Source organism: Mirounga angustirostris, unplaced genomic scaffold (genome assembly GCF_029215605.1).
Source record: "Mirounga angustirostris isolate CCGP_5_RB_7025 unplaced genomic scaffold, mMirAng1.0.hap1 SCAF_5, whole genome shotgun sequence".
Classification (NCBI taxonomy): Eukaryota; Metazoa; Chordata; class Mammalia; order Carnivora; family Phocidae; genus Mirounga; species Mirounga angustirostris.
This window is the reverse complement of record NW_026991713.1, coordinates 140,594,978-141,138,247: the sequence shown is the minus strand read 5'-3', so window position 1 is coordinate 141,138,247 and position 543,270 is coordinate 140,594,978. Positions and strand designations below refer to the sequence as shown.

Below are 543,270 nucleotides of genomic sequence, written 5' to 3'. Positions count from 1 at the left end.
CCCCGGTCTGGCCCATCGTGTGTCTCCCATCTGCCGGCTGCGGGTGGGGGGCTCCAGGGTTGGGAGCACTGTTGGGAGAGCTGCTGTATGGGGTCGTGGCTGCGGCATACTCTTCTCCCTGCCCACTTCTTGCTCTGAGCCAGTCCTCAGGGCTCATGAGCTGGGGGTGGGGGGAAGTCTCTGCTGGGCAAGCTGGAGCACTGGCCTCGGGCTGGCCCAGGCCTTTGACAGGCTGTGTCCTGGCCGCAGGGGTCATCGGGGGTGAGGACTACGAGGAGGTGGACAGGTACAACCGTCAGGGCCGTGCTGGCCGGGCCAGTGGTCGCGGAGCCCAGCAGAGCCGTCGAGGAAGCTGGAGGTACAAGAGGTGGGAGGATTTGCGTGCCGCTGACATTCTCCTGGCGCCACCCCTGGGGTGGCGGCGGCAGCCAGCAGCTGGGTTGGGACGGCGCATGGGGATCAGGGGACTTTGGCCTTCTGGTGTCTGGTGTCCTTGGCTTGGCGGTGGCGGGGCCTGCTTAGTGTCCTGAGTAAGCAGACATTTCCCTACTCTTTTCCCTAGTTCTAGCCAGAGGCACCAGGACCCTGCAGGTGGGGGTGGGCCGGAGGGGCCTGTGTCACTGGGTGGGGCTTCAGTGCAGGCGTGCTGTGAAACGCTCACGCTGCTGGCACATGCTCAGGCCAGGCGCTGTCCCCACTGTCCAGCAGGATGGAGGCATCTTGGACCCCAGACACTGGGCCCACGTGCTGCCTGGGGAGCCCCAGCCTGAGACCCGCTGCGTCGGCAGCGCCCTCTCCTGGCCAGTGAGGGCAGGCGGGCACCGGCTCCACTGGCCCCGGGACAGCTCCCAGTGGCCAGGCTTGGGTGGGTGGGGGAGGTTCCTGCCCAGCTCCTCGCCCTGCACGCCGCCGTGGTCCCTGGCCTTGCCCAGCCTGAAGGCTTCCCCCTCCCAGGGAAGAAGAGGACCGGGAAGTGGCAGCTGCCATCCGGGCCTCAGTGGCCGTGCAGCAGGCGCAGCAGGAGACGCGCAGAAGTGAGGACCGGGAGGAGGGCAGCAGGGCCAAGAAGGAGGAGGCAGGGCTGCGGGCGCTCGAAGAGCTCCGCGGCCCCCGGCGTCTGCCCCGGACTCAGGGCGAGGGAGCAGGTGAGCTGGCTGTACCGGCAGGCACCTGGGAGGGGAGAGGCAGGCTCCTGGTGAGCACGGTGCTTGGGAGTGACAGGGCTGAGCCCTGAGCTCACCCTGGAGGGTCTGCTCCCACCCCCTGCACGTTGCTCAGCCCTAACATAGGGTCCTTTCATGCCTCCTAGGCCTCAAGGAAGCCTCGCCCAACGGTCCTGTAAGCCAGGAGGGCCTCCCAGCAACTGGCCCGGCCACAGGGGCCACGCCTCCAAGGTACACTCGTGCACAGCTGGGGGGTCTTCCTGCGGAGGGTGGGTGCGCAGTGGGCTAGGGCCCTCAGGCCACTGACACCACTCCCCTCCTTGGGCTCAGCACCCTCCCACCTCCCACTTCGAAGCTCAAGGATGAAGACTTCCCCAGCCTCTGCGCCTCTGCGTCCTGCTCTTCCTCCATGTCGTGCTCTGCTGCGGCAGCCCTGGGCCCCGTGGGGCTGGCACTGGCATACCCTGTCCCTGCCAGGGGCAGGAGCACCTTCCAGGAGGATGACTTCCCCGCCCTGGTGTCCTCCACCTCCAAGCCCAGCACCACCCCTACCAGCCTCATTTCCGCCTGGAACAGCAGCAGCAGCAAGAAGGTGGCGCATCCCACCCCGGGGGCCCAGACTGCTGGCGGGAGCAGCCAGCCCCCCAGGAAGGCTGGGAAGGGGGGCAAGGGTAGCAAGAAGGGCGCGCCACCACCCTCAGAGGAGGAGGAGGAGGACGGCCGCACCGGCCTCACCGCCCAGGAGCTGCGGAGCGTGCCCACCACGGTAGCTGTCTCCTCCCTGCTGGCGCTGGCCTCCACCCATACCCTCCCCAAGGTCGGCAAGAAGAAGAAGGTGGGCTCGGAGAAGCCGGCTGCCACCTCACCCCCCCCACAATCCCCTGACAAAGATGGGCCCCCTGGGGCCGAGCAGGCCCCCACCACAACTGCCAGCAGAGCCGAGGGACCCGTTGCCCTCATCGTCAATGGACACACAGAGGGGCCGGCCCCGGCTCGGAGCACGCCCAAGGAACCTCCTGGGCTCCCACGGCCCTTGGGCCCCCCCCCCTGCGCCACACCCCAAGAAGACTTCCCAGCACTTGGAGTTCCCTGCACACCCAGGATGCCCCCTCCCCCAGGTATGTGTGTCTGGCTCTGGCCTGCTTCTGGGCATCTGGGAGGGGGCCGGGGTAGGAGAGTCAGACTGGAGCCCCGGGGTTGAGGGGAGCACACCCTGAGGGGCAGTCACAGGCCAGCAGGTGGGGGGAGGGAAGCCTAGTGGCACCGCTGACTATGAGCAGGGCAGTTATCCTCCGCATCCCTTGCCTCCCTGTAAAAGGGGGCAATCCTAGTGCTCTCTGGAGATGGGGGAGTAAGTCGCCCTAGGCCAGGATTGCCGCGAGGGAGCTCAGTGTGTGGCATCATCGGGTCCTGGTCCTACTGGACGGAGCCCGACCTCGGTGGGCTGAGTAGCCTGGGAAGCCACGGCAGCATGTGGCAAGCAGGGCTCACATTCGGGTCTTGCTGTGCCGCCCCTGCAGGCTTCAACGCTGTGGTGCTCCTGAAGGGCACCCCACCCCCGCCTCCGCCCGGCCTGGTGCCGCCCGTCAGCAAGCCACCCCCCGGCTTCTCGGGCCTCCTGCCCAGCCCCCACCCAGCCTGTGTCCCCAGCACTGTCACCGCCACGAAAGCGTAAGTGGGGGTGGGCCGCCCAGCCTCGTGCCCCTAGAGGCCGGGGAGTGCCCTCACCTTGGTCCACCCCAAAGGCTTAAGCCACAACCTCCTGCCCGTGTTCCGACCCTCAGGCCCAGACTGACACCTGCGCCACAGGCCTACCTGGTGCCCGAGAACTTCCGGGAGAGGAACCTGCAGCTCATCCAGTCCATCAAGGACTTCCTGCAGAGTGATGAGGCCCGCTTCGGCAAGTTCAAGAGCCACTCGGGGGAGTTCAGACAGGTCAGCCAGGCGGGTGTGGGGGGCCAGCACGGCCACTGCGGGGACTCAGGCCTGGGCTGGGCGTGACTGGTTTGGCTCTGGGTGGCAGGGCGTGATCTCCGCAGCCCAGTATTACAAGAGCTGCCGCGACCTGCTCGGGGAGAACTTCCAGAAGATTTTCAACGAGCTGCTGGTGCTCCTGCCCGACACGGCCAAGCAGCAGGAGCTGCTGTCCGCACACACGCACTTCCGGGGCCGGGAGAGGCCTCCTGGTGCCAAGGCCAAGAAGAACAGGAAGAGCGCATGGCAGGCTAACACCCGGCCGGCAGGCCTGGACTGCTGCGTCTGCCCCACCTGCCAGCAGGTGCTTGCGCACGGTGACGTCAGCGGCCACCAGGCACTGCACGCCGCCCAGGACAACGACTTCCCATCCCTGCAAGCCATCGCCAGGATCCTCACGTAGCCCCCCCAGCATGGGCAGGAGCTGCCACACCCACGAGCCTCCTTCCTCCTCCCTCCTTCCTGGCTGCCCTGCAGCCAGGTAAGGCCCTGCTGAGGCCGCCGCTCAGGCCCCTCCGCCGGCCAGCCCGCCCGGGGTCGCCAGGAAGGCCCACCCGCCCTGTCCGCACACCATCACGTAGGAGTCCATCCAGTTTCCTCCTGGGAGGTGGGCAAAGACCCCTGCCTCCGTGCTGGGCTGGTCTGGGTTTGTGTTTTCCTGCTTTTGGAAGGTGCAAGGGGAGGGAAGGGTGGGGACGCAGGAACCTGTCCATGCTCTCAGAGCTGGTGGCAACAGCGGGCCCTCTCCAGGCCCCCTGAGCCCGAGGGCTACAGCGCCGCCGCCCCCGAGCCAGAAGCTGCGGGGCCAACCGGGACCGGAGTCAGATGTTGAGTGTGTTGTGTAAAGTTGGCTATTTCGTGATTCAAGAACGTTCAGGATTAAAAACAGACACGAAATTGTGCTACTTGAAGTTGAATCTTTGTATGAGACAAGCTGAATCTGGGATCTCAAATTGCCTCTGACCTTTTATAAGACCGTGTATCTTCAAATAAATTTATTTTGCAATAATGCACATAGCTGGTGTTCTGAGCTTCTCTGCCCTCCCAGGTCACCCTCAGGGAGGGGGGAGCTCAGAGCCGTCCAAGGCCCCAGCTCCGATGGACAGCCAGGGGCCAGCTGGGGTGGGGGACGACCTGTGTGCACAGCTGGGTAGCTGGGCTTTGCTCTCGGGACGCGGCCGCCGGTCTGGGCCCAGGGCCCAGTCCTGGACATCTTGCACTGCCCAGGCTTTCCAGGAATAGACACAGCCATGTTTGACCTATGCTTATGTCCCCAGTAAAACCGTCCTTCCAGAACGTGGGAGTCCTACAGACTCCAGGTTTGCACCCACAGACTAGTAAAGAACTCTGAACGATAAACAAGAGCGCTTCAGAAGCAGTGGAGGGCGCATCTGAAATTCTGCCAGAGAATAATTTGTGCTTAATTATTTGGATGCAGTATCTCGGGAGGGGACCAGACCGAGAAATCGCCCCTTTCTGCCCTAAACACACGTAAATAGTAGAAGACAGTTCTAAACACATAGCCACATCCAAATCAGGCAAAGGAAATGTCCTCACATGAGAAGAAACATGTCTTTGGAAGTGCGTACCCCCTGGGATGGGGGTACCCAGGACGATGAGGACCAGAGGCGCACGGCCGTGGGCTTGGCCGGCGCTTGGGGCCCGGTGCAGACAAGAGCCTTCAGCCTCTTTACCCTCCCCTGGGCTGTGTAGAGGTCACCTGCCTTCCCCAGACAGGCCGGTAGCCCCTCACAGCCTATGCCCCCTTTGCAGACCTGAGGACAACCAGCCCCACAGAAGAGTAATCTGGAAAACGGGGGATCTTGTTGACAACGTTGAAAACAAGCTCTTCTTAACGAAGCAAGAACCACGCTAACACACGGCAGCGCTGAGGTGGTGCTGGCCGTGTGCCAAACCCTGCTCTGAGCTCTGCCCCTGTGTTGGCCTGCCCCCCAGCCCACCCGCATGGCCGCAACCATTCTTTTGGAAGGGGAGCCCGGGGCACCGACGAGAGACTTGCCCGAGACAGCCCTGCCTGCTTGGATGTGGCATAGCCAGCCCTCCAGCCCCAGGGACGGTTCTCAGCCCCGCTGCCCTCAGCCGGGACATTATTAAATAGTTAGACGTGAACAAGTAACTGAGCTAAAAATCCCAGTGGATGGGTTCAGAAGCAAACAGGACCAAGCTGGGGAGATCTCCAGAGGCTGAGTTAGCTAGCCGGGGAACGTGGCTCCGGAAGCTGCCTGCAGCACCTGATGGGGGTCCCAGGAACAGAGGTGACACGTAGAGACATAATGACTCCCTTTCTGTGCGGTGAAGAAAAATAGAAAACTAAACAAGCACTGGACGCCTGGCTGGCTGTGTCGGAGGAGCATGGGACGCTCGATCTCAGGGTCGTGAGTTCAATCCCCATGTTGGGTGTGGCGATTACTTAAAAATAAAAAAAAAGTAGGGGCGCCTGGGTGGCTCAGTTTGTTAAGCAACTGCCTTCGGCTCAGGTCATGATCCTGGAGTCCCGGGATCGAGTCCTGCATCAGGCTCCCTGCTCAGCGGGGAGTCTACTTCTCCCTCTGACCCTCTCCCCTCTCTCTCTCATTCTCTCTGTCTCAAATAAATAACTTCTTTATAAAAAAATAAAAATAAAAGTAAATGGTTGTTTAAAAAAAAAACAGGACCCCTCGGTGGCTCAGTCGGTTACGCGTCTGCCTTTACCTCAGGTCATGATCTCTAGGTCCCGGGATCGAGTCCCGCATTGGGCTCCCTGCTCAGTGGGGAGCCTGCTTCTCCCTCTCCCTCTGCTGCTCCCCCTGCTCGTGCTCTCTCTCTATCAAATAAATAAATAAAATCTTAAAAAAAAAAAAAGCACTAAGAAGGATAATTTTTTTTTTTTTAAGATTTTATTTATTTGACAGAGAGGGCAAGAGAGCACGAGCAGGGGGAACATTAGAGGGAGAGGGAGAAGTAGGCCCTCCGCCAAGCAGGGAGCCCGATGCGGGGCTCGATCCCAGGACGCTGGGATTGTGACCTGAGCCAAAGGCAGACGCTTAACCATCTGAGCCACCCAGGCGCCCCAAGAATAATGCTTTAAAAAGCCACATCTCGACACAACACAACTTAGAAAAAAATCCCAGTAAGTTTTACCGAAGGGAAAAAACAGATAACCCGCTAAAGAATACGAATCATACTGTCATCACTGCTCTCGTCAACAGTATAGGATCCTAAGGAGAATACAGAAATACCTTCAAAGTTCTAAGGAACAAGACTTCACATTTATAGTCCCAGCAAAACAATCCTTGAAGAACGTGGTAGTAACATGAAAGAAGTTCACATCCACAGACTGATGAAGGAACTGCTAAAGATGTGCGGCGACAAAAAATAATTCCTAGTCCTGCTGTTCTAAAAAGAAGAGGTGGGCATCTCCCCAGCATTTCCGAGAGTTGGCTCTGGGCAACCCAGGGGCAGCCCAGCGGGATGTGCAGTGGGGGCCTCAGGGACCCCCAGAATGTGGACATCAGCCTGGCCACCACCTGCTGCCCCTTCCTGGGTTCTGGGCCCCGAGGGGGCAGATCCCAACCTCGGGCACTCACAGGGGCAGGGATAGAAATGACTCGGCCAGCCTCGGCACCAGGTAAACTCACTTACAGTCTTTTATTGTAAAGAAGTTGCAGTTGAAACATGGGACACTGAAGATACACAGTCACGGAGTGTTCTTTCAGAAGAGGGAGAGAAAGATTCATATATACAAAAACTGTAAACATGTTCACTTAAATACCCACACAGAATTGGTCTATGCTACAATGTAAAGGGTAGTCACCCAACTGCAACTCCAGAGGGAGGTGCCTCTCTGTGAGAACCGAGCCCGGCAACTGCGTTTGGTATTAACATAACTTTGAGCGATGCATGAGTAGTCAGCTATGCAGAGGGACCCCAACCTCGGGCTGTGCTGTAAAACGGGGTGCAGGGCAGGTTGCTGAGGGGCTGGTCCGGGAAGCGGAAGGTAAAGGGGTTTGCACAGATGGGCCATGTCCAGGGCACTGTGGGCACACAGAGCCTCTAGGCCTCCCTCCTTGTGAGGCGCCTGTCTTGCCAGGCATCCAGGTGCCCCAAGCCTCCCTCAGGCAAGGTCTTACTGAAGGGGTGGGAGAGGGCTGGTGCCCAGGCCTACAGCCATGTTGTGCCTTCCTAGCCCAAAGTGCCCGCATCCGCGCAGGCTCCTGGGCCGAGGCAGGTAGGGGCAGGAGCAGGGGCCACAGACAGTGGGGCTGCTTGCGGGGAACTATGAGGTGAAGCCCGAAGACCTGACCACAATCACAACATCAACAGGACCAGGCTACTCTAGCGAGCCCGTGAAAGCAAACGGATGGAGGCTCCAGACAGTGTGCACACAGCCCCGCAGGGTGAACCAACACAATTCCGGAGCAGGGACCGTCACTACCCCTAGGGACATGGGATGGGAGCAGTGCCCATGCTCCAGGGGACAGCCCCTGCACCTAGCTACGGAGGGCAGCTAGACCCCTGACCCCAGAGTGGACAGGTGAGCCACGGGCTAGCTGGCTCATGAGAGGAATGACCCGCTCGCAGGCTGATCCACTAGAAGCTGGAGGATACATGTCCAAGGCTGCACTGTCCCCTCCTCAGGACCTCAGGCCTGGGGTCAGCGACTAAGCAGACAGGGGGAACTTGGGTTGAGGGGGCAGCCTAGGCACCCTGGGAGCTACCGTCTCTCGGCCCCAGAGGGCCCACAGTGGCCACCCTCTCTGTCACACCCGGCACTAGGCCAGGAGGACCTGAGGGAGGTCCCAGGAAACCCTGGACCCTGGCTTGGGGCAGCCTTCCAGCCCCGGTGGGGGCTTGCCGGCCACTAGTAGGCAGGCACCTGGTACCCTTTGGGGCTGGTGTCCAGGGTCTCGGTGAAGGGAGGGCTCTGGTAGGTCTCGGTGCCCTCCACGCCGCTGCCCACCGGGTAGCCAGGGTAGGCCTGACCCGCCCCGGCGCCCAGCTGTTCGGTGGCAAAGAGCGACATGTCCGTGCCCAGGCGGAACCGCTTCAGGGCCTTCACAGTGAGCGCCACCTGAGGGGGAGCCCTGGGTCAGCCAGCACCGACCCCGCCCCACCCCGGCCCAGGCCCGGCCCCCGCCGGCCGCACTCACCCAGCTGAGGATGGAGAAGAAGCTGAAGGCGATGGCGGCCCGCGCCGCGTCTCCCGCCTGCAGCGTGGCGGGCCCGGGCGCCGTGCGCTGCCACTGGTTGGTGAGGAAGCAGAAGCCCACGAACCACAGGAAGGACCAGAGCCCTGCGGGCAGGCGGTAGGGTCAGGGGAGGCCCCGCCCCGCGCCGGGCCTCGCCCCCGCACGCGCGGGCAAGCCCCGCCCCGCCTCGCGGAGCCCAGAGGCCCCGCCCCCCGGCCCGCCCACCTGAGAAGCCCAGGTCGAGCAGCACCGCGCGGCGGCGGTCGCGGACGCTGCTGATCTGCTGGAAGCGCAAGTCGAGCAGCAGGAAGGCGGCGCAGGCAAGGAAAGCCCCAAGGCCGAGCGCGACGCCGAAGCGGCAGGCGCCCGCGTTCCCGTTGAAGACGCAGCGCAGCTCGGGCCCGCTGTCGGTGTTCACGTAGCCCTCGTTGATGATGGGCCCGAAGACGGCGATGGAGAACACCTGCGGGCGGCGGGCGGCGCTCAGGGCCCTGCGGTGGTCCCCTTAGCCGCTGTCTCTGTCACCCACCGCGACTGCTCACGCCCTCAGGCCTGTCCCCACGTTCCCCGGCAGCACGGGGCCCATTTGTGGGTGGGGTCTTCGGGCACCCCTCCCTTAATAGCTGCCTCAGGTATTTTAAATTTATGGACGGCATTACTAGTGAGCATCTACTATGCCCAAGCACTATGCTTAAAACCGCTACTTTACATGCATTCCTCCTAGAATCCTCCCCTCAAACCACAAGGGGGCCGTTGTCATCCCCTTTATAGATGGGGAAATTGGGGCTTCAATTAGTGAAGTCACTTGGCTGATAAAAGACGGGGCTGACTTTCAAACTGGGTCACTGGCACTGTGTGGGGCCCATAGGGTGTCTGCATGGCCCCCTCGAAACTGTAGGAACAGGAGCCTTCACCTGGACCAGTGATTCCTAGGCTGCAGCGGGTGACGCTATGGGAGGCAGGTGTGGAGAAGGGGGAGGCAAGAGCACAGGGGGGAGCAGCGCAAGGACAGGGGCACAGCTGTCACCCAGCCCCTCATGGAACCCACCCTCAGCATCTGGGAGCTGTGTGGCCCTGCTTCCTAACATGCCAAATATAGTAACAGGTACAGCTCATGGAGTGTTGGGGCCAGAGAAAATAATGCCCACCCAGCATCCTGCACTTGGTGGGCACCCAATGGATGATAGCCCCGTGTGACTGATTATTAGCATCATAAGTGTTGGGGCTCAAAGGCGATAGTATTGGGGCACCTAGGTGGATCAGTTGGGTGAGCGTCTGACTCGATTTCGGTTCAGGTAGTGATCTCATGGGTCACTGGATTGAGCCCCGAGTAGGGCTAGGGCTCCGGGCTTAGCAGGGAGTATGCCCGAAATTTTCACTCTCCCTCTGTCTTCCCCCAACTTGTGCGCTCTCTAACAAACAAACAAACAAGTCCTTTTTTAAAAAGGTGATACTGTTGAACTCTGGGGCTCAGCCAACTTCAGCATCCCCTTACCACAAGGGCTGAAAGGCAGGTAGGTGGTAGACCATAGTCATTTTACACTTTTTTTTTTTTAAGTAGGCTCCACGCCCAACCTGGGGCTTGAACTCATGACCCTGAGTTGCATGCTCTGAAGACTGAGCCAACCAGGCGCCTCTGGACCAGTCATTTTAAACCAGATGCTGCTCTTTTAGCTCTGGGCAGCCTGTGTTTCTAAAAAAAGACCTCCAGTTTCAACTTCATTTCTCCTCCCCCTCTCCAGCTCCTTGAGATGGAGTCAAGAGGGAAACCCAGGTGCAGGGCATGGACATGTGCCCCCAGAGTGGTCCACAAGTCGGACCAGAGCTGGCACCAGAACACAGGGTTCCTCCTTCCTAATCTGCACAAAGTCACCCCACCCTGGGCACCGCTCTCCTTGAAGACAAGCCAGTAGGTGCAGCTGGCTGGCACCAGGTGCCACCAGCTAAATAAAACCCAGAGATCGTCACCCCACCTTCTCATCTCTCCTGCCTGGAGAGGTGGGAAGGAGGAGCAGGCCACCTGGCCTAGGGATGCCCCAGTAGTCTAGGTTGTCCCCAAATCTGCCCCTCCCACACCACCCCCAGGAAGCCCTCCCCGTGCAGAGCCCCTTCTTGCTGCCCCACCCAGTGGAATCCCAGCGCACCCCCCACATACACACACAATTGCAACTGGAGGGCCTGGGAAAGGGCCAGCTCCCTTGGAAGGAACCTGGAGGCTGTGTGTGCGGGAGAAGCAGGTGTAAGCGCTGCTTGATAGTACTCGGCTTCCATAGCCCCCTCCTCGTGCTGAGGCTGAGTGCTCAGACCCAATCCCGTCCCCGCCCCTGTGTCCGCTTCCAGGTCGTGAGAACAGGAAAAACGGGGCGAGGGCTGAGGAAGGGGACGGAGTTAGATCTAAGGAGGAATTGGAGGATGGGGGCGGCGGGCGGTGACCTCTCAAGGTCCCGGGCGGTTGCCGTCGGCCCCTCCCCCTCCCGCAGGTGGGCGCGCCCAGCCCGGTGACGTCACCCCAACCTGCGGCTGGCGGGGGAGGGGCCGGCGGGGACGAGGATGGGGTTGAGGGGCGAGGGGCGAGGGGCAGCGGGGAGGGACGAGGGATGAGAGGCAAGGCGGGACCCGGGACCGGGGCGGGGGCCGGGACCGGGGCCACTCACCCAGGACGCGACCCGCAGTAGGGTCTGCGGCCGCCGCGCGAAGCTCACGGGGTCCATGGCGGCCCCCGCCCGGCCCGCGCCGAACGAGCCTCCCTCCATGGCCAGCCCAGGAGGGACGCGCGCCCCCGGCGCCCTCTGTCTGTCTGTCCGTCCGGCCGGCCCCGCCCGAGGCCGCCCGGGTGTGTTGCCGAAGGTGCTGGTGCTGGTGCTGCCGCTGCTGCCGCCGCTGCCGCCGCCTCCCGGGAGCGCGCGCCGGCCGCGGCGGGGGCGCGCGGGGCGGGGCCGAGCCCGTGCCCCCCGCCAACTGGTCCGCTTGCGGGGCTGGAGCCCGCCCCTCCCTCCGCCGCCCCGCCCACAACCCCTTCACCTGCTAGACCCGGGTCTGAGATGCGAGACCACCCCCCAGGCCCCAAGAGGGGCAGGGGCTCGGGGCCTGGGGACTGAGTCCACCACCGCCCGTCACAGGTGAAGTCAGGAATCAGCAGGGAAGGTGGACGCTAGGCTCAGCCTTTGCGGCAGCCTGGCGAAGGAACAGGTAAACCTGACTCCGCCCCTCTGAGCTGGGCCCTTTCGTGAGTAAAGGGGTAACAGAGGTCCAGGGGCTCCACGTCTTCCCAATGGCTGCAGCTCCCCGTTTCAGCCCTCAGGAAAGGGGAGCCCGACTCCCTGAACTTGGTTCCCCCTTAGACCAGTTATTGGGTCCTTTCCTATGAACCCCCCAATTGCACCCTAGCTTCTCCTTCAGAGGGTTCTAGCCTCCCTGACAGGGAGGGAGAAGGCCTCTGCCCCCCAGGGGCACTTGTCCAGGAGGGCAGAGCCCACAGACCAGCATGGGTGGGAGTTGAGACATCTCTGCTCCTTTCTTGTGGGCAGATGTTGTCATTCCAAGGGTGCTCACTGAGCCCTTCACACTCCTGGGCCTCCCCAACTGACATGTGGCTGGCATGTTTAGTCGGGGGCTGAGGGGTGGGAAGAAGCATGAGAGATGGGGAATTTGGCTAAGCTGGGGGTCCTTGCTGGGTCTCTTCCACAGATCCCCCAGCCCAAGTTCAACAGGGTCCCTCCCTCGTGTTCCTGGCCAGCCTGGCAGGGTCCCGGACCACTGCTATGTTTCTGCCTAGGGCATTGAAAGAAACATTTGCATCTGTTGAGTATTTACAGTGCCAGGCGCTTCACAAGGCCCTGTGGGGGGTAGGGACTGTCTTCATACCACACACAGACAGCCGGTTGACTTCTTCCACCACATCAGGAAGTCAAGAGCTGGGACTCAAAGGGTCCCTGCTGTGCTATCCGTGTGGATGGAAGAGGACGCCTGGTCCACCCGCTGTGGAACCCGCCCCAAGGCAGGTGTGGCCAGATGTGCCACCCACGAGTCTTCCTACAAGTCCCCGACACTGGGTATCCAGTCTGTCCTGAGCAGTAGCCACTTCCCCTTTGGTTGCCCCCTTTAGTGCCAGGGCGATCCAGACATAACCACCCTCCTGGAAATGCTTGTGGATGTCACCCTCTCCTCACGTCCCTCTTTCACCAGTCCTTCTCATCGCCCTTTCGGGGTTCTCTCTTCTTGTCCACCCTGTGAGCTCCTGTAACCTCTCAACCTTGGGAGCCCTAGGGTATGATCCTGGGGCTTTTCTCCTCCCTCTCTGCCCAGTCCCTTGGTCTGCGAGCTGACAGCTTGAGCCAGAACCTCACCTTAAACTACAGTCCCACTTGTCTTAGCCTGGATTAGGGGGTGAAATCTCCAGGAAGCCAGAGTCAGGGGAAGAGGGAAGGGAGGCAGGACAGGAGAGCATATCCAGGCGCTCTGTTCCTGAGCCAGGCACGGCTTCCTTGGAGAAGTTGACTGGTTCTCCAACTAGCGGCTGACTTCGGAGAGGCCAGAAGAAAACCACGTGTTGGGAACAATTCCTCAATGGGAGGAACGAGGAGCAATTTCTCTGTTGGCTGCTCCCTGTCTCCCATTTCTTTGCATCGCTGTCCTCTCTGGGGAAGGCCCTGCCGAAGCCAGAGCCCCTGTGGCGCCCGCTGGGTGAAGGTGCCGAGGAAGCCGAGCCAAAGGGAGAGGCTAAGATGCTACTGGGAGAGAGACGACCAGTGCATGACGACCACAGGGAGGGCATACTGTTGCTGGTCCGTTCCACCTGGGAGCCAAGCCTGGAAGCAGGTGTGGCTGAGCAGATCTGGCAAGGCCCAAAAGCTACATGCAGGTCACCCCTATGCCTGCCCCACCTACAGCGTTCTCCAGAGCACAGATCCCGAGAGCATCTTCATCCTCCCAGGGCTAGGGCCCCAACCCCCCAGTCAACCCTGGCTCCTTTCTCTCCGCCTGTCGATCTGCTCTGACCCACCCAGGTGCCACAGGGGTACCTGCCGTCCCTGCTCCCACCCATACCTGCCTCATCCTAGCTCAACAGCCAGAGAAACCTTTCGGAAGTCATCGTGCCATTCCTCAGCTCCAAATCCTCCAAGACCTTCCTGTCCCGGGAGGAGAGTATTAAAACAATGTCCTTGCTGGGACATGAAGACTTGGTGCCATCCAACCTCCCACTGATCTCTGACCCTCCCTCAGCTCCAGCACTCGGCTTCCCAGGCTGCCCCTCCTGCGGAGCAGAACCTGGATGGAAGGAAGCAGCAAGGGCAGGTCCTGCCCATCGCCGCAAGTCCCAGCACAAAACACACCAAAGCCAGACCCTCAGTCACTTCTCTACCATTTTATTTTGGTCTCCAGCTCTGAGAAGGCTGGCCCCGCAAAGCCTCTTGACAGGCCTGGTACAGATACGTGCAACTGGAGGCGGGCAGCAGCGCTGGCAGGCCCTCAGAGAAAGCCTGCCTGTGCTTTCCTCGTAGGCTCTGAGCCGGGAGGAGAGCTCAGCCCCCAGGCCTCTTTTGCAAATGGCCAACAGCACACGGCCTATGTCCCTTGCTACAGGGTAGAGAGACAGTGGCCTAGCCCTCCCTCAAGGAGCAGGACAGGTGGCCCAGGAGGACCTGTCACCTTCTTGCGCAGGGAAGTGGGCACCAGGGTGCAGGGTGAGCAGCAACCCGCCCAGCCCGGGCTGCTCCTGTCTCCTTCACCGGCAGCCCACGGGGAGGAGCACAGGCCGCTGGGGTGTCTGCAGCAGGCACCTCTGCTTTTCCTCCAAACCTAAGAGGGAAAGGGCCCCCGAGCAGTGTCTGGGGACATCCAACTGACACACGACAGGCTCTGGCTCTGACGCACTTTAATGAGTGCCCCGTCCCCCTCTGGCCAGGCTGCCCGGAGGCCCCGGGCTGCTGTCCCACAGCTCTGCCGGCCACCATCTAGTCACAGGAGCCATCCTTCCAGCCATCCCGCCAGCGCTCGTCCACTTGCGAGCAGTCGAAGTCCGGCTTGCCCAGCTTGCGGTTCACTTCATTGTGCAGGCGGCACAGCCACTGGCTGAAGCATGCCCGAGTGCGTGTGTCTGGCTGGTTCCTGCGTATCCTGTGGGGGAAGCAGGTGGAAGGTGGGGACAGGCCGCGGCTCCTTGCCGGCTCCATGCAGGCGGGAGAGCTGAGGCGGCTGTCGGCTACGGCCAGGAGGGCCTTTGTGCTCTGAGAGACAGGCATTCCCAGAACGGGGCTGACCCTGCACTGTCCAACAGTGGCACACTCCTAGGCCTGCTCAACCCCTCACCTGGGGAGCTCGGCAAACCCGGAGAACTCAAAGCAAGACAATAAGGCACCAATCATGCAACTTTACAACCTCATAACAATCAGGAAGCCTCACCCCAGCATCCCTGGCCCCAGGCAGTGTGTGAAGGGGTGGGGCAGCACAAAGGCATAACTGAAAACCAGACCTGTTTCTAGCACCTGGGGCCCGGGGCCTCGGCCTAGCAAGAGAGCTGTTCTAACTGCCCAGGCTTCAAATGGCAAGGGCTGCCCTGGCCCCCACATTCAGCGCAGAAACACTTATAGGTACCAAACAACAGCTCTTGGGCTCCCCAGGGAGGAAAAGGTGGCTCCCAGAAGCAAAAGCAGTGGGTTCTCAAGGCCTTAAAATCAGCAGTCCTGCTCCAGAAGACAGGCAAAGTGGACTCATTAACCTGCCCGAGCCTCCAGGAGTACCAAGCAAGGGACTCTGTAAGTGAAGCTGGGCGGAGAGCCTCTGGTTGCAGGAGCAGCAGCCCCAGGCAGCTTGGCCCTTGAGGGGAAAGGAGACCGCTTAATTGATCCAGTGCCCACTGTTGGTGGTCCCTGCTCTGGGCGACCCTCTGCACCTGCTTCTCCAGGCTCCCCTTTATGACATCAGCCAGGGGGGCCCCAGACCCTGGCTCCAGGAGGGATGACTCTGCTGCCCACAGACAATGCAAACACACTTACCTCTTCCTTATATCTTCGGCACACTCCTCACACGGATAAAACTTGGAAAATAAATGTATGAACTGGGCCATGTCTTGCTGCTGTTCAGGGGTGGGCAGATCGGGGTAGTAGGCGGCCAGGGTGTGGAGGACAGCCCAGCTGTGGCGGCCCAGTTCCTCGCGGTCCTGAGGACAGTCTTCCCTAAACTTGCTGTCCCGCTGCGGAAGGAGGCCGACCAAGGGTCAGTTCGCCTCCCCGGACCGGAAGCCCGCAGAGCTCCCGTTTTCCCCCGCCCCAGTCAGAGGCCCACTGACTCAAGATGGAAGCCCGGCGGCCGCCGATCCCACACACGAGTGGCTGAAACCCTAAAGGCCGGGCCTCCCTTGGGAGCAAGGTGTAGGGACAGCCCACCCTGGTTGGGGAGGGGGCACAAGTCTGTGAGGCATAGAGCCCGTGAGACCGCTCGGCTTGGGCCTCTGGAGGGTCGGCGCAGACGCCTGAGAACAAGGTGTGGGGGCCGGGACCAGGGGAGGTGGCGGCCCCGGGCATCTGCACCTTCTGCTGCGTCCGCATCCACGTCTTGAAGTCCACGCAGGCCCGGCAGGGCCGCCTCCGGGAGGTGTCCTCGGAGACCTGAGGATCTGGGGTCGGCGTCGGGGCTGGCGTCGTGGCCGAGGCGGCGGCATCTCTCCGCCCCGCGCCCCGGCCGCGCGCGTCCGTCACTAGATCGTCCATCACCTCTGAGCGCGCGCCGCCGGGCAGGAAGGAGAAGAAGCTCCTGCCGCAGAAGCGGCCCCGCTCGCCGGGCGCCGCCATGTTGCCCGCGCAATGCCTGCCGGGCCAGCTCGGCCTCCAGATGGGCCTCCAAGTCGGTCTCCAGGCCAGCGCGCGCGCCGCTGCTAGGGCGCGGCCACAGGAGCCGGTCGCGCGCGCCGCGGGCGCGGAGGCCGTGCTCGAGCTGGGGCCGGGGCTGGGGGCGGGGGCGGGCGGAGGGGTGGGGCTCTGGCCCGCGGCGCACGCCCCAGAGGCCGCAGAGTCCGTGGCCGGGGTCTGGGCCGGCGCGGGCGCGGGGCTGGAAGCCCGGGTCCTGGCCGCCCGGGTCCTGGCCGCGCCCCTGAGCCTCGATCTGCGTCCCGAGCCTGACTTGCGTCGCACGTGGCTGCGCTCCCGCTTCCTCCAGTAGAAGAGCAGCGTGTTGTGGAAACCACGCCGCGGCCGCGCCGTGGACTCAGGCTGCGGCGGAGGCGAAGTCCGTGTTCCGGCCCGTGACGCCCCCATCGCTCCGCTCTGACCGCCCCGCGTGCCCGCGGCCAGGCTCTGTGCCCTCAGCTGGGGCGCGCCCAGCGGCCGGCCGCATGGCGCCCTGACAACGCGGGGTGGCGCGGTGAGCGCACAGAGTGGGGCGCGCGCTAGGGTCTGGGTCCCGCGGGTCCGCCCGGGCGACCGGCACCATGGCAACGGGCGCCGGCGGGTCTCTGGGCTCCTGAGGGCAAGGAGTAGCCTGGATCCCTATAGCCTGCCTGAAGGGGTTATAGCCACGTCGGGAGTGGCCGCAGCTTCTATACGTACATTTCATTCATCCTGCAAATATTTGTGTAGTGTCTAATCTGTTCCAAGTACTGGTCCAGGCGCTGGGCAGGGCGGGGCACAAGATCCGTCCCTGACCTCCTCTCTGGGCTCATTGTCCATTGGTCAAGACGGAAAAAGCAAAAACAAAACAAAAAAGGAGTCACACTAACAAATATTCCCTGACAAACGGGTGGGAACCATGAACAGGGGTGTGGTAAATCCGGGAGGCTTCCTTGAGGAGGTGACACTTAGGCAGAGGCCTGAAGGATGAGGAATCAGCTGAGGAGGGCAGTCAAGGCCATGGCTGGAGGTGGGCATGGGCAGAAAGGCCAGTGGAACAGGACTTGGGGAAGGTGGTGAGAGGAGAGGTCCAAAGGTGGGCAGGAGCACATGGAGCTGCCATGGGAGCTGGGAATTTAAGGACCATAGGAAGGTGCTGGACAATTTGGGGCAGGTCCACCCCAACCTGATCCCCTTTGTGTTTTGCAAAGATTTCTCTGGAGGGTGGATTTCATAGGAACTAGTGAGGAGTATGGGGGAAGGCCGGGGGGGGGGGCAGTTGTCCAAGGGATAGATGAGCCTGTGGTCTATGGAGAGAGAGAGAATGAAAAGGAACCAGGGTTGCTGGGGGTGTGAAGCAGGGGCTGTCAGTTGGGGCAGGGAGGGGGCCTCAGCACCCTTTAGGAGGTCCCTGGCTGTGAATAAACAGGCCCTCTCCCAGCTTTTCTCCTGGTCTTCCGGGGGAGAAGTGTCTGCCCCACCCTGGACCCTGCCAGGCCAGGCCAGGCCACTGAGGTCGGGGAGAGCGTGACAGCTGAGCTGAAGGCATACTGCAATTCAGGCCTATATCAGCAGGTGTTTGTTGCTTGGGCCAAGACCAGGGAAGGTTTGAGAGCCGCTGGTTGGACAGGTGCACAAAGGCCCTTTGTCAGGGCTAGGGTGATTTCCGGGAGGGATGTCCTAGAGGCTAACCCCTCCCTGGACAGCTTAGGGTAGGAGTCCCAACCTAGAGCTGGTGGCCCCAGCAGCACGAAGAGCTAAAATATACCAGGGTTGGATGGAGCTCTAGAAGTCTTTCCTATAAGGAAGCAGCCCAGACATGTGGGGCACCTGAGCATACGCTCTCTGGGGATTCTAGGGTCCAACCCCTCTTCACCCCAGTTAGTGGGGGAATTGTGACTTCTGATCTCAGGCTGTGTTTGCAGTAAATTGTGATAAATCATAAATTTAGAGGCAGCTCTCAAAACAGTCCTAGTCACCAACCCCCCTCCCCAAGTGCCAGTGACTGCAGAGAGGGACCCTCTTTGTCCTGCTCCAAGTCCCCCCACCACAGGGGAACCTCTGGGGTGAGCCTGTGAGGTCAACCCCCACATCCAGAAAAACTGACATTAATTATCTATTTAATACAAATTTCCTCCTCTGTGATTTGGAAACATTAAGAGACCTTTCCTCCAATGTGAGCCAAACAAAGTACATAAAGCTTTTAGCACTGGGTCCTTGGTTCCTGATGACAACAGCAGTCAGCTTCCAAGGTGAGTTCAAAGACAGAGCCATGGGGGCATGCCCTGGAGGAGGCTCCGCTAGTCCCAGCACCACACCGGGTGTGGGAGAGCTAGGAGAGCAGGGCCAAGCCTGGCGGCACTTTGAGGACTCTTCCTTTTCCTCCTCCTCCCACAGGCCAGACTCATGCCTGAGGGACTCAGGCCGCAGTCCCCACCCTCCACCGCCTCTCTGCCCCTCCCCCCCAAGCCCTGTCCTGTCCCTCTACCCGGATCTACTCTGGGCACAGTGAGGAAGCTGGGAAAGACCCAGGGGCAAGGCAGCGATACAAGGACCTGCCAGGTCTGGGGCATAGCCGGGGAATTCCAATCAGTCTTCCGGGTGCCCGGAGCCCCCTGCCTTCTCCCCCCAACCCCCACCGTGTGAGCCAGGACGCAGTGGGACCCTTGGCCACAGTTTGCCAGCTCCAGAAGCCCAGAACCGGAACCCGTGAGGCACAGCGATGGACGGCCCCCGGTACCCGGTGTCAGTGTGCGCAGCGGCCCTAGTGCAGACAGCGCGGCTTCAGGTATGACGGGCGGGGAGTCCCTGCCAGCCCCAAGGAAGAAGGAAGGAATTCCTGGCCCAGCACCTCCAAGGCGCCCCAACCTTTCTCCAACAGACATTTGCCTTCTCTGTGCACTGGTCAGATGACAGCGACACTTTTGTGCGCAGGAGCTGGGATGAATTCAAGACGCTCCAGGTGAGTGAGCCTGGGGCGAACCCGACTGCCCCCGGTGCCGGAGGGACCAATGGCCCGCGCCTGGGCACTTGCCCTTGAGCCCGTGAGGGCGTCTAGCCCCTACGACCCCCATCCCGGCAAGGAACCCTCACCCTCCCAATGGAACCGGTGGACTCTGAGACTGATTCGCTGGTTCTCCCTTAGAAGACCCTCAAGGAAACCTTCCCAGTAGAGGCGGGCCTGCTGCGGAGATCTGACCGCGTTCTCCCCAAGCTTCCCGGTGAGGCCGTTAGGGAGGCCCGCAAGGATCCCGGGAGGGGCAGGGGCACCAGCGGCCTGGTGGAGGGAACCCTGGGGCGGGGTCCCACAGTCCGTTCCCGTCGTGTCCGCAGACGCATCGCTGTTGATACGCGGGGGGCGCACGGGCCGCGGTCTGGCGCGCCTGCGGCTGCTGGAGACCTATTCGCGGGCGCTGCTGGCTGCGGCGGCGCGCGTGTCTCGGAGCCCAGCGCTCACCGGCTTCTTTGCACCGCAACCCCTGGACCTGGAGCCCGCGCTGCCACCCGGCAGGTGCCTGACTCGTCCCCAACTCCCTGCCCGCAAAAGCCCTTGGAGGCTGGGGGAGGAGCGAAGGCTGAGCGGACTGGGGAGGGGTGGCAGGCCCTCACCACACTTCCCACCCGCCCCTCGCCTGTACCCTTCCCAGTCTGGTGATCCTGCCCGCTCCTGAAGAGCCCCTACCCCGCCCGGCGGACAGCCTTGCCATCCGTGGCCTGGAGGCTCAGAGCCTGCGCTGCCTGCAGCCCTTCAGCACCCAGGACACGCAGGGCCGACCTTTCCATGCACGGGCCCAGGAGATCCTAGACGTGCTGCTGCGACATCCCTCAGGTGGGGCTGGACAGGACTGAGAGCTCGCCCATTTGCCCCCAGGACCCAAGAAGGCTTGGGGGGTCTGAACCTCCGGCCACCTCTTGCACACAGGCTGGTGGCTGGTGGCAAACGAAGACCAGCAGACAGCGTGGTTTCCTGCTCCCTACCTGGAGGAAGCGGCCCCGGGCCAAGAACGACGACCCCTAGGGAGTAGTGGTAATTACCCATCCCACCCCCGCCAAGCCAGCCACCACCACTGGGCAGTGTGCGGCAAAGCTGACTACTGGAAACAGCTGAGCGAGCGCTGGACATGGGGACAGAATGTCCTTGGTCCCATCATCTGGGGGATGCCTGAAGGTGGTGACTCCATGGGCGGAGGAGATAGAGGTGGGAGTCCTGGTCCCTGAGGCCTCGCAGTGACCCCCAAATACCCACTCCCAGGGTCTCAATTCTGCGCTTTTCAAGCCTATGAAAGCAGCCACGCAGATGAACTGTCAGTGCCTGCGGGGGCGCGCGTGCGCGTGCTGGAAACTTCGGATCGTGGCTGGTGGCTCTGCAGGTGCGTGGGGGTGGAGCTTGGGCGGGGCCCAGGATGGGGGGAGGATCCAGCGACCGCCAAACCCCACCCTCCTCCCCGCCCCCTCGCAGGTTCGGAGGGCGCTGCGGTCTCCTCCCCGCTGTGCTGCTGCGACCCGATGGGCTGGGCGCGCTCCTGAGTGGCGCAGGGCTCCACCGCGAGGAGGACCGTGAGGAGGACAGGGTGGGAGAGGCCCAAGGCTCCCCAGAGAACCCCCAGGCCACAACCCCTCCCCCTACCGTGCCCACCCGCCCTCTGTTGAGCGCCATCCAGAGCCGCTGCAGCACCATAACCCGCAGGGCACTGGCACGCAAGGACCCCCGCGAGGGCGTGTGGAGCTGCACAGAGGGCAGGCCCAAAGCCCCAGACCCCAGGGATGACTGACACCAGCCATGCCGCCACCACCACCACCACCACGGCTGGGGGAGGAGTATTTGAGGGTGGGACCCCGTGGCTGGCAGGGCCAGGAAACCATACTCTCCCATTTCCAGAGTAAAGCTCTTCTGACTGAGGCACAACCCAGTGTCTGTGCTGAGAAGCAGGGCCTTCTGGGTCTTGGCCAGGCCGGGGCAACCGTGGGGCAGGTTAGGGCTGGGGGCTGGGGACCTGGAGTGAGAGACAGTCCACACATGGGGAGTCTGGATAGAAAAGGACAGCCTTCGGCATGTTTCAGAGAGCTGAGGGAGCCACAGAGGGGGCCGCAGGGAGGGCGGGCAGCTTCATGTTGTGCCACAAGAAGTCCAGGAAGGTGGCTGCCTGCAGTGTCCGGCTGAGCCGCTGAAAATGTCGCTCTGGGGGAGGACACAGGGATGTCAGGGGCTTCGTGGGGGCTGGCCAGCAGCTCCCGCCCCGCCCAGGGCCGGCCCATATACCAGTGTAGGGCAGTAGGGCCTCGAGGGAAGTCTGCACGCCAGGGTAGGCCAGGAGCTCTTCCGGGGCCTCGTGCCGCAGGAGCACCCCCAGCACAGCCTGTGCGTCGTGACAGTGCCTCGAGTTGGTGTTCCATGTGACACAGAAGCGCAGCAAGGCCTCTGGGGGGACAAGGACAGTCAGACCTGCCCACTGGCTGCCCTGCCTGGCCATTGCCCCGCCTGCCCACCTGCCCCTGACCTTTCTGATCTCGCCGCAGCCGCAGCACTGTTGCTCCCAGCTTCTCGCAGGCCTCAGGGTCCCTCCGGATGGCTGGGGGGGGGTAGGGGGGTGGGGAGACTGAGCCCCAGGGAAGGGCACAAGATGGACCCAAGACCCCCGCCCCCCCTCCACGCCCCAAGGCAGCACTGACCTTGGATGACAGTCAGCACAGTGTGGGGCCGGTCCAGGGAGATGGCCAAGCCCAGTGCCCGCAGGTACCGTTTCTCATGGAGCAGGTTGTCCAGTTCTTGCTGCCTGGTGGGGGAAGGAGGGAGGACAGGGTCACTGGGGGACCTGGCTGGGACTGAAGGCAGAGCCATCAGGGGGCTGGCCCAGGAGTCCACAGCCTGGCCTTAAGCATCCACTGGTGGTGAGCTGTGTTGCACTCCTAGCCTCAGTTTCCCACGCCATAAAGCAGAGGTGACAGCTGTATGTCCCCACTCCAAAGGTGTGACGTATGGGATGGTAGACATATGCGTGGCACTCAAGGGGACTGGGCAGGGACCCCCAGACTTACTTGACCACCTCCTCCTCCCGCTTGGCCTGCTCTTCTGCCTGCTCCACCTCGGTCACATCCTAGGGTCAGAGCGAGGTCAGATGGGCACCCTGATGCAGCCCTGCACAGTCCCCATGACCCCCCAAACCTCCATACCTTCCAGAGGATGACGCAGGAGTCACCAGCACCGGTGAGGGCGCGATCGTCCAGCCGGCTACAGTGCAGTCCCCAGACCTTGTCCTCGTGGGCGTCCAGAGTCTTTACACACTCGTTGTTTTTGATGGTCCAGAGCTTCACGAGACCATCAGAGCCACTGGGTTTGGGATCGGGAGGAGTTCAGTGCTAGGGCCCATCCTGCAGCTCATCCCAACCCCTATCCCCAGCCCACTCACCTGGACAGCAGCTGGGTACCACGGCTCACAAAGGCCACCTTCAGCACGGAAGCATCATGCCCCTCGAACGTCTGCAGGATGGGGAGGGGAGAACGTGAGACCACCCCAGGGCGGCGGGCAGGGCCTGGGGATGAGGGGCCTGAGGCGGGCGCTCACCTTGAGGCAGCTAAAGTCCTGCAGCGCCCAGAGCTTGACCGTACCGTCAGCCGAGGCTGTGGCCAGCACCTGGTCCGTGGGTGAGAACTGGACGCACCAGAGGCCGCGCCGGTGGCCTGAGAAGACACCCAGCAGCTGGCACTGCGGCAAAGCCCAGAGCTTGGCTGTGCGGTCCTGTGAGCCTGTGGCCAGCAGCTTGTCGTTGGGGGCGACGGCCACACTGTTGATGTCCTGGTGATGGGAGCAGGGGGCAACTCAGAACCCCATCCCAGCAAGGGCCCTGGCCCTGCCCCTGCCCCCGTGTCCCATCACCTTGTCATGGCAGCGCTGTGTGGCCTGAGCCTGGAGAAGGACAGGACTGCTGTCTGGGGCTGCACCCTTGGAGAGCAGGGCTTCAGGGACGGGCCACACCTTCACAGTGCAGTCCTGGCTGCCCGTCACCAGGAACGTCTCCTTCAGCCTGAGGCCAGATGTGGGGGAGGGGAGACCCCTGCTGAGCCCCGGCCAGCCCTGTCTGCCAGGGCATCACAGCCTGGGCTTGCAGGACCATGGTCCCGACCAAGGAGGGGCAGGGTACACTTGTCTACTTGAGCCCCCACCACCCGCCCTTGGTCCACCATACCTGGTGACTTGGTAACAAGACCTCAACCCCCCTAGCAGGGAATGTCTTCTTTTTTTTTTAAGATTTATTTATTTATTTGACAGAGAGAGACACAGCGAGAGAAGGAACACAAGCAGAGGGCGTGGGAGAGGGAGAAGCAGGCTTCCCGACCATCAGGGAGCCTGATGCAGGGCTCGATCCCAGGACCCTGAGATCATGACCTGAGCCGAAGGCAGACGCTCAACGACTGAGCCACCCAGGTGCCCCAGGGAATGTCTTTTCTGCCTGAGTTTTGTTCAATGTTATTCTTTCTGCCCTGAAGCCTCTCCCCCCAGCCTTTTTTTTTTTTTATTTGAGATACAGGAAGAAAAAGCACGAGCAGAGCAGCAGGGAGGGGCAGAGGGAGAGGGAGAAGCAGACTTCCCGCTGAGCAAGGAGCCTGACACAGGGCTTGATCCCAGGACCCTGGGATCACACCTGAGCCAAAGGCAGACATTTAACTGACTGAGCCACCCAGGCACCCCGAGCCTCTCCCCTTTAATTCCCCCAGCCCCAAGAACAGTTCTGAGGAGCCCCTGCCAAGAGAGCAGCTGGGTAGCCCTTGCATTCTGTTACACATCCCTAGCCTGGAGCCTCGAAGACCAAGGCCGAAACCTCCCCCTCCACATCTCCCTGAGCTGGAACCCCATTAGCAGGGTCTGGGCCTCTGTAACACCACGGACCCCAGCCCTGACCCCCTACCTAGAGCAGCAGATGGTTCCCACGCTGTGTGTGTGCCCAGAGCCCTGAGCCACACAGGCCACCTTGCCAGCCTTGTTCATCCTCCAGATACAGATGCTCTGATCCTGGGAATCAAACGGGTGAGGACAGAGGCGGGGCTGGGCTTCCTCCACTGGGACCCATACCTCCACACAGCTCCAGATGACTCACCTTGGCACAGCTGGCAAAGAGCCACCCCTTCCGGAACACGTCCAGGGCCAGGACAATGTCTGGGAGAAAGTAGAGAGAAAATGGCCATCAGTTACAGTAAAGGAGGGCATTCTAGTCCAGGATAGAGTGCTGGGGGCATCAGCTCAGCTCCCTGACCTGTGTGGCTGTGGAGAATCTGGCAGGCCATTGTCTGCAGCTCAAACACTTTCAGGCTGGGGCTGTTGGAGGCCACGACAATGTGGGAGTCCTCGGGCCCAAGAAACCGGACGTCCAACACCTCCTCGCTGTAGCCGGCAAACTGTGGGGGCGGGGGCCAGAGGGACACAAGCCAGAGCCTGCATGAGTGGAGGGCTGGCAGCCCCACCTCCGGGCTGAGCAGGGGCAGCGCTCACCTGTTTCTGCAGCCGCAGGGAGTGGGCCTCGTAGAGCAGCAGGTTATGGTCGGCAGTGACAGCGAGGAGCAGGCCGGCACGGTGGGCCAGAGCGCAGTGGGTCAGCTCCTGCCCGGGGCCTGGCAGCCGCCGTTGTATACACACGCACTGCCCAGAGGCTGCCTCCCACACGCGCAGCAGGCCTGTGAGGGGACGCGGGCTGCTGGCACTCCAGTGCACGGACCTCCCCCAGCCTCTGCTGCCCACCCTGGCCTGGACACACATACCTTGGTCTCCGGCTGTCAGGAAGTGCAGGCCCTTGGACTTCACACCCAGCCCAGGTGCTGGCTCCTCTGGCAGCAGCACGGCCGCCTCCACACTCTGAGGGTAAGCGGGTCAGAGGCAGCAGCCCACCCTCCCCCTGCCCCCTCGATTGGCCCGGCCCCCTGGCATTCCCACCTCAAACACTGGCACCGTCCTCGTAGCCTGGTGGCTCCGCACGTCCCAGATGACACAGATCTTGTCACGGCCTGAGCTGGGGGGCGGGGGGGACAGCCACCTCAGTCCTCAGCTTCAGCTGCAGCCCTCCCCTTCCTGCCATGGCCTGGGTGGCTGGCCGCTGACCTAAGCATGGTGTGGCCATCAGTGCTAAAGGTCAGTGAGGTGACGGCACTGTAGTGGGCAGTCATCACGGCCAGGCACGACTGGTCCTGAAGCGACCACGCGCGGATGGTGGCGTCTGCAGCTGAGGAGAAGAGCAGCAGGCGTGCGGGGTCCGGGTGGAAGGCCACCAAGCTGCGGGTGGTGGGGGGGGTGGCAGGTGAGTTGTGCGCCCCTGGGCATAAGGCCCTGTCCACCCTCTGCTGCCCTCCACTCACTGTACAACCCCTGGCGAGCCCCGAAAGTGGTGTGTCCCATAGTGCCGCACAATGTCCCAGACACGAACTGCCCCGTCACAGCCGCCTGTGGGAACGTGTTCAAGGTGAAGGGGCTGGTGTGCCTGAAGACCTCTGACTGTGTGCCCTCCGGGGGCCCATCCACCCAGCCAGGGCCCTACCTGTGGCTAGCAGTGTGGAAGTGGGGTCAAATGCCATGGTGGCCACAGGGGCTGTGTGTATCGCCTTCCACAGGCGGGTGATATTGCCCTCTCGCCAGGCCCAGTGAGCCAGAAGCAGTGCCCTGCTGGCTGTTACCAGCACCTAGAGAACGATGCAGTTCAGCTGGGAGGGGAGAGGCACGGCCACATGTCCTCAATGGCTCAAAGTTTGGCTGAGAGGTACCGAAGCCCGCCTCCTATCCCTGCCCCGTATACCTCGTTGTCAGGGCTGAGATCAAAGGCAGTGATGTCCTCCTGGTCCTCCTAGAGGTGAGAGTTAGCACACAGAGCACCATGAGAACGGACTGCCCTCCACACTAGCCCCTTGCCCTGGCTCTCCCCACCCTCACCTGCTCCAGGCTCCGCAGCACGGCCCCTGAGGCCACATCCAAGATGTTGACTTTGGTACCACAAATGCAGAAGAGATGCTGCCCAGTCTGGTCCAGCTGGTGACAGAAGGGTCTCAGCCAAGATAACTCTGTGCAGCCCCTGCCTGCCCCACCACTCTGCCCCTCCCTGGGCTGGTACCTGCACCTTCCCGCCCTTGTAGAAAGGCTCGATCTTGCGCTCCACAGCATAGCTAGAGAGAGAACAGGAGGAGAGAGTGAGTCACCCACCCCTTGGTCCCCAGTGCCCAGCTCTGTGCTGGGTGCTCTCCCAGAGCTCAATCCAAAAGGCCCCTGCCTTGAGGAGTTCCCAGGCAGAGGCGGGGATGCAGGAGATTGGAGATGGCTCTTCTCACTGTCCTCTCTCTGCAGCACTGTGAAGTGGGTGTCACAGAGGATGCGAGACCCAGAACTGGGCAGTGATGCACACCAGGTTCTGAGGCAGTACCAGCAGTGTGACACCCCTGTCTTCCCAGATTCCCCCAGAGTGGAGTAGGCCAGACCTCAGGGGCCCTCTGCTGGCGGCGGGAGGCCAGCCCAGGGTACCAGCCCAGAGCAACACCCCCTCAACAGCTTCCTTCTCAGCTGCAGCCTGCCCCCTCCTCAACCCTAGCTCTTTCCTCCCACTCCCCAAGTAGCCCTCATTTCTGCAGCCTCATGCTGTCCTCATCCCTCCCCTCTCGGCTGCCTCCGCGGTGGTCCAGGCCACCACACGCTCATCTGGACAGCCACTCCAGCCTCTTCACCAGGCCCCCTCTCTACCATCTCAAACCCTGCTGCCAGAAAGACCTTTCCAAACCTAAGTGTTTTACCCTGTCTTAAAACCCTCTCCTCTCCTTATGTGTTTCTAAGACCCTGACTTGGAGGAGCCTCTGCTATCCTTTTGTGTCACACAGGCTATTCCCCATATGTGGCTTGGGTCTCTCTTCCCGGATTTCACTGGTGCCTAACTCCACTAGGGGAGGCTTGGCTACCAACATGAAATGGAGCCCCCAACCGTGGCGCCCTGGTGACTATGCCACAGAGACGCTCTTGACCCCAGGCCTTCCCTTTGGTATTGCTCATCACTCCCACTGATGAAAATGAGCTGCTTAGTATGCTTATCCCATGAGACCGTGCTCACCGGCAGGGAGGAGTCCATCCCGTCCTGGGCCCTAAGCACTTAGATGTTCACCAGAGTCCTTGGGGAACTGAATCAGCCCAGGATTCAGGGTCTCCGGAGCCACAGCAGACCGCCCATCTCCTGACCTCTCTTCCTGCTCCATGTCGAAGACGGACAGGAGGTGAAAGCCCCCGGCTGCCTGCCCAGAAGTGGTTCTTCTCCCAGTACCTGAGGGTGGGGGCCTCCCGCTGTGGTTCAGGACCAGCCTCCACCTGCGCTCAGCCCGCTCCTTCCTCCTCTAGAATTTTTCACCCACAACCCCCAAACCAGCTCCTAATTTAATAACCGACGCTGGCTCTCTCACTTTGTAATAACGCAACCAACACGACTCCCGCGGGCCAGTTCGTACACCGCCCTCAGGCTCTGCCCAGACCCGAATGGGCGCCCGGTTCAGGGCGGGCACATTTGCCACTGGGGCTGCGAACCCCGCTCCCTCCCTGGGTGGCACCCACAGCCGTAGCGCCCCAGCTCACTTGGCCTTGAAGCGGCCCACTCCCGCCACGGGCTCCGCCATGTCGCCGCCGCGTGAGGGAAACAGAGGCGCCACTTCTCACTGCCGGCGCGCCGCAGATGGCGTCACCGCCCACGACTACTGTTACGCCATCAGTTGCGCGCTCGGCGCCATCTTTGCTGTGGGCAATGCCTGCTGTGGCAGGAAGCGGAAACTGGTGGAGGCGTTTCTGGCCTGGAGGAACCGGTGTAGAGCCGCCTGGAGGCGGCTGGGGCTTCTGGGGCGGAGGGCTGCAGGACACGGGGTTTGCCCGCTGTTTGCCTTTTAGTGGAAATTTTAAAAAAGGAGTCGTAGGAAATGTTTACTAAAGTCATCCCGAGACCCTTGCCCCTCGGCCTTCTGGGATTTGGGTACAAGCGCAGTCAGGTGCTCATGGTCTGGTGTGATATATATCGCAGGTAAATGAATAAATCGGGTAACTTCAGAGACTCTCAAATATTTATTGATCACATTCTATGTGCAAAGCACTGTTGTAGACATTTGGGAGGCACAAGAGCAGGAGGTGCTAGAGGAGAGAGGGCTGGCGGAGGACGGGCAAGGAATAATCGGGAGCGTTCAGCGATTAGTGCTGTAGAAAGAACAGATCAGGGTAACGGGCTTTTAAATGGGGTGGTGGGGGAGGTAAGGTGTCGCCTGAGTGAGTAAAGCGGGGATCCCTGTGGCTGTTTGGGGGGACAGTGCTTGTGGCTACAGGGAGTACTGAGACGATAGGGGCAGGAGGTCAGAGATAATGGCAGTTCCCTGAGTCATTGTGAGGCGTGGGCTTTTCCTAGGAGTTCAGGGTTTTGAGCTGTTTGTGTGACTGGCTGGGAAGTTGGTTAACAGACAGGTAGAAGTAACAGGAAGGAGACTGGGAGGGTTTCAGGGATAACCTCTGCGAGGAAGAGGTATCTGAGGGACAAGAAACCAGGCAAACGGAGAGCAGGGAGAAGAGCCTTGCAGGCAGGAGCGGCCCAGGGAGAAAGGCCAGTGTCCCTGCGTGGTGAAGGCAGTAGTGCCTGGGGCGGGGCGGGGCGGGGGTGGGGGTGGCAAATGGGATAAAGCTGTGAGGCCGGCAAGCACAGAAGTGGCAGGGCGGGCCAGGCCTGGGCTCTGCGTTTATTTACCCCTCTGTTTACAAGGTACCGTGGCCCTGGGCCCCCCACACCTCGGCCCCAATGCTGCCTTCTGGGGTGGCCTCGGACTCCCCTTGCGGGGCGCCCACGAGCAGCGCGTCGTCCTCCTCCAGGAAGTCTCCGAGCTGGGCCAGCTGCCTGCGGATGAGATTGGTGGTGCGGTGCACTTTGCGCATGCGCCGCAGCAGGCCCAGCACCAGGGTCCGGCTGCGCTCCTGACGCTGGGTCCAGGCGTCGCGCAGCTCACGGTAGCAGTTGTGGCGTGCACGCTCCACCGGGCCCAGGGCGGCCCCACAGCCCAGTGGGCAGCGCTGCTGGGCCCCACGTTGGCAGTGCTGCCAGTGCTCAGCCAGGGCCCCACGTGGCACCCGTGCCGTGCAGCCCTCATTGGGGCAGGCCATCAGCTCGAAAGGGCATGAGTCCTGGTGCCCCCTTCGATGGGCCAGGGGGCACGTCACCAAGCAGCCAGCTTCCGCGTTCTTGCACTGAGGGTGGGGGGAGAGCACCATGTGAGCCAAACCAGGTCAGACGTGGCCAGCACTGGAGCAGCCTACTTTACCCAGAATCCCCCATTCGGGATGTTCCTAATCCGGGAGCCTGCCAAGCCCTAATGGCATCAGTGATATGGAGAGGGAAGAATCTAGACCTCTGAGACCAGGTGCACAGGGCCAAAGGCTTGAGGGATGGGGGGTGGGGGGAGGTACATGGCTGGGTTGATCTTGCAGTTGTACACAAGCCAAGTTTGTCTGTTTTTTTTTAAACCTCAGTTTCCTCATCTATAAAATTAAGGGACTGGGGTGGTGGCCAGCACAGCAGACACTTCATCCTCTAAAAATCTTGTATAATCCCCATTTTACAGCTGAGGCCCCAGGGGCTCAAAAAGGTTAGGTAACTTGCCCAAAGTCATACAGCAAGTAAGTGGTAGAGATGGGACTCAAACTCAGGCAGGACTGATGACCCTGAGGCTGCAGTCAGTGTTGCTGGAGCAGAAACCCTCAGTTCTTTTTGAGGATAGGATTCTCCTTACCCTCTCCTGGCTCTGTCCCTCCCCTGGCAGGAGCGAGAAGGGCGCTGGGAGTGGGTGCTTCAAGCTACCTTGACTTCCAGGCGGCCGATGGTCCTCCGGAGTTTATTTACATGGACCATCTTTTTCCATTTCACCTCTTTCCTGCAGCATGGACAGGTCTTCTGTCTAGGAGGCAGGAGGAGGGGGGTGGGCAGTGTTGGGAGTGGAAAGGGACCAAGAGACAGCAACACGCCTTCCCAGGTGGTCCCTTCTCTCAAGCTGGAAGAGGCCTGAGTACTTCCTGGGGAACTCAGCTCTGAGGTTGGGGCCATGGGCTGTAAGTACCCCAGGGTGCAGGGACACACGTACTTTAGTGTCCTAGATTTGGAAGCTCTTATGCCCACTGTGACCTAATGCTTGGCCCACCTTCCTCTGTTCTGCGCCACAGGGATGGACACAGCCCTGCCCTTGTCCTCCCAGCCTCTTGGGTGCCCACTAGCACCTGGCTAGCCACCGGAGGATGCATTTCTTGCAGAAGATATGGCTGCATGGCAACCTCACTGGCCTCTTGAGAACCCCGTGGCACACGGAGCACAGGAAGTTGCAGTCGGGAGGGCTGGCGAAGAGGTTGAGATCATATCCGCCACTCTGCAAGGGCCAGGCCAAAATCAGTGCCTGGCTGAACCAGGTTCCAGCTACATACCCCAGGGAAACCCCAGGATGGGGAGGTGGGCCCCCCAAGTGGAGGGTTGGGTCAGGACCCACTTTGAGGGGGCAGCTGTGAGGGTCAAGGCCTTCCAAGACTACCAGTCCCCAGCTGGAGAAGCTGGCCTTGGTCTGGAGTTAGACGTGGCCAGAACCCTTGCAAAGGTTGGTTTCCTTGTCTTGGGGAGCCTGTAACCCACTGTTCACCCTTTCTCAGAGTGAGGAATGGGTTCCAGCTCTGGACAGGTCTCGATTTAGGAACACATTTAAGGGCCAGAGGCAAAAGGGTCCCAGGCTCACCATGATTTGTGTCTGGACAGCAGCTCCACTGACCCCCAGGGCTCAGGAGCCTCCATTTCACAGTAGGAGTGGACCGACCTCACAGTGGCATTGTCCAGCTCAGGCCAATCACAGCCCTGGCTCAGGGCCCACTGGGATCCTGTACCATCTGGCCCTTGCTCAGAGTTGAGGGATAGGTAGTCTGGACCTGGGGCGGGTCCCTGAAGGCCCCGTCTTGGGAGTGGGTGATAGCTGATCCCCAAGCAGCACTAGGCTGGGAACTAAACTTCTGAGGACTCTTTCCCCAAAGCTGAGGCTTTGGCAGGAATGTAGGAATCATTCCTTTTTCCCTCCTCAAAATAGTGCTGCCCAGGCCAGATCTCCAAAGCCCAGGGACTTTTGACATCGACCCACCATCAGGTCTCCTAGGATCTAAGACTCATGGCGCTAGCTCCAGAGTACAGATCGGAGGGAAGTGAGGACCAAATTCCCATGCAACCTGTGGTACCACCATAGTGGGGGGCCTAGTATGTGGGAAAGCTTTCCAGAACAGGTAGGCTCTGACGATGTGGGCAAGCCTCTGAGGAGACATGGGGAAATCAGTCTCCACCTGGGAAACCAGCAATGTTCCCACACATGAGGCAGATAATATAGAACTGCACGTTCAGTAGCACCGAATACCAAGGTCACCAAATCCTATCCCAGACCCTATCCCCCTCCTGAGAGCAATATGGGGCCCATGCAAGCCCTTGAGCTGGGAATCTTACACTCTCATTCTTGGGTTAACTTTAAAAATAAGAGTCCATTATTTCACTGGCAAAAGTGTGTTTATTTGGAAATAACCAGAACTGCAATTCAGGACATGCAAAAAGACTACAAGCAAGCCCCCAACAAACAAAGGAAAGGAACTTTATTTCATGGAGAAAGAAAGTTGGGAGGGATTGAAGTCCCCTGGAGAAAAGCAAGAGTTCAGAGTGATGACAGTTTCTCACAGGCTGAGTTGCAGGAGTAATCAATCCCTACATCCTTCCCTGTTGGGGTCTGTAATTGATGTTGAGCAGCAGAGCTCCCCCTTCTAGCCTTCCAACTCCACCTTAGGGATGTTTCCCTTCATTGTCACACTCGCTAGTGGGTTGGTGACCCAGCTCAAAGGTACTTTATCTGCTACTGTGGAAGCTATTTGGTGTGTGAAATACACCAGGGTTTCAAATCTGGCCCTGCCACTCACGGGATGCCACGGAGTCACCTGCCAGCCCCTGGGACCCAAGTTGTACCCCTCTGTGGCATCCGACGCGGAATCCGGCAGGCCGGCAAGGTGTCCCATAGGGTCTCCCCTCCACTGCACACCTTGCTCCCCGCGCCCACAGATGCACCTCCAGGCGGATGGGTGGGGGGCCAGGAACACCCAGACATGCAGGACTCACATGGACAACTTCACTGGGCGTTGGGAGCAGAGCTCCCCTCTCCCCGCGGTCCTGGCGGCGTGGGCCTCACGGTCGGGGCGTCGGCGTCCTGCGGGCAGAACACGGGGTCAGGGATCAGAGGCCAGAGGCCAGAACACACGCGGGCCGGGGCCGGCGGGGCGCGTGTCGGGGCCTGGGTTTCACCTGCCCACACGGACGAGTGGGCGGTGAGCTGAGGCCCCCGGTGGCTGTAGGCGCCGAATCTCACCCGCGGCCACGGCCAAAGCCGCGGGTGATTTTCAACCAACGCCGACCTCCCAGCTACCATCCAGGGACGCGGCGGGGCGCGGGCCTACCCGCAGTACCGGGTAGCTGGGCCGCCGCGGCGCCCACACTCAGAGCCGCACACGCGCAGTCGCACGCGGAGCGCGGGGAAACCCAGGAGTGCGCTTCCACGGTTCTTATAGGCCCGTGGCGAACTCGCGCCTGGGGCGGGGCAGCCGAGATCTCGCGGCACTTGGCCGTGGTATAAATACTCCCTCCGCGCGGCCTCGGCCTTCTTCTCCGAGAAAACACGTGAGTTTACGTGGTGGTTGGTGCGTGCGCGGGCCGGGGAGCCAGGGGTACGCGGCCATCTGGCGGGGCTCGGTCCGGCGCGTTGGCGCTTCTGGGCGGGAGCCCTGGCCCCGGGCGGCCGCAGGTGCCAGGGCCTCGCTGACTGGTCCATTCTCGATGTTCTTTTCAGCAAATGGCGGATGACGCCGGTGCTGCGGGAGGGCCCGGAGGGCCCGGGGGCCCTGGAATGGGAGGCCGCGGCGGCTTCCGCGGAGGCTTCGGCAGCGGCATCCGGGGCCGCGGTCGCGGCCGTGGTCGGGGCCGGGGTCGAGGCCGTGGAGCTCGCGGAGGCAAGGCCGAGGACAAGGAGGTAGGTTCGGGCCCTTGCGCGTGAGACGGGCCCGTGGGCGGCGCCGATCGGGCGACCGTAGTTATCGGCGCCTTTTCCCCCTCCAGTGGATCCCCGTCACCAAGCTGGGCCGCCTGGTCAAGGACATGAAGATCAAGTCCCTAGAGGAGATCTATCTCTTCTCTCTGCCTATCAAGGTAACGAGGGGGTCCTCCCCCCGCCCCACCTCCGGACAGGGCGTTGGCAGGTGGAGTCCCCGGGAGGCTCATTTGGCCTTGGGTCCAGGGATGGGATCTGTCCACCCCGGCCAAGGCTCCACGTCTGAGGAGGGTGTGAGTGCCTAGGTGCCCTATCTCTGACTTAGGGTATTCGACTTGGAGACAAAATGTGGACAGTTGAAAAACTAGTTCTAGGATCCGGGTGGAGGTTATCTAGGGAGAATGGTTACAGATGGTTCCTGAGCTTTCTAGTGAACGGTTTCGTTGCAATCTCTCATCCCATAGGAATCTGAGATCATTGATTTCTTCCTGGGAGCATCCCTCAAGGACGAGGTTCTGAAGATCATGCCTGTGCAAAAGCAGACCCGTGCTGGCCAGCGGACCAGGTTCAAGGTATCCTAGTCACCTTGTGTGTTCCTGGGCTGCACCTGCCAAGGGGCTGGGTGAGACTCTCTCAGCTCTGCATGGTCACGCTTGTCACTACACGCGTGGCTTTCGTAATGGGGAGAGAGAGAAAGGATCTCCTCGGGACCTCAGAGTGGCCTCACGGTGGCCACTCTTTCCTCGAGGGGCGCCACAGGCCCAGTTGGTGGCTGTTGGTGGCTGCTGGTGCCGTGCCGGCCAGCGGACTCCTAACCATGTCAGGTTCCTCACAGGCGTTTGTTGCCATCGGAGATTACAATGGACACGTCGGCCTGGGTGTCAAGTGCTCCAAGGAGGTTGCCACTGCTATCCGTGGGGCCATCATCCTGGCCAAGCTTTCCATCGTCCCCGTGAGGCGAGGCTACTGGGGGAACAAGATCGGCAAGCCCCACACTGTCCCATGCAAGGTAGGCTTGGGGGGTGGGGGGGTGATGGGGCCTGCGGTGGTGCCGATTCCCCCTAGGCCATCTCCTGACTCCTCCACGTTTTGCAGGTGACTGGCCGCTGTGGCTCTGTGCTGGTGCGTCTCATCCCCGCCCCCAGAGGCACTGGCATTGTTTCAGCCCCTGTGCCCAAGAAGCTACTGATGATGGCCGGTATTGATGACTGTTACACCTCGGCCAGAGGCTGCACTGCCACCCTGGGGAACTTTGGTAGGTGGCCCTCATAGCTCAGCTTAATCATACTCAGTGTATGCTTGGCGTATTTTGAGAGAGAGGAAGGCCTTCCTAAGGCACGGCAGACTGGCCCCAAGTGGCCTCTCTGTCCCTAGGAGCGCAACATCTTCTGTTTGTATCTGGGGTGTTGTGTCCTGTGTATCTGCCAACCTTCTCTTTTCTCTCTTCCAGCTAAGGCTACTTTTGATGCCATCTCCAAGACCTACAGCTATCTCACCCCTGACCTCTGGAAGGAGACGGTGTTCACCAAGTCTCCATATCAGGTACTGGCTGCCCAGCCACCCCCTTAGCCTGGACAGGTGCACAGGGTGCTGAGGTGTGGCTACAGCTAAAGCCTTGTCTCTTTTTCTAGGAATTCACTGACCATCTTGTGAAGACCCACACCAGAGTTTCTGTGCAGAGGACCCAGGCTCCAGCTGTGGCCACCACCTAGTTTTATACAAGAAAAATAAAGTGAACTAAAGCTTGTTAGTAGTGCCTTTTGTGTATTTCTCTTACGAGCTTAGTTGTAGCTGGATTTAAAGGGAGATGGGACCAGTGAGGTCAACAGGTCCAGGTTGGGGACTAAAGGTGACACCAAAAACAGGTTTCTTAATTACTCTTTATTTTAATAGTCATCTTGTGAAGGTGCTCAAGGAGCTGCTTTAGGCAGTGGCGGCCTCTTTAGCTGCCTTCCTCTCTGCCAACATCCGCTGCTTCTGTTTTGCCAGGCACTTCCTGGCAGAATAATGAGCCCCCAGGTCGTGATCTGGGAAAGAGATAGGGGGAGGGAAGTCATGGGCCAAATCTACCAGGATACAGACCAGAGTCTTCTTTAAAAGTGGGGAGGAAAAAGCTAAGATACTGAGCAGAAAAGGGATCTGGGATACAGTGATTCTCTTAACCACTCTCTCCCCCAACCAACTGGCACAATTTGGGCAGTGAAGTTAGCGTTGAAGGATCAGGCCAGGGTGGGGGCTTGCTTACAGCGGTCCTGGTAGGCCTTGGCCACCTGGGTGAACTGCTCCAGCTCCTTGGCACAGTTCTGCCTATAGCTCTCACCTTCCCTCTGCTGACAGGCCTTCAGCCTTTCCTGGATAATGTTGACGATTTCTTGATCAACTTTACTGAAGAAAAAAAAAAAAAAAAGGCAGTTTACGAGGAATCCTTTCCCTGTACCCAGAGATAGCAGAATGAAAACAAGACCTTAGGGCCCTGTTGTCTGGCCCCTCCACCCTCAAGATCTGGGCAAACCCCAGGAGGCCTTCTTGGTGGCTGACCATCATCCCATGGTATCCCTGGGGGATAAGAGCCCAACAGAGGTGCTCACTGAGTGAGGCTCAGTGTTTCCTAAGGGACACACACAGGCAGGACATACTAGTCTCTTTTCCATTGCATTTCTGCTTCGAACATGCACAAGATATCCTTTTCCCGGCACTCGGTGACGTCTGGCACACGGCGGAACTCCCGGTGATAGTAGTAATACCTGTTCTTCGCGTGCTGCCGTTCTATAAACTCTGTAAAGAAAAAACCCCAGACTCAAAAGGCCCTGTTGGTTTGGACAGGCCACAGAAATTGCTCTTAGCTCTCTTCTTTCTCACAAGCCACGGAAGGGGCAGACTGCTTTTACAAACACTGCTAATTAGACTCTCAAAGAACAGGTGTGGCTGGTTGTCCTGGGTTACTAATGGTGAGGTCCACCGTTTATGGTTTACGGAGGGCTTCCTGGGAGCCAGGCACCATGAGTATTACACCAGGGGTAGCTCCCAGTAGAGTACGTAGGCCCAGAGAGAATTCAGGATTCTGAACCCATGCTCTGCAAGCCCACACCCTTCTATAGGTCCTACCTGCTGGCCAACCTCCCCCACAACACAGGGTCTTCCCATGTAGGCAGAGGCCCCAAGCCAGTTTTGCTGCCACTGACCTTCTGGCCTCAGCATCCCCACCCAGAAATTGATAAGTTGGAACCAGTGAAATCTCATCTTTCCAGACACATAAAACACTTTCTAAGAAACAGTGGGTTCACTGCTGTGCCTTTTCCAGATTTGGGGTTCTGATCTGCTGACTTTATCCTAAGAAAGGAGCCACCGGGGCATCGCAGCACGTGGGTGGCTGGGTTGTTTGAACGAATGAATGAGTTAAATGCATGGATGAACTGCCAGGCAATAGTGACTGAGGGCAGAGCGTGCTCCTGCTGCTGCCTCCACTGGGCTAGCTGAATAACAAACTGGGCCACAAAGAGCGGTTTTAAACATCTGCCTGGTTTGGACCAGAGATGGGATCTGGACAGTTCTTAAGCATAAGCACACACGGAGTACAAGTCACAGCACATCTAGGTTGAGGGAACCTCGGCCAGCACTTGACCACCCCGGTCATTTTGCAGCAGGTGTGCAGAAGGCTGGCAACACCCGTTTGCTGACTGCCTTCTGTGCACAACGTGGGATGCAAAGCGTGCAGGGAGAATGGGGTTTAGCAAGCCCCAGGCTAGACTGCGATCCGCTAATATTTGGGCGAGGCCGGAGACCAGGGGTGTGTGGAGGGTTCCCCAGGCGGCGGGGGCCGGAAAGCAGTGAGTGGTCTTGGTGTAGGAGTGAGGGGCGTTCCTAGAGTGCAGTGAAGGTGGGGGGCGGGGGGGTCCAAGGAGGCGACGCCGCCCGCAGGTGCGGGCGGCGGGGGATGGTCACGGGGGCGAAGCCCGGGGTTGGGCGAAGGGGTGCGGGGATCGCCGAAGGGCGGCGAGGGGCCCTGGGGAGCGGCGAGGCCCGGATAGGGTCCGTACCTCTCGCTAGGGTCACGGGCCGGTCCACGAGGAGGTCGAAGGCCTTCGTCAAATAGGTTATGGGGTTGGGCAGCGAGGTCTGCGGCGAGGGCGCCGGCGTGCGGCGCGGGGGCTCGGGGTACACGTCCTTGTCCCAGCTGTCCGGCATGGCGGCCGCGCGCAAGGGGTATCCACTCCCGGACGCACAACCCCGGCCTCTGCCAGGATCCCACGGCCTAGTTCGCCCGCCGCAGAGGACGCCCTCCGGGGCTGCGCCTGCGCGGGATGGGGGGGGCGGTGCTCGCGAGGCACCATGGGACTTGTAGTTCCCTCGGCCCGCCCAATGATGGGCCGCGGCATCATTGCGCACGCTCCCCTTCGGTCCCACGTCCTTTGTGCTGGGCGCTGCTCTCGGCGGGTGGGATACTCTGGGGAACGAAGCAGAGGCTCTTGCTGGCATTCCTTTTTCTTTTCTTTTTTCCTTCCTGCTTACATTCTAAGACAAGACAGACACAGGAATAAGTAAACCATTCAGCTTTCTTGGTGCACAGGCACGTGGCAAGTGCAGCAGGGAGCAAGATGAACACAGCTGAGCTCTTCTGGAGAACTCTGGCCGCTAGAACAAACAAATAACAGCATCAACAAATAACACACACTACCCAACGCTCTGCTCTTTCGGGAAACCTTCCCGAATTGCCCATTCCCTACAGCCAGCCCTTTCTGGGCTCCGCTGTGTCTTCCAGGGCCTCTCATGGACAGGCTAATGCCACTGAGCTTAGGGGTCCTGTGTGGGGCAGAGCAAGAGGCAGGGCTTGCCCTGGGGGCCCCTGGATGCACAGTGCTCTGGTCTGGCTCTGATGGTTCTGCCCTGGCCCTGGGCACTGGTGTGCCCCCTGGTGCAGCTCCACTGACCAGGGCCCTGCTGACTACCCTCAGTGATCTCCATACCTGGCACGGCCCCTGACCAGTACCAGGGAGGGTGCTGGTCACTTCATGCCTAGAGGCTGGGGCCAGGGCAGCGGAGCCATCAACTCTATGGATGCACAGAATTGTTGATCATAGAAATGTCAAATCTTGAAATCATGAACTCTCAGAAACACACGCTGTGCAACCAAAAGAATTTTTTTAAAAAGATTATTTATTTATGTATGAGAGAGAGAGAGAGTACAGGAGCAGGGGGAAGGGGAGAGAGAGAAACAGGCTCCCGGCTGAGCTGGAAGCCTGATGCAGGACTCGATCCCAAGATCCTGGGATCATGACCTGAGCTGAAGGCAGACGCTTCACCGACTGAGCCACCCAGGTGCCCCCTGACCAAAAGAATCTTAACATTGCCCTGCAACATTGGACTGAACAAGGGAACCCAACAGATTCAGGCTGGAGCTGTGGCCACCGCCACTATGGCTCACCAGAGTAAGAGAAAGCAGAGACCTCCGTTAAGGGAAAGCCCCGGGCTGGCAGCTCTCCACTGCTACCAGGCAGCAGAGGGACTTGGAGATCATGTAGCAGAAGTGAGATGAGGCAGATGAGAGGGAGGAACCCAAGTAGCTTGTGGCTCTGTGCCGGGCCCTCTGGTTCTTGGCCTGTGCGCCTGGAGTCAGTCCCACCACAGGCCATGTGTCCTGCAATGCGCTCGGGCCCCAGCACTGGCGGCCGCATCCCCTTTGCCCTGAGTCTGCGGGCATCCCTCCCGTGCTTCCTTCCCTCAGGTAGCCTCTCTCCCCCTGGGACACTCGGGGGGCTGAGGTTTGCCCCTTCCCAGGGATTTTATTCCTGTGGGGTCCAGCCCCAAATAATAAAAGTAGCTTTGCAAGTAACAGCAGCAACAACAGAGAATTGTGACATTTGCGTTGCATAGAATCTTAGCATCAGCAAGGCAAGGCCCATAGGCCCTCAGAGGTATTTTAGGCCTGTGCAACTGATTCTCCGGGTTCAGAACTTTATAACCATATAGACTTCTTGTTCTTGGATCACAGCAGTTACCCACCCCCCCGGCACCCTGCAGTTTGTCCAGGCTGGGCTCACCACCCTCAAGACAGGACAGGAATTCCCTCCACCTCACTGCCTGCCCACTGGGCCAGACCCTCGTCACAGCAAGCCTGGAAGAAGCCCCCTCCCCAGCTGGGGTTCCTTGACTCCTTAGCAGACCAAGGTGTTCCTGTCCTGGGAGGGTAATACAAGGCAGAAAACAAAGTGGGTGTGAGCCAGTCCCAGGGTCCTTGAGGACAGGAGTGACAGGCCTGGCTCCAGGTATCCCTACCCCAGGGTGCCCATCTGATGCCCCCTTTTGCCCCACCCCAGGCTAGGCCTGCTCCTGGCTCGGGAGCCCATGCCCGCCACGGGACGTGAACAAGCTCCCCTGCCAGGGGCTAAATCTGGGAGCTGGCTGCTGTGCGTTCTGGCCCTGCCACTCGACCTCCTGCGCCTGTTGGGAGGCCCCTTCCCTTCCTGACCTGCAGGGACCGGCTGCCATGGTCAGTGGGCTGGGGGGCAGGAGCCAGCTGGCTTACTGGGAGGGGCAGGTGGGCTTCTGGAGTCTCTCCCAGCAGGGATGGTCCTTGGGCCTATGGGGGAGTAGGTGACTGAAGGGACAACAGGGGGCCAGAGCTCAGGTTGCCCGGCCTAGAATGGGCAGGAAGATGGACAGATGGCAGTGGCCCCCTGTCCCTTTAGCCCTGAGCCACAGTGTGGGCCTGTCCCTCCTGGGCCCAGCAGGCGCAGCCCACTGAAGCAGGAAACCTGTGGGTGAGGAGGGCCTGGTGCCAGCTCTGTCCGTAAGACACTGCTCCTGAGCCAACCTCCCTTCTTTCCCGTGGACTGAGGGAGGGGGGTACCGAAGACCACCGGTGCCCAGTCTGGGCTCTCTAACTCACTTCTCTGGGGCTGGGCTCTGGGCCCATCCAACCGCCCCCACCAGGGACACCCCAGCTCTGACCTCCCTCCCCTCCTACCCCCAGTCCCACCGGAAGTTCTCTGCCCCTCGGCATGGACACCTGGGCTTCCTGCCCCACAAGAGGAGCAGCCGGCACCGGGGCAAGGTGAAGACTTGGCCTCGGGACGACCCCAGCCGGCCCGTGCACCTCACGGCTTTCCTGGGCTACAAGGCGGGCATGACGCACACTCTCCGAGAGGTGCACAGGCCCGGGCTCAGTGAGTGGCTGCAGGCGGACGCATGGGGAGGGTGTGGAGCCTCCCTGCCTGCCGGGGGGATCTGGAAAGACTTCTGGAGGCTAGGAGCCAGAACTGGGGTCCAGGAGGGGAAGCAGCCCCAGAAAGGGCAACGCCCTGCCTGTGGGAGCCACAGTCAGGACACTGTCAGGGAGCCCTGACCACTGGCCACACCTTGAGGTGTGTTCTGTCCTGGCCCCCAGTTTACAGATGAGGAAATTAAGCCGTTAGGAAACTGGCCAGTTGCCCGATTAGTAAGGGCAGGAGCTACGATTCAAAGACAGATGCCCCCATATACTTTTCATTTTGAGATCAGGGTAGGTTCACATGTGGCTGTAAGGAGTAAGACAGAGGGATCCCATGCACCCTTTGCCCAGTTTCCCAATGGAAATAGCTTATAAAACTATAGCAATAGGGTCACAACCAGGTATCGACAGGGATACGACCTACCCATCCTGTTCAGGTTTCCCTGGTTGGGGTGCATGTGCATGCGCATTTAGTTCTATGGGGTTCTGCCCCCTTTAAGTGTGCTACTGTGGGACGTTCTATCCCCACAGGGGTCCTTCCTGTTGCCCTTCTAGAGCTTCAGCCACCACCCCTCCAAATTCTGGGCAACTGCCCATCTCTTCTTCATCTCTCCTCATATGTGTTTTATTTTTATTTATTTTTTAAAAATTTATTTATTTTAGAGAGAGAGAACACGCACGAGCGGTGGGGAGGGGGAGAGAGAGGCGGAGAGAATCTCAAGCAGACTCCCCCCTGAGCATGGAGCCTGCCGTCGCCCTTGTGGGGCTGGATCTCACGACCCTGAGATCATGACCTGAGCCGAAACCAAGAGTCGGACGCTCAACCGCTTGCGCCACCCAGACATCCCACTCCTAATATTTATTTTAAACAAATACTTTTACTTTGTATTAGTCTCAGAAATAACATCTACAAAATCATTGGTTCGGGACAAATAATAGGTATTTTTCTAGAGCTCATCCACACATATTCATAACTATTAAAATTAAGAATGTTCATGTGTGCTCCACTTAAGGAATCCCAATCCTACCCTTTGGGGGATGCCATGCTGGCTGTTGGCTCTCCTAGCCCATTTCCAGATGACCTGGTGGGGAAACGGAGGCAGGGAGCAGGTCAGGCCTTGTCTGAGATCTCCGAGCCAGAGTGCAGAGCACTTGAAGGGCCCTGACCAGCACCTGCTCCATGCCCAGGGCGGAGCAGAGAGGGAAGGGGCAGCGAGTGGGCAGGCTGGGGGCTGAGGTCAGTGGGGGCCCTCCCTGAGGCCGCGGTGCTCCACCCTCCCTTGGGCAGGAGGGGCTGGAGTTGGCTCTTCCCCACATGGCCCTCCTCCATGCTCCTTCTCGGGGTCTCTTCCAGAAATTTCCAAGCGGGAGGAAGTGGAGGCTGTGACGATCGTGGAGACACCGCCTCTGGTGGTGGTGGGCGTGGTGGGCTATGTGGCCACCCCTCGCGGCCTGCGGAGCTTCAAGACGATCTTTGCAGAGCACCTTAGTGATGAGTGCCGTCGCCGCTTCTACAAGGACTGGTGGGGGCCACCCCACGGGGGGGCGCACGAGTGGGCTGGCCGTGCCTCCATCCCCAGCCCTGGGCTGGGACAGTGGCGGGGGGCAGGCGGGCGCAGTATCTGCAGCGCACGGCAGGCAGGAACGTGTGTGCAGGGGGGGTTGCCTTCGCTTCAGTGAGAGACAAGTGCCAGGGCACCAGAGTAGAGATCGGGATAGAGAAAGAGAGGAAGCGAGGGTTCTAATTAAGGGTTAAATTAAGGGACTAATTGGATGGAATGACAGAATTAGCCCAGAGCTTCCTAGCAGCCAGAGCGAAAAGGGGAAAGAGCCAGCTTACAAGCTCTTCTCATCAGAAAGAAAGGCATTTGGGGGCCTTAGATCTTCCCTGGCTCTAAGTCCTGAAAGGGAAGGCCCACCTGCCCAAGGAACCTCACACACACCCCCATCCTTATGGAGTTGGAGGCACTCCTGTTCTGGCGCTCTGTGGGAGGTGACAGGTTTGGGCCCCTGAGCCAGAGCAGGCTGGATGACCGCAGGCAAGCTGGCTGACCTCGTAGAGCCTCTTAGATTGTTCCCCCCCATCACAGACACCATAGGCTGGAGACAGCATCGGGGGGAGCGGTCCCTGTGTCAGCAGGCTGCTGTGAGGATCACAGGGGCACACAGCGAGCACTCACCAAATGCAGCAGGCCTTGGTTGGGCTCTCTCTTCTGTTACCAATTTGCCCCTCATCCAGGGGCTTTGCCTTTTGTGAACTTTGGTTTCTTCATCTGTGGAATGGGGACCATACATCCACCTTCCAGAGTTTGGGTGAGGGTTCAGCACGAAGTGGCATATGGCGCCATGAAGTACTGGCTGTTGGCCTTACAAGTGGGGTCTGCAGCTCTAGCAACGTGGGCAGGTGGCGGGGGCGGGGGGGGCTGCCTGTCCCTTCCTCCAGCTTCTGCACATCAGACGCTCACTTGCAGGCCTCAGGAGGCAGGAGGGTGTCCACTCTGCAGAGGAGGAACCCGAGACCTGGAGAGGGAGGGACAGTCTGTGCTCCCAGCAGGTGGCTGGAAGCAGCCCGGGGACCCCAGGAGAGGGCCCAGCAGTGGCCTCCCCGGGAAGGGAAGGAGGGAAGGAGGGGACAGGCACTGTTCTAAGAGCCCTGCGTGGTGGGCTGTGGGCATGTGGGGCCCAGACGGGCCTGGGGAGTTGCCCTGGCTGGCCCCTCTAAGTGTCTCCTGCATGTGGCTCAGGCACAAGAGCAAGAAGAAAGCCTTTACCAAGGCCTGCAAGAGGTGGCGGGACGCAGATGGCAAGAAGCAGCTGCAGAAAGACTTCACCGCCATGAAGAAGTACTGCAAGGTCATCCGTGTCATTGTCCACACTCAGGTCAGCCCCACCACCTTGTCCACACCCAGGCCGCCAGTCCATGCCCTGGACCCACCCTCCCCCATTCTCCTCCACCCGGGCTTCCAGGAGCCCTGGCAAATGTCAGCCTAAAAATACCACGAGCCTGGGGCACAGGCCCAAAGAGTTGGGTGACCGGCCGCGCATTGGCCGGCAGCTGTCCCAGGGATGGCATGCTGGGGGTCAGTGTGCTCTGAGGGCTGTGGGGCACCCGCCATGCCTAGTGCTCAACCAGGGCCCTCCCATGCCCTGAAAGGCCTGGATCTCCTGCCAAACGTCAGTGTAGAGGGCCAGCCCCCTCCCTTTGGGGCCTGCACAAGTGTGTATGTGAGCCAACCTTCGTACATGGGGTCTGGCTTGATGTGGGCTGAAAGGTTACTAACACCTTCTGGCTTATTCTGGAAGATGCCTTGGCATCTTGTCTTCAGGGAAGGCTTTCTCGCCCCTACGCCTGGAGCAGCACCCCGCTCCTCCCTTGCTGTTCCTGGTTATGCCTGTCATTGGTCGTTTCCATTTCCCTTGACAGACTGGAGCTCCATGGGGGCAGGGGCCACGGCTGCCTGCTCAGTCTGTGCCTTGTATGCAGTAGGTGCTCCATAAGTACTTGTTGAGCACTATGCCATGGCCCGTATCCCTGCTTCCACCTGTGTGTCCCCACAGCCTGTGCCTCACACAGCAGCAGCCAAAGATATCTAAACATACAAAGCACAGTGTCACACCCTGCACTTACAATAAAGCCCCAGCTTCTCCCCACAAGACCTGCACGGGCAGGCTCCCGCTCACCTCTGAATTCATCCTGCACCACGTTCCTCCTTGCTCATCATGGTCTAGCGACACTGGTCTCCTTTCCATCCCACCAACTCCCTGCCACAGGGCCTTTGCACATGCAGTTCCCTCTGCTCCCCGAAGTTTCAGATCTTCACTTAGTGGCTCCTTCTTGTTATTGATGTAACATCAGAAGGGTCCTCCCTGACTGCCCTATGTGCAATAACTGTCCCCTCTGCCCCCAATATTCCATTAGAATACTCTGCCCTGTCCAAGAATTTACTTGATTTCTGTCTCCCAATTAGATAGTGTCTCCCTGAGGGCCAGGACCCTGCCTGCCTCATTCCATGCTCTATCCCCCCAGTGCCTAGCACAGAACATAGTGAGTAGACAGACCCAAGCACTGGAACATCTGTTGGACAAATGCACGCATGAAAGCCTGCCGGGGGTCACCAGCCAGTCATGCCATGTCTGCAAATGGGGGCTGGGAGCCTCTGGGAGCCGACTGGCTGTGCCATGTCCTGCAGATGAAGCTGCTGCCTTTCCGGCAGAAGAAGGCCCACATAATGGAGATCCAGCTGAACGGCGGCACAGTGGCTGAGAAGGTGGCCTGGGCCCAGGCCCGGCTAGAGAAGCAGGTGCCGGTGCACAGCGTGTTCAGCCAGAGCGAGGTCATTGATGTCATTGCCGTCACCAAGGGCCGGGGTGTCAAAGGTAGGGCTGGGTGGGGGTGGTGGCTTTGGGAAGGCTCCCTGGAGGGGGTGGGGCCAGACTGGCCTCTCAGCCACTAGCCCCCCCTCCACCCCCTGCAGGGGTCACGAGCCGCTGGCATACCAAAAAGCTGCCACGGAAGACCCACAAGGGGCTACGCAAGGTGGCCTGCATTGGTGCCTGGCACCCTGCCCGCGTGGGCTGCTCCATTGCTCGGGCCGGGCAGAAGGGCTACCACCACCGCACAGAGCTCAACAAGAAGGTGCGTCCATGGTCCCGGTGGTAGAGGGACACTCATGACCAGACCCCAGTGGGTGGGGTGCGTGACCCAGACACTGCTGGCCCCCCAAAGGCTCTGAAACACCCCTGCCAGTGCCTGGGTCCAAGCACACGTGCTGGTGGGTACAGACATGCCACTGGCCCTGGAGGCCACCTGCAGCCCACCATGTGCCCTGTTGTCCTGGCAGATCTACCGTATTGGCCGGGGGCTGCACAAGGAGGATGGGAAGGTGGTCAAGAACAATGCGTCCACGAGCTACGACGTGACTGACAAGTCCATTACACCACTGGTGAGTGGGCGTGGCGTGCATGTGTGAGCAGGCATGTGGGGTACTGCCCTGCCCCAAGAGCTCAGGCCCCAGAGAGTGGCCACTGGCAAACCGTGCTGTTCCTGCATCCTGAACCTCCTCTGCAGATGGCTTACACTCCAGCTGCTGTCACGGGGTGTGGGGCACAGAAGCTGCAACCGTGGCCTTGCACTCAGGCCACCTGGGTTCAAATCCCAGCTGCAGTATGGTGCAGCTACAGGGCCGAGAACAAGGGACTCCACATCCCTGAGTCTCAGTTTCTCCCTCACTAAAATGTAGATTGTGAAATAAGGAAGGACTCAGAATGTGGCTCAGATGCTGCCCTGATTAGTGATCCAGGGTGTTGCCCTGGGGCCAGGCTTGCAGCTGCCCCTTGTGAGGTCTGCATCCTGACCCACCTTCCCGCAGGGTGGCTTCCCGCACTATGGGGAAGTCAACAACGACTTTGTCATGCTGAAGGGTTGCATCCCGGGCACCAAGAAGCGGGTCATCACGCTGAGGAAGGTCAGCGCCTCTGTGGTGGGTGGGGAGCCGGGCCGTGGGAGGGTTGGGGGGCCTTGCTTGGAGCAGGGTGGGGGATGGGGGAGCAAAAAGGAAGGTGTTCTGGCAGGAGCTGGGTGAGTGAGACCTTCCCGGTGTGGACTGGGGGTGGCGGGAGGCGGTGGGTGAGGACCTTACATCTGGCTCTCCTCTTCCACGGACCCCCAGTCCCTCCTGGTGCATCACAGCCGCCGGGCCCTGGAGAATATCGAACTCAAGTTCATCGACACAACTTCCAAGTTTGGCCATGGCCGCTTCCAGACGGCCCAAGAGAAGAGGGTCTTCATGGTAAGCCCGCCCACCCCTTGTTCCCTGGGGCAGCTAGATCGGATGAGTGTGGCGGGGGCGCCCCTGCTCCCGTCCCCGGGGCTTGTAGGGGCCCAGCCCCAGGCACTGATTCGCCCCTGCTCCCGTCCCTGCCGCGGGGCTTGTAGGGGCCAGCCCCGCGCATTGATTCGCGCCTGCTCCCGTCCCCGCCGCGGCGCTTGTAGGGGCCCAGCCCCGGGCACTGAATCGCCCCTGCTCCCGTCCCCGCCGCGGCGCTTGTAGGAGCCCAGCCCCGGGCACTGATCCGTGCAGGAAAAGAAAAGCAGAGCCGCAGCTGGCCAGGGGCAGGATTGCCGGCCAGACCTCCGTAGCTAGCGCTCCTGTGTCTCCCCCAACCCCCCAACCAGGGTCCCCAGAAGAAGCATCTTGAGAAGGAAAAGCCAGAGACCTCTGGAGACCTGTAGGCGGCTTGCGATGGAGGGAGCCTGAAGGAAGCGCGGCGCAACCCCCGCCTGTCCCCGCTGTCTAATAAATAGTGCGGAGGCGACTCTGCCCGCGGTGTCTCAGAGTTGGGAGCACGGAAAGGAGGGTGGCCAGGGCTCGGCTCGGGGAAGGACCGCTGCGGCGTGGCCCCGCCCCAACCCGGAGCAGCTCAGCGGCGCCCCCTGGCGCTCGGGCGGGGCGGCAGGGGGCGGTTTTGGGGACGGGGCGGAGATGTAGGGGGCGGGGTCTCGGCGTCCCTGGACGTGATTGGTCCTCTGGAGGGGCGGGGCCTCGGGTTGCCCGGCAGGCTCCGGGCAGTGATTGGTCCTCGGGAGGAGGGGCGGAACCCCGGGTGCAGGCCGGGCTGTCGCGGGCCAGCGGCCTCGGATCCGTACCGGGCGGCGGACGCTAGCTGTCCCGCTGGCGCCATGTCATTCTGCAGCTTCTTCGGGGGCGAGGTTTTCCAGAACCACTTTGAGCCGGGTATGATCCGTGACCTCCTCGGAGGACAGCGGGGCGGGAGCGCGCGTTAGAGGGGGCGTCGCTGCCCTCGGGCGGCGGTGGAGCCCTGGAACCCCGGAAGGGCGGACCCCACGGGGGCGAGTGTGTGTAAAAGGGGTCCCGGAGGAGGGAGGGGCCTGGGGCCCTGGAAAGGAGGGGTACCTGAGGGGAGAGGGGACACTAGAGAGAGGGGTCGCTGACCTCGAGGAGTGCGTGAGCGAGGCGGTTTCCGGGAGGAATCTGTGGGGTCAGGGTACTTGGAAGGGGTGCTGACGGTGGCGGGGGGGGGTTCCGGATTAGGATCTGGACTTCAGAGAGACGCGATGAAGGATCTTGTCCAACGGCATCCCCTGATGATACCCCAGCCTTTTCCCCTCCCCTGTTCCTGGGACCCGCGGGGTTAGCCGGCAAGCACAGAACGTTCCCTTCGGACCCAATGTGCCCGCCTGGGTGCTTCCCCAATCTGCCCAGGGCCCTGGGGTTGGGCAACCGGGACAGCCGCCAGGCCACTCAGTGCCAGTGAAGTTTCACCAGACAGCCTGAGTGGAGGTGGGGGTGGTTTGGGGCATGGCCAACCCTCAGCCCTAGCCCCAGGCTTTAAGAGGCCCTTGTATGTACCCTTCTGGGCTGTGCCTCCTGGTAATGGACTAATTTGGTAAAAGCATGCCCACAGGCAAGATTAGGGCAGTGCTCTCCCTGGGTGGGATCTGTTGGGTGTCAGCCCCCTAGGGGGCTGGGCTGTGACACTGGGCATCTGTGGACGTCAGCTGTGACTGACATCAGTTTTACAACCTTTCTACCCCCCTCGAAGTGATCTTTTGGGGATAGATTAAAACCTGTTCTCTTCCCTGGCCCTCTGTCTTCCTGGGCCCTCTGTCTGTCCTGGAGACCTTCTTGTTGGGACCATTCTCTTCCCACGTGGAGAGCAGGCCAGCGGCTGGGAGTCCAGCTTAAGGCTTCATTGGGCATCAGGAATGGCCACTTGGGAAGAGAGGGGGGCTGGGGCCTGCAGGGGTGGGTGTGCTGAGTCCTCATCAGACCATTGGGCTCCTTCCTGAATGCACACCCTTGAGTGGAGTGTTCTGTATCACTCAGTTGCCTCATCTCTAAAACGGAAATGTCCTCTTAAGAAAACAAAACGAAACTGGAAAAGGGGCACCCAGATGGTTCAGCCAGTAGAGGATGTGACTCTTGATCTCCGGGTCATGAGTTCAAGCCCCACGTTGGGCATGGGCACCTGCCTACTTAAAACAGCGAAGCTAAAATGGCAAGGTGTACATCACAGGACTATTGATAAGAGTCAATGAGATAAGTGAAAAGCGGCTCTCCTGGGCTCTGGCACATGCTAAGAACCACTGGATGTGAGCTCAGTGGTATGTTCCCCATAGAGCCAATACCCAGGCCTGGGGGTGGCAGGTGAGGTCGTGGGGAGGATGTGCAGGCCACCCTGCAAATGGGCACAGTGCTCTGTTCTCCTGGGCGTGAGGATTTGGCAGCTCACCCCAGAGAGTAGAGCCAACGTATCTGCCTTTGCCTTTCCTTCTGCCCCCAGGTGTCTATGTGTGCGCCAAGTGTGGCTACGAGCTTTTCTCCAGCCGCTCAAAGTACGCACACTCATCCCCGTGGCCTGCCTTCACTGAGACCATTCATGCTGATAGTGTGGCCAAGTGTCCAGAGCGCAACTCAACTGAAGCCTTAAAGGTGGGTTCAGCAGCAGGGGATGGAGAGGGGGTGTTGGCCAGAGAGAGCCTGGGGTCCTGATGGAAACAGGGAAACAGGACCGTTTTCCTGTGCAGGCCCTAGGATGGAGGTCGACCTCCCCGACCAGCAGTTACTTTGGGAAATGGGTGTCGGGGGGACACCATGTACTGGTGGCAGGAGGGACCATTGCACAGTTGTTTTGTGGTCTTGCCAGGTGTCCTGCGGCAAATGTGGGAACGGGCTGGGCCATGAGTTCCTGAATGATGGCCCCAAGCCAGGGCAGTCCCGCTTCTGAATATTTAGCAGTTCGCTGAAGTTCATCCCGAAAGGTGAGCTCACCTCTGGCAGCTGGACACAGGCCTATTGACATTTTAGAGGGCCAGGGGCAGGGGCATGCTATTCTCATCCACTTACAGTGACAAATCCTGGGGGCCCCAAAGCACACTGCTCAGGAGCTGCCCAGGGCCTCCCCAAAGGGGCAGGTGTCCTGATTGATCATGTGTGCCCCAAAAAGGGGCATCTGGGGGTGGATGAGGCGGAGGGTTTTCTGTGGGGGCCTGGCTCTTCCTGGAGACTGGAGGGGCAGGCAGGGCCAGGCAGAGGCTGAGGGCTGGGAGTGGGGCTGTGTGGGCCTCTCTGAGCGGGCCTCCTCCTTCGCACAGTGGCTGTCCTCGCTGAGCCCCCTTCACAGGCCTGTCTGAGGACAGGTGCATTGACGTGGTGCCCCGGGGGCAGTATGCTTACTACGGGTTTCTCCCACTCTCTGCAAATAGAGCGCTCCTACGAAACTTTTCATCAGCCAGAATGGGGTAAAGTGAAGAGTATCTCCCGCTTTCTGAGTTTCCGTTGTGCCACTACACTTTTGTAAAAGACCTTATACCTTAACGCTTATTTTCACTAACTGGAAGAAACCCAAAGAGGATTTTCACTTATGAGAAAAGCCGTTGCCTCAGTACTGTAGGGAATGGGCATGTGGTGTGAATGAAACGTAAAAGCAAAGTGGCTGGCCTTGACCTTTGCGAAAGCAGGGCTCCCTGTGCTGGCAGTTTGGGCGGCTGTTTCCCGTGTGAGTTTTATCTGAGCGCGGCATCCCCTCTGGCCCTTTGGCCTCCTGCTCACACAGGTGCTCACAAGCCAGCCCACGTCTCTCTGCCCAGCCAGCCCCTCTGGACTCCTCCCTGCACTTTGTAGCTCAAATCCCAGCTCCCCATGTGCCCCCAGCGGGACTGTGACTGATGAAAAGTTTCGTAAAACAAAATGGGGCACACAGACCCCCCCCCAAGCTGGGTGCCTGAGTCCTGCAGGCTGGAGCTGGCTGGCTAGCTCAGGGGATGGCATCTGAAGCATAATGTAGCAGTGACTTGTGTTTCTCTCCCCTCCCTCCTTTCTTTTAGGCAAAGGAACTTCTGGCTCTCAGGAGCTGTAGGTGGGCAGCGCATACCCATTCCAGCTGGCCATCTGGGAGATGACACTCTGGCCATCACACCTTGGAATTGGAACCCCAGACATTCAGACAGGGTGGGCGGGGGGCACTGGCTGAAGCATCAGGAGGTCTTGGCTCTGCGCAGGTTGTCTTTGGGAAGAACACTGTTTGCCATGATGCCCATAGCCTGCTGCCAGGATGGGCCTGGAGGGCCAGCTGTGGGCTCACCTTAGCCTCCTGCTCATTTGGGAGTCTCAGGGAAGTGGGTTCTAAGCCTGGCTTGCCCTTGAATGATGGCACACCCCACCTTCTCTTCTCCTCAGCCCACTGCCCTCTCCCTGCCTGTCTGGACTCACCCCTGTGGGACCCGATTCTGAGATGGGCTCTGGCCCTCGCCAAAGCTCGTGCCGATCTCCCCCAGGCTATACAGGGAGACAGAATGCAAAGGGAGGCAGCCCTCGCCAGCTGCCCCAGCTCCGGTCACTACATGATGCACTCTGGTTAAACCCTTCCAGGCAGCCAGAGTGGTGAAGATCTGTGACCTGCTGGAGGAGCGGGCCAAGGGCACAGACCCCTGGTCTCTTAGTTTTGAGAGGAGAAATCCTTCCTATTTCACAATCCGGGTGGGTGCACCTTGCCTCATTCAGGCTTAGGACAGTGGTTGCTTCATTACCTTGATTGTACAAGGTCAGGGCTGGGAAGCTCACAGCCCAGAGCTCACACCTTCCCACGAAGTGGTGGCTGTGGCTTCTGGCACATGCCTGGGGGGGTGGGTGATGCCACGGCCCCTCCCAGCTTAACACCCGCCTGGAGTCCTCAGGAGATCAGTAAACAAATGGAACCCAGGCCTGCTGTCTTCATTCCCCTCCAATGCTGGGACACCTTGTTTCACTTGTTCTGCTAATACTCACTGAGCAGGTGCAGCCTGCCGCTGGGGATGCAGCCGTAGGACGGACGGGCGTCACTGCCCCTCAGGGCCTTCCGGCGTGTTTGAGGGACAGTTCCCGTCAGGTGATGGTCCGGGCTGTGAATATCTGAGGCAGAGCAATGATGCTAGACTGTGTGGAGGGGCAATGAGGGGGCTAGTGCTTTGGCCCCACTGGTCAGGGAGGAGGACGCCAACGGGAGGATCATCTCAGCTCAGCAGTGACAGGTGAAAGAAGCAAGAAGAGCTTCCTGGGTGGCAGCATATAGCACGTAGAGAGGCCCTGAGAGGGCACAGACAGCAGGCGACAGACGCATGCTCCCGCCCTGCGGGGGGTGGTCAGAATGTCACCCATGGGGGGTAGGCTGTACTGCAGAAGAACCGCGCGATTTTTCCAAATTCTATGGACAAATCCAGGAACGTGTAAGAATGGATATTAATGGATGATGGTAAAGGGAATGTAAATTTGGATCAGGCTGAATTTATTGATGGGGGCTCACCAAGCAGAGATTGGAGGTTTAATGGTACAGCTCAGGGGATGAGAGGGGTCTCGAACTATTTGGTCACTCGGTTGGCTGAGACATGGCCCGGGAGGCGGCCTGCACTGCCTTGCTTTGATGGAGGGAGGGTCCAAAGGCTTAGGGAGATGGGAGTGTCACAGTCGGTTTATCCTTTAAAACCCGCTCCCCAACCTCTGGTCCAGGGGACACGCCTTTCACCATGATTGTGAGCAAGCCCCAGCATCTTCTCGAGGCCAGAAATTACATACAGGACTGCCAGCGAGCTGGGAAAACAAAATGCAATGGGGATCACTGGATCCCGAGGGGCAGAGGTCACGTGCCCAAGGCAAGGAGGGTATGGTGACTGAGATGGACCGTGGAGTCAGAGCGCCAGTCAGGTTGGTGTGAGGTGCACAGAGCTTGGCCATCGGCTAGCTGGTCACGGTGTACCTAGACGTGAAATCGATGGGAAGCCTCCTGAATTCTTACTGATCTGAACAAACAGAAGCGTTCCAGGTCAAGTGAACAGAAGTCTAACTTGAATCGTAAAAACAAAGTCATGATCCCTCAGTCAGTTCCCAGACATGAGCTGGTTTACAGACCCAGGGAGGCTGGGTCCCCTTGAGGAAAGATCCTGGTACATTGCCAAAAATTATATATGGTTAATCTTTCTCCCAGCCTTCCCCAAAACGACCTATATTGGGGTGGCTATGCGTCAGCGAAAAGGAAATAATCAGACCTTCCGGGGACTATTAGACACGGGCTCTGGACTGACTCCAATTCCAGGGGACACACACACTCCGTGTCAGAGGAGGGCTAATGGAGGCGGGCGGTCAATAGACTTCCAGCTCAGGCCTGTCTCCCGGGGGGCCCATCCTGTGGTCATTCCCCAGTTTTGAAGGCATCATGGAAATGGACATACTCAGCAGCTGGGAGCATCCCCATGTTGGGAGGACCGGGGCCTGCAGGTGTGAGGATGGGGGTGGTAGAGGAGGGATGAGGTTTCAATGGCTGGGGAGGGAGGGGCAGGGAGGCTGGTGACACTGTTGGTCTGTTCATTCCTTGGTGACGGGACTCTGCCCTTACCCCCCATCCCCAGCCACACACCAGGGGTCCCCACTCTGGCAGGGGGTCACTGGCCTGTGCAGGGGCTGCTGGCTCACTGTGTGACCTTGGGTGGAGCGCTTAACCTTCCTCTGTGGAACCCAGCCTGTCTCCTGGGTGGGGGGTGGGGCAGAGGGGGACGGCAGATGTGTGGATTCCGAGCAGATGTCGCTCTGTGGGTTAGATTCCGGACACCAAGTTGGTCAGTGGTCATCTGCACAGAGGAAGTTGTGCAGCAGCTGGGAGGGGTCAGCATGACAGAAAGCACCAAGGAGGACCATGCAAAAGAACCCCATGTAGGAGGGGCTTTTTGCTGTTTGCCCCTCCCCACAGCGTGGCAGCCTCCCTCTCTAGAAGACATCTCCATCTCTGCCCTGCTGGGAGCCAGTCCTGATGGCAACTCTAGAAACACCCCCCACCCCCGCCTGGGACTGCAGAGGGTGTGCCCTCCGCCCCATGATTCCAGTTCCTACCTCTGCCTGACTTCTTCCTGCAGGAACCCCTCTGTGTCCCAAGTTGGGGCTGCCCTAGTCACCTGGGATTGTCATCAGCCCCGGGGCACTACCCAGGCCAGCCTGTGATCAGCACACTCCGAGTCTAGCAGCCAGCCTTGGCCGAGGGCAAGCCCACTGTAGGTGCGCAGAGACTGAATGCTTAGTGCACTTCCATAGGCAACATCGCCCCGAGTCTCTACCCTAACCGTTGTTGTGGGGCAGGCACTCATTCTGCAGGGGAGGAACAGGAGGCTCAGAGATGGGGAGGGACTTGCCTGAGGCCTCAGGCTCTCTCTGCCTGCACCTGTCACTTTCCTCTTATCTGTGCCCCTGGAACAGTGGCTCTGGGAAGGTGGTGACCACCTTTTGAGCATAGTCTGAAGGCAGTAGGCATGTTGAAGCTGCCTAGGGGTGGGGAGGGAGCCCGCTGTATGCAGGAATCTTCAGGCCCAGGGCTAGGATGGACTTTGGGCTTTGCTCATCTCTCCCAGCACTCCTGGCTCAGCATGCTGGCTCAGCATGTCCCTGAGTGAACTGGATCCAAGAACAGGTTGGCCTTCTGCAAACTGGACTGATGTGTCCAGGACATGGCCCTGGGGCCAGCTTTCTGGGGCCAGATCTATAGCAGGGTGGGCTGAAGGACCTGCGGGTGCCTCAGGCTGGTGCTGGGGCTGGTGAGGCTGGGAGGGACGCCGTGAGAGCAATGCCTGACTACAGGGCTCCAAGCGCACACCCACACATCCAGGTTCCCTGGCGGTGGGGAGGGCTGGAAGCAGGGTCCTTGGAGGGGTGGTGGGAGAAGGGTGGGTCCCAAAGCCCCTAGGTCCCCTTTCATCAGGAGCTTGGACATAGATGGCTATGATAGATGGCTATGAGCAGGGTCTGTCTGCCGGGGGCCGGGTGGGAGCGAGGTGTCTCCTGTGGAATCATAAATCTTCCCCCACCCCCTTCCTCTTGCTGGGTTACACCATCCCCTTCGGCCTGCAGCCCTGCTTCCTCCTTGAGAAACAAAAGACTCTTTGAGAACCCAGCTCCCGCCATCCCCCACCAGTGCCCCCTTCCGTGCCAAGTGGAACCTCCAGGGCACCGCCTTGCAGCCAAGGGTTCTGTTCAGGGGCAGACGGCTGGTGGTGCTCTGTCAACTCCAGTCACCAGCAGCCGGCAGGCCCGTGCACGCAGGGGCACCCAGGGTAAGGGACTGGCGGGAGAGAGAAGACAAGTGTCTGGGATTCCACTGATCCCCTGCAGGGGCCCACGGCAGAGGGCGTGAGTGAACTGACAGTGCGTGGGGCTTGTGCTCACTCACGGCTTTCAATTTTTCTGAGTGACAAGTGCCAGGGACAGCCGTGACCCCGGTGGGAGTGCTGCCGATGGCTAGGTCCCAGGAACTCCCTGACTCCAGGCCTGTTTGTGGGCTGGGCCGGCAAGTGGGAGGAGGCGCCCAGAGAGGTCAGCGAAGGTCATCGCCAAGCCAGCCACCGTGCCCCCACCCTCATACGAGGTCCTGGTAGGGAACCCAGGGCGATGACCCCCTTCCGAGTGCACCCGTGCTCAAGGACCCCTCCCCAGGTAGGGACGCAGGCAGCGCGCGCAGCACCCACTGGAAGGGGGCGAGCTCGCTCCGCGCTGCCCGTGAGCCAGGCCGGGTCGGCCAGGCCCTGCAGTTCCCCGAGGCGCCGCCAGGGGCGCAGCGGCGGCATTTCCGACGACGAGGACGGGTCCGCGCTTGGGCCCAGGGCCCCGCTACCCTCGAGGCGGTCCGTGGTCAGTGCCGGCGTCCCCCGGGCTCCTCGGCCACACCGGCCCAACATGCCAGTACCCGGGACACAGGCTGAGGCCTCCGGGCGTCCGAGGGTGCAGGGGTTCCATGTGGTGGGCTTCGCGAAAGTGACGGGCACAGGGAGAGCAGTAGAGGCCCGAGTCAGCTGGAGTGGGACAGAGGTGGGGGGTGGGACGGCTGCAGGGGGCGCGGGTACTGGCCGGACGCTTCCAGCCCCTTCTCCAGGGCAGCCTGGCGGGACCCACGTGCACCGACGCCCCCTGCCTCCCCCTCCCTGCGGCCATTCCACGCCCGGGCCCACCTGGGGCACCAGGTTCCGGGCTCCCACCTCCCATGCATCTTTGCCTGCCCCGAGCTTGCCTCCCTCAACCACTGTGATCTTTGCAAAATAACAGTCAGACCACAAACTTCCTTCAGTGGTTCCCCCAGACTCTGCTGGCTCCCACAAATCCCACAGACCCCATTTCTCCAGCTAGATTTCCATTCCCCGGATGATGGCAGTGTCATGCATCATAACTATGCGGTTTCTATTATCCACACCCCCGGCACCCAGACCCTTGCACCTGGGCCTCCAGGCCAGCCAGGCTCCTTTCTAAAACATGCCCCTGTGCTCCTGCTTCTCCAGTTTGCTGTTCCTTCTTCCTCATCCCCTCCCTATGTGCCAGAATCCTTCTAGAAGCTTCTTCTGGTGGCTCTCTCCTCCCCCCCTCCCCCCCACCAAAGGGGCCCTGGGCAGGTCTCCTATACATGTGCACAGAATGGGTCCCTGCTGTCCCCTTGCAGGTCTCACCCCTGCCCAGGTCAGAGACCACAGCACCTTCATCTCATTCCCTTCCCAAATGCTGAGCCCCGAGGAACCGAGGAACGGATATCAGATTCCACTGCCTTCTGCCCACTCCCTCGGTAGGGATGAGTGAGCCAAGCCACACATCTGCATGAGTGTGTTCGTGGTCTGGGAAATGCAGGGACCCCAGGACCACTGACCACCCTACCCTGGCCCTAGGGTTCTGCTTACCAGAACTCAGGGGCCAGAGGCACAGAGAAGACAGTTGTGGGCCGCTGTGACTGACAGGAGGGGAGGGGCCGAGGGTTACCTACAGATAGGCTCCCTCCACCCCAAGCCCTCACCACCCCCCAAGGTCTGTCTCCAGGCGTGATTTGTTCCTTGTAAAACCACAGAGATTATCCATGCTTCAGCCCGTCTTCATGTCTTATCATGTTTCATCTCCAACGACGATGTTTACAAGCAACTCTTGGCTTCAAAGGGCTTGGCAGCTGCATTTCGGGAGCGGGAGTAGGCAGGAGATAGGGCCCTGTGGGCTCTGCACGCCCATGGTGCAGTCTGCCTGTTGCCTGGGCTGCGCCCTCCGCCTCTGACTCTAGTGGCTTTTTGTTCCCTTAGTCTAGACACTGTGGATTTTTGCTGGGCCCCCATCTCTGAGCCAGGAACCCCTGATGTGTGTCTGGAGGTGTGGGGAGGGCAGGGAAGCTGGAGTCAGAGGGAGGATGGCAAGGGCTGGTGTAGGGGACAGAGTCACTGTTCTCTGAGGAGGGAGTGGGGGGTCAATTTTCAGGGTCCTTTGGTCAGACCAGAAAGCCTGCAGCTTAGGGCGGGGGCTGGTGAAGGGGAGGAGTTTGAGGCGCCAGCCCCAAGATGCTCAGTCCTGGCAGCTGGGTTCTGGGTCTCCCTTGAGGGCCAAGCCTGACAAGACTGGCTGCATGCCTGTCTGGCCAACTGTGGTGGTGGTGTGCTTCCCCTGGAAATGAGGGGGCATGGAGTGTGGCCTTCTCTGGTGCCCTGTCCACTGGCCAGGCTGGACTTGCTTCTGGGCCTAGGTCACCGGTGTGTGGAGAGCTGCACACTTGGGGCTTCCCACATTGGGAAGGGTGGCTGGAAACTGGTGGCAAGCCTGTGAACACCCCCCACCGTGCACACCCACGCACACATACACCCCACATGCACACGCGGTCCAGGGCCCTCTGCAGAGCACGGGGCTCCTGAGCCTGCATCTGTTTCCTCGTTCCCGATGGAACATGCTCACAGTCACCATGTCGTCCCTGGGGACTCTTGGCAGGGCATGGATGGCTAGATCTGGCCCCAGAGCCCCAGTGCCCTGATGTGGGGACCATTGAGATGATACTCAGCCTTCCCCAGGATGCTGAGCTGCGTCTGCTTTCAGAGGCCCGGCTTGGGGCTGTGAAGCTGGAGGAGGTGGGGATGGCGTGGAGGCAGAGAAAGTCCTGTTTGCATGAGACCCTTTAGATTCATTTTGAGGATACAGGCTGTTGCCAGCGCGCCCCTCTTGCACCCTGGAAGGATTGCTACATTGTTATCCCTGCCCACTCTGTGCTGATGGCTCCAGGAAGACCTAAGGGAAAGGAGTGAGGGTGGCTAGAAGCCAGCTGGTGGCCCTACCCGTGCAGGAGAGGGGTCTGGCCTCTTTTGGCAAATCCTGCAGCTTCAGGCAGGCTCCCTGCAGGTGTGTGACCCCTTCCATGTGGCTACTGATCCCGGACGCCCTCCTTCCTCCCCACTCCTGGCCAAGGGAACTTCTTCATCTGTCCCTCCTGACACTGGGAATCTCGTCTGCCTTGGCAAAGCCTTCTGTGCCCCACTGTCCCCAGGGGGAGCTGGTCACCAGGAAGCCAGGCCCCAGGAAAGTCTTTCCTCTCCAGTCTTGTCTCCAGGGAAGATGAATTATGAGTAGTGAGGTCTGCCAGGGCAGGAGCAGCTTCAGGGCACCCCTGTGCTGGGGTCCCTGTCACACATCCACTGCCTCCTTATCATAAAGAGTTTGAGAGCTAGGCACCCAGAGAGATGGGGGCTAGTGTCATCTTTGCTTTATAAAGTAGGAAAGTGAGGTTCAGGGAGACTTGATAGCTGCAAGGTCCCCTGCTGGGAGGGGACAGAGCTGGGTGACAGCAGGGACCTCTCAGCACTGAGCTGGGCTGCACGCGCCACCCCCCCCCCCCCCAGCGCTCCCTACCAGGGTGAGGTGGGAACAGTGGGCTCCCGGGGCGGGGGTGGGTCGTGGGTAGACGTCTCTTAGGGGTCCCTCTCCGGGAGGAAACTGCATCTTCTATGTGCTCAGGCAAATCCGGCATCTGAAGTGGAAAACCCCACACAAATCAAGGACAGCTGGGCCTGCCCTCGGCCGCAGCCCCCTCGCCTTGGCCCCCCTGTAGGCTTCAGAACCCCAGCAGACTGCGGGAGTGGGTCTAGGGGGTAGGGGTGTGGTTCCAGGGAACGGAGTTCCTAGAAGCCCCGCATGTGTGAAATCTCCCCCAGCTGTCCCCTGTGGAGGGAGGGAGGCACAGTGTTAGTAATCACTTTCCGGAGCGGGGCAGCTGCTTACACACCCCACCCTGCTGCCCGTGGGGGCTTGCGCTGGGGGTGCCCACCCTGTGGAGGGGACAGGCTGCGAAAGAGGTGGAGAGAAGTGTGGGGGAGGGGCGCTCACGTAGGCTCTTTCAGCTGCACATGTACACACACCCCCTGCCCCCACAGAGCCAGTCCACCGGTCATTCAGCAAACATTCATGGGTGCTTACCGTGTTTAGATGTGGAGCCACAGAAAGGATCAAGACTGACTCCATCCCTGCCCTTGCAGAGCTCATGGATAGGGGGAGGAGACAGATGGGGATCACAATCACCCACGAAGGAGTAATTACAGTCTGCAGAGGCACTCGGACGTAGCTGGGCAGCTGGGTCATGGGTCTGTGAGGCCAGGCTGGGCCTTCCCCTCACCATGACCTTCCTCCCCAAGACTCCCTCCATAGACGGGCCCTCTCTGTCCCACTCTGCTCTGGCCCTCCCCGTCATCTCCCCCACGGATGGTGTTTACTTGGTCCAGCAGGCTGAAGCTCAGCCCACCTCCTCTCCCCAGTTCTCCCTCCTCCCTTCCCACCAGCACAACAAACCTGACTAGCTCAATATCTGACGGCTGGCCTAGGGAAGGTGGACAGACGGACCTCTGCCTGGCCATCCAGCCTTGGCAGGGAGCCCAGACTGGGTGAAGGGGGATTGAGCCATGTTGGACCCTGAAAGTGAAGCCCCCCTCGCCCCCGGGGAGGTCTGGCTGGGCAGAGAGACTTGCTGATGTATTTCTTCTTGACAGAGGAGGTGAGACTGGACAGGGCAGGAGGTGGGTGACCCTCTCAAGGTGCAGGGACAACCACCAGCCTTGTGCTCCCATGGCCTGGTTTCTTTCAAGTCACTTTCTACCACTGTCCCTAGATCACAGAGGCAGGAGCCAGTGGAGAGCCAGGGCTGGACGCTGACGGCAGGCTGGGGCAGGGGCAGATGGGAGGAGCTCTCAGACATCCCGGGCAGGAGGGAAGGCAGCAACCCTGCGTGTGAGGAGCATGGACAGGCAGATTCCGAAACGCCCAAATTCAACCTTCAAAAGGACTCTTTGTAAAGGGCTAAACATGGAGTGACCGTGTGACCCAGCAATTCCCCTCCCAGATATATGCCTGAGAGAAAGGAGACGTGTTCACGTGAGAACTTGTGAATGAGCGTTCACAGCAGCGTTATTCACAATAACCTGAAGGCCGGAAACAAGCCAGCGTCCCTCAACAGACGAGTGGATAACAGAAGGTGGTCCATCCACACAGCGAACATTACTCAGCCATAAAAAGGAACGAAGCTCCGAGCCTGCCAAAACATAGATGATCCTTGAAGACGTGACACTGAGTGAAAGAAGCTGGTTGCAAAAGACCACGTATTCTATGATTCCACTTACATGAAACATCCAGAACAGGCAAATCTATAGAGACAGAGAGCAGGTTAGAGGTTGCCAGGGGCTGGGGGAGGGGAGAATGGGGGATGACTGCTAATGGGGATGGGACTTCTTTTTGGGGTGATGAATATATTCTAAAATCTACTGTGGTGAAGGCTGTACAGCACTGTGAGTATACTGGAAACCACTGAATTCTACGTGCTAAATGGCTCAGAGGCATGGTATGGACGTGACATCTCAGCAAAGCTGAGCACCACGACTGAGGTCTCCATTTTACCAAGAAGGAACAAGACGCCCAGGCTGGGCCCCGAGGGTGCACTCCCTCTCGGAGACGGGCCTCTGCCCTCCACCCCTGCCCCATACTCTCTGCTGCTGCTGTTCTCGGGATGCTTGCCTGACCCTCACCTCCTCCAGAAAGCCTTCCTTGCCCTCTCCGTCTGTTTACATCCTTCCACCAGCTGACCTTTATCAAGTGTCAAGTATCAGCCAGTTTCTGTTAGGTGCTGGGGATACACTGGTGAGTAAATGTTCCAAGTCTGCCATCCTGGGTGTCCCCAGATTTGCACCCACCCCTCACTTGACAGTTGGGTGGTGGCTGGAGGGAGGGGGTCAGCTAGTAATCTGTCCTTGTCCCTGGCTTCATTCCCCTGCCCTCAGCATATTAGTTTCCTGCTGTTCTTGATAAATTCCTTCCGGAAAGCCCTGAAGCAGGTGTCTGGGTGGCGGGAGGGTTGGGGTGCTGAGGAAAAGGCATTCTCAGTGGGAGGAACAGCATGAGTGAAGAAGGAACAGCATGAGTGGAGGCTGGGAGGTGGAAACCCACTATGCCTGTGCTGGGCAGGGAGACAGAGGGGCCACCAAGGCTTAGTGCTGCATTCGGAGCCTGGAGAGATGCCTCCTGTGACTGTGGGTGGGTGCTGCAGGTGGAGTGGGGCCCCACCCAGCAGAGCTCTAAGGAGAACCAGACTGTCTGGAACAAATCCCCTTCTAAGCTAGACTCTAAGAAGAACTTCCTGTGACCCTGTGTGTATCAACATGCACCCAGACAGTGCTGTGCCAACAGCCCGCCTCCAGGGCTCCTGGCTGAGTCTTGCCCTGACAAGCAGGTGCAGGCCTGGTGTCTGGGACCTGGGCTGGGGCGCTGATCAGTGGTCTTCACCCCATTGGCTCTGCAGAGACCCCTCGGTCCAGGGCTGCCTCTGGGTGGGAGCCCTGGAAATGTTTGTGGGTCATGGAGGCCCCTGCCCCTTGGAGGTACCCCAGGTTTCTGGGACTTGTCCAGATGCCTTTAGTCTCAGGAACAAGCAGAACCCAGGGCAGTGGACTCTGAGCATCCGCTGGAGAGAAGCTGGCCTCTTTGGAGAGTCCACACCCATGGGGCACCTACTTGCGGTAAGGAAGTCTGGGGCAGAGGTGGAGAGAGGACACGGGTCCAATTCCCTGCCTACCTGGGACTGTTGCTCACTGAGCCCTCTCTCCTCTGTGCTTTTCTTGTGCTGTGCTGGGGGTTCAGTGAACCTGGGGGTGCATAAAGCTCCCACAGAGTGTCCAGCGCCCAGCAGGTCCCATTACTGTAAGTGACCCCTGGATCTCACTGCTCCTCAGCAGGAGCTGCTGGGGACAGGACCCGGGTTCCTCTTTCCAGTCCCCCAGCCCGCCTCTCCCGAATCTTCTTATCTCCGACAGGAGCCACGTTGCCAGCGTCAGAGATGGGTCCCTGACATCCCAGGGCAACGCCAGGTGCACAGACAGGTGGTGTGACATGGTAGAAAGGGTCAGGAGACAGGTCTGCGTGGGCCCTTGGGACAGACGCCTGTCATCCCTGAGCCTGTTTCCCCGGACTCTAAAATGGTAATCGTACTTGGCCAACCCTCTCCAGCCGCCAGGGCTGTGACCCTGACGAATGGCAAGCCGACTGTCAGCAAAGCACGCCCTCTTCTCCCCTCAGACTTCCCTCGACGCCCGGGAACCCCTCTGCGCAGCAGGGCCAGGGTCCACGCGCCTCCTCGATCCACTTGCTCGGCCCGCGCACCTGCTGCTCCGCCCTGGTCCGGGAGGGCCGGGGATCCGTCTTCTAGGAGCAGGTCCTGGGGCAGGCACCTCAGTCCTGTCATGGCTCTCAGAGCCGACCGGTCGCTGCAGCATCCAGGCGCATAATGATGATGGCCCTGGAGCCGAGAGGGCTGGAGCCCAGGGTGTCCGAGAGGGCGCGTCCAGGTAGTCTCTGAAGCTCCAAATTGCGCCCGGGCCTCCACCGCCGCCGGCGCGTCCCGGGCGGAGCAGTGGTCCGGGGGCGGGGCCTCGGCGCTGGGCGGGGCTTCTCGGCCCCGCCCCCCGCCCGCTCCAGCCTGCCGGGTGGCGGGGCGCAAAGCAGAAGCCGGGCGCGGGCTGGCTGAGCGCGGCACCGGCCGGGATGCGCTCCCTCCTGCAGCCCCCGATCCAGGGCCTGGGCGCGGCACAACCCCATGGCAGGTAGCGGCGGCGTGGGCGGCGGGGCCGGAGGCGGCCAGGGCGCGGGGGCCGGGCCGGGGGCCGCGCTGCGGGCGCCGCGGGCGCCGCGGGCGCCGCTGGTGCTCGCCGCGCTGGTGCTCGGCGCCTACTGCCTTTGCACCCTCCCGAGCCGCTGCCCGCCGGCCGCCCGCGCCCCTGTGCCGGCCCCCGCGCGCGCTGAGCCGCTCCGCGCGGTCGGCAGCCCCGGGGCGCCAGGCTTGCCTGTGGCCAGCGGCCCGGGACGCCGGCGCTTCCCGCAGGCGCTCATCGTGGGCGTGAAGAAGGGCGGCACGCGCGCCCTGCTGGAGTTCTTGCGGCTGCACCCCGACGTCCGCGCAATCGGCTCTGAGCCCCACTTCTTCGACAGGTGCTACGAGCGCGGCCTCGCCTGGTACCGGTGAGCGCCCGGCCTGTCCGCCCCGTCGGCTTCGGTGCGCGCCCTGGCGAGTGCCTTCGAACAACAGCATGTGCGCCCCTGGGGTCTCACTGGAGACACGGCGGGGTGAGGTATCCAGGGATCCGGGCTGAGACCAGCCTGGGTGGGGGGCCGAGGCTTGACCTCGGGGACACGATCCCCCTGCATTGGATTTTACAGAAAGGAGGAGCGGTCACTGGCCGGGGGCTCCCAGAAACTTTGAAAAGTCCAGGGAAAACCCTGGTTCGGGGTTAATGAGGGTTCTCAGCAAGACTGGAGAGGAGGAGTTTCGATTCCAGATGAGTAGTTGCAAGCTAGTGGGGTTTGAGGAGCATTAGAAATGCTTCACGCTCATCCACCCTTCCCCACTGGATCACTCTGGGAGAGCGTGTCTGACCTCTGGCCAGTTACCTCAAGAATTTTCCCTGCAGCCTCCTAGCAAGTGTCTGCCTCCCCCCCAGAGCCTCAATCCTGGGAAGAGGAATCCTTCTCTGTGGTTCTGGGGGTCTGGAGAAAGTGTGGGCTTTATTTAGAAAGGAGGAAGAGGTGGGAATTGGGACCCCAGCCTCATGTCAAGGGCTCTGTAGCTGCCCTGCCGCCTAACAGGATGGCCTTGGGGTGCCGTGGCAGAATGTGGGGGAGCACCCTGTCCTGGCTGAAGCAGTGTGAGGCCCTGCCCTCTGCCTCCTTCAACTGTGCAAAAGCCTGCCATGGTGCCCTGTCCCTTCCTGCGGGGAAATGAGGGCTTCCAGATGGAGAGTGAGTCACCCCACTCCCTGTAGCTCTCACCTCATCCCCAAGTACTGGGCAGAAAGGACCCAGCCCAAGGTCACCTGGGGAACTAATGGGGAGTGCAGGGTGGCAGGACCCAGACTCTTGACTCCCAGGTGCACCAGTTTCCTCTTCCCAGATTCCCCTCCCCCCCAACCCACCCCACACCCAGCCGAACCCCGCCCACTCCTATTTATTATCTTTGCCTTTTGCATTAAAACCACTCATGGGTTTGGAGGGGCCCCAGTGAGAATGGGGATGCTGGGTCCTGAGCTCTGAAGGGTTGCTGCTGTTGGGGGCCCTAGGGAAGTCGGGTGGTGATGGGGAAGCAAGTCCATCCTTGGACCCAACTGGCCGAGTCCCAGCATCCTCGATGCTCAGGGAGAGACAGCTACCCCACTCTGACAGTGCTGCAGCTTCCAAAAGCATCCCTAATCCCTCACTGCTCTGCAGAGGGAGAGGAAGAAGAGGAGGAGGGGCGGGGGGTGGAGGACACACTGTTACCTATGGCGCACTTGAGAGCTTTGACCAAGGAGCTGTGGGGAGGCGCTGAGCTGGGCTAATGAGGGTCTGCAGCAGTGCTAGTCCCCCACGGTTCTCAAAGAGCCTGGGGTCCACAGGCCCTGTCTAGCCCCTCCCTGGGTGCATGCTCCAGTGCCGGGGAGGGTGAGGCAGCTGAGAGGCAGCTGGGCCTGATTTTCAGCTCTGGGGAGGTGTTCTTGGGATCCTGGAGTGCCTGAGGTGGGACCGGGGAGATTCAGGAGCATGTCTAACTCTGGTAGAGAAGAGACTTTCTCCTTTCTCATTTTTAGAGCCCCCTCCCCTGGGGGGAGGGGTGGAGGCAGAGGGTGCAGAGGGTCAGGTCCCAGTGGCCTCCATTAATCCAGAGCGGTCTCTCAGAGCCGGCTAGCACCGACCCTTCGCCGGCCAGTGCAGAGCCAGCAGGAGCCAGGCTGGCTGAGCTTCTGGGGTGCGTGCGTCCAGGTGCCCCCAAAGGGACTGTGGCTGTGTACTGACAAGTGTGGAGGTGGGCTTGCTGTGCTCACAGCTGCCCTGTGCTTCTGGGCCTGTCTGTCCTTTCCACCAGCTGTGAGTGTCCAGTAAGCCTCTGAAAATGCCCATCCCTGCCTCAGTTTCCCCTAAAGCAAAGAAGTTGCCCCGCCCCTGGGCATGGTCTGGCAGTGTTGTCTGCTCTCAGGACCCTGGGTTGGGCCTCCAATGAGTGCAGAGCCCTGTTCTGGGGAGGGGGTTGGGGCAGTGAGTAGAGGAGGAGTGGCTAGCGCCCCCAGTTGAATTTTTGGGACCCTCCCCCTCCTTGCCCACAGGGCTGTGACCAATCTCATTTCAGGCAGTGGCTTCGGTCCTTCCCATGGGCTGCTCAAAGTTGTTGCCTCTTCCTGGGCTCCAGGAAGTTCATCTCACAGGCTCTTGAAGGTCCTCTGTCTTGGGGACTGTGACCCTCAAGTGCCCCCAAACTCAGCATTTTTACTTTATTCACTCACTCACTGAATACCTTCTGCTTGTCAGGTGCGAGGGTCGCACAAACACCCCAAAGTCTCAGTTCAGGAGGGAGGAGGGGCAGGTGGGGGCTCTACTTTGATCATAGCATTTTGGAAAAGTGAAAGGAGATGGGGAAGGATGCAGGTGGGGGAACCCCCCTGGCTCTGGCAGCCCAAGCAGCGAATGCAGGAGCAGTGAATTTGGGGTCTAAGTATGTGGGGGGAGGGATCCTGGCTTCTGTGGGATTTATCTCCCCCTGCTCACCTGGAGAGAGGCTCATGTGACTGGGCACTCAAGGCCCCCACTCCCCCCAGCACTGCAGGGTTCCACACAGAAGCCAGGACTGGTTTCTGCTGGGTCCCAGGCCTGGCTGGCTGGGGCCCAGGAGAGGTGTGGGACCAAGTGAGCGGGGCTGAGGATGAGGGAGAGTCGCCCAGCGCTGGACTGAAGCCGCAAGGAAATGCAGACCAGATGAACTTGGTGGGGGGGGGGGGGTCCATAGAACAGCTTGTCAGATGTTTGCTGTGTGGGGGTCAGAGCCTTGCTCCTCTTCTCCTCCCCAGTCTCTCCTACCCCCCAAAAGTCCCCATCCCCACCCTACTCCACTCCCCGGGCCAGGCCTGGGGAGAGTCACTGATCCAAGGATCTCCGAGCTCAAGCTGGTGTGTGGCAGGAGTGGGCCAGGGAAGTCTGCAGCCCCTGCCCATCCCCACTCCTCTCCATGGTGGGTCCTGAGGCACCTCTTTCGGCTGCTCCTCTGACTTCCTTGGAGAGACAGCAGCAGTAGGTGCTGATGTCCCCTTACCTCTTCCTTGTAGCCCCCCTCCCCACCAGGAAGGAGCCAAGGGGAGCAGGATATTCAGAAGCCGAAGTGCAGAGTCTGCTAAGGGAAAGATGGTGCACCTCTGGGGTCACTGGGTGCCTGGGGGATAGAAGGGATGGAAAGAGTGTGTGGAAGATGGGGGGGGCATCCCCTGAGCAATCCGGGCTGTTGTCTTCCCTGAGGAAGGTGATGAAGGGAGGGACAGTGACTTCTTCTTCTTCTTCTTTTTTTTTTTTTGAGATTTATTATTTATTTGGGGTGTGGGAGGGGCAGGGGCAGAGGCAGAGGCATAGGGAGGGAGAGTCCCAAGTAGACTCCCTGCTGAGCACAGAGCCAACACAGGGCTTGATCTCACGATCCCAAGATCAAGACCTGATCTGAAACCAAGAGTGGGACACTGAACTGAATGCCCCACCCAGCACCCCAGGGACGGTGGCTTCTTCTTTTTTTTTTTAAAGATTTTATTTATTTATTTGAGACAGAGAGAATGAGAGAGAGAGAGCACATGAGAGGGGGGAGGGTCAGAGGGAGAAGCAGGCTCCCTGCTGGGCAGGGAGCCTGATGCGGACTCGATCCAGGGACTCCAGGATCATGACTTGAGCCGAAGGCAGTCGCCCAACCAACTGAGCCACCCAGGCGCCCAGGGACGGTGGCTTCTGATTGGCCTGGCACACCGTGTCTTTGTGGGTCTCAGCAGTGAGGCTCAGTGCAGGGAGAACTCCTTTCCCTCTCGTGAGCCCTACATCTCAGCCCTTGGTGTTGTCACCAGCCAAGATCTCCTTGAACTTATCCCTTTGGAGGGAGAGGACTGGGGACTATTCCCAACTGTACTCCCAGTGGCAGGAGGCAGGCTGAGGGGTGCAGGGGCTTTGGGAGCAGAATCCAAGCTGACCCCAGCTGCAGCCCAGGGTTGTGGACTAACGTCCCCCCTGCCCTTCCTGCTTCCTCCCTGAGCCTCTGTGTGCCTGCCTATCAAATGGGGCAGTGAGCGGCATGGAGGGAATCCCAGCCCAGTCGTTCATGAGATGGGAGAAGCAGAGTTGTCCCTATCGCTTCTGTAGACCAGCTCTGCCTGGAGCCTGGTTTTGAGGGAGGGGGGAAGCTCCCATAGCTAGCAGACGATGCAGCCCACCTGACCCCCCAGAGCCCCTGGGGGGGGGGTGTCAGGGAACCAGTGGCATGCCCTGGACTCACATGTACACGTTCCTGTCCTACCACTAGCACCCTCCAAGCTAAGCACCCCACCTTGTGGGTCTGTGCATCTGCGTGTCCACCTGGCCTGAGTTTTGTTGGGGGTCTGAGCAGAAGGAGGAGACTCAGGCCCAGCCTCCCAGGGGCTTGTGTCTGGGGGTCCCCTAGGCTGGACGGAAACCTGAACTCCACCCTTGGGTCAGTTCCCTGGATGGGGCCAGTCCTGGGGGCTGTGGGCCAGGTAGGGGCAGCTCCCTCAGAGGACAGGAGGTGGGGCCAGCCCGCAGAGACCTCTCCTCCCTAGCACAGGTCCTAACAGCCTATGCCTATGTTGACCTAGTTCCTGGCCCTCCCCCAGGGCTGTTTGCTCAGCTGGCCAGGCCACACCCCGCCCTGCCTCACCCTGTACTACCTGGTTGGCAGGTGTGGCCTCGAGACACTGCTCAGGGTACCTGCCCCCCTGGGCCGGCAGGGTGGGCTGCCCCAGGTTTGGGTGGTCAGGGGGCTGTGGGGCGGGGAAGGCAGGTGGGGCTGTGTGGGGGGAGACTCCCCCCAGAACAACTCCCCCAGAACCTTGGGATGGGATCGGTGCTCCCCTCCCCAGGCCAGAAATGCTGCAGCTGCAGCCTGGCACTCTGGGGTGTAAGCCTGGTCTGGGAGGCCCAGGCAGCTGGGGGACTTGGGATGGGTCCGGAGGCCACCGCACTCACTGTTCTTCAGTGTGCAGTGGATCCATTCTGATCCGGTCCAGGTCCGTGAGAATTAGCAGGGCTATAATCAGAGGCCGGAGAGGCTGGGGGCGGAGGTCCAGGCCGCCGGCCTTGGGAGAACTGGGTCTGGGGCCAGAGCCCCAGCGGTGTCAGGTGTGGGCACAGTCTAGTTCTGGGAGGGGGGCAGGGAGCCTGTGCTGGGGCTGGGGGTCCTCATGGCCTATATCCAGGCTGCCCACCCAAGCATGTAGGATGGGTGGGTTTGCTGGGGAAGGCTTGCCCACCTTGGAGGTTTGGGACATCCCTGGAGGAAGGCGAGGTTAGTCCTGGGTCCCTGGGGGCCAGTACCCGCTCTCACCTACCTCTCCTCACCCCCGTGGCCCAGGAGCCTGATGCCACGCACCCTGGATGGGCAGATCACCATGGAGAAAACCCCTAGCTACTTCGTGACTCGGGAGGCTCCTGGCCGCATCCACGGCATGTCCCCAGACACGAAGTTGATCGTGGTGGTGCGGAACCCCGTGACTCGGGCCATCTCCGACTACGCCCAGACTCTCTCCAAGACCCCGGGCCTGCCCAGCTTCCGTGCCCTGGCCTTCCGCCATGGCCTGGGCCCCGTGGACACAGCCTGGAGCGCCGTGCGCATCGGCCTATACGCCCAGCATCTGGACAACTGGCTGCGCTTCTTCCCCTTGTCCCGCTTCCTGTTCGTCAGCGGTGAGCGCCTGGTCAGCGACCCGGCGGGAGAGGTGGGCCGTGTGCAGGACTTCCTGGGCCTCAAACGGGTGGTCACGGACAAGCACTTTTACTTCAACGCCACCAAGGGCTTCCCCTGCCTCAAGAAGGCCCAGGGGAGCAGCAACCCGCGCTGCCTGGGCAAATCCAAGGGCCGGCCCCACCCCCGGGTGCCCGCGGCTGTGGTCCAACGGCTGCGGGACTTCTACCGGCCCTTCAACCGCAAGTTCTACCAGATGACTGGCCAGGACTTCGGCTGGGACTGAGCAGGACAGGCCAGCCCGTGTGGACACTCAGGAACCTTAGTTGGTGCCCGTCCCCTGGCCAGAACAGCCCGTGTACAGATGATGGGTGGAGGAAAATATTTAAGAAATAAAGTTTGGGTCTGTGTTCTTGAGGGTTGCAGGGTGGGGGTTGGAGGGGCCACCGCACAGGAAAAGGATCATCACACCAGCTCCCATACGGGACACTGTTCATATGCCAGGAGTGGTCCCAAACCCAGTCCTTTTACATCCCTTGAGATGTGCAGTGAGCTTGGCCGCATGTGACAGATGAGCACCTGAGGCTCAGAGAGGTTTAGGGCCTGCCCAGTGACACAGCTTCAACCTGGTGATTCTGGAAGTGGCCCTCGGGCTCTGTGGTCAGCCCTGGGATGCTGAGCTATGTTGTCCCCATGTTCTGGATGAGGACATGGAGGCCCTAGGTGGCCCACTTGAAGCCTAGGGCAGGATTTAAGTTGGATCTATCCAACTCTTAGGGCTACACCCATGACCTCAGCTAATTCCACATCTTAATGCCCATTGGATGCTTCCTCCTGGAAATCTGGTGAAATTGCCCAACAGTGAGTGTGATTGGCAGGAGGGGGTGGTTCTAACAGCCTCCAAGCAGCCGGGACAGTCTGGCACCACCCACCCAGGCACTGCCCACCCTTCAGACCCTGCACGATCTATAGGACTGCTCACTCTGGGTCCCACACCCTCCCCCGGGCCCTGGATGCCCCAGTTCTGTGTGTGACAGGCTCTCTCCCCTGGGGCATGGGCAGGGGCGGATGCAGCCCAGCTGCGTGCTCAGCTCCTGAGTTAGGCCCGACTGGGCCGTGCTCCGGGGCCCCAGCCACTCCTCCCCCTGGGAGTGCAGAGGCCCCTTCCAGAATGACTGCTCCCAACCACAATGCTGCCTGCCAGGTGTCCACAGACTGCCACGACAAGGGCCTCCAGGGACCCTTAGGCCCAAGCCTGGCCTGGCCTGGCTGTGCTGGGCCCTCCCGGGACGTGGCTGCATCCTCTGCACCCCAGGCCTTGGGTCCCTATCAAATCCTTGGCCCTGCTGTGGCCTTTCCACCCTGGGCTACTTGCATCAGCTGTGCGTCCTTGGCCCCAGAGCCGAAATGAGGGAGGATTTCCAGGGGAGTGGCAGCGCCCTTTCTGGCTGACTGTGAACCGGTGACCCCATCAGGCAGGGCAGCTACTATCTTTGCCACATGACCTCGCGGGTGGTACGGACCTGGGGCCAGTTGAGGGAAGGCGCAACCGGACGTGGGGAGGGAGATGGGGGCCTCTGTGCTCCGCAGCCCGGAGTCTTGCCCCTGTTCCTGCTGGTTCTGGGCCCAGAGGACACTCCTGTCTGGCCTGTCCGGAGGGGCCAGCACTGTCTCTAGGCTCTGCCATTGGGGTCAGGCCAGGGGCCGGGCTGGGGGCTGCTCCCAAGAGACCTTGCTGGAAATGTGGTGGGCAGATGTGGGCACGATGTTCCTGTGGCCTCCTCCCCAGCTCCGACCTCTGATGTGGGTGCCGGGGGGCTGGCCCAAGTTGCAACAACGATGAGGAGGAAGGAATCGCTGCTGGGTGGCAAACTCTGGGCTTGGCGGCTCCTGCCTGTTCCCGGGGCTGCAGCCTCACTTAGTGACCACGTGGCGGCCTGCCCCGGGCGGCACGGGCGGGAGGGGAGGCTGGAGCCTAGTTCCCAGCCCAGTCCATGCCTGTTTCTCCTTCTTCCCAGACACACCCTTGTCCAGACGTCCACCAGCTCATGCCTGGATGGCTTTAGGACACGGCTTCTGTTCTTCTGCAATGAGCTTCTTAGCTTGCACGGCAGCCTGAGGGGTATCCTCCGAGTAAACCAGATCCCATTATTTTAAAACACTCCAGTCTGCTCCCCCCACCCCCACTGCCTCCAGTATGAAGACCAGATGCCTGACCGCAGCTGTGCAGGCCCTTGGAAGCCTGCCCCCGCCCCCCAGCCTGCACGCTCCTCTCACCCCTGAGCTTCTGCCCCTGTTAGCTCTTTCCACCTGCCGTGGCCCGGGTCCCCTTTGCACATGCTGTTCCCTGTGCCTGGAATGCCTTTCCCCACAGAAGGTGCAGACAGAGAGGGAGCCGGCCTCAGAAAGGGGTGGCTGTGCTCTCACACTGGGCTCATTTCCTTCCCACACTTGGAGTCCGTTTCCTGAGCTCGCTGACATGACCCACTTTTCCCTTCCTGAAGCCTCTTGGAAGCAGAGCTGTGGGAGTTGCTTGTTTGTCTGGCTTTGGTGCCCAGAAGGCAGACTGGAAACAGTGAGGAGAAAGGGTGGACTGGCTGGTTCCAGTCATCCCCCTCCCAGTGGAAACGGGGCCTGGCTGCCAACGCCCAGAGCCAGGTGCCCAGCTGGGGCTCAGAACACACTGAGGGCAGATGTGGTGGGTCTTCCCGGCTGCATGTGGGGGTGAGTCTCTGTGGGAGAGCCATCGGCCTTTAATTAAAGTCCCTAAATTGTTTCCCCAGCTGCTCAGTGGGTTTTCCATGTTGGAATGTTCCAGAGGGGCAAGAAATGCTGATTCAGTTACCTTCTTCCTGTTCTGCTCCGTGGAGGAGAAAGGGCCTGGGGACTCCTTCTGCACGCCTCCTAAGCCAGCCGCACTGGGATGGGGTGGCTGGGACTGGGGGTCCTCACCAGCCCCAGGCCTTTGGGCCATGGTTGGTAGAGGCTGGGGGCCCACCAGGACAGGCAGGCGCACCTGGTTTGGGGGTGAGGACAGTGTTCTTTACCCTGCACCTTCCGCCCGCGGCCACTGGGAACCCTGACCAGACCCTGGCCTGAGTGGCCTCCATGCCGGGCTAGAGGCAGGGGAGCTTTGGGCCCTGGATCTGCCCTCCCTGCTGGCCCAGCAGTACGTCCCTATGATGAATCTTCATTCCGGATGAGGAGAGGGGACCCAGAAAGTGCCCTGCCCTCCTCCTTATCCTTGTACCCACATCACTGGAATGTTCACCAGCTACAAGGCTGTCACCATGCATGGGGCCTGGCTCCCTCCCTCCCCTGGAGGATGCTGGGAGCCCATCTGCAGTGACCTACTGGCTCTTGTCCTCCCGTGAGGGGGTCCCTGTCTCCAGGGCTGGAGGGCCTGCTTGCTCCCCTCCTAGGCTTCTAAGACTGGCTGCAGGGCAGTCCCAGGTGTTGGAGGAGAGGCTGGAAGGAGGGGTACCATTCTGGGCAGCACCTGTGAGCCCCTTTCAACCAGGAGCAAGGGTGCTTTGGGGAAAGGCCTGGTCTTCCGGGTCCCCATGGCTGGTCTTCATGTCGCAGAGTGGACACTCTCAGGACCTGTCCCCTCAGCCAGAACCAGAGGCCCTTCCCAAACTTTAGATGGCGTCTTTCCTGGGAGCTCCTTGTTCCTATTCAGGAGCTCCTGGTCTTAGCAGCCACATCGCCCCCAGGACGGGCCCGGAAAAGCATGCAGACCCTCGATGCTTTCCTCTGGGCAGCCGTGGCAGCCTCCAGACTCTGGATGCCCTCTGCAGCCCGCAGTCCTTTGTGCTCCTCCCCAGGGCTCTCTGGTTCCAAAGTTACTCTTTCTCTATTTCCTACGTGTCTGTCTTATGTGAGCTCCCCGAGGAGAGGGACCACTCTTCAAATAACCAGAAAAACACAGCACGAACTACAGAAGCTGTAGGATGCAAGAAAGGGCAGCCCTGGGAGAGGGGTGGCCTGCCTGCCGCCTTCAGGAGCCCAGCCATGCCCGGGCAGGGGGTACCCTGCAGGTGTGAGGCCGAGGAGGCAGTGGTCAGGCTGTTTAAAAAAAACCATGAGTTGGGCGCCTGGGTGGCTCAGTTGGTTAAGCGACTGCCTTCGGCTCAGGTCATGATCCTGGAGTCCCTGGATCGAGTCCCGCATCGGGCTCCCTGCTCGGCAGGGAGTCTGCTTCTCCCTCTGACCCTCCCCCCTCTCATGTACTCGCTCTCTCTCATTCTCTCTCTCTCAAATAAATAAATAAAATCTTAAAAAAAAAAAAAGAAAAAAGAAAAACCATGAGTGTAAAGCAGGCCCTTCACGTATGTACCCGGAAGGTTTACAAACCGGTGTACAGATGAGAACGCGCACAATGTCCACGGCCGCATGACTCACAAGAGCCAAAGGTGGAAACATCCACAGAAGAACAGATACACAGAACATGGTCTCCTCATGCACTGGGCTCTTCTTCAGCCATGAAAAGGGTTCAAGCTCTGATACGCATCACAGCGTGAACGCATCTTGGAAATAGTAGGTAAGTGAGAGAAGCCAGACAGAAAGGGTCGCATATCGTACGATTGCCTTTATGTGAGACGTGCAGGACGGGTGAATCCACAGAGACAGAGAGCAGAGTGGTGGGTGCCAGGCGCCCAGGGAGGGATGGGCTTAGGTTTCCCTTTGCGGGGAGGAGAGCGTGTTTTGGAACTAGATAGGGTGCTGATCACACAGCACTAAGGTACCACATGCCACGGAATTGTTCACTTAAACGTGGTGATTTCCTTCAACGTGAATTTCATCTCAATTTTTTAAAAAAAGGACTTTCATAGAAAACTCTGGCGTATGGGGATGGGTTATTAATTTTCCCAGGACATGAAAGATTCATCGAGGAGTGCCCACCACAGATGTAACCTGAGGGAAGTTCAGGGGCACAAGGGTGAGGTTTCCTCCTGTGACGGCCGAGGGGGCGGCTCTGCAGCCGGGGTCCTGGGCCGGGCATGTATTCACGGCCCAGGGCCCACTAGCAGCAGCCCCTCTGTGGACCCTTGCTTGGGGAGGCCAAGTTGGCAGGGGCTGGCCTTGCCCACCTCATCCTCCCCTGCACCTCCTGGAGACCCCGGGCTGCTCCCAGGACAGAGCTGGTGAGTGCGGGGGGGGGGGGGGCTCCTGTGGAATAATCCGGGGGCATAGTCTGTGCTGGACAAGCTGGCATGAGCAGAAGAGGTTTGTTCAAAACCCCAGGTGGGGTTGAGAGTGGGCATGCTGGGCACGGCCCGTGTTGATTCCTGGAGCCAGTCTGCTGGGGTTCAGAAGCAGCACTGCCCTCTGGACAAGGGTGCCAGGGCTACATCTCCAAACGGGCTGTGGGCAGAGCCTGGCCGAGAATGCCCGAAGGCCTGGCTTGAGGGGGACTCTGATGACAGCCGGCCATCAGTGCTCAGGAGACCCTCCAGATGCACGAGCACCTGTAGGCCGCCCAGCCTCAGGTGACGGCCCTGCCCCTGAGCCCTGTGCCCCTGGCATGTTCGGCCCCACCTTCAGAAATGGTGAGACTCCTCTAACTCGACCCCCAGCACGGGCACTGCCCAGATTGCCAGGGACAAGAGGCCGGGGACTCTGCTCCCCCTCAGAGCCAAGCTCCTGGCTTTGAGGCCGAGAGATTTTTTTATACTGCTTAATCTGAACCACAACTGCACGTGCTTTTTGCTGGAAGAGCCGTATGAAAAGTCAATCAAGCAAGACAGTTCATGCAAAACGGTTGCTAGGAGGATTTCCTACTCAAGTATCCTGAGGAAGGGGCAAGCGGACCCGCAGTCAGGCAGTGAACAATTGGGTATCTTGTTCTCACTGCCTCTCTGCTCCCGGCCCTTCGCTGCAGCTCCGAGCCCTGAGGATCGACAGCCACCATGGGTCCGACCCTGTTGCCTCTTTTCCGGCTTCCAAGAGGAAGGACAGGGCATCTGATGGAGAGCCTGTCTGGAGACATACCCTTCGGCCAGCCACTGAAGGGGAAGCCCGTGTTCCACGAGAGGATGGGAGACGGAGCGACGCTGCAGCAGGCCACACGTCTGTTTGGGAGAAGCATCTGGAAACTGTCTGAGCCCCGGTGTCACTGTCTGGATTAGGTTGGGGAGTGGGGTGGGGAGCCCTCTTATACAGAGGGTGTACGGGGGGGCTGGTCCTGCTGGGTGCAAAGAGGGGAGACACACAGGCTGGGAGGGAGCATTGCCGGGGTGCAGATTGCAGGCAGGCCCAGAAGAGCAAGAAGAAACAAACCCGGATGCCTTTGTGCCTCGGGAGTCCACGGCCTCGTGTGATGTGCTCAGAAAACCCCACAAGTTTGGGGAGTCAGAAAGAAAGGGAAAGAAGGGAAGGAGGCAGAGGCCGATGAGAAAAATGCCCGCTAGTGTTTCCTGCACCCAGAAGAACATGTGAGAGCTCTCAGCGTGGGGCCCGCACCAGGCAGACGCTCATCAGTGTTATTCTATTTCTCCATCAGGTAGCTGTGTTATTAACCCCATTTCACAGATGGGTAAACCGAGGCTGCGTCGGGCCATGTGCGTGACGGGAGCTGGCAGAGCACGCAAACCTCGGTTCACCTGCTCACGGCTGAGCTGCGATGCCCGAGCTGCAGTGGGAGGGGATTAGGTGGACACCCCCTCAGAGCCGTATCTCGGGAGGACAGGTGTGGCCGACACCTGGGGGCTTGGGGTTTCAATATAGGAGTTTTGGGGGGCACTCATAGTCCCTAACAGGTCAGGAAGGCAGGGGCAGAAGTCACAGTGACCCCCTTGCTGGCCTGGCTGCTGTGAGCAGCTGGGGGGGCCCCGATGGGAGGGGCCACAGGCTGCCTCTTCGAGCGAGGGTGGCCCTGGCCCAGCGAGCCCAAACCAGGGCCTTCAGTCTTTACAAAAGCAAGGAAATGAATTCTGTCGGGCGCCTGGGTGGCTCAGTTGGTTAAGCGACTGCCTTCGGCTCAGGTCATGATCCTGGAGTCCCAGGATCGAGTCCCGCATCGGGCTCCCTGCTCAGCAGGGAGTCTGCTTCTCCCTCTGCCCTCTTCCCTCTCGTGCTCTCTGTCTCTCATTCTCTCTCTCTCAAATAAATAAATAAAATCTTTAAAAAAAAAAAAAAGGAAATGAATTCTGTCAACAACCACGTGAGCTTGGGAGGATCCCTGGGACCTCAGACACTACCCTGGCCAACACCTGGATGGGAAGCTCCGGACTCCCGACTCACGGGAACAGCGAGGCTGTAAGTGGGTGCTGCTCTAAGCTGCTGGATTTGTGCTCGTTTGTTACGCAGCATTGGAAATGAATACAACAGGGTGGGCCAGTCAGGAAGAATGTTCCGGAAGTGAGGAGCCAGCCTCAGACAAGGTTCATGCCACCCTCATTTTCTGGACTGGGAGGTGTGGAGAAGGATCTGGAAGCTAAAGGCTGGTGGTTCCATCTGCACCAGTGGCTCCTGCCTGTGGGCCCACGTGGGTGGGCAGCTCGCCCAGGTCACCTACCCTGCCGCGCCTCCCCAGAAGGGTTGGGAAGGCTGGTGCCACTCCGGGTGAGACGCTGTGGGGTGCAGTCTGGTTTTTATTAAGTATCATAAGCTCAGTGTTAATCCCCGCCAGAAACGAACATTTATTCCCTCTCCCATGGTAGACACAGGGCTTTAAGACACAGGTCCTCAGGCCATGGGGAGATGTGCCCGTGTCCGCAGGGCAGAGCCTGGGGTCAGGAGGGCAGGGAGGGCAGGGGAGGACGAACATGTCCTGCCGGCCGTGCCTGGGGCTGTCCTGTAGTATGTCACCCAGAACTGGCAGACAACGGCGGGAGTGCTGTGCTTCCTCGTCCAGCAACTGTGAGGGGGTGTGTAAGGGTGTGTGCGGCCCCAGAAGCTTTCTAGTCTTGTCACAGGCTCTGTGTGGCTCAGGCAGAGCTGACTCAGGGCCCAAGGTCCCCCTCTGTGAAGGAACCCCTCACAGCCCTGTCCGTGGGCAGAGTGGGAAACTGAGGCTGGAACTCAGGCCTATGGGAGGGAGGGAGGGAGGCCATGGGAACTGACGTGCCACAAGGGTCTCCGCTGGGTGTATAGGGTCCCCCCCAAAGTCATGTCTACCCAGAGCCTGTGACCGTGACCTTGTTTGGAAATAGGGCCTTTGTAGTTGTAGTTAGTTAAGGATTTCAAGATGAGAGCATCCTGGTGGGCCCTAAATCCAGTGCCTGGTGTCCTTATAGGAAGAGACACAGAGAAGCGGCCATGTGAGGACAGAGGCAGGAATGAGCTTACGGGTTTTAGGGGAGCCCAGCTCTGCAGCACCCTGGTTTCCTACTCTGGCCTCCAGAGCGTGAGAGATCAGATCTGGGGTTAAAGCCCCCCAGCGTGTGGTACTTTGCTGAGGCCACCCCAGGACACTAACCAGGCTTGGAGAAGGAGAGCCTGAGCTTCGCCCACCCTGTGTGGGTCCTGGACACTGGTTGGCGCCGGGCAGGGGCTGCCTGAGTGTGGCGGACGCCGCAGGGCCTCTGTAACCCCATGGGTCCCCAACGGGGGAGAGAGGCAGGGCTTCCCGTCAGGGGCTGCTGCCAACGGGAAGCCCCTCTCCTTTCTCCATCGCTGCCTTAACAAAGCACCACGAACCCAGCATCTTACAGCACCCCAATGTGTTATCCCACAGTTCTGGAGGTCAGAAGTCCAGCCAGGGTCTCCCCAGGCTAAAATCAGGGCATGGGCAGGGCAGCGTTCATTCTGGGGACTTGGGGAGAGTCTGGTTGCTGCTCAGGCTGTTGGCAGAACCCAGTGCCTGGCAGTTGCAACACTGAGGCCCCGTCTCTGGGCTGGCTGCCAGCTGAGGGCCAGTCCCAGCTTCTGGGGTACCAGCTGCACTCCTCGGCCACTGGCCTTCCTCCGTCTGCAAAGCCAGAAACAGTGGGCAGGAGTCCTTCTCGTGCCTCAGATCTCCCTGACCTTCCCCGGATTGATGCTCTGTCCTGTTTCTCTCTGACCTCACTTCTGAGGTCGCCTGGGAGGACACTGGGCTCACCCAGATAACCCAGGATCATCCAGTACCTCGAGATCCTTGACTTAATCCCATCTGCAGAGTTTCTTTTGCCATATAAGGCATGTGGGTACAGGTTCCAGGGATTAGAGTGTGGACCCCTTGGGGAGCCATCATTCTATCAATCATGGACACCAAGCAGTGACCCGATCTGTCTTTGTTTGGGGGCTCTGAGGCATAAGACTCGGCGTCTGAGGGCAGCAGTGACCTAACCTCCCTTGGCTGCCCGTTTCTACCTGCTGGGTTTCCTCCGTTTGGGGCCTGTCCCCTGTTGCTGTCAGGCAGGGTGTCCCCGGCCGTCCAAGCCTGGCTGCACTGCACACTCGGGGGTGTCTCTGCAGGTCTGTGGGGCCGTGGGTTTCTGCATAACAAGCTCCCCGCTGATCCTGAGGCTGGGCTGAGGGCTGGGCCTCACCCACCCCTCGCTCCCCCGGCTGGCACAGAGAAGCAGACTTGGCCTTTCTCTCTTCATTCAAGTCCCTCACCTGCAGCCTGAGGTGTGTGCATCTCGTTTCTGATGGAAGTCGAGTCTCTGGGGGCAGAGCACCGTCTCCTTCCGTCTAGACGTGGGATAGGCCCCCTGGACACGGCTGCATAGACACTGGGACGGAGACGCCCAGGGGACCTCCAGACTGCGTTTCCCTCCTGTAAAGAGGGAAGAAAAGGCTGATTGGCAGGAAGCTCCTGGAGAGTAAGACCCGGGGTGGGGGGTACAGCAGCAGGTCGGCCTTGCAGCCCCTGTAGGAAGCCCCCTTTCTGTGGGTTCCGTGAGCAGAGACCCTGAGAGCAGCCCCCTGGGCTGGGCTTCCTCCCCAGGGCTGCTGACGTGACTAAACCCTCAAGAAGCCGGAACGCGCCCGGGGCTGCAGGAAGCTGGCCTGTGTCCCCCCACCCCCACCTTGACGGCTCTCCTAGAGCTTGCAGTGCTCATCCCCCCACCCTCCTCTCCTCCAGGGAAAGCCCAGCTCCAGCTCCCAGGGCCGGGCAGCATGAGACACGGGGAGAAAGCTGGCGTGGCTGAGAGCATGACAAGCACACCGGGGAGCTGACACCGGGGTCCTGACCAGGACAGTGTTGCTGAGGCCGCTGGCTTCCTGCATGCTTACCGAGGGCCCATCATTCCCGTGGATGCATGGACTGTTTCTTGGCAGCCTTAAACGGCTTTGAGAGGTGAGTGTAACCATCATTCCCTTTTGGGAGGAGAGAACGGAGACTCTGAGGGCCCAGGTGCCTCGCTGAAGCCCACGCAGCAGAGGAAAGCCCCCGCCGGGCCTTCAGCCCAGATCTGTCTGGCCTGGAGCCCAGAGCCTCCCTTTCTCAGGATGCTGCTTGGGTGTGTGGGGCCCAAGGGGGTGCCGGGGGAGGCAGGGGGTGAAGGCGGGGTCATGCAGCAAAGGTTTCCAGGAGGAGGTGGGAGCTGGGCTTTTCCAGAAGTCAGACGGGGATGGCTGGTCTCCAGAGAGGGTCCCAGGGGTGCTGGTGAGGCTGTGGGGGGCTGACTGGCCCTAGGTGGGCATTCGCCTGGGCCCCCTCCTCTGTTCACATCCTGGGGTGATTTCTGTGTCTGTCCCTGCCCCAGCCAAGGATACGCCGGGAGAGAATGCTGGAGGCTCTAACACCCTTCCACCCATACTAGACAAAAAAAAATCAGAGCCACATCCTACTTCTGAGAGGAGGGGGAGGGAATGGGTGGCTTCATAAAACGCAGCAAGTCTGGCCAGAACCAGGTGTGGGCATTGACGTCTTAACCCCTCTGCGTCAACCCCATTTCCTGGCTCCCTCTTGTCCCCTATCCCCCTTCCCTCTGCTTTTTGGTTTTAATGGTCTCTTTTAGCTCCAAGTTCAGGTGGCTTTGAATATGCAGGAGTGAGCACAACTTTGTCAGCCTTCCTCTTGGCAGGATGATGGAGCTCCCTGGGCTGGGAGAAGCCCCCCTCAGTCTGGGTGTGGGACAGGGTTGTGTCTCCGGGCTGATGGGCCAGAGCACCTCCAGCTCGCGGAGGGAGTGCCGAATGCGCAGATGGGCTGTGCGCTCAACATCAAGGGTGCAGAGGGGGATCCAGCTGTACCCAGAGAGCCAATGTAGGTGAAGCAGGTTCAGAAGGTTGAAAGGAGGAAGAAACGCACAGAGCTGGCCTAGGACACGTGTGGGGTGACTGAGGCCCTCACAGGAACCCAGGGGCCACTTGACTCAGTCTCTGGGCGGCTGTGGGGGCAGGGTGGGGAGGAGGAGGCAGGTGGGGAGAGTTTTTTATTTAGTAAGTGAAAATGCAGGATGCCTAGTTAAATTTGAATTTTGGATAAACAAATAATTCTCAGCATAAGTATGTCCCATGTCATATTTGGGATATACTTATATTTAAGACATTTTCTTTCTGAAATTTGAATTTAACTGTGCATCCTGTATTTTACCTGGTGACTCGAAGGGCGGGTCCAAGGTGCCAGAAGGCCGAGGCATGGGTGTCTGAGGTAGGCACTGAGGTGGCGGGAGGCAGCCTGCATGCTGAGAATCCAGGGCCCAGCGCATGTGTTCTTGTCTCGTTGGACTTCACTTACAAAAAAAAAAAAAGAATTTTAAGACAGTGAGAGCAGAGTATCAAGGCCAAGAGTGGGGTCCCCCCCCTTTTTTTAAGATTTTTATTTATTTGTCAAAGAGAAGGAGAGAGTGAGCGAGCACAAGCAGGGGGAGCGGCAGAGGGAGAGGGAGAAGCAGACTCCCCACTGAGCAGGGAGCCCAACGCGGGACTTGATCCCAGGACCCCGAGATCATGACCTGAGCTGAAGGCAGACACGTAACCCACTGAGCCACCCACGTACCCCCAAATGTGGGGTCCTTCTGAGCAGGAGGCCCTGTGTGATTGCACAGGGCCACACCCATCAAGCTAGTTCTGGGTAAATCCACCAATCTTTATCATATTAGAAATTGAACTTGAGAAAAATTTAAAATATTTATTAATGCATTTAAAAATAACAATAATAAAAAATTAAAGAAAATAAAGTAACAGTAATAAATCCATTAGTGGTTAACTATAAGTAACATGTTTTTATGAAAGATAACTTTATTAAAAAAAAAAACCCACCAGAATTAGCGAGAAGGGTGATTTGGTTTTATATTTTTGCAAGTCTTTTTCTTTAAAGATTTTATTTATTTTTTTGACAGAGAGACAGAGAGCACAAGCAGGGGGAGCTGCAGAGGGAGAGGGAGAAGCAAACTCTCTGCTGAGCAGGGAGCCCGACGTGGGGTTCGATCCCAGCACCCCGGGATCATGACCTGAGCCGAAGCCAGATGCTTAACTGTCAGAGCCACCCAGGCGCCCTGCAAGTCTTTTTACTATTTGGCTTCACGGAAGACTCCGGAAGACAGCTGGATTCTCATATCTGCTTTTGTATTCACCCATTTGAAGAATGTGATTCAGTATTTTGGCGTATCCACAGTGCTATGCATCCATCACCACAAGCAATTCTAAAACATTTTCATCACCCCGAAAGAAGTCTCATACCCACTAGCAATCACTCCCCATTCCTTGCTTCCTGGCTCCTGGTGACCACCGACCTCTTCTGTCTCTGTGGATTTGCCTGTTCTGCACATTTCATATACGTGGAATCATACAATATGTGGCCTTTTGTGTCTGGCTTCCCTCACTGAGCACAATGTGCTCAAGGATCATTTATGTCTTAGGGAGTATCAGGGCTGTATTCCTTTTTATGGCTGAGTAAATGGATTCGCTGTGTGGATTTCCCACATTTTGTTGATCCATCCGCTGATGGACATTTGCACTGCTTCTACTTTTTGGTTATTATGCATAACCCTGCTGGGGACATTCATGGGCAAGTTTGTGAGCACATGATTGTGTTCCCTTTGCTTGTATATGTTCCTAGGACCACTCCTTGGGATTGCTGAATTATGCAGCATTAAGGTTTAATAATTAGGGGGACGGTCAGACTGTTTTCCAAAGTGGCTGCACCATTTTACATGTCCACGGGTGGCGTATAAGGGTTCCACTTTCTCCATGTCCTCATCGACCCTTGCTTCATCTGACATTTTGATTTCAGCTGTCCTAGTGGGTGTGAGGGGGTATCTCACTGTGGGTCTGATTAGCATTTCCCCAATGACTATGATGGGGAGCATCATCTCGTGTGCTTATTGGCTATTTGTACGTCTTCTTTGGAGAAATGTCTATTGAGATCATTTGCTCATTTTTAAAATGGGTTGTCCATTTAAAAAAAAATTCTAATAGCTTTTTATAAAGTTTAGATAGGAGTCTTTACCAGATATATGATTGGTAAATATGTTCTCCCAGCCTTCTGTGGGTTGCCTTTTGACAAGCTGGATACACAAACCTCAAGAAGTTGAAGAGAGAATTTCTAGGAGATGTTAATTAGGGAGCACCAGCATGCAGAGGGGAGTCTAACTTCTCACTAATGCAGGGAGTGATGGTTATGTATGGGACAGAGAAGAAAGGACGACTGAGCCTCGGGGGCCGCCTGGTGTTTAGAGTCAGGGGTCTGAGCGGGAGTCGGCTGTGGGAGGGAGGACACAGGAGGATATCCAGGGGAGGATGCCATTCTGGAATCCAAGGGAAGAAAGTCTCTCCAGGAGGGAGGCATCAGCTGCACCCAGCGTGGCTGATCAACCAGCAACAGGTGTCAGAGCTGCGGGTCTCACCTGGTGCGGCTGACGGGTCTCCACGGGGGAGCTGTCCTGGGCCCCGCGCGGAGTTGAGCAGCATCCCTGGGCCGACCCACCAGGTGCCAGTCTCCAGACATTGCAGAGCATCCCACAGGGGGCAAGGTCACCCCGGCTGAGAACCCTAGCGTCAGATGGATTTAGGGACCCGAGGCCTGTCTTAGCTATTTCCTATCCCCCCCGTTCATGAGGGAGGCATGCCTGCCCTTGGCTTCTGGGGATGGTGGACACCCAGCACCTGGTACTGGACAGAAGAGACCGTGTCCTAACGGCCCAAGTCACGCAGGGCCACGGCCGTGGCGCTTGGGAACAGAGTGAGCCAGAGGGGCTGCGGATGGTAGGCTGTAGAAGCAGGAGGGCGAGGTGCTCCCTCCCCCTGTTCCCATGGGAGGACGTGCTGTGCTTGCTCGAATCATCTCATGGGCCCGCAAGGGATGTGAAGCCGGCGTTCAGGGACAGGTGGGAGCTGTGCTCCGTCTGATAAGGACGACCTTTCCATGGAAGTCGGGGCAGAGGGGGGAGGGGCTTGCTGTTAGGCCCTTCCAGGCTCCCTGCTGTCAGACGTCAAGGCAGTATGTAATATTGGTTCTTAATTTGAGGCCTCGCACCGAAAGCTTCTGGGGGGGCCAAAGCCTTTCCATGGCCAGCTCCTGGGGGACGACCCAGCAGGATCAATGTGTGAACACGGGCCGAGGTTCTTGCCTGGAACCATCTCTCTCCTCCCCGCCCCGTCGGAACGCTTCAGCTGACGTTCTTTTCTGAATTGTACTCACCTGTGCAAACATTTGCGGCAGCCCCGCCTAGCGCCCAGACCCCTCTGGCTGCCTGGGGCGGCTGCGGTGGGGCGCTGCGCATCTCACAGACGCTGCTCTTGAGCCTCTTTCCTCTCCCTGGGGACACGCACCGTTAACATCCCCCTGCACAGCGTGCACACGCAGGTCCTGTTTTAAGGGCCAAGAGCCGGCCAAGAGCCAAGGATGCCGTGCCTGCTGCCCGCCTGCCCGGCCCGTCCCGTCCCCTGCGGGCGGACCCCGTGTCCTCCCTGGGATGATGCTCCTGCTCCCAGGGCTCAGGCCCCAGAAACACGGCTGAGCACGGTCCCTCATCCCTGGGCTTCCCGAAGTTCCTCTTAGGACCAAAGTTGTCACCCTTTCTGTCCCAGGAAGTTAACTTCCCGGGAAACGTGATTCACGGGGAAGAAAACGTTTTGTCTGCTCCCGGGAGGAGAATGCGGGGCTCTGGGGCCTGTGTCCCTCTCGCTCAGACCCGGGATGCATTCGGCCGTGGATGGATGGGCAGAAAATCAATGGTTTTGCTCTGCTGACAACAGTGTTCTTTGCAATTCCAACGCAGGAGACGGGTCAACACACTGACAGGGGATGCCTGGTGGAGACAGGCAGGGAGGAGATGCGGGGGCCGGCGGCAGCTGGGGGTGCCCCCACCCCAGGAGCCCGGCACCTTAGCTGGGGGAGAGCGGGGCCTTTGTGTGTGTGTGTGTTTTAACATTTGAAAAACTTTCTTATGAAAGAATTGTCGACTCACAGAAGAATCCCAGAGACAGTTGGCGGAGCTCCCGCGTTCGCTGTGGCACAGAATCTGCCTCCTCAGGGACAGCGAGCGCCACGGCGGCGGCACCAGGACCCAAACCAGGGAAACCGGCGCTGCGCCCTGAGCCCCAGGCTCTGGTCCAAGGGCATCAGCTCCTCCTCTCAGGTCCTTCTTCCCGCCTAGGACCCCGCATCCTTGGTCTCTGGTCTGCGACCGTTTGTCAGTCTCTCCGTTCCCGGCACGACCAGGACCCTTTCTGAGAACACCGTTCGGGGTTTTGTAGAATGTCTGTCAAATTGGATTTGTCTGATGAGTCCTTCTGACTAGATCAAGGTCACAGATTTGGGGGAGGAATCCTTCCGTGCATCGCATCAGGGGGTTCGTGCTGTTGATATGTTGACCTTCCTCTTTGTCACTCACGAATATTTGGGGGAGACACTCTGGTATCATGCCCATGTCCTGTCTCGCCTTAAACCTCCCTCCGCCCCCATCTTGGTGTTTGTTGGTGCCTTGAGCTTTTGGTTTGAATTCCAGCCCTTCTTTGAGCAGCCCTTTCTCCCTCCTCTGCAGAATCCAACTCAGGCGGCCAAGGATCTTCAGGCAACCTCTTTCTGAAGTGTGTGGTGAGTTGGCGGATCAGGAAAACTGTCACTGCGTGGACACAGTGATGTGTGCAGTTCCAAGAAGCCGCTCTGTCCGGACCTCCCCGTGAGAAACGACCCAGGGGTCCTGCTCCCGGCTTGGGTTCTGCTCACTAACACGACTTTTAGGATTAATCGAAAGGCACCGGCGTGTCACTTTTGTCACGAGGAACGTGTGCAGTTAATCAAGAGGCAGGGCCGGGAAACCAATTATAACAAACACGGCACAGATGCAGCTTCCCCCGAGGGCTGCCAATCACCTCTGACACACGTGCCCGCAGCCCCGCTTCTGCACCTTCGGGGACCGCTGGAAAGGTCGGGTCTGGGCCTTCCCGAGCATGCTCAAGGCAGTGTCCGCGGTGTGTCCGCCTGGGTTATCTGTGCAGAGAGCTGAGAGGGTATTCCTTGCTGCTCTTAGCTGCTTTGTTCGGACTCTTCTCTGGTACGTACTAGACAGCTTCCAAGAAAAGTATCGAGAAATTCAGCCCAAAAGGCTGAGCTGGGACACTGAGGGATGGTGTTCACCGATGGCCTGCTCTGTGGGCAGGAGGCTGGTTTGCACCCACGGGAGACCAGGCTCCCACAGTCCCAGCCACCGGCCCTCTGGAGGGGACACTTCCTGCCTCCCTGGCCTGGTGGGCAGGGCCCCTCGGCTGCTAGCATAGCCTCAGAGACGGGTCCCTCCCTCCAGAAGTTTCCGAGGTGGCCCGCCTGATGCTGGCAGCGCAGGCCAGAGCCCTCAGTCCTCACAGGACCCGGCTCCAGGGCAGTAACAGAGGGCAGGGGTCATGAGCTCGGCTTCTACCCCCAGAGCCCAGCACTGGGCCTGCCCTCCGCTTCCCGGAGTCTGTGCTCAGTGAAGCTTTGTGCAGGTGGATCGTGGGAGGCGCTCGGGAGAACTTTTTGCGCAAGGCCCAGAAAACTTTTGGGCTTCCAGAACCTCCGGAATGTTCTCCAACCGAATGTCCTATTTACTCAGCGCTTGATACTGACTGTGGGGCATTCGGTGTTGGTTAATTGTGTCCTGTGTGAATTAAGCATTTGGCTTGGGCTGGGAGGGAGGGGCCAGGAGGGGTGCTGGGCCTACGTGGTCAGGGGGCCCAAATGCAAGGCCCGGGGATGGAGACCGTAGGTAGCAGAATGAGCTGAGCACAGGTGCGCGGATTCTCCCCTGCGGACTTCAAAGGAAAGTCTAAAAGTTGGGGGACGAGAATGCTTGCATGTCGCTGGAACAGATTGCAAGCCCTCTTTGAGAGGCTTTCAAGTGAGGGGATGGAATAGTTTCTGAATTAGTTGTCATTGCTGGGAGGGAAGCAGCCCTGTCCCTTGTCTGGGGGTGGGGAAGAGTCCATGGAAGTGGCCTCAGGATCCTCCCAGGCAAGTCGGGTGAGCAGGGAATGGGGGGTGGGGCAAGGGGCTTCAGATCAGTTTGCTTACCGCGTCCAGAGCCCTGCTCATCCTGGGCTGCCTCCCCCTCAAAATACAGTGCTGCCTGGAGCTCATGGGCCACGGCTGGGGTCGTGCCAGTAAGGGGCTGCTGCTTCTTGCACCCAGACTTGACTTTTCCATGGCCCCTGGGATGACCCCGGGCCCACCTGGATAATTCAGGATCATCTTATAAGCTCAGCTGACTAGAACCCTAATCGCCTCTTGCCAGGTAACCTAACAGTCACATCTTGGGGTTTAAGGTGTGGACATTTTGGGGGCCCATTATTCTGCCCACCACAGGACCCATCCCTGTGAGGTTTTGAACCCCAGGGTGGGGGGCATCTTGCTTTTCCATGTGTCCCAGCAAGTGCTCGAGCAGAGGAGGCTCTCGGCATACCTGCTGCTGGCTGGCTGGGTGCGTGGCCAGCGTGAGGGGGCCAGAATCTCACTCAGGACCTGTGGTGTCCCCTCTTGCAGACATTAGCAAGACACCGAGATGAACACAAGCCTCATTCGTGTCTTTGGAGCAGCTCTGCCCATCTGAGATGGAACGAGAGTGTCGCCTAGCCACACGGCGAATAAAGAGACCAGTGAGAGGAGGTTTAACAGTAGATTTAACTCCATTCAAAATATTGCCCCTTGATCGTGTGGTTGAAATGCATCATCAATACGTTATTTTATATCCTTGTTTCTTTTTTTTTTTAAAGATTTTATTTATTTATTTGAGAGAGAGAGTGAGAGAGAGAAAGAGCACAAGAGGGGGGAGCGGGAGAGGGAGAAGCAGACTCCCTGCTGAGCAGGGAGCCCGATGCGGGACTCGATCCCGGGACTCCAGGATCATGACCTGAGCCGAAGGCAGTCGCTTAACCAACTGAGCCACCCAGGCGCCCTATATCCTTGTTTCTTATTCTAAGCCTCTGAAAAGCCATGTGTCTTCTACAGCACCTCTTGGTTCAGACCAGCCACGTTTCCGAGGCTTACGAGCCACGTGTCTCTAGCTGGTGGCTGCGGTATTGGGCGGCACAGTTCTACATCACTGGGAATTTGCAGAGAGAATGTTTCCTAGTTCAGAAGAAACATTACCGCTTTTGGGGAGAGACACAACGAACTAGCAAGTTCCCATCATTGTGGTCCATCCTCCCTCCCTCCCTCTCTCCTCTTTCTCTCCTTCAGTCTTTTGGGGACCGTGGCGGTTCTCCTCACCTCCAGAGGGAGCGGGCTTGAGTCACTCATCCTTTTAGGCTTCTGTTTGTTCATCTGTAGAGTGGAGAAGGTAGTTCTTACTCCCCTGCACTAAATAGCAGGTTCCCGGCTGTGGTACCCAATGGCTGGATGTCCCTGTGCTCACCACCATCATGCTCAGACCTGCGGTGGGCCCTGCTCCTGGCCATCAAGGAGACAGCCCTGGCCTCCAGGAGCTCCCTTCCCCAGAGGCAGGGCAGGGAAAGGTTTTCTAAAAACCAGGAAATGGTATAAGGCCAGTGCTAAACGCTGAGTGCATGAAGATCAGGAAAACAGCCCTGTGACCTGAAGGAGATGAGATCCCTGGACGGGGCCTTCTGGGATTCTCTGCCAGAGAGCAGGACAAAATCCCTCTCCAACATCTGTCCCACCAGTAGGGCACGTGGCCAGCTCTCCTCAGCTGTCCCACCGAAGCAAATTCCCCGAGGTCCTCAGTGGTTGAGTCACTGTGTCTCCCAGGGCCCTGCCTCCTCTCAAGGAGCAATCAGGCTTCAGGAAAAGGCCTCTCCCGTGGGTCCCCAGGTTGCAGGGGAAACAAAGGCATCCTGGCGGGTGGCTGTGAGGTCCCTGCGCCCCTTTTTTGGACAATTTGACATCTCCTCTGCTGGGTGCAGAGGTGCCACGGGAGCTGGCTGGACCAGGCAGATGGCCCACCAATGCCACACTGCAGTGCTCGCATGCCTTTCGGCCGGCAGAGCACCAGCCTCGCAATGCAGGCCGGTGAATGGGTCCGGGCAGCGCTGCCCGGCTTTCCTCACATTCACAGGAGGTAGAAGAGTCCCCATCCTCTGTAATCTTTAGCCCCTGCCCTCGCTTACCTCACGGCCCAAGAGAGTATGGGAAGGAACGCACTTCGGAGGAGAAAATTCTGAGGTCGCATTGTGATGCTCTGTGGTTCTCCATGAAATAAAGGGACAGGAGTCAGAAGTTCTGGGTTCGGGTCTAGTTCGGGAAGAATGTGTGGTGGATGCATGGAGAAACAAGGTCTGGGTGTTGGGGCAACCCCGGAAATTCTGGAGGGTTCCATTGCATGGGAAGTCAGTAGAGCCTGTGTGGCCAGGACCTGGAGATGTCTGGGGCCCCCCGCAAACGGCGGGCCATCATGGAAGGCCAGCAGAAGCAGGGAGTTTGCATCAGTATCCGTTTCTACGCTTTGCAGAGTTCAGAGCAAATCAGCCAGGAAGGAGAGCAGAGCTGTCCCCGGGGTCTCAGTCAGGACTCACAGGAGCCTCTGTTTCCCCTGCTCCCTGCTCCGCAGGGTGTGGCTAGTCCCCAGGAAAGACTACCCCTGGGCGCAGCATAGGATGGTCTCCCGAGATTTGGCGTGGCTGTCTGCGCAGGTGTGGCCGGAGCGCCCGTTCACCACGCAGGCCCTCTTGAGTCTGCGTGGTGGGAAGTCTCCGCCTGGAATCTCAGATTGGCCTTCAGATGCCTCTGTTTCCGGAGGCGTCAAAACCAAGACCAAGAAGCTCTCTGCCCCAGAGCACCTACAAATTTGGGGGAAATTGCTCGCTCCTCAAGGTCTGCCAAATTTCCTGATTTCCTGGGCTGCCCAGAGTGCCCTTCCTTCCCCCTCTAAGGCCTGGTCCCAGGGCTGCTTCCCTGGAAGGGCTTAGTGGCCATGGATTTATAACAAAAAGCAATTTTTCTTCCTTGAAGTGGCTGGTCCTACCTGATTCAGTGAACCCTCCAGGGCAGCCCTGGACATGCAGTGAACATGTCTAGTTGCATCCTGGTGAAAAGTAAAACAGATGCTTATTGAACCCATGCAATTCAATATTTTGCCATGAGAAGTAAGAGTTTCTGGATTCTCCAGGCTCAGTGAAAATCATATCATTTTAAATGTTTAACTTCATCTTCTGAAAGTAGTTTTACTAAATTGCTATGGACTACAGATGACCTCACAAGAGAGGGGGCTTCCTTGTGTATCCAGAACATAGAACATTAGCAAGACATCAACCATACCCCAGACAAACGTCTACAATAACCTCCCCCACCAAGTCCTGTTAGTCCTAAGTGAAGGGTTCTGTTTCGCTGGACCTTGGCTCTGAACGCTGTCTGAGCTCAGAAGTCTGTTCCCAACGGTTTCTTCTGTGAAGTGTCAAGGATCTGAAGAGCTTCTAGGCCTTGTCCTGGGGGCCGAGGCTGTGGGAGGCGTGTGGGCCCGGGGCTCAGAGACGGCCCAGTGGTAGAAACGGCCGTCTGTGCCTGCCACATCTTAGCAGTTCTGGTGACTTTATTACTGAGTTTTCAGATCTGAACAGTCTGATGAGAGCTCATAATCAGAACAAGGTAACTTCCCAGGAAATCTGGTTGTCTCCAGGGCACACAAAACAAGGTAATAAAACCATTCCAAAAAGTTGTGTAGACAAAATGTCTCTAGGGCTAATGATTAAGCTTATCTTGAGGCACTGAATATTACATCTGATTTATAACTGTGGATAGACATAATTTTTATAAAGGAAAAAAATCTCAAGATAGAATATATAATTATTCTGAGACATAATCTTTTTTTAAAATTCTGTTTATTTTTATTTTTTTTCAACCAATAACATCAAGTAGAGAGATTCAGTAAGTCTGGGGTAGACATCTCTATTCTTATAAAATTTTATGGGTAGCTCTGATGTACATCTCCCATTGAGAATCTCTGGCCTAGAGAATGTTCGAATTAGACAAGTAAGTTTGAGGCCCACTAAACATTCTGAGACTGTGGCTGGTGACTGATTCCCTTGTGGGCAAACAGAGGCACAGTGCTCTCAGGGTACAAAGAAATTCAGGAAGCAGGATGGAGTTATTTCATAAAGGGGTTTGATCAGTATGTTCACCTCTGTTCACAACTATTATGGAAAGCCAGGGCATTGAAGAGGATCCAGGGGAGGGGCACCTGGATGGCTCAGTCCGTGGAGCATCTGACTCCTGGTTTTGGCTCAGGTCATGATCCCAGGGTCATGGGATCAAGCCCCGAGTCGGGCTCTGCACTCAGCGAGGAGTCTGCTTAGGATTCTCTCTTTCCCTTTGCACCCCCCTGCTCACTCATGCTCTCTCTCAAATAAAATATTTATAAAAAAATAAAAAATAAAGAGGATCCAGGGGAGACTCCCAGGTAGCCCAGCATTTCTGAGATACTTCTGTTGATGACAGTTACATCACAGGTCCTGACCTGTGATGGGGGCGGGCTGAGAGCCTCCTCTGACCCCGTTACTCTTTCCTACAAGCACAAACCTGTGTCTAGCACTAATTTTTATAAGGCAAGAGAACAAACCTGTGTGGCTTTTGGAGGGATCTGCTGGGAAAATCATAGAGATGGTGTTTCGTGAAAAAGATACTCTGATGGTTTTATTTCTGCATTTAGGACCCAATTTTAGGAAAGCAAAAATAAAAAAGTTCTCAGCAGAGATTCAGATACTTGATTAAGATAGGATCAGGAGTACCTGGGAACCAATCTTTGGTTACCTATTTAATCAAGGTGGAAATAAAATTTTGAATAATAAACATAGAAGGCAACGTGCTGATAAAGAACCTTAGCTCTTTGATAGGTGAAGCACCTTAGGGTTTTGTTTGTCCCCTTAAATAATCAATAAAGACGACTTTGAGCACAGACATTTATTCTGCTAAGACCCAGAATCTCTGCTAGTCAGGCAACGTCAAGAGTAATTTTCATGTTTTAAGAGGGGCATTAATCACTAAGCTAAGAAGGAAGCCCGGCAAATTTGAGCAAACCTCGCTAAAATTTTATCACGTTTCATAGCTTCTTTCCAGACCCAAGTATTATGAACCAAAGGCAAATAAAAATCATGTTTCAAGCTTTGTCCTTTATTATGCTCTTTCATATTCTGGAGCAAACTGTCATTTTAGGACAACATTTCTGTCTCAGGGGATTGGAGAAGTCAACACAAATTTCATGATCACACTAAGACATGATGTATGTGAACACATCAATGCTATCTTCGGTTCAATCAATACGTATTTTAGAAATGTCATTTGGCCCAAGAATGTCCTTTATAGCCTTCTGTCCCAGTCCATGGTCTCATATTGCATGGAGTTGTCGTGTCTCTTTGATTCCTTTTAATTTCCAGCAGCTCCTCTGCTTTGTCTGTCTTCTGTGACATTGACATTTTCATGGACTACAGGCCCACCCCCACGAGAAGAAATAGAATGTTTCTCATTGAGGGGTTTCTGATATTTCCTCATGGTTAGGTTCAGTTATTCGCCCCCAGTCGGAATTCCATGTAAGTGGCCTTTACAGGGTGTTACGTGTAGAGGTCCACAACTCCAGCTGCCCCTAGCTGGAGATGTGATTCCAACCACAGGACGGAATTTTTCCCTTGTGACTGATAAGCAATCTGTGGGCAGATGCCATGCAAATATCCTCCTCCTCATGCAGTTACCCTGCTAGATTTGACATCCATTAATGATTCTTGCCTTTACCAACCTCTCTATGGTGGTTGTAGTATGGTCATTTTCCAAATCAGCATCCCTCCACCCATACAAGTTGGCACTTGGCATCCTACTGTGAGCAACAACCCTCCTTTCTCCCCCATTTATTTATTTATGCATTTATTTTTGGTGTGGACTCCTGATTTTTTAGAAGTGAGTTCGCTACAATTTCTTTCTTTCTTTTTTTTAAAGATTTTATTTATTTATTTGAGAGAGAGAATGAGATAGAGAGAGCATGAGAGGGGGGAGGGTCAGAGGGAGAAGCAGACTCCCTGCTGAGCAGGGAGCCTGATGCGGGACTCGATCCCGGGACTCCAGGATCATGACCTGAGCCGAAGGCAGTCGCCTAACCAACTGAGCCACCCAGGCGCCCGAGTTCACTACAATTTCTTAATTATCTCTGTGTTCAAATTATCCCAAGCGTGATCAGTGGGAGCCCTGTCAAACTGACTCTTGGGTCCCTTACACCCACCCCCATCATCTTTTTTGGAATACTTCCTTGCTTTCTGGTAGATGGAGGTATTTCAGGCTCATCTTGGCCTTTTCTGCCCCAGTCCTGGAAAAATCAGTCATTTTTCCTGGGAGCCTTGGTTTCTGTTAGTGAGGAAGGATGTTAGGGGCCAAGATCTGGGTGTTGGGTGTGCTCATGCTTGCTGGGGTGTCTTTGCTTTGAGACTCTTTCAGCGGACAGAGCTAGAAAATAAACACGTGCGCACACACACACACACACACGCACATCCATGTACGCACAGATACATACCAGCACACAAATGCTGGCATTCACACATGAGCCTGTCTTGGAGGCCATGTGTCCATTCTGATATCTCCTCTTCCCACCCGTCCTCCATGACGTATTTTTACTCTTCTCCCAACACCACCAATACCTTTATTTATTTGCTCAGTCCTATCATAGACCTAAAATAGCTTCAGAACTGCTCCACAATTTCTCCTACAACAAACAACAAGTCTGGCAAAGAGTTCGGGACTTGTTTGTAGTTTTCCTGCTGTGCTGCGCACCCCACCCCCCGCCGCCCCTCCCCGACCAAGATGGGGTGCACAGGTAGTGAAATCCTGTACTCGTGAATGCTTGGGGTTCAGCGGGGCAATGACAGCCATTCACAGGGCAGTTGGGTTAATTTGTTTTCTTTTGTTCAGTTTTAGGGTTTTAATCTTCCCATCCTCGTTCAAGTATGCAGAAGATGCTTCAAAAACTTGAAACTCTGAACAGGTGAGAAGTGCCACTGTGGCCCACATCCCTCCCCCCGCCCCTGTCCCCCGTCCCTTGTAGGTCCCCAACCTCATTGTTTTCTGGTTTATCTCCTTGCATTTCTCTTTGCAAAGAGAAACGGGCACACACATGTTTTCTTATCTCTTCTTCCTTAGGCGAAACGTAGCAGACTATATATGCTCTTTTGTACTTTGCTTTTATCACTTAATAATGTATCTTGGAAACGACCCCATATCTGTTCATAGCGAGCTTCTTCAGTGTTTTTTGCTGCTACAGCTTCGTACTCCATCGTGGAGGCCAACAATAGGTAATTGCACCAATCTCCGACCATCATCAGTAATCGATAACAATTTCATTTGCCCCTTCTCTGCCTTTAAAAAAATGGTGATAACATACACATAATGTAAAAATTACTATTCTGGGGGCGCCTGGGTGGTGCAGTTGGTTAAGCGTCTGACTCTTGGTTTTGGCTCAGGTCACGATCTCAGGGTTGTGGGATCGAGCCCCACATCGGGCTCTGTGCTCAGCGTGGAGCCTGCTTGGGACTCTCTCTCCCTCTCCCACTCCCACTCGTGCTTTCTCTCTAAAATAAATAAGTAAATCTTTGGGGGCGCCTGGGTGGCTCAGTCGTTAAGCGTCTGCCTTCGGCTCAGGTCATGGTCCCGGGGTCCTCGGATCGAGTCCCGCATCGGGCTCTCTGCTCAGTGGGAAGCCTGCTTCTCCCTCTCCCACTCCCCCTGCTTGTGTTCCCTCTCTAGCTGTCTCTTTCTCTCTCTGTCAAATAAATAAAATAAAATCTTTAAAAAAAAATAAATAAGTAAATCTTTAAAAAAAATTTCTATTCTGACCATTTTCAGTGCACAGTCCAGTGGCAGGAAGCACACTCACACTGTTGTGCAGCCGTCCCCACCCTCGGTCCCAGAATTCTTGTCCTCTTCCCTAACTGAAACTCTGCCCTGGGACACAGTAGCTGTCCCCCTGACCCCCAGCCCGGTGCCCACCACCTACTTTCTGTCTCTGTGAATTAGAGGTTTCTAGGGACCTCATATAAGTGGAATCATACACTATTTGTCCTTTCATGATGAGCTTATTTCCCTGAGCGTCATGTCCTCAAAGTTCATCCCTGCTAGAGTGGATGTCAGAATCTCCTTCCTTCCTATGGCTGAATCATATTCCATCTTCTGACCCTTTTTGTTTATTTATTTATTAAAGATTTATTTATTTTAGATAGAGAGTGTGAGTGGGGGGAGGGACAGAGGGAGAGAGAGAATCCTCAAGCAGACTATCTGCTGAGTGCAGAGCCTGACATGGGGCTCGATCCCACAACCCTGAGATCATGACCTGAGCCAAAACCAAGAGTTGACTGCTTAACCGACTGGGCCACCCAGGTGCCCCTTCTGACCCTTTTAAAATGAACTTTTTACCTCTTCAAATTGGGTTGAACAGTAAGAAATGCAACTGGGTAGCAACTGCATGAGCTGTGTGGTCTGCCGTCTCCGCCAGGGGTAACTATCCTAATTACGTGGGGACGGGCTCCAGTGTGTACACCCCTTACCCAACCAAATGCTGAAAGAAGAAATACTCATGGATGCGCCCCTCCCGGGAGATGAGGGCAGGTCCCACCCTCACTCCAAAATAAGGAGTCTGGCGCGGGGGCGCCTGGGTGGCTCAGTCTGTTGAGCGTCTGACTCTGTATTTCATTTTTTTTTAAAAGATTTTATTTATTTATTTGACAGAGAGAGACACAGCGAGAGAGGGAACACAAGCAGGGGGAGTGGGAGAGGGAGAAGCAGGCTTCCCGCAGAGCAGGGAGCCCAATGTGGGACTCGATCCCAGGACCCTGGGATCATGACCTGAGCTGAAGGCAGTCGCTCAACCAACTGAGCCACCCAGGCACCCTGACTCTGTATTTCAGCTCAGGCCGTGATCTCAGGGTCATGAGATTGAGCCTCGCGTCGGGCTCTGTGCTCAGTAGGGAGTCTGCTTGAGATTCTCTCCCTCCCTCTCCCTCTGCCCCTCCCCCTGCTCACACACTCTAAATAAATAAATCTTAAAAAAAAAAGAGTCTGGGGAGGGAAAAACAAACTTTACAGCTGAGAAAACTGGCAGATTCACCTTGACCTGGTGATCAAGGTGAATGAGCGGGATGGACATCAGGAGCCCCTGCTATGATGTGGTAAAAGGGCGCCTCACCTTGATGCAGTTATTCCCCAAAACCCATAACCCCGGTGTAATCACAGGGAAACACCAGACAAACCCAGATTGGGGGACATTCAACACGACACCCAACCAATCCTTCCCTAGACTGTCAGGGTCAAGAAACACAGGGAGGGACTGGAGGCCAGAGGAGGCCAGGGGGCCTGACCACCGAGTGCAGTGTGGTCCCTGGGGGGGCTCCAGGGACACAAGGAGGACATTAACAGGAAAGCTGGTGAAATCGAGTCAAGCCTGGAATTTGGTTAGTAGTGACAGGCCACTACCGGGCTCTCTGTGGCGACAAAGACACTGTGGTTATGGAAGACGTTTGCGAGGGGGAGGCCGGGTGAGGGGTATTTGGGGCTCACTGTACTATCTTTGCAACTTCTCTGTAAAACTAAACTGATTCCAAAATAGAAAGTTTATTTTGGAAAACTGCTGAAGACCAGAGCACTGCGACACTGTCTCTCAGCATATTGAAAATGCAAACATCAGTTAAATAACGGTGAATAGCAGGAACATTTTGATCAGAAATGTCTAACATAGGAAATATTATCTTAAAAAGTCATTCTCACTGGGCTTTTAGACAAGAGTCAAGTCCTCCATCTACTTGTCATACGTTTCTGACAAAAGCTTCTGCATCTTTTCAGTGAGGAAGTCAAACGCCAAAGGGTGTCCAACAAGGGACAAATCCTTCACCCATGTGATGCTGTTGTCGGCTGAGACGTCCTCATCCTTTAGCTCTTGACCTTCTGGCAAGATGGACACGTGACCTCTTTGCTCATGGTAATCATCCAGGTGCGTCACCTGAACGGTAACTTCCTCCGGACATATGGGTACAAGAGGCAGTCTCAGGGGAAATGAACTCTGAATTTTCCAAGGTACATTTGAGAAGTAACATTATTCCAGGCTAGTGTTCGATTTTCTCCAGGACTGCGCAGTTTGGTGGCACAACTGCTGGTCATTTAAGGATCTGCATGGTGGACGGGACAGGTCCAGGCATGAGAATGGTTTATGACTCTTCAGGTGGCTGGAGGAGGTAGTGGGTGAGGTGGGAGGGACATGGAACAAGGGTTGACTGTACCACACTGGGATCTGCATGCTCCTACCGTGGTATGGGTGCCAGATTTTATTGTATTTTATTTATTTATTTTTTAAAGATTTTATTTATTCATTTGACAGAGAGAGAGAGACATAGCAAGAAAGGGAACACAAACTGGGGGAATGGGAGAGGGAGAAGCAGGCTTCCCGCTGAGCAGGGAGCCCGATGCGGGGCTTGATCCCAGGACCCTGGGACCATGACCCGAGCCAAAGGCAGTCACTTAACCAACTGAGCCACCCAGGCGCCCAAAGATTTTATTTATTTATCTGACAGAGAGAGACACAGCGAGAGAGGGAACACAAGCAGGGGGAGTGGGAGAGGGAGAATCAGGCTTCCCGCTGAGCAGGGAGCCCAATGCGGGACTCGATCCCAGGACCCTGGGGTCATGACCTGAGCCGAAGGCAGTCGCTTAACCAACTGAGCCAGCCAGGCGCCCTGGGCGCCAGATTTTAAAGGCTCTTCAGCTGAAGTTGAATTCTATCCAAGCACGTTTGTTTTGCTAATAATTTCATGCTGAAGTGTTTATTTATTTTGTTTTTGAAAGATTTATTTATTTATTTTAGAGAGAGAGGGAGCAAGTAGGGGGAGGGGCAAAGGGAGAAGCAGACTCCTCCCTGATGAGCGTGGAGCCTGACTCCGGGCTCGATCTCAGGACCCTGAGATCATGACCTGAGCTGGAATCTGGAGTCGGACGCTTAACCAACTGTGCCACCCAGGCACCCCTTATGGTGGTTTTTAAATGACACTGGTCTATTCATTGACCAATGAACACTTTTAAACTTTCACAGTGTGGACCCTCATAGCTGGAGTTCTATATTTAGAGCATCGGAGAGGCAGGTCCTGGAGGAGACGGGACTCCCACCAACCTCAGGGGCTGTCCAGTCGGCAGCAGTCTGGGCAGTCTGGTGTGGCACCCAACGTGCCAGTGGTCAGGGGCGGGGCACCATGCTGTGGGCTTTCCGCCGCACCATCACTCTCTCTGGAGACTGCTGCCTTACCTCTCAATCGTGAGCACTAAACTTGGGCTTCAGAAGAGGGGTGTGTTATGTGACCCGGGTGTGGCCAAGGACAATATCGTGTTTCTCTGTGCACCGTGCTGGGTTCAAGAATGCAGAAGCCATGCTGCACCTGTGTCAGATCCTCCTTCCGTTGTTTTTTTTTTTTTTTTTAAGATTTTATTTATTTATTTGAGACAGAGAACATGAGAGGGAGGAGGGTCAGAGGGAGAAGCAGACTCCCCGCCGAGCAGGGAGCCCGATGCGGGACTCGATCCGGGGACTCCAGGATCATGACCTGAGCCGAAGGCAGTCGCTTAACCAACTGAGCCACCCAGGCGCCCTCCTCCTTCCGTTTTAAGGCTGAATGATATTTGGTGTGCTGAACTTCTGTATTGAATTTTACCGACAGGTTTGGAAAGCCAGTCAGATGCTATTGAAACTTTATAAATTTTGGACGAAGTACACACCTGTGACCTGGTTCTTAACTAAGGGATGTTGGGTCCCACCCATAGAAGTTCCGGTTTGGTCGGCCTGGGGTGTGGCCTGGGCATTAGGTGATTTCAAATCTCCCAGGTGATTCTAAGTCTGCAGCCAAGGTTGAGAACCACTGCCCTGGGGCCTGCTCCTCAGCCTCTGTTCCTGAGATTCCAGGGGAGGGCGGGAAGCAGGCAGGCAGGGAAGGCTTCCTGGAGGAGGGGCCGTAAGCCTTGCAAGCAGAGAGGAGGGCCTGAGGAAAGAGGGCAGCACTGAGGGTGGGAAAGAACCAGCTGATGTCCCTGGATGTCGTAGTTGGGATCCTTTGGGTACAAGCGAGAGAAAATGCAGGTATGTGTACATTTCAACGCAAAGGGGGTTTCCTGCTGTCAGCACTGGCCTCAGTCGGGAGCTTGTGGGGAGTGCAGGACCTCAGCCTTCCCCCGGGGTGTCCTGAGTCAGAACCTTCCTGCTAACTAGACCCCTGGGGGAACTTGTCTGCACATTAAGGTTTCAGAAGCGTGGCTTTAGAAGGCGGAAAGTGAGAACCGAAATTTAACAGGATGGAATATTCCGGCTAGCCGGGGGTTTCCTGCCAGCTGGCAAAATAATTGTATCTGTAGATCTCGTCTCCTTGATTTTCGAGTCTGTGTGTGCAAGTCCAAGGAGCATTACTTTACTGACCCACACAAGGGGCATGCAGACCAGGCTGGTGCCCTGGGTCTCCCCAGCCTTATCCCTCCACGGGATCAATATCTTCCTCCTCTCGGCATGTGGTGCTGCATAAGCGTTTGACTCCTGGGAGGAGCTGGGCTAATCAGTACAAAAAGAAAATCAACTTTTAATAGATCATTAGGAATTGCTTATGTCCATCCTTGGCTCTGATACTGCCCTCTGTGCTCATTTCCTACACAATAAGAAGTGTAATGAACTTCGCATCCCGTGTACATTAAAAGACGCAGCCCATTCTCCTTACTCCTGTTGCTGAGCCGAGGAAGTCACCTTGAACCCTGAATTAGCAAACACTGAAGCGTCTCTCCGAGGGATACGCAGGCTTAGATTCCCGTGAGCCCTGATCACCGTATTTTCATCAGCTGATCAATATGTAACCTGTTTTCTGAGAGCCTCTGCTTAGAGACACATGATTTAATGCAGACGGTGGTTGCATGCACACTGAACTCACAGCCTGAGCAGCTGACGTAACAAGGTGCTTTCTCCAGAGCCCATCATACCTCCCTGCATGTAGGAGACGACCCAGCGCTCCTGTGCGGGAATGCCATTTCATTTTTTTTTTTAATTTTTTTTTTCTTAAGATTTTATTTATTTGCGAGAGAGACAATGAGAGACAGAGAACATGAGAGGGAGGAGGGTCAGAGGGAGAAGCAGACTCTCTGCTGAGCAGGGAGCCCGATGTGGGACTCGATCCCGGGACTCCAGGATCATGACCTGAGCCAAAGGCAGTCGCTTAACCAACTGAGCCACCCAGGCGCCCCTCATTTTTTTTTTTAAAGATTTTATTTATTCATTTGAGACAGAAAAATACAGAGAGAGAGCATGAGCAGGGGGAGAGGCAGAGGGAGAGGGAGAAACAGACTCCCCTCAGAGCAGGGAGCCTGATGTGGGGCTTGATCCCAGGACCCTGAGATCATGACCTGAGCCAAAGGCAGATGCTTAACTGACTGAGCCACCCAGGTGCCTCTGGGACTGCCATTTCAAATGGCAGAATCATCCACAAATACACACAAACGAGAGAAAAGGTGGCACTCAACAGACCTCTTTGCTGGGGGGAGGACAGAGACAAGAAGGCGGAGCCTCCACATGTTTGCCGCTCTGCACGCGCATCTGAGAATGCCTGTGAAAGTGTCTGGTACTCTTTTGGGGTTATGGATCAATTTTATCAAGCAGGCGATTTCACAAATACAGAATCTGGGAATGATGAGAACTGACTGACTGTACCTGGGAAAAGACGCATTTTTATTGAGAGTGAGTCTGGAATTCGAATGCTAAATAATTTTAGAAGGTTGATTCTTTTTTTTAAAAAAAAACACTGGATGATTAGGGAAAGTAAGTGTAGCAAATTGGGAACGGTGCCAGGCAAGCCCTGTTTTTGCTCTGTTGCTGTCGTTGCTCCCTAACCAGAAGCGAGGACTTCGGCTCGGCCGGCGCCCCCCTCCCACGCTGTCCAGAGTCCCTTGAAGATCAGGACAGGGCCCACAGGTGGGAAGGCTCCCGAAGCATGTGACACATGAGTGAGTTTATGAATGTGTGCAGGTAACCTGTCTACACGGGTGTCAGTTTTCCTGCTAATGGAAAATACTCCGACAAAAGAGTTTTCTCAAAGACAGGGGGAAAGGGAGGAAGGAAAAATCTGCCGGCCACTTGGCTTGTTGTCAGTACCCTTAGAGTAGAATGGAGTGCATTGAGTTTCCTGAGCCATTTCTCTGAAATCCAGCGTCTGAGGGAGCGGAAGTTCGATTATCCTAAAATGTGATAAGAGTCTAGTGTTCAGAACGGCCCAGTTTTGTGCACAGCCTCAAAGGGAGACACAGGCCAGGTACTCCCAAGACGCGCCGGGGTTGTTTTGTGATCGAGGGGAGACGCTAATGTTTTTGAAGAGTGATGGCATGAAGCAGCTGAAGAGGCTCTGTCGTTCAGATGTTTATTCATGATCACTCCCAGGCTCAGCCATCCCCTTCCTCCTCCAAAGCCATCGGCATCAAGACCGCGGATAAATGCAGACTCTTAATCGGGCTCTTTCGGAATCCAGGACACATGCGGGGATGCTGCAGGCGGACCGAGGGTGGCCGTGGGGCTGCAGTAAGTGAGCGGGGTGAGCTCTCCACACGCGGGGCCACTGGCGTGAGCAGCCTCCAAAGCTGTGTGGAGCTTGTCCTCAGGAAGTCAGCTCCAGCCACCTGCGACAGAAAACTGAATTTACGTTTCAGAAAGACGCAGCAAGATCTCTTTCTAGCAAAGACCTATAAAATCTGGGTCATTAAAAAGGGTCTTCGTAGGTCAACTATACTTCAATAATAAAAAAAAATAACAATAATGCTGATACAAAATAATTTAATGAACAAGGGGAAGCTATTATTTTTAAAAAGACTCTACAGCAGATGTTTTTATTACCAGTGATGAAGTCAAACGGCACGAGAGATTCCTAGGTAGCAGCATCTAGGAGAAAAACATTCCTTAAAAGACAGACCATCAAAACTCCCATGGTACCTGTCTACCAGGTGTTACTAAGTGGGTGAACAATCCATTCTTTTTTTTTTTTAATTTTATTTATTTATTTGAGAGAGAGAGAATGAGAGAGAGAACACATGAGAGGGGATAGGGTCAGAGGACGAAGCAGACTCCCCGCCGAGCAGGGAGCCTGATGCGGGACTCGATCCCGGGACTCCGGGATCATGACCTGAGCCAAAGGCAGTCGCTTAACCAACTGAGCCACCCAGGCGCCCCTGAACAATCCATTCTGAAGGTGGAAGTTCTCAGAGGGTCTGGGGTGTGTGCAGGTGTGTGCACGTGCAGGTGTGTGTGCATGCATGTGTTTGTGCGAGTGCGTGTGAGTGCACGTGTGAGTGTGTACAGGTGTGTGAGTGCATGTGTTTATGTGTGGGCATGCGTGTGCATACAGGTGTTTATGGGAATGCGTATGTGTACAGGTGTTTGTGTGCATGCGTGTGCATGCAAATGTGGGGCATTTTTTCTGGAGTCAGCACCATTCTCTGTTCTTCTCATTCTGGCCCCTTTGCATCTCTTCTGTAGATCCTGGTAAGGAGCAGGATGCTGGATCTATGAGAGAGGGTACATGAGGGAAAAAAAGAGCTATTTAAAGGAAATAATAGGTAGTATTTATAAAAGTCTGAGACCAAATTCAGTCTGTGCAGCTTATGCAAATTATATATAAATTGTGTGCCACTACACTTTGCCATCTCCAGCCTTTTACATCTGTAGATTGCCCTTGGGAATTTCGGATTCAAAGCCCACCGGGCAGCTCTGATTTGGCAGATCACCGGCCACTCTTCCTCACTGTGCAGCCTGGCCCGGTGGTATATGCACACACGGTGCTTTGACCTTCACACAACAAAGGTAAATTCTCTCGCGACGAAGCCGTCTCAGACAGAACCTATGTTATTCTACAGAGATTTCAATGTGGGTGATGGAAGTTTTTTTTTTTTTTTAAAGCTAAGAAGGCAGCTGAAATTTCAGCCTTCAGCAAACAGGAGGCTCCCAGGAATAGCCTGCTTAGGTCTCTCCTACGGTGGATTCATGTTGGAAAGTTCTGGGTGTCTTGGAAAATATGATTAGAACATAATTTAACTTTAAGAATGCAATAGAGGGGCGCCTGGGTGGCTCAGTCAGTTAAGCATCTGCCTTTGGCTCAGGTCATGATCCCGGGGTCCTGGGATCGAGCCCCAATGCAGGGAGCCTACTTCTCTCTCTGCCCCTCCCCCCTGCTCATGTGCTCTCTCTCTCAAATTAAAATTAAAAAAAAAAAAAAGAATGCAATAGAACCTAATACATCTCACAAATGGTTAACACAATCCAGGGGCCTGTAGACAAAGCATGGCCCCCACTTGATCGGACCAGAATTAGAAGGAATAAGTCCTGTACCTCCGAGGCAGGGACACTTTCAGAGATCTGAACTCTGGGGAAGGCCACCACACAGGGCGTGCCAGGGTCCTGGGGTCCTTCCCTCGACCTTGGGCCCAGCTCTGCCAGGGTCCTGGCAGCACTGCCACGAGCTTAGGGCAGCTGGACTGCTCCAGAGTATGGACGGGCATGTGATCCCCATGGCGGCAAGACCAAAGTGTTGGCACCTGAATCTGAGCCTTCCTTCGTCCTTTGCTAGAGGACTGGGAGGAAATGACAGCCTCCCGAGCCTCTGGATCCTTGCTGTAAATGAAGAGCTAACACTTGCGGTGTCTGTCCCGAGGTCCTTCTGTGGCTCCAATGAGGACTGTCGTTGGGAGGCTTTGTTTTAATGATCTGGGAAGAAGCATCTGTTGGCGAATTAGGTTAAAAGCTCTAATGAAAATACCAGTGTACGGGGTTGCATGCGTCCCACCACAAAATTCATGTCCAACAAGCCCCTCAAAATGTGACCTTATGTGGGAATGGGGGCTTTGCCAGTGTAATTTACACGAGGTCGCACGCACTGGATTAGGGTGGGCTGTCAGCCCAGTGGCTGGTGTCCTTACCAGAAGGCCACGTGAAGACGCAGTCACACGCAGAGGGAGAGCGCCACGTGACCGTGGGAACACACTGGAAGGACGCGGTGGCCACCCAAGGAATGTCACGGATGGCCAGTAGCACCCCAAAGCTGGCAGAAGCGAGAGGACTCTGCCCTAGAGCCTCTGGAGGGAATGTGGTTTGCAGACAACCTGACTGAGGACTCCCGGCCTCCGCAACTCGGGAGAATAAATTTCTGCTGTTTGTGGCCTCCCAGTTTGGGGTGCTTTGTGGCCGTGGCCCCAGGACATGGACTAGGTGCCCAAAGGGGCTAGAGCAGCTCCACCAAGCAGGTGATAGAGACCCCACGTCCCTGGGGACTCACCTTTGTCCCTGCCTGCTGCACAAGCCAACGCTTCGAGTGACAGCAGATGGAACCAGGGCCAAGCACAGACCTTCAGGCCCATTTTCACAAGAAGCAGGGACTTTATCAATGGCACCTGCAACAGTGCCTGGCACACAGTCAGAACTGTGTGTTTCTTGAATGAACACATGAAAGACTGAGTATGGAGAACAAGATAAATCAGTGTTGCTGCTATCCAGATGGGGGGCAACAGGCTAAATGAATAATACATAAATAAAAGAAATAAAAAGTCAACAAACAAAATGATGACGAATGGAACGAATGCTATGAAGGCCTCTTTAAGGTGAGACTCATTGGTGAGGATGAGAAGGAGCCAGGCATGGGGAGAAGGAGGGTTCCAGGAACATAGCAGGTCCAGTGCAAAGGCCCTGGGGCAGGAAAGAGCTTAAATTGTTCCCAGCACTAGAACCACACCCCTCCTGGTGTTGAGGGCTTGGGGAGTTGGAGACAAAGTGGGAAGAAGCTAGGGGTGAAAGGGGTGCAGGGCCGGGTCACCCCAAGCCTTGTCGATAAAATACAGGACACAGAAGTTTTTAGTATAAGTATGCCCCATGCGATATTTGGGACACATAAAAAAATGATTCATTGTTTATCTGAAATTTAACAGATGTCCTGTATTTTTATTTGCTAAATCCGGCAACTCTAGCTCTGAGAACTAAAAGAATTATGGTGTCTTCCCACCAAATGACTCCAAGTTTAAAATAATCTAAATGGTATAGGGAAATGTTCCCCCCTCTGCCCCCCCCACCATGACGTCCACTCAGAAGACTTTTAATCTCAAATTCTTGCATGCCCACTTCCCCTCTCTTCTCCTGAGCTCCTGTCTAGCAGGTGTGTGCAGGCTGCCCATTTGTTGGGGGGAGACGTAGGGGGTTTGGATTTGCTTCGGGAAGCCTCTGGAGGATTTGATGCAGGAAAGATACATGTCCCAGGTTATTTTTTTTCCAGCAAGGATTTCTCTTTATTGATGTGGAATTCATGTAGCGTGCAAGTAACCATTTTAATGTGAATGACGCGGTGACATTCAGTGTTAGGCCGTGAGGAAACCCGTCAGCAGAGATCATTCCCCTCCCCTGTCCCCACAGGTCCCCACCTGGTCCTCTAAAGATCTCCCACGGGTCCCCCTGCAGTCCCTCCCTGCTGCCCAGGCCCTACCTCACGCTGTCCCCATTCCCCTCCCTGGAGCTGGTCTGTTTGCTTTCACACCCACATGGAACACTAATAAAAGTATTCATGAGCCACTAATGAGAACTGATTGCAGCGTTAGATGCTGGGAACTCGCTTGTTTGCTCTTCAGAAGCACTCTGTGACTAGGTTCTGTTTTTAATCCCCTTTTTATAGTGGAGCAAACTAAGGCACAGAGAAGTTAAGCAACTTGCCCAAGGGCACACAGCCATCTTATATCTCTTGGACCCTCCATGCAATAAAATCGAGGCCAAATTCTTAAACTAAAATCACTTTGGTTTGAGAGATTATTGAGGTTGAAACGGGGGTGGGGGGGGGAGCTGACCTTCGATTACCAGGGTTCTGGATTAGTAAATTATCCATTATTTTCTTTGTTAAATGTGTGCTTGGATCTTTAGAAAGGCGTTCTAATACCTCAGTAAGGAACACAGTTATGAATCCTAAGCCAGAAGCCAGCAGAATCACTCATCACCCTCACTCACTCATTGCGCTCCCAGTCCGGTTGCTGCTGGCGGCAAAAAAAAAACAAAACCCAAAACAAAAAACCCAACCAACACCTTGACAGAATCTTGCTCTTGCTTTTCTTGTCACTGGTCTGACCGGGGAAAATGAACTTGCTCACGGGTGCTCTCATTTCACTTCTCGCTCTCCTCCTATCTGAGGTTTAAATATTATGATTTCCCCAGGAGTAACAGCACATGGTACAAATACAACTTCATGTTTTGTGCCTTGCAGTGTGGTTCTGATCCACCTGGTAGGTTAAGATTTTCCCCAGGAAACTTTCTTAAATAATTGTAATGGATTTTTTTTTTTAAAGATCTTCTTTATTTGACAGAGAGAGACATAGCGAAAGAGGGAACACAAGCAGAGGGAGTGGGGGAGGGAGAAGCAGGCTTCCCGCTGAGCAGGGAACCCGATGCTCATGACCTGAGCCGAAGGCAGACGCTTAACTGACTGAGCCACCCAGGCGCCCTCCCCCTTTTTTTTTAAGAAGCAGAATAACAAGGGGATAAAATTCTTGTCTACACTGCATACATTATGGGTAAAAGCAATATGAGCTCCCATAGGAAATGGTGTTAATCTTGAACAAATTACTTTGTGAATTATGAGATGCTACTGGGACTCCCCCTCCCCCCCAGTTTGTGTTATCAGCAAAATTTGAATTGATTCTTCCCAGGAACATTAACCACAGTGAAATGTGCTGGACAGGGGTATTAGTAAAATCTCTTTATTAATTAAAAAAGGAAAAAGGCAATTATAGTCTCTGTCAGGTCCCTTAAATCATTTTCTACCTGCGAATTCTTGAAGCTGCTTGAGACTTGCTCAGATCTTTAAGTGAGTTGGGTGAGGAGAAACAAGCATGAGCTCTTAGAACGCACCTAAGTGTGTCCTCCTGGGAGACAGAATTGCCAGCCTCCCGTCAAGACTCAGTGTGCTTAGTTGGCTGGAGGAAACGTGCATGTCATCTTTGGGGGGGGTGTGTGTGTGCCAGATTTAGCAAATAAAACTACAGGTCACCTGGTTAAATTTGAATCTCAGGTAAGCAACGAATAATTTTTTAGTATAAGTATGACCCAAATGTTACATGGGCCATACTGGGCATCCTGTATTTTCTCTGGCAGCGCTGAGGGGAAAGGTCGTGGCTTGGGGGAAATTGGACGCTAAACTGAGCCCCCTGATGAAGCCAGAGCAGGCGCTGATTGGGGAACGAGAGGATTAGGGGCAAGCTCCAGAAGAGACTTGAGTTCCACCCGGCTCTGAGTTCCCAAGCGAACACCAAATGCAGTGACACGTTTGTGAAGGAAATGCACGAGCTGGAAGGTGTGTTTCCCTTTTTCGATAGTTGGGAAAGATAATCTAGCTTTATGACATTATGAAAAACACTACTACTAAAATATTTACTTCTTTTTCTATACTTTTTAGCTAATTTGTACACAAAAGTGAATTGGCTTTACTAATTTTTATTCTTCAGGTCTAGACTACTTTAAAAAAGATGACAGTTATTGGAAAGTAGCTTTGAGTGTCATTTTTCCTTTTAAAAATAAAAATCCATGCTTATGGTACAAGAAAAGTAAAGCCGTATACAGTAAGGGGCGCCTGGGGGGCTCAGTCAGTTGAGCATCTGACTCTTGATTTCAGCTCAGGTTGTGATCTCAGGGTCCTGAGATCGAGTCCCACATGGGTTCCATACTCGGGGGAGGGGGGCGGCTGCTGGAGATTCTTTCCTTCTCCCCCCACTTGTGCACATGCCCTCTCTCTTTCTCTCTCAGACAGATAGATAGATCTTAAAAAAAAAAAAAAAGAAGAGTATACAATAAAACCTGAAAGACTGAGTTTTCACTGTCTCCCGTCCCCAAGTCTTACTTCTGGAGGCGATCACTACCAACAATTCCTAACAAATTATTCTGTGTTCTATCAGAAATTTTCTATAGGTAATCAAGCAAGTAAATACGCATGTCCTCGCATAGGGCACAGCTTCTGAGATGGCTCCCATCACTGCTGGCTTCAGGGGTCCATGCCCTGTCTCCTCTAGAGTACAGGGGAGACTAGCGGGAGGGGCGTCGCTTCCAGGACTGGATCGTGGACAGGCCTGCGTCTTGCTAGCCGACCCCATTCTCTCTCAGCTTGCCAGCTCTGATGAAGCAAGCTGCCAGGATGGGGAGTCCCATGGCCCGCAGCTGAGGCCCTCAATCTAACGGACCCCAAATGATCAAGTTCTGCCGGCAGCCACACAAGCCTAGAAGGACATTCTTTTCAGCTGAGCCTTCCGATGAGACCCCAGCCCGAGTCAGCCTGTGGGAGACCCCGCACAGAGGACTCAGCGGAGCCATGCCCACATTCCTGACCCACAGAAATGGTGATGATTAATGGGCATGTTCTAGGCTAGGTCTTGTGGTGGTTTGTTACATAGCAATAGGGAACTCAGATGCCTTCCCTTTACACAAACAGGGTCGACTCTTACACCGTTGTGTGTGTTCTAAGAAATCAGATGCCAGAGTTGATCAAGAAGGAGAAACACCGGGAAAAGGACTAAGGAGTAACCTGCATGGTTTCTCAATGGCGAAGCAGGACAGCCCGCCGTGGTACTGCGGATGGGGCACACGGCAGTGCGTCTGTTTCATGAAAACAATCTAAAGGTGTGAGAGGTGAAGTAGGCGTCAAGTCACGCCCAATGTTTAAGAAAACATGCAGAAAGGCAATTAAAATCAGAGAAGAGCCCAGCTCAAGAGCTTTCAGCACGGAGTCAGAGACCTGGGAATGATAGTGTTGTGAGCCTCACGCTTTGTGGGTCCCTCAGAATTTAACAGGTAAATCTGTGCCTTTCTCAAATATTAACCTGTCCCACCAACCAGCTATGTGTCTCTAAAACACACTTGCTGCCCACGGATCCCCTCAAGGGCAGTTCACCTTCACTTCATATAACGGATGCACTGCAGTCGCGTCGACCATAAGGCAATTCCTACACAGACACCACTGATGTCTAGGATCCAACCATAAAAGTAATCTCAGGAAAAGATTCCCTGGCAGGGCAAATTGTACTTTTTGATGGCCGATTTTTGCTCACTGAGCTACACCGGTGTTTTTAACACTCACGTCTAAGTAAGATTTTCACATGACACAAGCCACCTTGCTCAACCCCACCTCCCACAAGAATCTCTTTATGTCTAGAGAGTATCGAGAAGAGAGGTCAATACATTTTTTTCTATAAAAAGCCAGAGAGTAAATATTTGAGGTTTAGTGGGGCATGTGATCTCTGTTGAAAACATGTGACTCTGCCATTGCTGCATAAAAGCAGTTCTAGATTCTGGGAGCGCCAGTGGGTGTGGTGGGTGCCCCATTAAAGCTTTATGGACACTTAAATTCGAATTTCGTATCATTCCCACATGTCGTGAAATATTCTTCTTTCGATTTCTTCAACCATTAAAAAAAATGTAAAAACCATCGTTTGGCTCGCCACTCATACAACAGGTGGCAGCCAGATTTAGTCCACAAGCCCTTGTTTGCTAAACCCCGATCGAGAGAGTACATTTCATTCTCCAGCTCCAAAAACTCTTCCTTCCGGGTCTGGATATTTTCAATGCCTGTCAGAGTTGAATTGCACAATTCCATATTTGCAGAAGGTGCAAATATCTAACGATCACATTTATCTGTTCGTTTATGTGGCCTGAAAAAATGCCGCCTGCCAATCTTTGTGGGTTTTTTTTTTTTTTTTTTAAAGGTGAATTTGGGCGCACCTTGGCTCAGTCCTTAAGCGTCTGCCTTCGGCTCAGGTCATGATCCCAGGGTCCTGGGATCGAGCCCCATGTCGGGTTCTCTGCTCCGCGGGAGGCCTGCTTCTCCCTCTCCCACTCCCCCTGCTTGTGTTCCCTCTCGCTGTCTCTCTCTCTGTCAAATAAATAAAATCTTTAACAGAAAAAAAGGTGAATTTGGTCCGTTTGCAATAATTGTCATTATTGACATGCTTGGACCTGTTCCTACTATCATTTCAGTTTATCCCATTTTTTCTGTTTCCTTTTAATCATTTTCTTATTTGAAAAAAATTGATATGTATATTTCCCCTATAATGACATAAGAATTTAACATCCTCTCATCTCCTGGTCCTCCCATTCCATTATGTTGGTAACTTTTAGTTCTGTCTTACTATGGATATATTTTCTCTTATCTGGTATTAAAAATTTCTTAAGGACAATAATTATGTTTTTCAAGGAATTTTAGCACCTTTACTTCCTATATCTCTTGTAGCTTCTCCTCATATTTAAATACTTCATCTCAAACAGTTTTGCATGGGTCTTGTGTCTCGAAGTTTCTTTCTTAAAAATATTTTTTTATCATGCTCTCATATTTGAAAGCAGTTTGACTGGATATAAAATTCTGCGTTTGAAATTGCTTTCCTTTAATATTTTGAATATATTATTCAATTGTCTTCTTTTTTTCCTTCTTAGCTTGTAGTTTCACTATTGAGATGTTTGTTAACACGGTCCTGCAGTTGGTTTTTAAAAATTATTATTCTTGAGATATAATTCATATACTATATAAAATTCACTCTTTTAAGGTGTACGTATAGTTCAGTTTCTAGAATATTCACAAAGTTGCGCAACCATCTCCACACCCTAACTAGAGAGCATTTCTATTGTGCAAAAAATAATCCCTGTGCATATTAGCAGCCACTCCCTGTTTCCTCCCACCTCCAGCTGCTGGCAACCTATGATCTAATTTCTGCCTCTACAGATTTGCCCATGCTGGCCATTCCGTGTCAATGGAGAAAACCAAGCTTAACTCTTCACCCCATTCCACAACCCTTCCCATCAGGTCTTTACCATCTCCTCCTCTTATGGGTTGTATTGTGTCTCCAAAATATATGTCTCAGTCCTAACACCCAGGACCTCAGAATGTGACCTTTACCGGGCTAAGATGAGGTCATTGGGGTAGCCCCTCATCCAATATGACTGGTGTTCTTATACAAAGGGGAAATTTGGACATAAGCAAGTAGTTGATGTTAAGCTACAGGGATAAGATACAAGAAGTCTACAAGCCCAGAAATACCAAAGATTGTCAGCAAACACAAAAAGCTGGGAGGAGTAAGACGGATCCTCCTTAGAGCCTGCAGAGGGCTCCATGCCCCGCCTCCCTCCCTGAACGCCGGCACCCTGGCCATTCCTCAGTTCCTTGAACGCAGACAGGACAGCTTGGACCATGAGGATGGGGCCACACTCGAGGGGTTGGCAGAGCAGTGAGCTGGAAAAAGCCTGGGTCTCTGATAGTTTTGCCAAGTAATCTCGGAGTGCCTGCCTTTGGACTTATACATGAGAAAGAAACAAACTTCTCTCTTATTTATGTTTCTGTTATTTGTTGACTGTTATTTGCAGTCAGGGTCAGCTTCATGGGTGTGCATCTTGTGTGGTGGGCCAGAGTGCCCCACTTAGAAGGGCCCCACACTTGGTTTACTATCTGCTGTCACCACCTTGAAATTCTTTTTTTTTTGAGATTTTATTTATTAATTTGACAGAGAGAGACACAGTGAGAAAGGGGGAGTGGGAGAGGGAGAAGCAGGCTTTCTGCTGAGCAGGGAGTTCGATGTGGGACTCCATCCCAGGACCCTGAGATCATGACCTGAGCCAAAGGCAAATGCTTAATGACTGAGCCACCCAGGCGCCCTGCCACCTTAAAATTCTTACTAATATTTGAACAAGGAGCTCTGTGTTTTCACTGTGAACTGGGCCCCCAGAATCATGGTTCTGTTTGCAGCTGGATCTAATCCCAAATGATACACTGTGTGACTCTGATGCTCACATTCTTCCTACTTCCTGGACGGCCATTCTCCGAGTGATCTACTTCCAAGATCAACCTTTTGTGCCTGAAGTGTAAGGGACATGGGTTATTTTTGCCTCCTGGTGTCCATTGGCCTTTCTGTTAGAAGGACAGCAAATTTCCGTTAAATTCAGGAGTTTGGTTGGGGGTGCGGGGTGACCCCACCCCAGCCCCAGGGTTGGGCATTTGAAATAGGCCCAAGATAATCAATGCTTTCCATCCCCTGGTCATAGGGATTGATTCAGGATGGGGACAGTGACCCACTTCCAGCCAATGACACTCAGACCCAGAATTTGTATTTCGTCTGTAGGGAAAATGAGCTCCACAGGGATGCAGAGAAACTAGGACTTGAAGGCATGGTTTCAGCCTCTGGACTACCCTGACTTTTCAGTTACTAGAGCCAATAAAATCCACCACCAGCACCACCATCTTTTTCTTTAAAGCTGGTTGAATTGTGTTTTCTGTCCCTTGCAATGGCAAAAGCCCTAATTAATCCATACAATTTTCTCAAACAAAGGGATACCTTCACAGGGCTATCTTTTTTTTTTTTTAAAGATTTTATTTATTCATTTGAGAGAGAATGAGATAGAGAGAGCATGAGAGAGGGGAGGGTCAGAGGGAGAAGCAGACTCCCTGCCGAGCAGGGAGCCCGATGCGGGACTCGATGCGGGACTCGATCCCGGGACTCCAGGATCATGACCTGAGCCGAAAGCAGTCGCTTAACCAACTGAGCCACCCAGGCGCCCCTTCACAGGGCTATCTTGAAACTATTCAGGACCATTTTCTTTGCAGGGTTTTGATGTTTGGTTGTTGCTTTTGCTGTTTGGGAACCACTTTAACACAGCAAATCATATTTGGCGAACTGACCAAGATGTCGGGGCAGCTTCTATAATGCAGGGTCAGAAAGAATCTGTTTAGCTATAGTACGCTTGTAGGTCTGGAAGAAGTACACTCAGAGATACACAGGGTGAGAGATAAATGCAGTGAACAGCATAAACAGTCTCCATCAAGACTTTAGTAAGCAACCATCTGCCATCCTTGAGAGTGTAGGAAACTGGAAAACACTATGATTTTGGCTTCTCTAAAATGTGTAACCTCAAGTTGGTGTAATTCGTAGGGCTGGTATGATTCAATCTTTTTTTGGGGGGGTCTGTGGTTAAAGACACATAGTATCATATTTACCATTTTAAGCACTTTTCAGTGTACAATTCAGCGACATTAAATACACTCACCGTGACCTCTTTCCAGGACTTTTTCATCATCCCAAACAGAATTCAATCTTTTATACTCTAATATTTAAAAATTACAACAGGGGCGCCTGGGTGGCTGTTAGTTAAGCATCTGACTCTTAATTTCAGCTCAGGTCATGTTCTCAGGGTCGTGAGATTGAGCCCTGCACCAGGCTCCACGCTCAGTGTAGAGTCTACTTAAGATTCTCTCTCCCTCTGCCCCTCCCTCCTCCACTCGAGTGCACGTACTCTTTCTCAATTAATTAATAAATCATAACAAAGAACACTGACACAAAGATAAATTTGATCCAGTTGGGAAACTTTTCATCTTCGGAGGCCGATTCCTTCCCTATCCCTGTAATGGCAAATATACACTCATGCCAGGACTGTGGAAGCATTGAAAGAGGTAGGGAAAGGATTTTCAGATGTTGATCACCTAGGATGCATCTGGGAACTAGAATTCACATCTGTCATTCCTTATTTCTAACTCCCCGTAACACTTTACTATTTTAAAGCTCAATGGATTCTAAATTAAAAATTGGATCAAAACTTATAAATGCAAGTTACCTGAATTGACATCTTCTCCCATAAATTAATTATTTAAAAGTGGATCTATATAGAATTGTTGTTGTAACCTTGAACATATTTTCTCTATAGTTATAGTTCAAAGAACATCATTTTTTTCCAAAATGTTTTCAAGGTTTCCACTTACAAATATAGAGACTGATATAATAAATACATCCTACTTATTTGAGAGCCTAGCAAAATATAAATGAAAAGGTGTGCTATGCAAAGTCTTTTTTTTTTTTTTCTATTGATTCGTGGCGGAAAGCCTTTGAAATAATTTGATCAGTGGTTGGTATTGTGTGAAATGGTGACCCCCAAACAGTCTGTCAGTTCCCTGGCATGCCGTTTTTCAACAGCATGGTGTAATTAGAATGGACTCTATTGACATAATAAATATGGGAGCACAGGTGGTATCCATTTCCAGTTGTTTAATTGGAGAAATGAAAGATCTTGTAATATGGAGTTGACATGGAGAATTTGTCCAGCCACAATAAAATTTTGAAATAGCTGTGATCTTGGGATCATAAAACGACTGATCAAGAGGAAAAAATTTTTACGATATAGAAGTGATTATATTGACTTATTTTATTCTTGGCTATCGTGTCAACAGAGAGAATGAACTGCTTCCCACTGCTTCTATTCTAAACCCAAGTGGAAAAATTGATACAAATATTGCCTGAAATCATAAGCTACCATTAAATAATAAAACATAGTCAACTGTTATTTTTAAGAATACGGACCTAGGGGTGCCTGGGTGGCTCAGTTGGTTAAGCATCAGACTCTTGGTTTCAGCTCAGGTCCTGATCTCAGGGTTGTGAGATGGAGCCTCACCTTAGATTCTATGCTCAGTACAGTGTCTGATTGAGATTCTCTCTCCCTCCCTGTCTGCCCCTTCCCACGCTCTTCCTGGCTCTCTTTCTCTTTCTCTCTCTCTCTTTTTGTAAAGATTTTATTTATTTATTTGACAGAGCGAGAGACATAGCGAGAGAGGGAACACAAGCAGGGGGAGTGAGAGAGGGAGAAGCAGGCTTCCCACTGAGCAGGGAGCCCGATGTGGGGCTCGATCCCAGGACCCTTGAATCATGACCTGAGCCGAAGGCAGACGCTTAAGGACTGAGCCACCCAGGTGCCCCAGTCTCTCTCTCTTTCTCAAAATAAATAAATGAAATCTTAAAAGAAAAAAAAAGAATACTAGCCAAAAAAACAGTGAAGGGTCCTGGAATTCAACCATATAGATTTTTGAAGCTAAAGTCAACATGTGTACACATTAAAACGTGAAGAAAAAACGTTGGTAATTTTGTTCAGAGCAGTAAATGAGGCCACATGACATATCCTCTTCTCTTGTACAACTCGAATAACACTTCATTTAGGGGTCAAACAACACGAATCCCAGTTACTGTACCATGCCGCCCGTTTTCCTGCCTCATCTCCCCCTCCCTCACCTCCCGGGGGTGACTACCCCAACTAGGACCCTTAAGGGGTGTGAAAACCAGGCAGGGGAGGGTCATATTCACTTATGTTTTACACAGAGCCAAGTAACTCTTCTAAGGTCATAGAGCAAATTCAGTCTCAGGCTAGACCCAGAAGCAGCCCTGTAATTGCAAACCTGCTGGTCTCCCTGTCCTCGCTCACCAAAGCCTGCCTGCAGCCCAGTAACCAGAGGGCCATCTCCTTTTTGCCGCTTTGCCACAGACCAGAGGCTGATACTAATCACAACTATCAAGGATCTAGGGTCTCACTCAAGCAAGCACCAGCTAAGTGCAAGGCCCGGCATGAGCAGTGGGGGCATCCTGAGATGAACAAGATTTCGGGAAGCTTTGGTGCGAGATATACACAGATAACTCCCCTGCATTTCCCTCCCAGGGTTTGTACCTTCTTGCTCATCTCCGTCCTACCGGACCTGTCCAAACCTTTTATCTGACAGATAAGGAAAACAAAGCTCAGAAAGTCTTGACCGACACAGCTAATTAGTGGCAAAGCTGAAATTTGACCGGACAGCTTGACTTTTAGTGTCTATGATTCATGCTAGCCGCCCCCCCAACTCCATGTGTTTTCTCATCTTAGACAAGCGTGTGATAAATCTGCTCAGAAAGAGAGCACTGATGAATGCGTATTGAAACTCAGCACGTTGAGAAATGGTCCTTTTCTCAGAGTGATAATTTTAAAATGTAAGGTGTCTTCCGTCATCGGGGTTTTCTGTTGCTTCCTTTAGTGTGTGCCCTGAGCAAATTACTGGACGTGTAAACAAACCCAACAAAGAACACAGCCTGGGGTCCGGACCTGGAGGGAAGGCGGCTTGGCGCCACACACAGGCATCTCTGCCTTTCTCAGAGCCTGTGTTCTACCTTGGAGTCGTTGTGGACGCTAAGCTAAGCAAATTGAGTAGCCGCTGTCATTCAAAGTGGTATAGTGGTTTCTGCCGAGGAAGCCCTTGCAAACGTTTTCTAGGAGTAATAATGGAAGTGATGAGTGTCATGGATAATGAAATGGAGGAGATGGAAATAAACACATTGCTGTCACAGGGTCACCAGCTGTTACAGATCTTTAAAAACATTTGTACACTTTAGAAATCTAAACATAGATGAATGACTTACATAAAAGTCTTGGGGAAGTGGGCATTTTTTAAGAGACATGGTGGGAAGGAGGGCGAGAGTTTTAAATTGAGTCCAAATTCCATAAAGTGATGAATGCCAAAGTAAGGAATTGTGACTTTAATCCAGGGGTCTGTGAACGATGGCCCACTGCCTGTTTTGTAAATAAAGTTTTATTGGGACACAGACATGCCCATTTGTTCAGGTATTGTCTGTGTGTGTTTTTTTTCACTTGAAGGGTAGAGTTGAGTCATTTCAACAGAGACCCTATGGCCCACAGAGCCCTTTAAACGTATACTCCCTTACAGAAAAATGTGGGTGCACTCTATGATAGGCAGTATTGAAGGTTCCAGACCAGGGGAACGCTGTGATGGAAGCCATGAGAATCTCAATCTGGCAGGAGGGTGCAGGATGGGCTGGAGCGTGGAGAGGTAAACATCATCAGATATAATGCCACCAGAGCTCAAATGAAGGTGGTCTCAGTAAATATGGGGAGACAGAGACAAGTTCAAGAGATATGCCAAAGAAAAACGGAACCTGAAACCTGGTTAGATAAAAGTAGAACAGAAATGTGGATTCAAGCCTCCCTTTGAGGTTCTGTGCTCAGGTTACAAGCTGCGTGGTTATGACAACTGGGAGATGAGCAGCCAGCCTTGGGTGAGTGGCTGACTTTAGTTTTACATATACCTGCTCCCTCAAGTGCGTGAATTGCCTGCAGATGGTTGGCGATGTGCAGCCGGAACTCAAGAGGTCACTGGTAAAGGTATGTTGAGTAATCTAGGAAGGTTTGAACACGTTCTATACGTCTAATATAAATTGTGATGAAAAGTGGCCCATGACAGCCCTCCAAAGAGGCAGGCCCTTCCTAATGTCACATGAGTAACTTTCTGGTGGAGTCGGCTGGGAGGAAGCCAGTTCGGCTCCAAGGACCACAGGTGTCTTATGTGACCTTCTCCCCTGCTGTCCCCTCCCTCAGCACAATCTCTTCAGTGCAGTGGACTCCAGGCATGTGGAGCAGACGTGTCCCTGTTCATGGACTACAGACGCTACGGGGTTCCAAGCCCGCTCATTGCTCACTTTGGCTTACCACAGATCATCGCCTACCTCGGGCTCTTGTAGACTCTCCAGTTTCACTTGGAATTCCAGCCTCAATTCCCAACCAACTGAGCCACCCAGGCGCCCCCAACCTCAATTCCCACCGCTTCCGGCTGGTGCCAATATTTCTGTTCCTCCTCTCTTTGCTGGTGCAACAAGTCAAGTTCTTTCTAGCTTGGGCCACCCAGACTTGAGAAGGGACCTGTTTTTCCCACAGCCCCCTGGATTCTGACTCAGCAGTTTGCATGGATTCTCCCCAGAACTTTCCAGAACATTCCTGGGCTCCTGGTGCTCAGGACACTCCACAGTTGCAACTGCTTTGTTTTTTTCATGAACTCTCTCCTTTCTGATGCTTCTTCAAACTTTCCCGAATCCAGCTCCCCCCAAATGCGCTTTCACTCTCTTCTGTCTCCCCCTCTTGTTTGCCCTGATAGTCCCTAATCACTTCGTATCACCCCTGAACCCCATCTAGTTCTTCCTGCCCCACTCATGGGTTACCTCACTCCTCTTCTCCAGAAAAACTGGTGCAAAAATGTACACAAATAATCTGTAAATGGTAGCACATCTACAATCTATTTAAATGATGGCTGGTCCCCTGGGCGGAGGGAGTGGGGAGTGACACTAGTAATTGATCAATCAGTATTTCCACTCCTGGGAGGGAGACTGTAATCACATGATTGACTTCAGAAAAGTTGTTTTGTTGTTAAATAAATAAGAGGTGGTCTTGTATTTCTTTAAAATAATTGTCAATCTTTTCCTCCCGATTAGTAAGTGTAAAGTTGATTACTATATATTTTTCCTGTCACTCCTTTGTGACATGCTCTTAGATGGCTTGACAGCTGGCATGCTCTGAGGAGGTGACAGGCACAGCCTCATACCATTTCTTTAGCCAGACATGCAAGCTATTTTACCTCTGACCTTTGTTCACTCACCTTTGCCTTCTTCATCTAGTGGCAAGCCTAGGCTTTCCTGCCCTTGCTTCTGTTCACATCCATCCAAAATGTACTGACAAGTCAATTCTATTGTTAAGAACAAACCAAGTTCACAGAATTGCTATAAAAAATGGAAGAAATGAATTATTTTTGCAACAAGAGGGTCCTAATCTTGTTGACATCAAGCAATCCCACTCTTTCAGGCTTGCATTTCCAAGCTGTGTCTTAGGAAAAGCCTTTTGTGTCTTAGGCTGACTGTGCTTGCTTAATCTTCCATAGCTTTCAGCGAAAATTAATTTACTAAAGTATGAAAAAATACAAACAAAAATTTAAAATATTACTCCCCTACAGAGGCACAAATGAAAAATGCATGCAAACTATTTTTATACCTTTCCCCCCCTTTAAAATTGACTTAAAATGTCAGCTCATTCCTTTGGAAAGATCAAGATATGTTCTTTTAAAGACAAAGACTGGAAAGGAATACCGAAAATTTTGTTTTATTTTATTTTTAAAGATTTTTATTTATTTATTTGACAGAGGGAAACACAGCGAGAGAGGGAACACAAGCAGGGGGAGTGGGAGAGGGAGAAGCAGGCTTCCTGCAGAGAAGAGCGGGGAGATCCCAGGACTCTGTGATCATGACCTGAGCAGAAGGCAATCGCTTAACGACTGAGTCACCCAGGTGCCCCAGGAATACGGAAAATTTTAAAAAGCTTTCTCTATTAAATTTGAAGTGGTGGGAATGCAGGTGGTTTATTTGGCTTTCGATTATTATTTGGGAATAAAAAAACTAACAGAAGAGGAAAAGTAAGAACTTTGTTGGGACGAGAACATAAAACTTGCCTCTGATGTACTTTTCTTTTTTAATATATGGCTGTATACTAAATACCAAAGTTGTTTCTCCTTCTAAAGGGAGAAGCTCACTAACTTAATGCTACATGTGGACAGCAGCTGGGGACAAATGTAATGGATTTAGTTGCTGGATCTTGATTCATCTGCCCCTGATTAGACTCTAGTAACACAAATTAGTTTCTAAGTCCTTAGACTAAAAGGATTTCCCAGTGGCGGTAATGAGACACACGAAGAGTCGGCACAGGTCACTGTCTCCGTCCACACCGGGAACCACGGGGACAGCGCCCGGACGCTTCGGCGGCCGGGCGCGCCACGGGCCAGCGGGGTCTGCGGCGCTCCCTCTCGGGGGGCCTCGCTCCCCGAGCCGCAGGCAGTCACAGGACCGCGCCCCGCGCCAGACCCTGTAGACCCGGCCCACGCGCCCCGCCGCGCACCTCGCAGACCCCGGCCCAGCTCGCTGCCCCGGACCGCCGAGGGTCTGGGCCGCAGGCTCGGGCCCGCGAGAAAGGGAAGAGCCGGGGACCACTCGCGCTCGGGCCTCCCCAAGTCTCGCCGCTCAGGAGCGGGACCACAGAGAGACCTCGGGGGCGGAGCCAGAGGGGAGGGGAGGGGTGAAGGGCGGGAGAGGGCGGAGTCAGAGAGGGGCTGGGCAGGGCGAGAGCAAGGCCGGAGTGTGGGGCGGGTCGAAAAGTGGGGCGAGGACTGAGCCGGGGTGAAGGGCGGGGCGAGGGTGGGGGCTGAGGGTGGGGCTACTAGGGCGGAGTCGGAGTGTAAGGCGGGGCCGTGGGCGGGGCTTGCGCTAACGGTCGCGCGGCGCGCTGCGGGCGGAGCGCACTGTGGAGAGGCTGTGGAGCGCCGGGCCTGGCGGGCGCGAGGAGCGGCGGCTGAGGTGAAGGCCTGGCCCGGGCGGCGCGTTCTGTGAGGCGCGGGCGCGCGAGGGGGCCTGCGGCGCTGCGGGGTGCGGACCGAGTTGGGGCGCCAGTCACGCGGTTGTCCTTTCCTTTGCTGCCGTTTCGGGGCGCGGCGTCCCGAAGTGGGGTTCGTCCCCGGGACGCGGGGACGCCCGGTTCCGTGAGGGCGGACCACGAAGGGCGTGGCTGGCGGGGCCCGGTGTGCGGCCGCCGGCTGGGACCGCCCTGGTGCGAGCGGACCGAGGCGGCGTGGCTGCCGGCTCCCGTCAGAGCGGGGACGCCCGGCGGGTCCTCTCCTCGGGAAGCAGCGGAGGGAGGCTGGGCGCGCTGCTGGTGCAGAGCAGCCCGCGCGAGGGGAGACCCGCGGGAGGGGGCGGCGGGGGCGGTGTCCGTACGAGAGCGCGCTCGGCCGTGTGGCGGAGACGCGCAGGCGGCGCGGCGCCCGGGAACGCAGTCGGCGGACGTGGCGGCGGACCCGCGCTCGGCCTCCGTCCGCTCGCTCGTTCGGCCGGCTGAGAAGTGGAGCCCTGGTTTGCACTGCGGGTCCGGCTGACTGCGCTCCTCGGCAGTGTCAGAGCCGGCCCCGACGAGCGTGCCTGCCTCCCCCGGCTCCAGGGCCCCAGCGCCAGGTCTCCGCCCCCTCGGGGCCCTCCCGCCGGGCCGCGGAAGGCAGGCCCTGGGCCACACTCGAAGCTGCCCTTTATTTTGATGATTTTTAATGATTTTATTTTTAGAAATCATCATTCTTTCATCGACAGAGTTTGCTTTAAAAAAAAATTTTTTTTTAAGTAATCTCTACACCCAGTGTGGAGTTGGAACTCACAACCCGGAGACCGAGAGTCGTGTGTTCTACCCACGGAGCCAGCCAGACGCCCCAGGGTGTTGCCCTTCAAAAGTGGGAGGAGGGCTCCGAGCCCAGGAAGGGGGATTCCAAGATCTGGACCCGAGGTGAGGGGCTGTCCGAGATGGTCATGATGTACCCAGTGTCTGTAGTGTGGCGCCAGCCCAGAGCTGCGACGGTGCCACCACTTGACCTTAAACTGGACTGGGTATCTGCACCATTGCCAAGGGTCTGGAGCAGTGAGGCCTTGAGGCACTACACAGCTGCTCCTACCTCCAACGCTCTGTTTGCCTTGCTCCTCTCTGCGGTTCCTGGGTGAGGCACCAACTCCCAGCCCTACCTACCCCTGTCCTGATTCAGGGCCTGGCACAAATCAGACACTCAACCGACACGTGCTGCATGAATAACCGAAATTGAGTAAATCTACTGGTTTGGTGTAGCTGACCAATGTTATTACATTGAAACCCTTTACAGTGATGATATTGAGGACCAGCCACCATTTGATATTTTAATATCACTCATTTGATATTGAGTGCTTTTTATGCACGAGATAGCATTGAGATACACTCATGAAATCTCTTAAGGCCCCACCTCTGCTCTCATCTAGATATGAGGTTAAAATCACTACCATCCCCACACACAGTGTAACCAGGTTAGAGGTATTTGCAATAGAGTTTTGCTGTATTTTTTTTAGATTTTATTTATTTATTATTTATTATTGACAGGGAGCACAGGCAGGGGGAACAGCAGCCAGAGGGAAAGGAGAAGCGGGCTCCCCACTGAGTAGGGAGCGGGATGCGGGCCCCATCCCAGGACGCCGGGATCATGACCTGAGCCAAAGGCAGACGCTTAACCATCTGAGCTGCCCAGGCACCCCTGTATTTCTTTTCTTTTCTCTCCCCCCCCTTTTTTTTAAAGATTTATTTATTTATTTATTTGACAGAGATAGAGATAGCAAGAGCAGGAACACAAGCAGTGGGAGTGGGAGAGAGAGAAGCAGGCTTCCCCAGGAGGAGGGAGCCCGATGTGGGACTTGATCCCAGGACTCTGGGATCATGACCAGAGCCGAAGGCAGACGCTTAACGACTGAGCCACCCAGGCGCCCCTCTTTTTTCTTTTCAATTTATTCACCCATTTGAGAGAGAGACAGAGTACACATGTGCTCCAGCAGGGGGAGGGAAAGAGAGAACCCCAAGCGGACGCCCCCTGAGCACAGACCCCCTCCGCCCCAGGCTCTATGCCACAACACAACCAAGCCACCCAGGGGCCCTGAATTTTGCTGTATTTCTAAAAGTAGGCTCTATGCTAATAAATATTTAAATCTGCAAATGTCCCATTGAATCATCTTTCATCTGAAACTAAATTTACAGGGTGCACAAAAATTGCTAAATTAGTGAGGCGCTTGGGTGGCGCGGTCTGTCAAGTGTCCAACTCTTGGTTTCTGGCTCTGGTCATGATCTCAGGGTCATGAGATGGCTCCATGCTGGGGGTGGAGCCTGCTTAAGATTCTACCTCTTCCTCTGCCCCTCCCTCGCAATAAATAAATCTTTTAAAAAACTCATGTTCTCTGGTTTACTGAAACTAACATGCCATCACACATAAGATGCCTCTTACATTCAGAAATACTAAAATGTAAAAAGAATTGCTAAATTATACATTCTTATCAGTTTAAATTATACATTCTTTGGAAAGTGAAAGTTAAAAATTGAAACCTAACTATATCATTCAAAACTGTAAAAGGACATTTTGAAACATGTTTTTTGCAGATTTGATCTGTACTTACATTTCACTGTTATAATAAAAAACTTTCCCCAAAGAGTGAGTAATATATTCAATGCTTTCCTAGATAATTTTTTAAAGATTTTATTTTTTACTTATTTGAGAGAGTGCGTGCATGCGTGCACAGGGGGGAGGGGCAGAGGGAGAGGGAGAAAGAGTCACAAGCAGACTCTGCACTCTGTGAGGAACCCCTACAGGGCTTGACCCCACAGCCCTGAGATCATGACCTGAGCCAAAACCAAGAGTCAACCGACTGTGCCACTCAAGCACCCCCCAGATGACTTTTTTTAATCTTGGAATTTTTCATGGGTTATTTCAGTTATTTAATTTTCATCAACTTATATTTTCTAAAATATAGATAAAAGAATGGCAAATTCCTTTGCATCAAAGACCTTCACCGCACTTTCAGATCTGCATCCAAATTTGGCTAATCTGGTAGGTTTTAATGACATAGTGGTTTGGTTGTTCTCTAATGAAACTTTAGGTGGTAATATTATATTATAGCAACATTATTGGTTCATTTGACACATGCTTATATAATTGACAAGTATATAGCTACTCATTCCATCAGTACAATTATTGATATTATAGATACCCCTAAGCTTCTTTGATTTTATGCCAGCTAAATGAAAATTAGTTTCTCTTTTGTCTAGAGTAGGACATTGTAGATATGGCTAGCAATGTTCAAAATGATCAAAAGTTTAATTGTATTACTTTCATTAAATATTTAATAACAGCTCAAATTTAGCATTGTAAAATTAGAACATTTTTGTTTGGCAATATCTATTCTCTAATCAAACTGTACTTAAGTTATAGACTTAAATACTTGGCACTATGCTCCTTTTATGACATAAAAGAATACAAAAGCTGTATTTGTGAAATATGTGAAAATCCACTTTTAACTGAAGGGTTGTTGGGGAATTCAATCATTTCAAATATGCCAAGACTGTTTTTAGTCAACACAAAATCTAGGTGGAATCATCTTATGAGGTGAAGAACTGCCCTGAGCAGTCCGTTGTTTACATTTGGCATTTACAAATCAGATTTCTTAAAATGGGATACATTTATATGTAACCGTACTGTGCAGTTAAAGTTTATTAATGTTAAAAATAGGGGGCCCAAGTCCTTCTGAATGGAGGACCAGAAAAAGAAAGAAAGAAAGGTAAGTGATTTGTTCATTTCCTCTTCAGTTAGAAAGCTTTGCCAATATTTCCATTAGTTATATTTTTCCAACACAATTTGGTGAGATCAACATGCATATGGAATTTAAGAAATAACAGCAGTGTGTCTAAATGTAGTAAGATTAGTTAATAGCTCAGCTAGAATGTGGTAGTCTTAACAGCTTGAACATATTTTAAATGTAACAGATTATTGCAAGGTTAAAATCAGTTGCTAGAATTAGTGTAAGTTTAGGTTTATCCTTTCAGGAAAAGGTAGTTATTTTTGGTTCCTTTTTTTTTTAAGATTTTATTTATTTACTTGAGAGAGAGAGATACAGCAAGAGAGGGAACACAGGCAGGGGGAGTGGGAGAGGGAGAGGGAGAAGCAGGCTTCTCGCTGAGCAGAGAGCCCAGTGTAGGGCTCCATCCCAGGACCTTGGGATCATGACCTGAGCCGAAGGCAGACACTTAACTGAGCCACCCAGGCGCCCTTTATTTTTGTTTCTTAAAGTACTTTTTAAATATTCAGTTGTTTTTTTTTTTAAGATTTTATTTATTTGAGAGAGAGAGAATGAGAGAGAGCCCATGAGAGGGGGGAGGGTCAGAGGGAGAAGCAGACTCCCCGCCGAGCAGGGAGCCCGATGCGGGACTCGATCCCGGGACTCCAGGATCATGACCTGAGCGGAAGGCAGTCGCTTAACCAACTGAGCCACCCAGGCGCCCTTAAATATTCAGTTTTTATCTGGTAGTCGCCAAAGAGACATTAAAATGCTTAAGGAGATGTTAATATCTTTAAGGTTTAAGATCTAGGACTTTAGAGCTTAGATTTATTAGCAGCAATGTATAAGTTTTGTTACAGTCTAACTTATATTACTGTTTAGGATGTTTGGATTAAGAAGCTAGGCAATTTTATGTGGATTGTTAGAAAATCCTATATTAGGGCGCCTGGGTGGCTCAGTCGGTTAAGCGTCTGCCTTCGGCTCAGGTCATGATCCCAGGGTTCTGGGATCGAGCCCCATGTCAGGCTCCCTGCTTCGTGGGAGCCTGCTTCTCCCTTTCCTCCCTGCTCGTGCTTTCTCTCGCTATCTCTGTCACTATCTGTCTCTCTCTCTCAAATAGATAAATAAAATCTTTTAAAAAATCCTATATTAAAGAAAGCTTTGAAGACCGTGGCAAATTAAATTGTGTATACATGTGCTTTGAATGAATTCAGTGAGAACTGATAGCACAGGGCAGCTACTGTGCTCCAACTAGTGACTAAAAATAAAGTAGAAACATGCTAAGTATTAAGTGATTATATTTGTAATAACAGTTAACTGTCCTGTTACTTTGTACTATTCCTTGTGGAATTGAACATTTATGAAGTTCTTTAGATGTTTTTCTGGAGTAAATATATTTAAATGGCTCCTAGTCAAAAATGTTTGTTAGAGCCAGTAAAATATAACAAGTCCATGAAATTAAATTTACCATCTACGTCTGTGTTTAATATTTGTCTTCTATAACCCTTTTGTTTTTCAGAAAATAATTGGTATAGTTATTGGGAAAACAGATGTCAAAGGCTTTCCAGACAGAAAAAGCTGAGTTCTATTTAACTTTTTACTTCATTTTTCATCAAGTGTGGCTTTTGACTACAACAAAGTGTATTTAAGTGATTAAATTTCTCATGCCTGTTTAACTCCTTAAGAGCAGTGGCCATTGTATGGTAAAGTACTCAATTTAAGGCCATATGTGTGAGGACATTAAAACCATTTTTAATGACATGTAAGGCTGTGTGGCTCCATGTTAGTGATCACTTTCAGCCTAAGAGATACAAATACACAGGAAAATCTAAGACAGAAAATGTTAAGGAACAGGGTTTTCGAGCAGAGATGTGTCTTGATAGAGGAGCATGGAGGGAGAGAAGTATGGCAGCAGTATCAACCAGACAATCCAGTGAATAAAATTAACCTTTCACATGTGGAAAATACAGTTAACTCTGGCTGTAGTGGCTCTTATTGAGTTGCTTGAACTGTATAAAAGTTTTAGGACTATGGAAACAATCCAAGACTAAAATTAGATTTTTTATTTTTATTTTTAAAAAAGATTTTATTTATTTATTTGACAGAGACATAGAGAGGGAACACAAGCAGGGGGAGTGGGAGAGGGAGAATCAGGCTTCCCGCTGAGCAGGGAGCCCGATGCGGGGCTCGATCCCAGGACCCTGGGATCATGACCTGAGCCGAAGGCAGACACTTAACAACTGAGCCACCCAGGCACTCCTAAAATTAGATTTTTTAAATCAAGTTTAAAATCAAATTTTCAAACTTCTGTAGTTGACTCTCAATGATAAGATATAAAATGCCAGGGGCACCTGGTTGGCTCAGTCATTAAGCGTCTGCCTTTGGCTCAGGTCATGATCCCAGGGTCCTGGGATCGAGCCCCGCATCCAGCCCCGCATCGGGCTTCCTGCTCCGCGGGAAGCCTGCTTCTCCCTCTCCCACTCCCTCTGCTTGTATTCCCTCTCTCGTTGTGTCTCTCTCTGTCAAATAAATAAATAAAATCTTAAAAAAAAAAGATATAAAATGCCAAAACTAGCACGGTTTATGTCAGCACTGCTTATGAAAGGTTACAGTATAAACACTTCTGTGTGGCTTAAGGGTGTCAGCTCTAGTCAGCCAGGCAGTGATTTTGGCAGAAGAAGACATTAATTTTGTTTGAATCACCTAGATAACTGTGGCTGTTTTTTGGCTCATGGTGTAGTGACGGTTCCTTTATTTTAATTTCATTAATATTCTATTATCATGTTTGATGTAAATATTTGCTTATGTCTTCACTTCATCATGATTAATTAGATCAGAATTACCATTTGAATAGTTTGAGAAAGTCTATGTATCTGTTTTCTAAGCTCTAAAAGGAATAACTTAAAACACATGAATTAGGAAAATGTCAGTATTTAAAGTATTTGCTGAAATCACAACAATGAAATACAATTTTCACCTCACAGACTATGCAGGTAGTGATTCCCGTAGTGTTGGAGTACTTTATGATGATATGTACAGAACTCCTTTTTTGGAGAAGACATGTTTACTGACTTAAAAAAAAACCATTACACACATGTTACATACCTATTTTCACAAAACATTCAAGCACTACAGAAGGTCATGGAATAGAAAAATGGAATTCTTAATTCAACCCCCAGCTCTTTCCAGCCTAGTCTCCTCCCCAAAGGTAAATGCTAATAACAGTTTAGTAGATATCTATAATTTATGTATATATGTTAGGTTGTGTTACTTTTTTAATTAGCAAAAAACAGCAGGGCCATTTTATTTTGGGAAAAAATGTACCTGCTGACCCCTAGTGGCACCATTTACTAGTACACATTTATTTGTTTTGAAATAATTTAGATCAGGGTGCCTGGGTGGCTCAGTCGTTAAGCGTCTGCCTTTGGCTCAGGTCATGATCCCAGGGTCCTGGGATCGAGCCCCGCATCGAGCCCCGCATCGAGCCCCGCATCGAGCCCCGCATCGAGCCCCGCATTGAGCCCCGCATCGGGCTCCCTGCTCGGCGGGAAACCTGCTTTCCCTCTCCCACTCCCCCTGCTTGTGTTCCCTCTCTCGCTGTCTCTCTCTGTCAAATAAATAAATAAAATCGTTAAAAAAAAAAAAAAAGAAATAATTTAGATCAGAATCATGACTTAGGTTGGAACTATAACAGTAAGAGGGAAATGGAGAATCTAAGCTAAAATCTGTATGGTTCCAGCCGACGTATCATTTCCCTCCAAGTACACAGATAACTGGGGAAAGGGAACAGAGGGATCAATAGTGAGGTGAGTTATCTACTCTGACAGCTTTGAGATTCGTTAAAGCCTAACTTATCTTAGAATTGATATCTGCAATATTATTTTTACCATGTGTTTGAGTATGCTTATTATCATAATAATTATATTTGTTCAAACGTAAGATAAAAGTTTTCATTTGAAACATGAAAGCCTTGGTTTCCCTTAGATATTGGATCAGAGAGGTACACTTTCAGTTTTACCATTCGGGACTCACCAACCCATTTTGTAAATGCAACGTCCTGGGGCAGCGAAGGTTACATCAGGTCGCTTTCTGACAGCTTTAGGGTTGGCGAGTGCGGTAAGTTGGCATTGGTTCTGGGACTGTTTCTATTATAGTATTATTCCTGTGATATATTTGTGGGAACTACACTGAGGGAGTCAAAGTAAGACACAATTTATAATTTTTTTTTTTATTAAAAGATTTTATTTATTTATTTGAGAGAGAGAATGAGAGAGAGCACATGAGAGGGGGGAGGGTCAGAGGGAGAAGCAGACTCCCCGCCGAGCAGGGAGCCTGATGCGGGACTTGATCCAGGAACTCCAGGATCATGACCTGAGCCGAAGGCAGTCGCTTAACCAACTGAGCCACCCAGGCGCCCGACACAATTTATAATTCTTAAGAAAGTTATCAGAAAAAAGTCAGGCATTGAGAGAATAACACAAACATTCAGCATTTTATTGCTTGAAACATATAAATGTGATTGTTACATATTTTTACTAGGTAGCTTTATGATCTTTGGTTTTTTTCGTATTTCAGTTTGCATCAATTCTTGTTGCTATCACCATTTATCTTTCAGTAAACATAATAAGGCTGCTAAATAGCTTTTGATAAAAGAAAATATTTGAATTTTTAGTAGGAGTTTAAGAAGCTTTACTTTCAAAATACCAAATCTTTGGCATCCTTTACCCATCCCAGGATCCTTCTGATGGTACAGTGTCGTATAAAAAAACCAGGGCTTTGAAAATGGATAGAACGGATTCAGATCCTACTTCCAATATTTGTTTACATCATGGCTTTGAGAAAAGTGCTTAACCTTGTTGAGCCTCAACTATGAATGAGCACCCTACAGATTTTGTGGGTGTCAAAGGAGGTAGTAGGCCTGGTATGAAGTGTAGAAAGTTTTCATTCCATGGATGGCAGCACTAGCCTCATACTGGAAACAAGAAAGCACGATACCAGCTCTCTTTTGTGGTAGAAAAAAGAAGGGCAAGAGTAATGCACATAATTAAACCACTCTCCAAAACTGCACAGTTAGGCAGGTTATTACCTGTCCCTGTCACTTAGCACCTACTCATACATTTAATGCCTCATATTATGAACTTGCAGGGTTGTGTGTTGTTTCTCTCTAACTGAATAATAAGGTACTTGAACATATGGACTGTGAAGGCAGAAAACTTTGTAAACTTCACAGGGCCCAGTACTACTAGAAACATTCTTTGGATGAATGCCAGTGTGATAGTTATATGGAGCTAAAGATATATTTTGGTATTAAACTATAGGTTGATGGTTGTGAGGATGAATGAGGTAAGGGATCTTAAAAGCACAAAGTTGGCAATAATTTTAAATCTAAATAGGATCTTAGTGTGGAGGTGTGTAAAGATTACAGATTTTTGATTCAGAACAACTATAAGTCTAGCCCTACTAGTTTCTAGATATAAAACCTCCAGCAAGTTATTTAACCTCTGTGAACTTCAATTTCTTCATTTGTAAAAAGGGGTAATCATGGAATAGTTATGTGAGGAATCAGCAAAACAGACACAAAAAGGTCTGACAAGACCATAAGGAAACAGAACCCTTAAAATGTTTAGCCATAAGCCGATAAGTTGTGGAGCTGGAATCTGGAGCCAGATTGTGCATGGCTCTTTCTGCCCCAATGGCTGTTGTTTCCAAAGGCAGCCGTGAATTGGGTGAAGTTCATTTAAAGTATATGTTTTATGGAAGGGCAGGTCGTAACCAGATCACATGTTCAGTGTAACTAATCAATTAAACAATATTAATGCAGGTCATATGTTGGGATTTAAAGACAAAACATAAGAAATGTCATCTGGGATCAAATTGATGGTCAGACCCAAGGATTCTGAGGATTCCGTGTCTCAGTGACACAAGGAGAGGACTGGGAAGGATATGTTACGCTGACTCAGAAATTAGAAATAACATTGTAATGTTCGTCGTGATGTATACTTGTTTTTACGTATCTAGTTACTTTTTGTAATAGCATCATACTTTTCCTTCTGTTGCAGTGATAATTGAAAATCCCCTGATTCAAAGAAAGGAATTAGAAAGAGAAGAAAAATTCAGCCCTGCAACTCCTGGGTAAATAATCCAGCACAGAGCCAACAGCCTTTGTTGTGTCTGTGTGTCAGATTAGCGGAGAATTTACTGAGGGTATATGCTTCAATTTGAAAAATAGGAGTTTAATTCTTCCTCACAGTATTTACCTTTGATTATGAAATAATTTATGTTGATATAGGATTACGTGAAAACATGGCTGTTTTTAGTACTTTTATTCTCAGATTTAGAAAAAAATTTTTTTTTTTTAAAGATTTTATTTATTTGAGAGAGAGAGCACATGAGAGAGGGGAGGGTCAGAGGGAGAAGCAGACTCCCTGCTGAGCAGGGAGCCCAATGCGGGACTCGATCCCGGGACTCCAGGATCATGACCTGAGCCAAAGGCAGTCGCTTAACCAACTGAGCCACCCAGGCACCCTAGAAAAATTTGCCTCTAGTCACATTAAAGCTGAGCAATGAGAAAGATAAATCTTGGAAGTCCTATAGATGTATCATGTCAAAGTAAAACTCTGCCTACATGCCTTCCTATCTTAGTTCAGGTTCACTGGAGGCAGAGCTGAGAGGAGGATTTTTGTGTAAGTGGTTTGTTGAGGGAGAGCTCTCTGGAACAGCCTGTAAGGATAAGATCAGGGGACAGCAGAGAGGCAGGTTCAGCGGGAGCCCAGCTCAGCCCGCCTGGCCCCAGGGCGAGCTCTGGAGCATGAGTGGCACCATGCCACTGAAGGTGAGGGGACTGGGCTTTTGTGGCCTGGATTCACAAGTTATTGGCTACGTCCACTCCCCACCACTGGCATTTCTGCCTGAGGGCAACTCTCCAGAGCAAGGTGACACTGGTAAAGGGCTCTGAGTGGGGCACAGCAGTCTCCCATTTCGACCCCTTCCCACCTACTGTTCTGACCTCATAGCAGACCCCAAGTTTCATTTCTGTGCTGCCACACAGATTCCTCTCTACCCTGTGAACACCCTGGGCTCATTCTGCACTGTCGGCTTTTGCACACTCACTTCCCTCTGCACAGAACAGTCTTCTCCCATCTGCTTTGTTTGCTCCTTCTCCTCATTGATGTGTCACTTTGTATGAAACCTCCTCAGTCCTTCTCCATTTACTCTGTGTGTAGTGGCCTTTCCAGTCCGTCACTAGGACTTTGCCCTGTGCTGTTATCGTCATAACCCACTGTCTGAGATTATTTGATTAATTGTTGTCTGTTTCCCTCTCACACATGTGAACTCCATGACAGCAAAGGTCTTGTCCGTCTTCTTCACCACTGTATTCCCTGTGCCTAGACTAGGTTCTGGCACATACTAGCTCTTGGTAGATATTGACGGAATGAATGGATAAATGGATGGAGAGAGGGAGGAAGGGTGGGGGCGAAGAGCGTTCTTGGCAGAGGGAACAAATATGAAACCTCCTGGCCTTTTCCAGAACAGTTAACAGTAGGTTGAACCATGTGAAACTGTTGACATTTGACTATTTTTGGTCTAAAACTGTCAGTTTCATAGTCCAGTAGTCTGATATGGCTGGGCTTTAGGGCAAGGGCAGGGGAGCAGTGGAAGGAAAAGCTTGAGAGAGAAGCAGAGACGCTTCCCAGACAGCTTTGCCTGGCATACCAACTTCATTCTTTGCCAGTGGCTAGCCCAGAAGGTCTTTGAGCTGGGAAATAGTATGTCCATATTTGTGGTTTAGGACAATCATTTCAGCAACCTGAGTGGGGAGGGAAGCTTAGGAGACAAGATAGTAGTTCAGGTGAGAAGTGATGAGGGAAACACCTAACGAAGTAGCAGGGGGAGGCGCGGGAGGAAGGCCTGGGTTAGAGGGTTGGAAAGAGGCTCCATGAGGGGACTTGGGAGTTGATTGGCTGGAGGGGGAAGAACACGTTGATTGGAGTTCAGTGTGTAGATATTGGGCATCTACTGCACAGAGAGCATCACAGGAGGAAGTCAAGCACTGTCCTGATGCAGGCAGGGCAGTCAGTGTCACAGGGGCAGAAATGACGGGATACCCCCACCCTGACATATTAGAGGGCTTTTATTTATTTATTTATTTATTTATTTATTTATTTATTTATTTATTTTTAAGACTTTATTTATTTATTTGACAGAGAGAGACACAGCGAGAGAGGGAACACAAGCAGGGGGAGCGGGAGAGGGAGAAGCAGGCTTCCCGCTGAGCAGGGAGCCCGATGCGGGGCTCGATACCAGGACCCTGGGATCATGACCTGAGCCGAAGGCAGACGCTTAACGACTGAGCCACCCAGGCGCCCCTAGAGGGCTTTTATACTCCTGTTTTACAGAGAAGAAAACTGAAGCTCAGAGTTCGGGGCATGGTGAGAAACTAGTAAGCTTAGAACTCAGGCACAAATTGGTCCTCAAAACATTTTCTTAATGAAAATACATTTTTTTTTACTTATTTATTTTTTAAAGATTTTATTTATTTATTTGACAGAGAGACAGCGAGAGAGGGAACACAAGCAGGGGGAGTGGGAGAGGGAGAACTGGGGGAGTGGGAGAGGGAGAAGCAGGCTTCCCACTGAGCAGGAGCCCGATGTGGGGCTCGATCCCAGGACCCTGGGATCATGACCTGAGCCGAAGGCAGACGCTTAACTGACTGAGCCACCCAGGTGCCCTGAAAATACATTTTATTATTTTATTATTTTTATTTTATTTTATTTTTATTTTTAGATTTTATTTATTTATTTGACAGAGAGAGAGAGCAAAAGTGGGGGGGCAGAGGGAGAAGCAGGCTCCCCACTGAGCAGGGAGCCCGATGCGATGCGGGGCTCAATGGACCATAGGATCATGACCTGAGATCATGACCTGATCATAACCTGAGCTGAAGGCAGCCGCTTAACCGACTGAGCCACCCAGGCACCCCTGAAAATACATTTTAGACAAAAAAAAAATATTTCACAACAGTTTTCAATGTTTCTCAGAGTAAAAAATATAAATTTTCTTAATATAGTCTAAATCACAACCAAAAAGATAATTTAATGTGAATCTGGAAGTATTTTTCTATTAGAAAGTCACTTGATATTAATTGTTTTTGTATGTTTTTGCAATTTAGCAACTATAAACTATTGCTCAGTGAGAATCACTCCACGGTAAAAATTTGTTCCAGTTACCAAGTGGACACCAAGCTCCTTGCTTTGATATACTTACCTGTTAAAGAGTCTCGTGATTTTTATTCATTGGGTGACATTGTTGCAAATGGATGCAGTCTGGATGGGAGGATTATTAACGTGCTTGCGGCGGTGAGGTCGGTAAGTTAAAGCCTCAACAAAGCCACCCTCTCTTTGGTGGGCAGTCCTATCACTTCCCTTCTGTTTGGAAAGTCATAACCAGCTGGAGTCAATTTTCTTGATCCATAGTAACTTGAATTAAGAAAATGGTGGCACTTCTCATCAATGTCAGAGGAGCAGTTTATCTGGGAATGAATAGCAAAATAAAATTGAATTTGAATGTTAAATGCAGCACACTCCTAAATGATCTACTAACTGTGAGAGCTTTGCATACTTCGGTGAAACAAAGACACAAGTGGAAAGGGTAAATTCATGGACTTGAAGATTTGCATGGAGTTTCTCGAGGGGATGTAAGTTGGAGGACTCATGGAGTCCACTCATGTGTGTGCTCAGAGGTGTCCTGAGATGGGCGTGGGCATACCCATCGTGTGGCTGGCGTGACCTCGTGCAGGCATCATGGGGCCCTGGGGAGCCTCCCAACAACCCGTACACCATCACCTCCCTCTTACACAGTTGCTGCAGTGAGTTTCAAACTTTGTTGGACAGACTGGTCACTTGGCAGACATTCAGAGGTAGATCTCAAAAGTACAGTTTCACAGACACAAAAAAGTACATGGAGAAAATTAAAGGGGCAGGACCAATTCCTCAACGTGGGGAGTGAGGATAGTCAGAGACCACATACAAAAGCGTGAAATGTTGTAAGTAATTGCTCATTGCTTTTCTGTATTAAATGACAGTGTCAACTCTCCCTGTTGACAGGCCTATGACGGTGGAGGCCACGACTGCTTTATTGTCCACCCTAGCCCCAGCCTAGCCCAGTGCCCAGCACAGTGAGCATTCAGTGTAATTCAGGACAGAGGAATAAATTCCCTCCGTGACAGTCTTGAACAATACGAGAAATCACTTTCTAGGCAATTTAGCTTCAATCTTACATAAAAGCAGGATATTATCTTGATTTCCCTGCAGTTCTATACAATGCCATTATATTACAATGTAGTTAGAATTTTCTCAAACTCAGTATAAGCAAAAGCCTGCGACAGCATTTTCCACTTCCCCGGCCATGAGTCTGGCACGCTCTTTTGTAGGAAGACATGACTTCTTGTGTGTATGTCTTTCTTCTACCATTTTGCTTCCATCCCTCTTACATTTCCTTTTCTTCACATTTTTGTTTAGCCCTTTCTCTCTTCCTTCTCACCTTCTCTCTCTCTTCACGTTAGAATCCTCTTCATAGAATTCTCTTGTGTGCTGGGATATGTCAGACCTCTGTCATACTCTGGCTGTCCTTTCCTCTGACTTTCTTTCTAGATCCTGCTTTTGTGCAGGCAGCTGCAAGTCTTCCTTCAGCTCCTTCCCCTGGAGCTCAGCTCTGAAGGAATGCAGTGGTGACAGCAGCATAAGGGGGCAGCCAGCTGACCAGGCTTGGGCCACTGTTACGCAGCTGGCAGAGGGGCCTGCTCTTCCCTTTGAGAACTCGCTGTGGGTACAGAAGGACCTCTGAGTTTACTCCCACTTCCATGATCCTCTTACCCCATGTGGGTCAAGCTAGACGGTGTGTCAAGGTGGCCTCCCGTACGTCCCTCATTTGGTCTTCACCACCTTATTCCCACGGAGGGAGCAAAGAAGGCATTGGATCCTACCTGTGCCAGCAAGCTGAGGATGCTGAGGTGTAGGAAGACTGAGTTCTTCCAGTCACATATACTCCATGCCAGGCTCTGCGCTAAGCCATGGGTGTCACAGATGTTGAAAATATATTTTCCATCCTTAGTGAGTCCACCTAGATGCCGTACGGGGGCTTGTCATGGAGCATTGTTTCTGACATGTTGAAAAGACCCCACAGTCTTTTTTTTTTTTTTTAAAGATTTTATTTATTTATTTGAGAGAGAGAGAATGAGAGACAGAGAGCATCAGAGGGAGGAGGGTCAGAGGGAGAAGCAGACTCCCTGCCGAGCAGGGAGCCCGATGCGGGACTCGATCCCGGGACTCCAGGATCATGACCTGAGCTGAAGGCAGTCGCTTAACCAACTGAGCCACCCAGGCGCCCCAACCCCACAGTCTTAAAGCACATATTTTTGTCTCTTCCTTCAATCAAAGTGTGTAACTTACAAATTCAGCTAAAGACACCTAATTTAGAAATAGATGCTTTTAAAGCCTTCAAATATATATTAGTGAATAGCAAATATATTGCTATTTTGATTTTTTAATTAGCTGTTTAAAAGGTAAACATTTGAATGTTTCCACCGATAAACATTTATGTACCTCTACAACTGTAGGTGAAGAATAATGATTTCCTTCAATTTCTAAGGTTGGAGAGCCAAAATACTTTACAACTTCAGACCGGAGAAAAGGCCAGAGGTGTGAGGTGAAGCTCTATGATGAGACAGAGTCTTCTTTTGCAATGATATGGTAACTTCCTACATCTGTTCCAAACCGTGAAATCCCTGCTGTTAGCACCAAGACAGAATATTTTTATTTTATGAAAAAGATGATGGATTTCATAGTAGGAGAGGAATAATGATGGAAGAGAAATCATTATTAAAAAGGAAACCTTGCTCTTGTACACTGAGCGTTACAGTCTGTGCTGTAAGATTACCTTAAAATGAGCTCTTTGGACAGCACAGGATTATTTGGATGGACTCCACGATGACTGGTTCATTCCTGTCCTCTGCTTTATAACAGTGTGATTCATTAGGTCCCATTGGTAATGAACCAGCCAGATTCTCTGTGATTGCTGGGGTAATGCCCTGGAGTCAGGCCACAGGAATATGGTGGAAAAATATCCTGAAGCACCGCAGGGTAGAACATGGCATTGTTCAGACTCCAGATTTGAAGTGAATTTGAAACAGGCCTTCAACCCATCAAGTCCCCTGAACAGTTTATCCAATTCAGGGCCCTCTCTTAGTGGTCTGACAGAGTGGTTGTAAAGGCTTTGGATTTGTAGTCACTTGGTTCTAACTAGCCTGGAGCAACCTAAGTAGTGGGGAAAGAAGGAACTGATGAGGCAGAAGTTGTCAAAGATGAATAGTGTCTAAGGATTGACTTATCACATGGACGTGAAATGCCCTGTGAAATAGACAGTGAATCCTGCAAAACACAGGAGAAGCCAACATCCTTCACTTGTGCCTTTGACAACTTGGGCAATTGTTAACTCCAGCCATTAAGACATTCTTTTTTTGGCAAATAATGTGGTCACTGCCACTTTTTTCTAACATATTCACTTTTTTACTTCTTTTTTAAAATACGCAGTTGGGATAATGAATCTATCCTGGTTGCACAGAGCTGGGTGCCACGAGACACAGGTATGATACTGCAATGATTGTGTTCACTGTTTATCATTTTTTAAACCCCCTTCCACATAAAAGTTGTAAAATGTCTTTTTTCCCCCTAAACAGTAATATTTGCCTCAGACGTAAAAATAAGTTTTGACAAATTTCGGAACTGCATGACAGCAACTGTAATCTCAAAAACCATTATTACGACTAATCCAGGTAAAAGGCCATCTGAAATGTTGTGTCCCTTTGGAAATGACTATGTCACACATTTCAGTGTTTGTACAATGTATTTAAGAATGAAACCAAGGGGTGCCTGGGTAGCTCAGTTGGTTGGGCGTCTGACTCTTTTTTTTTTTTTTTTTTTTTAAGATTTTATCTATTTGACAGAGAGAGAACAGCGAGAGAGAGAACACAAGCAGGGGGAGTGGGAGAGGGAGAAGCAGGCTCCCCGCCAAGCAGGGAGCCCAATGTGGAGCTCCATCCCAGGACCCTGGGACCATGACCCGAGCCGAAGGCAGACGCTTAATGACTGAGCCACCCAGGCACCTGGGCGTCTGACTCTTCTTTTGGCTCGGGTCATGGTCTCTGAGTTGTGGGATTAGCCCCAGTCGGGCCCAGAGTCTACTTAGGATTCTCCCCCTCTCCTTCTGCCCCTCTCTCCTCACTCACACATGCATGTGTACACACTTTTTTGCTAAAAAAAAAAAAAAAAAAGACAAAGCTTGGATTTCATTTGAATTAAAAGTGAAAGTTGCTTTATATGCTTTACATTTATATTTCTTTTTTTTCTTTTTAAATATTTATTTATTTGACAGAGAGAGACACAGTGAGAGAGGGAACACAAGCAGGGGAAGGGGAGAAGCAGGCTTCCCGCGGAGCAGGGAGCCCGATGTGGGGCTTGATCCCAGGACCCTGGGACCATGATCTGAGCCGAAGGCAGACGCCTAACGACTGAGCCACCCAGGCGCCCCTATATTTCTTTTTTTTTTTTTTAGATTTTATTTATTTATCTGTCAGAGAGTGTGCACAAGCAGGGGAGCGGCAGGCAGAGGGAGAAGCAGGCTCCTTGCTGAGCAGGGAGCCTAATGCAGGACTTGATCCCAGGACTCTGGGATCCTGACCTGAGCTGAAGGCAGACGTGTAACTGAATGAGCCACCCAGGTGTCCCTTTACATTTATATTTCTTAAACTTACAGTGAGCTATATCTTTGATGTCCTTACTAAAGAAAAGAAATGTGAAAAACCAGACTCATTTTTATTTTTAAAATTATTTATTTATTTATTTGAAAGAGAGAGAGAGAGAAATAGCAAGCACGAGCAGGGGAGAGGGGCAGAGGCAGAGGGAGAAGCCGACTCCCACTGAGCAGGGAACCCAACTCAGGACTCGATCCCAGGACCCCGGGATCATGGCCTGAGCTGAAGGCAAATGCTTAACCGACTGAGCCACCCAGGCACCCCCAGACTCATTTTTAAAGCATCATCCCTTGTGATGATTCTGGTGAGATCAATGTAATTGATTGGATCACCTAAATTATTGACTATTTTATTTTTTAAAAGATTTTATTTATTTATTTATTTGACAGAGAGAGAGAGACAGCAAGAGCAGGAACACAAGCAGGGGAGTGGGAGAGGGAGAAGCAGGCATCCCACTGAGCAGGGAGCCCGATGTGGGGCTTGATCCTAGGACCCTGGGACCATGATCTGAGCTGAAGGCAGACGCTTAACGACTGAGCCACCCAGGCGCCCAATTACTATTTTAAAAATAAGTACAGTTTTACTGTATTCAAATAACTTAGTACTGGAACACGGAGAACATACATGTCACATCATTAGTTCATATCATAACAAAATGCCCAGAAGGCCCACCAGAGTGGTTATTGAAAGGAATTATAGCTTATTCCAACATGCAGTCTGGGAAACAGGGTCTGGGGAGACGTGAGGGGTTGGTGACCTTAAATATCCTCACAGTCCTCTGTACTGCAGATAGAGAGATGAGTTCAGCACCGTGGAAGAATGCAGAATTCCCGTGGTCCTTCCCAACCTCAGGAAGATGGAACTGTAATAGTGGGTCATTTCTGACAATAGCTCCCTCTGCTGGTTTCTAACAAAGCATCAACAGTGACTGATTTTTATTTTATTTTTTTTTAAAGATTTTATTTGACAGAGTGAGCAAATGAGCATGACCAGGGGAGAGGGGCAGAGGGAGAGGGAGAAGCAAGCTCCCAGCTGAGCAAGGAGCCCGACATGGGATTCGATCCCAGGACCTGAGATCATGACCTGAGCCGAAGGCAGACACTTCACCGACTGAGCCAGCCAGGTGCCCCTACAGTGACTGAGAATTACAAAGCAATTTTATGTCTTAGGCCAAACCATTATCAGAATTTTTTAAAGTAGCATTGCTATGAGATATGACATAAAATGACAAAACTCTGTACTACATAAGTGCACTAGACCTTGTGCATCCACCGAACACCATGTCCCTGAAAGTGGCATCATGGAAGGTGATGTGACATGCACATGCTGTGTGCAGGGCATCGTCCTGGGGGCTAGTGACAAAACACAAATTTCTCTGCCCATGTGAAGCTCACATTCTAGCAGGAGAGACACGGATGATAAACGATAAAGATAACACATCTGTGAATTATGAAATATTGAAGAAGAAAAAGAGGAACAGGGTCAGGAGAGTCCAGGGTGACATGGTATATAGGGCAGGTTGCACTTTACAGAGGGTAGTCAGGTAGGCCTCCTTGGGAAGGTGACATTTGAGCAAAGACGTGATGAGGCAGTGGGGGGTTAACCCGGGAAAGAGCACCAGGCCCTTAGTACTGAAACAGCCAGTGCAAAGGCCCAGAGGTTGGCATGTGCCTGTGTGAGGGCAGAACAGCAAGGAGGCCAGTGTGGCTGGAGCTCATGGAGCACGGGCAGGAGGAGGAGTCAAGGTCAGAGGAGAAGGGTAGGTGTCAAGAAGGCCTTACAGGCTAATGAAAGAATGTTGGCTTTTACTCTGTAGCAAAGGGTTTGGAACAGAGCAGTGGACATTTTCTAAGTACTGAAAGGATCACTCTAGCTGCTTTGTTGTAAATTGATGGTGACACAACCACAATCTATTCTCAACATTTGGGACAAGAGTGCCACTCTTCAATTCCTTTTTTTTTTTTTTTTTTGAGGGGCGTACTATGGTTTATTATTTTTAATAACTCATTAATATTAATAGTTTTGTTAGTATTATATAGAGTAATGTCAATGATTTTATTTTATTTTTTTTTAAAGATTTTATTTATTTGACAGAGAGACAAAGCGAGAGAGGGAACACAAGCAGGGGGAGCGGGAGAGGGAGAAGCAGGCTTCCCGGGGAGCAGGGAGCCCGATGTGGGGCTCGATCCCAGGACCCTGGGACCATGACCTGAGCCAAAGGCAGACGCTTAACGACTGAGCCACCCAGGTGCCCCAGGCCTGGGAAAATTTCTAAAAGACAATTGGATTTGTCTGTTGGAAAAGGTTATCAAGCTTGATAGGACGCTTGTATCAATAACTCAAGGCTAAGTTAATGAAACACATATTCAGTGGATGTTATCTGTTTGATTCTGAACACAGCCTGAAAGGGGAAATGCCAACAGCATTAGAATAAATGCCTGTTTCTCTAAGAGACAAAGGAGAGTACTTACAAGGGTGCGTGAATTTTAATGTGCTTCTTTAAATCAGCCTTGTTTGTAACTTCCTGGGCTACACCCACCAAGTACAAACTAAAAACCTCCAATGGCTTAAGCTTTCATCCTAGCTTTCGTTATGGCTTTCTCTGCCCCAAAGAGTGTCCATCAGACAGTCCCGGATAACCTTGTCGTCAGGAGGGATCTTTACAGCAGTGCCTGCAGGAAGCCCCGGGGTTTTATTTCCGCAGCCTCACTCCAGCACCTGCTCCTGTCTGGTGTGCAGCACGTCTGTCAGTGGTTCAAAAACATCCACTCATTCACTCATTAAGTTACAGATATCTCTTGAATGCCTTTTATTTGCCAAGTACTGAGATAACATAAGTCCTTTCAGGAACAAGGCAGGACACGATAGGTAGATGGCCAGATGAGTAGGACAGTTGCTATATTAGGTACTGGAACTACAGAGCTAAAGAGGCAGACCCCTGCTCACAAGGGGCTTCAGTCTAGTTATGTGAAAGAACAGTGGTTAGATGCAGGGTTGGATGGGAGAGAGGAAGAAGCCCCTGCCTTTGCCCCAGGGGTCAGGGGGCCAGGGGTAAAAGCACCAGCACGTTTGCAGAATGTCAGAGTGGGTGAGGGAAGGCTGAAAGGCCATCAAGCGTTGGAGGCCGGGGGGCTTGAGGTTGAAGGGTGTCAGAGTCACATGGGAGCCCTTTTTCAAAATCACATTCTTGCCTTTGGCCACACCATCTGACTATTCCTGAGAATACTTGTGTCCCAAGTCAAGCAGCAAGGCTTTCAAATACACTTAAATTTTTTTTTTCTGCTTAGAAAAGAAATACATAGAAAATTCAGAAAATACATAATAGCAAAAAGGGAAAACAATGAGCACCTATAATCTTACCATCTTATAAGAGAATCATTTCTTTGGTGTATACTCTTCCAGATAATTTTGCATACCTATGTATATATATGTTTTTTTTAATTGAGAGGAAATTGCACCAGGTCGTTCTATAAGCTGCTCTTTAACAATATCTGGTGTATGTCTCTTCATTTAGTAGACTACCACGTCACATGGCTGTTTGGCTGCATAATAGTCTATTTGACTATGTTTATATATGTCTTCACTTTTACCATTAAAAATAATATTGGATCGGGGCGCCTGGGTGGCTCAGTTGGTTGAGCGACTGCCTTCGGCTCAGGTCATGATCCTGGAGTCCCTGGATCGAGTCCCGCATCGGGCTCCCTGCTCGGCGGGGAGTCTGCTTCTCCCTCTGACCCTCCCCCCTCTCATGTGCTCTCTCTCTCTCATTCTCTCTGTCTCAAATAAATAAATAAAATCTTAAAAAAAAAAATATTGGTTCATTCACAGCTATTTAAAAAGTAATCAGGGTCGCCTGGCTGGTTCAGTGGTTAAGTTTCTGACTCTTGATTTCGGCCCAGGTCTTGATCTTAGGGTCATGAGATCAAGCCCTGCCTCTGGCTCCATGCTTAGCATGGAGTCTGCTTGAGATTCTTACGTAAGTAAGTAAATAAATAAATAAAATCAATCTTGGGGTGGCTGGGTGGTTTAGTCAGTTGAGCAGCTGACTCTTGATTTCAGCTCAGGTCATGATCTCAGGGTCCTCAGATGGAGCCCCATGTTGGGCTCTGCACTTAGTGGGGAATCTGCTTGGGACTCCCTCTCCCTCTCCCTCTCCCTCTGCCCCTCCCCCCTGCTTACCTGTGTGCTCTCTCTCAAAGAAATTGTTTAAAAAAATAAAAAGTTATCAGTTGCTTTTCACTTATTATGCATCTTTTATTTAAGATACCCCAGAAGCTAACATCCTATTGAATTTTATAAGAGAAAATAAAGAAACAAATCCTCTGGATGATGAGATTGACAGTTACTTGAAAGAATCTGTAAATTGTAAGTGACCTTTAAATCTTATTTTTGTTTTACATAGTAAAAGATACCATATTCTTATCCTGTAACTGCTATATTTCCACTTTTTAAAAGGTAGTTTAAAACTTTTAGAGGTTTTGGGGCACCTGGGTGGCTCAGTCAGTTGGGCGTTGACTCTTGGTTTTGGCTTGGGTCGTGATCTTGGGGTTGTGGGATCAGGCTGCATGTGGGGCTCTGCACTCAGTGCGGAGTCTGCTTAGGATTCTCTGCCTTTCCCTTTCCCTCTGCTCCTCCCTCTGCCCCCACACACTCTCACTCTCTCTGGAATAAATAAATAAACAAATAATCTTTAAACTTTTAGAGGCTTCTATAACCTTTTGCCAATCTGATGGAAGTTAAAATTGAGCTGATTGCCTTTTACTTATTAATTTTTTTTAGATATATATATATTTTAAACATTTTATTTATTTATTTGACAGAGAGAGATACAGCGAAAGAAGGAACACAAGCAGGGGGAGTGGGAGAGGGAAAAGCAGGCTCCCTGACGAGCAGGGAGCCTGATGTGGGGCTCAATCCCAGGACTCCGGGATCATGACCTGAGCCGAAGACAGACGCTTAATGACTGAACCACCCAGGCGACCCTCTTATTAATTTTTAAGAATTATTTATATATTCTGGATATGAGTCCTTTGTCTCCTTTAAAGATTGCTAGCATCTCCCACGCTGATGGTTGCCTTCCCATTCTTTTAATGGCATCTTCCAATGACCACAAAGTCTTTATTGACATAAAATGAACTAAATTTCTCATTCTTTTCCCTTTTTTGCTTGTTTTTGCTGTTATGTCCATTTACACAATCAGTTTCAATATAGCAAATGTAATAATTTTTCTGTTGCTCAACTGAAGCTATTACGTGTTCTCATTTGAACTTTATAGCTTTTTCTATTTGGATATAATCCTTTGGCATTCTTAGAATATATAGAGAGCTGTAATAACTACTTTTTATTTTTAGTAAATACAATAGTTGATGTCTATACAGTTGAGCAATTAAAGGTAAAAGCTTCAAAGAACGAAGGGAAGGCTGACCCTTTCTACGGCATTCTTTATGCTTACATTTCTACGCTGAACATTGATGATGACAGCACAATAGTAGTTCGACACCGATGGTAAGCAGCCTGTATTGTCAGCAAATTCATTCTTGTAAGAAATAAAGACCAACTATTGTTAATAAATTTTAAGCTCTATTAAAGTTAAAGCTATTCTTTGACATAATAGTTGTTATGTATTTTAAAGAAATGTATAAATAAATAACCCATACTGAAGTTTCCAAGGCACACTATGTAGATTCAAAGGTTATAATTACCTGTTAAAGTAAAATTTGATTTCCTGTGTTTCTGCAATCCTAAAATATAAAGACAGAATGCTGCCAGAAACTTTTTTTTTTTAAAGATTTTATTTATTTATTTGAGAGAGAGAGAATGAGAGAGACATAGAGCACATGAGAGGGGGGAGGGTCAGAGGGAGAAGCAGGCTCCCCGCTGAGCAGGGAGCCCGATACGGGACTCGATCCCAGGACTCCAGGATCATGACCTGAGCCGAAGGCAGTCGCCTAACCAACTGAGCCACCCAGGCACCCTGCCAGAAACTTTTTAAAGATTTTATTTATTTGAGAGAAAGAGAACATGAACAGGGGGGAGGGGCAGAGGGAGAAGCAGACTCCCCACTGAGCAGGGAGCCCGATGTGGGACTCGATCCCAGGACCCTGGAATCATGACCTGAGCTGAAGGCAGGTGCTTCACCGACTAAGCCACCCAGGCGCCCCTGCTGCCAGAAACTTTTAACTGAGATGACAAACTGTTGTTTTATATTAGAATATTATTTTGGGGGGCACCTGGGTGGCTCAGTTGGTTAAGCAACTGCCTTCGGCTCAGGTCATGATCCTGGAATCCCGGGATCGAGTCCCGCGTCGGGCTCCCTGCTCAGTGGGGAGTCTGCTTCTCCCTCTGCCCCTCCCCCCTGTTCATGCTCTCTTTCTCTCAAATAAATAAAATCTTTAAAAAGTTTCTGGCAGGGTGCCTGGGTGGCTCAGTTGGTTAGGCGACTGCCTTCGGCTCAGGTCATGATCCTGGAGTCCTGGGATCGAGTCCCGTATCGGGCTCCCTGCTCAGCGGGGAGCCTGCTTCTCCCTCTGACCCTCCCCCCTCTCATGCTCTCTCTATCTCATTCTCTCTCTCTCTCAAATAAATAAATAAAATCTTTAAAAAAAAAAAGAATATTATTTTGGTTGCCATGTCCTATAGCAATGCAAGGGACAGCATTTAAAAAAAAATTATTTTCAGCCACATGGTGAATATGATTTACAGCCTTTCCTAGGTCAAAGTTAGTATCTACTTTTTTATAAAGGAAACCCCAGGGATTTAATAATATTAGCTGAAAGATGCTTGGCAAGAAACATCTAAAATGTTACTGTGAAATTCTACGAATTTTTGTAATTGAAAATTTTACTGAGGGGCACCTGGGTGGCTCAGTCAGTTAAGCATCTGACTCTTGAATTCAAGTCTTAACCTCAGGGTTGTGAGTTCAAGCCCCATGTTGGGCTCTGTGTTGGGCATGGAGCCTACTTAAAAAAAAAAGAAAAAACTTATTGAGATAGTTCTAGATTCACATGGAGTTGTAAAAAATAATACAGAGAGGGGCACCTGGGTGGCTCAGTCAGTTGGGCCTCTGCCTTTGCCCCAGTCATGATCCTGGGGTCCTGGGATTGAGCCTGATGTCAGGCTCAAGGAGCCTGCTTCTCCCTCTCCCTCTGCCATTCCCCAAGCTTGTGCTCTCTGGCTCTATCTCTTGCTCAAATAAATAAATAAAAATCTTAAAAAATAGAGAGAACCCACATACACTTTATCCACTTTCTCCCAATGGTAACATTTTATGAAACTATAGTATTACATCATAGCCAGGATACTGACATTATTTCAATTTGGTGATTTTATTGAAATTTCACCACATTGACATGCAGTCGTGTGTGTGTGTGAAGTTCTATATGGTTTTATCACATATGCAGGTTTGTGTATCTACCACCAAAGTCAAGATATTGACATAGATTTTGAAAACATTTTATGATTTGGTATTAAAATTGAAAAAACCAATGTGGAGGCTGCTGTGTAAGTCAAGTGTTTATTTTTTGAAAAACATTTTTCAAAAACTTTTGGAAAATTTTATTGTCTCCCTAATTTTTTCCTATATCTTTAATATTGATATCTGAGGAAAAGCGTCTGAAATTTACCTTAAAAGTGATCTGTGCCCAGACAGGAAAGCACTATTTCAGATCACACCCTCTACTTGAGAAATTTAAGTTAGTCTTTCTGTCCAAATTGGCTAATGTAAGACCTGCCTCAAAATATGGAATAGCATGTAATCACCCCTTAGAGGGAGAAGTGTGTGTCACTAGCAGTACTAAGAGCATTTTGGGTGTGAACCTGACCAACCCTAGGATTCTTCTGTCAATGTGCCGAAGCCTAGCACAGAAGCATCAAGCGAGCATTCATGGACCTCAGGCTTTCTAGGCACACGACAGGACTCCTCCCTCGGAACCCTGAGCCGGGGAGACTAGGTGGACATACCCGCAGTAGCGAGGAATAGGATGGGACAGGGCAGAGGTGGGGCTAAGGCATCAGTTCTGTGGCTGTTGGGAGCCGGGAAGGGGTGAAGGAAAGGAGCCCTAGCAGGGGTAGGGTAGGACGCAGGGCGGTATAAATGGGATTAATTGTATGTTGTGTTGTTCCTCATTTCGTATGTCTGTCTGGCATCCTACACCGCGCTGAGCACTCTGAAGTTACTCTGATTTAGACTAGGGATCAGGTTGGTCATTTATGGCCTTCACATTTTATCCTTGTCTTTGTTTCTTTTCAGCTCCGGCTGTGGTTATGTTGTAAAGGAAGCATCCAGCACTTGTACTGCTTGCAACAAAGATTCTTTGGAATTTAAATCTGTTTTTCTCAGCTTCCACTTGCTAATTGACCTCACTGACCACACAGGTACCCTCCATGCCTGCAGTCTTACAGGAGGGGTTGCTGAGGAGACTTTAGGCTGCACGGTAAATAACAGAAAGGAAGATGTGTTTAGAAATAATTCCAAAATGAATTCCCTTCCCCCCAAGTATAGGTTATTTCAGTGAACAGTTGATAGAAATTAATTCATTAGTAAAGAGGTCTGGGGGAAAAAATCAAGCTTGATTTAAACATGCATTGTTTTAATGAACAAATAATTGCATGTTGTGTATTCAAATCACAGCTGATTCTGCTGTTGGGTACAGCGGCCGAGGCTCTTGACTGCCGGAGAGAAAGAAGGCACTTTTTTTTTTTTCTTTTTTAAGATTTTATTTATTTATTTGACAGAGAGAGACACAGCGAGAGCAGGAACACAAGCAGGGGGAGTGGGAGAGGGAGAATCAGGCCTCCCGCCGAGCAGGGAGCCTGATGCGGGCTCGGTCCCAGGACCCTGGGATCATGACCTGAGCCGAAGACAGATGCTTAAGGACTGAGCCACCCAGGTGCCCCCAAGAAGACACTTTCAATAGTCGAGTAACAGTGGGTGGAACAGCACATTGGAGATGTTGATAGGTTAAGGCAGAAGGAGGGTATGGTGATATTTCACCAACCAGCTGAAGGAAGTCACCACATACAGAGTCAGAACACACACAGCTCCCTCCTCCTTCAGGAGGACAGCAGATACTTAGTAGCGTGTGCTTTGACGGGCACTTGGTTTTTCTTGTTAAAGCCAGCTCCTGCAGTTTGCTATTAGCCCCCAGCCCTACTCTGTCTTTAGTTCGTTAAGGGGAGTTCTCTGGGTTGAACCACCTGACTGGTTTCAGAGATTCAGTTCGGAGCCTTTCTGACCTTATCTCCTCCATTAAGAGAATTGAGCTGTAATTACTATAAATAAAATTCCATTCTAGTGTGCAAAGCCAAGTTTCACATTGTTAAGATGAGTTATTTATATGGACTTTGGAAATATTTGATTGTTTTAACCAGGTAAATGAGTTTCTTGCAATGACGGATGAACAGAAAACAGCACTGAAGTGGCAATTTCTTCTGGAAAGAAGCAAAATTTATTTAAAAGTTAGTGTATTTTACAGTACTATATCATTCTATATATTCAAGTAATAAGAAAATCCTAGAGTATGACCTAATAAATTAGGGAATTTGTTATTTTTAATAATGTCCAGTTTCCAAATATGCAGAAGAATTTGGCTAACATGGAAACAATGCAGGTAATCAGGTTTGTTTTGTTTTGTTTTGTTTTTTTGTATAGTATAAAGGGATTCCTCATGACACCAAAGGAATAGACCAACATGGGTGTCTGGTTGACTCAGTCGGTAGAGCATGTGACTCTTTTTTTAAAAAATATTTTTAAAGTTTAAAATCAATTAATTAACATATAACATATTATTTGATTCAGGGGTACAGGTCTGTGATTCATCAGTCTTACATAATACCCAGTGCTCATTACAACACATACCCTCCCCAATGTCCATCACCCAGTTACCCCATCCCTCCACCCCCCTCCCCTCCAGCAACCCTCAGCATGTGACTCTTGGTCTTGAGGTTGTGAGTTTGAGCCCCACGTCCGGTGTAGAGATTACTTAAAAATAAAATCTTGGGGGAAAAAAAAAAGAAATAGACCAACAAAGACAATATCTGTTATGTTTAGTCCAAGGAGGGCCCTGGGCTGTAGAGTCAAAGCTGGTCCCCCACCCCTGTCCCACCCCCATCCCGCCAGTGTAGCAGTGCTCCTCACTTCAGTGAGAAGTATCAGGTGGCACAGTCACACAGGGGAGAGATGGACTGGGTTTGAACCCCAACTCCACCACTCCTCAGCCTCTTTGACCCTCTAGAGCTCTGTGATCCTGCATCTCTAGTTGGAGCAGCACTAGCAACGCTTCAGTGTGAGAGGATCATAGAATCTTAGTATTAAAGGTATAAAGAGGGAGTGAGACAAACTCCTTTTGTTTTGCAAATGCAGAAGGTGGGACCCAGAAATGTTGCTACCTGTGCCAGGTCACAGGTGAGATGGGTTACAGCCTACGCTGTCTCTCCTATCAGTCTCAAATGCTTTCTTCTCCTTTACACTCTTAAAAAAGTTTTCAAGCTTTTGTCTAAGAGAGTTGTATCTGTCGGTATTTACTGCACTAGAACATGACATTGAGAATAATTTAAAACCTGTCCAGGAGCCCACATTCCATTAACAGTCAGCAATGATATCATCTCATGTCCCACAGCCTCTAGAAAACCACAGTGTGTTCTGCCCAAGAGTGAGAGTGAGAAAGGCAAATGGCGTCTTAGTATAATCTGAAAATAGTTGTGATCTCATGGGTACTCTGAATAGTCTTGGGGAACACTGCACCTGCTCCAGCTAAGCCTCAGAAACAGGTGTGCCCATTTCCCATGCACCGAGGCACCCAACAATGTCAATTATTTTAAATCAGTTAAAACAGAACATGTAATTTAAAAAGTAAGAACTCATGTATTTCTGCTAATATGACAAAAAAACAAGTATTGCTATAGAGATGGGCCATTTTGTATATTTATCATATTTCAATTAAAAACAATGGCTATCAGGGGCACCTGGGTGGCTCAGTCGGTTGTGTCTGCCTTCCGCTCGGTCATGATCTAGGGTCCTGGGATCAAGCTCAGCAGGGAGTCTGCTTGTCCCTCTGCCTCTGCTCATACTTTCTCTCTCTCAAATAAGTAAATAAAATCTTTAAAAAACAAACAAAAAACAATGGCTACTTAAAATGGTGCAGTTGGAGGGATTTCAAAGCAAGGTATTTTAATATCTTTTTAAAAAGATTTATTTATTAGAGAGAGCATGAATGGGGGGAGGAACTGAGGGAGAGAGAGACTCTCAAGCCAACTCTCTGCTGAGTGGAGCCCGACATGAGGCTTGATTCCAGGACCGTGAGATCATGACCTGAGCCAAAACCAAGAGTCTGACGCTCAACCAACTGAGCTACCCAGCCGCCCCAGTATTTTAATGTTTTAAAACACATGGGGATATGAACACAAGTCCTTGTAAGTCTGATATTAGTGTCAAAGAATGATTTCCAAAAAGGGTAAATCCATGACTCTTATACAAAAATAAAATGAATGTGTCAAAGATTTAATTCATTAATCAGTGAAGAAACTAGGAAGGGGTTCTTAAAAAATGAATTCAAAGAAGAATTAGAAGAGTAGACACAGAGGCCAACAGTCAGCAGTGCTGAACTGGGGTTATGTGTAGATGACAAAACCCGCCTCTTCTGCAGGGCAGCGCCGACTACATCTTCACACAGACAGGATGCCTTTGGATTTCCCGAATAGGACTGCTTTTTGCATCATTATCTGTTTTCTACAACATGCTGTTGAAAATAGCTCAGCCATGGCCACGAAAGGGGCCGAGCCCTACAGAATGAGGCCACCCAGACCGTGGGAGGAGCGCTCCAGTGAAAGACGCCCACTTATCCTCATTGCCCACCTTGGCCTTTCACAGTGCTTCCTGACGTTAGTCTTTCTGCATCATCACATCCCCAGAGCCTAACAGACTTGGGTTACTACCACAGGTTAATGCCTGTCACAGCTGCTAGTTTGAACACACTTTATTTTTGCATATTATTATTATTTTTGCATATTATTTCTTTATTTAAGTCATCTCTACACCCAGCGTGGGGCTCGAACTCACAACCGGGAGATTGAGAGTGGCATGCTCTTCCAATGGAGCCAGGCCAGTGCCCCTTGAACACACTTTAAACCCTTCTTTTGTAGGTGTTGGATTTGAAACTCCAACTTTCCAACCAAAAGAGATATGTCATGAGAAAAGTAATATAGATTTTTAAATTTTTTTTATTATTATTATTTTTAAGATTTTATTTATTTATTTGACAGAGAGAGAGATAGCGAGAGCAGTAACACAAGCAGGGGGAATGGGAGAGGGAGAAGCAGGCTTCTTGCCGAGCAGGGAGCACAATGTGGGACTCGATCCCAGGACCCTGGGACCATGACCTGAGCCGAAGGCAGACGCTTAACGACTGAGCCACCCAGGCGCCCAATATAGATTTTTTTAAAGATTTTTTTTTATTGGGCGCCTGGGTGGCTCGGTTGGTTAAGCGACTGCCTTCGGCTCAGGTCATGATCCTGGAGTCCCTGGATTGAGTCCCGCATCAGGCTCCCTGCTCGGCAGGGAGTCTGCTTCGTCCTCTGACCCTATCCCCTCTCATGTGTTCTGTCTCTCTCAAATAAATAAATAAAATCTTTAAAAAAAAAAAAGATTTTTTTTAAAATTTATTTACTTGACAGATAGCACAAGTAGGCAGAGTGGCAGGCAGAGGGAGAGGGAGAAGCAGGCTCTTCATGGAGCAGGGAGCCACCCAGGTGCCCCAATAACATAGATTTTTACAAAATTACCATCGAGAGCCAGATCTGTAATTTCTCTCCGAACTCCTCCCGATGTGAACTCGCTCCATCGTCTTACAGCTGTCACTAGAATTTATGCTCACACCTACAAAACAGCTCATTGTGGTTCTCTACTGCATTCTCTGTTGTCACTAGTTTTCAACTTTATATACATAGCGATTTTTTAAAATTAACTCCTTGTCTCTCTCTTTTCTCCCTACAGTTTTTTTTATCACACAGAGCAAGGGGTGGATTGAGAATTAGTGTGCTCTCATGTAAGCTCGCAGACCCTATTGAGGCAAGTAGGAATTTGTCTGGACAAGGAAATATTTAAAACAAGATACTTTAAACCCTGGACAAGAATATGAGTTTCAACTCTCTTGAAAGTGGAAAATGAGTTTGAAAATTATGGATAAAATTTTATTTTCAAAGGTGGTAAAAATGTTTCTATAAATTGTTATTATGTTTCCTTCTGGAGTTGGTTAGGGGGTAAGTCTTAAAATCTCTCATTCACCCCAGCTCCTTTCTTAGATGGCTTTTTCTACTGACTTTGCCCTCTCTCCCCAAGTTGGGAAATGTTTGCGTGAATTAATAAACAAATTTAATCTTCCCCACAGATACCAATGATTTCTTTTCTTAAGCCCCTTTCCTCTTTGTCTTGTTTCCCTGGAGAAAGATCAGAACCTCCAAAAATGACCTCTCTGGAGCTTGGCGGTGGCTGAGACTGCTCTCCAGGAGCTGGTGGGTCACAGGTGAGGGCTTCTCGGTGGTGTAGGGTGGGAACAGCGGAAGCCTGCGGGCAGTGCTGGGCAGCAGCTTTGAACACTGAAGAGCTTCTCTGATCCTTGCCCTCTCTGATGACACATGGGGCCACCCAGCCCTTGTGAAGGCTGGCTGACTCAGGGGTGATATGTGTGAGTCTGAATCACCTGGGAGGAGACCAGCCTCAAAAGTTCTAGGAGTGGTGCCAGTCTGGGACCTGGAAGGGCAGGGCTGCTTGGACAGGACGCCGACCCCCATACCACCCACTGCACTGGTCCTAGCCAAAGCCCCAGAGTGCCGTGCTCAGCCCCACACCATTCCGAGTCACTTGCTGCAGGGTACAGGCCTACCAGCATGGTCAGTGCTGGCCCATAGTCTGGGAGGTTTGCCATTTCCGGAACCCACCACAGGAGTGAAAAACAAAAAGTAAGTATCTGAAACTCTTACAAAGCTGGTGTTGGGAGATAAACTTGTCAGTCTCTGGCTTTTACAATAGGCAGCCATGGCCGAAGGGCATGAGCGGACCCTAGTGTGTCCGAATTGTGGTAATAAACGAGGCAATGGAGGCCTTGACCTAGTGTGTGGACAGGGAGTGTGCCTGATAAAGAGCTTCCTTCCTCACTCCCCTGGGGCAGGGTATGGGTGTGTTAAGCAAGGTGACTCCAGAAGGCAGACAGAGAAAGAAGGTGGGAGAGTGGTGGAGGGGGAGGGTTCAGGCTTGGGAGGAGAGAGAAGTGAGGGTGCCCACCTGGTGGACACATTCACACTCTCTGTTGATTAAGCAACAGTGGGTGTCCAAGAGCACAGGAGACCAGGAAGGACACCTGGCCCGGGTGGTATGTCAGAAATGGCTATGCCAGGCCTCCTGGTGCCCTGATTTCTGGCAGCAGGTCCCAAAGCACCAATGCCTGGACCACAGGTGCAGGTACCAGCTTTGTGGGCTCCTACTGTCCAGGGGCTTCAGTTGCCCACTGGCCTCAATAGCATAATACAGATGCCTAATATAGGCATTCTCAAATTAGGCTTATATGTCATACCCAGTGTTCCCCAGCCACAGTGGTGGGCCCTAGCAGGGCAGTGGAGGGATCTGAACCACCTCTTCACTGCTACCTTGGTGACCTCTCAGTCCACCAGCATTTAACCACGGAAATCCCATGCCCGTCCCTGGAGGGGTCCCCAATTGCTGATTTCATCTGACGCCATAGGAATCTACAGGGCTAGGTGTCAGCCACACCGAATCAAAGGGGCTTGCCAAAGTTTAAACTACACATCTGTGAAGTGAAGATGACAAATTGGTTGATATCTAAAATTTGGTTGTAGAATAGCCAGAATTCACGCACTCAAAGGCATAAAGGAAGAAGCATCCCGTTCCATCACTACAAAATACACGAGTCCCTGTCCAGCACCTCCACTCGCCACTCCTCTCCAGGAGCTGCTTTCCTTGGTCCTGGCATCTTCCCATCCACAGGTTTGCTTTGCTTTATGTAAATAGTGTGGTGACTCTAGGATTTTTCCTAATCTACTAGTGGTTGCTTTCAGTAAGATTCTCCTTTCCTGATTCTGCTGTGCACATGGCAGAATATGTGATATACATTACATAAAATTGACCATTTTAACCATTTTTAGGTGTAGAATTGAATGGCTTTAAATACATTCACAGTGTTGTGTTAACTATCACCACATCCATCTCCGGAACTTTTTCATCTTCCCAAACTGACACTCTGTCCCTGTTAGATGATCGCTCTCCATTTCCACCTCTCCAGCCCCTAGTAACCTCTGATCCGCCTCATGTCCATGCGCTTGACAACTCTGGGTACTTCATATGATATGTGACTTTTTGTGTCTGGCTTCTTTCTCTGAGCACGATGTGTTTGAGGCTCACCCATGTCTCATCAGCCATCAGTGCTTCCCTCCTTCTTGCGGTTGAGGAGTTTCCCACTGTATGGATGGACATTTTGTTCCCCCATTCATCTGTCTGTGGACATCTGGGCTGTTTCTGCCTTTTGGCTCTTGTGATCAGCCAATCACAGCTGCTGTCAGCATATGCTTACAAGCATCCTCATGTTTGTGTGTCTTTCCTGTCATATGTATTCATCTGTCTTTGTTAGAACATATGGTTTGCAAGTACAGGTTACTCTATAATCTGTGTTTACACTTAATACTTTGTAATAAAACTTTTTACCTTATTCAATATTTGACCTAACTTTAATGGCTGTACATCTTTGCATTATATGAATGTAGGGTAATGAATGTAATTAATCCAATACTGTTAGACATTTAAGATGTTCCCCATTTGTTGCTATTGGAAATGACAGCTGTAGCTAAATTTTTGTCCGCATTCTTAATTATTTCCTTGGGATAAGTTTCTGGACATTAAATTGCTACAATAATATTAACAGCTAATATTATTGAGTGCTTTCAATGTGACAGACACTATAATAAACACTAATAGAATGCAATTATTATTATTTTTTTTGAAGATTTTATTTATTTATTTGACAGAGAGTGAGCACAAACAGGGGGAGGGACAGAGGGAGAGGGAGAAGCAGACTCCCCACTGAGCAACGAGCCTGACCTGGGGTTCGATCTCAGGACCTGGGATCATGACCCAAGCTGAAGGCAGGTGCTTAACCAATTGAGCCACTCAGGCGCCCCTAGAACTCAATTTATACAAGGACTGTTAGTTTGCCCATTTTACAGATGGGACCTGAAGTCCCAGCTGCATGGAGATGGTTGTGTGGGCAGGCTCTGTTACTGCAGGCTCATACTCTATGTGCTGCTTCCAGGATGGTCTCTGGCTCTGAGCTTCTCCATCTCTGGTTCTCCTTTTGTAAACAGGGATAACGATACCAACTTCTCTTGGTGACTGTCAAGACTGAGTACATCCATATATGTCAGGTGCTTGGACTCACACAACCCAGTGCATGATCAGGGAGTATGTTATTGTAAATGTTGAAGGAGAGCAGTTTCACTGTCACTCATATTTGGCAATGTTTTTGTTGTGTGAATCCTATTCTGCTTTTATAGTTTGATTTTTTTTCCATAATTGATTTTTTTTTTTTTTTTAAGTAGGCTCCACACCCAAGGTGCGGCTTGAACTCATGACCCTGAGATTAAGAGTTGTGTGCTCGGGGTGCCTGGGTGGCTCCGTTGGTTGAGCATCCAACTCTTGGTTTTGGCTCAGGTCATGATCTCAGGATCTTGAGATCAAGCCCTGCGTTGGGCTCAGTGCTCAGCACAGAGTCTGCTTGAGATTCTCTCTCTCTCTCTCCCTCTGCCCCTCCCCCCATGCGCTCTCTCTCTCAAATAAATAAATAAGTCTTTAAAAAAAAAAAGAGTCGTGTGCTCTACCAACTGGGCCAGCCAGGCATCCCTATAGTTGAATTATTATACTTACTTTATTCTTTCTCTTTAAAAATTTTTTTTAAAGATTTTATTTATTTATTTATTGGAGAGCGAGCGAGAGAGAAACAGCACGAGAGAGGAGAGGGTCAGAGGGAGAAGCAGGCTCCCCGCTGAGCCGGGAGCCCGATGTGGGACTCGATCCCAGGACCCTGGGATCATGACCTGAGCCGAAGGCAGTCGCTTAACCAACTGAGCCACCCAGGCGCCCAATACATGAAGGTTTTTAAGCATATTTGAATTAATCGTATTGAAAAGAAATATAAAATTTACCTGAAACCAAAGATACTACACCAACATTAATACCACAGATGTGCCCAATAGTCTCATTAAAACAATAACTATAAAAATATGAAAAGATGTTAATCAATGAAATGCAAATTAAAATGACCATAGCCATAGGGAAGCCTGGGTGGCTCAGTTGGTTTAAGCATCTGATTTTTGGTTTTGGCTCAAGTCCTGATCTCAGAGTTGTGATCTCAGGGTCTGAGACCGAGCCCTGTCTGGCTCCTGGCTCAGCAGGGAGTCTGCTTGAGGTTCTCTTTCCCCCCCACCACCCCTTCCTGCCCCCATGCTCGCTCTCTTTCTCTCTAAAAATATTTTTAAAAAATGATCACAGCCATGATACCCAGCATTAGCTAGGGTGTGCATTAAAAGGTATTCTTAAACACTCACGTCAAGTACAAATTTGTGTATTATTTTCCCATGGCAATTTGGCAAATACATAATTTAAAGTGCAAACCATCTAACTGATTTCACATCTATGCTTTTCCCTAGGGAAATAAACATATGCTCCCAGTGGAGGATGTTCCTCACATCACTGTTTCTAATAGCAAAACATTTGAAACCTAGCAGCCCGTAAGGGAATGTTGGGCCCCACCCAGACCCCCTGGACCCTCAGGCACACACACACCTATCCCTCAGCTTCTCTGAGAGGTGGAGAATTACCTGGGGGAAGTTATGGGAGGGGTGGGGAGCAGATTCCGACAGTGACTTCCCCTTGGGACGGTCAGTGGACTGAAGCTCATCTCTAGCTCTGAGACCAGCACGTTCTTTCTTAGTTTGCTCTCTGCCCTTTCTGCTTCCTCTGTACTTTTCTCCTAAGAGTGCTCCTTCAGTAAACCGTATGAACAAGAACCCCACCTTAGCTTGGCCTCTGGGGTACTCAATCTAACGCACGGCATTAAAAGGGATTATGAAAACCTATATTCGCTGACCTGGAAAGATGTTCACAGTATATTAAGCAGATGTAAAATACTCACTTTCATAAAATCTCAATGAAAAAGCGCAGAAGAACACATGTGAAGCCATACATTCTACATGAACTAATATACTGTGGAATTTTTTTCTTAAGTGTGGTAATGGCATTGTATCTATATAAGAGAAGGTCCTTATTCTTAGGAGATGCATACCGGAAGGGTAGAGTTTTTCTGCAACTCATTTCCAGTTTTCCAGCCTAAGTTGTTCAGGCATGCATATATGCGGAGAGAGACGGAGTATGGAGAGACGCAGAGAGAACAAACATAACCAATACTAACAATTACTGAATCGAATGAAGGGTGTGTAGAGTTCACTGTATTAGTCTTTCAACTTTTTAGTAGGTTTAAATTTATTCAAAAAGTTGGGGGGAAATGTGCCTCCTGGGTGCTAGGACTACTGTGATTTTAGCAAGATCAGGAATTGTGGAAATTGGTGTCTCTGTTTTTTATTCTTGAAGCCAAGGACTTTGTGTGCTACACCTGCAATTCTGTTGTCAGCTGTTTGTGACAAAGCTCATGCCACCACAGTGGTGAACATTGACCTCTCTGGGCTATTTGTGCCGCCCAAGGGGGCTGCTGTGAACCTGCTCCTGCCTCACACCTTTTGGTTTGCTTTGAAGTCTGTCAGCTTGGTGGGCTTGTCTCAGCTGAACCTCATGTCTGCTGGTTAGACTAATACACGTTCAGTATGAGCACACCCTTGAACCAGCTCTTCTGCCTATGGGAACCTAGCCCAATGAAGTAACCACAAATGTGCTCATTCTACTAGCAAATGATTAGAAACCATTTCAATTGCCAACAATGGAGGACTGATTTCAGAATCTTTTTTTTTTTTTTAAGATTTTACTTATTTATTTGAGAGAGAGAGAGAGATCATGAGAGGCGAGAGGGTCAGAGGAGAAGCAGACTCCCTGCTGAGCGGGTAGCCCAATGTGGGACTCCATCTGGGACTCCAGGATCATGACCTGAGCCGAAGGCAGTCGCTTAACCAGTTGAGCCACCCTGATTTCAGAATCTTACACAGTCACTAAAAATAGTGCTGCAGAAATGTGCTGCCCGACAGAGAGTCACAACACACTGTGAGGAAAGCAGGTTAGGAAATTTGAGTTATGGGCAAATCTTATTTTAAGAATTGCAATCAGGGGCGCCTGGGTGGCTCAGTCGTTAAGCGTCTGCCTTCGGCTCAGGTCATGATCCCAGGGTCCTGGGATCGAGCCCCGCATCGGGCTCCCTGCTTGGTGGGAAGCCTGCTTCTCCCTCTCTCACTCCCCCTGCTTGTGTTCCTGCTGTTGCTGTCTCTCTCTGTCAAATAAATAAATAAAATCTTTAAAAAAAAAAAAAAGAATTGCAATCACATCCACAGATTTGGAAGAAGGTACACTAAATGCTTCACTCGGCTGTCTCTGGGTGAATGGAATTTTGGGTATTCTTGAACTCATCTGTAATAAACACCTATTGCTTGAGCAATTAAAATAAGAAACTTGATTAGAAGATAAAACAAGATAGTATGACATTTAATAAGTCTAATCCTGGCACTTCTTCACAATAAATTATAAATTAAATGTGGGGGTTGCCTAATACCTACATGTTTGAATCTTCTTATGTATCTACCTGCAAGATGAAGCCTGCATAGTGGTCAAGACTTCATGTTTTGGTCCTAGGAAAGCTAGGTTATAACTTGGTTCTGTCCCTCAGCTGAGTGACCATAAAGCTAGGCTGGCTAGCCCCTAAATCTACATCTTCATGTTTAACAGGGATGGTAGTAATACCAATCTTACAGCTTTGTTGAGGGTTAAATAATACATGGAAAGCTCTTGACGCAGTGCCTAGCAGTACTAAGGGCTCAGTAAATGTGAGCTATTATTAAATTAGATGTCCTTAGCTTTCTGAGAGGGGCCTATAGATGTCTTGTTTCCATATCCAGCAGGAGCCCCTGCCTAAGCTTAAAGGGCACCACCGGGCACTGTGCATCTTGCCTAGACTTTTTGTCCACGGAGAGCAGGTAGGAACAAAAGTAGCTCTCCCGGGCTATTCAGCTTCCTCACCTTTGGTTGGAGGCAGAGGTGCTGATTAACTTTGTTAATAGAGCACAGTGCTCTAGAGGCCAAAGGTCAATGACCAAGGTCTGAAACCCCTTAATGAGCAAGTGTGCCTCCTAGCCACTAATGGAGTGATAAAAGTAAACTTTTAGGCCAAATAAAAGATAGCATTTTTATTTTATTTATTTTTAAAGATTTTATTTATTTGACAGAGAGAGACACAGCGAGAGAGGGAACACAAGCAGGGGGAGTGGGAGAGGGAGAAGCAGGCTTTCCGCGGAGCAGGGAGCCTGATGCGGGGTTCGATCCCAGGACTCTGGGATCATGACCTGAGCCGAAGGCAGACGCTTAATGACTGAGCCACTCAGGTGCCCCAAAAGATAGCATTTTTATTTGGAAAACAATTGTTTCAAAATTATCTCCCAAACTCAAATCTACAGGTCATGATGCAAATGACTGAAGTTGCCATTAATCGTTTTTAAATAATTTAAATTTAAATAATAAATTAAAAAACTTATTAAATACAATTTTAAATTAACTATGTGGAGTAGTGTTTATCCACATTTCCATGATAAGAAGCACTTGGGAGTGCTGGAGATTAATTCTGCTAATTAATACAGTGGACCTGGTACAGGCCAGTAATGTGGAAATTATTTTTACAAATACCTCCAGATAATTATCATGATCAAGGAAATTTAGAAAACATGATTTTCAAATTCCTTTGCATATTTTAAGTTTTGAATTACTGATCTCAGAATGCCCAATGAAAAGTCTTTTTTTTTTAAAGATTTGTAGTTATTTGAGAGAGAGAAGGGACGAGCAGGAGGAGGGGCAGAGGGAGAAGTACACTCCCTGCTGAGCAGGGAGCTTGACCCAGGGCTCAATTCCAGGACCCCCAGATCCTGACCTGAGGCAAAGGCAGATGCTTAATGGACTGAGCCACCTAGGCACCTCCGAATGAAAAGTCTTATCCAGTCCAGTTTTAGGAAAGGAAAGGAAAAAACATTTGTTTTGATAAATTCTCCGCTTTGGAAGCTTCACAAAAACTTAATTTGGTTGTTTCCTAAAAGACAATCTTCTTTCCATTTCTGGCCCAGCTTTTCTAGATCACATTTTCCTTGAAGGGTCCATCTTCCTTAAGTCATAACAATCCAATTAAATCATATTTAAGAATTAGTTTCTTACCGCAAACAAAACAATTAGTATATTAAAGGATTGTCACATTTAACAACCTTTGCTTGCTTCTGTCCAGCTCCCTTCTCTCCTAAAACTTAGTAAGTCAATACTCTGGCTTTTCCACCTTAAATCTCATACTGACGACCCCGTGTATGCCAGCCTGGATCTCATCGTTTTCTTTAACGGGTCCGACTCCCTTCGGCGTCCCGGTCAAGATAATATCTCCTTCTTCCAAGGTCATTATCTTAGAAACGTAGCTAATAATGTAGGGGATGGAAAAGATCATGGAGGATGTCTCACCCTCCTGCCTGAGTTCGCCGTTGACCTTGAGCCAGAGCTTCAGGTTGTGAGGGTCCGGGATCTTCTCTTTGGGCACGAACGCGCTGACCGGGCAAGAGGCGGTGAAGCTCTTGGCCAGCGTCCAGGGCAACCCCTTCTTCTTGCACTCGTCCTGCACGTCTCTGGCGGTCATGTCCAGACACAGGGCATAGCCGGCCACGTAGTCCATGGCCGCGGCCTCCGGGACGGCGCGGCCGCGCCTGCCCATCACTACGCCCAGCTCGAGCTCGTGGTGCAGGTTGCGGCTGTAGGCCGGCATGAGGATGGCCGAACCCTCGCGGACGTAGGCTGTGGACGGCTTCAGGAAGAGCACCGGCTCGCTCAGCACCACGCTCTGCATCTCCTTGACGTGGTCCGCGTAGTTCCTACCCACGCACACGATGTTCTTCCCCCACTCCCAGAAGCGGGACAGCGGCCTGGTGGCTGCCATGTCCCGGCCGGGTGCCCCTGGAGGTCACGTGACTCCGCCGGGACCCGGTCACCTGATGCCTACGGCGCCCGGGAGAGAACCAACTACCTCGCAGCGCTGTCCCGTCCGCGACGGCCCGTTCCGCTCTGCGCTCTACCGGGTGCTTGGCAGTCGCGGCGCCTCAACTCCTGGGAGCCGCTGTCCAGTAGCTGCCCCGGGACGCTGGCCTGGTCCCTGGAGAGAGGCTGAGGCCTTGTCGCTGCTCTCCGGCCGCCGCCGCCGCCGCCGCCGCCGGTAGCTCGCGGCTCCCGGCCCGCACTCAGGTACGCAGCAGCCCGGCCCGGAGCGGGCATGGGTTTGGATGCGGGCGCTGATTGGCCGGGGTCTGGGGCAGGGGCGCTAGACCTGCGCTGATTGGCTGGGGGGCGGGGCGGCGGGCGCCGATTGGCCGCGGCGCGCCGCCGGCGTGTGCAGCCCCCGCCCCTCGCGCCGCCGCCCCGCTGTCGCCTCAGCAGCCACCCCGCCGCCCCGGGTCATGGTGCTGGGCCGCGGGCTGCTCGGCCGCCGGAGCCTCGCCGCGCTGGGAGCCGCCTGCGCCCGCCACGGCCTGGGTAGGTGGGCCGGCGCCGGCCGGGGCGCCGAGGGGCGCACCTGACAGGGGCCGGGGGCGCGGGGCCCGGCCCGCGGAGAGGGACCCACCGGCGTTGTGACCCCGTAGCGGCGGTTGGGCCGCGCCCCCGCGAGGGGTCCGGCGGTGCCGGGCGGGTGGCCGGCTCCGGGCGCTGGGGGCGGCCGGGAGTGGCCGGGCCGCCGCGGGCTGACGCTGTTTTCTGTCGACACAGGCTTGTAACCCTCGCCGGCGTCCAGGCGCGCCGGTTGGGGTCGAGAAAAGGCCCCGCGGCACTTGAGTCAGACTTTGCGGGGGCTGAAGACAGAGTGGGGTCACTGGTCAGCTGGGGGTTGCTGGCGGATTTGTGCCGGGTAAGGAGACGTGGGCCCCAGGAGCCCCGCGCCCCTGCCCGCCCGCGGCCCTCCTGGGGGTCCCCTCCCCGCCCGGGGGGACCCCTCGTGTGTGCGCCCCGGGGCGGCACAGCCGGGCCTAGCGCCCCAGGGACTGCCTTCCCATCTCTTCCTGCGAGCTTCAGCTGACAAGAAAAACCCGGGGTACACGATTCTAAAGTGCAGATAAAGGGCAGGAAGCCGGGCCAGTACTCGGGTTCCAACAAGACTGGGTCCTGGGGGCTGCGAGGCCCTGGCCCTCCCTCTAAAAGGAGAGGCATTGGGCACCCGGGCTTCCCAGGGCCTGTGCTTCCAGCTGTCAGATTTCCTTTCCCACTGGGAGTTACCGCTTGCTTTGTTGGAATATTTTGACTTTGATTTTGAAATCTTTCTTTATTTCCTGATATCTTATCTGGCTGGTGTGGCAATAGGGGCAGTAGGTTAACCCGAGTCTTTGGGAGATGGTTAGCCGCTGGAGAAATGACCACATAGGAGGCGAAGCCGTCCTTGGCCATTTTAGATCTCACTGAGAGCACTCAAGGTTCTGGAGCGGGTAAGGTGTTGCCATTACTAAGGAAAGAGCCTGTCCTTTTTCCCATTTGGGGACACACCTAAGAGTGTCAGGGCTAGGACTTTTTGCTTCCGGAGTCAGGCAGAGAGTGTAAGTGGGACTGTAGGGAATTGGCAAGATTGTGGCCACCTCGTTCAGAAGGGAGCCTAGTGCCAGCCATTGGATGCCGTGCAGAAGGATGGGCCCAGCTCAAGAGAAGCGGAATAAAACATGTCTTAGGACTTGGCCTGGACTACAGGCTGCACCTCTGTGCCCTCTGCTTATACAAAAGGTCACAGTTGCAAACCAGTGAACTGGAAGCATTTCTCAGGCATATAATTTTTGGAAAAGGAATAAGGCTTCTGGTGGTGCCTGCAGAAATAACTAAGTACCCCAGGTTTTCCAGGAGAACCCTTATAGTACCTAGAGGAGCCTGAGCACAGGATGTAATCATGTTTCCTTCACCTGGGCGGTGTTCCTCTCCCAGACTCGAAGCACAGTCCTGTTTCAGTCCTGCTTTCCTCCCTCCCCAGCCCCCAGTACGCATACTCCGCTCTGTAGTCCTTCCTGGGCTCAGGTAGGGCTGGGGCCTAGGGAAGGTGGAATATCACAGAAACATCATACAGAGATGTTTGTTTTGCTGTGCATGAGGCGAAGGGCCTGGAAAATGCCCAGCTGGTTGTCCAGGGAAAGGGGAATTGGATATCTCTGTGTACTCTTATTTAAAGCTGCAGTTCAGACAGTTTCTCTGGCTGTGGCAGATAAGGTTGAATTCAGCTTTAGGTGGCCGCTGGAGATGTGGTCTGTCAGTCAGTGGGTCCTGCCTGCTTTCTGGATCCCTTTTGGAAGAGGCCCCCATTCCAGCACCTCCCCCAGTATTTCTTGGCTGTCTTCTGTCATTTTTTGTGGTGTTCATCTCTTTGACATTAAGACAAGTATTGTTGGGGCCTCTCAGTTTTTAGATTGAATAGGAGTTTCATTGTTGAAAATAGTTTGGTACCTGACTCCTCGGTGGAAGATGCTTTTGGCTTTTGCTCACTCTTGACACATCCTGGCAGGGTCCTTCGGTTCAACTGGATGGCGATTCTGTGTCCTGCACACTTGAATCTGGAACAAGTCGCCACCTGTCCCCTGTCTCAGGCCCTGGTGTGTTTTGTGCATGATCCAAATTTTGAGTTCCTGCCTATGAAAGTGAATATTGTTTTCCTCTCTGGCTGGAGGCCTAGGAAGGGTCAGAGGCCCTCACCCTCCGGGTTCCTCTCTTTGTGGTCTTTCTGGTTCGGGTGTGAACACCGCGGGACTGGCACTGGTCACTTCTGACACTGGTTTGAATCACAGGCACAAACCAGCACTTCTGTCCTCTGAGAGCTTTCGAAAAAGAAAATCAGGATTATAGTCTGAAAGAAGTGATTTCCGTGAATATGCATGTGGAGAATTTTCTGTGTTTTTCTTACGAATGTGGTAAAATGAGGATATTTTCTTCTTTACCGAAGGAACTCAGAAAACCTGACACGGCGAGCCTCACACTTTGCTGCTCGGCGAGTCACTTTCCTGGAATGTTGTGTCCCCGGGACGCGGGGCCTCCCAGGCTGAGGGTTTGTCTTTAAGTCTCAGCCTGGGGCGGCCTCCCTTGGACACTGACCGAAGCTGTGCTTTGTCTTCAGGCCCAGCCCTGCTGGGAGTCCTTCTCCATCACACAGACTTAAGGAAGAGCTTGACTGTGGAACAGGGCACCATGAAGGTTGAGTTACTGCCCGCACTGACCGACAACTACATGTACCTGATCATCGATGATGAGACCAAGGAGGCCGCTGTCGTGGACCCGGTGCAGCCCCAGAAGGTGGGAGGAAGGGCCCCAGCACCACCTTGTCCCCTGCCAGGGCTAATAGCTGCAGTGTCCTTGTAGCTTGGCTGAAGCTACACAGAAATTCACTCATTTGGTTTTTGAAAAACAACTGGTGGCCTGCCACTCTGCCGTCAGGCAGAAGGCCAGTGAGGGGTGGAGGCTGCCAACGGCTTGGGTGGGGAGAGCAATGGGCTTCTGTCTGTAAGGTCCTGGGCCGCCAGGAAGCCCCGGAGGCGGTGACCTCCGCTGGAGGGGCTTGGAGAGGTCATGGCTGGCCCTGAGTTGCCAATTGGGTCAAGAGAGACCTGGAGCGGGGGCAAGTCGGCAGGGTCACGACAGGGCACGGCCCCTCTTGGCCAATCCTGGGTTCTGCTGGGCACCCTGCAGCTCGGCCGGCCAGTGCCAGGAGTGTGACCATGGCCCCCATCTTGCCTCACGTTTGGTTGCAGGTTGTAGAAACGGTGAAAAAGCATGGTGTGAAGCTGACCACGGTGCTCACCACTCACCACCACTGGTAAGCCCTCACCAGCCAGCTGCTTGGGCCTGTCGGCTCCCGGCCGTGTGCACCCCCGTGTGCACACCGGGCTGGTGTCCGTGGGGGTTGGGCACTTGCGGGCTCCCTGGGCCCTCTTACAGGTGGAGGCCTGCGAGATCGGGGTGCTGGAAGCCCTTGTCCCCGCCCAGCCATGTTCTCTGTGCCGCTGAGGGTCAGCCCCAGTGGGATTCTGAGAAGACGTGTGGGCTCTAGGCTCCGTACTGCTGCCCTGCGCCCTCGGCCCTGGCCCTGGCCTCCATGGGGCGGACCTCCAGCAGCAGGTTCTGGGCTTGTGTGATGGGAGACTAGCTTTGATGTCAGGGAAGAAACTATTCTAGACCTTAGTGTTTTTAAAAATCAAGCAGCTCTGTTTGGAGAGGTTGTGGTTCTCGAAATTGAAGGTAAGGGATGAAAGAAGCACCCAAGTGTTTGGGTTTTAGGGCTAGAGCTGCTTGTCCAAGACCCTCCTGTGGGGTTTTTGAAATTCTGAGACTTTTCACAGCTTGAAAAAAATACTTGTTTGGCTCTGAATTGTCTTTTCCACGTAAGTGCCTGAAGGCAGCCAGCGACTCTCACTGCACTTCACCTGTGAGGTGCGGTGTCTCCGCGGGGGTGTCCTGAGGACGTGGGTTGGCCAGAGTTTGCTCAACGGTGGCCACTTCTTGGTTGATGTCACTAAGGCACCCAGAGTCTTTGGGGTTTAGCCCCGGGGGCATCAGCTGTTAATTCCTGAATGCAGAGGGGTCGGCCGGCAGCCTTGCCCTTGGCTGCTGTGCCGCTGGGCTTTCTGGGAAAAAGCCAGATTGCCTACCCGCGAGCCTCAGGGTTGGCTTCTCACTCCCTTGCTAAGCAACCGCTGGGTCAGTTTTCTCAAGTTGTGATGCTCTGGGGTTTTTCATATGCTTATGCTACAATACAAAACCCCAAATTCGGCCCCAGACTGAGCCCGAGGGCGCCGGGGCCTCCCTCCCTGCACTAGAGGAGATGGTGAGGCGGTGGTTGCGCAGGTTAGCGGAACGTGTGGATGCGTGTGTACGTGTTGGCGCTGCCCTGTGTGTAGCAGATGGCGGGGCGGGGCCGGGCGGCCCCTGCTATCTGTGCGCCCTGCTGGGTCGGGGCCCCTCGAAGGGCTCCGTGGATAAGTGTGTAGTGAGGGGCAGGAGCCCTCGCCTTGTCCTGGGAGGTGCAGGGAGCTTGGTGCAGGGCCGTGGCTGGGCTTAGGCTGTGCACGTTCCGGGTGCGTTATGGGCTGGTCGCTGGCCCCTGATCGCCCTCGGGCATTGGTGATCGATTTATGTATGTATGTTTATTTGTTTAAAGATAAGTGTTTTCATTTTTATTTTTTAAATTTTAAAGAAGTTTTTATTTTAATTCCAGTTAACATATGGTGTTATACTGGTTGCAGGTGTACAACATAGTGATTCAGCAGTTCTGTCCATTACTCCGTGCTCATCACAAGTGCGCTCCTTAATCCCCATCACCTACATAACCCTTCCCCCCACCGCCTCCCCTCTGGTAACCATCTGTTTCTTCTCAAGAGTCGGCTTCTTGGTTTGTCTCTCTTCTTTTCCCTTTGTTTCTTAAATTCCACATATCAGTGAAATCATGTGGCGTTTATCTTTCTCTGACATTTCACTTAGTTTCTGTAGCTCCATCCGTGTTATTGCAAATGGCAAGGTTTCATTTTTATAGTTGAATAATATTCCATTGTGTGTGTGTGTGTGTATGTACACACACATATATATACCACATCTTTGTCCATTCATCAATTGATGGACACTTGGACTGTTTCCATAATTAGTCTCATAGATAATGCTATAAACATCGGGGTGCATGTTTCCCTTTGAATGAGTGTTCTTGCATTCTTTGGGTAAAGACCCAGTACTGCAATTACTGAATCATAGGGTAGTTCTATTTTTGACTTCTTGAGGAACCTCCATACTGTTGTCCAGAGTGGCTGCACCAGTTTGTGTTCCCACCAACAGTGCACAAGATTTCCTTTTTCTCCACATCCTCATGAACACCTGTTGTTTCTTGTGTTGTTGATTGATGTTAGCCATTCTGACAGGTGTGAGGTGGTATCTCATTGAGGTTTTGATTTGTATTTCCCTGATGCCGAGTGATGTCGAGCATTGTTCATGTGTCTGTTGGCCATTTGGATGTCTTCTTTGGAAAAGTGTCTGTTCATGTCTTCTGCCGATTTTTTAAATTGGATTATTCATTTTTGGGTGTTGGGTTATATAAGCTTTTTATATATTTTGGATACTAACCCTTTATCAGATATGTCATTTACAAGTATCTTCTCCCGTTCTGTAGCCTGCCTTTTAGTTTTGTTGACTGTATCCTTTGCTGTGCAGAAGCCTTTTATCTTGATGAAGTCCCAATAGTTCATTTTTGCTTTTGTTTCCCTACCCCTGGCAACGTGTCTAGTAAGAAGTTGCTATAGCCAAGGTCAAAGAGGTTTCTGCCTGTATTCTCCTCTAGGATTTTTATGGTTTCAGGTTTTACATTTAGGTCTTTCATCCATTTTGAATTTATTTTTGTGTATGGTGTACGAAAGTGGTTCAGTTTCATTCTTTTCATGTGGCTGTCCAGTTTTCCCAATACCGTTTGTTGAAGAGATGGTCTTTTTCCCATGGGACATTCTTTCCTGCTTTGTCGAAGATTAGTTGACCATAGAGTTGAGGGTCCATTTCTGGGCTCTCTCTTCTGTTCCATTGATCTGTGTGTCTGTTTTTGTGCCAGTACCATACTGTCTGGGTGGTCACAGCTTTGTAATATAGATTGAAATCCAGAATTGTGATGCCACCAGCTTTGCTTCTGTTTTTCAGGATGGCTTCGGCTATACGGGGTCTTTTGTGGTTCCATAGAAATTTTAGGATTCTTTGTTGTAGCTCTGTGAAAAATGGGGGTGGTATTTTGATAGGCAATGCATTAAATGTGTAGATTGCTTTGAGTAGTATAGACATTTTCACAATGTTTGTTCTTCTAGTCCGTGAGCATGGAATGTCTTTGTTTCTGTCCTCTTCAATTTCTTTCGTAAGTGTTCCATAGTTTTCAGAGTACAGTTCTTTCACCTCTTTGGTTAGGTTTATTCCTAGGTATGTTATATTTTTGGTGCAGTTTAAACAGGATCATTTTCTTAATTTCTCTTTCTGCTGCTTCATTAGCATACAGAAATGCAGCAGATTTCTATGCATTGGTTTTGTATCCTGCAATGTTACCGAATTTGTTTATCAGTTTTAGCGGGTTTTTTGGTGGTCTTTTGAGTGGGGCATTGCCATTTTATTTATCATTAATTTATTTTTAGGGAGGGAGAGAGCAGGGAGGGCAGAGAGAATCTTAAGCAGGTTCCACCAATCTCATGACCCTGAGATCATGACCTGAGCCGAAATCAAGAGTTGGACGCTTAACCAACTGAGCCCCCCAGGTGCCCTGGACATTGCCTTTTTAGAAGACAGCTTCCACCTGCTCAGGGCAGTGGGTCCTGAACTGGGCCACCTGTGAGAGTCATGCGGGTGGGGGCGCTTTAAAACTCCTGCTCTGCAGGCTGCCCCTAGGCCAACTGCGTCAGGATGTGGGGCAGGGAGTCACGACTTGGTGCTCCTTAACAGATCCTCAGGTGACTCTTATGTGCCCAAAGCTTGGGAGCTGGGCCTTAGGGATTATCTAGGTGTTTGGGATTTGGTTTGTTTGTTTCAGAAGCTTCCGCAGCCACAGGGCAGGAGCACAGAAATGCCTCACTTCGGAAAGACATGTCTCAGAATGTTCTTTTCAGTGGACCCAAATGACAAGCCAGTTTCCTGTGTTGGGAGATGCGTTTCTACCGAGAAGGCAACCAGGAAAGGAGACTTGTGGTAGGGGTTTAAGAGCAAGCAGGCCCAGTCCCATCAGCAGGAGCCCAGGTCTCCTTTCCGACTTCCAGGGACCACGCTGGCGGGAACGAGAAGTTGGTCAAGCTGGAGCCTGGGCTGAAGGTGTGCGGGGGTGATGACCGGATCGGGGCCCTGACTCACAAGGTCACACACCTCTCCACACTGCAGGTGAGCAGTGAACCAACGGAAGGCACTCCAGCGGGCAGGGGTGCGGTGGGGACACTGGCCCCCACTCCTGGCATTTCCTCCCTGAGCCAGGGACCCGGCGGGTGGAGGGCGGCATGCGGAGGGTGCCTGGCCGTGGGGAGAAGCGGTCAGGCCCGGTTTTGAGACAGGGAAACTGGAACACGGACAGTGACCCGTCACTGTTCATCTCTTGGACGCAGTGACCCTGTGAGGAAGCGAGAGGGGGTTCCCAGGGGCTTCCACGGGCGCCGGGGGGGGGGGGGGGGGGGGCGGTATGCGCATGCGTGCAGCTCCTGGTGCGCGTATGCACAGTGCACACGGCAAACGGGGCGGAGGCGGGGGTCTGTTCGTGATCGGTGATCCTTGGGAAGGGCACACCGATGCTCATTTTGCGTTCAGTCTTTTTGTAGGCTTGAACATTTTTGAGGTTAAGGGTGGGGGGAGGGCTGTGGGAGACAGGAAGGAAAACCAAACAGAAGGCCAAGCACCCAAAAAGGAAAACTGTCTTTTCTAAGAAGCAAGACACCTGGTTCAGATTTGGCCTGATTTTGAGGTCTCTTCCTTTGGTTTTGCACGCCAGCCAGCACCAGGTTCCAGGGCGGGCCTTGCCTCTGGGGGCCCCTCGGGGATTGAGTCCCACGGTCACCAGCAAGATGCATGTCCTGCTCAGTGGAGCAGCGGTGACCGAAGTCCTCTCGCCCCTGCCAGGGACGCCCCCGTGGGGCAGTGGCGGGTGCGAGGGGGGAGGGACCTGTGGGGGGCCCCCCAGCGTGTGGGGAGCATGTGCCAGCACCAGCTTTGTTTAAGGTGGGGTCTCTCAACGTCAAGTGCCTGTCCACACCATGCCACACTTCTGGACACATCTGCTACTTTGTGAGCAAGCCCAGCAGCTCTGAGCCTCCTGCTGTGTTCACAGGTGAGAGAGTTCAGGTGTGTGAGTGGGGGCGAGGGATTCTCTGCAAAGACCCGCTTTACTTAGGGATGTCTCTGAACACTCGGGGCGAGAAGCGGAGAGTTTGCAGCCAGGCCTGCTGCGCCGGGCCCTCAGGTAGAGCCCACGAAGGGCCCCAGCCTCAGGCTGTGTGAGGAGTACTGTCAGGACAGGCCTTTCCAGCAGTTGGGGGCTTCTCCCTTTGGAGAGAAGGTGAGCCGCTGTTGCTGCTGGCTGGGAGCGGCGAGACCAGAATGGCCAGGTGCATCCGCTGCAGCGCAGAGCAGGCCTGTTGGCTGTGCCCAGGCCCCTCTGCCTCCTGACCTTTCTCAGCCAATATCGAGTCTTGCAGAAATTTAAGTCTCAGTCGTGACGTCACTGCAGCGAGGGCCAGTTGGGAAATGCGATGGGGCTCCTGGAGCAGCTCCGCGGTGGGACCGGTGTGCGTGGGGCTCGGTCACCAGCAAATGGGGCTGTGGCTCCTAGTTCCAGCAGAGGTGCTAACAGGTGGAGGGGCCTCTGCGGCCTTGTGAATCCCACAGCACCCCCACACCGAAGCGTGTTTTTAAAGACTACAGTCGTCAGTGTCCCCAGTGCAGTAGCAGCAGGTGCAGGCCCTGAGCTGACTCTGAGTTTGCGTCGTGGGACCCCGGGGACCCTGGACTCGCTCCGCCTCAGCCCCCGGTGTGTGGGGCAGGGGAACCGGCCCCCGGCGGAACAGCGAGTGCGGAGGCCCCCTGAGTGGCTATGGGCAGCTGGTGTCGCGCCTGCATCCCTGTCACCGCTGCGCGGGGGAAACCCCCAGATGTCAACCTGCCCAGCTGTGGGGGGAGGCGGGTCCCTGGGGACTGCGCAGACGAGAGAAGCCATGTCCCCGCTTTGGAAGGTGGGGCTGCCTGCTGTGAGACCCCGCCCTGAGCCCAGGCGCTATGCGGTGTGCCTGTCCTCTGTGGACAGCAACTGGCGGGACGCAGTGTACCAACAAGTCGTGTAGTGTCCTCCATGCTGAGGCTCCAGTGTCTGCCGCCTGGACAGTGAGGACTGGACATGTGGGAACCAGGGTGTCCAGCGAGGCCCCGGCAGCAGGCGTGGGAATAGGGGCTGCTCCCCTGGAGGGAGGGCCCGAGCTCGAAGTCTCCTGCACCTGTGTGTGCCCCAGTCTCCTCTGGGGTCTTGTGGACTTCTCGCTGGTTCCCAGACTCGACCTACCTGGAGAGGTCCTTCAGGGGACAGCCCCAATCCCACCCGCACTAGGTTGTCCTGTTATCTCCTGGGGGGCCCTGACTCCTGTCTGGGGCGGCCCCATGGTCCTGGGCTGTGGCTTAGGCTCCCTGGGAAGAGGTCTGGCCAGCACTGATGCAGGAGGACACCCCACCACTGGGGCCTGGAGAACAAATGTGTCCGAGCTCCCGTTGGCCGTGGAGCCCTTCCCAAGGAAGAGACCAGGCAGGGAAGCAGCAGCAGATGGCCGGGTGTCAGGAGGAGGGGACGCCCCTTTGAAGGGCTGAGGCAGGAAGGGGTCTGTGAGGTGGTAGGCCTGTGTGTTGAGGACTCAGATGGTGGCTGGTGAGCTCAGGGGGTATCCTACAGGCTCGTGCTGGCCGGAGAGGCTAAGAGGAGACCTAGGGAGGCGGGCCTGGGAGGGCTGCTGGGCCGGTAGGTACAAGGGCTGGTTTGGCGGTCCTGGCGCTAGGGCTGACAAGATGGGGCGGTGAAGAGAGGAGTGGGGTGACCCTAAGGTGTGGGTTTGAGCAGCTGTTTGCGGGGGCTGGTGGTGCCAGTTAGACTTGAGGGGAGAGGTTGGGGGGTAGGAGCCGAGAGCTGGGGGTTAGGGTTTCTTGGTTTGTCTCTGTCCTGCTGGCGGCCCCCCACTGCTCCCTGCCTGTCCTGTTTCTCAGGTGACACCTTGTTCGTGGCTGGCTGTGGGAAGTTCTATGAAGGGACAGCGGATGAGATGCACAAAGCCCTACTTGAGATCCTGGGCCGGCTCCCTCCAGACACAGTAAGCGGCAGCCTGCGAGTGGGGCCCTCACCTCCCTCCCAGGCTGCGGAGAGTGGGGGCGCGGGGGCACTTCATCTGGAAGCGAGGCTTTTCTGTTAATGTATTTTTATTGTTGTTTAACACGCATGCAAGAAGTGTCTGTGTCATGCTTGTCGCTAATGGGACCTAGCCCAGAGCCCCACAAGCCCGTCCTCGAGGGGTCTGAGGGCAGACTGCGGAGACTCCGAGCTCACAGTCTGGTGTTTTCCTCAGAGAGTGTACTGTGGCCACGAGTATACCATCAACAACCTCAAGTTTGCGCGGCACGTAGAGCCCAACAACACTGCCATCCAGGAGAAGCTGGCCTGGGCCAAGGTGAGCGGGGTACACCGTGGGGTGTGTCTTCGGGGCAGTGACCATGACGGGGCTCCCTAGGAGCCACTCTCGGGGTACCATCTCCAGTGTGGGCACGAAGTGCTCCTCCCGGCCCGCCTCAACTAGCAAGGAAGCCCCAGCTGTCTTGTTGAGGTCCTTGTCCACCCAGGGGGTCTGGGCTGGGCCTGGGATCCCGCACTTCTAGCAGGTGCCCAGCGGAGGCCGGAGCTGCGGGTCCCTGACCTGTTCTCCATGTGCTGGGCCACGTGGTAGGCAGGATTGTGAGTTAGCAGCTCAGCCTCCGTGTCTGGGGCCAGCAGTGGGAGTCGCCCCAGAGGCTGCTTGTCTGAAAGGCATTTATTTCTGTGATGACCCCAGGGCTCGGAGGTTTGGTTGCAGGGTTGGCTTCTTGTCCCGGATGCATCCTTGGTGCTGCTGCGGGTGGCTGGGCTAAGGGACATGCTCCTGGATGTGGGGGTCTGTCTTCCTGCCCCTCTCAGTCCCCAAGAGAGGGCGTCAGAAAGACACACCCGGGAGTCCTCTCGTGTGGGGCCTTCTCCGTTCAGTGACGACTTTTTTTTTTTTTTTTTTTTTGAGAGAATGAGAGAGTGCATGAGAGGGAAGAGGGCAGGGGGAGAAGCAGACCCCCTGCCGAGCAGGGAGCCCGATGTGGGACTCGATCCCGGGATTCCAGGATCATGACCTGAGCCGAAGGCAGTCGCTTAACCAACTGAGCCACCCAGGCGCCCAATATCTTGTTAATTTTTACCAAAAAAGTCAGCTTTGGATTGGGACTGTTGTAACAAAAGATTTAGAGAGAACTGAGGTCTTAAAAATCCTGAGTCTTTCCATGAATATGCTATAGCTTTCCATTTATTGAGGTCATTAGTTTTTCTCAGCAATATTTTATAATTATCATTGTTACAGAAATAGGGATATAGTTAACAATATATACAAAGAACTTCATGTTTTTGGATTTTATTGGAGATGATTATTTGCTGAAGTCTTTAGAAATACAAGTGATTTTTGCATTTTGATCTTATATCCTTATGACCTTGCTCAGCTCCCTCATTCTAGCATCTTTTCCAAAGATTCCTTAGCACACAATCACGTCATCAACAAATAGAGACGATTTTATTCTTTCTTTTGCAATCTATGTGCCTTTTTCCTTGTTTTGCCCCCATTGCATTGGCTACCATCTCTAGGACAGTGTTCACTAGAAGTGCAGAGAGTGGGCATCTTTGCCTCGTTCCCAATCTTACGGGGAAGGCATTTAGCCTTTAACCATTAGGTATGATATTAGCCGTGGGTTTTATGTAAATCTTCTTTCTTAGGTTGGAGTTCACTTATATTCCTGGTTTTCGAGAGTTTTTATCATCAGTGGGTGTTGAATTTTGTGAATTGTTTTTTTTCTTCATCTGTTACGTAATGATGTTTTTCCTCCTTTACTCAATTAATATGGTGGAGTACATCAATTGGTTTCAAATGTTAAACCAACTGTGCTTTCTAGACAAACCTTAGTCATGCTGTATTATGTTGCTGTAGTCTCTTTTGTGTTCATAAGAGATACTGGTCTCCAGTTTTATTTTCTTTTTTTTTTAAGATTTTATTTCTTTGACAGAGACACAACAAGAGAGGGAACACAAGCGGGGGAGTGGGAGAGGGAGAAGCAGGCTTCCCTGCTGAGCAGGGAGCCTGATGCGGGGCTCGATCCCAGGACCCTGGGACCATGACCTGAGCCGAAGGCAGACGCTTAATGACTGAGCCACCCAGGCGCCCCTCCAGTTTTATTTTCTTCTAATGTCTTTGATCTTAGTATCAGGGTGATGCTGGCCTCATAAAATGAATAGAAAGTATTTACTCCTCTTTTTTAAGTTTTTCTGTGCTATTTTTTATTCCTTTAATGTTAGAAATCACCAATGAAGTCACCTGGATGTTGAATGTTTTTTTGTGGAAAAATCTTGTTGATACGAATTAATGTCTTTATGTAGAGCTGTTAGATTTTTACATCTTCTTGAGTCAATTTTGTTAGCTACTTGTGTCTTTCAAGGAATTTGCCCATTTTACCAAGGTTTTCAAATTTATTGACATAATTTTCATAGTGTTTTAAAATATCAACTTTGCTGTGGTTTAGTTCATATGTAATGAACCACATTAAAGTGAACGACTGAGTGGATTTTGACAACCCCCCCCCCATGAAATCACTGCCCTTACAATTAAGGTACAGAATATTCCCATCATACCTCATTCTCTCTGCAGTGGTTCCAACCACTGAGGTGTTGTGCCATTGGACCTTAGTTTGCATTTTTTAGAATTTCAGAGAAATGGAGAATACATTATGTACTCTCTTATTTTCACTCAGCAGAATGATTTTGAGATTCATGTTGCTGCATGTATCAGTATAATGAATAGTATTCCATTGGTTGGACCACGTTTATCCATTCACTTGTAGACATTTGTGTTTCCAGTTATTGGCTGCTGTGAACATTTGTGCACGAGTCTCTGTGTGGCATGCCTTTTAATTTCTCGTGAGGAAACACCTAGGAATGAAATGGCTGGGTAGTGTCAGGTACATGGTTGACTCGTGAAGAAACTGCCAGTTGTTTTCCTAAGTGGCTGTTATTTTACATTCCTACCAGCAAAGTGTAGACTTTCAGTTGTCCTATATCCTCACCAATACTTGGCATTGTCATTCTTTTTGATTTTAGTCATTTTAATGGGTATGTAGTGGGGTTACATTCTGGTTTTAATTTGTATTTCCCTAGCGTCTATTAATGTTGAGCATCTTTTTATATGCTCATTGGCCATTTTGTGAAGTGTTTGTTCACATCTTTTGGCCATTTAAAAAATTGGATTGTCTTATTTTTGATAAGAGGATTTTCTCTTTTTTTGGTAAGTTTGTCAGATAGTTTCTCCCATTCTGTGGCTTGCTTTTTATTTTTCAACAATGTTTTTTGAAGAGTAAGCATTTTTAATTTTGATAAAGTCCAGCATGTTAATTTTTTTTATGGTTCATACTTCTTGTCTCTTATCTAAGAACTACTTTTCCCAAGGTCAAAATTTTTCTTTGCTTCCTCTTTTAAGTTTTATAATTTAGCTTTTACTTTTATTTTTTTAAAATATAATTTAAAATTCTTCCTTTTTTTCTTTTTTTAAAGATTTTATCCATCTATTTGAGAGAGAGAGAGACAGAGATAGTGACAGCATGAGTGGGGAGGAGAGGGAGAAGCAGGCTCCTCACCGAGCAGGGAGCCTGACGCGGGGCTCGATCCCAGGACCCCGAGACCACGACCCGAGCCGAAGTCAGAGGCCCAGCCAACTGAGCCACCCAGGCGCCCCAGCTTTTACTTTTAGAGCAGTTGGTCCCCACCCCCATCTGTTGGATATGCAGTGATATCACCTCTTTCTGATGTTGGCGATTTGTGTTCCTTCATCATTCTTAACAATTTTGCTGATCTTTTCAAAGAACAATTTTTGCCTTAATTTTCCTTGTTTTTCCATTTGCCAACGTGCCTGCCAAAGGGCTCTTCTGGGTCTTTCTCCTTGGGAGCCCGTGAAGGGGAGGCCCTGCCCAAACACCCTGTGATGAGAGCTCCCCACCTTCCAGAGGGGTGGTCATCCCAGGGCAGGGACCTGGGGCACTTGGGTGTTTTCTTCTTTTCTGTGTGGTCTATATTTTTGCTGGTTATTCTATACTGTAAAACACAAACTTCATATTAATGAAAAGAAAGTTTGGTATCCCCTCCATCTCCAAGACAGCAAGGGGAGGAGGGACAGGTTGTTGTTGGTGGCCGGGACACTTGGGTCTCCATGGCAGGAAGGAGCCTGTCCTCACACTGACCCAACTCTGTTCACTTTGCCTTCTGAGTTGGACGATGTTTGAAGATCATTAGAAGGTACTTAGAAATGTTACCTTTAGAAGTTTCTGTATCAAAGTGACCTCTGTCCTCTGCAGGAGAAGTACAGTATCGGGGAGCCCACGGTGCCATCCACCATCGCGGAGGAGTTCACCTACAACCCGTTCATGAGAGTGAGGTGAGGGAACACTCCATGTCTGCACCTCTGCCTCACTCAGCCCAACAGTGTCCACTCCCCAGCCCCCCTGCAGACCCCAAATGCTGGAGGCTGCCCTGAACTCTTTATCAAGCACTGCATAGCCTAGGATGCAGGTATCTCTTCTCAGAATGGGGGGATGCTTTCCTTGTGCCCTGGCAAGGGTTTGGGGTCCTTTCTGACCCTGGAGGGTCTCGGGGAGCTTCCACCTGGGCTCTGACCGACGCCAGTGCGGAGTTGGTGTTCCCACTCTCTGGGTTGCCGGCAGGACGGCTTGGCCAGCATGTCTTCCAGTTAGGAACACGCAAGCTGGCCGCTGGCTGTAGCATTTCATTTTTTAAGAATGTCCCAGCTTCTGCTGGCTCTTTTTGTCCCCGGCGCCCTGGTAGAGGCGGTGGGCTGGGCGAGCATGGTGTGCAGCCTGGCGTTTGGCTTCTGCAGGGAGAAGACCGTACAGCAGCATGCTGGCGAGACTGACCCCGTGACCACCATGAGGGCCATCCGCAAAGAGAAGGACCATTTCAAGGTGCCCCGGGACTGAGGCGGCTGTGGGGCCTGGGGTGCCCGTGGCCGCCACCACTCTCAAGCACATTTGGGTATTCAGATGTTTTAGATAAATTTCCTGCCAGGAGTGCAGGAAATCCAGTCTTGGTTTAATTTTAAATTAATCTCAAAGCCCTTTGCCCGTGTTATCAGATGTTCTAATGCATATTTATAAGAGAAGTTGAAAGTGTATTCCTGGATGCTCAGCTTGCAGACTGTGTGTTCTGTCCGGCCTCCGGTGCACGTGGGAGGACCCAGTGGGGACAGACGAGGCTCAGGGTGCGGCCAGACCGAGGGCACAATGGGGGCAGGAAGGGCTGTCCCCAACCGGCTCGTTTTTGCATCTGGAGGTCTTCCTCTGTTCTGGATGTTATCCCTTTGGCTTTGATCTGTGGGGGAGAATGGTGCCGGGAGCGCTGTCCTGGCAGCTGCTGGCTGCTCCCAGTTAGGACTTCTCCAGCTGAGGTTGTGTGTTGCCACTCTCCCTAGACGTCCTCAGGCCACTCAGGTCACGTGTCCAGGTCCTGGGCAGGTGTGGGGCTCCCGTTGATCTGCTGCTGCCGTGTGGGCCATGGTGCTGCACGGCTGCGAAGCACGGAGTCCTTCGTGTCCTAAGATGATGACCCTTAGATGGAGCCGGAGCCCCCCTGCTTCCCGGGGTTGTCATGGAATGGGGTTTGCATGGGACCTTCTAGATGTTTTGTTGTACAGCTCTGGAAATAGCCTGGGCATCTCAGGGTGCGTCGTGGTGCTGCCAGGCTGTACCCATCCGTGCTGGAGAGTGCATATCCGGGGCGGACCTGTGGCGGCGGGCCCATACCCCTGGGGCCTGCAGGGCATTGCCGGTGTCCCTTGGTGCGTGTGTCCCTCGTCTGCCACTAGCATCCCCCACAGTCCCCCTACTCTCTTGGTCCCTGTGCTCCCAACTGCACATGGAAATGTCAAACAGTAGACAAAATATAAAATATACGGAACAGAGGAAAAAACACACCCCATCACTCAGCCTCTATGGGCTAAGAGCCCCGAATATTAGCTGTTGTCCTTTGCATGTGTTGTCTTTGGTGAGGGGGTCCTGCTGGGCCACCCCCATGGGCTCTGGAGCCAGACATGTGGCTGAGGTCTTGGGTCTGTGACGTGAGGCTCCGAAACGCTCACGCGAGTGCTGCATGCCGACCACGGAGAGCAGGCATTTCGACTCAGGAGAACGTTCTGGCCCATGTCCACCACACCTGTGTGCAACCCACCGTGGGGTGGCCTGCTGCCGCCCCGGGGAGGCTGGATCCCATTCCGCACGCATGCTGCCCACTTGGGTTTCCTCCTCTGGACCGCTGCTTCGCCTGCCCCCCCCCCCCTTTTCTCCCGGGCTTTGCTCTCGCTGGTCACACGGGGCCTTTGTTTCCTGCCACGCGTGTCGGCAGTCATTTCCTAGGCGGCTGCTGGCTTCGTACTCTGGCGTCTTGTTGAAGAAATCCTTCCTGTGGTCAAGTGCACGGTACGCATTCACCTTTCCCTCCTCTGCTGCCTTCCCATTAGTCCATCCAGGAGTCCGGTGCTTGCTTCTGACCCCCCGGTCTGCGGTTCCCGTGAAAGTGCTGTAGATGCTGGTGGCCAGCACTCTGCCCCCCCGGGGTGGGTGCCCACTCGTCTGTCCCTCGGGGCGAGCACCCAGGGGTGCAGACCTGTCCTGTGGCCCCACAGTCCGTGTTACTACAGCTGTAGAATAATTCTTCATTTCCAGGAAGGGACACAGCCCAACTTTGTCCTTCAGGAAAATCTTGGCCGTTTGCCCTTATGTATAAATACTAGGTGTTTATGGCTGGGGTCAGGACAGGAATGATACTGTGACGCGCTGGATTTCTGGACTTCTTGTGATGCAAGTTTCAAGTTACGAACTTGCCACTTGTCCAGCATTAGGTCTCTGCTGCTCTCTGTGTTGGCTAAAACCCAACTCTGACGCTGAGTACCCCTGTCCATGCGGCCCTGCAGCTGGAGGGCTCGCTCCCCAGCAAGACCGCCCTGGTCCGCGGGCTCCCGCAGGGGGCGTCCGTGCGACCGGTGTGGGCTGTGGTGGTGGCCCGCCTGGCTGCAACAGCAGACGGTCCTGTTGACCTCTCTCGCTCAGTCACTCACGAGATGGCTCCTAGAATGCTGAGATGTGCTGCCGTTGGGATTTTATAGTTTGATTATAAAGGGTACAAAGCAGGGCCCCAGGGCGAGGCCTGGGGAGCCCGGAGCGCTGAGCCGCGTGCTCTCTGGAACGCCATGTGTCACCCTCCTGGCCCATCTGAGCCAGCGCTGACGTGCAGTGGGGTGTCATTGCGTCGTCCCTGGGATTGCTGGCCATGTGCGCGGTGTGACCATCCCCCTTGTGTCAACCCCCGTGTGGCAGCAGCTCCTGGGAACGACAGTCCGCACCCCACCCCGTGGGGAGTTTCAAGGGCTCCAAGGCTCCCTGCGCGAACTAGGGAGATGGCAAGCAGGCCACCGGACAGCAGATGCCTTCCCACCGGGTGCTGACTCTCTCCCCGGGGGCCAGCTCTTGGAACGTCCAGTACCTGGTACTTGGTCCTTTGACGCGGCTATAAATGGTGTCTCTTTAAATCACTCCAGGGTCAGGAACGTAGAGCAGTGCAGTCAGCTTTGCTCCCGGGAATCCGCTCATCCCTGCCTGAGCTCCATATCCTTTGTGAACCTTCTATGGTCCCGCTGCTGGGACTTTTGTTCCCTGGGTCTCCTGTGTTGAGGTGAGGAGAGCAGGACCACGGCCCTCGTCCCCAACCTCACTGACGGTTTCCCGAGTGCAGCCGCTGTGGTCGAGGCCGAGCTGCTCTGGGGGGTTCAGTGTGAACAGACCAAAGCCTCTGCCCTCGTGGAGCTTCTGTCCGGGTGGAGGAAGCACTGGAGAAAGGCAAGAAGCAGAAAGTGTGGGGGCTGGGCAGGCCTTGCTGAGGTGGTGCTGTGAGCAACTGAAGGCTCGAAGGAGCCAGCCTTACAGATACCTGGAGAGAAAAGAAAGTGCCAAGGCCCTGGGGCAGGGCTTTGGCTAAGGCGTGGGGAGCGGCAGATGGGACATGGGAGCACCTTGGCATCCACCCGAAGATGTGTGCTGGCGGGCAGAGGGCGCCTCTACCAGCATTTCTCTGAGGGCCGTGGTGGGGCTGCCGGAGAGGTGAAGGGCTTCCCAGTGAGCTGAGCGGGAGGCCCCCCCAGTGAGCTGAGCCGGAGGCCCCAGCCTCTGCCCCAGCTGGGATCTGAGCTGTGCGTGCAGGGTTGCGGGGAGACAGAAAGGGGCCCATAGAAGGCCCATGGGGCTGGGTTTGGGCAAGTGGAGGTCGAGTTGCCTGTGAAGCACCCCGAGGTGGGGGGCAGTGGGCAGAGGAACGTCAGGGTAGGTTGAGGCTGGAAATGCACCCTAGGGGGTCGCCAGCATGCAGGGGAGTCCTGCAGGCAGGAGGTGCTCACTGGGCAGTGAGGTCAGGATGGCGGGTGCTGGAGAGGTGCCAGGAGGAGGGGCAGGTGTGCGGGACAGAAGTTTGGCCAGAAGTCACCCCAGATGGGAGCTGGGTCTCCTCACATAGTCTCCTTTGGTGGATTCTGCACAGTTATGTTCTCGACGTGCCGTCTCCACGGGGCTCCCGCTGCTGGCCGGGCGTAGACGCCTTCTTGCAGAAGCCCATCTGCTGTTGGCAGATAATAAAGGGACTGGAGTGTTTGCTCTTTGCGAGTCTGAAGAAGGTAAATTCTAGTATGAGCCTGATGTTTTCAACAGTTACAGGGCTGTTACTTCTCTTGTTCTTCAGCCACTTGGGGAGGGGTCTTTCTTTCCAGTATTTTCTTTTTTTTAAAAGATCTTAAGTCCTCTCCACACCCACCACAGGGCTCAAACCCAAAACCCTGAGGTCCAACCACATGCTCCGCCGACTGAGCAGGCCAGGCGCCCCTCTTTTTTTCAGAAGGGTCTGGGGTGCCCTCCCGCTCCCTGACATCTTGCTGTGGCTCCTACCTTCTCAGCTCCTCGGGGCTGTCATCTTTCTGAACAAGAAGGTGAAGCTGGAAGCTCACCCGAAGCGTCCGGCGTGAAGTGCTGAGTGTGACTGAGGGGACTTCCGTGGTTTCTCTCCTTCGTGTCTTCCCTGCCATGGACTGACTTCCCGTCGGGCATGAGCACAGAGCCCGGGCGTCTGCCGCCCTTGCTCCTGAGTCCCGACCCAGGGCCCCTGATGCCCTCAGAGGGGTTTTATTTGGAAGTATTTCTTTAGGGCTCTGTGACCCGTTTTCCTCTGGGCGGGGGGGGGTCTGTCTGCTCTTGGACGTGGCCCTGGGTCCCGTGCTGGTCCCGTGTGGTGCACTTCTCTGCAGCTAGGAAATCGCTCGGGCTTTACCAATCTTAAAAATGTTTTATTAGGTGAGGATCCCAGCAGTGACCCAAGTGTACAGTTCAGGGGCACTGAGCACTCCCACACTCCTAGTAACCCCACGCTTTTCATCATTAATTGGTCAGTAAAACCGTAAAAGGTTTCTCCTGGTTCACTTACTTCTACGGACGCTGATTGTGAGTTGGAGCAGCAGAGAGGCCTGGGAAGAACTGGATCTTGGTTGGTCTAGGACAGAGTCTGGTGTAGGGGCTGCACCCCTGTGTGAGTCCAAGACTGTGTGTGAAGGGTCCGCCCTTAGCAGAGGTGGGGGTCAAGCCCATGTGGGGTCCCACTGTAGCCAGGTGGGTGTTGGGGGGGTGGAGAGGAGACAGGACACTGCGTCTGTTCCTTCCCTGGCCCAGAGAGGTTTCTCATCTGTCAGCTAATATAAGTTGGAACCCAACTTCTTAATAAGCTTCTGTTGAAGCAATGAATGTCTCGGGTCTAGTCTGGGGCAGAGGGGTGGGGGGTGGGGGACGGGCTGTCACTGGGAAAAAAGAATACTGCTTTACACTTGACCCCGTAAGTAACACCGTAATTCAGAAATTGAAAGGAAAATAGGTAACGTCACAAAAATTAGATTTTTTTTTTTTAAATTAAAAAAATTTTGAGAGCACGTGAGCAAGCCGGCGGAAGGGTGCAGAGGGAGAGAATCTCAAACAAAATCCCCCCCTTCCCGAATGTGAAGCCCAATGTGGGGCTCAGTCTTGTGACCCTGAGATCATGACCTGAGCCGAAACCAAGAATCCTGATGCTTAACCGACTGAGCCACCCAGGCACCCTAAGAAACAGAGATTTAAATTCTCCCGAAGAGGTAGACAGCCTGGATGACCCATCACCAAGGACGCAGGAGGCGCAGAGTGCACGCTTCCCCCACGGAATCACCTGTGTTCAGAACAGCCCACCCATGTGGCATTCTTCAGCACAGACCACAGCGTAAGCCACACAACTAGTCATTGTGAATTTTAAAAGACCAAAACAATGAAGTATGTTCGTTAACTCCAGCAGAATTATTTCCCCGCGGCAGAATGAAGTCTGGACGCCCCCGCCTCCGGAAAGAACAACTCTCTGAACAGCATGTGGGTCAGGAGGAGTGAAAATTGAAAGTACACCAATGTTTGTGGGACACAGCAAAGCCCAGAGCCTCACACATCTGCACAGAAAAGAAGGCCTCTATCTTAAAAACTAGAGAAAAGAGCAAACAAAACACAAAGAAGAAAAAGGAAAATCAGCAAAAGAGAAAACAGAAAACCCAAAAGTTCTTTGAAAAGATCACGAAGTTGACAAACCCACAGTTAGACTGGCCAACAAAGAACACACATCACCAAAATCACGTGGGAGAGGGGACAGCGCTACCCCTCCCCTCACGGAACTAAGCGTCAGGACTCTCAGGGAATGTTAGGAAAACAACCCTGGCCAGTTCCTAGAAAGGCACAAATCACGTAAATGGACTCAGAAGGAAACAGTAAATCAGAATAGACTGTAGCAAGAAATCAAACTGATACGAGGTCTGAAGTCTTCATGCAGAGGAAGAGCCCAGCAGCTCCACCGAGCATTCTGTCCATGACACCACTCACTCACAAACTAGGAAAAAAACAGAGGGAGCTTCCCCACCCCTCCTGAGAGGCGAGTGTTGTCCCGACACCAAAGCCACAGACGTCACGAAAGAAGACTAGAGATCAGTGTCCCTTGTGAACCGTGAGATGTCAAATTCGCAACAAAAGATCAGTAACCCAAGTACGGCAACATCATGCAGCATGACCAAATATTTATCACAGGAATGTCAGTCGGCTAGACATGCAACAATCAACAAACATTGTAGCCCATCCTCATGGAGTAAAGGACAAAATCCACAGGATCAGCTCAATGGAAGCAGCAAAACACTGGACAAACCCAAACACACCCATAAGAAGTGTCCAATCACGAACAGAAGGCAGCTTCCTGGGCCTCAGGATAAAAGACACCCGCATGAAGGTCTCAACAGCAGAGCATCCGATGGCGACAGACCTGGTGCTCGAGGCAGTAAGTCAGACCCCAGCCGCTCCAGACTCACAGTGCCTGCCGGGCTGCTTCCTCCTGGAGGCCCCGGAGAGCCTGCTTCCCCGCCCAGTCCTCCTGCCAGAGGTGCCCTCGTTCCTTGGCTCCTGATGTCCTTCCCATATATTCCAACACCAGCAGCTGTGGGTGGAAGCCTCCCATGGTCTCCCACCTGCCCCCGGAGCCCCCTCTTCCACTGTTAAGGACCTCTGTAATGACACTGGGTCCACCTCGAAAATCCACGTTAGTCCCACTGTCTGGGCCAGCCGATTAGCAACCTCTACTCCCTTTTGCGGTGTGGCTGAACACGGTCGTGATTGTAGAGGTGAGGACGGCTATCCCTCTGAGAGCATTATTCTGTCACAGTGTCCGAATTCATGGTGACCGACTGAACACTCACCTCTAAAACCAGGAGTGAGGCGAGGCATGTCTGCACTTGCCCCTGTACTCGGCGTGGTACTGGACGTGCAGTAAGACCAAAGAAACCACAAAAAAACCACAATAGAATGCAAACTAGAAAGGAAGAAGGAAAAATGTCCTTATTCATAGACTAGATGACCCCATAAGGAGCTAATCCTAGGGATCCAGATATACGTACGAACCCAGGACTGATAAGTTTGTTTAGCCAAGTCCAGGATACAAGATTAGTGAAAAAAAAAATCCATTCTATTTCTACATGCTAATAACTGGAAATGGAATTAAGATGATTCCATTCACGGTAACGCAAAAACTAATAAAATACTTAGAAATTACTTTATCGGAAACAGTGCAAGATTTATAAAGATCTAAGTAAATGGAAAGGTGCTCTGTATCCCTTGATTAAAAGATTTTTGTGATCCAGTGTGAGGCACACAGAAAGCATGAGCCAGAAAAGAAAAAAATAATAGAGTGGAACTTAGTCAAAATAAACTTTTGCATTTTAAGAGACAGTATGTCTTTTTTTTTTTTCTCAAAGTAGGCTCTACAGCCAGCATGGAGCCCCATGCGGGGCTTGAACTCACGACCCGGAGATGGAGACCTGAGCTGAGATCAAGAGTCTGACGCTTAACTGACTGAGCCACCCAGGTGCCCCATTTTTTAAAATATGGATAACCCATAAACTGAGAAAAATATTTGCAAATATTATACCTGATGACCTATAATCCATAAAGTCTTGGAACTCAGAAAACTTAAGAGCGAGCGAGACTTAGATAGAGCTCGCACCCAGGACGACAGAGCTGAGCGCCCTGGGAAACGGTGCTGAGCGTTAGTTGTCAGACACAGACTCAGAATAGCCGGGCGTGTAAAACTGCACGCCCAATGCTGGGCAGGATGTGCAACCACTGGAACGCTCGTACTTCCAAAGATTTTTAAAAAGTTAGACCTAAGGGGTGCCTGGCAGGCTCAGTCAGTGGAGTGTGCAGCTCTGGATCTTGGGGTCGTGAGTTTGAGCCCCACGTTGGGTGCAGAGATGACTTAAAATCTTTAAAAGTTACACCTAAATACCACGTGAGCCAGCAACTCCACTTGTAAGAATCTACCCAAGAAGCATGAAACACGTCCATATGAAGAGTCGTAGACAAATGCTGGCAACAATGTCCCAGTAGCCCCCAGATGGAACAATCCAGACGTCTGTCAGCTCAGCGGGTGAACGGATCCAGCGGCGGCCCATCCCTGCCATGGCCTGCTGTTCGGCCACAGCTCGGCTCGAAGGACTCCAGGCTGCTATGTGGGTGAGCGCAGAAAGCCCGCCCACTGGCCACGGGGAGACCCACGAGCTCCCGAGGCTGGAGCAGGGGGCCGTGTACCTGGTCCCAGTAAGGCCATTTTAGGGGAGGACTGTCGGTGGCGGCGTCGCACTTGTCAACGCCCTTCAGAAGTTCTCAGCCTATACAGACGGAAGGAAAGTGGAACAGAGGAAGACAAGAGGGAACAGTATCAAAAAGTTAGAAGCCATCCAGGAAAAACTCCACAGCGTGCACAAGATCGTGACAGAGGCGTATGGAAATGCTGAGCGACACCAGGGGAGCTCTGAGGAGGAGACTGTGCACCACGTGCGGGGGCGTGGGGTCCGTCCTGCACAAACTTCGGCACAACCCACACTCCCACAGGCTCTGGTTTCGGTTCAGACACTGGCGAGCTGCTTGCTCGGCCTAGGAGGGCTCGCACGGGGTCCTGCACACGTTCCCCCACCCCCAGGCTCGTGGGCAGGGGACCCAACGTGTTCCCAGGGTGCTTCAAGAGCATTATGTTTAAGTCCACGTGCCATAGTGGCCGTGAAGCCACCAAGACTGAGAAGTCCAGCTCAACGCAGAACGTCTTGGGAAACCGTGTTAAAATGAACTCTTGCCAGAAATGACGGAGAGAGCGGAAAGGCACGCTCCGGGGCACAAGGATACGCTGCCCACGTACGCCTGGTGAAGGACTTGCATCCCTCCCCCACCCGCCCACCGCCGGCCGATGAGCCTGAGGGGCCGTGGTCCCGCTGGTGTTGGGAGAAGACCAACGGAAGGAAAGCCACCATCCACTCACCTTCGGGCCTTGGGAACAGACAGAGTGGCGGTGGGGTGTGCAGGACACTCCTCGGCCCCAGAATGTGGTGACCTGCTAACTACTTGGGAAGGCTCGACCTCACCTGCCGAGAAGACACGCACCTGGATCCCAGTAAGTCCACCGAGGGCCCACAAGCTCGCGGCACTGTCCACGGGCAGTAGGTGGGTGAGTGCATCCTAAGGCGCGAGCGAGGATGTGGGGACAGCTGTGTGTACGAGCTGGCTGAATCGCACGTCACACAAGCAGCCAGACCCGGCGCTTGCGTGGGTCCCCACACACCTGACGCCAGACGCCTCGGGGAGACCCTCAGGGGGCCGACTCCCTGAGTGGTGGGGGCTGACTACGGGTGTTGCTGCAGCGAGCACTCGCCCCAGCGGCCAGGTCCCGTGGAGTGTTTCGGCCATGCAGGCCCAGCCGGGGTTTACAGAAAGAGCCCTGTCCCCTCCTGCCGCACACCCTCCCTTCCCAGCCGGGCCGAGAGCTTGGCGGAACGTGCTGAGTCGGCACTTTGTGCTCTGTAAACGCGTGTTTACCGTGTCAATTTCTGGGCGTGCACTTTCTCTGGCAGATCTATAATTTCTCAGAACAGAGGCTGAGAACCGACCTGGAAATCAATCAAAGCTCAATAAAGGGACAGATAAAGCCGCCCCCACCCCTGGCACCAGGAGCTGTGGGCCAGACAGGGGCGAAGCGGGGGTGGGGGGAACGGAGAGGGGTGCTGTAGCTGCCCCCAAGCCCTCCCTGCCGCGCTGCCTCCGCCTGGCCAGGAAGTACACTGCAGAGTCTCCCGAACCTCCACCAACCCCTTCTCTCAAGGGGAGCCCGGCCGTGCCCTCGTCCACTCGCCTCTGCCCTGCTGATCAAGTCACCTCTTCCTGGGGGCTGGCCACGCGCAGTGCAGCCCTCCAGCCCTGCCTCTACCGAGGACCCCTCCCCGGCTGTGGCAGCCGCGCCCAGGGTGGGTGGATGAGGGTGCGGCCGGGCTCCCTTTGCTCGAGCAGCCAGAGGCCATGCTGGCTGTCAACTTTCTTCCCCGCCTGACCTGGGGCTGACCTCAGGCCATGCACTGGGCGGTCATCCTGTGCAGAACGGGCTGGTCATGGCCCCCCAGGAGCTCTGGAGGACAGCTTGGGTCCCAGAGCAGGTGGAGGCTGGTTCTGTGGCCATAAGACCTGGCCCCCAAGGCCAGGCCTCCCTCCACTCTTTCTGGGAGGGCAGTGCTAGGGAAAGCAAACACGAGGGGGCCGGGGGCCCTGCCGGGTGTTCCTAGAAAAGATTGGGGGGAGGAGGAGTGGTCAGACACCAGCTGACCCTGAGGTCCCAGAAACAGGCTGGGCGGGGCCCCGCGGAGTCCTAATGAGGACCCCACCCAGGTTGTTAGGAAATGGGCAGGGGGAAGGAGGGGGGTGGTCAGCGTGCCAGTCCCATCTCCCACTTAACTCCCACATGGCCGTCTGCTGAGCGGGAGGTCCCCCACAGCTGTCGGAGGGGCCCCCACCCAGGGTCTGGGGGCCAGCCAAACCTGAAGGTGGCTTTGGGGTGAACATGGCCCCCCAGCCTCTCCCCTGCGCCGTCTGCATCCTGGGCATTTGGGGCTGATGCTGGGCGCCGGGCACGAGAGGGTTAATGGAATCCGGGCCAGTGGGGCTGGGCTGGGCTGGCCAGCGACAGGGTGCTGGCTGCCCCAGCAGTGAGGGAATCAGAGGGCACGAGCAGCCGGCCCCAGCAGACGCACTCAGCTCGTGGCCCGCCTGTGGCCTTTCTGCACGCGGGATGGCCCCGATTAGAGGTGAGGTGCCCCCAGGGCCCCAGCCCCTCACTCTGGGGGCAGCTAACCCTGTGCCCCCCGAGCCCACGGGCAGCCCTAGGGAGGGCTCGGCCTGGGGTGGGCCAACAGCCGAGTGTTGCTGCTGCCGGCCGAGGGATGCGCCCTCAGGCTCCTCCACTCCCTCTGCCCACCTCCCCTCTGGCCCCAGGGCCCAGGCCGGGGCGCCGGGCAAGAACCCGAGTCTCCTCACAGCCCACCCCGGAGACCCTTCCCTGGGCTGGGCTGCTTCCCTCACAGCCCCTCACGGGCCAGGCCCCTGTCACCCCATCCCCCTTGGGGCCCAGGCCCGTCGGGGGGGGGGGGTGCATCCTCTAGTGCTGTCTCTGGCCTCACTCAGACACCCCGAACCCTCTGGCAGGGATGGGCCCCAATTTGGTGGGCAGCCCCGGGCGTGATGCAGGTTTTGGGGTGTTGGTGTGGGGCCCAGCGCCCTTTGTCCTGAAACACCCCTGACCCCTGGTGAGTTGAGGGTGTGTAGTCTCTGTCTGCCCTGAGGCAGGCGCCCTGCTCCTCTCCCTGCCCGAGAGCCGAGCTACGTTCCTGGACGTGGCGCACACACGCCAGGGAGCACACGGGCGAGGGCCCCCCAGTCCGGGAGCCTAACTGGGGTGGTGTGCGCCCGCTCACTGGCCAGCCCTCAAGGGCAGGAAGCACATACCTACTCAGGCCTTCCCCAGGCCCACCTGGCGGCAGGGCCCCACTCAGTGTCCACGTTGGGGACGCAGACGGCCATACGGCCGAATGGCCAGGCGCCCCTACCCTCAGTTCTCTCCAGACCAGGCATCACGACCCTGGCGGGCCTGGCCTGCAGGGTGGAAAGGGCAGTCGGTCGGTTCTGAGACGGACAACGTCCCGGCTGTCCTGCCCGGCTCTGCTTCCGACTCTGGCGGGGAGAGAGCGCAGCTCTGAGCTCCCCCCTTCCTCCGGGCCCTCAGCGGCACTGCCTCTTCCGGTCACGTGCTGCGGCCCGGGGCGAGCCCCACGAGTTCCACGCTGGAGCCATGTGCGGGCTGCGCCCTCGCCCCGGGGCTCACGCTCTCTGGCCCCTCTCCCTGCAGGAGGCCTGGCCCTGGCCGTGCTGCTAGTCTGCTGGGCAGCGCTGGGCCCCTGCGGCCCCGAGGGAGCGGAGCCCGGGGCTCCGGGGGCCGCCGAGAGCCTGCAGTGCCCGGCCATCTGCACCTGCGGCCACGACGACTACGTGGACGAGCTCAGCGTCTTCTGCAGCTCCCGGAACCTCACGCGGCTGCCCGACGCCATCCCGGACGGTGCCAGGGCCCTGTGGCTGGACGGCAACAATCTGTCCTCCGTCCCCGCGGCTGCCTTCCGCAATCTCTCCGGCCTCGCCTTCCTCAACCTGCAGGGCAGCGGGCTGGCCAGCCTGGAGCCGCAGGCACTGCTCGGCCTGCAGCAGCTCCGGCACCTGCACCTGGAGCGGAACCAGCTGCGCGGTCTAGCGGCCCGCACCTTCCTGCACACGCCGGGCCTGGCCTCCCTCGGCCTCAGCAACAACCTGCTCGGCCGGGTGGACGAGGGCCTCTTCCAGGGCCTGGCCGGCCTCTGGGACCTCAACCTCGGCTGGAACAGCCTGGCCGTGCTCCCCGACGCCGCCTTCCAAGGCCTGGCTAACCTGCGCGAGCTGGTGCTGGCAGGCAACAAGCTGGCCTACCTGCAGCCCCCGCTCTTCTGCGGCCTGGCCGAGCTCCGCGAGCTGGACCTGAGCAGGAACGCCCTGCGGAGCGTCAAGGCCAACGTGTTCGTCAAGCTGCCCAAGCTCCAGAAGCTCTACCTGGACCACAACCTCATCACTGCTGTGGCCCCCGGCGCCTTCCTGGGCATGAAGGCGCTGCGCTGGCTAGACCTGTCACACAACCGCGTGGGCGGCCTCCTGGAGGACACCTTCCCCGGCCTGCTGGGCCTGCACGTCCTGCGCCTCTCGCACAACGCCATTGCTGGCCTGCGGCCGCGCACCTTCAAAGACCTGCACTTCTTGGAGGAGCTGCAGCTCGGCCACAACCGCATCTGGCAGCTGCCCGACAAGGCCTTCGAGGGCCTGGGCCAGCTGGAGGTGCTCACGCTCAACGACAACCAGATCCGGGAGATGGAGGCAGGCGCCTTCCTCGGCCTCCTCAGCGTGGCCGTCATGAACCTCTCTGGGAACTGCCTGCGGACGCTCCCGCAGCAGGTGTTCCACGGCCTGGGCCGACTGCACAGCCTGCACCTGGAGCGCAGCTGCCTGGGCCGCATCCGGCCGCACGCCTTCGCGGGCCTCTCGGGCCTGCGCCGCCTCTTCCTCAAGGACAACGGCATTGTGGCCGTGGAGGAGGAGGGCCTGGGGGGGCTGGCGGAGCTGCTGGAGCTGGACCTCACAGCCAACCAGCTCACGCACCTGCCCGGCCAGGTCTTCCAGGGCCTCGGCAAGCTGGAGTACCTGCTCCTCTCCGGCAACCGGCTGGCGGCGCTGTCAGCGGACTCCCTGCGGCCCCTGCGGCGCGTCTTCTGGCTGGACGTCTCGCACAACCGCCTGGAGGCCCTGCCTGAGGCCGACCTGCCCCAACTGCGCTACCTGAGCCTCAGGAACAACTCCCTGCGGACCTTCACGCCACAGACCCCTGGCCTGGAGCGCCTGTGGCTCGAGGGCAACCCCTGGCACTGTGGCTGCCCCCTGCGGGCCCTGAGGGCGCTGGCCCTACAGCAGCCCAGCGTTGTCCCGCGCTTCATGCAGGCCGTGCCGGAGGGGGACGACGGCCAGCCACCCGTGTACGCCTACAACAACATCACCTGCGCCAGCCCCCCGGGCGTCTCGGGCCTCGACCTGCGTGACGTCGCCGAGGCTCACTTCGCTCACTGCTGACCGAGGCGCGCCTGGCCCGATGCTGCCCCGGGGTCACAACGGCGTCCCCCTCGGGGCGGGGGGGGACACGGTACAGCCACGGGGTCCTGCTGGCGTGGGCACCGCCACCACACGGGCCCCGGCCCCTCAGCCGTCCCTCATTAAAAGCCATCTGACACACGCGTGTGACCACAGCAGTGTAGCTTTGGCGGGGGAGGAAAGCTGGGCCCACGCCCTCAGCCCACGTCCCTCCCGGGATGCCCACCTGCATGGGAGGGGGAGCAGCACCCCCGACCGTTGTCCAGAGCCCCAGCACCTCAGCTATCCTCTCTGGCAGCGTCCTCGGAGGCCCTGGTCCTGGGAAGCTGGGCAGAGCTGGGGCGGCCACTGCTCGGGGCCAGTGTGGATGTGGGTTCTCACTCCCCGGCCCCCCGCCAACACCCCCCTCCCACCCCAGCAGCCCTGCCCCTGCCCTCTTGTTCCATGCCAGGAAGTGTCTGTCCACGGCACACTTGGACCCGTCACCCCTGCCCTGGGGGCCACCCTGTCTCCTCTGCTGACACCCCAACCTCTTCCCTTGGGAAGAGCGCCGTGCAGTGCCCTCTCCCACTTTCCCTCTTGGCCTCCCTGGGGTTCCTGCACCTCAACCCCAGCTCTGCCAAGGCTCTGCGGCGTGGAGGGTGTGGAGGGCGATCGGGGACGGGCAGTGACCTATGCCGGGCTGAGCCTCCCCCAAGAGCATGCGTTTCTCCACCATCACCAAGCCCTCCACACTCTGTCCCCAAACTTGACCCAGACGTCTGCAGGGGCCTGCGGGCTGGGCATCGGGGCAAGGCTGGCTGTCATGGAGCGCGCCAGCATGCTAAGGCGCAGGCGGGACCAGGGCGCCACACTCTGAAAGCATCAGACCTGTAGCTGCGGCAGGGGAACGTTTAATCGTGGGTTCCTCTGAAGTTAACAAGTCTGACACTTCACAAGATGCTCCCCGCTGTCACCAGCATCACTCAGGGTGGCCCTGAGGACGGCGGACGCCCCAGGGATTTTACAGACGCACAGGCTTCGTGCCCCGCGTGGAGCCTGGGCTGCCAGCCACAGCCCGGCCGTGGGTCGGGGGCACGTGAGCACCGTGACAGGAAGAGCGGACGTGCTGTCACCTGAGAGTTCAGCCGCCAGGACCCCACACCTTCCCCTGGGACCTGCCACCGGCCCACCGGGCAGAACCACCCACTGTCGGCGTGGCTCCGGGGGCAGGGTGACGCCCGCACGGCCACAGCCTCTGCTTAGGCCTGTGTGCACGGTGCCAGGAGACGTGAGAGGGGGGCTGCCTTGGTTAGGAGAGCCGAGCAGGCGCCTCGCTCATAATCTTCTGGGCTATGGAGGAGAGTGCGGGGAAGGCAGGACTCTTAGGGAAGTCCCTGATGAAGTCTTGACCTTCCTCCAGGCTCCTTGTGAGCTCAGGGTCCAGAGGCACAGAGCCTGCGAAGGGAGACAGCAGGGGAGGGGCCGTGAGGGCGGCGGAGGGCAAGGAGCCAGCTTCCCAGCCCCACCCCGCACGAGGCTCCCAGGCCAGCCTCTGGCCCCCATGGGCGCCCACTCAAGCCCGGCTGCCCGCTGCCATCTCTCATGCCCACCGGGCGCGGGGAGCTCAGAGCCCCAGAGCAGAGGCCGAGCGGCGGCCCTGCTGCGCTCACCCAGGAAGGGGACTCCGGCGAGTCTGGCCAGCGCCTCCCCGCCTCCCCGGGAGAAGACGTTGGTGCATTCCTAGAACACAGATGTGCGGCCCCCCTTAAGGAACCTCTCACACACTCGAGGGGCAGGTCCAAGGGTGTCCTCGCCCCCCACAGCACGCCTGACCCTCAGCCCCGCGCCCCGCAAGGGCTGGTGACCGCCCGCCAAGTCCCCAGGACTCACTGCGCAGTGTGGGCAGACGAAACCACTCATGTTCTCCACGACCCCGACCACCTGCAGCCCTGTCTTCCTACAGAAGGTCAGCTCCCGCCTCACGTCCCCCACGGACACTGCCTGAGACCAGGGAATAGGGGACAGTGGGTCAGTGGGTAACTTTAAAGCGCACCACCGAGGGAGTAAAGGGCCGGGAGCAGCGCCAGGTCCCAGGTGAGGTCGAGGACAGCGGGCAACGTAAAGGTGCTCCTGCAGTACCTGGGGCGTGGTGACCACGAGGGCCCCCAGCGGGCTGTAGGGGCGCAGTGCCTCCACGGCGGCCATGTGCTCGTCAGAGGTCCCTGGTGGGGTGTCCACAACCAGGTAGTCCAGCTGTCCCCAGGCCACGTCAGCCACGAACTGCTTTATCAGCGCTGCAAGGACCCAGGGGGCTCACTGGGGGCTCACCGAGCTCCTCGCCTCCGGCACAGAGGGGCCTCTGCCCGTCCCGGGCCCGCCCAACAGCAGCAGAGCAAGCCATTCCTCACGGAGGGTGGGGCGCGCACAGCGCGGGCCCCATAAGCACCCCTCTCTTCCCGGCTGTGGGGCCACCCTTGCCCCTCCGAGACTTCTGCTCAGGCCTGAGCCAGGAGCTGTGACCCTTCTGCGGTGTCCGTGCTCGGACTCAGGCTCACCTCCAGCTTCGGCAGCAGGAGAGCCAGTGACCTGCAGCATCAGGCCGCGTCAGCACGTCCCGCACGCAGCCCCTGCGCTGAGCCTGCCGCCTGCCCCTCCCACCGCCAATTACAGGGCTTGGTGGGGCCTGCGGGTGCGGAGGGCCCAGTGCCCAGGCTCGGCACCCCACCCCCATGTCGGGTGGCCTCAGGTCTGAGCAGAACCCTTCCCGCTCAGGGACATGGATGGGGTTCCTCCTGCTCTCAACTCCCACGCGGGCCTGACCACTCAGGTGAGCAGCAGGACTGTTTGGAAATAGCTGGCTGTTGGGGTCTCCGGCTTTACCCAAGAACCCTGGGGAGGAGGACCCGCAGCTCCCGCGGGACTTTCTAATTGACTTTTTATTGAGCACCGCGGCGGCAGCTGGGAGGCGCGAGAGGGCTGACTGTGCCGTCCCCCACCCATCGTTACCGTTCTTCTTAGGGCCCCTCCACACCACAGCCTCATCCGGGCTCTCCAGCAGGAAGCCCACGGACATGAGGGAGATGCTCTGCTCCTGGTCCACAAAGACGGGGACCCAGCCACTGTCACACTGGTGCACGGCCCTGCCCTGTGCCCGAAGCATGCGGGGGATGCTGGGGCCACACAGGTCCACGTCGAGGATCCCCACCTGCAAGGAGGCAGGACGTCCACGAGGGGGAGGGGTAGGAGCAGAGGGTTGGTCCATGCAGGGGCAAGGCTGGGGGTGCTCACCTTCTTGCCTGCATGGCGCAGGGCCAAGGCCAGCTCCGTGGAGATGGTGCTTTTCCCGACCCCCCCCTTTCCTGAGAGGACAAGGATGATGTGCTGGACACCTGCCAGGTTTCCAGGCTCTGGTCAGAAGAAGAGGGCAGGAGGGCAGAGAATCCCCTTCGCACCAGATGCTTTTGGAGGCTCAGTCAGAAGGATCACAAGCACCTCCCACGTCCCAAATTCTGAGACCTGCCCCTTTGCCCTGATGGAAGCAAACACCCCCAGTTGGGAGGTCTTCTGGAGGGCCGGCCCCAGACCAGACCCGTGGCTTCCTTGAAGGCGCTATCTCAAATCGCCCCTCTCTGCTGAGAGCACATGTGTGACTGCGCACCTGTGAGCTCACACACACACCCAGGCGATATGAACTGAGAGGGGCTGCAGGCTCCCAGCTGATTCCAGGGAGAAACAGAGCCGTCATGACAGGCATGAGGTGCATCTGTGCTGGGGCGGCCCCCACCCCCACTCCTAGGATCCAGATCTGATCCCTAGGTGCTCAACTGCTCTCCTGGGGTCAGAGCACTCAAGGCAGCCCTGGCTTCCAGTTCTCAGGAGGAACGCTTACAGCTCTAGGAAAGCATGGGCGCATACCCACCTCTCTGGCTCAGACCAGCCTTGAACCGCAAGCACACAAGGGCGGCCATGGGACGGTCGTTCAGCCCCGGCCCAACAACCGTGGCTCTCTGTTGGCCAGGGGCCATTCTGCCCCGACTCTTCCTTCCAACGAGCCTAACATGTCACTGAAGAACTACCATCCCAACTCCTGCCCCTCCCAGGGGTTGCCATCTGCACCCACACAACCCTCAGTCCCTCTGCAAGACCCGAACGTTGCCTCAGTGCCCTCCGACCTCACCGTCTGCACGCCTGCCCAACCTCCAACAAGCTACTCTCCCCACCACCCTCCCCGCAATCCCGGGTCCTTGGGGGGCTCCACAAAGGACACCCTCGCCCTCCTCCAGACTCTCCTCTCAGAGAGAGGTGCAAAGGCCCCCGCCTCCAACGCCTCGCGGGGAGGAGCTGAGAGGGGCCCCGGGCCTGGCTCCCGGCAGGTCCTGGTCACCGAGGCCGGCAGCAGCCCCGGGGCAGCACACCACACCTACTTGCACCCGCTCGCACCATGCTGGAACGCCACTTCCACGAAGAACCAACAATACGTGGCGCTCTGGCTCACCTTCCTGGGACCCCCGCTCCAACCACAGCTCTGCCGCCACCAGGCCACCGAACCAAGGCCGCCGGGCGCAGCAAGACGCGGCTGGCCCCCTCCAAATACCCTGCGTGCGCCCTATGGGCGCCCACGAGAGCTCTCCTGAGCACCGGGGGCTGCGACCAGCAGCGGCGGACCAGCCCCTCCCACTCCCGCCGGCCCCGCGCACTCACCGGCCGCCGCCTCCATCCCGCCCGCGGCGCCGCACAGCCTCCGTCGTCTGCCCCCAACCTCTCGCCCCGCGCAGCGCCCTCCCCCTAGCCGTTCTGATAGGCCCACCGGCGCTCCACTCAGCCAATCACATCTCACGTAAGGTGCACGCACTTCCGGTGCCGACGATGAACCGGAAATGGACTCCCTTCCGTGTCAGTCCCTGCCTCGCCCCGCGTCCAATGGGCACACGGGCCCTCTCTCCGACGGTTTGAGAGCTGACCAATGGGAAATGTGGAGTCAGGATTGACAGGTCGGGCAACCTTTCGGTAGTAGGCATGTGCCGCGCGGCCCGCCCCCTGCCCGCTCCCGAGCAGCCAGCACCCGGCAGCACCCGGCAGCGCCCGCCAGCGGCCGCGGGGCCAATGCGGCGCGGGGGGCGGGCTGCGGGGCGGGGATTGTTTACGTCTCGCTCGGGAGGCGAAAGTAGGTCACGGCCGCCCGGCGGAGCGCGGCGGCGGCGGCGGAGCTGTGGCAGGTGAGTGGCGGCGGGCGGTGTCCGCACCTCCCGCGGCCCCCGGGGTCCCCTCGGCGCCGCCGCGCATGGCCGCCGCGCCCGCTGGCCTGGCGGGACCGCTGGTGGCGGGGGGCTCCGGCGCGCCTTTGTTCCTGCGGGCGGCGGCGCCGGGGGGGCTCCGGGGCTCGGCGGGCGGCCTCGCCGCAACCCCCGCCACAGCGCGGAGGCGGAGATCCGCGTGGGCCGGGTCCCGGAGCGCGCCGCCTGCCGTGTGCTGCCGCGGGGTCGCCACCTGCCTCGGGCGGGCAGGGGCGGCGCCTCGGGGAGCGGGCGGGGGGGCGCTCGTGCGCGGCGGGCGTCCGGACTGCGGGGCAGCCCCCGGCCTCGCGGGGCTCTGGGTCCAGGAGACAGCCCCAGAAGGCGGCGTGTTACTGGGAGAATGCAGGAAAGGAAAAGCATTCTGGGCAAAGGACAGGAAAGGGCTCGCACCTGGACCCAGGCCCTTGCGGCGTGGAGACGCACAGAAAAACCTGATAGGTTTTGCGGGATGTTGCGTATTGTCTTAGTAATGCAAGGCCGAGGAGTTTCAAGATTGGTTGAGACTTCCTTAAATTTTTAAGATTTGTGTTTCCAAAAAGTCAGCTTTTTGACTGAGTGAATGAGTGAAGTGGGAGGAGCCAGAGTGAAGGTGTGTTGTGGCTGGAAGTCGCGGTGGCGGCGGGGATGGAGAGAGGGGTTCAGGACATGGTTTGGAGGTGGTGCTGGGTGTGTGGGGCTGTCAGGCCAGTGCCCGAGGGAGGAAAGGGGTGTCCAGGGTGACTGCCATGGGTCTGGCATGAGGAACTGGGAGGTTGGAGATGCCATTTGTCAAACTGGACAACAGAGGAGGAGCCAGACAAGGTTTGAGATGCCTGAGGGACAGCTGGGTTCATCAGGCTGAGCTCCGACAGGGACTGAGATATGCACTGGAGAGTCATGGGTATCTGGACGGTGTTCCACACTCTTTGCCTTGCGTTCATCAAGGTGCTTGTATACTGGAGGGAGGTCTGAGGTCGAGAAGAGTCCCAGTGCCTTTGCTCAGTATCTACATGGCTCACGAGAGCTCCCACCTTTGGACGGGGCTGGCGCAGCTGGCCCACGATGGAGCACAGGAGTTGCTGTCTCCTGTCTTCTCTGCTCAGAACCTGGGTTTTCTTCCAGATCCTGTCCATCATGGCCCGGCGCCCTCGCAGCAGCAGAGCTTGGCATTTTGTCCTGAGTGCGGCCCACCGAGACGCGGATGCCCGGGCTGTGGCTCTGGCAGGGACCACTAACTGGGGCTACGACTCTGATGGGCAGGTAGGTCCTAGCGGGGGAGGTGGGCGTGGCTGGACTAAGGGGTAGAGGCGCCCAGGGCGGGCAGTGCCTGAGCCAGGACTGAAAGAGAAAGATGCCCCCAAGGGCCGAGGACGGGCCAGGCAGGCCCTCCTTTCCCCGGGTTAAGGACCCATGTGGTCCTGGGGTGACAGGACCCCAGGGCAGATCCCACCTCTATTCTCGTTTCTGGGGCACAGCAGTTGCGTATGTGGTCAGTTCAACAAAAACTCCATTCCGTTTATCCAACCAGTGTCCAAAAGTAGCTTGACGTGTGTGTTCCTGAATGTTTTCTCCACTCGTACAGACATACGCTTGATGTTTGTGTCTATGTATGTAGAAAGAGAACTTACAATTTTTAGAGCCCAAAACGCCTGCACCTTCGCACACTCGGCAGCTGCAGAGCTCTGGGAGGCCAGGGAGCCCAGGAGTGGTCAGAGGAGCGGCTGGGTTGTTCACGTGCAGTGCAGGTTGCCTGCCGGCCCTGAGCGCTTGGCTGTCCCAACCCGCCATGGTGGATGGGGCAGCAGGACTGCGTGGCCTCTGTGCCTGTTGCTGGCGGTAGGCACTGTGGATGGTTTCTCAGGGCTCTCAGACCAGGGTAGGGGTTCAGTTCTGCTCTGAGTCACCCCAGCTGTTTCCTGCAGGGGTGATCCTTGGGTGACTGGGCTCTGCCACGTCACAGCCACCCCGTGTTATTGCCCCGGCCCAGCCGGGTGTCTTTAGAGTGAGGGTGGCTGAGCCCCGTGGAACTGCGAGACCTGGAGGGAGAATGGGAGGCGCTGGTAGTGTCTTGTGCCCCTTCCTAGGGCCTCCGCAGACTCCCTGCCCAGGCCAGCAAGAGGCCTCGGCCTGCATTCCTGTCCCGCCTCCAGCTCCCCCTGACCACGTGACCTGAGCAATCTGTTCTCCTGCCTGTCTCTGCCTGGCCAGCTCATCGCTATGAGATGCAGGAGGTGTTGAGGGACCAGGGCATAGCACGTGACACGTTTGAAGCTTGTCTGTCGCCTAATGGGCTTGGAGTCCTTGGCTGTGTGGGTGGGCGTGTCACCCTGAGCATGTCTGGAGGCTGAACACCCATCTCCCTTCCCTTCGGCTCTGATGCTTGTCCTGTGGTTGGTGGTGGGTTGCTGTGCAGGGGGTTGGCCAGATTGACCCCCCAGTGCGCAGGTCTGCGACCCTGGCACTTGACAGTGGGAAGGGGGTCACCTCTCACTAGCAGTGGGTCTGCCTTGGCTTTTGGGGGATCAGCATTCCATGCAGGTGGGGTGCTTTGGGCCTTCCTCCCGTCTCCTGTTGGCATCTGTCTCTGCTTCTGGCCTCCTTGGCCGCGTGGCTTGTGTGGCCGCTCCATAGCCCTGGGTGCGACAGGAGACACACAAGGAGCAGGTTTTTTCAGCCTCTGTTCTAGTGGGAGAAAGCAGATCAGAATAGGAGCATGGGACAGGAGGGAGGGCCTGTAAGAGCCTCTTTTCTAGGGGCAAAGAGGAGACAGATGAACCCAACTGGAGTGGGGGTGTGGGCCTTACACTCAGGGCAGCAGGATGCTAAGGTGGGCCAGGCCCTGCTCCGGGTCTAAGCAGGGGCACCTGGCCTGCTGTGCAGATGGCATTTCAGGAGAGCAGGGGGTGGAGGGTGGAGCCTGACCAGGACCCCAGCCTGCCGGGCTGCCAGAGCGACACCTAGAGCCTGCCTGCACTCTGGGACTGGTCAGTGAGACCCCAGCCCCTTGCAGGTTGGCTCAGGGTCTGTGTCCAGGGGGGGCCTGTCCTTAGAAGAGGAACAGCTCCTTGCACAGACAACATCTGTAGTATTAGTAGCCCTAGCTGGCCTTCAGGAAGGATCTGGCTTTGGACCACAGTCAGGCTCCTGAGACATGGCGCACGTGCTGTGAGGATTAGGCCCCTCTGCATGTCTTGTGGCAGAAGCTTCACGCATGGACATGGGAGCACGGGGCTCCAGGGCCCTGTGCTATGGGTTAAGAGCCACCCATTCCATGGATGAGCAGAGGGCCATAGCCTAGGACAGGCGCAGGGGCTCTGCCACAGTGAGGGCCTCCCTGGAGCCCACATGCTCCCCGTGGGGAGAGCCAGGCTGCCTTTGTTGGGTCAGCAGCAGACTTTGTCCTGGGGCTCCCTTGCTTCAGGTGGCCCAGAGGAGGAGAAACTGGGGATCCGACAGCCCCACCTGGCTGGTTGTCAGCAGGGCGCCCAGTGACCCCAGGGCTGTGTGGAGGTGGGGTGGAGTCCTTCAGCTCATTCCCAGGAGGCCGGAGCAGGTGTCCGGGGTCACCTGGGGTGGCGCTGGGCAAGGGTGGGGGCTGACTCTCAGGAGACCCAGGGAAGCCCTTTGAAGCCAAATCTGCAGGCGCTTGCTTGGGGCATGGGTGTGGTTGACCCCCCCCCCCCACGTGGTGGATCTCAGGATGGAGGGCGGAGGGCGCGCCAGGCGGGAGCAGCCAGTCCTTCTCTCCCAGCACAGTGACTCTGACTCCGACCCCGAGTCCTCCGCCCTGCCGCCGCCCATCCCCAGCGCTGTGCCCGTGACCGGGGAGTCCTTCTGTGACTGTGATGGCCAGAGCGAGGCCCCCTTCTGCAGCAGCCTGCACTCGGTGCGCCGCAGCAAGGACAAGGACTGCCGCTGCGGCGAGGAGGACGAGCGTGAGGACCCGGGGGGAGGACCCGGGGCCAGGGGAGGGGTGAGCCCGGCCCACATGCCCTCCAGCCCTCCAGCCCCAGCCTCCTCCGCCCCTGGCTCCTGCAGATTTTGACTGGGTGTGGGATGACCTGAATAAATCCTCGGCCACACTGCTAAGCTGCGACAACCGAAAGGTCAACTTCCACATGGAGTACAGCTGCGGCACGGCAGCCATCAGGGGCACCAAGGAGCTGGGGGAGGGCCAGCACTTCTGGGAGATCAAGATGACCTCGCCAGTCTACGGCACCGACATGGTCAGTGGCCAGCAGGCTGGTGGGGGGTGGGGCGGTCAGGTGTGACCCCAGGTGCCCAGACGCTCTCTGCCTGCCCTGCTCTTCCCAGATGGTGGGCATTGGGACGTCGGATGTGGACCTGGACAAGTACCACCACACGTTCTGCAGTCTGCTCGGGAGAGATGAGGACAGCTGGGGTCTCTCCTACACAGGTACATAGGGCCCCAAGGGCAGGCAGGGCGGGGGCCGGGGGGCCACGACCCTGAGGCAGCAGGGTTTACCCCATCCCACTGCCCCTCAGGGCTCCTCCATCACAAGGGCGACAAGATGAGCTTCTCGTCGAGGTTTGGCCAGGGCTCCATCATCGGCGTGCACCTGGACACCTGGCACGGGACGCTCACCTTCTTTAAGAACAGGAAGTGCATAGGTGAGGGCAGCCGTGACCTTGACCCATGCCTGCAAGGTGTGGAACTGTGACCCCAGGCTCCCTGAAAGCCAATCCCCCCAGGAACCTGAGGCCCCGGGGTTCCCAGAGGGTGGTGCAGCCCGAGGGGTGGTGGGAACAGGCGCTGCCCCTGCTCGGCCTGGGGCTCAGGCTGCGCTCCCTGTCCCCCCCAAGGTGTGGCAGCCACCAAGCTGCAGAACAGGAAGTTCTACCCAATGGTGTGCTCCACGGCAGCTAAGAGCAGCATGAAGGTGATCCGCTCGTGCGCCAGCGTCACCTCCCTGCAGTACCTGTGCTGTTACCGGCTGCGCCAGCTGCGGCCCGACTCCGGGGACACGCTGGAGGGGCTGCCCCTGCCACCCGGCCTCAAGCAGCTGCTGCACCACAAGCTGGGCTGGGTCCTGAGCATGAGCTGCGGCCGCCGCAAGCCCCCCGCACCCTCCCCCAAGGCCACGGCCAGCGGCCCCGAGACCCGGCACTGCCAGAGGAAGCGCTGCCGACGGACCTGACTCGTTTCCCGTGAAAACTGCCTTTCTGGGGCCAAGTGGCCGCCTTCTCTGTCCCTCCTTTTGGACCAGGCTCCAGGGGCACGACTCGCACGGAGGGCTGGCTTTGCCGGGACAGGCTCCAGGGTCCTGAGGGCATCTGCTCCTTGCACCGCGAGGAAGCCGCCGGCCTGGCTCTTGCGGACCGACTATGGGTCAGCGCCCGCGAGGACGCGTTTAGAGGCGGTGCTGTTGCCGCGGCCTTGCATTTTCCTTCACTTGCTTTTTTGCATGTCGTCAGCTGCTGTTCCTCCCGTCCCAGACCAAAATGACCGTAATAAACTTAGACTTTATGTGACGCCTCCGTGGTGGCAGGATGGAGTCCGGCCGAGGCCCGCAGGTCTCCTCCCCTCGGGCCCGGCTGCGTCACAACACCCTCCAGGAGAGAGAACCCAGTGCGCTTTCCTCCCTCGAGACTTTTCTTACTGTTTCTTAGAAGGTGCCACCCTCAAGTCTCCCCGTGACTGGTGTGTGTTCCCCCTTCCTAACCCCCCAACTGGGCCCTGGCTCTGTGGCTGGTGTATCCAGAACCCAGGGCAGGGGAAGCTCACCCCCTCCTCTCCTGCCCATCCCAATTACCCAAAAATGTTCTGGCCATCCCGCGCCCTCCCACGCACCCCAGGGGCGGCGCCCTGTTCCCCCTCCCCTGGGGTAGTTGGCAGTTCAGCCCCTGCATGGGGTGGACCACGTTCTGTCCCGCTGGTAGGTGAAAAAGGGCCCCGTCCTGTCCCCCAGGTGTGGTCAGGAGCCCAGGTCCAGTAGGAGCTCAGGATTGGTGGTAGTCAGGAAGAGGCAGATGCGGCGGGAAAGGTCAGGCCCCACCCTGCGGGGCCGCATGCCCTCGCCCACCTTCACGGGGAGGTCTGCCAGGAGGGCCAGGCGCTCCTGCTCCGTGCTGCAGCTCCTGTATGCCTAGGGCAGGTACGGGGGTAAGCAGGGCAGCTCTGGGGGACCTGGCTCCACACCAGAAGGGGTGCCAGGGAACCCACCTGCTGCAGAAGGCGAGGGGAGGGGAAGGCGGTGACAATGGCATGGGCCACGGCCGGGCTGACCCGGTGGAACTGCCTGATCTGCCGCCACCAGATGCCCCGCAGCCCTGTGCCATCACTCGCCACGCGCTCGCTGGCTGCCCAGCGCCCAGCCACACAGAAGGAGAAGGCACAGGACTCCCGGTACCGCCTGCAGACAGGGAAGGATGCAGGGACGCTTCCAGAGGCCTCATGTCTGCAAAGCATCCCATCCTCCCAGCCCCACAAAGCCCTCGGCCCGCTCTGCTCCCAAAGAGACCAGAGAGATCCCACTCCTCCAGGTGTCCCTGTCCCCTCCCCCAGCCACAGCCACCAGTCAGGGTGGGGGTCACGCACCTGAAGGGGCGTTGAGCGAGGGCTTTGGTGAAGGCGCACACATGCTGACTCAGCTCCTGCCAGGAGGCCACCAGCAATACGTCCAGATGTGCCCAGAGCTGCAGGAGCACCAGGGCCTGAGGAGGTGAGCCCACAGTGTGGGTCAGTCAAGCTCACCCCCAGGGGACACCTGGCTGCGCCCAACCCCACGTGCTGCTCCGGGACCAAAACCGGGGCTACGGGGCTTTGGAGAACAGCCCAAGTGCCAGGACCAAGGGCAAGGCACCTCACCCCACCCGATGGGCCCTCACCTCCTCCACCTTGGGCCAGCTGAGTGCCACTGCGGCACGGGCCACCGATGTACTCTCTGGCTGTCGCATCTCCTGGCTGCTGGGCTGGTGAGACCTGAGCAGAGATGACCATTCCTCTGGCTCCCCACACCCCGTCATTACCCCTAAGCCCCCAAGAAAGGGAGTTTGTTGTGTCCCAGCAAGCTCCGGGCCACCACTACCTTTCCCCTGATCTCCCGTATCCCAGCCAAGTCTACTAAGGGCATGAGAGTGACTGGTACCACAGGTAGGCATCCAGCCCGACGACAGCCAGGTGGGGGTTGGTGGAGCTCTCAGGACAGATCCATGGCACGGAGCAAGATGGGCCACGAGTCTGCAAACCAAGGTTTAACACACCTGTTTCTGGGGCTGCAACAGGCAGGGCCCACTGGCGACCCAGCCACTGTGTTTGCAGACAGGAAAGAAGGCGGCCTGAGAGGGACTCAGTGGGAAAAGGACACTGGCTTCCTTTGACCAGTCAGCTCCTGTTGGAAACCAGCTGTGTGCCTCCCACAAGGCCCAGGGACCTTTGAAAGCCCCCAACACCTCCCAGGCACCTAGAAGAGCGGCACTGAGCCCCTACCCACCATTTCTCTCTATCTCTGCACCCCCGCCCGCCATTTGCCTAGCATTCAGCATTTCCTTGAGAAACGCGGAACCGCAAACACCAAGATCCACAGTGTGACCTATGCCTTTACCTTATCACGCAGCTCTCCAGAGAACCTTCCTTAGCCTGACTTTTACCCCCCAGCAGCAGCCCCCATCTGCTCCCCGGCCAAGAACCCACCTGGCTTCCCCGTCTCACCCAGAGCCCCAGGCTGCTGCACACACCCTGTCTGGCCCCTCTCCCTGGGGCAGGGAACGGAGACTGGCAGAGCAGCTCCCCCAGGCTGAGGAGCCCAGCCCCTCGAGATGTGTGGAGAAGGACTACTGCTGCCACCCTCCCCCCCCCCTCCGCACCTGGGTCAGCTGCTGGATGCCCTGCAGAAACTCCTCGGGCTCCAGGAGCAGAAGGACGTCCTGCTCATCTGCAGCCCACACCTCCGAAGGCACCTGTGGGGACATCCAGAGACACTGCTGCCCACCCACCACCTCACATGCCCCAGGGCCCTGCCTTGGGCACTCCAGTGGCTCTGAGGCTCGTGGCCACAGCCAAACCCAGGCCCCACGGGGACTGTTCTACAGGTGACCCACGTCCCATCCCCGGGCAAGTCCAAAGTCAGTTCAGGTCCACTGAGGCCAACCCTGCAACTCACCGGCACCCCCTCAGCGTTCCTGCTTCTAGCTTACTGGTCTGCAAAACCCGCAGACTTACATGAAGTTACGGGGAGCAAACAGGCCAAGGGTGCACTCTGTAGCTCCAAGACACTCACAGTGCGGGGACAAGGGTCCGGCTTCGCTCTGGTCCACCTGAGGCTCCGGGCCGGCCGCTGGGGTTCGACGTGGTACTCACAGCCCAGGGCGCGCAGGGCCTCCAGCAGGATGTCGGCACCAGCATCTTCCAGAAGGGCTGCAAGAGGCCGCAGGGACACGGCTGTCCTCAGTGCCCGGCTGCGGAGAGCGGATCCCCGGCCTGTGCCCCGCCGCCTCCAGACCACGCGCCTGCCCGGCTGGGAAACCGACCCAATTCTGGGGCGCCCCCCGCACCTGCGTCCACGCGCACCGCCACGCGCCGCAGGGCCTGCTCGGGCCGCAGCGCCTCGGCCACCGCCCTGCGCTCCTCCGCCGCCGCCCTGCGTTCCTCCACCGGCCTGCAGGCCGTCGCGTCGGCCTCCGCGCCGGCGAGGCCCTCGCCGTCCGAGTCCGAGACCTCCCAGGTCGGGGGCCGCCACGGCCCCCCGCCCCGGGCCCCCGCCCGGCGCGAGCACCCCGCCCTCCCGGAGCCCTCCCGCGCCATAGCCGGCCCGGCCTCCACTCAGCTTCCGGCCGCACCCGGACGCCTTTCGGCGGGACACTGGCCGCTTCCGGCGGCGGCGGCGCGGCTTCCGGTCGCTGCACGGACGAGCGGGGCTCAGACCATGGCGCGGAAGAAGGTGCGGCCGCGGCTCATCGCCGAGCTGGCCCGTCGCGTGCGGGCCCTGCGGGAGCAGCGAAACCGGCCGCGCGACTCGCAGCGCTATGCCCTGGACTACGAGACGCTGACGCGGCCGTACTCGGGCCGCCGGCTGCCGGTCCGCGCCTGGGCCGATGTGCGCCGGGAGAGCAGCCTCTTGCAGCTGCTCAGCCGCCTGCCGCTCTTCGGCCTGGGCCGCTTGGTCACGCGCAAGTCCTGGCTGTGGCAGCACGACGAGCCGTGCTACTGGCGCCTGACGCGCGTGCGGCCCGACTACACGGCGCAGGTGCGTGCGCGTGGGTTCCCCGCGCCCCGGCCTCGGGGAGGGGGCGAGCGCGCGCTTCGAGCCGACGCTCTGTGCGCTTGCTTTGCAGAACCTGGAGCACGGGAAGGCTTGGGGCGTGCTGACCTTCAAAGGTGAGGCGCTGGGGACCGGGCGGGGGCCCCCGGCTGCCGGTCACAGCCTGCCCCGCGAATGCATGTGCGCTCAGCCCCGGCCTTCTTTCCCAGGACGGACGGAGAGCGAGGCCCGGGAGATCGGGCAGGTCATGTACCACGACTGGCGGCTGGTGCCCAAGCACGAGGAGGCGGCCTTCACCGCGTTCACGCCCGCGCCGCCCGAGGACGCTCCGCGCTGCGTGCCCTACCCGCCGCTCATCCGGGCCATGATTCTAGCAGAGCGGCAGAAAAAGGGGGACTCCAGCACCGAGGAGCCCATGCTGAATCTGGAGCGGACCCGAGTGGATCCCTGGGACTACCCTGCGAGACAGGAGGCGAAGAAAAAGGCCAAGGCCACGCCAGTCTAAGTGCCAGCACTGGGTTGCCGCGGGACAGGTGTCTGGCGCTGGGCCCCGGTTTGTGAATGAAGACGCCTTTGGGCTGCAGCTGGGACAGCCCCCCCGGGAGCGTGGAGCCAGGCCCTGCCTTTGCTCTGGGCGAGCTGGCCGCTAGAGGGAAGCGGGGGGCGGCGGGGCTGGCAGCGCGGAGCCCCAACGCCAGCGCCGGTCGCTTCCCCCCTACGTGCGGCCCTTGCCAGACTCAGCCGGGAACCGTTTGCGCGCGAATAAAGGCAGAACCAGTGCCCTGGGTTGTGGTTTTTTTGTTTGGGGTTGGGCAGCCACAGCAGGTTGTGGGCAGGGCTGGGGAGGAAAAGCCGACCGTGTGGGGCGCCCGGCCCCGCGGTGCCCGAGGAATGGGGATCCCTGGGCAGCTGCCGCCCGGCCCCTTTAAGCGCAGGCCCCTCCCGGCCGCCGCCGCCATCGCCATCATGCTGTGCCTGCTGCTGACCGTGCTCGCCCATCTCTTCCCGGCGGGTGAGCGGCGCGGGCCGGGGTGGGGGTGGGGGAGCGGGAGCGGCCGGGTCTGACGCGCCCCGACCCCGCGGGCCCCCGCAGCCTGCGGCGGCGTGCACGAGCGCACCTTCGTGGCCGTGAAGCCCGATGGCGTGCAGCGGCGGCTCGTGGGAGAGATCGTGCGGCGCTTCGAGCGCAAGGGCTTCAAGCTGGTGGCGCTGAAGCTGGTGCAGGTGAGGGCGCGCGGGGGGCGGCGGCGGGGCACGGGCGGCGGCGGCGGCGGGCGGGCGGGGACCCCGGCGCGCGCAGCTCGTCTCCGCCCCGGCCCGCCGCAGGCCTCGGACGAGCTGCTGCGCGAGCACTACGCCGAGCTGCGCGAGGGCCCCTTCTATGGCCGGCTGGTGGACTACATGGGCTCGGGACCGGTGGTGGCCATGGTGAGTGCCGGCCGCGGGCGGGCGGGACCGACCGAAGGCCGGTGCATTGAGTCCCGCCAGCCCGCGCGCAGGTGTGGCAGGGGCTGGACGTGGTGCGCGCCTCGCGGGCGCTCATGGGGGCCACCGACCCGGCCGACGCCGCTCCCGGCACCATCCGTGGGGACTTCTGCGTCGAGGTTGGCAAGTAAGGCGGTCCGAGCGCGCGCCCAGCCCCTGCCACGCCCCAGCAGCCGCTGGCGCTCATGCAGCTCTCCCGCAGGAACGTGATCCACGGCAGCGACTCGGTGGAGAGCGCCCGCCGCGAGATCGCGCTCTGGTTCCGCAGCGAAGAGCTGCTGCGCTGGGAGGACAGCGCCGGGCACTGGCTGTACGAGTAGCCGCCCGGCCCTGCGGGCCCCTCCAGTTTGTGGCCCGTCCTGGTCCGCAGCTTGGGCCAGCATTTGTTGAGACAATAAAGTGAAGCAAACGCTCCCGCTGGTCTGGGCCCAGGGACACAGGGCTACGATGTTAAGACATTTATTACATACAGAGCAGATACGTGGGTTCGCTTGCAGGGCCAAAGCCTCAGGAGAATCACCACCCAGCCCCTTCCCCCAGCAGCACCCACCCGGCTAGCCCCCGAGTCACTTCACGGCCCCATGGGAACAGAAGGGACTGGACGTACATCACAGTGGAGAGTGGCAGGGTGGTGGGGAGAAGCCTGCAGCTGCACGTAACGGTGGCCGGCTGGGCTCGTGGGGTGGCTGCCCGAGATCTGTGCTTCTCTGGTGGGAGGTGGGTGGGCAGCAGGGCCTCTGGAGCAGGAGTAAGGCCTGGACCTGGGCAGGTCAGGGAGGTGGCAGTCCAGGGCGGCACCCCTCAAAGCCGGCAGGCATCCATGCCTAGAGCCGGCTGGAGGCAGCTTCTGCTGCGAGCCCTCGCAGGCTCGTCTTCAGTTGCCCTCAGGGGAGCAGGCCATGCTGCCAGCCCTAGGCACTTCATAGTGTGTCTTGGGAGTTGGGCTCCTTGGAGACTGTGTGGGAGGCAGGCCCCAAACCACGTGTCCCCCTGTCACCCTGAGGCTGAGCCTGCGTCCTAGGACTGACCCCAGAAGAGGCCAGGGGCCTCCCCTTCTTCCTGAGGCCTGGGCCTGCCTTGGCAGCCTGAGAAATTCCACCCTAGGGGATTCTGGGAGGGGGAGGACTCCAGAGCCTGCTCCTACCAGGTGGGTCTTCTGCCCAGGGAGAGCTGGGGAGAGCTGGCCACACGGAGTGAGCAGCAAGAGGGCATCTGGCTTCTCAAGCAGCTGCCTTAGGCAGCCTGGCTACGTGCTTCCATGCCAATTCCTGGGGCAGGCATCAGGGTGTGGGTGCAGGGGGGGCCCAGGGAAGGCCAGTGGCCAGGCCGGCTCCCTTAGGGTCAGGCCCACCCCTTCAGGCAGCAGGCAAAGGCAAGTGGGCTCCAGCTGGGAAGACTTGGCTGGCTGAAATCCCTACTTCCTGCTCTGGGGGGTCCTGGGAGTGAGGGAAGTGGGGGGTCCAGGGTGGAGCTGGGAGCCACCTGCAGGGCCTTCTTCCGGCCCGACCTACCTCCTACCTTGCTCTGGCCCCAAAATACCCCCCAGATGGGAGAACTTGGGATCGGGGGCAAGCCAGAAGCTGCTGGGGCACGTGTCTCGAGAGGTTCTTCCCCTCCTGGTGAGGGTCCCTCCCTCCCAGCCAGACCCGCATTGCTGTCCGCCTTTGGGGAGGCCCGGCCCTAAGGTGAAAGCTGCAGGTTGAGAGGTTATAAGAGGGGCGGGCGCCGGGCTGCCTGCGGGGCAGGCAGTGGGCAGGCAGGTGGGGCTGTATGTACATGTTGGCGTCGGGCAGGCGGGGCGGGGGAGGCCGGAGCCTCACTCGGGGCTGTAGGACACCTGCCACACGATGATGTGGCTGCGCTCTGCCTTGGACAGCAGGGGCTTCACCTGGCTCACGTCCCCGGTGTTCTCCTCAGTGTCATCATCCTCTCCGTCCCCTGGACAAAGAGCCGCGGTGATGGGATGGCCCTGCTGGGGATCCCGGGACCCCGGGCAGCGCCAACTCACCGATGCGGAAGTCGATGTAGCCCTCCCCACCGCTCAGCACCAGCACGTTCTTTAGCTTCTGGCCCTCGGCGTCTGAGGCAGGGGCGGCAGGCCCGGGGCTCTCGGAGGGGCTGTCGAGCACGCTGCCGTTGAGAGTGGCCAACACGTTCCCTGTTGTCAGGACAAGAGGAGCTCAGCCGGGTGGCCAGCGCCCCCCACGCAGGCTCGCGGAGGGAGGCCACACGGCAGCCCGGCAGGGATGGGGCCCAGCCCCTCACCTGGCACCGACACAAAGAATTTGACGGCATCACGGTGCCCATGGAAGCAGAGCTGGGCCTGGGCCATGGAGCAGTAGGGGATGAAGCTGCTGGCTGATTTGTCACTGCTGTCATCACCATACACGTGGATGACACCCCCAGGGCGGGCTCCCTCCCCAGACGTGGGGGAGGTTTTGTTAGCTGAAGAGAGAGAAGGGCCACAGGGCCTGAGCCTGAGTAGACCAGCTTCCCAGCAGGCAAGGGTGGTTCGTGGGAGAGCGCCCACCGCCAAGGGGCAAGGCCAGCCTCAGCCCACAGGGCATCTCAGGTGGGGGCCTCCTTGCGAGGGCAGGAGGCAGGTGCTCTGGACTCACCTCGGAGCCCCAGGAGCTGGCCTCGGTGCAGGACCACGGCTGGGGAGGTGAGGGGCGCAGCATGGAAGGGAGAGGAGACAAGTCACGGGAAGGGCGGGCAGCATCCCTGTCCCCCAGAGCGAGGCCTGGCTGATGGTGCCCCCCCACCCGACTCTTGTCACTCAGCAGCAGTCACCACCACCTGTGCAGATGTCGGGGCAGGGGGTCACTCACTCTCAGTCAGCGGGATGGAGATGACCACTCCGTTGCCGGTGCCCACCCAGAGGCGGTTGCCCGCGATGAGCAGGGCTGTGATCCGCACGAAGGAGAAGCCCAGCTTGCCCGTGCCTGGGGTGAGGAGGGCAAGGCAGTCAGTACGGCTGGTGTGGGGGGCCCTCCCTGCCCTGACGCCTGAGCCCGGCGCAGCCCCTTACCCAGCATCTTGCTGACGTAGGGCTCGATGTCCACGTCCTGCAGGTGCTGGTGGGTGTGGGCGTGGTAAAGCCTCAACGTAGAATCCAAGCGGATGGACACCCACACCCCATCCCCGATCCACGCCAGCTGCCGCACTTGGCTCTCCCGCCGTGGGTGGGCGTCGAATGACTTCTGTGGGATCATGGCAGCGCCGTCAGCAGGGGTGGGGGCTCTGAACCCACCACGGCCGCTGGGTCACGGTGACACCCATGCAGCTCACTGCGGCCTTCAGTCTAGTGCCTGCTTTGCCCCTTGGGGTGCAGGCTCCTGTGAGGAGCTGTAGTCACGACCCTGCCCTGGGGAGGCGTGCAGGGCCCCTGTGGGTCTCGGCCTGACTTGCTGCCGAGTAAAGCAGCAGGTACAACTCAGACGGACTGGCGCTCACGGCCCAGCTGCCCTTTGCCGGCCGTGACGTAGTCGCCTCCCTTAACCGCATAACGCCCCCAGGGCCCATTAGAAGGCACGCTGGGAGCGCCGTCCACCAGCAGGAGCCACTTGCCCTCCCGCGAGGCCCTCCTGCTACCAGCACGCACCTCAATCTGCATCGTCTTGGGCTGGATGACGTGCACCTTGTTTTTGTAGCCACACCAGACGCGGTCACACACGACAGCCATGCAGCGGATGGAGTGGTGGGGGTGGCCCAGGTCCATAAGGTGATAGTTGCTCAGGTCCCACTGGCCATCTGCAGAGAGCCCCAGACACCTGCTCAGGACTGGCCAGGGCCCACCTCTGCCCGCAGAGGGGGTGGCCACTCACCCGCCCAGAGCCCCCGGACCTCACCTTCACCTCGGTGGAAGATGGCCAGAGTCCCATCGGCCAGGGCCACCAGAACTCGCCCTTTCACATGCCTGGAATGGGATGGTGGTGAGCGAGTGGGCTTAGGCTGCTGGCCAGCCCCTCCCTCCCGACGCCCCGGCCTCAGCTGGGGTCACGTACACCAGGCTCAGCACGGAGTCCTTTAGCTTGATGGAGTGCAGACACTTCTTCCAGTTTGCCACGGCTGAGTGCACGTAGAGCCTGTGGGAGGAGGCCACAGTGGGCAGGGGTGCTCGCCCTGGAGACCCTCCCCAACCCCTGCCCCAGGGCCCCACCTACCAGCCGTTCTGGGCTCCCAGCCACATGGTGGGGGCAGCGCTATTGCTGGCCCCCGCAGGGTCTGCGCTGGGCTCCGGCTCGGGCTGCACCCCACCTGTGTCGGCCTCTGGCCCGTTCTCGCTGCAGGAAGGATGGCTGCTCCAGGGTGGCCCGTGGGAGCCCGTCCCCGCCCACCTCGGCCAGTCTCCCCTCCCCTCCGTCCGCCCCGTCCTGAGAGAGCCCACCTGCCAGGCTGGGCACTGGGGGCCGGGGCAGGGGCCAGGTCAGTGAAGACATGCTCCGTGAGGGGCCCAGGCCGCACCACAGCTGCCTCTGCCTCACTAGGCCCGGAGTCTGGCACCTCTGTGGCTTCTGTGGCCTCCTCCGTGGACTGAGATGGGTTGACCTTCCCGCTGGCGACAGTAGCCACCTCCCCTGCAGAAGGGAAGGGTGAGCGTGGCCGGGTGGTGGGGAGGAACAAAGGGGCTTAGGGCAGGCGGCCGCCCGGGCGCAGGCCCAGCTCACCCTGGCCCTTGTCCAGCACTGGGGTATCCCCTCGGGAGGAGCAGTTGCTGCGAGGCACGTTGCAACGGGTGGCGCAGCCCACCAGGGTGATGCCCGCCAGCACGCCGTCGGCACCGGAATCCTCGGGGTTCACGTCGCTGTCCAGGAAGATCTCCCCCGGAGGGTAGTCACTGTCACTGGCCGCTGGGGGGAGAGTCACGGCCCCATCACCCCACACCGAGGAGCCCCTTCTACCAGACCACACCCAGGGCTCACGTCCCGATGGGGGTGCCGGGGAAGGAGGTGGGAGCCGCCTGCTGATGCAGAGAGCGCAGTGGGCCCCAGGCTCTCAGGCCAGCTTGGCCTCAGCACGTGGGTACCTGCTCACAACCACGGCCTGCGGGCCTGGAGAGCCAGCAAGAGGCATGGAAGAGCGAGACTCTGGTCTCTGGGAGCAAACAACTCTGATCACGTGTCAGAAAGTTAAGAACTCTGAGCAGCTTGGGCCATCTTGGAAAATTGCCCCCGGCAGGGCCCTGGCCACCCCCAAATGCTGGCATGAGGAATGCTGCTGAGAGGCAAAGCCAAGCCTCCACCAGCCCCTGCTCTCCCCACAGCAGCTGGGCAGTGGGAACCGGGCCCACCGGCAGGTCCGTGCTCAGTGCCTGACTGATATTTCAATCTGTCCTGTGGCCCATCTCCTTCCAGGCAAGTGAGTGAACATCACCTTGGGGTCTTCTCCTAGTTGTTCACAGGACTAAGGGGCGAGACTGTCAGTGTGCTCCCCTCTGGACACCCCCACGGGCTCCCGTGTGTCCACAGCATGTCCCAAGCAAGGCTGGTGTGGCTCAGCGGCCTCCTACCATCCCAGCCGTCTGTGGAGTGGTGCAGAGCCCGCGCTGCCGGCCCTCACCTGGAATGCTGGAGATGCACAGGACGTGGGCATTGCAGACGGTGAACTGGTCCACCACAGTGCCTGGCTGGTTGGCATCGATGATGACCACTTTGCTGGTGGTCAGGGTGCTGGTGAGGATCCACACGCGGCTGGAGGTGGCGTCCGGCTCAGGGAGCTCTTTCACCTGTTTCAGAGCACGGGAGAGCAGGCTTCTCCAGCGGCCGCACGGGTCCTGGGGGCCTCCTGAGCTCTCTAAGGGTGCAGCCCTGCCCACGGCCTCGGGGGATGTGGCTGTCCTCCCTCGCAGACAGAATGTCCCCTTCTAGACCGCTGGTGTGCATGGCCTCACTCCCATGGAAGAGGACTGAGCTCCAGTGCCTCGGTCCCTGTCCCCCAAGCCAGTCTGGGCCACAGAACGAAGACTTGGACCCCGTGTGTGTGAAGCCTTTTCCGCCAGCCTCCTGTCCTCAGCCCCGCCCACGCTCCTGCACATAGCTTGCCAAGGTGGGAGACGCGCCTGGGGGCCTGACCCCTCCAGCCTACTGTCTGCTGAGCCTCTGGCCCCCCGCATGTCCCCACCCACCCAGGAGGCAGCACAGGCCCCCGCCTTCCCCGGACAGGGGGCGGGGACCTCATATGAGCCCCATCCTGCGGCACCGTCCCCAGCTGTCCTGTTTCTGTCACTCAACACGACTCCACTGCTGGGAGCAACAGGATGGGGGTCCCTGGCCCAGCCGTCTGCTCTGACCTTCTTCTCAGGGGACGTGTGATTGCTCTTGGTTTCTCCTTCCACTTCCCGGTCGCAGGTCAGAGGGTCACGGCCTGGCGCAGGCCTGACTCCGTTCCCAGAGTCGTCCTCGCTCGGTTTCCACCCACTCAGGTTCACGCCCGCAGCACACCACAGCTGGGAGAGCAGCCATGGGGTCAGTGAGCCCACTCCCCTGCGCTGGCCCCCGGGGGCCCCCACCACAGCCCACCCGCCCCCATCTGTCAGGCCCACGGGGCCAGCTCACCTTCATGGTTGGATCTTTCTCCACCAGAGGGCGGCAGTACACGGGGACAGGCACGTTCTTCATCCGCGTGTCCTCCTGGCCCCCGTTGGGACTCAGCTGCAACCGCAAGGCAGAGGCCACGTGGGCGCGAGTCCTGGGGCAGAGAGCCAGCCCAGGCAGCAAGAGCCGGGCCCTCCATAGGTGGGGCCGTGGGGGCACTGCGGGGCTGCCTAGGCGGCTCCCCAGCTGCCGTCCTGCCTGCCCCAGCACCCCCCCAGCCTCCCGCGCCCCGCGCCCCCTGCAGCACCTGCTTGTACTTGGCCGGCAGGCTCCAGCCGCAGGCCTGCAGCCGCCCATCGTCGTTGCGCACGTGCTCGCGCACCTGGCGGTATTGCTCGCGCTTCTGCTCCCGGCGGGTGGAGGACGTGCAGTCACTGGGCAGGAGGCACACAGGTTACTTCCTGCGCAGGCCCGCGGGCCTGCCCTGCACGGAGCATGCCTGGGCCCGGCGCCCAGGCGGCAGGACCGCGGCTCTCCCCGCACAGGCGCACCCACACCTGCCCCTGTCCGGCTCCCGCCGAGCGTGCCCTACGGTGCCGCCTCCCCTCCCCAGGGCCTGTCTTCTGGCTCAAGACACACAATTCCCCACTTCTGCCCTGGAGCCAAAATCTTGGTATCAAAACTAAGGAAAACACAAAATTCCGAACACAGAGTTATTCCCTAGAAGCAGCCCCACACTGCCAGCTTCCTATGGGCCCCAGGAATCTCTGTGGAGCACAGGGGTGCAGGCCACAGCCCAGGGTGCGGCCTGGCCTAGCTGCCAGCCGCAGTGCCATCTCCAAGGGCGGAGGGCCGGGTCAGCGGAGGGGCTGTGTGCAGCCCTCTGGGATGCAGGGCGGGGACTGGGGGGGGAGTGCCCAGGGACATCCTGTGCACCTGGTCAGACTGGAGGGGGGCAGGGTGCGGCCCAGAGAGGTCAACCTCGGATGCTGGCCAGCCTCCTTCCCGCCACGGACCACATCCCCCAGGTGGTGAGGCAGGGGTTGCTCCTGCCTCAGAGCCTGGAAGGGCGGGACCCTGGGGCCCACGGCCCCCCTCAGCCCCCCACCCGTGCAGGCCAGCACGAGGAGCAGGGCAGCCTGCGGGACACTCACTCGTCGGGGAAGAACTCCAGGGGCCGGCTGCCAGCAGAGATGGGGCACATAGCGTGGCTGCGGCGCTGGCTGAAGCCGGCCGTGGTGGGGGACTTGTAATGGATGTTCACCGAGGGATAGGACCGCTTGGCCGGAGGGGGGCTGGACGAGGAGCTGAAGAGGCGGCTGAAGCTGCCAGTGGAGGCATGGAAGTGAGGGGCAGCCAAAGGGGTGCCTTCCCTGCCTCCTCCCCATCCTGGCACCCCCAACTCACAATTGCCAGATGGTGGACTTCTTCTTCTCCTGGACAGATGGATGCTCTCGGGACGCTCTACAGGGGAGCGGCGGTGAGGGGCGGGGTGTTGCTCAGCCCGCGTCCAGGCTGACTTGCCCCCAGATGACACCCACCCACTAGGCCCTGCCCAGGCCAACCCTGAGCCTCCCTTGCCTGTGACGTCTCAGGGTGCTGGGGAGGCCCCCCCCCCCATAGACGCACCGGGGGTCAGCCTCAGGGAGAAGGTGCTCCTGGGTGGGTCAGTCACAGATTCCCGGAGGGGTCCCGGCATACCAGCCCCCAACATGCCCCAGCCCGGTCTAGACCAGCCAGGCCCCCCCACAGGCTCCCACCAGGCCCCCTTCCAGTCCTCCTGCGAGAGAGGGAGGTGGGGGGAGTCAGCCTTATTCCCACTGTCAGGGCCTCCTACAGTGATCACGGCTCACAAATGGAGACCCGAGGGTGGCCAGGACAGGAGGAGGGGGCCCACCTGATCATCTCGGTCCACCGCACAGCCTCCTGGAGCTCCATCAGCCTCTCCTTGTACTGATTGCGCTCCATGAGCACACGGGCCATCTCCACCCGCGTGAAGCGGCGGCGCTGTGCTATGGGGATCTTGTCCTGCAGGGAGGGCACTGCCGTTAAGCCAGGGAGGGGCTGGCCAGCAGGTCCGTCCGGCACCCTCAGAGACCAGCTCACACCACGCTTCCTCTCCAGGCTGGCCTCCGGATTCCCACAGATCCTCAGGCAAATGCGGTGGGGAGGGCATATGGGGAGTCTGCCCACCCCCAAAAGGGTAACTTTTCCAGAAGGTCACATGACGTACTTGAGGTGCATAACACAGTGACTTTTCTCACAACCCCTGGACCCCACGGCAATCCCAATGCTTTCAGTCAGCACTAACAGGTGATGCTGGTCCCAGGGGGAACCACAGGAAGAGAGGTTCTAGGGAAGGTCCAGTGAGCAGGACTGGGGGACACAAGGTCCCAGGGGGACGCTGGAGATTTTGGCAGATCTGTGTGGGGTCTGCCATCTGTGAGTGCTGGGGCAGGACCCAGTCTGCTCCGAGTAGCTGTGTCCTGGGCTGCTACAGGCTGGCACAGGGGTGAGGGACCATGGGGGGTTGCCAGGCCAGTGAGCATGAGCCCCCAGGCCCACTCAAGGAGTCCCAGGTGCCGATCGACATGTCCTTTGGCTCCACAATTCACCTGCACCTCTGGTTCTCTCCTAGGGTACTCAGAGGTGGGGGCTGCGTAGGGTGGGCCGAAGGAATATGTGGCCAGCACCCTGATATGTGCATCAGACACCCCTGAAAATAACAGAGCTAATGAGTGGTGGGGTCAGTGTCCACGGCCCACCTCGGGCTAGGAGCCGGGCCCTGCCATCTGCTGAAGGAAGGCAGACCGGTCGCTGGGCCCGGGCCAAAAGGGGGTCCATGGGGGTGAGAGAAAAGGCCCTGACACACCCTTCCCCTCAGGCCTCCCTGCAACAGTCAGTTACAAGCCCCAAGGAGCAGAGGGCTGTCCTCAGGACCGTCCTTGCACCTGACGGGGGATGTGGGCCCCTAAGGCTGAATGGGGGTTCCCGCCAGGAAAGGGCAGAGGGGAGGACACAGAAGGGGTGAGGAGGGCCCCGAGACCCACCCCGCGCTGCCCGCCCCCCATGCCCCGCATGTTAATAGTGGAATATACCAATTCTGTACAGAGATAGCTGCTTACATCCTCCACCTCTTCTTTGGGCTCTCGGCGGGCAACAATGGCCTCTGACTTCACTCTGCAGGACGAGGAGGGAATTGTGGCAGGGGTGGAGGCCCAGGGGCACTCTGGCTCAGGCCCTGGGGGACTAGCGGCCCACTGCCCTGCTCACACGCGGCCTGACAGCCGGACGTGTGTCCTGGCTGCCCCAGTGCAGGAGTAGGGGATGGGTAAGGCAGGCTAGCTGTACAGACGGCTGGCCAGCACCAGCAGGTCTGCCACCCCCACAGGCCCACCTCCCACCCTCCCCTTTCCACCCCTGGGGGGAGCATCAGACTGGAAGAGAAAGGCCACCACGAAGCGCAGAGTGCTGGGAAGGGGACCCCATGTCTTTCTGGGGTTCCTCTGCGCCCTTCTCCCGAAGGAACCTATGAAGGCTGCCAGAGACAGGACACCGTGCCTTCTGAGGGAGAAGAGGAGGCAGGCGGACGATACAGGACCTGGGCCTGGATGGGGGAGAAGAGGGGGCAGCTGGGCCCGGAGGCGGCTCCAGTGTGAGTTGGAACTGAGGGAGGAGGGGCAGGCTGCACGGTGAGCACAGAGGTGAGCCACTGGGGGAGTGTCCTCCAGAGGGAACCTGGACGGGAGGGACTGGGGGGGTCTGCCCCCGCCTTCTAGGAGCCCCACCTCCTCCCAGGGGCCCAGCCCCAGGCCTGGGCTCACCTCCTCAGCTCCTCCTCCAGGTCTTTGATGCGGCCCTCCAGCCTGAGTTTGGCCTGCCTGGCGGCTTCCAAGTCCCCTTTGAGCACCTCCTGCTCCCCGGACAGCTGGTCCACCTTGGCGATGAGGTCATTCTTCACCACATTCAGAGCATTTCTTTGAGAAGACAGAGTCGAGAAGTCCGTGTGAACCGCTGTGCACGTGGTGTGATGGGGGTTCAACGAGGCCTGCCCACCTGCAGGGGTCTGAGAGGGGACCCCCCCACTGCAGAATGCAGGGAAAGGCGGTGACCCTAGAGGGGTGAGCTGGGCCATGTGGGTCTGGGCCCTCCCCGGGGTTGTTACAGGGAGGCCCCAGCCCTGGAGGCAGGCTATCTCAGCAACGGCCCTGCTAGAGGAGAGCATTCCTTTTTTTTTTTTTTTTTCAGAGAGAGGGAAGTGCGGGGGGCGGGGAAGAGAGAGAATCCCAAGCAGAATCCACGCCCGGTGCTGAGCCTGATGTGGGGCTGGATCCCACAACCCTGAGATCATGACCTGAACTGAAATCAAGAGTGGGAGGCTTAACCGATGGAGCCCCCCAGGCCTCCCTGGAGAAGAGCATTCTTACTTGGTTTCTAGAAGCTGTGAGTTCTCCAGCAGCAGATTCCCCACTTCCTTGCCCATTCCTGAAACAAAAGGCACAGAGATATTACCTGTGCCGGCCAGCTAAGCCAGATGCTACTCCACCTGCCCCAGAGCACCAACCCTCCTCCCCGGGGGTGGCTGGGCCCTGGGGGGCAGATGTGGGGGGACGAGGCCCACAGGTCTGGCCTCTGGGAACACTGGGTAGACGGACCCTGGGGAGAGGCCTCTGCTGGTCTTCCGGTGGGCTCTCAGCCAGCAGCGCCATCAGGGACAGAGTCCAGCCTCTGGACGGCACTGCCTGGATGGGCACGACCTCCCATAGCATTCTATCCACATGAGGTCTGTGTATAGTCACAGCTCAGCCGGCACCAGCCTGAGCTGACCAGGTGGCCTCTGCAGCCACCTCAATCTCTGTCCCCTCTCAGCATCTCCCCCAGCTCTGTGGTTTCTGAGTCCTTCATGAGGCAGACCCTTCTCAGAGCTGTCCCCAGAATGGCGGCTGGAACCGTGGTGATGGGGACAGAGCAAACAGCACAGGATGGCAGAGCTCCTGGCCAAGGAGATGGGATGGCCCCTCCACCGGGGTCAGCAGCAGGGAGAGAGGGAGCGGAAGTGAGGACAGAGGGGTCCACCCAGCTCCTCTAAACCAAGCCCCAAAGTGGACCCCACCGACTAAGCTCTCTGCAGGCATGTCACAAAAACTCCGAAATACCGACACTCAGGACAGACAGCCCCGGAAGCCCAGGGTCGTCTGTTCCTCCTATTACCTGTCCCTGGTCTAAGGCAATCATGAGACAAGACCCACGAACGTGGAGCACTGAGCGTGGGTTCTGACTGCTGTCTCCATTCCCGCCCCCTTGGCCTGTCAAGGGTCTGCTCTGAGGGAGGATGCTGGGGAGTCAGGGCTCGAGCCCCACCCCCACCCTGGGGGCCAGGAGCTAGGAGAGCCTGTGGCCCCTGCTGACCCCACCACCGCCCCCACCATGCAGAGCAAAGCAAACGGCTCATGAAGCACAAAGAAGGTGTGAGGCACACAGAGAAAGGCAGGAACGGGAGAAACACGAACTGAAACGGGGCCTTGGCCTTACCAAAGAAATCATGGCGCACTAGGAGAGCCGTCCCAGTCCCACGGGAGCCGGGCGACCAGGGCGGCAGGGAGAGGGAAGGGAGAAAAAACAAGCGCATTAAGCCTGTGTGAGCAGCAGGGGGGCGGTCCGCTAGGGCTACTTGTCTCTGGGTTGGGGGTGCACACTGGAGAGGGACGGGAGGGGCAGGCTCCTCCGTCTGGAAAGTGTATCCTGGGGGCTGCACAGGAGACCACCAGGTCAAGAGCACCTGGGCGGTGAGGTGGAGGGTCAAGCAATGCACCCAACTCCTGGGCCAGGAGGGATGGGGGTTAGGGGGCAAGTCTCTGCAAAATGAGGGGACCTGGCGTGCCTCTGAGCACACCAGGTGGGTGCACGTGGGTGGGCTGGGGGCTCAGGCCCTCCTGATGGGAACACAGCAAGAAAGCAGGAGCAGAGTCCTCTACCATGTGGGAAGAGGACTCCCGACTTCCGGGGTGCACCCGACAGAGGGGAGATGCCACACAACTGGGCCTGCAGTCCCATCCAGTCAAACTGTCCTATGCTTCTGATGGTTCCGGAGAACCGTAAGAAATGGCCCTGGGGGACTGTCGGCCTCTGGAAGGACAGGGTTGAGGCCATTGTCAGTGGGCTAGTAGAGCAAGCCAAAAATAAGCTTCCGAGCAGCAGGAGGCTGGTGAGCAAAAGCACGTGTGCCTTTAGTGGCCTGGAAGGGGACCAGGAGGGGACGGGCTGCACAGCCAGAGGTGACTGGACAGCAGCAGGGAGTTGTCCCAAGGATGCTGCCCAGTCCAGCTGGATGCCGCCATGGGGGGAGGGGCGCAAAGGCGCAGACAGCAGAGATACGCACCTGAGAACTCCCCTGGGGCCGTGTCCAGTGAAGCACAGAGAGACGGGGGAAAGGAAGTGACAAAGGTCAGTGGGTGACTGGAACCAACAAAATAAAGAGATTCTTATTAAAAAAAAAAAAAGCAACATCAAGCGGCCATCTCTGTATTGAAAGGCATGAAAGAATACAAGCAGATGTCACCGGGCCTGTGGGTGACAAATCCCACTGGGGACGGCAACCCTATAGGAAGACAGAGACCCAGAGTGCCGGGCCCCACACCTGCTCGGCCCTCAGGAGGGCAAAGCCTCTGCAGCTGACACCCGGGAAGGTGAGAGCGTGCATGGGTATGGTGTGTGTGCATGTGCGTGTGTGGGGTATGTGTGTGTGCACACACGTGCACGTGTATGTGTGTGTGTGAGGTGTACATGCATGAGGTACGTGTGTGTGCATGTGCGTGTGTGTGCATGCACTGCATGCGTGGGGGTGGGGGTGGGCATATGCATGTGAGGGGTCTGTGTGTGCTCGTGTGTGTGTGAAGTACATATGTGCATGCATGTGTGGGTTATATGTGTGTGTGTACATGTGCGTGGAGTATGTGCATGTGTGCATATGCATGTGTGGGGTACGTGCACATGCATGGGGTACATTTGTGTGTGTGGAGTATGTGTGTGAGGTGTGTGGCATGTGAGTGCATGAGATACGTGTGCGTGCATGTACATGTGTGGGATACATGTGTGCATTGCATGCGTGGGGCACATGTGTGTGTATGTGCATGCATGGGGTGAGGTGTGTGCATGCATGTGAGTGGGGTACATGTGTGGGGGCACATGTGTGAGCATGCATGTGCGTGCATGGGGTACGTGTGTGTGCAGGTGTGTGAGATGTGTGTGCGTGCATTGCAAGCATGGGATGTGTGCATGTGCATGGGGGTGGGGTGTGTGCGTGTGCGTGCGTGGGTGGGGTAGGGTGTCCAGGGCGTCCAGGCTCAAGACGCCCTCCCCAGAGTGCATGAGCTTGGCCTTACAGGCCCCAGCCAGCTCGGGTCTTTTGGGAAGTATGCGGCCTCAGGTGAAGGCTGGGCAAAGACAAAAGGGAGTGAGGGCCAGCTGGCAGGGACGGAGTAGGAGGGCGGGCTGCGGGGGCGGCGGGCATGTGGGGCTGGCAGTGCCTTCCTCACTGGGGTCCAAACTCCTCTCCGCTACCCAGCAGGAGATGGGCTGCAACACTACCGTTCTATGTGGTCAATTCCCACAGAAGCGACAGTATGAAGTCACTTGACTTAAATGCCAAAGTATATAGTTTGCTGTCGGAATTTAAATAAGAAACCGGCGCCCTCAGTCCTCGCTCCTTCCCAGGGCAGCCACCGTCAACAGCTGATCTTCTCGGAACTCCTTCTGGATAAACACCAGCATTTATAGAACAAAATCACGACCATGCTAGCCATCCTCCTGCATGAGGTGCTTCGCCCCCCACCCGTGTCCCGGGATGCTCTGCACCGGAGATCGGAGCTCACCTCCTGCAGCGCCCCGTCCCATCACTTACCAGGCGCTCAGTGCTTTCCCACACAGGCAGGCCTTGCCTGACCCCGTCCCCTCTGGCCCGGTGGGCCAGCCACTGCCCCACATAGCCGGATGCACCGCCACTTGCTGGCCGGGGAGGGGCGCGGCAGCACCTGCTTCGTTTTTGTGGATCTTTTGAGGAGTTATCTCCGCGTTCCCTTTTCAGTTCTGGTTTGTTCTTGAAGTTGAGCGTCCTTTGGTATGTTTGTTGATATCTTCCGTGAATCTATTTTACCCTCCGCCCACGTTCTATTGTACTCCACTTCTGTAAACGCTGCAGACCACCCTGGGTCGGAAACAATGTATCTTCCTGAAGTTGCATGCCTCACACCTGTCAGTATTTTCCTCTATGGCCGTGGCCCAGCAGGGAGGCCCAGATCACCAATATGATCTCCGCCACTCTTCCAGCTCTGCGTCCTTGCATTTCTACGTTCAGATCTTCAATCCATCTACAAGTCTTGTGTACGGTGGAGGTGGGGACCAGACTTCATTTCCCACCAGGGGGACACTCCATGAATCCACCATATTTCCCGTGGCTTGAAGTACTGCGTCTGTCCTACCCGAGTCCCCACATGGCTCCGGCTCTCACCAGGAACTCATGGGGCCACAATCTTGTCACCGCCCCGGCTCGGCCTTTGCTGGTCACACCTTTGTAAACGCTTTCATGCCTGGAACATCGGGCAACCCTGCAGCCTTGTTCTTTCTCAGATATTTCTGGGCTACTCTCACGTCTACTCTCCTGGATGATCCTCAGAATCCATTCATAAAGTGAATTGACGTTGGAACCACACACTGCTCTGCGAATCACGGGAAGGCTCACGGAGCTCAGCCTGCAGGTCTCAGGGTTTTTTTTTTTTTATATTGGGAGTATTCATCTTTATTTTTTTTTTAAAGATTTTATTTATTTATTTGAGAGAGAGAGAATGAGAAAGAGAGCACATGAGAGGGGGGAGGGTCAGAGGGAGAAGCAGACTCCCCGCCGAGCAGGGAGCCCGATGCGGGACTCGATCCCGGGACTCCAGGATCATGACTCGAGCCAAAGGCAGTCGCTTAACCAACTGAGCCACCCAGGCGCCCCGGTCTCGGTTTTTGAGGTCTCTGCTCTTCAGTCGTTTTTCCTGATTTTGTTCACATAGGTTTGTCTCTTTCTCAAGGTTATTTCTACACACGTTCTAGGTCTGGCTGCCACGTGGGCAGGACCTGTGACGTGAGGGCAGCGCAGAAGAGAATGCACGGGCCGCCGGCCTGTGCAGCCCTTCAGATTCTAAGTCCAGTTGCCCGGCTTCTCTTCAGTTCCCTCATTTGTAAAGGGGGCACACAATCGCCCTAGCATGGGCTTGCATGGGCTCGCCGGAGCTGCCCACTAGACTCCGGCTCGCACTGAGTGGTCACCAAGGATGAATTCCCTTACTCCCCAGTTAGGCCAGCTCCGAGAGGCCCACTGTCAGGGGTGCAGCGTGGCGCCTCTGGGACCAACCGCGGCCTCACGCTCGATGGCTTGTCCTCTTTCGACTGGAGGCAAGGCCTTGCTTTCTTGGAGATTTCTCAAATAATGGTATGTCTGGCAAGTGGTGGCAGGAGTTCAGTGAAACATAAGGAGACCTGCCTCTCCAGGGTCTTTTTCCTTCCTTCCTTCTTGCTAAATGAATTCACAGTCCAAGTGCGGAGAGGCATGGGGAACAGCTGATGCAGGCACGTGGAGCACTGAAGGATGCTGCCCTCAGCCGATCCGAAACCACAGCACCTTTCCATGGCAAAAATAGCTGTAGAACGGAGACTACCAGAGCCCCCCGCCAGCCCCAGGCTTCTCTGTGTAGCAGCCCCACTGGGGAACATAGGGTCAGGTACACAGCTTTTCCACAGGTGTGGGGGTGGGGGACCAGGACTCCCATCCTGAGGCTTACCCCGGCTGAGCCAGATAACAGGGATGGGCCGGGGCCTGCAGCTGAGCCCATCTCCTTCCTCCGCCTTGCCAGATGAAGGGGGGGCTCCTCCGTCAGCGCCCCATGAGCAGAGTGCCACAGCACTTGATCCCTTTTAAACTCGGGGCTGCCGGCCTGAGGCTCTGGGAGGCTCCTTCACTCCCAAGAATGGGGCTCATTCCAGCCAGAATGAAGCGGTGCCCATGCAGGGTATTCCAGTGGACATGCTGAGCACAGTGACTCATGCCCTGTCACCCTATGACAGAAGGATTCCGATTTCCACTTTCTCGGAACAAAGACCTAGCAGATGCATGGGTTAGATCTTCTCATGAGAAGGTCGTGTCAGGCGCTCTGTGTTCTAGGGAAGTGCCCCCAGGACATTCAGCAGACATCACTTCCACTCCAGGAGCCGTCCTACATCTGCCTGGGAGTCATGACCCCATTCCCGATTCGGTCAATGTGGCCTGCAGGTCAAGCTTACTGACGTGCGCTGCTGGTTCGCCACTCTTTCCTCCCATCACCGTTGATGCAGGTTCTCTATGAAAGTGGCATCTGGAGTGACACCAGACGCACCCTGCAGCCCTGAAGATGGCAGGGAGGGGACAGCCCCATGGCCTGGAGCCACTGGGCGAGGTGGGAGACTGCGGCCAATGGGATGGACCGATAGGCAGGCTACCCCGAGTCACTGGGCAGCAAGGAGGCTGGTCAGCTCTGGCAATCCTGTAGAACCATGTGAGGGACCAGAAGTGTAGCAGAAGCATCGGCCACTATGGCCAAGAGTGGAAATGACCCACGTGGCCATCTGTGGACGAATGGATGGATGAGGTGTGGCCTACCCGTGCAATGCAGCAGAACTCAGCTGTAAGAAGGAACGCGACTCTGACACCTCCCACGACATGCACGAACCTCAAAGGCGTCATGCTGAAGGAGAGGCCACATGGAGGAGGACCACTGGTATGGCCCAGAGGAGGCCACTGTGCAGGACAGAAGCAGAGGAGTGGCTGCCAGGGGCTGGGGTGAGAGGAGGGGTGGGACTGTCCACAGGTTTCCTCTGTGGCTGAAATGTTCTAATGTAATGATGACCGCTTGACTCTGAATTTGCTCAAAGTGCTCAAAAACACAGGACCGTGCACTTGGAGCAGGTGAACTGAATGGCATATTCCATCCCAAGAGCTGTGACGGAAGGCGGAGCAGGTGGTCAGTCGGGGCTCCTGCTCTAGGTCGGACCTGGGTTCAGTCCTGACCCTGCTACTTCATCCCGCCCTCCCTGACTTTGTTTCTTCCTCCATAACATGGGGACAGCAGTGGAACCCCGGATGAAAGGCGGCCGAGCACGTCCAACACTGGCGAGACTCTTCCTGTGACCATGTTGAGGGTGGAATCTTGAGACGAGACTGGCCACAGTACAAGGTCCGGTGGACTCCGGCTCTGCCCCCTCCCCTACATTCCGTTTCCCGCCCGTGAACATATCTCGGGATGCCTCCAGCTGCTTATGGCCAGGAACATAAGCAGCTGGGGGCTGGTGTGAGGCTGGGCCTGCAGACCCTGGCACGGAAATGCAAGCTGCTGGGTGCCTATGTGTTTTCCTAAGGAAAAGGCTGTAATCTCTTATCAAACCCTCAAATGCTCAGGAGTGCGTGGTGGCCTGCTGGGCGGTGTCCTCTGACCCGCACAGCCTCTAAGGTGGGCCCCGGCAGAAAGGTGCTCCTTCGTGGACACACAGAGCATGCACGGCTACCCACTACAGCCTCGTCCCGGTGCGTGAATCCTCCTGAGGCACGTTCCTTCCCATGCCCCTCCCAGCCCGGCGGGTCCAGTGCCTGCAGGCCAGCCAGGCCGGGCTCCTGCAGCTGTGAGCGCAATCTCAAGCAGAGCCCTGATGCAGCCCCATCTGGGAAAGCAGTGTGCGGCCGCTCTCGGGAGCCCACACCTTTACCTGGAGGCTCCCACCCTACAAATCTGCCCTAAAGAAGTCCAGACAGCAAAACCCAGGACCAAGAGAGGGGAGGAATTTACAGTCCCGTGAAGGGAAATGTGTGGAGGAATATCAGTGGGTCAGGGAAATGGTGACATCGCCCACAAAGAGGAGGACAGATATGACCTGACACCCACACCCCACGTACATGCGTGTGCTGTGGTGCCCAGGAAGGTGCACCAACATATTAAAACACTCATCATGGCATGGGCGGGGAATCATGTGGCTTTTACTCTCTTCTTGGCAGTTTCTGATATTATTTGAATATTATTAGAAACATGTATTGCTTTTCCAAAAATAAAAATTAGAAGATACATAGCATTATCTGAGCCCCATAAAGGAGAGTGGGAGGATGTCACAATATTTCCCCTAAGTAAATTTTTTTTGAATGTTAAGTTTCTGTTTATTTTTAAATATATGTTTTTACAAAACTTATGAGAAAAATCCCATTAGAAACACACACTGCCTGGGCGCCTGGGCGCCTGGGTGGCTCAGTCATTAAGCATCTGCCTTCAGCTCAGGTCATGATCCCAGGGTCCTGGGATCCAGCCCCGCATCAGGCTCCCTGCTCAGCGGGAGGCCTGCTTCTCCCTCTCCCACTCCCCCTGCTTGTATTCCCTCTCTCTCTGTCTCTCTGTAAAAAAATAAAAATAAAATCTTAAAAAAAAAAAACAAAAAACAACAAAAAGAAACACACACTGCCGAAGGCAGGCCTCCTGCTCATGCTCCTGGTCTCACCAACGAGGGCCAACATCCTTTATCACACTGAGCCACACACTCAAACGTCAGCGAGAAGGTAAATTTCATATTATGTGTATTTTGCCACAATTTAAAAACTGGCTGAAAAAAGTTCCATTTCAGGCACAAGATGTTGCTGGCGTTGTCGCCACGGGCAACTGGGCTCCTGGGAGGTCCCCACACCTTAATCAGAGGAGAGGAACAACAGCAGGAAGGCTAGCAGTAAAAACTCTTGGATGTGAGGCAGCTCCGCCTCCTCGGGCAGCAGGTGGCCATGTGCAGGGCCACAGCGCCTGCAGGCACCTCCCCTCACTGAGGCATCAGCCCTGGCTCCAGCTTCTGCTCCCGCCTGAGCCATGAGAAATGGGGAGCACCCCTCCCCGCGAGCCACCTCTGTGGACGTGGCGTGGGGAGAGGGCGAAAACGGAACCACTGATCCCCTGGCAACACAGCCACCTTTGGCCCTGGAGCCTACCTCGCCGGGAGGAGGGGACTGAGTGCAGCTCCAAGGTCTCAGCTCCTGTCCTGCAGCCTGGCTTTGGACAAAAGGTCACAGGGCGGGTGTGGGGGGATGTGGTTTGAATGCAGTCCAGAGCATCCCATTTCCCGCTTGCAGTGCTGAGGGCCGCAGCCTGGCCTCGGAGCCCTGCTGGCAGACGCCCAGCATGCCTGATGCCCATCCCAGGACAGGAAGGACCCGGAGTGAGCCCACACAAGGGACTGTCTCTGCACCCGTTTCCGACCCAGGTGCAGGGACTTTTGGGAGTGACCGCAGGCTCGCAGACGGGCAGTGAACCTGTCCAGGCATTTTCCTTGAGGAGCAGAATTGCTAGAAAGTGCACTGCCTAGGCTGAGTGCTCAAGGGCATGGATAGAAGGTTCTAAAATTAGAAAGTAACACAGCTCTGTGAGCACCCTAAAACCTGCTGAACTTTATACTCTATGTGGATATGTTTTATGATACGTGAACTACATCTCAATGAAACTGTAAAAAGAAGTTCCTGGCTTGCAACTGACAGACTTTGCTTTCATTACAACAAAACCAACAAAAGCAAGCCCGAGGCCCTGGGGTCCCGGGGGTGACTTGAGTTTACCTAGCAGGTCAGCTCCTTCATCCACATCCCCGATGACCTCTGACCCCGCAGTCGACAGCTCGTGGTACAGGGAGTCAGTGTTGATGCCAAAAGCCTTGTTCACGATCCCCTGGGTCGGGCTGTGAGGACATGCAGCCGGGGAGCTCAGGGTGAGGGGGCAGCATTCACGGGCGGCAGGTGGGGACCCTCCAACACCGCCCACGGGCCGCTCAATGCCAACGCTGCTTGTGCAACGCTACAGGGGACACCTTTGCCGAAGGCACCAACACCCACAGTGAACACGGAGCCTGTTGGGACCCCAGCCTCAGTGAGTACCTGTTGCCCGTGCGATCAAGGCGGGGTTCCCGACTCATGTCCAGCTCTGGTGTAGAATCGATAATGTCTTGAACATCAGACCACTCATCACTGCTGCCCATGCCTGGGGTGACACACAGGAACCCCAGGGTGAGGGGGGATGCCCACCCTCCGGCCCCATGTCTGGAGACCCCACACTAGACCACCACCAGCCAGGGACCATCAGGAAAGGGCTCCTCCCTGGCTGGTGGCCAGCAGGGGCCCATCCCCCAGAACCACGGCTCTTTTTCATGATTTCCAATGAACAGACCAGATATCCTGCTTCTCCTCCATCCCTCCTGTACTGAGTGTGTCTGCGGGATGACTGGGGTGCACTGCCAGAGGCCAAGTGTGTCCCTCAAATCTACATGTTGAAGTCGTAGTCCCTGGGGCCCCAGTGTGTGACTTGCATTTGGAGATGGGGCCTTTAAAGAGGTGCGGGTAAAATAAGGCCACATCCGACTGTGTCCTTGTAAGAAAAAGGGCTGAGGACACACGGAGAGGCGGCTGTCTGCACACCCAGGAGCGAGGCCTCGAGAGAACCAGCCAGCCCCGACACCCCGACACCCGGATTGCTCACTCCTGGTTGCCAGGACTGTGAGAAAGCAAATGTCTGTGGCTTACAACACCCGGTCTCCGATGTTTCTTAGTGCGGCATGAGCCGACTGATACATCTGCCGGAACCAAGAGCCCTATTTGGAAGGGAAACCTCACGGGGGGGGGGGGGGGGGGGGGGGCGCGGTGCAGGATCGGGGAAAGCGGGGGTGAAGGGGGAGACCAGCAGGGGCAGGAGGGGGCGGAGCCAGCAAGGAGGCGCGGGACCAGCGTGGGGGGGGTGAGGCCAGCAGGGGAGGGGCGGGGCAGCGGGGGCTGGACCAGCAGGGGCAGGTGGATGAGTGGCTCGCTCGGCCTCCCCGCCACAGCCCCGGGAGCCCGCGGGCCGGCGCGGCACCTATGCTGACGTTCCGCATCTCCTGCGTGACCTGGACCTCCATGTTGCGGCTGTTGCGCTTCTCCCGCGCTCGCTTGCTGCTCTTCGTGCCGGCGCTGTAGTCCCCCAGGGGCTGCAGGCTCTCATTGAGTGGCGTGACGGCGGCCGAGGGCACAGAAGACGTGGGCGTGTTGGACTTCGTGCCCGTGGTGCTGGGTGTGGCAGCCGCCGAAGACTGGCCTGACTCGGACATCTCATCCTGCGGACACTAAGGCCAAACACAGGGAAGGGCGAAGCTCGCCATGTGGGTCGGCACGCCCCGGAGGCTCCCGGTGACGCACACCGTGCAGGGTCAGCGGGGCCTCGGCCACCTCTGTGAGGCCCCCTCGCTCGACTTCTCTGGCCACTATAAAACAGCACCCTGAGCCAGGACTGGAGGGGACTGGGGACCCCTGCTCTCCTGTCCGGCCCACTCCTCTGGCCTAGTCCCTGGGTTCACCCAGCCGCTGCCTCTGGGTTTCCGGAGGCCGCTGACACTTTATTATTTAAAGGGCTTGGCTTGGGGCTGTTAGCTTGCGAGCTCCGGGCAGCCCGCCGATGCCGCGTGTGATGGACATGAAGCTACACGAACATGGCAAGCAACCCTTTGCAGCCAGGGGGTGGTCAGAAACAAGTGGTGGCCCAGGGCTGGGCAGAGGGCTCTAAATGGGGACCAGGGAGGAGGCTGAGCATGCCTTCTGATCAAGCCGTCTGGGCTGCGGCCAGCTGCTGAGGTCTCCTGCTTCCTGCCCTGGGGCCAGTCTGGGCCTGGGAAGGGGCGCCGACCTCCCAAACACGGAGACACCAGGGGATGTGTAATTCTTAACCCCCACGGCTCAAGTGGACCTCACGGTCTGCCCTACGTAGCTATGTATATGCAATCAAACTGGAGTCCCACTTCCAGAGAATGGGTCATCCTTAAAACATTCCGAGACCAGATTATTAAAAACTGCAATCAACTGTTGACCTTAAACATCTCCCTGGAGGGGTGCCTGGCTGGCTCCGACGGTGGAGCATGCAACTCCTGATCTTGGGGTACTGAGTTCGAGCCCCGCGTTGGGTGTGGAAATAACTTAAAAAAAAAAAAAGTCTTTAACAAAAACAAAAAAAAACCCCAAAACCAGAGTCTCCCTGGAGAGAATACACTCTACGTGAGTAAGTACGGCACGGGAAACAAAGCCACTCTTCTCCTACAGTCCTTCCTCGTGAAACCACTGGACAGTATCCGTGAAGTGGCCCACTCGTCTACTAACACTCACGACCTGACTCACCCCGATTCAGTCCTCAGTGGGCAGCAGCCCCCGCACACCCTGCTACCCTCTTGGGATGTGGAGAAGGGGCACGGCCCCAGGAGGGGCTGCAGCTCCTGGTGCACACCCCAGGAGCCCACAGCACTGGGTCACGTGGTTTCCATGGAAGGGATGCTTCCGGGAGCTCTTTCTCGCAGGGGAGGAGCTGATGGCAGGGAATGTTTGGCCCTCTCCATAAAGCTGGACGCACGCTGGGACCAACCTACACCCGCCTTCACCGGGGAAAGGCTGACCAGGCTCTCGTGAAGAGCAAGCTGGCTGGGAATCCTGACACGTGCCACTTCCTGACCCATGTGGTCAGCGTCAGGCCAGGGCCTGGGATGGCCATGTCTGGCTTCATCTAACGGTCCCCTCACACTTCTCTGCCAGGACTCTCACTATTCCACAATCAGGCCCACCATGTCCCTAGGGGATGCTTGGCGATGTCAGGACATTTGTGGCTGTCATGACTGGGGACGGTGGGCGCTCCTGGCGTCCAGTGGGTATAGGCGGGGAATGTCTGCTCACTGTCCTGCAGGTCCCCGGACGGCCCCCAGAGCTGAGAACCAGCCCAGATCGTTGTTGTGCCGAGGTGGTATGCCCAGCGTAATAGCCTGTGCCTCTCCCCCTAGAAGCACCCTGGTACAAGCCTCTTCTACTTGGCATCTATAGCCTAAGGCCAATTTGAGAAGGAAAAATCCCTTCTTGAGAGCCTCTGTGATGAGGTGGTCTATCCGCCCCACACAGCGAAGGCTCCCAGGCGTCCCACAGGCAAGGGGATGCCTCTGTTGCCAGCCCTCAAGGAGAGATGGCCGCAGGAGACCAGAGGCACAGGGAAGTCTGGCGAGGGCTGGGGGAGGCCCAGTATGTGAGTTCATGCCTCTCAGAACGATACGTTTTCTGGACCACCTTCCTCAAGGCCACGGTTCCCGGTTCCCAGCCTGTCCATGCTTGGCAAACTCGGGTCTGCAGGATCGCAGTGGGCCTCCTTGACCCCAGAAGTCACCAAGGGGAACCGTGCGGCACGGCCAGGCCTCCCCCAGTCCCTGGCTCTCTCTGACCCTACAGGCCGCCACCTACCCGCGGGACGCTCCCCTGGCCACCACTTACCTAGCGGCAAACCTCTCAACCTCCTAAACACCAACGTGTGGCAGTGACCTCCAAATGCAAAGTACCCAAACTCTTAGCAGTCATTCCTCACCATGAGTAGCCACAACTGTTTGGTTAAAACACTGAAAATACAGCACATAAAAACAAAAAACAAAACAAAAAACAACAAAAAAAAATTAAGAAATTAGAAAGACCTTAAAACCTAGAGCATGAAATAAAAAGAACTTAAAACATAATTAAAAAAATCAAATCAAACACACCTACAAACTGAAACATAAAACAGTGGGATGAAAAGCAAGACTACTTTGGACGACGAGGCAGGAGAAAGAAGAGACACGGGAAGAAAGCTGGCTCGGCCACAGGCAGGAGGCAGGGCTCTGAGCACCCGGCCTTGGGGGGGCCCCTGCGGCTTCTCCCGGCAAGTGTGTGGAGGAGCCCCAGCCTCCCGCCGGCCCTGCACACAGGCAGGGCGGCCCATAATGGGGGCGGGGTCAGAGGTCGCAGAGACATGCTCACTGTCTGGAACAAAAGCTGAAGCGAGTGGGGTCACTTTCTGACAGAGTGGGCAGCTTGCAGCCACCTCCTGCAGGCAGGCTGGACACCCAGGGACAGAGGGATAGTCAGCCACAAGCTGCAGCAGGAAGAAGCTTCGGGAGAAGTCCAGGCCCCACATCTGCCAGCCTGGCCAGGCCTGGAGGCCCAGGTGCTTTGCCTTCCGCAGGCGACCTCCCACGGGCTCTGTGGGAAGTGCCCCAGGCCTAGGGTCACCTCCTCCAGCCCCAAGGGCAGCATCCTTACCTGGCGATGCGGCCACAGCCTGTCTGGCGAAGGCAGGGCTGAGCTCACAGACCAACACTGGCCACAAGTGACCAGGGGCCATGATCGAGTGGCGGGCCAGGGAAAGTCCCTGCCCCTGGTTTTGTTGGGGGGCCCCCGCTGAGGGGTGCACTGCACTCCCTGGTTAGCTGCGCACACCCAGGACAGCCACCCCCCCCAAACTCAGAGACCCAGCAGTCGATAGCACGGATAGGAAGGTAGCAGCAGGCTAGAGGTGAGATACTGGCCCCTCACCCTACTGTCTCCAGTGGGCGTGCAAACCTCAGACACCACAATGCAAGACACTCTGGGATGGCGCCCAGGGTGGCCTCGGGGCTGGTCCTCTGGGGCGGGTCTGGGGGACAGACATGCTTGTGCCCCAGAACAAAGGCTCAGCTCAGCCCGAACAGACGGGTACGCCCTGGCTGCAGAGGCCCCAAGGCCCCATGTGAGGCCACGCCTCCCGGGCTGGTGCTTTCCTCAGGTGCTGGTACACCTCCGCACGCAACCCCACTACCCTGGGTGCAGGGGAAGCTGCAAAGGGTTGTACACAAAGACGCTTCCTGAATGAGCATGGGTGACAGGGAGGGACCCTCACTCCACAGCATGGCTACAAAACCTGGTAGCTGGAGGTGAACTGCAGCTGGCCGAGGTCACTCAGGTGCCAGTGGTCCCCCGCAGGCACGAGCTTGCCCCCCATCTGTGCACGTACCATGCCGTCGGCCAGGGGGAAGACATTCAGAGAGGTGGGGCGCTCCTTCCTGCTGAAATGTGAGGGAGAGAGGGAGGAAGCGGACGTTAGATGGGGCTCACAGCTCGAGAACTGGAGGCTTTTTGGACGCACGGGGGCCTGCCCTGCAGACCGAGCTGTACTGGATGAGGGCCCGGTGTGTGGGGTGGGGCGTGAGCTCCGGGGCAGCCGGCCTGCACAGGGGCTGCCCGTGCCGAGCTACGACTCCTGTGTCCCCAAACCTGTTCCCGTGTTCAGGGGCACTTCAGCTGCTCTGCAGGCCTAAGGGACCCTTCCCCTTTGGTCCACTGTGACTCGTCGTTTTTGGTTAGACTTTACAGAGAGCTGCTCTGTGGGCTAAGAAATCCCACGGCAGTGCCAGCAGCAGGCCCCTCGGCATCGAGGCCGGCACAGAGTGCTCCTGAGTGGCCACGTTTACCATGACGGTCTTTCCTACATGGAGCCCAGGCCTGCCTCCTGGGGCCAGGCAGAAGGAATCAACCCTTCAGCTCTGTTCTTTGCTCCCTGTTCCCCACCCGACTCCTTTACTGTTCCTCCGTGAGCTCTCCTCAGGGTAAAACGTCCGCCTGGACATGCAGAGTAAAGAAGGGCCCCATCCTGCTGCTGGTGTCATGTCCTTTACAGCCCACGGGGGCCCCTTTCTCCTGCTCCATGCGGTTCTTCCCGGTCGTTAGGGAGCACGGACCCCAGAGGGGAGCTCTTTCAAAGGTGTGCCAGGAGACGGGGAATGCAGGTCACCTGGAGTCAGGATGGAGCCCGAAGCTGCCTGCTAGGCTCAGTCCCTGAGGAAACGCCCTGTCGGGGGCTTCTGATTGGGGGCCAGGTGGTACGCAGCCCGGCCAGTCCCTGCGCTGCCCTGGGGCAGACGCAGCACACCCAGAGACAGTCGTCCACCTGACAGCCCGCGCTGCTCAGAGCTGCTGTGGCCAAGCATCAGAGCCCCACACACAGAGCTCGACCCCCAGGGACTGCGGTGCGAGGAGTGGCGGATGCTTCCTCAGGATTCCCAGACAGCCAGGTCTGGAGGCTGGACCGCTCTGGAGAGGGAAGGTGGGCAGCTTCCTTGCGGTGCTTGGAAGAGTGGAGCAGCCACGGTCCACGAGAACTTCCTACCCCCGGGCAGGCAGCTTCATGAAGCATGACCCTGGGAGGTGGGGGCTCTCTGGCTGGGGCCCCCATGTGGTTCTGGGGGCTGGCCAGGGCTGGGATGAAGCAGGAGGAGAACACAGAGGCTGAGCCAGAGTCCTGCTTTGTCTGGTCCGAGGCTGGCTGGTGCGTCCTGTTCAGCAAGATGCTGCCTCCCGCAGAGCTGGGACCGGGCTGTGCTGTCCCGGGAGCTGGTCTGTGGCAGGGACAGCACCAGGGACAGCACCAGAAGAGCACTGTGCTCTCGAGGGGCTGGAGCCGCCGGCACCTCTGCACGTCAGGGCCTAGGCCACCCAGGAAGCTAGTTTCCTGTGGACAATCGCAGGCGCCTCACTCAGCCCTTGTCCCCGACAGAGGATGCGTTCTCAGGCACATCTCAGCTGGTCACCTGACCGTTAAAGACGCTCAGACCCTAAGAAAGGCACCAAGTTAGGGAGCTCTGCGTCTGCAGGTGCATCAAAACCTCAGCAGGCCCCGAGGCTCTGCCCCCGCAGACTGCCCTCCGCCGCAGCCTGCCTGGTCCCGGGTGTCTGGGAAGGCACCAGTGGCCACGTGGTTAGCACATCCTGGAGGAGGGGCTGGCCTCCAGAGCCACAGCATCTGCTCCCCCGAGGCTCCCGGGCATGTCCTTCGCTCACTCTTCCTTGTTGGGCTCCCAGTGCCGGTGCGGGAACCCCTCTCCTGGGGCCCAGCTCCACTGCGGAAGAAATGCACAGCGGGGCCCTTGGCCCCAGGCAAGGGGCAGAGTGTGAGCGTCCTGCCTCAAAGGACAGCGGCGGGGACGCGTGCCTGTCACCCGCTTCCAGAGCTGTGTGCATGGACACACACTGCGTCCAGAGACAGCCAGGTTGCTCTCCTGCAATGGGCATCATCCCCAGGAATCAAGCCTCATCTTCTCTCTCTGCTCCTCACAGAGCCATGCGTGGCCTGATCCATAAGCCCTGGGGGCACGTGTGGGGCACTGCCCATCCAGAGCTTGGCCACAGTGTCCCCTTGTCACATCCCGCTGCTCCTTTGGGAGATGCCATGCTCGTCCAGAAGCTACAGCCCGAGGGAGTCACGCCGCCTGCAGAGGTCAGGCTGCCTGCAAGGGTCACAGGCACACGCCGGTTCCGGGCCAGTACTCGGAGTGACTGAGCCGACTGTGAGCCCAGGTCCGTCTGATGTCAGAGTGCGGGGTCTCCACCCGTGCTCACCGCCTCCCTGCAGCGCCAACCCAAGGCTTCAGGCCCAAGGGCCCATCTGCAACCATGGATGTTTGCCGGGCGGGGGCCCCTGTGCCGCGCTACCTATTCTGAGGCTGTCTTGGGGACTTGAGTCCAGCCCTCTGCGTCTGCTGCCTGGCCTCTAAGCGCCACACCCAGAGTCTGTGATCCGTAATATCACTGCAGAGAAATCTGTCGAGCAGGTCGAGGATGAGCCCTGGGCCTATAATTAAAGACTACCAGCAGGACCAACTCTCCCGAACCCCAGAGCATCCCGAGCGCCCCTGTACAGCAGCATGAATGCTGGCCTAGACTTTACCTTTTCCTCCACGACTGGCGAGGGCTGCGGGGCAGTGACAGACACAGGGACAGCACATAGTGGCAACAGCACAGGGGGCAAGACGAGAAGACAGCATTAGAGGGCACAGGTCACATGCGCTCACGTGGAGGGCAAGTGTGCGTGGCGGTGGGCTCTGCGCCACGCAGACAAACACACGTGGAGATATGCAGACATGTGCATGCGACAGACAGAGGGCACTTAGACACGAGAGCTCTGCGCTGAGCAGCCGGCCCGTGGCTTTGCATGCACACTCAGTACGGGGCAACGGTCCTCTCCCAGAACCCCAGCACAAGTGCGCAGCCAGGCACACACACGCTCACGTTTGTGGGCCCACACACACTAACCAGTTTCTAAAGACACACACATTGAGAAAACCAGGCCAGGAGTGAAGGGAAACGCCTGTCTGGATTTGGCGGTGATCAGCAGCTCCCAGTGCTGAGGATGAAGCCCTGTCAGCAGGAGCCATGGAGACTGAACTAGGAAGCTGGGCGGACATACTTATTTCTCCCCAAAGAGCTGTGGCGGGAGAGGGGACAGCCCACAGAAGCAGGCCAGGATGGCGGGGCCACAGACATAGCAGCGCTGGTGACAAAGGCCAACGTTCCCTGGAAATGTTGGGTGGAGGCTGCTGTCTGCTCACCCAGAAACAGGTCCTGGGGCAGCCAGATATGCACAGAGCGCCCTCAGAACGTCTGGGCCACAGGGAAGCGGCTGCAGGGGAGGCACGAGCCTAAGTCCCAGACAGCGGCTGGTTCCACGGGCCGGTGAGCAAGGTAAACATGGAGGGTGGGCTGGCAGGGCGATGGGGCAGCCCAGACCCACCGCACCACTCCTCTGCCTCCCAAACAAGTACTGCCCCGGCCGTCACCCCCACAGGACCACTCTCCTCCTCGTGGCCAAGGGGACATGGCGGAGGTGGGCCATGTCCACGGAGGGTCTCAGCTGACAGAACAGGTGCTTTCTTCCTGCAGTCAGGAATCTCTCGCACACAGTGGTACTCTGGCTCAGGAAGGTCTCGTCACAGAGTGCCAAAGGCCTGGACACCATGCTGATCTTACGCACCCCAACCTTGGCGTGCTCTCCGCAGAAATCTGGCCCAGAGCCCCTCCCTCTCCTGGGCAGCCGTTGGATCCATTTTGCAAATGAAGGGGCTCCTGTGGGCTCGGCTGGGTGTGGAGAAAGCCCCCACCAGGACAGCCACCCCCGGAGGCACTGAAGGCCCTGAAACACCCAGGAGTGACAAATAGGCACAGCCAGGCGGCAGGCAGAACAGACCTGTTCCCTGAGGGAGGAGGAGAACCCACATGGCCTCCAAGAGCTGCCGTGCAGCCTCAGAGGGGACCCAGACGGGACCCTGTGAGCCAGCCCCTCTCAATTATGAGTCCCGACATCAGAAGGGTGATGGCCACAATGGGCCGGAACCCAACTCTGAGCACAGGGAGCACTGCAGGGCCTGGTGCCAGGCTTGGTCCAGACTGGCTCAGGGCCACGGAGCTACAAGACCCATGGTGACAGGAGGCTCCCAGACCAGGTCCTGCCTCCGGCGCCCGAGGAAGCATCCACGGAAAGCAACCCCAGCCTGCAGTCACAGACCTCTTCCACGTCCAGGAAGAAACCAAGGCCTGACCTGGCCCCCGGTGACAGCCCCTAATAATGCCTGGGATGCTCAGGGCCTGGCTTTGGCGCCTGGGCAACCTGTGTTTTGGGCTGAGCCCACGTCATCCTGAGGTTCTGGGGACACCTGTTTCTGTGGCATCCCCGGAGCCCGGGGCGCTAGCCACGCTGACTTAGGACCCTGAACACTCGGGGCCTCTAAGTCCCGAGTTCAGAGAGCCCACCTCCCCTGGCTTCTGGGAAAACTGGGCCCTTCTCGCTGGACTCTCTCCTTTGTGACCTTCGAGGTGCTCCTGGCCTTAAAAGCAACTGGCAGGGAACCAGCTTGAAGATTCCAGAATGCTGCAGCCCTCAGGAACTGGCCACAAGCCCAGCACTCATCAGGGATGCCCAAGCTGCCCAGCCGCTGCAGCCCCCGCTCAGAGGGCCCTGCCTAACCCTCCACAGAAAACAACACGGAGTCCCTGCCCGCCCTGGTCAGCATTCAAGTACAGTTACTCAGAAATCCTCCTGGTAGCTTCTATGTGCTGGGGGTGAGGACGTGGCGGTGCACTCAAGGGAAACTCTCCCGAGCCAGGAGCTGGGAGCCGGGAGCTGGGAGGCTGTTACTTCCCCCCTCAGACAGTCATAACTCAGGATTGACACCTGCAGAGTTCTGTCCTTTAAGATGTTTGGTCCGTACTCCCCACCTGGTGCGGGGTTGCTACCAGCAGCCTGTGGTCCTTTCTCTAGGGCCTGAGCGCACAGCAGGGATGCGTCTGCTAAAAGCCTGGGACTGTCTAGAAACGTGTGGCCGTCCCCACCACCCTTCCCAGGTGCCACCCGGCCTTCACACATGTGTTCCGTGTTTCTGTTTTCAAGTTGACGCCTTGAGCACCGGGGTACAACGGCTTTGCCCACTGGGCCCAGACAGCGACACGCACAGTGGAGAGGCCTGAGCCCACCTGTTCGTAGCGTACCCGCCGAAGAAGCAGGCCAGAGAAAGCTTCTGCGGGTGGTGGGGTGTGACCAGGGCTTCAGGCATCAGCCTGCAGGAACGAGGGGCCATGGCTGGAAAGGGACCAAGAGCTGAGCTCCGTCTGTGGGACCTGGGATCCCAACCTCCGGCCCCTCTTCCCACCTACTAGAGACTCGGGATGTCGGTACCCTTCCCCCCAACCCCAGGACCAGGTCAACGACCTCGGTCTCCCACAGGCCAACTCCCGCAAGCTGGCAACACCCTGGGGAGGCTTGCTGACAGTTTGTGCCCTTGGAGACCATGGTCCAGTCTTATCCTGACCAAAGGTGCAGGTTAGCCCCCCTCCCCGCAGATAAAAGCAGCGGAGCTCCTGGGCTCAGACAAGCGAGGGCCCCAGAGTCTGCTGGTGCCGCCCTGCCACAATGAGAATGTGCTCCCCGTGGGGGTCGCCGGCTGCCTGGCCTCCCCGCCCCCCGCCCAACACGGTCAGCTCTTGTGACTCCAGGTGGTCAAGGCCCACAGTCACCAACAGCCCTGGATCAATGGATGTGGAGCCGCCGCCCCCACACACAGATCCATGTCTCACAGAAATCTGAACCTTGATTCCCGAATCCTCCGGGGGGGATACCTGCTTCATTTTGCAAAGGAGAAAGCGAGGTGTGCAAGTGTTTGGTGAGCTGCCCGAGGCTGCTCCACAGATAGGGGCCAGAGCTGGGCTTCCAACCTCACCAAACGGCCCCAGAGTGCCCGCATCCTGCACACACTGTGCCATCTGCACACGACCGCGGAAGCCCCACGAGGGTTGATGTCGAGGCCACAAACTTTAGTGAGTAGGTGAATCCACAAACACAGGATCTGAGTGAACAGGACTGGCCGCCCCATTTCCTGGGCCTTTGTGACTGCACACGGCCAGCAGGAGGCCCACGTCCCGCGGCCCCACTCTGGTGCCCAGCCCATGTGCACACTCCTGCCCCAGCCATACGCTCTGACCAGACCCCTCCCTGAGTCACAGGTGGACGCAGCTCTCCAAAGGCTGCCCTCTGCCCCGGAGCCCCGGAGCACCCTGGGGATGAGGGGCCACTAGAGGCCACGGCCTCCAGCTTCCCACCTCACCTCCTCCCCGGCAGGCTGCCCTCGGTTTGGCTGTTTCCCCCGACTTGCTGCATCTTGGACCTCTCGATATGCTCCACATAGGTCTGGATCATCTGCAAAGGACAAAACTGCTGTGTGAGTCATCCGTGCTGACCCAGGCGTCTCTCCCTCCAGCCCGTGGTGCTGTCCAGGCCGGCAGTGCTCTGCCAGCAATGAAGCCATGTTCGTGGAGTGGAGTCTGACCAGCGCACAGCCGACAGCTTTCTGGCTGGGGCAGTAGAAACCAGAAAGAAAAGGCCAGAAAGGCCAGCCAAGGCCAGCAGGCATGCGCAGCTGCCAGGCTGCGGCCACGTTCCTGTGTGTGGGTCATGGCCAGGCACCTACCTCTGTGTGTCGCTGGTGCAGAGCGTTGTACTCCTTCTTCATCTCTGACTCTCGTTCCTCCAACCGGGAAACTGGAAGACACAGCCACGGCCTGTCAGCAACACGGCCTGCCTCTCCACGCCTCCTTGCTTGCCCTCGTGCGTGTGGGCAGAAGGTTCCAGGACAAACTGATGCGTGGTGCAGACCGGACAGGTTTGGCCCACAGAGACCCCAGGGGCACAAGAAGGCAGATCCTGGCCAGTCTGGGTGGCATGTGGTGTGTGTGCTGCGTGCCTGGAGGGTGTTCAGCTCCACCACTAAGATAGCCAGGATAACTGCAACCCACCCAGGGTTGCTATCTGTGCCTGGGCAGCCTGAGACGCAGGGAGCTCGTGGCGGTCAGAGACAAGATGCGAGCAAGGGGCTCGTAGAAAGGGGCAGAGTTCCTACGTGAGTAACCTCTATGACATAGAAGAGAGCTCAAGAATACCTGCCGTGGGGACTGAACCAGCAAGTATCCCTGACGCACACCAAGGGCTGGAAAGACCAAGCTGCGGCCATGGCACCTCCGGGCTGGCAGGGCTAATGCCCAGGAGGGCCCCTCTGGCCCTGCATGTGCTCCGCCTGCCACATGCAGGTGAGCCACCTGACTCATCAATAGGCCTGCTGGGCATCCTGCCCCCTGCGTCCCGCCACCAGGGCGAGCATCTGTGGCCCTTTGCTCAAACTTCAACTGTGTCCCTGTGGCCCCAGCAAGTGGAGAAGCTGACACACAGAGTGAGGCGAGGCACATGACCGTCGCGGGCCTGGCACCCACCGGTGTAGTCCTTCCATGTGTGAGCCGCTCTGCTCCCCCGCCTCCCACCTTCCCTGCTTCCCGGGGGTGGTTTTAAACAGATCTAACAGGCGACACCAGTCCACATCTCCACCACCACAGGTTCTCCCGTTCCGCAGTGTCTGTAGAGGCCACGTCCCCCACCCCACAGCAGGGGCCTCAGAGTAGGCATCTCTACGCAGCTCTCTGGGGACCACACTGTGAGGAGCAGCAAGGGCATCTGCAGGAACTGGGGGTCAGAGGCTCATGAGGCTCGTGTAGCTGGCTGCCCTACCCCAGGGATGGAGAGTCTGACCCCCCAGGCTCTGCTCCAGCCTTGGGAGGGGCTGCCCGTGTATGCGGAAGGCCCTGGAGAGGACCCCTTTTGGCCTCCCTGCTGGCCACCACAGCGGGCTCCCCCAGCAAGCTCTCTGACCACCCAAGAGCAGCGTCTCCTCGGTGGTGGACAGACAGGAGCCGGCACCGCAATGGGGAGCTTTCATCGAAAGGGCTGGCGAGGTCCGGCCCAGGCTGCATATTCAGCAAAAATGCTTTGTCATCAAAGGGGCCTTATTTATTTATCGATTTCCGCACAGGATTTGAGGCTGATTATGGAGACACAGAGCAGTGTGAAAGCATAAACAAGTGGTCGAGGGAATCACAGCGAAAGAAAGCAGCCGCTGGCTTTTCTCTATCAAAGGCTCTCCACATCCTTCCCAGCTGGGCCCAGTCTTACAACAACACACACATTCAAACGCGATTCCCACCCCACCCTCCCACCCCCTAGCTACTTACTCTGATCTGCATAGTTTTTGGCCTTTAATTCCAGCTGGCGAGTCTGAAACTCATAGTGTTCCACCTGGATTTGTAGCTCTTTCTTCTCTTGTTCCAAGGCATCTTCAAATTCGATGAATTTCTGTGCATGGGAGGAGAAAAGGGCAGGCGTGGTGAATGTGGGATGCCAGGTGACAGCAGGGCTCACAGAAGGGTCACGGGCTTCCAGGACTGAGAGTCATGGGCTCCTGGCATCACACCGCCTGCCACCCTCTGTGGGCAAACCCTGACACGCACCGTCCAGGAGCGGGGCCAGACGAGTTTCCCGGGAGTTAATACCTCTAGAACCTTCTAGTTAGCTCTCCAGAGAGTCTCACAGGGCCCCGATGTAGAAACACTCATGCTTCCTTTAATGATCTGTCACCATCTTGAAAGTCTTAATAATTCTGGAACAAGGGACCCCGAATTTCCATTTCCACAGCAGGTCCCACAAATCATGCCGCTGGTCCTTTTCCAGCAGAGTAACATGACTCTTCCCCACACTAAACACCTACATCAGGTCAAGTCTACTTTGCTCCTAATCTGTGTTCAGTTATGCTCGGTTCAGGAAGCTATCGCTACTGGAATAACCAACGGGGCTTGGTCTTTGGAATCTTTCCCTTACAACACGGAAAGTGTCTGAGCAAAACTATCATCAAACCAAGCGAAAAGAAAGCACTTTGCCAATAAATAAAAACAAAAAAAGACAACTCTTGAAAGATCTTGGGAGGGCTCCTGACTCCACACTGAAAGCCAGGTATGGATGCAGGCCTCTGGGAGAGGGGAGGAATGGGCACTGCGGCCACCCCAGGGTCGCGGTGGGGGGGTGGGGGGGGTCCCCGCGCCAATGCCACCAGCTGTAGTTCCTACAACAGCTCTGCGGGGGAGCTGTTGACACCTCAGTTTTGTGGTGTGCGGAGCTGGAGAGGGCGGGGCGGGCAGGGGCCGGGAAGGGCGCATGGGGAGCCAGCCTGGCAGCCTCACAGCTCCAGCCAAGTAAAGCACCACCGCCCCGCGGCCAGGAAAGCGCACACGGGCGGCTCAGCTGTGCACAAACCGCCAGCACACAGTTTGACTCACCTGGACACAAGCAGCGTCTGAAGAAGAAACAAAGGTTATTAACTGGCTGATACGGGTATGTTTTCATTTGGGTAATGTTAGTTCCTGTTACTTAAAAAAACTAACCAGAGGACGTGCAACATTGTGCTTCTGTGGGAACATCAGGCGGGAGTATTACGAGAAGAATATTTTTAAAAAACCGTAATTGTACCACCCAGAGTCGGTTAACATGAGGCGATGTCCTTCCAGATGTGCATGCGGTGTGCACACGTGTGTGCGCACACGTGTGTGTGTGCACGTGTGCATGCGAGCTTACAGGGCCGAAGCGCTATCTCTTGTACAGAGAACTCTGGGAACCGCTATCTTCAGCCGCGTAACCTGGAGCATCTTCCTACATCAAGAGACATACTCTCCCACTTCCAGTGTCGGTAGGCATGTGTGTGCAGAGCAGAGTTTACTCCATCAATTACCTGCTGTTGGGCTTCCAAGCTGCTCTAAAACATCACTGGGGTCTTGGCCTGTGGAAATGCCCAATGGCTTCCTGCGACGGGGGACCATGGTCCTGGGCCCGCGAGCGGCTACGACCCCTCAGAGGGGCCGCCCAGCTCACTCCACGCAGGCTGGGGCAGGAGCCTCTCCCAGGGCCCGGACGCCTAGGGACCAGAGCTGGACAGCGGGGCTGCCAGCCTGACGGGTGGGACTCGGCCCGCCGTAACCGTCCTGAGTTGTCAGTCCCCTGGTGACCACGATACGTATCGGTCCCAAACAGCTCACTACGTCCTTGTCTGACGCCCTGCCTGCCGTGTACCTGCTGCTCCTCGTGATCTGTGAGGACCCTGTCTTCCACGTGGCAGGTGCTTCCCCAGGACGCGGGTGTGTGTGCACTACACAAGCGTACTTCATCATTTCTCCTTCCCTCGTCGCTCCGAAGCCACCTTTCTCACGTGCTCAATCCTAATACAGATTTCGGTTTATTTGTGAGCCAGGTCAGAGCTTTCTCTGAATGTGGACTGCTCCATTATCCCTTAATATCGGACACGTAATCATCCTTTCAAGTCCCCTTTTCAACATTTTCTTGGTTATTCCCACTTGCTTATCCTTCTAGATTAACTTGAGAACCATCCGGAGTCACTCGATATGTTTCTTTTTGCATAAGCAGTTTGCCTGTCCAAAAGCACCGGCTCTCTGGGCCTCAGGATGGGGTCCTGACCTGCGGGCTGCACCCCTGTGGCGTCACACAAAGAAAAGGAGTCATTTCAGGGACATGTCCCCTCTATGTTTCCTCACGCATCACCTGCACTTGAGAGGTGGAAGTCAGCTGAGAGATTTACAAACTAAGGACGTTGTCAGAAAGCCCGCTTCCAGATTCTTATGAAGGTCAAGAGAGACTTTCTTAAATCTATCTTGATAGGTGATCATTAGAATCCATCCTGAGTGACAGTGCTGAAACGCTTTGTCATGCCCTAAAACCATGCCTACAGATTCCTGATGAAGCTAGCCACAAACCAGGTCACAGGCAGAAATCCTCTGACCTTGATATTTCAAGGCTTTCAGCATCAGGAAATACGGAGACATTAACCAAGAGAGAAAGCAGCTAAGTGAAGCTGGCAGGTGGCAGGGAGACAGATCCCACAGCGGTCAACAGGACGTCTGTGGTTCTCAGGCCACGTGGAAAGAGGGTGCCAAAGGGATGGCCCCACTGGGCGGGGACGCTCAGTACTTCATAACTGGTGCCCTTCCATCCTCTCGGCACCCCTGCGCAAAGGAGCGTGGGTGCTCCCATGGGAGCTGCTCCCCAGGTGAACAGAGAGCCCCAAGAAACACACAAGTGACCATGAGCAGACTCGAGGACCCCGGCTTCAGACCCTCGCCCTCCCTGCGCGGCTCCCAGAGGCGCCTGAGCAAGGTGAGGCCACTGCTTCTGCACCACAGTGAGTGCGGCCTGGAGCCTCTGTCCCTGGTCCCCCAGACGTGGGCATCCTACTGGACAGAAGTGATCGGGGGGCCCCTCAAGGCCTCTGAGTCTGTGAAAACATTACAAACACAATGTGGCATTCTACACCTTCCAAGAAATCCTCCTTTTTCTTCCCCTCTTGGAGAAATTATTTCAATGTCATTCAAGTAATTTCGGTTAACAAAAAACACAAGCCAGCCATTTAACCAAAATGGGATATGCAAGGAAATCATCAAATACTATAGGGAATAAATAATGTGAAAGAACAGTGTCTGGCCAAGACTAAACAAATACGGAATCTTTGTTTCTTAGGAGGGAGTGCTCAGGGCTGGACTGGGGAAGATGTCATCTCAGCAAGTGAGAGGGACAGCAGGGGCACCCCAGCTGGCGGTTAGCTCAGGAGTGAAGAGAGCAGGTGGCACAGGGGACGGCCATGAGGGAGCAGGGCACTGTCCTACCTGGGTTAGCGAGAGTCACAAAAATCCAATAGAGGGGTTCAAAAAGACAGAATATTTTTATTTCCACATCATTTACTTTGGATTTAAAGAATCAAGACTTTTCAGTGGTGGGGGACAGGGAAGGGTGCTAAGTCAAGTCTATAAAGAAAGTCTTCTAAAAATTTCTAAAGGAGAATCTGACTGTAACAAAATAGGACTGGAACTAAGAATAAAAATTGGACTATGAGCATTCGGGTCAAGTGGGTCTACGTGGTACTGGATTACACAAAAATACAAATCTCCTCTATCTGAAATCCCCTCTGCACACAGCAGTATCTCAATTCCAGAAATCTCCAGAAGGCGCGACTACAGCCAAGCAAAAACTTCGTACATACGCTGTTTGTACTACGGGTTTGAATTTGAAATTATCATCTGTCCAACCAAATCTAATCAAAATGTCATGAAGCACATGATAACCCACGGATGTTTACGCTCACTCATAGGACCAATCTTCTGAGCAGCCTGAAGAGCAATGACTAGCCATCCTATGACGAAGGGACCCGTTGTCTTACCATCTAGATACGAAACAGCTAATTCTCACGTCTAAATACCAATATACCACATGATTCCCTTTTTAGATTTGTTTTTAAGTATACTACCCCCTCCCTCCCACTAACAAAGTGCTGGGTTTTAAAATGAAACTCAGCTTTGGTTTTCAGAATTTGCTTTCAGGTGAATCTCAAGATACATACTGAAACAAACTGAGTGCGGGCTCTTCCAAACTAGGAGCCAGAGGAGGCCTTTCTCAGTGTTCCAGGGAAAGAGGTCATTCCTCCTGACGTGTACATAAAAGCACAGGTAAGAAGTAAACTGACTTTTCATGTCAAATATAAAATTAAAACCACAGCAGACGTCAGGATCCCCGATTCCCAGAACGCAAGAGAGATTATCAGGTAAACACTCTTTTATAATGTAATCATCCGTTCTGACAACTTTCATAATCCAGGGTTATTTTAATGGCAAAGTAAATTAGCATATTGAATCTAACTCTCCCCTTGTCTGTGTCCTTTAGGTCAGGGCCATACATAGGAAATAATTCAGTTCTGGCTGGTTTGTCGGAAATGGACCCAACGGGAATCAGAGATCTCATTTTCTTCCATCATTTCCTTCTGTGGGCAGTGAGGGGACAGAGTGGATTTCCAAAAGAAAAGTGCTCTTTTTTCGACTTTTATTTTAGACAGGCGACCGGTAAACACTCAGGCTGTGGGGCGCAGGCTTCCATGCGTGGGGACTGGCTCCCTTGTACAGTGTTGATAGTGATCAAATATTTACCGGGCGCTCCCGGTGGGGGGGGCAGTGAACCTGAGACCTCAAACCACAGATGTTCTTTACAGCTTTCTTTCCATTTTCCACAATGGGGTCAGCACATAGACGTGAAATGCAGGGTAGGCAGGGGAGTAGAGCAGGATGGAGCGAGATGGCTTGCTGGGGGGGCACACTGGGGGAGGTACGGAAGCGCACGTCTGTATTCTAGCATGACACACGTGTCTGAGAGATCATGCCACCCCCGTGCAGGAATCCAAGAATCGGGCTGGATTCATAAAAAAAAGCAAAGTTTCCTCATGTTCGTGTTAAAGGGACCGCTGGTTCAGCATCCGCCTGAATGGAATCCCAATGAACGGCACTGGTTTAATTCACACTGATTTCCAAAGGTTGGCAAGGCAGACACAAAAAATCTCTGTGTGTGCCCAAAAGAATGTTATGGTTATGTTTACGTATTAAATATTAATAAACATTTTATATGTTAAGATACAGGCTATATAAAATATACACGTAGGGGGCGCCTGGGTGGCTCAGTCGGTTGAGCGACTGCCTTCGGCTCAGGTCATGATCCTGGAGTCCCGGGATCGAGTCCTGAATCGGGCTCCCTGCTCGGCAGGGAATCTGCTTCTCCCTCTGACCCTCCTCCCTCTCATGCTCTCTGTCTCTCATTCTCTCTCTCGCAAATAAATAAAATCTTTAAAATATATATATATATATATACACGTAGGCCACATAAAATACATGATGTGGTTGGTAATGTGAGACAGAAGGAAAAGGAGGATAAAACTAAAAGCCTGATGTCCCACCCCGGGAGAAGTGAACCTCCAGGACCCCGTGTTCTCTGGAGCATTCTCAGCAATGTACCCTGGCTTCTTTAACTTGCTCATCCGCTCAGCTTCTGCCTGGCTGCTGCTGGGTTTAACAGCACACGGGCCCAGGGTGCTGGCTTTGTGGACACAGGGTCTTGCTGTCCAGAAATGAACACTGCAGACACGACATGGGCCCTGGGCCACACGCGTGAGCAAGCACCCACGGGCTTCCACAGCTGGGAGAAGAGCCCATGAAGGGGTCCGGCACCCAGAGAGTGCATGAAGTTTCTGGGGAGGGGTGTACGGAGACTCTCATGAGAGGTGTCACTTTGAATCTGTCGCTGCGGACAGTCAGAATCTAAACGTGCCAACTTTTGCTGCCCAAACCCCACTGGGTGAGGTGTAGTTCTCCAGGACAAGGACCTGTCCCCCGCTTAACCTGGCATTCCCCAAATCTCCTGCGCATGAGAGGTGATGAGTATGCAGGCTGATAGCTCACTTCCCTGGGGGTGAGACTTTCCCACCCTGGTGACTCAGGTGCTTTCTTGGGACTGGCTGGTCCTATGGCCGGCCCGGCCACCCACTGCTCCGGACCTCTCCTGGGCTTTCTCTCCCTGGGAACCCCCACACGCAGCTGCATCCGAGCCGGGTTCGGAGAAGCCACCTCCTGCTCCACCCACAGGGGAGGGACAGACGGCCACACGAGCACAGGGCTCGGCGCTACAGGAAGGGATAAGGACGACACTCACAACCACCCGGAAGAATCTCAACATCATTATGCTGACTGAAAGAAGCCAGACAGAAAAAGACAAAACACCAGCACAATTCTATTTATATGAAGTTCTGGAGAACGCGCAGGACTCTACAGTGATGGAGAGCAGACCAGTGGGGGTGGGGAAGCAGGGAGAGGTCACCAAGGGGCAGAAAGAGACTTCAGGGATGGTGGCCACTGTGGCAGGTTTGTGGGTGTACACATGTCGAGACTCACCAAACTGCACAAATACGTACAGTTCAGTGCATTCACCTCAATAAAGTTGTTAGAAAAAAACACAGAAACGAAGATGTATCCCAGGGTCAAAGATCTCACCGTGGACCGTGACACCAGCGTTTCTAGGCGCTGGGGACTTCTTGCCAAATTCTTCACAGCCTTTTGATAATTTCCTCACCTCCCCGTTCTATCCTACACAGCTGGTACTCCTGTTTTGTTGCTGTTTATCTCACACTGTTTTCTTCTGTCTGGTCTCCTGTATCCAAACCTACTGCTTCGTGAGCTCTCCTCTTTCTGGAACATGCTCACTGAACAGCATTTCCCTCTGTCGCGTGCCCGCCCTCCCCGGAGAGCTGAAGGCTCCCGTGCTCTGCGGTCTGGGGCGGGGCTGCCTGTGCTGGGGGCCCTAGTGATGTGTGGCTGTTTAAACGCATTAAAATGGTGTAAAATGAGAACTTGCGTCCTCTGTTGCGTGAGCCATAGGTGAAGTGTCAGTGTGGTCATCAGTTACTGAAGCAGACAGCACGAACGAGAACTTTCCATCCTCACAGAAGGTTGTGTTGAACAGACCACTGCTCTACCGACTCAACCGTAGAGCCCTTGCCCTTCGGGGATCAGACACAGTTTGGTGTGGTGTGCACAGAGGCAGAGGAAAGCCTCCTCTCTCCTCATCTGCTCACGCACAGGTGGCTAGCATCTCCTTGAGGTGTGCTGTCAGCGGGAAAAGAACCAGCCTTGGGGCGGAAAGAGCTAGAAGGGCACTGCCCCCTTGATCAGTCAGGAGGCAGCCGTAGGGTGCTGGGGTGTGAGGCACAGGGACCTATCTCTCTAGCCAGGCCCTCATTCATCTAAGCATTCAGCATCTGGATGCACCCCGCGCAGCCCTCGCACCAGACGCCAGGGAGGCAGGGGTGCCCAGGAACTGGAACCGCATGCAGGGGGGCGGTGCAGGGAGCAGGACCCTGAGGGAGGTGGGCCTGGCGACCGCATCAGAATGACGCCAGGCCTGGCAGGGTTCAAGCAGGAGGGGATCCTCTCTCTCTCTACCCAGAGTAGTCCCACCCCCACCTGTCACTGTGCATCCCACGCCCCCACCTCATCAGCATGTGGTGTCCAGTAGTGTCTCCCCCAGTACCTCCCCACCGGGTGCCTACCCCCAGATCCAATCCACAAAGCCTGTAGCCGAGCCTGGCATCTGGACTGCCCTGGCAGATGAGGACATGGGGGAGGGGAGATGGGAAGCGCCTTTGCAAAAATTCCCTCTGGCTGAGGAAGAGCTGGGACAGGGAGTGAGGCTGGGAGGCCAGTGGGAGGCGCCGACTGGGACCAGGACCGTGGCAAAGGAGACGAGAAAGGCGCCTAAAACCAAAAGTCAAAAGTCGGGCCAAAAGAATGGCCAGGACTCGGTGAGCAGTGGGACAGGGGAGCTAACACCCGGACATTTCCCAGAGCACAGGAATCACATGCCTGAAAAGGCACATTGGCCCGGCTGCTGGCGGCGCCCCTGGTTGTCTGCTATAGTAACGGGCCGTCCTGCAACCCTCCTGACGAATGGGGCCTGAGAGGGACCCTGTCCCGCGCTTGTGGGCCTTATTCCCCGACACCCATCCTGCACACAGCAAGCAAGGGTTTCAGACACTCAGGGAAGCGCACGACATCGCCTCCGGGGGCTTCCTGCCGAACTGGGGGGCATCCTGCAAAACAGGGGTCCTGTGATGTCACAATCGTCACAGTTGCAAAAAGCAGAAAGAGAGGACCCGATCCAGAAGAGAGGAGGCTACGGGACAAGCAGGACCCTGAAGGTCATGCAGAGCGAGAGGGAGGGGTGGAGAGACAGAAGGAAGAGCAAGGTAGAAAAATGTTCCCATTTGGGAATCTGGGATGTTATTTCTGCAACTTCTAGAAATGATTCTAATACAGGAGGTTTTAGAAAACTTTAAAATAAAAAAACCAGTGGGGCACCTGGCTGGCTCAGTAGGAGAAGTGCAACTCTTGATCTCAGGGTCGTGAGTTTGAGCCCCACACTGTGGGTAGACTATTAAAAAAATTTTTTTGTTTTGTTTTTAAGATTTTATTTATTTGACAGAGAGACACAGTGAGAGAGGGAACACAAGCCAGGGGAGTGGGAGAGGGAGAAGCAGGCTTCCCACTGAGCAGGGAGCCTGATGTGGGGCTCTATCCCAGGACCCTGGGATCATGACCTGAGCCAAAGGCAGACGCTTAACAACTGAGCCACCCAGGTGCCCTAAAAAAAATTTTTTTTAATAAAAAGACCCACAGGGGCACCTGTGTGATGCAGTTGGTTAGGCATCCGACTCTTGGTTTCAGCTCAGGTCATGATCTCAGGGTCCTGGGGTGGAGCTCTGAGTTGAGCTCTGCACTCAGCACAGAGTCTGCTTGAATTCTCTCTCTCCCTCTGCTCCTTCTCTCTCTCAAATATAAATAAATAAAATCTTTAAAGGGACGCCTGGGTGGCTCAGTTGGTTAAGCGACTGCCTTCGGCTCAGGTTATGATCCCGGAGTCCTGGGATCGAGTCCCGCATCGGGCTCCCTGCTCCGCGGGAGGCCTGCTTCTCCCTCTCCCTCTGCCTGCCGCTCTCCTTGCTTGTGCTCTTTCTCTGTCAAATAAATTAAAAAAAAAAATTAATAAATAAATAAATAAATAAAATCTTTTAAAAAAAAAATAAAATAGGGCACCCAGATGGCTGTTGGTTAAGCGTCTGCCTTCGGCTCAGGTCATGATCTCAGGGTCCTGGGATTCAGTCCTGCATCGGGCTCCCTGCTTGGCGGGGAGTCTGCTTCTCCCTCTGCCCCTGCCCCTGCCCTCTCTTTCTCTAGTGCTCTGTCAAATAAATAAATAAATAAAATCTTAAAAAGAAATAATAATAAAATAAAATAACCCACAAAACCCAGGTATTAACTTTAATTTAGAAGCCCTCGTTTGGGAAGAAGTAACTATAGCAGTACCCCGGGAGGACAGGCAGGGGCCGGGAGGACAGGGAGGGGCCGGGGCTGTGGGCCCTCCCCGACATGTCCACTCTGGCTGGGAAGCACCTCTGTCTCCATTTTTAAGAGAGATCTGGTTGTTCTCCTGCAGACTCGGTAAAACTATCTTGGGGTCGACCTTTATTTATTTATTTATTTTAAAGATTTTATTTATTTATTTGACAGAGAGAGATAGCGAGAGAGGGAACACAAGCAGGGGGAGTGGGAGAAGGAGAAGCAGGCTTCCCGCGGAGCAGGGAGCCCGATGAGGGGCTTGATCCCAGGACCCTGGGATCATGACCTGAGCCGAAGGCAGCCGCTTAACCAACTGAACCACCGAGGCGCCCCCAAAAAAATAATTTTTAAAAACTGCTTTTAATATTATAACATGGCAAGAAAAGAAATCCCATGTCTTGTCCAAGTGGTGGTGAATTTGCTGTTTCTAATGTGGGAAAGCAGAAGAAAACCTCTGCTTCAGTGCATCAATTCACCGTGAGAAAAGGCAGATCTACAGAGGTGTATTAGGGCTTTTCCTCCCTCCAGCTTAATCCTATCCAAATGTTCTCCCGCAAACTGAATTACTTTTATGTAACCAGAAACAAACAGTTTGGGGTAAAACTTTCCTCCCGTTGGACGCCTTTCTTACAAAGCTGCAGATGCTGGGGCCTCAGCAAATACCCACATACACTGGACGGTCTTGTAGGAGTTCAGGGTATTACTAGTAGTTTCTTTAGGGCTGAGATGAGTTTGATGCAACAATGGCTACTGATTTTTCGTCCTATGCGCTACATGCCTGACCTCTGCAGGGAAGAGGGCTCTTTGCTATCTGCGGAGCCCTCCACCTGTTCCTCCTGCAGGGTCACACCAGGTGGGCATCTCCTCGCGCTCCAGTCCTCCCACTCAACTGCCCACTTCCAGCCTTTCCTAATGGTAGGAAATTAAAGATTCAGCGTTTTTAAGGTCTACATAGAAATTTTAGAAGCCAGCTCTGCAAGCTTGAGCAGGACTCAGTTATAAGTACAAAGCCCACACAACCAGAGACCAAGATGCCCGCGCTTGCCATCTGCAAATCAATCCATCAAGGTGCTCTCTCCCCCGACTCAACTAAACTTGCCTCTCCGCAGTTCTTCAGGAAAATAACAGCCAACAACGGGACTTGGCACTTGATATGAAAGGAGCTTCGGGGCTGGCAACTCCCTCACTGCCAGAAGGGGCAGACTGGTCGATGGAAGTGCAGCTCCCAAGGGCAGGGCTGGCACTCAAGCCTGCGTCTGTGGACTCTGGGCCTCGGCCCCACTCCTTGGAGCCCACTATCTCTAGCCAGACCTAGAACATACTCGCCATCTCCTGTTGCTGTTATCATGGGCAGTAGGTGAGGGACAGGGATATTTGCTCTGCTCAAGGATTTTTAAACAAAACCTGCAGGTTCCGCCTGCTTGGAAGGCTGCAGGCGGCTCGGGTTACCCAGCTCTGACTAAGCCTTCTTGCGCAGAGTGGCCAGAGACGCAGCAGCTACTGGGCAACATGAGCGTGTCTCAGCCTGTGATGTTCCAGCTTCTGTATTATCAGACACACATCTGTGATCTCAATTCCCTGCCTAGAAAAATTAGTGGTCTTTTCCACAAAACTGGAAATGACTGTCTGCTGGATTTAATGAACACGATACAATACCAAAATGGTTACACTATTTGGCCCTTTTCTTTAGCTGTAACATCACCTGAGGTCTTTGCAAGGGCGTCCTGTTAGCATCTAACCACAGCTTTGTACTGGCTAGCCAAGCATTTGTTTGCTTCGTGGCCCTCTGCTCAGGAAGCTCTGTGCCGCTTCTCTTCACAGCCGGGCAATGCTGGGTCTCGGCCTCAAAGACAGTGTCCTGCAAACCACACGTACACCCTCTGGCTCTTAGTCTGGGGGAGTGCGAGCGGGAGGCCAGAAGCAGTCACTCATGGCTGAACTTGAGCTGTACAGAGCAGAGCAGAGGCCTCATGAACACTGAGCTAATTTTTAAGCTAGATGGTTATGATTCATAGCCTTAAGTTTGTCCATCTTGATTTTCCCCCTTCAGTGTCTTCTCAACCACAATGCTGACCACAGAGGTACGAGAAGAAAGAAAACAAACTTACTCAAAACATCATCAGCTAGACCTTACATTCGTGCACAGAGAGGTCAGAGAAGTGAAGGACACTGCTCAGCATTAGGGAGGCAGCCCTAGCCCCATGGCTGGGCGAGGGAACCCCAGAACTCCAGTATTCTGGAGATGCAGCTCTCTGACCTCCCACAACAGCATGATATAGAAAAGAAGAGCCCAGGCCAGGAGTCAGGGTAGACTGGGTTCACTGTGGCTCTTCTAGGGCATGTGATCTTCGTCCAGCACCCCCCTTCTCGGGTCTACTTCTTTCCCCAGGAAACACCTAGGGCCACTCTCAACCCTAAAATCCTATGAGCTCTTGCATACCCTTAAGTTGGGAGCTTTAAACCGGTTCACAGCTTGACACCCCAATCAATAAACAACAGCCTCTTGACAAACGTATGAAATCCAAAAGCAAAATAACTACCAGAAGTAGGAATGATATAAAGCACTTTAAGTTTTTATAAACATGCTTTAAACCAAACTAGGACATAAACCACTCTGATTTAAGAAAAAGCCCAAATACTGAAACAATCTTCTATTTCAATACTAAAGTAAAAAACGTGTTAAGCCGAATTAATTGAAAAAAAAAAAAAGTGACTCATTTAATAAGAAACTCTGTATTCATAAAGCAGAGAATATCACCTAATGCCTAGAATAACAGAACATCCGAGAAGCTTAGAGATCACCTAAGGCAATTGATTCATTTGATGGAAAATCAAAATCCAGACTGGGCAGGCGATGCGGACAAGGTCAGAAGAGCAAAGCAGGGATGGGAGCCCAAATCCCCTGCATCCTTGGGTCTGGCATACTGGGAGCTAAATGTTTGATGGTGAATGAATAAAGGCAAGCGGTGTTTCCTACAATGCACAGTTCTCCAAACTGGTTCATGAAGAAGTGATTTCCAGGTTATGGAGATATCCTAGAACGCCATCAAATAATTCAAAATTCCATTTGTAATTTCTCAGAAGCCAGAGTGGAATTTCTCAGCTTTTCCCAGGTAAGCTAACAACCTTCCCAACTGAGGGGAGGACAGGGCAAAGACATCACCTCCAGAAACCTGGAGTCTTTCTCCTGGTGCCAGGGCAGCAACCCAACCGTGCCTCTTCCCTTAGGTGTTTACATCAATCACCAAACTCATCCATGTCACAGACCTCGTTTGGAAACACTGGGCCAGGGACAAGGGAAAGATCTTGTGACAACAGACCACTTCCAGACGCAGAACCCTAAGATCAGATATCCCTTTTCTAGCTGGATTTAGAACTGCAGCAGCCAAACACAGTAATGGGGGTCTATTTAAGAAGCTGGTTTGCGAAACACACACACACACGACAAGAACGGACGTCTGGAATGAGAGGTGGGTATGGGGGAGGAAGCGAGGCCTGGTCTGAGGTTCGGGGCCGCTGAGGCTGCAGGCTCCTGTGCCGCCAGGGGCTCCGGGGTGGAGCGGGGATGGGGGGGGCCGGCGGCCGGGGGCTCAAGGGCGGAGCGGGGAGGGGGGTGGCGGCAGGAGATTCCGGGGCGGAGCAGGGAAGGCGCCGGCCGGGGGCTCCGGGACCGGAGCACGGTGGGGGAGGGGGGCGGTGAGGCTGGCCGGGGGTTCCGGGGCCCGAGCGGTGGTGGGGTGGTGAAGTCGGCCGGGGGCCCCGGGGCCGGAGCACGGTGGGTCGGGGGGTGAGGCCGGCCGGGGGCTCCGGGGCCCTAGCACGGTGGGGAGCTCCCGGCCCCCGGGCGCGGCCGCCGGGGCGGGGCGGGGAGGGTCTCCGGGCGACCGGCCCGGCCCACGCACCTCCTCGGCCTGCTTGCGCAGCGCCTTCTCCCGCTCGTACTGGGTGAGCAGCTGCTCGTTGTCCTCGCGCAGCAGCTCCAGCTCTACCTCGTGCTCCTGGTTCTCGCTGAGCACCGAGTCCAGGTTCTCCAGCACGTTGACCACGAGCGGCATGAGCTCCTTGACCACCTCCTCGTCGTAGCAGTGGATGAGGCGCTCGAACTCGCGGTAGATGGAGCCCGCCAGTCCCGACACCCGCTCGGACATCACCGAGCCGGAGCAGTAGTCGTCCTGGTACACCACCACGCCGCCGCCCTCGTCCATCTGGATCTCCATCATCGCGGCCACCGCCGCCGCCAGCGCGGCCCGCTGTCCGCCGGCGCGCCCGCCCGCCCCGGCCGCCCGTAGTCCTCAGGCCGCGGCCCGTCGCCTCCGCCGCCGCTGCCGCTGTCGCCTCAGGGCTCAGGCGCCGCCGCCGCCGCTGCTGCTGCTGCTCCTGCTGATGCTGCTGCAGCTGCTGCCGCCGCCGGCGAGGCTGCGCCCGTCAGTCAGCGGCCGGAAGTCCTGCTGCCCGGAAGTCCCGCCCGAGCCTCGCGCCGCCGCGCCGCTAGGGGTCGTGGGGCCCGTGACGTAGCGGGAGGTCGCCCCTGGGGCGGAAGCTCGGCCGAGCGGGGCCGGAGGCATTTCCGGTCCGGGTGTTCACAGCCGCTGCGCGCGGGCGCGGGTCACACTCCGTGGGCTCCCGCAGCTACCACGACACCGGCCCTGTCCTGTGACCTGGCGTGTGCCCCAGGAGTACACGAGCGCAGCGCCGCCCGCTCCCGCTCATTCGTACCCCCCGACCCCCGGGGGCCCAGTGAAGAGCATTCGGCCCTCTCGCTCCCGAGTCCAGGAGGGAGCCCCCTCCTCCAGGCCGCCGCGGAGTCCTGCTTTCCGTGGGCCTCCTTCAGACTCCCCAGGCCCACTTTACCGTGCCACCACCCACTGGGTCTTCCAGTTCAGTGGTTGGATTTTAAATTTCTGTGTCTTACTGAATCTTACAGGCTACGGCTTGATAGGCTTGCTATTTCTTCCACTTTCAGCCACTTCTATGACATCTCTTTAGTAAGCTTTTTTTTTTTAAAGTAAGTCTCGTAATCACCGCACACACGGCCTTCGCGGGCCTGATTGTGCCGTCTGGTGGTGCGGTTGATTCTGGCCCTGGCAGCCCCACCCTTCCCTTCTGAACTTGGGAATACTTTGAAGCCTGAATTTAGAGTTGCTCCGGACGGGTTTGCACCTTCTTTTACTGGCATCTGAAGACACCATCAACCCACAACTTAAACTTGCAGCCTGGGGGCCACCCAGGTAGTGCTAATTCTGATTTAACACAAAACTGTCTAGCTTAATGCCGACAGAAATACTCTTACCCTGGCTTTTACCTAACGAAATGCTTCAAGGTCAGTTCACCCTAACCTGATTGCACCAAATCAATGAACTGTCCTGCAGATGATGCCCTAAGTACTATTTTTTTTTTTTTAAGATTTTATTTATTTATTTGACAGAGAGAGCACAAGTAGGGAGAGAGGCAGGCAGAGGGAGAGGGAGAAGCAGACTCTCCCCTGAGCAGGGAGCCCGACGCAGGGCTCGATCCCAGGACCCTGAGTACTATTATACCAGTGTTCTCCTGGTGACCTAATTTGCTCTATGGATGGATGCACACCCACTCCATTAAGAGAGAAACCAAGATCCCACCTCATTCAGATTATCTGGATTTTGATGCTAGCTAAGTGACTCAATCATCCCAAATTTCATTTACAAACTTAGCCTAAAAGTATTACCAATCTCCTGGGAAAGTTATGAACATTAATAAGCTAATCCATGAAAGGGACTTAGCACAGCTCTAGTCAATAGTAAGCATACAATATAGAATTAGTAGGTTTATTCTCAAAATGATGAGCAGGACAAACAGGTATGTTAAGTTTTTCCTGGTAAGTTACAAAGAAAGTTTATGAGTGTTTTGGGGGGATGGTGTCCAACTCGTAAGACATGCCTTCGGCCTTTTTTCAGACACATGACCCCTTTGAATCCCTGAAGTGCCAACTATAGTCGGGCAGCCCCCACTGTGAGAGGCCAACTGACTTTGCCACCAACTTTACTGTTTGTTTGGGTTTTTTTTTAAGATTTTATTTATTTGACAGAGACACCGCGAGAGAGGGAACACAAGCATGGGGAGTGCAAGAGGGAGAAGCAGGCTTCCTGAGGAGCAGGGAGCCCGATAAGGGCCTCCATCCCAGGACCCTGGGATCATGACCTGAGCCAAAGGCAGACGCTTAATGACTGAGCCACCCAGGCGCCCCGACTTTATTGGTTTTCATTACTAACATAATTGGGCACATTTACTTGAAATTGGTTGAAACAAAACAAAGTTTTAACAAGGTAATATGCTGGATAATTCCTGATGCTTACTGAAGGATGCAGCTAGGGCACTTGAGCATCAGGCAACCTAAGCTAGAACTTGTTTTAAAAATAGAATTGCTTTCAGATTTAAGGTAATTGGAGATACAAATTTTTTTCTCACTGCAAGACCCTAAAATGTAAGATGAGAACACAGGTCTCAAACGTTCCACTTTAGCCTGGCTCTGTCAATGGATGGAGCACTGGGCTTCCAGGAGCGCACTTGCTGTGATGAGCAGTGGGTAATGTATGGAAATGTTGAAATCTATACCATACAGCTGAAACTAATAGTACACTGTATGTTAACTGGAATTTAAAGAAAAACTTAAAAAAAAAAAGGTCTAATTTAATTTGCTAGAGTAGAGAGTCATCTAGTCCTTGTAATGTCCTTCTCAATTCTTCCTACACTAAATTTTGATGGCACTTCGTAGTCACACATAAAACAGGAATATTGCATTTATGATCTCCAAAATACTAAGGATTAAGGATATCATGCAAAGAAATGAACTGAATAACACAGGAGGAATATACATCCTCGCCAAGTGTGGAAAATAATAGGACCAAGTTATGCTGTGCAAAGAGCCAGTACATTTCTGGAGAAAGCACAGGACATGCAATAGTAACCCTTTCCCATTTGTCGTTTGCTCCCTCACCGTAACACAGGTGGAGCTACCTTGTTCTTCTGCCCAGCCCCTGCAGGCAAATGGGTTGTGACTCTCCAGGCCGAGCCTGGCCTGTGGCTGGAGCAGCGGCTCCAATTGGCAGTGTCATGTCCCCAGTGCCTAGCCCAGGTCTGCACTGAAACGTGTTTTCAGGTGAACAAATGAAGGCAGAGTCAGGTACTGTATGTCAGGTTTTCTTCTTCTTTGAGAGAGTACGTGCACGCATGTGTGAGCAGAGGGAGAGGGGGAGAGAATGTCCAGCAGATTCCCTGCTGAGCACAGAGCCTGAAGCGGGGCTTGATCCCAAGACCCTGAGAACATTACCTAAGCCAAAATCGAGAGTTGGAAGCTTAACCAACTGAGCCCCCAGGTGCTCCTGTCAGTTTCTTTCTGATGTGCTGTTCTGGTGTTGGCCCTAGTCCAGCAGGAAGAATGCTGTGCAGTCTCCTATGGGACGGGCATGCATATGCGCACACACGTGTGTCTCCAAGCAGGTGGTCTGAGCGGTTTCATCATCTTATATCCATGTAATGCACATAGATATTGTCTGCTTTTAGGACATATGAAAATTCCTAATGTATAAGAGGAAAAGATATTCAATCTGTGCTTTCTCTATAGGATTTTAACCTACAGGCAAACTGAAAGCTTAACACCTCATCTACTCATTATCAGGTTTGTTACTGGAGTTTCAAAGTCCACTCAGGGGCAAGTTCAATACCTTGGTTTTTAGGAAAACAAATGGTGTAGGAGAAAAAGGAATCATTTCCTTTAGCTTACAGAAACCCCAAAGAACACTGGCATATTCCTGCTCATTCTACTCAAAGCTAAGTCTTTGCTTTCCAAATCTTTAAACCTTAAATCTGTAATCTTTGAGAAGATTAGTTTGGGCATCCTCTGGCTAAATGGAAGGAAAAAAAAAAAAAAGGCAAACCCCTTCACCAGAGAAAAGCTGTAAGGAAAGGAGCAGGGCTCAGGCACCGTGGAAAATGGATGTTGAGGAAAGCATGCGTGGACATGCACACAAAGAACTGACACGCAAAGACTTCGAGTACATGATTGCTAAGTTTAATTCAATGGTTATACCCAATCCTGCCTTGTAAAAACAAAATGCCCCTATCAAAACTATATTCTGATGTGAGTACAGGCTTCTTGTTTTTGATACAGCTCTAGAAAAAATTTGGCACCAAATGCACATAAAAAAAGTTTTAAGGCTTAATAAAAATACAGACTAATAATTTCAAAATGCAGCTTAGAGGTTGAGAACAGGATGCTGAGTTAATGAATTTCCAAATACAGGCAGTCCCCGATGTATAGAGCATTTTCCAAATATAAATGGCCACCTCCATCCGGCTCACAGGAGCAGAAAGTCCTCTCCTGCTTTTCCCAGTTACCAGACTACCAGGCACTCTAAACCCACTTCTACAGCCCCAGGGAGGGAAGGCTGGGGAGAGAAGGAAGGCAGGGCATCTGTCTACACTGCACAGAGGCTCCTGCTACAGTTCTCCTTTGCCTGCATCCCCGCCTCTGCTCCCCATCTCCACCCAGTATCCCTGCTGATGGACAGAACTGGGTGGACAGTGAGGGAAGGGGCGAAGTCACAGGGCCCAGCAGTACAATGTCAGGGTTCCTGGCAATCCAATTTGGCATCCACGGATCATTTTGTTGCATACTAAAAACCACAACAAAACATAGTCATAAATGGAAGTTCACTTCTACCATGAGAACATTGCATTAAACAAAAGTTAGTGTGTTTGGGCTTAAACCCTAACTACCATTTATGACATTTTCTAATGGGGAAAAAAATGCTCTGAATTCCAAACAACTTTCCTATAAGTGGCCATTTGAAGGGTGGAGACAGGAAGTACTTGAGAGAGTCACATGGAAAGAGTTTCTTGCCTCCTGAGTGAACAGGGCAGTTGAAAGGGGGAAAACAAACGGTCTTTGGTTGACAAAGCCACGTGCAGGTCCCCCCAGTGTGCCAGGTGTAAGAGACGGAGCTCAGCAGATAGCTCCTGCAGGCACTTAAGTGTCTAGCCACTGTGGGTACGATAAAACACAGCATTGTTGCTTTTTTAAATTTCAGTCATGATGCAGGTATTTTTAGTACCTAGCATTAGCTTTGTAGGCTCTCATACCAAGATGTACCCCGACCTGAAGCCTGTCCTCTGTTAACTGTTGGTCCAACATGAGTGAGGTGCAAGGTCTGAGACTGAGCCCTGTAGGGCCAACCGGGAGAAACTCTGCCTGCCGGGACCAAAGCAACAGCGCTCTGGCCAGCCCGTTCTCTGTGCCGACAAGCATCATGAAATCAGCTAGTTGAGACTTCGATGTCAAACTACTTAATTTTCTGGGCCAAGGTCTCCAGGTTTCTTCTGGAAACTGAATATGGTCCAGAGGTTCTGCAAAGCTTTATAAAGAGCAGCTAAGCAAAGTTTCTTCCTCTTGGTTGTACCTGAGCAACTGACTTTTTCCTAGAAAGGTTGTCAGAAACAGGGCAGAGTCAATAGTCACTTATGTAAAGCTGGTATTTTAGAAAAGCTTTTTAGATATTATTAAAGATTCAAACCGAAGAACCCAAGGTTCTGAAGCATCTCTTCTTCCCACCGTCAACAGGAGTAAAGACGCATGAAGGATTTCAGTCACCCCATTGCCTGGATGCATGTGGACAGTTCTACAGCTGCAGGAGCCGGGGCGGGGGGAAGGGGGGGCCTGCCCACAGGAAGAACTGTGGTTTGACAAGGGAGCTGTCTGCATCTCTGGAGAAGGGCACAGGCCTAGACAGGAGGCCACTCAGGAAAAGAAGGAACAATTCACGGCAAAACCAGCCTGGGAATGAAAGGCAGAGATTCCTACGTAAGATCTGGCCAAGCTTTTAAATGGCAGAAATGGAGCACCTCAGAGGATCAGGGCACAAAATCTTTCCCTAAAGCATGAGACTGAGAATGACTTTTTGGTTTTTGTTGACAGCTGCTGAGGACAAGCAACCGAGGTGGCTCAGGAAGCGTGCAGAGCACCACACTGGGGCTGACCGGAAAGGAGGCGCCGGGGGCCTGCAGAGGCAGTCCCAGGGATGAAAACGGTCCTGTGGTGAATGGGGTGAGAACCTGCGGGGCCAGCCAGAGACCCCCAGTCCCCACCAGTAGTGTCTTGGCCTGTGCCTTGCTCGTCTATCCCACAGCAACACACAGGTTGTTTCTTATGTTCTTGCCAAGGTTTTAAACTTAAACTCTGCTACTGTGTTCGTGATCTCCAGACCCCTGGTTGGCCAGCAGAGCGCTGGTGCGGCGAGGCTGTGGGCAGCCCCACGCCACCAGGCCTCAGCGTGGCCTCGCACCACCTGCCCCCATACCCCTCGTTGAGTCCCGTCACATGCGCAGTTACAGTGAGTCCCGTTTTATCCCCACCAAGACAGGTCTCCCGCAGTCTGGAGGTAAGGTCCCCCCGGCTCTGTGACGGCAGTGGGGCCTGAGAGCGGCTTCAGATACACAGCAGACCCTCTCCCCACCCGGCTCCTTTGGGCTAAAAGAAACTATAGTATTTGAAATCCTATCTCTCCGGGTTCTTGCCTGGCTACGCAGCAGCAGCCCCTCTTAGTAGAAGGAGATACTGGATTTGCCTCCAGGCGGGTTGAGGACTTTGTTATGAGAGCGTGGCCTCGGGCCCAACCTGGGCTCATGGCTGTCCCCCGCGGGCATGGGCACCGGCTGCTGGGCGCGGCCCGCTTCTCCAGGGCCTCCCTTCTCACCGGGCTCTTCTCTGGGCGACGAGCTCGTTGCGGCTGTGGGACAAAGTCGGCATGCCATCCCGTTAAGAGGCCACGAACCAAACAGGCAAGCTGCGCCTACAGAGTCTGTGGCCCAGAGTAGCCAGCAGGAAGTGCACAGTGTGATGGGAAAAGAGGAGCGCACAGAGCCAGGCCTCCATCTTGTCCCAAGAAGACTGATTAGCGGAGGCCGTTACTGAACGGGGCCAAAGCTGGGGCTTCGTACTATAAACTCCTTAATAGATTCCTAATAAGCCGATTACTTTACACTGCTTGTGGGACCCCATCCCCCCTTCTGCCACCTCAAGGATAAATAACCAACTTTCTCAACTTGAACATGAAGAGAAGCAGCTCATCTCAACTGGGGATCTAACAAGGGGAGGTGAGGCTTGCTGACACTCCTCCTCGGACTTTCTAGATGAACGAATGCCCCTGTGTCTTGGTTATCAATTGAGGGAGTGGTGACCCGCAGCAGAGCCAGCTAGGAGAGCAAGGCGGGGCTCAGAGCCAGACGCCCAGCTCCTGGCCTTCTTCAAATACTACATATCCTCTTGGTAACAAACATGCCCTTGTTTCTGTCAGCAGGCCTGGAAGGGGCACAGAATGTTCCTGCTCACCCTCTAGGGGCGTACCAGCACCTCTCCCAGAGCAGAGCACTTAGCGGAAGGGACAGAGAACAGCAACTCACCTTTAGGGGCCGATTTTGGGTCTTCTCCCTCACACAAGAACACGTGGTCCTGCAACGAGGCAAACCCCAGGTTAGTACGTGATTCAGACATTTTACCCTCATTCAAGTGGATGATGAAAATCAGGGCACAAATGGGTTTATGTTTAACTTTTCAACATCTTTTATTGTGGCCGTTCTGAACCATGAGCAAAGTGGAGGGAGCGATGACATGAATCCCCCACAGCCTGCCACAGCTGTGATGGTAGCTCACCGCCATCCAGATCTTAGCCACACACTTCCAACCACACTGCCTCTGCCCCTTGGGCGAGTATTTTAAAGCAAATCCCAGATATTTCGATTACCCACAAATATTCCAATTTAAAAATGTCCTTTGGGCGGCTGGGGGGGTGGCACACTCAGACAGTGAAGCGTCCAACTCTTAATTTTGGCACAGGTCATGATCCCAGCACTACACTGTTTGGATTAGAACTCTGTAGTCAGTTCTGAGATTGGGAAGTGAGAGTTCTCCAACTCTGTTCTTCACTGTTAAGCTGTCTGGCTACTCAGGGTCCCTTGAGATTCCCTATGAATTTTAGGATAGATCTTTCCACTTAAAAAAAAAAATAAAGTAAAACCAAAACAAACCAAACAATATGGTTAGGACTTTGATAGGGACTGTATTCTTCCCCTCCCCTGCTTTTTTAGGGGTAAGGGGAGGGAGGGGTAGATAGAGAATCCTAAGGAGACTCCCTGCTGAGCGCAGAGCCTGATGTGGGGCTCGATTCTACAAACCTGAGATCATGACCTGAGCCAAAATGAAGAGTTGGACACTTAATTTAAGCCACCCAGGCGCTGATAAGGACTGTATTTTTTAAATCTCTTTTTAATCATCAGGATTACTGACTGCCCTCTAATGACTGCTATGTGAAGTCCTCCATTTTGTATTACTCAGACCTGTGGTGTCTGACCACAGACCACACTCTATGGTGTCAATTAATATGAGGGTTGGTCTGACTTGGGCCTGATTTTTTGATAAGAATTTAAAGGTGGGCTGTGATGTTCTGTAAGGACATATATTTTTGGTTGTCTCTCATTTTGTGATGTTAGCCACTGATGCTCATTGCTGAGATCCAGGATTTTATTACAAGTCGGCAAAATAGTCATATTTGAATTCTGTTATTCCGTCTTCATTTTTGGCTGAGTACCCCTATAAAAGGAAAATTCCCTCAGCAGCAGCCCCCCCGAGATGCGCCGCATGCGGAGACGCTAGCAGATGCCATACTCTGTCCTCTGGCATTCTCTAAGCCACAAATTAGACTTTAAAAAATAGTGAAATTTTATGAGATGTTCAATTTTCTGAAGAGCCTCACCGCCCTCAGGGCAGAGAGGGGAGCAGCCCATCGGCAGGGCAGGGGCAGTCGCCTCCACCTGCACACCAAGGCCAGCGTCCCCAGGCTTCATTCATCACGAGACTGGAGTGCCTTTCTTTGCTGACTCGGAAACTCTGTGACTAAGGGCTGCATTCAGCAAAACCAACGTCACCCACTCTGCCTCTTCCTGGTCACACACCACACCTGCCTTAGAGCCTTTCCAAGGACTACTTAGCTCAATTTTTGTTTCTCTTACTTTCACGTCTGCTACCTGAATGTAACCCATACCTTGGGTTTGTTTGGGTGTGCCAAAGGTGAAGTGGCAGCAACTGGGGACCCAAAAATGTCACTGGTCTTCCCGCCAGGTGGGTTCAGACGCTGTCGAGTCTGCACAGGTGTGGATTCGTCAAAGATACCGCTTCCTTTCCCCCCTGTAGAAACAATTACGTAACAGTGAGCAACCCAGAATAGCCACTGGGTGCCACCCTCTACCTTCATTACTTCAGAGACCTCCCCTCACAGGGACACCCCAGTGCCAGTCCCTAGTTCAGGCCAACAAGGAGGTGTAATCAGGTTGATGAGGGTTCCTAAAGATGTACGTCAAAACCAACCCCTTTATCGGGGGCCTGTTGGGACCTTCATTTCTGGAAGCTGACCTGGGCTGGCCTCTAAAGCAAGATGATAAGATGGCATAAAACAGCATTTCCCATTTAGAACTTCCTTAACCTTGAACTTGTCATGTTGTCCTGTTGAAGAATCTTCTTCATTAAACCACAAAAAGTTCTTTATGTTAAAAGCAAATAGCTGTTGCATTTTTAGGCCAGATAGATAGAAATGAATTTAACAACATACCATATTCACAGCAAACCTGGAATCTGGAAAAAACACCTATTAGTCATTCTTCTGACCTCATTCTGGCCAGAACTCCCAGGGACAACTAGGTATGTCAGCAAATTACAGACACACAACACCCTACAGTGCAACTCTAAGTGATCTGATGAGCCGTAATGAAAATATGCATCCAACATGTAACTTCTCATAAGCTGATGAGTCTGGCCAGACATCAAAGTCAACGCCCAAATGCCTCTGTTAAGCAGAAAGACGGCAGCCACACAACACCAGCTGGCGTCTCTTCACTTGGCAAAAGCCAGCACCTTTCCGTGGAGAGCTGTGCTAATGGAGGTGGGCCACCAGTCACGGCCCTGGGGCACCAAGGACTTATAATCTTACAAGAGGAAAGAAGACGCATTCCACTAACTAGCTAGACGACCACACACCAATTAGTTGGCCTTTCTGTGCCCCCAGATGCTCAACTATAGAAAGAGCAGAACAAAGGGACCTGCCGCAGGTCCTTCCAATGACTCACCATAGCTCAGACGTCAAATGCTTAGAACAATGCCAGGGACACAAATGCTCAATAAACGTTCACTTTATTTTCCACGTACTGATAAAGAAACATCTCCTGGACGTATATACTGCTCAGTGAAAAAAGGCGGAAGACAATCTATACAGCGTGTAACATTTTAATATAAATGGAGGAGGTATTCTCACTCACCTGTGTCTGAACAGAAAAGTGGTTACTCCACCCCCCCCTTGACTGTGACTCCCCATGGGGGCTGTGTGCACAGGACCCGGGGCTGGACGGGCCGTGGGATGCAAGACTGTTTAGCATGTCCTTTCTCAGAGCTCTGATCTTCTCTTACTGTTTTCAAGAGCCCACGTGGCAAGCAGTCACTTCCTGGCTAAAATCGCCCTCGCCGCTAACAGAGAAACATGAGCACGCAGAACAACCTGGACGCCTAGCTCCCCGTGGGCCCCGCGGGGAAGGGCTCCATCAGCGGTTCGTGCTCTCACTTGCCTTCAGAACCATCCTGAGGGCCCCAGCAGCCAGAGTGGACTGTAAAACAGAGTGGCCTCTGGGGCTCAGCCTTGTGGGGACATATAGAATGCAAGCCCAGTGAGAACTGGAACAGAGCGCAGGAAAGAGCCCTTTTGGAGCAGAAGAAAGGGTCAAGAACGTGCGGGGCTGCCTGTGCAGGAGATGCATGCACACTCGTGTCATCTTGGTGCCAACATACCTCACCCTCCCAGGACCCACAGGCCCGGGCTGGAGATGCCCACACAGCACAGCGCTGGGCCGCCAGGTGGAGCCCCTGTGCGGTCACTCGCCCAACTCTGAGCCCCGACAAGTGGCCGGAACCTTCTCGCCTCCATCTATCAACTGGTTGTAAGTAACAAGAGTACTGATCTAGGGCCATTGGTGACATAAGCGAGTGAATGCACATGAAGTACGCAGAGCACTGCCTGGCAGAGTCAGCCTTCAGTGATGCTGCTGGGCTGCCATCAACAAAATATCTCCGCCACAAAGTGGAGAAAACCACAGCTTCAGCTCATCCCATACTGCGCCGTTTCTGGTTGTGCTACAAAGGCTTAAGTAAATTCTCTTAAAAATGTGCATTCATTTAAAAAAAAAAAAAAGAAAGAAAAGTAACTCAATTTGAAGTTTTTGGCTAAAGACACTGCTCATTAAAAAACTGTTTTTTTTTTTTTTTTAAAGATTTTATTTATTTATTTGAGAGAGAGAGAATGAGAGAGAGCACATGAGAGTGGGGAGGGTCAGAGGGAGAAGCAGACTCCCCGCCGAGCAGGGAGCCCGATGTGGGACTCGATCCCGGGACTCCAGGATCATGACCTGAGCCGAAGGCAGTGGCTTAACCAACTGAGCCACCCAGGCGCCCCTAAAAAACTGTTCTTAAATTATGAACCGTAACACAAAAGTTCCTAAGACGACCCAGGTCACTACCACCTGGAGTGTACAGAGCACAACGGCTCCCAGAACCCTGGGTGTCCTTCCCCGCACCCCAGGTCACCAGATGCCTGCATTTCCTGCAGACCACAAACTTGTTGTTGTTGGTATGTTTTTACTGTGTGTATGTCTAACACTAAACAATGTAGTTCTGTTTTTGTACTTTATAAAAAGGAATCACCCTGCTTGCCCGTTAGTCAACATTTTACCTGAAAGATGAACTCAGCTCTGAAGAAAGAAAAGATGTTCAATTTAGTCATAAAGAAAAATTCAAGATAGGCTTTTTTAAAAGATTTATTTCCGAGAGAGAGCGTGAGATAGAGCACGCACACACAAGCAGGAGAGGCAGGGGTAGAGGGAGAATCTCAAGCAGACTCCATGCTGAGTGCGGAGCCCAGCAACCCTGAGATCATAACCTGAGCCAAAACGAAGAGTCAGACGCTTAACTGACTGGACCACCCAGGCGCCCCTAAGATATGCTTCTGTAAGAACCAAACTGCAAAAGACAGACACCCTGCTGGCAGAGTGGGGAGCGAGCATCGCACACATGGCGGTGCATGCTGGGGCCCTCTCACAACCAGGTGGAAGTGTCTATCAGAATTTTAAATTGATCCAGCAATTCCATGTCGAAAAACTTACCCCAACTGATTTTTCAGGTAAGTTTAGAGCATGAGCTCTGGAGTCAGGCAAACTGGGATCCAAGGGCTAGTTGTGCCACCAGCTAGGTGTGAGCTCTGGGTGTAGCAGTGAACCTCCCTGAGCCTCTGTTTCCCTCTCTGTCAAGAGGCGCCCCCCACCTACCTCCTAGGGGTGGAGAGAGGGCCACACGAATACACGGAAAGCACTGAGCCCAGTCCCTGGCCAATACGGAACTGTCCATACGTCTCTGCCATCAGTGTTGGAACAGGGAGAGTAATTTGGGAGAGATGTGAGCCAGGCAACCAGCAGAGCCCGTGCATGAAGGGTAAAGAAACACTGGGTATGACAATTCTTGGCAAATGCTCAGTGACGATCACGGCTCAGTCACGCCCCCCATCCTGGACACGTTTCTCAATCAGGCCCTCTCATCAGAGGGCAGGAACCTGGGTCTGCGGTGAGGCGGGGGGGGGGGGGCACACTGGCAGTTTTCCCTTTCGGCCTTCCCTTGAGAATTCATCAGATTGTTTGCCAAGAGCACTTGGCAGGCCAGAAAACAGACCCCAAACAATAATAGCAGGAGAAGCAGGAACCCGGCACAGGGAGTGAATTCAGCGGCCGTTGCCACATCTTGTGACCGCGAACAACACAGAGGCTCTCTATCTCTCCAGTCTAGAGGGGCCCAGGCTGCCCGCTGGGGAATCAGATGAGGTTGAGGGTCTGCAGAGCAGCACCGCCCCAAGCTGCCATACTTTCCAGGGAACCCGACACCCCAGGGGCAGCTCCAGACGCCCTCTGTTGAGCTGGCAGCCAGTTATAGGTACACAAGCTAACATACGGTACTTATTCTGCTGTCGCCAATACAAAGATGTGCGGGGCTGACCACTCCAGCCCCACACCTGTAAGCTGGACATGATGAGAATGTTCCTCACTTTTAAGAACCACCTGCTTCTTCTATATCCCAAACTTTAACCCTCCATCCACCCTCTCTGGCAAAAAACCACCACCCAAACACAAAACTAGCTTTTGAATCTACTGCCTTTGTTTCTCTGGGTTTGGTCACTGCAGCGGGGTAAGGAGCAGCTCTAACTTTGGTTCTGTTGGATTTATTATCTGCCTGAAATACTGACCCCTGTGTCTGACCTCTCAAAATCTCCCAGGAATAAACCTTGTTTTCCCTTGGGGATACGGAAAAGGGAGAGCTCCTCAGCTAACTATCACCATACGGTCGCTCAACTAGATAGTCTATCAGCCAAGAAAAAGATTTTTCTAAGATTTTTTCCCACTGTGACTACTGGAATGTGGGATAAGCATTAAAGAACTATATGGACTGAGTCATCCTTTTTAGAGTTTCGATCCCATTGACAATCTGAATCAAAATAGTCTCCCTAAGAGAAATGTTTAAATGCACAACTTGCACACAATTTCTGGAATCACAAGGGCCCATCAGAAAACTGGGAGAACCTCCCTGGTGGGAACCAGAATCCTGTCATCTGCCTCTGTACCCTCAGTGCCTGGACTCAGCCACGGTTCGCTGACAGAGGAAGGAGGAGTCAAGAATGACTGAGTTGGGGACGCCTGGGTGGCTCCATCTGTGAAGCATCAGCCTTCGGCTCAGGTCATGATCTCAGGGTCCTGGGATCGAGTTCCACATCAGGCTCCCTGCTCAGCAGAGAGTCTGCTTCTCCCTCTGCCTCTGCTTGCCACTCCCCCTGCTTGTGCGCACTAATAAATAAATAAAATCTTTAAAAACAAACAAACAAGGAAAAAAAACAAAATCATCCTTACATTCTAGAACTCTGACAGCAAGGGATAACCTATACCAGAAAACAATTGAAAGGGTCGATGCAAAGAAATAAAAAATGTTATCAGAAGAAGAGCATAAAACAGAACATGCAGAGGCCAAAGGACTGATGATTCACAAAGGCCCATACCTGGAGGATTGGTCCTTTTAGGGATGTTCTGAGGCTCTTCGGTTGGTCCAAAAATATTAGATGCCATCCTATTGGGCCTGCTTGACGGAGCAGCTTCTTCTGGACTTCCAAAAAGATTGCTGGCCTCTCCTCCCGGGGGCTTCATGGCCCTAGGAGCACAGACTGAGCGTGAGTCACTGATGGCTGACCTGGCTGAATGACACACCGCGATTCTTTAGCACTGGCAAGACTGGTCTACAGACAGCCACACAGCAAGTAAACCTTCACTGCCCTTAAAGTTCTTTTTGTATACCTTGGTTATGCCGAAAACCCTCTAGAAATGTACATACTTGGTAATTATTCCTGTGATCCTCTCATAAGTAAAATTATTTTCCCTAAAACAATGTGGAAACTGAACCACATTCAACAGAGTTTAATGCTCATTTTAATTAGTACCCAACAGTGTTTATTACTACAAACATACTCAGGGTGCCTGGCCAGCTCAGTCAGTAGAGTGTGCAACTCTTGATCTCGGGGTTGTGGGTTCAAGCCTCATGGGTGTAGAGGTTACTTAAAAAATATGTATTAAAAAAAATTAAAGCAATACCGTAAACATATCCAGGATTGTTTAATACCGTAGCTTACATTTGCTAAGTGCTTACTATCTGCATTTACTGTTCCAAGGACCTTACACAGCAGCCCTCTCAGGCAGGCCTTATTTTCACAGACAATGAATCTGAGACAGAGAAGAATCACAAGAAAGGTCATGTGGGAAATAGCAGAACCAGAACACAAATCCTGGCAGTCTGGGTCCAGAGTTCAGACTACGCTCTCAGGGTCAGGAACGACGTGCGGAATCCACCCTAGGATAACCACCTCCAGTCCTCAAGGCCCGTAACCAACGGATTCTCATCAGAAAGATCAGAGGGCACACCTGCTGGCACCACTGTTCACACCAACACATGTACACCAGGGGTCCCGTCCGCCACCCCAACACGCACCCACTCAGCCACCAACAGCAGCATCCACCCCAAGTCTCGACTGGGGGGAAACGGCCGTGCACCATCTGGAGGTTTATAGGAAACATTTCAGATGTGGAACACCAGGACGCTGAGTCACTTTTTATGGCAATAACCGAAGTATTAAATGTTCACAAAGCTTTGCCCTGACCCCCCTCCCCCCCCGCCCCAGGGCTTCAGACTACTCCAGCAGAGCAGTCACATGCTGAAGTCATGTGCATCTTTTCAGAACACCCACAGAGATTTTAAAGATGTATTTTAAAGGTGAGAGGGCCCTCCTGAAACAGTTCTAAACCGACGAGGGGCCCAGGCTCCTTCCCAAGTCCTCAGCGACAGGGCTGGCTGTGATTGCAGACCCGGAGAAAGAGATGGAAATGTGGAGCTCCGCGCCACCCAAAAGCCACCGCACTCCACAAACACAGCCCACAACGTCGCTCACAAGAGCAGGACATCTGAAATGTTGTTTGCTTCCTTAAAAGAACGAGAGAGGGAGCTGATCATTCATTGCAATTTAAAGCGAAGTGAGTTCTCAGACTCTCCAGCTGCAAGGAGGACTGCAGAAAGCACCCCTCCGCTTTAATGAGGGCGGGCAGACCCCTTGGGCAGGCTCCCACACGGTGCCGAGTCCTTGGCCGCCTGGGAGGAACAGGAGGGTGGATGCCTACTCAATAGTTAGTAGTTCCTTAATGATTTGGTGAAGGAAAAAAATTACTTCAGTTTGAGAAAAAATTAAAAACAAAACAAACCCCTAATAACCACAACTTAGAAAGATGTTAACAAGTCCTCAGGTCACATAGCCCCAGTCACAAGTGACATTTTCTGTATTCCTGGCTGGCTACAGCAGGTCCCACATGCTTTGGAAAGTGGGGTGGGGATCTGCAATCTTCAGAACTGAACTGAATTTAACATCAACTCTCCTGCTGAATTAAAAATTTATTTTACAGACTTATTTGAAACACAGCTCTGCTTTCAAACCCCCAGGCCCTGCTCCAATCTGAAGCAGACTCTTCTGGATTCAAGCTCTTAGGACTCACTCTGCATCCCTGCAATCTCCCGGTCCCCTCTGCCCTGCGCCCTGGCTTAACCCATCCACACGGCCCCTGAGCACCTGTCGCCGGAAGCCGGCGCCAGACCCCGTGCACAGAAAGGGGGGTGACAGTAAGTCCTGAGTCTGGAGAAGCTTTATTCTGCCAGGAAAGCCAGCGCTGCAGGTGCAGGGGGCTCTAGTGTTCCCATCAGTGACGCCACGGGCGCTGGGTCTTGCTGGAACCCCAAAGATCTCTCTGGAGGAGCCAAAGTCCAAATTGAGTCTGCGGTCTCTGTGTGGGAAGGGTATCCTCGGGGCAAAGGGCATAGCCAGAGTTGTTTGAAATGACCAAATGTTAATTTTGGGTGGTGGAAATACAGTGTTTATTACATTATTCTGTGTACTTTTCTTAATTTTACTTTATTTTACTTTGAAAACAAGGGAAAAGAAATGACAGCCAAGAATGCTGTGCATAGTGGCCAAGCTACCTGAGAAGGGACAGCGACACCTTCATCCCGAAGGCAACAGGGTGGATGCTAGGGTCTCCCAGCCTTGTAGCAGTCATGCAAATCACACAGGCTGCCCCAGCAAGGTCTCAAATAAGGGAACTGAGAGTGGAAGAGGTTCTTTTGATAAAAACAGAACCCACAACAATGCTCAGTGTGGCCTTCACCAGGCTCACCAGCAAGGGCAGTTACCTCTAGGACACAAATTAGAGAGAAGATGGGAATACGAGTGAGCTCAGAGCTGACAACGTGGGGAACATTCCAATTACAATGACCTTGTTCTCTTGTCTACCCCTCACAATAATCTAATGAAGACACTGAAGTACACAAGAGGAACCAGAGGGCTGGTGACAAAGAAGAGCCACAGATACAATGCGAGGGGACGACAGCACCAGCTGAGGCAGGGAAACAAAAACCACTCTCACCTCCAGGTCCTGAGCCTCCCTTGGAGAGCTGGTGTCTGTGTTTCAGAAAAGCCTGTGGACTGGGCAGACTTGGAGAGAAGCAGTAATAAAAGGGAGACTTGGATAAATCCTTTACAGGTGTACATTTTACAGCTGAAAGGGAGGACCTCAGACCAGGGATGGCTCAGGCATGACGCTTGGACAGTTCAGAGTCCCTTTAACATAAGATAATCCCTCAGCAAGAAAACAGAAGATGTAGGGCCTTAAAAGAGGAAATCCCAGCTGGGCTACAGCCACGACCACACTCCCTCCCTCAACAGCCAAATAAGATGTGAGGCCCTACAAGGCCTGTCCAGCTAATCAATCCCTTTAAGATGGCTGCGGAAACACAAAACATCTGACTGATTCCAAGCAAAAGCTTCCAATTACATGTAATCATCCAGCCGAGAAGAATGCTTTTCTTCTTCAATGTCCTAAAAGGAAAAATTTTCTCCTTTTCCTAATACCCTCTCCAACACGAGTCCCCCAAAGAAGTGTGGAGTATTCCTTTAGCCCAACAGCTCTGCAGCTCCAAGAGTCAGTACACCAGCGTCAGGGTGTTTATTCATAAACGGCCTCGTTCACTGGGCCTCCGGTAGTGAATGGGGTGAACCCAGAGGACAAGAGGAAGAGAGCTGGGAAGCGGCTCCTGCCCAGCTGGTGTGGGCAATGGTCCACAGTACTTACGGAACACTCTGGGATAAACCTCTGGCTCCCATTAGTGCACATGTAGACGTGTGTGACTGCTAGTCATTGTTCTGTGGTCTGATGACTAATTAGTTAGGTGTATTACTGAACACTGACCTGACTCCCCCAGACTTAACAGAGTTTTCAGCAAGTCAAAGCACTTCTTCCACTTATTACCTACTGGACGTGGTATTTACCTCAACAGGTGTCAAATACATATTCTCTTCTACTTTTAGGGCAAGGCTGGGGGACAGGAGAGTATTACAGTAATGAGAACTCATGGGCATCTAAAACCCCTGAAATCTACAAGGGAAGGTGGCTCCTACAGTTTGGAGACCTACAATTGGATTTCTGCTTCTATTACTGGCAGTCAGCTTGGTTCTCCATCAGCAAGGCAGGGAGGATACGGCCTGGCTCCCAAACTATAGGATCAGGGTAGGACAGCACTTGGCCCCAGGGTACCCCGGCTTTAGGGGAGCGCGGCGCTCGGCCGCACGGGGGACCCCGGGATTAGGGGAGCGCGGCGCCTGGCCCCACGGGGGACCCCGGCATTAGGGGCGCGCGGCGCCCGGCCCCACGGGACCCCGGCATTAGGGGAGCGCGGCGCCCGGCCCCACGGGGACCCGGGAAGGAGCCCAAGACGGTGACCCCCACCCCGCGGGCCCATCCCCACACACCCGCATGGTCCCGGGCTCCCGGCAGCGGCCCCGCACACCGTTCGGCCAGCGTCTCCAGGCGCGCTGGACACGGAGGAGAACGTGGGCCCAGGAAGAGCAGCGCGGACAGCGCGCCTCAGGCCTCCCGCCCAGACCCTGCTCGGCGCGGGGAGGGCGTCCGGCCCAAGCGCCCGCCTCTCGGACGGGGACGAGGAGGCCGCGGCTCTGTGAGGTCACCAAGCACCCGGGCCCGCCATGTGGCCGCGCCCGCCACGCACCTGGAGCCCGCCCGGCCGCCGTCGCTCTCCGGGGCCTGGAACATGTCGCCCGCCGCCAGGCGCCTCCTCGCCCGCCGAACCGAGGTTTCCGCCCGCCCCCACGCAGCGCTAGGCCCGCCCACCCGCGTCCCTTGGACATCGTCGACGCCAGTCACGCCGCCGCAGCCTATCGCAGCGCCGGGCCGTGCCCCCGCCCCACCGGGGCAGAGGCTCGGCAAGACTCGCGCCGCGCTCGCAGCCGATTGGTGAGAGCTGATGCCGCTCAGGCCTTGGGCGCCGACACTGGGCAGCAGGGCTGCAGGGGGGCGGGCCCTGCCCCGAGCGGACTCCCCCCCCCCCCGCGCAGGCACAAGCCGCGCACTCCAGAAGCGCCTCCCGGCTGCCGCGGGTACAACCCGCGGGATCGCCGGTGGCCGCTGCTCGCACGGGAGGCGCCCGGGTCTGTGGGCGGCAGCGCAAACCCGAGGCCTGACGCCGAGCCGCCACCGCCGAGCTCGCCGCGAAGCAAACAACACTCACTCGAGAAGTATTAGATGAAGTATTAGTATGTATTTATGCACAATAAAAACATTTACAAGTTGAACTGGAAATTTAAACATAAGAAGTTTAACAGCTTTTGTTTATTATATTAAATAACCAAAACACCTTTTATTCCCAAAATTGGTAAAGAATAAATAATATAATTTACAATATGGTACAAAAAATAATCAGGAAGGACAGGCATTCTGCTTTATACATACACTGTATATGTATATTTATAATCTATAAAACAAATTCACATCTCAAACAAGCCGAAAACCTCAGATGATATGGCTTAACGATTATTAAAGGAAACCGCGGTGAGTTCTGCCGCCCAGACCGCAAGCTCTAAGCCGCTGTCCCGCTACACAACACAGGGTCCAGGTTGCTGTAGTGCCTCGAACACAGCTTCTCGTGAGTCACCAATCACAGGACAGGTTCGCTGTGGGTTTCTTCCTTTTTTTCTTAAGACTAAGTGCCCTATTTTCTCTCAAATGCATCTGATAGATCTCAAGGTCTTTAAAAACAAAAAACCAGCAACTGCTGCTTTCCTCCTCTACTTGCTTCCAGTGTCTTTTATTCCATGACTTTTCTTGGCTTAAGTTTGGATTCCTTGCTGTGATCTAATTAAAAGATGCTATTCCACTGAAAAGGACGCCCTTTTCAGGATCCCAATGCTAAGCCGCTGGAGACATGGGAAAGCTTGCCTTTATTTCCAAATACCCCACTCCCTGAGCAAGTACTCTACACCTAGCAGATACAGAGAGGTGAGGGCGACGTCCTCGCCAATCTTACTGGAGTCACAAGCTGCATCTTCTAAGCTCATCACCTGCCAAAACAACTCCCTGGAGACCAGAGATAGTCTAGCTTTACAAAAGCTGAATCAGCAAAAAGATCCCAGACATCATTAGAGTGACTAGGGAAGGATTTTTCTGAGGAACAGATGTGGTCTTAATCACAGCATGCTCAAATGCACGAAGAAAGTCACAGGTGTACACCAAGACTACGACTCCCGTGGCACAGGCAGAGCAAGATACAGGAAGAGGGGAGTTTCTCTGCTTGCGTCTTTTGGAAAATTCTAGCCTTTAACAGCTGCTTATTTTTATACATATATATTCATTTAGGCTGGAAGAAAAAAGACTCACCCTTTGCTACTAATGATGCCACTTTCCCTTAACACAGCAAGCAATTGCTTACACCTGTCAGGTTGCTGCAGAAGTGGCAGAATTCTCTGGAATCGTGTCAGCTTTGCTACAGGTGAGAAGAATCAGTCCACTGTCCTCCCTAACCCACCCTCCCCCGGATGACACTCCAGATGGAGTCTGTGGTTAAGCCCCTAGTGGATGGTGCCACTGAAGAGCCTACCAAAGCTGATCCCAAGTCTCTAGTTTTCTTCCTTTTAGGTATCACTGAAAACTGGTGCCAGCCTACCCGCTAGACTGCCTCGGGTGTCCCCTGATGAAAGCGGCTCAGGACTCCTACAGTCTCCAGCAACGCACACACTGCCATCAAGTACTGCCCCTAGCATCGATGCTGTAATGGTACTGGGGGTCTCTGGTCCCCCACAGTGGGGGTACGAGCAAGTTAGTAGTGGCCTACACTTGGCCTGGTGTCCTCACCTACCACAGACCTAACAAAGTCAGATGCCCAGAGAGATCCACTGATATCACTTCCAGAAGGTGCTAAGTTCAGGAAGCTAATAGATAGATCGCTAAACCATACAAGTTAGTTTAAAGATACTCTGGTTCAAACGATGCTCTCTCTTTAATAAAGGGACACCATGTCCCTCTCTTACACATCTCCAGAACTTTGGGACTTTTTGTAAGAGCCCAGAAGAGCTGCCCACGGTGGGTCTTATTAGTGATGTTTGTACCTAGAACCAGACCTGAAAAAAGAAAACCATGTTACAGGCAAGAGCTCTGAAACACTGGAGATGAAGGAAGGAACCTCCTCTGTCTGGAGGCCCCACTGCCCTCTCTTTCCTCTGTGGCCGGGGTGAATGACGCAGCCTATAGCCTGGAGGGGCTGCAGTTGGCTGCTAAGACCTTGGGACCAGGAGCATCCCCTCTGCTTGCACACATAAAAGACCTTTTCTGTTCTTTTCCATGCTGCCTCACCTCTTCATCATGGACAGGGAGAAAAGCCCGTGCAGAGGGCTGGGACTGGCCTGGGCGGCTGCCACTCCACTGCTAGTCGGGAAGAGGAAAGAGAAACTGTCCTCCGTTCAGGTGGGTTTCAGAAGCCAAGCTGGTCTGGACTGCAGGTGGAGAGTGAAGCAGCAGGTGGGATGGTGGTGCACAGGTTATACCTGACCAACACCATAGCACTGGCTGCTGGCCACAATGGATGGGGGGCTGGATGGGCTTTTGTCTGTTGAGCCTCCCAAGGCTGAGAACAAAGCAGCCCTGTCAGCTCCATTCTGGGCACCGACCCGTCGGCAGTGATGACCAACGGTCACCCAAGGGGGCCTGAGGAGTACATGAGAGGGAAGTGGTTTTAGCGTGCTCTGACTGCACCCAGGGTCTGCGCCTTGCTCGCGTTCCCTGCGCTGGAAGAAGAGAAACAGAGGACCACGGGATGGGAGGAAACACGAAGGAGGAAATGTATGCAGCAGGTGGACTCTGCACGGAAGCCCGTGGAAGGAAGAGGAGATGCTGAAGAGGCGAAGACCTTCCCTGGAAAGGCAGCGCATGTCAGCGGCTAGCCAGCAGCCCCCTGGCGGTTCAGGGACTCGCAGCCGAAGGCTCGGCTTCAACACAGGAAGGAAACCATGAACTCTCTTCTTCACTGTCTCCTAATTCTCAAAACATAAGGAAAACCTTTTTCCAACCACTTTAGCAGGGTTTTTTTCTGAAAGTCCACACAAGCTGCACAAAACAGGATTCTCTCCTCCTTCCCGTTAAGTCAGTCAGAATAAACCTCCAGGTGGGAGAACACACTAGGCAAGGGTCAGTGTTTCTGGGGTGATGGCACCAGGGACGCTGCCCTGTGATCCACGCGTCCTCGCAAGTGTCCGCTAAGGGTGCAGACACTACCAGGCAGAGCCCAGGCCATGCCCAGCTGTCCTTCCCCGTCATGTGCAGAGAGAGCAACCGAAAGGTGCATAGGTTTGGCAGAAAAAAGCAGTGGTGGCTGAAAGTGTCCCTGCAGAGAGCAGGGAGGCTGGGACTCCCTGGGCCTTGGCCGCCGCACACCCACTCCTTTCCCTCGGAAAGAAAACCCACTGCAACGTCCAACATGGTGACGGGGGTGGAAGTGCGGCCGGCAAGCGCTATCCCACGGCTGGCAGGGAGTGGCTCTGATGCCACAGCAGTGTTTGACACAGGCCCTCTGACAGAACCTGTCCTCACCTCCCGGGCCACCGCGGCCCTCTGCCCATCGGGACGCAGCTTCCTGCATGTTGTCTGTTCTGGGGCACAGAGAGTCCTCTGCTCAGACCGTCTTCTGGGGGGTCCTGGGCTGGATTTCTGTTTTCTCTAGCCTGGAGAGGGCTACACATACCACAGTGGAGGACCACCAGCCCTCCTCTGCAGCCTCCAGGATGCCCCAGCAGGGGTGAGGTCTGGTCACTGGGACAGGTCACCGACGGGGGGGCCACCTCCACTGCCATCAAACAGAACCTCTCGGCGGCCGGGCTCAGCGATGGACAGTTCTTGGGCCAAATCGTTGAATCGAGATATGTAATCAATGCTGTTTTCATTCATCATGCACACCAGCTGGGAATCCACAACCTGCGGGGCAGAGGACACGAGGGAAGGCGACGTCAGCGGGTGGCTGGCCACCACAGCAGGGACTTCAGTGGGAGATGAGTGGACCAGTGAAGACTAGAACCTGATCAATGAGCCATGTGACACCGGCCCAGCACTCTCGGGAGAACTGCAGAATCTCCTCTGTCCTTTTGAACACTCCCTCTTTTGATAAGTGTGCATGAGAGCCGACCAGGGGACTGGCGCCATGCGCCGCCGGGCCAGAGTGGTGGTGCCCAGCACAGACTGTGGACCCTCAATAAGCAATGAGGCAAAGGGCACACAGTGGGGTGCAGAGACTGCGGGGTGGCCTGAAGGACATGGGAGCTGAGGAAGTGGGTGGGGTTTGCCCCAGGGCCAGGAAGCACATACCCATAAAACAGCAAGTGCAAAGACCCTGAGATGAGAATGGGCTTCGGCTCTTCAAGAAACAAAGCTGGCAGATGAGACAACAAGTCAGGCCAAGAAAGGAAAGCAAGGATAAAGACCAGAGTGTGTACAACAGAGCTTCAGGAGCTAGGTTATTCTGTGGACAGATACACGAAAGTCTGTCTTCAGGGTGTACCGTCTGCCTCTTTTGCTCAAGCAGAAGGCTCACGAGGATGGGGCCGTGGTTTTGTTCACTTGTGCCTAGAGCAGTGCCCGGCACAGAGTATGCCCTGGATAAGTATTTGTTACAGAATTGCAGGACACGACAAACGAATGAGAAGCCTTCAGAAAATTCTGAATAGAGCTATGGCACGAACTGGATTTTAAACTTTCATGACAGGGGCACCTGGCTGGCTCAGTCGGACGAGTGTGCAACTTATGATCTGGGGGTCATGAGTTCGGGTCCCACACTGGGGGTAGAGATTACTTTAATAAACAAACTTTAAGCGGGCGCCTGGGTGGCTCAGATGGTTAAGCGTCTGCCTTCGGCTCAGGTCATGATCCCAGGGTCCCGGGATCGAGTCCCGCATTGGGCTCCCTGCTCCTTGGGAGCCTGCTTCTCCCTCTGCCTCTCTCTCTCTCTCTCTCTGTCATGAATAAATAAAAAAAAATCTTAAAAAAAAAAAAACAAAAAAACAAACTTTAAGCTTTCTATGGAAAATTTTAAACTAAAATTTGTTTTCAAAAAGCAGAGTGACTAGTGCCTGTCTTCCCCATACAGGCCCATCATCAGCTTCCATCACTATCAGTGTGGGCCGATCTGGCCCCACCTTTCCCACCCACCCCTCATGCCCACTCTGTTCAAACCCCATCAGATGGGCCTGGGGTGGACCTGGGGTAGGCCTGGGAGAAACGGGTGAATCTGGGGTGGACCTGGTGTGGGCCTGGGATGGACCTGGTGTGGGCATGGGATGAACCTGGGGTGAGCCTGGGGTGGGCCTGGGTGAAACGGGTGAATCTGGGGTGAGCCTGGGGTGGACCTGGTGTGGGCATGGGGTGAACCTGGGGTAGACCTGGGGTGGGTCTGGGTGAAACGGGTGAATCTGGGGTGAGCTTGGGGTGAACCTGGAATGGGCCGGGGTGAATCTGGGGTGAGCCTGGGGTGGACCTGGTGTGGGCATGGGGTGAACCTGGGGTGGGCCTGGGGTAGACCTGGGGTGGGTCTGGGTGAAACGGGTGAATCTGGGGTGAGCCTGGGGTGGACCTGGTGTGGGCATGGGGTGAACCTGGAGTGGGCCAGGGTGAATCTGGGGTGAGCCTGGGGTGGACCTGGGGTGGGTATGGGGTGGACCTGGGGTGGGCCCACGAGTCTGCACTTGTAACAGCCCCAGGTACTGCTTCCGTTGCCCTGGAGACTGCCCAGAACAGCAGGGTCCTGAGGAGCTGTCTCCAGGTATGTGTGGCAGGCCCATCTGCATAGAAGCCGAGGGTTTGTAAGCATACACACCCACACCCACATGCACGAAGAGGAAAGATGGGCTTCTTGTGTGACATCAGAGCCATGAGTGGTCTGAGACACATTGCAGCATGCAAGGAGGGCGTATGCTGCTGCTTCTTGGTCTGTGTCTCTATTTCGGTAGAATTTCTAGTCACGTCACCGCTCAGCTCAGAATTCTCCAAAGCCTCCCCATGAGATGCCAGTCAAGATAAGGAGAAGCTGAGATGTCCGTGGGAAAGAGCGGTGAGCTCTGTTTGATCCAGGGCCCCGTGGGGAATCTGACTACGAAATCTGAGAGAGACCCACCAACACCGGCACGTCCCAGGGAAGCAGTATTTGCGGGATGCTGCTCCAGGCCTCTGACAACAGAACTAGGCCCACCCGAGGGGGTGGGGTTCTCTATGGAGAATCCTTTCCCTCTTACGCACATGCTCCACCTCCGTCTCTCTCAGAGCGCTGCGCTCTGTGCCCCTGTCCTCGCGAGTCCTACTTGCTCCCCAACACACTCGCTCCTCGTGGGGTGGAGGCCTGGGCGGCTCCGAGTGGACAAACAGCGAGAGGCATCACAGACCGAGTCTCGCCTCCACATCAACAGTCCGCCACCACCCCGAGCCACTTTTTAGCTCAGCGGGCGGCAGCCTCATGCCACCACATAGGGAGATGCGGCTGGAAGGCCTCCCTGCCCGTCAGGCGGCAGCACGGAGGACGTACCACCCACAATGGCCACGTCCTCCTTGAAAATCAGCAGCAGCCCTGGACAGACCAGGAAACCGAGGCACTACCTGCCCCAGGTCACGCAGCTGCTGAAGGGGAGAAGAGACCCAAGGCCTGTGCTGGCCACCAGCATAGGCCCCGCAGTCCACCCGACTCCAGGGCTTTCCAGGTTCCGAGGCCTCCAGCGCGGAGCTGTTACCTCACGTCCCTCATCTGCCGCCACGCGGGAAAGAATTCTGGCCCAGGGCGGCCAGAGCTTCCCTGGTCAGGAGAACTCCGAGTCCTAAGAACACAAGGGTCCCGCCCGAGGCATCCGGCCACCTCCAGAAGGCGGGCTGCTGGTCAAGTCGGAGCTAAGGCCACGCGCCTACCTCAGCAACATCAGCCAGGGACCGGGACACAAACGAGTCTCTCGAGTTCCCATCCAGCAAGCTGGGGCCCAGCAGGGAGGTGCCGCTGTGGGTCCCTGCAGGAGTTGGCAGCATCTTCCGGCTCTTCTCTGGGGAGATGAAGCTTGCTGCCAAAAGGAGGAGAAGACATCCTGAGACCGGCTTGCCTAGTCCAGTCCAAGTGGAGGACCCCGCAGGCTGCGTGTGGATGGCCCTGCCAGGCCCCTTCCAGGCATCTACCTGTACGCTCATGCAGCCACAGGGCTTTGGATGGAGTTGTTGTGTGGTCCCTGGCCTCTCTCACATGGAGAGCCCCGGGGAGTTTTCCGTGCAGCACGTGAGAGTCGGCTTCGTACTCCCGGGAGCCCTGCCTCATCCCACTGCCGGGTCACCACCCTCACCTCCGTATGAGGTGGTTCCGATTTCTCATAATTTCTATTTGACTTTGCAGACACCTGCACTGTTCTATGTGACTTCCATCTCAGCAAACCCTCGTCGGTGCTGCCTCCCTGGCACCACCCAGACCTCCCGCATCAATCTGGGTCTCCAGGTGTGGTGCCCACATGGGTGCCAACCAGGCTCATGTGTAAAACCACCCCTTTTTAGGGCTGCCAGCATCCCCCACCACACAAGCACCCCGGCTACCCTCTAAAGAATGCTGGGTGCGCTGATCCCACACGTGCCACAGGAGCTCGCCCCGCACAGGCCACTGAGGCCGGTGTGGCTGTCCCTGGCAGCCCTCCCACCACATGAACACCTGGTGCCCGGGGAGGGGCGCCCGTCCACGCCATGAGACAGTGGGAACATCTGCTTCAGGACACCAGACTGAGGATGGGAAGAGGGGGAGCTGAGAGCTCGAAGAGCCGTCTTCTACCCCACCGCCAATGGCAAGAGCAGAAAGCCCGAGCAGGCAGGAGCCGGAGAGCGGGCAGCCCGGAGAAGGGCACGGGAGACTGAGTGCGGACATGGGCCCATCTCAGCCCGGGCTGAGTGTCACGTGGGTGTCCATGTTCACGCAAGCTCAGTGACGTGCACGCCAGAGGCCTCGGCGCCCCCCTCCCCCACCGTGTGACTGACTTGGGATAAACCCTGAACCCAGCAGCTCTGCTGGGACTTCAGACTCCAGTCCCCACCCAGGTGCGCCACGGGGAGCCCGCCCATGCCCTGCTGCGCCCTCCACTCACCAAACAAGCTGCTGAGCGATGAGTCTGTGGGGTCACTGGGGCACCACTGGGGGTCATGGGTCGGGGAGGCGATCCAATCGGGCTGGGGGCTGCTGGATGGGGAGGGAAGACTCTTGGAGCTGTCACTTCCATTCAGTTTTGCTGGAGAAAGAGAAACTCCCTCACCTGTCAACCGAAACGCAGGATCAGAGATGGCGTGGTGGGTGAACGGCACCCCACTTCCCCCACCTGCCACCCAGAAATCAGCATTGTGGCACAAGCACTGGATATGTGTGGGGGGCCCATGGAGGACAAACGGGACTGCCCTGCAGAGGGGGCCTGTGGAGGCAGGGGCCATGTGCCCACCTCAGGGAATGGCAGTGGCCGCAACTATGCTGATGCGGCAGACCCCGTGCACCCCCAACGCTCTTGCTGGCGCCGACACCAACCACACCAGCACACACCAGTGCGCACGTCCCCATGTCACCAACAGAAGTAAGGTGCGAAGGGGAGCGCTGAGTTCTCTGTGAATCCACAGCCCAAAGCAGACCAGCGAGTGCCGTCCCACAGAACCCGTGAGGCCAAAGCCCCCACAGGTCCCAGTCCACCCCCACTGCCAGGACCCGCACGACCTCAAGCTGTCCACCCAGATTCAGAACCAAGCAGAAAAAGGCCCCATCTGAGCCGTGGGCTGCAGAGGCCTGGCGGGCCTGCTCTCTGTCCTCGAGGCCGTGAAGAGCCACAGTACCCATCTGCTCCTCATCTGCTGGGGCTGCCCCCTGCCAGGATGGGCAGCACCCCACAGGCGGCAGATGCTCCACACTCAAGAGGGAATGCTGGACAGGGGGGTGCCCAGCAAGTGTGCAGACACCCTGGCGGGAAGTCAGAACCCCACGGGCCCTCACCGTACTGGCCAGAGCTGATGGCAATTTCAATGATGGAGTCGCTGATGTGTGTGGCGGGCTCGCCCTGTGAGAGCACGTCCTCGGGCGGCCCGGGCAGGGAGATGTCCAGCAGCGCGGAGACGTTGGGTGGGGACAGGCGGCTGCTGGAGCCCTCTGGCACAGGCAGGGGTGCGGGGGGCCCGTTGTGGAGAGGAGCCTTGGACAGCTCGGATAAGGACAGCACGGGTGAGCCCTGGATGGGGGGTGGGGGGGACACAACAGATGATCAGGAACACGGAATGGAAAATTGGCCTCAGCCCCACACGGCAGTGACTGAGTGACAGGCGATTCGACAGAGAAATGAGAATACCACACCACCTCTCCCTGTGGGGTCACTGGGGCACCACTGGGAGTCTCCCTGCTCTGCAAGATACACACTCAGTGGATTTACTTCTCCTGAAGCCACGCTAGTCATGGCAGCCTTGGAGGGCCCAGGCCGAGGGGGGCGGCGGCCAGGGAGGGGGGCGGCTGGCCCTGCCTCCACGGCCGGTGGGACAGCTGGTAATCCGGACAGAAGAGCGCCCGGGAGCACTATGGCTGACGACTTCCATCCCTGTGGCCCCAAACAGTCCTTCCAGGAGCGCGTCTGAAATAGGCTGCCTTATGAAGGGGCAGGAAGCCTCAGATGGGAGCTATGTGTTTGTCTAGGCAAGGTGGGTGGAAGAACGGCGCTGCGGGGCCTTGAGGGATGTGTGTTCTTGCCACCACCTGGCAGTCCAAGGGAGTGAGGCTAGGGCCACGGGAAGACCACGAGGGTGGGGGGCCTGGCATAGAGGGGGTCCCGGGGCAGCTGCACTGCTCCACAGCCAAGAGCACCCTCTACCTGGAAACCGTCCGTCACCGGCTCCTGCTCAGGCCTCGAGGGGACACTGATGAATGGGTCGCTCGTGCCCTACAACAACACGAGGAAAGCCAGTGGGCCCCAGGCCTACAGGCTCCTAGCAGCCAGAGAGCCAGGATGTTACTGCTGTCAGGGTTAGGTCACCAAGTCCCCACAAGTGCGGCTGTCCGTTCAAAGAGCAACCCCAGTCCCAGCAGAGCCTAAGCATGGGGGGCAGGGGGGTCAGAGGTGTGCGGGTCAGGGAGGCACGGAGTGTACTGCCCGCCGGTGCGGCCAAAGCTACTTCACGAACTGAGTGACGTCTGCAGGGAGACAAAGCTCCGTGCCTGCCTCAGCATCACAGCAAGCCTGTCCCACTGCGTCCGTCCATGGCTCTCCCCTCGGGGCCACACGGCGCTCACCCAACGCCACAGCCTCCCTGGTCCAGGCACTCTCCTGGAGCCTCTCAGGGCCCATCACCTCCTCAGGCAGAACTGGAGTCCAGCATGACCTCAGTCCCATGGCCTCGGCACCCACCCCTCTGGAAAGTGACTGACCTGTCCCAGAAGGTGGCGGGGATGTGGAAAAGCCATGCTAAACATACTTACCCTGACAGCGGGGATGGAATCTCCATTCTGGTGGGTGCTGGTGGAGTCCTGACCTGGGACGGTGGGAGTCACCTCATCTGAAGACAGCGGAGAGATGCCGGACAAGCCCTCAGCGTCCAAGACAGGGAGGGGGCTCCCAGGGATGATGCCGGCACTTTTAGCTGCTAAGTCAATAGCACCTGGCAACAGGAAGGACATTTCGAACCTGAGTTCCAGGGACACCCTGACAGGCCCCAAGGGGCTCATGAAACAGCCTCTGCCTCACACCTCATTTCCAAGCAAGGACAAAGGCTCTCGTGTTCTCTCTGAACGGTAACAGGACACACAGGCTTGGAGGCGAACAGAAAGCTCGCTCGGAACCCTCCCGTGGTGTCTGTCGTGCTGGTAACAGAAACTTACTGGCCAGGTGGCCCGTGGCCGGGGGTGGAAGGACCTTGGGCACAATCGGCCGAGACAGGGCTGCTTTGGTCAGGGAAGAATGGATGGGCCTGAACGAGCCTCTCCCTGCGGGGAAAGAGCAGAAGCAGATGCATCAGCCCGCACCCTCCGAACGCACAACAGGGGCCGTGGAGCGTTTCCTTTCAAGTCACAGTCACGGGAACTGAGCCTTGTCAGAAGCCGACTTGGGAAGTCCCAGGTCAGACAGGCCCCGACGAGGAGAAAGTCCCGGCCCCCGGGGACATAGCACCACCACGCTTGCCGGAGCTGCTGGAAGGCCGCAGTCCTCACGCCACACCACGGGGGGCCTTTTGGAGGGGGGGGTGCGCCTGACCTGAGTGGCAGGCGGAGCCACAAATCCTGCACCAGGACTCTGCCGCTGCAGCCCCCACCAGACTTCCTGCAGCTGAGAGCGAGCATGAGAAGCCGTCGACGCTCACAGTGCCTACGTGGCACGCGTGTCACTCAGCCGTGCCCGCTGTGTGAGACAGCGTACTTCCCAGAGCCAGGGCCTCTCCCACACCACAGACCTGCCCACACACCACCACCCACCAGGCGTCCGCGCCTGCCCCTCCGTGGCCCGGGCCCAGCACACTCAGGCTTTGTGGACAGAAGGGACAAAGGGATGCTCGGGATGTCCTGCAAAGAGCCGAGGACACCAACATCTGCCGTTCCCGAAGACAGGGCCACGCACAGGAAAGGCGTGAACAGTTACCCAAGGAGCCCAGGTGCTTACCAGTCACGGAGGAATTGGATAGGATGGAAAAGGAACAGACGTTGTGGGACTGGTGCTCAGACGGTCGAGGAAGCAGTGTTCTCTGTGGAGAGAAGAATGTCGATAATCAGATGACGGGAAGACCCCAGTGCCAGCAATCACTCAGGAAACCGGTGACGGGCCATAAAGGACATTCCAGGTGAGAGGGAGCTGAGCGTGTCCAGATGGGGGCTCTGGCTCGAGGACACTGAGGACAGCTGTGCCTGTGGACCCCGAGCCCTGAACACTGGGCCTCTCTGAAAAGAACCCAAAGTAGTCAACCCTTCCATAGGGAACGCTGGAGGGATGTCAGGATGGCCCAGTGCTAACTCAGAACGCCCTCCCAGTGCTGTACGTCCATCATAAACACTGGGCATGGACTCTTACGAGACACACCCCCAGATCTGGGCCCCTTCGAGCTTGTGGCAAAAGAAATAAAGCGGCTCCTGGCAAGATGGACGAGCTAAGGGCGTGAGGCACTCCAACCCATCGCTGATGCAGTGCCCGCCCTCCCTGCTCATGGGCCCCGGTCTCCTGGTTCTGAGTCATGCAGGGCCAGTGTGGCAGCTGCCACCTCACAGGGAATTATGGAAACTGCTGGCACGGTCGTAGAAATAAAACATTAACACAAAGTATCTGCCACATCATTAGACACTCCCGGCTCTGGGTGCAAGGTGCATTCTCTGCTAACGGGCGAAGGATGTCTCCTTGCCCCTCGGGGTCAGCACAGAGCAGAGAGGAGGGGGTGCTACTGGGTCGCCAATGACACGGGAGGGCCAGCAGGTCTGTTCGGGTGCCAAGAGGCAGCGGGGTGACCCCTCGGGGTCAGCACAGAGCAGAGAGGAGGGGGTGCTACTGGGTCGCCAACAACACGGAGGGCCAGCAGGTCTGTTCGGGTGCCAGGAGGCAGCGGGGTGACCCGGTCACACAGCAAGGAGCTGCGGACGCGCACCATCTGGAAGGGCAGCAGGAAGTGCAAGGCTTGGTCGCGGGCTGCCATCCCGTCCTGCTGCCGGGAAAGCAGCAGGGAAACGAAGGGCTGTGTACCACTGACACTTTCTATCAAAACAGTAAACGCAGGAGACCACATACTATGTGTGGTTCCATTCATGTGAAATGCTCAGAAGAGCCCAATCCCCAGGGACAGAGAGCCTGAGTGCAGACAGTGCTTGCCCCGGGCAGGGGTGCATCTGAGGAGATGGCTATGGGCTTCCCTTGTGGAGAGACGGAAATGTCCTGGATCAGACAGCGGAGATGGCTGCTCTACCTGCAAGCCCTTTAGACCTTCGGACTACGTGACTCACGCATTGATAATCAAGCTGTTACAAAGCTAAACAAACACCACCACCATGGGCCATGCAGGCTCGCAACCCCAGACCAAGAGCCCAAGAGCCACAGAGCCACAGAACCACTGTCCAGCCAGGGCGGATTCCGTACTTCACCAACTGTGCCGGTGAGGACTCGGCCCGCGCACGCGCACACAAAACTTGGGACCTAGAATACAGCAATCCCCGAATCTGCAGGGCACGTGTCCCAAGACCCCCGTGGATGCCTCAAACTGCAGATGACATCAGCCCTACACATACTATTGTTTTCCTACAGGGACGTAACTGTGACAAAGTTTAATTTGTAAGTTAGGCAGGTAACAATCTAACAACCACAATCGATAATAAAATCTATATGCTGAAACAAAAGTTCCGTCAACAAGGTCTCCCTCGTCTCTGCCCCCGTGAGCAAGTGATGCAGGCACATGACGTACTGCTGACCCTCTGATGACGTGTCCGGAGAATCACCCGCTTTCTGCTGACCTCGGCTACAGACCACGGGAAGCAGAACCGAGATTAAGGGGAGGACTGCTGTGCACTGCCCTGCCTGAGACCTGCCATGCAATCTCTCCTTTCTACATCAATTAAACTCAAGAGAGGAAGAGATTTCTGAGAGACTAGCAAGACGAACAGAGACCTGTATGTTTATCGCCAAACAACCCACATCCATACATTTCTAAGCTTGGACTCCTTACAGAATTCCCGCCTCACCCGCACTCGCAGGCCTCTCACTCTCAGGCTGTGCCCTTGGGTCTGCAGACGACTTCCACGGGGCCTCTGGCCTTCAGTGCTGTGAGCTCAGGAGAGTCTGGCCTCTGGCCACTCCATCTACCTTGTCAATTGCCTCTGCGAGCTGCATATTTATAAATAGCAGCTCCGAGAGTCCTCAAATATATCCTAAAGCGGGACACGTGGGACTTGAATCCCCGGGACTGCCTGTCTTTTTTACAAGTGGTTTACATGCTGTGCCAAGATTCTCGTTATTTCAGGAAACAGTCAGGGCCCCGTCACTACTCTGTGTGTCCTCTGCATAAGAAGGAAGGAGGGGCCGAGGACTCCCTGCGGCACAGACGCACGCTGGTGCCCTGACCTGGACCACCAGGGGCTTCCGCAGGTGCCGGTTCCGCAACTTCCTGGGCTTCGGCAAGAAGAAATCCGACTGCATCTGCAAGGAGACAGCGCGGGCGTGAGAGCGTGCCCCTAGACGCAGGGCCCCCCACCGGCAGCATGGCACGCCCCCCCCCCCCCAACTTACACTGATGGAGTTTAGGTGCTGACGGAAAGTCAGTTCGGTTTCTTTACTGGGAGAATAGAGCTTCCCGTGGCGGCTGTTGGGCGGCAGAGTGGTCGGGACAGCAAAAAGGCCGCCGTCTGAGTCACTGCTACCTGTACTGGAGGGGCCCGCCACCAGCAGGGGTCTTGGCGGATTTCTCAGACCTAGAAGCCAAGGGACCGCGAACACACCACTCACCGGGCAGCATCACCAGCGCGAACACAGCTGCTCTCTCCGGAGGAAAACCGGAAGAAACAGGGACAGCTGATTCCGTTTGCTTAAAAAGCATTTCCTAGATTTCAGTCCCCAAACCCTGCCTTCCTATCCTTCTCCCTGAAGCTGCAGTTCCCACCGTAAGTGAATCATGGCTCTGAGAGCACAGCAGCACTCTGCCACTTTGATCCCCAGTGGGAAGGGCAGATAGGCCTGCAAGGACACGTGACAGCTGGAAGAACCTTCCAGACCACCTAGCATAGACCAGAGGTCAGCAAGCTTTCTCTTTAAAGAGCCAGAGAGTAGCTGCCTGGCTGGTGGGCCTTCCAGGCCCTGCTGCCCTGGGCTCTGCAGCTGGAGCGTGGCCATCCTGACGAGCAGGCTGTGGGCTGCGGTCGGCCAGTCCCCGTTCTAAATCTCTACTGTACCAAGGACAGCCCAGACATAAAGGGACAGAAAATGTTTTATCTTGGAACCACTGTTCTGAGACTCTGCCTTCATTACTGTAGGTGCCGCTGCGTACACCCTCAATCCATGTAGGGGCAGGCCCCCTTTTCCTTAGTTTTTATTTGCAAAGCCGTGAAATTAAACTCAGGCCCTCTGAGCACCAGTTCGGACTCTGGCACTGCAAGTGTCTTGGTCTAGAAACATCCTCCATTCAGAAAGAGAAAGGATGGTAAAGACCGCATAAAATTACAAAAATTTGAAGTCAGAGTGGAGGGCAGGAAGGAGTACCATCGCTACCTGAGCCCTGATCTGCACAGACACCTGATCTAGGCTCAGTTACCCGGAGGCCCCCTGCACAGCACTCATTCCACAGGAAGGCTATTCACCACACAGAGAACACATAAAGCTGGTGACACGCTCGGAACAGAAAATAACCCGGGGCACCTGGGTGGCACAGTCGGTTGAGTGTCTGACTCTCGATTTTGGCTCAGGTCATGATCTTGGGGTCGTGGGACTAAGGCCCACGTTGGGCCCCGTGCTGGAACTTGCTTGAGATTCTCTCTCCCTCTCCCTCTCCCTATGCCCCTCCTGCTCATACTCTCTCTCTCTCTCTCAAATAAATAGATCTTAAAAAAAAAAACAACAACTCTAGAACTGTTAACACACAGGACACTAGATCTGTTCAGTGAAAACGTGACCGCACCTGCGTGGGTCAGATTAAGGACAGATGCGGGACTGCTTCTTGTATGAGGCACGTGGCCCTGACGCAGAGACGCCTGCTGGTGCAGGACGTTCAAGACGACCAGGATGGCCAGGGTCCTGCAATGAGAGCACGCACCACAGGGATGGTAACGCAGCCCTTCACGCCTGGCGTGGAGGTCTCCCAGGCTCAGCACACGAAGGACATGCCAGTCCTCAACCCCTGCCGTCTCAGGTACCAGAAAACCCAAGGAATGACCCTGCAAGGAAGTTATTCCCCGGCTACAACTTGGACAAAGGACCAACAGTTCAGACTGGCAGGTCAGCCCACCTTTCCTTCCAAGACTGCGGGAAACGGCTGGGGAATCCCTTACCTGCGGGCCTGACTCTTCAAACATAAAAGGAGACAGTCCCTTCTCAGGCTTTCAGCCCCCGATCCAGCATGTTACGAAGGCTTCCACTGACCTCACAAAGATCCCCCAAGGTGACCAAACTAGCAAGGGCCACCCCATGTTTCCGAATGGCTCCAGTACCCCAGGACCCAAAGCCTTATGTGACAAGCCCAGCGCTCACCCTCCCCACGAGAGGTGGGCATTTCCGTTCCGACACCCCATCGGCGCGACAGTGACCCACTGAGTGGGGCCAGGTGTCGGGCATCCTGTGCCCTCAGCTCCGGCACAGCCCCCACGCACTGAAAGACAGGCAGGATGGCCGAGCCTCACCTGAGGAACAAGGCGTGGAGCTGGGAGAGAAGGTCTTGCTGTTGCGGAGGGCAGTCTGGCTGCGCGGGCAGCGGGGGCTCCGGGAGCTGACAGTCACCACCTTTCCTGGGGGCGTAGCCAACTGCTCCTCCTGGGTGGGCCTCACTGAAGCCGTGGAGCTGGTGTTCCCTTCTGGAGCCTGGGACAGAAACGGGCCACAGCAAAAGCCAGACTCAGCCTGCGAACGATGGTTCAGGGAGCGGGGCCCAGAGCTGGAGGCATGAGGAGCTCCAACGGGCTCAGAGATCACATATCCCCCGAGGCAAAGGTCAGCATTCCTGATGTCACTTGGCAGGCAGCACGCCACTTTTAACTGCCACCAGGCAGGTGGGGCCTCTGGGGAACAACCATTCTCCCTCCTGGCTTCGCGGCCTGCAGGTGGCACGACAAGCAATCCCATCACGTGGTGAAAGCAGGCGAGGACACGGGAAGGCCAGGGGGGTTGCTGCATGGTGGGGACACGAACTCGTCTTTGTAAAAAGCCTGCCTAAGACAACCGCAGTGGCCTCTCCCGATTGTGAGTCAGAGGAAGGAAATACAGATTTAATTTCTAGAATTAAAACAGTCACAGCCGAGGAGCCCTCTGCTGAGTCAGGATGCCAATCTCAGGGGTTCTGCGGCCCAGGCTCAGGCTGTGCTCAGTGCCAGGGTCCCCGCCACAGAGACACCCCTTCCACCTCACCTCCATCCTTACCCTGGTGACCCCCCTCCTCAATCTCCCCAGCACCCACTCTCTGGGGCCACCAGGGCCAACCTTCCTGTGAAATAAGGGAACCCCCTTCCTCTGCTTTTGGCACAACCCTGCCAATCCTGACCCTCCTTTTCCTTTCCGTGGGACCCCTGCCCACCCCTCACCCTGCTCTGTTCCCTCCTGCTTAGCTTATTATTCAGTCTCACCATCCAACCGCGCCCCTGCATGCCCAGCCACCTCTTGCCAAGGTCCTGCTTGGCCAGAGGACTGGGTGTGGGCCGCAGTGGCTCAGCAGCGCTCCGCCACTGTGGGGGGCCCGCAGGACCAGCCAGCCTTTCACGCAGAGGCTCCAAGCTCAGCTCCGGCCTCTACCCAATGGTTCTCACAGCTGAGCTACATCACAATCAGCTGCGGCAGGGGGCAGAGAACGTGGATCTCTCACGAGTCCCCCGGCGATGCAGAGCCCCACTCCAGGCCGTGGCTCTGAGCGCCCTGCTCTGAGTCCTCTGCAGTACTCTCAAGCCACCCCACAGTCCTCTCCCAGTCAAGGCCAAGGCCAGGGCCTACGTACCCTGCTGTCACGGGCTCCTCGGGAGCTGACCTCCCTTGGCCCCCTCCCCGGAACGCTAGACATGCTCCTGTCCCTCCAGTCTTCTCGCCTCCAGGAGCCTCACTCTAAACTCATCATCTGTCCATTCGCCCCAGCGCTGCCCATGCCTGCCCGCAGGGCACCAGCCTCCAGAGCACTACCTCTAAAGGCCACTGCTCCCGCTCGGGCCTCCCCCTCGGCCCCTGCAGTCTCCACCCAGGTCCCACCACCCCGTGGGAGCCACCTCTCCCGCAGTACTCACGCTCGTCCCCGCACGTGCGCTCTACCGGGCACCCTCTCCTCGGCAAAAACTGCGCAGGGATGCGGCCAGGGAAGAGGGTGGAGGAGCCGTGCAGGGCGCACATGGAGGGCTGTCTGTCCAGGAGAAGCAGAAGCTGTGCTGTGCAGACGTGACTCAGCACTCATGGGTCCACAGGGTCCCCACAGCCCCTTCTGTCCCCAGGCTCCACTCCCTCTTAGCCCCCACATTCCGATCCCTGGGCTGCTGCTCCTGGAACTGGTGAATCCCCGCGTTCCCAAGCACGCAGCACACACTGCACCTCAGGAGCCCCTGCTTTAGACTCAGTTCTCTCTCACCCCAGAAAGTCCACTGGGTTTTCTCTCGCCAGTGGCATCCTCCGCCCCATGTCTGCGGACGAGATGCTCCAGGACGGAGTAACAGCCACTCCCCAGGCTTAGGGACCACCCACCACGGAGCCCCCTGAGGAGCCCCAGAGCCCTTCACCCAGCCCGAGCGCTGTCCTGGCACCCCGTCCGTCCCCTTCTCACTCCACTCCCTCCTCGGAAGCTGTGCCACCATGCTCCCAGGATGGCCACTCTCAAGCACCAACGATCCTTCCATTTCCTCCTCTGCAATCTGTGAGGTTCCTGCCTGGCTCCTGGCCATGGCGACCACGTCGCCTCTGCATGCTCCCCCTGGCCAGCAGGGACGGCTCAGCGTCATCATGAAGCCTGATAAGGGATGACTTCTTGGTCACTGTGGTGTTTGGAGCCTTGTGTGAGCCACGGAGGACAGGGCCTGTGTCTGCAGCAAGCTGGGCCCTCTCCACAAAGCCCGGCTCGAGGGAAGGACACGTGTCCTGCCCAGTCACCCGGGTCCCCGCCTCTCTCCCCCCAGGACCCAGCTGCCCACCTCGGAATGCCAGCAGGGCTGTGCCTCAACCCACACTCACCAGCCTGGGGTTGACCTCGGTGGAGATGAGCTTCAGGAGGCAGCTGAGGAGGCGCTGCTTGTGGAAGGTGGAGGGCGGGGAGCCAGTGCGGGGGCCCTGGGCCTGCCCACCAGGGGCCTGGCCCTCAGGGCCCAGCACAGCAAGCCAGTCATACTCCAGCTGCAGCTTGTTCGGTTTGCCCATCATGAGGTAGACTTCGGCCAGTGTAAGGCTTTCAGAGGTCTGCAGGTTCCAGCCCTCCTCACGGAGCTGCTGGGCTAGCCGGCTGGCAGGGACATCCTTCGGAGGCTTGGCAGCAGGCTGTCCCTGAGGCAGGGGATCCGAGGGATTCACCTTCTCCTGCGGCTCCTCTGCAGGGGCGTCTGCTGAGTCTTTAGTGCAAACATCCGGCTGAAGCCCAGGGCTGGGCTGAGGCTCTGGACCCGGTAGGGCACGGACAGGGGATAGCGACCCAGCCCGGGCAAGGTCAGCCACCTCTGCACTGCTGGGGACGCGGGTCTCTGGGGAGGTGCACCCTGAGGGCCGCAAGTCTGCACAGCGGCACTGCTCGGGGATGATGAGGTCCTGACAGGACTTCATGTAGCGCGGAAAGGGGTCAAGGAGGGAGAGCTCATCTTCCAGCTCCGGCAGCTGGCTGCAGGCACACGTCACATCCCCAGGCTCTAGGGCTGGGCCGTCCCTGCCCTCTGCAGGAGCAGCCCTGGGGGTCTTCTCAAGCCGTCCCCCGGCATCTTGGAGCCCCGGGGGCAGCCTGTCAGGAGTGTCTAGGCTGCTGAGGCTCAGGGTGGCCCCCTCCCCAGGGGCACTTTCAGGGGAACTCTCTCCAGAGCTCTGTGAGGCGTCGGTGGAAGGAGGGGGACGTCCCGGGCCCCTGCCCTCGGCACCACCCCGTGGACACTTCACCTGGCCCCTAGCCGTGCCCTGCCCGCTCTGGATGCCCAGGATCTGGGCCGGAGGCAACGTGTGGGCATCCCTGGAGCTCTGCCTGCACCTGCCGCCCTCCTGCCAGTGCACGGTGCAGAAGGCTTTGGAGTGCACGACACGGGCCACCCCCGGCAGGGGCGTGAGCGTGCAACTCTCTCCTGGGAACAGGTGCAGCGCCACCTTCTCCTGCGACGGCTCTGATCGCGAGTGCTGCAGCTGCCGGTCCTCGAGCGTCTTCCGCTGAGAGCGCAGTCAAGGAGCAGCCGCAGGAGCAGGCCCCGCTGAGCGCCGCCAGGCCACGGGAAGGGCGTGAGCCGGCCACTTCCTCCTTCACCGATGGCACACCCAACAGGCACCCTCCTGGCGGGGACGTAGGCTGGCAGGCAGCCAAGGACACAAGAAGCCTGGGGCTGTGTCCTTGCTTGTTTTACTCAACCTGCTGGCAGGGATGCTCTGCTCGCCCCCCAGCCCTGCCACAGAGGCCAGACAGTGGCCGCTTGTGCTGTAGTGGTTCAGGGCCCATTCTGCACCGCCCACGGGGCCCCGTGCACTCGGAGGACGGAGACGCGAGGCCGCGTCCTCAGGCAGCAGGAGCTGCAGAGTGTGGGCGAGGCTGCGTCAGTAGGAAAAGGATACGACCCTCACTTCGTGGAGCGCCCACTTCTGTTTCAGGAACTCAATGAGGCTGGAGACCTTCCGGTGGAGCTCCACAATCATCCTGCAGAGAGACCACAGGCAGGACAGGGCGGCTGTTACAGGGGAGAGACCCTCCTGAGGAGTACGAGGCTGTGGCCGCAAGACAAGATGAGGCCACGGACTGCGGAAGGGGCGTCAAAGGAGGGGCCGGAGGCATGGTGTCCTGCAGGGCCACTGAGTCCTTTTCTTAAAAACTAGCCCTTTAAATGGAGAGCACTAGATTCATGTATATCTCACGTCCCCTTCACAGGTTGTACGAGCTCTCTCCCGGGATGTGGACCGTGCTACAACCTACCACACTACTCTGTTAGCGCCCTTTGGATCCAGGAAGCTGGGCCTGGCCAGCCTGAATGAATAGCAAGAGAGTTTAAATCAATGTGGCAGCAAGAAGTCCTGACACAGATGGAGTGTCAGGCTCAGTGCGAGCAGCCAGGCAGCAGACCGAAAGCTGTACCGTTCCCCTTACGAGAACCGTGAACAACGGGCATATCTAACTGGCAGCGGAGGCTGGGGGGTGGGGGTGGGGGGAGGGTGAAGGCGTGGTGGGTACCAGGTTTTGGGGTAATGAAATGTCCTAGAGCCAGAGAGGGGGAACAATCCCACAACACCGTGTGAAAGTACTCAGTGCCCTGAGTCGGACACCCTAAAACGAGTTAACAGTTAATTGTAGGTTAGGAGAATTCTACCTCAATCAAAAAAGAGGTCTAATGTCTAAATGAAAAACGGTCCACACTCACAGTGATGCCCTGTATCTACGTCAGACACAAATCTTCAGAGAGATACTAAGACAGCCGTGGAAGGGGTTTTGAGGGGAAAGATTCTGTCGCCACCAACCCGCTAACCACATGTCTTTGTCTTCCGTGCTTGGCCCGAAAGCCCCTGCCAGGTGTGGAACTGTACCTCGACGCTTCCAGGACCCCCAGGTCTGAGGCCACTCCCCCATGTGCTGTCAGTGCCCAGGGGGAACCCCACCTCTCCCCCGAGATGCCAAAGGCCACGTTACCTGAGCCTCGGGTTCTGGGCCAGGCTCTGCACGCGGGCCCAGGCATGGTTGTTCCTTGGCTGCAGCTCAACCGGGACCTTCAGGGGCAGGCGCACTGGCTTCTGGTCCTCTTCGTCACTCAAGCCTGTGACAAGAAGGGGCCGTGAGAGCCTGGCACACGTGAACCTCGATGCAGAATGCCACGGGCTTGGACACACAACTAACAGAATCAACGAGGAGCTCTGGGCAAGCTGTGTGTGAAAGCAAGGCTGGCAGGCAAGGCCGCAGAGGCCCGTGCTCTGAAAGAACGCCAACATGGCCGCGTGTGCATTTGCGAGCCAGAGCCACGGACCAGGCCACAAGAGGCCACCAGAGACCTGCCTGTGACACTAGCGGGCACTTTGTCTGAAAAGGCTGTGGCTTCTGAGCTAAACTTGATCTCCTAAGGGGACACACTGCTGTGACAAGGGGTTTCGAGTCCAGGTGCTGCCAATGGGCAAGAGCAGATGGAGACTCGGAGCCACTGGGAGACACTTCCAGCTCGGCTTCTCCATCGCCACAGGGAGCAGCCCCACCTCCGAGATCACATACCGTCCGGGTCACAGAGCTTCTTCAGCGCACGGCACATAGGCGCTTTGATCCGCAGGTTTCTCCCTTTGTAGCGCACGGTGGTGGCCCTAGGAAGAGTTTGAGGGAAACAGTGAGGCCTCTCACTGAACGGCCGCTCCCCGCCGAGCACATACAGAAGGGCCCGTGACAGCTTGGACAGACGAGGGCCCTGGCTGAGGGTCCTCACGAAGCTCCCAAGGTCACAGGCAGCTGCACACGGTGAGACCACACCGCGATTCTGGAGGTCCCACTGTTTTCCTGCCCATGCCTTGCACTGCAAAGAGGACCCCGGCCCTTCACAGGAAGCATGCCCGACCTCCAGCCTGGCAGGTGGTGTGGCACCAGCTGCTGTCCATCCCCGGAAAGCCCACTGTGCAGAAGCCTGTCAGACGTCAAATGCACGCCCTTCTCTCCTCCTCCTCCTCAGGGTCCCTCAAGAGCAGGTGTGAGCCCCCCTCAAGGTGGCCACCACTCCCCATCAGCAACTCTCTGTGGTCCCTCTGTCAGCCACACCGGCGGGGCCCAAAGAACAGTCGCCACTCACAGCCCTTAGACACAGTGCCACTTGCTTGCGCTCTCCGAAACGCACCTCAGGCAGGCCCCGGATCTGTCACAGCTGGGGATAACACTCTGTGTGAACAGTGCCATGGCCAGAACTTATATAATGTTAAAATAACACAAAATGAAGAATTTCCCTGTAACTGATGAACAGAACAGCACAAAAAGAGCTCCTTTCAAAAAACACACTTGGTGAGGCGCCTCTCTGGCTCAGTGGGTGAAGCGTCTGCTTTTGGCTCAGGTCATGATCCCCGGGTCCTGGGATCGAGTCCCACGTCGGGCTCTCCGCTCAGCAGGGAACCTGCTTCTCCCTCTCCCTCCGCCCCTGCTTGTGTTCCCTCTCTCTCTCATTCTCTGTCAACTAAATCAATAAAAATCTTAAAAAAACAAACAAAAAACCCCCCCGAAAAACCAACACACACTCGGATGCTTCGCATATACTCAAAAAAGGCTGGCTGTTTTGAAACATGACAGTGAAGTCAAGACAACTCTGGAAGATTGGGGGACCTCGAGGGATGCTGCGGCCCTTGCTCTGCTTGGAACAGAAGTCATGAATGGTGCGTCCAGGCCAGCGCTTCTGATACAAAATCTCCGCAGAACCCCAAGAAGTCACAGGAAAGGCTCTGGCCAAGCTACCCAGTGGCTACAAATACAGGTTTATATTCTCTAAAAAGCTCTAGCATATGGTATATTGCTTTTATAACCAATTCTTGGAATGTTGTGACCCCTCCAGGAGAGAGCTGCTCTGTCCCGGCCATTTTGTTTCTAAAACCAACCTCGGCAATAAAGTTACAAAATGCATGCAGAATGCAATACAGAATGCGTGGTATGATTCCAAGTATGTGAAAAAAATCATATAAATGTACATGCTTAAATTTGCATTCATATATTTATGCACATAAAGTCCCTGAGAAAAAAAGTCAAATATACACATGAAATTTGTGTCCATGGTTACTTCTGGAGGGGAACGGGGACAGGTGGCTAGGTTAGGGTTTGTATCACTGGACGTTTGTATACGACCGCATCTGTGTACGCTTCACGGAGCTGTAGGACGGATCATTCTGAAATAGTACTGCCTAAAACTGTAGACCACTGTGCCTGCGCGCCGCCGGGAAGACAAGCCCTGGGTGTGCGCTGGCCGGCCTCGGGCGGTCCCAGACACAACTTTCACTCCAAGGAAACAAAGCTGCACACCCCTCCTCCTTGGAAGGGAAGCAGCTCGGACCCCCCCAGACAGCGGATTTCACCGTGGCCCCCAGAGGGTGTTTAGAAGGCCAAGCAGGGCGGTGCGACGCGGGGCAGGATCAGGCTGCGGCAGCCGGTCTCATGGGATTCCAGCAGCAACGCCTCCACGGCAGCTGCCATTGCACGCACGCGCCCAAGTACTGTGCAGGGACTCGGACACGGGCACCGTGAGCAGCGCTGAGCTACGGGTAGGCTGTCAAAGTGACCAGGGGACCCCAGGAGACCCACTCCCGCCACTGCGTCAGGCGGCGTGGTCCAGAGGGCCGAGTGTGTGTGTGTGGAACGCGCACCCCGCTCTATTGGGCAAACACCTGAGGCATAGCCACCCCGGCCTCGCGGAGCAGAGGCGGCTACGTGCTGCTGTGGGGGTGTGAAAGGGAAAGGTGGGCTCGGTCCCAGCCAGTCTCTGGCAACGGCTCTGGGCCGGTGAGGCTCACTGCCCATCACTTCTTGTTGCATTTGTGCCAAACCAACAACACAGAGTGGGGCGGGGGGTGCGCGCCACCGGGCACCTGTGTTTGTGATGATTACGTTTTCCGTTAAACTGCTCTTTTGTGACTTCCTTTTTTTTTAGGTGTTTTTAAGTGAAATTGAGCAGCCCCTTTTGTATAACCAGAAGACATCCTGAGATCACAATCCCTTTTCTTTTCTCCCAAATGCAAGTCCTTCCTACGAGTGTCCTGAGGCTAGAGCCTGACGAGGCAAAGCTCTGCTCTTGCTCACAGACAGAAGGCCTCGTGGGCCTGGCCACAGTCAGGGATGTGGTCCGTGTCTCCCGGCCTCAAGCCCGCCCTGGAGCTGAGCCACAGCAGGACGACTGCCAGGCCAGGCGTGCCACCAGTGCACGGGGCTTTAAGAGGCACCATCTGCAGAAGGCTCACACTTTGACCTCTGATCGAGGGTCACATGGAGGACTGCATGCAACGCCCCCACCGTCGCTGCTTTGACAAAACAGACAACAGACTAGTTCCTCTATGCGCATGAGAGTCTGGCTTTCCTTTCTGCTACGAGAGGTCTTTTCTCCTTTCTGCAAAGTCACGTGATGAGCCCAGTAAGCCTTTGCTAACTCTATGCTGCTGGCCTGTGACCGTCGTAGTGAGAGGTGACCTCAGGGCTCTCCTCAGTCCGCCTGCTCCCGAGTCCTATAGCTCTACGACGAAAAGACATTCAGTTCACTGAGGAAGGACGGATGGGAAGTTAGCTGAATCAATCCTCCACAGCCCTAAATACAGGAGCTGTTTCCCACGAGCACCGCACTGACTTCCCCCAACTCTGCTTCACCTTTATGGGCCACTGGCTTTGTTCTTGGAAACCAGTATTGGCTGGTGGAAGACTGTACACATCCATCAGTGGAACAGGAGGGAAACCTGGAGACAGACCCACACAGTACGGCCCGCTGGCTCACACGACGGTGCAAAAGCACCAGTGGAGGAAGGACAGGACTTTCAACAGACGCCCACAGGCCACAAAAACGAACCACAGCATGAACTGCAAATCATAGATGACAGAGGTAAATATCAAACCTTAAAACTTTCACAAGGAGACATGGAGCACCACTGTGACTTGGAGCTAGACAAAGAGTTCCTGGAGGTGATGCTGAAGTCAGACTGAGTACCTCCACCCTGTGACAGGCATTAGGAAAGCAGGACAAGCCAGAGGCCAGGAGAACACACTGCTGATCGCCTATCCAACAGAAGACTGGTGTCTACAGCACTTCAAGAACTTTCTCAACTCCGTGATAAGGAAACAGGCACAAGATTTGAGGAGTCACCAGAGAGAGACAGATGGGCGACATGCACAAGAAAGATGCTCAATGTAGCCAGTCACCAGGGAAATGCAAACCAACACCACGAGGAGATACCACCTCCCACCCATGAGGGTGGCTCAAAACAGACTGAGCGCTGAGCGTGGAGAGTGTGGGCAGTGACTGGGACTCTCCCTGGAAAGCCGCGGGCAGCTCTCTACGAAGCCAGCACGCGCTCACCTGCGGATCTGCCCGGGTGACATGGAACGAACACCTGGAGGTTTAGAGTGGCTCCTTCTGTGGAACAGCCCGTGTTCCTCACTGGGGGACAGATAAACACCACTGTGTGGAGAATGCCAACCTCAGAAGGCCACCTGTGGCGTGACCCCATGTGGACAGCGTTCTGGGAGAGGCAGGGCGACAGGGCACACAGAGCAGCTGAGGGGCTGCTGTGGCTGGCCGTAGGCAGGGACTGCGAAGGGGCAGCATGAGGGAGTCTGGGGGTGATGGACAAGGCCGTGTGAAAAGGCTGTCTGCTGGGTGATGCCCTCTCAGTGACATTCTGGAAAAGGCACCTATGCAGACATTGCTGGGGAGGAGGAGTAGCACGGAGGACTCCCGGGGCAGGGACACTATCCTGCAGGAGCCTGTAACGGCGGACACAGGATGCTGTGTCCTACTGTTATGTCCTGTCCTGCCGTGCACACACACGTCCCGAAGGCACCTGCTCACAGCTCATTATGGACAGCGGCCCGTACCGCAGGCCAGACAAGTCCCCGGTCTAGCAGGGGAGGAAGAGAAATTAAAGCACAAGAAGACAAATAACACCACGCACACACAAACACACACGTGCACGCGCACGCACACAGGACCACCCTCCCCGAGCCCCCAGAACTGGTGCACATGAGCACCAACTTCGGGTGGCTCCTCCCTTGGTAAATCCAGGTGAAGGGGAGATCGGGCCTGTTATACTGCTGTTTTTACCTTTCTGACACTTCAACTTTTTCACGATGAATTTTTCTGGAAGACTGGAAGAGTAACCATCGTGCTTCTCAGTCGCACTGGTCAAAGCAGACACAGGAGTGGCCTGCACACGGCGTCACCGTGCTTCTCCACCTGGTCTGGGAGGGGGCTCCCTGGAGCCCCAACTGACCAGGCCCCAGCCCCTGGCCATCCTGGAGCTATGGGCTGGTCCGAGGCCTGGCAGGTCAGCGCTCACAGTGCCCGAAGGAGTGCCGGGCTGCCCGGTCACACGTGACAGACACACGACTCACAGACTCTGTGGAGGCTCAGGGCTGGGGCGGCATCCGAGGAAGAACCCGTCACCCGGTCAAGGGAGGGAGTGTCCAGGGTGGGGCGGCAGAGGGCTACGGCAGTCAGAAACCCTAGTCCCAGTAGGGCGCGCAGCCTGCGCCCATGGCTGCATCTTGGCGACTGTCCCGAGCCCCCAGCCCGCGACAGACATGAGCCCCCAGCCCGCGACACACATGAGGGCCGGCCCCCAGCCCGCAACAGACATGAGCCCCCAGCCCGCGACAGACAGGAGGGCCGGCCCCCAGCCTGTGACAGACATGAGCCCCCAGCCCACGACAGACATGAGGGCCGGCCCCCAGCCCGCGACAGACATGAGGGCCGACCCGCGACAGACATGAGCCCCCAGCCCGTGACAGACATGAGCTCCCAGCCTGCAACAGACATGAGGGCCGGCCCCTGCCCGCGATAGACACGAGGCCGGAGGAAGGAGCAGGGAAGCAGGAGCCCAAGGCGCCCAGCCTTTGTGTGGACACCTCTCGAGCCCGCCCCGGGCCCTGTACTGGAGCTGGCTTCCAGCTGTCCCGCGCCTGAGGTCTCAGGGCCGGCACTGGCGTCTCCCTCACCCCACGACCCTCCAAGGGCTCCTACACAGTTTTGCCTCCAGGCAGCGACTGCACCCACTCGTCATGAGGCCCCAAGACTTAAGCCACAAGTGTCGTATTTCTGCTGCCAGGAATACAGATAACACGCATTTTCATAAATAACGCCGCATAGGGCAAACATGGTCAGAGCAACTTAAAGCTAATAAAAAAGAATGCCCTTTCCCAGTGTGGAACTCCTCTAACAGGACAGAAGCACGCTTGTTAAGATACTCAAATAACAGAAGATCAGTGTGAAGAACGGGGGTGCCCCGCGTGCCTGCCACCCCCAGAGAGCCCTGGTGTGAGGCGGGAGCTACGCACTGAGCCTCCCCGCTGTGGCCACACGGCCACACACACCCACCCTGTCTCACTTCCAAAGAGAGCAGAACCCCCACATCCCACCAGGAACAGGCTTCTCTCTGGGCACGTCCTGCCAGCATGAGTGACGCTGGGATGTGCACCTTCACAAAGGTGGCTCGCCACTGGCCTAATGGCCTCCCAGAAGTGGCACTGTGGGGTCAGAGGACATTCACACTGCGCTCCCGCTGTTTGCAAACTCCTTTGCGGACGATGCTCTGAGACCTCTCCACCCACGATTGTGAGAAACGATACCACTCCCGTCGGCCTTTCTCCTTACCCTGAGCCACGCAAGGTGGCACAAGCGGTAACACTTACCCCCCTTCATGATCTGGGGGGCGGTGTCTGGAGAGCGGGCACCTAGGCCCTGTGAGCTCTCCCACACGGCTGTTACACGCCAGGACAGCCAGGGAAAGAGCTGCAACGTGACTCTGGCTGCAACCCCATGTCTGTGGATTCGTGTCGGGAGAACAGATGCCTCCCCACGCTCTCAACCAGACCTGCCCCGTTGGCCTCGACTTTGATGCTGTGGGGCTGAGGTCACGTCTGTCTGGCTCCTTCCTGCCTCCCCACGTGGCCCTCTTCAGAAGTCCCTGTGCACAGCCCACAGCCGAGGGACAGAGGAGTTATTGCAGGCCGGGTATCTATACAAACTGTGGGGAATGTGGCACGGGAACGTTCTTTCTGGTTCCCCACACAGTCACCCGATCACTGATCCTATCGGTCCAGACACATGGATGTTTACTGGTCACGGGCTATCCCAAAAGCACGGTACTAAATACTCAAAGCAAACAGGAGATGTAGATGGTCCTCCTGGATCCTTGCTTGTTCAGAACCATCCTAACAGTCACGTCGCTTCCGGGCTTTACTAGGATGGCTCCTCACTGAGACTGTGGGGATGTGATGGTATGTGGGAGTTTACGCGTCCCTCTGACCCCCAGCTCAGGGCCTCTCCAATCTCTGCCAGCCCCTAAAACCGACCATGAGAACACTTTCACACTTACCAACATACCTTCCCCACACCTGATCACCCGTGAGACAGACCCACGTGTCCTTCCAGAAACCCAGGAGGCCACCCTCCTCTCTGTGCTGCCTCTCACAATGAGACTAAGACAAAGCCAAGCAAACTCACAGTTTTTCCATCAAACCAGTCCCCGACGCCCTTGAGCACAAAGAACCAGTCTGGGGCAAGTGAAATAAAAGGCGAAGAAGACTTCCCCCCAGATCGCATCCAGGGAAAGCCCTCCAACTCATGGGGCAGCTCTCCCGCCGGTGGGGGAGACACTAACACCAGAAACCGCTTCCGCCAAGGACCCTCCACCTTCTCTACAAAGTTGCCCCAGAGGCATGCACGTCACCCAGAGAGCCCACAAACTCAGCTTCGACCCCAAAGCCACAGGGCCTGTGTGAGGGTGGGAAGAAGGCAAGACGCTGAGGCTGCAACAGGTGAGTGGGGGGCAGGGTGCTGTGACGAGTCACTTGCTCTTGCGCTTATCCACACACCTCCAGGAGGCTCCACCTGCCCAAAGACACAGTGGTGAAGGCTGCCTGCTCCCCTGCAGATGGGGTGAATCACTGCTCTTTTCACATGGTGCTGATACACGCATCCGCATTACCACCACACCTGCTTCCAAACGGGGGCAGTTCACAGAAGTCAACCCCGGGAACCCAACAGGAGCATCTGTAAGGGAGGACAGTGGACGGAGCCAGAGCAGAAACCACACAGCCAGCCCCAGCTGTCAGGAGCTCATGCCTGAGGGACAGGGGTGTGCAGGCCATCCAACACCAGGCTGAGGGAGAAAAGCGACCAGAGATGCAAGAAGGCCATGCCCTGCAGACGTCGCAGAGGCCAACTAGCCTTCGACCAGGAGGGGCCTGGGAGGGCCGGTGGGTCCATCCAGGACAAGGAGCAGAGATCCGGGGAGAGTACACGAGCTCTGGTGAGACGGATGGGAGAGACATGGCAGCCATCAACGAGGGCCATGCCCGAGGGGAGCGGGGGAGAAGGCCGCACACACAGAACCCGCAGACTGTTTAATAGGGGAAGGTCCGGGCAGTGCAGCAGCGTGGCTGGGGGACCAAACAAGAACAGCAGAGGGCTGACCGGGGAGAGGAGCGGGACATGGCCAAGAGGGACCCTGAGAGTGTGAGGTCAGGGGGCCTTCCCAGGAAGAGCTGCTGAAGGCTTCCAGCTGGGACATAGCAGAGGTCTACGACGTAACGGGATTTCTAAATCAGGGCCAGAAATGGGGGACAAGTTAGATCTGGGATCCCTCACCCAGAAAAGGTAAGAGAGGCCCTGGGGAGCGTTCACACAGCCCAAGGAGAGCACAGAGGGGCGTGAAGCTAAGTACGGCATTGGGACGGTCCCAAGAGGGGGGTGGGAGGAGAGAAGAGCGGGCGATTATAGGGCTGGAGAGCCACGCCCAGAGTCAGACACCTGGTGGGAGGCCGGGGACCAACTAGAGAGGCTGACAGGGTGAAAGAGGCCCCGAGGACCAACTCTGAAATGGGGGCCAGTGGGCAAACCAAAGTTCCATTGGGACAACAGAAGAATGGGGCACAAGGCACGCATCACAGGCCATCTCTGCCACAGGAACGGTCACTGCGGTCGGGGCAGAGCAAGCGGGAGAACCTCGACAGCAGACGGCGTCACACCCGTCCTTGCCTCAAGGGGCGCGGAGCCTCGGTGGGCACAGCGCAAGAACGGGACCAGAAGGGCAACAGGAAAGCGGGAGCGAGGGCCTGCTCTGGCAGAGGAGGGGATGGGGATGGGGAGGGAACGAGAGGCGGCGAAGGCTGAGTGGGTGCTGCCACCCCGCCAGGGGACCCATGGGAAGAAGGAGATGGGGAGCAGCCCGGGTGCAGCCCCCCTGCTCTCCCAGGGCTCCAAGCGGCAATCTGCTTGAACTCTGGGGAGTTCGGCACCTTACGGACCTTGTTGAGAAAAGGGAAGAGAACCACGAGCCTCCAGGTCTGAGCTTCAGAGAAGCCCCCAAGTGCCCCAAAGTGAGAGTGTGCTCCACAGGCAAGCCCCACTTACCCGGCCTGAATGAGCTCATTCAACTTCGTCGCATTCTTGTCATCCATACCTTCAAATGGAAAAGCAAATAAGTGTGACCGTGAAGCTCTTAGGAACAAAACCAGTGAAGATTCCCAGGTTGCTATCAGATAATTATCTTCAATGTAGGAAGCAAACATCGCACCTCCTTTATAGAAGATGTGAGGTCTTCCAGAACACAACCCCTCCTTCAGCTGTAGCTCCTCCCACAAAGCCTGGGCTGAGGGCGCTGTCCCCACCTGCGCGTCCTCTCCATGCACCCGGACTTTCTCAGGGGAACTGCTACCTGCCTTCGCACAGCTGATCCCTCCCCCTGTCCCCCGCCACGCTGAGCCTCCGCCCCTCCCTAGCCACAGAGCTCAGAGATTCCCCTCAGGGTCACCACCACGCATGCTTCTCCTGTTGGGCTCACACTATCTGTGGGCCTGCCAAGGTCTGCTCTGGATCCCCGGGTTCCCAGGGTGGGTGGATGATGAACCAAAACCCTGCGCCTTCACTGGAGCTAATGCCATGTTCCTCTGCCCCCTCCCAGTGTTAGTGCTATCCTCAAGATGTGCAAGGAAAAAAAAATTACATGTGCAAGAAAATTGAGTAACCTGGTACGTGGTGGATGTTTGGGGGTCACTGCAAAATTCTTTAAACTCTACTTCTGGGGGAAGAAACAACAAGCCACAAACACACAGCCAGGCGGAAAACCAAGACAAGGACAAAATCCTCAAAGCAGAAGAGGAAAGTAATGCATTCCTTCTGGAGGAACGAAGACACAACAGCCAGCAGCCTCTCCCCAGAAACCGCGCAGGCTGGAGAGGCGGGAGCAAAATGTTTACAGTGAAGAAAGGAAAAACCATTGAATCAGAGCTCTACGTCCCGCAAAAACACCTTTAGAGAATGAAGACAACGTAAGGCTTTACAGATGAAGCATCTCAGAGACACACAGGACAAGAAACCGCAAGGCAAGTCCCGCAGGCTGCAGGGCCACCGCCCAGACAGAGATGGGCCTCCGGGACAGAAAGGGGAGCGGCGGGCGCACAGCCTCGCTCGCTGACCTGCCCCAGATGCGAACAGGCCACAGCAGCGTGGGTGCTGTGCAGCAGACATTCCCGCGGGGAGGCAGGGTCTGCGGGGCCAAGCACGCCGCCCAGAGGCCAGCCTGTCCTGAGGTCCTTGGGCATGTGAGCAGAGATCAAAGGGGAAGCAGAAAATAACGGGCAAAAGAGAGGGAAGAGCCTGTCGGTCCTGTGCCTGGCAGACCGAAGGCCCGGGGGGTGGAGACATTGCAACTAGAGGGTTTGAGTCATGCGATGGGCACCATCCAAGGAACCAGCCTTCAGAGAAAAGCCGCCTGAACACACAGGTGAGGACTGGAGACGGCTGCTGTCTCCCCACAACCTATCCCCACACTGGGCTGCACCACACCGGGCAGCGGTGGCAGGAGGAATAAGCTGTGGGTGTAAGACTCAGTCCTGAGGGCAAACCTGCCACCTAATAGCCAAGGAGCCTTGTACGGACACTTGTTTTCATCAAAATGGAGCCTCCTCAGCCCCAGGGATGCCACCCAGTGCAGCAGCGGCCCTGACGCTGGACGCATGGTGCAAATGTCCGAGTCTCAGGGATGTCCACTGTTTTAGGACTCACCTGTGTCCGGAGACCTCAGTTAGGAAAGGCAACTTAATATAAAAGCATGCTCTGACCACAATTTCTGCACAGCCCAGAAACGCCTACCCACAAGCAGTCGTGAGAGGCCACAGCACCCACGGCACTCTGCTGAAGGCTGCCCCTTCCCTGCGAAGATTCACAAAACGACACAGCAGCATTCCAGTGAGTGGATCCATGGGTGGGGGACAGGCAGGGCTCAGGCGGACAAGCCCCACGGGGGTGGAGGGCACTAAGAGCTCAGGTGGGACCTCAGGGGTGTGTGCACGTGCGTGGGCGAGAGAACGTGTGACATGGAGCTGGGCCGAGAGAGACTGGGGAGATGTCACCAGCAGGATGGGGTCAGCTGAGCTGCAGGGCAGCAGGAAGAAGGGCAGAGGTCCAAGCACAAAGGCCCTTGGGGCCAGGGTCCCAAGGCTGCCCGGGGAGGGAAGGGGGGCGACAGTAAGCCACCCAAGGTAAGGGAGCCAGGCCACCCTCGCAAGGACTCAGATGGGCTGGGGGAGCATGGGCTGAGACCTGGACATGGCAGGGACGAAGGAGGGGCCACCACAGCAGTGGCCGGGAACAGTCGGTGCCCCGTACAGCATCACATTCGGGAGCACCCCAGGACAAACCAGCAGGTGACAAAGAAGTGCTCAGACCACGGGGAGGACGGGGTCAGGGAGCCAGGCCGCCTGTGTGGTTTTTAGGCGGGCATGTGCAGCACAGTCCACGAACCATGGACACCCATCCTCCCTGTCCCTCTGCTGCTTCCACACCCCCGCCCCGCCGCCCCCTGAATGGTGGCGTGCTGGGTGACCAGGGAGGAGATGGTTTCCGACCTTCTCACATGGTCTCACTGGGCCTCTGGAGTGGCCCTCTGGGTGAGCACCCTTTCACCGTGGGAGGGTGGCCAGTGGCTCCTGCAGACACAAGGATGCCCCTCGACTGGGGCCGCACGAGGAGGCGAGGCTGGCCACTGGACGCTCAGGGCCCTCGAAAGGCCAGAGCACCCCTACATCTAATGAGAATCTGGTTACAAGGAGACAAGCAGAGGGACCTACGGGGAGGGGCCCAGACCCTTCTAAGTACTAGTGTCGTGCAAGACCAAAGGCGAGGCTATTCCCATCAACAGCTCCAAGGGGGGCCACAGGTACAAGCAGGACCACATCCCCAACCCGCGCCCCGGCCGGCACCCCAACCAGTGTGACTGGACTAGGTGTTGGGTATTCTGGGAACACAGACAGGGACTCGGTAAGACCGCGGCACCTGTTTGATAACAGGATTGTGGGCACGCAGGACAACGTGCCTGAGCTCAGGGGACACAGGATGAAGGGTCAGGGCCCTGCTAGGATGCCGAGCAAGAAAAAGTGCACACGTGGGGTGGGGGCGCTCCGAAGTGACCAGTGTCAGCAACATGTAAGTCTAAGTGAAGGTGCAGGTATGTGGAGGCCAGGGTGCTCTTCAACCCACTGCACCCCAAAATGTCTTCAAGATTCTAGTCAGAAGGAAAAGAGCCCTGGTGTCACAGACCAATGGTGACAGGAGGGCAGGCCCTGCCGGTGGGGGGCCGCAAGCAGCGCAGGGACCCCTGGCGTCCCATACTCACAGCCCCCGACCTTCTTCCGCAGCTCGCCATAGCAGATCAGACCGTACAGCTCCTGGGACGACTTCTTCAGCCCGCGGGAGAACACTGAAAGATGGAGACAGGATCATGCATTACAATGGGAAAACACCCATGCCGGGGTCAGCCAGCTCATGGCACAGGACCAGCATGGGGGACATTCATGCCCCTCATCTGCAGTTTCGACCACTGCACGCTGGTCCCCCAGAACATCAACCCCGGGGAAATGAGTGAGGCGCACATGGGAACAAGGGGCTGGTTTTCAAATTTACAAAATAAGGTAAGAAGTCAGACAGAGAGACTGGGGAGGGGCTAGGAAGTGAGTCCTCACAGCAGGGGGAGAGACTGGGATGGCCATGTGGCCAGCTTCCACGGAGGCAGAGGTGGGGTGACAGCATCTGTCTCTGCACACACAGACCCACCCGAGCTCCGTGTGAGGCCAGCGGCCCCGGGACCGAGGAAGCTGACCTGTCGGGCCATCTGACCACTGACCAATGGCCAGGGGCTTGGGGCCAGACGGAAGAGGAAATGCAGCCCCCCACCATTGCAAGTACCAATACCCACTCTCCCCCTGCTCCTCAGCAAAAGACCCACTTCATTCGAGAAGCAACGCATCCAGGTCAGACAGTACACGCCCCAGCCTGCCCTGGGGCCAGACGGGGCCACTGGCCTTTGGTGTGAGCCCGAGACTTCCAGAAGCTCCTGACATGACTGAAGACTGACCCAGGACGAATGTGGCCCTCTGGCTCACCCCTCTTCCCTGCAGAGCTGCTGCCTGGAGCCGTCCTGGACACAAACATGCAGGGGATGGCAGAGCAGAAACAGGGCAGACCTGGTCCCTGATGCCCGCCCTGGACCGTCTCCCTGCGGTCTTGGACATGAGAGAACAAATCCTTCTGTGCTTAAGACCGAGATGCTTTGAGTTCCAGGTTACCTGAAGCCAAACCTGAGTGCGATCTGCCAGCCCGGGCCCAGCACAGTCTGGTGCCATCCCCACCACCTCACAGAGCAGTGACCCAGGCAGCCTGTCCCTCCACTGTCCTCACAACGGCTCTCTCTGGCTTCTCCTCAGAGAGCTCTTTTCAAACTCCTAACACTCAGTGCTTATGATTAAGTCACCAGGAAAGGAAAACAAAAATACATTAGTAAGCGGAAAATTAGATCATTGAACGAATGATCTAAACCAAAGGTTCTGAACCTCACATAGGCTGCCAGGAGCCTGGGACTCCACTAACATCCACCAAGCGCTCCTGAAGGTTCTTCAGAGAAAGACCAAGGCCTCGTCAGGACTCTCATGGGGGACCGCTGCTCAGGACACTTTGAGACGGCTAGGAAGTGGATAAACAAGCACGGAACACACAGTGGGATGGTATCGGCCATGTGAGGGAATAGAGTTCTAGCATCTGCCACGAAGTGGATGAACTGAGAAGACACGGTGCTCAGGTAGAGGCCACATACTGATACTGTTGCTATGAAATGTCCAGAACAGGCAAACCCGCAGAGACATGAAGTGGATCCAAGCTTGCCAGGGGCTGAGGAGGGGAGGGCGGCTGGGCAGCGCCAAGCCCTGAGGTAACTGCCAGCACACCACAAAGGGCAGGCAGCTCTCAGGCTTAATGTGGTCACCGGGCTGCCACCAACGTGGAGAGATCACCAGGACCAGCCAGAAACCTTGGTGGAGGGGCGCCTGGATGGCTCAGTCGTTAAGCGTCTGCCTTCGGCTCAGGTCATGATCCCAGGGTCCTGGAATCGAGCCCCACATCGGTCTCCCTGCTCGGCAGAGAGCCTGCTTCTTCCTCTCCCACTCCCTCTGCTTATGTTCCCTCTCTCTCTCTCTGACAAATAAATAGAACCTCAAAAAAAAAAGTAACTTTGTTGGAACCATCAGCTCAACAGAAAGAAAGCTCTTCTCATGGGATCACTGTTTTTTTTTTAAAGATGTTATTTATGTATTGGGGTGGAGGAGGGGAATGTAGGAGAAGGGACAGAGGGCGAGAGGGAATCCTCAAGCAGACTCCCTGCCAAGCAGGACGCCCGACATGGAGCTCAATCCCAGGACCCCGGGATCATGACCTGAGCCGAAGGCAGACGCTAAACCCGCTAAGCCACCAAGAAGCGCACAGGTCAGGTGAAGGACAGTGGGGACATGGGCCACTGCAGAAGGCAGGGAAGGGGTTTGTGAAGACCACAGATGTTATTAAGTCTTAGATTCGTCAGGATCTGGACCAGTGTTGATGTTTTCAAATAAACTCGTGATCTGAGAAGCATGGTCAGCTAAGGACATGCACAGCCAGCAGGTACACAGACGGCATGGTGACACTCTGGTAAAGAACAAAACGTGGCTGACTGGCTGCCACACACCCAGGCCAGCAGAGAATCTTCAGGACAGTGGGGACATGGGCCACTGCAGAAGGCAGGGAAGGGGTTTGTGAAGACCACAGATGTTATTAAGTCTTAGATTCGTCAGGATCTGGACCAGTGTTGATGTTTTCAAATAAACTCGTGATCTGAGAAGCATGGTCAGCTAAGGACATGCACAGCCAGCAGGTACACAGACGGCATGGTGACACTCTGGTAAAGAACAAAACGTGGCTGACTGGCTGCCACACACCCAAGCCAGCAGAGAATCTTCTGTTAATGCTCATAGGAACCCCGAAAGCCAATAAACAACAGAGTATCAGCAAAATATCTGCCAAGTATGACCTAGGGATGGTCCCCAAAGCGTGGCAATCAACAGCCCATTTCCGCAGGTCTCCAGAAAGAATGGCAATCCACGTCAACGGATATGCCGTCCCAAGGTGCCAGACCCACTGTTCTTTCCTGATCTACTTTCCCCATGAAGGCGCCAGGCTGGGCTGGAGGCCCCTGCAGCTGGAGGGACTGGCTTGGGGTGCTGAGCCCTCCCTCCTCCCAGGTGGCTTCAATTATGTGTCGCAAACACTGAGACACGTGTCCCCTGCAAGGACCGGAAGGACACCGCTCGAGGTATCCAGTGAAGGCGCTCAAGCGGAAAGGGACCTGGAAAGGACTCGTGGAAACAAGAGCATCGTGCTGGCCAGAGAGCAGCTCAGTGGGGCCATAAACTCAGCAGAATGAAGGCACTGCACACAGGGTCCTGCCGTGGAGAAAGACTGGCCACGGGTGGGGTGTGCTCAACAGGCCAGCAGGCCTGATGCTCATCCTCAGAGAGGACAATTAGCCCTCACGACGAGACGCTCACAACGAGACGCAACTAAACTGATCTCAATCCTGTAATTTACCTGAAGAAAGTGCTTCTGAAGGAAAGTGCCCTGTGAACAGGGATGTCCACAAGCGCATTATTTAAAACCACCAGAAGTGACCTGCCGGTCCAAAAGGAAAAGTAAAAACTTATTCACCTGTAGTGACATCACTCAACAAAAGGACACTCAACAGGAAGCAGAGAGAAACCCCACAGGGGTGTGAAAAGTGGCCTGCAAGCTGGCGCTCGCGGGAGGGGTGAGGATCTGCACTGAGCACATGGCGGAGGGCGTCTGGGAAGAAGGGGGGTCTCGGCTCCCCCACTGACCGTCTCGGTGGGCGCGGGTGAGGGCCTGCATGGCTGTGCCTGGGTTTTCTCGTCTGCCCTGCGGGGGACGTCCTCAGCCACAGGCACAGAGCCGGTCCACACTCAGAGAGCAGGAGGGGCAGGGAAGGATTCAGGGAGGAATTTCCAGGAGAACAGCACAGACGCTCGGTCTGGGAAGGTGAGCAGGAGTGCAGGTACCAGGATGGTGGAGACCCCACTCCCGCCGGCCCGCGGGTCAGCATGAGAGCACCTGGTGGGGCTGTGGGAGGGGCTGAGGCAGGGGGCAGCCTGGAGGAGGCACACCTGGTGGGGATCTCGTGATGTGAGGGGCAGCTTTGGAACAGTGGAACTGGGCCATGGGAGAACAGCGATGATCTGGAACAGGACCAACCCCTGTTGTCCTGACCAGGTGGCGAGGACAGACCCGAAAAGCTCTGAGGTACAACCAACAAGACTGGTGACAGATGTCCACGGAGATTCGGAGGTAAGTATATTCAGGTGACAGGGTCAGGTAACAACTGTGACTGTCTGGAGCTTGGGTGCTCCATCCCCAAGGGCTCCCACACTGGCCAGTGGCAGCGAGGAAGGATTTCTCTAGGGCAGGGGTCAGCAAACTACAGCTCACAGGCCAAACACAGCCCATAGCCTCTTTTCGTGAAGGAACTGTTTCTGGAACACAGCAACACACACCTGCTTACCTTTTGTCTACAAACATTTTCGACAGACTGCAAACCCCAAAGCCCAAAATATTTACTATCTGACCCTTTACAAAAGGAGACTGCTTGAATCGTGCTCTCTGGGCCTTTGTCAGGCCAGAGGAGGAACCCCATGTCCCGGAATGCTGACCTGTGGGAGAGCCAGGGAGGAGAGTTGGATGGGTCAGCCTGGGGGGTCGCTGGCACACGCATGGCCGAGACTCCCCAAATGGGCCGAGAGTATGCCCACGGGAAACACGGGAGGTCATCCATCAGGGCTGACACCAAGGGCTCACAGCGGCAAAGATTCAAAGCGCGAGTGACAGACCATAGCCACCACAGCTATTCTACATCAGAACTTAGACTATTTTAACAGGAGAGTCAGAAATGAGTGAAGTTGGTAGAAGCAAATGTCCGGAATGACCGAGCTATGAGTGAAGCTATAGAAACGAAGAGCAACATCAAGAAAGGTGAATTGATGACGGAGAGGCAGGCATGACACGTGGAGACAGGAGGTAGCCACACGTCCCCTAGGGACAAAGAGGCTGGTCGGAAAGGCCGCTCTGAGTGCTGACCCGGACATGTGAACCGAACACAGGACTACTCGAGCCTGGCTTCAAACGCAGACAAGAGCCCTGAGAAAGCTAGCCCTCCCCGCTGGCCCTCCCCCTGGCCCACCACACACCGGCCATACCCCACCCTCACCCCAAGGAGCCCCCACTTGGGAAAGAAGGGCGGGCACCGAGGGGGTCCGATTCTGGCTGGCCCGCACCCGTGGCCCGCCTCTCCTGGTCAACCAGGGGCCCTAGCCTCCCAGCACGGGACACGGGACCAGAGTGAGCCAGGGACCAAGACGCCCAGGCACCCAGGGACCTTAGAAATACACACAGCTTCCTCACCATTCAGCTTAACCGACGTACCACCAGCCAAAGCGCCACGAGGCACAGTATCCCTGGCCATGTGGCCAGGTGAGAACAATGCCAGAGGGTGTGTCTTGTGGGTTTGTGGGAACCAGTTCCTGACTAGCAGCGAACTGTGCCCAAGCACACTCACCGTTATCAAAGTCAATGTACTTGGTGATCTTGTGCCACGTGCGGTAGTAGAAATGCCGAACCTGCTCTTTGTTCTTCACCATGCTTGCTGGTTTGCCTTTCTTCTTGTACTTGAGGGCAATGTTGTTCTGAATGGCTTCAAAGTCTTTCCCATGCTAGAAAATGAAGTCCACATTAAAAGCACAGAGGTTACAACAGGGCAGTCTTCTGCACAACCCAGACACTTCCCGAGAAAGGAGAAAGGGAAAAGGAGACCACTGTGGTCAAGCAAACGTCCTTCAGGGCTCTTCTTTGTATATGAAATTCAACCTCACCTCCCTAGAACCTCAGGTTTTAACTCAAATAACGGACAAAGCGGCAGTGGAAACTCAGGGATAGGAGACCAAAGAGGAAAGAGCCCTGGAGTAGGAGAGCACAATGCTCATCCCTCAGACGGAAGGGCCGAGAGACCATGAAAGAAGACCGCTCGGTGAAGACAATCACGGGAACACAGAACACAGACTACAAGGATGGAGGAGGTGAGGGTGCTCTATACCTGGCTTCAAAACAATACGTCAACTATTCAGAAACATCCTCACTGCTTCGACCAAATGAAACCTAACCTATATTCACAGGGACAGCAAATATGAACACTTAGTAAGAGAACCACACATCTATGGGCCATCCCTTCCTTCAACATCTCCTCGTAGGAACTGAGATTTTCTGGCATTTTCAGAATGTAAGTGGTGTTCCAGAGAACAGTCACCACCAGCACTGTGTGGAAGCTTCTGATACTTCATCGAAGCCAAGACAGAAGTCCTGGGGAGGGCCCAGAGGTGAGAGCAGACCAGCAGACCAGTAGCGCAAGCACCCCCAGCACCCCTTTCTTGGCTTCTAAATCCCACTTCCCAGAAGGAACCAGGGTGCCTTGAAGAGATGGGAGCAGGTAAAGTACCAGTGAGTCTGGAGTATCTTGCTATGCTGGAAAGTATGCAAGTGCTTGAGCATGACAGGAGCCAACCTGAAGAGCCTCCCAAACCTGCAACAATTTGGGCAACAAAACCAACAGGGATAGGAACGGATTGTGACATAGAATAGGCTACATGTCCTTGAGCCCACACAGATAAAAATAAGTCACTGCATTCGTACCTAAATGGGGGGAGAAGGGAGAGCTTTTTCTTGCACAAGATCTCTAATAAGTGTAGAAAAAAGAATGGTCAGAAAATCATCATTAGGCAAACAGTGTAATCATAGTTATTTCAGGTAAAAAGTGGCATGGTTGCTAAAGTTAGTGGAGAAAGAAATGAAAAACAGGGTATTTACATAGTCCCAAAGTAAAAAGGAAAAAAAAAAAAAAAGACTAGTCGGTACAGGACCTAGCAGGTGCCACCTGAATGCAATAATCAAGGTTCACACCACCAGACAGGATGGAGCACATCACGCACTCTGGACAGGATGTGCCCAGAACAGCCTGGCACTCCTGTGGGATTCTTGACAAAAATGCAAAATGTACATTTAATTATGAGGTAACCTCAGAGATGCCCACACTGACAGCATTCCACAACCCAAAAGACCAGGAATCTTCAAAAATGTCAAGGTCTTACATGAAAAAATGCTCAAAATCACTCGGCATCAGGGAAATACAAATCAAAACCACAATGAGATACCACCTCACACCTGTCAGAATGGTTAAAATTAACAACTTAGAAAACAACAGATGTTGTCGAGGATGCAGACAAAGGGGAACCCTCTTACACTGTTGGTGGGAACGCAAGCTGATGCAGCCACTCTGGAAAACAGTATTAAAAATAGAGCTACCCGGGCGCCTGGGTGGCTCAGTTGTTAAGCATCTGCCTTAAGCTCGGGTCATGGTCCCGGGGTCCTGGGATCAAGTCCCACATCAGGCTCCCTGCTTGGCGGGAAGCCTGCTTCTCCCTCTCCCACTCCCCGTTTGTGTTCCCTCTCTCACTGTCTCTCTGCGTCAAATAGATAAATGAAATCTTTAAAAATAATAACAATAATAAAAACAGAGCTACCCTATGACCCAGCAATTGCACTACTGGATATTTACCCCAAAGATACAAATGTAGTGATCCGAAGGGGCACATGCACCCCAATGTTCATAGCAGCAATGTCCACAATAGCAAAACTACGGAAAGAGCCCAGATGTCCATCAACAGACGAATGGATAAAGAAGATGTGGTCTATATATACAATGAAATATTATGCAGCCATCAAAAAGAACAAAATCTTGCCATTTGCAATGCCGTGGATAGAACTAGAGGGTATTATGCTAAGCAAAATAAGTCAGTCAGAGAAAGACAATTATATGATTTTACTCACACGTGGAATTTAAGAAAACATATAAATATAGGAGGAGGAAAGGAAAAATAAGATGAAATCAGAGACGGAGGTAACTATAAGAGACTCTTAACTCTAGGAAACAGACTGAGGGTTGCTGGAGGGGAGGTGGGGGGGATGGGGTAACCGGGTGATGGGCATTAAGGAAGACACACGACGGAATGAGCACTAGGTGTCATATGCAAATGATACATCACTAACTTCTACTCCTGAAACTAGTAATACAGTACAGGTTAACTAAACTGAATTTGAATTTAAAAAAAAAAAGCGTCAAGGTCTTGAAAGACGGAAGAAAGGAGGCAGAGACTGAGGGCCTGTCTGCGTGTGGAGGGCTCAGGAGTCATGACCACTGAATGCAATGTGGGAACCTGATCTAGAAATGACATCAGTGGGAACACCGGCTAAACCTGAGTAAGGCCCACAGGTCAGTAAATGCTACAGTATCCACGTCGAATCTCCTCATTGTGCTGGTAACAGTGACGTTATGTGAACATCAGGAAAGGGCACATGGAATTCTTTGTACTTTTTCTGCAACTTTTTCCAAGTCTGAAATGGTTTTAAAGTAAAAAGTTAAAGTATAAGAAATCTAAGAATTAAAGCTTCTTCACTGTTATAAAAATAAAGAACATAAAAAGGTATCTTGAATGCCCTCCTCTGGATGCGCCCTCCCCCATAGGTCCCCCCTCAGCCCCTGATCAGAACCATGACGGAGCAAGCCCAGACAGCCTCTCCGTCCCTCAGCTCCCCTGTGCAGCAGGGCAGCAAACCCAGACAGGTGCGCGCTCGCCAGCCTGGGACCAGAATCTGGGTCTGGTGACTCTCAGACTATGCTGCCTTCTGAATTCTTGTGGCATTTGTTAGCACAGGCTTCCTGACTGCGCCACCTTTTATGTTCCTGCTGCATTTCCCTAATCAGACTGTCAACCCTTAAGGTGGACTTCTTTGCATTCTAGCACTCCTGTAGTGCTCTGGATGCAGATGAACCTTTAGCAATTATCTGCGCGGTGAGAAGTAAGCACAGGATGCTGGCTATGCAGCTGTAGGGCAGGAACCACAGACAGAAGAAGGAAAACGAAAAGTCAGTGACCGGCTTACTCGAAACAGAGTAAGAGGGTGTCAAGGATGACATCACTACAGGCACTTGCCCTGCTGGCCGCCCCACCAGCTCCCTGTCATGGGGGCCACGACCCACACCCCTGGCCACAGGAAGTGTAGGACAGGCCTGGCCCATCTGAGTCTTCCCAGACCTGTCCCAGCTGGAGTGGGTGGTGGGGGTGGCACTCTCATCTCTGAGCGCTGTCAAGGAGGCAGTAAACACAGCATGTCACCGCCCGCACGCGGGGTGACACAACCTCCATGACATCGTTGGGAGTTCCTGCATCCAGTCGGGCTTCAGCCAGTCCCCCGCCCCGTCCCTCTAGGTCATGACAGCCTCTCTGTGCTGAGCTGGGTCGTCAGACGTGTGCACCGGAAGGCAGGGATGACGGCACATACGCTGCAGAGCAGAGACACGTGCTGAGCTCCCACACTCCCCCCCCACATACACTGTTCAGTCACAGCCCCCCAGCTCATCAGCCCTCCATCAAGACCCCGTCAGGGTCCCGCTGCGCCTTGGGCAGACACACCAAGTGTCAGCTGTAAAGCACGCACTCACGCCTCCGCCCCAACGTGCGCACGCACACGCACATGCACACAGTGTGCACACAGCACCAACTGTGGAAAGCAGGAAGTGACCACAACAGAGACTGTTCATCAAGGATTTCAGGAGACCTCCAACACCTATCTAGCAGAAAATGTAAAACAAGAAGGCTGGCCCAGCGAGAAGCGAATGAACTAATTTACCTGAAGAAAGGCAGGGTGGGTCACTGACGGGGAATCCTTCCCCCACTTTTAATCGACAAGCACAGCTCTGGCCTGCATTCTGCACCCGGGTGGCCAGACCCCCGCAGAGCCGCGATCTCCCCAGAAAGGACCACAGCAAAGCTTGCAGGGGAGCATCAATCAGCGGCACGATGTGACAACGGTCCTGGGGCCTCCAGTCTTCTCTGCCTAACCAACTTCAAAGAGGCACAGTCTGGAAATGTAACTATACAAAATCAGCCCCTAGGCTATCCTCTTAAACTGTCACAGGGAAGAAAGAGAACACATCTGAACTCGCTTGAAAGACTCTGTACCTACAGGAACAAGCCTCAAATATACACCTCATGGTCTCCCTGGACGACGGAGTCCATCAACACGGACAGACGGGCCTCCTCCAACCGGGACGGCAGAACCGAAGCGGTGGCCCCCTGAAGTGAGAGGGGCAGCCACAGGACTATTCTGACACCAGCATTGAGTTCTAGCTCCTCACCCTTTCTAATCTCTCATGGACACTTCAGAGCATCAATTCCAAAGCCCCTTTCTGCTATGAGCCCTGTTTGCCAAGCTTGGCAAGACTTTTCCATCACTGCTATCACTATTAAAGGAATAGGCTCGCTGACTAAGTAACCTACTCCTGACACTATAGCCCAATGAAGCAGTCTAAAATATGGAATATGCACAAAGATGTTCAGTGTAGCATCGCTTACAACAGAACCTGGAAGGAACCACAACAACCAAGGATACAAGGATGGTGAAAGAGAGTGAGGACTGGCTAGAGGGTAAACACTCAAATATCTCGGGCCACTCAGTATTTGCTGGAGCTGCCACTGTCCTCAAAAGCAGCCAGAAACTATATACAAGTGAATGGGCATGGCTGCGTCCCAATAAAGCTTTATTTATAAAAACGGGCAGCGAGCATGCAAGCCACAGGTTGTTTTCATCTGAAGTAGAATATTTATAGGCACTAAGAAAAATATTCAACATAAGAACTGTAACCTACCATGAAAGTGCATTTGACATTAACAAAAGGAATATGTTCTCCATAGTTACAAACACATGAAAAAGCAAACCGTGGAAGTGAAAACAGCTGGTAGGGAGCACAGGTGCTTCTTTGGGCAGTGGGATCCGGGAGCAGCTTCTCTCTACTTTTAGGACTTTCGACTCTGTCCCAGGTCCACTGTGACATCTCTCGGGGTTAAGCTGCCGGCTCTGACTGATGTGGCAAGTGTCCCCTTGTCCCTCCCCATCAGGGGCCACTCCTCTGAGGAGCCCTCTTAACTGCAAGGGGAAGGCCCAGAGACAGGCTCCACCCTGCAGTCAAGAATGTCACCCTGCAGTCAAGAATGTATCTCAGGGTGCCTGCAGAGCTCAATAGGTTAAGTGTCCAACCCATGGTTTCAGCCCAGGTCATGATCTCAGGGTCATGAGACTGAGTCCCATGTGGGGCTCTGCGCTCAGCAACGAGTCTGCTTAAGATTCTCTCTGCCTCTCTCTGCCCCTCCCCCTGCTCTCACTTGCGCGGATGCTCTCTCAAAAATAAATAAAATCTTTAAAAAAGAGAAAAAAGAATGTACCTGAGACAACGGGTAGACTCTTGGGAGTAGAAAGAAATGAATCAAACAAGAACACCTCCTAACAGCCACTTCACTAGCATCAGCTTTTAAAAGTCACAATGAGGGGATAAAGAGCCAAGGTCAGAGGGCGAGTCCGGGGCCTTGGGGACCCATGCCTGCTGCCCGCGAGGGGCTCCCCACTGAACTGCTGACCTAGTAGATCTTGCAGCCACGTGGTCAGCAAGGCAGAGGCCAACAGAAACACGGACGGAGTGGAAAGAGACTGGGACTTTCGGCCGCCTGTCCTGGCCCCAGAGCTCACCTCATAGAGCCCCTCGAAGAAAGTGTTCTTATCCTCTGTGCTCCACGACTCCCACTGCCGCCGGGCCTTCTTGCCTTCTTCCTTCTCACCGCTGGAAGACCCCAAGTTCCGGGAAGAGGAGCGAGAGCCCCCCGCAGGTGCAGCAGGAACAGCCCCAGACCCATTTCCGGACGATGATCCGCCACCATCAGCTCCTTGGAAAGAAAGAACCATATGGTGACCTGTTCCAGAAGGCAGCAGAGCTCAGGAAGGCCCCACTGCACACGCCTCCACTGGGTGGCGCCACCATTGGATGCCCGCTAGCACTATTCGGCAACGACCTCATCCCGACCTGACCTCATGACTCTTTCCAACCTTTTTACAGGGAGAAAAAGAGCGAGCTCTCTGCAGACCCAATGAAGGAGCATGACCACCACGTCCCCATCAGAGGCCGACAGCCCTTTGCCCCCATGACCTGAAAACCCACATCATATATTACAGTGTCTTTCTCCAATGTGTTTGGGGTGAAATAAATCTTGTCTTTTCAAATCAACAAATTGAAATTCAAACTCAAGAAAACATCTGAGTTTCAATGCCTTCTCTTAGATATAACCAATACTTCAGAACACGAATCATTTGATGCCTTTAAATGAATCTTTAAAAGGTCTTGGAACTCCTTTTTCTTGATCAATTTTCACCAACAAAATCTAATGACAACCTCACAACTGCTCTGAAAATATCAGTTCCTAATCTCACGACGAGCCCTTGGAAGCCACGCTGAGAGGGGAGAGCAGGATGGACTGTGCGGGGCTGCCACGGACTGACAGCTCCATGCTCCTGGGAGAACAGAGGCAGTCACAGATAAAAACCTTTTGTGACCCAATCTTCCCACCCATCTGGTCCCTTCCTCAGAGTGCAGGGAAGGCCGGGCACACCCCTGCAATGACTGGAATTTCATCCTATGGAACTTCAGGACCATCCATGGCGAGCAATCATCAAACTCTGCACGGTTTGGGAGGGGGGCGGGCAGGGTGGTAAAAATAAGATCATAAAAATAAAAGTGTTTTGAAAAGCAAAAGTGAGGACACCTGGGTGGCTCAGTCGGTTGAGCATCTGCCTTTGGCTCAGGTCATGATCCCAGGGTCCTGGAATCGAGTTCCACATCGGGCTCCCTGCTCAGAAGGAAGCCTGCTTCTCCCTCTCCCTCTGCCCCTCCCCCCGCTTGTGCGTGCTCTCTCTCTAATAAGTAAAATCTTCAATTAAAAAAAAACACAAAAGTGAAACAAATGCAAATTATCGTTAAAATGCTTTCCTAGTGAGATAATCATGAGCTTTTCTTTTCTTTAAAGATTTTATTTATTTGACAGAGAGAGACACAGCAAGAGCAGGAACACAAGCAGGGGGAGTGGGAGAGGGAGAAGTAGGCTTCCCGAGGAGCAGGGAGCCCAATGCAGGGTTCGATCCCAGGACCCCGGGATCATGACCTGAGCCGAAGGCAGATGCTTAACGACTGAGCCCCCCAGGCGCCCCAATCATGAGCTTTTCGAGGGAGGTCCTCTTCCTGGGCAATCAGGGGCCTCCCTACGTGGCTACACTTCCCTCATCTTGACAGGGGTCTGCCTCCAGAGCAGGGACGAAAGACAGGGATTTCACAGAAAATCAGAGGAAGTGAAACATTTTAAATCCACTAATCCATATACACTTGCAAAGACCATCCCTGGAAAAACACAAGCCATGGGGCAGGGGTGGCCCAAGGGACAGGGGGAGGCAGGGTCACCGTGCTCTAACACACATGTTGGACCTCCCCCAGAGTGTGCCACGGACCTATGTTAGATCAGTCAGCTATTGCGGGGCGCCTGGGTGGCTCAGTTGGTTAAGCGACTGCCTTCGGCTCAGGTCATGATCCTGGAGTCCCGGGATCGGGTCCTGCATCAGGCTCCCTGCTCGGCGAAGAGCCTGCTTCTCCCTCTAACCCTCACCCCTCTCATGTACTCTCGCTCTCTCAAATAAATAAATAAATCTTTTAAAAAAAAAGATCAGTCAGCTATTGGAGAGCAGAATGTGTGGTCACACATGCAGAAAAATCACGCCACTACATAAAATGGGGGATATTCTCTCGTGTGGAAAAGTGCACCAGTTTGGTGACTTCAGAAGGCAACGTGACTGGGTCCCCAAAATTGTTGTTTATCCCACTGCACTGTCCAATTCAGCTGCCACCACCCAAGGCGTAAATGCTGATTTATTAAAATTCAATAAAACAAAAAACCCAGTTCCTTGTTCACACCAGCCACATTTCTAGTGGCCAATGCCCACGTGCAGCTCGTGGCTCCCATGCTGGTGAGCACAGAGTATTTCTGGCATCGCAGAAAGTGCCAGCGCTCTGTCCGAGAGCTTGACAATCATGGTCCGCAGCGCCCCGATAGAGTAAGATACCGTCAGGCTCCGGGTGTCACAGCCCCACCAGCCCTTCCTCCGGCTGCTCCTCCCCTGGCCCGCGGGCACAACAGGTGGCAAGATGCTGCCCAGTGGGCTAAGGGTGTATTCAATACACATCTGACTTGGTCCATTCCTCACCAAACCAAACCAAACCCAAGACATGACCTAATTAGTGAACCCAGCACTTCCCAAGATGTCTCCAACAGGTGGTGACTTTCAAGCACATTTGCAGGGATGACCGGCTTCAGGCCATTTCCCATCGCCTCACAGACGCTTCTGCTTCAAACACAAGGCCAGGTCGCGGCAGCCATTCAGGACACGGCTCTTATGCACAGGAAGGGCCTGCTGAGTTGGAGCCTATAACCAACCCCTCAGGTGGAGTTATCTGAGGAAGGGCTGCCGTCCACCTCTGCGCCACCCACAACAGAGCACGTCAGAGTCATTTTCAACTTCTGATGAAGCATTCATTAACTCTCTTTTTTCCAAAACAACAGCAACTTGCTAACTAGCCCGACAACAATCACAGCTCAGGTTTACCTCTCTGCCAGCCCACAGCAGTATCAGACCTACTTGAAAGGAACAGACGTATGTTTCTGAGAAGTCTATAATGCAGATGTCTGGCTAGCTCTTGTGAGATTTCACTGGATCACAGGACCAGTGAGAACCAAGACAAGGAGAATGAACAGTGAAGGAAAACACAATGGAAGCATTTCTGAGCTGGAAAGACCCTCAGAGATAGAGAGCAGGATAAAGAAAACATATGAAAGGTCAAAATGTTCAAAAGCGAAAACCAATCACCCCAAGTAACCATTTCTAACGTTTGGTGACCATGATTCTAGACCCTGAATGCTTTTTAAAAGTAAACTAGAATCACAAAACTTCAGAGTAGAAAGAGAACAGGCCATCTGGTTCATCCCCCAAATTTCAGACAAGAATGGCTCAGCGCTTCACTTCAGGCTCATCCAAGCACACCAGCTCAAGCAGAAACAAGAAATAGGACCAGAGAGACTGTGAGGGAACGCAACAGCGGGCCCCTGGGTAGGGGGCCTCCCACCTGTGCAGAAGCATTGCAATAAAAACAGTGATGAGTAAAGGGGGAGAGAGAAGCAAGCAAGGACAGAAGTGGGAAGGCCGGAGGCAGAAAGAGAAGACCACTATGAACAAGACTGGGTGGGTACAGGGGCTTTCTCCGGGGGTAGGGGGGTGGGGGCAGCAGGTGCAAGAAGCCCAGAGGAAAAAAGTAGAGGACCAAAGTCAATGCTCTGTCTGCAACTAGTTTCTGAGGCCACAAAGAGAGTGAACAAGGGTCCGCGTGATGAGATGTCAGTATCCAAGGAACCTGCAGGGAAGCAATGTACAAGAATAGGATCCCAACAGCAAGGTCTCTGAAAGCAGGAACAGTGTCTGACTTTTCAGTGCCCAAGCCTGGCACCAGGCCTCAAACACAGCAGATGCTCCACTAGAGTTCAGAAACCCACGGAGAGCGGGCAGGGGCCCCTCACCTGCCCAAGACCCAATGCCTCCAACAGAGCCCACTCTTCCCTGTTAGCCTACTTCTGTGTCACAATCCTCCAGCTGCCCAGGGACCACCCAGCTTCTCCTGTCCCCATTTCTGTGGCCATGTTCCCAGGCCAGCTCCATACCACCCCTGAGTAAGATAACTTTAACAGCCTCCTCCCTGGTCTCCAAATCACCAACCCTGGCCACAGCCTGTTCTCCAGAGCTTGCATTTGAGGGATGCAGACGTGTGGCCGCAGTCTGCCTTCCGAGGCTGCACGGCTGCCCACTCTGCCTCTGGACAAGCTAGGCTGCCTGCTTCCTCTAGGTCCCCGCCATCACACATCTCTGAATGAGCCTGGAACCCTATCACCCATGCCCCTCACACCACCTGAAGTGGAGGAAACAATCCCTATCTTCCAAGTGGGGGTGCTTAGACCTGGGGGGGGGAGCAGCTTGCCGGGCATGCCACACAGCTGCTTGGACCCAGGAGCGTGCGGCTCCACGGCACCTCAGAAGCACGTGCAAATGCTTTGCTCCTTTCTGTCTTCTCAGCGCGTAGCTATTGTCTACATTTCAGAGATGGCCCAAGGTCACCGGGCAGCTAGAACCAAGCCCGGGCATCTTCCTCTTGAGCCACACGACACCATGGCGGCTGCCACCCGTGTTACGGATGCTTCTGTATCTTTACTCCACACAGAGCTAAAGGATCCAGGGGTTTGGAGGGGGAGGGAACTGGACCTTGACACCCCTCCCTCCGTCCTCGACAGGTTCAGTGACTTGCCCAAAGCCACACAGCTAATAGTGACAAGAGTTAGGATGTTGGGAGGATGTTCACCTCTAAAAACAAAACTGCATGACTCAATTTAGGTCACAGACAGAAGATGTAACGACAATCTGTCCTATCAGGCAATAACTCACTATCCCAGAGCTTTCTTTCAGAGTCTGGGAAAGTTCCTTCCCAGGGTCAGGAATGTTAACAGAGAACACAGCAGACCAGCACTGCGAGATGCTCAGTGATGTCCCTCGAGGGGAGAACACATGAGCCTCCCCTCACTTCATCCACTCTGCACCTTCTCAGCTGGGAAGATGGTTCAACATGAGCTAAAGGCAGTCCGTCTGCAGGCGCACCTGCCTCCGACCCCGGCGCGGGAACGCTTCCCCGTGGCCTGGGTCTGTGGTACGAGAGGACAGGGATCTCTCAGAGGCCGAGGATGGCACACCTGGTCCGTGCACCTGTCCACCTCAGGTCACAATATGCCACAGTCGAGGTGGAGACAAAATGCCAAAGTCTCCTGGGGGCCGCTCCTGCACCCCTCGTAGCACAGCTCACCTGTGTCAAGCGCCACAACCGTCAAGCTTGCTTTCACAGCCTGGACGTGACTGAGGGGGCACCCTCTCCACCAAGGCCATTCCCAGTCAGGGTGTCGCCTCAGCAGGCAGATCCAGACGCTTCCCCGGGCCGGTGTCTGTCATCACGCACATCACACACCACTGGCCAACGGGCCTCCAAGAGTTGCTCCGCTCCACGCGGCCAGCGCTCCGCAAGGCAGCCTCCCACGGGCTCGTCCTTCAACCGGTCTCTGCAGAACCAGTGTGGACGCTGCAGCCGTACCACCAGAGCCCCGGTGCAGGGTCCCCGCCTCTGAGACATCCTGTTCCGTGAGCCGAAGGTGACCTGGAACCATGCAGTCCGGGGCGACCCCAATCACAGCCCGCAGTGTCCGCAGCCTCCACATGGCACCAAGCCTCGGCGTCCTCTACACTCCCGGGGCTGCGCTCCCTCACAGGCACACCGCTTCACCCCAAAACGTTTGAGAAAAACATAACTAAAACCCCATTGTTTCCATGAAAACATATGCCTTCTCCGTCAAATAAGGTGAAGACTTTCTGGAATTCTCGACATCCGTCGCAAACACAACATCTTAGAACCTCTTCCTTCTCTGGCATTTCTCCCGTCGCTATTCAGCGCTAACACTGCACTTACTCCATGTCCTAAAATGCTTCCATGCACCCCTACCTATGACAAAGCTCATTCTTACATCTATGACTCCACTATCTGAAATCATTCCTTTATCATCTTCACATCTTCATATGATACAAAACAAGACACAACATACTACATAAGATGAAAATCCTACAGTATCCTTGGTTGGCAAAGGACAATTCCACAAGCAAACACCATGGAAACGCTAGCTTTGACATTAAAGCCAACAAGGTATTTGAGAAGTAGCTCAGCCTTCAAACCAATATTGAAATGTTACCTCACCTATTGGTCTCTACACTCTGTCCGTGTCTTCGATGCAAAACGAGTGTAATCCATACAACTCTGAACTTAATAATTTACAAGAGCCCCTGGGTTGCAGGGGTTTCCCTCTCTAGCCTGCAGTTCCATCAGGGCCCATCTCTGAAGTGGCCAGGGACACAGGTCTCCTGACCTACCATGCACAAGGGGTCCGGGGCACACAATAGGACATGTCCAGGTTACTGTGTCTCCTACCTTACAGTGCCGCACGCAGGGTGTGTGGGGCGAGGGGGCAGAGGCCTTGCCTTCCTCCTCCTCTTCTCCCGACAAGGTCTGAGGGCTTTCGGCAGAGCCCGGTGCCCCTGCCCAGGTGGCCACAGTGGGCTCCACACTGTCATCACTGCATCTGATTTTATTAAACATCACTTACTGAGTCACACTGGGCACAAGAATCAGAGCGCTACAGCCTCAGTGGTCTTGACAATCTGATTGTCCCTCTCCATCCACAGAGAGTATGAAGGACAGGGAGTTCACAGCATTCATGGCCATACTTCAACCGGCCTCCTGGGGCCTGGCCCAAATGCCCGAGCAGTGACGAGTGACTGCAGAGCCGACGACAAGCAGACTGCGCCTGCGTGACAACGCGGGCACGCCCCTGGGTAGAAGGGGCACACTCTGACCACTCCCTGCCAGGGGCTCCCCCAGAGGCAAGGGCTAGGCAGAGCCCAAAACACAGAGCTACCCTGTTTTCACGCAACCTACCTTCCAGAATCTCTCTTGAAACACACAGGATCCAAGTCCCGTCTGCACAGCTGACCCCTTCACCCCTAAGCGTTAAGGTCAGGATGGCTTTAGGCACTATCTCACCCAACCCATTTTGGAAGTGATGAACCTAAAGTTCGGGCACGTCAAGGGACTTTCCCTTTGCCCCATAGCTGAGCTAGCCACAAAGCAGCTCTGGGGGAGAAGTCAGGTCTCCTGACTGCTGGCTCACCCCTCTCTGCCATATGGTACTCATCTCTCAAAGGCTGACCACATCGGGGTGACATGTCTCATCTGAGGTCTTTCAAAAACACCTGGAAGCTATAAGCAGCCCGCAGTTTATGCAAAATATAAGTAAGTTCTCTACAGTGATTTACTGATTCCTAAGTACAAGCACAGTGAAACCAGGCGACACTGCCCAACTGTGGAGATGGCACAATTCATGACCAGCTGGCCTGAAGTTGGGGAGAATGAAGGTTCTTGGGCAGAAAGGGGGTGGGGTAGGGGACTGAAGGGCAGCAGAGAAACTGAGAGTCTACCTTGTGTTTACAATTGCCCCAGAGGGCAGTCAACAGCTTAGGAATATTCCTGGGACCTCTCTCTCTACCTCCCAACAGGTGATACCCAACCCAGTCTACCTGTCCAGACTCTGTAGCTCCCTAACCTCAAAGCTACCACGTTTTCCGTAACAGAAGCCCCGGGAACCTTTTAACCACTTACGGCAGGCCTTGGCTGTGTTATTTACTGTGCTGAGCCAGACACTGGCATTATCCCCATTTACGGACAAAGAAATTGAGGCTCCAAGAAAGAGACCAGTTAGCCAAGAATCACCCAAATCACAAACTGGCCAGAAGGAGAAGGGCTTCGGGGCTCTGTCTCCTGGACCAGGTTCTCAGAGATACACGAACTCTGGATCTCGGTCTCAAGAGCACCCTCGGGTCACTCTGGGTGGCAAGGTGGGGCAGCAGGAACATGTGCGCTGGCATCAAGGAGGTCTACTGGTTTCTGGCCTGAAGCTCGCCCCGTTATTAAGACAACAAACCTCAGTTTCTGCACCCATTTAAAATGAGAGTAAGAGAGAGGTAACATGTGTAGCACATAGATGCTCTTAGCTCCCTGCCCCTTAGAATGCCAACATAACCTAATTCGGCATTGTGCTACAAAAGCATTATTCGTTGAAGTTGACAAAAGACTGTCTTCTCAGAAAGAAAGCAGAGTGGTGTGCACAGAGGCACAAGGCAGACCTCCTTTCCTCCCTAAGGCTTTTCCTCCAGACTCACGGCAAGGTTCTCACGCCTGGCAGTTCAGATTCAAACTGGCAAGAGCAGTCAGTGATCAACCAAGGAACCGCCAATGACTGGACTGGGAGCACTCCTTGAGCATAACGGAAATTACACTGTTTTCAAGCGAAAAATTAACAAATGCTAGGACTGTTCGTTTCCTCACTGATCTGCACTCAGCACCCAAGATGGAGATTTCCAGTCTGTTAAGACAAACACTCCTCTAAGAAATGTTTGCAGAGGTTACCAGGCGTGCGGTTGGAACCGGACCTTTGCTGGCTGTTCATGGAGGTGGTAAGTGAGCAGAGGTTATGGAGGCATGAGGAGGGGGGTGTTCTGGGCACAGTGACAGGTGCCGACAAGATCAGGCCCCCCCAGGAAATGCCAGGCTCAACACTTTCTATGAAGCAAAGCAGACACGCTTCTTACTCCTAAAAGCCACCATTACGGTTTAGCTTTATTGTTTAATAAAGAAATATTCGCTTGCTAAAACAAGAAAATACATAAAAGTCACAAGAAGCACCATTTCTAACACATATCCATTCTCCTAACAGAAAGTCGACTGCTGCCCCAAGCACACGCAGGGACAAGAACCAAGAAGAGAAGTGCCAATGGCTGATGGGAGGCTAATCCAGGAGACCTTCTCTGGATGAGCCACGCTCAACTATGCAAACAAAAGCAGACCTCCCCTCATCACCTGACTGCCAAGAGCAACTGCACCCCAAAGCGTAAGCACCACTCCGCCTCCCACGGGGCGGCCGCGTACAGGTGCAGAGTGCTTTCACTTCACCACCTTGTCTCACAGGTGAGTGTGCTTCTCATTCCGGCAGATTCAACAAGTCAGACGAGCAGATGCAGGTCAGAGAGCCAAGTTGGCAAGGCCGTGGACGCTGCCAGGACTTCTGAGCCACAAACAAACCCTTGAAGGCATCCCAGGAGCTTACTGGTGATAACTCAGACACACCTGTAACTAGGAGTGAAAAACTATTTTTTACAAAACAAAGCTGATAAAACAAATCAATGCTTTCCTAACTGATCAGCAACTTTCACACCAACATAAACGCATAGGACACAAGGCTTAATTTCTGAAACATGCAAAATTACCTTATACTCACAACCTTAAGTATGCCTACATCAAGTATCTTTACCAAAAATCTGGTAAGGCCAGCATGATTTCAGATGCCAGCCCTCCCCAGGTGAAGAGAAGGCAGAAGCAAGTGTAAATGTACGTATTTGCACGCATCTCCAAAATGGTTCTCTCTGTTAGTTTCTGAAATCTTTCCTTCTTCAAATTGTCAGGGCTTCTAATAAACTTAAATGACCATTTCCCAAGGAACTAAGTAAAAGTTTCTTTCCTGTAAAGCTCACCGGAACTCTGTTACATCTGCTATCTGTAAAAGTGCTGCAGACTTGGCCTCAGACGAAGAGGAGTGAAGAGGAGCTCACTTACACAGTCAGGAAGGCGGGCGCACAAACAGAGGAAAGCAGCAACCACACTGGCACGTGGTTTTCTTCTGATTGGGGTGGGGACCCCAGGAAAGCTGTACCACCCTCCCTCACCGGGAGCACCGGGGCAAACACCCAGACTGCTCCCTGCCTGTACCAGGTCACCAAGTGTTCCCGTGGCCTCCTGCCCTAGGGGACACGGTTTCTGTGGCACCCAGGGAACCCTTTGTGGACTCAAAGGGCTGCATCTGGATGTCTTTAGGACTCCTGAACCTGGAATACCTGAGGTAGAGGGCGATGGGCCCCAGTCAGACCCTGTGATCAATCATGTTTGGCTTCTTATGCAATGGGTTTGGAAAGCCCACTCCTTTGTTGTGCGTCCGGGAAAGAGATACAGGAGGTATTCTCTCTTTCCTTCCCCAAAGCATTGTCTGCGAAATAGCCTACCATGTAAATCACAGACGATCCTTTCAGAGAAAACAAAACCCACCCTTCAGGAATCCATTGTACTTGCCCGGAGAGAGGGTCCTCACTGCCTCCTCACGTAGTTCCGACACAGAGAGAAACAGGCTCCTCGGGGCAGAGCGGGGGCGCGTCCCCCTGCACGGTGCCCCCCGCCGCGGAAGCCAGGGCACGGGCAGGGCCCCCCTGCCCCCCACCCCCACCCCGCAGAAGCCGGAGTCCCCCTCACCTTTTCCGCGCGGCCCCGAGCCGCCCGCGCCGCCGCTCCCCCCGGCGCACGACGAGTCCTTCCTGAGCCTCTTGCTCTGCGGCCTCACGCTGGACCGGAGGAAGTGGTGCTGGTCCTGAGGGCAGGCGGGCGGCGGGGACGGGGCCTGCGGGCCGCCCGCGGGCGCCGGGGGGCCGTCGCCGCCGTCCCGGGGGGTCCTGGCGTCCCTCTTTGTGCCGCCGCTCTCGTCGGCCGCGTCCCCGCCGCCGGGCCCCTCGCCCTCCAGCGAGTCGTCGTCGGCCGCCCGCTTGCCCAGCCGCTTGAGCCCGTCCTCCCCGCCGCCGCCGCCGTCTCCCAACTTCACTGTCATCCTGGCCGGGCAGGGGGGGAGACCCCGGTGAGGCGCGCGCCCGGCAGCCTGCCCGAGAAGTTTAGCGCACCGATGCCCTCTCAACATGGCCGCCGTTGTTTGTTCGCGATCCCCTCCCGGCCGCCCGCCCGCCGCCGCCACCGCCCGGCCCCGGCCCCGCCGCCCCCGGCGCCGACCCCAGGAAACGGCGGCCCGGCGGCGCGGAGGCGGCGGGGCGGGCGGCCCCAGGGGGCCGCGCCCGGACGGCCCTGCCCGCGCGGTGCCCCGGCCGGCGGGGTCGTGGGGTGGGGGGTAGGGGGTAGGGTAGGGGTGGAGGGGCCGGGGACGACGGAGAGAAGGAGGGGGGATCCCCGGGGGGCGGCGGGGGTTGGTCCCGGGGGGGGGCTCGGGGCTGGGCCCGGAGCCACCTACCCGGCGGGGCCACGGCTCATGGCCTGCGCGCCGGGCCTCTCCCCGCGCCGCCCGGGCCTCGGCGCCCGCGCCCCCGACCCCACCCCTCCCCGCCCCCAAAACGCGCGGGGCTCCGGGCCCGCGCACCTGCCCCGCACGCCGGTCCCCAAAGTTGGCCCCGGAACGAGGGCGAGGGGCCCGGATCCACCCCGCCAGGGGAGAGGCGCGAGCTCGCCTGCGTGCACAGGGGACTCCATGGTGGCCCACGGCTGCCGGTCCGCCTGCTTATTTTAAAACACATAAAGAGTAATAAGCTCGGGGTTTCTGGGAATCTTGCTTCCCAGGGTGGGAGGTGTGTGCTGCTGCGGAGATTTACAAATTAAAAATGCTTTTGCAACAGAGGAGCCTGTGGCGTGGAACAGGTGGGAGCCACCCGTGAAAACGACACGACAGACAGGTCCAGATCCAAATGCAAGAATGGGCAGAAGAGGGCTGTGCAAAAACTCTTGATAACCGTTAATAAATTCTTGCATTCACTTTGTTACCCACTGCTGTGTGAAATGTCAACAACAACACTCGATGACTCTATAAAAATGCATCTCAGAATGCAGACCCACTCAAAAATTAACTCAGAGAGTCAGGTAGTATCAACCTATAAGCCCCAAAAGGGTCAGTAATGTGTACCTGTGATAAAGCAAGAAAGATAAATATTAGATTCCTCAACAGGTGTTGAAACTGTGCCCAAACTGTGCTTGAGGTCCTCAACACAACCGCTCAGAACGGAAACATTTCAATTCAAAAGGGGAAAGTGAGCAAGGCATCAAGGCTAACAATGAAATACAGAAATAGGGGCAAGGACCTCTCATTGAAAGATTTGCAAATGAGTAAAAATCAAAGTAACACCTACTACTGCTCTGATGTATTGTCACAAAACGACCTGTAACATTTTTCATTTGCTGGAATTGGTCTAAGACAAAAACAAAAACAAGAATCCAGCCCCAAAATAAAACTATACAGAACTAATAGCCAAACTTTTTAAAAGACTTCATCGCATAGGACTTCTTGCTGTTCGTTTCTCAACCTTTCCATTCCTACTTTAAAAACCTGGAAATACTTTAAAGGGCCTCTCTCCGGGTTATAATGTGGAGAACCCTACTCCCAGGGACCTATTATCCCCAAACTACCCATAGTCAAGCCAGGAGACAGAGCACATACCAGCCAAAGCAGAATACACTTGCCCCCCGTCTGCCTGGCTGAAGACTGGAAGACACTAAACTGAACACAGAAGGTCACGGTCTTTCAGAATCAAGAGGATATTGACACATATCAGAGTTTTCCCCTACAGGAAAAGGAAGCCACGGGAATGGAATCCCTTTACCGAAAACCTCCAACGCTACTTCCTGACCGTGCACAGAGGTGGAATCAGCTCCAGCAACATCCCCGCCCGACACCGTTTGTCAGGTTTCGGGAAGGAAAAAACAAAACCCTCCGTGTCTCGGGTCGAATTCTGGCTGCACCACGACACTGTCACCGCGTGTCACCGCGACACTGCTCGGTCCGGACTCCTCCGGGCCACCTCGACAAAGCACCGCGTGCGTAACCACCGCCGCCAGGGCACAGGCCGCTTCCCCTCTCCCGCAGTCCCGCTCCGGCTGGGGGCCGGGCCTCGCCAAGACAGCCGGTCGGGGCGGCCCACCCCTCCCGAGCCCCAGCCCCCGGTCACCTTCTTCATCAAAGCCTCGCAGCGGCCTGGCTTCGCGGGCTCCCCGGGGATCCCCCGGGCGCCCGCAGAACCGGCCGGGCCGGGCAGCCCCGGCCCCCGAGCGCCCGCTGCACAGAAGCCGCGACGCTGGTGTGGTCCTTCCGCCTCGGAAGCAGATGCCCAGCGGCGCTCGCCCCGGCACGTCCCCTCCGCGCCCGGCGAGCGGCGGACGAGGATGCGGGCGCCGGCGCTGCCGCCTCTCAGCTCCCGGAGGCCCGGCTCACCGCTCTCAGCAGCAGTTCCGGCTACGGCGGCCCAGCGGAGACGGCGGGGACGACGCGCGGGGCGGGGCGGGGCGGGGCGACGCGCGCGGGGACGAGCTCGCCCGAGGTTTCCAGCGCGCGCGCCCCACTAGGGGCGCTGCCATTGGCCAGCAACGGGCGCGCGCGCTTGCGCGTACGGACGCTGGGCGGGGGCGCGGGGCGGGCCTGCGACGCGTGTGGTGTTGTGACGCCAGCCTCGCGGCCGTGCGGGCTAGTACGTCTCTCCGGATTGGTGGGTCGACAGCCAATGGAGTCAGCGCCCGGGCTATGATTGGCCGGGGCCGTGTTGACGGATGCGTGAGAAGAAAACGCTGCCTCAGCTCAGAGTCTTGAATCAGGCGCGAACTGAGTTTTTAACGACAAAGTGTAAAAGTGCAATTGAGTCAGATAAACGCGCCCTTTATTAGATTGAGAGTTTGCTTTTGAAATTCCTGAGCGTAGCGGATGGCGCTGGGCACTCGGGTCATGTTTCTCCGTCGTGGCGATAAAGGAGTGTGTTCTCAATTCTAGTATTATAAAGGCAAAGGATAAGAAAGATGGTGTCCCAGGGTCCAGGCCTGGAAGGAGCACTCATGAGCCATAGGGATCTAAGGGGAGGATAAGAGAGATGGTGTCCCAGGGTCCAGGCCTGGAAGGAGCACTCATGAGCCATAGAGACCCAATGCACAGTGAGATGATCACAATGATCCTGTACTGTAATTACGTGATAGGACTGACATCAGTCTGATAGGACTGACATCACCACATCAGCCATGTTACAACACGAGCATATGTACTTCGCAATACACCTTGAACTTACACGATGCTACTTGTCAAATTTTTTCCATAAAAAATTCTAGTATCGGGCGCCTGGGTGGCTCAGTTGGTTAAGCGACTGCCTTCGGCTCAGGTCATGATCCTGGAGTCCCGGGATCGAGTCCCGCGTCGGGCTCCCTGCTCAGCAGGGCGTCTGCTTCTCCCTCTGACCCTCCTCCCTCTCGTGCTCTCTCTCATTCTCTCTCTCGCAAAAAAAAAAAAAAAAAAAAATCTAGTGTCCATGAAAATGAGGTTTTTAAAAACGGGATCTACCCTGTACCTATGTGATCCAGCACCTAAACTGTCGGATCCAGTAGTATCTGTACTTCCCTCTTTTATTTTTTCACTTTTTAACAATGTGGACCTTTTCCCCGTAGCAACTCTTTTTTTTCTTTAGTGACAAGATATCGCTTTGTTCAAAGTTAATTTCGAAGTTGAAGCACACGTTGCTAATGCGTTTGGGCATGCAATCTGTCCCCACGAGTCAGGCTGATTTCCGATGGGATGAAACGGGAGGTACCCTTGCCTACCATCTTCTTGCCAAAGGAATCCATACGCTCCCCCCAAAGCGTTGCACCTCAAAAGTTCCGTCGAAACCAGTGGCTTTGCTCAGAAATACTCTTGAACCACACCCTCCTCCTTGAGATGAGACAAAGCAGAGTCCAACAAACGGCCTGCGGTCCAGAAGACCCGGCAAGAAGATGAGCCAAAGAGGAGGGAATCTCAACGAAGATGGCAGTTCCGTTTCTCGCCCACATTCTCTCAGCTGACCGACACGGTTAGAAAGGTGTAATTGCAGGAGCGGGTCCCAACAGGCTCTGCATCCTCATCACACCTGCAAGAACATCACCAGCTTCCCTTCTATGCGAAGAACAGGCGAATCCTGACCTCCTAGCTCCCCTTTCCGAGCTGGCGTTGTTGATTCTAGACAGCGGCTGCGACGGGGAGAAAATGCCCCGCAGGACCCCGAAGCTTGCCGCCCCCGGGGACGCGTCAGGAGACTCCTGCCCTCGGCGCCTTACGAACACTCCCGACCGTCTTCGGCTCTTTCCGGCCGCTCGGGGCGCTTCGGGCGGCCTCGGCATCCGCCGCGCTCACCTTCGGCTGTTTCCGCGTACCGCGCGCAGCCGTTGTCTGGGCAACGCGCGGCGGCGCGACGGCTCGGACGGGGTGAGTGGGGTCGGAGGGCGAGGGCGGAGAGCGGCCGGGGAGGGTCTCTCGAGCGGCTGGGGCTGGGGAGCGGGGAGGCGGCGCAGCGGGCCGGACCCCCGTCCCGCGGCCTCCCAGGTCATCTTCGTCCGGAAACCGGGCCTCGGCCAAGCGGGTCGGGTCCGGGCCGGCGGGAGCTGGGCGCGGCGTCCGAGGTCAGCGCGCGAGGACCGACACCGCGGGCGCCGTCGGGTCCGGGCGTGGCCCGGGAGGGGAGGCTGGCGGCGCCGGCGGGGACGGGAGGAGAAAGCGGTCGGCCCTGCAGCCGCACAGTGGGCGGCGATCCCTTGCGTCGCCGGCCCGCGGCCGTGACCCCGCACCGCCGGGGGCGGGAGCCGAGGGGGGGCGCCCCGGCAGGGTGGCCAAGACTGCCGGCGCCCCTCCTCTCAGCATCCCCCGCGGCCCTCCTCCCAGCCGCACCCCTCCTCTCAGCCGCTCCCCCCGCACCCTTCCTCTCAGCCCTGCGCTCCTCAGCCCCTCATATTGCAGCCCGAATGTCTGCCGCGAGCCCCTCAGCTGACCCTGGTAGCACTGAAGACGGGGCTCGGCCGGAGGGGACTGAAGCAAATCTCTTAGAACAAACGGAATTTTTGTCTTTTCCCCAAAGTTTATACATTTGCCAAATATTTTTGTTTTATTCTAGAGACGGAGAGTTTGTTTTAAGGAGACGAAGTGCGCTTGTTTCTGAACCACTGCCATTAATCGATGTCTTTAGGTAAGGGTAGTATTGCTGGTCATCTCTCCTCGTGTTTGTTCTGGTAGCTTTTGTGCTATAATTATGCGGATGATACTTTTTTGTGCTAGAAAAACGTTAAATTACAGGTAAAAGCAATAATGAACGTATAAAAATGGACTCATCCGCCCTGGCAACTTTTTACAACAAAACATCAAGAGCATTTTTCCTTGCTAATAAATATCTTCTTTTTTTTTTTTTTAAGATTTTATTTATTTATTTGACAGAGAGTACAAATAGGCAGAGCAGCAGAGAGAGGCAGGGAGAAGCAGGCTCTCTGCTGAGCAGTGAGCCTGATGAGGGAGGGGCTCGATTCCAGGACCCTGGGATCATGACCTGAGCCGAAGGCAGACGCTTAACCGACTGAGCCACCCAGGCTCCTCGCTAATAAGTATCTTCAAAGTATTCACATATAGGGGGCCTGTTCTTGGGTCTGGGGATGCTGCCGGGACCTCTCACTCTGTGGGGCAGAGAGTGGGCTGCCGGTGCAGGACAGTCAGCCAACCGCACATTTGTGATAAAGTCTAAATGTAGCAGCGAAGTGCAGGGATCTACAGGGATGCTGGAGAGAAGCCTAGAAGTGAGGTCAAAGGGAGGCTTCCTGAGAGCTTCCTGAGTATCCACAGGTGGAATGTGGGGGAGAGAACCTCTGAGAAAACCCCAGGCAGGAAAAAGTCACTTAAAGATCTGTTGGCATACGTGCTTATTACAAAATGATGTTTGAGATTAAAAAACAAAAAAAAAGAGGAAACCAGGCATAACTTTGTTAAGTGCTATTGTAATTCTTTTTGCATCAGTCTAACAAAATTAACATTACTTATTTTTCAGAAGAATATTTTCACAAAGTAAACTTGTAAAATATGAATACAAATTTCCCATAGCCCAAAACTTTCAAGCCTTGGTTGGCTGCAACACATGAAAACTCAATTTGAAAGCTTTCCTTTGCTATATATATAAACACCCAGGTTTTTATGTGTTGGTTGGTTTTTTGTTTTTTTTTTTTTTTCAGTTTTAATGACTTTATGAAAGTTTGTGTCAGTACTGTACTCCGAAATCAGAGCCCTGACCAGTGTAGATGTCCCCTCGGTGATGTGTGTGTGTAGGAGGCCTCTGGATCCTGTTGCTTCCCCTGACTCCAGTACCCGCCCCCCATGGCAGTGAGAACACCACCTCAAAAAGTGTGCTTTTGTTTAGTATTCAGGGTATATATTCATAAGAAAAAGGTACCTCTGTGCCTTTAGCTTCTCACTGAATGGGATTTCCTTCTGTAGATGCACACTGAGCCTTCAAGGCTTCCTCTGATAATAGCTATTGCATTGCTAAAAGCAAATGGCACAGTCCATGCCCCACTCCAGTGGCAGTGATAGAACGTTGCAGTGTTGAGTATTTTTTTACACAATCTTTTTGTTGTAGTTAAATATACATAATTTAAATTTTTCATTTTAATTATTTGCATGTAAACGAGTCAGTGACGTTAAGCACAGTGACATGTTGTGTAATCATCCCCACAATCCCTCAACAGTACTTTTCCATCTTCCCAAACAGAAACCCTGTCTCCATTAAACATGAACTTCCTGTCCCCCAGCACCACAGGCCCTGGTACCCACCCTTTCACTTTCTGTCTGTGAATTTGACTATTCTAGGGCCCTCCTATAGGTGGAAACACACTGTATTTGTCCCTTTGTGATTGGCTTATTTCACTGAGCATAATGTCTTCTACATTCATCCGTGTTGTAACATGTCAGAATTTCAAGGCTGGATAGTACTTCATCCTATGTATGCACCATATCGTGTTGATTCATTCATCTGTCAATAGACATTTGGGTTGTTTCCACCTTTTGGCTACTGTGAATGGTGCTGCTATGAACATGGGTGTACAAGGATCTGTTCAAGTCCCTGCTTTCAGTCTTTTGGGGATATACCCAGAACGGGAGTTGCTAAATCATATGGTAATTCTATGTTTAAGTTTTAAGGAACCACCATACTGTTTTGCACGGCGTCTGTGCCAGTTTACACTCCCACTGGCAGTGCACAAGTGTTCCAGTTTTTCCACATCTTTGCCAACAGTTATTTTCTCTCTTTCTGATCACAGCCATCCTAATGGGCATAACGTTGAATAATTTTGAATGAAAGCAAACTAACCTACAAATACTCTCCTCTGCCAATTAGTGTCCCTAAGCTGACTCTGGGGTATGAAAAGTGGGCAGTGGTGACCATCCTGTCATTCGCCATCCTATCCCTCCCGCAAAGGGGCAATAAGCACATCTTTTCCAGGAGAGAAAGATGTTAAATTTGGGAAACTAAGCAAGTTCAACTACCCCACAGTTACCAGGGCTTTGTTTTCTTAATTCTCTAACAAAGGAATCCTGTTGCCTCCTACTACCTGAGAGCCAGATGTAGAAGACAGCCTTGGTTTTCACACTTTATCACAAATTGAATACTAGCTTTTCTTATGTATTTTTGTGAAAGAGTTTTGGGCTTCTATTTGGTTGGAAATTTTTGCTTGAAGGGCAGATATAGAAATACAAATTTTCTTCATTATGATGAATAAAAATGATCAAGATTTACACATGTGGTCTAGGTGGCTGGGCTTTTTCTTATGGTTTAATGGCAGTGTTTTCTTCTTTTCCATCACACCCTGCATCATTCTAGGTCCAATTTCTTCTAATTATATATTTTTTCCCTGTTAGAGATCTCTTTCATGTAAAGTTGCCCACATGGTCTTAAGGGGTATTTGTAAGTTGCACTGTGTTATGACAGTAGGTTTGTGATGCTTTTCTTTCCTAATTCTATGTAGTCATTTCTTCTCATTGTTCAAAAGCAACAGGACTTGGCTGTTTTTCTTCCCTGCAGGTTTCAACCTTAACTAGGTCTGAGTTTCATCATGGCTCTCTATTTTGACCACCGAATAGAAGCCCCGGACTCCGTCGGGTCTCCTTCGCACATCCATTGGCATCCTGTTCATCCATTCCTGGTGGTTGCCTCCGTCAGCACGACCTCAGGAGGCAGCGTGGATATATATCTGGAACAAGTGAGTCCTAGGAAGTAATGTTTCTGATTTCCAGGGCTTCTAGCTCTTGTGTCCCTTTTGTTCTCACATATGTGTGCACATGGATGTATGTTGTATGTGTCATGGGGGAGTGTGTACAGGTGTGTGGTATGTGTTGTGTGTGTTTTTTGTGTGCTATGTGTGTCATGTGTGCCGTGGAGGGGGTATGTTGTGTGTGGTGTGTGCATGTGTGTGGTGTGTGTGTCATGTATAGGGGATATGTGGTGTGTGTGTGCTGTATGGTATATGTATTGTGCAGTGTGTCGTGTGTGATATGTGTCACGTGTAGTATGTGGTGTATGTCACTTGTCTTGTACGTGGTATGTACATATGTGGTGTGTGTGGCATGTGTGTGTCCTGTGGTTATGTGGTATGTGTGCGGTATGTGGTACGTGTGTTGTGTATGTATGTGGTGTGTGTGGTACGTGGTGTCTTTGTCATATGTATGTGGGATATAGTGTGTGCGTGATATGTGGTATGTGGCGTGTGTGTGGTATGTGTTATGTGTGGTGTGTGTGGCATGTGGTGTGTGTGTGGTATATGGTGCGTTTGGTGTGCATGTATGTGGTGTGTGTGGTGCAAGTGTGGAATGTGGTGTGTGTGGTGTGTGTGTGCCATGAGCATGGAATGTGGTACATGTATGGTACATGGTACATGTGTGGTATGTAATACATGTGGTGTGTATGTATGTGGTATATATGTGGTATGTGTTATATGTGTGGTATGTGGTGTGTATGGAAAGTGGTGTGTGTGGCATGTGGTAAGCGTGTTATATATGTATGTGCTGTATGTGGTATGCGTATATGGTATATGGTGTGTGTGGCATGTGTGGTATGTTGTATGTGATGTGTGTGTGGTGTGTGTGGTATGTGGTATATGTGTGGTACATGGTGTGTGATGTGTATGAATGTGGTACATGTGTGGCATGTGGTGTGTGCAGTATGTGGTATGTGTGTCATGTGTATGTGGTATGTGCTATGTGTGGCATGTGGTAGTGGTGTGTATGTATCTGGTGTGTGTGCAGTGAGTGTGGCATGTGATGTGTGTGATGTGTATATATTAGGTGTGTGGTATGTGGTGCTTATGTGGTATGGGCGTGTGGTACATGGGGTGTGTGTGTCATATGTGTTGTGTGTCATGTGTGTTGTGAGTGTGGTGTGTGTGGTATGTGATGTATGCATGTTATGTGGTGAGTGTGGTGTGTGTGGTGTGTATATGTATGTGGTGTGTGGTGTGTATATATGTGGTATGTGTGGTATTTGGTGCTTGTGTGGTATGGGTATGTGGGATGTGGGGTGTGTGTGTCATGCGCGATGTGTGTCGTGTGTGTTGTGAGTGTGGTATGTGGTATGTGATGTGTGTAGTATGTTGTATGAGTGTGGTATGCGGTACATGTGTGGTATGTGGTGTGTGCATGTTGTGTGGTGAGTGTGGTGTGTATATGTATGTGGTATGTGTGGTATGTGGGGTGTGTGTCATGTGTGCTGTGAGTGTGGTATGTGGTATGTGTGTGGTGTGTGATGTGCGTAGTATGTGGTGCAAGTGTGGTATGCGATACATATGTGGTGTGTGCATGTCGTGTGGTGTGGTGTGTGTGTATGTGGTGTGTGTGGTATGTGGTGCATGTGTGTGTCTTATGTGTGTGTATCACTTCTTCCTGAGGTTCAGATTCCCAGTACTATAAGAGCCCTGTGATGTGGATAATTCTTTTAGCCCTGCTACTTAGGTTTGGGGACATATTTAGGGATGTAAAACAGATTCCATAGTCCATGCCTCGAACCAGAAATGGCCCCTCCATGCTATCTGTGCATCCTGGGCCAGTCTCCTGTTGGCCCCACTGGCCATTGGAAACTGTTGGTGTCCTGTGGCTGCCATAACAAATTACAACAAGCCGGCTGGCTTAAAACAGAAATGTAACCTCTCACCGTTCTGGAGGCCAGAAGTCTGAAATAAGGGCTCCTCAGGTCCACGCTGTCTCTGAAGGCTCTGGGGCAGGACCTGTGTCAGGCCTTGCCCTGGCTTCTGGTGGTTTCCGGCAATCCTAGGCAGTCCTCCGGTTGCACCTGCATCACTCCACTGCATTTGTCGTCACATGTGTCTCCTCTGTGTGTCTGTGTCTCTTTCCTCTTCTTATAAGGACACCAGCCATCAGATTAGGGCCCATTCCCAATGACCTCTTCTTAAGCTGAACATCTGCAGAGACTCTATTTCCAAATAAGGCCGTATCACAGGCACCAGGTTAGGACTTCAACATGTTTTGGGTTTTTTGTTTTTTCTTTTTTTTTAAGATTAATTTAGAGAGAGAGAGAATGAGCAGGAGGGGAAGAGGGAAAGGGAGAGAGAATCCCAAGCAGACACCCCATTGAGCACAGAGCCTGACACGGGGCACGATCTCACGACCCTGAGATCCCGACCTGAGCCAAAACCGAGTCAGACGCTTAACTGGCTGTGTCACCCAGGAGCCCTAGGACTTAAACGTATCTTTTTCAGGGTGCACAATTCCACCTGTACCAGGAACTTTGTAGAAGCCCCTCAAACTTCCCATACTTCACCCCAGTCCCCACCTTCCTCAGTGCATGACACACCTCATACTTCACAAAGAAAATCAGAATTTTCTTCCCAGTCCTCAACCTTCTGAAGTGTCACTGTCGCCCCTGCAACTCCAGCAAAGCAGCTAGGGTCATAGTGACATCTGCATGCTCTTGGGTCCTTATCTGATCTCCCCCTCTCTGCAGAGTTCCTCACTCTAAGTCTCTTGGGAAACAGTCTGGAGGTGAGAGGGGGCTGAAAATAACTTTGGCCTTGCAGACCCTGAAAAGGCTCTTGGGGTCACCCCAGAGACTGTACTTAGAGAACCTTGGGATCAACAAATTTGACCTCTTGGCCCACTGCTTGTTTTTGTAAATAAAGTTGTATTGGAACCCATTAAAATGCTAGCTAGCAACCAAGCAGCTGTGAGTATGAGGTCATCCTCCTTGATAAGCTGGTCAGCGAGCTCAGTTGAGTGTTAACTGTATGTTTTCATAGTGCAGCCAAGAGCAAGCTTGGTGATTTAATGAAAATTAAGTAGAACATTTTTTTAATAAATGGCTCTTTATATCTTCTAGCTGATCTCGATATCATTGATTAGCCAGAAGTTCCTAGAATACTGTCTCTCTTCACAATATGGAATTTACCTCTTGCCTATTATAGGGTGAGCATGTGCCCGATACCCATATGGAGAGGTCGTTCCGGGTCACTTCCCTGTGCTGGCACCCAGCGCGCCTGATCCTAGCTGTTGGCTGGGAGACTGGAGAAGTGACAGTGTTTAATAAGCAGGACAAGGAGCAGCATTCGATCCCCCCGACACACACCACCGACGTCACGGTCCTCAAGTGGAGCCCCAACGGGAACTGCCTTGTGTCAGGGGACAGGGTAAGCAGACTTGGCTGACACTGATTTCAGATCCCTACCTTTCCCTGCCAGTGCTCTTTGGGATACACATTGGGAAGGCTGTTAAAGACCAAAGTTTTAGAAATATGTGGTTGCTGAATTCAGTTGATCTTGATGGATGTCATGGCAGATTCTGTTTCATACTGGAAGCAAGGTTTGCAAATTTCATTCTACCATCCCACTCAGTGGCAGAGGTATGTCTGTAATTGTTTAAGTGAACTTCTTCAGGAAGCTGTATTCATAAAGGTGGGGTGACTTTTTCAGGTACTATAGTTTTAATGGCACCCCTGAATCATTAGCTTCCCTGAGCACGCTTCTTCATTGCCTGGGAGGCCCTGGTCCTCATTGTCTAGCTCAGGGCTTCTTCACAGGGTCATTTTGCCCCCAGGGGACATTTGGCAGAATCTGGAGACAATTTTTGTTGTCAGAATGGTGGTGGGGCGGACACAGGGCGGTGTCCTGACATCTAGTAGGTGGAGACCAGAGATACTGATCAACATTCTGTAACGCACAGGACAGACCCCACAGCAGAGAATGATCCAGCCTAAAGTGTTAACCATTCCCAGGTTGGGAAACTATGGTCTAAATCGATTCATAAACATATGGCAGAGATTTTACAATGTACTCATTCATTTTACATGTGCCAGGTAATACATTTCCCTGTTTCAAAGTCCCGATAAGTATGAGAAGGTATATATATCATGGCAACTCTCCACCCCCACCCCATCTCCTCCTCCATTCCCCTCCCACCCACCCTCAGTGCCCAAGCTTCGTAAAGCTTCTGTTTCTTCAGATACAAACCAGCACATCCGAATGCATTCTTTCCCCAGTTTCCAGTTTTTGAAAAATCTGAAACTTTCAGAGGCTTTGAAAGGATGATTTAATGAACACTGTATACCGTTTATGTAAATTCATTAGCTGTTACCATTTTGTTACATCTACTTTCTCTCTATATATATATTTTTCCCTGAATATTTGAGACTTTGTCACAGACATCACGCTTCCCCCCTCAACCCTTAGACGTTGCTCTCTTTAAGGACAAGGATTTTGACACAGTTGCACCATGGCATTTGCACTCAGGAAGGCTGGGCTGGGACCGGCACCTGGGACGTAGGCCACTTCCCAGTTTCTCCAGTTGTCCTGGCACGTCTTTGGTGGATATTGTCCTAATGTAGAGTCCAGTCAAGGACCATACATTGTGTTTTTCCACCCCTTCTCTTTAGTTTCCCTTAATCACTAACAGGTCCCTAGTCTTGTCTTTTCTTTCTTCACTTATGTTTGGTCTTTGGTGACACCGACGTTTTGAGGAATCCAGACTGGTTACTTTGCAGAATGTCCTTCAGTTTAAACTTGTTGGATCATCTCCTCGTGGTTACCTTTAGATGAGGTGGTTTGGGCTGGAAATACCACACGGAGGGTGTTGTCTCCTTCATCTTCACAAAAGTGATAGCACACGACGTGCACTGCACAATTTCTGGCTTTTATGTTTTCGTCTGCCTTGCATGTCTCTCCACATTCATACACCGTGACCTTCCTTCTCTCTAAGCCTGTGCATCGGTACTTGAGCCTGTTACCATGTCCTTCACTGGCCCTTGCTGATAAGCACGTTGGTGGTTTCCAATCTTTTGCTAAACAGACAGAGGTACGGTAGCTAACTTTGTGCTTATGTTGTTTCGCGCGCGGGGAAATCAGTGAACGTCCTGCACGTGGGGCAGCCGGGTCCCAGAGCTTGAGCATTAGTGGTGGGTGCCCGAGACTCCCTCTATGGGGCTAGTACCAGCTCCGACCAACACACCAGCATGTCCCCCACAGACAGTTGGATCCACATTCAGAATTTTGCTGAGAAAAGTGCCGTGTCATAAGTGTTCTAATTTACATTTCTCTTGCTATTGAAGGGGTCTGTTACTTAGAAGAGCCAATTATATATCCTTTTCTAATCAAATCACTTGCCCATCTTGGTATCGATTTGTTCCCCTTTTTTCTAGATTTTCCTTCTTTTTTTTAAAGATTTTATTTATTTATTTGAGATACAGAGAGAGTGAGCGGGTGAGAGAGAGAGAGCACAGGCAAGGGGAGAGGCAGAGGGAGAGGGAGAAGCAGACTCCCTGCCGAGCAGGGAGACCGATGTGGGGTTCGATCCCAGGACCCTGAGATCATGACCTGAGCCGAAGGCAGATGTGTAACCGACTGAGCCACCCAGGCGCCCCTAGATTTTTCTTCTGTTTTTCAATTCAATTTCCACCTAATGGCATTGCCCTGTCTAGTTGCTTCATGATCTTTCCCCTCTCCCTGCTGTGGAATACTCAGCAGATCCTCTGTAGGAATAAAAGAACTCAAGATCATCGAATCTCATCATCATCTTGATTATATTAAGAAACAACTAACAAAGCAGATTCCTCAAGCATGCAAGGAAACCCAGGTTTTGCTGTCAAAGCCCTCTGAGTCAATATATTTAAGAAGAGAAATCCTGATCCTTCCAAGAAAGTCTAAGATGGTGCGGATCCTGATTTAATAATGGGCTCAAGCAGGAAAAGAAGTACTGAATGAACGAGCACTCGGAGTGCTGCACCACCTAGAACCATCCTTAGCAGGCTTCGCTGAGGGTCTTCCATCTCTTGCCAGAGACTGTTTTGGTTCAGGTGGGTTTGGTTACCCGTGAAACCATCCCAGACTACCTGAAGTAAGAAGGGACACTTAATCGGAAGCCATTGGAGTATCCCAAGGTCCCTGGAACAGGAGGACAGCTGGCTTCAGGACGTCTAGACCAAGAATGAGGTGCCAGTGGACACACATCCCCCTGCAGTGTGCCCCTTCTGCCACAGCCATGTCTCTCCACTGCCCCGCTCCATTCACAAAGCAGTACCCCAGGTGCTGGAAAGTAAGGCATTCACACCCCCCCCATACACCCAGGGACAACTGCCCCTCCTCCTCTGTCCCAAGTCCCACTCGAGCCCAGTGACCACATGGACAGCAGTCAGCAGTGCCCAGGGAGGTGGGGGAGCCCTGGAAAAGGGGCACTGGGCAGATGCTGCCCCAAGTGTCCATTAGAAGAAACTCCATTGGTGAAGGTGGGACTACTGCCTGGACCAGGTCTCGCTTCCCTGCACACTCACAGAGCTGGGTGGGGGCATCAGGACACCCAGTACAGGGCGAGCCAGCTCGGGACAATTTCAGTGTAAATTATTAGAGATCCTCTTTTAGGTTCCCAGAGGCAGTTCCAGCATGCTGGCAGGTGGGGCTCCTCAGATACCACAGGGTGCCCGCAATTCCCCTCAGTTGTGACACCATCCACCCAGAGACAGCGTCAGCCCCACAAGTGAGGGGCTCAGCCCCACCCGATCGCCGCCATCCCCACCCCAGAGGCCAGTCCCCAGTCCTGTGCTTCTGACCACAGGCTGCACAGTGGAGGGTCTGTCCTCCTTGGGCTCTTCCAGTCAGCTGGAGTGGCTCACATTGCTCAGGGAAAAATCAACAGCCAGATGAGGAGATGCACAGGGCGAGGTCTGGGGAAGGCACAGAGTCCTCTCTAGGTGCCATCCCCCGCAGCACCTCCAGGTGGTCAGCTACCTGGAAGCTCTCTGAACCCAGTCCTTTTGGGTTTTTATGAGCTTCATTGCATTGTCATGATTGACTAAGTCATTGGCCATTGGTGATTGATTCAACCTGGGGGGCGTTGTCCCCTCCCTGGCGGTTGGGGTGGGACTGAAAGTTGAACCCTCTGATCACTGGTTGGTCGTCCTGGCAGCCCACCCCGCCCTTGGGCGGAGACCAAAAGTCCCCTTCAGTAACAGAACAGAAGATACCTCTGTGGCCCTTATCCTGGGAAATTCCCAGGGTTTTAGCACCTGTGAGCCATGAACCAGTGGTGAAAACCTGTATGTTTGGTCACCAAATATATACTTCTTTTCAATTACGATGTTGTAGATCCTAACATGTGATTCATCATTTGAAGAAATAGTATGTCTTGACAATGGTACATAGAACACACTACTCAAGAATCTCTTACTACATTAAACTCTTGCTCTTGCATAGGGCTGATTTCTTGCCTTCGGGGGTAACTTGTCTGAGCTTGATAGTATAAAATTGTGTTGGATGAAGTAGCCACAAGGGGGATGGGACAGCTCAGGATTTGTCTCTCCTCTAATCCCTGGTTATCCAGAAACCTGAGGGAGAGCACGTTTGACTCATTGTAACTTTTCTAAGAGATTTACTCTCCAAGTTGCTTTGTAAGGCCGACATTACAGTACAGTTGATTCTCGGACAGCTTGGGGGTTAGGGGCATCAACCTCCTGCCAGTCAGAAATCTGAGTATAGCTTTGACTCCCCAAAAAATTACCTACTAATGGCTTACTGTTGACCAGAAGCTTTCCCAATAATATAGTCAATTAACACATATTTTGTATTTTGTATTTATTACATACTGTTCTTACAATGAAGTAGGTTAGAATAAAGAAAACATTAAGAAATTCATAAGGGGAGCGCCTGGGTGGCTCAGCCATTAAGCGTTGCCTTCGGCTCATGTCATGATCCCAGGGTCCTGGGATGGAGACCCACATCGGGCTTGTGTTCCTTCTCTCACTGTGTCTCTCTCTGTCAAATAAAATCTTTTTTTTTTTTTTTAAGATTTTATTTATTTATTTGAGAGAGAGAGAATGAGAGAGAGAGAACACATGAGAGGGGGGAGGGTCAGAGGGAGAAGCAGACTGCCCGCCGAGCAGGGAGCCCGATGCGGGACTCAATCCAGGGACTCCAGGATCATGACCTGAGCCGAAGGCAGTCGCTTAACCAACTGAGCCACCCAGGCGCCCCTGTCAAATAAAATCTTTAAAAAAAAAGAAACTCATAAGGAAGAGCAAATACATTACAGCATTATACTGTATTTGTCAAGAAAAATCCACATACCAGCGGATCCACGCAGTTCAGACCCGAGTCGTTCAAGGGTCATCTGTATCTGGAAACCACATTCTTGTTTATGATAAAGTGGTGCTCCCCGGCTTGCCTGCAGGGATATTGGAGACCCTGCTGATTGAAAGAAGGGTAGGAGGGAGAGGGTGTGGCTCCTGTGTCTACTGACCTTGAGCAGGAGGCACACCTTGAGGAACCCTTGGGCCTCACAGCAAAGGGCCTCTTTGCAAATGGATTTGGATAAAAGTAGTGCCCTTTGGCAAAGCATAGCTTACATCCTGGCCAGAGGCCTCCTGGACTGGTTCTGATGGTGCCATCTCCCTACCGTGACCTCTAGCACTGGTTGGCACCTTCAGTTTGAGACCTTGATGAGTTAAAAACTGAACCTATAGTACACCTGGCACCCAGATGCTGGTTTCTTTGGGTTTCCTCCAATAACGGGAGCCAGGGCTCCTTGGAGAAATAGCTGATTCTAGAACCGGGGCCGGACAGTGAGCCCAGAGACTCCAGAAAGAAAGGAAGTGCTCACAGAACCCAGAGTACAGGGTGTGTCAGAGGGACACAGAAGCTAACAAAAGACCTCCCAGTGGCCAAAGCTGGAACATCAAAATAAACAAAGTGGGGCTGGATTGTAACCTGAAGTCGAAAGTCAACATCTGTTACATAAATTGTGGTATAACCCTATGATTTCTAATAATTAAGTCAGTGGTGGAGAAGAGACAAATCTCATGTGCTGAGGAACCCCAAATGATTTATGGAGATGGTTCATGCTCAAGGAGGTGACTTCCTTCCAAACAGTATGGGACCAAGAGGGGGAGGAAGAAGGACTTCACAGGGGACAAGGTCACAGATGGGAGGTGACAGGAGGGGCAGCTGCAGCCAGATGAGTCACGTCGACGGCACCGACCCCGACATGCCGCGCCATAACAAGGAGGAGGGCGCGTGGTCTCCATGGCCTTCTCCCCAAACCCACAACCCAGTCCAGTCATGAGAAGAGCATCAACCAAGGCCCAGTGGAGAGATGTTCCACAGCATCCCTGACCAGTCCTCAAAGCCGGGGAGTCAGAGGAGCCTCAGGGGACGTGACGCCCAAATGTCCTGTGGCTCCTGGAGGGGATCTGGGGACAGAAAGCAGATGGCAGGGAGGAACTGAAGAAATGTGAATAAAGCACGACTCTAGTTCATACAATATGTCAGTATTGGCTCGTTAATTCTGAGAACTGCCCCACACTAAGTACGATCTGCTAATTGGAGAAGCTCGAGGTAGAGAATGGGACTTCTCTGAATGACCTTGCCACTTTTTGTAAATCTGAATCTGTTCTGTTTTAAAAGCTGGGCACATGACCATTGTTGTCTCCAGGGCAAAGGGCACATGGGAAGGCTTCTGGTTTCTTTGTGTAAGATTTTTGAATTATTTGTACTTGACTGTGCACATGTAGTAGTTTTGTACTTTGGTTTAAAAGGAGTAAGCCCGGGGGCGCCTGGGTGGCTCAGTCGTTAAGCGTCTGCCTTCGGCTCAGGTCATGATCCCAGGGTCCTGGGATCGAGCCCCGCATCGGGCTCCCTGCTCCGCGGGAGGCCTGCTTCTCCCTCTCCCACTCCCCCTGCTTGTGTTCCCTCTCTCGCTGTGTCTCTCTCTGTCAAATAAATAAATAAAATCTTTAAAAAATAAAAAAATAAAAGGAGTAAGCCCGTGTTCTGTGGCACAGCATAACTCTTGCCTTCTACCGGTCACTGGTAAGAATGTGTCTCCTCCACATGGTATTGGGTTTTCCAGCTTGGTGTCCTGCTCTTGTGGAGGTTGGACCAAAGGGGTCGAGTACAAGGGACGCCCCTGCTGAAACACGATCATGGAAAAACCCTAACTTACTGCATCTTCCGGCTCCCCCCTCCTGGCGAGTAAGTAGGAACTCTAAGTGGTGGCCTTGTCTCAACATCCCTAGGGGCTGGTGCCGGGCGGGATGTGGCTCCTCCTGATGGGATCATAGCTGCCCCCCCGCCCCCCCCCCCCCCCCCCCCGCTCTGGGCACATCTGTAGTGACCACACCTTCCTATAAGGAACATCTTCCTGTAAGGAGTCCTGACTTCCCATCATATCTGCCTTTCAAAGGGACCTCGTTCAGTTGGCGAAGGCGGCTGTGAGCGGTGATGAGAGAGCCCTGGACATGTTTAACTGGAGGAAAAGTGGCTTTGGAAGTTTCCTGAAAATGGGATCTCAAGAGGGACTATCATTCTTTGTCAGCTTGATGGATGGTGAGAAACTTAGGTGGGGACTCTAGGACATTGAAGCATTTTAGGGGTTCTGGTAAGGATTTTAAACAAAGAGATGATGTTTCTGCATAATATAGTAGGCTGTATGTGGGCCGGTTTTAGAGTGATGCGTCCGCTGCTCTCGGCAGTTACTTATCCAGTGTTCAGAGGAGGGCCTCACTTTGTCCTGATAGAGACGAATTGGCTGTGCTCGTGTTTGGCGGGCTCTCACGAGGAGGCTCTCCACCAGCCAGCGGTCCTCCTGACTGCTCCCCTGCGCAGCTCCAGGCAGCATGCGTGGTACAGCGCTCCGCTGTCCGCTCTGTGGGGGCAGGAAGCATCTTCCCTGTAATTCTTTGGCCAAGCTCTGGGGAGGGAGCGCGACGGGGCAGGATGGGCGCAGGCTTTGCTTCCAGGCTGCAGCACCAGCCAGCCTCCACCGGTGGCCAGCGTTGAGTCCACAGTCTGGACTTTGACTCCTCCTCAGTATAAGCAGGGAGACAGGCCAGCAACAGCAGAGAAATGCAGTGTGAAGTAAGGGGGGAGAAGAGTGCTTTGCCTTCATGGGAGGCACTCAACGTGTGTGTCTGCTGCAGGCGCGAGAGCAAGGAAATGCGGTTCACGAAGGTGGTGAGCTTCCAGAGGACGTGCCACCACGCAGCTCAGCCTTGATGGGAAGAAGAGAGCAGAGGACAGCTGGAAGGGGCTGGGGCCTTCGTCATTTTTAAAATAGGGATATTGTTTGTTTCTGGAGGTGAAGAGACAGCTGATGGAGGGGACTTTGAGACGGTCCCGAGGGACAGGAGTGGGCACGGAGCCTTGGGCTGTGTGGGGAAGAAGATGCTAGTGCAAGGCCCCCTTAGCAAGGAGTCGAGAAGATGGTGTGGGAAGAAGGCCTAGCAGACAGGGTTGTGCAGTGGGGACAAGCCTGGCTCTGGAGGGGTCAGTCCTGTCCCTCATTCAGGAGCTGTGGGCTTCGGGGACAGATTACCCCGTCTAGTCAGACTCCTGCTGTGTGCTCACTGGAAATGTCAGCTGAGTGAGCATGTGTGAGTGTGTCGCCAGGCCTGCCACCGAGGCTCGCTGAGGCCAAGGCGGTGCCAGTGTGGTCATATCATGCTGACCACGGGCCTCTGCACAACCTTGAACCTGCCAGTTGAATGGGAAGTCAAGCATTCCTTGGAAACAGATGAGAGGAGATCAGGAGGGTGAGGAGGCTCCTGAGAGCAGCAGAAATGAGTTGCTTCATGGGCGCTCACAGGAGACTCCCCACGGATGCAGAAGCCCGAACAGAACCTGGAGGGCAAGGAAGGGCTGGCAGCCTGGGCCAGGCAGGGGAAGAAAGGTCCCTGGGCCAGGACAAGTGCCCGCAGAGGTTGAGAGCGCAGGCAGGAAAGCCAGCCCACCAGCACGTGGGCCACAGGGGGGACAGGGAGCGGCGGCTGCAGGAGGGCCGTAGCAGCTGCAGGGGGGCCGAAACGGCTGCGGGAGGGCCGAAGCGGCTGCGGGAGGGCCGAAGCGGCTGCAGGGGGGCCCTAGCAGCTGCAGCAGGGCTGTAGCTCTCAGCCGCCACGTACGGCTGATGGACATGCCTGGCACGTGAGCACACCAAGGTGAACGAAGTCTCAAGGCTGCTGGGCAGGCCAGTGGTGCTGAGGTGAAGTTTATTTCAGAGATGGCCTGGGGATTATGTGCAGAAGTTGTAAATTTTTATAACAAAGATGTTTATTTTGCAAACATCCCTAAGTAGATTCTGGTGGCTGCTGGTGAGTGCACTGCCGCCCGGACTGACCCCTTTGCCCTTAGGAACGGTGCACTACGTGGATGAGAAAGGCAAGACCACGCAGGTGGCTTCCACAGACAGCTCCGTCCAAACGCTCTTCTACATCGAGGAAAGGGAGGCCCTGGTGGTGGTCACGCAGAACCTGCTGCTGTCTCTGTATGTAGTGAGGCCTGAGGGTGAAGCCGAGGAAGTGATGAAGGTAGGTGGGACCGTGGGCAGCAGGACACGGCCGGGGCCAGGCTTTACCTGACTTCACCACAGCCACCAGAGCTGTCCAGTAGTATCACCTACACGACTTGCTTCCCAGGAGCTTTGCAGGTGCCATCAGATGGGGGTGGGAGAGTCTGGGCTCGCTCAGGGCTGTGCCCCCTCAACTGGCTAGCTCGCGGCCTGTACACCCGGCTGTGACTCAGAATAACCACTCACCTTGCAGCAGCTCATTTGACCTTCAGGATGGAAACGGGGGACGGGCACATCATCCTGCTTCTCATCTGTGCGTAGATACAAGTCCTTGCTTCTGTCACGGCTGCCCCCGGCCCGGGTGTACACAGGTTGTTTTGCGCAAGGGTGTATCAGTCCCCGTCCTGGGCAGCAGCTATTTGGCTGCGGCTGCTGGGAAACAGGAGAACTCCATACAGGTGCCTCTCGGTTCTGCCCTGGGCTCTCGCTGACAGGAGGACGCTGTGGGGCGCACCCCTGTGCTGGGTGCTATTCCAAGTGTGCAGCTCACCAGGGACTGGTCCTCCCTGCTGTCCTTCCAGTTCCCTGGTTTATACCAGAGAAATCTGTGTTCCTCAGAGAATTTGAACTTTCCCTGAAGATACTCTTGTAGATGATGGAGCTGATTTTTTGTAAGCCAGTGTTTACACAGTCATTTACATACCCCTGGCACAGTAGTGGAAAAGAGAGTCTCTGAGTCACCTGGACCTGGGTTCAGATTCCCTTAAGCCACTCACTGGCTGGGGGCCCCGGGCAGGTTTGTTTTCTGCAGAATAGGGTCATGACACCTGCTCAAGAGTGTGTGGTCGTGCCTGAACTGGGCTCAGCGTGGTGGTCGCTCTAGAAATGCACTTACCAGGTGTCATGCACATGGCAGCTCTCATTATCAACCACTTAATGCACAGCAGAGAGCAGCAGTGCAGGGTCAGGGCTGCCTTCCCACATGTCCACACCTGCACCTGCCCAGCTAGAGCGTCCCCCCCCCCCCCCCCCAGGCCACCACACACCAGAGACTCCGGGCTCACAAGAGCAACATGCTTCTTTTGCATGTGTCTTGTTATCAGGTCAAGTTGAGCGGGAAGACGGGTCACCGGGCCGACATTGCATTGATTGAAGGCAGTGTACTTGTGACCGCCATAGGGGAACCCGTTCTCAGGTAAGAGCCTGGCCCACACTGCCGATAAGATTCAGTCTCTTTGGAGTAATGTCCTTATTGTCTGTAAGGTACAGACAGATTATGATGAACTTCCACAAATTGGACACGTCCATATAACCAGCTCTGAGATCAAAGAGCACAACATACCACAGACCCCAGGCACCCTCACGCGGCCCTCACAGGGTAGGCTTCTCACTGTCCTGATGGCTGCGTGTGGAATTTCTTTGCCTGGTTTTTTGAGCTTGGTGTCAGTGGAATCGTGTGTTGTGTTTGCTTGTGCAGCTGCTTCAGTTCCGTGTGATGTTGGGGGGGTCCCCCATGTTACTGCGTGTGGTTGGAGTCCCTTTGTTCTCATTGTGAGCTGGTGTCACATATGAACCCCCTGCTCCCTTTGATTATGAACAAGGCATCGAATAGATGTAAACGTGTTGCTGGCAGGCCGTTCATATCGGAGTCCCAGGGGCTGTGTGTGCTTCCTGAGGGTTCTGCCAGTTGAGCAGGACTCTTGGGGCTGAGGGCAGTGCACTGATGTGGCCCCTGAAGGGAGCTGTCTTCCTTTCATTGTAGATTCTGGGATTTAGAAGGCGGAGAGAATTATGTGCTGAGTCCAGAGGAGAAGTGTGGTTTCGAAAAAGCTGAGAATATAAATTGTGTTTCTTACTGTAAAGCCAAAGGTGAGACTTCTCAGGGTTGGTGCAGGAGAGGGAGGGAAGCGGCCTCGGGCCTCGCTCTGGGGGCTGCAAAATGATGACATGACTGCAGCCCTTCAAAGAATGGCGAATTGGTGGTGACTGTCAGTCACTTGAAAGAATCGCTTGGGAACAAGAAAGTGACAGTAAAGCTTTGCTTGCACACACGAAGGTCAGGGGATTTGCTCAACAGGGTGAGTTGACCTCTGTTCCCTCCTGAAACCGCGAGAAAATGTGTGGGAAACATTAAAAATACCTGTGTATGTGTATGTGCCTATATACACACACACATACACGCGTGGAGGACAGAGAAACAGGAGATGAGCCAGAGCGCCGTTTATTTCGTGCCTGCTGAGCGCTAAGTGCCACAGTAGCCCTGGGGAAGCAGCACTGACCAGGCAGACAGGCCCCTGCTCTCGTGGGAGACTGAGGGAAAACAGCACCAACACCCCCAGCACATGCACACTCACCCTCTTCCCAGGGGGGAACAGCTATGGAGCTGGAGGCCACTGGGCAGAGGGCTGATGCCTGGATGTTTGAGAGCCATGGTCAGGAAAGAGATTCCTTCAACTCACTTCCTGTGAACTTTGTTTTTACCCATAGGTCTTTTGGCAGCGGGTACCGATAAGGGGCGAGTAGCCATGTGGAGAAAGCTGCCAGGCCCCCAGAGCAGCCGAGTGGCAGAGGGCAAGGACAGGTGGACCCTTCAGACCCCTACTGAGCTCGAAGGCAACATCACACAGATAAAGGTACGAGCCACCAGGGTGCTGGGCACTCTCACCCTCTGCCCTGCAAAACTGGAGGAAGTGATGGTCTTTGAACTTTTTGTCAGTTATGCACCTTAAGACTATATAAAAATAACAACAATAAAATAGTTCCAAAGGCCTTTGGGCTTTCAGAATTGTGGGTCTGGGATTGTGGACACCTGTGTCTTACCTATGTATCCATCCCTTTATCTCTGGTCCCTGTCTACCCTGAGAGCAGCTTTATCGAGATCTGTAACATACCAGTTTTTCTTTTAGCATGTTCACAGTTTTGCACCCCTCACCATACCTCTTAGACCATCTTCAGCACCCGGAAGCAAAGTGTGTGCGCGTCCGCAGTCCCTCTGCTCCCCGCTCCTCCTCTGTGCAGGCGCTCCTCTACTTTCTGTCTCTCTGGATTTGCCCGTTGTGGACATGTTGTAGGGATGGAAGCATAAATCTGTAGCTTTTTGTGTCTGGCCTCTGTCCCTGAGCATCATGTTTTCCAGATTCATCCGCGTGGCTGCACGTGGCAGCAGCGCCTTGCTTTTGCAGCTGAGCCGCGCCCAGGGCAGGGACTGGCGCCTTCTGTTATCCTTCCATCCGTCCACGGACGCTTGGGTTGTTTCCACATTTGGACTTTTGTGAACCCTGCTGCTGTGAACATTTGAGTACGCGTTTCTTTGTGGACGTATGATTTCATTTCTCTTGAGCCTGTGCTTTTTTATCTTATAAATTCTGTCTCGCTGGTGGTGGTCCATATTTGGGGAGACGTATCACACCTTCCTTTCCTTCTTTAAGTGTTATTTCCTTTAATTGTTTCAATATGTTTATAGTGGCTACTATGAAGACTTCATCTGTGGAATCTGACATCTTGGCCTTCTGGGCCATTTCTCTGGCTTGCTTTTTCTTCCTGGGTGTATATCATACTCTCCTGTTTTCCCTGGCTCTGAATTTTTTGTTGCAAACTGGACATTTTAGATAAAATATTGTGTCAATCCTGCAATAGTGATCCTCTTGCTGCACTCAACCTCTAGGGCTTGTGGCCGCTGTTTGCTTATTTGCTTAGTGACCGGAGGGACCACTGTAGTGGCGTCTCTTTCCCTTGTCGTGTGAAGCCTCTGACATCACTCCTTGGAGGGCCGACCTCAGGCATGTGGATGGTCCCCCTTGGGCAGCAGTGGCTATGGGGGCTCCCTGACTGTCCTCTCCCTGATCTGTTGAGCTTTCTGCCTCTGTGGGTCAACCTCTCCTGGGTTGGTTGCTCTGTTGTTTTTTGCAGTGACCCAGGGAATTGCTTGCCCCACAGTCCAGTCCCAGATTTGGGCAGATGTGGTCTTTGAGCTCAGTGTTTAAGGTTTGTTTTGGTCCAGGAAGGCTTCTCCTAGGTATGCCCTTCCCCAGTTCCCTTTGGTCAGTGGTCTGGCCTGCCGTTGAGCTTGTAGTTCTCATGAAGCTTCCAGCCTCCTCTTGATGCTTACCAACAAAGCCTCCACTCTCTTCAAGAACATCCTTAGGCTTGGACTTAACCCACATTGTGTTTCAAATGAAGTCACTTCCTTTGGGGAGCCCGTCAGAACTCTCTGTTCCTATGGACTGCCTCTCCCCTTGGGGAAAACAATCTGAGTCACTGCTCCAGAGCTTGGGAGTGGGGATGGTGGCCGCCTCTCTGGAATGACACCCTGCTCTGTGAGCTTGTGCAGTGTGAGCAAGCTGGGGCCAGGGCGTGGGGTCCCAGCATTCTCAGTCATGCCGTGAGCCCGAGGGACCTTTCCCCTCGCAACGTGGAGCTGGGGGAATGAGATGCCGTAGGCCTGACTGGGCACTGGACAGGGAGCCGACCTCTTGGCTGCGCCTACCAAGAGGGAGCTCCTGCACACTAAGTTGGGAGGCAGGAGGGAGAGAGTCTAGAGGCTCAGGTACCACAGATGCTGCTGTTCTTTTTTTTTTTTTTTTTAAAGATTTTATTTATTTATTAGAGAGAGAGTGAACATGAGAGGGGGGAGGGTCAGAGGGAGAAGCAGACTCCCTGCTGAGCAGGGAGCCCGACGTGGGACTCGATCCCGGGACTCCAGGATCATGACCTGAGCCGAAGGCAGTCGCTCAACCAACTGAGCCACCCAGGCGCCCACAGATGCTGCTGTTCTTACTGGATTTAGCAGATTTTCCTGAATAAGTGTTGCTTCGTTTGCCTCACGCCCAATTCCCAGAGCACGAGATGGCTGTTTCCTCATAGTTTTCTCCAGTTCTGCCTGTTCCCTCCTCAGGGCTGCTTCCCTGCTGTCCTGCAGGCTGTCTCTCAGACCTGCCATGAGCAAGCCCTCTGAGACAGAATCTACTTAACCCTACACGAGTCTTGAGAGGAAGATGTACCTCGTAAATCATTGAGGGCGCCATAGAGCACTCTGGGGGCTACCTTTAGATCCTCATCTCAGGCCATAGGTAAAAATAGCTTCTGGATGAATTAGTTAAATATCTTAATTATATCTTAAAAAATCTAAATATCTTATTTGTCTTAATTAGGGTAAATAAATGGCTAAAAATAGCATAGAATATTATCAGATCTGCAGAAAAAGTACAACTTTCTCAGATTTGAGGGATGCCTGGATGGCTCAGTCGGTTAAGTGTCTGCCTTCGGCTCAAGTCATGATCCCAGGGTCCTGGGATCAAGCCCCACATCAGGCTCCCTGCTCAGCAGGGAGACTGCTTCTCCCTCTCCCTCCGTCTGCCGCTCCCCCTGCTTGTGCTCTCTCTCTCTCTGACAAATAAATAAAAAACCTTAAAAAAAAAAGTTAAAAAACTTTCTCAGATTTATAGTAATAGGAAGAGCCACACTAATTTTCCTAAAGGACGTAAAAGAAAAACCAAGTACATGGTAACAAATACATATGTTCCTTAAGAGAAGCCTCATTGTTATAAGTGTTATTTCTTCCCAAGTAAATGCACAGATTACATGTACATCCAGTAAAAATAATGACCTTCTTTTTTTTTTCTGGGAGAATTCAACAAAATAAACTCCTCTGGGAGGACACATGGCTGAGGAAAGAATGTATAGAGAATCAGAACATTTCTGTATCACAAACCAGAATATATCTCAAAACTATAGCAATTAAAACAGTACATGCTTACTCAGGAATGGATAAACATATCAGTGGAATGGAGAGCAGATTGAGATAGGTTTGGAAGTTTAATATGAAATTATGAAAGTGGTATTTCACATCACCAGGGGAGAGCCAGGTAATTTAATACATCATGTCAACTTGCTATTCATTTATAAAAAATAAACATCTCTAAATTAACAACCGGTCAGAACAGACATATAAGCGTCTACCCATTGCTTTACAACTTGGGTGTCAGTATTTTAAAATTTTCAATAAAGTACATATTTTATGCTTATAAGTTTTTATATCAGCTTACACAATGAGAAGAAGCAGTGCTAGGAAAATGGTTGGTGAGTCCTTGTGTGTGTCACACTTTCCTGCCTACACCTCCCTTCTCCTTGTTCACACTTCTGTCTCTGTCTCTGGCATGGAATGAAGTGGGGTTCCCGGAAGAGCCTTCTGGCAGTGAACAACATCACCTCCGTGGTGATCCTCAGCGAGCAGGCCATGTCCTCACACTTCCACCAGCAAGTGGCCATGGTGCAGATGTCCCCAAGCTTACTCAGCGTGTCCTTCCTGTCCACGGGGGTGACGCACAGCTTGCGCACAGACATGCACGTCAGCGGGGTGTTCGCCACCAAGGTGACTACAAGGGTGGCCTGGGGTTGACAAAAGACCTGGCCAGTGGTCTGGGTCGTTCAGGGTGGTAAGGGGTGCAAGTGGCAGGTTCCTTTTTAATTTCCATGATTCTTTTTAGGATGCCATTGCTGTCTGGAATGGAAAACAGGTGCTGGTCTTTGAGCCTTCTGGAACCATGTTACGGAATGCAGGTGGGAGTCTTGTCCCTTAGGAGGGGGCTCACAACACCCTGCTTTATCTTCTGACCATCTAAGGGGGGTGTTGGTGCCTGTGGTGTGGGCAGGGGGCTGGCACAGGGCCACCGGGAGCCCCTTATGTCAATCATGCCTGTGCTCTGGCCCTGTGCCGCTGGGCATCACCCTACTGAGGCCGGTCAAGGTGGCTGAGAAGCCCAGGACAATGAAACAGCCAGGAAATAAGGCTAAAGGAGTATAAACCACTACAGTGCTTGCCAGGGAAGGGGGTTGCTACACACCCAGATTCTGAACTTGTTCCAGACCAGGCAGAGCAGTGAGCCCCATGGCATCTTGACCAAGGCCAGCCTCTGTCTGGAAATTTGAGGACATATCATCAGAGGTGCTCCATCAGCCTCCACCTCCTGTCCTAGTGAGCCACCATGACCTTCACTCTTCAGCACATGCCTGTGGGAGTGGCCGGGGGCTGCTGGATCAGTGACCACAAACCAGACAGACATTTACTGCCTCACAGCTCTAGAGGTCAGAAGTCCAAACTCACGTTGCCTGGGCCAAATCAAGGCATCAACAGGCCGCTCCACCTCCTGAGCTTTGGGAAGTCTGTTCCTTGTTTCTATCAGTGTTGGGTGGCTGCTGGCCATCCTTGGCCGGCTTGCATTGTTCCAGCATCTACCTCCATTGTCACCTTGTTCCTGTCTGAAATCTACCTCCCTCTTATAGGGGCACTTATGGTTGCATTTAGAGCCCACCTGAATAATCCAGGATAATCTCCCCATTTCAAGACCTTCCCAACTTTGGCCATATACTAGCATTCACAGGTTCCAGGGACCAGAACCTGATAGCTCCAGGGGTCACATGCAACCTACTCTAACAGCCCCCTTGGCCAGCAGTCCTTCTGTACAGTTCTTCCATTCACCCACGCTGACCCCACAGGACCGGTCATTGTGTGCTCCAGGGGGCTACCCCCTGTGGGTTTGTTGGAGAAGCTCTTGCCTCCGGGGGGTGTTTCTTTACTGGTGGTCACCCCTCTCCCCTCCCTCCTTTTCTCCTCTAACACGTCATTGCCTAAACTTTTCTTGTCACACTTTTCCTGCTCTGCCTTATATTATGCCTATAATTAATGTCATCTCCTCCAGTGTGGACCCCCCAGGCCAAGGATGAACTTCTTATCCCCTCTGTAGGACAGCACAGCAGGTGCTGAAGTGTTTCCTGTCCTGTGTGATCATCTCTGGCTAGATAAGAACCCATCTAGAGACAGAGACTAAGGCTTGTGGCCTCTAGAGCCTCCTCTAAGAGGAACAGACACCCGTCTAAACACTTGTGCTGCCCCAGACCACAGATGCAGCGCCGCCATGGCCCCGCTGCTAGTCACACGGGAGAGGTGGCGGCTCGTGAGTGAGGCGGGGAGCCTGGGGCCACGTCCCTACACCAGCCCCAGGCCTGCACACTGTCCCTGCGCCTCAGGGCCTCGCTCTCTTCATCTACAGGATGCCAGAAAACACAGCCCTCATGACGCTGTCTGAGCATTATGAAGAGATGGGCCGCTGCCGCATTACGTCCCTCTCTCATCCTAGGAACCTTCCTTTGTGAATCTCCGGTGTTAGCCATGCATGAGGAAAACGTGTACACCGTGGAGCCAAACCGAGTTCAAGTTCGAACATGGCAGGTAAATCACTGCTCTGGAGTGAGTGGGCTTGGAGATGAAAGCCACTAGAACAGTTTGAAAGGCAGTCTCTAAATCGAGCCAGAGCCACTTACTGACTTCAGCAGCCAGATCACAGTCCCCCCGCCAGGTGCTTGCTCGTCACACTGGATTCTGGGCTATCTGGTGCACTGACTGCCGGCACCTGTGAGATCGGGAGGCAAACCAGGGCCTCATGCAGTGATGAGGACTGGATCGCTGGACCCTGAGCACTCAGGTTAGGAAAGGGGAGACCATGTTTGCTGGAGTTAATGTCCATCTTCACTGCCCATAAGTTCAGGACAGGCCTTTCCCTGCATGTGTCTGAGGGTGAGTCCGGGACGGGAGCAACATGGGCCTTGCAGGTGACGAGCTCGAACACAGCCTCGTTCCCCCTGGTGGCGAGGAGTAGGAGGCCCCTACCTGCCAGCATCCCTGATGCCTGCAGGAACCCGGGGGCTGATGGGGTGTGATAGTTTCCTGAGCCTGCCATAATAAAGTACCACAGATGCGGTGGCTTAAAGCAATAGAACTTTAATTTCTCACAGTTTAGGAGATAAGAAGTCTGAAATCCAGGTATGGGCAGGGTTGGCTCCTTCTGAGGTTCTGAGGGAGCATCAATCCCATGCTTTCCAGCCTCTGGTGGCTCCGGCATGCCTTGGCTTGTTGATGCATCACTCCATCTCCACCTCTGTCCTAACCTGGCCTTCTCCTCGTGTCTGGTTCTTGTTTTCTGTATCATAAGGACACTTGTCTTTGGATTTAGGGCCACCCTAATCTGGAATGGTCTCCCCTTGAGATCCTTAATTACATCTGCCAAGACCTCTTTTCCAAATAAGGTCACATTTACAACTTCCAGGTAGATGTATCTTTTGGGGGCCACCACTCAACCCAGTACATGCAGCAGTGCTCTGTGTCAAGGTCGGGAAAACCTTCACGGCCCTGGTTTCAGCTCTTAGTGCGACTGCTTTGTCTGTCTCCAAGTTGTTTGCTAGGATCCACTGTTCGGTTTCTGGAGGCTGCCGTACGCATGCATGGTGTCCCTGTACCTCACGTGCTTCTCATCCTCCCTGCCACAGTTCCTGAAGCAGCTTCCGTGGAGTTCTTCCTGATGGGGTTCACAGTGGGTGGGAAGTGCCACTGGGGGAGGGTCCTGGAGTAGAGGCTTGATGTGGGGAACGGCCTCCTGGGGGAAGGTGTGAGGGGGGCCGGGGGGGGGCGGTAGGCTGCTGGCCCCTTGAGGTCCTCAGCCTATTCGAGGTGGGAGGGGAGCTGGAGGGAAGGAGGCCAGAGCCCGCTGCTGCCGACACTTGTCGGGGACATCTGCTGCAGACATACAGCCCAGGCCGGGAGGGCCATGTTAACGACCCATGAAGGGCACAGCTCTGTGAGCAAGGCAACCTGCAGGTCCTGCTGAAGGGCCGTGGGGCAAACAACCTGTGGGGAAAGGGCTAGTAACCTTAAATATAAAACTGCCAGTTATTTTACCAGCAAAAATGGGTTTATCCGGGAATAGGAGAGAATTGTAGTCTGGGACAAGCATCTACAGCAGAACCACAGCAAGTCTGCAGGATCCCAGACAGGAGGTGCTTCTGTGGGGGCGGATAGGCTGTTGTCAACAGAACGTCCATTGGAGTAAGCTGGGAGCTGCAAGTGTGGTGGCTGCTCATTGGCTGGGCTGTTGCTGGGGGAAGAGGAACCCTTCCTTCCTCCTGCTGGGATAGCGCAGGTGACCCTTGAACAACTTAGAGGCTAGGGATGCTGACCCCCCCATGCGATCAAAAATCCACATATAACTGGACTCCCCAGAAATCTGGAGACTGGGATCTTTACCAATAGCACAGGTGGTCAACACGTATTGTGTATGTCATATGTATTCTGTACTGGATTCTGACAATAAAGCAAACCAGAGGAAAGAAAGTAAAATCACAGGGAAGAGAAAACACCTTTACAGTACTGTATCCAAAAAAAAAAAAATCTGCGAATAAGTGTGTAAGTGGACAGTGCAGCTCAACCCCTGTTGTTCCAGAGCCAGCTGTACTGTCCACTTGCATGGTGGGTCTCTGCTTGTTGGGTCAGCGACCGACCGGCATGGTGGTGCTGAGCGCGCCCCCTGCTGGCCTCCTGGCTCCATTTTCTAAATGAGGTTTCCTTAAGTTTCACATTTCCTCTTCTTGATCAAGATCTTTCTTTAAAAGCATCACTGATCAAATCACATTTTCCATATTTAGTGGTGTTGTTCCTTAGTGCCAGGAAGGACTTTTCCATGTTGTCATGTCCTACGTTGGTGGCAAAGTGCATTGCTTGATGCAAACCATGTAGGGCCCATTTGAGTAACAACGAAGGTCAGGAGAGAGAAAAATCTCAGGTACTCCAGCATAAAACTTGTATCTTTCCGACGTTGTAAGAGTTAGAGAGCATCTCCTTATTGGGTACATCATTTTTAAAAAGTTTGAAGAGGTAACAAAGTACAAACCTTAAAATAATGATACAAAACAGTAAGTAACATGATAATGCCAAATTGTATGATAGACCAGAACCAGGTGTGAAAGTAGCCAACTGAAATATTTACTGGCACTTACTCTGACGTAGGCGAGAAAGGGTCTCCCTGTGAAAGCAAGCCCAGAGTCGTGTACGCCTCCTAAAATCTCCACTTAAAGCAACCGTGAGAGCAGAATGGTGGAGACTTCAAGAGCACACTGAAAGAACTAACTTAGTGCATTTGCAAAGAACCAGTGCAAATATTAAAAGGAAGCAATAGATGGTGAACTCTTTGCAAAACAGCAAAACTTCAAAGATGTCTTAAAACAGTATTGTTATTTCAAAGGAACTGTGTGGAACCAGATGCATTCTCAATACAGCATATAAAGTTGTGAATTCAGACCACATGAATTTGGATAGTAATTCAGATGAAAGAAAGACTTTTGTAAATTCTGAACCTTCTAAGCCTTCAGGAAAAACAAGTGAAAGATGACTTTGTCGCAGAATAGTAATGAGGCTGTTACTGAAAGGCCACAGACAGGAGAGGTTCCCTCTTTCTCAAGGGCTTCAGAAATGCAGACAAGAGCATCTCTCTCCACGAAAGAGAGAGAAGCAGCAGCAGTGAGGAAAAGGCACACAGGCCTGGGCTGGACATCTGGGGAAAGCAGTCTCATCAGATGTCATCCGCTTCAATTCCAGGAAATCTGTACCTTTAGGTCACCAGAGGGCGTGCAGGGCCAGTCAGGGCTTGCTGCTTTCTATAGACGTGTCCCATGAATCCAAGAGTCTTATTTCCTGTAGTTTGGCAGCACAAAGGTTGATGACCAGTAGCTGATAAGAACCTTTCCGGTGAGGATGAAGAGAATCTTTCTGGAGGCATCTTTTCTAACAGACAAAATCTCCATGTTGCTGCGAGGTTGATCTACAGTTGTTGTCTCCTAGGAGCACACTGTGGAAAGATTGTGCTACCAAAGCATGGTCATTTTTAATAGAGGCAATCAGGCCTTTACAATATTGAAGTGCATCTCCCTTTATCAACTGTGGGTCAAGGAGGTAGGGGCCAAGTGCATTGGAACGTCTTGTGACTAACTCAGAGGGTGAGAGCCTGTGCCTTCCCAAGTGGGTGGATCTGAAATTCAGGACCAATAGCAGTAGTGCTTTAGGCCAAGATAGTTGAAGGGTCTCTACACAATTTAACAATTGAGTGTTAATAGTGCTGTTAGTGAATTCAACTAACCCTGATTGAGAGTGGTATGCCCAATGAGTGCTGGAAAACCAGCCAAACAGGACAGACTTACTGAAGCACCCACCTGGTAAAAATGGGCTCCCTGATCACTGTGTAGTTTGAGAGGGGGTTCCCAGGTAGTGGTAATGTTTTCTAACAGAATTTTAGCCACAGAAGAAGCAGTGGCCTGTTTGCAAGGGAAAACTTCAGTCCAGTGAGAAAACATACAGACTGTGACCAAAACATGCATATCCGTGAGATGGGGGAGTTTTATGAAATCCATTTGTATGAACAGGTTTCTCTGGATTATACTTTTAACAGATGGGACAAGTGAGGTGGGCAATTTTTGTGGCCTCATTAATATTTCTCCACCAATGTTTGTTCATGAACGCTATCATTTTGTCAGTAAAACAGTGGTTTAACACATATACAGTGGTAAGTAGTAGGATTTTGGAATTTCTGATAGGGCCAGATTGTTATTTGGTCCAAACCAGAGTTGTTGTTTTTTTTTTTATCAAACTCACAGTTGTTAGATTTCCACCATTGTCTTTCTTTTCTGGGGCCAATTGTAGGGCATCTCTGGTCAGTTTTTCCAAATTGTCAGTTGAAAGAACATCCCTTTGGAAAATGACAGAGGTCTAGCTATCAGTCTCCTGATGTGGTTTCCTTTGGCCTCCAGAGAGTCAAGTCTTGAATGCCCAGGAACCTTAATAATAGCCAGAGCTGCTGGCAAAAGTGTGACATCTAGGGGCACCTGGGTGGCTCAGTCAGTTAAGCGTCCCGACTCCTGGTTTTGGCTCAGGTTGTGATCTCAGGGTGGAGGGATCAAGCCCCATGTTGGGCTCTGTGCTTAGCACAGTCTGCTTGAAGATTCTCTTCCTCTGCCCCTCTCCCCACTCTCCAAAAAAAAAAAAAAAAATGTATGGCGGCTAATAAATTTTGGACATAGGAGTCATCTTAAATTTTATTCCCATTGGAGCTAAGGAAACCTTGTTGATTCTTTAACATCCCCAAACCGTGGGCTACCCCAAAGGCCTACTGATTGTCAGTATAAATATTTGCAGCTTTACCCTGGCTGAGGTACAGGCTCCAGCATGGGCATGCAGCAGCCTTTTGGGCGGAGGTCACTGGCACTTCACACATCGAAGCCTGGATGACTTCACAGGGAGTTGCGATAGCAGACCCAGCACAATGTTTACCATTTTTTTCCTTTAAATACGAACCATCAGTAAACCATGAAAATGAGCAGTGGGGTGTCCTATAAATGGTCCTGGGGAGTCCAAGGGTGATCTAGCAGTGTTCAGCAGTCATGAGGAGTTTCATCCGCATCCGGATGTCGTCCTTGTTCTGAGATAAGATGCCCAAAGCATCGGACCTGAGTTTGAGCAAACTGCAAATTTTCTTTGAAGACTTTGTCTCTTTAAGATCAAAAGTCTTAACAGGTGGATATTGTCTCTTGTGAAGAGGTTTGAGCAGCGGGAGCAAAACAAATCATCTACATGTTGTCACAACCTAGAGTCTGCAAAAAGCTTTGTATCATCCAAATCGGCTTTTAAGGTTTGTGAAAAGAAGGATGCTCGGAGAAACACTGGGGCACTCCTGGCTATCCTTATCAACTGGAATACTAAAAATGCACTGTAGAGGTCCACTGTGGCGAAAGTTTTGCATGGAATGAATGCTGGTAGCGTGGGAGGTTGGGAACATCGGGTGCTGAGGGGCAACAGTGTTAGTTACTGCTCACAGGTCCTCAACAGACCTCCATTCCCAGCCACTGGTTGTTCTCACAGGTAAAATGGGGATGCTACAGGGTCTAGTGCAGGGGATAATGAGGCCCTGAACCTTGTAATGTATTATGTAATCTTGAAGGCCATCTGTATTTAGAGGGTTTTGTTCTGGGGAGAGGTTTTGAGGGATCTGTTTTAATCTTGATGGGTGTGCACTGTGGGATCTGCCAGCATCAGTTGAGGACTTTGCTTATAAAGAGGATAGAAGCTTATCCAATAGGGACAAATAACCAAGCAAGCCCGGAAAACCAAGGAGGAGAGTGGCAAGTTGGGAGGGCTGTTGTAAACTGAAAGTCCACTGGAGTAAACCGGGCGTTCTAAGTTGGGGGCTTCTCATTGGCTGGGCTCTTGCAGGGTAGGAGGAAAGCTTCCTGCTTCCTTCTTCTTCCTCCATCTGCAAAGGGCCTCTCTTCCTGTTGGTTCTGTAATTGACCAGGAGTGGTAGGGCTGAGAGCGCCCCCTGCCGGCTGTGGTAGTTCATTTTAAATGAGGTTTCTTTTCATTAATTTTCACAGGAATGTCAACATGCTGAGAAAGCAGGAAAGACATACTAGGAAAGGAAGAACAGACTGCTAGGAAAGGGTGAAGGGCATACTGGGAAGGGGAGAATGGCCTGCTGGGAAACATGGCGACTGAGGGTCCTGGGTGCTGGCCTTGAGGGTCTCTGACAACAGATGACCTGGAGTTAAGTCTTCTTGTTAATATTTTAACTAAAAGGAACATGGGTCCCTGATAACTAGTAATATAATGCCAGCATGTGTATGGCAACGTACAGTAACTTGGGATTTGGAAGCCTGGACTGCGTTTCCAGACCCTTCTCCCCAGCAGGGAGCTCTTGAGGACATAGACACACAAGCTTCGCTTGTTGTTGCTCCTTGGAGACGACACTAGACGGCTGCTGTGCCCCTTCCAGCTCTCTAACTGGACTTCTCTCCACACGGGAAGGGGGAGCTCATCCCCGTGCTTTATTCCGTTGGGGCAGGAGGGACGGGCACCCCGGGGGGGGCTCGTTTACAGGGCCGGAGCTCAGGAAGGGGCTGGTGTCTGACACTGGTGGAGGCAGAAACAGTGGGAAATGAGGCAGGAGGGCCTGCTGACTGGACTGAAGGCCCTTACCTCAGAGACAGTGGGGGTCTTGAAGTCTGGTGTGATGGTGACAAGCATTCTGGCTTGTTTCTTGGTTTTGTGTTATTTTCTCCAAGAAGATTACTTTTGTGTCTGTGTAGTGGGAGAGCCTGGGGGAGCTGGCCAACAGTGAGGTCAGGTAGGAGGGCCACCAGTAAGGTCTGGAGACCTGGAGCCCCAGCTGCCCAGCTGAGGCCAGAGCAGAGGGGAGGAAGAGGCCATGGTTGTGGGGTGGTGAGCAGGTGAGTGGCAGGTAGTTACAGAGGGAATCTTCTAAGTTCCCAGAGCTGGTTCCAGCGTGGTGGGGGGTGGGGCTCCTCAGATACCACAGGGTGCCCAGAATTCCCCTCAGTTGTGACACTGTCCACCTAGAGACAACGTCAGCCCCACAAGTGAGGGGCTCAGCCCCACCCGATCGCCGCCACCCCCACCCCAGAGGCCAGTCCCCAGTCCTGTGCTTCTGACCACAGGCTGCACAGTGGAGGGTCCGTCCTCCTTGGGCTCTTCCAGTCAGCTGGAGTGGCTCACATTGCTCAGGGAAAAATCAACAGCCAGATGAGGAGATGCACAGGGCGAGGTCTGGGGAAGGCACAGAGTCCTCTCTAGGTGCCATCCCCCGCAGCACCTCCAGGTGGTCAGCTACCTGGAAGCTCTCTGAACCCAGTCCTTTTGGGTTTTTATGAGCTTCATTGCATTGTCATGATTGACTAAGTCATTGGCCATTGGTGATTGATTCAACCTGGGGGGCGTTGTCCCCTCCCTGGCGGTTGGGGTGGGACTGAAAGTTGAACCCTCTAATCACTGGTTGGTCGTCCTGGCAGCCCACCCCGCCCTTGGGCGGAGACCAAAAGTCCCCTTCAGTAACAGAACAGAAGACACCTCTGTGGCCCTTATCCTGGGAAATTCCCAGGATTTTAGCAGTTGTGAGTACCAGAAACCCCTAATCTTCCCCATGTAGCATTAGAATCTGCAAGGTGCTGGTACACTGGGCCATCAGTAAACACTGAGTGTCGGCTTAGTGTGTACAAGATTACCTTTGAGTAACATTCATTAACAGAAATGAAAGGCTGCACAGGCTGCTTTCCTTAATCCTAATTCTTTCCTTTTCCTCAGGGGACTGTGAAACAGCTCTTACTGTTCTCCGAGGCAGAGGGGAGCCCATGCTTCCTCGACGTCTGCGGAAATTTCCTGGTTGTGGGGACAGACCTGGCTCATTTCAAAAGCTTTGATCTTTCCCGAAGGTACAATTTTTGTCTAAATAAAAGTGCAGGCCTACCTTGGAGATACTGTGGGTTCAGTTTCAGACCACTTTGGTAAAGCAGGTATCACAATAAAATGAGTGACATGAATTTTTTGGTTTCCCAGTACGTACAAAAGTCATGTTTTTACTCTCCTATAGTCTATTAAATATACAGTAACATTGTGTCCAAAAAAAATGTCCATGCCTTAATTAAAAATTCCTTTTTTGTTAAACAGTGGTAACCATCATGTGAACTTCCAGCACATTGTAAGCACTGATCACAGGTCACTGTAACAAATACAACAATAATTAAAAGGTTTGAGATAATGCAAAAATTACCAAAATGTGACAGACACCAAGTGAGCAAATGCTGCTGGAGAAATGGCGCTGATTGACTTGCTCAACGCTGGTAGCCACAGACCTTCAGTTTGTTAAAAAACACAGTATCTTGGACGTGTACTAAATGAGGGATGCCTGTGCACATTTTAAAAATTAGGACAGGACACCTGGCTGGCTCAGTCGTTAAGCGTCTGCTTTCAGCTCAGGTCATGATCCCAGGGTCCTGGGATCAAGCCCCGCATCGGGCTCCCTGCTCAGCGGGAAGCGTGCTTCTCCCACTCCCCCTGCTTGTGTTCCCTCTCTCACTCTGTCTCTCTCTGTCAAATAAATAAATAAAATATTAAAAAAAATTAGGAGACAAAGTGGTGTGTAGAAAATGGTTAGGAGCTGGAAACCTGTTCATGTTCCCATTTCATTCCACTGAGTTTTTTTCATTCTACTAAATTTTTTTAACACCTTATGTTTTGGCATAAATCCTTTTTAAAAAATATTTATTTATTTATTGGAGAAAGAGTGAGGGAGCAAATGGGGGGAGGGGCAGAGGGCTAGGGAGAGAGTGAATCCCAAGCAGATTCCACGCTGATTATGGAGCCCTACACGGGGCTCAGTCTCAGGATCCTGAGGTCGTGACCTAGCTGAAATCAAGAGTTGGACACTCAACCGACTAAGCCCCCCAGGCGCCCCTTGGCATAAATTCTTAATCTTTGTATACTGGGGGAGCGAGCAAACAGGAGTATAGTTGAGCACATAGAGCAGGGCAGTTTTTAGGTGGTAAAATTTTCTATTTGGTGGATACAAGGCACTGTAGTTGTCAGGGCCCGTAGAACTTTATAGCACAAAGTGAGCCTAAAAAGTATGCAAATTTTAAAAGTCTTTTAGTGGATCCCAGGATGGAATATGGAATGTGGAAGAACAATCTAAGTGTGCTAGAAATGTGTGAAACAGCGTCCCTGGAGAGGCGGTGCTGACCCCAGCCCTTTGGGGATCAGCGGCATTGTGGACACTTGGCTGGGGGACCGCATATGGTGCTGCCCTGCAGTCCATGGAGCTCCCCCGCACAGGGCATGGGGTGACCAGCCCCCACCGGCACTCAGGCATGCAGAAGTGAAGGACTGAGTAGCCGATGCAGGTTTTGGGAGCTGGGACTTCTCTGTTGGGAGGAGGTGACAGATAAGCAGGGGGACAAGGCGAGAGGAGCCGCATGGTGATAGGTTGAGTGGAAGTCATGTTTAGCTTAATACAGACACAGCCGGGTCAGATACACGTACATCTGGCAGTTAGTCCACATGTGTGTCCTGGCTCTGTGCGGCGGCCAAGAGGCAGCAAGCATGCCTGGCACCTGGATGCGGGTTTCCACAGCATTCTCCACTGGAAGGACCAGGCTCCTTGGAGAAATTCTAGGACTGAGGCAGGAGATGCACACATGAGCCTGGAGTCTGAGAAACTGTCCCAGCCCAGAGGAGCTGAAGGAGAGGGGACCATGAAATGTCACGTGAGGCCTGAAGGGCTCCTGGGACAGAGGATGTTAGGGAAACACGGAGGAAATGGGAATTCAGTGAGAACAATCGGATGAGCCACTGCTTCCCACCCAGTACTTCTCGTAGCAGCGGCAACAAGCCAGAACCAGCTAAGCGGGGGCTGCTTACCTGCAGTTTTGTTTCTCCGCAGGTGTAGCAAGTGTGACAAAAGCCCGTTCTGGCAGGACGAACCGAGGGAGGCAGGGTGCAGAGCGGCTGCTTCTTGTGTCAGAAGAGTGGGGGGGATACATACTCATATTGGCTCAGTAAACCTAGGAACTTTAAAAATTCACCCAGAAAAATCTTGAATCATTTTGTTTACACCTGAAAGTAATACGATGTTATTGTCAATTATATCTCAATTTAAAAACTTTATTTTATTATTTTTTAAAGATTTTATTTATTTGATTGAGAGAGAGAAAGAGAGCTCAAGCAGGAGGAGAGGCAGAGGGAGAACCAGACTCTCTGTGGAGCAGGGAGCCCGATGCGGGGCTTGATTTCTGGGACCCTGAGATCATGACCTGAGCCGAAGGCAGACGCTTAAATGACTGAGCCACCCAGGCGCCCCTCAATTTAAAAACTTTAAAAGTTTAAGCTAGCCCTGGGTTCTAAGCTGGCCCCTCTCCTGGGTGTCCAGACCCTCAGAGTGAGCACCCTTGGGGCTTTGAGGAGCCCCGAGTTTCGTGGATGAAGGTTTGCAGTCCCTCAGAGAGCCGGTCCTGGACTGTGAGCTGCCCGCATGCGGGGAGGGTGAATGGCCGAGGGCTGGGCTTGTGCTTTGCCCTGAGACCCTTGTGTCCCCCCTGCAGAGAGGCGAAAGTGCACTGCAGCGACAAGAACCTGGCCTCGCTGATCCCGGGCGCAGCGGGCATGGCCTCCCTCAGGTGTAACGCCAGTGGCAGCAAGATCAGCATCCTCCTCAGCAAGGTGGGTGGAAGTCAGCGGCTGCTCTCCCAGGACCGCCGTCCTCCTCGGGCTGTGCCCATCTTCGCACACAGCTCTGCGGCCCCACCTCTCCTTCTGCCACGAGGCCTGAGCCCCCACATGTCCCCAGTCCCTAATTCCTCTGAAACCGCAGTTCTCCCTCTTCAGGGCTCTGTAGCTCTTCTCTTTTCTATCCCTTTTCGTCAGCCAGCTGTGCTCTGTTGGCTCGAGGGGGTTGCAAGGACCTCTGAGCTCTAGCTTAAAGAACTAAAGGCGTGATGACAGCTAGAGGGTAGGTTCTGAAGGGCACTGACGTGCGCATGTCTGTCCCGCTCTTCAGGCAGTGGGCCCTGCCGCCCACGGCTGTTTGCTCGTGAATCCATTCATCCACAGCCTTGTTACCGATTGCCTTCCATGAACCAGGCACTTCTCTGGGCACTGTGGGCACAGGCCAGTGGTTAAACAGGAGAGCTCAGCCCCTCCCTGTGGATGAACAGACATCCATCTAAGAATGAGTCAAACTGTGCCACGTGGTGCCGGGCAAGCCGCCGGTCGGGAGGCTTCCCGAGGAGCTGTGAACCCGCCAGGCAAGCATGCAGCGGGGGAGCACCAGCAGAAGCACTGAGAGTGCGAGCAGGTGGCAGAGCCTGGCCTGGCCAAGGGTCCGCTTTCTGTGGCAGAGGGGCGAGGCCGAGGCTGGCACGGTCAGTGGGCCATCACACAGGCACCAGCCTTGGTGCATAATATCGTCTCTTTCTAGGATTGCTTCTCAGTGGTGGTGCCCACTGCAGCTGTCCTGGGGGTTGGGGTTGGCTGATGTGTGCAAGGACGCTTCTACCCCTCAAAGCAGTGTGGAGGTGGAAAGGGAAACCTGGTGAGGAGCTTTGCGGGGATGATGTGGCGTCCTGTTTCAATGTTGAGTTTGAGGCATCTCAAAGCAGTAAGTGGGCCTGTAAAGACAAGCCTGAGTCTCAGAAGGGGAGTCTGGCTGGAAATGGGGATCTTGGAAGGATAAGAGTAGTCCTGCCAGCCTGAGCACTGGGACGGGACATGGGGAGGATGGGTGGTCCAGGGTCACTGATCCAGGCAGCTGGAGGGCGGTGCCAGAACACACGTGCACAGGACCAGAAGCGGGGCGTGCAGTGGGGGAGAGGGGGAGAGCATCCTGGGATGTAGCACCATCTCCATGGTGCTGGGGGTGAATGCAGGAGTGGGGACGACGCAGTGACTAGTGGCCCTAGAGACCCGCTTCTCCAGCACGCAGTGACAGTGAAGGATGAGAATGCCTCTCCTTGCATCAGGAATTCTTGCCCATGGTAAAAGAAAAAATGACAAAAAGAAGACGTTCAGGTAGCACAAGAGAGCTTGCAGTGAAAATCAGCTGCCCACCCTCCCCTCCAGCCCTGCCGGCACTCCCCTGGGGGTGGGGAGTGTGCTTTGGAAAGGAGAGTCTGGATTCTCTGGGGCAGGAGGCTGGGGCCTTGAGTGTTGCTGACGTGTCTCCGGTCTACTGTTTGTCTTTCATTTTGCTAATGGTGTTCCCGGAGATTAGAAGCATATTCATAGGTACCCAAACCTGTTGATTTTGTGATCCTTCTGCTGCTGTTAAGCTTACAGTATCTTCTGTCTAAAATGTTGACAAATTCATTTCTTGGCCTTTCTTAAGTACTCAGGCCCCCTTAGCTTTCCACTGTCTCTTAGAATAAAACCTGGAACAGTCTCCCTGAATTTCTGGTATTTGTTGCCCCAGCAGCCGAGCTGGTTTGTTGGGACCTGGACTCCCTGCTGTGTCTGTGGTCAGTCCCCCTCAGCGAGGATGACATCACTCAGGTCAGCACTGGCCACAGCTGGACAGCTAGAGTCGGGCCTTCACGACGTTTTAGAACTTGTTTTCAGTGCTTGGAAATTATAAAGTAGTGCTTGAGCTGTGGTCTCAGTGGGATGAAAGTGAATCGATGTCCACTTAGGAAGGCCAGATTGACTGGCGGGTCGTGGACACCAGACACTTGTTCTCAAACCTTTGGCGTGTCAGCCAGGCGGTACCGTGAGCTCCATTTTCTCTTCCCCCAGGCGGACAACAGCCCTGATTCCAAAATCTGCTTCTACGATGTGGAAATGGACACGGTGACCATCCTTGACTTCAAGACGGGGCAGATTGATCAGAGGGAGACATTGCCCTTTAATGGCCAAGAGACCAAGAAGTAAGACTGTGGTTTGGGAGGATTTCATTGAAAAAATACTGACACTGATACTCAGTTAATGATCAGCTTTCAGGCAGGCTGCTGAGTTACACTTCAGACCTCAGGGATCTCAGTAGTTACCAGTGCTCAGAACAGGCAGGAGGGCCAAAACGCCCGGGCAGTTAGGATGGACTTGAGCCTCTGAGGCCCTGGAATTACCTGGCAGAACCGGGCTTCTGGAAGGGCAGTGGCGACCAGGGCCGCACGATGGCTGAATCTCAGGGTGAGTGTGGTGGTCACTCAGCTCTGTCAGCGCCTGGAAAGGGAGGGCGTCCGCATGGGTCAACATTGTCTTTCTAGAGAAATAATGGTCGCTGTCAGGGAGTTCGTGTTTGTAGTTCCTGCTCTGCCAAGGACTCACATTTGATTCTGCAGGAGGTGACGCCTGAGGGCCACGGGCGCTGCTCAGGACTCAGGGGGGATGCTGCAGCTAGCACCTGCACTGAGTGCACAGCGGCAGAGCCCACAGCTGCAGAGCCCACAGCTGGCCTTGCCGGAGTCTGTTCCTTTGCTCTTACAGCCCCCACCTCCCTACCCAGCTCAAAGCCTTTTCCAGAACCTTCTTTCCCCTGGTGGCTTAACTGGCCACTGCTGGTGGTCCCACCTGAACACACCCACCCTCGCTTCTCCCCGGCCTTGTTCTGCTGATCTGGCTCCATATGTCCACTGGAATTTCTTGCCATCACCTGAGCCTCATTCTCCAGAAACTGGTCTTGTCTACCCTGGTTGCTCTTCCACCCTGGTTGCCTGGTCTGAAACCTCACAGCTAACCTTTCCCTTAGTCCCCCCGTCTGTGACTCATCCCATTTTCCTTGTTTGAACTGTGTCTTAGACTCACGCTTTCCCTCCACCCTCCACCTCTGAGCCACATGGAGCCCAGCCTGTCACTTCTCCGGTGGTGGTGGGACAGTGCACAGCCTCCCCTCGGGCACCTGTCCTCTTCTGAGATCTGACCCTTCCTTTGCCTCCGGACCCAGCTTGTCTGTCGGCAGCATAACACACACATCATCCTGGCAGGATGCGCGGTCCACCCACTGGTCCTGTCAAGAGCCCTCCATGGAGTCTTCAGAGCCAAAGCATCACATGTTCTCCAACAAGACTACACTGGGCCTCTTTCACCAACTTGCTTCAATCTGAGAGTCACCTCAGGCAGGCTGGGTGCACCGTGCTGTGGGGAGGGGCTCCGAAGCCAGCAGCCTAAGCAGTGCCCACCAGCCTGCTGATGCTCACCCAGGTCCCTGGCATGCGTTTCCAGAGGCTGCGAACCCAGATGCTCCTCTCAGTTCTCAGGACTCAGGACGGGCCTTCTCTTTCAGGAGCCACGCCTTTGTGGATGAGAGACTGATGGATCTCATTCCCGTGAACCATTTCTGGGACCAGAGCGAGCCCAGGCTGTTCGTGTGCGAGGCCGTGCGGGAGGCGCCAGGAGCCCAGCTGCAGCCTGGGGACAAGAAGCCGCCCACCGAGGACAACCAAGGCCCCACGGTACCATGGCCGCACCGTGTTTGTATCTAGTCACGGGGGGCTCGGCAGGTTCGCAGTCTCCTGATGTGGTTTATGGGGAAGTTAGAGGGAAGTTGGTGCCCGTGGAGCAGAGTGCCGCCTCAAGGATGTGTGGCCTGCGTCTCCCCTCAGGGTTGGCACGGACTTCTCTGTCTGGTCTCACTCAGACTGTCCTATTTCAGTTTTCCTGTTACATCAAGTACTATGTATTTCTCTCCAGAGCAGAGCCCGCTACCGAAACAGTTAATGGAGCTAAGCCATGGTGGGGGCGTGTCCTGGGGCTGAGTCAGCCGACTTCTTGCTCTTCCCTCCAACAGGCCGATTCCCACTGCATTGGCCTCCTTGCCTGGTCCCTGCCCTCCACCCTGACCAGACTCCCTGGCTCTGTAGGGCATTCCTCCCCCCAGTAGGGTCCAGGACTCCAACACTTTCCAAACGTGCTGTCGGAACGTCTGGTGCTCCCTGCGAAAGCCAGCAGTTGGCTGTGCCTCCCCATCTATGATAGGTTCCCAGTAAGTCAGCAGAGGCAGCCAGCCCGCCAACACTAGCGGGCTTGTATCCCTGCCAAAGGAAGTTCCCTCCCAGGGTGGTGAGAGTGGGGGCCCCAAGATTATCAGCAGTCAGTGTCCACGCCCCGAGACTTTGAGAAGCAGATCCAGTCCTTGGCTCTGAAACACTGAGTGGTAAAATGCACAGAGACGGCATCTCTGTGACTAGGAGCGAGAAGCAGCCATGCGCAGAGTTTTCTCACGGTAGAGGGTGACAACCCCAGGCAAGCGAGGAGGGCGCGTGCTGATCCCCAGTGAAAGGCACTTCCCGGCACTCCGATCAGATACCTCTTTAGGGCTCTTGTGAAGATGATGTGAAATTGCAGGAATTCACACAACCAAGGAGAGGCTCTGGTGTCTTCGACCTCCTGCTGTTCCCGTTCAGAAGGTGCTGCGGACGGTGCTGGTTCTCCAAATCGCACACGCAGGACCCAGCAGAGCACCCGGCCTCTTGGCTCTGTGTCCCTTCTCTCTTGAAAGCAGAGGAGAAAATCTTTCTGCTATTGTTAATTTTTTAGAAGATTTATTTATTTATTTTTAGAGAGAGTGAGCATGTGAGCAGGGAGAGGGAGAGAGGATCTCAAGCAGACTGCCTGCTGAGTGCAGAGCCCCATGCAGGGCTCTGTCTCATGACCTGAGCCGAAATCAACAGTCAGACGCTCAACTGACTGAGCCACCAAGGCACTCCTCTGCTATTATGGATTTTTATTTTTATTTTTTTAAAGATTTTACTTACTTATTTGACAGAGAGAGACACAGCGAGAGAGAGAACACAAGCAGGGGGAGCAGGAGACGGAGAAGCAGGCTTCCCACCGAGCAGGGAGCCCGATATGGGGCTCGATCCCAGGACCCTGGGATCATGACCTGAGCCAAAGGCAGATGCTCAACGACTGAGCCACCCAGGTGTCCCTATTGTTGATTTTTATATCAGAGTCAAGGAACTGAACAGAAAAACTTTAAAACACAAGAGTTCTTTAGTTTCAGTCACCAACCAGGATGGGAAGGATTAGCTTTTGCTGCAAGAAAATCCATCCGTGAGAAGGGGCTAGCAGCCCTCAGACTGCATGAGGCTCATCCTTCCAGAAGGGGGAGGTGGGTTATCTCTAAGACTGTTCACGTGTTCATCCTTTCTTCTCTGTTGTGTGTGAACATCCTGACCATGAAAATGGGGATTAGATGCCAAATAGAAAATCGTATCGCCGAACTAGAAACAGCGCTGTTTCCCCTCTCTCGCAGACAGACGTGGTGATTCTGTCCTTCTTCGTCACGGAGGAGCACGGCTTCTTGCTCCAGGACAGCTTCCCCCGGCCTCCCGCCTACCAGAATCTTCTGGGGATCGAAGTGCCTCATTATTACTTCATCAGAAAGGTGGGAGCCCCACTAGCACAGGGCCGTGTTCTCGGGTTCTCCTCCCCTGTTGGGCAGGGGTCTGTGGGGTCTCCCGGAGCCTCCAGGGTGCCACGGCTCCCCTCTTGTTAAGCGAGGCAAGCCATCTGCTCTCATGTGTTTCCTGAAACTCCAGTAGTTATGAGGTTTCCAGGTCAGGAAACTTACAGGACTTGGCTTTGCCATCAAGACAGAGTAGTGCTGAGGTGGAGTGTCCAGGATCCCTGGTCTCAGGGGCCAAAGACGATGCAGACCCACACAGTCCCAGCCCCAGAGGTGGCCCCCTGTGCTTGTTTAGTGTTGACAGATGGGGTGGTTTGCAGCACACAGGTGCACACTCCCAGCTCCGTTCTTTGTGTGTGTGTTTTAAAGATTTTATTTATTTATTTGACAGAGACATAGCGAGAGAGGGAACACAAGCAGGGGGAGGGGGGAGGGAGAAGCAGGCTTCCCGCCGAGCAGAGAGCCCAATGCGGGGCTCGGTCCCAGGACCCTGGGATCATGACCTGAGCCAAGGCAGACGCTTAACGACTGAGCCACCCAGGCGCCCCTCGGTTCTTTTGGATAATAAGTTCTTTGCCTTCGCTGGGCTTGGCCTCCTCGTCGCCACGGCCCCTTGATCTGTAAGCATCCTGCGGCGAGGCTACGTGGTGCTGCGGGCGGCTCTGTCCACACAGCCTTCCTTCCTTCCCTCGTTGTAAACTGTCAGTGCCGAAACGCTGTTTCTGGACCTCATTCTTACTTAGTGCGCCTTGGGCATTTTCATTTCTCCTCGAGGTGAGAACTCAAAAAGTTGTGAAGGCGTTTAAGGTCCTGTCTATGGAATTTCCCCACGACTTTCCCATCACGGGCTGTGGTTCACTGCATACGCTGATGGGCCTCCTCTTTGCCCTCCTTTCTGTGTCCACACGCCCACCCTCCCCCTGGTCCCAGAGAGGAGACACGTGCAGTGCCACTGTGAGTGCCACTCCCCACTTACCACCTATACCCCAGACTTTGCCGTGTTCCCAGGCTCTGTTTTAATTTATTCTAAGCTGCACTTGTCCGCATGCTCGTCCTTTCTGCTTGCATGCCTCAGTTACCAGGTTTGTTAGGGAGCCTGATGCCACGGCAGCCCCTGGGTGGGAGCAGCATGCCCATGTCGCTCCGTGGAGCCCTCGTCCTGGTGAGCAGCCCGTCACCTGATGTTTGTGATGCAGGAAGGAGTTTGTTTACCTGGATTGGTAACATAGGAAGTCTTATCAATTCAACCTCTGAAGTGCTTGTAACAAATAGCTGTGAAGCATTGTGTTTTTTTAAAAGCTGCCCTTCTTCAGATTACTGACCTGTATTCCAGGCCTTCAGCCCAGTGTCTGGAGGTTCTCCACCTGCACACTTGAGGGTGTGGATGCAAGTCTGACCCCCCAAGGTCCCCAGCTCGGTGTCCTCCTCTCGGAACAGAGATGAGGCTCCAAATCGAGGGCAGCAGCGAGTTCATGTGGCAGGTGACCCACAGGCTCTCCTGTTTGTGTGAGAATTCCCAAGTGTGACCACAGTAGGCCAGGTTCTGATCAGAACTCAGCATCAGATCCACATGGCCATCCAGCATGGCCAGCCTGTTGGAGGTCAGGCCTCTGCCTTGTGCTTTGTGCACACATTTTCTGTTCCCACTCAGTGCAAACTCTGTAGCATTCAGCCTCCTGACATGACCCAGCCTGTGCTCATCCATGAGCCCTGAATTCAAGCCACCTAGACAGTGGGCTGCCCCAGGTCCTTTGCTTATGCTCTGCTCTGTGCCTGGAAGGGTCTTGCCATCCACACCTGGGTCTGACAAATCCTGCCCGTGTTTCAAGGCCCAGGTCAAGTGCCCCCTAAAGTTGGGGACTGCAGGTGAACGGCAGAGGGAGCAGTGAGATAGGGGCTGCTGGGAACTGAGATAGAGGCAGAGGTCATACAGCAACAGCGAGGATGAGATCGGGATTCCTGGGCCCAATTCCACCGTGGTGAGGGGTTTCTCCCACAGCACCATGCAAGTCTCAGCTATCACTCAGGTACCATCTGGGTGCCTGACAATTCAATTCAATTCTTTTATTACTGAAGTGCAGTTGACGTCTGATGTTGTATTAGCTTCAGGTGTACAACATAGTGACTTAACACTTCTGTCTACAGCTCTGGGCTCAACATGATCAACTCAGTCCTGACACCGTCCACCCAGAAACAGCGTGAGGTCCCACAGATTAGGGGCTCAGCCCCACCCACCGCCCCTGCCCCCACCCCAGATGCCAATCCCCAGTCCTGTGCTTCTCACCACAGGCTACAGAGTGGAGGCTTCCTCCTTCTCTGGCATACTACTAATCCAAGCTATTGTTTTGGAAACTTCTACCTGAAATCGTTTTGGCGTCACTTAATTTTAAGACTCTGTGCCTGTGAGCACGTCCGTGTGGGTCATGAAAACTCTTCCAGGCTGCAGAACAGACCTGGGAAGCAGACGTCTGCATAGTCATTTCATAACTGTTGAGAAGGTGGCTTTAGTGAACAGCTCCGATGACCTTGGATGCCCACAAATTCATGCTGCATTTGGCAGGGTCTGTTGCTGGGCGTCCATGCCTGCCTGCAGACAGACCCAACACTGACCAGCTCTCAAGGCAGGGACTTAGCGTAGGCGTTCACTTTACGTGAGCTGACAGCCAGTGGTGGCCTTTGTCATTCAGCCAGGAGAAGCAGACGGAGAAGACCAGGTGGACTCAGGGTGCCCGTGCGTGGGCAGGAGACCCCTGCGAGACTTCTTCGGGCTAGAGGACTGCGATAAGCCCACTCGGGATGCCATGCTTCACTTCAGCTTCTTCGTTACCATCGGAGACATGGATGAAGCTTTCAAATCTATCAAACTCATCAAAAGGTGAGGACTCTGCTCCCTGCGGTGTCAAAGGGATGTGCACGGCTCTCGGGGTCTTTCTTTAGGCCTCTCTCCCCTTCTAAGTGAGCTTCTGAGAATCAGTAACTCTTCTGTGACTGTGTCGTGCTGTATTTCATGGTTTGTCACCTGCGGAAATGCCGCCGTGCTTGGGGACGCAGGATCCCACTGGCATGCTGTGTCACCCAGGAGCCGTGTTGTGGCCGCACGGTGGGGCGCGCAGAGCAGGCAAGCCGGGCTCTCCTCTGCAGGACTCCTGGGCTGCTACTAGCTTGATTTATTGTCAGCCATTCCATGTTCTTCCTCCTCGAAAGTTGTGCAGTTGCTAAATATTTGTAATAACTGTTCCTCTGGGAATAATTGCTACTAACAGGAAGGTTTGAATAACAAACACTCAAAACAGTATAGTGAAAATGCAATCAATATTGTTCTAAAGAAATTTTTTTCTAAAAGAAATTTTTTAAAGATTTTATTTGAGAGAGAACGAGCAGGGAGAGTGAGAGAGGGAGAAGCAGGCTCCCCGCTGAGCAGGGAGCCCAATGCGGGTCTCGGTCCCAGGACCCTGGAGATCACGACCTGAGCCAAAACCAAGAGTCAGAGCTCAACTGACTGTGCTGCCCAGATGCCCCTTTTCTAAAAGAAATTCTTCCTCAAGGGCTGTCTACAAGCAGCCTCCTCTCCATTCCTGAGAGAATTCAGTAATTCTTCTCAAGAGCATTTGACAAATTTTAATCTCCAAAGAATAGAAAAATTATTGCAGAATGAAACTAAAATGGGAAAAAAGACGAAAAATTAAGTCACCTAGAACAGATGCCCCTCCTGCCCTGCCACGGAACGCCCCCTCATTGGCCGCGAAGGTTTCTGTGACACAGAAGCACCTTTCAAAATAGCACATGAGGGACGTCTGTGTGGCTCAGTCGTTAAGCATCTGCCTTCGGCTCAGGTCATGATCCCAGTATCCTGGGATTGAGCCCCGCATTGGGCTCCCTGCTCCACGGGAAGCCTGCTTCTCCCCCCCCCACTCCCCCGCTTGTGTTCCCTTTCTTGTTATATCTCTCTCTCTGTCAAATAAATAAATAAAATCTTAAAAAAATAAAATAGCACACAAGCCCTCGTCCCTTACTTATTTCTAAAATAGTGAGGCCAAACCTTGTTTGTGATGGAAGAGCCTTTTGTACACTGGCTGTGGGTGTGGACAAGAGGGCTCTTAGTTTGGGGGGATGAACCAGAATCTAGATGGCACAATCCAGCCTTCCTCTGGTCACTTTTCATTTAAACACAGTCACAGATCATGACCGACCACAGGGTCAACTTGAATACTTTCATGTACCCTTACATAGTCGCATATGTAATAGTGTGAAGTCATAGATCTTAAATATTTCATTATTCTTTTAGGACATTATTTTTAGCATGTGATTCGGGGTCGAGGGGAGTCCTTTGTGGACAGAAGCTTTGAGGGAGGAGGGTCAGATTTGAATGTTGCCTTGAGTGCTCTGGTGTTGGATGTAATCTGTTATTTCCACAGTGTGTGATGAGCTTATTGTAAATGGTCAGGCCACAGACGCTTTTAGGTCATTCTCAATTGCGTGGTTTTTTAAAGCACCAACCCCAATCCACTGTTTGTTCTGACTGGAGACAAACTCCACACTGATCACCACACTCTCTGGAAGGTCGGAAGCAGCAAGGCTGAACATTTCTTAGCGGGAGGCAGCCTCATGTGGAGGAGGCAGCCAGTGGGCCTGGGCCGGACCCCAGCTTTGCATGCTGCCCACGGGCCCCCGTGTCGGTTTCGTGGGAGTCACTGCCGCCAGGTGGCACAGGGTCAGGCAGGGCAGGGTCCAGGAAGCGTCCAGGTGGGTGTGGGTGGCAGGCTGTCCTTACAAATGTGGTCAGGCAGTCTGGGGTTCTTGGGGGCGGCCTCGGGTTTGAACCCCTCAGATGCAGCTCTTTGATGTTTTCTGTTCCGCCTGGGGAGGTGGCGCTGATTCACCTCTTCCAGATTTAGGACCAGGGTTGTTTGGAATCGGTGTGGTATCATGAAGGCCATCGGTAGACCACCCAGCATCTGGCTGAAGCTAGGTTGAAGATTTTTATAGGGAAAAACATAAAGTAATCTCTATGAATTTTCTTTAAATAAATAGATGCTTTTCCCTCCTACTCTGCCATTTGTTGATCTGCTGTCCCAGGGCCACATTGTTCAGTCTGTAGGAACGGGGGCGTCAGAGTTGAACGGAAATGTGAGTAAGGGCCCACAGCGGTGTTCCCACCAGGTCTTGAAAAATGTACCAAGCCTTCTCTTCCTGCCAACCCACAAAAATGACAGAAAAATAGACCAACTTCTTTTCACCCGTATGGCAGTAGGATGGATAAAACACAAGTTTTACACAGTGGTGAGAAGTTTGCATTTTATTTTAACTTAGAAAAATAATCAGGAGCAAAACAGACATTAGGAACACAATCCTGTCATAAAGCCGTAACCATCTGATTGTAAATTCTGAGTCACTCAAGGAAGACCGCAGACAGTTCCAGAAAATCTTCCTGGGTATTCTGCTTTACCAAAGTAAATATGACCAAGGACCCACCGCTCAGCAGATACAGAATAAATTAATCCTAGGCCAAGATGCAGAACAAGCTGGCTGCCACTGTCCATGCACCTCAGCCGCTGGTCTCCTCCTTGGAATGTGCTCAGAAGTGAAGCCAAGTCATGGGTGCATCAGAAGGAGGTGGAGCAGGCAATATATAACCACATAATATATTTATATATAATATAGTAAACATAGCTGTGTATCGTACATGTATATATAGGAAACCCTATGAATCGCCCGCACAGACAGCCCTTCAGTTTCTATACTGTTTAGTTATAAAGTCCTGAGCAGGCTCAGCACGGTGACTCCACATACTCGTTGTCCAGCCCTCGGCGAAACCGTGCGGTCAGGGAGCGGCTGATGACAATCACCCGGGGCCCAATGCAGTCCTCTCTCCTGTGAAGAATGTTCCAGATGAGCATGGCAGCTGCCAGGGTGGCCAGAAGGCAGGCACCAATGTTCAGGTAGCAAGACCAGGACAGGTTGGTATACGGGCCGATTCTGTAGAATGTCACCAGCCCAATGACCAGGACAAAACCTGTAAACGAGAGAGAAGTGTTCAGAAAGCCTTACTTGGAGCCAGGAAGAGGACTGGAAATGGGCTGTTGAGCCCCACAGAAGCTCAGCTCCCAGCTCTTCCCTGCCGCCCTCAACGCCCCCCCCCCCGCCCCCGCTCTGTCTGTCCCAGTGGGTGGTAGCCCGATTCACATGCCGCGCTTCAGTGTTGAGCTGCTTTGCGTTGGGCCTCTGTGTGCTTTTACGACCTTTGGGTGGCTGTGGAGGGACAGTGTGCGTCTACTTAATCCTGGCACGGAATAATTTCGGGGGGGTGCTCCACAAGAAAACAGCCTGGACCCAGCGCACTCGTCCTTTGGTCTCCAGGGCTGGGCCATTTTCTTAGCCACCCTCCCCATGGAGGTGAACTGCTGCTCCCTGTCCCTCACCCCGAGACGAATCCAGCCTCAGCTCTGCATGAGCTCCTCCCCGGCGCCTAGAAGCACTTCATTCATTCAAGTGAAAGTAGACACAGAAGTCTAAGTCTTAAAAACAACTTAGAAACAACTCAGATTGGTATCTAACGCAGTCCTGTTCTTAGCAGTTTTCTTGTTCTTAGTGTTCGCTTCTAGAGCAGATAGAGATTTTCTTCACACCTCTGGAGTGCCTAGCGCCCACGTGCTCTGGGGAGGGGCAGACAGGGCTGCAGACACGGCCAGTTCTCTTGCTGTTGCCTCCCCTCGCCTCTGCACCCTGCACCTGGTCCTACAGTTTCCCTTGCACCTCCACATCCCCTCCTCCTGCTTCCCCTCCACAGCCTTCTCTTCTGACGGTGGACAGAGTCCTGCGCAGGCCTCACGTTGTTAGCACTTAGCATCACGGTGTCACTTCCTGTCACGGTTTGTTAGTTCTTGCAATAGGAAAGCCAGAGTTCGTGCCCAGGACCTGTCGGCTAGGATAACAGGGCACTGATGTTTGCTAGAGTTCAGGGCCGAGTCGGGGCCGGGAGCCCCAAAGGGACAGAGGAAAGGCCCTGCTGTCCTGCTGCCTAGGAGGCTGGTCCAGTGCAGCCCTCCAACCCCTCCGCCAGGAGGGGCCGGACGAGGCAGATGAGGTAGGAAGGAGGCGCAGTGCTGAGTGGGAGCTATGGCTGTCGAGGGTGAGGGGGCCGGGCAGAAGCAGAGGTGGGGCAGCCCAGGGAGCACCCCACCCTCTGCGGTGGTGACCTGGGGGGAGCTGTTTCTTGGAACCCAATGTACCTGATGAGGACAAAGTCTCTCGCAGTGGTCCGGACGGAAGCCTCCCGCCCCTCCTGGACTCATCCCTGTCCCTGCCTTGGGCTTTGGCCAGGCCAGCCTCCTGCTGCAGTCCCTCCCCCTGCCCTGCGCTCTGACATCCGTCCGTCTGTTCATGCTGGTCCCTCCGTTCCCCACAGCCTCCCCTGCTTTCCTCAGGAAACCAGATCATGCACGACCCCTGTGGCCCCAGAGCTGAGCCGCAGTGATGTCAGCTCATGGTTCTGGAAACTGTTATAAACTAGTGTGGGGTGAGGGGTTGGGGGAGGCCTGAGCTCTCACAAGCACAAGCAGTTCGGTCTCATCTTCACTGTACCATCCAGAAAGTATGAATTAAACATTTACCCACCTCAGTCACGTGCTAAACAACAGCGGCGGTGACTAATCTCCGCATTAATTCTCTGCAGTACTTCGTGGAGCTTTTTATACCCAGAAAGCTTCTGGATACTTCCTTTCTGTTAAAAATAACTAATTCTCTTTGTCATGTACACTGACAGAAAGAAACTTCTGGCATTTCTTTCTCTCCCAGTGAAGAGCATGTCCCTTGCCCACAGTTCTGTGGTACCGAGGTTTGCATTCATGGGAAAAGGAGTGATAGTCCATTTTGTGCCATGAAAATGAAAATACTTCCTGTGTCCCCTCATATTTCTGTGTCTTTGGGCATTTTTTGTCAGCCAAGGGAGCTTGTCATGCCTTGTTTCAATAGGACTCAGCAGGACGGGGCGGGCGGGGACATGCTGGCCGGTGCCTGAGGTCACAGCAAGGGGGCTGTGTCTGGGGGACGGGTGTTTGCTGCGAGGTCAGTGGTAGCCTTCGGGCAGGGAGCCAGGCTGAGCGGAGAGGGCACTGCCTGCAGGGCACAACAGTGGGGACCAGCGCAGTGGGCAGGAAGTCACCGCGATGGCTTCCGTGGTCCAAGTCTGTTCGCCCTTTGCCAAGCATCCTTTGGGGTTGCACTGGTTACAGGAACGTTTAAAAATCTGATATGCAGCCTGAGCCCCAGTTCTGCGACATCATTCATTGTGGGGGTGTATGCAGGGGTGAACAGCCTCGCCCCAGCCCCACAGCTAACTGGGGTTGGCTGACCGCACTGATGAGTAGAGACAGGGCACCATGAAGTCCATTATGAGACATTTCTGTGAAGACCGGGGCAGAGCTGGTCCAGAGCTGGAAGGAGCCAGGCACCCTTGCCTGCCACAGCCAGAAAGGACAAGGCCCCTGTGTTGCTCAGGTGCAGGGCACTGTGGGCTGTGTGCCTTTGCCTGGCCTCAGATCTCTGCCCCCGTCTCCATCTCGGTTAGCGGTGTGGCCACACCAGCCCCTGTCCACTCCTCCAGGATGCCGAGTTCCATCCTCTCCCGGCCTTTGCTGGTGCTGCTAGCCCTGTGCTTGACCAGCCCTGGGGAGGGGGCTGCCGGCAGCACTCAGCCTGGAGGTCCAGTCACAAGTCGGCCCATCGCAGCTCGGGCTTGGCCCGTCCCCTGCTGGCGACCCTGTGGCTGGAGGGCGCCCCCCCCACCCCCGCTCCAGCTCTGCCTCCCAAAGGGTCGTCCAGGAATCACCTAGTGAATTATCTGAGACAAACCCAGATAGATCCCATGGTGTGGAATTGAATGCAGTGTGGGCCTCTGGGAAAGCTTTAGAGTGACCAAGCCCATTGGGGACAGGGCCTGTTCGCCATGATTGTGTCGCTCAGGGTTGGAGCCGCGGCAGGACGTACTGGTCCCCAGGCTGTTCGCTAGTTTCCATGCGCATGTGCTCAGCACAGCTGTTCGCACTGCACGGAGGGCTTGTAGTGTGTGCGTGGCGGAGGCATGCTTGACTCGTCCTGGGGGAGCTGGTGTTCTTCTTAGAGTGGGGAAGATTAAATTTACCCGCACAGCGTGGTGCTCCAGGTCACAGAGTCACCAGATCCAGTATGGTGAGCACGGGCCGGGGAGTCCTGGACAGGCCCGCCCAGACACTGCCAGAGAGTGGTGTTGGCTGGGCCTTTGACACCAGGAGATCCCATTGTAGGGACACTCTGAACCAGGCAGTGAAAATGTTCACTCATGGGACCAGTCGACAAAGTGCGTGGGCAGAGTAGCTGCTGGCTTCCAGAGCGCCACGCAGCACCGCCACACTGGGGCCTGGCCAATGGCAAGACGTGGGGCCCTGTCCTGTGTCTGTATTGGCCAGCACCACAGGGTTACTTGTTTTCTTAAGGTCAGTATCATATAATGGTATATTGTTGAGCATAGGGTAGGCTATTATTTTGTTGCTGTCTTTGTGTATTACGTCCTCCCTCATGTTTGGCTCTGTTGCCCACAATGTGCCCAAACTCAGAGCGTGGAGCTACTTTGATGTTGAGAGTAAGGTTTTTCATATTACAGATGGAAGAACAGGCGGGGGTGGGTAGATTGATTAGAGAATATGAACTCACAGGTGCACAAACAAGCTGAGCACAACTACCCACATCCCGCAAGGTGATGGATCAGTGTCAATGCAGAGCCTGACAGACGGAGTTTCAGAGAGTCTGTCCGTCTGGAGCACTACTGACCGCCCGACAGTAAGCGGCCCCGGGCAGGTTTCCAGCACCGTCCATGGTGCGTCTCACCTCTCTGGCCTGCTCTTCACAGGCTGCACCTCACTTGGCTCTTTTTTCTAGGAGAAGTAGAAAAGAACGTCTAGTTCTATATCCTTATGTGAAAAAAGGTTTAAAGAATTCACATTTATGTGACTTATTCTGTGTAAAGACCCATGTTAGTTTTTGCTTTGTTTCAGTTCAACTTAGAACACATATAGTCAGAGAAAGGGCTTGACTCCCCAACATTAAAAAAAGCTAATTTAGGAAAAGCCTCTCCTGATCAGGAAGATACTGGGAACCTACTAGAACAACGGCGCAAGAACAAGTGGACCCTGCCCGGGCCACTGGGGGTGGCACAAACTGCACAGACAAGTGGCACATGGGGATCTCCCGTGTGTGCATGTCAGCAGTGAAAAGCCGCGGGGACATAGACAGGCTCGTGGCCTCGCTGGCCACCTCCAGCCTCCGCCTGGGCACTGGGTAACTGCCATTACGTAGACATTCTTCTGAAATCCAACTTGCTGTTTGCTTCATGAAATTCTCCTGCTGGAGGGGAGAGGAGGGGTATGGGAAGTAGACCCGGGCCAGGCTGGCCTTATTAAATATTAACTCATGGGACCAGTCAACAAAGCGACTGGATGTGCCAGAGACTTGGGCTTCCCCATCTCTGGCACATCCTGGTGTGGAGACCCCCTCAGAATTGTCCCAGAGACTTTTTTCCCAAGACTTCCCAGTGATGTTCATGTTTGTCCAGAAACAAATGCAAGGGGAGACTTTGAGCAAACACCCTGAATTCTGCCTGTGGAGTCAATTCCATCCTCATGAATTTCTGTTTCCAAAGCAAACAGCCCCTTCCTGTGAGCTGGCCACGCGGGCTCTATGAATCACAGCTCAGCCTGCAGAGCGTCCCTTTCCTCTCGCTTCCTTCCTGCCTGCTTCCGAGGGCTCCAGTGCCTGTCACAGGGCCTTCCTGTTGGGGTGACGGTCAAGCACACGCAGGTGGTATAAGGAGAGACCGTGGGGCTGAACCCTGAACCTTCACACAGCACACCTGCTTCACGTTGCGCCTGTGACAGCTTCCAGAGAGAGTATTCACAGAGCAAACTCGCTCTTGGCCCGTGTCAGGGCACAGCCGTGGTTGGGATGTCCCAGCATCTGTGAGCCGCAAAGTGATGGGATCCACGTGTTCCTCCCCAGTGGGAGGGATTCTGGGAAAGGAAAAGCCAAACGTACAGCGGACCTGGTCATGTTTCCACAGAACTGAAGCTCCCAAATGATGCCTGACATGCTGTCACTCTAAGCACAGAGGACATGGAAGTGAAGGGAAAACACAGGGTACGTTTGGGGTACAGACCGGCGCCAGGGAAGCAGGTGCCAAAGACAGAAAAGCACGTTGTCCAGACCAAGCAAGCACCACCCTATTGTGAAAAACAGAAAGTTGTATATTCCTATGAGAAGAACAGCAGAATCCCCACTGGCTCACGAGATGCCAAGACAGCTGCCGCTTATCAACCCAACTGCCCCGTGAAGGTCCGACGACATGAGCATTCTCAGGGGCACAGAGTACTTAGCGTGTTTTAAGTTTTGCCATCATAAGAAAAAATATTAGGATTTCCAGAAGCCAGAGACGAGGAGCCCAGGAGCTTCTGCGGTGATTCTGCTCCCACGGTAGTCCCGCTAGAGCTTGGGAGGCTTTGTGTCAGGAGGAGGGCCGGGCCGGGAGCGGGCTAGTGAGGGCTGGCATCCACCAGCTATAGGACATGTGTGGTGCAGGGACAGCACTCTGAAGGGCCAAGTGCCAGAGCTGCACACCTGTGAGTTCTCACTGGCTTGGGAGCATGGCGTGAGCTCAGTCGGGCCTGCTGGTCAGCCTCCCCAAAGGAGGTGAGGAGTCGTTGGCTAGGGTTCCCGAGGAGAGCCCGATACCATCTCAGAGGCACTCAGAACACAGCAGAGAGCGGAGGCCTCTGCAAGTCGGCTGTATGTTTGTACTTGAACTAGACCTGTTTGTGATGGCAATCGCGCTTTAAGAAGAACCGTAAATCTGAGCAAGCTGCAGGGTCACTCAGATGATTGACAAGGAGCCTGGACTAACGTTCTGCACACATGGAGGTAGGCCAGCAACAGAGCCTGGAATAACCATGAGATTGTCCCCCCAAAAAATGTTCGCCTGGGACCCAGTTGGGTCAGTCAGTCCTGCACAGCCAACAGCCAGGGCCCAGGGCCGTAAGCACCTGAAGAGTCACAGGACGGTCACACTTAGGAAATTTTGGAGACACCCGCTGCTCGGCTCTGAGCAAAGAGCGGTGTGGCATCCCCAGCAGGCCCACAGGGGGAGGTCAGGGTGGTCACAGCGGCAGGCATGATGGAGCCGCCACCGGCCGGTTGGCCCCAGCTCTCTGGCTGCACAGGAGCTAGGGATGAGGTGGCTCATCCAGGGCCTCAGAACCTGATGCGGCACCTAGATGTCCCAGGACTGCATAGGAGCCTCACCCCGAGGTGCCCGCCAGGCACGCTGCCTGCTGAATCGGCCCTCGGCGGTCTGCTCTGCCCCAGGCGTCACTCAGGTGTGTGACGCAGGGTCCAACGCATCTGCAGTAAGCAGGCCAGGATGACCGTGCGCCTTTGTTCACACAGCAGTGAGACCAGACTCGGACGAGCAGAAGTTGGCCAAAGCAAGAGAGTAAAGGACAGAGGACGGGTCTGCAGAGCCAGCCTCCAGGAGCCCATATGGGAACGTGGCTGTGGTAGGGGGCTGCTTGCACTTGGGTGGGGGTCGGCCCAGTGGCCACCGCACGGGCAGGTCCTCATCGCAGCCCCGATGGGAGCCGTTGCCACAGGGAAAATGGGGGTTGCATGCAGATGTTCAGCTTGTAGAGGTGGAGTAAGAGACAGAAAGTAATCTTTTCAACTTCAAGGTAAATTAAAATTACACTTGGAAGCTTCTGCAAGGAAGCTGGAAACTGCTGGGTGTGACTTTGTGAACAGAATGCAGCAGGTGGAATGGCTGGCGGGACCTGTTTGAGGACAGCAGCTTCGGGGCCCTGCACGTCCCTACGACAGGGTCCCTCAGAGGAGCAAGTATGAGGAGCAGGGCCCGGTGCCTGGATGGGAAGAACGGCGGGCAGGCGGGGAGTCGCCATCCTTGCTGGGTTCCAGCCTGCCCGGCCTCCCCGCCTCCCCATGAATTCGTCAGCACCTTCTCTCCCCGCTGCCCACCCTCTGGCCCCAGCACTGGGGACTGAAGGTTTGCTTGCATAACAGGTACCAGCAGGCATTTCCCCTCCTGGGACAGGATATCCCGGCGCCCTTCAGTCTCTCTCCCTGACTGTTTAAAGCAGACCGGAGCACAGGAAAAAACCTAACTCTAAAATTAGCAGTGTGGTGGAAGAAAGACACATGGCTGCATTCTGTACTGTTTGTCAATGAAACAAGTCTAAACAGGGCCAAGTGCATTTCCTTTTTGGGCAAAACAGACCTGCGGGAGTGATGGTGGGACGCCTCCAGGAGAAGCCTCCTGGAGAAGCCTGCAGAACCGGTGCTCCTGGCTTTTCCCGTCAGCCTGTACCGGTCTGATGGTGTGTGAGCAGAGACTGCCCCGGTCTGGGGACAGCCAGGAGAGAGCACCCCCGCCCCACAGCCAGGACAGGCCCCAGGACGCCCCAGGGCTGCCGCCAGACAGCTCCCGTTTCCTTCACAGGGCTCCCCCATCCCCACTTGCTCGAAAAGATATGATTTGGAAGCAACACTGTCTTGTTCTGAAATGAGGGTTCGTAGGAAGTAAGATGTCCGTTTGACACCAAACCCACAGTCTCTCTCCCAATAATTCTAAATTAAAAATGCCGTGGTCCATTTATTCTGCTGCAAGGAGTTATTTTCAGAATCAAGAGCTGTTCCTTTCATTTCTTCAATGCCTGAATATCTGTTCCTAATTTTCCACTTCCTTCTGGAGGGAATAGAGTTTCAGATAAGCCCATGCGATAGAAAGTGGGCAGCCTCAGTGAGGCTGAGGACCCCATTTCTGCCTTATGGCCCTAAGGTCAGCGGAGGGCAGAGGAGTGATTTTCTGAACGGTCACTGTCCTCTGGGATGTGCATGTTTTTACCCACCTCCCTGGATAAGGGAAGGAGGCCGAGGTGGTCAGAGACCCCGTCTCACCCACATCTCCTTCCTTCTCAAGACCGGCCCTGTGGGGGCAGACGGGATGCGCCCAGCCCCAGTTCCCGCGGATTGCAGGTGACAGAGCCAAGGCGCCTGTCCAGCTCCCTCGGCCCCACAGCTGCTCTTTCCTGCAAACCGTCTGGTCGGCCCTGGGTGCTCCCAGACCCCGCGGACGACCCGGCCGTGGGGAAGTGACTGGCCCAGGACCACCCGCCTTCTATTAAAAGGCACAGGAAGGCCTGTTTCCAATTCCTGATTCCCACCCGGCTCACTTTCCAGCATGTGAATTCCTGCCAGTCTGTCAGCCTCATTCTCCAGAAAGATAAGGGCCGGGGGCCATTATTCCCAGAATGGTTCACTTCAGACTTCCTGCAGTTTCTCTTCCTGGGTCTGCTGGAACTGTACCTTCAGTGTTGGGGCATGCTGCCATTCCCCAGCAGTGGGAGAGGCAGGTGGGTCGGCTGATCACATCCCCACACCCCAGCCCACGTCATTCCCGCGCAGGACCTCCACTCACACGCTCGCCAGTAGGCAGCAGAAAACCCGAACGTCCCCAGGTGAGCTGGCAGGAAGGAGGCGTAGGGGAGGGGAAACCAGCAGAGAAGACCCCCCGGGGTCATGTGAATAGCTTCTGTGGTTTCCATGGCCACTTGTGCACAACTTCCCGAAACAATCCTATCTCTCGTTTACGCCGCCGCTGCCATCATTCTCAGCCTTCCGACACCAAGGGTGTGCCCGCGCCCTTTCTCAGTTCACGCTACAGCCGCCCCCAAGGCCCGGCCGGTGTGGCCTCCCACCCTGTTCTTGTGGCAGCATGGGCTGTTGGGTGTGGGAGCCAGGACAGGCCGGTGCGCTCAGGAGCTAACGTGTCCTCCATGCTTTGTGCTGCTCATGAGGAAGGGCCTGCCGCTGACCCCGGCCGGGTCCCAGGAAGCTGCATTGTTCAAGGAGCGTGCAAATGAGCTTGGCTGGACCCTCATGCTCGCCCTGACCTCCCCGTTCACACAGCGTTAGTGGGGAAGGTGAGGTGGCGGAGGTGCGGGCTCAGGTGGGGGCTCTCCCCCTGCCTGTGGCAGGCTGCTGCACCATCACTGGGGGGGCTTGACCCCAGGCCACCAGCCACATCAGCTGCAGACAGGCAAAGACATAGCAGATGCCGCAGACTTCAGAAAGCAAGCACGTGAGCCTAGAGCGCCAGCACGCGGAGCACCCTGTCTTACAGCAGGAGAGGGCGGGAGCCCAGGTGCTCGCTGCAGCCTCAGTGCCCCCACCTGTGGTTCTGTCTCACTTCTGCCCACGGTGAAAGGTGGGAGGGTGACCCACGGGAGTCGTGGTGACATTAGAAGACCGCAGCGGGCCTGCCAGCCCCATGCGACCAAGTGTGTGGCCGCCCTGCCTGCCCAGGGCCCCAGGGGTACTCACTTGCCAGCTGGAACGCGGCAGCCATGGCCTCCTCCCAGCACTGCGAATCAGGAGACAGCAGGGGCAGGCCTGCCAGCCCCAGGACGAAGGTGAGCTGTCCCGCAGCGAGCGCTGCCGTGGCCACCAGGTTGCAGGCGCGCATCATGTCGAACTGCACTGTGGGAATTACAGGGGACAAGACAGGTGGTTAGCTCGGGCAGCTCCTGCCTCCATCTGTGCCCGGGGCCTCACCAACCTGCCCTCCCTGCCCTGTGCTCTCCACTCCCCCGGGTGGCGGAGGGGGGTTCGCAGTGCTGGCGTGAGAGGCCTGTGGACAGACACAGCTTCCCCGTGTGCTGGGCGGCAGGGCGCCAGCCTGCAGGAGCGTGCCCGCCGTGACACCTGGCCCCAGCCGGCTGCCGTGTCTGCGCCCTGGTGTCTGTGACTGTTGCCCTTCATAATTAGCGCCTGAGGAGCCCGGAGTGAACCGACGTGTTGCACCACTCCCCGCCCCAGGCCTGGCTCCTCCTGCCCGTCAGGAGTCAAGCACCTTCCTCCTCCCCATTGTCTTTCACAGGCTCAGGGCTCTTGCCCTTTGCAGATCCCAGGCCTTTCCCTGAGGCCAGCGGCGCAGACAGGAGCAGGGCCAAACAGCAGAGGCCTGGCTGCTGGGAAGTCAGGGTGGCCCTGAGGGCAGATCGGGGCCGTTGGAGGATGACAGTCCCCACCTGCCCAACTTCTTCATCGGGCCGAACTGGCGGCTGCTTTTGCCCTATCTGGCCGTGTAGATGAGCTGTGTGGACAGTGAGCATGGTTGGGGCTATGCTCTCTCACCGGCTTTTCTCCCCAATACCGCTTTCTTGCCCAGCGGGCTTCACTCCCATGGGCTGAGAGCTCATACTGTGCTCTTGAGAGTAGCTGCAGATCGTTCCTGCCATTGATAGAAACCCTGACGCTCGTCTGATTCAGTAAACGCCTGGGGTGCCAGAGGCCAGGCCTGGCGAGTGCGGGGCTCCTGGCGCTGGGGTGGCAGCGGGGCCTGGCTGGGGAAGGCGCCAGCACCCACATTTCCTTACCTCCCCCGCTTGAGGTGGCAGCTCAGGCTGAGAGCCAGGCTTCAGGCCAATTTGCCGGAAACTTCCTGGCTGCCCAGGCAGTCTTCGTGGTGGAACCCAAGGTGCAGCCAGCCTGACCAGTGGCCGCACGTGCATGCAGGACACCAAACTGGTCCTGCTGTCAGGACGGATCAGGCTCCAGGCAGGTCCTTCCCGTGCGCTGAAGACTGGCCGACCTGCCTTCTTGTGGAGGCCCTGCTCTTCATATGCTCTTTCTGGGGTCTTCACACCCCACGTTCTTTGCAGTTAGTTTTACCAATATGTGACCACACAGAGATTCTTGTAGCCTCAGAGGTGGTCGGATATGGGAGATAGGTGTGACCTCAGAGATGAGGGGCGGTAAACATTCTGGGCACTCGGGTTCAGGGCCGGCCCAGGGAAGTGCAAGGTTCCCCAGCGCAGCCTTGCAGGCCAGGCAAGGAAAGTCTCGCACACAGGGCATACTCGCACACAGGGGAGTGGCCTGCCCTCCCGCTCCCTCCGCCCAGCTCTCTGTCCTTCCTGGTGCACAGCTGAAGCCACACACCCTGGCCACCAACAGCCCCCTATGGCATCCTCACCCCATCAGCCTCCAGCCCCATGAATGTGAAGATGTGGGAGGGTGAAGGATAAAGCAGTGACAGCCCACAGACCCACCACCTGCCTGAGAAGACTGCCCTGTGGGCCACGATCCCTCTGCCAGCCACCTGGAGGGGACCTGCAACAGGGGAGGGGGTGCACGTTTGACAGGCGGTGATCACCATGCATGTAGCCTGGGCAGCGGCACCCCACAGGAATGTGGCATGAGGGTCTGTGGCCGGGCAGGCCCAGTGCCCTTTGTCTGCCTCGGTGGTCAGAGAGCAGTGACCCCCTCCGGGCCAGGTGCTCAAGGTTTAACTGCATGTTTACTCACCCCTTACTTGTTTTAGAAAAGGAGGTTAGGGCGCCTGACAGAATGTCTGGAATTTGGAAAGATGAGAAACGCCCAGAGAGCAAGTCTGACCGGGACTGGGTTGGGAGTTCTCCTCGGGCCAGAGGAGGACCTCACATCTGCCGAATCCCCATGGCGCCTCACAGCGAGGAAAGCCTCCTGAGCAGGGATAACCGTCACGATCGCCGCATGCAGCCCAGTGAGGCGGGCAGGAAGAGCCCCCCCAGTCCTGGAGGACAGGACCCCGCGTGTCACTGAGGACCCCTGCAGCAGAGTCCCCTGACGCAGGGCAGAACGTCAGGTGGTGCTCCGTGAGCACGGAGTGGCTCGGACTCTGGGCTCTGCAGGGCGTTGCCAGGACCCTGAGAGCAGAGCAGACAAGCATGACCCCCATCCCTGGGCTGCCCCCCCACCTGCCACAACATCTGGAGACTAGGACAGCCTGACTAGCACCCGAGATGGGGAGCTTGGGATGGATCGAGTCAGGCCTGCGGCCACACACTGGCCTGTAACGGATCGAGATGACTGCGGAGCATGCGGGGTGGAGGGGTGTTCAGCGCTGAGCCAGCATGAATTTGAGCAGGGCACCACCCGCTCCCTCCTCCCCCATCCCTACACCAGCGGAGTGGTGGCACAGAGGGCCGGGGTTTTCCCTGGGAGCTGGTCTGACGTGAGGCGGCAGGTGCTGGGGCCCCTGCACAGATTAGCCTGGTGCGCTGCATCCTGCAGCTCGTGCACACGGACCAGGCAAGAAGTGGGTCAGCAGCTCAGTCTCCCGCACGAGAACCTTCCACACTGTTTCCTTTGCTTGGGGCAAATACTGACGCCCAGAGGTTACGGCTAAGCTGCCATGGATGCGTTACCAGTGGTGAGGATGTTGTAGAAGTCGTACAAAGAGCTTGTCAAATCGTGGGAGGGACCACAGGCGGGTGGCCAGGTGGGAAGGCGTTCTGGAGATAAGCACATCCCCACCCTGTGTACCCTCCTGGCCTCAGCAAGGGTCAGAGGGTATGGGCGCCCAGGGAGGGCCCCTGCTTGACAGGGAGGCCTGGGCTGGGGGTGCTCTGTGGGTCAGGGCAGCGCAGAGCCCACACTAGAGCCTCAGGGTCGATGGCTTGCATGACTCCTCAGGACAGTCCCAGGACCCAGCAAGTCCCCTGGGATCCAAGGTCAGCTGTGCTGAGTTTTGAGTTTGTGGAAAAGTTTGAAAGCCCTGCTTGCCAGACATAGCCCATCCCCAACAGAAGACCCCCAGGCTACACGGCAAGGGGCTCTGAGTGGACAGCCTGGGGTTGCCTCCCCCCAGGGACCGGGCCGAGCACATGTCTCCTGCAGCCTCCATCTCTTTGTGGAATTGGACGCCACCTCCACCCCGGCTCCCTCGTGGGTCAGGGCTCCAAGCACGTGGCAGGTGGGGACATTCCCACCCCGAGCACAGAGCTTTTCTGTGCTGCTTGAGGACCTTGTGGACACCCTCTGAGAGCAGTTAGCAAAAGCCCTGCCAAAGCCTCACATTCTCGAAAGGATGAGCTCTGTCACCTGTCCATCTGTGAGTTAGACTCTTGTCAACAGCTTCAAAGAGGCAGCTCGGGGAGACCTCTGCCTGTCAGCTGCTGTGACCACGTCGATGACACGTTCAGTGACAAATGTCTCACTGTGAGCCTTCCCACCCACACACTCAAACCTGACCCCACGGTCAAAGTCCACTTCCCACCTTTTAGAGCAGCCAACAGACCCAGCCGCCAGCGACCAGCCAGGGCCAGGACAAGACCGCGAGGGGCTCTGCTCTCAAGAGCTGCTGCTCTGAGCCCCTTCGCTGCCCCCGTGGCTGGTCTCCTCCCGGAAGTCCTGCCTCGATGACCCTGACAACTGTGGAGTGAAGTCGGAACTCAGCCACGTGTTTTTAAGCTTCTTGTTTATTTTACTAACGAGGTGTATTTTCCAAGAAAAGCAGATCTTCCTTGATCTGGTTAGTGGGTCTGCCGTTTCCCTATGTGTGGAGGCAGAGAAAAGCCCAACACTCGCACGGGAAGAATTCTGTCCTAAAGGAGCCGCGGCAGGTCTGGGCACCGCCGGGAGGGTGGGTGCAGAGCTCAGGGCTCGCCTGGGTTGCCGGTCACCAAACACGCGCCCCGTGTTCACCTTATGCCATCAGAGCTTGCAGGCCCTGACCGCCCTAAAGGAGGCATAAAGATAAGCAGACTTACGTTTGACGGTGCCTCGAGCCTCCTGGAAGCCTGCCGCTTCAGAGCCCCAGCTCAGAGCTTCACAGTCCCGAGCGTCCGCCTGCCCTGGCCGGGCCCCAGGGCTCGGCCCTCCCCGGGCCCTGTCTACCAGCCAGCAGGACTTCCACAGCCCCACGCTCCGCTTGCGCCCATCCTCCAGCGTCTGGTACACCCAGTTGGGGGTGAAGGCCGCCACGTTGTTGAGGACAAGAGAGACCAGGGCCACCAGCGCTGCTGTGGCCACCAGTTTCTGGACAGTCATCGCCGACTGCCGGTGCTGTCCCTTGTCGTGGAGAAAGTCCCAGTCCCGGTCAGCTGCTGTGGCCAGGGAGAGCCGAGACCAGCTAGGGGCTGCTAGAGGACATCACCGCTCATTCTCAGTGGCATCGGGAAGGCCCATGTGACAGGTGCAGGTGAGCTCACCTCAGGCCCTCCCTACCCTCCCTCCTGCACCTGGAGCAGGGCCAGGCCTGAGTTGCAGCCAGCCTCTCGGCCCATCCCGGGGAATAAGCCGGGGCACCAGCGAGAGTCCAGAGTCGTGCGTGCGCCGTCTTCTTGGGAAGCAAGGCCTCTCCTTCCCACAAGAAACAGGAGAGGTGGGCAGCAGTGTGGGGGTCTGTCTCACCTCACTGCTTAGAACCAGCACCACAGAGCAAAACCAGCCACCAGGCTCTGAGCAGGGCCGGGGGTTAGCTGTGCCGGGAGCGGTTCAGCCTCTCACTGCGGGAGCCCCTGCCCTGTGCCTCTGCCACGAAACAGCTGGTCCTGGAAAGCAGCGAGCCTGCTGCAGGGAGGTGCATGTGCGTGTGTGTCTGTGTGTGCGCGCGCGTGTGCGGCCCCCCCTCCGCAGAGAGGAAATGGTTGTTTTTGAGGCTGTTTTTTGTGAGCTGGTTGGAGGGCGTAGCCAACTGCAACAAATAGCAGCCAAGCCACGGCAGCCAGACTCTAACAGGATGTGTTTCCTGATAGGAAAGCAGGGAGGCCTTCTCAAGTCCTGCTCCAGGACCCTCCTCCCCTGCCCTCCCCACCTTCCTTTCCCAAGGGCAAGGCCTGGGGTGCCAGCCCACAGCAGACCCGTGGTCCCACCTGTGTGTCTTGGATCCTGCCAGCCTGGTGCTCAGGTACCACAGAACAGCCCCAGAGGCAGACAGTGGCCACGGAGCATGTTCCTGCCCTGGGCCCGGGGCCTGAGTGGGCAGGATGCTGGTGGCCAGTCACCCACAGCCATCCGCTGGTTCCCCCAGCACGTAGGCGCCCCGGGGCCTGCCCTTGTCACGGGTTCACAGGCAGTAGATGAAGTGGCCGGGCCTGGTGGAGAGGCCCCCACTTGCCACCCAGATGGGATGGGTCAGGGGCCCACACCCACAGAACCACGAGGCTGGAGCATCATCCTGGATGGAGGTACAAGAAGGTGGGGTCCTGGACATGCAGTACAGTCCCCCAGCGAGGCTTGAGGGCGGAGGGAATGTGATCTGTGGCCCGGCGTGTGTCTGTGCTGGCTGTGCATCCCAATGGGGGAGCTCAATCCCTTCTGCACGTACAGACACACGGGAGAGGGGGGCCGCCCCCCAAGACGCCACGCCTATCTGGGGCCCCGAAGCGGCTGTGCACAGAGAGAAGGGCACCCACACAGCCCATTACTAGCACGTTTACCCTGGACGTTGTGCAGTCAGACCCCTCAGGCCCCGAGCTGCCCACTCATCGCCAGGTGCCCTCGTCACAGGGGAGGAGGCTGGGGTTGGGGTGCAGGGAGGCCACACACCTGCCGGGGACACAGAGGCGGTCAGATGAGTCCAGCATGGTGGGACTGGCCTGGTCCCCTCGGCTTGCCTGCACCCCACTCACCTCCCGCTTCTGGAGCTCCAGAGAGTTCCTGTGAGTCTAGAGCCCCAGCCCCCGTTATTTTGTGGGTTTTCTTTTTTGTTTTGGGGTTTTTTTTTTTAGTTTTACAATTCATTTAATGGCAGCTGGTAATCAAATTAGCAATGGTTATCTTCAAAAGTTATTAACACTTGCTGTGCTGTCATTTCTCAAGGATGATCAGATATCTAGAGTCACAGACATTTCCCACATAAGATGCATCAGAGGGGCGTCTGGGTGGCTCAGTGGGTTGAGCGTCCAACTCTTGGTTTCTGCTCAGGCCGTGATCATGTGGTCATGGGATCGAGCCCCGCATTGGGCTCTGTGCTCAGTGCAGGGTCAGCTTGAGATTCTTAACCCCACCTCCCCCTCTGCTCCTCCCCCTGCTCATGCGTGTACACGTGCTGTTTCTCTCTCTTAATACATAAAATCTTAAAAAAAGGAAAAAGATGCATCATGTAAGTCAGACATGGTCTATCACCAGCATTGATAAAACCAGACCCTTCCGTTCCCTGAGGGATTTGGCCTGTTTTCAGCATTTTTCCCAGCAGAGTTTGTAGCAAATGCATCAGCTGAGTTCTTGCTGCTACCTTCTCTCCTTGGCCTATGTTCTGCTCCAGCTTCCTGGGGGCTCCAGGGGGGCACGCATAGCCCTCCGCACATGGCCCCCTTCTCCCAGGAGAACTAGGACCACTCAGAGTCCCTAAGGACACAGTGCAGTGGGTCGCCTCCACAAGGAGGCTCAATGTTCCACTTGGAGAGATCAGCTTCCCCCCTTATTTATTTAATCATTTAAATCATTTATCCCTGGGTGGCCTTTGATGGCTGCTGGGTCAGCTCTATCCAGCTCCCCTACAGGTGATGTCTGGAGACCCTGCTCCATCCACTACCCCCAGATTCTAGCTGGGGGCCACAGGCCTGGGCACAGAATATGAGTTAGGAATGACCCTGCCCACACAGGACTGTGGGGCCCACCCCAGATACCCAAACCTCCCCAGGGCCCTTCCCATCCTCCCGAGGTGTGCATGCTGGGCCCTGGGGGGTGGGGGGGAGTAGCAGCGCCCCGTGTGCCTGCCCTGTCCGTGCACATGACGGCCGGGCGGGCGGGAGCTTTGTCTCAGAGCAGAGAAGCTCGGGCTGCTTTGTGGGCCAGGAGGCCATGAACCCTGCAAGCCTGAGTGGCAGGCCTGAGAAGAGGGGCCTGTGGGGCCAGTTCCGGCAGCTCTCAAGAGAGGGCTTTCCAGAAAGGGGGGCCGTTTTCAGGCCAGGCCCCTGGGCAGCCGTGTGCCTTGCCCTCTCACAGTGATGAGGTGCAGATGTGAGTAGGGCGGGCGGGGACGACAGGAAGCACTGGAGCTGTGGTGGGCTGGCCCCTGTCCAAAACCCAGAGCTCCACGTCCTGCGTTGGGGCCCTTCCCAGCCGGTAGGTCTCCGGCTGCTCTTCCAGTACTCGCTTCCCACCCACGCCCCCCAGCTTGGTGGAGGCCACTGGTGGCCCTGCTCAGAGGGCGGCGTGGGAGCAGCCCGGCCTTCAGCGACCTGTCCCCCTCGTGCACATAGCAGGCCCAACAGCGTTAGCCCAGGGAGGCACAGGGAAACCAAGTCAGGGAAGGGCTCTGGGACGGCCGCGGGTTTCTCTGCTTGTTTGGGTTTTCCACTTGAATCATATGTAGATATCAGCCACCTGTTTTCTGGACTTAGCAGAGGGTGAAAAAGGGCATGGAGGCACAAGCGACCTTGTCCACACCCCCACGTGGGTCCCTGAGACCCTGGGGTATGGAGTATCTTAAAGAGGATTCCCACGCGGAATCCACTTGGAAAGGGAGAAGGGAAAGGCTTGTGTCTGGTCGGCGCCTTGCTGTGTGGAGCCCCACGGTGGCCCGTGAGCTTGAGAACAAGGACGGAGTCCTGGGGACGTGCAGGATCATCCCCAGGACCCCCAACCTCTATTCAGCCCAGGTCAGGGGCCCACCAGCAGACCCCACACTGGGCATCATGCACTGGTCCTCAGGGGCATCAGGGTTGGGGCTCCCCACCCCCTTCCCCAGGCCCACTGGGGTGTGAAGGCTCTACAGCCCCTTTTCCCTGCGGGGCCCCTGCCAGAGGGCAGCTTCAGCACCTTGGTGGCTCAGCAGAGGGTGCAGGCAGGTGTAGAGCAAGGAACGTTTGACGAGCAGACGGTCATCAAAGCAGGGAGGAAAGTGGGTGTGTGGGAGGCCTGAGAGGGTCCCCATCAGCTGCAGGGGACACAGGTGGCCTTCAGCCAAGGGAGTGGTGGGGGCCCTGGTTTGCCACATTGCTGTGTCCGGTATGTGTCTCGGGGGGTGGCAGGGGTGCGAGGGCTGCAAGCTTATGGAGCTGCCGCATCCCCTGGCACAGCGAGGCGGTCTGGGAGAACATGGCGCGCATGTGTGTGAAGACCCAGCGGCTGGACGTCGCCAAGGTGTGCCTGGGAAACATGGGCCATGCGCGTGGAGCACGAGCCCTGCGGGAGGCTGAGCAGGAGCCAGAGCTGGAGGCCAGGGTGGCCATGCTGGCCATACAGCTGGGCATGCTGGTGAGTCGGGCGCAGCCCTGGCGTGGGCAGGCGGGCAGAGGGAAGGCACTGGCCTTACAGGGCAGGCCATGGCCTATGCGTGTCTGGGCCACTCGGTAGCAGGGAACAGAAACCCCCTCAAGGAGCTTGAGCCAAAAAGCAGAGCAAAGCCTCTCTCCTCTCCGGGGCCCTCCCCGTCTCCTGCACGTGCATGAGCTCATGGTCCATCATGCACCTGGGGAGCCAGGCAGGGAGGGGGCAGGCAGACACCCGAGTCAGCTCCTGGTCCACAGGACACTGTGGCGGGTGGGGTCTCCTCCCCAGAATGCAGGGCAGCCCCCCAGCCCTCCCGGCTGACACCTAAGTCAGTCTTGCTTTCTCGCTGTGGGACGGAATGCTGCAATGGCGTGTGGCATCACTGCATGTGGGGGTGCACAGGCAGCTCTCTTGGAGCCGGAGGGCTGATGCATGCTCTCCCACCTCCAGGAGGATGCCGGGCAGCTGTACAGGAAGTGCGGGCGCTATGACCTCCTGAACAAGCTGTACCAGGCCTCTGACCAGTGGCAGAAGGCCGTGGAGGTCGCAGAGCTCCACGACCGCATCCACCTGCGTGCCACCTACTACAACTACGCCAGGCACCTGGAGGCCAGTGCTGACCGCGGCCTGGCCCTCAGCTAGTGAGTGTGGGGCCCCGTCCGGGCTCAGCCGGGATGGGCCCGCTTGCCTCCGGCTTCCCCCTCTGCCCCAGTGAGGCGCCCATAGAGTTACCTAGAGGAAGCTTCTAGACTGAGGCACTACCTCAGGGCAGGTGGTGGCCTTCCAGGTCTGCTGGGGACCTTGAGCTCAGTCTCAACAGGAGAACCTCAGACAGCCCGCCTCCCAGCCCGTGCCGGGTCAGGTCTCTGGGCCAGGGGTCGCTGGCTGTGCCATGGCAGCGCCATGAGCTGCTGGGCGCCGCCGTGCTGTGCTGAGACCGTGGGGAGGAGTCACTGTTTCCCTTCTCTTGCAGCTATGAGAAGTCAGACACCCACCGCTTCGAGGTGCCCAGAATGCTCTCGGAAGACCTGCAGTCCCTGGAGCTCTACATCAATAAGATGAAGGACAAGTAAGTGTTGCTGCTGGATGTCAGGGCCAGTGGGCGGACCGTGGGTTTGCTGCAGAGCCCGGGGGCCTCCCTCCGTTGCTTCTCGTGGGAGAGTGTGAGGCCCTGCTAGGGCGGGGCCTTTCCTCCAGACCCCGGGCTTTCACTCCTGGCCGCGTCACCCAGCTTGCACGCTCCCTCCTGGCTGCTGGCTGCATGAAGGCACAGTGAGGGAGGCGTTGGGGACCCGGGGTCCTTTCCAGGGGGCGCAGGCCCTGAGTGGGTCTGGCGGGCTCCTCCCAGGACCCTGTGGAGGTGGTGGGCCCAGTACCTGGAGAGCCAGGCAGAGATGGACGCGGCGCTGCGCTACTACGAGCTGGCACAGGACTATTTCTCCCTGGTCCGCATCTACTGCTTCCAGGGCAACATTCAGAAGGTAGGAGCACCCGGGGGGCCTGCGGGGGTGGGGATCAGAGACAGAGCCCCAGGCCCGCTGCTCTCTTTCCAGGCTGCTGAGATAGCCAACGAGAGTGGAAACTGGGCAGCGTCCTATCACCTGGCCCGCCAGTACGAGAGCCAGGAGGAGGTGAGGCAGGCCGTGCACTTCTACTCGCGGGCGCAGGCCTTCAACAACGCCATCCGCCTGTGCAAGGTAGGCGGGGCAGCGGGCACGCAAGTCGGGCAGGTGGACAAAGGGGCCCCTGCTGTTGCCCACGTTCACACAGAAAACGTGGAGAACAGTATGGTGTGTGCCATGTGCCCCACCCTGGAGACCTGCACCTTTCCACTGCACCTGCTCCCGCTGGTCTCAAGCCCCCTGGCGGTGTTTGTGAAGTGCCGAATTCTGATTCTCACTGAGAAGTCCTTAAGCTTCCACGGCTTTCCAGCAAGCACTCAGGCTGGCTCATTGCTCGTGGCCTGTAAGCAGCAGGAAGGACGTTCTGCATGCGTGAAAGTGTTCCAATCCAGGGCTCAGAGAGCAATGTTCTGTTAATAGAAAAAGAAGGAAGCTTCCCAAAATGCTGGTACACAGACCCCATGTGACAGTCTGACACTGGTTAGAAACCATCATCATGGGATGCCTGGGTGCCTCAGTCATTAAGCATCTGCCTTCTGCTCAGGGTCCTGGGATCCAGCCCTGCGTCGGGCTCCCTGCTCAGCAGGGAGTCTGCTTCTCCCTCTCCCTCTGCTGCTCCCCCTACTTGTGCTCACTCTCACTCACTCTCTCTCAAATAAGTAAATAAAATCTTAAGAAAGGAAGAAATAAACCATAGTCACGTGGACCTGCAGCATGCCAGAGTTGGGGTGGTGGGCTCCCCCAGGGCACCCTTAGCAAACGCGCACAGGAAGCCCTGGGCATCCCCCACCCCCCACAGGAGAATGGCCTGGATGACCAGCTCATGAACCTGGCTCTGCTGAGCTCCCCCGAGGACATGACTGAGGCGGCGCTCTACTACGAGGACAAGGGCGAGCACATGGACAGGGCGGTCATGCTCTACCACAAGGTGAGCGAGGGCAGGGACCCCAGGGCCTGTCAGTATCTGCCAGGGGGCCACTCGGCGTTCTCGCGACCTGGGGCTTGGGCGCTGCTCAGATTGCGCACCGTCCACAGGCCGGCCACTTCTCCAAGGCCCTGGAGCTGGCCTTCGCCACCCAGCAGTTCGTGGCCCTGCAGCTCATAGCGGAGGACCTGGACGAGAGGTCGGACCCCGCCCTCCTGGCCCGCTGTTCAGACTTCTTCACTGAGCACAGCCAGTACGAGAAGGCAGTGGAGCTGCTGCTGGCAGCAAAGAAGGTACAGTTGGCAGTCCCCGCTCGGCACCCCCTTGGGCACCCAAGCTGGGGGCTGCCTTTTCCAGACGCCGTGGAGGTGGCTTTACCGTCTCTCATGGTTACGATTTCACAAGAAGGCCGTGGCTCCCGCCTGCCCTGGGTGAAGGAGTGCTAGAAGCAGGCTCGCCTCACATAGCCGGTCCAGGGGGACACTCACTGCCCATTTCATAACCCCCATAACTAGGGAGGTGAAATCATCCTTTATGTGTGTGGTAAAGTACACGTAATGTAAAAGTTACCATCTTCGCTGTTTTTTAAGAGTACAGCTCAGTGTTGTCAAGTATGCTCCCATCATGGGGAGAGCCGTCTCCGCGCACCTGCTTTCATCTTGCAAAGCTGAAATGCTGTCCCCGTCAAACAGCAACTCCCCAGCCTCTGCACCCACCATCTACCTTCTGTGTCAATGCATTGGACCACTCCAAGGACCGTATATAAGTGGAATCCTACAGGATTTGTCCTGGGTCCAGCTTGTTTCCCTGGATGTCACGTCATCGGGGTTCATCCGTGTGGTAGCAGGTGTCAGGACTTCCTTCCTTTTTTTTTTTTTTTTTAATTTATTTATTTATTTTAGAGAGAGAGAGAATGCGTGCACACAAGTGGGAGGGGCGGAGGGAGAGAGACAGAGAATCTCAGGCAGACTCAGTGCTGAGCACAGAGCCTGACGCAGCTAGGTCCCATGACCCTGAGATCATGACCTGAGCCAAAACTGAGAGTCAGATGCCTAACCAACAGCCACCCAGGTGCCCCAGAATGTCCTTCCTTTTTAGGGCTGCGTGATGCTGCGTTCGTGTGCACACTGCCTCGGGTCTGCCCATCCGCAGACACTGGGTGGCCTCCATCTCTTGGCTCTTGTGAATAGCGCTACTGTGAACACGGGTGAACACATATCTCTTCAGAACCCTGCTTTCAGTTCTTTCGGGTGTTTACCCAGAACTCGAATTGCCAGATCATCTGGTAACTGTTCTAGTTGTTTGAGGGACCTCCAGACGCCCTCCCTCACGGCTGCCCCAGAGCACATCCGCCCAGCCGCGCACAGCATTCCGATGCCACCACGTCCTTACCAGCACTGTTTCTAGTGCTCAGTAGAAGCCGGACATTCTTTAAGTAGAAATATTCTCCCTGATAGCCACTGAATGGAGACATAGAAGATTGTTAGTCATGCAAAATTAGCCTGTCCAAATTGAAAGATCTTTCTTCCTGAAGCAGAATTATGCTTACAGTTGAGTGGCTCACTGGTGAGCGACACAAGAATTCTTCAGCACATGTTCTAGAAAGACCCAGCAGATGCACGTGTCCACCCTCCCCAAGGCAGCCCCAGACCTAATCTGACCCCAGGAGAAACACCACTGGGCTTTCTCTAGCCAGATAAGTGGATTCTGTAGTTTTGCAGTGAAAACCAAATAAACCAGAACAGCCAGGAAAAATCTGGAAGAAGATTAACAAGAGGTGATTAAGCCCTCAGATTGTAAAATATATGACAGGATAATTGGGGTCCAGTGTATGATCAGGCCTACAGATCAGCAGAAAATATTAGAAAATCCAGACATAGAGCCACTTACACACACTCATCTCGTACATGCAGAGGAACATTTCCCAGCAGTGGGCAAAAGATGAGCCATCCAATAAAGGGGGTTGATGCAACCGGGCAGCCACTTGGGAAAACACAAAGGTAAACCCTACTTATCTCCTGCGTCCTAGTAAATTCCAGGTGGGTCTGAGACGTGTGTCAGCAAAACCAGCCGCCACTCCATCGGAAACCACGGATATCTTATACAATCTAAAGAGAAGAAAGGCGTCTTCTAAGTACGATTCAAAACCCAAATGCCAGTGGGAAGGACTGATCCATTCAGCCAAATGTAAATCTGAAAATAGCACATGGGAAAAAACACCACAAGAAAGTAAAGATAAATAATAAAATGGAAAAAAACGTATCCTACCTCTCTCCCGAAGTGTAATTTTCCTAATAGGTATGGAGTTCCTATGAACCAGGAAGACATTTGCCAGCCACTCAAAAGGAAAGAACAAAGACTATGGACAGTTTCTTTGAAGAAGGAAATGTGGGTGGTCCCAGCACATCAGATACTCAGCCTCATCCATAATGAGAGAAATAACAGGTGAAAATTCACGAAGACCCCATTGCCCTGAGTCAGGCCAGTGCAGGTGAAGAGGTCAGCAGGCCCGCTCGGGCTGGGTGCGAGCGCAGCACGCGGTCCCCGTCTGCAGTAGAACTCACAGACCCCTCGACCCAGCGCTTCCCGTCCTTGGGATCCGTCCTCAGCACAACTGTACACACAGGAGAGGCACCCACACGCCGCTGTCCCCCAGTAAAGAGCCGCCTCCCAGGACACCAGTGTCCCAACAGAGATGGAACCACCTCCAAGACATACGCTTTCTGTCCAATACGTGTTCTTAAGTGAAGGGCATACGATTTCCCTTCAGTTTTCAAGATTAATCAAAACCCTTAGCTTAAAAATTTGAAACGAATTATAGAAGAAAATTAAGTTCTGATTTCTTTTCCTCCCACAACCAGTGCAGTAGTCTTTTGAGCTCCACGTTCCCCTCGTTGCAATTCAGGGTGTCAGCAGTGTGAAAGTCACGGGGACGAGTGTTGGCCCTTGCCCGGCGAGCGCGTCCAGTCCCTGCCCCGGCGCCCGCCCCCCAGGCCATGGGCCTGGCCTCCCCTTGCAGCCCGGCGCTAACCGCCCCTTCCTGCTCTGTGGCTCCTTGCAGTACCACGAAGCCCTGCAGCTTTGCCTGGAGCAGAACATGACCATCACTGAGGAGATGGCCGAGAAGATGACTGTGTCCAAGGACTCCAAGGACCTGTCGGAAGAGTCTCGGCGCCAGCTACTGGAGCAGATCGCCAACTGCTGCATGCGCCAGGGCAACTACCATCTGGCCACCAAGAAGTACACGCAGGCAGGGAACAAGCTGAAGGTGAGCGTGGGCCCGGGCTGGAAATGGTGTCCCCACTGCTTGGGTTACCCCTCTGGGGATGCGCTTTCCCAGCCTGGGCTTCCGAGGACGAGGGCCCCGCAGGACAGAGGAGCCCTGAGCTCCCTCTTGTGGTGGAGTCCTGCGTGAGCGTCCGGGGAGAGGTGGCAGGAGGGTGATGGCAAGCACAAGGTCCGAGCCCAGACCCTGCCCTTCCTCGGGCCCTTCCTCGGGCTCGCCCTCTGTCTAGGCCATGAGAGCGCTGCTGAAATCTGGGGACACGGAGAAAATCGTGTTCTTTGCGGGCGTCTCAAGGCAAAAGGAAATCTACATCATGGCCGCCAACTACCTGCAGTCCCTGGACTGGCGGAAGGAGCCGGAGATCATGAAGAACATCATCAGCTTCTACACCAAGGGGAGGGCCCTTGACCTGCTGGCTGGCTTTTACGATGCCTGTGCCCAGGTACAGACCCTCCTCCCAGGGCCAGGACTCCCAGGAGGGTGGTGGGGCCCCGGGGGCCCTGACGGGTCTCATCCGTGCAGGTGGAGATCGATGAGTACCAGAACTACGACAAAGCCCATGGGGCACTGACAGAGGCCTACAAGTGCCTGTCCAAGGCTAAGGCCAAGAGCCCCCTGGATCAGGAGACCAAGCTGGCTCAGCTGCAGAGCAAGATGACACTGGTGAAGCGGTTCATCCAGGCCCGAAGGTGTGTCCAGAGCAGAGTGGGGAAGCAGGGACACAGAGCCCCCCAGGCTCCTCTCCCTGCCGGGGACCAGACCAGTTTCACTTGCTCACTTGCAGTGAGCAAGTGCAGAGGAGTCTCAGAGGAGTCCCGTGGACCCTAAGTAGGACACGTGGACATTATGTTGCCTCCTTCTCGATGAGCTCCTCCTGGGGAATTCCCCAAACCTGGGCGCACCGCCAGGAAGACTGTTCCAGAAAAAAACAGAAGTCTGGGGTGGGGGTGGTGAGGCAGATGCAAGTCAGGAGAGTGTGTATCTGAGGGGAGCCTGGGACCTGCTCAGGTGTGTGCAGGGCTCAAGCTCAGTGGTTTGGAGCAGGCGGGCCACTATACCACCTGGGCGCCACAGAGACTGTGGGAAGGAGGCTGGGGGCAGCATGTTGTTGCTATTTTTAGGAAAGACCATGCATCTAAATTTGGACATGAGGCCAGTTTTTATCTATTGGCAACTCGTCCAGCTTTTCCAAGAGCCTGCAGTGTGGGCAGCAGAGCTAAGCTTCTGCCTAAACCAATGAAAGCATTTTCCTTCTCTGAGAACAGCTTTTAGAAGAGAAGTTCCAGAAACACTTTGAGCACTGTTGTATAAAATGCGGCTCCCTGCTTGGACATGTAAATTCTGGAATATCTGCTGAGCTTGGGCTGCAGTGGGGAGAGAGGGGGGCAATGGGCAGCAAGGACCATACAGCGTCAGGACCGGGCTTCCTAGAGCGGGAGCCTGAGCCCCTCCTCCCCACAAGGCCCCTCCGGGTCCCTCTCCCGCTCGCTCCCTCCCCCGCTTGCGCACCGCCCGCTGGCCTTCGCTCATGGTCACCCCCTGCCTGACCACCTTGGACAGGGTGCCCCGCGTTCCCCTGCATCACAGTGATCCCCTCCAGACTGAACCAGGCAAGGACTGGGTGACAGGCTGAGTCTGGTGCGGTACCAGGACTGTGAGCAACCAGTAAGTTTTTATTCAATGAATCAGCCAGTTTATGAATGAACTCATTAGAGAATTTGTTTAATTCATGGGCGTTGACTTCACAAAAGTTCCGTCCTGCCCATGCCAGGAGCTCCTCATTCAGGCCACAAGCCTGCTGTGCCCCCTGACCCGTAGCGGGGTTCTGCTCTCGGCAGGACGTACACCGAGGACCCCAAGGAGGCGGTCAGGCAGTGCGGGCTGCTCCTGGAGGAGCCGGAGGTGGAGAGCACCATTCGCGTCGGGGACATCTGTGGCTTCCTGGTGCAGCACTACCTGCAGGCCGAGGACTTCCAGATGGTGAGGCCTTGGCGGGGCTTGGGGATGACTGGGGGGAGGCCCCGCCGCTGCTACTGGCAGTCCCCACTCTCTCCGCCCCAGGGACCTGCAAGCTCACGGCGAGGAGGTGCTTCTCCTGTCGCGGTGTTTGACTTTTTAGCCTTTTTTTCTTTTGAAATGATTTCAAACTGAGAAGCTACAAGAATAATAGAACCTGCATGTACCCTTTACCAGATTCAGCAGTTTTCAGCATTTTGCCACATTTATTTATTCTATATGTATGTTTTTATATTTCTATTTGATATTTTATACATAAAGTGGGTATTTTTCTGAGCGATATGCGAATTGCAGGCGTCCTTCCCTTCCCCCTCAGTTCACTAACACTTGGTTGGACACCTAGAGGTGGGACGTGGGGTCATACAGCCAGCGCGTTTCACGTTTTCAGAAACTGCCAGACTTTTTTTTTTTTTAAGATTCTATTCATTTATTTGACAGAAAGAGACACAGCGAGAGAGGGAACACAAGCAGGGGGAGCAGGAGAGGGAGAAGCAGGCTTCCCGCTGAGCAGGGAGCCCGATGCAGGGCTCGATCCCAGGATCCTGGGATCATGACCTGAGCCGAAGGCAGACGCTTAACGACTGAGCCACGCAGGCGCCCCCAGACTTTTCTTTAGTTTCTTTTTTGTAGTGTCTCTTTCGTAGTTGGTGTCAAGGTTATTCTGGCCTTATATTCTGGCCACCTCCTTCCTGTATTCTCTGGAAGAGTTTACAAAAGACTGCTGTTGCTTTTTCCTTCAGTGTCTGATAGAGTGCATGAGTGAGCCGACCTGGGCCTGGGGCTTTCTTTGTGGAAGGATTTCGATAATTCATTTCAGCAGAGTGGTTCTCAAACATTTTGGTCTCAGGACCCCTTTGCACTGGGGAAGTTTTCTGTGTGGGGCGACCTGACGCTCTTTATTGTGTTACAGAATAAAACTAACTCACTGAAAAATAAAATAAACCCACTACATGTTGACATAAATAACAGTTTCATTAAAACACCTTTTTTTTTTATTTTCTATATTTTCCAAAACATAGAAATTGAGTGGAAAAAGTAGCACTGTTTTACACATTTCCAGGTCTCTTTAATGTCTTGGATGACAGCTGGGCTCTCCATTTCTGCTTCTGCTCTCAATTTGGTAAAATGGGTTTTTTAGCTGAAATACATGAAGAAAATCTGGCCTCACACTAGTATGCAGGTGAGAGAGGCAGGGCCCTCAGACAGTTGCAGCCCACCTTTGAGCCTACACCAAAATTCAGCAAGTGGGGTTTAACACCTAGCTGCGAGGTCGGATGCTATTGTACTTGGTGATATGAAAGCCCACTGGTCCGTCTTGGATCTTTCACACACACGTGATCTTATAACATCATGTTGCTCATCTGGAAATTATGGGTTCACTGAGTTAGCAAATGTCAACACGTTTCATTATATGAATCAAAAAAATCCTATTTTTTAGTATTACCACCAGCCCCATCAGAAAAGTCTCTAGATTTTGGGAGGATGTCCAGCTCATGGTGGCCGATACCTAAGGTTTCTGAAATCCTTCCGTGTGAAAGCACACAATTTATCCTGAGCACAAACACTGTCCATTACCATTTTCCTTGAAGTGGTGGCCCCCTTTGTTCACTTCTGAGAAAAAGTGCCACATACCCAGCCCTGAGTAGCCACAACTTACCATGAGTCACATTTACAAATAAAGATGGTGTTCGGAGCAGAAGGGACGTGTTTAGCTCGCACCCTGCACCCGTGTGCTTCCTCATCTCCCCCCCATTTGGTATGATGGGTCTTTAATGCCCACCATCTCGGTGGGTATGGAGCGGTAGCTCTTTGTGGTTTTAATGTGCCTTCTCTCAGTGACTAGCGGTGTTGAGCCCCTTCTCATGGGCTCATGTCCTCTGAGTGCCCAAATCCTCCCCGTGGTTTTGTTCAGGGTTTGTCTTCTTACGTTGGTTGTGGCCTTTATGAATTCTAGGCACCTTTCCTGTACCAGCCTATGACCTGCCAGTGTTTTCTTCCATCTGTGGGAAGTTCCCTCCTATCCCTCTGTCTTCTCCCGATGGAACTCCAATTGCTTGTGAAAATTGTCTCCTGGCTCAACTGATTCTATTCTCTGTTTTTTTCCAGAATTTTCTCTAGTTTTCATTTTTGGCTTTTGCTTTTGCTATTGCTACTGCTTCAAGTTCACCCGTCTTGTGCGGTGTCCACTCTGATGCTGCTCCTATCCCTACATTTCAGCTGGCATTATAATTTGCCCCTCTAGTAGCCTCTGGATTGCATCAGGTAGTCTCCGTTATCCATCTTGTCTCTCGAGTAGGTCATGTTGTCCTGTTGCTTCTTACGTCTAGAGATTCTTTTGTGTCCCAGACACCGTGGATAAACCATGGTAGAGACTGGGTTCTGTGATGTTCCTCCAAAGAGTATGCTTGTTTGTTTCTTCTCCCTTCCTTCCTTCCTTCCAGCAACTTCCCTCCACCCATCTCAGAGGCTTGGCTCCCCACCATGGAAGGCAGCCTTGAGAGGGAGTTGCTGCTCAGTACTTTAGCTTGGGCCAGGCTTGAAGTTGGCCCCTGTCCCCACCACATGCAGCATGCCGAAGGGACCAGAGAGCAGCGTCCATTCCCAGGGCACGGGCTCCCCTCCAGGACTCTCTCTTTTCCAATGTTTCCTCATTTCCGGCTGCTGTGGTTGACCCCAATTCTGATTCCAGTTCTTCAAGCCAGTAAGGGTGGGTTTTCTACGTGCTGGTCTGCTTCCCCCAGTGGCCCTGAGTGGGCCTCTCCTCAGGCAAAGGCTACGGGGAGCAGGAACTCACCTCACCCAGGCTCTTCCCTGCTTCCTAGTGTCGGCTCCCTGCCGTCTGCCCGCCCAAGGCTGGTTCTCCCTTCAGGGGCCTGTGCAGTCTGCCCGGCGCACCCCTGCATGGAAGAGGGCTGCTCCGTGCCAGTCCCTCTGCCCCCACCAGAAGCCTCTCCCCGTTCACCATCCTCTTGTTACCAACACTAGAAGCCCCCGCTGCTCTCCGGCTGCAGTTCTCCTTTGTGTTCCGAGGGTGTCCTGTGGGTGCCGCTCATAGTTAACAGAGTAGATGTTTCCTGGAGAGACCAGGGCGACCCCAGGGAGCCTTTCACCTTCCTCTCTTGAGCGCTTGTAAAGCGACTAACGATGAATCAATTTCAGAAATGTCGCTAGCGAGCCGTGCCTATGGCATTGGGCCTTGGCCTCCGGAGCGCACAGGACCTCAGCCCATCCACGGCACCATAGCCCGAAGGTCAGCGCCACAAATAACACTCAGGTCCCTGGCCTGCTGCTTGCCCCCTCTTTATCCCCGCCCATATCCACCTGCTGACCCTCTGCTGAAGCAACTCCAAATCTCCTCTTAGCAAGGTTCCTTCTTTTTTGGGGAGGAAACACATAATTGGACTCAGGTGACTGTTTGCTCAACTACTGTTTGCTCAACTACTGTTTGCTCAGAAATCACTCTTAATGATTTCACCAGATTCTTTGCTTTCTCAACCCTTGTTTGGAGCCTATGGGATTTAGCAACTTTAACTTAAACAGACCTGTGAGTGCTGAGGAGGTAGGCAGGCCAAGCATCCTCTGGTGGGGAGAGAAGGCCCCTGTCCCTGCTCCGCGTCTCCCACTGCCCCCTCGCACTCGCCTCGCCACTGCGCCAGCCGCCCGACCCTGGACAGTGGGCGTCCTCATCGGCCAGGACGGCCTGAGAACTTCTTTGTCACCCTTCATCTGTATCTGGTGACCATGCCTTCCTTCTTGACTGTTGAGAAACCAGCTCTGTATACAGAGGGGGTACACCCCTGCACCATGGTCTCCAGCAGCCCCTTGCTTCTGGACCCCACCCCTAGATTCTGTCTGGTCCCCACAGCTCCAAGCCCTGGCCTTCGTCTGCTCTGTACTTGTGGCATGGTGCCGGGCTCCCAGCACACAGTCTCCTCCTGTGTGGGTGCCCCCCCGCCTTGAGCACCTGGGAGCTTGCACTCTGCCCATCCTCCATCCCTCCAACAACCATAGCTTACTTTTCATCTTCATCTTTTTTTTAAGATTTTGTTTACTTCTTTGACAGAGAGAGAGGACAAGCAGGGGGAGCGGCAGAGGGAGAGGGAGAAGCAGACTTCCCGCGGAGCAGGGAGCCCGATGCGGGGCTCAATCCCAGGACTCTCCAGGTCGTGACCTGAGCCAAAGGCAGACGCTTAACTGACTGAGCCACCCAGGCGCCCCTTTATGTGGTATTTTTTTCTATCTTAGTTCTATCCACCCAAATTAAAATTGCTCTGGAAATTTTATCATCTTTAAGAAATACTAAGATCTGCGACACCTGGGTGGCTCAGTCAGTTAAGCGTCTGCCTTTGGCTCAGGTCATGATCTCAGGGTCTGGGGATCGAGCCCCGCGTTGGGCTCCCTGCTCAGCGGGGAGTCTGCTTCTCCCTCTACCTGCAGCTTCCCCTGCTCATGCTCATGCACACACTCTCTCTCTGACAAAATCTTTTTTAAAAAGAAAAAGAAATACTAAGATCTGATCATCATTCCTTATTTTAAAAAGGTTTTTTTTTTTTTTTAAGATTTTATTTATTTATTAGAGAGAGAGAGAGAGGGAACACAAGCAGGGGGAGTGGGAGAGGGAGAAGCAGGCTTCCCGCGGAGCAGGGAGCCCAACGCGGGGCTCCATCCCCAGATCCTGGGATCATGACCTGAGCCGAAGGCAGACGTTTAACAACTGAGCCACGCAGGCGCCCCTAAAAAAAAATTTTTAAAGCTTAGAAATTTTGATCACATCTGAACTTGGTGGTAAGCGTTAGAAGCCACATGAGACCTATTCCTCTCCTCATGCTTAGGTGCGGGCAGGTGTAGCAGGCGTGGGCAGGTGCGGACACGTGCAGGCAGGTGTAGGCACGTGCGGGCAGATATAGCAGGCGTGGACAGGTGTGGACACATGCAGGCAGGTATACCAGGTGTGGACAGGTGTAGGCAGGTGTGGGCAGGTATAGCAGGCGTGGAGAGGCACGGACACGTGCGGGCAGGTGTAGGCACGTGCAGGCAGGTATAGCAGGCGTGGGCAGGCGTAGGCACGCATGGACAGGTGTGGGCAGATATAAGTGTGGTGCTCTGTGGGAGGCTCAGGTCCCTCAACCCCAGGCTCTCCCACATATTCCCACTGGCAGAACCAGAGTAAGTTCCACAGGAAAACCACTGACAGCTCCACGGTTTACTGGCTTATGATCGAGAACCATATATACAAGAGATTCAGACAAGGTGGGGCAGATTTGATGCTTGGTCAGAGAAAACCAGGTGGACGGCATACACTGGCCACCTGCCCTGCCACCCTGAAGCCGTCTGCAGTGTGAATGCCTCCTTCCCTCACGTCTCCTCCAGGGAGCGTGGCCCCCAAACACTCGGGTCCTCCAACCCAGGCTGCTCACAAGGCTTTCCTGCTCAGCTGGGGGTGCTAACCGCAGCCGACAGCACAGTCAGAGCCAAAGCTTTGGACACCGCCAGCCCTCGGAAAGGCTGTGCAGTCAGACAGTTGTCCCCAGGCCCCTCTTGTGAAGGCACGGGGTGGGTGTCCAGGAAACTCACCGCCCCGGACAGAGGGTGTGGGCTCTTTGGTTTTCGCTGTGCACTAACCTGGTAACGGCTGTCCCAACCCAGGCCTACAGGTACCTGGAGGAGATGCGGAAGCGAGTGCCCTCTGCCAACATGTCCTACTACGTGAACCAGCGGACCGTGGATGCCGTGCACCAGGGCCTGGGCATCCCTCTGGTGCGCACCATGCCTGAGCACATCCGCCACAACAGCGTGGAGGACCACAAGGAAGTAGACGAGGAGGTGGTGGAAGAGGTGGAGAGTGACCCGACGGCCGCTGCTGCAAGCTCCTCTGGAACTTTCCGGGGTTGGTAGCAAGAGCCTGACTTTCTTGTTGAAATATAAACTGGTATTTGATGCCCCAGGGCACTGGCTATCCTGCTTAGAAGGGGCAATCGTGTGTCCTTCCGGCATTCCTAGCCCCTGCGGTCCCTTTACTAGGAAGGGAGTTGGCTCATCTTTTCCGTGACAGTCTCCCAAGTACAAATTGTAAAACCTAAAACACTAGAACTCGATGGACTGTGCGTGTTAGTATATTCACCGCGCCTCGTCCCAGCACGCAGGCAGGCACCTAAGAGCACAACTAACAATTTCCAGCGGGACGCACCATTCCTGACCACAGGGCCTGGTGTCCACTGGAATGGACATGGGGGTGGCCTTGCCCAGGTGACACGGTGGCCTGTGCGGGGCGGGTTTCCTCCACGAGGCAGCCTTGCGGGTGCAGCTCTGTCTCCAGCTCCTGCGGGGAGGGGCCGGCCTCAGGCCATTTCAGGGCAGGGAGGGGGACCTTGGGCTCTCCCACCCCCAGCTCCTTCCACAGCTGCCAACACCTGTGCCCCTTCGGAGGGCCCATTGAGGCACTGTGGACCCTGCCCGAGCAGTGAGAGCCACGAGGCGTGGGCTTGAGTACCTGCAGCTCCTTTTTATTCTTCCTTTTTGTGGTTTTTTAAAGTCTGCATTCAGGTGAGGAAGGGGCTTGGGGACAGGCTAAGAAGCAGCCCGCAGGGGCCCCAGCGGCTCCCTCCCTCCTCGGGACCCCTGGGCCACGTTCAGGTGGCCCTGTCCACGGGGGCAGCACCAGAGGCCCTCGCGTGGACTGCTGGCAGAGCCCTCAGGCCAGCCGGGCTAGCCCCAGCGGGGCAGGGCCTTCTTGAGCAGGGACTAAGGAGACGACAGCGGGACAAGTGTGTCTCTGAGCTTCTCCAGAAGCAGGAGCGCTTTCATCGCCAGCACCCTACAGTCCTCATCGGGGTCCTGCTCCGCCACATCTGCCAGGCCCAGAGAAAGCGGGACGTCAGCAGCGCCACCTGGCCGCGCAGGCCAGCCCTCCTCGGTTTCCTGTCAGGGAAGTCTTCCTGCACGAGCCCCTGCGGGGCCCGGCGTGTCCTGGCTGCCCCCGCCCCCGAGATAGCAGCACCTCAGACCCCAGCAAAGGCCTTTGCCTCCCCTTGGGGCGATGGTGGCAGGGAGGCAGGGGGACCCATCCTGGGACTCAGGACGCTGCATGCCTGCAGCACGAGGCCCTGAGCCATCCCGACACATGTGATCAGAGAAAGCCACACTGAAGGGCGCTCTGCAAACCGACCAACACGACAAAAGGGGCCCTTGCCTGGAGCCCGGGTCCCACAGAAAGGAAAGACAAAGGCCGTCATCAGACCTCTGGGCCTCCGAGCGTGGCAGCACATCAGACCATAGAGGCCCAGCCGTGAGCCCCGAGAGTGGAAAGGTGTGCGCTCGCTCTGGGCAACTCAAGTGCCTGTAGGTGGGAGGTCACGCTGGCTCCAGCAGACTTTTCAAAAAACCTTGATGGGGTGCGAAGTTTGTCAAAATGCTAATCGGCAGGCGCGCCTGGGTGGCTCAGTCATTGGGCGTCTGCCTTCGGCTCAGGTCGTGATCCCAGGGTCCTGGGATTGAGCCCCGCATTGGGCTCCCTGCTCGGCGGGAAGCCTGCTTCTCTCTCTCCCTCTCCTTCTGCCTGCCTGTCTGCCTACTTATGTAAAGTCTTTAAAAAAAAAAATTGCTAATCGGCAAACCTGCTGAGGTTACACGGTGCTCGCTGTATGGCTCTTGTAACCTTACTGCCGATTTGGAATTTTCCAGAACAAATACAGCCCTCATCTCCCACGTTAGGGCACCTTCTTTTGGGTCCCCCTGCAGAACCTCCACAAAGTGACCCAACAACAGCCAGGTCCCCGCCGCCCCATGCCCTGATGGCTGTGGGGACCCTCCAGGCTGCACCAGCCTCCTCCCTCCCGCCTCGCCAACATGGCTGGGGGCCTGGTGCTCACCCGCCAGCCAGGGCCGGGCTTCCAGCAGCTCATCAGGCAGGTCGGCCAGCAGTCGCTCGGCCGGAACGCTGAGCAGGACAGAGGAGACTGCGGACAGCAGGCCCCGGCGCACATAGCTGACGAAGAAGGCCAGAAGTCTGAGTCCTGATGGAGCCCCAGGCCAGGAAGACCCCACTTCTCCTCGGGGTACAGCAGACACACAGGCAACCAAAGCATGCTCGACCCCACCCTGCTCCTTCCTGCTTAGAAAGTGCCAAGCCAACCTAGGAGCCGCCCCCCACCTCCTGCTTTCCACATCACAGCAGGATTTGGAACCCCGTCTGTGTGTCCACATGGGACCACTGCCCTCAGCCTCACGGCCACTCACGCGTCACCATGGAAGCGAAGGGTCCACACAAACTCCAAGAGGGCCTTGCCCATGGCCATAGCCACCTGAAACCACAGAGACCAGTGGGCAGGGGTCCTGGCACCCAGAAGCGGACCCCACCTTGGAGCCTGTGCTTGGGTCCAAGGTGAGGCCCTCTGTGGGGACAGCCACCAGCTACCACCTCCCCCTCACCGTGGTGTTCACAGCCAGGTACATCAGGGCCCCTAAGGTGTGGACCAATCTCCCAAGAACCAGTTGGTCCTCTCCCAAAAGGTCAAAGGTCACCAGAGGCCTAAAACAGAGAACCAGTGAACGTGCAGGCTGGGCACTCGGAGCTGGCTCCCAAGCCCCTGGGCCACTGAGGGACACCCGGGGCCCCGGACGCCCCTCCTCACTGCCCGTCCCCATGCGTGACCCAGAGTCACGAGGGGAAGGCGTTGGACAGACAGATGCAGACCGGGCGGAGCGGCGAGGCACCACAGTGTGGCTCCAGCCCCACCGGCCAGAGCCCGTCATCTGTGAGACGGTGGCACCTGACACCCCCACATCGCCTGCCCAACCCAGGTCATGACCCTGCTGCAGGACCGCAGACTCCACGCTGGGAAGCCTCCTGTCCGCAAGGGCATGCAGGCCTCCCGCTCACCTGTCAAAGTGCCGAATGAGGGGGAAGAAGAAGTAGCCAGCCACCAAGTTGAATTCGTTGGGGCCAGCGTCCGGCCCCCACCTGGGAGAGCGCTGCAAACACACGGTGCTCAAGGTGCCAGGCCCCTCCCCCAGGCAGGACTCCCACTGTGGGCACTGTCCCGTGCGCCATGGGGCGCAAGCAGCTCCCGGCCCCCGTGACAGCCCCGAGTGGACCCCGATGACCCAGCACACGATGACCCAGCACACGCCAGGTCCGTTCCTGCTGATGCAGGATTCCTCAGGCTGTTTTCACACCCACGTCTGCAGTCCCGTTTTAAAACCACTTCACTCTGATACCCTACAGCATGTGTCCCTCACTCAGTTTGTACCCAAAACTCCCTTCACAGAACGCCCCCAAGCAGGCAGCCCCTAGAGGCCACCGACCACTCAGCTCCCACTCAGGTCCGAGGACCTGAGCCGGGTCCCAGCTGACCTGAGAGAACCGCCGGGTCTTGCTTCTGATCCGCTCCTGCATGACTGCCCGCCAGGCGGGAGCCTGGGTGCTGCTGGGCTGGGAGGCGGGACTCGGGGAGCCACACTGGGGAGCCTTGGGGAGGCGCCCAGGCCGAGACAGCTGCTGGGCAGCCAGAGTCAGGACCTAAAGAAGACCCAAGGCAGCTGTCATTACTCTAGGGAAGGATGGCATTTTCCAAAATTCAAAGTAAACTGAGTGGCCTCGAGCCCTTCGCCCCACGGGCGCCATCAGCCCACAGGCGGTACCGGAGGACGTTCTGGGGACCACGCAGAACATCAGTTCTGAGTACCCCAGCGTCACCGCACTTGTGTGGGTGATAGGAGGGAAAGCTGGACGGCCCCCTGGCAACAGCCCAGCAGCCTGGCTCCTATACCCAGAGCCCCTTCTATTCCAGAACCTCATCCAATCTGGCGCCCAGACACCTGGGAAAAGGGAAGAAGCTCTGGCCCAGGCTGTGCACGGATGGGCCCTGGGACGCGTGCGGGACGCCCTGGCACAGTCAAGGGCACAGACGGCAGCCTGATGCTGCAGGCACCCGCCCGGGCAGTGCATGCCAAGGGCCGTTCCTTTGAGGTCACACGACACAGTCAAGGACCAAATGCCACTGAGCAGCAAGCACGGACACAATGACCCTGTTCAGTGCCGTGACCGTGGTGAGTGCACAGCTCAGCGGCAGCAAGTTCACCTCACCTGGCCATCACCAGCATCATCTCCAGAACCCCTCCGTCTTCCCAAACAGGAGCTCCGTCCCTGTGAAACACGCCCTCCCCACCATCCACTTCCTGTCTGATTTTGACCCCAATGACCTCGTGGAGGCAGAGCCCTACACCACCCTCCTCTCGGGACCGGCTTTTCCACTGAGCACTGTCTGGTAGGTTCTGCCACATGGTGGCAGGTGTTAGAACGTCCTTTCTTCATAAGGCTGAGTAAGGTTTCATCATGTGGACAGGACGCATTTTGCTCACCTTAAGATGGGGAGTCGTATTGCATAGGAATTCTATCTCAATAAAGCTTTTGTCTAACGTAAAGGACGCACGCAGCCTCCACTGAATCCCATGCGCTGTCAAGACAACCCCAGATGGGGTGCCTGGGTGGCTCAATTGGTTAAGCGACTGCCTTCAGCTCAGGTCATGATCCTGGTGTCCCGGGATCGAGTCCCGGATCGGGCTCCCTGATCAGCAGGGGGTCTGCTTCTCCCTCTGCCCTCTTCCCTCTTGTGCTCTCTGTCTCTCATTCTCTCTCTCTCAAATAAATAAATAAAATCTTTAAAAAAAAAAAAGACAACCCCAGATGGGTGCCGGTCCCAGCCTCTCAGGTCCAGCAACAAGGGACCTGGGGAGGCCTCTGGTCCTGGCCACGTAGCTTTTGGCAAGTACGCATTCCCCTCCCCTCATGAGGGCACCTGGGCCTGACGAGTGGACAGAGGGCCCCAGGCACTCACGTCCAGGATGTCCATGCGCTGCCGGAGGCTGAAGTTGAGGGCGTAGAATTGTGAGGTCAGATACTCTGCGACCTGAGCCGGGCACACGAAAGGCCGCTGTGGGCCACCAGTGCAGACGCTGCCTCGTGGCAGGACCGCAGCACCACCCCACCCCTGGGACTCACCGGGGCTGGGTCTGTGACCACGACAGCCACCAGGGCTCGCTGGCGCAGCCCCTCAAACCCCACCACGCTCGTCTTCTCCTCCAAGTGCAAGAGCACCTTGGCCAGCTCCACGCTCACCTGCACACACGGGTCAGCGTGCCTCAGCCCCCCACCTGCCCTCTGCCTCCCCACCCCAGCCGTGCGGGCCTCCCAGGCAGACACATAGCCCTCCCTCACCTCGCGGGCAGCAGCCGGGCTCCTGACAATCAGCCCCTCGAGGGCTCGCAGGGCTGCCTCCCAGCGCTCCCAGTCCTCGGATGAGGTCAGGGCTACACAGAACAGACGGGCCCATGCTGGTCCTCAGCCCTGACCTCGTGTGAGGCAAAGCTGACGGCCAGGGTCTGGGCGCTGGGCGGAGGCAGGCAAGTCCCAGGCCACGGGCAGTTCCCAGGGCTCAGCCACCCCAGGGCAGGGGTTGGTGGGGCTCTCGCCGGGGAAGAGACCCACCTTCCACGCAGTCCCGGACATAGGCAGGTGCCTTCCCACTCTTCAGCTCTTGGTCCCCCGACATGTCATAGGGGACAAGCTCATCATCACTAGGGAAGCAGCAGAGACCCGCGGGGCCGGCCCATCACCCAGGAGCAGGCAACAGGCAGGCCGTGCTCCTGAGCCACTGGCATTAACCCCAAGTCCCCGAAGCCTCAGGAACAGCAGACTTTTCCTATTAGGGTGCTTGAGAAGAGCGGCGCTGCAAAGCTGACCTGCAACCTCCGCACAGCGCGGGCCGTCTGCTCCCACGCTCACATGCACGGGGCTCTGCTCCCCCACGTCTGCGGCTTCCACCTGAGACCAGCCCCTACCTGTCCAGGTCAGAGCCCGAGCCCTCCGACTGGGCCTGGGGGATGTCATCGTCCGTGCTCCCTCTGTCAGGGGTCTCTACAGCCGGGCTTTGGAGAACAAAGAAGGAGCCCTTCGAGGAGGCCCCACACAAGCTTCTGGCCCTGGAAGCCACCTTCCCTGGGAAGTGCTCTCCCTGTCCCCACCCTGCGCTTCTTCGCTTATGTCTCAGCTACTGGAGTCCAGGAGGACAAGGTGATGGGGTAACGCGCGTGCGGGAACAGGCCCTGTCCAGCAACCACGCCCAGAGCTCGGGGACCACGGGGCATGGAGACCCTCACCTTGCCTCCACCTCCGAGGGGCTGTCAGCCACAGGCGGGGGCACCGCCAGGGCCAGCAGCTCGCGGCTCAGCTCATCCTCTTCGTACTGCAACGCACAGAGGCTGGAGCCGGCCCGGGGCGGGCGGGCAGGCCCACGGCCCCTGCTGCCTCTAGCATAGCCCACGACTCTGCGAGTCTACGCAGGGCAGCGGGCAGCGCTGGGTGTGCAAGGCCGGGGGAGCCCACCCTCCCGAGGGACCAGAATCCCCCGAGGACATCCTGGGGGGCTCCACAGGTGGAGGGGAGGGGACGCCTGTCCAGCATGCCTGAGTCCTGTCCAGAGGGAACACTTGCGGACGCCCCAGGGAATCCGCCTGGGGGCTACACCCCCACCCCTCGAGGTGAGGCCCTCAGCGGGGCCCCCAGGCCCTGTTCCACACCAGCATGCAGGGGCCGTGGCTTGGACCCAGGAAGACGTGGTGACATTGGGGCGGGGCAACACTGAGGGTGCCACCCTCGTTCACCTGGAACCTCAAGGGAGGCCCGTCAGGGTGGATCCGGGTGCTGGCTACTCCGGCCACAATCATGCCCAGGCGGCGCACAGCGGGCAGGCTGCTGTCCAGACGAGTCTTTACTCCCGCCATGAGGCTAGCCAGCAGCTCTGGAAGCCCCGACAGCCACACACTGAGCGCCGGTGGCGTGTGGGGACAGGCATGGGGCTGGGGCAGGGGCCCGCCTGCTCACCGTCCCGGCTGTCCCGGAGCTCCGTGTCCTGCAGGTGCGCCAGGCAGATGAGCAGGGCCGAGCTGACGTAGCGTTGCTGCGGCAGAGGCGTATGGCGGATGGCACTGGGGCTGCCCCACGTCTCCAGGAGCTCCTTCAGCGCCTGGTGGGCGGCGCGGGCGGTCACACGGCCCCGCCTGCCTCCCTGCACGGCGCCGCTGACCTGGCCGGCACCCTCACCCACTGCCAGCCCACGAGAGGCTCTAGCCGGCACCCTCTGCTCCAGGCAGGGGCCCCCTCCCTTCCCTTCCCAGCAGAAGGTGGTCCTAGCACACCAGGGGTGGAGGGCCTGGCCGCACTTACCTGTCTGAGGAGCAGGCGCCGCTGGCTGTCCATGGCCAGGTACCCCAGCAGGCTCTGTAGCATGGGCGTCTACGACAGAGGCCGGGCGTCCAGTCACTGCCAACCAGGCAGACACCAGTTGCCCACATGACGGGCCGAGGACCATCTGCCCAGGGGTCCCGGAGCAGAGGCTGGTCTGGACTGAGGGTCAGCAGTGCTTCCTGGACAACCGAGCTCAGCTCCAGACGCTACGGTCACTTCTGGGCCCTGGGGTGGCCCTCAGCCCACCCCCTTACCCCAGTCTCACCGAGTATCGATACTGTAGGAACAGAATTTTTCGGGTCATCACAAACTGGGCCTTCTTACTCTTCAACACCAGGTTCCCCAGGAGCCGCGAGAGGACGTCGGGCCTGCGAGGCACAGGCGGGGGCAGAGGGCAGAGCGTGAACTCCAGACGTCCCCAGCTCCGCACTAAGCACTGGGAGCCCGGGGCCCACGCCCCAGCTCTGAATCACACCTGATGCTCCCTCCTCCCAGGGACAGCCCAGCACGTCCACACTAGCGGATGTCCCTCCCCTGCTCTGGCCGCATCTAGTCGGGGGTGACAAAGGAGCACGGCCTCTCGGCGTGAGCTCACAGCACGTACGAGGGACGGGAGACTTGCTGTCCCTGGAGGCCCGCCTCCTGCCCCCCCGGCTCCTTACCCCGAGGCGGCTTCCACCAGTCCCGTTAGCAGAGCCTCCATGGCCCGGTCGGGCACACACTCCACCAGGCGCCAGCACACGCGCCGCCAGAGGCAGCTGCCCTGGGTGAGCGCCGTCAGCTGCGGCACCAGCACACCCAAGATCTCCTCTGAGGAGAAGACATAGAGGCCCTGAACTCGGGGCCGTGCGGCACCCAGTGTCTACAGCCCATGGGTCCGCCGGGCCCAGGAGAGGGGCCCAGGCTCCACAAGGGAACTGCGCTGCCCGCCCCCGCCCGGGACGGCTGCAGGAAGGGCGGGGAGACGTCCGCAAAGGACTACGGCTCCTCCCGGGACAGGGAACACTCACTCTGTCTCCCGTGGACACAGGCCTTCCCGAGCACCTGAGACAGGAAGGAGACGGAGCAGTCCCAGCCACCTGGGACGGGAAGGAAAGCGGGATCTCAAAGCAGGGCAGCGGTAAGTCCACGAGACACCTGACTAGGTGGGAACAGACCTCACGTCTGTATGGGCATCTCTGCCTTGTAAAAACACCGTTTCTCTCCGTCTAGTTCCAACTGAAACCTCAGTAGCACTGTCTCGGGCTGGAAGCACCCACCATAATTTCACACTCCGCCTGCTTAATCGCCCGTGATGATCCCACGGAGTATGGCCCAGTGTCGTGGCACGGGGCGGAGGCGGCACCGAGGGGCAGGCCAGGGCAGTGAGCCCCGTGGGGCACGTCTGAGCCGCCCGCAGGGAGGAAACGGGGCATGGGGAGAGGGGAGGCCGGGCCCACCAGCCCCACGATGGCGGTGCCCACCACGAGACAGTCCAGACGTGCACGAAAGGAAACGGAGTATCTGCCACCTAAAGAGGGGCGTCTGAGCTCCTACAAAGACGAACCGGATGCAGCCTCCCAATAGAAGCAGACGTGATCTAGATTTGCTCTGGGCACATTCAGAACACGCTGGAGGCTTCTCAAGCACAGAGCAGGAGGAGGGGCGGCCTGGCTGAGCAGACGCTGGCACGCCTCGCCTCACCCTGGCCCTCTGACCCTCTGCAGTGGTGGGGCCTCCCTCGCAGGGCGGGCACAGGGACGATGTGAGCACACGTGTGAGCACACGATGTGAGCATACACGAGCCCACTCCACAGCCTCAGCGAGACCCTGTGTGCGCCCCATGATGGGAGAGCAGAGGGTGGCGCAGACGCCAAGACCCCAACCACAGCAGACTGAGTGATATGGTCTCTAAGATGCTCCGTGAAGGCCCCGGCCGTGAGCAGCCCCATCTGCATGGCTTCACCGACGGGTCCAACCAAGAGCTAAAGGAATCAAGGTCAGCTCCATCTTCAAGGTCAATAGCCAAGAAGTGGGTGAAGCTCAGCATGCAGGTCACTACCACCCCATGCAGGAGACAACATCTGACCTGCCAACAGTATCACCCCGAGAATCCCAAGCGCCCCGAGGCCATGAAAAGCCCGGACGGAGGGAGGGAGGGAGGAAGGGACGGGATGGTGGCCAGAGAAAATGGCTGGAAGGACAGTGTGCAGGGGCCCGCACCTCGGAGAGAGTCCACCACCGCCTGCAGCACCCGCATGATCTCCTCCCCGAGCAGAGGGAAGTAATTCTGGGGGAGGAATGCCTCCAGGTTCTCCCGCTGCAGACGGTTGCCTAGGTGGTCGGGCAAGCCCACCACCTTGGTGAGGAGCGTCTCCTGGAGCAGGCGGAAGGCCGGCTCCGTCAGCTGCCGAGACTGGCCCTCCATCACCGCGGCCATCCTGCCCGCGCTCAGGAACCTGGCCAGCAGCTGCGCCATCTTCATCAGACGGAAGCTCGGGCTGAAGCAAGAGCAGGTGTGAAGGGCAGAGCCGTGAGCCCCCACCCTCAGTGTCCCCAGCCCAAAGGAAGAGCAAGTAATCCCACAGCTTAATCGGCACCTGACAACGAGTATCTAAATCCCACTGCCAGACAGCCAGTCCCTGGTGGGGCCCAGAGCAGCTTCCCCACCATGGAGTCACTGGATGCTGCCACTCTCCTCTCCCGATCCACGCCGACTCTGCTGAAACCCAGCTGCGCCACAGCCGGGAGGCCACATGGCAGGACTGTCTCGTGCTCTGACACTGAGTCTGGGAACCACCTTGAGGAAGGTGTCCCCACAAGTGTGCTGCGGGGCCCAGGGAGGGGCCTCCCTGTGGAGCTGAGAGCCACGGAGTGAAGCAAAGGGCCCCACGAGGATGGCAATGCCCACTGCCTACCGATGTCACCCCAGTCTGGAGCCAACCCACTGGCTAAGCCACCAGGATGGGAATGCTCCCGCTCCCTCCCTTCACCAGTGCGGCAGGACCTAGGGCAAGGGCTTCTTCACTGCAAAGGAGATCAACACAGACCGCCTCAACTTTGCTGGCGCTTTGCAGGCGCTCTGCCGGGTGCACGCTCTTTTCTCTCACCTTTCAGGACACCACATTCTCACACAAGCTGGAGAACCTGCTGGTTCGCAATCCTTCAGGCCACACTCGTGTTTCGGACATTACAAGTGACCCCATCATCAGACCCCACTCACCCGGCAGCACCCTCAATGGACTCCATCAGCACCAGGAAGGCTTGGTCAGCAGGGCCCTCCAGGAAAAAGCTGGCCCACAGGTCCTCCAGCTGGCCATCGGGCAGAAGCTCCAGCCAGCCTGGGCTCAGCCTGCCCACTAGACATCGGAGAACGGCGGAAAAGTGCATCCTGGCAAACTCCTCCTGCTCCCCGGGAAGGGCTGAGTTCTTTGCTCCACTGAGATACCGCTTCAGGGCCCCCAGGGTGGAAAGGAGGCGGCCGCCATCCTCAGAAGAGGAAAGGGTATGAAGTGCTTCCCGGACGGTGAGCGTGACTGCAGACTGCGCTGGATCCATCCTGGAGGCCACAGGACAAGCACATGAGAAGTCCACGGAGCCCTTGGTACCCACGCGGGCCCGGTCTCAGAACCCCCACCCTCTGGCCCCTCTTGTTAAGCTTCTGGGGACCCCAGTCTCTCCTCACCCCTGCTGTTGTCCAGCAGTATCCCCCCCTCCAGCATCTACCAAGTCTGTTCACAGCTTGGTACCCTCTACCGTAGGGCACTGTGCCCCAGGGTCACAAGTGGGGTGCTATTGGCATCTAGTGAGTGGGTGGTAGAACCCAGGCATCCTGGTAAATGTCCTCTATGTGCAGGACAGCGCCCACAGCAGAGGCTTATCCAAACCTAGATGTCAGCAGTGCTGGGGCTGGGAGACCCTGGACTACAGGCGTGCGATCACTTCTAACTCCCTGAGGCATCACCCATCTGCCAAACTCCCTTCTCTCCCAGAAACCAAAATCATCTATGCTCATATTGGGGGTCAGGTGCCCCTGCAGGGTTGAGTACCATTAAGTAGGCACCTATCACCAGTGCACCCAGCCACTAAATAAGGCTGCATCAGGGGCCCAAGAAGAATCCCCACGAGCCACCTCCCCACCCAGCCGGGTCTACGCGGGCTCAGATGCGCAGGCCGGATAACACGCCAGCGACCAACCCATCCCACGCTTCCTTGCCCAGCGTGCGCGGGGAGTCCACATGGTGGCGCGGCAGGCAGAGGCCTCGTGGGGCGGGCAGGGGACCTCGGGTGACGGGAGGGGGTCTCCGGGGCGGGCGGAGGTCTGGAGACGGGAGAGGGTCTCGGGGCGAGCGGGGGTCTCGGGGGACGGGAGAGGGTCTGTGGGACCGGCGGAGGTCTGGGGACGGGAGAGGGTCTCGGGGTGGGCGGGGGTCTCGGGGGACGGGCAGGGGACCTCGGGGGACGGGAGGGGTCTCCGGGGCGGGCGGAGGTCTGGGGACGGGAGAAGGTCTCGGGGCGCGCACGGGCCTGGGGAGCGACGGGCGGGGGTCTCGGGGAGGCGCGCACCCACTCGGTCCCGGAGTCTCGCCGGCGCGCTCACGGGCAGCCCCGCCGCTACCACCCCTCCGCCGATTCGCCCCGGCCGCCGAGGCCCAGCTCCGCACGCGGTTCGCGGACTAGAGCGTGAGACGGCGGAGCACGAGCTCCCCGTGCGTTGGCAGAGCTGCCGCTGAATTTTTCGAGTCTGTGGGGCCGGACCCCGCGGGCAGATCGCGACGAATCTGCCGCGAAGCCCGGGACCCGGAAGAAGCGTGGGGCGGGCGGCCGCATCTGCGCCTGCGCCGAGTGGGGGCGTGACCCTGGGTGGGTGGGTGGAGCCCTGGGGTGGGCGGGGCCGACAGGGGTAGGCGCAACACCGTTCCACGCGGGGTAGCCAGCCGCAAGTGGCCGTGAAAATTGGCCGAAATCCAGTTCCTTGGTGGCCACTTTCCAATGACTGCTCTTAACCCTGGCGCATATGCGGTGGGCAGCGTCGGGGGTGATCTGGGAAGACCTCAGGGAGGTGCCGTTTCCGCCTGGACTACCCTTGCGGGGAAATCTGGGAAGCATGCATTAGCTCAGCATGCACTCATTAAATGCCTGCTGAGTACAGCAAGCACTCCTCCAGGGCGGAGAATGAAGCCGATCAAGTCCTGGCTCACAAATCAGGGGCACAAATGAAGTACAGGAGCGAGAGGTCCGATGGCAAAGAGTGATAAGAAAAATTGGGCAGTGGGCGCCTGCGTGGCTCAGTCGGTTGAGCGTGGGACTCTTGATTTCGGCTGAGGTCGTGATCTCAGGGTCGTTGGACAGGGCCCGGGGTGGGGCTCCGCGCTGGCCGTCCGGGAGTCAGCTGGAGATTCTCTGTTCTCTTCTTGTCTCCCTCTGCCCTCCGCCCCCCTTCGCGCGTGCGCGCGTTCTCGCTCTCTCTCAAATAAATACATAAAAATCTTAAAAAAAAAAAAAAAAAAAAAGAGGCAGGCTGAGGAGTCTCGTTTTGAAATTCCCGCCCTGGGTGCAGGCAGGAGAACGGGCGGTAGAGGGCAGCCGCGGGCGCAGGGAGCGCAGGTGCGCGGCTAGTGCCTCCCAGGTGTGGGCCTGGCGGGGAGGAGGGCTGGCCTGGGATGCTCCCGAGGGATGTGGGCTGGGACAGGATGCGGGGAGTCCAGGAGGATGCCTTCCTGGGACTCCGGGAACTCCTCCCAGTCCGCTTCTGGATGAGAGCCTCGCTCTCCACTTCCTACAGCAGCTTCGTTCGACCTTGACCCGCTGTTTTCCCCAAGCCTGTCAGGCTACTAGGTGCTTCCTGAAGCACGGAAGATAAGCCTCTTAAGCCTTTACGTGTCTGAAAAATGCCTTTGTTCTTTGCTCCAGGCAGGTTCACATTTGAGCTAAATGGACAATTTTCATTGGAAATTATTTTCACTTGGAGATGTGAAGGTTTGCTCCTCTATTTTTGGCAGCCAGCGTTCAGTTCTCTGAGGAGAGTCTCAGTCTTTCCCATTGAGCAGGTTTTTCCTCTGTGGACACTTCTAGAATCTTCTCCGCCTCCATGGGGTTCTGACACTTGACGAGACACCTGGCCCTCTCTGGTGCGCCGTCTTGAGACAGACGGATGCCCTTGACTGTGACACCTTCCCAGACTATCTTCCCATTTTTTAGTCTCACTCTCTGCGCTTGCTTTTCATTGGATTGACCTCGAAGGCCATGTTTTCTTTCTCTCTCTCTCTTTTTTTCATCTCTTTGTCTTTTTGCCCTACTTTCTGGGCAATTGCTTAAAACTTGCCTTTCAGCTTTCCTGATTTAATTATTTGGAAAATCCTCGTTTTCATCCTTTTTTTTTTTTTAAAGATTTTATTTATTTATTTGACAAAGAGAGACATAATGAGAGCAGGAACACAAGCAGGGGGAGTAGGAGAGGGAGAAGCAGGCCTCCCGCGGAGCAGGGAGCCCGATATGGGACTCGATCCCAGGACCCTGGGATCATGACCTGAGCCAAAGGCAGACGCTTAACGACTGAGCCATCCAGGCGCCCTATTTGGAAAATCCTCCTTTTCATCCTTCAAGAGCAACTTCTTCCTTGTTGATTTTTCCTTTTCTCATAACATCCATGTTTTTGCCTTGCGGACACAAAGCTTTTCTTGTCTTTCTGGGAGTAGGAATTAAGATGCTTTAGAGCTTTTCCTTGGCTCTCTGCATTTTTCTGTTTGGGCAGATTTCTGTCAGAGGCTCCCATGTATAGAGATCCTTCACTTAGCCTTCATATTAAGCATGAGACAGTCAAGGGCAAGAAGCTCTGTATGTGGATGAGGGGAACTTGTTTTGACAGATGGGGGAAAGGATGCTCTTGTTTTTCCCCAAGGCTAAAGAAGCTCCCACCCTCCTCCTACCTGGGGCTGTGGCTTCTCCTTTCTGGAAGCTGGCAGAACCCTCAGAGTCCCACAATTCAATGTGCAGACCTTTATCTCATCTCTTTCTTTTTCTTAAGTTAGTTTATTTATTTAAAGTAGGCTCAGGGTGCCTGGGTGGCTCAGTTGGTTAAGCGACTGCCTTCAGCTCAGGTCATGATCCCAGGGTCCTGGGATCAAGTCCCACATCAGGCTTCTCCTGCTCTGCAGGGAGCCTGCTTCTCCCTCTGCCTCTGCCTGCCACTCCCCTGCTTGTGCTCTCTCTCTCTCTCTCTCTGTCAAATAAATAAATAAAATCTTTAAAAAAATAAATAAAGTAGGCTCCATGGCCAGTGTGGGGCTTGAACTCATAACCCTGAAATGAAGAGACACACTATACCAACTGACCAGCCAGGTGTCCCTGTGGACATTTCAATAACTCGCTTTTAGCGTTACCTTTTTAAAAAGTGAATTTTGTTATATGTATAATTTCCACTAAAATTCTTCTTTCAAAAAGAACAGATGATGGGGGCGCCTGGGTGGCTCAGTTGGTTAAGCGACTGCCTTCGGCTCAGGTCATGATCCTGGAGTCCCGGGATCAAGTCCCACATCGGGCTCCCTGCTCAGCGGGGAGTCGGCTTCTCCCTCTGACCCTCCTGACCCTCCCCCCTCTCATGCTCTCTCTCTGTCTCTCTCTCTCTCTCAAGTAAATAAATAAAATCTTAAAAAAAAAAAAAAGAACAGATGATGGAGATTGGGGGAAAGTCACCTGTCTCAGTGCATACCCGCACACAGCTACATGCCCAGTCTCTCTCCAGGGCAATGCTGTCCAATCAAAATAGGATGTGAACCCCATATGTGATGTTAAATTTTCTAGGTGGCGGTAGTAAAAAAAAAAAGCGAAAAGAAACAGGTGAAGTTAATTTTAATTTTATATGTGTATATGGGTTTTGTTGTTTTTTTTTTTTTGAGTAGCCTCCACACCCAACACGGCACTTGAACTCATGACCCCAAGATCAAGAGTTGCACACTCCACAGACTGAGCCAGCCAGGCGCCCCAATAATATATTTTATTTAACCCAATCAACCCAGAATGTTACCATTTCGACATGTTGTCCTGTACAATGTATGACGATTAGTGAGATATTTTACATTCCTTTTTTGTACTAAGCTTTGTAATCCAGTGTGCATTATTTCTGTGGTGGAACTCAATTCAGGCCAGTCACATGGCAGGGGTTCAGCTGCCCACATGGCGCAGGAAAGGGGGTTCCCCAGAGAGCCAGCTGACCACATCCTGTGGCAGGGCTGGTGAACAGAGTGTTCACCAGCTGCAGGTCAAGGAAGCCCTGGGGACCCAGCAGCTTTCTATCCAGATTCACATGAGTCCCTTCACTCAAGTCTGTGCCATGCCCCAGCCCCTCAAACCTCTCTGTAATAAGCTGAATGGTGGTTCCCAAAAATTAGGTCCAAGTCCTAAGCCCACATACGTGAATGAAAGCTTTTTCAGAGCCTTGGGGAGGAGAGGAAGGAGCAGGGCCCTAGGATACGGGGCTCCAGGACTGCAAGAGAATAAACTTGTTTTTTTGTTTTTTTGTTTTTTTAAAGATTTATTTATTTGACAGAGAAAGCACAGCGAGAGAGGGAACACAAGCAGGGGGAGTGGGAGAGTGAGAAGCAGGCTCCACAAGCAGGGGGAGTGGGAGAGTGAGAAGCAGGCTCCCCGCGGAGCAGGGAACCTGATGCAGGGCTTGATCCCAGGACCCTGGGATCATGACCTGAGCCGAAGGCAGACGCTTAATGACTGAGCCACCCAGGCGCCCCTGAGAATAAACTTATTGTTTTAAGCTTCCCCATGGGGGTCACTGGTTACGGCAACCCAGCCATGGTCTAAGTAAGTGGGGCAGGCGGGGACCTCATCCCAGGACCGCTGCAGGGACCATGATGCAGGGAGGGAGCAGGATAAAACCAGAGTCAGTTAAATAGCCCTGCATGGTTCCTCTCCCCCAGGTGCCAGTTCAATGGCAGCAGAAGGACAAAGGTGAAGGAGCCCAGGGCCAAGGAGAGTGCGAGGGCCTAGGAGAGCGCAAGGGGAGGGAGACAGCAGCGGGATGTGGGGATCCAGTGTGGCCTGGGAGAGTGACTGGTCAAGGGTGGAGCAGGGGGAACTGTGGAGAGAGCCCCCAAGGGGAGGGAGTCAGTGGCCCCAGGCCACAACCAATGACCTGTAACTAATGCAGCTCCAAGGTCAGCATGTTCTGGGTGCTGCTCCCCAAGGCTCCACGGAGGACCCCTCCTGCCTCGTCCAGCTCCTGGCTCTCCCTGTGCCCGCATCACCCCAGTCTCTGCCTCTGTCTTCCCACGGCCTTCTCCTCTGTGTCTGTCTCTTGTAAGGACACCCTAACTATCAGCATGGTCTCCTCTCAAGATCCTTAATGATGTCTGCAAGGGCCTTTTTTCCAAATAAACTCACATCACAGGTACAGGGGAATTCACGGGGTTAGGACTTGGACTTACCATTTTGAAGCCACCATTCAGCCCACCAGACAACCTATACCCCAAAACAAATTAAGGTGGCCCCCAACCCCATTTCCTTTGCCTTACCTGAGGGAGAGAGGTGGGCCTCACAGTCCCCTCCGTGCAGGGCCAGCACGCTGGGCCCCACAGCAGACTTGGCTCCAGGGGCTCCCTGGCCCTGGCCCGGCCCCATCCAGCTCCCTGAGGTGGGAGCTGAGTCCATGTGCCCCTGCTAAAGCAATCACCGTCTGCCTCTGAGCCAGCCAGGCTGCGGCTCGAACCCAGAATTATTTTCCAGAGAAACTGTTTGCATCTGTTTTAAGCTTGTGTCCTTGGGAACCTCCAGCTCTCCAGAGCTCACTGACTGGAGGGCAGATGCTTTTCATTAAGGTGGCAGGAAGCACCTGACTCCCAGGCAGGGTGGGAGAAGGAAAGCTGGGAGGGCTGTGTGGGAACAAGCAGCGCAAAGCCAGCGGCCCTCTCTCCGCGTCCTCAGGATGGGCTGCCCGCGGAGGAAGGCCCTGTCCCTCCTTATTTTTGTGCCTGCCTGTCTGCATGGGGCTTTGTCACAGGGATACAGCCCTGCAGGGCAAAGGAAACCATTTCTCGAGAGGCTCCGCAGACTGGAAGGGCAGGTGAGTGTAGCCAGCACCTGGGGCAGCTGTGTGTTAAATTCAACAGCCGACACGGAAACAGAGCAGTAAGAGTCCTGCTCTGGGGATGCAAACACGGAGTGCGGGGGTTCTTCCCATCAGTGACTCTACGGTCCCCTACAGGGGCAACTAGCAGAGAAGGTCTGTTGGGCTGTTAGGAAGTCAAGCCAACTGACAGTGAGAACAGGGTGGGAGTCGGGCCGGGCGGTGGTGTGGGAAGCCCCGAGAGGGCTACAGGAGGGGTGCTGGGGCGTCTGGGCACGGGGTTGGGAGCTCTCTGCAGGCTCTGCCTGCTTTGATCCCCACAAACCACTCACGAAGCCCACCCTGCCCTACGTCCACTCAGGCAGGACCCTGAGCGTCACAGGGGTGAGGTGTGGGAGGCGCGAGAGGCATGGGGGTCGTGGGGGAGATGGGGGCCTGAAGCCCACACCCCACAGAGTGGGCGTCTCTGAGCGAGGCCGCCGTGGGGCTGGGTGTGGTCATGGGCCCACCCCTCGCGCAGCCGCCTGGGGATCAAGTCAGTGTGGATGGTGGCCAGTGCGCGACAGGCACCCAGAAGCGTGAGCGGGAAGGCTTGTCCCGCATCCTCCGGGCCCTCTGTGTCTCTCTCTAGTTCCGGAGGCTCCAAGAGGTGACCTTAACACACCTGCGAGTCCTTGCCCGTAACCACAACCTGTCCTACGGCATCGATGCTCGGTTCCAGAGCCTGGTGCGCGAGACCCAGGCCGTGGCTCTGGCCGTGAACCAGTCGCAGGCCGCCATGCAGGGCGACCTGAGCCACCTCAAGACCTGGATGCAGAAGACCCAGCGCAGAAGCCAGAAGGTGGAGTCCAGGCTGCTGGCCTTGGGTGCTGCGCTGAGTGAAAAGGGCAAGCAGCGCACCCAGGAGGGGAAGGAGCCGCAGGTGCAGAGGGGCGCCCTCTCCGGCCTGGCCCCGGACCTGAGGGCCCTGCAGGACACGCTCGCTCGCCTCACACACCTCGTGCAGGGCCAGGGCGCCAGGCTGGCTGCTCTCAAGGGCCGGCTGCAGGTGGCCTGCCCTGGCACCATGGCCCCAGGGCTGACCCCGGCCCGGCCCCCGACCCCACCTGGGTTGCCGAGCTCCAGCTCCCCAACGCTGCAGAGGGGAAGGCAGGCGCTCAGGCCTTCACCTGAGACTGGGGACCCACCTCAGGACTCTGCCAGTGGTCTCCAGGGGACTCGGGCGCTCCCCGGCCCGGGCAGCCAGCGGGCTTGGCCCCCGAGAGACCAGGAGAGAATAAGTACCATGGCCTGCCCTTACTCCGTCGGCCTCGCCTCCCCTCTCCCACCTCCTCAGGCCTCTGGTCCCCTCTGGACAGCCTTCTCCCCCAAGCTGTGTGGAGAGGACACTGGCTTCACAGCCCTGTGCACCCCCAGAAGAAAGGGGGGCGTGCAGGTGATGGCCTGTCTTCGGGCCCCCCGGCGCCCTGGGGTGGGTGTGCACAGATGTCGGGTGCTCCTGGGGGGGTCCCCAACTCCCACTTGGTGACCCCTTCATTAGGGCTGGTGGGATAATACGACGCGTCCCCAGCCATCGCCCGCATGAGTCTCCTGTGCTGGCCCTAGATTCTGACGGGGTCCCTGAGGGGAAGAGAGGGGCTGGGAGCCCTCCATCCTTGGGTCCAGTGGGCTAACGGGTTAGAGATGCAGGTCCTCAGCCTGCCGATTGGGACCTTGGACCTCACCCCACCCCATGGACCCCTCTGTCAGGTAGACCTGAAGGGGCATGGCCCCAAAGACATTCACATCCTGACCCCTGGGCCCTGTGGATGCGGCCCCTCACGTGGCAAGGGGACTTTCTGGCTGTGATTACAGACTGTGAGACGGGAGGGGAGCTGGAATTGACACCGGGGCGAGGCAGGAAGGTCAGAGAAGCAGCTGTGAGCTCAGGGACAGAGGTTAGAGGGATGCACTTTGAAGACACAGGCAGGGCCGCGATCCATAAGCAGGGGCCGTCTCTGGAAGCTGACAGGGCAGGAGAGGATTCTCCCTGGGGCCTCCAGAGGGAGCCAGCCCCGCATCCACCATGATTTTCATCAGGGGACCCGGGTCTGGCTTTTGACCTCCAGAACTGGAAGATACTCGATTCGTGTTGTTTGGAGCCTCTGAGTGTGTGGGGCTTCGTGATGGCAGCCCCAGGAGGCTCACGCCGGGGGTCCCGCTGCTGTGGGGCGTGTCCAGAGGCTCACTCCCGCCGAGGTGTAAGACTGCGTGGGCTCCCAGTCTTCCCACCTGTGGGATGGGGTGATGGTGCAGCAAGGACCCATGGCACCCTGCACGGCCAGCCTCACAGTGCTGACTCAGCCACGGGGTCTGAAGCCCATGCCCGGGAGCGGTGTGGACACTCCTGCCGCCGCCTGGTGCTGGGGCTGACTCTCCCCGTTTCCAGCCCGTGACGTGGGCCCCGTGCTGGTCTTCCCGAACACCTCCACCCGGAACGCCGCCTTCCTCAGCCCCGGCTTCCCGTCAGGCCTGCAAGCCCTATCTGTCTGCAGCTGGGTGTGCACGGCCTCGGGCCGCCTGGGCACCCTGCTCTCCTATGCCATGGAGGAGAATGACAACAAGCTTGTGCTGCACGGCAGGGACTCCCTGGCCCCGGGCTCCATCCACTTCGTGATCCGAGACCCGGCCTTCAGGGAGCTGCCCCTGCAGCTGCTGCTGGACGGCCGGTGGAACCATGTGTGTGTCATCTGGATGTCCACCCTGGGCAGATACTGGCTGTACGTGGACCGCAGCCTCGTGGCCACCCGCTCCCACTTCAGGGAGGGCTATGAGATCCCTGCAGGAGGGTCCTTCGTGCTGGGCCAGGAGCAGGACAGCATGGGGGGCGGGTTTGACAGCTCTGAAGCCTTCGTGGGCAGCATAGCAGGCCTGGCCATTTGGGACCGGGCACTGGTCCCCGGGGAGGTCGCAAAACTGGCCACCGGGAGGGAGATCCCCGGGGGCGCCATCCTGACGCTGGACAATGCCCAGTGGGGAGGCGGATACGTGCAGAGGGTGAACTGCAGCTGCTTGGAGCTCTGCCCCTGAGGCCCTGTGCCCTGAGCCCGGCAGGAACAGCCTCAGCAGCCTTTGGCCACCGCTGATCCCAGCACACCCCCGTCCAGGGCCCCCTCCTGCACTGGGGAGGGGACAGGGCAGTGTGGGCGGGAGGGAGCGGGCCAACAGGTGGAGTGGGGCTGTGGGAGGCCCTGTGGACTATGATGCCGTTCCAGCCCAGCGAGCACAGGACTCCGGTGGGGCCTCTCGTCTGGGCTGGGTTTGCTGATGGAGAACTCCGTTTTCGAGGAACCTAGGTGGGTGCACTTGAACTGCCATGGTCCTCTCTCGAGGTGGCTTAGAAAGTGTCCGTCTGGGTGGTCCTTGTTCCCATATCCCTCATGAAAAGGGCCAGGAACCCATTTCCTGCCCTGAAGTTCCAGCAGTGCCAGAGCCAGTGAAGGGAGCAAGCTATTCAGAAACACACACGAGCAACCGACGGCACTGCTTTCAAAGTAACCTTGTTGGGGTTTTATCGGAGCAGGTGTTACAATGCTCATCCGCGATGCATGTCCAGTGCAAAGATGGTTAGCGAATTTACTGAGCTGTGCAACCATCACCACAGTCCAGTTTTAGGGTGTTTCCATGTCCCTGCCCCCCCAAATCATGCCCGTTAGCGGTTGCTCCTGTCCCCCCAGCTCCAGCAAACCCTGACCGGCTCTCTGGGCAGATTGGCCCGTTCTGGACGTTGGACATCTCACCTAAAGGAATCACACACCGTGGGGTCTCAAGTCTGCTTCTGTCGCCAAGCGGCACGCTCCCCAGCCCCGCGGACGTGCCCGCACACCAGGGCCCCCGTCCTCTGGGCGCTGGGCGCCACCCTGCCGGGATGCACCCCACGCTGCTATCCGTTCATCCACTTCCAGTCTCTAGCTTCTGTGAATAAAGCTGCTCCGAGCATTGTCATATGAGTCCTTGTGCAGACACGGGTTCCTCTTTCCCTTGAGCGGGTGCCTGTGAGTAGAATTTCTGGGTCGCGTGGTGAACTCAGGTCTGAACTTTCAAAGAAACGCCCAAACCGGTTTCCAGAGTGGCTACCGCCCTCTCTGTTCCTACGCCCCGCCAGCACGCGCGCTCCCGCTTCTGGATGTTTATTTTTACTCTTCTGAACCGTGGCCCCTAAAAGAACAGGCACGGACAGGAGGGGCGTTAAGTTTCAGTGTGATGGAAACGAACCCCTACTGTATCGGGGATTCCCAAGGAAGAACCAAACAGACAATCAGGAAGGAGTCTGGGAAGACAGGAGGAGAGGGTGTTGCAGGGGGGAACCCACGCGTGGGAGAGGTGAGGAATCCCTGAGTTCAGAAACAGGCTCGGTTCTTAGAATTCCCCCTGCTTTTTTTTTTAAAGATTTATTTATGTATTTATTTGAGAGAGAGCAAGAGAGAGAGAATGCGTGTGCACGAGAGCTTGGGGAAGGGCAGAGGGAAAGAGAGAATCTCAAGCAGACTCACGGCAGAGTACCCCATGGGTGGGTGGGGGGCACTCGATCTCCCGACCCTGAGACCATGACCTGAGCTGAAATCAAAGGTCAGATGGGACTCTTAACCACCTAAGCCCTCCAGGAGCCCCTCCCCCCACTTTAAAAGCGGGAACACAAGCTGGAGAAGCCCCATGCCCTCACCAGCCCTCACCAGCCCGCACCGCCCGGCCTCCGCGAGGGGCCCTGGTTTCATCCTGCAGCTGCCCCGGGAGTGGGGGGGTGGGAGAGTGCTCTAAATGACTCCCTCCACCTTTTAGGGCATTCTCATCTCTGCAGCGCTGTGACCCCAGCAATCCAGGGCCTTCCGCCCACAGACTCAGCGTGGCTGCTTTCCCTAGGAGTCAAGGTCAGAGGAGACATTCTAGAACCGAAATCCCCAAGTGGCCACAGGGATGCTCCCTGAGTCACTGACTTCTACTTTTCCTTGCACTTCCCCAGGGCACGTGCACCTTCAGGGACAGCGGCTCCTTCTCGGCCTCTTCCTTCCTGGGCACCTAGGGCTTTTTCGGGGGCTCTTGCTCAGTCCTCCCCCCATGAGGAGGAGGGATGATGTGCTGCTTTAGGGGAGACTGGTAATCTGACTACTATTTCTTCAGCAACAGCAGATCCCCAGCATAGAAAGACCACACAGGGTATTATCTCTGGCCCCTCCCCTTTTTTGAGCTTATAATGCCTAGGAGACCCAGGATGGCCCTCCATTCATAGCAGCAATCCCCTACAAGTCCACAGACCCTAACGCCACAGGAATAGGGCAGAGAAGACAGCATCACTGCGGGCGGCCACATCCACATTCGGGAAGCTTCATGGGCAGTGGGATTCCAGGAGGGTGGAGCGGCCTGGGGAACGGCTTGGAGTCAGGGCTGAGACAGCTTCAGGGAGGGCTCTGGTCACTAAGAATTTGGTCTGAGCTCTGTCCAGTAGGACAAGGGAAGCCATGCAGGGTTTGAAGCAGGACAGTCTGAACACGAATCTCATGCGATCGGCCACCCCCATGGGGTCAGTGACAAAGCCCCCCCCCCATGCATTCTGAAGCATGAGCCACCTGCAATCCATCAAACCCCACCTATGGCCCGAGTTTGTTGTGTTTCTGGGTAAGGACAACATGACCCAGAGATGCCCTTCTCATGCTATGGGGACCGGGGCCTGGCAAGAAGCTGGGGCTGGTTTCTCCCTTCCCCGCCCTGCCTGCTTGTCCTCCAGAAGGGCCACTGGTCCAGCACAAGTACAATCAGGCACCTCATCTGTCTGACAGCGTTGTCCTGCTGGGCCACAGAGATGCCCCCTGACCTCCAGCAGGACCCACGGACTGCCCTCACTTCTCTATCACTGGATGTCTTCACAGGAACCCCATTATCCAGTCCACTCAGTCTACACACACCCAGCCCTAGCCCCAGCCCTGCCTGCGCTTCATGCCCGTGTGCCAGGCCACAACCCAGGGGCCATCACGCCGCTCTGGTCCATCACTCGAAAGGGCAAAGCCAGATGACACGAATGAGAAAACACACTTTTTTGAAAGCATGTTGTTCTTAGAATTTCCAAAAGAGCACTGCACAGTCATTGTGGGGAAAATTCAAAACCCTGTCCAACTTCTCTTATTTTAGTTTTAGTTCTGATTTTGAGTTGTGTGGAGGGAGGGGCTCTGTTAACTTCTCAGCCTCAGAGCCTCTAAAACACTTTGTAAATCTTTTCCTTTTGAAAAGTTTCCCAGCCAAAAAACAGAAGTTGCAAGACGAACACATTGTAGGTCATACACGTTGGGCCTAGACTGACCACGTTGGCCTTGGGCCACATCTGCTCCCCTCTGTCGCTGGCTCCCTGCCCCCATGATAAGGCAACTACACACATCGCAGCCCATCCACCTGCATGCACCGTTTGTCTCCTGAGAACAAGGACCTTTCCTGCGGTCACCCCAGGACAATGCTCAGCCCTGGGCGGGGAACCCAGCAATCCCACCACCCAGCCCAGTGCATGCCCAAGCTTTGCCAGTTGTCCCAGCGAGGCCAGAGCCGCCAGGAGCCTTCGGCTGTGCTGTCCCTTCAATCCCGTCCCAGAGGGCAGTCCCGGCCCTTCGTGGCCGAACAGAACGCCTCGCAGTTTAGCCAATGTCCCTCAGTTTGGGTGCGTGTGTGATTCCCCCGCTGGTGAGGACACTTGGCAAAGCAGCTTCTGCAGCAATGCCCCATGAGCCTCGTGTGTCCTCCTCGGCATGTCCTCCTCAGCACAAGCCCCGGGGAGGCCCAGGCGGTGCTCAGCCTGTCCTGGGCTCCGGGGGCTTCCACCTGACTTCCAAGATTCCTTCCCTTTCCTCGTTATCGGTAACCCTCGGAGATACCGAGACCGCGCACGGGCCCGCGGGCAGCAGACCTGTCCAGACGGCGGAGCACGTGCCTGCGACCAATCATTCCTCCCGCAGCGGCCAGGCGGCCAGGTGTCCACCCGCCCTTCCTCCCGCGTCGACTGGTCGGTCTCCACCTGCTCCAGGAGGGGCTGCCTGCCCGCCCTCCTCCCCCTTCCTCTTGTTCCGTCCGCGCGGAACCCGGCTCCCTTCTCCGTTCCTGCCTCGATCCGTTCTCGGGGACCGGGTCCCCGCTGGTCACGCGAGTGGCCGCGGAGCCCCCTCCGCCCAGAGGGCGCCGGGCGCGGGACTACAACTCCCAGAAGGGCCCCCGCGCGCACGGCTCTGCGCGGCCGCCGCCGCGCGTCACGTGGCCCGTCCTCGTGGGTCACGTGGCCGCGGCGCGGGTCACGAGAACAAACACCGGGCCGCCGCGCTTCTCGGGCCGGTCCGTCCGCAGCGGGCCATGGCCAACGTGTCTAAGAAGGTGTCGTGGTCCGGCCGCGACCTGGACGACGACGAGGCGGCGCCTCTGCTGCGGAGGACGGCGCGGCCCGGGGCGCCGGCCGGCGAGAGCACGCCGCTGTTGAACGGGGCCGGGCCGGCGGCCGCCCGTCAGGTGAGGCCGTCCGCCGGGAGAGCCCCGGCCCGCGCCTCAGTCTCCCCGCCGCCGGGAGCCGGCGTCGACGTGGCGGGCGTGGGTCGGGCCTTCCCCGCCGCTCGGACTCGGGAGTCAGTGGCTCTGGCAGGCGGAGGGTCGCTCACTCGCCGGTGGCTGGCCCTGTGCCTGGCGGGTGCTGACCGGCGCATTGGTGCTTCCATCGCTCCCCCCGCCCCCCGGTGAAGAGGAGGGAATTGAGCCACGGACGGGTGCGGGAACGTGCCCCGGGTCTTCCTTGGCAGATGGCATTTGCTGGCATCGGAACCTAGGCCCTGGGGTTCTGGAGTCTTGGGAGGAAGCTCTGGGCCGGGTGACTGGTGGGGTTCGAGGAGCAGGCCGAGCTCACCATGACACTGTTTTCTGAGCGCGCACGAGCTTCCGCCTGCCGAGTTTTCTCTTGCAGTGTGGGGCTCTGTGGGCCACTCTTCTCTGCAGGGATGGGTACAGGGCGATCTTAGAAATGACAGGTATTTGCACCCAGTTTTCCTTACCAACTAAATGAAATGAGAGCGTGCAGACAGACGCTGTAAGCAACAAGTCAGAGTGGTTGCCGTGTGTTCGCGTTAGCGATGCGGATGGCGTCTTTGCATGCACGTATGTGTGTTGTGTTCATTTTGATTTAATGAGCTGTTTTTATGCGTTGTTTGGTCTTATTCTACTTTTGGTATTTGTTCTTCTGTTGTTCAGTATCTGTCCTTTAAACGTTAGAATGGTCCTTAAAAATTAGGAAGGACACAAACGTCAGGCTGTTTCTGTAGGGCTTATCTTCAGGTTCCCCCAGTCCCTTGGAAACACATCAGAGTGAAAGTGCAAGTCTGCTTTTTGAGTGAAATTTTGTCCCGAAATGCTCTCTGTGTCTACATGAGATGTGATCTGAAATGGCTAATTTGGAGGGGAGCCTTAAGGGTGCTTTGTTATTTTCTTCTTGGAACATTATTTTTTCCCTTTAAAAGAAAGTAACCTGGGGTCTACCAAATGGAATTGTAAAACTGGCTTTAAGGGTCGTCAGGTAAAGAGACTGGAAACGGTAAGGTGGAATTTGGGTTTATCTCAGGACTGAATGTGCATTTCCCACTTCTCTTGCAAGTAGACACGGGTGTTGGGTTTTTTTAAGAAGAGCCTTTTGAACTCTTAAAAAAAATCAGTCTTAAAAAAATGTTTGCAACTTTATTGTTTATTTGTGTTTAGCAACACCTGACTAGTTTCTCTTAAGCAATTAAAAAGGAATTATTAAGTACCTACTGTGTACCCAGCTGCATGCAGTTTGCCTGGAACACGGGAGCAGAAGCAGCTTCCTTCCTACTGGATGTAGGCTCGTGGAGAAACACGCCTGGTGCTCTGTGAAGACTGTGTGAGGGGCCCCAAGGGCAGGAGAGGTCCCATTTGGGTCCAGTCTTGAGGAGTGCAAGACCCTCAGGGGGGCAATAGGTGGGAAAGGATGGAGAGTGTGTTTGAGATCCTCTGTGAGTTTGGAAAGTAGATTGGAGTGGGGAGAGAGGCGGGTCAGACCTGTAAGGGACAGCTGCTGCCTTTGAATTTGGCTTTACTTCAGGGAGAGTTCTGCAGGAAGCTGGAGATTTCAGTCTTCAAAGATCGTAGCCCGCCTTGTGCGGACCGGTGGCAAGGGGGAGACCGCTCTGCACCCCAGGAGGCAAGCCCCATGGCCTCTTCTGCTTCAGGGTCCTCCCTGCAGAAAGGTGAATGTGTGTGCTGTGCTGAGCAGTGCCTGTCCCAGCTGGTGGACAGTAGGCACTCTCAGTGGATTAGTGTTGGAAAGAGCAGCACGAAAGCAACTGTCATTGGGTTATCATTCATGGGGTGACTCCGCTGGCCGCTGATGGGATTCCTTGATGCCGGCTTTCTTGTGGGGAAGATCTGCTTTGGGCCCGCAGGCTGAGTTCAGCGCTAGGCTCTGCAGCAGATGGTGGCCTGTAAGCTGCTGTCAGTCCGGGGCTATTTGAACTAAAATGACAGCCCGGACCAACAACCACCCTACAGGAACGTTCTAGTGAATCAGACGTGGGAGCTCATGGCCACCTCCTGGCCCTTTGGGGTTTGTTGCATCGTGTCCAGAGTTGGATGGTGGTGGTGTTGGTGCGAGCAGAGCCTGCCGAGCTCCTGAAGTAGCTGCTCTGGGCAGCGTGTGCCACGTGGCTACCCTGCCAGGCTGCTAAGTGCCAGGGGGGAGTAGGCACAGCCCCCGGCAGGATACACTGGTGACTGGCCTGAGCTCAGCCTCCATCTTCCCCGGAGCAGGCTGTTGAGAGCCACCTGTTGGTCGCTGTTCCCTTTGTCAGGCCCCTGGGCCGGTCGTGCTGGAGTGTGAGGTGATGGTGAGTTACCAGCGAGTCACTGCCATTCTCCCGCTGGGACAAGGAGGGGGTGAGGTCAGCCAGCAAGTCATGGTCATGTGTGTGGGCAGTGGGAAGCGGAGCATTTCGAGAACTTATACAGGGAACTTTGAGACGGAAACAGATGCTCCAGAGGTGGAGGGGTGGGGTATTTGCAGTGTTTGTAAATGCAGGACATTTCCAGGGACCTCGGCTTTAGGAAGCTCCACCTGAGACACCTTGGGGCCGGGGGAGGGTGGGGGAGGCAGGCGGGTGTAGGACTCTCAGGTTAGTGTTTAGAGTCAGTTCTACAGATCTTGTTTCTCTGGGAACTGGGTTACCTCTGTGTCCTGCCTTGATGGCTGGAGCCACAGACCACAGCCTGAGAGTGTCAGGGGCACGGAAGGGGTGCTCAGGGGTGGGTCATCTGTTGTCCTCACTGGCCCCTTGAGTTCTCTACAATAAGTGAGCACCCCGTCTTTCTCCTAGGTGGCTCTTAGCACCAGGCTCAGCTCTTCCTGGAAGTTCCTCTGCCTTAGTATCCTTGACCTGCTCTCCTCCCTCTCTGTCTGCCTACCCACAGCCTCACTTTGTAGGGTTCAGGCTGGCTGCTGCAGTGCCCTCCCTGAGGGTTCCCCAGATCTGTGTCCCTCCTGCCTTCAGTACCACCTGTGCAGGGTCAGTGGGGGTGGGACAGACCACCGCCTGCAGTAGGGGCGTAGACTTGAGAGCTGAGGGACAAGGCTGGGCCCAGGCCTAGATAGAGGGTCCCGAGAGCCCCCCGCTGTACAGCTTAGTCCTTCTCCTCATTGGGGTTCAGCCTGCAGGCCTCCTTGTCCACCTGACCTCACAGGCTTCCTCACACTTGCACTTACTTTGTTTATGGGCATCTGCGTGCTTGGCCTGGAAGCCTCTGGCTGCTGGAGCCCTCTGTCCTCCGTGCTGAGTGTGGAGCCTGGTGGCCGCTAGAACACACAACAGCCAGCGGGACAGCAAATGGCCTTTAGATTGTTTTTAAAGTTGGTTCTACTTTGAGTGAAAACACATAACAAAACTTACCACCTTGACCAGTTTGAAACATACAGCTCAGTGGGGTTAGAAGCATTCACGTGTTGTGTAACCGGCCCCGCCACCTACCCAGGGAACTGGTCCATCTTGCACAACTGAAACTGTCCCCATGAAACACTCAGCCCAGCCCCTCCTGCCCACCCTTCTACTCTCTGTCTCCATAAACCTGACTGTTCTAGAAATCTACTGTGCTGTGAGTGGAATCATACGGTGTTGGTTTTTTTGTGACGGGCTGCTTTCTCTTAGCATAACGTCCCTGAGGCTCGTCCGTGTTGTAGCGGATTGCAGAATTTCCTTCCTTTTTAAGGCCAGGAAACTTTTTGTTGCCCATATGGGCCATGGTATGTTTATCCATTCATCTGTCAGGGGACACAAGGGCTGCTTCCACCCCTTGGCTGATGTGAATCTTGCTGCCATGGGCATGGTGTGCAAGGGTCTCTGGGTTCCCGTTTCCAGCTCTTTTCAGGACACACCAGGGGTCAGATTGCTGGGTCACATGGTCATCCTGTGTTTCATTTTCCAAGGAAGCGCCACCCTGCTTTCCACAGCCGCTGCACCATCGTGCTCCCCCACCCCAGTGTGCAGGGCACCAGCTTCCCACATCCTCCCCGCACGCGCTGCTCTGTGGTTTGGCTGGTGGTGTTGAGCGTGTTTTCGTGTGCTTATTGGCTGTGCGTGTGTCACCGTTGGAGACGTGTCTTCAGTCCTTTGCCCACTTTTTTTAACCGGGTTGTTTTTGTTGTTGACTTGTAGGAGTTCTTGACATGTTGTGGATGTAAACTCCTTTCGGGTATGCGATGTGTAATATGTTCTCCCATAGTGTAGGCTGCCTTCTCGCTCTCTTGTCTCCTGTGATGCACGGAAGTTTCTCAGTGTGATGTGGCCGTCCCATTTGCATGTACATTTTTAAAATGTTTACAGATAAGTATGGATTTACAGGAAGTTGACAAGACCGTACAGAGAGGGCCCGTGCGCCTTGCCCCAGGTTCCTCCACGGCCTCCGGCCCACAGAATGACAGCACCGAGGTGACACCGGGACGTTGACGTGGGCACGTGGGCACTTCTCCACCCTTAAGTCCCGCATCTGCACCACCGCAGTCAGCATGCAGAGTGCGAGCCTCAGCACGGAGCTCTCTCGTCCTGCCTCTGTGGTCACCCTTCCTGCGCCCCGATCTGTTCCCATTGCCCTGGCCCAACGTTTTGAGTGTCAGGTCCGTGCGGCTGCTCAGTGTGTAATCTTTTACACACTTTTGGGATTGTCTGCTTTCACTCAGCATCACACCCCAGAGATTACGTCCAGGCTCTTGTGCGTGTCAGCAGTTTGAGGACCCGGTATGTAATCTAACCTGTGTTCAAGAGAAAGAAACAGACACAGTAGCAAGTAAATCACTGAGCTCCAAGTAAATGGCTTGTTTCATCACGAAAGATATTTCCTGGAAGATGCACTTAAAGCCCAGAAAAGAGAAGTGGGGGAAGGGAGGGGCCTCCACCTCCCAGTCCAGGCGTGCTGTCTTGGGGTGCAGGCTGCCCCGCCTCGCTCGCATCCTCTGGTTGGGCGCTGAGGACCTGTGTCACCTGAGCGAGTGCGTCTGTGCCAACTAGACCGTTCTTTTTTTTTTTTTTTTTTTTTTTTTTTTCAAAAAAAGAGCAGGTCAGAGGAGGGTCAGAGGGAGAAGCAGGCTCCCCACTGAGCAGGGAGCCCGACATGAGGCTTGATCCCAGGTCCCAGGGATCATGACCTGAGCCAAAGGCAGACCCTTCACCGACAGAGCCACCCAGGCGCCCCTGACCAGACCCATTCTTGTCACACCTCTCCTGAGGCTGCAGCCTGGCTCTTGGAAACTGCAGATGTGAGAGGAGATGTGTGATGGGCCCCGACTGTGGGCCCACTTGTTGTGGAGGGATGACTGCCCGGTGTAACCGAGCTTCTTCTCTGATCAGTGGTGGGTGAGATGAAAGTGGCCAGGCTGCCTTTCTCTGTGGCTCCACCTGCCGGGTCGGAGGGAGGGTTACGTTCTCCTGTGCCTCTCACGCTTGGACTTTGAGCACTGCCTGGCCTTGCTCCGCTGGGTTTGTCCATCTCTGCATGGACATGCAAACCTGTCTGGCTGGTCTGCGTGTACAGACACGTCCCCAAGGACATGCATTTGGTGTTGCTGTGGCCAGGCTGGTGGCCCAGAACCCCCCCTGCTTACACGTGTCCTGTGTGAGCAGAGGCTACAGCCAGGTCCGGGCCCCTCCTGGCTACCGTTGGCTTGAGAACTGGGATCCCTTGCTGGGCTGGCACAGTGGCCAGCAGGGCTAGCCTTCCTGCCGGAGGCTTGGAGCTCGGGAGCCCCACCCTGCCTTTCTCATTGGATTCAGCAGTTTGGGGGCATTGTCAGTGTTTTTAAAGAGGAATCCGTATTTCTCTCCGCACCCCCCGTGTTACTGGCGCTGAGTGCACGCACATGGAGTAGAGTGCCCAGCTGTGCACAGGAGCACACTGATCCTCACGTGAGCATGCTGCTCGGAAGCTCCCCCTGTTGTGGGGCGAGCGTGTGCCGCGGTAGCCGGGGTAACGGGCGTTGCGGGGACTGTGTTCACTACAGGCACCTGGCTCTGGCAGTGTTAGTAAGTTAAGCACAGTGAGAGGTTAGGGCGAAAGCTGGTAACAAAGTAGAACAATTGTAGCAATATACCCTCACCCGTGCTCCTGTGGGGGTGTGAGGTGGCAAATGCCCATGTGATGGTTTCAAGTGAGGAGAGCGGCCCCTTGTGATGCAGCACGAGGTGACTGCTGACCTTCTGACTACACGGCAGGAAGACGGTCATCTGCTTCCTGCTGACCACACGCGCCCGAAGCCGTGGATCAGGGGGACGATTATAGGATTTGTTCTCGTTGCTGCGGCAGGTTTTCCATCGAGTGCAGGGCCGCTGGATAAACGGCAGGGCGCCCAGCCCCATCTGCACTTAAGAGAAACCAGGGGTCATGTTTCCACGCAGCATCTGGGACCTACTGACCCTGAAACGTGTTTCTCTGAAATACAAACATGGCAGGTGCCTGCGTTCTGCCTCCTAGGCCTCTGCCATGGCCGTGCGGTGTCTGCTTGTCTGTCCCCGGTGGCTGGCGGCAGTGTGGCCACGTATCTGGAGGGCCTGCCTGGAGGCCGGGCACAGCTACCTGCCTGTCGGAGCCCCTTAGTCTCATGATGAGGGGACACGGGAAGTGGGTGGGGTGGGGGAGCCTGAAGGATGCTGGCATGGGCGCCCTGCAGCCCTTGGTCCCCAGGGCTGGCGGGTGTCTGTAGTCTCAGCCGTGCCTTAGGCCAAGGGGGGGGAGCGGGGCCTCTGGGGTAAAGAAGGTCTGGACTTCTCTGGGGTCCAGCACTGACCGCACGACCTATGACCGAGCACCCCACGATTTCTCTTATGCTTCTAGTCGCCACGTTCAGCATTTTTCCGGATCGGACAGATGAGCAACGTGGAGCTGGACGATGAGCTGCTCGACCCGGTGAGTAGTAGACTCATTCCCCAACCTTTCAGTTCTCAGCGCCTACCCGCCCCCAGGAAGGACGAAGCCTGCTCTTGTGGAGGTGCCAAGCAGAGTGCAGGCAGTAAACGCCCAAAAAGAAGGTGGTGGACGGACAGCAAACAGGGCCGTGCAGAGCGGGAGGGCAGGTGTGGGCGGTCAGCGGGAGGACAGGTGTGGGCCGGTCCATGTGGGGGGGCAGGTGAGGTGTGGGCAGTCTATACAGAGCTGGGGGACAGATGTGAGCAATTCCGTGCAGAGCGGGGCGGTGGGGGGTACAAAATGAGGAGTAGACCGTGGGGCCGCCAGAGCCTGGGTGACCAGAGAAGTTGGTTCTGAGGGTCCATGTCCCCTGAGGCTGAGCCAGGTGAGCAGAGATGGGACGAGTGCATCCCAGCAGGGAGCACAGAGCCTGTCCTGTGGAAATGCAGGAAGCAAGGCCAGGGCAGCAGGCACCATGTGTGGGAGAGGGGCACTGAGTGGGCTGGAGGTGAGCTCTGGGGACAGGGATCTCTGGGGTCAGGGACCTTTGGACAGTGTGATATCCTCTCTCCCGCCCCCGTGCCAGGCTGTCTGGCAGCTACTGGGGAATGTTCCTGAGCCTGCCCTACTCCCCAGCCTTGCATGTGATTTCCTCCTCAGGGTTTTGTGGTTTTGACCTGTGTCCCTCTCATGCCCGGTGATGGCCAGTTGATCTTTCCTGTGCTGGTGGCCATGCGTATGTCTTCTTTGCAGAAATGTCAGTTCAGATCCTGTGCCACTTTAATTGGGTTTTTTGTGTTTTTATCATCAGGTTATAAGAGTTCTTAGTACATTAGATGTACATTGTTCATCAGGTACAAAATCTGCAAAAAGTTTTTTCCATTCTTTGGGTGGTCTCACTTTCTCACAGTTTCCTTGGAAGCACAAAACTTTTAATTTTTTTTAGAGAGTGGGTAGGTGGGGTACGGGCAAGGGAGAGGGAGAGAGGGAATCTTAAGCAGGTTCCACGCCCAGCACAGAGCCTGACTTGGGGCTCAGTCCCATGACCCTGAGATCACAACCTGAACCGAAGTCAAGAGTTAAGACGCTCGACCAAGGGAGCCACCCAGGTGCCCCACAAAAACTTTCATTTTGATGAAGTCCTGTTGACTGTTCTTTGTGTTGTTGCTGTGCTTTTGGTGTCGTATCTAAGAAGCCACTGCCTAGTCCAAGGTCATAAAGATTTTCTCTTGTATTTTTTCTGAGAATTCTGTGATTTTAGACCTTCCATACATTTTTCACTAATTTTGTGTTTGGTGGAAGACAAGGGTACAGCTTCATTTGTGTATGGGTGTCCAGTTTCCCAGGACCATTTCTCAGAAAAAACGCTCTTTACCTAATGAGTCGTCTTGGCACCATGTCAGAGAATCAGTTAGCCGTAAACGTGGGGGTTTCTTCCAGGGCTCTGCTTGTCTTCCACTGATCCCCATGTCTGTGCTTGTGCCGGGGCCACGCCGTCTGGAGGACTAGAGCTTCTGTGGTGAATTTTGAAACCAGGAAGTGAGAGTCCTCCGGCTTTGTTCTCCTTTTTCCTTTTTTTTTTTTTTTTTTTAAGATTTTATTTATTTATTTTGAGAGAGTGCATGAGCACGAGCAGGGGGAGCAGCAGAGGGGGAGAAGCAGACTCCCGGCCAAGCAGGGAGCCCAACGCAGGACTTGATCCCAGGACCCTGGGATCATGACCTAAGCCGAAAGCAGACGCTTAACGACTGAGCCACCCAGGCACCCCTGTTCTCCTTTTTCAAGATCATTTTGACTGCTCAAGATCCCTTGCATTTCCGTGTGGTTTTAGGACCAGCGTGTCCATTTCTTCAAGGACGCCAGCTGGGGCTTCATGCTTCGTCTTCTGACCCGTGAACACAGTGTCTTTCCATTTACTCACATCTCCTGTTCCTCTCAACAGTGTTTTGTGGTTTTCAGCGCACACGTCTTACATTTTTTCTGTTGAATGTATTTGAGGAATAAATTTTATTTTATTTTTGATGCTGTTGTGCGTAGTTTTCTTAATTTCATTTCTGGCTGTTCCTTGCAGGTGTGTAGGGAAGCCTTTGATTTTTGCATACCAATCTCATATCCTTCAATCTTATTGAATGCTTTATTCTAATAATTTTTTAGTGTATTTTTGGGGATTTTGTGTATATGAGGTCATGTTATTTGCAAATAGTGAGTTTTATTTTTTCCTTTTCATTCTGGATGCCTTTTATATCTTCTTGCCCACCTGCCCTGGTAGGACCTCCAGGACCGTGTGGAGTGGGCGGGGCCAGAGCAGGTGCCCCTTGTGTTCCTGATCTTAGGGGAGAAGCTTCAGTCTCTCACCATCGAGTGGGATGCTCGCTGTGGGGTTTTCCTAGATGCCCTGATCAGGTTGAGGAGGTTCCTTTTTGTTCTTTGTGACATATTTTTGTCATGAAGGAGTGTTGAATTTTTATTAGATCCTTTTTCTGAATCTGTTGAGGTGATCATGAGGATTTTGTCCTTTATTCTGTTGAAATGGTATTGAGCTGTTTTTACTCACAACACTGGAGATGCCAAATGTGTGGGTTTTCCTCAGCAAGCAATTTTCCAGTTCTGTGCAGACACCGAGTGTCCTACAATTTAACTCAATTCTGACACTGTCTGCCCGGCATGAATGCAGACCTCCCCCCCGCAGGCTGAAGTCCCCATCCCATGAATTCGCCACCATGTCCAGGGTGTCATCAGCTGTAAGTCAGGGTTCTCACGACCCCCTTCTTGAGTGCCATAATTTGCTAGATCGGCTCACAGAACTTAGGGAAACACCTTACTTCAGTTACTGGTTCATCATCAAGGCTATGACTCGGGAACAGCAGATGGAAGAGACCCACGGGGTGGATGGGGGGGTGTGAGGGTGGGGAAGGAGCTCGGAGCTTCCAGGCCCTGCCTCCTGCCCGGGAGCGCCACCCTCCCTCTCCTGGCACCTCCATGTGCCCAGAGGCTCCAGAACCCCTTCATTTTGGAGGGGTTATACAGGCGTGGTTGATGAGATCATTGGTCAAGGGTGTTGGGCTCAGTCTCCAGCCCCGACCCCTCTGCAGAGGTCACAGGTCAGGGTGTGGAGCTGAGAGTTCTACCCTCTAGTCAGCCTTGATCTCTCTGGCTAGCAGCCCCCACCTGTGTCCGAGCACACAGAAAACACCCTCCAGAGAGGCTGCAGGATTTCGGAGTCTGGTGCCAGCACCTGGGACGTGCATTAGTAACATATTTCTCACGGTTCCACAAACATGATGTCCCTCGATTTTTGGATGTGTTGCTGGGACAAACCGAGGGACCCAATCTGCTGGCACCTTGTCTGGAACGTGTGTCTGCGTTCTTGAAGGGCGTGGGCCTGCACTTCCAGACTCCTGGAAGGTTTCGTGGGCCAGACGGACATCTGCCCCCTTCCCTTCTCATTCGTGCTTTGTTCCCACATGTGCGGGTTGTCAAGTGTGGCTCTGCCTCTTCCTTCTGCAGGAGATGGACCCCCCTCACCCTTTCCCCAAGGAGATCCCGCACAATGAGAAGCTCCTGTCCCTCAAGTACGAGGTGGGCCTTCTCCCTCTGCGCCCCCATCCCACGCAGCCCCTGGGCCCCTTGTCCCCCTGCCCACCTCCACCTGCTGTGAACCCGGAGCATCAGGGTCAGCCCTGCGTTGTGTGTGCCATCTTGCAGAGCTTGGACTACGACAACAGTGAGAACCAGCTGTTCCTGGAGGAGGAGAGGCGCATCAACCACATGGTGAGTCTGGGCTGCAGTGTTCTCGCAACACGCCCTGCTCTCAGCCGCCTGGTGCTGCTCCCCGGGCTGGGCACAGCCATCTCCCACTCCCTCCGTGGTCCTCGAGCCTCTGATTCTGGAGTCACCATTCATTCTACTGGTTTGTGTCTTGGAGCCAGAGACACCAATACAGGACACGGGGTGGGAGTGGGTGTGTCAGGTGCGTGTGATGGAGAAGGACATGCAGAGTCGGGTGCCTAGGCTGTCAGTTACCAATTGTGAGCTGGTTGGGAAGGCCCACCGCCTCTGAGATGTTGACCAGAGGCTGCCTCCCCAGGATGCGGGGTCCCACATGTGGCATGCTGTTGCTGGTGGTGGCCTGCAGAACCCCAGGGGCTGGTCGCACCATCTCCAGAGTGGCCTGTGAGCGGAGACCACCCCCACTGCACCTGCTTCTGATGGTTGCCCTCCCCATAGGCCTTCCGGACGGTGGAGATGAAGCGCTGGGTCATCTGTGCCATGATTGGGATCCTCACGGGCCTTGTGGCCTGCTTCATTGACATCGTGGTGGAGAACGTGGCTGGCCTGAAGTACAAGGTCGTCAAGGACAGTATCCTTTGTCCATAGTCCCCAGCACAGAAGGGGGCACTGGCTCCGCCGCAGAACACCCCGGTCCCAGGAGGGGCCAGCGGTGAGGCCTCCGAGCCGGGCGTGTTTGCCAACCACATGGGGGAGGCGTGGCTGCGTGGTGGCATCTCGTGCCCGGGATGGCGCTCTGGGCTCAGGAGGCTGGGCTGCAGGAGTGCGGCAGGCAGGCCAGGGGTGAAGCTGCCACTCGTCCTTGATGAGTGCCAGATATCGACAAGTTCACGGAGAGAGGCGGGCTCTCCTTCTCCCTCTTGCTGTGGGCCACACTGAACTCTGCGTTCGTGCTCGTGGGCTCTGCGATCGTCGCCTTTGTGGAGGTACGGCCACCAGGAGGTCACAGCAGGGGTTCCTGTGGGTGGGAACCCTGACTCCTGCTGGCGAGGTTTGCATGGCTACACCAGCGGGGCCTCTGGTGCAGGTGTTAGATATGCAAAGCAGAAGGCGCCTGGGTCCCGCGGCGCTCCTCCTGCCCTGCGCAGCGAGGACTGGGGGGTGTGCCCAGGCCGTGCGGGGCCTCAGCAGCAGGGCTGGTCCAGGTGGAAGGGAGCACCCCTTCTTTCCGGGACTTCTCCCAGAAGCCTCCCTTCCTGTGGCCTGCCTCTTGGCTTCTCCCTTGTCATGGCTGTAGCATCTGGAAGCTTCTATCTGCAGTGCAGTGTGGTGCCCCCCACTCCCCCTTGGGGACACTGGGCCTCCTCTGCCCTATTCCTGACCCCTCCCATGGCCTGTTCCCCACTACCCCCCATCATCACTGCCTCTGGAATGGGGAGAAGCGGGAACCCCTCCATGGGCAGCTGTCCCCTGCTCGGACACTGTGTGGCCGTGTCCGCCTGGGCCAGTGCGGCCATAGCACGGCCTCTCTCTCCTTCCAGCCGGTCGCCGCTGGCAGTGGGATTCCCCAGATCAAGTGCTTTCTCAACGGGGTGAAGATCCCCCATGTGGTCCGGCTCAAGGTGAGGCCCGGAGCGGGCGCTGGGCTGGGCGCTACCGGTTTGCCTCCCAGCACCTCTGGGACTTGGACTCACTCACTCACTGTGCTGCCCACGAGCGTGCGTGTGCATTTCACGTAAACTTTGGAAGGGGGTAAAATTTTCTCTTACGTGTTTTAAATTGTGCACACGTGCTTTAATGGGGCGTCTGCTGTGTGGAACGCATTAAGTTCTGCACGGTGGTTACTATCTCAGGAAGAGAAAGGCTCTGTTAGAGTGGTAGGTACACTTACCGTGAGGTTTTTCCTGTTTTTATAGTTTTCCTTGATATTCATTACACTTAACATTTTCGGTAATGCCCCGTTTCTGAGGAGATTGGGGTGTCGGGAGCGTGGTTCCTCGGGGGTCATTTCCAGGTGTCGGGTTGGCCCGTTTGGGGCGGGATGCTCTGGGGTCTGCAGCTGTGCACTGGGGGTGCAGGACCGGTGGTGGCAGCCTGAGGGAGCAGGGCGGCCTCGGGGAGGGCCAGTGCCTGCTACACACAGCAGGGTCCACCCTGGTGGGCACAGGGTTAACAGATACACCTGGTATGTGTCCAGAGGAGCAGGACTTGCGGCTTTCGGCTCTCTGGGACACACAACTTCTCGGGATAGAAAATTGGAAGGTTTGCAAAGGCAGGAAAGAATTGGCCTGAAGCCCAGCACCGAGGATGCCCATTGTGTGCTGGCCCTCCTGCGCGCCTTCCTTGTCTCATGGGTTTGGAGCTGGGAGCATAGTCTGGATCACTTCACGGACAGTTTTGCTACACGTTCTCGGACTGTGTGTGGCCTTTAATCAGAGACTTGACGTACCTTCCTTTGTGTTCTAGACCCTCGTGATCAAAGTGTCTGGTGTGATCCTGTCCGTGGTGGGCGGACTGGCGGTGGGAAAGGTAACGGAGCCCTGCTCACTGCCTGTGACCCAAGGCCAGTTTGTTCTCTCAGAGCCATGCGTATCTGAGAGCGGCTGTCCTGTGCTTCCAGGAGGGGCCGATGATTCACTCGGGCTCTGTGATCGCTGCTGGGATTTCCCAGGGGAGGTCAACGTCGCTGAAGCGCGATTTCAAGGTGAGTGCTCTTCTCCTGACGTGGACAACCCCAGCATCCCTGGGAGGCTCTGCTGGGACCATGGCCTCGCCCAAAGGCGCGTAGAGCCTCAGAGGAGGTCAGGAGTGGCTCACATGCAGATTGAAGCTGCTTTGTTTTCAGTTTGTCACGTTTCCCTCAAAAGCCAGCATTCTGATGGGTGTTGCACTGACTTTACATGGGAGTTCAGAGACATTTGCGGTTTTTACAGGACAGTCTTGTGTTTTTACATCAAGGTCATGTTTTCAGTGGCTTGTTTATTTGGCCTTCTTCCCATCTCCCGCGGGGTTTTGAGGCGTGTGATGGGTCTCTGGCGCGGTCTGAAGGTTCATCATCGTCTTGAGCCTCCTTTCTTGGCTCTTGGTCTGTGGGGGCGCTGTGTGCTGCTGTGTCTGTTCTGTGGTCTTCGTGAATCCACGTCAGTGGACCGTCAAGAGACCCATCCTGTCCCCTGTCCCTCTCCCTCGGGCCCTGTCTCCATGGCGCTCACCAGCCTTGCCACCCTCTGAAGGGAGCGCCCTTGGGGAAGCTGGCTGAAGCATCTTCCCACGTGTCCCCATTGCAGATCTTTGAGTACTTCCGCAGGGACACGGAGAAGCGGGACTTTGTGTCGGCGGGAGCTGCGGCCGGCGTGTCTGCCGCATTCGGAGCCCCCGTGGGTGAGGAGGACGGCTGCATGGGGGAGGCCTCGGTCCCTCCTGTGTGGAGGAGGGTCTTGGTGTTTGCTGACTCTGAGTACGGGGTGAGGGTGCAGGCACGTGCCCCCGACAGGCCCGGGGTCTGCCTCTGCCAGTCTTGGTGCCCCAGGGTTGTGGGGTGTGAGGCTGCATGGGGCGCAGGCTCCCCTGTGTGTACTGGGGAGCACATCCGGGCTGGGCTGCTTCCATTCCAGGTGGGGTCCTGTTCAGCTTGGAGGAGGGTGCCTCCTTCTGGAACCAGTTCCTGACATGGAGAATAGTAAGTGCCTACAGAGGGCCGCTTCCTTGTGGAGGTCAGGCCATGCCGTCCTTTGGCCTCCATTGCCCAGGCGGGAACCTGGCTCTTGGCCCGCACTGTGGTGCTTTCCCCTGGGCTCTCAACCCCGCGGGGCTGCTATGGCTGGCTCTGCCCGTCACTCGACCTGAGCTGCTCACTGTCCTCCCGCCACATGTGCCTCCCCCGTCGGCCGTGGGCCTTGTTTGTACCCTATTGTCTTCCTCATCGGGACCCCCAGACCGCGCCGCTCACCTCGTCCCTCGGCTCCATCACTGGATTGGCCCCGACACTTATCCAGACAAGGCTGCAAAGTGCTCACCAAGTCATGAGGGGCCAGGCACCTCCTGAGTGATGGGAGGGGAGGGTCCCCCTTCAAACCCCCGCCCCCCCCACAACCCCCTCCTGGCCCCCCGGGATCCAAGCCCCGGGGCTTCAGCTGGGCGGGCTTAGTTCTGATGGCACTTGTGTTCCTCTCTGCCCACAGTTCTTTGCTTCCATGATTTCCACTTTCACCCTGAATTTTGTCCTGAGCATTTACCATGGAAACATATGGGACCTCTCCAGCCCAGGGCTTATCAATTTTGGAAGATTTGACACAGAGGTAATATGCTTTGCTTTCTTGTTCCTTCTGCTTTTTTCTCCGGCTGGAGCCATGGCCACGTATTTAAGGTTCATCCCAAGGATGTGGACTCTTGGGAAATGGTTGCTCTTAGCTGCAGGATTGAGCTCTAGGGGCCGGGAGTTGACTTAGGGAAGCTCACAGCTGACCTACTTGTGCAGGTTAGGACATCTGACACCCTCTGGGTGCTCTCGGGGCGTTTGGGCTGGGCAGTCTGTGGACTGTCGGATGGGGTGCTAAGACCACCCGGGGCACGTGGGTGCCGTGCACTGGGACCCTGCTCCCGGGGGTGCTGCGCACATGGACACAGCAGAGCCCTTGGGTCACTCAGGGTCATGAGATGTGTTCCTGGGGCTCCTCCTCACTTGTGCCCCCCTGATTCCCATTTGGCAAAAGCTCGGGCCGTCCCCCACCTTCAGGTGGACAAAGACCTGGGCCGGGAGCAGGCGAAAGCCCTAGAGGGAGTGTGGTCTGCTGTGAACACCCGTGCTTCTCCCCTCAGACGCCCACGATTGTGCATGCAAGTGCTGGAGGCCCTGTCCGTGCTCGCATCAGAGCGGAGAGGGAGGCCCTGTCTGTGCTCGCATCAGAGCAGAGAGGGCTGGCGATGCTCTTCTCACAGGATGCTCGTTCTCTTCTCTGCAGACGATGGTGTACACGATCCACGAGATTCCTATCTTCATTGCCATGGGCGTGGTGGGTAAGGGCCATCCTGTGAAGGAATGCTTCCTGTCTCTCAACCCCCTCCCCAGGTGGTGGCAGGCGACTTCCAGTGGGGTCAGATTGTGTGGCGGGGTCAGGGCCTGGCAGATCCCAGGCCTGGCCCAGCTTTGAAGTAGCCGGAGGGGGCTGTGGCCCCCACAGCCCATGAGCTGTCCTCCCACGCCCTGCCCCGTTCACGCACCCCCGGGAGGGAGCCCACAGGTGGAAGACCGAGCTTTACCTCTGCTGGAGAAGCCCCTCAGTGGGGCACTCCTCTAAGAAATAGAATGAGTTCTGAACAGTGCTTTCTATTTGGAGAAACCTTTTTCCTTGGAAGGAAGGCAAAGCCTTTGAGAAATCCACCTGTCCGCCTGCCAGGCTGTGCTGACGAAGAGCACACAGAGACACAGAGCCTGTTCTCCTGTCCTTTTTCTCGTGTCCCTTACATGCTGCCCCTCCTGGCCGTAGGTGGTATTCTTGGGGCCGTGTTCAATGCCTTGAATTACTGGCTGACGATGTTTCGAATCAGGTGAGAAGCCTCCGTTTTGTGGACCCAGGACCTTTGAAAATGGGTGTGTTGAGGGTCTGTGCCCGTGGAGTTGCATGGAAGGCCATGTACCCACAGGCCTCTCGGTGGTGGTTCGTATGGGGGGTGGAGACAGACCAGCATTGGCTGGGGGGCCACGTGAGGCTGGGCGTGGCTGGAGGCCTGGGAGGTCCTGAGCCAGGGGACAGTCGGAACTGCAGAGGCTCTGTTCCTGTGAGGAGAGCAGTTCTGGGAGCTTTCGGGTTTCTGAAACCTTTGGGGGGCCCTGGGCTTGAGGAAGCGCTTCCTTCTTGTTCTTTTGCCCGGACTTAAAATGCCATCGGCGAGTGCCCTGGAGGTGACCTGGTGATTGCATGTGCTGTGTCACCCCCAGTCGTGTCCTGCAATGAGCTCTCAGGCACAGACTCCGGTGCCATGGCAGCTGCTGGGGAGTCCAGCCGTCCTGAGGCCCGGTCCATCCTGCTGTTTGCTCTAGGTACATTCACCGGCCCTGCCTCCAGGTGATCGAGGCCATGCTGGTGGCTGCGGTCACGGCCACGGTCGCTTTCGTGCTCATTTACTCATCCCGAGATTGTCAGCCCCTGCAGGGGAGCTCCGTGTCCTATCCCCTCCAGGTAGGAGACTCAGGCCTGGTGGGCGGGTCCACCAGGCAGGACGGGGCCGGAGGGTGGCCAACAGCTGAACTCCGGGCTCAAGTGGGCTTCACGGGCCTGCCGGGCATCGGGAGAGAGGACGTTATGCTGGGCGGGTCTCCCCAGTCCTCCTCCCAGAGCAGCACCCCGCCCGGGGCCACATGGGGACTTGAGTAGTGGGGGCTCATGGGTGTGGACTCGAGAAGCCCTGAAACCCGCACCGACATGCTCACTGCAGCGTGGCCACGGCGCACGGGGATCAACCCAAGTGTCTGCCAGCTGGCAAACCGGTCAGCAAAATGGGGTTTGTCCATAAGTGGGTTTATTTGGCCGTGGAAATAGCTGAAACCCCGACATGCTGCCACGTGGACGAACCTCAAAAACACCGTGGACAGAAGCCAGACACACAGGCCCCTGTGTCGTGTTAACGCTGTGTATGTGAAACATCCGTCAAAGCCATGGAGGCAGAGCAGATGTCTGGTGGCTGGGGGTGGGTTGGGGGGGAAGGGGACCCTAGGTGTCATGGAACCGTGCTCTGCTCAGCCTGGGAGGGCTGAGCCCGCCGGCGCCAGGGCCCAGGTGCCGACTGCTGAGCCCTGGAGTCCCTGCGTGCCTCTGTGACAGACTCACCGGCCAGTGTCCTGTGGACAAGCCCCTGTATGCAGGACCTGCCTCTGAAGCCCTCGCCGTCCCCGGGCCTGGCTCTTTGCATCCTGCCTCCGCCTGAGGCCATGACCCGACCCAGCCGTTAGTGGTTGCCCCTGGCGCCGTGCAGGCCGGGACCATCTGCCCCACCAGCCCATTCTCTCTTCCAACCTTGCAGCTCTTCTGTGCAGATGGCGAGTACAACTCCATGGCCGCCGCCTTCTTCAACACCCCGGAGAAGAGCGTGGTCAGCCTCTTCCACGACCCCCCAGGTGCGTGCCTGAGCTCCGTGCCGTCAGCCACACGTCCCCACGCCAGCCTTGACCCCTCCAGGCTACTCTGAGACTGACCCTGGGCCTCGGTGTCCCTTTCCGGCCAGCTGGGCCCCGAGGGCGGAGGTCACCACCCTTGCTGCGGTTGGGACCCAGGGGTGGGCCAGGCCCTTCCCCTCCTGGAGGGCGGCTGCTGGGGCTGCCTCCATCGGTGACGACATTCCTGTCCGCCCGGTGTTTTCCTCCTGGGAACTGCTTGCACAGGGCACCCTCCAGCCTCCACATACACTGGCCACGCACGTCCACCCCCACTGTGGGGCCCAGACTCACGACCCCGAGGTCAAGAGTCACGCTTCTCCAACTGAGCCAGCCAGGTGCCCCCAGCTGTGTGCATTTTTAATTAAAAAAGAACCAGTTGTGAGTGCAGACCACTGCTTTTAGCACACGCCTTCCACGGCACTCATCTGGGTAGCAGCCTCGCCTTTACCCACAGCACATGGGCCCCCGAGAGCGCCTGCTGTGTGCACCTGTAGACACCAACGTGTTGTCATTCTGTGACATCACCTTTTCCGTTTGGGGGTCCTTTAGGGCACCTCTAATTGCTCCTTGTCACGAACAAGGTCACTGAGAACTTTCTAGTCTTTATGCCTCTCTGCATGTGCAACGGTCCCCACAATTTATCAGGAAGGCTGAGCCCTTGGGACAGAGCGCCGAGCGGGGCCCTTGGGCAGGCAGCAGCCTCCTGGACTGGTTGGTCCCAGGCTTTGATGGGTTTCTTCTGGCATCTGGAAGTGTCTCCTATAGATTGATGGCTGATGGCCTCCCTCCCCTGACATCCAGGGGTCTGCACATCCTTCCCTTGGCCTCAGGTCAGTGTCCTGCTGGCCACACCGGGTCCCACCTGCCAGGCGGCCATCCTCCTGCCTTGAGGACTAGGCCTCTGAGATCCGCACTGTGGCCACCGAGGATGGGGCTAGTTCTGGGCAGCTGGGCAGGGTGGCTGTGTTCCAGGTGAATCCACATGGCAGGCCCTGGCCAGCCCCCTCTCCCCTAGGCTCCTACAATCCCATGACGCTTGGCCTCTTCACTCTGGTCTACTTCTTCCTGGCCTGCTGGACCTACGGGCTGACGGTGTCTGCCGGTGTCTTCATCCCGTCCCTGCTCATCGGGGCCGCCTGGGGCCGGCTCTTCGGCATTTCCCTGTCCTACCTTACAGGGGCCGCAGTGAGTGTTGGCTTCTCTGTGCACCAAGCCTGGGACCCAGGGCTCCCAGTGCAGGGGGACAGGTGCATCTGAGCCCCTGGTCGTTTGCGTGGCCTCGAGTTTTCTGGCTGCTGATGTTTGATGTGAGCACTCGATCAGCATGGCCGTCCGCAGACATGACAGACAGAGACGCACATCAGGAGAGATGCTCGGTGTTACTAGAGTGCGTGATTGAGGCACGTGTGTGCCTGGTCTCCAGGGGCTAGGCTTTCTTTTTTTGTATTTTCCTTTCTTATTTGAGTCTTTGAAATAAGATTTCTAAAACCGTGAGTGGACCAGGGAGGATCTCCCACCCCACCCCCACCCCCCACCCCTGCCTGCTCCCTTTTCCAGGTTTTGGCTATGCTTGCGTCACGTTTCCTTCCAGGTGTGGTTCTGGATTTTTCTTTTTTACTTGAGAGGTGATTCACGCACTGTCAGGCATCCCACCGTGGAAGCGTGCAGCTCGGGAGTTATTCGTGTGCGATAGTCATCTGGGTCACGCATCTAGTGTCATACATGGTGTACTCCTCTCCCCAAGAAATCTGCCCACTGCGGTCACTGCCATACCCCCAGCCCCCGCAGCCACTTGCCCGCCCTCTGTCTCTGTGGATCTGCCTGCTGCAGGCATTTCCCAGTGGAGTCGCTCAGGCGTGGCCTCAGTGTGGTCTCGCCCGTGCTTGTCTGTGATGGGCTCTCTCTGCACACATGGGGGGTGCCGCCGTCCTTCCCTGCATGCACCTGTCCCCGTTCCCTCCTCGGCACTGGGAATGCGTGCTCCTGCCGTAGCTGCCGAGTTGTCGCGTGTGTGGATGGCACAGATCCTTTGGGGCCTCCCAAGCAGGGTACACCCAGGGTGTTTCCGGACTTCGTTGTTGTAGATGCTGCCGTAGACCAGGTTGCACATGCGTGTGGGGTGTAGGGCTTCTCCTAGGGCTGGCATTGCTGGGCCTGGGGGCCTCCAGGGGGTCACATATCTCGGTGGGCTTGAGTAGGGGGCTGCCTCCCCTCTGACACCGCCTCTGTCATCCCTGCAGATCTGGGCAGACCCTGGCAAATATGCCCTCATGGGAGCAGCTGCCCAGCTGGGTGAGTCCTGGCTGCCGTGTGGGTGTCCCAAGGTAATGAGGAGGTGCCTTCCCCTTGGGGAAGGGAAGGCAGCGAGTCCATTCCATGGTGGCGTGCAGGGTCGCTATCTCCACTCTGCAGCCTGCAGGGCTAGACCACCAGGACGAATGGGTGGGGTGCCGGCACGAACAGTGGGTGATGAGGGTGGTGGCGCAAAGTGGCCTGCAGGGGCTGGAGCCTACCCCCAACCCCCCCGGGCAGGTGGGATCGTGAGGATGACCCTCAGCCTGACAGTCATCATGATGGAGGCCACCAGCAACGTGACGTACGGCTTCCCCATCATGCTGGTCCTCATGACCGCCAAGATCGTGGGGGACATCTTCATTGAGGTGTGGCTTATGGGAAGAGGCCTGCCTGCCTTCCTTGCCCCCTGCTCTGTGTATCCCCCCACCACGCCCCTGGCCGGGAGCCTGAGACTGGGGGCTGGGAGGTCTGCAGCAGAGGCGGCGGGAGGGGCCCTCCACCTCTCAACATCCCCTGCTGCTCCTCCTCAGGGCCTGTATGACATGCACATTCAGCTGCAGAGCGTGCCCTTCCTGCACTGGGAGGCCCCCGTCACCTCTCACTCGCTCACTGCCAGGTATGGCCGGTGGGGGGCCACGGAACAGTGGACAGTCCCGGGAGGTTTGGGAGGGCGCACTGGTATCTGGGTGTCCGGGCAGCTGGCCGCCTGGCTCCTTGTTCCTGGTTTTCCTGCATCTGGCAGCTTCCTGCCTGTTCAAGCTTCAACTTTGCTGTGAAGAGAGGGCGTCTGTCACGTGGTCGGTTATGGTGAGGCCACAGCAGATGCTCTTCCCCAGGGAGGTGATGAGCACGCCGGTCACCTGCCTACGGAGGAGGGAGAAGGTGGGCGTCATCGTAGACATACTCAGCAACACGGCATCCAATCACAATGGGTTCCCCGTGGTGGAGTTTGCTGGTGATACCCAGGTACCCAGGGCCACGGGCACAGGGGGGTGGCCGTCCCACACGTGCACATGGCCTCGGGCGTGGTGTGTGGGGTGGACACCCTGTGCGGACACGTCGAGCTCACCTCCACCACCTGCAAAGGAACTGGGTCACACGGCCGGGAGGCGGCGGCCTAGGGGGTTGCCGACCACTCAGGCTCAGCTCAGGCTCCTACCCCGGGCCGCGCCACCAGCCCGGGAGTCAGGGCCGTGACGCGTGCCGGGAGCTGTCTGGATGGATGTGGCGCGGGTGGCAGTGCACATCTCACCACGGCCTCTTGCTGCCTCGTCCGCACTCCATGGTCGCATCCCGCTGCCGCTCCTGGACTCTGGGCAGTGATGAGCGCGTGGACTGCCTGCCAGTGCCCAGAGCTGGCGGCCACATGTCGAGGGGGAGCCTGGCGGGGTGTCCCCGCAGCAGACATCAGAGGTCGCAGCGGGGCCCCCCCCCCCCCCCGTGGCGGGAGGGTTCTAGGTCTTGGGCTCCTCACAGACGACGGTCTCTTCCCCCAGCCAGCCCGGCTTCAGGGCTTGATCCTGCGCTCCCAGCTGATTGTCCTCCTGAAGCACAAGGTAGCGGCTGGGCGCCTGTGGGGGGTGGGAAACGCGGGCGCGGGCTCTGACGCACTCCACCCCCAGGTGTTCGTGGAGCGCTCCAGCATGGGCCTGGTGCGACGGCGGCTGAGGCTGAAGGACTTCCGGGACGCCTACCCACGCTTCCCACCCATCCAGTCCATCCACGTGTCGCAGGACGAGCGCGAGTGCACCATGGACCTGTCGGAGTTCATGAACCCCTCTCCCTACACGGTGCCCCAGGTGCCTGCCGCGGGCTGCTGCCGGGGATGGGACGGCTCAGACGCGTCATGACAGGGGTGTGCGGTCCCGGGCTCGGTCGTCCTGCCTCTGTTCATCCTTCCAGGGGTGGGCCTGGCCAGCAGCTCAGCGGAGGCCCTGTCCCCTTTGCAGGATGCGTCCCTCCCACGGGTGTTCAAACTCTTCCGGGCCCTGGGCCTCCGGCATCTGGTGGTGGTAGACAACTGCAACCAGGTGAGTGGCCGGGGTCTCCTGCCTGCCCTGCTCACGGCGGGCACAGGGACTTGCTCTCAGCCCCTGTGGGGGGGCTCAGGGCTTGGGACCAGACTGGCCAGGTGCCCAGTTCCGGGGCTCCCCCAGGGCGCGGCGCCCAGTTTCCACAGCAGCAGGAGGCTGCCCCCCTTGACCCGGCTTTGCTCCCGCAGGTGGTTGGACTGGTGACCAGGAAGGACCTGGCCAGGTACCGGCTCGGGAAGGGGGGCCTGGAGGAGCTCTCCCTGGCCCAGACGTGAGGCCCTGGCCCCTCCCTGGGGCCCCCACCTCGCTCCCTAGGGCAGCAGTGGATACAGCATTCCCCAGTCCTTGGGACGTGTGTGTGTCTGTGTGTTTGTGCGCGTGTGAGACAGTGAGCAAGCCGGCCCCCAGGGCGGGGCCCCTTGCTGCTTCTGTGCTGTCTGCTTCCCTGCGGGCCGGCCCAGGAGGACCACACCGTCTGTGCTTCACCAGCTGGGGCCTGGGGGACATGCAGCTGCTGCAGAGGCCTATAGCCTTGTCCCTTCGACTCTGTCTGCGGCCTTGAGGTGATGGGCCTGGACCTCGAGGCAAGGGCCCTGGGGAGCAGACATGGCAGCGGGCTTTAGCGGAAAGCCAGCTGTTTTCCCAGACTTACCACGTGGCCCTCTGGGGTCTTGGCCAGGGAGGGAGCTGAGAACCATCTGCGGGCCTGAACACCTCCGTCCCCCCGACGTCCAGACGATGGCTGTGGCCGGTGTGCACCGAGAGACTGGCATTCCTAAGCAGAGGGGCTCCCGCTGGCCTCCGAGGACCCCTGGCCCAGGGCCACCTTCTGAGGCAGCTCTGGTCCCCGTTCTGGGGCAGGTGGCCTCTGGGATGGGCCGGTGAGCCTGGAGCAAGGATACTGTGCCGCTCCCTGGCTGGTGTCCTGTGGCCCCAGGGCCCCAGGGCCCCAGGGGACCTTTCCTGGAGGTGATTTCCCCGGCCTGCTTCGGAGAGCAGGCTACACAGCCGCCATTGTGGCAGCCTGGCGGTGTGGGGGGGAGCTCAGCTGGGTTTGGGCCCCTTTCCAGGGAGCAGGGCCTCGAAAAGCCAGTCCCTTCCTGGCGGGAGCCCTGTGGGTGACGCAGGGGGATGAGTTTGGGGGGGGCTCTAGAAGGGAGAAATAAAGGAATCGTACCCTGATGGCCAGCACCGGCTCCCTGGTTCCTGCCCAGCATAGGCCATGGTCCAGCAGTCGGGGGTTTGCGGGGCCACTGAGCGGGGTCATCGGGACGGGGCCGCCTTGACCACCCCCCCACCGGGAGGAGATGGAGGCAAGAGGCCCAGAACCCTTGTGAGGAGGCAGTGGTGGCCCACGGACATCTGTGGGATATGCCGGCGCTGGCCCCGGACGCCTGGGGGCCCTCGGTCTGGACGCCACTCTGGGCCGCGAGGGGTGTGGAAAGGCCCCCAGACTGGGGTTGACTTTAGAGCTGTCGCCTTGTCCTGGGGAAGCTCTGGTCAGCCCTCGGGCAGGTCTGGGTGATGGGGCGCAGGGAGCACAGGTCCACGCTGGCCTGACACAAACCGGGGAGCATCGGGCCGGACTTCGAAGATCTGGAGTGGGAAAGCGGGAATGTCACGGTTCATGTGATGACACCTTGAACCAGCCGCTCGGCCCCCACATTGGGTTAAATAAAACACTGGAAACTCGCGCCTCTTTGCTTTCTTACCGTGGCCGCGAGGAGCCTGGAGGCACCACACAGCCCACGCCTGCAGCCTGCACCCTGTCCCAGCTCCCGGGGGCGCCCTGGCTGCGTGCCATCCCACCAGTTGGCCCAGCTCTCCTGACCCTCCCGTGCAGGCCAGCCGCCACCACCCACACCGGCCGGCTCAACAGCGCCCCCTCAGATCTTTCCAGAAATGGGCAGTTGGGGGGCCTTGCGGGGCTGGCAGAGTCGAGGACCCAGGTTCCACTGGCAGTTGGGCCACGAAGTCACCAGGTTCTGGTGAGAGAAAGATGGTTCCAGGAGAGCCCCAGCCGCGTGCCTGCCCTGCTGTTGTCTTGGAAGGAGAGATGTGAGGGCAGGCGCTCCCTCTTCACACCCCACGTGCTCCCCAAGGCCCCAGAGCCTTCCAGCCCCACCTTCCCTGCCTCCCTCCAGCCACCCGGGTGTCCAGCTCTGGGCAGCCCTGGGTGTGAGGCCCAGGGCCTCTGGGCAGTGGCTGAAGCCATACCAGGTGAGCCTGGTGCCAATAGGGGCTGAGCCAAAAGGACAGTCCAGGGAAGGGCCTGCGCGGGGGGTGTGGTGTGGGCCACCCGGGGCAGCTCTGCTTCCTGACCTCTCAAGAGGCCTTACTGCCCCAGGGCTGCCTCTGGAGCTGGGCAGGCAGGGCACAGTCCTGTTTCTGCTTCCTGGTGCTGTATGTCCTCAGGCAGGAGCCTGGGCCTCTCTGAGCATGAGCTGCCTGTTGTGGGGCAGCAAGTGCTGAGCCCTCCTGGGGTCAGGCCGTGTGACTCAGGGTAACAGGGACCCAAATCACTGCAGCAATTGGCTAAGCGCATCCACCGAGCTCACCTTAGCCCGTCCTGCTGAGCCCCACCTGGAGCCAGCACCCTTCATCAGCCCAGAAGCCACCTTCTTGCAGAGCTGGCTGCTAGCAACCCCTCGTCGGGGGCTTCACCCCCGACCCAGACGAGCACCATCACCCTGGGGGACCTGGGGCTCCCACTCGAGGAAGGACTGGCCAGTCCCGAGCTCTTGAGTCTGGAGGAGATCTCCGAGAGGTATGAGTCCAGCCACCTGGCGTCCACCACCTCCATCCCGGAGCGGGACTCCCCCAAGCACTGGACGCAGCTGGAGCAGTGGTGAGCCTGGGCAGAGCTGGGGCGGGAGAGCCATGCCACCCACCCCCGGCACGCATGGCCCAACTCAGCCTGCTCCTCACCCTGGCCAGGGTGGCCGACCTGCAGGCCGAGGTGGTGTCTCTGCGGGGGCACAAGGACTGCTGCGAGCGAACCATGCTGAGCCTGCTTCGGGAGATGCTCCAGCTGCGCACCTGCATGCAGCTGCAAGACGCAGAGCTAAAGAGGCTGCAGCAGGACCTGCGGCAGGCGGCTCGGGCCCCAGAGAAGGAGGCCCTTGAGGTGAGCCGCCACCATCCCTCCCCAGAGGCGAGGCTCCCCCGCTCCCGGGACCCTGTGCTCAGCTCGGGCCCCTGTCTGTGCCAGCCGGGCTACGAGGCTCAGCCTCCCCTTCCTCCTTGCAGTTCCCCAGCCCCCAGAGCCAGAACCAGATGCAGGCCCTGGACAAGAGGTACCCTCCCCACCCCACCAGTGGTGCAGGCCTTAGTGGCAGGGTCAGGGCCTGTGGGAAAGCAGCAGCTGGGGCGGGACCCCAGGGCATCAGCCTGCACCCTGCTCCTTGTCTTGCTTAGGTAAGCAGCAAACCTCCACAGCCCAACTCAAAAGGCCTGGGTTTGTATGAACATGGCAGGAGGCCTGCTGATAGGGCCCCTGGGCCAGGACCTTGACCCCTAAAGGCAGGCAGGAGGGCCAGCCGGGCAGGCCCCAGGCAGAAGCAGGTCTTATGTGTCAGGCTGGTGGAGGTCCGGGAGGCCCTGACCCAGATCCGGAGGAAGCAGGCGCTCCAGGACTCTGAGCGGAAGGACACTGAGCAGGAGGCCGACCTCAGGTGGACACCGCCCACCTCCCTCCTGGGGGGCTGGCTCTGGGCCCACCACGTGTGGTCACTGAGAAAAGAGGCTTGAGCCGGAGTCCCTGTCCCCTCCCCCACCCAGTAGCCCTGGCCCAGGTCGCTCCCGGCCCCCCATCTGGGGACACAAGTCAGTGTCTTGCCCTTGTCTGTGTTTGCCCAGGTGGGGTTATCCACCCCCTGCCTCACCGGCCTGGAGGTCAGCCTGGGCCCCCCAGCAGCAGGCCTGGGCCCGGGAAGCATTCTCCATGTCTCAGGGCCCCACCAACCTCCCGGTGGCTCCCCAGCTAGGCCGGCCAGCTGGATTGCTGTGACCGGCGGCTGGTGCCCTAGGCTGGCTGAGCTGGCCGGGAAGCTGGAGCAGGAGGGACAGTTCCGGGAAGCGGCCTGCAGTGCCCTGCAGAAGAGCCAGGAGGACGTGAGCCAGAGGGTGGACCGTGAGGTGGCCAAGATGCAGGTACCGGGAGGGAGGCTGGGCCCAGGCAGCCAGGTGAGCCATCCTTCCTGGCAACATGGTCGGGCCCGGGGGGTGACCCCGAGGTCCTGCGCGGTCCGGTCCGTGGCCACCAGCCGCATGTGGCTCTGTCTGTAGAAAGCTAACGTTTTCGGTCCCTCGGTCGCATGAGCCACGCTTCAGGGGCCCCGCGGCCACGTGTGGCCCGTGGCTGACAGTTTGGGTAGCGCCAAGATGGAGCTCATGTTTCATCACAGAAGGTCCCTCCCTGGCAGCATCTCCGCCACGGGTCCTTCTTGCCGTCGTGGGATCAGCACCCAGATCCGGAAATAGAGCATCGTAGGCCTAAAGCCCCTTGCTCAGCCATTCCTGGGGTAGCCCCACCCCTGGCTGGTGCAGGTTCCCCTCCTGCCCGAGACCCAGCCTCTTCAGCTCTGCAAACAGAGCCCAGGGACCGCGTCACCCGTGCAGCAGGTGGGGGCGCTGGCCCAGTGCTCCCCAGCTGCTGCCCACATAGCTCGGCTGCCCAGCTTCGGTGGCCTTCCCCTTGCTGCTTCCCTTTGGGAAGTTCGTGTCTTGGCCCAATCGAGATACTGCCCACCACTGCGGCCAGGAGCTCCGGAAGGCACCGGGCCCAGGGATTCCTGCTGCGCCAGGCATGCGCAGGGCACCGCCTCCCCCCCACCTGCCCTCTAGGCCGGGGTCGGCACACTGTGACCACCACCTGTTTTCGTCAAGTCTGATGGGCACGTGGCCACACCCGCTCATTTACTCCAGCCCATTCCTGGGTTTGCACTGGAACCATGGAGCTGAGGACCCTGCGTCCTGGGGCTCCTTACAGAAACGAACTGCTGACCACCCTGCACGTGATGTGGGTGCTGGCAGGGGCTCAGGATGCACCTGTCCTGTGGCCAAGGGAGCTGGGGCCCTGGCCTTGACGTCTTCTCTCGGGCACACTCAGACCCTTGATGCCCAGGAAGGGAGCCGGTGGGGAGGAGGGGGAGGGGAAGGTGCCCCATCCTGGGCCTGGAGGGCGAGGGCGAAGTGTGTGTGCACTCATATTCCCTCAGCTTCCCTGACGGAGGCTCCCAGCTCAGGATGCGATTCGGCGGCGGCTGTGCCCCCTACCCTGGGTGGCGTCTGTGGTCACCGTGGGCACCAAGTGTGGTCTGGATCCACACGAGCTCGGCCTGTAGGCCCTTCACAGCCCTCGTGCCTGGCCCTCCGGGGGGACATGTGGGCCCTGCCTTCCTTTCTAAGGAGGGTGTGGTGGGCCCCGCTCTGCGAGGCTCGGGGACAGCAGGGGACACAGGGCCCAGAGTCCTCAGTGACGGACATGGTTGGGCAAGAAAACAGACTAGCCCGAGCTTGCCCGGGGGCCAGCAGGTGGGGGGCAGGGGATGGACGAGGCGAGGAGGATGGTCGGATTGCACGGCAACCACACTGACTCCCACAGGCCCAGGTGACCAAGCTCTGTGAGGAGATGAACCTCCGCTTCCTCAAGAGGGAGGCCAAACTGTGTGGCTTCCTGCAGAAGAGCTTCCTGGCCCTGGAGAAGGTGGGGGTCCATGGGCCTGTGGCTGGGCCATGCCCCCGCGCCCCCGCTCACGGCAGGCGGGCCGGTCTCCCCACAGAGAATGAAGGCGTCTGAGAGCACCCGGCTGAAGGCGGAGAGCAGCCTGCGGGGTGAGCTGGAGAGCCGGTGGCAGAGGCTGCAGGAGCGGGCCGAGGAGCGCGTGCAGGCCCTGCAGGGGCAGCACGAGGTGGGCAGCCCAGGGCCGGGGGTGGGGGGGCGGCGGGGGCATCTGGACGGGCGGGCGGCCGGGGCAGGGGCTCAGGGCCACCTCTCCCGCAGCAGGAAGAATGCCGCCTCCTGGAGCAGTGCCGGGGCCTGGACCAGGCCGTGATCCAGCTGACCAAGTTCGTGCGGCAGAACCAGGTGTCGCTGAACCGGATCCTCCTGGCCGAGCAGAAGGCCTGGTGGGTGTCCAATCCGCCTTTCTCCCCGGCGCCCAGTGCCCTCGGACGGGGGCTCCTGGTCCCCCCGTGGAGAACTCTGCACCCTCCAGTGGACGCAGCCCCGTCCAGGGGGCCCTGTGACCATTCTCTATCCCCTGCTCCCCGGGGTCTTCCACGTGGTTCTGGAGCCAGCAGCCAGGCTCCTCCAGGGCCAGCCCTGAGAGGGGGCAGCCTGGGCCGAGGGACAGCCTGTGTTGGCACCAACCCCCAGGGACAGCAAGGGGCACCTGGAGGAGAGCCGGGCCGGGGAGCTGGCCGCCTTCCTGCAGGAGAGCCTGGAGGCTGGCCAGCTGGCCCAGCAGGAGGCCCACAGCACGCTAGAGCTGGTGAGGGCAGCAAAGGGGTGGTCAGCGTCCCCAGGGGACCCCCGCCTCCCCAGGCAGCCATGTTAAAGCCCCCCTCCCACAGCTCCGAGAGAAGAGCCAGGCCCTGGAGGTGTCGCTGGCCGAGCTGGGGAAGCAGGTGAAGGACCTGAGTGACCACTTCGTGGCCCTGAGCTGGAGACTGGATCTGCAGGAGCAGACGCTGAGTCTGCGGCTGAGTGAGGTGAGCGCGGTTCTGGGGGAGCCGCGGCCCCGAGGCCTGCCATGGCCCCCAGCACGCGGTGGCTTCCGCAGCAGGGCCAGCAAGCCCTTGCACAGGGGTTCATTCCTCTTTTTTGCATGGTGTCACTGACACACAGTTCCTACGCTGTGCGGTCCACACTCGCGAAGCCTGGGGCTCAGCAGCTCCTCGCGTCCTCGGGGCTGAGCTGCGGTCATGTCACTGGGACATCTTCTCCGTCGCCACAGACAAAGCCCCATGCGGCTAGCTGTCCCTCCCCACCCCGCAGCCCCTGGCGACCACTGACTGGCCGCCGGCCTCTGTGGATTCGTAGGGTGGTCACCCTCTCCTGCAGCTGTGGGCGGCTGTCCGTCCCCGTCCCTGTCGACTCCTGGTGGGCAGGGGACTGAGCCAGGCCTTCCTATGGATGTGGTTCTGTTCAGCCTGGAGTACCCAGGTCCCCGGAGAGCCATCTGTCCCCCCCGTGCAGACTGCAGGGAGCTCTCAGCTGCAGGGTTGACTCTCTTGGCTCCAACTCTGGCTCTAGGGGGCCCCGTCCCTCTGTCCATCGCCCTCCATCCCCCAGCTCCGGCCCTCACTGGCGTCTGTGTTCCAGGCACAGAGAAAGTGGGAAGGCTCGGAGCAGGAATCGCTGGAGGGCCTGGCCCAGTGTCAGAAGGAGGCCGAGGCGCGCCTGAGGGGGGTGCGGGAGCGAGTGGACAGCCTGGCCCGGCAGGTGGGTGAGGGCCAGGGGTATGGCACCCCAGCCCCACTGGGCCACCTGGGCTGCCCGTCCACCCTGCGTCTGTTGCAGATAGAGGCCGTCTCTGACAAGTGCATCCTGCACAAGAGCGACTCAGACCTCAAGATCTCAGCTGAGGGCAGAGCCAGGTGAGGCCCCAGGACTGCAGCAGCTGGAGGTGCATCCACGAGGCTTCCCCTCCCGCAACCCCGGCTCCTCCCCGGCTCTGGGCTCGGCTCCCCCCAGGTGCAGCCCACACAGGTCCTTGAGCTTCGCCGTCTGTCACCTGCTGGGGACCTGCCAGGTCCCACTGGAGGGGTGGCAAAGCTGAGCACCCACCCCCTGCACACCCTGCCCTCCTTCCGCACCTGCCCTGTCCCTGCCCCTGCCCCCCCCACAGCCTCCTATTCCAACAGAGAGTTCGAGGTCGGGGCTGTGCGGCAGGAACTCGCCGCTCTGCTGTCGTCCATGCAGCTGCTCAGGGAGGGCAACCCCGGGCGGAAGATCGCCGAGATCCAGGGCAAGCTGGCCACGGTACCCCTGGGGCCCCCGTGCCCATCACGCTCAGCAGAGGGGCCCCCGGGGAGGCCCCGGATCCCAGACACCCGGAGGTCAAGTGGCTCACAGAGCCAGTGTGAAGTGGGGGGCACCTGTCTGGAGCCCCCCACATGCTGGGGGTGTCATCACGGTGAAAGGAGCCAGCCTGAGCGCTGGCCAGGTCCACCAGGTCACCCAGCGAGGGGCCGGGACCTGGTGTCAGAGGCCAGATCCTACCTTGGGGGCCTGGGGTGGGGGCCGCCCTCGGGCCGCGTCCGGGCTGACAAATGGGCGGCCTTCAGTTCCAGAACCAAATAATGAAATTGGAAAACAGCATGCAGGACAACAAGACCATCCAGAACCTCAAGTTTAATACAGAAACCAAGCTGGTGAGAGGCAGCCCCTGCGCTGACCCCGCCCCGGAGGCTCCCGGCCCCTCACCCCTCCCTGCAGGGCCCCTAGCTCCGTGGGCTTCCCTACGGCCGTCCGTCTGAGTGTCTGGCCCGAGCAGGGTTTCCTGGTAGATAAGACCCAGGTTTGTCCAGAGAGAGATAAATCCCGGGGGCTGTCCCGTCCCCCTCTGGCTGGATTCCTGCATTCCTGCAGCGGCCCCTCCTCCCGGCGCCCTTGTCCGCAGCGCATGGAGGAGACCGCCAGCCTGCGTGAGAGCATCATGCGCCTACGGAGTGAGGAGGGCCCGTGGGCTCTGCGGCTGGGCAGCAGGAGGGTCCTCATGTCCCTGGGGAAGCAGCAGTTCTTCATCAAGGACGCGGGGCCCGGAGAGGTGGTCCCCGTGAACCGCTGGGGCATGTATCAGGCCGTGAGGTGCGCCATGGGGAGCTGCCTTCTGGAGACCCCTCCAGGTCTGGGGCGGTCCTGGGGGAGGCCCCGAGGCCACTGGGCATGAGCCGTGTCTTGGGCAGGTGGCTGCAGTGGAAGGCGGCTCTCATGAACCTGGGGGCCCAGCGGAGGCCACACGCATTCCTGGAGAAGTCCTTTCGCCAAGAGGCTGCCCGACAGGTCCCATCCTTGCCCCTTTCCCAGAAATAAATGTGCCGGTTCCTGTACCTGTCAGCGTCCCGAGCTCCTTCCTAGGAGCCCAGCTGCCCCAGGCCTGGCACCTTCCTGGGCCGTCCTGCCCTCAACTGCAGCATCCTGGAGCCCCACCCACTCCTTGCAGGCCCCCAGAGGGCCAGCTGGCCTGGCGTGGGGTCCCGTGCCCTTCACACCTGCGCCCTGGCCAGCAAAGGAAGTAGCTCTTCCTGCCCTAATCTAGGGAGCAAACAGCGTGTTTGCTCACACACTCAGGCAGCACCCCTTCTTCCTGCCTCCAAGAAAACCCTGCTCATCCCACAGTAGCTGGTCTTGCCACCTACCATGGGGCCTGGGGGACAGGCAGCCCTAGCACCAGCCAGCCGGGTGGCTGCCGACCTGGGATCTCAGGACTGGTCTGGATGGCCAGTGGGCCTCGCCCAGAGTGGGGCACAGTGTGCAGACCGCCTGAGCCCAGGGCCTCCCCTCCTGGGGGCAGCGTGCCTGGGACGGCAGCTCCTGCCCATTCCCTGCCCAGGTGGCCTCTGGCGGTGGTGGCAGCTCTGGGCCGCAGGAGGAGCCTGGCCTGTCCTCCTGGGCCTGGGAAGTCCCTCCCTGAGCTGGCTGGTTGACGGCCCCTGGGGCTCCGACAGAGAGAACAGTGACAGGCCTCCCTCCTTAAGGAAAGGCAAAGCTGCCAACCCGCTCACCCCCACGGACCCTGGCCCACTGGCTAGGCCTCGGCCAGCTGTACCCCGTCCAGGGCCTGGGCCCCTCCCCCGGGCAGCTCGGGGCCAGTCTCCGCTGACCAGCTGGCCAGCAGGTCGCTGAAGTCAGGCGTGCCAGGGCGGAGCAGGCCCAGGGGGCCGGGGGCCGGCTCCTCCCAGAAGGAGAGAGGCAGCTTCCTCTGGGTCATGGGGACGATGTGGCCGTACTTTCGCTCCAGCCTGAGCCGCCTGCCAGCTGGGGCCCCAGGCCCTGGGTACTGCCGCAGCCCGTAGTCGAAGAGCTCGGCCAGGGGCCCCAGCCCACGGGCCTGCCCCTCGGGACCCCTGGGAGAGAGGACCCCGGGCTCCGCAGCCTGGTCACCATCTGGGGGCCCACCCGGGGCCAGGCGTGCCAGGTCAGCGCATGGGACGTCCTGGGCTGCACTGTCGTCCGCGTAGATGTCGCAGGCGTCGGGGTCCTGCCCCCTGTCCTTGCGGCCAAAGTACCGCTGGATGTCACCACTGATGAGCTCGGAGAACCGCAGCAGCTGCAGGGGTGTCTCGGGGCTGCTGGGACCCGGGGGGCCTACTTCTGGGGCCCAACCCGAGGCCTCGGGGGCTGGGCTGTGGCCGCCTGGCCCCTCCGGCTCCTCCTCGTCTTCCTCGTCGTCCTCGTCTTCAGAGGTCTCCTGGGGCTCCGGGTCTGAGGGCAGGAAGGGCCGGCGGGTGGGCAGGGGCGGCAGGAAGTCACAGAGAGGCCGGATCACGCCCGCGGCCATCTCCTCGGGCCAGTGTTTCTGGGGCAGCAGGTGCGGCTGGGGAGGGAGGTGGAGAGTGGACGGGTCAGGACAGGTCAGCCCTCAGGGCCCCAGGCCTGCCCAACCACACTTGTGCTCGGAGCAGGTGCTGCGTTCGGGAGCCAGGGAGGTGTGGAAAGAGACTAGGGCCGTGGGTGCTGGGGGTGGGGGCGCAGAGACGGTTCTTGATCAACAGGCCCACCTGCTGAGGAGCATCTGCCCAGGTGCTGGCAGGCAGGGGCCCCTGGGAGCTGGGCCTGGCTGTCTCAACCAGCACGCTAGGTCCAGGTCCCAGAGCCCCTGTGGCTTCGGGGGTCTCACGGGCTTAGGGGCAGGCCCAGAGCCGGGCGCTGGTTCCCCCGCGCTGTCTGACGACACGGATGCAGTGCAGGCCCCAGGCTTTCATCTGCTCTCTGGCCCCCTGGGGTTTGGAGGGGTCGGCAGGTCAGCAGGAAGCAGGGAAGGTGTGTGGGTCTGGGGCTCAGGGCAGGGTGGGCAGGGTGGGATTTGGGGAGGTGACAGAGACCGGGTGGCCTGAGGCCAAATGGGGCTGACTCTGAGCATTGGAGTGCTCTGGCCCCTGGGGACGAGTGCGGGGGAGCGCAGCTTGCAGCGGGGAGGGCCCTTTTGCCTCCCAGCAGGAAGGGAAGAAAGGGAGGGTGGTGTGGAGAGAGGGAGAGGGGGCTCCCAGCTTGTCAGAACCCCTACCCCAGGGAGGCTCACTTGGGCGGGGCCGCCCTCCTGCCTGCCGTCTGCCATCTACGTTGTCCCCTGGCTCTCGTTCACCGCGCTGGGGCCCCTCGTCCCTGCCGGGGGTCCCGTGGCCCCAACAGTGGGCTGTGGGGAAGACGTGGGCGGCCCCTTCCCCAGCCCCACCCCTTGCCCTCCCGCTGGGTGGGTGGTCCTCATGGCCCACCTGGCCAGAGGGCCCACCGCCTTCCGGGGAAGGGGGAGGAGGCCGGGTCCCCGCGCGCCATCCAGCCCGGCTCCTACCTGCTGAGGCCTGCAGCTCCTGTGGGGCAGGCCCACCTCCACCTGGGCTCAAGCATTTATAGCTGGGCTCTGCGGCCAGCGGGCTGGCAAATATTTGGTGACTGCATTGTCATCGCAGACTGGGCAAATAGAGCCCGTTTGCTTTAGCGCCCAGCAACCAGGGCCTTGCGGGGGGAGCCTCAACCTGCCCGGGGACCGTGGAGTGTTTGCCGCAGGCCCAGCTGGCTCACACCCGGGGCCGAGGACCCTTATCTCTGCCACTGATTGGGACCCGGACCAAACCTTGTCAAATAGGCGGAAAATTAAATTTCATGCTATTTTGACTTCTGGAGTAGCCTTCTCTAGAGGACATCCTGCTTCTGCGGTTCTCTGGGTAAACGGTGTTCCAGGCCGGCAGTAGGAGCTGGGCAGGCCAGGGACAGGAGGCTGTGGGGACCACCGGCCAGGGCTCGGGTGGTGGCCTCTCATGCAGGGGGCCGCCTCCAACCGCCGGGCCCTCCTGGGCGCTGTGACCAGTCTCAACCCTGCCAGGCGTGGCTGCAGGACTCCCAGCCCCTCCAGCCAGCTCCCGCCACCCCAGAGCTGCAGGTGTGTTTACAACAAACCCAACTCAGCCCCTGCTGCCCCCGACACAGGGCCTCACCCCCAGGGCCCAAGCTGGTCCCGTGCCGCTGCACCCCCCACCGCAGAGCCCACCTAGGCGCATCCTCATGAGCCTTCCCGCAGGGTTACAGCCGACACCACCCGCAGGACCCCGGGGGCTGCTGCCTGAGTGTCCTGGGGCCACGGTGGCCAGTCACCCAAACTGGGGGGCTAGGAGCAGCAAACGGGTGTCATCCAGGTGGGAACCCATGCTTCCCTCCTGGCGTCCACTGTGGGGACGCTCCTTGGCTGCAGCCCTATCACCGTAACCTCTGTCTCCATCTGTGCATGGCCTTTGTCCCACGGGAGCCTGGGTCCAAGTTTCTCTCTTACAAGGACACCAGTCATTGGATTTAGGGCCCACCAGGCTCCAGTCTGACCTCGTGTTCATTACAGCTGCAAAAACCCTATTTCTGCGTGAGGCTCCATTCCAGGGTTCAGGTGGATGTGAGTTTTGGGGGACAGTCATTCACCGTACGTGGCCTCTGCTAGGTGCCTCGCTCCTAGCTGGGAGGACTCCAGAATCCTGTCCTCTGTGGCTCAAAGCCACCCCTGCTTTTGGGCCAGCCAGGTTCTGAGGATAGGTTGGTAGCCCCCTCCCAGCTTGGCAGGCCCCTGGTCCCTGATCTCCCTCCCACCAGTGAGGGCTCATCCTTCCAGGGATACCCTCCCAGTCCTCCCTGGACCGTTGGTCTTGGTTCCAGGCTCTGCTCCCTTCAGGCAGGAGCCAGCACCTGTCCTACCTAGTGATGCCCCATTACACTGGGGTGTGGGCACAGACCCAGGCCTTTCCTGCAAGCGGGGACCATGGGGGGATAGCTGCTGGGCATTTCTTGGGCATTTGGAGGGCCCGATGCAGGAGTCATGGTCAGGACGCCCAGCTTTGGGGGAGTGACAGGGAAATGAAGCATGGGACCCACCTTGGGCCAGGCTGGTGACTTGCCGTGGGTGGGTCTTTGGAGCTGCCAACGTCTCCCAAGCAGGTGGTCTGCCTGGGCCAGGGCCCGTGCAAGGAGAGCGCAGGGTGGTGCAGCATGCCAGGCCTCCCTACAGCCTATGGTTCATGGTTTCCTGATCATCACAGCCCCATCCCCACGTCCCGGGGCGAGGCTGGGACACAAGTAATCTGTCTCGTGAGTCCAGTCTACATTTGGAACTCGGTCCCCAGAAACTGACTTCAGGCACGGCCACAGTTCTGCCCCGAGACTCCGGTTTCGATGACACTGTTGTCCAGGCTCCAGCCGTGGGGCGGCCCTCCCCCAGCCGCTGCCGTCCGCTCTGACCCAGCACAGTCAGCATCAGCCCTCTGGGACAGGCCGGGTCCCCAGGGAGGGGCCCAGCAGGTGCCCGGACTGTGGCCACAGCACCCCCTGCTGCTCCCCGGGAAGGGCTGGGCCCAGGACCTGGGAAGGGTGTCGGCTGGTGCAGGTGTCTCCTTGCTCAGCTGCCAAGGTGGGCCCCGAGGACTCAAGGGGAGTGCAGTCTGGGTGAAGGCTCCAGGAGGGCATTTGGGCTCGGTCTGCAGCCCTCATCGGTGCCCTGCCTGGGCTGGGCAGTGTGGGGGCTCTGAGGAAGATTAGACATGGCCCTGCCCGCGAGAACGTCCCCTCTTGTGTGACCAGAAGAGAGGCTTCATGGAGGAGGTCATTTGCTCGGCGCCGATGGGACCAGGAGCTCACCCGGTCCATCTGTGTGAAGTGCAGGTGTCCAGCAGAGGGGATGGCCTGCAAAGACCTATGCCACAAGGAGCTGACACCCTATGGTTGGTGGCCCTGCAGACGTCCACACCCTAATCCCCTGGGACTGTGGACATGTTATATCACATGGCAAAGGGCCCCACAGGTGTGATCCTGGATTGTCCTGGGGGCCCAGTGTCATCACAGGGGTCCTGACCAGAGGAAGGGCAGTTAGGGTCAGAGGGGGAGATATGAGCATAGGGGCAGGGTCCCTGCTGGCTTCGAAGGTGGAATGGAGGGTCCCTGCGTCTGGAAAACGCAAGGAAGTGATTCTCCCCGGAGCCTCCAGAGCGCCGCCCTGCAGGCACCTTGATTTGGGGCTGCTTTGGACTTATGACGTCCAGGACAGCAGGATAATGCATCAGCGCTGAGCCCCTCCCTCTGGGCTCGGCAGCCACAGGACACTCCCAGCTGGAAGCATCGGCTGGAAGGTGGGGTGAGGTGATGGCGTGCAGGGCCTCCTGGCTGGGCCATGGAGTTTGGCCCTTTCTCCAAGGCAGCCTGGCACTCAGCTCTGCCCTCTGTGGCTGGAACAAATCTCAGGGTGAGGGTGGGGCTCTCACAGAGAGGACCTACCACGGTCACCACCCCCACCCAGGGCCCACTCCTTCCCAAGGGCGCTTGTTCCCCAACCCCCCACAGGCCTACTTCTCTATCCTGGCCTCTGCCTCAGGCCCCTGGTCAGTGGAGCTGGGGCTTTGGCGGGGGTTTGGGTCCTGCAAGTGGCCCAGCGAGATGTTCACTAATGCCAGCCATGGGAAGACTGTCCACAAATAGCCAGACCTTCCCTGTCTGTTTCTGCTGGCATAATCCCAATGCTTTTTTCTGCCTGACCAGAGACCAAGGAGGAAACCCCAGCCTAGGACAGAGAATTTTAGATTCGAGGAGACACCAGAGCAGATAAAGGTTTAGGAAGAGGAACCTGGGCAGTGCAGAGTGGGGTGGGCATCTGGACAGAGGAAGCCTGAGCCTGGAGACCAGGGAGGGTGCTACTGCACTAGTCCCAGCAGTCAGTGATAGGGCCACACAAAGCACAGCCTGAGGGCGTAAAGGTGGGGGACAGGCATGAGAGGGATTTAAGAACCAGGTGTGAGGTCTTAGTAGGGGTGTGCATGAATTACCCCATCCATGCCACTCCTGAGTCTGAGCCATGTTCAAGAGGAACACAGGAGTCCAGCGAGTGGAGGCTGAACTCTGGCTTTTGTTACTGGCAAGGCTGGGTTGGTGGAGACACAGTTTCCCAGAATCACTGTGCACACAGTCCAGCCAGGTGTTGGGTGACCAGGGCCAGGCCAAGTGACATGGGTGTCCCAAGACCCCCCCGCTGCCCACTGGGACCCCTGGAGTGGGGCTGGGACTGATGCACTCAGGCTGCCAGGCTTGGGCCCCCGCACATGTCCCAGCACCTTTCCCCAGTCAGCTCCAGTGTGGGCCATGCCTGGCCTTACAGAGCTCTCGGCCCTCGCTGCCCCCGCCAGTCCCTGCCCCTGTGGTCAGGCCTCCGTCCCTGGGGAAGAGGCTCTGCTCTTCAGAAGGCGTGGACCTGCCTGTCCCCATGCACCCCATATTGATCTTCCTGGGGAAAATCAATAGCCCCAATATGTCAGCTCTCAGGTGAACCAGCCCTGCCATTGGGTGCACAAGGGCTGGGTCCTCCCCGCCCATTAGCGAGACATTAGACCCCAGAGAGGTTTCTCTGTGTGCTTTGAGATAATGAAGGCCGAGGTGTTGGTTTATGCCCTGAGGGGGCGGGGGAGGGGGGCTTGGACCAGACCAGAGCCTGCAGCGCCTGGCAGCCCAGCCCCCCCCCCCCCCCCCCGCACCTGTCACCCAGCGCCCTGCCAGGGGAGTGCTGGGGTCCGGGAGGGGGGGCGTGGCTGCCTCAGGAGGAGGGCATTGGAAAGGGCTGTGGGTTCGGGTCTGTGTCATGCGAGGGGCTTGGCTCTGGGCTGCTTGCTGTTGGTACCCAGGGGGCTCTGCGACCAGGCATCCTGGACCCGCGTCCTGGGGCCACCATGACACACACTGGGTGATTTAATACAACAGCAAGTTCTTCTCTCAGTTTGGAGGCCAGTCTGAAGTGAAGGTGTTGGGCACAGCCACCCTCCCAAGGGTCCAGGGGAGGGTCAGTTCCGGGACTCTCTCTCTCTCTCTTCTGGTGTTGCTGGCAATCCTCGATGCTTCTTGGCTTGGGGCCTCTCTGCATGGCCTCCCCCATGTGTCTGTGTCTTTTCTCCTTCTCTTAGGAGGACACCAGTCCTTGGATTTAGGGCCGCCCCCGCCAATCCCGGGTGACCTCCTTCGACCCACATCTGCAAAGACCCTATTTCCAAATAAAGTCATGTGCTGAGGTTCCAGGTGAATGTAAATTTGGGGGGACAGAGTTCAACCCCATAAGGCAACCTAATGCATCTTATCCAGAAGGAGGGCAGACGAGGTGGGGGCTCCGGCCATGCTTGGCAAAGGACGGTGTCCTTTCCATCAGCCAGGACAGGGGGAGGTGTCGGGTCTATTCTGGGCTTTGTCTGTATTTTGTGTGTTCAGATGTGATTACAGAAGGGTCTTGTTTCGTCACGAGCAGTCACGCAGTGGCCTGATACACACTTGTCCTGGGAAGTTGCTTATGTCCAACAGGAGACCCAGCTATGAGCACCAGGCCAGCTCCCAGAGGCCAGGGGGTCTTGCCCTCTTCAGACTCTATGCGACCGGGGCGCCTGGCTGGCTCAGTCGGTGAAGCATCTGCCTTCAGCTCAGCTCATGATCTCCAGCTCCCTCTGCCCCCCCCCCCATCCCCCACTCATGCCTGCTCTCTTTCACTCTCTCTCAGGTAAATAAAATCTTTAAAAAAATAAAAAGACTCTACAGGACCTATGTTTTTTTTGTTTTTTGCATAGTGCTTTCACCTACAATGGAGACCAAGTGGCAGCAGGATTTGGGCACAGAGGGGGGGGGGTCATTTGGACACATGGATTTGCTTTTTTTTTTAAGATTTATGTATTTATTAGAGAGAGCATGTGCCCGAGAGAGAGAGAATGAGCAGGGGAGGGGCAGAAAGAGAGGGAGGGAGAGAATCCTTGAGCAGACTCCCCACTGAGCAGGTCCACCCCTAAACTCAGAGGTCTTTGATTTCCATCTCCTCCAGGAAGCCCTCCAGGCTGCACACCAGGATGATTCTGCCTCATTCTCCCACAATTTGAGTCCCCTCCTCCAGTCCGCAGCAGGGGCTCCTGGGGTTGCCTGTAGGTGAGTTGGTTTGGCAGTGATTTTGGATGGGGTTCTGAGGTAGATGAGAGGAAAACTCTCTAAAGGTCTGATATACAAGGAAAGCCATTTTAGATTTCTGTATCGGATGACTTCACATAAACTTTGTTTAAACCCAAAGCCTGACTTAAGGCCCGCCACACACGCCACACACGCATTGTTACATCTGCTTTGTGAATGAGTTGCCTAAGGGAAAACCCTCTTGTCTTTTGAGATATCATCCACACTCCTGCTTCCTGCATTCCTCGAAGTTAAAATTCATAATTCTTGCTTATACACTAATCTATAATCTGAGCTTTTACAAGACGTAAAAAAGTATATAACTCTGTAAAAACAGTTCATTCTCCAGAACTCTTTCTTCCCAGTGAATATGTTTCCTGGGCAGCTCTCCTAACTCGGGTTTGAATAAAACTCTTTCTTTTTATATTCGAGCGTTCTCGCTGGTACATTTGCATCGACAGGGTGGAACAGGTGGGGTGGGGCGCAGCGAGGAGGACCCGGACACACAGGTGCCTCTGTTGACACAGTAGCTCTGAACACAGTCCTGGGCTGGGAGCTGAGCCCAGGGCATCAGGGACTGGCTTCCCAAGGTCGGGGGACTCCCAGATGTTGTTGCGCTGGGAACATCTCCAGCCTGCCACCCTCGCCCTACTGTCTGGAGAGTCCCTGGCGGGGCGGGGGTGGGGGCGAGTCACAGAACCGGTCTGGTGTTTCTCCAGGAAGCAGGTGCAGGAGAGGGGCGCTCCAAAGGCAAAGATGCTGAATTAGGGAGGCAGCACATCACAGTTCACAAGGTGGCCTCGTGATCTGATTTTGTCACCAGTTACCCCCCTACACACACACACACACACACACACACATCCCCACAACGTCTGTGATGATGCCTGGACGCCCTGCGTGGTCCTCTGACAGGAAAGATCAGCCACACCAAGGCCAGTCTGTCCTGTGGACAAAAGCTCCAGGAGCTTCCCTACCGGGCGGAGCACAGAACCCCGGAACAGCCCGACAGACACCCCCCGACCTGACTCGGGAAGGCGGGCGGGAAGGTGCCCCAGGAGGCAGTGCGCTGGGCCCCGCGCACGCAAGCACGTGTTCCGCGGGCCCCGGGCGAGCAGGCCGGCCGCGCAGGGAGCGCCGTGCGCGTGCCCTGCGGCACCGGCTGACGGACCGCAGCCCAGAGGCCGAGCACTGCGCCGAAACACCACCCCGCAAAGCGGTCTGGGGCTAGACGCCGCTCTGGGTGCGCTGCACGGAGTAACGCAGACCGCCAGGACGTGGGCGAAGGCCTGCGGTCACACAGCCGCACGGGTCCCGGGGTTGCGCCTGCACCGCGGGAAGGGTGCGAGGTGCGTGGGGGCCAGGGCAACGATCTCGCTCCAGCCGGACCCTGCACCCAGGTTCCTCCCTGCTCCTTCCTCTTCGGGCTGGGAGCGAACTACACTTCCCGGCATGCCCTGGCGGTCTGCCGAGGGTGGCTGGTTGCGACGGAAGAGACCGCCTGAGAGTGCGCGTCATTTCCGTCGCGCGAGTGGTCCCACGTTCTGTAGTCGTGAACGGAGGCCTCGAGCGGCGTCCGGCTTCCGGTTTCGCGCATCGGAAGTGACGCAAACAGGCCGCGCCCCGGCGCCGAATGTGGAGTCCTAGTCGCGATGTGCGGCGTCTTGTGTGTGCAGGCCGCCGGGTGAGCTGTGCGGCTTCTCGGAGGGGCCGAGGGCGGGAGCCACTGGCGGGTGCGCTCACAGCTGTCTCTCTTCCAGGGCCGTCCGGGCGCTTAGGTTCGTGCGCTGGGCTTCCCGAAACCAGCCGCCTCTCGGTGGCCGGGCTCAGGCCCCGCCCGCGGCCGAGGAAGAGGACGACCCTCACCGTCCCATTCACTTCTCCTCCAGCAGAGCCCACCCGTCCCGCTGGACGGTGCAACATTCCCTGGGAAAGGAGCAGCAACGGCACTGGTGGAGGGTGTTGCCCTTCAGCCTCTCCCTCACGGTTCTGGTCGTCTGGTGCTTCTTTAGGCAGGAGACCGGCGCGGACCGGTGGTTGAAACGGGTGTTGGGAGAAGAGGAGGCGGAGCCGGGCGATGGTTTGCAGGAGGCTGGAGCTCCGGCTTCCCACCAGGCGAGAACTTAGCGGGCTGCTCGCGGAGGCTAACGGCGAGGGAACAGGCAGCCGCCCTGACGCTTTTGCCATCGCGTTTGGCCGTTTCTGCCGTTTGTATGCGCGTCCCCGGAGTGAAGGACTCGGCGCACTTGGCCACGCTGACCCGCGTTGAAGGCAGAGCAGAACGTCGTCACGTCGGAACCGCCTCTTTTCCGAACACTTGATGCCCAACGAATACGTCCAAAAGACATTTCATTTTCAGATCCCCAGAAAAGGTTTTCGGTGGCATTGTGTGCTGTTGAATTTCTGATGTGTCTTTCTACAACGTGATCATGTTTCCAAAGCAATTCTGGTGACACTTGTTTGCAGGTCATTTGCTTTCTGAGACAGAATAACTGGCAGAAAAGTTAAACTTTGATTTGCAATGTACTGTAGTGCGTAGAAATTGATACTAGTTTTACAAACTGGCAATACATTTTAATTTAGTAACATGGAATTAAGCCAATCCCTTCCCCTTTTTTGCATTTCATTAAAAAAAAGAGGGGGGGGGAGACTTTTAGTCCTTTCCAGTTCCTTTGTTTTTCTGTTTTTCCAGAATAGGAACTGAGGAAAGAAATCTAAATGTAAATTGTGGAATTTACAAAGGATACCAGAAATAATGAACTTTCTCAGCTCTACAAATTTTTATTTTTAGCAAGGTGACAATTTTCTGAGCAGAATAAGACTGATAAGTTTTCTTTTGTTTTTTTTGACAAATTGCAGGCAATATTTTTGGGTATATAAATGATATGCTTTTCAAGTACTACTTAGTAAGAAACTGCTTAATTCTGAATTAAATATAAGATGCACAAAACGAGGGTTTTTATTTACTTATGCTTCTAGTGGAAGGTTTTATCTTGGCATGTCTGTGGTGCCAAAGTTACCTGGAGGTTTCTTTCATTCAGGTGTTGGAAGGCTGCTGGTTACCTGCCAGCATACGGCTTCCGAAAGGGTCTCTATGCTGGAGTACTCTCAGTGTCCGGCCCACCTGGGTAAATTAGGCTTGTTACAGAAGTGGAACCGATACAAGTATGTTCATTATTTAAACACAGGTCAAGGTTTGGAAAGACTGACCTAATTGTATCTCAGGCTGCATTGTTATCCCAGCGGGAACAAAGAAATAAGCCGTCCTTTCCCTAACCTGGCATGGTGGTTATCTGTTTAATTGTGAACTATTTTGTTTGAGCAAGTCATTTAAACCGGAACCCTTACTTTTCTCTCACTAGTTCCTGCAGGGGAAAAAAACGTCAGACCTAATGAAAAGAATTTTTGTTTGTTTGTTTTGTTTTAAGATTTTATTTATTTATTCATGAGAGGCAGAGAAAGAGAGAGAGTGGGAGAGGCAGAGGGAGAAGCAGGCTCCCTGTGGAGCAGGGAGCCCGATGCTGGGCTCAATCCCAGGACCTTGGGATTACAACCTGAGCCAAAGGCAGACGCTTAACCAGCTGAGCTACCCAGGCGCCCCAAGAATTTTTGTTTTAATTAAAATTAATTCTCCTGTGACAAAAGCAATGTGATTTATCTGGAAAAGTTAGATACTGTAATAAGCAAAAGGAAGAGAATCAGAAACACTAAAAATCCCACCACCTAGAGCTAACCACTGTGAAAACTTTGTTGTTTACCTTTCCAGATTGTTTTGTGTGTATATAAATACACAGCTTTTCAAAACACAAGGGTGGGTAGTACTGTTTTTGATGATACATCGTGTACCACATGGGAACAAATCCTGAGTATCTCCAGGGCAGCCGCCAGCGAGGGGTGTTCTGGTTCCGGACTTCACACCCCAGACACGGGTGGGCCTTGTCATAAGCAAACGGAAGACCAAGGCCAGCTGGTGACAGTGTGAGTAGGCCCTCCCTGACCTGGGCTTTTCAAAGGCACGGGGGCAGAGCAGGTGGACAGGTAAACTGTTACGTAAAGCCTTTTATTATTTAACTGTTTCTGTCCTTGCCCAGCCACACTTCTTCAAGGGCTTGTCTTGCTGCAGGTCACCAGCGTTGCGGGTTTCTGTTCAGAAAATATTTGCCCACTCTGTGGGCTCTGCCTTATTTTAAATTTGCTTCTTAAGAAAATTTTTAATTACCAGCCAGGTTGAACATTTTAAAAAATGTCTCATGCCACATATTTACAAAACTGTGCTCTGGGCTTAGGTTCTCCCTCCTGAAGTGCACACCCTCCTCCTTCCGGGGTCACCTGGGCAGGACCCTGCTGCTGCTGCTTGCTTCCTGGAGTGCCTACCCCCTGTGCGTCCCCACGCACCCTGCTGGTGACGGGAGGGGCGTGTGACTCCCCCTTGACTGTGAGCTTTTTGGATTCTTTTTTAAAATCAGCGTTCTTGATACATAATTCACATGCTATTCAATTCACCCACTTAAAGTATATAATGAAAAAAAAAGTTTCATATATTCACTTGGGGCAGCTATGACCACAATCTAATTTGGGGACCTGTTCTCCTTAAAAGAAAGCTGGGTAGCCATAAGCAGTGGCGCACGGTCCCCCACATCTCCCACACCCACCCCTAAGCAACTGCGTCCATTCCTTGCAGCTCCGCACCCAGCCCGGGGGTTAGAGTCGATGAATGAGTGGAGTGCTAGTGTGAGCAGCCAGCCCGCTGTCTCCACGCGGGGGACCTGCTCCGGGTCGCGCAGGTCGCTGAGGGGTGGGCCGGGGTTCGCCTGAGTGCCGGCTGGGATGAACGTGGATGAGGGGAGCCCGCGTTGGCGGGGGCGGCGCGCTCGGGGCGTGTCCCTGCCAAGCCGGACGCTGGGCTCGGTGGTCAGGCGGGTCTGGGGTCCGCCGGGCGCCGGCGGGGGCGGGGGCGGGGCGGGGCGGGGGCGGGGCCGGCGGGCGGGCGCGCGGGGGGCTCGGCGCGGGGGGAGATCCGGAGGGGCGGGGGCGGGCCCGCCTGGCGCATGCGCGCTGCATTGTTTTGACTGAAAATGCCGTCGGTTTCGAAAGCGGCGGCGGCGGCGCTGAGCGGGTCCCCCCCGCAGACGGAGAAGCCGACCCACTACAGGTCAGTGGCCGGGCCGGTCGCGGCGGGGACGGGAGCGGGGCGGGGGGCGGCCCCGTGCGCCCCCCGGCTCGCGCCCCGCGCCCCTGGGCCTGGGTGCCGCCGCCGGTGCGGCCTGGGGCCCCGCGCTGCCCCCCGCCCCGCGCCCGGGCTCCGGGCGGGTTGACCGCCGTCCGACGCGGGCTGCCGCCGCCTGAGGTGGAAAGGCGGCACCCAGGGTCTAGTGCGGCACCTGGGGGCGGGGGCTGAGGAGCACGGCAGGAGGCGGGGGTCCACGCGCCTCCGGTGGGGGGTCGGGGGTTTGCGGAGAATGTGCCTGGGATCGGGGGGCGGGCGGCCATCTGCACCCGGGGTGCCTCCGCCTGGGATCAGGGATGGCGCCAGAGCTTGGGGGTAGGGGCGTGCCTGGGGTCGCTGTGTCGCTCCTGAAGTTGGGGGTCGCGTCAGTGGTCGAGATGTGGGATGCTGCGGACCGGGCCCAGGGAATCGCATCCGGGCTGGGGATGGCGGCCGTCTGCACTTGGAGTGGGTGGTCGCGCTCGGGGTCGGGCGTCGAACCTCGGGTAGGGGATGGGCCGCCGCGCCTGGGCTCGGAGGGAGGGCGGCCATCTGGACTCGGGCTGCCTCTGCCCTGGGTCGGTACGCGCCTCGGGTCGCTGCGTTGCGCGTGAACTTGGAGGTCACGTCAGTGGCCGGGATGGGGGGTGCTGCGGACGAGGTCCGGAATCGTGCCCCGGCTGGGGGTGGGGTGGGGCGGCCGTCTGGACTCGGAGTGCGGGGGGGGTCGCACCTCGGGTCGGAGATGGTTGCCTGCGCTTGGGGTCGGGGACTGTGCTCTGGGGATGGGGGGCGGCCGTTTGGGGTCATCTGCCCTTCAGAGTGGGGGCTGCTCCTGAGTTTGGGGCACCCTGGCTTGCGGGGTCCGGTCCCCGCCCACGAGTCCCCGAGGCCGCCCGCCGGCGGCGGTGGCGGCGGAAGCGACCCGCAACGCTGTTTGTCTTTTTAGGTATCTAAAGGAGTTTAGGACAGAGCAGTGCGCCCTGTTTGTGCAGCACAAGTGCGCCCAGCACAGGCCATTTACCTGTTTCCATTGGCATTTCCTAAATCAGCGTCGGCGCAGACCGCTCCGCAGGCGGGACGGCACCTTCAACTACAGTCCGGACGTGTACTGCTCCAAGTACGACGAGGCCAGCGGCGTGTGCCCCGACGGCGACGAGTGAGTGTGTGTCGGGGCCGGGCGGCCGCCTGCAGAGCGGGTCCCGTCTTCCCTCGGAAGCCTTCCCGCGGCCGCCGGTGGGGGGCAGGCTTTTCTCTGCCTTGAGGGCTATGTGTCTCAGGGACGCCCCGTGCATGGTGCAAACCCACTGGCCTGCCCACGTTGGACCCAGTTCCCCGCCTTCTCTGCATTAGAACCAACCCTCATAAGGTGCACCTGTTAGGTGTAGGACCACTCTGTAGCTGTGGGTCAGAGTGTGTGCTAGAATGCTTGCTCACACTGTGTAAATTATATCTGGAACGTTTCCTTTCTTGTGGCTTACTTATATGACTTCTTTTTAAAAAATTGATAGGAAAGTTATCTTATTTGTAGACTGCCTTTTCCGTAGCACTTTTAAAGTTTAAGAAACTAAGGTTTTGTTTTGGTTGGCTTTTTTCTTAAGTTTCTTCATGGTGTTATGAACAGATGTATTTATTTAGCAATATGTAGACTGGGAAACAGGCAAGCGCAGAGTGTGTGTTCACAGAGTGGGCAGAAATTCGTAGCTGGAGGTTTTGCACTTTTCTCCTGGACCCTTTGAGGCAGGAGGAGGGCTGATCCATCTCTGCCTGGAAATAGGGTAGCCTCCCTGAGCTCCAGGCCCTCCGAAAACCACTGCTTGCTCCCCTTCTGTTCAGATCCAGCACTGATTTGAGGGAGGTCCTTCAGGCTCCATTCCCTGATCCTTTGAAAGGAGCTGGGTCTCCAGGAATGCTCCCTTTGGAAGACCACATTCACTCTCCTGCACAGAGAGTGGAGTGATGTCTGCTGTCCTTCATTTTCTAAAGATGCTCAGGCCAGGGAGTAAACTTTTCATCCATGCATTATCATAAACTTCATACACTTACACACTTACTGAAAGTGTAGTTGAACACCAGATAGTTAAATAGGATTGTTGTTAAGGCAGCTTGAAGCCTGCTGAAGAAATGTGCCCAGCTCCTCCTCTTTTAAGATGGAGTTATGCTCCTGCAAAGTTTTTTTTTTTTTAAGATTGGGGGAGGGGCAGAGGGAGAGGGAGAAGCAGGCTCCACACCGAGCAGGAAGCCCTATGAGGGGCTCGATCCCAGGACCCTGGGACCATGACCTGAGCCAAAGGCAGACGCCTAACGACTGAGCCACCCAGGTGTCCCTATTTAATTGCTTTTTGAGCTGATGTTTTCTGTAAGCGGGTCTTCAGAAGGGATGTGTTTACAAGCTGAGGCCTGGCATCAGGTCCCCTATTTTCTTTGGCCACGTCAGTCACCCTCCTGGGCCTTGGGTCCTGAGTTACCCGGGGTGGTGGGAGCACTGCTGCTTGACCCTGGTGTAGGGATCCAGTAACCTGGCATGTTTGACTCCGTCCTAGAGCCCAGTCAGTACAAAGGACCAACTGACAGTATTCACTAATGCTTTTTTTTTTTAGATTTTATTTATTTATTTGACGGAGATATAGCAAGAGCAGGAACACAAGCAGGGGGAGTGGGAGAGGGAGAAGCAGGCCTCCCGCGGAGCAGGGAGCCCGATGTAGGGCTCGATCCCAGGACCCTGGGATCATGACCTGAGCCGAAGGCAGACGCTTAACTACTGAGCCACCCACGCGCCCCGACTAATGCTCTTAATGCATGTGGACAAAGTCTGTTTGCACAGTTGTTTGGGGTTCTGGAGTCTGCATGTCCTGGTATTGACTCAGCCCCTTTGCTGGGCGTTAGGGTGGCAACCAGTTCTTGCAGGATGAAGCATCGGCACTGGACACCTACCTGCACGTGGTCATTTCAGCTGGGCTCAGTAGTAAATAGCACGCAATTATTGATTACAGAAATATTAATGTGTAATCTAAATGACATAGAGGTCATCATTGAGAACCAGGATGAGTGGGAGTGAGCTGCCTGTTGGCCCTTTCCTGTTGTGGGTGCATCCTGTGAGCCTGCATACAGTGAGAAAGTCACATGTCTGAGTAAAGATTTGTCCCTTGTGTTGAGTCCTTTAGGAAGTGTTTGGTGGGGCAGATGTCTCCCCTGGGGATCTCTCCTTAGTCCTCCTCCACTCCATGGGAGAGGGGTTTTCTCATCCCCAAGTGGAATGGCCCAGAGTTTGTCCCATGGGACTACATAGTCTGGTTTATGCTGCATCGTCATGGAATTTTAAGTAGATAGTCCCTTTCAGAGCAAGGACAGAACCTCCCTTTTATTTCAGTTCTTGGGTTCTTGAGAGTTCTGGTTGGGGCATATGTACTACCAACCTGTTATTTAAAAGCATGAACACTATGAGAGAGCAAAAACTCTTCAGGCCTTGTCGGGTGACAGAAGCATCCAGCATTGTTCTTGGCGCTGGCTGGGGGCGCCTTGTGGCTGAGCTGTGGGGCAGGACAGGACGGGGGAACCCCGGAGGGATGGCACCCCTGCTGTCACGGCCCTTCCTAGGCTGGCGGTCACCTTCTCCCCTTGTTGTCACCCCTCCTCCTGTGGCCCCCCTCCCCCACCCTTTTTCCTTGGCGGGTGGTCACCCTTTCCCTCTCACCATCACCCCTTCCCTCCGGGCCCCCCTCGCTCCCCGTGGTGCTCCCTGCGTCACCTCTGGGTAGACCCCCCGCTGTCATCTCCCCCTCCCCAGGGGCACCCCTGCTATGACCCCCTTTTCTCGGCGGGCGGACCCCCCTTTGGCGGGGGAGGTCAGTCTGCGCTGGCGGCCCGCGGTCCTTGCTCTCTGGGGGCGGTCCGCTCTGGCGGACACGCCCCTTCCCCGGAGCCGGCCGCGATTGGCCGTGCGGGTCACGTGCTCCCGCTCGGCCCCGTGGCCAGGAGCCTCCCCGCTGCGCGGCAGGGACGCCGGGGTCGGCTCCGCGGGGTGCGCATTTGGAAGTCCACGGAGAGGGCGGGCGGTGCAGGACGCCGGTTGCTAACCTAGGGTCTGGCCCAGCTCCACCAGGTCGGTGTTCCCACTTGTGAGGATCCATTTCAGGTACTTCTTAGGCTGGGCTTCAAGGAAAGCAACTCCTGTCCGGAGGGTTTTCGTGGTCCGGCCCCATCCCGAAAGCTGGTCTGAGAGAGGCTTTGGGTGTGGACAGCCCCAGGCCCCCCGCGGGCCCTGCTCCACCCCCGCCGACCCGCAGGGCTGGTGTGAGTGTTCGCACCTGGAACCCGCGTGTGGTTGGCCCCTCCCGCTGCCTGAGAGCGCGGGCTCGCTCCTGGGGATGATCAGGTGCCTTCGCAGAGGCGGGCTTCCAGGGGTCTGCGGGGCTTCTCCTGGAGAACATTTTCATTGGGGAAACAATCAAGCAGCCCCCAACTATGTCAAGTACAAAGTAACCAGTCTCCTCTGTTGATCCGCCTCCTGCCCTGGCGAGTGGTCCTCCCTACCCCGTTACAGATTTTCTCGCTGAAAAAGAGATAGGCCCGACCTGTTCCTGTGGCCTTATATCTTCAGGGCTCCCGTGGCAGGCCAGGCTCTTTCCCCCACAGCCCCCTCCTCACTGCCCTTGGAGTCTGTGGGGACGCAGGCCCTGGGCCAGGTGGGCTGTTGGTGTGTGATTCCATGGGCTTTCCCCTTACCGTCCTGGTGTGCCGCTGGGAGCTTGCTGACCCAGAGTGGCTGTACTCAGCGTCTGCTGCACCACACCTGTCCTCTCTGGTCTTTCTGCGCGAAGACCCGAGTGTCTGGGCCCTCAGCTTTGGGTGAATTTCTCTGCAGGGTAGCTGTAAGCTTGCTCCAAGCTGGTCTCACCAGAGAACTCTGCTTGGGCATTTGGGGTGGGGTGAAAGCCAAAGGCAGGTCCTGAACATTAGAGCCAAACAGCCTGTAGTCAGGGGGCTACTTACGGTCTGGAAGACACAGGCTTTTAGGGGACACATTAGCCAGCTTGACCGGATTACATCAGGTGACTGGGTTGGCCTGGGAGAGCCCCGAAGAGCGAAGGTGCAGGGATGGAGGAGGCGACCAGGAGGAGGCCCCTGGCACAGGGAGGTCCCACGCAGGCGGGCGGAGCCTTCTGTCTTCCAGATGGGGTGTCAGCTTTGTGGGCGCAGAGGGAGGAGTGACACCTGTTGCTGGTACTGATGGTCCCTGTTAGGGACTAATGAGGGGTCACTGTCCTGGCTCCGAAGTCCAGAGACTGGAGGTGCAGAGTTGAGGGGATGGACGTGGTCAACAGGGGTTAGTTGGCAGCCCCCCTTCCCTAGCGTCCAAGAGGAGGGGTGCATGTGCGATGACACTCGAGCTTCTCCCCGGAAGCCCCACCTGCCCACCCCCCACCTCCCTGCCCCCACTTGTCTGCGGCCCACGGGTCCTCCTTTTGTTCATGTTTGTTGTCACCCGTGTTCCGTGGCTGCATCCAGTTACTCGGCTTGTTCATTTTGCGCCTCAGTTATTTGTGTGCTATGTTCGGGTCTCCCCCCGCATGTCTGAGCCCCCTGGGTGTGGGCAAGAAGTCAGGTTGCACTTGAGCGTCCCCTAAAGCCCAGCAGCATCGACGTCACCTGGGGTTGTCCTGCAGGTGGGATCTGAGGCTCCCACCTGGACGGCAGCATCACCTCTGGGACTGGCCAGCCCTTCCGGGGCTTCTGACGCACACCCTAGTGTGCTCCTGGCTGGTGCTGGTGCACAGTGGGGATGGGCTTGGTGGACCACCTCTGTCCCCTTTGCAGATCCATCTTGGTGAGGGCTGCCAGAGGGAGGGGTTAATTTCAGGCTCTCTTGGAGAGTTAGGGGCAGTCTTGAGCCCCTGGTCTGTTCCTCCTGCTCCCCCCTTCCTGGCTCCCAGGTTCTAGCGTGATGCTGCATCATGCCCGTGATGGAACCCTGGTTGAATTGCATTGTTTGGTCACTAATCGTGGCAGATGGCTTGAGAAGCAAGGGGCTCACCTGAATTTGGTGCTTGGCAGAACCTAGTCACACCTGGGTACATCGTGGGTGCGGCGGGCTCCTGCGAGGAAGAATCTGCATGCGGTGTTGGGCTGAACCCTGGCTCTTTCCTGCCCCAGGGAGAGTTCTGGCTTTCCCGCTGTGTTCTGTGTGAGGCCTCCCCTCCCCTCTCAGACCTTCCAAAGGTGGAGCCGTTTTCCTTCATTAAGAGCCCGTCCATGTCTTGAGGTCATGGCCAGAGTAAAATAATAGTGCCTGCTCGGTGCTTGGTGCTCGGTGCTCCGTGCTCAGTGGTTGTGCTTGGTACTCGTTCCTTGTGGTTGGTGCTCTGTGGTCGGTGCTCGATGGTCGTGCTTGGTGCTAAGTGCTCCATGCTCAGTGGTTGTGTTCGGTACTCGGTCAGTGCTCCGTGGCTGGTGCTCCATGGTCGGTGCTTGGTGGTCATGCTCAGTGCTCAGTGGTCGTGCTCGGTGCTCCATGCTCAGTGCTCAGGGCTGGGCAGGGGGACTGGGCTGGGCTCTGGTTGCCTTGGCAACAGCACCAGAGAGGAAACCAGAGGGTGCTTAGTACTCTCCTGAGGGGCCGCTAGGAAGCGAGTGAAGGCTGAGACGTGACATTGAGACATCGGGATGGGAGGTCAGGCGGGCACCTCCAGGGAGCACGGTTGGTGCCCTTTGTGAATGGTGTTCGGTCACGTGAAAAGCAGGGGCGGGGCCCCGTGTTCTCCCCCAGGCTGTCCAGCGTGGCTGAGCTCTCCGTGACAGCCTCCGCCACCTGGCTGCCCAAAACTGAGTCACAGACCAGTGCTGGGATGTGGCGGTGTCGAGGTGTGAAAACACTGCACGAGCGCACTTTTCTGTAGGAATAGATCAAATCTCTCTCCTCTCCCTCTTCTCTGGTCCCAGTGGGCTTTGTCGATGATTAGGGTTACACACGTATGACGTGAAATGTGCCATTTTAACCGTGTTTCTTAGTGCAGGGTAGTGGCAGTGACGACTTTCACCGTATTGTGCACCCATCCCCACTGTCTGCTTCCAGATTCTTTCCAGCTTTGCACATGGGAGATGTGCCCATTGTGCACTCAGTCCTCGGGGGTCCCCGAGCTGCTCGTGCCCACGCGATCCCCCGTTGCTCTTTGACTTCTTAGGACTGCCTGGAGCCTTCATCCTTTCGTGTCCGGCTTCTGTCACTGAGCAGAATGTCCTTGAGGTGTACGTCTTGTAAAACGCGTCAGAATGTCCTTCCTTTCTAAGGCTGAGTAACGTCCTGTTGTCTGGATGGGCCCCCCCCTTTGCTTCCCCGCTCATTAGTTGATGGGCATCAGGGTTGTTTGAGGCCGAGGCTGTCGTGGATCCTGTGCTTCCGGCGTTTCTGGGTGCACCTCGGGAGCAGAACTGCCCGGCCCGCCCGTTGGCTTCTCCTTCGGTGGTTGCTTGGTTGGTTCCAAAGGACCCAGCCTCGTGGGCATGGCGTCCTGTCTGTCTCCTTGTGCTGTGCACACCCCAGGTGCCCCAAAAGGTCTGGGGTGCTCTCTGCCAAGGCTGAGCCTGCATGTCCTTATCGTGGGAGATAGCAGTTGAGAGTGAGAGGCCCCCGAGTTGTTCTCTCTGGGTCTCGTCCGTGCTCCATGTGGGGAACCTCATAGGGCAGTGAGGTGGGACTGGGCCTTACCCGAGCCTCACGTGGTGCTCCCTGGCCATTGCTGGAGGGGACAGGCAGTGACAGGCTCCCACCTCACTCCTTGGGTGGCTCAGGGACACGGCTGGCTCAGACTCCTTTTCCTTGCTCTTCTCTGTGACTCTTGTCTAGAGGGACTGATCGACCTCGAGGTGGGCTCGGGGACCGTCTCCACGTGTGCTGGCCACCCCCCTGCAGCATGAGCCCTTTGCTGCCCTTCGCTGCCTGGGGAGTCGTGTGGACTCCCCCAGGAGTGAGTGGCTTGGCACCTGCACGTGATCCTGCCCATCCCCCTGCATCTGCTTCTCTCTTGTCCCACCGCCATCCCCCTCTAGCCAGGCCCAGGCCCCTCCTTCCCTCGAGGGGTCCCCAGAAGTCTCTGGGTGGGATGGGAGTGACCACCAACCCCTCATCTGGTAACGCTTGTCAGGAACAGTGAGGACACAGCTGTATCAAAGGGGGGAGCCTCATTTGTCCATATTCACAACATGATGCAGGGTGATTTTCAGGGAAATCTGGTATTGTATTTTCTACCACATGTATTGAGGGATTTGTGGGGGTCTGAGTGCCCTGGGGATAGGTGTTCTGCCAGGGGTGGCAGTCCCATGGTGAGAGCAGGTGTTTGTGGGGTGGGGCAGGTCGATGCTGAGGGTGCCCCCAGCCCCAAGGCCTCAGATGGCCTATGTTGGCCCCTCTGCTTCCCAGGTGTCCGTACCTGCACCGGACGACCGGGGACACTGAGCGCAAGTACCACCTGCGTTACTACAAGACGGGCACGTGCATCCACGAGACGGATGCCCGGGGCCACTGCGTGAAGAACGGGCTGCACTGCGCCTTTGCTCACGGCCCGCTGGACCTGCGGCCACCCGTGTGTGACATCAGGTGCGTGGGGGTGTCCACGCTCCCCTCCCGGGGCTGTGGGCGCTGCCGGCCACAGCAGCACTCTCTCCAGGCCTTGACTTCATTCCTGATGAGACAGTTTCCTTCCTGATGCATGTGGCCGTGGGAGCTCGCGGGGCTGAGCTCGAGGGAGGCGTCCAGATGCTCGCTAAACACACAACTCGGCTCTGACGGTGTTGGATTTAGGGTTGTGCCCGAGGGCTGCCCGTCCGGAACCTTCTAGGTAGCTGCACAGAGTGACAGAAGCAAACGATTGTCTCCCCTTCCCGAAGGGCTGAGGCAGATATGCGGCAGAGCAGTGACCACCGTGTGGTTTGATCGTAGGGAGCTCCAGGCCCAGGAAGCGTTGCAGAACGGCCAGCTCTGCGGTGCGGATGGCATCCCTGACCTGCAGCCCGGGGTCTTGGCCAGCCAGGCCATGATTGAGAAGATCCTGGGTGAGGACCCCCGGTGGCAAGGTAACCCCGAGGCCGCCACGGAGGGGGGCAGGGGGCATTCGTCTCTGTCTGCAAAATGACCACACAGTGGACCTCACCCCCTTCATTCAGAGACCAGATGGGGAAACTGAGTCTCCAGTTGCGTACATTACCCCCAGTCCCTCAGGTAGCGGCCGCCAAGTGGGATCTGAACCCACACGTCTGGTCCCCAAGGCTGCTCTGACCTTTACTGCGGCATCTCCTTGGTGAGGTCAGCCTCCGGCTGCCACCAGGGAGGGGATTGTGTCGCGGGCACATCTCCTTCCTGGGCTTCCTGTCCCAGAGCTGGGCTGAGGTGGGGTTTGGCTTTTTCATTAGTAGATTTTATTTTGGGGCCTCTCTAGATTTACGGAAAAGTTGCAGGTAGTACCAAGTTCCCACGTTGCCCCCGCCTTCCGTGTTAGAAACACCTGCACTGTCCTGATACATTTGTTACAGTCAAGGAACCAAGATGGATACTTTATCACTAAGTACTGAGCACAGTTTTCCCTCAGGGCTCCTGGTGGCCTGGGGGTGGGGGATGGGCTTGGACAAGTCAGTCCTGTGTCTGCCCTACAGGATCCTACAGGCTGGCACCACTGCCCCAGCCCCTGGTGACCCCTGGCCCTTTACGCCATCGTTCTGTTCCATGGCTTTGTCTTTTCCAGAATGTCATGTAGTTGGAATCATCCAGGATGTAGATTTTCAGACGGGCTTCTTTCCTCTGGAGCCACATCATCCTGGCTCGCTAGCGCATGTCTTCTCCCCACTTCTAGCCCACTGTTGGGATGGACCACCGTTCCTGTGTCCGTTGCCTCCTGAAGGACTTTGGGGTCATAGGCTGTGTTTTGGTTGCCTTCCGCTATGAGCATGGGATGTGTTGCTTCTGGTGTGTGTTTGCACGCCTGGGTGTGTGCAGACCACGTCCTCACCACCCCAGGAGCTGGGACTGAATGCTCGCAGGCGACTTTCTGGACGCCTGGCCTTCACGTTTACTTTGTAGCTTTGAAGGCATCGAGGAGCCTGTGTCTCCTGGTTGCTGTGAACAGCTCATTTCTGCCTGTTTCGTGGCACTCGGCAGGACCTTGTGTCTACCGGGCAAGCGGTCAATACTTGGGAATCAATATTCTATAATTTTCTTAAAGTCAGCCTTTTTGTTCCTCAAACCCCTTTTGTTCTCTCCACACCCTCCTGTGTGGTTTACCTTTCTTGTCTTTTGATGACGTATTTGAAATTGAATTTGGTGTGGCTGGACTTGGAGACGTTTCTTAAGGGCCAGGTGGCGTGGTTCCGGGCTCTTGGGCTGGGCTGTCCCTCCCACTGCTGCTCTCTGTCCCTCAGCATGGAGCTCAGTGCTGTCCGTTATTAACCAGCCCAAGAATGGTATAATTTTTAGGAATATCTTTTCATTAGTTCCTGCTTTTAAATGACCCCAGTGGTTTTTTGGCTTGTTTTTGCTTTGAGATGAAATTCAAAGAGCATGAAATTAATCATTTAAAAAATAGACCTATTTTGGGGGCAGTTTTAGATTCCACTGATGGGAAAGTATGGAGGGTTCCCACATACCCTGTGACTCCACGTGCTCTCCTTCCCCGCCGCTGTGGGACATATGTCCCCACCTGCGAGCTGACAAGGACTACATGCCCTTATCATCCAACGTCCATCATTTACATCAGGATTAACGTGTCCGTTTCAGAGGTTTTCAGTATGTTTGGGGTCGTGCAGTCCTGTTGGGAGCTAGTTTGAGACTCTGTCTGGCCCCCACGGTCAGCCCCACCCTCTCCCCCGCCGCACCCTTGTCCTTCCTGTCTGCGGATCTGCCGCACGCACCTTTGCTGTGGTGGAATCACACGGTTGCTAGACTCCTGTGTCTGGTCTGTCCCTGATCAGCAGGTTCTCGAGTTCATCTGGTTTGTAGTGGGTGTGCGTGGCCATGGGGCAGACACACTGTGTTCATCCATCTACGGATACTGGGGATGCTTCTCCTCCTGGCCGTGTGAGCGCGTGTACACGTTCCCACGTGGACCCCTGTTTTTCAGACACTAACTTCGTGCTGGGCAGCTACAAGACGGAGCAGTGCCCGAAGCCCCCGCGCCTGTGTCGCCAGGGCTACGCGTGTCCGCACTACCACAACAGCCGGGACCGACGGCGAAACCCCAGGAGGTTCCAGTACAGGTGAGCCCCTAGGGCACGGGGCCCGTCCTAGCCTGAGCCCTGCCACCTTCTTGCATGGATTCTGTGCTGCCTCGTGTGCCCAAGAGTGCCCGCGCTCATGGCGAGCTGGTCCGTGACAGCCAGGGTCCTCTCTCCGCGTCGTTTCGGGGCTGAGGGGCAGGGAGCTGCACATTCGTAGCCTCCAGGTGTTATTCACCGGAGGTAAGCTGGAGAAGATAAAGCGAATTGACCGTGTATTGAAGGGATAGCAAATGTGCTAAATAATAGTAAAATCTTACTTCTTTCTGCTGTCAATTTTTTCGTAAATCCAAAGAAATGAGAATAACGTTGCCAGTAAGTCCCAGAAGAATGAGATTTGGGTTGGGTTTTCAAACTGTGGGATCAAACATCTCAGATTCGAGGGAGCGTGCAGCGCGCGAGGCTGGGCCCGGCCTCCCGTCTCCCCGGCTCCTTCCCCGACATGCTCCGCACGTCAGCATGGGGCTCTGACTCAGCCTCACTTTATGTTTTGTAGAAAATAAAAACAGGCCTCCTGAGTCCCTGTCTGGGTTTAGGTGGCACTCAGCCTGCTTTTGTGTGTCCTGGTAAGGAAAGAGGCATGCGTCCGGGGCCGCACGCACCATCCTGCATGCGAGGGGAGCCCCGTGACAGCTGGACGGATGGGCAGCCCCAGGTGTGCAGGAAGGACGCCTGCTCTTAAGTCCCTAGTGACCCCGCCCCGTCCCCCCAGGTCCACCCCGTGTCCCAGCGTGAAGCACGGTGACGAGTGGGGCGAGCCCGCGAGGTGTGACAGCGGGGACAGCTGTCAGTACTGCCATTCTCGCGCGGAGCAGCAGTTCCACCCCGAGGTAGGAGCCCGTCTGCCACGGGAGCCACAGCCCTGCTCCCAGCCTGTGCGAGCGCGGCACTCCTGTGTCTGGGGTCCCCGGGGACCACCCTCAGGTTCTGTGACTTGCTAGAAGGACCCACAGAGCTCAGCAGTGCTGTGGTGTCCACAGTTAGAGTTGTTACTGATGGGATGCAGGCCGAAATCCGCTGAGGGCGGGGTCCTGAGTGGGGCAGGGTCCCTGGGAGACAGGCACCGACGCCCAGCTCTGTCCTCCAGTGGGTCATGTGGACAGCGCCCACTTCTTCCGGCAGTGATGTGTCACCAACCGGGGAAGACCCCCTGGCCCTTAGTGTCTAGGGTTTTTATCAGGGGTCATGTGGATGTGGCTGATCTCGGTTTCCAGCCTTCCAGAGGCTGAGCTGACACTGCATGGCCCAGAGCCGCCACCATAAATCACGTTGTTACCATCTGGTGTGGCCCACAACCAGGTAAACGGAGACACTTCCCAGGCAGGACGTTCCAGGGGCTCAGAGGTCACCCCTCCAGGAGCCGGTGAAGGCCAGTCCTTTCTTTGGAACGTGCGGGGTGTGGTCAGCTGAAGCTGAGCTAAGCAGTGCACACTTGGATTTGTGTTAAAAACAAACCAGCGGGGACACCTGGGTGACTTGGTCAGCTGAGTGTCCAGCTCTTGATTTCAGCTGAGCTTATGATCTCAGGGTTGTGAGATCAAACCCTGTAATTGGGGGTCTGCACTTAGCGGGGAGTCTGCTTGAGATCCTCTCTACCTCTTCCCCTGCTTGCGTGCTTGCTCTCTGTCTCTCAAATAAATAAATAAATAAATAAATCTTTAAAAAACAAACAAAACCGGGTGCCTGGGTGGCTCAGTCAGTTAAGCGTCTGCCTTTGGCTCAGGTTATGATTCCAGGGTCCTGGAATCAAGCCCCACATCGGGCTCCCTGCTCAGTGGGGAGTCTGCTTTTCCCTCTGCCCCAGTCCCCTGCTTGTGCTCTCTCTCTGTCAAGTAAGTAATTTTTTAAAAAACAAACAAGCAGAATGCCAGCAAATCAGCCCCCTTCAGGGGGCGGGACAGTGTGGGGACCAGGGCAGGTGGGGGGTGGAGGACCAGGGCCAGGCTTCCCGCCAGGAGGACAGGCAGGGAGGGTGGGGTGTGCCGATCTGTGAACCAAGCTTGCTTGCAGGAGGGGGGCCTTGTGGGGAGAGCAGGGGGCAGGGGTGGAGCAGTCAAGTTGGAGAGCAGGAAATGGGGACCTGTCAGTGCCCAGGCCAGGTGATAGGCCTGGGCGGAGGGTTGCCCTGTGGCCTGTGCTGGCCCATTAGGAGCGGGACTCGTCCTGTTCTGGTGGAGGGCTGCTCCTGGCCCAGGGTCCTTGAAGCCCCAGGGAAGGAGGGCGAAGAGCCCAGGGGAGTGGCATTTGTGGGGGAAGGGAGGCGGGAGGCCGGGGAAGCCTTCCTGAGGGTGTCGATTGGGGTCTGGCAGGGGTGCAGAGGGGCCTGGGGTCTGTCCCTCGAGGGTCCTGGTGAGCTGGTGGCCAGAACCAAGTGTCACTGGCACCATGAGAGTATTTTTGACCCAAGTTTGTAGTGGGTCAGGGCTGGCCATGGAGCTCATGCATGTACTTGTGTCAGGGGCATTGCTTGAGTGCCTCCTGTATACCGAGCCCTGAATTGGGTGCCTCTTCAGGAAACGCCAAGTGGTCAGTTGACTCCGTGTGATTTCAAGGACAGTCCGACCTGCTCTGTGGAAGGCAGGGGATCGTGGACCACGGCGTGTGAGGCATAGGCCACGTGCCCACCCCCTTCTCAGGAAACCCCGCTGAGATTTGGAGCAGGGCCCTCTGCGCTGTGACGCAGCAGCTCCTGGCTTCCTGCGGAAACCCGTCCCCAGCTGCCGAGCCGGGAGCCCGACCCTCAGGTCATGACCTGAGCCGAAACCCAGAGCCGGACGCTTCACTGACAAGCCACCCAGGTGCCCGTGTTTCATTTTTAAACTGTATTGATTTTATTGTTTTACTTTGTTTCTTAGATCTACAAATCCACCAAGTGCAACGATATGCGCCAAACCGGTTACTGCCCGCGGGGTCCCTTCTGCGCCTTCGCACACGTGGACAGTGAGTGCCCAATGCCTGCCTCTCGTCTGCAGCAGGAGGGGGGCTGGTAGCCCCTGGCATGCCTTCTGGGCACGTCGGGCCGGCCCCCCGCCCTGGTCAGAGGCTGCCCTGCGCTGCGGGGCCCAGGCTTCTGGCTCAGTGACGACAGTCGCAAACTCCAGCTTCCCCTTCTGCTTTTCATTTTAACGGGGAGGTTGGCTAGTCTTGTTGAAATTTCCTGTCTTTGTCGCGGCACTGCTGCCGCCCTCTCCCCACTCCCGTCACTTGGGAAGACTGTTGTCGCCAGGCCTCCCTCCGTCCCTTGCGTGGGGGCTCCCGGGACCGGGTCACCCTGCACACAGCTGTTTCCAGCCCGCGGTCGTTCAAAGCCCTCTGCCTCCCTTTCTTGACAGAGAGCCTCGGGATGGCCAATGGCTGGGGCTGCCGAGACCTGGCTCCCGCCCCCACCAGCAGCTCCGCGGCCAGCAGCGGCCAGCCTGCACACGTAAGTGGACAGCACCTGAGGCATGAGCGCCTAGGGACACGAACGGAAGTGGTCTGCCTGTGGGGTCAGCGGCTCCTTCTAGAAGTCCGTGAGAGCCTGGCGGGCTTCTGGCCTGGGCGGGCTGACCCAGCCTCTCCAGACATGCACGATTCGGCCACGCAGGACAGCGGTGTCGGGCTGAGCATCAAGAAGGGGCCCCGAGTCCGGGTGGGGCTCCTCCTGGGTAGACAGCCGTGGCAGGAGGGGCGGTGTCCTGGCAGGGCTGGTCCCTCGATTGCAGCCAGGAGGGCGGCCCCCGGCGCTGCAGGTTTGCTTTGGGCACGGAGAGATTTGGGGCGCTCTCAACAGGGCCCTCGTGTCTGTGTGGGAGGAGGCTCCGACCTGGCGCCCGCCCATCCCGCTGGCTGTGCAGTGGGCTCCTTCCGTCTGCTCCCGCTGGATGCTTGCAAGAGGGCGAGAGCCACCCCTGCGGCAGGACGGAGGTGGCTCAGTGTTAGGGTGGCCGGGAAAGTGCCCACATATGAGGAAATGGGAAGCACAGGGCATTTCCCCACCCACCTTTCCACTTGGTGCTTTTTTAAAAAAAAGAGGAACACAGGAAAGGTGAGAAAAACTGGGTGGAATTTACTTGCGAGGAGCCTGGCCGGTGAGACGCCTGGTCGCGGTCCGTTCTGCGCCTCCCTGTGTCCTGTGCCGGAGGTGGCCTGGCCGTGGTTGCGCTCCACGTGGGTCGGCGCACAGTGGCCTGTGCATGCGTGTCTGAGCCCGGAGCCCAGAATGGTCATGTGCCTGCTGTGTCCCCGCGGTCCTGGCTCCGAAGCACCGGGGTGTCCAGCGTGATCCCTGCTCGCGTCCCCGTGCCCACAGCACACAGGTTTCCCTCACTGTGCAGCCCTGGCAGGGCCCAGTCCCTGTGCCGCTGACCCCCTCCTTCACTCCCAGCCAAGTGTCCCCTGGCGGACCAAGCAGGGGAGTGTTCCGGACCACCAGCTGGCCCGTAGCCTAGCCAGTGCTGGGCATGGCAGGAAGCCCTCCCTCTCTCCTCTTGGTGGCTCCCAGGGGCCGTGGCAGTCGTGGGCTTAGGTGGTGGTCAGAAGGCCACTGGCTTGGCCTCCCTGAGGGCCTGGGCTGAATGGAGTCGGTTCGGGGGGTTGTATCCGGGAAGGCAACGCAGGATGGAAGCCCCGGGCCCCTTGGGGGACGGTGCCGGAACAGTGTGCCCACGCCTGCACGCGGGGTCTGGTGAGGGCGTCTTTTATGTTGGTTGTTTTGTTTAATTATTTTGCAATTTAAGAAGTTGGCCTGCTAGGGTGCAGAGTGGGGGCCGGGGCTGTGGCCGAGCTCCTGGGGGGATGGCTGTGTGAACTGTGTGGAGCTGATGGTCACACAACCTCGTGACTGTGCTGAGTGCCACAGAGCCCTTCACTTCGGAAAGCTTACGCTCCTGTGAGTTCATCTCCATTAGAATAAAAGGCCAACGCTCTCTTGTGGGCCAGCTCTGACCTCTGGGGCCCTGCGTGGACCGTGTTGGTGGCGGCTCAGGGGCACGGCCAGCCCGGCAGCTGCCCCCCTGAGCTCTCCTGCTGCAGCAGCCCCTCTGGGAGGGCCAGGCAGGGGGCGGCAGTGTCACCGGCCACCCCAGGGCACCAGGTCTGGACCAGGAGATCACACCGCAGGGGAGCTGTGCAGGGAGAGTTCAGTCTCCCCCTCACTCCAAGTCTCGTCGTTTGTAAGGATCGACGTCAAACCCCAGATCTTGACTTGTGCACAGCACTCATCCCCCGCTACTTCCTTTGCACCGTGAACAGAGTAAGTGGAGGTTCGGCACAAAACCACGAGCCTCTGGTGCATCCTCAGACTCACTCCTGCCACACTGACCGTATCCGTGCATCGGGCACACCTGGGGAGAAGCACCTGGGGTCTCATTGTGTGTAGACGTGGTCCTGGGTTTGAGGACTCTGTCTGGGGTTGGACTCCCTTGTTTTCGAGCAGGGGAGGGAAAGAGCATCTCCACGGCACGCTCCCTGCTTTGGGGCCTGAGTGTGGGCCACGGGCCGGCTCTGTCTGCCCAGAACACACCGTGTGCTGATGTTCCTCAACAGGATCAGGCTATGAAATTCTAGAAAACATGTATGTTGTTTCTGACACAGCTCTTAGAACCCTTATAATTTCCTGGGTGATAAAAACATCTTTTGTTTTGAGGAGGTGACTCTGGGTGGGTTTCTCATAGCTCCTGGACGGGGGCCGGGCGCCGGGCACCGGGAAGGCCAAGCCACAGTTAGAAGCTTGGAACTCCCTGCGCCACCCCACATGTTCCAGGGGGCAGGAAGGGGCCAGAGATGGAGTTAATGGGATGAACCTCCATGAAAATCCCCAAAGTACAGGTTGTCTGTACTGGGAAGGTGGCACCTGCCTGAGCTCAGGACTCTCCTGGACCTCACCTGATTTGTCTCTGGCTGTCTGTGTTCTTTGCCTCATCGTCTGTTACGTAATAAATCGGTAATGTAAGTAAGTGCTTTCCGAAGCCCTGTGAGCTGTTCTAGAAGGCGGCTGGGCCCGAGGAGAGTTGTGGGTGTCCTGATCCAGAGTGGTAGGTCACAAGCACAGGTCATGGGGCCGACCCCAGGCAGAGGGTGTTGGAACTGGACTGGCATCGGGACAGCTGACACCGGGGGTCAGAGTGCAGTGTGGAGTGTCCAGGCCCCCGCAGCGGTGAGGAGCCTGGACGAAGGGGCGAGGTCCCCCACAGGGAGCCCTGTATTCCGAAAGCAAGCAGAATGGTTTCAGGATAACCTTGCTTTCCACACAGTATCGTTTAGCCTGGAAGCATATGATACTCAGGTCTTTGGTCAGTGACTTCGGAAGCCCTCACCCCACTCTGCGGGTGGGAGGTCACTTCTGGATGAGAGAGATGCAAGGGACCCAGAAATACCAGGATGACCTCCGGGTTGAGCCTGTGGCCAAGTGTCCTGTAGAAGGAAGGGGCCCAGTCAGTGCTTGCCTGGACACCTTCCCCTCCTCTGCCCCTGGTGATCACTCTGGATTCTTTTGCAAATCCAGAAACCAAAAAAGAAAGGAAGAAAGGCCAGGATGACTTGAGCCACCACTACGAGTTCACATACTGTAAAATGAGTCATAAAAATCAGGATACTCCTTAGATCTGAAGGATATCTTGGTCTGCAGTTTTTGTGTTTATGTTGACCGGGGGAGTACTGGTCCTGAGCTCTGAGCAAAGCCTTCATTGAGCACAGTGTTCCTGGCAGGTGGCTCATCAGAATCAGGATTTGTATACGTGTAGGGGAGAAAAAAACATTTCCCACTACCCTCTTAGGTTCAGTACTGGGGCCCTTGCAGATTAAACTGACAAAAGATAAACAGGAGGAAAGGGTTATTACTTACCCGTTTGTGAGGCTTCATAGAGAAGCAGTTGGACCTGGCAGCTTAATACCCTTTTAACAAAGAGCAGTAAATCGTGCAGAAGTGGCAAGATGAAAGAAAAGGGGTTTCTGTTTCCAGGGTGGTAAACTGGGATGGTAAACGAATGAGGGAAAATAAGGTCAGGTCAGGGTTACTTAGTGAGGTCTGTCCCCCGCGGACACAGTGCTGGCGAGGGAGTGCTCCCAGGTATGGGGGAGGGGAGGGTGTGCCTTCACAAAGGAAGCTTACCCTCCCTCCCCCGCCCTGCGTTCAGCACTTTTCAACAGAATAACCCTTTGCTTCAGGCTTGGAGGTGGTGGGCACAGTGCAGAGCTCGGACCCTCCCTCACGTGGCCCAGAGGTCAGAGGTCAGTGAGCAGGTGTGAGAGACGGAGTCAGACCTGACGGAGGGTAGTGACTTGAACACCTTTGCTGTTTTCCGACACTTCCGAACTCCGCATCTTCTCACTCGCTCGCAAAGCGTAGGCGTCTGTGTGTTTGGAGTCTACCGCTGCTTTCTTCTTCTGTTGCAGGCAAAGCGGAGAGGGTCCCCTGCTGAGGGCAGCCACCGGCCCAGCGAGCAGGATGGCAAGCAGGTACAGCAGGGGGGCAGCCCAGGCTGCTGGGGCTCACACGCCTTCCCTCCGACCCAGAGCCATCCGGCCGTTGTCTGTTCGGGGCATCATTATGTTTTCACTCACCTTCTTCTTAAACTGGCCTGTTCCACGGTCTTTTGTTTCAATGTTAAAAAAATACTGGTGTTACACTTTGGAGACAACAAAACCAAAACCCCGCGGGGAGCAAGGGGTGCCCTTCATGGCCCGTCTCCATGTGTCCTGGGGCTGCCCGAACAGAGCCCGCCCACGGGGCTGCTTCAGCCACAGCCCCGGACGCCCTCGCGGTCCGGAAGTCGTCCGACTGGCCCCTCTGTCTCGCTTGGTGCTCTCCCCTGCATCTGGGTCTGTCTGCAATTTCCCCTTTTCATGAGGACACGGTCCCCCACCAGCACTGGCCAGTGCTGCTCTCTGCACTCAGAGCACCGGTCACCACCCGTGCCTCAAAGGCCTGGGGGCGCCGTGTGACAGCCAACGTGCCCCCTCTGGGCGAGCACGTTGCCTCCTGTCCGCAGGTCTCTGCTATGGTCTTTATTCCTAATTTCTACACGGGCAACGCACCCGGTCCCCCTCTGCCCTGCTTTCCCCGGCGCCCACCTGAGGCCACCCCCAGAGGACTCTCCAGAGTGTCCGGAACAAGTTGTGTAGGTTCTTGTCTCCTCTAAGGAGCTTTGAAATCAGAAAGGGAGTTGAAAGTAAAAATTTTGTGATGTTTCAAAGAGATTAAAATGGTAAGATGTTCATTAAGAACCTGAAGCTTGACATGTTGGCAACAACATAGCAGGTGCACGGGGGACTCATGCACCTGTCAGGCCCAGACACCCCAGGGGCGGCTTTGTTGGTGTGGGGGCCACCCCGGGGACGTCGTGCTGGCCCGCCACCGCCCAGTGCGTCCTCATGTACACCAGCAGCCAGGAGTGATCTGCCAGGCTCATCTTCAGTCCCCTGCCTGCCTGCGCCCAGAGATGTCCTCTGTCCCGTCCCAAAGCCAGCCTGGGGATCCCCAGGTCAGCAGAGTGGCTCCCAGCATTTCCCTGGGACCCCAGTTTGAAAGGCCACATGGCTGGAGGCCAGCCTGGTGGCCCTCTGGAGACCCCTTCCTTGCTTCTGGGCACCTCTCTACCCGCCGGCTCCAGGCCCTCCCTCCCTGTAGCCTCAGGGAGATGCCAGCGAGGGTGTCCTCAGGTTTCAGGATAAAGTGTCACCTGATGTCTTAGAGGGACACGTCTCCCTGCACTACAGCTTTTTGGGTGGATGAAGCCACAGCAGGTGCCTCAGGCCAGGGGCTCTCAGCCTGGCTCAGTGTGTGGGGCAGACTGTGGGGTGCTTGCACCACCTTCCTGCCACAGCTGGGGGACGCATGCAGCCTGGAGGAGGGACGGCGTTGGGGGATGGAGCAGGCGGCCTGCGGTGTGGAGGCGGGGGGCCCACCTCTGAGCCTGAGCCTGAGCCCAGGGAGCGCCGGGGGACCTCGCTCTCCAGACTCGTGCGGTTCGGGTTCACGTAGAACGGTGGCGGTCTGTCGCAGCGTCCCTGATGCTCGTGGCTGATGTCTGCACCGGGGGCCCCTCTTGAGCACGGCCAGCAGTCCAGGAGGAAACACTGACTCGGAGAAACTATCCTGTGTGAGGTGTCTCTCCTCTCATGAAACATGTATTCTTTTATTACCATTGTTACTGTAGAAAATTTCACTTAAGCCAACAAACTAGTAAAGCCCTCCCCTACTCGGATGGTCTTGTAGCCCCTGCACAAAGCTAACTTCTGTCTCGTTTTGAAGTAAAAACCAGACGCCACACATTTTCCTCCAGTGTGGCTTCTGGTCCCCGACTGCACGGTGACTGGGGCGTGCCTCAGGCACTGCGCGCGGAGCCCCGAGCCCTGGCTTGCAGCCCGTCCTGTGGGTCATTAGTGTGCCGTCCACACTGCCGGCCGCCCTCCAGGAGCGTGCTGGTTCTGATCTGTTAGTTACCAAATAAAGATCATGGGCGTTGCCCCATGCTTTTTACCTTTCTCAGGTAACGAGATCATTTTTCTGTTCTCAGAAGCCGTATTGATTCTCTGCTGATGCCTTTTGGTGGATTTTTTGTTTACCGCCATGTGTCTGCTCTTGAAAACCATTTCTGCAGAAAAGCTCACTAAATAGGACCCTTTCTAGATGCATTTGTGCCTGTCCCTGGGTGAGCAGCAGCTAGTGACTCTGTCTGTCCTGGTTATCGTAACCAACTAGGCATTTATTTATTTATTTATTTATTTATTTATTTATTTATTAAGATTTTATTTATTTGACAGAGAAAGAGAGAGCACAAGTAAGCAGAGAGGCAGGCAGAGGGAGAGGGAGAAGCGGGCTCCCTGCAGGGAGCCCGACGCGGGGCTCGATCCCAGGACCCTGGGATCATGACCTGAGCTGAAGGCAGCCGCTTAACCGACTCAGCCACCCAGGCGCCCCCCAACTAGGCATTTAAAGCTCCTCTGGAATGTTTGGAAGAGTCCAACTTCTTTATATTTTGCTTAGCGGAAAGAAGTTAGCCAACTGTCCCATCCGTGTCCCCCCCACTCAGCCGTGGCCTCCGTCACCGAGCTGTCACGTTGCTGTTCTCCGCGCGCATCTGCTCACCTTGTCTGTGTGTCTTTGTGCAGAACCACCTGTCAGTGTCTGCAGTGGCTCACCCACTCGCCCACAGCGTGGGTTCCAGCGTGGCGTCCAGCCTGGCATCCAGCGCCGGCTCCGGCAGCTCCTCCCCGACCGCCCTGCCCACCCTCCCGGCCCGCGCCCCGCTCGAGCCCCCTGGCGGTGCTGCCGAGCCCCCCCCAGGTAGGTCTAAAACTTCCCCCTCGTCTCCCAACTTCTCCTCGCACCTAAGTTGTATCTATTTCAGGACACGGGGCACAATGCTCCTTGTAGGAAAGCCACCTGTGATCTGGGAACCCCACCCCCACCCCCGGCAGCAGCCACCTGGCCCTAAGATGAGAGTGGAGGGGCGTGGGGATGAGGGCAGCCAGAGGCCGTGCCTCACTGAGGGGCCCTTAACTGCTGGGAGTCCTCGAGGGTTTGGGGACTGATGACCCACGTGATTGCAGCCTGGCCGGAGGGGGGGTTGTGCTGAAAGCACTGGGTGAGGGGAGGGGCATGGAGCTGGAGGGGGTGACCTTGCTGGGCTGTGCAGGCCCCCGGCCCATGTCTGGGTGGTCCCACGTGTGGCCGCAGCTGCGGAGGGCTTGCGTTGCCGGGCTGACCTGAGCCTGAATCTCTGTCCTGGTAGAGGGAGACTTGGCAAGGGCTCTGTTTGTGGCTCTTTCAGTGTCGTCGGTCCCAGGGTGGTCCGGGACGGTGTGGCCATGGGCAGGACAGGGAAGCCGCTCCAGTGAGAGGCCCGGCCCAGTCAGCTCCAGCGCGGTCCGTCCTTGCGCCCGGGGCCCTGGAGCACACCCCTTCTTTTCTGCCTTCTCTCCTGGCCACTGGTGGGGGGGACCGGGAAGGCCCCTGTGTACCTGTGTCAGGGCGCCGGGTGGCCAGCCCCGAGATGGTTTGTTCCTACCCAGAGAGAAACGTCCGTGGCTGACAGCCAAGGAGTGTGTGCACGTTTTCCACCCCCTACAACTCGTGCACCCCGGTCACACTGCCAGCCTCGGGGCCCGTAGCTGAGACGCAGGTGCAGATGGCGCTGGCCCAGGTCAGGGAGGAGAGGGTGTCTTTCCAGCGGCCCTGTAGATGGCAAGTCCTGGACTTCAAAGGGGCCGAGAGCCACTGTGGTCTCTCCTGCTGACGTGAGGGACGCCTGGCAGGCGTGTGCAATCCTGCCCCAGTGTCACGGCCGACTCCTGGGACATTCTCCGTGTTCCCACCGCAGCCTGGCCTTCCCAGAGCCCCTGTGCTCATTCTGAAGAGGTTCTTCAAAGGTCACTCTTCTAGAAGCCCGGGGACCTTCTGTGGCCGGGTGTGTCTTCCCGCACAGCCTTGGTGTTCCCGCTCGGTCTCTGCTGTGGAGCTGTTTCCTCTGCCGAAGAACCCTCTAGAATCGAGCTGGCCCCGCCCCCGCGCCCCCCCCCCCCGGAAGGGACGCTGGGGGGAGAGAGGGCACCCTTGATGCAGCCACCCCCTCCCCCTACTGGTTTCTTTTGAGCCCTTTCTTTCCTTGCCGGGCACAAACTTGTGACCCCTGCTTCCGTGCTCTGGGCTTTTGTGGAAATCCTGTCCACGTGGGCGTGAAGACGGCCTGCCGCTCTCCCGGCTCTGCCTTAGACCAGGGGCGTTTGTTCAAGTCTTACCTCCTTCATGGGTAGATTCTTTGTGTGTGTTCTTTGAAGCACCAACACACACATGAGCATTGGAGCTGGACTTGGCATTGGGGTTGAGCGAGGTGTCCCTCTTGAACCACAGACGTCTCTGGTTGTATGTGGACTCGATGTGGCCAGTGAGCTCGAGAACTCAGCCCTGACTCGCACCCGGAGGCCAGCCGTGCCAGTGTTCACACATCCGGCCAAAAGGCGCCGCAGGAAGGCAGCCCCGAGCCGTCTGGCCACTGAGCAGGTCCCCTCCACACTCGGGGGCTGAGTGGTTGGTTATTCAGGAAGCGCAGTCCATATGGTGTGTCTCTCAGCAGCTGCCCTAGAGAATGTTAGAGTCCAGCGCTTGGCTGCCCTACTCGTGTGGTTAAAGCACACGGGGCAGGTGTGTTTCCACCTGGACAGGAGCCGGAAAGCCATTGGTATGAACGGCATGTTTGATTTTATTGTTTTGGGTTTTATGCAGAGTTTTTAAAAATTAAGCTTATTTTCCCCAGTTTAAAGATAGTAATAGTAAAATTGGAGCATCCTAGAAAAGTCATTAGGCAAGACACTCCCTGCCCTAATCGGCTGAGGCCATACTCAGCTTTGTTCCCTGAGGAAGGGATAGAGCTGGGTGCACCTGTGCTTTGAAAGCGGCCTCGAGGCAGGTGTGGCAGCTCCAGATCAGATCTGTATATTTTCAGTGTCCCCAGCTGTCATCCTTCCAGTAGGGGGTCCTCAGCCTGTTTGCGTGTGTCACTGAGCATTTTACAGATCCTTCTTTCCTTTACCTAAATGTTCTGTGAACCAGTTACCCAGAGTGAAGAGGTTAATGTCTTCTCAGGATCAACCTTGCTTGTTTACAGATAGTACATTTTTGTTGCTGTTAAAATCATGAGCTGTTGCCATCGGTGGGACCCTCCTGTTCTCTCCCGAGATCACGTGTTGTCATACCCCAGTAATACGGGCCCAGTTAGGACTGCCCAGGGCCGCCCTCTGGCCCTAGGAGGGCCCTAGCCAGCCACGTTTCTGCTGCTTAGGGGGGCGGGAAAGAGCCTGCCCTACCTCCTGAGGCTGGCCGATGTAGACCGGCTGATTTCTCCTCACATAGGATAGTGTGGCTCGGGTTCTGTCCTTACCAGTGCACTGCTTACAGAGGAGTAAACTCTAAAATAAATAGACTAATTGTGTAGTTAATGGATTTAGTGGAATAATTTCAGGGTCATTTGATAGATTTCGTTTCCTTTGCCTTACACTTCATGTGAGCAGGTTTCAGATTAAAATAGTGACCATCTGAAATAGTCGTCTGCGGAGCTCATTGCCGGGAGTGGCTGGGAGTAAAGGGCGGGAGAGCCTTTATCCCGACACCAGACGGACTATGGAGGGGCCGGAGGGCCTGGCTGTGGGGCTGCGGGCTCGCAGTGACCTCGAGGGCAGGGGCAGGGCCAGGGCGTGTTCATTCTGACCCCGGCCTGGCCCCGGGCCACAGCGTGCTCCCTGGTGGGCGCGTTTACACCTGAGCTGCTCCGCCCCGAGCGAAGATCCTTTCCCTGAACCAAAGCGGCCCTGCTGAGCGAAGCCCCCGCGTGCACCTGGGCTTTGGGCACACTGCCTCGAGGCCGGAGGGGCAGGTGCCTGTGTCAGGAGGTGCGCGCCCCGCCCGGGGCCCACACACAGGGCGGCGAGGGATTGGGGGCTCGGAGGACTCGGGCTGCCTGGGCTCCCCCACGCGCACCTGCCCGCGGCCCCGGGACAGGTGCGGCGGGGGCGGGGCCGGGCCGGGTCGGGTCGAAGGGTTGCGTCAGCGGGGGCGGGGCTGGCGCGGGGCGAGTCGGAGGGTCTAGACGTTCGGGGACGGGGCCGGCACGGCGTAGGTGGTGTCGGTCTCAGGGTTACGTCACTCGGGGCGGGGCTGGCGCGGGGCCGATCGAAAGGTTGCGTCACTCGGGGGCGGGGCTGGCACGGGTGGGCGGGTGGGTCTAATTTACGTCATCGGGGGCGGGGCCGACGCGGGGCGGGCGGGGCGCGGGCTGCGTTTGAATCGGCGGCGGCGGCGGCGGCGGCGCGGTGGACGGTGAGTCAGCATCGTCAGCCCCTCGCCGTTTGGGTGTGGGTCGTCGTTATGCGGAACTGGCTGTGCACCCCGGGCGAGGTGAGAGCCAACCCCCTCTCGACGCGCCTCCCTGCCAGGAGCGTAAATCCCCCTCCCCGGTTGCGCTTCCTCCCCAGGTGCGCCATGCCCCCAGGTGAGGTGCATCTCTCACCTCCCTGCTCCTTCCACCTCCCCGGTGTGCCGCCTCCCCGGGTGCACCACCCCCCTGCACCAACGCCCCCCCCCCCCACCAGGTAAAGAGTGTCTCTTCTCCCCCCCGACCTTCCTCCTCCCCAGGTGCACTTCTTCTCATCTCCAGGTGCTGCTCATACCCGTTGTAGTTGCCTGTGTGCCGGGCCAGGTGTGACAGCCAGGGGTCAGTACCAGGTTCCTTGGAGGCTGTGCAGGGATGTGAATACAAACATACCCTTTTTGGGAACCTGCTCTGCAGAGGCGCGCGCTGGTTCCCTGCGTGGGCGCGATCCGCGGGGCTTCTCCAGGGGGAGAGGTACATCTTTTGCTCCCCGGCGAGGACGGGGTTCCTGCCTTGTCCTGCTGGGGATCGTCGCCTGCACTGTTGGAAATTCAGGCCGGTGGGTGAGTGGGTCTGCTGGCTGCTTCTCCATCCTGTATTAGGGGAGGACCGTCTGCTGGGGGGGCATCCGGCCCTGGCGGGGGAGCATCCTGGGTATCAGGGCTGCCCTGTGCTGGTCTTTAATTCTGTGCACTGTGCGCATTGTCCCTGTGTGTCCTTTGACCCCGAAGGACCGCGTCGCCTCTTGAATGTGCTGTGTCACGTCAGGATCTGGGGATTGCCAGGGCAGTTACTCAGCTGCTCTCCACTAATTTCTCATGAACATCTGGGCGGTTCTTGGTAGTTGGACAAGACAAGGGTTCTGGGTCAGATGGCACAGCTTTCATAATTTGGTTCTAGATTTTGAGTGTTCAAGTCTTCTTAAAAGTCCGTTCTTTCTTTGAGAGAATATCCCGGAGCACCTGGGTTTGACTCAGAGAGCAGTGAGGTGGAGGAGGCAAGGCTCTTCCCCTGAGACAAGCAGCCAGTGTGCCCCTGCGCGCTGGCTGCGCTGTCATGGGCGGGCCGGCCCCTCTGTGTCCCCTCTGTGCCTGAGGCTGGGGGAGGGGGGCATCTCTGCTGAGTCATGGGGTGGGGGTGGGAGACTGTGAAAAGATAAATCTTTTCCAGGTGAGGAAAGGTTCCTGCTTCAGTTTCTTTTCCCCCATCTGTCAGTTTATTTGTGCTTTTGTTATTCAGAAAGTGTTTCTAGGACTGTCGGTTTAAAGCATACCATGCCTGACCTGGTGCTGAAGGTTAAGTCCGCATCGTCAGGCCTGGCTCACCTGCATGTGCAGGACAGAGGCTTGAGACCCTAGGCCAGCACAGGAAGGGTGGGTTTGGGCCTCCATCCTTGTGGCCACAGCACAGAGCGTGGAGAGGTGGGGGCAGGGCAGATGGTGGGGGGCAGTGCTTGCTTTCAGCAGGTGAGTCTGCACGGGGTCCAGGTACCCTCAAAGTCTGGGCCGACGTGCAAAACAAGGGTTTGTGAGGCTGAGCAGAAGCTCTCACAGGACAAGGGGCGCTGATGGAAGACCTGCCAGGCTGCAGCCTACAGCAGTGTTGTGTGACAGGAAGAGCCGCAGTGGGGGCTGGGTCTGGCCCGAGTGTCCACCAGCACGCCCAGGGGCACGGTCTTTCTGGGAGGAAGGACTCTTGACGTGCCGGGATTGGCATCATAGGCTACTTGAGGGACAGTGCTGGTGGGGCATGAGGGGCAGTCTGCTGAGATAGCTGGAGCTTGGGGCTCTCACTGGTGCAAGTTCAGGGAGGATAGAGGGCCTGAGGTCTCCTGATGGGCTCCTACTGAGTGCGTGGGCCCTGGTGCACCAGCGAGGGAGGCTCTTATGTCCCCAGAGTTTGAGAAGCTGCTGATGCCGCAGTGGGGCCTCTTCCTGGTGGGAGGCGGCAAAGTGCACTGGGGGACGTTGGCATCTGAGGGTTAGGGCTGCCAAAGCTGGGTGTGTCTGGGCATGGAGCAGGCACTGGAGGGGCTACCAGGCCCCCCAGGCTCCTCAGGGTAGGAGGGCAAGGTTGAGGGGGATGCTGCCTTTTCAAGGGGTACAGAGGCATGGGTACAAGGCTGACAAAGCTGGAGGACAAGGCTTGGCAGTAGTTTGGAGTGAGGTGGAGACAGGATGTCAAGAAGGGGTGGGGGTTGGTCAGCGAGGGGTGGGCTTGGATGAGAGGCGTCAGGGTCTGCAGTGTCTGCCCCAGGAGCAGGTGCACCCTTCGGGCAGTTCACAGTTCTGTCTGGGGGGTGTCCCAGGAGTTCCAGGCCTTTGGTCTACTCGGGAGATGCCTGTTCAAGCACCAGAGCCCCGAGAGGGTAGTTGGGTAGATGTCTGTTCTTGGCTCCCATTATTGCCGGTTGAATTATGTGTCCTCAAAAGGTAGGTCTCAGTTCTGATTTTTTTTTTTTTAAGATTTTATTTATTTATTTGACAGAGAGAGAGCGAGAGCAGGAACACAAGCAGGGGGAATGGGAGAGGGAGAAACAGGCTTCTTGCCGAGCAGGGAGCCCGATGTGGGACTCGATCCCAGGACCCTGGGATCATGACCTGAGCCGAAGGCAGACGCTTAACGACTGAGCCACCCAGGCGCCCTCAGTTCTGATTTCTTGTCTGAGAACGTGATTTTATCTGGAAACAGTCTTTGCAGACGCAAACAAGGTAAAATGAGGTCATTCGGATGGGTCCTAACCCAGTGTGATGTGTGTTTTTATAAGAAGAAGGTAGTTTGGCCAACATGCAGAGGGATGGCCGTGTGACAGCCGAGGCAAAGGCTGAGGTGATGTGTCTACCAGCCCAAGATGGCCAGGGGTTGCCAGCAACACCAGCAGGCCAGAGCCTCCCCTGGAGCCACTGGGGGGAGCCGGCCCTACGGGCCTTGGTCTGGACTGACTTCTAGGTCCCAACAGCGAGAATGGATTTGTGGGGCGCTGTTGGAAGCCGCCTCCTGTTGTGCTTGGTTTTGGCGGCCCCAGGATGCAAATGCCTCTGTGCTGCTGGGTGTTAGGAAGGAGCTCGCTGGCAAGCAGGTGGAGGGTCCAGAGAAGCCTGGTTTGAGGGAGCCCACAGGAGGCAGGGGCTGCACAGGCCCCAGGCGGGCGGTGTCTCCCTGAGGGATTCATCTGTCCGTTGTACCGCGACTCTCGGTTGCAGGGGCTGCTGGGGGTTGTGGTGCTGCGGCGGGCTCCCTGGCTGTCTTGGTTTGGGGCCTTTTCCCTGTGCCCCACAGAGGACCGAAGCCCCGCGTCCATGCTCAGCTCTCCTTGCCTTCTCTGCTCTTCACGGGGTGGGGCGGGGGGGCTGCTGGCCCGGCTACCACCTGGCAGGCTCACCTCCTTCCTGGATGGGACCTGCGGGACCCCCTAAAACCTTTGTTGGAAGGGTGTTTCCTTTAGAGCGGGCAGGCCTGAGGCCAGGGTGAAGGGTGGGGCAGCAGGCTGACCTTGGTAGAATTCTCCTGGGGGCTGGGATCCAAAGCGGGGTGGGGGTGGGGGGCTGTGCCTGCATAGTGCCCCCGCTCTGTGCTCCTGGCTGCGTCTGCGAGAGGGCGCAGTGGCACTGACGGGAGTGCACAGGTCTCGCCAGGCGGTGCAGCCCCCTGGGCTCCCAGCCCCAGCCAGCACGTCTCCTCTCACCTGCCACGGACGCCAGAGCTGGTGGCCCGAGGACGGCGGATGTGTGCCTGCGCTCTGGGGACTTAGGCAGCACTGGGCCGCCTCCAGGACGCTGCGGTCCCCACTGGGGCCGGACCTCAAGTCTGCTCTGCACGTGTCCCGCAGCCGGTAGTTTGGAAGTCTGTCTCCCCCCGACTCTCCACCCCGTGTTTTCCCAGTAATTACGGTAAATGCTTTTCATTTGAGGAGGTAGTAGCTTCTCTGCAGCCTCCGGCAGGTTCGGCCTTCACTTCTGGATTCGAATGCAGTCGTTTGCAGTTGTTGCGGTCCTCTTGCTGCTTCTCAGCACATCCCTGGCACAGCAGCGTGTCCGACACGGCCAGGAGTCTGGGCCCAGCTGAGGGCGGGACGTGGTCAGAAATGACCAGTGGTTCTGACTTGCTGTCATTTGTCAGACACAGTTCAGGGGACTTTGACGCTAGTCCGCTGGGGTAGGGCAGAGGCAGAAGGCTCCGGAAGCCGGGCTCACGGATCCAGAACGAGCAGGCCCAACTAGGGCCTCCACGGTGCATCCCCTGGGCTTTGGAACGGCGGTCTGTCCTGGGGGCCTGGGGACGGGGGATGTTCTGTGGCCTCCAGAGATGGTACCTGACGCATCTGATCGGGCAGCAGCGGGGGGGAGCAAGGCTCAGCCACATGGGAAAGGCCCACCTGCTCGTGGGAGGGTGCATGGTGGGGGCAGGGTGGCGTGCAGCTGACCTCCTTGTGCTGCGCCATCAGCGCCGCAGGGTCTTCTGCAGACCCTGGGCCAGGAGACAGCAGCAGCTCAGGCCCCAGCCGGTGTCCTGGGAGTCACACGGAGGGCCGGGTCCTCTGGCCGCCCCTTCCAGAGTCGACCGCTGTGCAGCTGCTGAATTGAGAAGATTTGGGGGCTGGTGGGCCTGAGCTGGGTCCCCAGGGTCTGCTGTCGGGGTGGGGGTGAAGGGAGGGAGGCCCTACTTGCAGGAGAGGGAAAGTTTTGGGAAGTGGGGGGCCCCACGTTGTTCGATGCCTCTGATCCTTTAGCAGATGGGCCTAGAGCGTACCAGGGCCCCAGAGACCGTGCTAGCGCCATGGTCTGGGGGAGGAGAAGGCGGGTCTCCCCAGTGGGGGCAGGCTGCAGTGTAGCCCCGTGCTGAGATGACGTCTGGTTCACCAGGTTCTGCTCTGGAGCTTCATCTCTGTGATGTCGGCCTCACAGCTCTAAACAGAGAGCTGGAAGAGCATGACAGTGGCGACCTGGGCCCGACAGGTAGGAGGGCGCACCGCGGGCTCTTCCCAGGGCCAGCCTTTCTCCTCAGAGCCCTGCGACAGTTCTCGGTTGGGCAGGTTCTCAGCCCCTGGCCCCTCGGGGTACCTCCGTCTCAGCAACATGGTCTCCGCAGAGAGACCCGGGCGCGGCCACCGTGTCCCTGCATGGTGGTCATGCTGCCCCCGCCCCGCCCGCTAACTTGGCCGCCCCCGCTCTCTGCAGGTCCGAGGTCACTGGGGGGCTCAGCACCCGTCAGCATCCCGGGCTGCCTGCCCCGCTCCCCATCCCTGCACTCGTCCTCATCGCTGTCCACCTCCCCGCTCAGCTCGCTCTCCCAGTCCCTGTCGGGGCCACTCGTCTCCTCAGCCATGACGCCCCCCCAGCAGCCGCCGGCCCTCAGATCGGAGCCTGGAGCGCTGGGCTCCTCAGCCGCGTCCTACAGCTCCTTAGGTGAGCGGGTGCTGGTGGGGACATGCCCACCCTGCATGATGTCTGGGGGGGGAAGGGGGGTGGTGGGGTGTGCTGCCCTCCCACGTTGCACTGCCCTATCTCAGGGGTGGCCACCGCCTGAGGGGTCTCCTGTCCAGTCCGCTGAGGGTGCCTCAGGGCGCGAACACGGGATGGCCCCAGCTGTCACCTGTGCGTGGTGGTGGGCCTCAGGCCCTGGGACCTGTGATGTCACTAGAGACCCGGTGCCAAGCACACCGACCGGCGCAACAGTAACAGCACAAGTCCTTGTATTTTTTGTTGGGAGACGTTACCTCGTGTAACTCGTCGTATTTTCAAAGAGTATTTTAAGTATCACATTACTCTCTCGTGCACACCCCTACCGTAGGCGACCCCCGCAGCTGCAGGGCCTGCAGACCGAGGCAAGGCGGGGCTCGGGGGCCAGGGATGGCACAGGGACAGCCCTGACTTCATGTCCTCTTCTGCTTCCAGACGCCTGAGCAGCTGGAAAGGGTGCCAGGGGCAGGGGTCACTGTCAGCGGGGCCCAGAGGTGGGGTATCAGCGCCACGGCCTGTGACCTCTCCTGTCCCCTCTGCGCTCAGGCTTGAACGGCGTCCCCGGGAGCATCTGGGACTTTGTTTCCGGCAGCTTTTCTCCCAGCCCGTCCCCCATCCTGAACACCGGCCCTGCCCCTTCCTCAAGTGCGAGTCCGAACAGTGCGGAGCTGGCCCGCGTCAGGCGGCAGCTGGACGAGGCCAAGAGGAAGATCAGGCAGTGGGAGGAGTCCTGGCAGCAGGTGCAGCAGGTGAGCACGGGTGGGGGCGGGGCAGGCGCGCCTGCAAGGGGGGCACCCCGTGCTGCTGCTGCAGCCCGCCACTGCCCCGGGTTTCAGGCCTGTGACGCGTGGCGACGGGAGGCGAAGGAGGCGAAGGAGCGGGCCCTGGCCGCAGACAGTGCGCGGGACCTGGCGCTGCAGAAGAAGGAGGAGGTGGAGGCCCAGTTCCGGCGGCTCCGGGAAGAGCTGGAGGGCCGGGGGCTGCAGCGCTGTGCTGACCTGGGCGCCGTCCCTCTCCCCAAGCTGCACTCCCTGCAAAGTCAGCTGCGCCTGGACTTGGAAGCCGTGGATGGGGTGAGTCCTGGTTCCGGCTCTGGACGGCCCCCCGGTCTTCCTCACCAGACCCCATCCGTCCCCACTGCCAGCTCTGCCCTCCGAAGACAGGGTGTGCGCCCCTCCCGCCCCGCGGGGTCGGAGCCGGAGCGGCACCTCACAGAGGTCGCCCCCCGGGGTCCCTGGGTAGATGTCTGCCTGCCTCCACCCTTCACCTTTGCTGCCCTCGGCTGTAAATCCCTTCCACACCAGGGCCTGTTGTGAGACCTTGGAGCATCTGGAAGGTTCCACGGCCCTCACACGCTCTTTTCCTCCAGTGGCCGCTGAGGCATAGTCCCCCAGGCTTTGGCTGCTCTTGTGGCTGGAGGCCCGAGTCCCGAGTCAGGGTCCCCACCAGCCCAGACCCTCAAGCCTGCTGGCCACAGTGTGTCGGTTGGGGGCCTCTAGGAGGGCCTAGCCCTTTGAGGTGGCACCTGCTTGGCCGCCCCTTCCCACGCCGGTGTGGCAGCTCGGCTCCTGGCGTCTCATGAGGGCTCTCCCGCCCCCCACCTTCATTCTGGGGGCGTCCCTCGGCCCTGACTCTGCAGCCGGGGCCACATTCCCCGATGACCCATGACGGCCCCATCCGTGGCTTTCCCGGGGCCTCGGTTCTCCTGGAGGCTGCCCGACCCCACCACCACCCGTGTCTCGCCCTGCAGGTGATCTTCCAGCTGCGAGCGAAGCAGTGCGCTGTGTGCCGGGAGCGGGCCCGCGGCGCCGTCCTCCAGCCTTGCCAGCACCGTGTGCTCTGTGAGCCGTGCGCCGCGGGCGCGCCCCCTTGCCCCTACTGCGAGGGCCAGCCCCTCCCATGGTGACTGCTCCGGCGCCCCCACCCCGGGCTCCGGCCTGCTTCTCTCGAACCTCACGGGCGCACCCCCAGAGCCCACCCGGCCGGCCCCACGGGCTCGGGAATGACGCACTGTGACCCTGCCAAGCACTTTGTAAACCGGGGGCGTTAGACATTGAGTTGGTATAAGCTGCTTTTTAGGTTCGTGTTTTTTTAATATGCGATAATGCGAAGCTTTGTATGTGAACTGTGAACTTACACCATTTCCTATCAGTTTATTGTTAATTCATGGTATGGTAAAGGTCTTAGATTTCTTATCCTGAAATTAGTACTTATGAAATGAGCGTTTATCTAGTAGTGAGAAATGCCTAGGATTTTTTATAGTTTTCAAATTGTGCAAATAGTATTTATAGCAGTGATACCGAAAGACACAGAAGTTTTTAATTTTGTGAAAGGGACTCCTAATTGCGTACACACGCACATTAATTGGAGTTTTATATTCCAGGACCATGCAGTGGCGCTGAGCCCGATCGTGCTCCGTGACCTGCGGCCGCTTTTCTAAGTGCCTGAGCCTCGCACAAGGGGCGGAGGGCGCCCTTCCCTTGGGTTTGTGTGTTCCTCTGAGGGGAAGTGCGGCCCAGGGCCCCAATGGCGGAGGCTCTCACATTAACTTCACAAAGCCGTGCCTGAGCCTCTGTAGCCTCGCGAGCCTGCTGGGAGGGTGTCCTGGCTCCCCCTTGGGCGGCCTGAGGCCAGAGGCTTGCCCACGGCCGCTCCCTGCAGCCGGATGGATGCCAGCTTGCAGGGGTGAGGCTTCCAGGCTGCAGGGTAGCCTGGCGATTACCAGAGCCACCCCGGTGACCCCGGGCTTGCAGAGAGCGCCTGGCCGTGGCAGAAATGCTCCTGAGAACAGGTGTGGTTTTGGTGAGGACTTGAATCTTCTCTGGTCTGCATTGGGTCATTTTCCCTAGAAATCTGGGGAGAAGCAAAGGATGTCTGTAGTTGACCCAGACTTTGTTCTCCGTGCGGCAGCCGTAGCTGGCCCTCTGGCCTGGAAGTCTCGGCCCACCCGTGGCTTTGCCAAAGACGTTTAATAGCATTTTGTAAAGTGCAAAGTGGCTCAGTAAAAATTTTTATCAGTAACCAAATATTTACTATAGTAAGAGGTTGAAAACCTTTTTTAACGTAAGACACACCGATAGCTCTGTTTAAAGGTGGATCCATGACGTTCTGCAGCTAGTCCACTACTAAAGGTGACTATTGAGTTGGTTTTAGTGAATCTACTTTGTTTTTAATGATAGTGATGATTAGCTCTTAGAAATGACATATTTTGTGCTACTGTTACCACCGTTTAAAATTATTTTTATTAATATTTATGCACTTGTTTCCCATTTCAGGCCTATGGTCTTCTTTGGGAAACAGGACAATGTTTATTACCAATAAGTAGCCTAGACATTTTCAAATTATAAACAATTAAGGACAGTTAAGCTTGAGGTCTATAAGCTACTCTGGTCGGTTCTTAGTGAGACTGGAGCTGTGGCACTGTGGGGACGACCTCCCCCCCCCCCCCCCCCCCCCCGGTACGTGCGCTGAGGCCAGGTGTGCTGCGAGGACCCCCAAGAATCTCGCAAGTGGAACTCTTAGGGCCCCCAGGGGACTGCTCGTTGGGTCCTCCCCACCTGTGTCTTGGTGGCCTAGGCCCTCCGAGGGAGCCTTCCCTGCCCCGCAGGCATCCCGGGGCCTCGCCGTCCTCGGTTTGGCTGTCGTTCTGCCTCTTGGCTCTCGTGGTCTCGGTCCAGCCTCCGCTGTTTGTCTAACTGGGGTCGCAGGAGACCTCGGCTCAGTGTGGATGCTTCATGTGGATTAATTTATGGAAGCCTCGATCTAGGTTTGTTCTGAGTATTTAGATGAGAATGTTACTGGAATGGAACTTTCTTAACCCAGAAGGTAGTATTTATAATGCATAATCATTTACTTGTAGTGAATTGTTTCAAGTTAACACTTGTTTAAATTTTTTTACACTACAGCATTTATGCAATGGTTTACAGAATTCATGCAATTATTTTTATCAGTACAGGAATTAAAACTTTGCATCTTTATTCTGTCACCTCTTTGAGCTGAGCCTGAGAGCCCACGGGGCCCTGAGGCAGAAGAAGTGGCCCCCACCTGCCTCCCCTTCCTGCCAATCTCGGGTCACAAGGTGTTCCCACGCAGTCCTGGGTCGCCTCGGAGTGGCTCCGCTGTCCCGTCTGGGGGTGTCTTGGGGCCCACGTGCTCGGAGCTAGAAGTCTCTGCCAGAACAGTGAGCCACCGGGGTCAGCACAGGGCCTGGCCTGCAGGCAGCAGGTCCCCAGGTGGGCTGGGGCCCTGCACGGGGCACGACTCACCCGCAGGCCTAGTGTAGGGGATGCCGTGCTGGGTCAGCATGCTCTTCAGTCTCCTGAGCTCCTTCGCCAGCTCTTTATGTGCCTGCAACACAAGAGTTCCGAGGGCAGGGCGTGCGGCCCCGCTTGGGGCCAGGCACCCTTCCCTGTCCCTACCTCACGGCAGCTCTCTATGGTCTGGAAGGCCGGGTCTTTGGCACCTCCTTCCAGCACCGATTCACTTTGTTCTGGGGTCTTTAGGTAGCCGGCATCCTCAAAAAGCGCCCTGAGCCACTTGTCATAGCCCTGGCAACGGAGGAAGAGGGAAGAGCCAGCTCGTGGCTGCGCCACGCCCGGGCAAGGGGATGCCCGCCCTGTACCTCACCGCCTACCTCACCTGGGCGGTGATGAGCTCATCAGCCAGGTCCTGCTCCAGCTGGTCCCACCGCTGCTGCAGGGCAGGGGGCAGGGCCGGGTACACTACAATCCAACAGACGCCCACTTAGCCGAGCTCCCCTGCCCCCCACCTGCACCCCGGGCTGGCCCCAGGGTCCTACCCAACAAGGAGTGTGGGTGGCAGACAAGAGGCGTCTCGAACGTCAGCGCATAGACACAGGTGCTCGGCTCAGACACGTGCGCCAGACGGCTGCTTTTCCCACAGGTAAGCTCCACCTGTGGGGAAAGCCTTGGTGGGCAGGTTGGGGGAAGCTGGGTCCCCGCATCCTCGGGCCCTTCCCCCACGGTCCCACCTTGCTCTGCCGGCTCCGGGAGCGGCAGGAGTCGCCGTCCCTCATCCACATGCCCCTGAAGGTGTTGTTGGAGATTTCCCACTCGTTCCAGATGCTGAGGGAGAACAGCACGTGAGGCGGGATGGGGGGGCACCAGCCCAGGGGCCCGGGACCGCCCGCCTGCACACCCCTGGCTCACCCCAGGATCCCACTATAGGCGTTCCAGCGGAAGGTCTGCTCATGCTGCGTCACGTTGCGAAACGGGCAGAACTCGTACTTGTACCTGGGGGCACAGATGCGTCGGGGGGGTCCTGGCCCCCACCCCCCGCCAACACCTTCCCTCACTCACGTGGACTCCACCAGGCTGAAGCACTTGCCAGAAAGCCTGAAGAGGTGCGCAGGCCCTGGAAAAGAGCACAAGAGGCCAAGTCGAGCGTGGAGTGCAGGTGCGCGGACAGCCCACAGGACTAGACCTTCCAGGGAAAGGCAGGTCGGTTTAAACTTGAGATGGGAGCACAGGAGCCTGCCTGATGTAAGGAAAACAGAAGAACCAGAAACCGGCTGAACCAACCTTACAGAAGTTCTGGAGCACAGAGGGTGACCACAACCAAATAAGTACCAAGCCACCTTCAAGCTGGTGGGACCAGTCCTGGGGTGTCTGTACTTGCCACCACCCCCAATGTGGTCATGAGCAGCAGGCCAGCTTGTCTGCAACTTCCCAACAGGCTGGGGCTGACCAAGGACCGGTCTCCGCTTTGCCTAACTTGGATCTCAAGCAGGAAAGGTGGGCATGGCTCACGAAAGCTGCAGGGGGCACAGAGCCGTGCAGGAGTTTGGGGCAGGAGCTTATGGGGGGACACCGACGACAGAGCAGTGGGGGGAGATGGGAAAGGCAGGCCTTCGAGAGCAGCCACATACACGGCTGACGAGGAGCCCCAGCACAGAGCCCTGTTTTCCACAAATTCTCACAAGGCAGCAGGAAAACATGGCCTTAACCAAGGGAAAGGTGACAAAACCATCCCAGGAGCAGCCCAGAGGCCGGACTTAGGAAAGATTTCCAAACAGTCTTAAATACGATCCAAGAACTAAAGGAATACAGACAAAAACATATTACAGGAAGAAACCAGAAGAGAAATGCTGGAGCTGAAAAATACAAGCCAAGTAAAGAAGTTGCAGGAAGGGTCAACAGCATCTGAGCAGATGGAAGAACCAGTAAATGGCCACGGAGCTGTGGGCACCACATGGGAGCCCCAGCAGAAACGTCCCAACTGGACAGAAGACGTGAATTTACAAATCCAGGACGCTCACTGAACTGCAAGCAGGCGAGGCTCCGACCCTCACCGAGACACATGAGAAGATCGTGAGAAATCCAAAGACCATCACACGTAGGCAACGTCCCCGAGCTCATCGGCGGGGCCCCGCGAAGATGGCGTGCGGGCCAGAGGGCAGCTCAATTGTTCTGCATCCAAAACAACCCTCCCCACAGAGGCGGAGCTGAGGGGTTCCTGATGGCTGTGGGGTGCCCGTCCAGACGGAGCAAGTTTGTATGCTTCTCCAGTAAACGTGAATCCACAGCCAACCTGCATGGCCGGGAGGGTCAATCTATAGACTCCAGAAGACAGATGCACGACACAGCATCACAAGCCTTTGCTGATGGCACCCAGTCCAAGGGGGTTGCCAGTGGGATTGGTGACCGGGCTGGGGGAGGGGCAGAGCTGACGAGAGCGTTTGTATGGGATATGACAGTTGAAAAAATTCATAATAGAATTTAGTCATTTCCAATGTTACTAACCCCTGTGGTTTCCACAGAGAAAATAGACGTGGGATATACACAAGCAGAAATGAGACGGAAATCAAGCGTGTCACCTGGAAGAAAACGTCAACGGGGTAAGGCAGGAGAGGAGGGACAGAGAAGTCACAAAGCTGAGCCACTTTGGTTCCACAGGGTCTGTCCTTTCAAGTACATTCCGAGGATATGCACCAGCCTGGACCCCACCGCAAACAGACCAGACCCTAAGCTGGAAGTCGTTAGGAGACCAAGGATGCTCCATCCGAGTTCTTACTAACCTGAGATGGGTTATACCCACGTGCTTTCCTTCCCGATCACAGCAGGAGCATGTGTGGGGGATGCACAAATGTCGGAGTTAGCATCTTAACCACTGCGTCAAACAGGAAATCACAAGGGAAATGAGAGAACACTCTGGGACGGACCAGTGACCACAGGGTTCCAGAGCTCACAGGCACGGTGCCAGCAATGCTGAGGTGCTCGGACACGGGCGACAAACCAGACCCTGAGTCTTTACACCTTCCAGAACTAGACAAAGAGCACACTGAACCCAGGGCTAGCTCAAGGGAAGAATCATAAAAGGTTGGAGCAGAGGCAAAAGAAAAATCAGTAAACCCAACACCGGTCCTTTACAAAGATCAACAAAATCGATGAGTCTTTAGCTAGATGGACAGAGAACCCCACACACTGAAATTCCTAAAATCAGGTATGAAAGGGGGGACACTGCTAACTCTGCAGGAACAAGACAGGAGAATACGATGAGAAACATACTCCAACAAATTGACAACCTTCGTGAAATGGACGCATTCCTAGAAACCCAACTGATCAGTCGTCCTCACATGTTCCCAGAGCCTCCGTGGCCAGCACCACCCTGGGACCAGAGTCACGAAGATCCATCATGAACACGAACACAGAAAATCCTCAACGAAAACACCAGCAGGGGCGCCTGGGTGGCTCAGATGGTTAAGCGTCTGCCTTCGGCTCAGGTCATGATCTCAGGGTCCTGGGATCCAGTCCTGCATCGGGCTTCCTGCTCCTTGGGAGCCTGCTTTTCCCTCTGCCTCTCTCTCTCTGTCTCTCATGAATAAATAAATAAAATCTTTAAAAAAAAAAAAAAGAAAACACCAGCAGATGCACTTCAACAGCACATTAAAGGGATCCTACACCATCACCAAGTGGGGTTCATTCCCGAAATACGAGGACGGTTCAACATCCAACAATACAATCCGTTAACAGAAGGAAGAAGGGAACCCCACGGCCACCTGGCCGTTGCAGAAAGCAGCACCTGACAGAATTCAACCCCCCTTCATGACAAACACTCCACAAAGGAAGAAAAGCAGGAAAGCAGCGGCACAATGGAGGCCACCGAGGCCGACCCCACAGCGCGCCCTGCGGGCAGTGCAGGGCGGCGCGAGACCCGACGTACTCCTCCTCAGATCCAGAAGGAGATGAGGACGCGCTCCGCACTGCGCTCCCTGTTCCAGCACCGCACTGCAAGTTCTAGCTAGAGCAATTAGGCACAAGAGAGAAAGGCATCCAAATTGGAAAGGAAGAAACACAACTGTTGCCAGGATCGCGTGTGGAGAAAGCAGGGTCCACAAAAGTCTGTTCCCAATGTTGCAGGACACGACACTGACAAACACCAGGTGTGTTTCCCTACACTAACAATCCAGAAAGGAAATTCAACAATTCCATACACAAGAGTATTGAAAAGAAGAACAGTGGGAATAAGCCAAAAAGGCAAAATACTTGTACAAACTACAGAATGCAGCTGACTAAAAGATATAAATAAATGAATAGAAGCCCTGTGTTCACAGATAGGAAAACTTAATCTTAAAATGTGAATACTACCTTAAATGACCTAATTCAGTCTGTATCAAAATCCCAGTAACATCTGTTTGCAGAAATAGGAAAACCCATCCTAAAATTAAAATGGAATCTCAACCCCAAACAGCCAAAACTATCTTTAAAAGAACAAAGTTAGTTGAGGGGCGCCTGGGTGGCTCAGTCGTTAAGCGGCTGCCTTCGGCTCAGGTCATGATCCCAGAGTCCTGGGATCGAGCCCCGCATCCGGCTCCCTGCTCAGCGGGAAGCCTGCTTCTCCCTCTCCCACTCCCCCTGCTTGTGTTCCCTCTCTCGGTGTCTTTCTCAAATAAATAAAATCTTAAGAAAAAAAAAAAAGGACAGTTGAAAAACTCAATCCCTGATTTCGAAACATGCTTCAAAGCCACAGACTGAAACAGTGTGGTGCTGGCGTGCACACAGGTGGGGTGACAGAGCCCAGAGCCCACAGACGGTCCTGAACATCCGTTCTTATGATCTGATATCAAGACCATTCAGTGGGGGAAAGGGCCATTTTCTCAATAAATGGTGCCGGGAAACAATAACCAGACGTAGAGGAAGGAACCGGAACCTTACTTTACACCATATACAAAAATAACTCAAAATGAATTTGAGGCTAAGCCTAAAAAGCTTAGTAGAAAAACAGGAGAAAATCCTCAGGACATGGGCTTTGGCAATGACTTCTTGGCTATGACCGCAAAGGCAAAGCAAGTGAACCAAACTGTATAGTGAGGAACATGACCTTGCAGGAAAAATCCCTCTTACGGATTTAAGAGCACAAACTTTCATGAGTTAGTGGTAACAGCCCTTGAGAGTTCTGACATCCTCATCTGTGTAGAGAGAAGCAAAGGACAATGTGAACCGTATCAGAGGCCACCGTGGCTGACAACAGGCCGACCCTCCTGCAGGGCGCTTCGGAGCCCACCCCAGTGTCATGGACCAGAGCGACAGGCATGATGGGGGATGACCCAGCAGCTGTGAAGTCGGGGCAACACAAGAAGGCAGTGGGCCCCGAGGATGAGCCCCCAGGGGTTTCCTTCTCAGGGCCACCCCCAGGAAGGACAGCGGCCCCAAAGCTCAGAACAGACGAAGAGTAACTGCTGAAAAGCATTTACAGTCAGTGTTTTCAGATCAGCCCTTCAATTCTTTAAACTCGAAGAAAATACATGTACTTGACACAATTCAGCAGGTGCCACGCTGCCAGGCCCCCGGACACGGGTGCAACCCTACAGTGCCCTCCTCATGGGGGTGGATACACTTCCTTGGTTCACTGTTTTTTGCTGCCATTACTGAGCACAAAACTGACAAGGGAAGTCATGGAAATGTTTGCAATTAGACAACTACAGAAAAGAAAACCCTCATTTTCAAACTCCAAAACTGCAGGTGGTGTCTGAGAACCAGTCGAGCACACACATGGCTTTTGAAAAAAAAACAGCACTGGTTTACAAGTCAAGTTGGGGGGCTCCTGGCCACCTCAGTGGGAGGAGCTTGCAACTCTTGATCTCGGGGTCCTGAGTTCGAGCCCCATGCTGGGTGTGTAGCAGTTATTTAAAAAAGTAAATAAAATTAATATTTTTACTTTCGGAAACTACAAGTTAGATGAGCCGTTTGGTTGTATCTGGGAGAAGGCAGCTGGCTTACTGTTGTGTGTGTGGTCTTGCTTAGAAAACATTTAATGTCTCCAGTATTTTCTCATGGTTCCCTGCAAGAAAAGACCGAGACAGCCTCCTCCACCCCCTTGGGGCTCTCCCTGCCCCACATCGGGGTGGTTCTCCCTGCTTTGCTAGGACATCAGAGCCCTGGGCAAACAACTGATCATTCTCAGTCTTCCATTCTCAGTCTTAAAGACACAAAACCAAGATCAAAGCTCACGTTCTGGAAAACATGGGAAATCTGCACATGAACTCTGGGTTCTGAGTCCCATGGAATCCCGTGTGACCTGCCGCCCGCTGGGATCAGTCCTGAGCTCGCCGGTGCCCAGGGTCCGAAGGTCCGAGCACTCTCTTCTGCTGACCTGTGTTGCTTTCAGCTCTTCTAAATCCACGATTAACTTACATTCCCTTTTAAATTTATTTGACACAGAGAGAGAGACAGCGAGAGAGGGAACACAAGCAGGGGGAGTAGGAGAGGGAGAAGCAGGCTTCCCGCTGAGCAGGGAGCCCGACGTGGGGCTCGATCCCAGGACCCCGAGATCATGACCTGAGCCGAAGCAGATGCTTAACCAACTGAGCCACCCAGGTGCCCCTACATTCCCTTTTAAAATTATGACTTAATTGCTAAAAAAGATTACTTTTGTCATAATGATGGGAAATTTTTTCACAGAACTTTTTTTTTTTTTAAAGATTTTATTTATTTATTTATTTGACAGAGAAAGACACAGCGAGAGAGGGAACACAAGCAGGGGGAGTGGGAGAGGGAGAAGCAGACTCCCTGCCGAGCAGGGAGCCCGATGTGGGACTCGATCCAGGGACTCCAGGATCATGACCTGAGCCGAAGGCAGTCGCTTAACCAACTGAGCCACCCAGGCGCCCTACTAGTGGCTTTTAAAAAGCGAAGCTTAATTAACAGAATGGGCTTTTCCTGAGACCGCTTTCTCTGTGTCTCTCACCGCACGGCTCTGGATGAGAGTTAAAGTCACCTGGTAAATAGCGAGCCCTTCGCTTACCTTTCCTAATGCAACCTTTGGACACCTGTTTTGGAAGCCAGCTTGAGTCACAGTAAAGGACACACACATTTAGGTGGGGAGGAGTGGTAAAACTGGAGAGTTGTGTCTTAATTACATGAAAATAGCTCTAGAATATTTCGTAGGAAACTATTTGAGCTGCATAATCCAAACACATCAAGCGTCCAGTGGGACTATTTTTATAAACGTACACGTCTTCATGGGTCAGAACCCTTCAGTCTGTAACAAATCACTCCAGATGAAAGCCATCTCTCAGAAAAGCCTCGCTCTGTTGAGAATACATGCTTTAAAGCTTCAGACCGAAGTAGAGCAGTGCAGACGGGAGCGGGCCTTCCCCTGGCTGAGGGCCATACTGAAGAAGACTGCTCACACCCTTTCTTCTGCCCAGTAGAGAGTTTTGTTGTTTGCCCACTCAGCATTTTTAGAGATTGTACATTTGTTCAATCACGTTAGTTGGTTTGGGAATAAACATTTTCTAAAAAGGGATAGTCCTGAAAAATCAGTGTCTCAAGAGTTTCTAGTCACTAGAATGGACCCAGCCCAGGGCCGGCAGCCCCACAGAGGCCCCACGCCCCCAGCACCAGCTCCCCGCTGCACGTGCAGTGCCCAAAGCACCGCCGGCTTTGACAGCAGTATTCTAGAACCTTCTTTTCACATCTTTGGAAACAACTACATTAAAAACCTTATTAATCAGGGGGCCTGCAAAGATTAGGTTTGCTTTATGAAGGAACAGTCCAGTGAGGTGGCTGGAGAGGCTATTTCTGCCTAACTTATGTATGCCCTATACTTCCTGGGCACACTTTGTAGAAAAATAGTTTGAGCTTTGGTACATTTTGAGCAAATGGGGCCCGTTTAAAAATCTTAGAATAATTTAACATTCACCCTTTATACCTGTTTTGAAAGCCTTTACATTTTTGTTGGGTAATTTTTAAAAAAAATTTTGTTTGAGAGAAAATGCGCATGTGGGGTGGGGCAGAGGGAGATGGAGAAACAGACTCCCCGCTGAGCAGGGAGCAGTCAGGTAATTTTTTCCAAGCCATGAATATAATCTATTAAACCATGTTTATGCTACCCATTCTGTTTTTCAGTTGGAAAAAAAGATGTTTGTTAAAAATATTTATGAAGAAGAGTTTAAATATTTTTAATCTTAGGAGCACCTGGGTGGCTCAGTTGGTTAAGTGTCCAACTCCTGGTTTCAGTTCGGGTCATGATCTCAGGGTTGTGAGACTGAGCCCCATGTCAGGCTCTGTGATGAGCATGGAGTCTGTTTAAGTCTCTCTCTCTCTGCCTCTGCTCTGCCCCTGCCCCCTGGCTTGCTCACTCTCACTAAAATAAATAAATCTTTACATATATTTTTTAATCTTAAAAAAAACAAAAAGGGGGCGCCTGGGTGGCTCAGTCGTTAGGCGTCTGCCTTCGGCTCAGGTCATGATTCCGGGGTCCTGGGATCGAGCTCCGCATCGGGCTCCCTGCTCGGCGGGAAGCCTGCTTCTCCCTCTCCCGCTCCCCCTGCTTGTGTTCCCTCTCTGTCAAAAAAAAAAAAAAAAAAAAAAAATGCACCACATGGCAGCCCAACACTGCCTACGAGCTCTGCGGGGCTCCCTGGCCCAGCCCTGCACACACACATGGGGGGAGGCCTGCAAAGCCAGAGACCCAGCAGGGCCCAAGTGTGGGCTCAGATCTGTCTGAATAGATCATGCTCTTCAAAGGAGCACAGCCAAGCCCGCGTCAAGAACTTACTCCAAAAATATGAGACATGTGAGCACGCAGGCAGTGCGACCCACACTGGAGAGAAAAGGAAAACCACTGTGGCTCAAGCCCCACACGGCACAAATGCTGGAAGCAGAAGAGAATTTTAAAGCAGTTATTACAACATGTTCAAGGGAGTAAAACAAAACAGGAATAAATAAAGTCTCAGCAGTTATGTAGAAAATAGAAAAAAGAACTGAAATTCTAGAAATAAAAAGGTCAGAAATAATTAGCAATTTAAATCCAATATATAAAACGTGTACTCATCTTGACCGAGTGGGGTTCATTCCAAGGATACAAGATTGGCTAAACATTCAGAAATTCCCGCTAACCACTGTATAAACAGCCCGAAAAAGCGAACTCTCTGAGCATCTCAATAGGTACAGAAAAGCATTTGACACAATCCTATTCATTCGCATGGTGAAAACTCAGCAAGCAGGCAGAAGAGGGAACCTCCTCTCCCGACCAAGGGGGGACGCCGGAGCCGACAGAGGGATGCTGAGCAAGGAGCAGGGAAGGGAGAGCGGCTCTTCAGCAGCACAGGAGGCCTGGCTGGTGCAAGACACAAGAAAAACAAACGAAAGGCACCAGATTGGAAAGGAAAATAAAGAAACAAGTCTTTATTCCAGCAAACATGAAGAAGAAATGTTAAGCACCACAGGAACGCAATGAACAAAATTCAGAATGTGGTAAACAAATGACCCAGTTTCTTCAATAAAGAAATTGTGAGCAAACAGGGAGGGGAGCTATAGATCCAAAGTCCATGAGGCCACAGCACACGGAGCAGAAACGCTGACTTGGACAAACCAGCTCTTAACGATGTGAGACCATTAGAAACCTAAGGCACTGACAGGATTTTTATCGAAGGAATTAGTGTTTTTGTTTTCTTTTTTTAAAGCGTGAAGAAGATAATGTGGCTATGCCCTTAGGACGAAGACGCCAAAATATATACAAATGAGCTGAATGGTGAGAACAGAACTGCGGGGTGAGGGCTGAGGCTGAGTGCCGGGACTTGGGGCCTCATCGTCCTTCCCTCCCACTTTCCCACATGCTCCAAATCGGCCCTATCACAAAACTGTTTAAACTCAAGTAAAAATCGGGGCACCTGGAGGCTCTGTCGGGTGAGCGTCCGATTCTTGATTTCAGCTCAGGTCATGATCTCAGGGTCATGAGATCGAGCTCCAGGTGGGGCTCTGGGCTCAGTGAGGAGTTTGCTTGGGATTCTCTCCCTCTGCCGCTCTCCCCGCCCACCCCGCTCTTGAGCACTTTCTCTAAAATAGATGATTCTTGGGGGCACCTGGGTGGCGCAGTCGTTTGGCGTCTGCCTTCGGCTCAGGTCATGATCCCAGGGTCCTGGGATCGAGCCCCGCATCGGGCTCCCTGCTCCGCGGGAAGCCTGCTTCTCCCTCTCCCCCTCCCCCTGCTTGTGTTCCCTCTCTCGCTGTGTCTCTCTCTGTCAAATAAATAAAATCTTTAAAAAAATAAAATAGATGATTCTTAAAAAACAAAACTTAAAAAAAAGGTTTTAAAGTTAGTGAAAATCGAAGGTGAAAAAGATGCATGGCAGGCCCTACCACTGAGCACAGGCAGAAACATCTGACCCAAAGTGCTTGTCGAAGTGATTAGTAGACACAGACGTGCTCAGCCTCGCACCACACAGCTCTGACGTCTGTCTCTGGTTGGACACATCCTAAAATGAACTGCATAAAAACTCAAGCCTCACCCACTCATTTCATGTTACTAGTAGTATTGTTATTATAATCCCAAAGCTATTTTCTGTAATTATGGGAGTTAGCCAGTAAATATACTTATGTGATTAAGGAACCCAGCTTTTCAGTGTTAGAAAAAGAAAACAACCCCCCAGCCCTGTAATACTACATTTCAGTTGGAAACTTAAAGTCACATGGATCTCCCAATATAAACACATATATATGTGTGTATATGCTTTTTGAAATAATGAGACTTACAAGAAGTTGCAAAATTCCTACTCCACGGTCCACGTACCATCACGCAGCCTCTCCCAATGCTTACCTAGCTCTGGCTCATCACCTCAACTAGGACACTGACCTAGGCATGACAGAATCAATTACGGGCCATACTCAATTTCAGTTTTTACATGTACTCACCAATAAGAACAGTGATACACACAACACCACGGATGAGTCCCAGAAACACGAGGCTGGAAAGAAACCAGACACGGGAACATATGCTCTGGGACTCCATGTAGCTGGAGGCCAAGCACAGAGAAGACTCATCTACAGTGACAGACACCAGAAAGTGATGAGGAGGAGGATGTGGAAAGGAACACAGTCATTTTCTGGTTGATGAAATTGTTCTACACCTTGTTTTGGGCAACAAGGACATGGATGTGATCAACTGCCACATTTCATCAAACTGAATGTGTCAACTATAGCTCAATAAAAAGTTTCAAATGAGCCGATGATGATCTTCAAAAAGAAAAAAGAGGGGAGAGGAAGGGTATTCTTTGTCAGAGGCCATCTGCTAGGAGATGCAGCTGCATGAGAGAGGCAGAAAGTAGGCACGCACTCTCCTCCTCCCTCGGGGTAGAACGCAAGACTCCTGAGCACAGCGGTCACTCAGAGCCCAGGGACAGCTCGCAGCCCACATGCCAAGAGCAGAGGCAGAAGCCCGTGTGGACAGCGGAGGGACCCTGGCCACAAAGCACTGCCCTCCCACATGAGGCCACACATGGTCCACTGCCTTGCTAGGAAAGATCTGTGTCCAGACCGCTGACCCTGACCACCTGACAGTAATACAGCTTCCCAGCCTATCTCCCTACTCACGGAGCACACACCAAAGAAAGAACCAGGCAAATGACCTAAACCAGAGCAATCCAGGAGGTCATTCTGTAAGACAACTGGCCCGGACTCCTCCAAAGTCAAGGTCATGAAAGCCTTTTTTAAAGGGGGTACAGTGTAAAGGGACCTGTTCCAGATTTAAGATTACAGACACCTGAGTAACCAAATACATGTGTGACCCTTGACTAATCCTGGGGCGGGGGGTTGGGACAGCTGTAGAGGGCACTGGGACGACTGGGGGATGTGGGCTGTTTACACACTACTAATTTTGGGGAGGTGGGGGATCCATACTGGAACTATTGACGGATAAAGTGTCATAATGTCTGTAATCTAGTTTCTTTTTTTTTAAAGATTTATTTATTTGAGAGAGAGAGAGAATGAGAGAGAGCACATGAGAGGGGGGAGGGTCAGAGGGAGAAGCAGACTGCCCGCCGAGCAGGGAGCCCGATGCGGGACTCGATCCAGGGACTCCAGGATCATGACCCGAGCCGAAGGCAGTTGCCCAACCAACTGAGCCACCCAGGCGCCCTGTAATCTAGTTTCAAATGGTTCAGCAAAATGGAAATTCACATTTTTCAAAATGATGAAAGAGAGGACCAGGCAAATGTGAACTGTTCACAGAGGCGCAGAGCACACGTGTCCACTGTCCCATTTCTCCATTTTTCTTTTCAATCCTTTTTGTAATAAAAAGCAGGGATAGTTTAGAGTGAAATCTCACATCTGTTCCCTGAGTTCATCCTACCTACCCCCAATCCCTCTGGCTTGGGCGTCCTTGCTGGAGGCCTTTACCTGCCCTCCTCCCTTTGCTGGACTCCTCTTCCCAGATATCCCCATCCCTCTCTCATGTCCTTTCCTCCTTCAGCTTCTGGCCAAAATGTCATTTCTCAGCTTTTTCCTGACTCCCCTATTTAAGTGGCTCTGTCCCTAGAGCATATGACTCTTGATCTTGGGGTCTTGAGTTTAAGCCCCACACTGGGTGTACAGTTTGCTTAATAATAATAATTAAAAATAAAAAGGGCACGTGGGTGGCTCAGTCGTTAAGTGTCTGCCTTCGGCTCCAGTCATGATCCCAGGGTCCTGGGATCGAGCCCCACATCAGGCTCCCTGCTCAGCAGGAAGCCTGCTTCTCCCTCTCCCACTCACCCTGCTTGTGTTCCCTCTCTCGCTGTCTCTTTGTCAAATAAATAAATAAAATCTTTAAAAAAAATAAATAAAATGGCAATTCCCAAAACAACACTCACCTCTTCACACACACTTTCGTCTCTGCTTTCCAGACCTATAGAGTATTTCTCATCAAGCATTCTACACTTCACCTACTTCTTTGTTGGCGCACACACGCACACTCCCCCATTAGACTGTCACGAAGAGAGAACAAGCTCTCTACGTTTTGCTCATTTCTGCATTCCCATCACAGACCCTAACACACAGCAGTGCTCAATAAAAAACATTACGGGGTTTTTTGCTTCCCGTGTTTCTCATTTGACGACCCAGCGATTCCACTTCTGGGATCCTGCCTTAGGAAACCACGCACACAGCCTAGAAAGAGACAATCCGCACGAAGGATGTTCTCCACAGCATTGCTTCTAACGACCAACAAATTTAAACGTAACATCTGACGATAAAAGGACACAGGCCCATCCTATGAAAGACTAAGTATCAAAAGAGAAGAGTGAAGGCCAGTGTTCACCACCACGAAGACACACCGCGAGCAACAGCAAATGCGCAAACCTGCGTAGTTCGTGCTGTTCAAAAAAAGGCAAAAAATACGTTTTAAAAAATAGCGGCAGAAAGCACCAAACCACATTAATGCACATTTTTCCTTGTACACTTACGCACGTAAAAGCACAAAAGACGTCTGTGGCCAACTATTAACTGAGATCACCTTCACAAAAGGAATTAAAGAAGACTAAATTCGGAGGTAACTATTTAACTCGTACTAGAACGTTCTGGAATAACGTTGGTGCACTCAAACTCTGAGAGGCTGACAAACGAATGCACGAGACTCCGGGCCCTTTCAGGGCCCTCATCCCAGGCTGCCCCGGCCACCCGAGCCGGAAATCCGCGCCGGCTCCCTGCTTCCCTCCCTGGCCGCCCCCATGTCCGCGGCCAGGGTCCCGCACTCACCAGACACGGGTGAAGGATCCCTCTTGGGTTGGAGGCGACTAGTCTGGGGCAGGAACGGGTTGTTGAGCCTGCGAGAAGCGGCAGGGTCAGGGGGAGCCGGACTCCGGGCTGTCCCGCCGCGCCCCGCCGCGCCCGGCGCGGCCGCTCACCCGAACGCGTTGGGCTCCTCCACCACCTTCATCTTGGCGGCAGCGGCGGGCGCGGGCCCTGCGGGGAACGGGGCGGTCAGGAGGCGGGCGGGAGGGGGCGCACGCGAGGGGCCCCGGAGCGCGGGGACACTAACCCGGCGCCGCGAGCCCCAGCAGCAGCAGCAGGAAGCCCGCCAGCCTCGCCGCCATCGCTCCCCCGCGCGCGGTCATGTGGGCGGCGCCGGGCCGGAAGTGGCGCTCGGCGCCTGCGCAGACACGCGCGGCCCGGCCGCAGCCGAGCCGTGAGGCGGGCGGTGTTCGGGACCCAGCTGCCCGCCATGGGCCGGAGGAGGGCGGCGCGGGGGATGGGGGCTGAAGGAGGCCGCGCTCGCCACCCCGCGGGCCGCTCCCTGGAGGCCTTCGCCGAGGAGGTGGGCGCCGCGTTGCGCGGTGAGTGGGGCGCGATCGCGGGCCCGGGAGTTGGGGGCCGGCAGTGGCCCCCGAGCTGCGCCTGAGGCTCGGTATCCTTCCGTCTCCGGTGCAGCGTCCGTGGAGCCAGAGGCGGCCGAGGACGAGGGCACCTCGGGCCCGGCGCGGCTACCCTGCACGCTGGCCATGTGGGAACTGGGCCACTGCGACCCCCGGCGTTGCACTGGCCGCAAGCTGGCCCGCCTAGGCATGGTGCGCTGCCTGCGTCTGGGCCACAGGTTCGGCGGCGTTGTGCTCAGCCCCATGGGCTCCCAGTACGTGTCCCCCGCGGACAGGTAGGAGCGGGGAGGCGCGGGTGGGGGGAGCGGGCGGGGTCCCTGCCTGGGCTCTGTGCTCTCCCTGAGCCCGGGACCCTGGCGCATCCTTCTTGCCGGGCTCACCTAGGTGTACTGGTCTAGTTTTCCCCCGTTGCCTAGCGCAGGATATAGTCGGTCTCAGTAAACGAGTGAATAAAGGAGTCTGCTGCAGGAGCACACACTGTTGGGGGTGCTTGGGGGCCGAGAAATGATGTTCTTGTATCCCTGTGAGGTCAGTCTCCAGGGACGTGGTCTCCAGAACCTAGCCCTGCTTTGCTCCTAACAGACAGCTGGTCGCACAGAGTGGGGTCGCTGTCATCGACTGTTCCTGGGCCCGACTGGATGAGACCCCGTTTGGGAAGATGCGCGGGAGCCACTTGCGGCTACTGCCCCACCTGGTCGCTGCCAATCCCGTCAACTACGGCCGGCCCTGCAAGCTGTCCTGTGTGGAGGCTTTTGCCGCCACCTTCTGCATCCTGGGTGAGCGCCGGCCTGCTGCCAAGTCTGGCTACACTGGTAGCGATGGGTTTTCTGCTGGCACCTCCCAGAGCCATGTGAGGGTGTGTGGGGCGGTCGCGGTGGACAGGCTAGGATTTCAGCCCCACCTCTGTCACCCCTCAACTTGTCCTCAGAGAATGTATGGTCCCCGTGGAGGCTCAGGCGGCCCCATGAGACATGGGGAGAGGGCCTTCGTGGATGGCAGAGGAGGGCAAGCAGGCTGTCTGGACCATAGGATGGTGTCTGATGGGGAGTTTCAGGTGTGGGGACAGCGTTGAGGGTGCTCAGAACACACTTGGGATGGGAGAGGTATTGTCAACATCCTTGGGTTTCCGGTGTCCTCGCCGTCAGGCTTTTCGGACCTTGCTGTCATTTTGCTGCGGAAGTTCAAGTGGGGCAAGGGCTTCCTAGACCTGAATCGCCAGCTCCTGGACACATACGCGGCCTGCAGCAGTGCGGAGGAGGTGCTGCGGGCCCAGGAGGAGTTCCTGGCCCACGCCAAGGAGTGCCCCGAGGAGGAGGAAATCGGTGAGGCCTGGCATGGACACAAGCTCCCTGGTTGGGAGCCAGGACCCTCCAGGCATGCCACCTCCTGTTGAGAAGCCGGGTGGGGGGGGCCTTCCTACACCAGCATTTGGGGGGCTTGGTTGTGCTCTGAGCTCATCTATAGGTCCCTTTCTTGCTTGCTTCCTCTGTTCAGATCCTTTTGACGTGGATTCTGGGCGGGAGTTTGCAAACCCCAACAGGCCAGTGGCTGGCACCCGGTAGGTCCTTGGGCTTCCCAGGGCTCTCCTCTGCCTCTGGCCTCAGCCCCTCCTATGGATAGCGGGGGTGGGGAGGAGGGGTGGATCCCTCAGCAGCACGAGGGTTTTGTGACTGTGTAAGAGGGAATGTGGAGGTCCCACTGGAGAGGTGTTGGTTTTAAGAACCTGGGGAATAGGAGAATCTGCCCTCAGCTGGGGGCTTCTGTGAGTGAGTGAGCCCATAGTGAACACTCCTCTCCCTTCCAGGCTGCTTGCAGACAGTGGCGACAGCGACAGTGAGGACGAGTCTGAGGAGCGAGGGCCTGGTGCCGAGGATGGAGGAGACAGCAGTAGTAGCTGCCCTGAGGAGGAGGGTCCTCTGGAACAGGGGGCAGAGGCCAGGGCCCCCGCAGAGGTTTGGAAAGGAATTAAGAAACGGCAGAGAGACTAAAGGTGGCAGACACGTTTACTTTTCATGGCGGAGCAGTAAGGAACTGGAGACATAGCAGGACTTGTGGGGACACAGACGGGCCTGGCAGCCTCAGCCCCCGCAGCACTGAGCAGCACTGGACTCTGTCCCCATGCTTCTGACACAGCCGTGCTCTGGGGCCTTCCAGCCCTCCCAATGAAGCTGCAGGCCAAGGAGACCCCAGTGTGAGCCTCTTTCTTTGCACTTGACCTGGGGATGGGGGGGATGGTGTGGGGATGACTCTCAGTCTCCAGTGAGGCAGAGCTTGCCTGGGAAGCGTCTGGACTGTGGTGATGTCAGGGCGTGAGGCAGGTCTGGCACGGGCAGGTGTGTGTGGACACAGAGAATACACTGGACGGCTGCGTGGCCTGCACGGAGCTCCGTACACTGACCTATCAACTCTGCGTGATGTCCCCAGCTTCACAGTGACACCCGGGGACCCTCTCCCAGGCCTCAGAGCCAGGTGGGGAGTGAGACCTATGCAGTTCTTAGCAAACCTGTCCATATGCTCTCTGGGTGAAGGGTTCCGGGTGCCCACCTTCCCCTCCGCCAGGGCCCCAGGGAGCTGTTTCCTGCCAGCTTGCGTGGTCTGGACTCAAACCTGAGCCTTCCTGCCTCTTGGCCAGCAAGGCTCTGCCACACTCCCTGCCCCAGAAGGAGAAGACAGGGCTTCCTCTAAGATGGGCTCTTTGTCGTGACACTTGTAACATCTGGGAGTGGCCCATCTTTGCTGGGGAGAGCATCCCTGGTCTCACCACTAGTGCCAGTAAGATCTCCCTCAGCCTGTAGTTGTGACCACCAAAAATGCCTCCAGACACGGCCTAATGTCTCCCCGGAAGCAGAGCCACCCCACTGAGAACCCTGCTCTCAGACCGGTGCCTGCCTGCTGGGGGCCGTGGAAGCCGAGGGAGCAGATGGGGAAGCTCACCTGGCGGCCGGGCCTGCTCTGCTCCACATCCAGGGGGACAGCTGCTGGCCAGGCCCCACCGAGGTAGTCCCCCAGACCCAGGTTGGGGGGGGTGCTGGATGCAAGGGGTTCACAGTACACAGCGCACGGGGCCAGGGCAGGGAGGAGGGGCTGAAGGGCCAGCCGCAGCATGCACACCACACGGCAGGGTGGGGGGAGCGAGCCCTGGCTGCACAAAGCTGACCGCAGGGCAGGGTGAGGATGGTGCAGGGACTTGGGGACGGCCTGGGGCAGGAGGGGCTCAGGGGTCCGCCTCCATGCACTTCTCCAGCTCCTTGAGTCTCTTGACAAACTCCTGCGCCTCCTTGTTGGTGCGGCCTTCCAGCATCCTCAGCGCTGACTTCACTGCAGGCAGGCAGGAGGGCAGGGGCCAGCGTGAGACCCGACCGCCAGCAGACCCTCCACCCCTGCACCCTCACTCACCCTGGGCTCTGGGCCGGCGCAGGTGCAGGGTCACGGGCTGCCTGGCCCTCGCGCTCCCTCCCACCTGGGGCCGCGCTATGCCACCGATGCTGCCCAGGCCGAGGGCCGCCTCCCCTGCGAAATCGTTGGTGGACAGCCAGTCGTGGTCCATGACCGTGAAGAGCACGCAGGCGCTGCGGCGGCGGCACGCCTCTGCCGACACGGAGCTGCAAGCGAGGGGCGGTCACCTGGAGCCGGTGCCCCGCTCGGGCGCGGGCGGGCTGGGGGGGCGGGGGCAGGACACTCACAAGTAGAAGAGCTCGTCGTACACGGGGTGCAGCGTCCGGCTCTTGACCTGCGTCCTCTGGCTGCGGACCAGCGGGAAGAGGTGTGGCGGGCCCAGCTCCACAATCACGAAGGGGTCGCTCAGGCCTGAGGGGCACAGCCAGAAGGCGCCATGAGTACCACCGCCCGCCCGCCCCCCACGCCCCGCCCACCGGCGGCCCCTCACCGTTGGCGTCCAGTGGGGGCAGGTCCGCAGCATGCAGCACCTCCACGGCCAACCTCTGCTGAGCGGCCTCATAGTGGCAGCGGACGCTCAGGCGCCCGAACCGGTTCTGCTCCAGGCACCTCTGTGCAAGGGCTCAGGCTGGTGACCAGGGCTCGGGGGGCCCCGCGGCGGGGGGAGGCCGAGCGCGCCCCCTGGGCCCTGCTACCTGCTTGAGCTTGTCCAGGTAGTACTGCTCGATGCACTCGCGGGTGGAGCACTGGTGCAGACGCAGCTCCTCCTCCAGTCTCTGCGGGGCGCAGGGGTGCTGAGTGCGGGCCCTGTGCACGCTCCCCTCCCTCCTGCCAGAGGCCCCCAGGCCAGGCCTCACCTTGTAGCTTCCATCCCTCAGGCTCTCCAGGGGCAGACCCTGACCCTCCGCATGGAAAAAGTTGACCAGGGCCTGGGGCAAGGCAAGAAGGCAGAACCAGCTGAGGCCAGCAGGCTGAGACGGGTGGAACCAGAGCCACTTCTCACACCCAGCGCCGCTGCTCAGAAGCCAGACCCCCACCTCCCCCCGGCCAGCCGGGGGGGAGGGAGGGGAATGCCAACGCCTGGGGCAGCCAGGTGCTGCTGACACGGGTGGGCTGGCAGGCAGGAGCCATTTGGGCTGGGAAGGCCAGGCCGCCCAGCAGAGGGGCAAAGGGGTGCTCAGCAGCCTCGGGGCCCGGGGACCGCCGGGAAAGGCCCAGGCGCCCCGGCAGGGACGGCTCCTCCACGCGGCCCTACCTCCAGCGTGAAGTGGAAGCGGCCGTAGAAATCCGCGGAGACATCGAGGTTTGCACTGAGGGCCTGCAGGATGGCCTGCAGGAGCAGCTCCCAGAGGGCCTCCAGCACCCTGCAGGGACACTCCGCGTCAGTGGCCGCACTGCAGGCCCCACGCTGCTCACCCACCCCGAGCCCTACCTGCTCAGGTTCTCTTTCACCAGCGATGCATTCAGCAGGGCCAGCTTCTCGTCCAGGTACTTCATGAGCGGGGCCACGGCCTGCGGGCAGCACCCTCAGCGCCAGACAGCCCCTGGGCCCCACCCCATACACCCTCAGCCGGCCGCGCACTCACTTCGTCATTCTGGATGGAGTCTGGCGACAGGCTGATGTGCTGTACGTACTTCCTGATGTCGGCCACCATCTGCGGGACGGCAGCACTCAGCACCAAGCGGCAGTGCATGGAGCAGCCGGCTCCCCAGCCTGCCCGCCTGCCCACCTTGGAGGTCAGGTGCGCCGTCACGGTGTGGACCTCCTGCTGCAGGTCTTCGTCCAGGGCCTGCGCACAGCTGAGCAGAGGCCGCGGGAGTGCCCCCTCCAGCGCTGAGGTCGCCTCCGGCCATGCCAGACCCCGCAGCGCCTGCCCAGCAGCCTTGCGGAGGAGCTCCACGTTGTTGAGGACCACACAGAGCTGGGGAGGCGTGCCAGACGTGGGTGGTGCGTGGGCAGCCCCGTGCTGGCCCCACCGGCCCTCCGCCCCCCCGCCTGCCCACGAGCCTGCTCACTGGCTCGCTCACTGCCTCGCCTGTAGCCCCGGGCTGAGCGTCCACCTTCTTTCGCAACAGCTCAGTGTAGAAGAGGGTGGCCTCGCACAGGTCCTAGGGTGGGACACAAGGGCTCAGAGCTGTGGACTGTGGCCCTGGTCCTGCTCCCCTCCCAGACCACACTCTGCAACCCACAGCCACACACCTGGCTGAGCTGGGTGCCCAGCGCCTGGGCCTGGGCAGGGTCTGGCCACGCCAGGCGGGCCCACAGCTCCTGGATGAGACTGAAGCAGAGACTAGCAGTGGCCGCGGAGCTGCTGTGCTTGCAGGAGGCATCCATGGGCTCCAGCTAAGAGGGCGGGAGGAGGCCTGGGTTGCAGGGAGGCCCTGGCTGAGCCCAGCAGCTTCAGGCCTGGGTGCTTACTCACTGTGTCCACATCCACGGCTCCCTGAAGTCTCCACCTGGCCTGGTCCCGCAGCACCTGCAGCCAGAGCTTCACGGCGGGCAGGAAGGGGGCATGGATGCCGGCCAGAGCAAGGGAGCGGCTCTCACTGCAACAGGAGGCCCGTCAGAGCCCGCCCTGACTCAAACACCTTCAGCCTGCACATCCCAGCTTCCCTCCTTCAAAGGGCCCTCGGGATCCTGTCCCAGAGGCCTCCTAGAGGAGGCTGGAGGACAGTTGGGCAGGGGGACAGGGAGGAGTGGGTACAGGCCTGGGAGACCCGTAGTGGACGGAGACAGATGGGGGCGTGGAGGAAAGGGGACAGGCTAGGGCAGGGCACCCACCGTCCGGGGATGCTGCTCCAGAAGCTCTGGATGTCGGCCAGGGTCAGGTACAGCTCGAAGAGCCCCGAGGCCACCTCAAGGGTCATCTTGGGGCTCAGCTCCTCCGTCAGCACCCATGCCTCCTCGGCCACCTGCTCAGGATGGCGGAGTCAGACCGCCAGCAACAAGGAAACCGAGGCACCTTCCCAGCCGGCGGGGGGCTTCTCCCCACTCCCCCTCCTCACCAGACGCTCCAGCTGCCGGAAAGTGAGGGTGAAGAAGTCGATCTCGACGATGCTGTAAGAACAAATTCCACACACCTGCTTGCCCCACGCCTGGCCTGGAGGCATCATGAGGGGCTGGGGGCAGAGGCCCCACCTGTGGAAGAGGCTAGCGTAGATGCCATAGCAGGACTGCAGGTCCTCGTAGACGGTGTCAGCCAGCTCCACCAGCCCGGCAAGGCGCAGCGGCCCCGGCTGCGAGGAAGCCCGGTTCACGATGACCTTCTGGCCTGCACCTCCTGGCCGACCCCTCCCCTCCCCTCCCCTGCGGCCAGGCCCTCCCCCAGCGGCACCTGCTCTCGAGGACTCCTGGTGTTCAGGAGCCTGTCGTACCACTCACGGTTGCCTCTCTGCAAGACAAGTCACCGAGACAGTGTGGTGAATGGGGGAGGCTAAAAGGGCAGCAGAGAGTGGCTGAGCAGGCCGAGCCTGGGGCCGGGGTGGGGCGGGCAGCTGGGGCCAGACACACCTTCAGAGCCGCTGCGATGTCCATGTTCAGCTCTGTCTCGAAGGGGCAGATCTCGAAGGACGGCTGGAAGAGCTGCATCTTGCTGAGACACCTGGACAGGGGCCGCCCGTTGACTGTGGGCTGCCCCGCCCCAGCCCTAGCCCACCCCAAGCACCGGCGGCTGCACCCACTTCAGCAGCAGCTCCAGGCGGTGGACGGCTGTGCTGCTGGTGGCTGGGAAGTAGTCTCGGAGCTGCCGTAGCAGCTGCAGCCCAAACTCCAAGAAGGCACAGAAGCTGTCAGCCAGGCTCTCCTCCTGGGGGCACAGGGCCCGTCAGAACTGGCCCTCACTGCCCGCCCCACGGGGTGGGGGCAGGGGCAGCAGCATCCCCAGCCAGTGGGTGCCCTGCCCTAGCCAGTCTGCAAGGGCCTCCGGCAGCTACCCACCGGCCTGGCCCTGCTACTTTCTCCCGCAGCCTCAGGGCCTTTGCACCATCAGTCCCCCCTGCCCAGCAGCCAGCGCCCACTCCCTCTGTCCCCAGCCAAGGGAAGGGCACGACCTCCCTCTCCTGGGTCCAACCCATCCCCTATCTCAGCACTGCCCAGTCTTGCTCTGCCCTGGATCATGAGGTTTGTTTTCAAGCCCAGCACACCCTGCAGGCCGTGCGCCCCATGAGGGTGGGCCTCCGCCCTGTCTGCCCAGCGCGCCAGCAGCCCACGGCACACCCTCCAGCAACAGCACTTTGAGCTGACAAGGGCACGCTCACCTGCTCTTGGGGCAGGGAGGATGCCTCCTCCCAGTGGGCCTGCATATCCTCCAGCAGCCCCAGCAGGTAGCCATAGTCCAGAGTGCAGGTCTGATGGTGGCGGCTGCTGACCTGCCAGTGCCTGGGGGGCCAGCCCCGCCATGGTCAGGGCGGAGTCAGAGCTGCGACCCCCCAGGAGACCCCTTGTGCCCCTCCTCCTTGCCCCTTCCCGTCCCACAATCCCCTTACGGCACCGCCCCGTTCCATCCCTTCCCACTCAAAGCACTCCTTCCCGCGCCTGTCCCGCCCACCTGTGGCCACGCCCACTACAGGCCACGCCCCCTCACTACCCCATGACACTCCCCTCGCAGCACCACCTCTCCAGCTCCGCCCCTCTCAGCTGCTGCCACTCACAGCGCCCCTTCCCAAGCCCCTCCTCACCCCAGCGCACCCCGCCTCTTCCATGACCACGCCCACTTTCCGTCCCATCTCCACAGCCCTGCCCCTTCCCGGGGCCCGCCCCTCTTAGCCGCCCGTTCCCTCCCATAACCCCGCCCCCTCGTTCGCCCCGCCCCGGGACGCGCAGCCCCTCCCACCCGCCCCTCGCCTTCCCGCGACCCGCCCCTCCAGCGGCCCCGCCCACTCACAGCACCGCCAGCTGCAGCGCAGACAGGTTGCTCTGCGCGCCGTGCAGGCAGAGCACGGTAGCCGCGGGCCCGCTGAGCTCTCCGCGCCAGCCGCTAGAGTTGGGCTGGAGGGGGTGGGCAGGCGTGAGTGAAGGGAGGAGACGCCAGCCCCTCCTGCCCCCGGTGCCCAGCCTCCCCTGCTGTCCCTCCCCGGCCCCGAGGGCGCGACTACCTCCTGCGATCGGTGCTCGAACTGCAGCAGACGGCTGAGCAGCAGCATGTAGGACAGGAAGCCGGACCGCCCGCGCTGGCTCATGCCCGTGTCCCTCTGGAATGCAAGGCCCGCCCATCACCAGCCCTGCCCCAGCCCGCGGGCAGGGGTGTAGGGCCGGCATGGAGGGCAAGGACCCCACAGCCCCCCACCTGTGTGGTGATTAGCTTGAGGACCAGCTGGCAGTCTCCCTGCACGCGGGAGGCACTGGAACGCGGTTCCAGCTTGAACCAGCGGTCTTCACCGGCCACGGGCACCTCCTAAGGGAAGGGGGTTCAGACTGGCAATATCTCCTCCTGCTCCCTCCCACAGACCTCTGTTTCCCACTGAACACAGGCCATCGGCACAGGGTGAGCACTCCGGGGTGCCTGGACACCAGAGGCCCCAGGAGGCTGTTCCCTCCCCCTCCCCTGCAGCACAGTGCCCCCACCCAGCCCAAGAAGGTTGGGAGTGGCTTGGGGGAATCACAGGACATAGCCACCAGCAGTGTCCCTGGAGGGTGAGACACCACAAACGTGCTCTGGGAACGAGGCCCTGGCCCCCACTCACCCGGATGGGTATGTTGAGGCACCCCAGGAAGTCATCTGTGTGGTCCTCCGTGGGCCCTGCTGTCCCATTCGCACGGGCCGACTTGACAATCTGTTTGAAATACCTGGGCAAAGCAGGGTGGGCTCCCACCTGGGGTCCCTCCACCTGCTGGCCCATGTCTGGAGGGCACCAAGATCCCACCTGTCATACCTGCTCATGCCCTTCAGGCCGATGACTTCATTCAGCTTCCTACACGCTTCCACCAGAGACACATCATCATCATGGTCCCTAGGAGTGGGGCAAGAGGGCAAACCTCGTCTGGCTGGGGCCTGGCTGGGCCCTGAATGTCCCCTCTCACCGCCACACCGCCCCCCCAGACCAGGTGCACCCACACCCCCTGCCCTGCAGGGCCCAGGGGCCTATACCAGATGTCTAGGTGCAGCTGGTCCGTGCTGACATCCTCAATCTCACTATAAGGAAAACAGAGAGATGGCCAGAGGGTGCAGGATGATCCTCTGCCCAGGGCTAGGGGAGGGACCATTTCAAGAGCTGCCGGAAGGGGTCCATGAGCCCCAGCTTGTAAGACAGGCTGTCTGGATTTGAATCCTGACTGTGTGGCACCTCACTCTGAGGTGATGATGTCCTCTGGAAGGCGGTCCTATGACCAGCCCTGCTCCGTTCTGAGATGGCACGCGTCCTGGCGTAGCAGGCAGCCCCTCTCCCCCACCACCCTGCCACCCGGCTGGAAGAGGGGCCTTACAAGAGGAAGTTCTCCTTCCAGACAGGGTTCAGGGTGCTGCTCTTGACCTCGGTGACCTGGATGCACTTGGCCGGCAGTGGGCCTCCACGCTTGCTGCCTTTGCGGAAGCTGAAACGCTGCTCCTTGTGCGGGCCTGGCTCCCGCGGGGCGCCCGAGGCCGGCAGGATGCCCAGCATGCAGTATGGGTCACTGAAGCCTGAGACACCGCGGGCGCCTCAGTCCCCAGTCCCAGGCCCCCCAACCGCATCCCTCCACGGTCCCTCCACGGCCACCAGGCCTGGGCGCAGCCAAACTCCTGGCTGGTCCCCACTCACCATTGGGGTCTTTGGCCAGCAGGTTCTTGGCACGCATGACAGAGACTTTCAGGGCATACGTGGGGGCCTGTGGGCCAAAGGTGCCGAGGGGCCTCCTGAAGGAGGCTCCGTGTGGCCAGGACAGGGCCCTGGTCTGTGTCCTCTCCACCCCTGAGCCCTAGCACTGTGGCTGGTCAGCGTCTGCCCAGACCAAGTGGCAGCCTCACCTTGGCCTTCTTCACACGCTCAATGGCCTCGGCGTGCTCCTCGGGGCTGATACCAAACACCTGTAGAGGGTGGGCAGGTGTGAGGGCCCAGGGACCCCCAAAGCAGGGCTGGCCAGTGTCCCGGGGGCCTCACAGAGCAGAGGAAACACACCCAGGGGAGGAGGAAAGATGTATTTGTCTATCCATCCATCCTGTGTGTTTGTTCCTCTGTTAGTTTACTCTTTCTACCCTTCTCTGTGTGTCTGTGTGTTTTTCCATCGCTCCATCCTTCCGGGCATGCCTATCAGCCTGTATGTATGTCTGCCTGTGCACACATGTGTGTGTGTGGGGGGGTGTTCTGTATGTGAGGCAAGCCTGTATTATTTGGGTGATGGTGACGTCACCAGGCAGACAACAGGGTTGGGAGAGACAGTGGTCTCCATTTTCCCCAGAGCAGGGTGGGGCCGGGCCAGCAGGGGGCACGGAGCCAGTGGGACTCACCTGCTGCAGGTAGCCCAGTAGGGTCTCCTGGTCATCCACCTGGTCAGGGCCCATGGTCCCTGCACGGTAAAGGACTGTGTACAGGGCTTCCTCATAGAGCATCTCCACCTGCGGGCGGGGAGCGGGGTGCACCCTGAGTCCCAGCCACCCCACCCCTGTCCGCCTCAGCCCCGGGCCCTGAGCCCTGGCCACTGGGGGTCCAGGCACCTTGGTTCCCCTCCCCTCCCACCCCGCATCCCAGCCCCCAGGAGCTCCACCCACTGGCAGAGTCTGGTCCCAGCATTGGTACCTTTGCACCAGCTGGGCCCTCCATTGGTCTGACCCCCAACTTCTGCTCCTTACTGGCTTCCATGGGAAGTCCTGGCCCTCACCCCTGCCACCTTTGCTGTCCGCCTGTCCCTAGAACCTGGGCCTGGCATACAGGAAGTGCTCCTAGACTCTCCCTGGGCCAGAACCCCATCCCCCTTACCTCCTCCTGGGTTAGGGCTCTCAGGCCACGGTTGGGGTCCACAGGCTCAGCAGGGGCTGGTGAACCACTGCACAAGAGGACCTGTGAGGGGCACTAGGGTGAGGGCCTCCTGTGGGGACACTCCAGGGAGGGAGGGAGTTGAGCTGAAGGGTGGGGGCTTGGTGTAGAGGGGGCTGGGGGAAGGCCCAGCATGGTGCCCCGACACTGGGCAGCAGCTCCGAGCTGTCCTCACCTCGGGGCACGGCAGGCTCTGTCTGCCTTCCCCCTTCTTCAGAATAAGGCGCATCTGCGCGAAGAACTCCACACCATCCCCAGGTTTCCTGCAGAGAAAGGCCAGGCTGAGGGTCAGCGAACGCTCCCTGAAGCTCAGGGCTCACAGCACGCACCTGTCCCCTGCCCAAGGCCAGCCACCAGGCCCTACAACTTGAGGGGACTGCCTGGGTCTCCACACGGCCGAGGGCCCAGTCTGATGTCCACAGTGTGGCCCCCCCCCCCACCCTCTGGCCTTGGTATCACTCCCCCAGGCTTCCCCCGGAGGTCGGGGGAAGCGGGAGAGTGGGGTCCAGCAAGAGGAGGGCAGCCAGGTGCACGTGACTGTACGGGATCAGGCGTGGGGCACCCACCAAGCCCCCGCGGTGGGCTCCTGTGGGTCAGTGCTGGTGCTCCCAGGCTCTCCCTCGGTCCTCCGGCGGAAGGACGGGCGCACCTGCACTTGCCTGAGCACACTGCTCTTGATCTCCAGCAAGGTCGTCATGGTGGGTGATCTGTGGGAGAGAGCCTCTGGATGTCCACCAGCTGGCAGCTCTGCTGTGCTAGCCCCAGTAATCACATCAGGTGCACATCCAGCAATGATTGAATGAGCCAGAAACTGACAGTAGCTGCATTTCTGGCGGCCAGCGCAGGTTCCCGGTGGGGCAGGAGGGGGCACCTGAGCCTCCCTGGAGCTCAGCCCCGCTGCTGGACTGCACTGGGCACCCAGGGGGCCAGTCCCTTGGTCTCTCTAAGTCTTCATGGCCCATCTGCAAAATGGGGCATCCCTGCTGGGTGGATCTGGGGATGGGATGGGGTCATGAGAGGTGATGGTGGTGCCTGGCACAGTCCGCGCTCCGTTGCTGGGAACTGCTGGAGTCCACCACATAGGGGGGCCTGTTCTGCCACACCCCACCTGCCACCCATCCAGGGCTACATCCCCTGGCTGTGTCCCTGGGGTCCGAGGACAGCTCAGCAGCAAGGGCCTGTGTCTCCCGGGGGCTCTGCTAAGGGGACAGAGTTGTGGGGGAGGGGTGCCCAGGTCAGCCAGACTGGAAGGTCCAGTCTGGGGCCAGGGCCAACAAAGCTCCTGCAGGAGGCCAAACCTTCCTCGGGAACCCCAGCATCCTTGTCCTGCAGAGGAGCTTGGGCCAGAAAGGGCCAGTGGGGCTGACTCCGAGGGGTCAGCATGCACAGGAGGGGCCACTGGGGGTCCTGGCCCACCAAGCAGGGCCAGGGCAATGCCCCATCCTCACTCCCTGGGCTACCCTGCAGACAAGAGCCTGCTACCTGTAATCAGTAGAAATGAAACTATGGAGCACGTCCTGCCCCTCCTCAGAAGTTTGGGGGGTGGGGCCACCACTCCCTGTCCCTCTCCCATCTGGGAACCAGCCCCATGTTGTCTGGGTTGCAGCAGCCCAGATGTCATGGCTGGGACAGGGATGGGCCCTGTGGCACAGACTAGAGCCTGGGCCAAGGCGCCCCTTGTTGGTGCACCTCCTGAAGCCAGCTCAGGCCTGGTCACTCTGCTCTGTGCAGACAGAGCCTGGGGTGGGGTGTGGGGGACAGGCTTGGACAGCAAGCCTGCAGCCCTGCAAGGGGCTGAGCTGGGGCCCTCAGAAATGAGCATCTCCGAGTCGTGGGGGACACCTTGCTGGTCCCTGCCAGCCACCGTCACACCGGTTCGCATTCTCCAGGGGATCCAGGGTCCCCTGCAGACCTGGGGGGGAGGGTGGGGGGACCACGAAGCTGCCGCAGGCCCCCACCTCTCGCCTGGGCCAGGCAACAACCTGTGCCTCCCCCAAAACCCCAGGGTAGTCTCCTGCGCCCCTGTTGAAAACCGCCAAAGTGCCGACCCCCTGGCCAGGCTGAATCCTCCACTCGGTGCCCACCCCTTGGGCTCCCTGCCCCAGGCTTGCCAGCCTCTTGTGTAGAGCACGCATCACACTCCCCTCAGTGCACCGCAGGGCCTTTGGACTCACTGCCCTGGTCCCCTTTCTTCGCAGAGCTCACTTGTCCACTCATTGAGGGGGACCTCTAGGACCCGTGCAGAGGAACACTATGATTTCACTGACAAAATAGGAACGGGGAACTCAGCTGGGTACAACTATTCTTGACCCAGATTCCATGGGCGCTTAGTGGTGGGAGAGCCCAGAGAGCCCCACCCCTGCCCTGTGTGTCCAGGCCAGCGTCCCAGGGATCATGCCCGCATCCCTGTGAGTCTCTAGTGAACATCTGCTACCTCCTTCTCAGCATCTTATGCCCCGTTGGGAGAGCTAGAGCCAGGGCATGCCGGGCACCTCCCGAGTCCTAAATAGATTCTGTCGAACAAACCAATCCCTGCCCCCCCGCTGGGTCTGTCTCTCCATGGCTCCAGGGCTGCCATCCCTGCTCTGTACCCCCCGACCGGCTCAGGCTACCCCTGCAGACAGCACCCTAGCCTGCTCCCTGATGGAGCCCCAGGGAGTGCTGGGCTCAGAGGGTCTCATCTGACCAGCTTGAGAGCTGGGGACAGAAAGGGCAGCTGGCTCACGCCCTGAAATGAGGTCCCGCCTTCCTCACATTGACCACTGCCTGCCCCTGGGAGCCCCCTGCAAAGATGGGGGGATATGAGGAGGGGGGGCGCGGCAGCGTGAGCATGCAGTCCTACAAGCTGTCGCCCCTGTCGTCAGCAGTGAGGTCCCGAGGTGGCCGGGCACCAGGACCCCCCTTCCCCTCTCTAGCTGTGGGGAAGAGGCTGCTACCCCCGCAGCCCCCCAAAGCCAGGGGAGCAGCCACTGCTTTGGCTGTTGCCAGGGCAACCGCCAATTGCGTCTGCCGAGTGACAGGGGCTACAGGGGCTCACAGTCCCAGAGACAAACATGACGCAGGAGCCAAGTGGCTGCAGGGACAGGGTGCCTCTGTGAGAATAAAACACTCAAGACAGAGGGGGAGCCACCTTGCCCCATAATCTCAGCCCCGGAAAGGGGGTACTGCTCTGCTCCTCTCATCTACCTGGAGAAACTGAGGCCCCGGGCTTAGGAGCTTACTCAAGGCCACAGAGCCAGCAAGTGGCCAGGGATGGAGCCCACCTCTGACTCTGGTGTCCAAGCTCTAAGCTCCTGGCACGTCCTGAGTTCTGGGGTCCAGGTATGCTGGCCTCCCCCTCTGCGGCACTCCCTCCCTCAGCCCCTTGACTGGACTGGGGCAAAAGCGACATCTGGGCACAGGTATCTGGGAAAGATGGCTCCTCCTTGCGTGCCCAGACACTCCTCCGATTTCCTTGGAAACCCCCCACTGCTTGGATACTGATATTGCTGCTCCCCATGGCCTGGGGGTCCCGGGAGCCAGCCAGCACCTCGCCCAGAGCCGCAC

General features: G+C 56.0%; 35 protein-coding genes, 1 long non-coding RNA gene and 3 other non-coding genes across 121 annotated transcripts in view; 21 read left to right on the top strand and 18 right to left on the bottom strand.

Annotated features, from left to right (window-relative positions):
* Positions 1 to 4,148, top strand: part of ZNF598 (zinc finger protein 598, E3 ubiquitin ligase) — a 10,701-nt gene extending 6,553 nt beyond the window's left edge. The window contains exons 6-12 of one of the 2 annotated variants that reach the window (XM_054507440.2): positions 250 to 358; positions 955 to 1,145; positions 1,310 to 1,394; positions 1,494 to 2,281; positions 2,684 to 2,834; positions 2,948 to 3,098; positions 3,187 to 4,148. In XM_054507440.2, the coding sequence (XP_054363415.1) occupies positions 250 to 358; positions 955 to 1,145; positions 1,310 to 1,394; positions 1,494 to 2,281; positions 2,684 to 2,834; positions 2,948 to 3,098; positions 3,187 to 3,540 (1,829 nt within the window). In that variant the 3' untranslated portion in view covers positions 3,541 to 4,148. Of the gene's footprint in view, positions 1 to 249; positions 368 to 954; positions 1,146 to 1,309; positions 1,395 to 1,493; positions 2,282 to 2,683; positions 2,835 to 2,947; positions 3,099 to 3,186 lie in introns of both variants that reach the window. The other variant, XM_045870453.3, reaches the window with a different exon arrangement.
* Positions 4,149 to 6,182: 2,034 nt separating this feature from the next.
* SYNGR3 (synaptogyrin 3) lies at positions 6,183 to 11,214 on the bottom strand. The gene is made up of 4 exons (XM_045871579.3): positions 10,981 to 11,214; positions 8,552 to 8,789; positions 8,288 to 8,430; positions 6,183 to 8,208 (listed from the first exon to the last, which is right to left on the bottom strand). The coding sequence occupies exons 1-4, from the start codon at positions 11,077 to 11,079 to the stop codon at positions 7,999 to 8,001; spliced, it is 690 nt and encodes a 229-aa protein (XP_045727535.1). The 5' UTR covers positions 11,080 to 11,214; the 3' UTR covers positions 6,183 to 7,998.
* A 2,461-nt stretch (positions 11,215 to 13,675) lies between these two features.
* On the bottom strand, positions 13,676 to 16,578 carry GFER (growth factor, augmenter of liver regeneration). The gene is made up of 3 exons (XM_045874706.3): positions 15,856 to 16,578; positions 15,322 to 15,518; positions 13,676 to 14,443 (listed from the first exon to the last, which is right to left on the bottom strand). Exons 1-3 carry the CDS (start codon positions 16,576 to 16,578, stop codon positions 14,281 to 14,283), a joined length of 1,083 nt encoding a protein of 360 aa, XP_045730662.2. The 3' UTR covers positions 13,676 to 14,280.
* Positions 16,579 to 17,449: 871 nt separating this feature from the next.
* On the top strand, positions 17,450 to 21,036 carry NOXO1 (NADPH oxidase organizer 1). 2 transcript variants are annotated; one of them, XM_054507439.2, is made up of 9 exons: positions 17,450 to 18,401; positions 18,547 to 18,937; positions 19,031 to 19,111; positions 19,295 to 19,370; positions 19,483 to 19,660; positions 19,797 to 19,978; positions 20,072 to 20,176; positions 20,402 to 20,519; positions 20,609 to 21,036. In XM_054507439.2, exons 2-9 carry the CDS (start codon positions 18,872 to 18,874, stop codon positions 20,919 to 20,921), a joined length of 1,119 nt encoding a protein of 372 aa, XP_054363414.1. In that variant the 5' UTR covers positions 17,450 to 18,401; positions 18,547 to 18,871; the 3' UTR covers positions 20,922 to 21,036. The 2 variants fall into 2 exon arrangements, with proteins under 2 accessions (XP_054363414.1, XP_064448409.1); XM_064592339.1 differs by having other exon boundaries at positions 17,450 to 18,937.
* A 144-nt stretch (positions 21,037 to 21,180) lies between these two features.
* On the bottom strand, positions 21,181 to 27,898 carry TBL3 (transducin beta like 3). Of its 3 annotated transcripts, none has more exons than XM_045874703.3 (22): positions 27,732 to 27,896; positions 26,239 to 26,290; positions 26,061 to 26,156; positions 25,927 to 25,974; positions 25,672 to 25,813; positions 25,493 to 25,577; positions 25,239 to 25,409; positions 25,074 to 25,149; positions 24,902 to 24,995; positions 24,636 to 24,817; positions 24,400 to 24,541; positions 24,244 to 24,302; positions 24,055 to 24,158; positions 23,025 to 23,172; positions 22,713 to 22,943; positions 22,557 to 22,627; positions 22,321 to 22,477; positions 22,186 to 22,244; positions 21,820 to 21,923; positions 21,648 to 21,719; positions 21,410 to 21,568; positions 21,181 to 21,328 (listed from the first exon to the last, which is right to left on the bottom strand). In XM_045874703.3, the coding sequence occupies exons 1-22, from the start codon at positions 27,770 to 27,772 to the stop codon at positions 21,207 to 21,209; spliced, it is 2,415 nt and encodes an 804-aa protein (XP_045730659.1). In that variant the 5' UTR covers positions 27,773 to 27,896; the 3' UTR covers positions 21,181 to 21,206. The 3 variants fall into 3 exon arrangements, with proteins under 3 accessions (XP_045730659.1, XP_064448408.1, XP_045730658.1); XM_064592338.1 differs by adding an exon at positions 27,220 to 27,426 and having other exon boundaries at positions 24,636 to 24,995; positions 27,732 to 27,858; XM_045874702.3 differs by having other exon boundaries at positions 24,636 to 24,995; positions 27,732 to 27,898.
* Positions 27,899 to 28,187: 289 nt separating this feature from the next.
* On the bottom strand, positions 28,188 to 32,801 carry RNF151 (ring finger protein 151). The gene is given in 6 exon segments (XM_064592341.1): positions 28,188 to 28,913; positions 28,915 to 29,369; positions 29,980 to 30,076; positions 30,393 to 30,538; positions 32,222 to 32,386; positions 32,634 to 32,801. Coding segments are annotated over 5 exon segments (810 nt in total). The 5' UTR covers positions 32,288 to 32,386; positions 32,634 to 32,801; the 3' UTR covers positions 28,188 to 28,867.
* Positions 32,459 to 32,585, bottom strand: LOC123845170 (small nucleolar RNA ACA64). The gene has a single exon (XR_006791002.1). It is a non-coding gene; the product is annotated as a small nucleolar RNA ACA64 (small nucleolar RNA).
* Positions 32,802 to 32,992: 191 nt separating the features above from the next.
* On the top strand, positions 32,993 to 34,966 carry RPS2 (ribosomal protein S2). Its single transcript, XM_045874699.3, has 7 exons — positions 32,993 to 33,202; positions 33,289 to 33,378; positions 33,685 to 33,792; positions 34,056 to 34,229; positions 34,316 to 34,475; positions 34,671 to 34,762; positions 34,852 to 34,966. Exons 1-7 carry the CDS (start codon positions 33,026 to 33,028, stop codon positions 34,930 to 34,932), a joined length of 882 nt encoding a protein of 293 aa, XP_045730655.1. The 5' UTR covers positions 32,993 to 33,025; the 3' UTR covers positions 34,933 to 34,966.
* On the top strand, positions 33,848 to 33,981 carry LOC123845131 (small nucleolar RNA SNORA64/SNORA10 family). The gene has a single exon (XR_006790966.1). It is a non-coding gene; the product is annotated as a small nucleolar RNA SNORA64/SNORA10 family (small nucleolar RNA).
* LOC123845132 (small nucleolar RNA SNORA64/SNORA10 family) lies at positions 34,483 to 34,607 on the top strand. Its single transcript, XR_006790967.2, has one exon. It is a non-coding gene; the product is annotated as a small nucleolar RNA SNORA64/SNORA10 family (small nucleolar RNA).
* Positions 34,967 to 35,086: 120 nt separating the features above from the next.
* Positions 35,087 to 37,516, bottom strand: NDUFB10 (NADH:ubiquinone oxidoreductase subunit B10). 2 transcript variants are annotated; one of them, XM_045874700.2, is made up of 4 exons: positions 37,258 to 37,516; positions 35,857 to 35,995; positions 35,466 to 35,605; positions 35,087 to 35,247 (listed from the first exon to the last, which is right to left on the bottom strand). In XM_045874700.2, the coding sequence occupies exons 1-4, from the start codon at positions 37,403 to 37,405 to the stop codon at positions 35,144 to 35,146; spliced, it is 531 nt and encodes a 176-aa protein (XP_045730656.1). In that variant the 5' UTR covers positions 37,406 to 37,516; the 3' UTR covers positions 35,087 to 35,143. The 2 variants fall into 2 exon arrangements, with proteins under 2 accessions (XP_045730656.1, XP_064448410.1); XM_064592340.1 differs by having other exon boundaries at positions 35,541 to 35,605; positions 37,258 to 37,509.
* A 2,060-nt stretch (positions 37,517 to 39,576) lies between these two features.
* RPL3L (ribosomal protein L3 like) lies at positions 39,577 to 46,747 on the top strand. Its single transcript, XM_045874698.3, has 10 exons — positions 39,577 to 39,707; positions 40,191 to 40,383; positions 41,782 to 41,950; positions 43,172 to 43,307; positions 44,618 to 44,804; positions 44,903 to 45,063; positions 45,269 to 45,370; positions 45,797 to 45,892; positions 46,097 to 46,216; positions 46,603 to 46,747. The coding sequence occupies exons 1-10, from the start codon at positions 39,705 to 39,707 to the stop codon at positions 46,657 to 46,659; spliced, it is 1,224 nt and encodes a 407-aa protein (XP_045730654.1). The 5' UTR covers positions 39,577 to 39,704; the 3' UTR covers positions 46,660 to 46,747.
* Positions 46,748 to 47,003: 256 nt separating this feature from the next.
* On the top strand, positions 47,004 to 50,846 carry MSRB1 (methionine sulfoxide reductase B1). The gene is made up of 4 exons (XM_045874696.3): positions 47,004 to 47,161; positions 48,732 to 48,880; positions 49,095 to 49,209; positions 50,275 to 50,846. The coding sequence occupies exons 1-4, from the start codon at positions 47,107 to 47,109 to the stop codon at positions 50,304 to 50,306; spliced, it is 351 nt and encodes a 116-aa protein (XP_045730652.1). The 5' UTR covers positions 47,004 to 47,106; the 3' UTR covers positions 50,307 to 50,846.
* An 11,466-nt stretch (positions 50,847 to 62,312) lies between these two features.
* HS3ST6 (heparan sulfate-glucosamine 3-sulfotransferase 6) lies at positions 62,313 to 69,091 on the top strand. Its single transcript, XM_045871571.2, has 2 exons — positions 62,313 to 62,734; positions 68,133 to 69,091. Exons 1-2 carry the CDS (start codon positions 62,313 to 62,315, stop codon positions 68,746 to 68,748), a joined length of 1,038 nt encoding a protein of 345 aa, XP_045727527.1. The 3' UTR covers positions 68,749 to 69,091.
* Positions 69,092 to 118,674: 49,583 nt separating this feature from the next.
* Positions 118,675 to 150,584, top strand: MEIOB (meiosis specific with OB-fold). Of its 10 annotated transcripts, XM_064592318.1 has the most exons (16): positions 118,675 to 118,752; positions 119,564 to 119,722; positions 121,753 to 121,829; positions 122,508 to 122,556; positions 124,073 to 124,130; positions 126,538 to 126,669; positions 128,613 to 128,685; positions 131,720 to 131,915; positions 134,197 to 134,297; positions 135,138 to 135,190; positions 135,284 to 135,379; positions 140,621 to 140,722; positions 141,709 to 141,862; positions 144,606 to 144,789; positions 145,727 to 145,813; positions 149,346 to 150,582. In XM_064592318.1, the coding sequence occupies exons 4-16, from the start codon at positions 122,527 to 122,529 to the stop codon at positions 149,454 to 149,456; spliced, it is 1,377 nt and encodes a 458-aa protein (XP_064448388.1). In that variant the 5' UTR covers positions 118,675 to 118,752; positions 119,564 to 119,722; positions 121,753 to 121,829; positions 122,508 to 122,526; the 3' UTR covers positions 149,457 to 150,582. The 10 variants fall into 10 exon arrangements, with proteins under 10 accessions (XP_064448388.1, XP_054363409.1, XP_045730646.1 ...); XM_054507434.2 differs by lacking the exon at positions 122,508 to 122,556 and having other exon boundaries at positions 141,736 to 141,862; XM_045874690.3 differs by lacking the exon at positions 122,508 to 122,556.
* Positions 150,585 to 156,744: 6,160 nt separating this feature from the next.
* Positions 156,745 to 158,529, bottom strand: FAHD1 (fumarylacetoacetate hydrolase domain containing 1). Its single transcript, XM_045874689.3, has one exon. It carries the CDS (start codon positions 158,527 to 158,529, stop codon positions 157,864 to 157,866), a length of 666 nt encoding a protein of 221 aa, XP_045730645.1. The 3' UTR covers positions 156,745 to 157,863.
* Positions 158,530 to 158,690: 161 nt separating this feature from the next.
* Positions 158,691 to 174,582, top strand: HAGH (hydroxyacylglutathione hydrolase). Of its 3 annotated transcripts, XM_045874687.3 has the most exons (10): positions 158,979 to 159,119; positions 159,351 to 159,489; positions 161,722 to 161,897; positions 162,353 to 162,417; positions 166,364 to 166,481; positions 167,307 to 167,415; positions 169,329 to 169,432; positions 169,685 to 169,786; positions 173,742 to 173,821; positions 174,281 to 174,582. In XM_045874687.3, exons 3-10 carry the CDS (start codon positions 161,793 to 161,795, stop codon positions 174,378 to 174,380), a joined length of 783 nt encoding a protein of 260 aa, XP_045730643.1. In that variant the 5' UTR covers positions 158,979 to 159,119; positions 159,351 to 159,489; positions 161,722 to 161,792; the 3' UTR covers positions 174,381 to 174,582. The 3 variants fall into 3 exon arrangements, with proteins under 3 accessions (XP_045730644.1, XP_045730642.1, XP_045730643.1); XM_045874688.3 differs by lacking the exons at positions 158,979 to 159,119; positions 159,351 to 159,489 and adding an exon at positions 158,691 to 158,831; XM_045874686.3 differs by lacking the exon at positions 159,351 to 159,489 and having other exon boundaries at positions 158,964 to 159,119.
* A 146-nt stretch (positions 174,583 to 174,728) lies between these two features.
* On the top strand, positions 174,729 to 188,200 carry IGFALS (insulin like growth factor binding protein acid labile subunit). The gene is made up of 2 exons (XM_054507432.2): positions 174,729 to 185,155; positions 186,253 to 188,200. Exons 1-2 carry the CDS (start codon positions 184,993 to 184,995, stop codon positions 188,043 to 188,045), a joined length of 1,956 nt encoding a protein of 651 aa, XP_054363407.1. The 5' UTR covers positions 174,729 to 184,992; the 3' UTR covers positions 188,046 to 188,200.
* A 740-nt stretch (positions 188,201 to 188,940) lies between these two features.
* NUBP2 (NUBP iron-sulfur cluster assembly factor 2, cytosolic) lies at positions 188,941 to 192,986 on the bottom strand. Of its 4 annotated transcripts, none has more exons than XM_045874682.2 (7): positions 192,747 to 192,986; positions 191,334 to 191,452; positions 191,052 to 191,250; positions 190,185 to 190,339; positions 189,936 to 190,046; positions 189,716 to 189,785; positions 188,941 to 189,500 (listed from the first exon to the last, which is right to left on the bottom strand). In XM_045874682.2, exons 1-7 carry the CDS (start codon positions 192,760 to 192,762, stop codon positions 189,355 to 189,357), a joined length of 816 nt encoding a protein of 271 aa, XP_045730638.1. In that variant the 5' UTR covers positions 192,763 to 192,986; the 3' UTR covers positions 188,941 to 189,354. The 4 variants fall into 4 exon arrangements, with proteins under 4 accessions (XP_045730638.1, XP_064448407.1, XP_045730639.1 ...); XM_064592337.1 differs by lacking the exon at positions 192,747 to 192,986 and adding an exon at positions 192,541 to 192,719; XM_045874683.2 differs by lacking the exon at positions 189,716 to 189,785.
* A 123-nt stretch (positions 192,987 to 193,109) lies between these two features.
* On the top strand, positions 193,110 to 198,806 carry SPSB3 (splA/ryanodine receptor domain and SOCS box containing 3). Of its 3 annotated transcripts, XM_045874676.2 has the most exons (7): positions 193,110 to 193,261; positions 194,441 to 194,578; positions 197,070 to 197,253; positions 197,357 to 197,544; positions 197,633 to 197,735; positions 197,825 to 197,950; positions 198,143 to 198,806. In XM_045874676.2, exons 2-7 carry the CDS (start codon positions 194,453 to 194,455, stop codon positions 198,475 to 198,477), a joined length of 1,062 nt encoding a protein of 353 aa, XP_045730632.1. In that variant the 5' UTR covers positions 193,110 to 193,261; positions 194,441 to 194,452; the 3' UTR covers positions 198,478 to 198,806. The 3 variants fall into 3 exon arrangements, with proteins under 3 accessions (XP_045730632.1, XP_045730631.1, XP_045730633.1); XM_045874675.2 differs by lacking the exon at positions 193,110 to 193,261 and having other exon boundaries at positions 193,377 to 194,578; XM_045874677.2 differs by lacking the exon at positions 193,110 to 193,261 and having other exon boundaries at positions 197,018 to 197,253.
* On the bottom strand, positions 194,645 to 202,082 carry EME2 (essential meiotic structure-specific endonuclease subunit 2). Of its 12 annotated transcripts, none has more exons than XM_054507428.2 (9): positions 201,833 to 202,082; positions 201,559 to 201,695; positions 201,146 to 201,238; positions 200,428 to 200,519; positions 200,168 to 200,261; positions 199,878 to 199,993; positions 199,503 to 199,692; positions 199,363 to 199,425; positions 194,645 to 195,951 (listed from the first exon to the last, which is right to left on the bottom strand). In XM_054507428.2, the coding sequence occupies exons 1-9, from the start codon at positions 202,080 to 202,082 to the stop codon at positions 195,841 to 195,843; spliced, it is 1,146 nt and encodes a 381-aa protein (XP_054363403.1). In that variant the 3' UTR covers positions 194,645 to 195,840. The 12 variants fall into 12 exon arrangements, with proteins under 12 accessions (XP_054363403.1, XP_064448394.1, XP_064448395.1 ...); XM_064592324.1 differs by having other exon boundaries at positions 199,363 to 199,417; XM_064592325.1 differs by having other exon boundaries at positions 199,363 to 199,417; positions 199,878 to 199,975.
* A 121-nt stretch (positions 202,083 to 202,203) lies between these two features.
* MRPS34 (mitochondrial ribosomal protein S34) lies at positions 202,204 to 203,319 on the top strand. Of its 2 annotated transcripts, XM_045874673.3 has the most exons (3): positions 202,204 to 202,524; positions 202,613 to 202,655; positions 202,749 to 203,319. In XM_045874673.3, exons 1-3 carry the CDS (start codon positions 202,204 to 202,206, stop codon positions 203,042 to 203,044), a joined length of 660 nt encoding a protein of 219 aa, XP_045730629.1. In that variant the 3' UTR covers positions 203,045 to 203,319. The 2 variants fall into 2 exon arrangements, with proteins under 2 accessions (XP_045730629.1, XP_064448405.1); XM_064592335.1 differs by having other exon boundaries at positions 202,204 to 202,655.
* Positions 203,101 to 204,447, top strand: NME3 (NME/NM23 nucleoside diphosphate kinase 3). 5 transcript variants are annotated; one of them, XM_054507430.2, is made up of 5 exons: positions 203,101 to 203,551; positions 203,633 to 203,763; positions 203,866 to 203,967; positions 204,039 to 204,143; positions 204,227 to 204,447. In XM_054507430.2, the coding sequence occupies exons 1-5, from the start codon at positions 203,101 to 203,103 to the stop codon at positions 204,425 to 204,427; spliced, it is 990 nt and encodes a 329-aa protein (XP_054363405.1). In that variant the 3' UTR covers positions 204,428 to 204,447. The 5 variants fall into 5 exon arrangements, with proteins under 5 accessions (XP_054363405.1, XP_045730628.1, XP_054363406.1 ...); XM_045874672.3 differs by having other exon boundaries at positions 204,039 to 204,151; XM_054507431.2 differs by lacking the exon at positions 203,866 to 203,967.
* Positions 204,441 to 251,838, bottom strand: MAPK8IP3 (mitogen-activated protein kinase 8 interacting protein 3). Of its 13 annotated transcripts, none has more exons than XM_064592309.1 (32): positions 251,292 to 251,837; positions 237,802 to 237,922; positions 236,214 to 236,284; positions 235,851 to 235,942; positions 229,343 to 229,487; positions 225,491 to 225,737; positions 224,521 to 224,623; positions 224,206 to 224,324; positions 216,940 to 216,951; positions 216,093 to 216,110; positions 214,988 to 215,045; positions 214,385 to 214,537; positions 213,659 to 213,740; positions 212,458 to 212,588; positions 211,968 to 212,024; positions 211,715 to 211,885; positions 210,868 to 210,994; positions 210,582 to 210,677; positions 210,317 to 210,472; positions 209,587 to 209,752; positions 208,695 to 208,877; positions 208,415 to 208,604; positions 208,191 to 208,310; positions 208,032 to 208,112; positions 207,876 to 207,943; positions 207,629 to 207,777; positions 207,056 to 207,227; positions 206,856 to 206,969; positions 206,643 to 206,681; positions 206,290 to 206,469; positions 206,033 to 206,182; positions 204,441 to 205,962 (listed from the first exon to the last, which is right to left on the bottom strand). In XM_064592309.1, the coding sequence occupies exons 1-32, from the start codon at positions 251,607 to 251,609 to the stop codon at positions 205,841 to 205,843; spliced, it is 4,011 nt and encodes a 1,336-aa protein (XP_064448379.1). In that variant the 5' UTR covers positions 251,610 to 251,837; the 3' UTR covers positions 204,441 to 205,840. The 13 variants fall into 13 exon arrangements, with proteins under 13 accessions (XP_064448379.1, XP_064448382.1, XP_064448380.1 ...); XM_064592312.1 differs by having other exon boundaries at positions 229,436 to 229,487; XM_064592310.1 differs by having other exon boundaries at positions 229,343 to 229,484.
* A 3,581-nt stretch (positions 251,839 to 255,419) lies between these two features.
* JPT2 (Jupiter microtubule associated homolog 2) lies at positions 255,420 to 270,237 on the bottom strand. Its single transcript, XM_045874660.3, has 5 exons — positions 270,140 to 270,237; positions 265,545 to 265,693; positions 260,457 to 260,599; positions 258,820 to 258,868; positions 255,420 to 258,146 (listed from the first exon to the last, which is right to left on the bottom strand). Exons 1-5 carry the CDS (start codon positions 270,181 to 270,183, stop codon positions 257,959 to 257,961), a joined length of 573 nt encoding a protein of 190 aa, XP_045730616.1. The 5' UTR covers positions 270,184 to 270,237; the 3' UTR covers positions 255,420 to 257,958.
* Positions 270,238 to 270,657: 420 nt separating this feature from the next.
* CRAMP1 (cramped chromatin regulator homolog 1) lies at positions 270,658 to 329,098 on the bottom strand. Of its 4 annotated transcripts, none has more exons than XM_045874657.3 (21): positions 328,790 to 329,097; positions 326,328 to 326,677; positions 315,992 to 316,185; positions 309,918 to 310,071; positions 304,608 to 304,691; positions 301,346 to 301,394; positions 292,486 to 292,571; positions 291,916 to 292,039; positions 290,853 to 290,934; positions 289,293 to 290,450; positions 286,781 to 286,958; positions 284,682 to 284,863; positions 284,517 to 284,591; positions 282,084 to 282,165; positions 281,309 to 281,413; positions 280,910 to 281,088; positions 280,305 to 280,373; positions 279,443 to 279,674; positions 278,559 to 278,723; positions 277,357 to 277,502; positions 270,658 to 274,389 (listed from the first exon to the last, which is right to left on the bottom strand). In XM_045874657.3, exons 2-21 carry the CDS (start codon positions 326,674 to 326,676, stop codon positions 274,225 to 274,227), a joined length of 3,858 nt encoding a protein of 1,285 aa, XP_045730613.2. In that variant the 5' UTR covers position 326,677; positions 328,790 to 329,097; the 3' UTR covers positions 270,658 to 274,224. The 4 variants fall into 4 exon arrangements, with proteins under 4 accessions (XP_045730613.2, XP_064448368.1, XP_045730615.2 ...); XM_045874659.3 differs by having other exon boundaries at positions 270,659 to 274,389; positions 289,293 to 290,456; positions 328,790 to 329,096; XM_064592298.1 differs by lacking the exon at positions 281,309 to 281,413 and having other exon boundaries at positions 289,293 to 290,456; positions 328,790 to 329,098.
* Positions 329,099 to 330,628: 1,530 nt separating this feature from the next.
* Positions 330,629 to 409,998, top strand: IFT140 (intraflagellar transport 140). 4 transcript variants are annotated; one of them, XM_064592295.1, is made up of 31 exons: positions 330,629 to 331,056; positions 331,739 to 331,810; positions 334,682 to 334,859; positions 338,070 to 338,291; positions 344,992 to 345,113; positions 345,325 to 345,467; positions 347,271 to 347,446; positions 348,531 to 348,622; positions 349,190 to 349,296; positions 349,915 to 350,060; positions 353,594 to 353,797; positions 353,913 to 353,985; positions 355,563 to 355,654; positions 363,398 to 363,525; positions 366,190 to 366,307; positions 368,375 to 368,505; positions 369,861 to 370,029; positions 371,832 to 371,963; positions 374,672 to 374,859; positions 395,867 to 396,044; positions 396,510 to 396,700; positions 397,033 to 397,128; positions 397,408 to 397,540; positions 397,613 to 397,756; positions 398,481 to 398,609; positions 398,717 to 398,899; positions 401,668 to 401,874; positions 402,122 to 402,334; positions 402,415 to 402,581; positions 403,453 to 403,557; positions 403,664 to 403,803. In XM_064592295.1, exons 3-30 carry the CDS (start codon positions 334,713 to 334,715, stop codon positions 403,523 to 403,525), a joined length of 4,104 nt encoding a protein of 1,367 aa, XP_064448365.1. In that variant the 5' UTR covers positions 330,629 to 331,056; positions 331,739 to 331,810; positions 334,682 to 334,712; the 3' UTR covers positions 403,526 to 403,557; positions 403,664 to 403,803. The 4 variants fall into 4 exon arrangements, with proteins under 4 accessions (XP_064448365.1, XP_064448366.1, XP_045730603.2 ...); XM_045874647.3 differs by lacking the exon at positions 403,453 to 403,557 and adding an exon at positions 409,555 to 409,998 and having other exon boundaries at positions 330,631 to 331,056; positions 403,731 to 403,872; XM_064592294.1 differs by lacking the exons at positions 330,629 to 331,056; positions 403,453 to 403,557 and adding exons at positions 331,098 to 331,250; positions 409,555 to 409,998 and having other exon boundaries at positions 403,731 to 403,872.
* Positions 377,266 to 392,491, bottom strand: TMEM204 (transmembrane protein 204). 2 transcript variants are annotated; one of them, XM_045874655.3, is made up of 3 exons: positions 391,610 to 392,488; positions 387,399 to 387,554; positions 377,266 to 377,997 (listed from the first exon to the last, which is right to left on the bottom strand). In XM_045874655.3, exons 1-3 carry the CDS (start codon positions 391,887 to 391,889, stop codon positions 377,753 to 377,755), a joined length of 681 nt encoding a protein of 226 aa, XP_045730611.1. In that variant the 5' UTR covers positions 391,890 to 392,488; the 3' UTR covers positions 377,266 to 377,752. The 2 variants fall into 2 exon arrangements, with proteins under 2 accessions (XP_045730611.1, XP_054363396.1); XM_054507421.2 differs by lacking the exon at positions 377,266 to 377,997 and adding an exon at positions 381,623 to 383,023 and having other exon boundaries at positions 391,610 to 392,491.
* Positions 399,379 to 401,167, bottom strand: LOC135364522 (uncharacterized). The gene is made up of 3 exons (XR_010411779.1): positions 400,875 to 401,167; positions 400,497 to 400,714; positions 399,379 to 400,066 (listed from the first exon to the last, which is right to left on the bottom strand). It is a non-coding gene; the product is annotated as an uncharacterized LOC135364522 (long non-coding RNA).
* On the bottom strand, positions 408,366 to 434,349 carry TELO2 (telomere maintenance 2). 11 transcript variants are annotated; one of them, XM_064592303.1, is made up of 22 exons: positions 421,697 to 421,950; positions 420,354 to 420,689; positions 419,354 to 419,631; positions 418,162 to 418,230; positions 417,814 to 417,961; positions 417,417 to 417,519; positions 417,131 to 417,199; positions 416,789 to 416,930; positions 416,569 to 416,705; positions 416,065 to 416,150; positions 415,747 to 415,833; positions 415,394 to 415,482; positions 415,124 to 415,215; positions 414,908 to 415,024; positions 414,705 to 414,839; positions 413,261 to 413,425; positions 412,787 to 412,878; positions 412,336 to 412,435; positions 412,144 to 412,208; positions 411,777 to 411,892; positions 410,096 to 410,227; positions 408,366 to 408,641 (listed from the first exon to the last, which is right to left on the bottom strand). In XM_064592303.1, the coding sequence occupies exons 2-22, from the start codon at positions 420,686 to 420,688 to the stop codon at positions 408,616 to 408,618; spliced, it is 2,583 nt and encodes an 860-aa protein (XP_064448373.1). In that variant the 5' UTR covers position 420,689; positions 421,697 to 421,950; the 3' UTR covers positions 408,366 to 408,615. The 11 variants fall into 11 exon arrangements, 9 of the variants coding, with proteins under 9 accessions (XP_064448373.1, XP_064448370.1, XP_064448369.1 ...); XM_064592300.1 differs by lacking the exons at positions 408,366 to 408,641; positions 421,697 to 421,950 and adding exons at positions 430,988 to 431,405; positions 434,134 to 434,349 and having other exon boundaries at positions 409,926 to 410,227; XM_064592299.1 differs by lacking the exon at positions 408,366 to 408,641 and having other exon boundaries at positions 409,926 to 410,227.
* On the top strand, positions 425,036 to 430,874 carry PTX4 (pentraxin 4). The gene is made up of 4 exons (XM_045871561.2): positions 425,036 to 427,205; positions 427,840 to 428,511; positions 429,454 to 429,486; positions 429,645 to 430,874. The coding sequence occupies exons 1-4, from the start codon at positions 427,068 to 427,070 to the stop codon at positions 430,275 to 430,277; spliced, it is 1,476 nt and encodes a 491-aa protein (XP_045727517.1). The 5' UTR covers positions 425,036 to 427,067; the 3' UTR covers positions 430,278 to 430,874.
* Positions 434,350 to 434,490: 141 nt separating the features above from the next.
* Positions 434,491 to 458,560, top strand: CLCN7 (chloride voltage-gated channel 7). 4 transcript variants are annotated; one of them, XM_045874643.3, is made up of 25 exons: positions 434,491 to 434,723; positions 441,585 to 441,656; positions 445,164 to 445,235; positions 445,362 to 445,427; positions 445,884 to 446,016; positions 446,262 to 446,371; positions 446,927 to 447,007; positions 447,852 to 447,914; positions 448,006 to 448,089; positions 448,673 to 448,766; positions 449,000 to 449,064; positions 449,567 to 449,683; positions 450,347 to 450,401; positions 450,872 to 450,932; positions 451,426 to 451,564; positions 452,406 to 452,499; positions 453,554 to 453,723; positions 454,779 to 454,830; positions 455,071 to 455,198; positions 455,364 to 455,449; positions 455,670 to 455,799; positions 456,330 to 456,389; positions 456,456 to 456,632; positions 456,783 to 456,863; positions 457,055 to 458,560. In XM_045874643.3, the coding sequence occupies exons 1-25, from the start codon at positions 434,571 to 434,573 to the stop codon at positions 457,139 to 457,141; spliced, it is 2,430 nt and encodes an 809-aa protein (XP_045730599.1). In that variant the 5' UTR covers positions 434,491 to 434,570; the 3' UTR covers positions 457,142 to 458,560. The 4 variants fall into 4 exon arrangements, with proteins under 4 accessions (XP_045730599.1, XP_064448375.1, XP_064448376.1 ...); XM_064592305.1 differs by having other exon boundaries at positions 456,330 to 456,632; XM_064592307.1 differs by lacking the exon at positions 434,491 to 434,723 and adding an exon at positions 439,213 to 439,495 and having other exon boundaries at positions 456,330 to 456,632.
* An 882-nt stretch (positions 458,561 to 459,442) lies between these two features.
* CCDC154 (coiled-coil domain containing 154) lies at positions 459,443 to 466,649 on the top strand (the record flags this gene model as incomplete). Its single annotated transcript, XM_064592308.1, has 16 exons — positions 459,443 to 459,714; positions 459,804 to 459,993; positions 460,116 to 460,162; positions 460,445 to 460,540; positions 460,895 to 461,018; positions 462,472 to 462,573; positions 462,650 to 462,778; positions 462,874 to 462,995; positions 463,246 to 463,360; positions 463,443 to 463,580; positions 464,194 to 464,313; positions 464,392 to 464,468; positions 464,736 to 464,853; positions 465,159 to 465,245; positions 465,494 to 465,681; positions 465,780 to 466,649. Coding segments are annotated over 16 exons (2,052 nt in total), but the record flags the coding sequence as incomplete, so codon positions are not given.
* On the bottom strand, positions 466,500 to 467,374 carry PERCC1 (proline and glutamate rich with coiled coil 1). The gene has a single exon (XM_045874645.3). It carries the CDS (start codon positions 467,372 to 467,374, stop codon positions 466,622 to 466,624), a length of 753 nt encoding a protein of 250 aa, XP_045730601.1. The 3' UTR covers positions 466,500 to 466,621.
* An 8,173-nt stretch (positions 467,375 to 475,547) lies between these two features.
* Positions 475,548 to 477,423, top strand: LOC123844329 (ubiquinol-cytochrome c reductase complex assembly factor 4). Its single transcript, XM_045874641.2, has 2 exons — positions 475,548 to 475,705; positions 475,782 to 477,423. The coding sequence occupies exons 1-2, from the start codon at positions 475,674 to 475,676 to the stop codon at positions 476,146 to 476,148; spliced, it is 399 nt and encodes a 132-aa protein (XP_045730597.1). The 5' UTR covers positions 475,548 to 475,673; the 3' UTR covers positions 476,149 to 477,423.
* A 1,630-nt stretch (positions 477,424 to 479,053) lies between these two features.
* UNKL (unk like zinc finger) lies at positions 479,054 to 513,769 on the top strand. Of its 12 annotated transcripts, XM_045874634.2 has the most exons (15): positions 479,057 to 479,173; positions 480,177 to 480,386; positions 487,644 to 487,820; positions 488,163 to 488,296; positions 490,333 to 490,468; positions 491,199 to 491,316; positions 493,342 to 493,426; positions 493,819 to 493,910; positions 497,861 to 497,923; positions 500,579 to 500,753; positions 509,196 to 509,288; positions 509,511 to 509,738; positions 510,339 to 510,541; positions 510,629 to 510,865; positions 511,543 to 513,769. In XM_045874634.2, exons 1-15 carry the CDS (start codon positions 479,097 to 479,099, stop codon positions 511,696 to 511,698), a joined length of 2,184 nt encoding a protein of 727 aa, XP_045730590.1. In that variant the 5' UTR covers positions 479,057 to 479,096; the 3' UTR covers positions 511,699 to 513,769. The 12 variants fall into 12 exon arrangements, with proteins under 12 accessions (XP_064448359.1, XP_045730590.1, XP_064448356.1 ...); XM_064592286.1 differs by having other exon boundaries at positions 510,339 to 510,865; XM_064592285.1 differs by lacking the exon at positions 511,543 to 513,769 and having other exon boundaries at positions 510,629 to 511,536.
* Positions 513,770 to 513,778: 9 nt separating this feature from the next.
* On the bottom strand, positions 513,779 to 528,130 carry GNPTG (N-acetylglucosamine-1-phosphate transferase subunit gamma). The gene is made up of 11 exons (XM_045874640.3): positions 528,048 to 528,130; positions 527,914 to 527,971; positions 527,765 to 527,832; positions 515,111 to 515,165; positions 514,961 to 515,044; positions 514,783 to 514,876; positions 514,591 to 514,705; positions 514,431 to 514,513; positions 514,211 to 514,339; positions 514,058 to 514,139; positions 513,779 to 513,961 (listed from the first exon to the last, which is right to left on the bottom strand). The coding sequence occupies exons 1-11, from the start codon at positions 528,121 to 528,123 to the stop codon at positions 513,864 to 513,866; spliced, it is 942 nt and encodes a 313-aa protein (XP_045730596.1). The 5' UTR covers positions 528,124 to 528,130; the 3' UTR covers positions 513,779 to 513,863.
* Positions 528,081 to 530,565, top strand: TSR3 (TSR3 ribosome maturation factor). Of its 3 annotated transcripts, none has more exons than XM_045874633.3 (6): positions 528,081 to 528,342; positions 528,437 to 528,635; positions 528,964 to 529,157; positions 529,527 to 529,703; positions 529,876 to 529,939; positions 530,186 to 530,565. In XM_045874633.3, exons 1-6 carry the CDS (start codon positions 528,231 to 528,233, stop codon positions 530,367 to 530,369), a joined length of 930 nt encoding a protein of 309 aa, XP_045730589.1. In that variant the 5' UTR covers positions 528,081 to 528,230; the 3' UTR covers positions 530,370 to 530,565. The 3 variants fall into 3 exon arrangements, 2 of the variants coding, with proteins under 2 accessions (XP_045730589.1, XP_045730587.1); XM_045874631.3 differs by having other exon boundaries at positions 528,437 to 528,656; XR_008506068.2 differs by having other exon boundaries at positions 528,124 to 528,342; positions 528,437 to 528,656; positions 529,527 to 529,755; positions 530,186 to 530,271.
* Positions 530,566 to 530,705: 140 nt separating this feature from the next.
* Positions 530,706 to 541,724, bottom strand: BAIAP3 (BAI1 associated protein 3). Its single transcript, XM_064592293.1, has 33 exons — positions 540,291 to 541,724; positions 539,900 to 539,987; positions 539,668 to 539,748; positions 539,199 to 539,306; positions 538,719 to 538,778; positions 538,513 to 538,579; positions 538,199 to 538,394; positions 537,864 to 537,908; positions 537,649 to 537,726; positions 537,460 to 537,562; positions 537,063 to 537,170; positions 536,872 to 536,967; positions 536,661 to 536,764; positions 536,035 to 536,155; positions 535,459 to 535,583; positions 535,289 to 535,379; positions 535,113 to 535,169; positions 534,917 to 535,014; positions 534,784 to 534,835; positions 534,560 to 534,690; positions 534,201 to 534,324; positions 533,978 to 534,121; positions 533,794 to 533,886; positions 533,508 to 533,699; positions 533,364 to 533,432; positions 533,210 to 533,289; positions 533,033 to 533,141; positions 532,635 to 532,706; positions 532,473 to 532,553; positions 532,268 to 532,388; positions 532,065 to 532,188; positions 531,778 to 531,983; positions 530,706 to 531,699 (listed from the first exon to the last, which is right to left on the bottom strand). The coding sequence occupies exons 1-33, from the start codon at positions 540,419 to 540,421 to the stop codon at positions 531,596 to 531,598; spliced, it is 3,459 nt and encodes a 1,152-aa protein (XP_064448363.1). The 5' UTR covers positions 540,422 to 541,724; the 3' UTR covers positions 530,706 to 531,595.
* Positions 541,725 to 543,270: the final 1,546 nt, after the last annotated feature.

Coding starts and splice junctions, on each gene's coding strand:
- SYNGR3 (XM_045871579.3), bottom strand. CDS start 11,079: ATGGAGGGAGGCTCGTTCGGCGCGGGCCGGGCGGGGGCCGCCATGGAC. Junction 8,431..8,551: donor GCTCGACCTGGGCTTCTCAG/GTGGGCGGGCCG, acceptor GCCTGCCCGCAG/GGCTCTGGTCCTTCCTGTGG. Junction 8,209..8,287: donor TCTTCTCCATCCTCAGCTGG/GTGAGTGCGGCC, acceptor GCTCCCCCTCAG/GTGGCGCTCACTGTGAAGGC.
- GFER (XM_045874706.3), bottom strand. CDS start 16,578: ATGGGGGCGTCACGGGCCGGAACACGGACTTCGCCTCCGCCGCAGCCT. Junction 15,519..15,855: donor GGATGCGGACGCAGCAGAAG/GTGCAGATGCCC, acceptor CTCCTTCCGCAG/CGGGACAGCAAGTTTAGGGA. Junction 14,444..15,321: donor GCCGAAGATATAAGGAAGAG/GTAAGTGTGTTT, acceptor CTTCCCCCACAG/GATACGCAGGAACCAGCCAG.
- NOXO1 (XM_054507439.2), top strand. CDS start 18,872: ATGGACGGCCCCCGGTACCCGGTGTCAGTGTGCGCAGCGGCCCTAGTG. Junction 19,979..20,071: donor GCTGCTGCGACATCCCTCAG/GTGGGGCTGGAC, acceptor TCTTGCACACAG/GCTGGTGGCTGGTGGCAAAC. Junction 20,520..20,608: donor CGTGGCTGGTGGCTCTGCAG/GTGCGTGGGGGT, acceptor GCCCCCTCGCAG/GTTCGGAGGGCGCTGCGGTC.
- TBL3 (XM_045874702.3), bottom strand. CDS start 27,772: ATGGCGGAGCCCGTGGCGGGAGTGGGCCGCTTCAAGGCCAA. Junction 24,996..25,073: donor GGACGGTGCCAGTGTTTGAG/GTGGGAATGCCA, acceptor GCTTACCCTCAG/AGTGTGGAGGCGGCCGTGCT. Junction 21,924..22,185: donor CGGGAGGAGGAGGTGGTCAA/GTAAGTCTGGGG, acceptor TTCCCCCACCAG/GCAGCAAGAACTGGACAACC.
- RPS2 (XM_045874699.3), top strand. CDS start 33,026: ATGGCGGATGACGCCGGTGCTGCGGGAGGGCCCGGAGGGCCCGGGGGC. Junction 33,379..33,684: donor TCTTCTCTCTGCCTATCAAG/GTAACGAGGGGG, acceptor CTCATCCCATAG/GAATCTGAGATCATTGATTT. Junction 34,763..34,851: donor TCACCAAGTCTCCATATCAG/GTACTGGCTGCC, acceptor CTCTTTTTCTAG/GAATTCACTGACCATCTTGT.
- NDUFB10 (XM_045874700.2), bottom strand. CDS start 37,405: ATGCCGGACAGCTGGGACAAGGACGTGTACCCCGAGCCCCCGCGCCGC. Junction 35,996..37,257: donor GCCCGTGACCCTAGCGAGAG/GTACGGACCCTA, acceptor TTTTCTTTACAG/AGTTTATAGAACGGCAGCAC. Junction 35,248..35,465: donor CAAGGCCTACCAGGACCGCT/GTAAGCAAGCCC, acceptor TCTCTTTCCCAG/ATCACGACCTGGGGGCTCAT.
- RPL3L (XM_045874698.3), top strand. Junction 40,384..41,781: donor GGTGCACAGGCCCGGGCTCA/GTGAGTGGCTGC, acceptor GGTCTCTTCCAG/AAATTTCCAAGCGGGAGGAA. Junction 43,308..44,617: donor GTGTCATTGTCCACACTCAG/GTCAGCCCCACC, acceptor CATGTCCTGCAG/ATGAAGCTGCTGCCTTTCCG.
- HS3ST6 (XM_045871571.2), top strand. CDS start 62,313: ATGGCAGGTAGCGGCGGCGTGGGCGGCGGGGCCGGAGGCGGCCAGGGC. Junction 62,735..68,132: donor CGCGGCCTCGCCTGGTACCG/GTGAGCGCCCGG, acceptor CCCGTGGCCCAG/GAGCCTGATGCCACGCACCC.
- MEIOB (XM_045874691.3), top strand. CDS start 121,761: ATGGCAAATTCCTTTGCATCAAAGACCTTCACCGCACTTTCAGATCTG. Junction 121,830..124,072: donor ATCCAAATTTGGCTAATCTG/GTAGGTTTTAAT, acceptor TTTGTTTTTCAG/AAAATAATTGGTATAGTTAT. Junction 124,131..126,537: donor AGGCTTTCCAGACAGAAAAA/GCTGAGTTCTAT, acceptor GGTTTCCCTTAG/ATATTGGATCAGAGAGGTAC.
- FAHD1 (XM_045874689.3), bottom strand. CDS start 158,529: ATGGCAGCCACCAGGCCGCTGTCCCGCTTCTGGGAGTGGGGGAAGAAC.
- HAGH (XM_045874686.3), top strand. CDS start 159,044: ATGGTGCTGGGCCGCGGGCTGCTCGGCCGCCGGAGCCTCGCCGCGCTG. Junction 166,482..167,306: donor CACACCTCTCCACACTGCAG/GTGAGCAGTGAA, acceptor GCTTTGTTTAAG/GTGGGGTCTCTCAACGTCAA. Junction 167,416..169,328: donor GCCTCCTGCTGTGTTCACAG/GTGAGAGAGTTC, acceptor CCTGTTTCTCAG/GTGACACCTTGTTCGTGGCT.
- IGFALS (XM_054507432.2), top strand. CDS start 184,993: ATGGAATCCGGGCCAGTGGGGCTGGGCTGGGCTGGCCAGCGACAGGGT. Junction 185,156..186,252: donor CGGGATGGCCCCGATTAGAG/GTGAGGTGCCCC, acceptor CTCTCCCTGCAG/GAGGCCTGGCCCTGGCCGTG.
- NUBP2 (XM_045874682.2), bottom strand. Junction 191,251..191,333: donor TGCGCCATGCAGGCAAGAAG/GTGAGCACCCCC, acceptor GCCTCCTTGCAG/GTGGGGATCCTCGACGTGGA. Junction 189,501..189,715: donor CGCCGGAGTCCCCTTCCTGG/GTGAGCGCAGCA, acceptor CTCCCTTCGCAG/GCTCTGTGCCTCTGGACCCT.
- SPSB3 (XM_045874675.2), top strand. CDS start 194,381: ATGGAGCACAGGAGTTGCTGTCTCCTGTCTTCTCTGCTCAGAACCTGG. Junction 194,579..197,069: donor GCTACGACTCTGATGGGCAG/GTAGGTCCTAGC, acceptor CTTCTCTCCCAG/CACAGTGACTCTGACTCCGA. Junction 197,951..198,142: donor TAAGAACAGGAAGTGCATAG/GTGAGGGCAGCC, acceptor GTCCCCCCCAAG/GTGTGGCAGCCACCAAGCTG.
- EME2 (XM_054507427.2), bottom strand. CDS start 202,082: ATGGCGCGGGAGGGCTCCGGGAGGGCGGGGTGCTCGCGCCGGGCGGGG. Junction 200,262..200,427: donor GGGCTGGATGCCTACCTGTG/GTACCAGTCACT, acceptor ATCTCTGCTCAG/GTCTCACCAGCCCAGCAGCC. Junction 195,952..199,877: donor CTCGCTCAACGCCCCTTCAG/GTGCGTGACCCC, acceptor TGTCGCACCCAG/GGCTATGGAGCGGCCACACA.
- MRPS34 (XM_064592335.1), top strand. CDS start 202,204: ATGGCGCGGAAGAAGGTGCGGCCGCGGCTCATCGCCGAGCTGGCCCGT. Junction 202,656..202,748: donor GGGCGTGCTGACCTTCAAAG/GTGAGGCGCTGG, acceptor CTTCTTTCCCAG/GACGGACGGAGAGCGAGGCC.
- NME3 (XM_054507430.2), top strand. CDS start 203,101: ATGAAGACGCCTTTGGGCTGCAGCTGGGACAGCCCCCCCGGGAGCGTG. Junction 203,764..203,865: donor TGGCGCTGAAGCTGGTGCAG/GTGAGGGCGCGC, acceptor GGCCCGCCGCAG/GCCTCGGACGAGCTGCTGCG. Junction 204,144..204,226: donor GTGGGGACTTCTGCGTCGAG/GTTGGCAAGTAA, acceptor GCTCTCCCGCAG/GAACGTGATCCACGGCAGCG.
- MAPK8IP3 (XM_064592309.1), bottom strand. CDS start 251,609: ATGATGGAGATCCAGATGGACGAGGGCGGCGGCGTGGTGGTGTACCAG. Junction 224,325..224,520: donor CTTGATCGCACGGGCAACAG/GTACTCACTGAG, acceptor ATGTCCTCACAG/CCCGACCCAGGGGATCGTGA. Junction 210,995..211,714: donor CTGGAGTTCTTCCCCGACGA/GTGAGTGTCCCG, acceptor CCTCCTGCCCAG/TGACTGCACGTCCTCCACCC.
- JPT2 (XM_045874660.3), bottom strand. CDS start 270,183: ATGTTCCAGGCCCCGGAGAGCGACGGCGGCCGGGCGGGCTCCAG. Junction 260,600..265,544: donor TAAAAGGACCAATCCTCCAG/GTATGGGCCTTT, acceptor TTGTTTCTACAG/GGGGGAAAGGAAGCGGTATC. Junction 258,869..260,456: donor CACACCCAAACAAACCCAAG/GTATGGGTTACA, acceptor GCCTCGTTGCAG/GACCACGTGTTCTTGTGTGA.
- CRAMP1 (XM_045874659.3), bottom strand. CDS start 326,676: ATGACAGTGAAGTTGGGAGACGGCGGCGGCGGCGGGGAGGACGGGCTC. Junction 304,692..309,917: donor GTACATTGACTTTGATAACG/GTGAGTGTGCTT, acceptor TCCATCTTTCAG/TGTTCTCCCGCGGGCTGAAG. Junction 281,089..281,308: donor GGCCACGGGCCACCTGGCCA/GTAAGTTTCTGT, acceptor TCCTGTTGCCAG/GTGCTATTGACTTAGCAGCT.
- IFT140 (XM_045874647.3), top strand. CDS start 334,713: ATGGCTCTCTATTTTGACCACCGAATAGAAGCCCCGGACTCCGTCGGG. Junction 401,875..402,121: donor AGGCAGGGAACAAGCTGAAG/GTGAGCGTGGGC, acceptor CCCTCTGTCTAG/GCCATGAGAGCGCTGCTGAA. Junction 403,873..409,554: donor AGGCCGAGGACTTCCAGATG/GTGAGGCCTTGG, acceptor GTCCCAACCCAG/GCCTACAGGTACCTGGAGGA.
- TMEM204 (XM_045874655.3), bottom strand. CDS start 391,889: ATGACTGTCCAGAAACTGGTGGCCACAGCAGCGCTGGTGGCCCTGGTC. Junction 387,555..391,609: donor GGCTCGAGGCACCGTCAAAC/GTAAGTCTGCTT, acceptor TAATTCCCACAG/TGCAGTTCGACATGATGCGC. Junction 377,998..387,398: donor TGCCGCGTTCCAGCTGGCAA/GTGAGTACCCCT, acceptor TCTCGTTTACAG/GTTTTGTCCTGGTCATTGGG.
- TELO2 (XM_064592300.1), bottom strand. CDS start 420,688: ATGGATCCAGCGCAGTCTGCAGTCACGCTCACCGTCCGGGAAGCACTT. Junction 418,231..419,353: donor GGTGGTGGACTCTCTCCGAG/GTGCGGGCCCCT, acceptor TTCCCGTCCCAG/GTGGCTGGGACTGCTCCGTC. Junction 412,436..412,786: donor CTCATTCGGCACTTTGACAG/GTGAGCGGGAGG, acceptor TCTCTGTTTTAG/GCCTCTGGTGACCTTTGACC.
- PTX4 (XM_045871561.2), top strand. CDS start 427,068: ATGGGCTGCCCGCGGAGGAAGGCCCTGTCCCTCCTTATTTTTGTGCCT. Junction 427,206..427,839: donor TCCGCAGACTGGAAGGGCAG/GTGAGTGTAGCC, acceptor GTCTCTCTCTAG/TTCCGGAGGCTCCAAGAGGT. Junction 428,512..429,453: donor CCATGGCCTGCCCTTACTCC/GTCGGCCTCGCC, acceptor CCGAGGTGTAAG/ACTGCGTGGGCTCCCAGTCT.
- CLCN7 (XM_064592305.1), top strand. CDS start 434,571: ATGGCCAACGTGTCTAAGAAGGTGTCGTGGTCCGGCCGCGACCTGGAC. Junction 445,428..445,883: donor AGAGGCGCATCAACCACATG/GTGAGTCTGGGC, acceptor CCCTCCCCATAG/GCCTTCCGGACGGTGGAGAT. Junction 448,090..448,672: donor CGCTGAAGCGCGATTTCAAG/GTGAGTGCTCTT, acceptor TCCCCATTGCAG/ATCTTTGAGTACTTCCGCAG.
- PERCC1 (XM_045874645.3), bottom strand. CDS start 467,374: ATGGCCGCGGGCGTGATCCGGCCTCTCTGTGACTTCCTGCCGCCCCTG.
- LOC123844329 (XM_045874641.2), top strand. CDS start 475,674: ATGTGCGGCGTCTTGTGTGTGCAGGCCGCCGG. Junction 475,706..475,781: donor TTGTGTGTGCAGGCCGCCGG/GTGAGCTGTGCG, acceptor TCTCTCTTCCAG/GGCCGTCCGGGCGCTTAGGT.
- UNKL (XM_064592281.1), top strand. CDS start 479,097: ATGCCGTCGGTTTCGAAAGCGGCGGCGGCGGCGCTGAGCGGGTCCCCC. Junction 487,821..488,162: donor CCACCCGTGTGTGACATCAG/GTGCGTGGGGGT, acceptor GTTTGATCGTAG/GGAGCTCCAGGCCCAGGAAG. Junction 509,289..509,510: donor TGGCGACCTGGGCCCGACAG/GTAGGAGGGCGC, acceptor CGCTCTCTGCAG/GTCCGAGGTCACTGGGGGGC.
- GNPTG (XM_045874640.3), bottom strand. CDS start 528,123: ATGACCGCGCGCGGGGGAGCGATGGCGGCGAGGCTGGCGGGCTTCCTG. Junction 514,514..514,590: donor CCACCCACACTCCTTGTTGG/GTAGGACCCTGG, acceptor GTTGGATTGTAG/TGTACCCGGCCCTGCCCCCT. Junction 514,340..514,430: donor ATGAGCTCATCACCGCCCAG/GTGAGGTAGGCG, acceptor CTCCGTTGCCAG/GGCTATGACAAGTGGCTCAG.
- TSR3 (XM_045874631.3), top strand. CDS start 528,231: ATGGGCCGGAGGAGGGCGGCGCGGGGGATGGGGGCTGAAGGAGGCCGC. Junction 528,343..528,436: donor GGTGGGCGCCGCGTTGCGCG/GTGAGTGGGGCG, acceptor TCTCCGGTGCAG/CGTCCGTGGAGCCAGAGGCG. Junction 529,704..529,875: donor CCCCGAGGAGGAGGAAATCG/GTGAGGCCTGGC, acceptor TCCTCTGTTCAG/ATCCTTTTGACGTGGATTCT.
- BAIAP3 (XM_064592293.1), bottom strand. CDS start 540,421: ATGACGACCTTGCTGGAGATCAAGAGCAGTGTGCTCAGGCAAGTGCAG. Junction 537,171..537,459: donor GCCTCAACATACCCATCCGG/GTGAGTGGGGGC, acceptor CCCTTCCCTTAG/GAGGTGCCCGTGGCCGGTGA. Junction 536,156..536,660: donor GCGCTGCAGCTGGCGGTGCT/GTGAGTGGGCGG, acceptor CTGGCCCCCCAG/GCACTGGCAGGTCAGCAGCC.